The following is a 487,379-nucleotide window of genomic DNA, read 5'->3' as shown; positions in this document are numbered from 1 at the left end:
CGTCACAGTATAGTAATGCATAAAAATCCCCAAAAAAGTCATATTATAGTAGAGCATAAAAATGGCAAAAAACGTCATAGTATAGTATGGCATAAAATTTCAAAAAACGTCATAGTATAGTATTGCATAAAATTTCAAAAAACGTCATAGTGTAATAAGGCATAAAAATGGCAAAAAACTTCATAGTATAGTAAGGCACAAAACGTCACAGTATAGTAAGGCAAACAAATGTCAAAAAAAGTCATATTATAGTAGAGCATAAAAATGTCAAAAAACGTCATAGTATTGTATGGCATAAAATTTCCAAAAAACATCATAGCATAATACGGCATAAAAATGGCAAAAAACGTCATAGTATAGTATGGCATAAAATTTCAAAAAATGTCATAGTATACTAAGGCATAAAAATGACAAAAAAACGTCATAGTAAAGTCAGGCACAAAACGTCACAGTATAGTAAGGCATAAAAATGCCAAAAAAATACATATTATAGTAGAGCATAAAATTGTAAAAAAACGTCATAGTATTGTATGGCATAAAATTTCAAAAAAACATTATAGTATAATACGGCATAAAAATGGCAAAAAACGTCATAGTATAGTATGGCATAAAATTTCAAAAAATGTCATACTATACTAAGGCATAAAAATGCCAAAAAAAGTCATATTCTAGTAGAGCATAAAAATGGCAAAAAAACGTCATAGTATAGTCAGGCACAAAACGTCACAGTATAGTAAGGCATAAAAATGCCAAAAAATACATATTATAGTAGAGCATAAAAATGTCAAAAAACGTCATAGTATTGTATGGCATAAAATTTCAAAAAAACATCATAGTATAATACGGCATAAAATTTCAAAAAACGTCATAGTATAGTATTGCATAAAATTTCAAAAAACGTCATAGTATAATAAGGCTTAAAAATGGCAAAAAACGTCATAGTATAGTCAGGCACAAAACGTCACAGTATAGTAAGGCAAACAAATGCCAAAAAAGGTCATATTATATTAGAGCATAAAAATGTCAAAAAACGTCATAGTATAGTATGGCATAAAATTTCAAAAAAACATCATAGTATAATAAGGCATAAAAATGGCAAAAAACGTCATAGTATAGTCAGGCACAAAACGTCACAGTATAGTAAGGCAAAAAAATGCCAAAAAAAGTCATATTATAGTAGAGCATAAAAATGTCAAAAAACGTCATAGTATAGTATGGCATAAAATTTCAAAAAAACATCATAGTATAATAAGGCATAAAAATGGCAAAAAACGTCATAGTATAGTATGGCATAAAACCTCACAGTATAGTAAGGCATAAAAATGCCAAAAAACTTCATTGTGTACTATTGCGTGAAAATGTCAAAAAACGTCATAGTATAGTATGGCATAAAATTTCAAAAAACGTCATAGTATAGTAAGGCATAAAAATGCCAAAAAGCATCATAGGACAGTAAAGCCCCAAAACAGGGATTGAACGCATGACCTTGTCAGTGTTAGGCAGTAGTCCTGACCATTGTACCACAATACTTCTACATCACTAGCTCATAGTATAGCAAGGTATTAAGGATATTTTAGTATACTAATCCATGATATATTACAAAAGATTGTCCATTAGGCATAAAATGTCATGAAAACATAATTGTATAGTAAGACATATAAATATCAAAAAACATCATAGTATAGGATGGCGCAAAAATGTCACAGTATATAAAAGCCTGACAGCAGGGTTTGAACCCATGACCTTCTCATTGTGAAGCAACAATCCTAACCATTGTACCACGATGCTGCTGCATCACAATTTAATGGTATAGCAAGATATTAAGAATATCTTAGCATACTAATCCATGATATATCATAAAAGGTTATTGTCCATTAGGCATAGCATGTCATACTACTCCGTGACATATCATAAAAAATCATAGTATTGTGAGGCATAAAATATCATTGTATAGTAAGGCATAAAAATGTCAAAAAACATCATAGTTTAGGATGGCGCAAAAATGTCACAGCATATAAAAGCCTAAAAACAGGGTTTGAACCCTTGCCCTTCTCAGTGTGAGGCTATAGTCCTAACCATCGTACCACCATGCTGCTGGATCACTAACTCATTGTATAGCAAGGTATATAAAAATATCTATACTGCTCCGTGAAATATCATAAAACGTCATAGTATTGTAAGGCATAAAACGTCAAAGTATAGTAAGGCATATAAAAATGCCAAAAAACTTAATCGCGTTCTGTAGCGTGAAACTATCAAAAAACATCACAGGATTATAAAGTCTGAAACCAGGGTTTGAACCCTTGACCTTCTCAGTGTGAGGGAATAGTCCTAACCATCGCACCACGATGCTGCTGCATTGCAAAGTCATTGTATAGCAAGATATAGATAGATAGATAGAATTCATGTTGACATTTTCATGGCTTTTCTCTACAGAAATTCAACTCATAGTTTGACATATCCACCATTTTATGTTTACTTTTGACAATTGACTTGACTGCTAGCCCATAGAAGACAGAAGCCAAGGCCATCTTGCTAGTTTACGTTAGCTAACTTGGTTAAATAACATCAGTTGACATTTTTCTGGTGAAGTTAGGTACCACTGTGATATTCCCACATGATGTGAGCCTTAAGATAGCCCCCGCCCTTTCAGTAAATCAAATGCTAGCATGCCTAAATAAGTTGTCATTGAGTAGTAGCCTCTTGGAGGACACATTTGGAAAGATCAAATATGACTTCACTCCAAATTGCGACATGTGCATCCATATGCAACATGTGCATCCATATGTGACATGTGCATCCATATGCAAACCTACACCCTTGGAGCTGAGTATGTGCCAAACTACTTAGAACGCAGAGCGCCATTCATGTACGGGTGAGCACATTGCCAAAAACACCAGTTTTAAAATTCAGGCTTCAACACAATATTTTCTCTATTGTGAAGAAACATAATCTGGCAATGTGGCGAGAAGATCCATGTGTTATTTTAATTTTCTTAATTTTTTTAATTTAATTGAATCAGGTAGAAATTACTGTAATGTCACTCATGTGATTGTCCAACTACCCATCCATCCACCGGCACCATGCATTTGGCCTTTGGAAATACAGGGAAATCCTTCCTGTTCAAACATTGACATGGCAACAAAATAGTGTTCTGGGTATTTCTGTGTATGTGTCTGACAGTACTCTGTTCTTTTCTTCTCCTGCTTCCTGTTTCTTGATTGGTTCCTTGCTTGCTATGTGCTTCAACCTGTTGGCAAATAAGTTCATTTTTGTTGAGCCATTTGTGCCTCCATCCTTCAAATTTTACTAATTTTAAGAGGTACAATACCACTTATTTTTACAGAAAATAATTAGCCCCTGCTTGAATTCTCAATAAGTTTGACTCCTCATGTGCTGTCATAATTGGTAAATTAAGCAATGGGAAAAAAAAGAAAAGATCACTCAAAGAAGATTTTTTTGCTGTATTGACTAAATTAAATTAACAAACACAACACATGCTGAAAGCTGTAAAATCTACATACTTCTCTTTGTTGTCCAGTTTATTTGACCAGTTATGTATGGTCAAAACGCAGTATTGCCAAATTTCTCCCTTTTTTTTCTTTAATTCTAGCTGATTTGTAATTGATGACTTCTTCTGGATGCCTCCAATTCTCATGGGATATTAGCAAATTTGTAACTAGATTTGGTAACTGCTGAGATCCTGGCATCTTTATTACTCCAAATTGAGTTTTATTTCTAGTTAGTGCCACGGGTGCTCAGCTCCGAGGCACTCCTCTACAGCTAGAATAGCTGAGAGGAGTGCCTCGAGGCATCTATTAATATTCTGTTTCGGGTTTATTATTCTTCCGCCAAATTTCGGCGCGTAACTTGACCCGCAGCTTTGAGAAAACCCCGGTAATATATACATCAAGACTTTTGGTGTTAAAATTCCAATTTTTCCCAAAGTTATTCCCAAAAAACTGGGAATAAATAATGCATTAGAAATGAGTCACCCAGCTCTCTCATACCTGCACGTAGAAATGTGATTCAAACTATAAAACGGAGGAAAACTTCTGCTCTCTCAAAAAGACAGGAACTGTTTTTACATAACATGTAAACTTTTCAAACTGTGAGCACTCAAAGGAGGAGTGCAAATCACTTTTTCTTCAAAGTTAGAGTGAAAGCGTCAGTTGGCTAGAGTGCGTAAAAAATAACCTTTTTTTTTATTTTTAACTCGAGCTCGCGGCCAAACCGTAAAAAGGAGACAAATAATTATTTCTGAATATGTAGACATAGTTGTTGGGATTCATAAAATGTAACTTTGACAGGCAGGGTCTGCACAAAATTTAAACGGGGGTGCCGAGTCCGGCAGCAATACCTGTCTCACTCTCATTGACACCTAATGTAATCGTCTTTTCTTTTCAAAAGAATCTCACTCTGTCTTCGCACTGAGCTTACGCACTCATTTTAAGGAATATCTGAATAAAATAGAGACTGTAGAAACTTCTGGCTTCAGTGTCTGGCACGGTCTTTTCGGTTTATGAAAAGAAGTAACGGTTTTCTCATAATTTGCAGTTGTTTGAAGCCATGTAGAAGCCAAATTCTGGGCAGATTTTCACATTGCCATGGCAACGGCAGCTCCTGACCTGTGTGCGTGCCTGCGTGCGCCTAGCAACCAGATAACCAACTCTCCAAGCTCTGCTAGCTTTACATTAGCCGCATGTTAGGTCTTAAATTACATTTAGTTAGGTCTTAAATATGTAAGTCCATTTACTGCTTCCTTCGTTGCTTTTTTTTTGTTTTGTTAAAAGAGTGAATGAAGTTGTGACGGTCTCCGCTGAGACAGAGAAGAGGAGAAGCTACTAGCCCTCTCTCGCTGTCACTTCTAGTCGCGTTGCTCTCCTCCCCAGTAATGTTAAATTTAGCACAGAAAAAAACATAATAGTGGTAATTTAAATAGCGGTTCATGGGATTTATTAACCCTCAGGGGTCCCTCTGTCCTTTTTTGGACATTTTCTTTACTTTTCTTTTTTGATTTGCTGATCATTTTGGCTGTGTTACAGCTGAAGGTATGGATTTCTGCAAGAAAGTGTCTTTTTTTACATATTCTTAAAATCTAATGTCAGTTACTGTTACAGGTCTATTATACACTGGTAACACATTTTGTACCCTCTGGGGTTCCTCGTGTCCAAAAAAGGACACACAAAGAAAATGCTATAAAATCATCATATATCAATATTTTTTTCTGCTTTTTTTGCATAAATCTCTTAAACCACTTCAGTTCTGCTCAAACCTACCAAATGATTATTCGTTTTCAGGATTTTAACCCTTTAAATGCCAGTTTGAAGACATGTTGCCTCTTGTTTTATTAAAAAAAACAAGACAGAATATGAGATATTTCCCACCTAATACATGATGGAGGGATGTGACATTGTTTTATATCAGAGTCTTTTATATCAAGACATTTCTCAAAACCAGAATATGATCAGGGTGACTTTTGAACACTGGAAATAAATCATGTACTCATCCCGGCAGTAGCCCCCGTGGCACTCAAAATTTCCCTGGAATTTTCTAGTTGTAAATTATGGTTCAGGAATCCTTAAGGGGTCTTTAAATGATTAACAGGACAGGAGAACACACAAAGCAACATTTTAGATGCATCTCAAAGACATATCTTCTGACAGTCGGCCTCAAGTAGACATTGCTTAATTTCAAAGGGTCACAAGCCAAAAAGATTGAGAACCACTGACCTTCAGCAGTGGTTCGTTATCTGGTTCTTCTCCTCTGGAGGTTGAAAGCTGCTCTGAACAAAAACATCAACATTTTATAAAACATTATAAAAAATAAATGAAACAATTCAATTAAGACAGTTTTTATTATTTAATGAGGAGAATCATCATGTCGTAATAAATACATCATCAGCTCCTGACAGCTCAAAGATTAAATGACTCCACAACTATCCCCTTCTCCATGTGTGTGCGCATGTGTCTCTTGAGCCTTGTGGACGTGGAGAAGCTCTTCTTACAGAAGAGACAGCTATGTGGCTTCTCCCCGGTGTGTGTTCGGATGTGCATGTTGAGGTCAGAGGAGCACCTGAACCTCCTCTCACAGTAGGAGCAGGGATAAGGTCTTTCTCCTGTGTGGATGCGCTTGTGCAGGAGCAGCTCACCAGAGGTGAGGAAGGTCTTTCCACATTGAGAGCACTGGTGGGGTCGCTCTCCCGTGTGAGTCAGGTTATGCCGGACGAGTGAGGTTGACTTGGCAAACCTCTTCCCACAGCGCGTGCATGCAAAGGGACGCTCGCCGGTGTGTGTGTTGAGGTGTTCGCTCTGAGCGCGCTTGGTTTTAAAGCTCTTGGGGCATTGTGAGCAGCTGAACGGCTTGAAGTTACTGTGGCTGCGCTGATGCCTGCCCAGCTCTCCCTGTGTGAGGAACGTCTTCTCACAGGTGGTGCAGGGGTACGGCCTCTCACCTGTGTGGATCCTCTCGTGGCGGGTGAGGCTGGCCAGCTGAGTGAAGCTTTTCTCACAGTGGGAGCACTGGAAAGGCCGCTGTCCGTTGTGAGTCAGCAGGTGTCTGTTAAGTATCTGAAGCTGCGTGAAGCTCTTCCCACACTCTGCACAGGGGTACGGACGCTCCTGGGTGTGGATCTGCTGGTGCTTATTCAGAAGCCACACATGGGTGAAGCTTTTCCCACACTCGCAGGAAAATGGCCGCTCGCCTGTGTGTTTCATCTGGTGTCTCTTTAAATCTGACGCTCGGCTGTAGATCTTCTCACACTGGGAGCATTTGTACTGGCGCCTGACCACGTGCCCCTGCCTGTGTCTCAGCCGCTCCAGGATGCTACTGAAGCTCTCGCCACATTTCTGGCATTTGTACTGACTGCTGCCTTTCTCCGATGTCTCCTCTGCTACTACAACCTCTGTCGTTATGTCTAGGAGAGGGTTGTATGTCTGGCCGCAGGCGCTTCGTTCGAAATGCAGTTTGAGCAGACCCATCTGTGTGAAGCGTTTGCCACACTGTGAGCAAAGGAAGGGCCGTTCTCCAGTGTGAATGCGCTGATGTCTGGTCAGATCCCAAGAGTTCTTGAAGCCTTTCTTACATTCGTTGCAAGTGTACGGGCGCTCACCCGTGTGTGTCCGCTGGTGACGTGTCAGGTCTGAGGCACGTGTGAAACTTTTACCACATTCCTGGCACATGTGAGGGTCAGGTCTGTCATGGATGGGGAACGGCTTTGGGAACTGAGGGAACTGGACCTTCTTCCTGGGGGCCTCAGCTGTCTCCGCAGCCTTCTGGACTTTGCTGTAGTGCTCTGGGTGACTGTGCTCAATGTGCTGCAGCAGGTAGGACTCCTGCATGTGGAAGAACGGACACTCGGAGCAGGCAAAGACCTGGGTGGACATCTCCACAGTGGTACCTATGCAAAAACACAGAGGACATAGGGAGCTGTTTTATGTTTCCCTCATTCCCCTCAACTATTTGTTGTGTTGTCTGCATGAAAATTTGAACTGCTTTTCACATACAACATTGCTGAGTTCAGATACCCAGGCAAGGTCGTGGTTTCCAGCCTTCAGGTTTAGGTCTTCTCCCATATGACCACAATAAGCTGTGTTAATTTGAAAGCTTGTGTCCACACAAGTCATTTTTATGAAGACCTCCATCCACCAAAAAATACCTGAGCAATAGGAAAACAACTAAATGTCGTCAGTCATTTTATCTATCTATCTACTGTGGAAATGTCACTGTCCACGCTGGCACACCTGGTAAGACCTTACAAATATCACACATATTTGATACAGACAGGATTCCTCAGAAACCACAAAGCCACCATCACAGCATTGGTGATGAGGTTATGACACACCCAATTGTGAAACAGTCACATCTGTAAATATAAGCCCCCCAAATCTTTCAAACACCTTCAGTCATGTCAAAGTGAGACTTTGGCTCTTATTTTGCTCACATGTGGTTGATTCTGTGGCATTAACTCTTTAATATGACCGAGGCATCTGTTTTACCTTGTGTGCCCAGGTGTTCGAGACTTTTGTGGTGCTGCAGGAGAGACCTTAGGTCATCAGGACTGGAGAGCGGCTGCAGGCAGTCCTTCAGCACGGAGGGCGCAGAGGTCAGCCATGACACTGTCTGTTCATGGAGGAATCACAAGTTAACTCTGTATCCAAGTGTGATCATACAGTCAGCTAAGAGGATGAAACAGAGCTTCTTTCACAGGTGGGATTTATATTAGTAAGGAATAAAAAAAAAGGTCTATTAGTAACTATAGCCTGACTGCTACTGGATTTTTGAGGCAGATACTTATATCATTTTTTTTTTTTTAATTTGTCATTACTAGTGTTTTTTACAATGATGATTCAGTGTGTGTGTCCAGTTGCAGCTGCTGTAGTGTTTGTGCAGTCAGCCGTCATATCCTACCTGACCGAGGTCTGGCACTGGCAGGAGCTTCTCCAGTTTGGAAAGAAACTCCCACACAAGGAGCTGCATGTCTGTGTCGTAGCTGAGACCATATTCTGTTGGAAAAACCTCCTAGGAAAGACAAAGGTGACAGTTACTCAAAAATCCAACTGTGGAGCGCAGCATAATTACAGAAAACAATGAAGTACCCAACAAAAAATCTCTCAGTTGGGCTCCATGATCCACGTGAAGCGGTCTTGCCTGGTAGAAATGCTCCCTCTCTGCAGGGTCTTTCAGTAGTGTTTGGATCAGCTCCATGAAAATAGCCTCCTCTGCATCCACCTCTGCATCTCCACTCTGAAATACACTGTCTTTGTTACTGAGACCATCTCACACAGTGTAAGCATATCAATGTGCCACTGTGTGGTATATGTGACAATGTTAAAGGGCACTGACATGTTGTCCCCTGTTTTGGGGGAATTGTAATAAGGCCATTGTGAAAACACTGCTCTCACTTACCCCTGTGTACCCTGGTGGGCGGATTCGTTCTAGGTGAGGCTGTATACACACAATGTTGGCCGTTTCCTGATTTTTGCACAGCTCAAGAATAACCTGAGGAGAAAGAAGACAAAGGAGTCCCTTCAGAATGAAGCATATCCATAAAGTATGGCATTATTGTATGATTATTAACATTTTTGTCACTCATCTGAAACCCGCTGACTCACTTTCGATCGCAGTCGGAGGAGCAGTTTGCCTCGCTGCGTTGGACTGAGCAGGTCTGGAACTGTGGCCGTCACCAATGACACAAACTCATCCAGCTTTTCATAATCAAGAACGTCTCTCCGCTGAGCCACCTGCCACATGGCTGCAGAGAGCAGCCGCAGAGGAGGGATCAGCAGCCTCAGCGATGACAGTGGCAGGAATACATCTGTACAAACACAGACATGGGGTGGACAGGGTCATGACATGCGTATGTGAAGTGACAAGTGTCCTCTTGTGCTGTGCCATAGCTGTACATGAGAGGTAGAACCTCACTCAGATGAGTGCAGGCTGCCAATATAAACATGTGGGTGAGGTGTGTGGTGACAATTTAGGGTGAAGTATGAACTTGGCTTGAATGTTAAGGAGGTGAGGTCAATCAGTGAACCTTTTGTTTCAGATCTTATGACTTATTTTCCTTTTTTTTTTTTTTTTTTGATTGATCAGGAAACTGCCTCAATAAACAAGCAAATTACACAGCAACAGCAGTGAGAGCTTATGAGCTGTCAGAGGTCTTTGAAAAAATAAACTAGTGCAGGAAACTAAGACTGATGCAAATAACAAAACTTACAAACATCAGACTTGGTGCATCTCAGAACTGAAAACTGTAGTGAGGATTTACAACAGCTCTCTTTGCAGCAATGTTTTGTGTTTAGCCTCATCTCGTTTACCGTTTTAGTATCTTGCTTTTTTCTTTTTAGTTTTTGTCTACTTTGTTAGCACAACATATAAGGCATGCATAATATACATATACAGTGAGACACTGTACATGTCAGGAGACATAAACCATTGCACCAAGAAATTCCTCTCACACATCATAGATTAACAATAAGACTCTGCTTTGCTCCACAGCTCCTTTGCCCTGGGAGATGATTTAGCTTAGTTAGCCACTTAACCAAACAGTGGGACATGCAGCTTAGGCAAACATTGTGGTTTCTTGTCAGAATCAGAAATGACATAATAATTCAGTTTACTGAAGAATAATGCTTAAATACAGTAAATGTTGCCTTAACTCAACGTTTAGCTGTGTTTACTTTGGGTAAGTCAGCTACAATCACTGCTGTTAGCTACGGGCTATGTGCTAACGACTCTACGCAAGAAACCTGGTTCGCTGTTAGCTGCAGTTGAATCATGAAACACGCCGGTGAAACGGACCTGTGTTTTCCACCTGATAGGAACTGACAGTTTTTTCCATCATTAAGGCAATAGAAAGACACTTTTAAAAGTCACTAAACTACCACATGCTACAAGCCATTTGTTGTTAGCTTCTTGCAAAGCGGAAACACGTGTGCGTTGTTTTCAAATTAAAAGTACCCAGTGATGTGCGTAGGTACTGTGTATGTACTCAGGACTTTCATAGAGGCAGGAAAAGTTGTTGGCAGTTGTTGAATAACAGAGAAGAGCTGCTGCCTCACTCTGGAAGAGAAGAAAAACTGCATCCAGAGTCACCTGAAACATCAGAAGTCAACACACAAATTACAACTTTCTGCTAATTTTGCTTTTCATAGAGCTTTTCAAGCAGTGGAGCTAAAACTGTGATATTCATCCACAGGGTGGCGCTAAAGGAGAGGTAATTAAAAATAGTTCATTCTCTGAAGAGCAGAAATGATATCGTGAAAAATCATGGCAATTTTAAAAAATTGTGTTGTACAAAGGGGACACTTCAGTATGTGAGTGAGGCACTCACAGGGTCAGCAAAGTTTCTAATGAAAGGTCAATTACATTATTAACATGACACATGCTCAGTCTCCACATACAAATAAATCTGTTGGACCCACAACATCCTGATGACGTGCTGATCATGTGTCTTTTGGAAACTGAATGAATTGAATTCATTTTATTCATTCAACTGATTTCAAGTCAGAAAACAAACTGTACATTTTCAGTTGACTTGACTTTTAAATGGTAAAACTTTAATTTCAATTAGGAAAAAAACAGATAAAGAGGCAGAAAAAATATATTAAATATATAATAATATATATAATATATTAATCTATAATAAGCTTCAAAAATAGAAGGAAACAGAACACTATCTATCAGAACACAGACAGTTCTACCAGAACACAGACAGTTCTATCAGAACACAGAGTTGTATGACCTCACAGTGCAGTAATAACCGCGTTCTGCAGACACAGGTCTCACTTCAGCTTTTTCCTCACAGTGAACAGTCACACTATCTGTACTGAGCTACAAACGTATTATCACACCGACTAAAGCTGAAACCAGAGAGCGCAATAAGAAAGGAAGAAAAGCAAGAGGCACGGCACATCAACCCGGCTCATCTGAAGATGTCTGCACACAGACAGGTAAATACATTAAATGCATGTTAATGAAACAGCAGCAGTAAGTGAGTTTAGAGTTAAGAGATGAATCTGCACAGTTTAAAAACATTGTTTTTTAAAATAGTTATGAAGATTTTGTTAGTAAAAACAATTCTGTGGTTCAGTGAGTTAATTCACTGTGAGGAGAGGCAGCATCTGTTTGACTGTCCTGCTTTACACAGAAAAAAGATGAAAATTTACCGTTATATCAGATTACATCCAAGAATCTAGGTAAAAGATAAATTACAAGGTTTAATAAAAAGGCAAACAATGAAACAAAAACTATTGCACATATGATATTAAAACGTGGGCACAGAAAGACTGACAAAGAAAATCTTCAAGCAAGTGTCTAAAACAGTAGAAACATGGTTGTATACTACACAATCCAACAATACAGCAAGTAAGACTTTATATATTTACAATATATGAAAAGAATGAATGTTTCACGTGGAAATCCTGCTGCTGATATGAAAAAAAAAATGAAGGTTTAAAGCTGGATTGAGACTAAATGGTTCCCTAGTTTTCAATATGAAAATCAACCCGAACACTGATTGTCACATCAGCATTGTGTGCCGAGTACATTATACAGCTAATACTTTACTTCAGTAGAATTCTGTTTCAGGACTTAAACCCTGTGGTTCTTTAACCTTCATATGAGAGAAGGGTCTGAATATTCCTTCTGGCACTGTTTACATGTTTCTCTACTAGAACATTACGTCAAGACCCATGGACAAGGAAAAAGACAACTTTGATGACATCATCAATTCACTTGTCTCAGACGTGGTCGAACTGGCTGCTGCACTTGCTGTGCAGCAAGTGATTGCTCAGCATCATGGGGACGTTGTCGAGGACGGAGACGTCATCTACCGCTGCTCCTCTCCAGCCCCGTCTGATGAGAGCATAATGACATGCTACTCTTGGCCGTCCAACACCGACTCAGACATCTCTGACGAGATTCCGTATGAGGCTCAGGATCTCAGTGAAGAGATTAGAAAAGCATGTCAAAGCTTTTTGGGTCCAGAGAACCAAGAGGAAGAGTATTTTGGAGATAGACATGAGGTCCTGTCAAGTGACACAGGATACTCTACCAGCACCTCCATCTGGTCAGAAGAGAGTGATAGACCAGCTTCGTGTGCTTCCTCTTCTTCCATCACAACAACCACTGAGGCTCTCCAGACACTCCAGTCCACCAAGTCTGTCAGGACACTGGCACCTGCAGCTGGCAGCAAAATCAAACTAGTAGGTAAGCCAGTCTTCAAAAAGATAAAATCACCGTGGACAAGAAGTTTTCGCAAGAAGATGACCAAGAGGGTGAAAAAGGTTTCAGCGGAAGCTTCTGCAGAACCTGACCTGACCTCCACCCCTCTGGAGCTGGTTGAGGGGGAAGAAGTAAGTTACTCTACGTTGGATGACCTCTGAGTTCAGTTGAGCCAATTTTTGAGGTTTGTTTCTCTTTTTATTTACTTTAATTGTTTTTCTTTTAATTCTAAATAAAAGGGCCAGAAGGAGCAGGACTGGGCTCCAGCTGAGGACCAACAGTCTTCTGGTCTAGAGCAACTGTTTGCTGACCCTCCACAGGCTGACGAACACCACGTCATGGAGATCTGTCTGCCCCCAGGATCTTCTGAAGAGGATGGGAGTGGTGTGTTTTCCCAGGAGGAAAATGCAGAAGCATCAGAACAGCAACCTGTCCTGAATTCGTCCACTATCGCCTCTATAATAAGAAGATTCTTTGAAAGTCTCACTGAAGAGTAGGTCATCTGTTCCCCCACTGATACTCCAGTGGATACTTGAACACATTTAAGACGTTTGTGTGGATTATTTCTGTGCTTCACCTTGTGTTTCTGTTCTGTGTTTTTTAGACAGTGGAGAGAAGTCAGTGAAGGCGTTTACAACCGAGGTGTGAAGGAGCAGCTAACTTACATGTGTACAGACATGCTGAAGAACATCTCAGACTCTGTCACTAGAACCATCTTACAGTCGTCCTCCACATCTGGCACCTTCAACCTGACCAGCCCCATGTCCTCAGAGCACATGATGAAGCTTTTCAACTGCAACATCCAAAGTTGTGTGGAAAGCTCCTTGAGTCAGGCTGTTTGTCAGGTCATCGGTGAGGACATCCCTGCAAGGATCTCGCCTGAATTGACACAGGCCACAGTGACTGAGGTGCTGGGTGAGGTCAACTCTGTCCTGACCACACAAGCATCCTCCAGCACCGCTGCTCCTGCCAGCAGCCGAGTGTCCAAAGACAGAGCAGGAGAGAAGTGTTTGGCAGGAGCTATTACAACAATGAAATCCTTCCTCACAGGACGAGGTACTCTCGTCATGAGAAGGATTAAGAAACGACAAAGTTTGGAGCCCAACAACAAAGAGGAGAAGGCAGCGAGAGGACAAAGCACCAGGAGGAAGGACTCTCTGTTGAAGAGATGTTTGATTGCAAGGCTGATGTCAAAGATCCAGCCAGCACCAGTGGGAGATGTCACTGAACCTCAGAGTGATCAAAACAGCAAAGCAGACCTGAGGGTCACTCCAGTGGAGTTGGAGGACAACATGGAGGACGGGGACAAGTCACCAGACTCCTCTCTGTCTGCCATCGACTCAGTTCCACCTGAGCTCCATGAAGACATGAGCAATTCCTCTCAGTGTCAGTCCAAAGACTCTAAGAGGAGAAACGGCTTCTGCCGCTTTTTCTGCAAAATCCTTCCAAAGGTAAGGATGCATTTACATGGAGATGAAAATCAGTGCGATCACATTGAAATACACAAAAATATATTTGTCAAGAACCAATGAGATAAGATTGAAGTCTTGGTTATGGATCAAATGCAGCTGGATTTCTTGTTTGTTCAGGACTGGTCTCCCTGCTTTCTTTCCTTCTTTTCATTCTCTAACTGATCTGAAATCATAAGAATCCTTGTGTTTCAAACTTTGTGAGTGGTGAAGTGATGAAGCCTCTTCAGGACCAAACAAGTCTAGTTGTCTTTGACTTGAAAACATCAGTCGAACTGTAGCCTATGATTGTTACTTCTGTACTGATGTGTTGTCTTTCAAATCACTTTAAAAACAAAAGGATCAGAAAAATAAGAGGAAGGAGACGGACAAGAATGAGGCGAAGGAGGCTCGGTCCAAACAGGTTCCTCTGTGGATACGGCGGCTTTTCGGCAGCTGTTCTTCCAACAAGTAACTGGACCTGCAGCCATCTCTAGTCTCTCCCCACTTCTCCTTTCATCCCCTCTTCCCCATACCCTCCACCCCTTCCTCCCCATATCCTCCACCCCTTCCTCCCACTTCTTCCCATATCCTCTACCCCCATTCCTCCGTTTCCATCAAATTTTTATTTCATTAAATTTAATTGAATTAAACAAACTACTTCTTCTTATCTTCAGCATGAACACTTAAATATTGGTGGTGCTGCTGGTTTGTTGGACACCTACATGATAATACAGAGTGAGCTGCAACATGGCTTTTACACATTCATCAGTGTAAATGAGTTCACTCACAGATTCTGGGTCAGTTAATGAGCAGGAAAGACACTGAATCTACCACCTGTTTCCCGTCAGACTTGAGCACAATAACTGCCTCCTGTGTACACAAGGAAAACTATGCATCTAATGTAAGTGAGCAAAACATGATCCAGAGCATCAGTGCGCTTTATCTTAAATGGATAGTTTGAAAAATGCAAATAATGAGAAATTATTCTCTTCCTCGCCACCTCAGTTGATCCACTTCTTCATATTTCTGGATTTAAATGATGTGTTTGCTTGATGAACCTCACCAGTTCTTCCTGTCAGCCTTGCTCGCGCTCTGCAGCAGCTTTCTTTCTTCATCACTGATGAAATAATCAGATTCACTGATCATTGTTACAAGCACAGGTGCTACTAATGACACTAACGAGGGCTCTGGTCCAATAACTGCAACACTGCACTTAATGATGTCATCAGCTGCACCTGTGTTTACAGCAGTTTGACTTTCTAATTCAAACATCTGACTAAAGTGACACTTCATACAGAGTTAACATGGAGATAGCCTTGAAAAATGTGATTGATTTTCAGCAATATGAGATGATAGATCAAAGAAAATACTGGTATATTCTGCTTCTTAATGAAGCTCCTGCCATCAACAGATATAAACTATTCCTGGAACAAGGTCCTGGAAAACATCTAAAGAAGTCCAGCTGTTTAAAGGTCCCATATTGTATAAAGCGAGTTTTTTTGAGTATAAAGCAGGTCTGGATTCTATATTTCTTTTCATTTATTTTTTGGGGGATGACAAACCACAAAGGGCCTCAGGTCAGACTCGATCCCTGGCCGCTGTGGTAAGGACTAAGCCTAAATGATGCGTGCTCTACCAGGTGAACCACCGAGGTGTCCCCTAGGTTGTATATTAATATTGTTAAAGTGTGAAAGTGCTCAGTCCACAGAGAAATGCACATGAACTGTATTCAGGAACTGAGCCTTAAAACAAGCACTCAGGACTTCTGTACCCTTGTGATGTCACGACAAAGCAGTTGAACTGCAAAGACTATATAATGCCAAAAATCAAACTTTCACCATTTAGCAGGTAAAAAACAGTTTATTTGCAGTCAACATTTTAGTGTGCTGGAATCAGACTCCACAACAACACATTGTTCTTTAAAGTGCGCAAGTGTAACCTCATTTCTCTGCTGTCTCAACTGACCCCACACTGGATCATCAGATGGCTTATTATGACAAAACACACACACATCGCATGTGAGATTGGTCTTTTCTTTCCAGGACATAGTTGTTGATCAGACAGTTTGAACATAAAACTAAAATGTGGTATAATTACTTAATGTCACCATTAATTCTGTTAACAGTAACAACTGCATCAAAAAAAGGCCTTCTCTACTAGCTAACATTTATATGGATAATACTCTTAATAGCACTTTAGTGATATTACAGGTACATTTTACATGTCTAATGGTGCCATTGCCACTTTTCAATGATAAAAATAGTTGATTTTCTTTCTCTTCCGCATGGCAACAAAATTAATCCAACCATGAAGAAAGACAGTCTTCAGCAACTGGCAACAGGTCACAGCAGGATGGAGTTCTGTGGTTCAAATCTCTGATATCAAAGCAGTATGCCATGTACATAAAACTTGCAGTTCCATGGTCCATGTCGTGGGAGCTTGAGATGGTATATCCAGCAACGCAGCGTTAATTCAGTGAAAGACTTGGTTATCATTCCTGACAGCAGGGCGGGACCAGCACAGCTCAGCTCAGGCTCCAGAGTCCAGGGGACTAACTTTTAACAAAAATAATCACATACAAAACAAATGTTAAACATCATAAACCACAGCAAAAACAAGTGGCAGAACTGCACAGAACAAATACATAGATATAAGCTACATTAAGTTTAGAGAAAATGTCTGGTTAAAGTATTGTATAAGGGCAGGGTGTCTGTGTGTTGTGGGGCTGAGAAGCAAGAAGGAAAGAACACTCCACCCAAATCTACAACAAACAAAGTCATCTAAAAGTTCTTATCAATGGAAGTTGTGTAAACATTTCCAAGGCAATCTGAATAACAGCTGAATATAATAATTGATGAATAGATCAGTGGATTGACAGACAATAAAGTAATACATTTTGGTCATTTCCAAGCAAACAGGCAAAACATTTGGTGGTTCCAACTTCTCAATTGTGAGATATAACATGAAACTGAATATGTTTTGCTTGGTCTATTTGTTTAAAATTAGAAAGGGGTAAAAATTGCTTTTCACTCTCAGTCCCAGTTCAACCAGACAAAACCTGGGTCACAGACCTGATACAGACATGCCGAAGTCTACGAAATGCTGTGACTGCTGCTAAATGTCTGATTAATTAAATTGTATTTGAACATACTTTGGATCCATTTGTTGAGTCTGTTGTCACTTTGGCAAAATGTGGTCAGTGTCAAAAAAATACATTACACACAACCATGTTCAATTATGTAACACGAAAATCTGCAGGGGCTTGAATACTGTTTGCCCATATGACCTATATATATATATAGTGTGTATAAGTAAAGCCTGTGGTATCTGTGGTCTTAACGTACATCTACACTGTAACTGACGGCACCACTATGATGACCTCTGGTGTATAACAAATATTTTAACAGGCAAGCCTCTGGGCTTTGTGTTTACCTGGAAAACAATTCTATTAATGACATATCAAAAAGTGACAAATAAATAGAGCCATCTAAATTAATCATCACTTCTCATGGCGTTAACAAAACTAGTGCATTAGTTTATAAACTTCCGTAGCCGCCCTCAGCTAGCTCTGCGCCAACTCCCACTCACCTTTTTACGGGACTATGAAGTACATGACGAGGAAAAACACGATGTCAAAGAGCACGAATAGCCAGAAGTCAAACCAGTAGGAGTGTTTCGGTAAAGACACCGAAGCTCCTTTAGTTTTAAACATTTTAAGGTCTTCCTCTGACTCCGTCACAGGACTTTCGCCGCGTCCCATCTTTGCTTGATGCAGCTGCGCGCTACCCGGAAGAGAACACACGACCGGTCAAGTAGTCCTTCAAAATAAAACCATTATGTGCTAATTTGCAAACCACTATTACTAAGTTAGTTTGTAATTACTTCCATTTTACTTGTACTGTCTGTCCATTGAATGTATGGCTTTGATTTTTTAAATTAAATCAACATTAACTGTACTGTTGTAATGTGTTATTTTGCATATTCTGAGAATATATCGGCTTATCATGTCTTTGATTAATTTGTATTTAAACACTAGAGGTCAGAAACACATCACCACAAACTTGTTACCCTCTGGGCTCTAGCAGTCTGTCCACACATGACAATGTCACCATATCTTACAATTTGATTCTATTTAGTGTTATCATTAATGTACCTGATGTCATTAACATGCAAGTAAATAAAATAAAGATTGCAATTGAGATGTTACCAATGTTTATTTTCTACAAATTACACTCTATTCCTGTATTTGTTGTTAACTTACTAGTGGTATTAAACAAGGTGCATGCAAAGAAAAAGTAGGGGAAAATAAGAGCTTCTTGTAAATGAGAATTTCTTTTTTTCAAACCCTGTCATTTGGAGAAAAGACAATTTACAGGAAAACAACTAATGTCACTCATTTAAGATATTACATTATTAGCTATATTCTAAACTGCTGCTAAATTTTCAGATATTTCTGTGACACTTAAATTAATAATTAATTGCTACATTCTGACAGACCAAGCTCCAGATTCAGTGCTTTCAAACTAAGAAGTTTCTCCATAGACACTAAGGAGTCAAATACTCCAACACATAAACTGGAGGCTTAAAAAGAGAGAACATCCAGAATGTAACACTCACTTTGGCTAAAATATTATCACCTGGGTCCATCTCTATTGCACTCACTAATGTTTAATGTCCTGTTTAACTATAGAAAGTAGACGTATAAGGTTTGATTTGTCAGGTGCGCAAAATTGTTTTTGGGATTATCTCCAAGGACAGGGACACTGTAACATGTTGACACTCCATATTCACTTTATTTATTTTTTTAAATGAATTTATGAAGTTACTAACTACTACTACTCCACACCATAAACAGACCACACAACTGGACACAAAAGACAAAAACTCAGCATGTTGTTTGCTCGTGTGACACCAAATACCATTTATTAGGGCTTTACAAAGACTACAAAATCCTCCAGATGAGTTAAATCACTGTCTCTGTCTATTTACATGATATGTTACATACAAATGTACAAAATATAAAACATTTAAGGACAAATGTTTCACCCAAAAAAGAAGAAAACTTTCTCTCAAACCAGAGTAAATGCTATGGTTTTCAACTGAGATGTAACTGCAAAGCGTAAGTGGGGAAAAATTACCAGTTGATCATCAGCACTATGGTGTACACTGTTAACGGTGTCAACGTTCTGCTAGCTCGGGAACTAATGGCCTACAACAGGAGTGTAGAGTAGCTGAGAGGGTTAAATGTGGGATATCTAAGCTCAGGTTTGATACATGGGTGTAAGTCAAGTTAAGGAGCAACCTGTTACCATGGTAACTACTCCCTTAGCATGCAACTACACACCCTTGCAGACACAAGGCTGGCGAAGTTGGCCAGATACATGTGCGAACCATCAGAGGCTCGGCTGCAGAGACACGTGAAGCTGAACACAGGTAGGATTGTAGAGGGTAGGACTGTCCTGAGGTTGTGAAAATGTGACTTGTTGGTCTCTGATGGGCTCTGACTGACTAGTAGCACCTGTTGGTTGTTGGTAAATGTATACAGTACGGTGTCGGGTCAGCTTCAGTGCCTCAGACAGCCGGCAAGCCTAACGTGGCGGTAAGCGTGGGTTAAAATGTCCAGAGAGGAAGTGCTTCTAAGGAACAACAGGCATTCCTAAAGACAGAGAGGATCCAGAGAATATTATGGCAGGATAGGAGGGGGGGAAACTGGAAAAGTGCCTATTTTTTGTTCTCAGTCTGTGATGTCAGTGAGTTAAAAAACAGTTTCCTACTGTACACCGTATGCCTCCTGCATAGGCAAAACATCCAATCACCACAAGACACACACCTGTTTCTGACAGCGTGTTGAGTTTTTGCATTTCTTTTTTTTTTCTCTGTTCTCATAGTACAATAATTTACTCAGCGGGTTAAGCATATTGTAACATCAACAGGGCAGAATGCATCTTTGATTCACTGTGCAAGACTTAAGTATTTACAACCCACCCCCACCTCAAAGTGTGCAAAACCAACCCACTCGTTAAACAAAGAGAGGACAATCAAAATTCAAAATGGCTTCCGTCCAATACACGCATACATAAAGATAAAGGTCTCTTCTCAATGCATCCCCTTTAAAAAGCCTCAAAACATGCTCATCAGGCTAGAAAACCCAAAACAGTTTGGTTGTGCTCCTGTCTGTTCAAGTGGGCCCAGCTCAACTGGGCGCAAAATAACAACTTAAAAAATACCCCACCCCCTTTTTAAAATGTTTTTACAATATTGGTCAGTTTTTAAATTCAAACACAGCATCAATTCTTTTATAATTCAACTGTCAGAAACAAGAAAGGGCGGTTTGGAGGAAGAGGGAGCGACCACAAACAAAAAGAGGCTATTTTTCCGACTACAAGCAGCATCTCTGACGTAGCGGGAAGCAAATCATCATCATCATCCAACTTTTTCTCACTATAGCCAATGGGAGAAGGAGATGTCTCCCCAACTTTTGCACATTTAAGGCAGCGAGAAAGCACCAGTATCATTGTTCCCTTACTCAGCTCTTGGGCTGATCTGGTTAACTTGCATTTGAAAATACTTCTGATTCTTTTTTGGTACCTCATGGATCCCGGAGGGCTGCAGAAGCCGAACAAGACCATCACATGAGTGACGGCAAGTTTCAAGCAAGACAGCTTGAAACATTCAATTCAATACAACCGATATTTTGTTGATTGATCAAACAGTGCCATAGCTCTGATTTATATCTGTTGGAGTGGAAACATTCAGTAAGTTTGCTTCTTTCCTGTTACTTTGAGTTTCCCTGTTGCAGCCAACTCTACCTGCAGGTTGCCACAGGAATTTAGTTATTCGCAATCAGCCATTTGCTCAGACCCACCCCCCTTACCTACTCTTGCTATGCTTGTCAAGCTTTCCATTTTTGCACCTCTGCAATGATAAAGATGATAAAGATAGCACATTTGCCACTTGAAATTCAGCTGAAGCTAGCTAGCTAATTAAGCTAATGTTAGCTCCACATCTCTGGCTGATTTTCACGTTTCCAGCCGCTTAATTTTAAAACGATAGTCTTGTAAAATTGGTCTTAAATATGCACTTGATTATATATTATATTGTGCTAAAGGACTGAGGCTAAAGCTATAAGTTAACTTCAGTGTGTTTCCACTTTTAATGTTACAACAGGAGACAGGGCTTTGAGGATGAGGATTAATCAATGTGTTTGGCCGATGCTATCTCAGGTAATGTTGGCTGGAGTTGCTGGAGTGTAACTTTCCTAAATTCAAGAATGGAGCAGGACGGAGCTGCATAATGCTAAACCCCCGCGCAGGCGGGTGTGTTTGTGGAGGTGTGACAATGGAATATGAGCCGGGAGGTCCATTTGGAGGGACGGATTTATGTGTTTAAACACTTATTAGATGCCAAAGCACAACACAGCGGGTTATAATACTCACAGACAGAATTTTACAAATCTGTGAAGTTATCACTGTTTGAGCTTTTCTTACTCTTTTGCTCGAAACCATCCTACAACTTTTTAAATGTTGTATATCTGTTACAACAGCTGCATGTACACTGCTTAGACAGGTGGAGGAATCCAAAGCTCGACAGACATGATTGGACATTCATTGTTCGGAGGAGGAGCTTAGCGAATGATTAACTGATACAGTTCGGTGATGATCCAAAAGAGGGCGCCGCCTGCTCTTCTCATGGTGCATTTAAAGCTAACGGGTGACAGCATGCTTCAGAGTGAGGAAAGCCAAAAACAACTTAATCTAAGTCTACAACCATGGTCAGCTCTGCATTGTGATGGGACGTCTGTGTGTATGCGTATGGTTGTGTGTGTGCACATTTGGCAGTAAATCAAAGGAAAACATTGGCACTTGTCCATTTTTTCTTCACAGTAGCAATGTGGCTGGATGACACACAGACAATGCGCTTTCATTGTGCTTGTTGGCATGCAGACCGGCGAGGAGCGGCTTGGCAGTGCCTGACACTGATGAGGTTCAGGGCAAGAGACCAGCACCCTGAGGCTCAATTGACAACTGAGCTGAGGGCAGGAGGGATGTATGTGTGTGTGTGTGTGTGTGTGTGTGTGTGTGTGTCGGTACACAATGATAATGTTAGTCTTGTGATCCTAATTGGGCTGTAGAGGCTTTGCAAAAGTCTCACATCAACCACTTCTGGTGCCATCATGGAGGTGCAGAATTGCCTGTACACAACTTATATTTAGAAAAAGTAAAGACACAAGGTGACAACAGGTGATTTAGTGGTAAACAACTGGTCAAAAAAGTGTCATTTAGCCCTAAACCTTACCAGAGCTGTAACCTTTGAGGAGCCAGTTCAGCTAACCACAAGAAACAGCTGTTTTTTTTACTTTACCTAACATTATTTAAACACAAAATCAGTCTGATGCATCTGTGATGAATCCCAATTTGCATGTGAAGATCAACAATCAGTGGTTCACGGCCACTGTTTTCTAAGAGCTAAGAACCTCCAATTACAGCCACCAGAGGGCGTTCCATCGCCTCAAATCACTCCACAGTGCTCTCCTCCTCCTTGCCTCCCTCAGTATGTGGGGTTGGACATCAGGTATCCCAGAGGTGGTAGAGATACAGTGCCTTGCTCAAGGACACTTTGGCAGGCTGGACTGTTGGTCAAGATGAGGGCTTGAACTGATTGAAGCCTCTGATTAAAAGAAAGTCTCCTTCTGCTGCCTGTGTGTAAGTGCATTTATATGAGTGTGTGTGTGTGTGTGTGTCTGTGTGTGAAGCACCTCTGTAAACAAGGAAAGACATAAACAACAGAACATGCCCCCCCATTGTAAACATCTGAAGATATAACTGGGTTTTTAAAAAAACTCAAATCCAGTTTTGTCACTCTTGGCTTTCTTACATTTTGCTGACACACTGTTAGATGGATGGAGTAAACTGTGGCTCATCATGGCTGAGCAGGAACTGTGATTTACTCCTTGGAAGTCAACTTCAGACACATCCCGTCCACACATATAGTGTATGAAAAGTTGTATTCTTAAAATGTTATACACCCATTACAAATGACAAGCTAATGTCACTGTTTGATTTCAGTAAAATAGAAACGATCCAACCTGTATGATTTTTTTTTGATCAGGTTGGTGACTGCTCTTTAAAATTTAGAATAATTTGATTTAATATTGCACCATCATTATGTAAAAATAGGTGTTTGATTTTGAATGGTGTGTATATCATTTTGGATAATAAAACTTTTTATATATCATACATCTGTGCAGGACTAGGGTTTGTGTCTGTTAGTGATGGAGGTTAAAATGTTCCCAGGTTCAAGGGATCCAAGGGTCCGGTGTCTCCCAGTGCAGCTCTCGCTCTCATAGTGCCGACTCCAGTGAGGAGTCCAGCTGGTCGTCATGGTGACTGGTGCTGTCGCTGTCGCAGCTCTGTGTGCTGGAGTAGTTCGCTGCCTCCTGCAGCCGCAGCAGCATATTCATCTGCAAACACAACACGGCAAACAGTTTAACAGAGACTGCGGCTGGAAAACTAAAGGCAAGCATGACACAGACACAGTAAAGTGTTGTTTAGAGTTTGATTAAGTTTACAGCCCCATTTCCTTTCATCTAAACCTGAGTGACAACTGCTGTTTGCTGCATTCTTGTATATGGTTTATCGAGGGCAGTGGTTACAAACCTGAGTGACTCTAGGTAGTTACAACAAATAATCAAGCACCTACACCCCTTTAAAAAGCAAACTGTCATTTTTACACAGATTTTGTTACTTTTAGACAGAACCCAGCAAGCTATTTCCCCGTTTCCAGTCTTGGTGCTAAGCTAAGCTAACTGGCTGTTGGCTATAGCCTTACACTCACCAATCTACATACACTTAGATACGAAATATTAGAAACACCTTTCAGTATAATGCACTCCAGTACAGCACCGCCTACAACCTAAAGCAGAATGACCACATTTCTGACAGTGTCAAACACTGAATGTGATGTTTGCACGCTTTACTATATTTTCTCTCTTCTAGTGAGGTGTGAGGAAGTGCTATCTCTAAGACGCCACTGTACTTATTACACCTACTAACAACACACAACAATGTAATGACTCACAAATAGGGTTGAATGATAGGCAAAAAAAAAATTCATATTGTGATATTGTGATTGTGGTGAGTCACGACTTTAGTGGGAATAATCATTTTTTCATTCTATTTTCACTGAAAAAATACAAAACTAATAATGATGTGATTTTTCATGGGGTGATTTGTGACTTGTATGTTGCACTTTTCCATATTGTAATTTAGATAATATTTTGATTAACTGTCAAGCCCTACTCATAAACTGTCTTCTGTTTTGTGTGTGTGTGTGTGTGTGTGTGTGTGTGTGCGTGCGCGTGTGCATATGTGTGTGTGTGAGTGAGTGATATAAGCTTATGGTAAATCTCCACAATAAAACAGCAGAACTTCTTATCCCTGTAACAGAGCTAATGGTCTAAATAATGCATCTGGTGAATTGCCTCAAGTGTTCCTAAAATGAGTCTTGGAACACCTGTGCTCAAACTGGACACACACACACACACACACACACACACACACACACACACACACGCACACACACACAAAAGCGCACACACAAAAGCACAAACACAGACACACTCACACTTGCTAAATCAAGCCAGTTGTTTTTGGATGACTACCCTTTATTTCCTCTTGGGCTGCAATAACCTACCAAATGGAAATTAATTCTATCTCTCTCTGCCCATTTGCCTTCTTTTCTCTCTGCTCTCACTCAATAGTTCAGTGTGTGTGTGTGTGTGAGAGTGACTTTAGCAGCTTCTTTACTTCACCTTGCAAAAGCCAAGGTAACATATGTCACAGGTTTCTATGGAAACCAGCAACGTTGAACTGAGTGACTTTATGAATCTGCACCATGCATTATAGACATTAGATTTACTGAATTAAATAATTTCATCTGGGTGATGGTTCATATGTGAGGGACAAATATTTATCACTGCTGCTCTTTTAATTAAATCCTGCTTTAACTTGTTATTTTTTTTAGTCTGTTTGTCTTAAATGCTCTAAATAAACTAAACTCTCCATAGGAGGCTCCTTAACAGCACAGATGAATGACTAGCAGTGTGTAATGTCTTCCTCACCAGGGGGTCTCCCTCAGTGTCGCTCTGAGACACTTGCTTAGACGAGGCTCCCTCCTTGGATGAGCTGTAGCCGTCGTATCCCACATCCTCTGGCCTCAGCTGGAGCAGCGACTGGCCGTCCTGCTGCAGCGCGGCGGCGTTCCATGGATACGTGTCGTTCACCCACTTTGACGGATCTTCCCATGCCGCTCTTTTGCCATACAGCTGTCGGAGAGGTATGGTTGAAGGTGAGCCCTACATGGTTTTTTTGATGATGTGGGGAGTCATTCATTTTTTGTTTAATGGAAAATCCTTTAAAATCATGTACTTCTAATAGATCTTACTGTGATGATCCACAGAGTTCATTTGAAGTATTATAGGACGTACCTGAAGCCCTTCCCTCACGGCTTCCAGCAGGTAGGGCACCAGAGAGTAGTTCCACAGGTCAGTGAACCAAACCCGAGAGCCTTCGACATCCATGGGGCAGGACAGGAAGAGACGGGGGCCTGAAGGGACAAAAGATGATGAGAGTTTGTTCGATGGAAGATGGAAAGACTGAATATTAATGTGTGTTCTGTAGAAAGACCCCACACAGGCTTTAGCATTAGTCGAACAGAAACTGTGTGTGTGTGTGTGTGTGCGTGTGTGTGTGCATGTACTGACCTATGGTGACATCAGAGGAGCTGTGTGCCTCCAGGAAGCCGTTGAGATGTTGCCAGGTCTTAGGGATCCAGTCGATGATCTTAATCAGGTCATTGCTGCGCATGTTCTTTTCGATCTCCGTCTCTATCAGCTTCCGCCGCAGGAAACGGCCCAGGAACCCTTTGACCGGCTCGGTGTGGTTGGTGCACAGCACCCACCTACGACAGGACGGACCATCAAAGCAGCGAGTTACAGATGATGAAACTTGTGTTGTCTCAGATTTTTCTACCAGCAGTATCAACTAAAATGGATTAACATTAAATTAATGTTTGGCTCATGATAAGCTTCCCCTAATGACTTCATGTTTGCCAAATCATCAGCTTGTCAAACATGCCAAGCAGAAATGATCCAACACTGAGAACATGCACTGTAGTCTATTCATTTTCATTTAAGTCTAATTATCCAAGACACATAATTACAGCACTCCCTGTGGAAGAATGCTTTTAGTTTACAAGCTGTGAAATAATGTGCTGATTGTCAATTAAAATCAAGGTGAGATGATGCAAGGCAAATAAAGCTAAAGCTAATAGCTTTGTGGAACCAATAACATTTGCACACATCACAGTCCTTAGACAATATAACATCGCAACACATTGAGTACTTAAACCACAATATAAACCACAAATATCACAATCTATTGAGTTTAAAGAGTGCTGTTCCAGTGGAAGTCAAGGTTGTCACAAACCTGAAGTTGTGGTGTAGCTCAAGGTTGGGGGAGGAGGAAACTCCCTGGTTCATGGTCCCAATAACATACGGACTAAAGGAGACAGAGACAACAAAACACATAATTACTGACTGATACTTCCACTTAATAACTGCTGCATCATGTTGCTGCTAGACACCAGCCTCGCTTCCCTCTGAATCACCGCCTGCTTGCTCACAGCCGAAGCACTTTCCTGGGTTTTTCTTTTTTCAGATTTGTGATTTAGGATTTTGACCTATAGAAATAAAACTGACTGGAGCTGACTACCAACAGTAGAACTGGGCACTTCAATCAGCCTGGCTAGGAAGAGAGGACGAGCTGTGACTCACCATTTGTGGTACTTGCAGTTGAGGAAGCCGTTGAAGATGTCACTGAGGGAGCCGATATGGTGGAGGTTGTCCAGGATGACCACAGTGGGGAGCTCTGTGTCCGTCTCCTCAGAGTTACACTGCTCTGCCAGGTTGGACAGGTACTGACGCAGATCCTGGGGAGGGAAGAATTAGCATTAGTTCTTAATGTGTGCACACTGATTCGGATGCAACATTTTGTTCTGTAGGTCTGGTAAATAAGAGTTCACAGGAAGCATTATGATTTTAGTCCCTACAGTTATTTAAATGCAAACTAAAAACAATTGAAAGAATTAATTGATGTTTACAGTAAATCACAGTCCTTAAACTGAACAGGCAACATTTGACATTTAACTCCTGTTCAAGCTTCTCTCCCTGTGGACAAAAAAATTACAATGTTTTCCACTGCTGTTATCAAAAACAGCTAGTGGTGATCAATCTCACATTCTGAGGCCCATTATTTAAATGCTGGTGTATTTTCCTCACACCAAAGAATGATCAAAAACCTCAGAGAAAAATATCAGGTTGTAAAATCAGTCCCTCAGAATCAAAGCACACAGTTTTTTTTTTTTTCTAGAGATGCAATTTTGTTCCAGCATTCAATAATGATACAGGAAGAAATCTAAGGCAGAGGGGGCAGAGAGACCAATTTGTACACACACAGTAGCAATGCAATGCAACCAGCTGAGACATCTCTGAAGATCTGTTCATATTTGCATGTGATACACAAACCCTGTTTGGTAGAAAACCAATCAGCGTCTGGTGTTCCCTTCACTTTTCACAAGTAAAGGAGTAAATTAAGTTGCGTTCTGGGAAATGTAGGAATCACAAGCGGAAGAGAAGGCAAAAGTGAACCCAAAAATGATGTTAACTTTAAACTGCAATGCACCAAGATCCTAATTCCTTCACAACAACATAAAACCTGTCTGTTCTCTCTACCTTGCTGGAGTTCTGGTCCACGTTGAAGCTGGCCACGTTGTGCTCAGTCACCTCCTGCCCCATCTGGGAAATGATGTACTCGGCCAGCTTTGCAGCCAGGAAGGATTTGCCTGTGCCGCTGGGTCCCGACAAGATGATGCGACGGTGCTCCATCAACAGGTTCAGGTACCGCTGGATGATGGGCTTCGGGATGAGTGTGTCAAACACCAGACTGTCTATGCTGTTCTCCTTCACTCCTGGGAAGAGGAGGGAAGGAAAGAGATTGATTTGTGAGGGAAAATGAATGTAGTAAGGTTTTATATTGTTATATAAGGTTCTAGGAAATAATATAAACGTTTATAATGGGTAAGAATCATACATTTCTCCAGTATCAAACCCTTTCCTTTAGAACCTGAACCTGGTTTCAGCAGCTGCTGTGATCCTGGAATAGAAAGTCGTTGCTTCCTTGCTGCCGTACCTTTGAGGTTGACCTTGATGACGTTGTTGTCGCCCACCAGGTAGCCGCAGGGCAGCAGCTCAGGCACTTCGGAGGCGTGGGCGCGAACCACCTCGCCCATCCTGTAGCAGACAATGCTGTCTGAGTTGAGACCCAGGCTGGTCAGAGGGTCCACCCGAAACACGTACTCCTGCGGGGAGGGAGGGAGGGAGGGAGGGAGGGAGGGGCGAGAGAGGACAGTGAAAAATGAAGAACTGCAGTATTGATGCTTAAAAATATGTTGCGCTCTGTCTTGTTGTGCAACAACATCTACAGTCACTTGCCATATTGATTGTGGATCTTGCTTTGTCTGTCTGTGAATCTTACACAATAAATCAGACATAATGGTGGTACGATTAAGTTCTGTGCTTTGACCTTGTTTTCAGCACCAGTAGTTTAACATCAGAGAAGTTATTTTAAAGAGAAATAAATATGCCATCATCCATAGGTAGGGTGTAGCATGTGAAATTTAATTCCAGGCAAGTGAAAGAGCAGAGAGTATCAAGATAGTTAAAGTAGGAAACATGTTTGAGCCTCAGTCAGACCCAGACTCAGATGACGAGTCTGTTGAGACCAGAACCAGAGACTAGCAGACGGATCAGAACGGTTAGCATAGTTAGCATCTTTTATTTGTTTATGTTGTATGCTAGCTTGTAACTGGCACAGTGTTATCGGTTGTGCTAATGCTAACTCTCTGTCTCTGTACTGACAAGGTTTCAGGTTTATTTAGCCCCGCCCCCTGTCCCCACAAGTTGACAGGATTGGTTCCTGAGGTTTGTGACGTATGAAACTCTGGCTGTCTGAATCTTTTGTTATGAGACTGTCATTGGTTCACTGCAGGTCAAGGTGGAAATCAGTCATGTTGTTGACTGAATATTTCACTCATCATATGTCTGTATAATATAAAAACATCATTTGGATGTTAACAAGGTTAAACACCTGATTTTCATCTCTAATACAACTAAAGAAGAGAAACTAAAAAGTCATCATTAAAGCTATTAGGAACAGCTGTGCTTTTCCTGTTATAACAAGTCAAAACGTCTGCTGTAAAAACCTTATAAGTACCTCAATGACTGGCCTGCAGCTTTGAGCAAAGTCCTTTATTGTTTACCTTGAAGAGGCGTCTGATGACCCCATCCAGGACGTCCCATTTGGTTTTTCCACTCACGCCTATGGAGCCAATCAGGTACTCCTGGCTGTGTGTACCCTGAGGAGTCGTCAAAGTAAGAAAAACACAGGAGTCAAACAGGATTCCAGTGGTTTTAGCTGAAGGAAAAGAGAAAATAAGTGAAATCATCCACTAACCTTAGTGGTATTTGGCCCACTGCTGATGGTCACCACTATTCGCACGCTCCGACCTTCTTTGCGCAGATTGCCCTCGTAGCTGTCGTCGAGCAGAATATCTGAAAACAAAACTTTCTGTTAGGAAACACGGCCAACTTTAATCTGTCAGAGCCTTGATCCATTATAAACACTCTCTTTCTGCCTGCTGGCAAATTATAGCTGGAAATGGACAAACAGACTCCAAAGTAAAAGATATCTAATGGGTTTCTTTCATGTGGTAATTACTTTTACATTTAATCAATGTTCTCATACAGAGCGATTTCTAGTGAGTGTGCTGAATGATAATAGAAGAACAACTGTGTGTGAGGAAATGAAATCGAGTATAAAGAGAGACAAAGAAGTCGAAATGGAAGATCTTTAATAGGAAGAAGTTTCTTTGAGGTATTTGTTGAGAAGTTGAAAGTCCAGAAGCAGATTTTTATCAAGCTGACAGTGTATGTCAGGAGGTAAAAGACAGTAACTTTGCATTACATCAGCAGAAAGCCAAATATTTTAACCACTCAGTAGAAATCAGAAGACCGACACATTTTATATTTGTGCCACTCTCCACCAGCAGCAACAGAAATATTTCTCTGGCTGTCAGTTTTGGGAAACCCAAGTGTTGAGTGGGCATGAGAAACCAGAATTAGTCCATCATACTCTCCACAGAGATAAATAAAAATGTCACATGGGTTTTACATTCTGTGCTGTACACAGGCTTTCTCATCGAGCTGGTTAAATTTGCACAGATGTACCATCAATGTGTGACATGTGCGACTGGTCTTAAGTCTCATTAGACTAGCTGGACCTCTTCCGGTTCATTGTTTTCATTGCTGTGTTAACATTTCAAAATCTCGTTTTTTTAAGTTTGAGGATTTTGACTCTATTCACCTTTATGACCTGAATGACAGATAAATCAGCATCAATGTTACTTTGTTTGAGTTTTTGGGCATTTATGGAAGGCAGAAACCAACTGCAAACACAACTCTGACATATTATAACCTTTCAAGGTTATAATGATAAGAACAATGTGGTAGCTTATTCACAGAGAGCAACATTTCAACATCTCCTTTTAGCTCTGTTTTTGGTCTCCACCAGCATCTGAGAAAAAACTCTTGAGCTGCTAAATGCTCTGTTTCATTCCCCAGTTAGTTGCTAAATTTGTCTGTTTGCTCTTTGGTGCTGGGCAGGTTGTGTACTGAGCGGTTCTGCCTGTTGCAGCCAAAAACTACCCCAAGAGAGCAGTGAGACTAAACCAAAACAGTAAAGTTGTGGGTTGTAAAACCAAAACAATGAGATGAAAGAGGCTAAGGGCCAGGTGATAATTCCTTGTGGGGGTCATCACTACAAGTGACCCCTTTCACATACAAGTCATCATGTGATCCATTCATATAAAAATATTAGTTATAGCAGCTTTAACTATTAGGGACTACTACTAGCACACGGCACATAAAACTGCAGCGAATAAAGTTGAGTTTTTCTTCTTTGGGCAAGTTTGACTTTTGCACCTTTAACCTTTGACAACAATCACACCACTAACAACTCCAGCCATAAATCTCTCTTCATTCTGTTTCCCAGGCTCCATTTGGGAGAGGGAAGTGGGTACTTTGTATTCGGCTGGCTTCCCTTAGCTGGGGGCTCTGTGTTGGGGTGATAACGGCCCGCTGGCCTACTCGTCTTCCCACGCGTCACCGCTCTTGGCTCATCCCTCCATCAATTAACGAGGGCCCGAGCCCTTGGAGAGAGCAGCGCCTTCTATGTTAATTATAGGACGGGTGAGAGGGACAAAACTCTTTCACTTCTCAAACGGAGCAGGCCTGGAGAGATTTTCAACATGTTCATGTGTGTGTGTTTGTGTGTGTGTGTGTGTGTGTGTGTGTGTGTGTTTGCGTGTGTGCAACAGGCTCGTGCTGTGTTGCGAGCCCTCGCAGACGAGAGAGCAGCTATTTCATCATTTCATGCAGCTCCTCCGGATCACTTCTCTCTCCAAACACAATTCTCTCACATTTACTGGGGCGAGTACGGAGAGAGCTAATCCAACTTGATGCCGCAGAAAAAAACTTCTGCCCTGAGAGCTGCTGCAGACCATAAACTGTGTCCTACGGCTTAACTAAACAGAAGAGCACGGCACTTACAACGCCATGGTTGGAGGTTTAATTCTCAATAGCTGAATGTAGGCTACCTTTATGAAAGAAAAAAGAACCAATTTGTCCTTTGAGCTTTGTTGAATACTAAGTCCTGATTGGCCAGTTAAGATACTGTATTTCCATTTTTGGTTGAAGGCTTATAATCCAGTTCACTCACTTCCACCACCACAACACTTACTGCTCTCACTTCTCAGAACAAACTATGGACTGTGAACACTGATCTACACGGACACGTCAGATCAACGTGCTGCAGACACCAGCGCTGACACTGAACTCACCTGACATGATAGTGTCAGTGATGTTGAGGTTATTGAGCGACAGCCCCAAGGACTGACGCGAGGAGGACGAGGAGGTGCTGGAGGTCTCTGAGGGCGGCCGGGCAGTCTTGATGGGCGTGGCCGTCGGCGTCGCGTTGCCGCTGGACTTGAGGCGATCGTTCTCCGCTTTCAGTATCTCAATCTCGTTCTGGTCATTGAGAGAAGGATGAAAATTAGACAGAATCTAACAGAAAGTGCATTCAAAGACTGAGTAATGGGCTGCTCACACAACGAGCGGCCATTTTCCCGCTTTCGGGCTGGCCACTGTTGCCCTGAATCAGTATTATTGGAATTATAGGCTGTAAGCGGCTTTTTGATCTTCAAGGCTTCCTTTGTACTGAAGGTTAAGTCTCAGATAAGGAGCCTTACATGATCCCCAGATCTGAGGGGAGACTATAGGCTTCTACAGACGAGGCAATCCACAGCCACAAAGATCCACTTAAGTGAGACTTTTATGGTGATATTCTTTGAACGCCTGCTTCTTTTAAGAATATGAAATGACTCAGCATCTCTGAAGATTACACTCTGAAATGATGGGTGGCTTTATTGCACTTTATGAATAGATATGAAATAAATAAACAAAATACATTTATTTGCATTAAAAAAGCCTTGTTTTATATCTTTTAATCAGCTGCACGGAGAATCAAACCATTTCATTCAACCTTTATGAAGTGTGTTCACCTTGACACGGCATTTAGGGCTGAGACTGACAAGTCTATTATTAATTGCCTGTTTTGGAGCTGATACAGCTGGCTCATGGTGCTGGCCAGCAAGCTACACTATCCTATTTTCCTCCAATGTTTTGTTTTATAGTATCATGAATTACTCTTTGAAATTTTTTGGACTTTCAGGCTTAATGGAAATACAACTGTTTGATTTCTTGCTAGATGAGAACATTTACAACCTTCTCATATGGTAAATTTGTTAGCTAGCTTAGCACAAAGATTAAAACAAGGGAGCAGCTAGCTTTCGCTATTGGAAAGTGATGAGAGGCTGGGGCTAGCTGGTTAGCATGCTAACTTCAGTAGAAGAACGTGATAGAGACAAGAATTCACATTGGCGTTGCTTTCCACCTCTGGAGACAGCTGTCTGTGAATAAAGGAATTAAATTTGATGCTGAACTAACAACATTTCTTCTAGATTGGTGAGTAAACAGCTGTTAATGCTAACATTAGCTATGTGGCAACAGCGAATCACACAAATAGCTCCTTTAATGAACAGTTAAGGAAATTAAATGACTGAGAAATGATCATTTACACTTCAGGTTTTTGTACAATTACACAAACAAGGGGCTGTCATTGATTTTGTTACCTTCCGCCAGAGCAAGGCAACTGTTTTCTGCTGTTGTCAGTCAGTCAGTTCTAACCCTAACTCTGCTGGAGTTAAAATTGACTGAGAATATAATCATAAATAGCCTGCAACAGTATCAGGGACCTAAAAGTTAGTAGCAAACCTGCAAGAGCGTTAGGTGTATACTGTTGATATGATCCAAGAGGCTCTGTGTTTGTGTGTGTGTGTGTGTGTGTGTGTGTGTTTGTGTGTGTGTTACATCAGCTAGTTTGCCTTCAGCCCTCCTGTTGCCCCGCTGGTGCCCTGTCAGCCATTCACTAACCCACTGAATGCATTGTTAACTTCCTAACTGGTAGCTGTCATGCTTAAGCGCCTCAGGGGAGACACACAGCACTTTAGCCAGAATAAATTGGACAGAGTGAAGTTTGCCTGTCTCCTTCACAGGAGAAGAATCTGCAGTGCAACAAAAGGTATTTCTGTCCCTCTGAGATTTCTGATGTCCTAAGAATTTGTCAAAAGAAAACTTTTCAAACCTTTTCTCTACGACAGATGGCGAGACAGAATTCAGAATAAAAGCCAATTTGAATTTAAAATGTAGACTTCTGTTTTTTAGCACCAGAATCCCCTGGCAAATGGACAGTTATTCATTCTGCTCCGGTTTAACATGTGTCATGCATAAATAGACCTGCACAGGTCAGTGTAACCTCACCTGCATGCGGTTCATGGCCTCTCGGATCTGGTCAAGGTGGTGGGCGGAGCTGAGCGCCTCCAGGCGAATGTCTGTCAACTTGAGCTCCTTCTCTCTCAACTCGTTCTTCAGCTGGAGGATGATCTCCGCCTCCGCCTCGGTGCATTCACACAGCCTGCAACCGGGATTACACACACGGAGGAGGAGGGGGGTCACCGCGAGGGTTATATCAAACACACACACACACGCACAGTCTGGAGAGAAACATTACACACTGAAAGGAAATAAGAGAGCTGAAGTTTGAAGTTTAGAGGGAAGCTGGAGTCAGTGGTGAAAACTGCACGGGCAGGTACAACATGGAGGTGAATAGGGAAGTGCAGCATTTGGGACAGCGAATCCTTCCAGTTTATTTTTTTTCAGCCAAGGAATGTTTTAGTTAAAAAACATATTCCAGCTGTGGTTCCCATCATGCACAGTCATTCATTTTTTAGGTTGGTTTGCCGAATTTTGTTGTAACATAGTGATTTTTGATTGTTATTAATGTATGATATGTGACGTTAATGAACATTTTTCTTAGTTTGACAATTACTGCAATTACAGTGAAGACCTGATTCAGTGTAGCATGTACGGTAAGTGATGTTGTTACCATCATCATGGCAGACTTGCTAATTTGCTAAGTCAAAAACACAACAGAAATCTGTCACCTGTGTGGTTTACTGTGTCATCTGAAGTTCACATGCTCCGCCCCTGAGGAAACCACGCCAGACATCTAAACACTAAGATGACATCACCAGCTACGACACAGCACAGCAGATGTGCGCAGTACTTGCATGCTTATTGCATTGCAGCGACACAGAGCCCTTAATTCGACCTACTGTTACTGTCCCTTAACTGAGAGCTGGACACTCTTGACGTCCCGGTCCAGTTTGTATTGCAGGGAAATCCATCACCTCTAACATGCCGGGCTTTATGCAGCATTGAGATGCAAATATCAAGTCACACCAACACACCCCACTGCACACACACTCCCTGGGAGCATGCCACACAGCGCCTGTTACCGAGATCTGTGCTTGTAGACCACATGGCCATTTTGCTTTTTCTTTGGTGTCCAAATAGGGGAGGACTTGCTATCACAAACGCACTTGCTACAGCAGGTGGAGGAGACGTTAAAGAAAAGCATGAACAGAGGAAAGATAAAAGAAAAGTGAGGAGAGGATTTAAAGACGTGTGAAAAGAAAATAACAGTGAAATAACAGTGAAAAAGGAACAAAACAGCCAACTGTGTGCAGTGTTTCTATGTTTTTTCTATTGGTATGCATTGATATATATCAGTGTGTGTGTGCTAACTGCATACAGGAGGAGGTGAGAATTACCCGTGTGCTGCATATAAGTACCTACATCTGCGTGAGACTGGATGCAGGTGTACATATATTTGTAAAACTCACTCGGTGGTGGAGGGCGAGGAGCGCAGCGTGGCAATGCTGCCCTGCCTGTTGTCATGCTGCAGTTTGGGTGAGGATGGCAGAGAGTCAGTCATCTCCTCCATCTCGTCGTGGGCCGACTGGGATTTGGTTTTCTTCTTGCTGAACGCCTGCTTGAAGGAGCTGCGTAACTGCAAGATGGAAAACACAAACACACAGGGGCAAAGATGTCAGCATCGCCGCCCACAGTCTCCACAAGCACATCATGTCTGTTGCTAAAAGATACGTTCTGGTGACATCACATCCTGCCAGATCAGGAAGTCACTCCGTGCTGTTTCCAAGCAATGGTCACTGTCTGGTTTAGGTAAAGAGGGAGTTAAGAAGCAAGGCTGTAAGTAGAGATGGAAATGAGAGATGGAGAGGGGGCGATCAGGCTTTGTAATGACCCCTAGAAATTAGGGCTGAACAGGCAATCAAAATGAACAAGGGGGGAGGAAAAGAGGGAGGACAGAAGAGGAACAAGAACAAGGTAGAAGGGGGAGGGTTGCTGTTTCCATGCCGACGTTTCCAGAAAAGGGAAAGAAGAGTTTGCTCTGAGGGGGAAAGAGGGAGGAACAAATAAGGGAGAGGAGGAAGGGAGGGGGGAGGATGGGGAATAACCACTGCAAACATACAGAAGACACTCTGGAAACCACTGACCTGAGCCGGGATGGAATCAGCCACCTGAAGACGCAGAACACACCCAGCGTTAAGCCACACAAACACACACTTCACCCATCTACTGTACCAAACTCAAAACATTGCTGCAAATGTGTCTGTTCACTGAGGAAATGCAGTCATCGCTGTTGCAAGGCCGATGATAATGATGATGAGTGCTACTATTATTACATTTAGAAGACATCTTCACATATTCACAGCCCTGTTCATCTCTAGATTTTTCACCACCGCTTTTCCAAAAGGCTTACTCACATGACAGGGAAGTGACATCTTAAAATTGCAGTAAGCACTTTTACATGCTAGTGGCAGGGAAAAGCTAAAATGAATATGTATTTCAAAGCAGTTAGTTTTTTTTCTCCCCGTGCTGATGAAATATTTCATAATACCACCTGCAGTACAACCAAAAAAAGGATTTATAGCAAGACTGTGCAAGAATACACAACATCAGTATATTTGGTCAATGTAAATTCAAGGAGATAAATGACATTTTTCCTGCATGCTGTTTAGTCATGATTTGATGAATAATAAAAGTACACAGTGAGATCAGAGGTCAGATATCAAATCCAGGAAGTAACCCAGAGTCCATGTCCTGCTGCAGGACACGTCAGCAGGTCGGATGCTTGCTGCCTTATTGAAGAGCAATCTCCCTTTTCATCACAGCCGCAACAATCCGCTGCCTCTCTGCTCACGCTTCACTCTTCATCTCAGCCACATGGGCACCACCGCAGAATTTATGCAAATAAATAATTAATTGCTGCTTAAATAAGGCATTGATTTGTATTCATGAGGGTGAGATGATTTTTTTTTTTTTTTTTGGGGGGGGGGGGGTTCTAACTTAACAAGGCAGGCTAGGGTGTCACACTCTTGTGCTGAACTTTTGGGTTGTTTGCATGCATTTCGTTTTCAAGGGCAGGAGTTTTACATTGCAGCAGAGGCCGAGAAGCGGCTCTGTGCTCTTTGGCTGAGATGGAACTTCTAATATGTCATCTGTCTGACTCAGGGGGCTGCAGCAAATAAGCTCTCAGCCGGGGAGACTGAGCTGCTATTATAGAGCGAAGCAAAGAACAGCAACATCGGAGAGAAGGGCAGAGGGAGGAGAGGGAGCTTTACGGCTGTGGATATGAATTTCTAGACTTGTTTGACTTGATTTGTGGGAGTTTGTGGACGTATCCTTCAGTAGAATGGGAAACAGGAGATTGGTATTGCATTAAAAAATGTCCTCCTTGGCCAGATTACATCCCCAAAGCAGGGGAAAGTACATCAAGGACAAAATAGAGACACAAGTGAGAGTGAACTTTGTGTTAGACTTAGAGAAATAAAAATGTATCTCCAAACTAATTGAGGGATTAAGGGCTTTTCTCAGAAGTGCTTTGACAGAAGATGTTAAGGCAGGTGAGAGTGTTCCTCTCCAGTCCAGACTTTCCTACTTGTCACAGTGATTCAAAAAGCTCTTCTCTAACCTCTGGGCAACCATCGCCCTGGTTTCAAGCTGTGACATCAGCGGCCACTTTGCTTCTTTCCTAACTAATCTGCTGGTGTCAGTGGATATGAAATTTCAAGTGCGTCTCAAACATTAATTACAGAGTAGTTGACTCCTCTGCTCGACCCACTGTTAGTCCTCACCTCTAGATGGTACGTTGGGCACTCAGCTGATACCATGTCAGCACTGTAACCTAGCAACAGTGACATGATGGCCAATTGTGATGAGTTAGTTTTAGGATTTTCACACCTATGGGCCTGTGGGAATCTGAACTGCACTGAGGCACACGCTCTGAAGGTGTCCAAACTCAATATGCGAGTAAACACTTTTGGATCGTCGAGGCACAGGGTAACTTCACCTCAGATTCATAAGTGCATAAGTGTGCAAACACATCTTTACACTAAAAGAAGGACTGGCAATACTTTAGTAATAATAAATGCATTACCATTTGCAGTTTTATTAAAGGTCTCATAAAGTATAAAAGCAGATGTCCATGTGTTGTTGGAATTTAAAGCAGGTCTAGGTTCTATATTAATACTGTGAAAGTATCAAAGCCTCAGTCCACAGAGAAATGCACACAGCCTGTATTCAGAAACTGAGCTTTAAAACCAGCCGTCAGGATTTCTGTTAGTTTGTGATGTCACAACAAAGCAGTCATAACCTTCAACCCTGCCCACCTGGATCCACCATCCTACCTTGCAGGATTTGGTTTCTCTGAGTGTTTACCTCATATCTGTTATATTTTTATTGGATCACTCAGAAAACAGTCAGCCAACCAGAGAAGAGGCTCAGTGCCTCCTCTCTTCTGATTGGATCATGGTTAGATCAAACTACATGCAGGTACACTTGAGAATATTCAGTGTATTCTACTTCCACATTTTAGGCACTTATCTGATTACAGTTACAGTGGGTGCAACAGTTCAAGAAGCTTTATGTCACAGATCCACAAAATGTTGTCTTCTTTGTAAAGAAGACATTTAACTGAATTAAGAGTCTAAAGCAACTCAGTGATAGTGATAAAAGGCTTCTGATGCTACAAGTGAATGAATGGGCTGGAGAAGATACTTGAGTATTGATTATTGACTTCTAGGAACTTGAAAGTGGCAGAAAGAAAATGTCATAAATGAACCCTTAATAAGTTATTTGTACCATTTTTTGTTGGATGTTGTTTTGTTTTGTCCTGTTGGGTTTTTATACTTTCTGCCATTTCTCGTAGAAGAGCAAATACCTGCCCCAGATTTAATCTTGAAAATAAAACCTAGGTTGACTTTTTTTTTTCTTCTGCCACACTAGGAACCATTTTTGCCCCGGTGCACTGTATATACTGAGTTTTCTGTCCATATTTGAATTGCCAACTATTTCTTCCACCTACCCAGCTCTTCTTCTTCTTCTTCTTGTCTTCGGCGTCCTTGCCCAGGCTGCCCATGCTGGAGTGACTGGCTGCACTGTTGATGCTGGACATGCTTTCAGAAGAGTGCTGCCGTCTAATCCGCAGGTCTGGAAACGACAGAGAAACTTGAGCTGACCAGTGAACCGGAGTGTGTTGGTTGAATTCTCTCTTTTATTTTCAGCTACGTTGGGCTCAGCTTGGCTTCAATTAGCAGCTACATAGATTTCACAAAATTGATTACCCATCTGATTCAGGTTGTTTCCATGACTAAAATCAAGGCTTTCCAAAACTGACCTCTACAGCACATTCAAATGTCAGGGGATCATTTCCCCCTGGGGCTAATCAGGCTAAAAAACGCATCAACTCAGAAACAGTGAGGCATTTAAGGACTTCTTAAAACATTAGTTAATTTGCGAGAAGTCTGATCGAATGTCGCCTGCCTCATTACCTTTGTGGAGGTGGTCAGGGCCGTTGAGCGCCACCTGGATGGCCGTCTGGGCGTCTGTGTTCTGGGTCTTCAGCATCTCTATTGTCTCCCGCAACTCAGCCAACTCAGACTCCTGGAGAGAGACAGAGAGATGTTTTCAGTGCAGTTACTGAGTTTCTGGAGAAATGTAATCTCTGTAGTCTACATGAAACAGATGGAACAACCCCAGAACTGATGACCAGCCCAGGTTATTTTTAAAAAAGGATGACAAATCTGTTGGAATGAACGCATTAGCTTCGTCATTGGGAACGAATTCTAAAATTTGGCATTGGCATGGTCTTTCAGTGGGAGAGAATGAGAGGAAAAAGTAGGGGACGGTATTTTGAAGAAGATAGGACTCTCACAGTGGATTTGCCCCAAAGCCAGCACCACCTGCTTAGAATTATAAAAAAAAACCTTTCCTCTCTGTTGAACCAACACGATCAGATAGAGGGAGTTTCATATTCTGCCTTTTCCCCAAAACCCAATGAGGGCCGCAGATAGGGTTTCTGCTTTAATTAAAAGTTGGGACGGCCTTGTTTGACAAAGACATCCCACCAGATCCCAGTCTGCTTTAATTTATAGAGGATTAAAAAGCTGCCAGGGTTCGTGTGTGTGTGTGTGTGTGTGTGTGTGTGTGTGTGTGTGAACAGAGGGAAGCATTCATTATTTGTGAGGGGGGGGGGGGGTTATCTTTGAACATATTGCTGCTGCTGTGTGATCAGCATTTCAGCAGCATTCAAGCTCCTCTAAGACCTCCTCTTGACAAGAGTCTCTTACAAGAGTCAACTTGTGAGAGACTGGAGAAAACGGAGGTGGGGGCAGATGAATTCTGCATGATTTCTGTAGAAGTCAGGGTTTTAAATGGTGTTTTAGGGCTGCAGGTTTATGGAACATGCAGAAAGGTGATGCTGTCTGTTTCTAATCATTTCCCCTCCCTGTAATCCCTTCATCATGGAGTTCATGCACAGTATATCTCACATGCAGGACTGAGCTCCCGCACCTTTTGTTCAGCGGTCATGGTGAGGCTCTGCAGGCGGCAGGTCATGTTGCTCAGGCTCTTTTCGAAGGCGGCCACCAGGTGAGCCTGCAGACGCAGAGAGACAAACACACACAGTGTCACAATTCAGCTGCTGCAGAGGTGTAGGGTGACACATCACTCAGATCAGGACTATTCAGCTTCTGGAAAAGGGTTTCAGGAAGAGGCTATAACCTCAGATAAAGGCATTTTAATCATTGCAAGTTTCCACCTGCATTCTACTCAAACGTATTTAAAATAGTAGAACATGAAAATGTAAAATACTATTTCTATTCTCTTTGGAATATTAAAACATAAACACTTAACATGTAAAAGTGACCCCAGGATCGGTTTAGACACTTCTCCACTGTAACACAAGTTCTGTCAAATTATCACTTGCCTGAATGTGAGTCAATACTCACAATAAATCATTAAAAAAAAGAAAACGCCTGTACAGAGCATGAATAAGTTGGTCTGCTGGTTGCTGACGACGGCTTTGAAGTGAGTTTTCGCTTGAGCCAAAGACCACGGACCAAACGAGACTCTGTGTTTGCCCACAGGCCTGAAGGCTCCGACTGCGCCCTCCTGAAGAGGTTCCCTGTGCACTGAAAAGACCCGCCGCTGCCTTTCACTTTGAGTCAGCCGCATATTTCAAGGGCAAGTTCACGCCATACATGTTCCCAATGGTTTATTTGAACAGGGAGTTTGTTAGGAGTGTTTCACATGACTTCACTGTTGCATCTTATTGCTATGAATTCACAATCATGCCACTGAGCATGCTCCCAAGCTCTCTGTCAAGAAAACTCTCAGCGCTGAGAGAGAGAGAGAGAGAGAGAGAGAGAGAGAGAGAGAGAGAGAGAGAGAGAGAGACATGTTGCTATCACAGAGAGGCACAGTTCAGAGAGAGGCTGGCTGCCCCCCCGCCCCCACCCACCCCACCCTCGACTTCATCTGAAGAAGCGGCAATGTCATGCCATCTGCTCTGCTGAACCTGTGGTGTGACTGGATTTGTTTGAGGAGAGTCTGTACTTGTGTATAAAATGTGTGTGTGTGTGTGTGTGTGTGTTTGTGTGTGTAGTGCAAGCTCATCCTCCCACCCTTAGCTAGAGACCCTGAGACACCTGTCAGGCCTGGTGCGTCAAAGAGAGGTGGGCAGCGTGCCCAGACAGATCAGACAATCTCAGTTCTACACACAGAACACACACACATGCACACACAAACACACATTTGTTTTATTGTACTTTCAAGGACTTTTATTTACCAATTTTAACACCATTTGTTCCCAAATGTACAATCTAGACCCAAAACGGCTCTGACAGACGGAGAAAATTCCCCATCTTTCTATCCCGGTGAGGACTTTAAGACCTCATAACTGTAGAGATCCACACACACATACACACACATACACACACACACACAAACACACACACACACAGCAGCGCCCTGTCCTGCCTCTTCTCTTCTGTGTCCCTGGCTGAATCAGCGAAGGTCTTGACCTTTAGAAAATGCCAACTGTTCCAACACATCTCTCCAACGCCACATCTCTTTCCAACTCCACCTGCGAGCTGCGACTAAACACCCCCCGGCCCACCTGTCCGCCGCGAAGGAGGCGCCGATCAGACTCTGATGTGTCCCATGGCTGAACCATCTGTGCCTGGCCCCGGTGGCCACGCCTGGCCCCTGAACCTTGAGGTCCAGGGTAAAGGTTGACGGTGGGCCACACCAGAGAACTGGATGAGGAGAAGTCGTTTATGTCAGCGCCCCTCCGTGACACTGCTGAAGATGTGGATGACATCTCAAGGGCGAAGACAGATGACAAACGACGCATAGTCACTAAAGTCTTTGAAGCCAGCACCTGCTGCTGGGATACATCGCTTTAACACCACAGCAAGAAGGGGAGGGGATGATAATGACGACAAAAAAAAGTAGGAGGAGAAGAATAAGAGTGATGGGGACGGAAACCTTTTCCAAGAGGAAGGAGATGGAGCAGGGAGGAGGAGGAGGAGGAGGGCCTTTATGAACCTGAACGTCAGATAGGCAGGAAAACTGATCCTCTGCACAGGCTCAACCAGCAGCATTAGCTCCTCTTAGTCTCTTTAACAGGATGTTGTTTTGCTAATTCTGCTCCATTTAGACCAAACAAAACCAAAAACAAATACACACCAGGGGAGTGTACCTAATCCATCACAACAGTGCAGAAACAATTATTATTATTATTTTTTTAAATGTGGGAGTCATTTATATGAGCTCACACGCAGTGACCGAGGGTATTAACACATCCATAATACTTTTATTGAAGACCAAAATTCAATTTCCTGAACAAAAACAAACCCAGAGAAAGATAATTATCTTTATGTATGCAGTGGCACAGCAGATGAAATGAGATCAAGATCAGGTGACCTCAGTCACTGCACGTTTCCTCTCTAGTCCTCTCCTGAGAAGACTGATCTGCCAGAGGTTAACATGAGACTGTTCAACAACCCAAATAATCCCCCCCCCGCTTTTATTTTAAAGGTCCCATATTTTACATTTTACTTTTCTTGTGTTTTTTTTTTTTTTTTTTTTTAAGTGTTGATCCATAAGGAGGTAAACACTCAGAGAAACCAAATCCTGCAAGGCTGGATGGTAGATCCAGGTGGGCGGGGCTTGGGGCATAGATGAGAGCATTGACTGCTTTGTTGTGACATCACAAAGTTACAGAAGTCCTGACGGCTGGTTTAAGGCTCAGTTTCTGAATATAGGCTGTGTGCATTTCTCTGTGGACTGAGGCTTTGATATTTTCACAGTATTAATATAGAACCTAGACCTGATCTATAATCAAACAACACATGGACATCTACCTTTATACAGTATGGGACCTTTAAAATATCATTTATGGCTGCTTTTAGTGATTTTCATGGTTAAAATGGTTAAAGGATGATATGTTTCCTCTGTTGGGTTGAAAAAAAGCTTGAAGCTCTTCTTTAACCAACAAGATCACATCAAATATGAATGAATTTGAAATCACAACCAAATGGAAAAGACTTATTATGCACACCACATCATATATCCATTAAAAATAAATGGTAAAGAAATTAGTGTTACATAATATCACATGAAGAAAAGCAAGATGCCCTGAAAAACTGACTTTAGAAACTAGGCTGCTCTATTTTTCTTTCTACAAAGTTGACATTTGGAAAATAACAGCTTTACACTCAGTTGTGACAATATGTGTCGTTCGCCTATGTATATGTATGTGATACGAGTCTCTGCGTTGTGTAGGTTTGTCTGCGTTAGAGTGCGTGCAGGAATAGACATGATTCAACAGTGACTCTGGCATGTCTTGCACACACACACACTGCAGTCAGCAGCTAGTTTTGGGCCGTGGGTGGAAAGCATGTGAGGGCTGCTGAGGCTGACATTTCCATACAGTCACACTCCCCACTGGGAGGATAAGATGAGCTTATAGCACCAACAACCCACCAAGCTGTCAGTTAGATACAGTGCGATGCATCTCCACTGCAACAGGGCCAGGCGTGTGTTAATTTCTCTTTTTTTTTTTTAATCTAAAGTGGGAGCACATATAGGTTTCTGTTTGCATATGGCTTGGCACAGCGCATGTGACTGGTTGCCTGTTGTTTTAATGTGCAGTGACCCTGTTAAGTGCCAGTCAGTCTCAAGATCAGATATGGTGAGACATTGGAGTGTTTTAATCAGACTGTGTCTTTGACTATTATTTCTAAATATAATTATATCTAAAAGATTTCAAACCTTCCCAAAATAGAACAAGTGTTTTAACTGAAGAGACTTTTTTTTACTCACTGGATGAATGGCTGTGTTTTATAATCTTGGCATTTTATACGTTTTAAATTTCCCTTGTGTGTTATTTTCATTACATTTTTGTTATTTTATTTGTTTGTTATTTAACTTGTATTGTAAATTCTTTCTTTCTGTTCATGATTTGTTTTCATTACGTTTTTTAAGCACATTCAGGTCTCCCTTTAAAATTAGACTCCTATCTCAATGGGATTCATCGGAATAAGTAAATCAATAAATTTACCATTAGCAGCACAAGCTATAGCACCATATAGCATGTCATCAGTTATTTGTCCCCTGCAGAATAGAAATTTCTCTCCTTTATCCACACTTTGATTAACTCTTGAATGTTTTTTGTGCTTCTACGTGCAGAGTTTGTGTCTCTGTCTCGTCTCACTATCTGTCCAAACAAACAAACTGTTAAACGCACAGTCTGTAACTTCTGCCCCTAGGAGTCCCTCAATCAAAACAATGACAAAAGATTAAATTTGCTTGTTTTTTTTCTCTGATAACTTCAGATCCAGACGTCCAACCACTAAAATCCTTCAACTGATTAAAATATATAGTTGAAAACAACCAAGCTGTAAAAAGTTTATCTTAAAAATGTGACTTGAAACTGGATAAAAGTCAATTTTGATGCTTCTGATTCACATAGAGGATATGATGTCACTGACAGACGAACTGTTACCGTTACAAACCGTCGATTTCTCCAGGCTTGAAAAGTGCTTAAGTAAACTTCACTGAGAATGAAATAAAATAACTATAAAAATAAACAACTATAAATAAAAAACATAAGAACAAATATGTACATTATATATATATATATATATATATTTAACTTGAATGAAAACAAAGGATCAAATATACATAAAATTCTGCCTATATAACTTGACTAGACCCGAGTGTTTCCACTGCATTATTGCTTCCTAATAAAAGTTTTCATATCAGCACATATCAGAGATTTTATGTTCTGATACAGGTATATCTGTGATGGCCAATATCAGCTGATAAAATCGGCCAACAGATGAATCAGTTGGGATTTAGCCTCGTGTTTGAGTCATGCCAGCCACACTGACAATTTCTGTACCACAAACACAAATGTGCGTATTTACCAGTGTATTTTACTGGTAAGTATTTACTGTCCATCAGCAACCACTGCAAAAACCAGTGATGTACTTCTTGCATTTCTGTAATTGCTGTGGATAGCAGACAGAACATACATATCATTAGGTGTGATGTCATGTCCAGGTATTTTCTGTAGCAGTGTGGTTTGGCAGTTGGAAATGTTGTCGCATCCTGAAACAGCAACAGTAAATTAATATGTGAGAGCTTCTGTGTGGAGTTGCCATTTCACAACTGTCACAGAAAAACAGACCAGAATGCAAAGCAACCACAAAGCTTTAAAAATGTATGAATCATTTTGTCTCAAATGGAAATTTTCTGACTCCACTACTGACAGAAAGTGCTCTGGCCACAGAGAACACAAAGGAGACAGAAGTTGTTTAAGAGCATCTAATGGTGGATTTTTCCTCTGAGAACCAAAACAAACATAAAGTTGTTTGACTGTCCCTACATAACTCTTCTGTAAAGTCCTGTCTCCCTCTTCCATTCGACAAGTTTGCCCACAGTTTAGCCTTCAGTTTCAGCTCTGCACAACTTTGTGATCAAAGCGTCGGACTGAAGCGTCTGCCTCCACGCTTGATCAGGCGCTTGGCATTGAGGGTGGGGTGGGGTGGGGGGTGGGGGGTTGTCGAGCCCGAGCCTGACAATGGGAGTTTGTCGATACATCTGAATCTCGGTACAAAGACAGCTTCGTCTGGGGGTTGGAGGTCTCTGTTTCACCCACGCATGACGCACTCGATGTCTAGATTCACTTATCCTCATCTCCCTGTTCTCTTTCTGCACCCGTCTATCTCCATTTGATTCTCTCTGCTTGGGTGAATTCAGGAGAGAGGCTCCCCACCGGCACAGACAAAAGGCAAAGAGACAATCTTCGCTGTACGGTAGACACACAAACACACACAGAAGAAAACATCCACACACACACACACACACCAACAAAATCAAACATGCAAAAGCCTAAATACACACACATCAGCTTCAAACAGAGAGAAAAGGAATTAGTGGGCGTATTTATATTCCTTCCAGAGCTTTAACAGGCAGGAAGCTCTGACAGTAGGTTATCATGCAAATGAGCCGGCTGTTTTGACGGCATCTTTTGAAGTAAACAAACTCACATTGGCAGCCAGCTGAGACGTCAGGGTCGCCACCTTCTCCTGAGAGGCGTCCAGCTCCCGACGCAGCTTTCTGATTTGCTGGTTTGCGGAAGAAAGAAAAACAAAAGGTAAAGGTGCGGTTAATGCTCCAGAAAAACATGAAGGAAATAAGACTGATTGTAATGCAAAGAGGTGTTGAACTTGCAACTCCCTTGTTGATATTTTTGATGTAAAAAAAACTATGCAGGTACATGGTAATACTGTGTGTAAAGACACTGGGGTGAAGTGTGAACAAAAAAAAGTGTGGGGGATTACCGTGGAATTTTGGACTGTTTGGCCCTTGATTGAAAAGAAAAAGAGTACAAATTAACACTATATTGCATGCCCCCATCAAACAACAGGAACTGATGTGGCTGGAGAGACAGAGGTTTTCACAGCACTTGTTTTCTCATGTTAGACTCTGAGCATCAAACCAAGAGCTACAGGTAAGTTAGTTCCTCACCTGGGTCAAACAGTATTTGCAAATACCTGATTTTTTTTTTTTTTTTTTTTTTTTAATATTGTAAACAAAGTGCCAGATGTGTGAGTTTACCAACGTGGACGAGAAGGAATAATGAATGAAAATCTCCATGCTTCGTTCCAAATTGCTGTCAATATCAGAGGTTTTTGAATTGATCTTTATGTGTATTTTGTTTTTTACATAATCAATATCTGATATCAGTATGAATTGACAGTAATGTTGACAAGACATTTGCAGAGATAGTGACAGTGACAGAGGGCATGTGTTTCCAACACACGCTTCTGACATTTTAGAAGATCAGATATATCAGATTTTCATCAGCTGAGAAATGTCAAAAAATACCAATCAAGTCCTTTTCATAATTTCTATTGGTTTTTTTCGTTTCTCACGCCAACACTGCTTAGTCAAGTTGCTGTGGCGCCAACATTACAACAAATGTGTCATATAAATGATGAAAAAGTCGTGTGTAGGTCTGTCCTGAGGGAATATAAACCAGAACTGGGTCACTTGTGTCAGTTTGCACTGAGAAAAGCTGTCTGAAAATGCTAAACTCCACCCATCTGGCAGGGTTAAAAGAAACACTGTGATGTATTTGCCATTACTGTTTGATCCAAACATGAGCTAAAAGCTCTAATAAACAAGAAAAGAGAAAAGGAAGAAACAGAAAACAAAAAAAATCAAAACATAAAACTGTAAAATCAAAGAAGAATCAGTGATTAACTGTTGAATGAAGCCAAACTAAAATAGCCAAAGAGCAGGGCATGCATTAGATATGCTATAGTGTAAGTTTTAGTAATGAGTAAAGTATATTAGCTACATAGCACAGCAGGGAGGAGTGGTTATTTAATTATTTATAATCAGGATGAAATAAATAAAGATTAACTGAGAATAAAAAGCAATACAACACAGAGTTAAACTGCTTTATTGTAGAACCTGATAGCATTCATTTATAACTATTCTTTAAATTATTATCAATATAAATCAAAGTGACTTTAAATTAAGCTGAACAAATATCACTGTTTGTGCTTTGATTGACAGATGAAGTACAATAGAAACATAAAGACAAACAGTAGTCGCAGCTAAAACATGCACATGACACGGAGGTTGTTGGACTGAATCCCACGTCTTCCAGGTTCCCACAGGAGGGGACTTAACCCCCCCACCTACAGCACAGCCAGCTTTAAGCTGTAAATGTCTGAAACTATATGAAGTGAAGCAGAAAGCTGCTAAAAGGAAGCACGCATGCCGACACGTGGACGCAACTTATCCATCCTTACCTCTGAGTGAGCTTTCTCCTCCGTCTGTGAGGAAGATGCAAACATAGTTTAGAAAAAGTTGCATATTGTCTCAGAGTAAGTGTTCAATCAAGTACAATCAAATGAATTAGAATATGCACCATAAGAAGCATTTTAATACCAAAGAGGAGGTAGTAAAGAGGAGAAGTAGAGTATCACTGGTGTTGAAGTGGAAATCAGACAGAAAACAAAATGACAAGTGGTTTATAACCACAAAACAAACACATGGATTCAACCTGAGGGGAAACGTTGCGAATGAAACTATATCTTTCATCCAGACCTTTCGTCTGCGACCTGCAAGTGACACTTGAAACAGGTGGAGGCGGGTGGTGATCGATTCTTCTCCCTAAAACTAATCTGCCACCTCTCTGATCGTGACGACTTCAGAGCTGCCTGTGCTGTTAGAAACCCAACACATGTCCGGAGTCTTATCTGCCAAAGTTACTTTATTTCATTTGTTACTTTGATTTAATGCCCCACCGTATCACATGGAAGAGCTGAAGGATTTGATCTTCCTTTGAGTTGTATCAGTTTAAAAAAATAGGATGACTTTAACCTTAAAATTGTTACGTTTTTGAAAGCACACAGTCACATCCTAAAATGTCCCCCTAGTTCACTGTGGTGAGTTCATCAACATCAACAGTGAGCTGAGAAAATATTCATTGTGTATGGTGTTGGGTGCTATAACAAAATAAGACAGTGCACCTTTAAATCTGGACTATTTGGCCATTTAGGGCATGAAACAAGCTGTAAACATAACAGCAAAAAGTTTCATATTAACACATTTAGCATGAACTAACATTAGCATTCATTTGTTCATTGTGTTTCTGGCCACCTGGTGAATAAAAGTTTCCTTTCAGCAATGTTTTGGTCTCCACCAACTTATGAGAGATATATCTAGTTGTTTTTTTTATATGTGCCAAATGCATAACTATGTTCAGCAGCTAGTTGTTAGCGTTATTGTTTGCTGCTGAGCTGGTAGCAGACAGTGGGTTTAGCAAAGCTTTCTACCTGGAAACAACTCAACCGAAACTGAAATGTTTCAAGCTGGAAAACCAAAAACAATGAGCGGAAAGAGGCTGAAACATTGTTACCGAGCTGGGTTATTCTGTTCCTTGCATTTATATTTAATAATTTGATACATTTTTCATGCAAAAATATTGATCAGATCAGAGCAGCTTTAACAATGACCATGATTCAGATGTACAGTACCTGACCGCTGCTGTAAAATCAGGAAGAAAAGCTGTCAGCTACTTACTGCAGAGTACAGTGAAGATGTGCTGGAGACCAGGGACAATGAGGAGCCATGGACTGTAAACATACAGAGAGAGGAATGAGTGACTAAGGTTTAGTAAAACACTTAATTATAAAAACTGGTGTGAAAAACAGGGATCAATGCTACAGATTCAATTCAAATGTGATGATACAATATTCTACCTCTTCTTCTGAATCTGACCTTGAGGGAGCTCTAAAGTCATTTTAATTACTTTCTTATTTTTTCTTAATTAACCACTTGACTGATTAGCACTTCATAGTTAATGGAAGTCATTCAGATGATGTAAGCTTTAGAGCCTGAAAAAAATATATGATTTGCCTGTTAAAAAGCTGAACTCTATATGGACGTAATGACAGCCATGAAAAGATGAGAACAGAGCCACCAGCCGAGCCACTCACAGTATGAACACAGTGAGAGCTCATTCAGCTGGGATTAATGTACTTGATGAACGTGGCCTTAAAATGATTTCTAACGGCTTCTTAGTATCAAGGTTTCATGTCTGACACAGTTAATTTATAGAGCGAGTCCCACCTTCATCAGTGCTGTCCCTGAAGGAGCCGGAGCGGCTGATGGCCCGGGGTCGGTCCTCCAAGGAGGTTGCGCTGCCACCCAGTGGGTGACCCTCTCCATACAGGTCAAAGGAGTCCTGGGCGGGGATGCTGTTGGAGCGGCTCATGCTGCTGCTGCCTGGTGGCAGGTTGTACTGGCTGATGTTTGTGGGACTCACTGAACAGAGGAAAAAATAGATCAGCTGAGATCAGGCTGTGGCATCTGTAAAAAGCATCAGTGATCAATCATTCATGCATGAACTAAGAACCAATTTACAGCTAATAATGGTGCAAATCTAGTAAAATCTTAATGGACTTCAAGATATTTTGATTGCTGCATGAAAAAATTATGATTTAATTATATAGCTCATTTTTATGGCCATGTATCTACTGTCATATAAGTTTCTGCACATTTCACATTTTAGACACGCACAAAAATTTTTAAAGGTTTCCTCTTCTCCTGTGTTTTACTTGAAGTGTTGATCCATAACAAGATATATTTGTGGTTTTAAGAACCAAAAACCATCTGCATGTAGTTTTACATCTCCTCTCTCAGGCTTCTCTCTGGAGCTCTAGTAACAACAGGTCGGTGAACCAATCAGAAGAGAGGAGGCTCTGAGCCTTTCTTCTGATTGGCTGACTGTTTTCTGAGTGATCCAATAAAGCAGATTTCAGGTAAACACTCAGAGAAACCAAATCCTGCAAGGTAGGATGGTGGATCCAGGTGGGCAGGGCTGAAGGTTATGACTGCTTTGTTGTGACATCACAAAGTCACAGAAATCCTGACGGCTGGTTTTAAGGCTCAGTTTCTGAATACAGGCTGTGTGCATTTCTCTGTGGACTGAGCGCTTTGATACTTTCACAGTATTAATATAGAACCTAGACCTGCTTTATAATCAAACAAGACATGGACATCTACCTTTAGACTATATGGACCATTAAAGAATTCAGAGTCATGGAACAGAGAAAAATCAGTAGATCATTCTTCATGAAGAGTGTGCACTGTGTGGAATGCACATATGGGCCATTTTGCTTTAGGTGCCTATTTATCCATCTTTTATTGCAAGTTGGTTTTTATTATAGTTTTAGTATAGTATTCAAGCACATTAGACAAACCTCACACAAGTACTTTTTACTGTTTGGTTTATTAGTGCTGTTGGGCCCCAGATTAGAAGAAATAACTTCACCAAGTAAAATCATTGAGAGCATTTGCTACTATAGACTCACGCAGGTTGGAGTAGTGGTATTTTCCAGTGGTGGTGCAGGAAGCTCCTGGAGGAGACAGTGGGGACTGGCTGCCTGTGTCCTGAAGCCCCCCTGTTGAATGGGACCTCAACCACTCCTTCCCTTCCTCGTGGGATGTCTGCCGGGAGGACGGAGGGTACCTGGAACCCCCAGAGAAAGTATGAGCTTGTGGCAGAAATGGCTGCTAACAGAGACATTTGGAAGTCCAAAGTAGTGAAGTTCTTCGGTGATGAAATGAGTGTGGAGCTAATAATAGAAGCATGTGAGCAGAGAGCAAAAGAAACATGCAGCCACAGCACAGACGTTCACATGCATACATCTACACACATATACTATATACACATACAGTACTCCTCTGGCTCAAAGCTGTAAAAAGCACACACACAGACGTTCATCTCTTCTCTCTCCAGCTCCAAAGGGGCTTGGCAGCAGAAGGCCCTTATCGCACGCATGACAATCGGCCATATTTAATCCTCTGAGGATCATAATTGAGTTTGCACTCATCCCTTTTCAGCGGCGTCTTCCCTCCAACGACCCCATTACTACACTTGTCACATCTGACCCTGCTCCCCCATGCCCGTGCTTCGTATTCTCTCCACCAGGGGATTGAGTGTCTAAGCTTGTGTTGAATGGTGTGACACAGCAGCGTTCGTCCCTCACTGGAGTTGAATTGGAACAGCCTGAAATATCCAAGGGTCAGTGTTTGACTCAGTATACTAAGTCCTTTCAAAATGCCCATTAGCAAGACCAACATGCTTATTTATATCACTAAAGGGGGCAATTATTAGTCTAAGCTCCACTTGTGGGAAGATCAGGCAAGAAGAAAAAAAAAAAAAAAATAGAAGAAGTGCCATTTGGTTTGAGATGTGAACAGACGGCCGTAAAAAATCTGCGGTCAGAAGAAGAAGAAAACACTCCAGTCTGTACTGAACATCACTTCCAACGGGCACAAAGTGTAACATAAGATCAGATGCTTTTAGGCCCAATAAAGTACGAGCACCAAATGCCATCAAAATGAAAGAATGGTTTGAAACCAGCATGCCCCATCCAACCTCTCTGCAGCAGTAACATATAATTGGCTAGAGAGGCTGTTCCCTGCAGAGGCTGTGCCACTGTGATGAATGGGTTATGGTATTTCTGTCTCTCTCCCTTTAGTCCCAGCTAAATCCAAAATATACCTTGGACTCACTTGGCTGACTTGGCCTTGGGTTAACAGAGCAAATGTTATCAGGCGGTGTTTGGCCATTGTAGGGAGCTGAGGAAGAACTGCTCTGTCATAGCGGCTGTGTTTGCTGCATTTCTAGCAGTGCATGAGATGAGAAGAGGATGAGGTTGCACATAGAGAAGCAGACATGCAAACGGACAAACATACTCCTGTCTGATCATCTGAGGCAGCATTCACACTGCGTTAGAATTTCTCACCTCACTTAAAGGCTTTTGTTAATGTGGACTTCAGGATCTCTGGTACAAAATCTATCTTTCTCTATCTATATTTTAGTTTGAGTTTGTTGGGAAAAAAATGAGAGCTCAGATAAGATTGTATATGTATTTCTTTTCAACGTACAGTAATGCAACACATAATGCATTCTGCAAAAAAAAAAAAAATCTGAATCCACAGTTAAGTCTGATTTGTGCAGAAGTTTGTTCCTGCAGTGTGAATGCTGCAAAACATAATCTCAAGATTTTCTACTTTATACATCAGTAGTTCCAAACCAAGTACCTTCACTGACACATTCATCCATTACTTTAGTGTGGTTAGTACTTTTTCCAATTTTCACTGGTTCTCACATTGCATTAATCCAAACTGATTTACAATAAGTGCCTTGGAACAATGTGGGAGCAAGAGCTAGATATCTTTTATTAAACTATTTCAACTTTTTATCCATTACTTTAAGCTAAATATTTAACCATGTATCCATTCCTTTTTGATATGGCACCATTTACCCATTACCTTAAGCTCTTTCAATGGTTTAGCCATTACTTTAAGCCAGTGGCTCCCAAACTTTTCCAACTCATGGCCCACCCACTTGAAAGTTTGGGTTGGGAACCACTGCTTTAAGCTTATTGTTTTAAATATTTATCCATTCATTTAAACTAACTTTTAACCTCTAATCCTAGTTATCTATTTCAACCAATTATCCATCATGTTTTGCTAATTGATGATTATTTACTTTTCTGCTTGCTTGCTAACTAGTTAGCCAGCCTCAATGTTATAGCTTACTCGATATGAGGATAGGTGTTTTATTTAAATTGCAATTTCTATCTTTTATTTCTATAAGCTGAGCGTCTCCAGTCTTTCCACATGTTGTCAAGCACAAAGCCTCTTGCAGAATTATGCCTTAGGGCACAGGTTGGGAATCGCGCACGCGCACACACACACACACACACACACACACACACACACACACACACACACACACACACACACACACACACACACACACACACACACACACACACACACACACACACCAGCAACATGAAAGTAGAGCTGGTAAACTTGGTATTCTCATGCAAATGTATGCGTATGATGTGTGTGAATAAGCAAAAGAACAACAGTAGAGATTGAGATGTGGCTGCAGATGTGTTGTACCTCAGTCCCTTTTTGGGAAGCGTGTTTCTGTCAAGAGGCATGCTGTTAAAACACAGAGGATGAGTGAATTAGATGAACACCGGAAAACATTTGTTTTTGTGCTCGCTGACAAAAAAAAAAGACTGGTCACATTTTTACACACTTGACTTTTGACACAAACACACACACACACACACACACACACACACACACACATATATACACACACAAACACACAGTATGCAAACGGATGTACTCTATGGAGAACACATTAAAGACGTTAACTAATGCATCACTGGACAACAGACAACAAATATAAACACAGGCAATATTTAAATCAATTGTTTCATTTTTGAGACATAAAACTAAAAGCTAATGAGGGAAAATAAACTTGTGCCCTGGTCCTGTCTTGTGTGACGTACTGCATGCACAGTGTGTGGACAAAACAATGGAAACACTCTAATAGAGACTTCTCATGGGAATGAGCGTCTGAAATGATCTGAATTTACTGTGGTACTTTTTCTGGCATGGCTCTGGGGCCACCAGTAATACTGTCTTTGAGCTTACACTCTCATGATGCTTCCATTAACACTTCGTTAAGACTGCTACCTGGTCAATGCGATAGAAACTAATTATGATATAGTGATGCAATATAAGACCTGTTGCACATCTGTCCTGCCCAAACTGAAATATACCTAGTATGTACTCACTTCCTGTACTCACAGATCTATTTTTGATAATACCAAAACCATGCCAGAAAAATAAACTTAAATCCAACCAAACTGTGTGCTGGGTGATTATTACTGGTATTATTTGGGCATGGTATGTCTACATATTAGAGTAAGGAGATACACTTTTTGTCTCTGTTCTCAAATGAAACAATGAATACGATTCAGCCCAATCGTATTTCCTGTTACTCACCCCTCTGACAGGGTGGACTTGACACTGCCGGTTCGTGTAACCTTTGGCCCGTGGTGGCCCAGCGGCAGATCAATGGACTCTGAGCTGGTGTGCAGACTGGTCATGCTTTGGCAGCTCAGTGTGTCCTTGCTGCCAGCTGACGAGCTACAGGCAGGCCAGGGCCGAGCGTTGGAGGGCAGGGAGAGGCCAGAGGCCGGGCTGGAGGCCGGGGAGTCAGTGCACAAGTCTGGGGTTTTACCGTACAGTGGGCTGCTGCCACCACTCAGGCCGCCAGCGCTGCCCAGGCTCCCCGTGCCAGAGGAGGGCGAGTCCAGACTGGCCTGCCTTGCCAGCGTGCCGTGGGGGCTGCCCAGTAATGAGGGGCACTTGCCAGAGTCGGGCGTGCCCGGAGAGCTGGCCTTGCTGCTGGCTTTGGTGCCAAACAATCTGAGGGTAGAGAGGTGGGTGCAGTCATTCAGACATGCTCAAAGGACAAGTGATGAGCATCTGCAAGATCCATACTGGAAAATAATTTGGCATACTTTGGAGTTGAAAGAATATATTCGATATTATATATGAAATTGTAATTCTGCATTTGTCACAAGCATCAAGAAGCAAATTTGTGAAAAACAGTGACTGAGACATCCCCACACCTTCGTTGTAAAGCCAACTTTAAACTGCAGATGAAATACTGAGCGGACTTCCCGACACATTCATCCCTCGCAGCAAAACTCCACCTCATCTCATCTGTGAACTCTCGGTAATTTACATCGACACATCTGCTTTCACAGCTTTGCCCGTTTCAACCCCCGTGACTTTAAATAACCTCATCTGCGAGGCCACTCAACCCTGTTCGCCGCCCACATATGCTCAGACAGCCTGCTAACTCTGCTCACGCCCGTCCCAGTCTGTCATCACAGTCACACAAAATATATGGATGACACTCTGTTGAAGAAAAAAAAACAAAAAAAAACAGGCTTGAAGACATGCAGATGAAAAGGGTCGGCTTGACAAATCGGATGGGACGGATGTTTGGACACGCCTGCCGAACGCACGCCTCTAATGAGTCAGGAATTGGTGTGCCGAGAAACTCCTGTCTCCTGTCTGTTCTGATCAACACTGCTGAGCTGGTTTCTTGCCTGAGCTGAACGAGAAGCCATCAGACCTTCATCTTCGGGGGGAAAGATATGTTTCATCTGCAGTGGCTTATCACCTACAACCAGGGAACAATCTATGTAATGGCAACCCTTGGCTGCACAGCCAAGTAAGCTCACTTTTTTCAATCAATTTTTTCACGAAGGCACTGAAATATGATTTATTAAGTGTCCTATATTCATTTTGCGAAGCCAAACATTTCTAAAATTGATATAGATGACTGTATTTTTAAGCCAGGGTATACGTTTACCACTACTGATGACATCTTCAATAAATGCCCCTATCTGTTACAGCAACACAAACATCAGCTCGTCATCAAGAATGAAAACCTCCTTACATTGTAATTCTGAAATAGATGTGCTGATGACATCGACATCATCAAAAAGGCATGCCAGCTGTACTGTAAAAAACACCACTTATTGCTAAAAATCAAGGGACTGAAGAAGAATGTGGTGAGATGTCTGATTCACGTAGAAACACACACGGTGACGGACAAAGACAAAATGAGAGAAGAAGACATGCTCTGTGTTTCTGACCTGCGGAAGGTAGGAGAAGCAATATCAGGGTACTTGGAGCCTGGCTGCCTGAGGCCTGACTGGCCTGTTGTAGTGGAGGTGGGGCTGGACTTGGGGGACGTGGATAGTCCCGCTGCTGGGTCCTGGTCTGACACCGCCACTTTCTCCTTGTCCGTCTGGTTTATTGTGATGGGACTGGAGCGGTCTGAGCCCACTTTTCCGTCCCGGCGTTTGGTGCCCGTTTGTGTGGCTGACTTGCCACTGACATTTGAGTCAATGCTGCTGGAGCTGGAGCGATGCCCGCTGCGCCCTGCCGCCACCCCACTGGAGGATTTGGCCGGTCTGGGCAGGGAGCGGTACTGCAGGGTGACTTTGGAGCTGCCGCAGCTGAGCAGGATGCCGTCATCCTGGGGCTGCGAGCCGTCCAGACTGGTCTTCCGCACACCGCCGATGCCTGTGCCTTTGCCTAGGGCAGCTGAGGATTTGGGCGCCTTGCCCAGGGTGGCTGAGCCGCTGGCGAGCGTCGCGCCACTAGAGGTGATTAGGGTGCCGGTGGGACCTGGGATCTTCTTGTATCCAAATGAGCCTGTGGTGGGTGGGCGTGCGATGCCAGATGGGGGTTTCTTGCCCTCGTCTCCACTGCTCTTCCCAGCATCTGAGGGTGAGCGCTGGATGCCAGCAGAACTCTTGGAAGGTGCCTTGCCCTTCTCTGAGGCCTTAGCATCATCAGTTTTGCCTGTCAATTTGCATAAACACTTATTAGCACAAATACAAAAACATTAGCCTCAGCAGTTTCTTGGCCCGGCTCTTGTTTTTATCACCTGTGATGCGGCGCAGCAGGAAAAGCCAAATTAGTGTAAATTCTGGCCAACAGCCAGAGGTTTAGTTTATCACAGCTCAGCTCCATCGAAAACCAATATTTGCTAAACTTGCTGCGTGGGTGCAAAATTTAAGAACAAGTGTAAGGTCTTTAAGTGTCAGTGAAAAGAACCATCAGATAGTTTTATACCACTTCAAAACACAGACAAAGAAAAGGACCATAAGGGAAACTGGACCTTGTCAATGTTTTTTTCAATTTTTTTGTCACATAAAATCATCTTAATAGAACAATATGTTAGTTATGTTTGATTTAAGGGTGAGGAAAATAAGTAACAATGTGACTCTCCTACCTGGTGTTTTGAGGGTGGCAGAGCCACCCTTGGTCCTGGGTGGCGTGATGCCCACCTGGGCTGTCATGCCCCTCCTCCATGATCCCGTCTGGGACATCTGGGCCAGTGCGGCGGCCTTCTGACCGGCATCCTCGTACTGGCCCTGGGTTTGGGAGGAAGAGGAGGATGATGAAGGCTTCCAGCGGGAGGAGCCGCTGCTGGGGTCCATGCTCGCTTCCAGCTCCTCCTCTACCTTCTTCAGGTCCTCAGCTCCGGCCCAGCTGCTGCTCACCTCCTGCTCTGCATGCTTGGACCTGCTTCCTCTCTGAGACTGAGGACGGGAGCATATAAAGAGATTAGTGGATGGTTTAGTAAAATAATGAACTTGAATTAACTTAAACCTATCTAGAAGAAAAATAGTTCCAGTCTAGAATATATTAAACTTAAGGTACGATCTTCCAGGAGAGTTATTTAAACACACAGAGTGGCCACAATGAAATATTCGTCCCTGCACAAACAGAGCAGCGGGGTGTGTGTCTGTGTGTGAAGTCGTGGCTATCTTTGGAATCACCCGTGTCCAGATCTCCTCTTTTGGGATGCATACAAACACACCCACACAAACACATACACCGCAGTGATAACCAGCCTACCTTGACAGATGGCCAGTCTCCCTAGCAACACCAGAGTCTCTTAAGAGCCCAGACTGTTGAGTATTTCATGAGGGGCCAAGGATACTTGGCAGAACACAGCAAAAAGCCTATAAGGAGAGCTGAGCAGTGGCCTTCAGTCTGCAGATAATTCCCTCAGCTGTGATTTCAGCGCTCACACACAGACCGGCCCTGGTTTCATGATAAACCAACATGCTTGTAACTCGTTTGAGGACGGATTCCAGTTAGACTGCGCAAGTAAATAAAATTTATTCTGCGCAAATTGAGATTTATTTTCCATCTTTTAGTACAGTTTCTGTAAGTGTTTTTTTTTTTACACTTTCCCTTTTATGCTACTAAAGCGTTGAAGTGGTAATTCAGAGACTTAGTATTTCACTTCAATGAAGTAGGGAAAAAGAATGATTCAAATTAGCAGCGATAGCATTGTTCATTAGAAAAACCCCACAAGCCCAATTTGTACTGCAGACTTTTTTTCTGCAACAGAGGCCCTTGTAGTGTTTCCACAGGTTGAGTAATGCTTCTCATGATGAGCAAACTGAACCTTATGTGTAAAATCGGTGGTGCGCTCCTTAAAGGGGCTATTTCTGGTGTTTTCTGGTGGTGACTGTCGCTTGATAAGAGCTTCAGTCATTGTTGCCTCTATAAAACAAGAGGTTATAACACGTCCTCCTACTTCAGGGCAGTTTGGAGGCTACAGTGAAGAGATGGGCCAGGGCTAGCTGGTTAGCATGCTAACTTCACTAGAAGAAAAAATGTGATAGAGTCAAGAGTTAAATGCTAATGCTAGCATAGCAACATGCTTCACTATCCTAGTTTAGCGTGTTAGCATAGTAACATTTTATGCTGAAAGGAAAAGTCAGGACATCAGCAAAGTCACTGCAATTTGTGTCAGCATAAGATTTCATGGGAATACATCTTATAGTTGTTGAGATATATTAGTCTGGACCGAAGTGGTGACTGACAGATTGACAGTCCAACATTGCCGCCCATAAACCCATGCTGCTAGCGCAGCTAAAAGTCCTCAGTGACCCGAGGACATCAGACACCAGGTGCTGAGGAAGCGTACTTAAAGCTGAGTGCGTGTGTCCTCACCTGCGCTCCTTTGCTCTTGCGTGATGAGCTGACAGCGGAGTAGGCAGGTGTGTTCAGATCATCTGTGCTGATGTTGTCCAACGTGTCGCTCAGGCCGCTGCTCACTGAGCTGCTGTCGTCCCAACTGCAGCAGGAGAGGAACAGAGGGGAGAGGAAGAGAAAGAGAGGTCGGTAAGGTGCCTGTTCATTTAGCAGTAGATGTAGCAGATGTTGTAGAAGAAGAGTAACAGTTTTTTCTTCTGCCTTTACATAGTGGTGCACTCTGCCTGCTCCTCCATCTGCCTCCATCATTATCATATTTTACTCTAATTAAACCCAGAAATGTGGATCATTTGCAATTGTCCAATTTTTCTCTTCAAACAGCTGTGCTCCTTTTTTTTTGGGTCCCATTGACTTGTGGGTATTTGAGTTCTTTTTTGGGGGGAAAAAATGTCATTGGCTCATTAATTATAAAGCTTCTCATTAACTCAGAGTGTCAGGAGGAATAAAAAGGGTCTTCATTAGCACCATCATTATTTAGCTGTTATTGAAGGTTGACAGACGCGAAGAGCCGGCCACATGACGAGCGTATGGATCAAACACTGATCATTTCCACACACGCCGTTTAATTACAACTGAATTACAGCCGGAAAACTCATGAAATATGTTTCTCTAATCTACAAAACCCATTTTCTGCTATCAGACATAATAAATCACCTTCAATAATAGTTTATTAGCTCTTCTTTGCTTTCATTGTCCTCTCTCTCTCTGTCTGTCTCTCTCACACACACACACACACGCACGCACACGCACACACACACACACACACACACACACACACACACACACACACACACACACACACACAAAATCAGCACCACCACTGTCAGAGCTCACACACTCACATACACACTATGGACACACACAGAGTTCTCACAGATAATAATTGGTTTCCATGCCAACATGTCAAGTTTCTGTGTTTTTGCCTTTGTGTGTGTGTGTGTGTGTGTCAGTGCGAGAGAGACCCCACCCTTAATTTGCATAACAAATCTGACCAACCATCCTTAAGAGTGTCATTTAAAGCACAAGCACGCACACACACACACACACACACAGATGACAATCAACATCAAGAAAATGACTGCTCAAACAGGCAACAATTCACTTCACCAGCAGATTCAGACTTTCTTCAGAATCCCAAACACTCCCTCCTTTTGACATGGCTTTCATTTTTTTTTTTTATTATCATTATTAAAAAACGGAAACAACTTCCAGAAGCTAATTACAATTTTTCAACAAGTCAATTCAGGCTCTCCATCTATAATTCATCTGCGACAAGGATGGAACCCGAAGGCGGGCTGAAAATGAGAGAATAATGACTCATTTTTAAAAGGCTCACAAAGGAGGAAGGGAGGGAAATGTGGGCGAGCTGGAGACGTGCGGACGTGCGCGGCGGCTGTCTGGGGAAGATGACGGCGTTATTGATTTACTAAAAGTTTGTCCGGAAAAATCAATAACACATAAGTGTTAAGTTGTTATGCTTAAAACACGCCCGTCATTCATTTGCTAAATTGCATCCTTTTAATAGTTAGAGTGTTAGTAGTCATGACAACAAAAAACAAAACAAAGGTCTTATCATGAAACAACAGGTTGCTTAACATAAAGCTAAATGTAAAGAACCTGGTCTACACGCAGACACGCAGACATGAATACATGGTGTATATTTCACCTGTAAAAGCTTTTTAATGACTACAGTGCAGAGCAGACACTTTGCAACCCAGTTGTCCACCGGTGCAGCGCAGAACTGATTTGCTCTTATGACAGATTTAGAATGAGCACCATTTATCTTCACGGCCAAAATCTGACCGGGTCTGTGACTCACGATAGCTGCATGAAACTACACACCGCAGGCTTTGTTTCATAGCTGGATATTATATGTTCAAATTCTGCTGAGTTTTAGGCTGAGAAAATGAAACGTGTCTTTTTGTTTGGTCATGTGGCAGAAAAAAAAAGTTTAAAATGAGAAAAGAACAAACCAAACAGGCAAAAGAAAACAAGTAATGTCTCTTTGTGCTATTGAACATCGCTTCCAATTTCCTCCTTTGCCATCCTTAATCTGTCTTTTCCCTCTACTCAGAGCCATTATCAGGGAAGCGACTCAGAGATGGATGTTTAATACACTCTTGTCATACAAAGAAATAAATGGCATCCTCGCTGTCAATCTGAGCTGTTGAGCTTTCCTGTAGCTCTTTAATAAAAAAGAAGCTGCTGTTGAGCAGAGCACAGTGGAGCTCTGATATCAAGTCAAACCAAGCGTTTGAGTGTGTTTCTGCACGCACACACACACACACACACACACAGACACACACACACGCACACACACACACACACACACGCACGCACGCACGCACACACACACACACACACACACACACACACACACACACACACACACACGCACGCACACACACACACACGCACACACACACACACACACACACACACACCAGGCTTTTGAAACACGCCTGGCTCGTTTCCCTTTAATCATTTTCTCTCATCTGCGCTTAAGCCTGTCTTGCTGATACCGTGGCTTTGTTTGGAGCTGAGGGCAGCTTCATCTGACACCTGCCGCCTGTTTCTGACTTGTTCATCTATGACTGAGCGTCAAGGTTAAATGAGCTGTTGGTGCTGGGCGGGGGCCTTTAAGTTTCTGGTGGTGACAGCGGCTGCTGGGTCACCTTGACAATCTGATTCAAAGTTATCGCTCTGTTCGACTTTACTTGCCTAAGAAGTGACAATAGAGTTGCGGTGCACTCTGCACCTCCCTCTGAGACCACCCTTCAGTGTGTGACAGACAACAGTGGCAGATGGAGCCATTTTTAAGGCTCCCAACAAAACAAACCGGTCCAAAGTGACTTGGCTCCCCTCCAAAAGAGGTTTTGCCAGCACACTAACGGATCCCTCCGTCTATATGTATAATTATATATATTTAGTGTAAAGGTATTGGCTCTGAGAGCATATAAGCATCAAATTCTCAGACAGAAACATGCTTCAAAGATGAAGTTCAGGAGAGATCAAAAGCCACAGATGGTCCTTTATGACTGCTGATTGCTCCTTACACCAAATTGCAGATCTCAAATATCATTCAAGCTTCTTTTAAATTGAAGGGGAGGTTCACTTTTTCCATTTCACTATTAGTTTCCTCCAAATCGAGACAAATTGGACTTGATAACATCAAGTGCTGCAGACTTATTTGGGTAATACAGAAAAGAGGACTGATGAAACAGCAGTGAGGGGACTGTCATGGAGTCTATCATCATAACGCGCAAAGCGGAGGCAGATGGCTGTGAAGAAGCTCAATGACTTCCAGTTCTTATCTAAACATGAGAATAATCATGTGCAGTTTCCCCTGGCTGCAACAGATCGCTCTTTACTCCTGGGGTGGTCTCTCTAATACAACACTGAAAGTCTTTCTTTCTGAAGAATTAATCTCAACTGTGGGTAATATGATTAAAACTATTTTTTGGGTAATTCATTCTTAATTAACATAATGAGTCACAGTGAATGTCTCTTGGCGTCATAATCACAAAGTAAAGACGCCCTTTAGCTTGTGCTCTCACTTCTGTAAATGTAGGCTAATTCTTAAAGTAAACTCCTGTTAATTAACAAACTAGGGAACTAATAATGGAACACAATAAAAGCAAAACTAACTTGCTGAATTAAGATCGAAACAATAGACAGATTACCAGGAAGACACTCAGGTGAGGAAGTTGTGAACGTATTCACACTTTCTTGCAGGCTACCTGGAAACCACAAAGATAATACTGTAGCACAAGAGGATGAAATACATGTGTCTGTGCACTGACAGCAAGGAGCATTACATATTCTAGCTTTGGTTTGTTTGTAAAAATACAACACATCAGACTGTCTCAGGGATAGAACAGTAACGTCCTGGACTTATTTCCATCGTTGTCCCTGGTGTTCACACAGTCCACAAGCTTTCATCAAGACACAGACAGGTGTGCAACGTCTGACATTAAGAATTCACAATAACACTACAAGGAGCCTACAGCTGTAATTATGCACAGCTCCGCTTTGTGCTAAATGTGAATGTCATTGTGCTACCATGCTCACAGTGACAATGCTAACATGCTAACACAAGGCAGGTAAGGTTTAGAATGATCATCATCTGAATTTTCCATGCAAATAACATTTAATTAGCACTAAAGGATGGGAATGCCATTAGCTTTACAGGTATAGAGTGCTGCAGGGATGACGTAGTTTTGTAGAACAATCCAGATGTTAGCACCACTGGTTCCCTCGACAGAAAGCCAATGGGATTTCAGCAGGATAATCTTCACTAATCGGCACCACTTTATGATTTCTGAAGCCTAAATACAATCAGCAGAAGTAAAAAGCTAATGTTAGACTATAAACCAATTACACCGCGGTCACATGACTTCAGAGTCACAACCACTGAACTTCAACTTGTAGTTTGATTTAGCTCTGACCTCCTCTACAAAAGCCTTTCCTCTGACAGAGTTAGAACCAGTTTGTAAAAACACAACGAGGATGTAAAGGAGGACTGGTGAGTAGATCAGCTTTCATGTTCAACGTTTAACGTCCCTGACAACCTCTGTAGTCTCATTTAGACACTTGTTAGCAACCGGCCTTTTTTAAACAGACATAAAAGCTTAAAGAGTCAGGACTGGAGTGTTTACTGAAGTATTTTATGTTGTAGAAATAAAACGTGAAAATGTGTTGAGCTTGTTTTAACCACAGTCCTTATTTCAGGCATCTATCCAAACACCCATTCAAACAAACCCATAGACTTCGGAACGAGGGAACAGGAAGTGCTAAAATGCTAATTTCTGGGGTTTAGGACTCATCCCAGCAGAACTTTATTTGATCACAAACTAAACTATTGGACAAGAAAGTTAATGGCTCATCAAATTGAGAAGAACATGAATATTTGCAATCCATCCAATAGTTGTTGAGATATTTCAGTCTCAACCAAAGCGGTGGATGAACCGATCAGCAGACATCTTCACACTCTAATAAGATTACTATCTATCTCAACCATGGTTTAGATAGTGCTTTCAAGGCTGGAGGATTTGACTCCTTCTTTATGAAAGGATGTAGCTCATTCAATGGCACCATTAAAGTCCTCAAACCAGATCAGTGGTCAGGAATGATTTCTGAAAGCCAGACACCTCAGCTCAGAGTGAGGTAGTGCAGTTGAGTCGTGGATATTGATCAACACCCCCGTAAACCCTGCAGATAGAGCAGGGCAAACATTTATTATTGCATTGCACCTTCAGTGCAGTTCTGCTGCTCCGGTGGAGCCGCTCAGTGAGCAGTAACAGATGACTGTGTTCTGTCTGTGTGAATGGGAGGCTGGGGTCTGCTGAAGAAGAGCATCCATGAGCTTTGGATTTTTCCCAGGATAAATGGTTTGATAAAAAACAAAAAGAAAACAAAAATAAATTTCACTCCTCCTCCCGAGGGCTCGCTCGACTGCGATAGGCTGAACGTTTCATCAGGCTGACTCCCCGGATCAGCTCCGATTGCTCTGACAGAACCGTGGCTAACCAAGCTCCTCCCCTCAGACCTGAACATTTCACATGCACGTCATCACATCTCCTAGAGGGTGAGGGGGTGGGGGGGGCACATTCTCAAAAATGGCACAGGCGAACTCAATAACCCTACAGCGAGGGCGGGTGAGTCGGACTTTTGTGTCATAACTCTTTAAATTAACAATGAGCAACAATGTACAGAGCAGGATGCTTGAGAGGAGACGGCTGTGGAGGATATTGGCTTCTCTCCCATGTTTCATAAGCAAAGCAGTATAACGGGCAGATGGTGCGAAACAAGTCGGTCTCCCCCTCAAAATCCATCTGAAAACACACTGTATTTCCCCAGTGATGGTTCTGTTCATTGGAAAAATACAACTGTGACACCTTAGACTATAATTCCCTCCATAGTGCAACATATTATCAGCAGGAGTGGCATGGAACTGTATTCTGACTAGTGTTTCACCTGTTTTCAAATCCCTGAGACCTGTCGGGGGAAAATCTCAACATGCAAAGTCTAAAAGAAAAACTCCTCGTCAGATGCTGCCGAGGCGCCGTTAGCAAGGCACTTAAAGCTTGGATAGAACAGCTCGCAAGGCAGAGGCAGCTCCTAGGTTGGAAAATGTGACTTCACAGCAGGAAAGAGGGAAACAAATGAGGATGTCACAGAAAATCTCCCTTCCCCACTGTGTTCATTTTATTGCAGATTCTATTGCAAATCCTTGAATTTCTCCTGCTGCGTCGCATGCTGTGAACGCACTTGCCGAGGTGCCACTCAACCATGCAAACATTATCTCATTCAATATTCAATACACTGGGTCTTGTTCCTTCAACGGCCCAGAGGAGGAGAAAATGCTATTAGCAGCATGAAGAAAAAATAAATAAATAACAGCGGTGATTAAACTTTATCAAGGAGATGAAAGAGACGAGGGCGCTGAAATATATTTGATGGTGAGTGGAGTGAAGTGAAGTGTCCGATAGATGGGACACTCCAAACCACTCTTACGTAACAAAAGTGAAAGGGAAAAACAATATGCGATGCCATTTAAAGACATGAGGTGGAACCAGTTTGAATTCATGAATTGCTTGTGTCTCACACTAAACTGAGATTATATACAACATTCACTTTCATTTCTTGTTTTTACCTTCAATTAAAGGAACAATTCATTTAAAAAGTATTATAAAAGTCATTTAAATCCTGCACATTGGCATGAAAACACTCAGGAGACACATAGTTTCCATCTGACAGCAATTAAAAGTGAGTGAATTCCCTTTTCCTCATCCTTTGATCGTCGACGGTTCAATTGGTATTTGTGTGAAAATAAAAACAACTCTTTCTCAAAGCTACAGCAGAGACAGGCTTTTCCTGCTGCTTGACTGACAGTAAACGGGAGGCTGAATGTGCGCGCTGACAATGTTTATATGAACAAATAAGCTTCATTTATGACAGAGGTTTTACTTCTCAACTAAAGGATGCACCGAGGTCTGATGAAACTCCACAATACCTTCGTCGTGTTTGCAATATTAATTGTTGGACCAAAATCCTTTTCATTAAGCAAGTTTTGCCTCTTTTCTTTTGTACAATATGTCTTTACCTACTGTCATATTTTTATATGTGTATGTTTGCTTCAGGCACCATAATAAATCACCAACTGTCCACACAGCGCTGCTCAGAGGAAACAACAAAGCCACAACAAAGACGTCCTTTTCCAACCACCATGACAACTATCTGTCACATGCAAAACTTTAAAAGGCACAGAGTGTTTCTGTACTCACTGTCTCTGTCCCACACATAGACACACATAAAGAACAGAGCTCTGTAATGTGAATGGAAAATGCTCATCCTCATTTTCCTGTGTCCCATAATCCAAGTTAATGCCTCTGAGCCTTTGCAATTACAAAACAAGACCTCCTTACAAATGACTTTACTCTTCTTCTCTTGCCTTTTTTTTTGGCCACTGCCAAAGTTGGTGATGGGCTCACTTTTCTCTTTGACTCTGATGTGGAGCACAAAGAGAGCAGCTATCAGAGCAAATTACACAGCGTGACTACGCAAACACAAACACAAAGGTGCATCAATCAGCTACAGGTTCCTAACAGAGGAGTTGCGTGTGTTGAGTAGTTTCTAGCTTTGCTGTCAACTCACCTGTAATGGGATGGATGCTGCCTGTCGTCTTGTCTCAGAAGTGTTTTTGCTTTGGTTTGAACCGCGCCTACTGCCACAGGAGGCAAAAACCCCACCTGGCAGAGAAGCTGGAAGCTGTGAGACGAGTAGGAGTCCAGAGAGGAAATGGGAACGAGAGAGAGAAAGGAATAAAGGACTACCTCACTCTTCCACTTTCACCCCCTACTGCTGCTGCCAGCTCCCCCTCCCTTCTCTTCGTCTCCTCTCCCCTCCTCACCAGGATGGGCCTGGCAGAGGCAATCAGACATGTTTTCAGGCGGCGGGTTACTAAGGGGTTAATTAAAGGAGGATGACAATGCAGAATCGAGCCAAATCAAAGAGGAAGTGCTTTGCTGGATGCGAGCCGACTGTCCCTACGTCTTTGCCGAATGCCTCGGACTGGAAGTGATCTCATGCATAATACGTGAGGTGGCTCAGTAAAGTCTGTCCGTACAGCGTCACGTTGGGTCATTATTCATGACTCTCCTCTCTCAACCCGCCGAAAGAGCCTAATGGCGGGCAGCGCTGCGAGAAGAAGAGTATGACGAGCCGTTGGAGCTGCTTCATTCATTCTTTATGATTAATTCACAGCCACATCCAGCTGCTGATCTGCTTTTGTTGAAGGAGAGTAAATGTCACCTGGATATCCAGAAATCTCAAATCGATCACATATAGTGTGAGCTTTATCCTTGCCTTGACCTATCTGTTCACTGCTCATGCTAGCCACCCAAACTTTAGTCTCTAATGCTGCAAATGAGCTGGTTACAGGCTGAATTGCTCCTGTGTTGTGAGGCAAAGCAGGAGTTTATTCACATAAAATGTATTGGATTGTTTTTTCAAGGTGTCGTGTCACAAGAAGAGAAAAATCTTTTGTATGTTGACAATAAATTTTTTTTCAAAAATCAGAAATGTCACTGACTGTGGAATCCAATTCAGCTCGGCACAACTCAATTAAAACAAAGAGCAGTGACCTTGGAGGGACGGGCTGGAAATGTGTCTGTTGCCAAGCAATGACAGACAGCAGGACGTCAGCGCCGCCTGGCTGGGCCGGTAAAGACGTCCAGGCTTCCCACTGCAATGCAGTCAAAGATGACAACAAAATCTTTAGCCGTTCAGAGGCGAGGGGTTTCCAGCAGGCTAATACATCCCGGCAGGGGTTTGTTCCGAGTCTATGGTACACTGCTGGCAAATGTGCAAACAAACATCCCACATAAGTGCTCACAACCGACAGCCGCCTCAACCGCCAACCTCCTCCTCCTCCTCTTCCTCCTCTTCCTCCTCTGGCCTGGAAGGAGATAAACTCACTAAATCATGCTTTCTACCTCATGACAAACAAAACCTCTCTTCCAAGGTTGGTCAGGATTTCAATATGTGATGTTCCTACCAAAACAATAAGGCAACAAGGCAATTAGTTGAAAGAAAGTCAAATAATCTGCAACAATTTTGATAATTGATTAATTGTTTTAATTATCTATAAGCAAAAAAGACCAAAACTAACTGGTTCTACTTCTCAAATGTTAAGATTTGCTGCTCTTCTTAATTTTCTATGATAGACAATTGAAGGTCGTTGGGTTTTAAACAAACAATGTGACCACACGTCACATGTTGATTTCTGGAAGATTTTACATTTTACAGACCAAACTGACATATCAAGAAAAAACCATTACATTCATCAGTAATGAAAATCTCCATATTAGTTGCATCCCGCGTCAAAAGTATTGACATAAGTGGTCATAAATAATATAAGGTTTTAAAAAATGGTTGCGATCAGATATACTGCAGATAAGACACTTTGGAAAAAGGGCTATTATGGGAGGGGCAACAGGAACCAGATGGTCACCAACCCTGGTGAGGTTGGGGGTAGAAGGGGACGAGCGGGGTAGCGGGGCATCAGCGGATCACCTGGCCGTCTGCCTCTGCTTTCTGTGGCAGACGATTTGGCAAAGAGTTCACCACCAAACCTTCCACCGTCTACTGTTCTGGCACAGAAAGTCCTTTATCTTTCTGGGATTATGGTATTACAACTTGATAGACAGAGGCAGCGCTGTGGCAGCTCTCCCAGGCCCCCTCAGCTGAGGTTACAATCCGACCACCTCCGATGTGTGTCCAGAATCAGTGATCAGTGACTTGACAGGGTTGCCGCAATTAACTGTACGTGTATCCTGAACTGAATCTCAAACAAAAGATTGAACCAGTACAATTCTCAGGATTTCATTTTTACAGAAAAGAGCAACACAAACAAAAACAGTTTCTGTACAGCGTCATAAACATTGGACTGTTGTAATTATATCACAACACTCGTCACATAACAAGATTACATATTTATAATCCACAGCAGAGTCAGTCTCCATGGCAGTAAAGTGAATTAGCAATAACAGGAGCTTTGTCGATCCTTATCTTTACAAACTCATTAGGCCTGCCAGATGATGAATGGAGTCACATCCTTGGGAATTTTCAACCAAATGAATTGATGCAGCTGTAGCAGCAGGACTTTAGTCTTTTTATCCTAAAATCTATCCTGCATTAGCAGTGTATACAACCAATCCTGACTCGATCCATCAGCAGCGCTGCAGACAAATCTTTCATGAATCCTATTATCTACTGCCACACTGCTGTACTGTAACACAGAACTGTAGAGTCTCTGCGCCCAAGACTTTTAATACCTTCACAAGTTCGCAACAAATCACCCTCACACAATTCAAGCATATGACACCCTTTAAAATGACAACAACAGCTAATTGTGATGCTTTGTTTTAAGTTTTTTTTTTTCTCATTTCACCACAACTCGTTGCCAACTGCATGACAAAGAAGACGCTTCGCACTTAAATAAAAACATGCAGACAATTCAGTCTTTGGAATGAATTCCCGATCCAAGTAAACTCTCAGGGGCATGAGCTCTGCATCATCAGTCAAATAAATCTGCAGCTTCTCCCTCTGTAAACACTCGGCCTTTTAACTAGACAAACTTATTCGATTAAAAGTTTTAAATCACCAGAGCGTTAATACAGCACTACATCACTGCACTGTTCAGATCAATGGGCCACCATCCTGTTCTCCTCTAATGTTTCATCACATTAATTCTAATGCAGCGCTGTGGCAACAGCTGGACCTACGCACAAATACTCAGCACTATTTATTTCATATTTACATATGGACACACTTCTGCTCATTACATGTGGAGTTTTAAGGCTTGCTCATGATACATAATGCAAGGTAGTAATGCCTTTAAGTCTTCAAGCTTACAGTGTCAGCCTAGCATGAGTCACGACATCCCATCTCTGTTTCTTTTAAAGGTCCCACAGTATAAAGGCTTGTCCATGTGTTGATTCATTATAAAGCAGGTCTAGGTTCTATATTAATACTGTGAAAGTATCAAAGCGCTCAGTCCACAGAGAAATGCACACAGCCTGTATTCAGAAACTGAGCCTTCAAACCAGCCGTCAGGACTTCCGTGACTTTGTGATGTCACAACAAAGCAGTCATAACCTTCAGCCCCGCCCACCTGGATCAACCATCCAACTTTGCAGATTTTAGTTTTTCTCTGAGTGTTTTCCTGAAATCTGCTAATTTTTTAGTGGATCACTCAGAAAACAGTCAGCCAATCAGAAGAGAGGATCAGAGCCTCCTCTTTTCTGATTGGCTCACTGACCTGTTGTTACTAGAGCTCCAGAGAGAATCCTGAGAGAGGAGATGTAAAGCTACATTTAGATGGTCATTGGTTCCTAAAACCACAATTATATCTTCTTATGGATCAACACTTCAAATACAACACAGGAGAAGAGGAAAATCTGGAAATTTAAATCTGACCTGCACAATACACATGAATTAATGTGGGGTAACATACATTCTTCATATATGACCTGTTCAGAACGACATTATGCACTAGGGAGGGATATAAATCGCTTATTACCTTCTTATGTCCCCTCTGAGTCACCTTAAGGTGAGTCCTCATTATGGGTTAAACCATTTCCCATAAGTCACACATAGAGTCAGACCTGAGACCTGTGACCTGTGACTATGGGACAATTTGCATGAACAAAAGGTGTAAAGAAGCCTATATATAGGCAGTAATAAGAAATATGGAGATGAATGAGGGAATGTGAAGGTTCCTGAACTGGGGCTGTTGCTGTTCATGTCCACAATGTGTGTAACATTTCTATTTCTATCATGGAAGAACTAGCTTCTGAAAGCTTTCTTAATAATTTAACTTTTCCTCTATTCTGTAAGAATTGAAAAAAATTCTTCTCTTCTGAGGGGTCATCTGAGTTTTTTAGGGGGAGAGCAGGAGAGGGTCTTTAATTTCTCCCATTATATTTGATGGTAGCCTTCGTCTTTCCAACTTTTCATGTAATTGATTTAGTGATAACAGAAAGTCAGACATCTGCTGCCCAACATACCGGGCCTCAGCATCGTCTGATCCAAATCATATTCATCTTCTTATTAGGACATAAGAATAACAATGTTTAAACTACGGTGAAACAAACTGTTCCGACTCAGTTCATTCAAAATCTAAACAGAAGGTTCAGCCACTCTCCACAACCTCAACATTTTTGTACAGTCTTCCCTGGCAGGTATGGGGGCTGAGATGACCCATGTGAGCTGATGGTGACTTGACCATATGGGACCTGTCATCAAACGTCATCAGACAGACAGGTCTGACCTCACCCAGCGTTAGCCCTTCAGCTTTGTCACCCAACCTGATGAGGCCAAGTGAACAGATCGCCTCTTGGACTGAGACATCTCCGGTGTGAGTCTGCTGCCGTCTGTGTGTGTGTGTGTGAGTGTGTGTGTGTGTGTGTCTCTGTGAACCTGACAGCATCTTTAATCAAGAGACTTCTAAAATTCAATATCTTGTCAATTATTATTCAACAGTGGCTGCTACTGGTTCCTTATTAAAAATTCACAAATTGGTTCATCAGTCTCTTTTCAAAATTCTCATTTTCATTTGAACATTTTAAGAAATAATTTCAACATTTTGGGAAACATGCTAATTTGCTTTCTTGCCGAGAGTTAGATGAGAAGATCAACACCACCTCTCTGTCTGTTAAATATGAAGCTAGAGTTAGCAGCCTGTTAGTTTAGCTTAACATAAAGACTGGAAACAGCTGGTAGCAGCTGGTCAGGCTCTGGCCAAAGGTAACAAAGTTCACCTCAACAGCCCCACTGTTTATTTGTTTAACAGTGAGCTTTACAGGGGCTGTTGGCAGATTTCTACCTTTGACAGAGTCAGGAAGTCGTTATGGTAACTGTAGCTTCACAGTCAGTCCACTTTTCGAAAAGAATAATGGACACAATTTCCAACATCATCTACAAAGAAATACCTCTACTCCCAGAAATGTGTATTCTTGGCCTTAGCCTTGTCCCTAAGAACTCATGACAGGAAGCTGGTTAACCTCTGCCTATTACAAGCAAATGTCTTGCAGCTACACATTGGAAAAGTGTTTGTGGTCCATCTTTAATCCTTTAGATTAACACACTTTCTTCCTGCATAGCGACTGAAAGACTTACATACACGATTAAACAAAAAAAGGCAAATTCTTCATTTCATTTCATTTCCTCAAATTTTTTTGAATCAATACCTGATTTCTTAAATTTGGAATTAACCAAGTGATACTGTACCCCCAACCTTTTTTCTTTCTTTTGATGTACGGGATGTAGGTGTGCATGCAAACACATTGGTATAAGTTAGTTTGCTTATCGTCATCATTTTGCTGTTTTCATGGACACTAATGGCAATCGGTTCATGGGTGGGGGCTTAGGAGGGAGTGAGGGAGGGAGACTTGAAGGTCAAAATCAATACAGATGAGTGATACAAAAAACCCCCAAAAAACTAGTGTTTAAGCACATGGCTTTTAAACCAACACGTGTCCAGAGACAAATGAAACCTCACTACATGACAGAAAGTTCACTACTGTAATGTGTTAAATTGTTTTTAAAATGTTAAACTGGATAATTCACATCAGTGTAATGGAACTGGGAGTAATTCTGTGGTGCTTATTACGTTTTACAGAAGTTCATTTCTGTTGGATTACACTATAAAATATAATGAAGAGGCAGCTACAGGCTACATAATTATGGTCTCATTATTTGCAGTTTTTGTGATAATATCTCCAAAATCTATGCTGCAATAATCCTCTAGAAAGACAGTGATGACCAGGCTGTCCTTCACCTCTCAGTCATAACCTGCCCCTGACAGACAGAGCGGTGGGTTCACTGTCAAAGGGCATATGGCCTAAAGATCATCGTGCTGAGAGCGGCTTCACTCAGGCTCAGTGAAGGAAGAGGAAGCACAATAGAATAAAGTAATAGAGCAGAGAAGAGTCAGACCTGATCCACTAAGTGAAACATAAAGACACAGATATCAAAAAGAAGAATTCTACTAGACATCCTGATATGTAACATTTGAAGTTTCGGTTGAAGTCACTTTTTATCTGTGCACGATAGAAACACAAAAGAGACATTTTTACAAGGTGATACTGATGTTGTGTAAAAATATGGATAAAAATGAGGATTCTTTCTGGGGCTAAATTTGGACCAAAACGGGTGCATGTTTCTGCTAAACTGGCTCACACGGTGAAAGAGCTCCTGTGCACATTACAGGCTTGGAGGGGAAAATATAACCTCATTCATTTCAGTATCGACATCTTCAGAGGTGTGACAGGGTTCATTGGATCCAAACCTTACATTCAGAAAATTTGAAGTAGGGCAGGATGTCTTTTTATTTCATCACTGCCCGTTCTGTAACTACTTGACTTCACTTATTAATTCAGTGAGTACAGTAATTAATGAGGATACCAAGCTTCCCCTGGAGGAACGTGTGAGAAATATTCAGATTAATTATAAATAGAGAGAGCAGCATCCAGAGTGGAAGACATAGCTGAGTCAATGCCAGACAATAAGAAAGAGGAGGAAAACTCAGCGTCCAAAACATGGAAACTTTCCTTTGAGCTCCTCTCAATGAGTGGATGGCTCATTAGTGTGTGTTTGTGTGAGGCCGCAATTTGTCTGCATTTAAGAGGAAGTGTGTGTATGCAAGCACCTGCACAAGGGGAGGACACGCATTTGCATGAACACACACACAAACACACACACAAGAGGCAGACACAGCTGGGTACTCAAATCTGTGATAAAAACTTCTTCCAATTACCATCAGAGTCAGCTAAGTTTGTGTGCCTGTGTGCTCTTCGTTAAGACCCAGAAAAAGGACGAATGTCTGACAAACAGAAAGAGACTGACAAGTGCCAGAAAACTTCAGAAAGCTAGAGAACAGCAACGTTGAAGCGCTGCAGTTTCAGGTGGAGGATGTTTTCTTCCTGAGAGGCGCCCCCGGCAGAGATGAGCTACACAGAAACTTATATAACGACTGGCTTTGTCATTGATGGTTAAAAACCGTCTCCTCCAAATCTCCTTTGCTGCTTACGGCAGCACTGACGAGTCGTGCAGCTTCTCCACGTACTGTCACCGCACTGCAGAGTGACAGCCGGGACGCTGCCGCTCAGAAACACACACACACACACACACGCACACGCACGCACACGCACACGCACACACACACACACAGCCTTAAAATGTAGTCCGGGACAAGTGCACAAGCAAACCCTCTGTTCGTCAAGCGTGGACAACACAACCACAACACGGCACACATTCAAACGCAAACTTGTCTCCAATCCCCCAACGCTTCAAACAACCAAAAAAAAAAAAAAAATGCAGAGCCAGCTGCCACAGTCCAGCCTTCAAGCAGGAGGGTGAGAGAGAGAGAGAGAGACGGTGCCCACACACACACACACACACACAATCACACAATCACACACACCAGGATGCTAAAAGCAAGGCCATGTTACTTATTCATGTCTCTGCTGAGAACGGGGAGCCTGTGTCAAAACATTCTCCTTGGGCGTCTTTTCTTGACAGTAAAGCCACGAGCATGCACTCATCTATGTTGCATGACAGGAGGGTATTTTTAGCACGGGGGCTTTTAGCCAAGGCTGAATTCACCATTGTTTTGAAACAGACTGATTAGAAGAGGGATCTGAGCCTCTGTTGTTCAGCTGCTTTGGGGCAGATGGTCAGTTCTTGGCGCGAATGAACAAAACACCTTCAAAGGTAACTGAGTATTTGACACTGTGCTTATTTCTGCATCTTGTCACACTTAGTTTTGCTGAATACTCTGTGGTAAAAAGGCCTCACAGTGATAATGAAGGAACTCAAATCTAAATCTTGACTTTCCCTTCCAAGCCAACCACCTCCGGAAACATGACGCACGACTTCCCTGTCCAGCAGAGCAAACCAGGGACACCCGCGACGCTGATCTGATAGAGACACGGAGATGAGCATGCGGCATCTCGCGCCGCCTGTAGTCACATGGAGCGCGCATGGAGCAGTCGGGTTCACTGCAGCACAATGTTCTGGCCCCAGATGGGCCCAGTCACCTGCTGAGTCTCCATCTGATGAGTCATTTAGATGAACTTCCTCGGGGGCTGTGCTGGTTGGGGATAAAGCTGCTGTGGGAGGCAGCCGGGGGAGTCGGCATGGACGGAGGAAAGCACGAAGCATAACGAGCCTCATGGGAGCTCAGTTTGTGTACACAGACCGACTCCCCGCTCTCTGCCTCCCAGGAACTCTCTCTACCACTGCCAGCCAGCCAGGAGAACTGAGTGAGGGATGTCTGCTTGTGCGAGTGTGTGTGTGTGTGTGTGTGTGTGTGTGTTGATGCATGTGTGTATTGTATAACCTCAATTATTGTTTTGGATTTCTCAACAAGAAGAAATCCACAAGAAGGGAAGACAAAAGGAGTGGAACACGTTGATGCTCAGTATTTCTTTCCAAATAATTTGTCCCAAATTACACTTGATATCCAGCCATCACCCAAAAACAGACTCACTTCTGTCACTGTGTCCAGTCGCCAGAGAAAAAAAAACAGCAAACTAAACTTTCTGCAGAAAGGAAGTTTTATGAAGAGGCTGTTATACAGTATGTATATAGAATAATAGCCATTACAGATGTTTCTATTCATCCACAGTTGTTGCATGGATCAATCAATTATCCAAGTATGTAGTATGTACCTTTACCCGTCACTGACGAATTTCCAGCGTCAGAATAAAGTTTTGCTTAAAGTCAAATCAAAGGTATTTAATATAATCATACTTTTTCAGTCTTGGCTCATAGCGACATTCAGTGACAGAAAACAGGAAGCAGCGAACTGAGACGATGGTGAGCATGGAGGGAGACTCTGGGGTGGCGCAAGAAAGCAAGTCGTTTGGTGTGAGGCTGGCATTAAATACATGAGGGAGGCAATGGTGATTGAGCATAAGGAAAATAATTTTAAAATAAAACAGAAAATCCCAAATAAAAGTCCAAGGGGCAAATCATGACAATTATAGTGTTGAGCTCCTAACTTTATGTAATAATAATAATATAAATAATAATTATGATGATTGTCATTATTGTAATAATAATGATATTCAACTATTTAAAAGAGCAAAAAAGACTGGAAAATTCTTTAAATTTCCACCAGGAGCATGATGGGAAATGATCTCAAATGAAACTCGTCTTGATCCTGCAAGATCCCCAGTCTTTACAAAATCTAATAGTGTGGGACTAAAAACTTATGACACATTGTTGAGGGAGTCAGACTTCAGTCTTTGAAGAGTTGGTTGGTATTAGACGCTACATATACAAAGACAAGAAGACCACAAGGACCTGTCACTGCACAGCAAGCCATTCTCACAACAACCAGCAACAACAAGTTAGACACTTAAACAAAAATCAATACGGACTCGTTTTAAGCCTAAAAAGTTAACCACCATACAACTGCAGCTACAACCTGCTGACCAGCGCTGACACATAAGAGCAAAACATGGCTCATAATTTATGGGTTGGTAACAACGTTGTGGAGCAAGAAATGAGTTTGTAGAGATAGAGAAGCCACAGCCTCTCTCAGCTCTGCTGCAGGTCTCAGACTTTATGCTACTTTTGCTATTGTTACACTCTTTGCTGGATTTTCACAGTAAAATGACGTCGTAGCTGCTGAATTCTTCCAGAGGGCAAAAACATCATCTGCTGGAGTGAAGAGAGAATGAATGGTTTTGACGTGCTTGTTCAGTGGTCAGCTGCAATTTTTCACACAGGAAGTCTATTAGTTTGACCTAAGCCACAGTCAAAGCCTATCTTTGTGAAACGCACCCCAGAATGCAATGTGGCCACGAGACAGTAAGGGTGTGTCTTTTTTCCTTGATTAGAAAAACCTCTGATAATCCACAACCAAGTGCAACAGGTTCACCGTCTGGTTGAAGATATTGTAGGAAATTTACATTTAAATGAGACATAGGGAATGAGGGAATAATCAGTTACTTACTGCAGTGTTGCCTGTATCTTCCAATGGTTGAAAAGGAAGCCAAACTTGGATAAGGGAACAAAAATAAAGCAGACGTGCGAGGAAAAAAGAGACTGCAGCTCTACCTGCCAGCTACAGAGGCAACTGAAAAATGTGTTGAACAGCTAAATATGAAAAATCTGAGGGGCATCAGGGGAAAGAGAAACTAGACAATTTAAATCTGACTCTCTCACAGCCTCAGAATAAATGCTTTGCTTGTATTTATCGTTCCTTGAAGTCATTCAAAGTCAGTTTGAACTTGGGCCTTATCCGCTACTCATTTCACTCAAAGTCAGGGTGTTGTGTGAAAAAGAAGACGAACGCTTTGGGATGAAGAAGGAAGGGATCAATGAGGCCAGATCCTGTCCCACAGATGGAGCTAAAGCCGGGCTGAGGTGTGAAGCCCAGTGAGCAATCGCTTCGGAAATGAATTTTCCCCCTGAGCTTTGTTGTGTGTCAGTGGGAAGTGACAGCTCGGCTTCTGACAATCACACATGTCAGAGGGAGGCAGGGGGAAGCGTGCGCGTGCGTGCGTGTGTGTGTGTGTGTGTGTGTGTGTATACAGTCATACAGTTTTGTAAGGGAAAAAGAGGAAGGAAAGGAAGGAAGGAAAACAAGGTTCCAGAGTTGAGATCCTGATCCTACTGGGAGTCGGTTGCCTGCAGGCATCTTAAGGGGAAGCATGCATCAATATTTCCTCATCGCCCCTGAGGCCCAGAGCGCTAACACAGACTTTAGCTGAGAAAAGCTGCAATTTCGGGGATTTATGTCAAAGCAAGGTGAGAGATACTTTGGGCAAAAAATATTAAAATACTGAGATAAAACACATGCAGGGTGAAGCTGAGACTTGGCAAATGGAAGCGACAGTTCACAGGGTTCATACTTATTCTCATCCCATCTTTTCCTTTGCCTGAGTGTCAAACTGTCGACAAGGCAGATCAGCTTGAGACTGATTGACGGGGGTGATGGTGGGGGCAGGTTAATCGCCTGTCCTGAACGTGCGGTCAGGTCTAGCATGTTCTGACGCTCGACCGGTCACAGATATGACCGGCCCTCACCGCTGGCTGACCGGCTCGACTGGTGTGACAAACATGCGAGTGACACCGAGCACACACGCCAGAAGCAGAGGGATCGTCTGAGCTGTGAAACAATTGGATTATGTGGACGGGCAGCAAAAACAAAGACACACACACACAGCAGGAGGCAAGTCTGACTTCACTCTGTCTGAATGTGCCTTATGTAACCACATGCACATTTAGCACATTTAGCTTTTCCTTGAGCAGAATCCTAAAACTCGCCACATAACAATCTTAATATGCAACCAAAAATAATGAGGCTTTATAATCATTTTTTAGAGTTAGCAGGAGTTGCATGCTGTCAGCTTGTCTTGGAGTGTCTCTATCAGAACTTAATTTAAAGCGCCACGACAAAAGCCAACTCTTGAGAGCCATATCTGATTGCTTTTTTTTTTTCCTCCAGGCCTCCCACTCCTCTAAACACTACCACTCATTAAAATCTTGGCAGACGTTGAAGTTGCGACACTGGGAAATGTCAGTGCATCAGTCGATTCCCAGCAGCCTCTCTGAAGGCCCGTCGTCACAATCTTAGCTTGACAGCTTCAAATCGATACAGCGTCTGTCCTTTTCACCTCATTTAGTCTCGGATGTCCCTGCAGCAGGGTGGGGTGGGGTGGGGTGCCCTGACTATCACCTCTGAAGGACATGAACTTATTCACGCCTTTCTGTTTGAGGCTTTTTGTTTTTTCATTATTCTTTTACTGCTCAAACCTATGATGAGCAAACTAGACACCACTTGTGCAGAGCGGATACTGTTACAAGTTTATATTTTTCCTCATCTCCAACTTCTTCTCCTAACACTATATGAATAAAGGCTGACATAAACTTAAATGTACGAGGGTTAGTGTGGTCTGCAGAGGTCCACAGGAGTGGAATGAGCTTTAACACAATGTTTGTTTGTTTTTAAAAAGAACTTAAAGCAGCAGTTGCTCCTAAAATATGTTTAGTACTTGTTTTTCCTGAAAGGCTGGTTAGTCTACTCTGCTATTATTTTCATTTATCTTTCATTCCTGATTGTGTCACTTGCCTATTGGATTAATGTTTGGACTGATGTTTTGGGACCATTCAGTTTTTTCACCCATTGCAATTATCATGTTGTGTATGCTTTTACTGAAATAAATGAGATTATGACACCTGGGTATTAGCCCCTGTTCACTTTATGATTGGTTCCTTTTATACAGAGTATGATATATATATATATATATATATATATATATATATATATTCATATAATCCTCTATGCGCAGTGTAGTAAGAAAGTTTTCACACTGTGGCGATATTTGCAAATTAATAATATGAACTAAACCCGACAACATTCATATAGTTCATTACAAAGAAACAACATGTTTAGATCTAGATAACTGTTTCGCTCTATTAGCGGAACTAATGTACCAGTTTGTTCTGATTACTTCTGCCTGTTTGCATGCTAAGTTGCTACCCAGGTAGCTGTCATAAAGGTGAATGCTTTAGCGAGCATTACGTCAACTCCATTCAATTGGCTCTAAGAGGATGTGCCTGCAGTTTCTGCTTGATAAGGCTGATACGTTTTCAACCTTCCTGCCACTCTCACCGCGCCGTACCGCTTTTCTCACGCACACGCATCACTGGCTGCATAGCACAGTCTGGTGGGTTTGCCCTTGCAAACATCCACTTGGCTGTGGCTGAAAGTGATTGACAACCAGCAGAGTTACTGAAGCTTGTAGCGTTGAACCCCCGTTGCAACGTGCACTGAGGAGGAACATCAGCTGAACGCCAAAAGTGAAAAGTGGAAATGTAATGCAGCGAATTTGAATATCTAACAATGTGCTTTCATCCACTCAGTGTGTCCTTGGGAAAACCGCAGCTGGACCTGGGTGTGGTCCACACACACGCACGCACGCACGCACGCACGCACGCACGCACGCACGCACGCACGCACGCACACACACACACACACACACACACACACACACACACACACACACACACACACACAGGACTGTATGATTGGCAGACTCCATCCTTACCTGTCTATGTCGCCCTGCATCTCTTTGCTCCCTCTCTGGGATATTTCTCGTGAAGACGCCGTGTCTGAAGCTCGGCCTGTGTTCCGTGCATACAGATGGAGACCGCCGTCTGTAAGGTATCTGTGAGAGGAAAATTAATTAGAGCAAGTCGATGTCCGACCTCAGTTTGGCACAAAGGAGTTATTCAATATTTTTTTTAATAACGGAAAGCAACAAATGATTTCAACTAAACTAGAGAGAAGACTGACTTGTTTGATTGAGGGAGAATCTGATTTATGAACATTGTTTTATGAACTCACCAAAAAAAAAAGTCACTTTGCGTTTGTGCATGTGTGGATGTGTATGTGGCAGTGAGGAAGTGGTAGGAGTTGGAGGCTGCAGCCAGATAGCTATCAGACACGGCTGATAGGACACGGGAATCATTAGTGTTGAGCTAATTAAGCTAATAATTCAGCTAATCACCTTTCCCTCCCGACGTGTTGTTACAATTTCTGTTCTGACACGTCTTTAATCCTGCGGATGCTTTGCTCCATCACTCTCGCTTAACTGCCCTTCGTGGTATTCCCTGCCCCCACCCCTCCCCCCACCCCCGCACCACAAAAAAAACTCTTAAGTGCATGGATGCCAACTGGGAGTGTGTGTTTGTTTAGTGTGTGTGCGCGCGTGTGGAAGGCGAAATTACTTTTATTGAAACTGAGTGAATGAAGGACAAAAGATGTTTTGTGGAAGAAACGGACGTATCTTTCTTCATTCAGGTAATCTGTCAGTGGCCCTCAAGGTTCATGTAAATGCATTATGCGAACCTTTCCTCTCACGCCATGGTAAACCGATGATTGGCCTTGGTGGATGTCAGCAGGCTATTTGTATTGATGCACGGAGACAAATTGGCGAGGCCTTGGCAACTGTGTGAATACCCAGCTAACCATGAACAGAAATGTGTCAGTTGAAGCTTCCAATAACAAAAGGCCTTTAAAGTGGCATTTTTGTGTGTAAAAATGATGAAGAAGGCCAGCCTGTATATTAAAGCTGGCATCCTATGTTTTAGACATCAAAGCAAAGTTATGGGATTAATATACACTAACATAGTGGCCCTAAAAAAAAATGTCATCAGCATGAGTTGTGGGTTAAATGTTAAATGTAATGTAATTGTGTTCGATGAATAGAAAGGCAAAGAAACATGCACACAGGAAGTCCTATTATGATAGATGTCATCATGAATACCCTAACCTCAACCAAATCAAATCATTTTAATCTCTCTAAAGCTAATGCTAACGCTAGTTTTAATCAAGTTTTAGGCAGCGTGCAAAGCTAAAAGATCCATATAACAAATGAAACTGGTCGGTACATTTTGTGGTGTGATCTGAGAATACGAGATACAGTCTATTGCGTTGCAGAGTTCATAACCAGTTCACAGAATTTACAGCTACACACAGAAACCTTCAGCCGGTGACTGAAGTATCAATAAAATGGCTCACCTATTTCTAAAACACTAGTTTGGAAAATGCAATCACTCAAACTGATGCTTCTCATTTAAAGCAATAGTTCACCAGTTTGAAAAATACATTGAGAAGAGTAGATCAATACCACTCTGATGTCTGTAACTAGCTATCAGTTATCTTAGCTTAGCATAAGGCGGGAAACAGGGGAAACAGTTCACCTGTGTCTGTCCAAAGATAACAACATCCACCTACCAGCTCACTAAGTAACACATTACATTTCATTTGTTTAATCCAAATAATAACTAAAAAATAAAAGTGTAAAAAACACAAAAAATGTTGTTTGATAGAGGTTTTGTATTTCTTGGCCTGGAGTGACTTGAAATCTTGTCATCACCTTGAGGTTGCCTGGGAAATCAGCTTCAGGCTTCCAGGCTCTTCAAATTTGCCTTTAGTTAAAAGAGCCATGATAGCGGCTTCCCCCTATTATTCATTCTTTACAAGCTGTGATAAACTATGATTGTTTTAGACAATACAGAATGTTTTATTGCTTGATATGCTGTTGAAAGTTAGTTTACATCCGTTAGTTAAGTTCGGTTTTATATGTGAATATACTTCTAATTTATCATTTCAAAAGCAGTATTGATTGTGTTGTTAAAGCAGCACCTTGGAATTAGTCAGTGTGTCAGAGGAGGCTAACATGCTCTTCCTACCCGCTGGTGAGCTCATCCATCCGGCCGTTCTTCCCTAGGATGTCCCCATCACTCATGTACCCTGCCACCTCCATCTGCTTCCCTCCTTCCAGCCCTCCTCCTCCTCCTCCCTTCTCCCCCTGCTCCGCCCCCCTCGCCCCTGCTGCCGCTCGCCTCAGGGGGGCACTGTACACAAACCTGGTGGGGTCCGAATGCCCACTGTAGCGCCCTGTGGTGGTGCCGGCGCTTGTCGAGCTCGCCCTGGGCGCAGCATAGCTGCTGGGCATTGAGGGGGCATCGCCTGCCTGGAGACGCGGGGTTTGTGTTGGGCCCAGACGCCAGGCCATGGGGGAGGAGCGTGCGGTGAGGGCTGGGAGACTCCGCCCATTGACCTCAGTGGTTACTGTGGTGTCGAAGGTTGTTTCTAGCGTACTGTGGAGACACGGGAAAGAAAAACAGAATAAGGGAATTAATTCTGACTCTTGACATGAAACAAATGACAGTTGCAAACCATTAAAGGCTCAGCACAGAGGGTCGTTAGTAAAGTGCCTCAAATAGACCAAATGCACAAATAGGGGACACTGAAGTCATCGTATCAAGCGCACTCCTGTGCGAAGGGCAAATCATCCAGGTGAAAAGATCAGTCATATTTTCAGAAGAGAGGTGCCACTCCCTTCAAATCACACACTGGTTCCTCTAACTTTACTTTATGTGTGTGTGTGTGTGTGCGTGTCAGTGTGTGTGTGTGACCTTTCTAAAGTGCTGTTTCTTCCACTGTGTTGACTTGAAGGGGGAGAGGAGAAGAGAGTGAAGGCTCCCGTGAGAATCTGTCAGACCATCACGGTACATCACATAGAAACAGAGGGAGGGAGGAGACAGCTATGTTTCCATACAACTATCAAGTGAGTTACACGCAAACTTTTGAAATGTCATAGGAAATAAAATCTGAATGAGATGTATTTGCATCAGCACAGTTGAAACAAATAAATAAAACTCCTGTTTATCAGAAAATGAATTAAAAAGTGGACATGTTAATGTTGAGTGTTCTTTACAGTGTTACAGTATATAAGAACAAAAACTAAAAGAATGGCTTCACAACAACAGCTGTTTGGTTTGACTACATTAATGGATTTCAGTGATCTCTCAGGAAATGTTTAATAAAACCTCCACTATGACTCATGTGACATCACAAACATATGTAGCCTCTGTTAAAAAGCTTTAGAGCTTCACACAAAAGCTGAATGATAAATCTTTATTGAACTGCGTCATTGGATAGATGAAAATGCATCTAGAGAGAAAGAGAGAGAGTGAGAGCGAGTGAGAGAGGTCTTGTGGGATAGAGGGAGGAAAGGAAAGACGAGGAAGGAAACTTGATGGAGGGAGACAAAGGGGACTGACTCACTATCTTGACTTATCCTCCGTTAGCTATACAACAAACAATGAAGACATTTTTTTCTCGAACGCTGGAGAAGAATCTGAAAATGTCAACTGAAACACTTGGCTTTCATCTTGCCAGATCTTTTTTTTTTTTTTTTTTGCAAGACCAGGAAGTGAAATCCCAAATAGTGGGATCAATTCCTAAGTGCTGCAGGTGAGTCAGCGACAACAACTGTAGAAATGACATACACATGACCACTCACACACCAAGCCTTGCAGCTTGATGCATGTGGACACAGAGAGCAGAGCGCGGCAGCGGTGGTACCCAGCTTGAGCTCTCTCTGCTGGGTGGAAGAGTGCACTGCATTCACATGACGAGAGACAGATATAAAACCGCAGCTGCTCTGGCTTTTGTCCATTAGTATAAGCTTCTAATGTGCTTTCTAGTCACAAATATCCCTGTGTAAACAAAATAATGGTGTGTTGCATAATATATACTAATATATTGCCATGGAAACCGGACTAACACATATAGGAAATGTGTAAATAGGATTAGGGCTTCAATTGTTTGGTTTTAATAAAGACTAAAACTAAAGGAGAAAGTGACAGGAGCAGATGATGCAGGTGAAATGGAGGAGCTGGATATTTGGGATGAGGCACGCCTGTCGCTGTACACCAACCCTCCTCCATTAGATGACAAAAGCAATGACATCTTAAAGCAATGTCTCACAGATAGCAGTGAGAGAGGTGTGAGAGAGCAGGCTTGTGTGCGTGTGTGTGTGTGAGAGAGAGAGAGAGAGAGAGGGCAGAACACTGCAGCCCTAAGTGCTGACATGAGAGGGGGCAGCGATGCCAGACATATTCACAACACATCTCTATCAACACCTCCTGAGATCAACACACACACACACACACACACACACACACACACACACACACACACACACACACACACACACACACACACACACACAATAAAGCCATGTTAGAGTGCAGAGGCGCCAAATGAAAAAAAACAACTGCTTATCTGACGAGCGATCGCAGCCGAATATGGAAATGCAGAAATCAATTTGCTACGGTATAGAAATCAAAATCATTTAACCATTCAGACACAATGTAGCTTGCTAAATCAGCTTATCTTTATCTCCAGGCAGCAGAGAGAAAAAAAAGGAGAGAGACAGATAAACTGAGAGAAACTGTGTGTCTGTGTGTGTGTAGGTGTCCAGATAAATAAGCATGGAAACCAAGAATATGGCTGAGCAGCGAGTAGAGGAAAGGTACTGAGGTATTCCATACACCTACCACAAACAGTAGGAACAGACGCGAATATTACTGTTTCTCAAAATGAAGACCACATTTCCCATAAACCCTGCTGGGCTTTGAGGAGCCCTGCTTCACTAGACTATCTGGTATGAAGCCGAACCAAAACCAGAATAAATCCTAACAGAGGGAGACTGTTTAGTGTTTAGCCGAGAGCTCAGCAGGAGAGGGATCTGAATCCATGTTGACAGCAGGGAATTGTTTATTGCTGAGCAGTGCTAGATAAAAATACACTGGAACTTTCTCCTGCAGCTGCTAATGAGGTCTGAGACTTTAACAGTTTAACATGCACTTCTTCTTGTGGAGGTTAGTTCAACAATCTTGTTAAAATGTGACTCCGATCCTGGCAAGAAACCACGTTCACTAGTGGAGAGAATTTACAGACAGCACCTTTAAGTTTGGTGATTGATCCTGTCAGTAACCACAGATCCGAGTCTCGACTGCAGGAAAAAGTAGGAGCAGAGTCAGTTAAAAGTGATAACAAGAGCTTAGGTTGTATGTCAAATGAAAACGCTGTAAACCTGCAGTCTACTTTTGAAGTAACAATTTTTTGTTATAATAGGACATAAAAGTTTCAAGTCAGTTCTCAGTTTTATTTCATAAGATGATATTTGCTGTCCACACATAAACTAATCTTCAGACTAAGCTATTGCTGCTTGTATTGCATCATATAGCCATTATTTTGGTAATTGTTGTGATTGTGATACGTGTTTCAGTTGGAATGGTCATCTTTGCATGTCATCTTCACTTAAAAGATAAAATATGAAAATGATGATGATGATGTGATTTTTGTTAGGGCTTGTACCAAACGAACATCTTCCCCTACGTCTGGAGAGTATGATTTGTAGGCCGGGATGCATTTCTCACTTCATGTATGGTCTGTTGTGACACATTTTACCAGCCTCTGCGCTTTGGATATTGCACTTAGCCATGTTGTGATTTTGATAATATTTTGATTAATTGTTCAGCCTCACACTCAATAGTTTACTCTGCAGTAAGCATTACATTGATATTTCAATGAACAGTTTGTGTCATCACTGACAGGAACAGTGTCGCATGACACATTCATAAAAAGTACTTTTGCTACTTTTGGGATTGGATATCATGTAATACACTGTATTAACGGTCCTTCATTAAAGATTATATTCTATTTGTGTTGGTTAATATATGACACGTGGAATCATCATTAACATAAACCTTGCATCTTGGACAGCATCTTTGAAACTACAAAAAGTTTACTCAATGTATTTAATGTGGATGTATTCATTGATTTGGCATGTCATGTAGTTTTTCATTTTGTTATTGGGCTGTTGTATCTATTCAACTAGCCTTGAGTTAGCAGCTGTAGCTTGTTCTCTGATTTTATCGCCTGGATTTATGTTAAAAACTGAAGCTACATTAGAATCAAACACAGATACAAAAACATTAAAAACTCCATTGACAGAGGTGGATGTATGTTATCATGTAAGAGGTGGTTTACAGGTCGTCACTGGGTATTTCACAACACCAATGTTTTCCAGCCTCATTGTAGAACTTATATCCACTTCCACTTTGTAACTCAGCAAACAAACACTTGGTGGATTACACAGTCATTGCTCTCTGGCCTTTGAGGATGAAGACGCTGGCATGTATCTAACATTTCCAAGGAGAGCTGCTTCCTTGTTCTGTGTGCGCGTGTCTCTCTGTGTGTGTATCTGTGTATACATTTTGCACACATGCTTGTGTATGCACAGTAGGATTGAGGCTGACATCGCTACTGGCAGAGGTTAAAACCCGAGTAGTTTGAGAGATATTCAGAGAAATCGCTCACTGCCATCACAGCACTGATCTTCAATCTGGACCCTGAGAAGAGTCCCCACCCCCACCCCCACCCCCCAAAACACAACCATGTTTCACACACAAGAACAGCTCAGTCACTTTCCATCTCCCATCATAGACTGAAAACTCATCTTGTCAAGAAGTGCCTCATATTACCTTCCTGCAGCTGAATCATGTCACTTCTCCACCCGCTCTGACTGCTCTCACATTGTCAGGGATTGAAAAGTGTCTCTGGCTCTGACCCATCATTACTGTTAAGAACTGATCATTTTGGTTGTGTAGGACTTTTACTATACTCATGCAATCACTGTAAATCGCTTGGTATTGAAGCGTCAGTGACATTTAGGAATGAAAAAAAAAAAAAGAAAAGAGAAGAGTTGCCTGCCTCAGAATGCTGTACATGCACTTGAGCAGGACCAAGGGGCTATCTCCTCAATTCCAAAGCAATGAATAATTTAGCCGGCCCTGTTCTCTCTGTGCTCCAAATGTAAACACAAAATAAACAAATCCAAGCGAGTGAAGCTATTGTGTTCAAAATGTCATCGGGCGGTTGCTGAATCCCCATGGGACTAGACTGGGATCCCCCGGGCCCGAGCAGACGGGGAGCCAGGAGCAGAGATTTCCCTCCTCTGTTTGCTGTGCCAGGTCGGTCCTTTAAGATCACAGCACTTCTTCACACGTGGACCTGTTTCTTTTTCACTCCGGGAGCGAATCAATACCATTTTTCATGGTCGGGATAGAAAAAAGAAAAAAAAAAAAGAAAAAAAAAAAAAATCACGGAGGGAAATTAAATGTGTTTTTCTGATCGATACAGATTGTCTGTGGAGGACCCAAACATGTCTGGGTCTCCGAGGAATGCTGTGGATGTGAAATAAGCTGCAATTATGGCTGAGGCATCAAAGTGGCAAGGTCGGTTCAATGAGAAAGGGGGATGATGGCAGGGCCTCTGAAACTGTAGCTTTACCGCACACACTGTCTGAAGAAGGGCTTTTTCAACTGGGTCGATAATTTTAGGTAACATTAGCTGCCATCAGCTTCCAGGCAGGGTGCACTTCACTGTCAGTTTCAAGCTGGGAGAGAGCGAGAGGAGCAGAGACACGTACGTTTACTGATGGAAAACTAATGGTGATACTGGGGATGCTGGGGTAATATATTTAAAACTCTGTGCATCCACTGTGAGCAGAGATGTAAAAAGCTACACTACTGTAGAAACTAACTGTAGTTGCAATGCTTTGAATTGGATGTTTCCTGTTTGGGGATGTACCTGCTTTATGGACAGATGGATCATCTTTCTTACTGCACTGACACATGGGGGAAAAAAACATCTCAGTGAATGTATTCTATGTCAGCAGGTGCAAAAAAAAATGCATAAAATGGAAGTCCCATATGCATGTTGAAACTGGTCATTTGACTTTGAAAAAATAATGGAGATCCAGATATAAAAAACTGTCCAACATCTCACTGAAAATGTTATACCATGACGCTCTGTTTTAACAGTTCTGACAACATCATAATTAAGTACAACTTCAAGTTATAACTCACTCCTGACAGAGTCTGATCCTGCTTAGAGTGAAATTTGAAAATGAGAGCAGGATCATGATCAGGATGAAGTCATTGGCGACGCCTTCACGAGTTCACTGGTTTACTGAGCGGTCATGAACTCTTCCACAGACACCGGTGTGTACCGCCTCAACTACTGACATAATGACTCCTATTGTTTTATTTGTTTCTGTGACGAGAGCAAAATCAAATGCTACGACTCGACAACTGTATTTTTACGTTTTGACCGGCGCCATCTGACGTCTGAACGGCCACTTATCAGGGCCGCAGGGTTACACACAGGTACAAAGGCAGAAGCCCACACAGGGAGCAGACACAGAGACAGAGTGATGAATATGACAGTCATGTCTGCTCGAGCGGAACAGTGATTAATTACTTAAGGTGCTTCAAAGCTTCATGGTGATTACAGCCATTTCTTATTCCAGGGGACAGATTAGGACGGTCTGGTCGGGCTTTTGTCACGGACAGAATTGGCATGAATACTCGGAAGCTATCGTCACATTCAGAATAGACACCGACACGGGCACACACTCGGGAGCTTACCTCTTTTTTTGCATTAAATGTCATGGTTGAAAACTGTGTAGTGGCCCATACACAATCCCACCGGGGCTGCTGCAGATCTTAGACCAGTGCTTACTGCTCCAAATCACACACAGACGCTGTACATGATGCTTATGTGGAGGTATGATGCATTTTACACATTTTTCATTCTTGTGCGTCTGATGCATGTGAATGAAAATTGTGTCTACAGACCAATCAAACACCCTCAAACCCCAACCCCGTGGGCCCCGTTGGATTAAATGCGGTAAGGCAATATCGCTGAATTGATCGTGTCTAGCTCAGATCCCTCCGAGGAAAAAAAAGAAATAGAAAACAAACACACACACACACGCACAGACACACACAGAGAGACTGCCATCTGTCATGGCTGTCGGCAGCCTGGCCACCATCTTCCTCAGCACATGGGGCAAAACACACAAAATAATAGACTGAGGGAGAAGGAGAGAGACGAGCAGGGGAGCGTTGCCCGGGGGAGCTGACATAAACCAGTGGTTATCATTTCGTCTTCGCCTGAGCCGCAGTCTCTACACTGTCTGTTGTTAGATGGTCTGCGTTGCCCATGGCTCACAGATGGGACAGCCTTTTAAGGCGCCGGTTGTCCATCAACTCCTGAATGTCATCACATGTGCGCCAGCTGGTGAGGAAGGTGATGCCTGTTTTTAATTAAATCCGGGAAATGTGGAGGAGAAGGCGGCGTGGTAATAGAGGGAACATCATTAATACTCGCAGACGTATCTCCCTGTTGGATCAGCGTGATAAACTGTGTGGGGTGAGTGAGAGATTTCAAAATCAGAGCCGCTTTTATTTGCCAAGGACGACGGATGCACAAGGAGAGCGTCTTGGACAATTGGTGCCGACTGTGATCACAAAGGAAGTGTGTGTGATTTTTCTTTCTTTTTTTTTTTGTTATTTTCAGTGGTTCAGTCGTGACATGTGTGGGTCTTCTTCCACACGTGTGGGTCTTTTGTTGTGGCTGTGACGCGTTTCTGAAGTTGAACATGTCTCAGCCTCGGCACACATTACGTCAGTGTGAAAACACCCTTTCAGAGCAGACCTGTGCAGACTGCAGCTCTCGATAACATTATACTTGCTCTCTCATTCATGCAAGTACTAAATTCTCTTTACGCAGCCATTATCCATGTTTGCTTGTTGCTGTTGACTCTGCAATTTCACAATCTGCAACTTTACTGTTTTGGTTCACTCAACATCATCAGTGTTGTTTCCAGATGCAGCAAACAGCTGTTTCCACTATGTGCCCAGCTCCAAAAAGCGGACAGTCGAAATTAGCAGCTGGTTAACAACCGACACAGAGGTAAAAGGAAAGTAAATATAGGACTTAGTTTTCCAAATGAATGCTAATGTTTCTCCATGTCTGCTGGATGTGTTTAAAGTTGTTGCATCAGCCCTGTCAGTTTTATTAGGTGATAATATGACAAAGCTGTGTTTGTGGCTTGCTGTGCTGAAGTTTTCAGGTTACACTGAATACGTCATCATTAATTACACAGCTGGTGAGAGCTTCACGTGTGTGTTTCACTGACTTTCATTTACTGTATGTTCCTTATGTGTTTTAAAAGAACGGTTTGATCCAAACACAATCCAACCTTCCTAATATTCTTCTGACAGAGGAAAATGAACTACAGATGTTGAATGTCTCAGGTCAGTCAAAACTGTCAGTGTGCTTTAACGGCTTAATCTGTGGGTGTCCAAACAGAGTGTGGCAGGGATGATGTATTTTTGTAGAGCTATCCTGAAGTTGGTGTCACCCTGGTTCCCTCCACAAAAAGCCGATGGGATTTTTACACTGGCTTTTAGATTATTATTGAAAATAAACTCTGTGACAGACAACAGTTAATGATACTTATACGTTTTGTTCAGCAGGATAATCTTCACAGATGAACCCCACTTTATGCTTGTTGAAGAATACAATCACCACCACTAAACTTCAACTTGTAACTGATTTAGCTCTGACCTCTTCTACTAAAGCCTTTCTTCTTACAAAGTTAGTAACAGTTTGTAAGAGCACAAACACAAACACAACAAGGCTGTAAAGGTGGACTGGTGAGTGGATCAGTTTTCATGTTCGCTGTGATGAAGTTTAACGTCCCCGACAACCTCTGTAGTGTCATTTAGACACATGAACCAACATTTTTTTTACAAAAGCTTAAAGAAATCAGGGCTGGAGTATTTACTGATGTATTTTATGTCGTAGAATAAAACGTGAAAATGTCTTGAGCTTGTTTTAACCACAGATCTTATTTCAGTCATCTAACCAAAAACCCATTCAAAAAATCCATAGACTTCGGGAAGAGGGAACAGGAAGAGCTAAAATGCAACTCATTTCCAGGTTGACTGTTATCTCAGTTAAAATACAGCAGCTTAAAATCAGGCTGTGCAGTTTTAAAAATGGTTTCAAAATGTGTTTTGACTGCAGGCTCGTTATCCTGACTCCATACATAAAGTAGTACAGTGGAGGCAGATTACAACAGACTGACTGTAAGAACAAGGAACCTGTGCTTCTAAGCTATGTAGGAGTAAATCTATACGCTACTCAATTTGCATGTGCTAAAGCTGCAGCACTGACAGTGCTGTGAGGTTATGACTGGAGGGTTGGTGGATCAAATCCAGGGCTCTCTGAGATGTGTGATGTGAATATATGAATGGGAAATAACCACAACCAAGAGTCATTATGAGTGAGTAAAGGGCAGTACCATTTCTGAGCCTACCTGTGGCTGATCTGTGTCCCCCGCAGACTGGACATGGTTTCTTCCAGGTTCTGCCGAAGGTCAGCGATGTTCTTCACCGTCCGCATGCGTCTTGTCTCAGGGTCTTCTCCTGGAGACACATGTTTCACATGATTCACTGAGATGTTTGGAGCTACACGTAAAAACACGCAGACACCAAGCGCTCCCCCGCACCCACAGAGGCTGCACATGCACAAACACACAAAAAGAAGTGATGCGGACATCTGACATGCAGTATTTCACTGGGTGTCACTGAACGTCTCATCAGGGGAAACAGAACGGTGACCCATCACAATGACAGCCAGCATGGGTGCACGTCCCTAAACCCCATTCAGACCATTTAGAAGCCATACAATAAATCAGCTTGTCAGGCTGCACCACATGCACTTCTTTTACTCTAAAAAGTGGCTACATTATTTTACACAGTATTGACATTTTTTCCTTCAGGCCGGTGCACAAATGTCGTGCCGTGGCACCACGTGCTCCGTCAGTCCGCTCAGAACACAGTTGTGCCTGCAAAAGCAAACTCTGTCAGAGAGCCTGTGCTTCTCTGTCAGGCGCGTCGGAAACCGCTGCCTCCTCAGTCCACCGCCGTCACCCCCACCCTGCAGCAGCTACGAGAGCACCTCATATGTTTTCTGTTCTTCTCTGTGTCCCGTTTAAACACATGAAGCACTCGCTTCACTGAGGCATCAGGCCTATTCTGCACGAGAGCTGCTAATATGCACAGGCTGGGCAACATTTCAGAACTGTGAGCTGTGGGCGCACACCAAAGTATCTGCTTGTCTGCTCCAATTAAGCCTCTCTGTTAGCTCGTCAAGCTAGCCCATATCTGCGGGCGGAAACCGCAGAATGGGTAATTAACAAGTGGCACGAGACGTAGAATGGACGCCAGTCACACTGGTTAATAGTTTGAAGGTGCTTTCAGAATAAAAGCGTCTCCACTGTGAAGGTGAATGAGCCGGAAAAAGCAGCGTGAAGCGAAGATGAGCCTGAGAAGCTGGGCTCTGTCACTTCGATATTCTGAGCAGACGTAGCTACGGTGATTACAGTGACTAGGGCAAATGGGGGCAGACGGGAGCAGTCATAGGTTGGAGGTCTGAAAAGGCCCCCAGTGACTCAGAGCCAGGAGGAGAAAATGGTTCAGGTGTTTTATGCAGGAATAAGAAGCAGGTCGGTGTGGAAGCTAAGCCTGTTTCCCTGGATGACTATATATTTGTAAAAATCAGCTTCAGAGTTGACCTTGGGGCATTTCTAACAAAAATGCACTGACTACATTTCATTTGAACAGAAACCCACAGTTTGCAGAACGGGGCTCCACATTCTACACTTCCTGCACCGCTGAAAAAAAAAGATCCAGTTTCAACAGACTACCATGACACTGCCAGTCTGTAGCTGATCTTGCACACTGACACCAGCCTTCCTCCGTTCCTATATGCTGCGTGACAAAGCACGTTGTTGGAGTCACTCGGTTTCCCAGGTACGATAAATGACAGTGACATTGAATTTATTCAAGGCTCCTGAAAGGGAATCGCTGCTTCTGGTTGTAATGGACAAGGTTGTCATTTACATGTTTATAATAAACTGTGGTTTGTAATTTTAAATGTTTTACATGCTGTGATTTTATTGCTTTAACACCTTGTTAAATACGAGTTTAATCAATGAATTAAAAAGCACAGGGACATCAGAACCTCGTTATCATTCACTACAGCTAGTTCAAGTGAAAAAAGGTCTGCTACCCTTAAACTTTTGAAAACACTTTTATACTCCAATGAATAAGCCGTGAAAAGGCGTCAACATGGAAGCAGAAACATTTACCGAATAGATGAGACTCTTAGGTCTTTACTCTGCCACCAATTACAGGGTTCAGCACGGTTTAACATCGTCACAGTCCATTTGTCTAAAGACTGAACAACAACCTGAACAATACAGTATTGGTAAAAAAAAACTTTCAAAATGAAGTCAAGACTCGACCTCAATTATACTGTGCGGCACTGTGCAATGACCTCGCAGGGTAAAGAGCATGCTGGTATAATTGAGGTCATGTTTTGTCTCTGCAGAGCATGCGGACTGAAGGTTGTGTGAGGCTGAGGTGGTGCCACATGATCTTAGCCTCTGACCCCAGATCACATGAGGGCACTAATTAGAAATCGATGAGGTTGCACACACTCGGAAAAGGCAGACGTGCAATCGTGGTGACAAAACTGTGTTCTCAGAAGCTTCTGTGGCCCTGAACCTTCCTACTGTCAGGACAGAGCTCATATGAAACAATCACAAGAGAAGAAAACTCTCATTTGAAGCCTAGAATGATGCACTGTAGACGGTTCTTCTTGCAGCTCCTTACGAAAGGGAGATCCAGCTCATGAATTTAATGAGAGCTGGATCTCTTGCAACACAAACTCAAAGCATCACTGTTATTGTACTTCATCTTCTTCTGCTATTCCTCTTCTTCCTTTCTTTCTGATTCTTACTCTTCCCTGCTCCTCTCCTCCTCTCACCGAGGCCCATTCCAGAAAGATCCAATTACAATCCCATTATAAAGTGACATGAGGAGATCTGGCCCCGGAGTCCCCATCATGAAGCAGTCTGAGGCGTGTGTGTGAGCCATCCACTGCAGTGCAGAGGTCTCACCTGCACTGTAGAATAGTCCGAGCTGAACCGGAGGCAACAGAACTGCACCCCACAGGCAGAACAACACATTACACACACACATACGTGCACGCACATACATTGGAGCCTTTTTGAATTAGCAATCTAAAATTCATTCTAAAACACAATACCTATAAGCGATTTACCAGCTCAGCACGGTTTTGAGGATTAAATGGGAATCAGCTGTGCAAGCAGCTGAGTCCATAATGTAGATGGAGCTTATACACATGTATAGCTGCTGTTTCTACTTCTGCATCTAACACTAAAGGTGAAGAGTCACAGCATTTATTCAGATTCAAGCTGCTGTTCGGCTCTTGGCCCAGTCAGGCTGTGTAGCAGCCAAACTGTAAGCAGGCCAGTGGGGGTGGGGGGGTTTGAAAAGGGCACAGAATACGCAAAGGTATACACACACACACACACACACACACATTGGTCTTTCAATAGTTGTGAGGACACTCTATGACATACTGCATTCCCTAACCACCTCAACCATCAAAACTAAATGCCTTACCCTCATCCTAAAGCCAAGTCTGAACCATAGACTGTAAATACAGATGGATGTAGCCTCTGTGACGTCACCCACAGGTTTCTGAAGAATGGTTTTGAAGCTCAGAGTGAGCTGCTCTGCTGTCACCATCTTGGTAGTGTCTAACTCCGCCTATTACTTCAGGCAGTCTGAGTCTTCGGTGCATGCTGGTTTGTGGCAAAAATATGTTGACCCATCATCACTCAAAGGCCACGACCTCAATTATGCAGAACTTTAATAAGGCTTAATAAAATTTAAACAGGTGAGTACAGTTGTCATGAAGGAGGAAATTAGCTATAGAAACCAGGCAGTAAAAATATTTATTTCTGCTGTTAAGATAGATATATAGATAAATAAACTTTATCCCCTGGGGCAAATTCATGAGTTGGACAAGTGGTCATTAGAGGAACTGCAGCTCTTAGCACTTCCATATTAGCTTCGTTTTTCAGCCCTGCAGGTTGCTGTTTGGTCTTAACCCTCAAACAGACCTTTGAAGTTGTCTATCTCAAACTCACAATGATGGTTTCCAAACTAATATTTGCTCTCACACCCATTAAAACACATGCACACGCATACACACACAAAACCACACACATAAAAGCCGCAGAACAAATGCTGCTCGAGATAGAGTTGACACAACATAATGCAAATGACTGCAGTTCGGGACTGACACATTTATATTTACACACACACACACACACACACACACACACACACACACACACACACATACTGTACCAGCGGGTGCTTTGGTGCCAGTCGCTCTCTCTCCCCCTCTCTTTCAATAATGCATGTTAGCTGGTACTGATGCTCCCCTTGCTCCAGCTGAATACTATTAGGGTGCCATCCCACTCATCTAATTATAATACACACAAATGCATACAAATGCATGCCAACCCAAATATGCACACAGAGAAAAACACAACTAGACAGAGTTGTACGCTAGCTGTACCCTTGTTATAGCATTTTGTCGCAGATCAGCCTTAATGAAGCTCCGGCTGTCAGTCACTGTGGCAACTCTCACATACACACCAATACGCACACAATAAAATAAGATGTATCCACATTCGATTTCATGGCTCTGTTGCTGAATGTGTTTCCTAACAGCCACCGAAGCACATTGAAAGCTTGTTAATACATGAGAGTGACAAATACTCCCAGAGGCTGAAAGCACAAACTGCCACAGCATCAACTGGATACTCTGATGAAAGGGTTAAGAGTTAAAGGTTAAAGATGGAAATGGCTTCTTGACTATCTGGATAAATATCACACACACGCTTCTTCATAAACACACACATCACTGAGATCAGGTGACTGACTCGGCCAGTCGAGGATATTCCACCTCTTCATCCAGAGAGTTTTAAGTTATTTTTTGGGCAGTTTTTACGCCTTTATTTGACAGGTAAAGTGTAGAGAGACAGGAAATATTGGAGAGAGACATGCAGTAAAGGGTCTGCTGAAAGATTTTTGCTGCATTTGGCTGATTCTGAGCACAGAACACTCCCACAGACCTCTGCATTCATCCTGTTGCTTCCGTCAGCAGTGAAATCATCAATAAATGCAGCTTTAATTGGAGCCCTACGCGCCCCAGCCACAACAGAACCAGCGCCATGTCTGACAGATGAGGTGGTGGCTTTGGATCATGAGATTTCCTCTTTCTATCATTTCGATACAGATTGATTTTGTGTTTTATTCGTCCATTTGTTCCAGAACTCTAATGGTTTAATTGTATGTTTTCATCAATTGCAGCCCGGTCTTTCTGGTTTTGAGTTTTACCAGGGGTCCTGAAGTCTTCTCTTGATCCCTTGATCCCCCAGGAACCATGTACGCATCTTTGAGAGCATCCTGCACTTACTGTGCTGTCATAAAGTGGTTTTTCTTCACCATATAAATGATTTTCTGGTCACCCACAGGGCTGGTTCTCCTCGGTCTGCTTTTTTAAAAAGTACCCAACTGCTGATTTTGGCAAAAACCAACTATCTCTGTTATCTTTCTTTTTTCTAGCCCCGTTGTATTCTTCTTCATATTTGCATGGCTGCTTCTTTACTCCACTCAACCCCACCTCAATCTAAATGGCAGCTCTCAACCCTCAATGAACCCTGAACCCTGTGCGAGCTCCTCTGTACCTGAGCTAACACTGAGGAAATACACAGCTGCCCAAGAAACATTCAGCAGTCAAATGTACAATTACTTCTGAACCCTGCAATCTGGGAACTATGTGTTGAAAGGGCCATATCTCCCACACAGTTCTTTCAATATCGACATAAACCCACTCAAATTATAGCTGAGAGTTGGACCTTCAATGTAGAATCCATTAGTGTTAAATTCATTTTAAGCCCAGTCCAAACACTTGTGGTCTGGACTGCATGTTAGGGACAAGAAAAAAAAAAATCACCTGTTTGCACTAGATTGTCTTGGCTTGTGCACACACACACACCCACCCACCCACACACAAACACACACAGACAGACAGACAGACACACACACACACACCCACACACACACACCCACCCACACACAAACACACACAGACAGACAGACAGACACACACACACACACACACACAATGAAGGGTGTAATAATAAGCTATTGATCACGTTGGCTGTGTGATTCACAGGCTGTGCGGGAGGTGCAAGTATTAAAAGTTGGATGAGGGTGTTGATTCTCTCTTATCGTCTACATCTCATGGCATTTCTCTTTTGTGCTGCATCATGCTTCAACCTGCTTAGAGGAAATCAGCAATAATCTGCTCATTGCCTGAGCTCACCCCGCCGCGCTGTGCATTTCACTTTGCTTTATCTGTGGAGTCACAGTAATCGTCTCTGCTGTCACAACTACGCAAAAAATGGTCTTATCAACCGAACCTCCCCCTCCCACGTTCCCCCTTCCTCTGACATCAAAGCCAGGTTTGTGCATGGGTGCTCGTTCCACGGGCACAAAGCGCATCGTACACTGGGAAATTTTACATCAAACACGCTCCGTGGCGAGCTCTCCCGAGCTAGACGTTATTAAAGCTACTGTCGAGGTATAGCACGTAGCCATACCTGTGGGTTGCACAATGCTGCACACGGAGCGGAGCGCCTCATTAGCACACCCTGAGAGCGAGCGCTGCGAGTGACAAACGTGATGTATTTGTGCAAGAGAGATCGTTTTATTCGTCTGTGTACATGAGTTCTGAAAAACCGCTCGTGAGTGAGGATGGGTTTACAACAGTGTGTGTGTGTGTGTGGAGGAATTGCATGAGGGAGGTTGTGTGTGCTCGCACAGCCCAGCCCAGGTCTTGCAGTTTTCTTAAATAGGCTCTTAAAATGCTAATAGTGTGCTCTGAGGAATAGGCTTCCCCATCATGCGGATTAAGAAAATAACCAGCTTATTGAAGGCATTTCCTGCTACGACATTCTCATATTCTGCTTGAGTTTGCTTCTTTTTTTTTTTTTTTTTAACCATAACTTAGTCTTAACATGAACATGAGTTCTTTTACTTCCTGTACAACGTTTCCAATTTGTGCCGTTGTCACACTTCTTTAATGTTGGAGTAATATAATCCCCCAAATGGTTTCAGTCGACAGTATGAAACACATTCCACATTCATGCTCATTTCCTGGAGTCGGCTGAGACTAAATGGACTTACGTGGGCGAGGTTTTGTGTGCAGCACCTGCTCCAGGTCACCCAGCATGGTGAGGATCACCTCCTTATCCAGCTGAGCCGTTCCCTCACGAGGACCCCCCCCTGAAACCTCTTCTTCTGCCCAATAACCCCCGTCATTCTCCCTTTCTCCCCGCTTCCCACCGCCCCTGCCTGTTGCAGGCTCCTCGTCCGAACGCCCGCTGCTGCCCTCCTCGTCCGTTCCCGCCTCCTCCCTGGACTTCCGATGCAGCTCGGTCCGCGGATGGCCGCTGTACGATGCCCGCTGTGGGCGCCCGCCTGCGGCCGTGCTCCGCCAGGGGACCGGGATGAGGGAATGCTCTGACTGAGAAAGCACCTTAGTGAGGGAGAGCGACAGGGATCGAGCTCTGATGCCCCGTGCACCTCCGCCCCTGGTGACAGCCTCCTTCCTAGGGCTTCCCTGCAGGCTGCCTCCTGCCCGCTGCGTGGAAGGTGAGTACGATGAAGAGTTCTGAGGTTGGGAAACACGAGACTGCGGCTCATCCAGTTCAAAAGAGTAAACTTGCTGCTCGCCATCGCTGAGCAGGGTCAGGTTAGTGAGTGAGCGCTGCTTGATCCGCAGGTTGAGGTTGTCAGGGAGAGGCTGGGGAGGCCGTCGAGCTGGGCTGCCTCCCTGATACACCGAGAACTCCGCTCCTCTCTTCATCTCTGCTCACCGCTCCCTCCCTTTTTTTTTTTTTTTTTTATTTTTTATTTCAGCTTACCTCCGTACCTCCGGTGGCTCGCTGGCTGAAACTACGCACGCGAGTGGATCTACCTGTGCCTGGCTCGCCGCTTCACATCTTGGCTGCGCTGTCACGGAGGGAGCAGATGGAGGGACGGAGGAACCGGAGGACGGAGGAGGCAGAGAGATGTGTCCCCGCGTCCCACGCCTCCTGACTGAGGTCCAGGCTTCAGAGGGTTGGAGGGAGAGCGAGCGCAGGGCGAAGAGCAGAGAGAAACCCTCCCTCTCAGGCATGTAGGTAGAATCCAGATCCATCCTTGAGGCAGCCCATACTCATGGTCAGACACTGAGCCACGCACAAACACTTATTCCTTCCACTCCTTCTCCAGTTCTCATGCTGTCTCTCTGTCTTCTTGGCTCCTTTTCTCTAGCTCTCACCACAGTCAGGGGCGTGGATGAACGAGCCGCTACATCTCCCGTTTCCTCACCAACACTCTCTCATTCTCTCTCCCGACTGCGCTCGCACTCTCTTTATCGCTTGCCTTATTAAACGACAGTCTCTTTTCGTTCACTCTTATCTCTCTCCCTCCACCTTCTGTCTCTCCTTTAATTACCACCTCTCTGCCACATTCCTCCTGCCTCCCCTCTGACTCTCTGACGGTCCCTCTCTCCTCGCAGCGGAAAATGAACGGGTGGTGAAGCCGGCAAACGGGCTCATGTAGCTCTCCGTCTGCCTGTTCACTCCAGCATGCAGCCTGCAGTACTCTCTCTCCCTCCCTCTCTCTCTCAGCCCTCCTTCTCTGTGTTTATCACCCTCTCTTTCTCTTAATCCCTCTCATTCTCTCACTTTCTGTGCAGTTCCCTCCTCTTATCTTTCCTCCCTTACACTATCCCTCTCTCCCCCCCCCCCCCCCTCTCTCTCAGTGTCTCTCCCTCACAGAGTGACAGTGAGTTGTTTGGACAGTACCTGTGAGCTTGCAGCCCCTGCTGCACCACGCCGGCCGCCCGACTTAATTAAATGCTATCTTGAGAAGTGAAAACAGCGAGCCCGTGGCTTATCGTGGATCAACAATGACACCGCAGCCGACATATTCCCATCAATCAGTGCGGGCGTTATTAGCCCTGTCGCTATTAGTCACGGCTCTCCTCCACACATTTTTAAATCTTGGTTACCAATAGCTGAAAGACACTGGAAGCAGTTGCCGGAGTGACTTATCTACCTAGAATTCTGCAGCATCCCAATTTCTTTTTGCTATTATCAATCAAAATGAACAAATAGTGAGATAAAAATACAGACGATTACTACAACTTCTTTAAAAATACTTGCACAAAATCAGAATCTATAAACATGCTGCTTTGATGTCTGGGTATTTTCACTATTGTCACTGGTTCACAGCCCGTCTACGTAAAACGAGCGCACTTTTGTCATGCGTTACTTTCCTCATTTCTGCCCCTCTACGGAGAGAGAAAAAAAAAACGAACCAAGGATGTGAAACGACCATGAAAAAGTGTGACAACAAAAAAGCAAGTGTTTGAGATGGACCCCAAACAAAGGGAATGGTCGGCAGTGCAGTCTAATTTTATCCTTCAAAATGACGGGCTCGGGAAAAGCCACGACCAGAGCAAAACGTCTGGAATGTCACTGATGACCTGACATCCCCCAAAACCTGTAATCACGCGCTGTTGTTTGTGCACACAGAGTCTTTGAGTCTTTTTGGCTTCACTTTGATCTAGACGTCTCATGCTTCATTGAGTTGGGCTGTTTGTTTGATTGACCTCAATTATTTCTGTTACTGAGAGGAAAGAAGGAGGGAAAGTTTCTTTCCAAATTAGGATATCCACTATGTGAAGCCTAACATGTAAAATCTGAATCATTTTCCAAACTTTGGAGGGATCCTCAGTAACTAAATCACGAGCAAAATAATTAGCAATGTTAAACAAACAATCACAAAGATTTACCACAGATGTGACTCAACACAAGGATCAGTCCTGTAAAATAAGATGCACTGTGAACCGTGACACCGAAGTCTTCATCTGCAGCTGGCAGAATCCGACAAACAATAGGATTTGTGTGTGCCAGCGGTTTGTGTTTTGATGCTGTGTTGCCTGGTTTAACCTCTCATCCTTTAAGTTTGTGGGTAGAAACTCCTGACCAGCTGCACAGATGTCCACTGACTGTAATTAAAGGACAATGAAGACATTTGCAGTCTTCCCTCCTCACAAACATAAGGTTTAAATTCAACCAGCTGTTTTCCGCTGTGTAGGTGTTATATGAGAGTAATACCGGAATAGGATTATGAACGTATATAGAACGCACAAAAAGGGGGATTGTAAGAGATGATGATGGCAGCCTGCAGACATGTAAACAAAGAGCCACAGATGCTCCCTGTGTCCGGCTGTCAGCACTGACCTTTATCCTTCGCTACATGACACCAGCGCAGGGCAGGGATCCCCCAGTAAACACAAATACACTCACATCAGCACATATACACCAACTGGAAACACACTCACACCACAGCTGCACAACAGTAGCCTTCAAAAACTCTCTAGTCCTGCAGCTACGCTTTAACTATCCTCCACTGACACCATAGCAGACCCTGCAGCCTGCTCTTTCTCTAATATTACAAAGAGCAGCTAATCCACTTTACAATAGCATAACATAGCATACAGCGTAACAACAGTCTGAGTGTTTTCCACTTCCTGAAGAGGGAAAATTTCATTGAATTCCTCTCACATTTAAAGCAGCATTGCAGCAGCAGCAGCAGCAGTAAAGTCAACATTAAATAAAGACTGATACTGCAAAGCAGATGAATTCCTGGAGGACCAATATTACAAGAGACAAATGTTAATGCACAGATGCATGTACACACTCGGTCACCCACACGGAGAAAGATTATCTATGCAGAACACACAGCATGTGTGTTCACCTAATGTACCTGATATCTCCTCCAGGCACTGTTTGGCTGTCTTGCTGTAGACCAGCTCTCCCTTGGTGGGGCTGAGGCAGGGGTCGGCTGGGGCCACCATGCTGCAGTCATTTTCTGAGAATGTCCTGAAGGCACAAAGAACACACAGCGGTTATATAGACAGGCTGAAATAGCTGGTACTACAGCCGGTGGAGGTTTTATTGAAGCTGGTGAAAGCTGCTCCAGCTGCATGCATTTATTCATCGTCAAACAATGCAACACAGTGATGTACCATAAGCATGTGCTTGTATGTTGGATTTCACAGATTTAAAATGCATGGCAATCCACAGACAATTATTTTTTTATAAGAATAATCAACTTTACAAAGTTCGGCTTTTGATGATTGTCTGAATCTGTTTTTATCATTGGTTCACTGCAGGTCAAGGCGGAAACACTCAGTCATGTTGTTGACTGATTATTTCTCTCATCATGTGTCTTGTACTATACAAAAAACACCATATGGATCTTTATTTTCATCAACTTTAAATTAGCCCCATTTGGTTTAAGTTTAGTGTGGTATCTAAATCATTAAAATCATTAAACATTTAGTATCACATAAAGATATTATGGTCTGTGCAGTGGATAAAATGGTACAGTACTGATAGTGAGTCAGGTAGATGCATGTGATGGGATTTAGGGGTTAAAATATAATGTAAGTAAAAGATTCTAGTGTCTGATTTAGAGCCAGAATCATTCCTCTTCTGCTTTTACTCTGTGTCTGAAATGTTAAGCAAGAACGGAGTTGAAATTTGTGAGTCAGTTTTTGGTGTCGGGGAACATATTCAACAGATGGAGCCCTCTGAAGAGAGGAGGGAGTGGTCTCGGATGAGGTGTTTTCTCTGAGTGCTTTTGAGTATGTGTGCAGGAGCGAGCATGAAACATGTGTTTTGTGTGCATCAGCCTCTCCCCCTCAAGTTTGAGCTGCATCACGCTGCACTGTTTGTTTGCTCATCTGAAGAAACAAGGATAGAGTCCAGTACACTTCAGGAGATCACACAGGCCCACACACACGCACGGGAAAACACAAAACCATGCATGTACAAACAGTTAAAAACAGACAAACACACGGTTAAACACAGAGACAGATAAACACTGCAAACACAATGAGGTGCACACTCACATAGGAACACACACACACACACGAAGAAAAGCATGCACTAACTGCAAGCACATGAAAATCCCGAAACACACAGGAAAACTTGCAAACAAAAACACAGACACAGATACGTGCCCTCCCATGTACAACATACACGTACACACACACACACACACACACACAAACACACACACCAGGGACCGCCGCCACCACCTGCAGAGCTGCAGATAAAAATTGGCCTCCAATTGCGACAGCAGCATCAGTCTGTGACTTTAGCTCATGTGAAAAGGCTTTTCTTTTTTTTTTCCCTTCCTGCGAGCTACACTCACCTCAGAGGATTCACAGAGACAGAGACAGAGATATTCACAGCCATTGCAGCACATTACAATTTGGACCCAAAATAACTGCTGCAATAACAAATTAATATTTGCTATAAATTGATCCTGCTGCTTTTGAAGGGGCCGGTAACTGTTTTTAATCTTTCTGCTCTGCAGCTGCTGGTTGCATAATGAACAGTGATTCATACTGTGGCAATTTTGTGAAAGCATTTCCATTTGTTTCATTAACAGATAATCTAAGGAGATGGGCGCCACGGTACCACCCACACTGTTTGATCGACAGGTGATTTGTGGGAAACGAAGAAAAACCAAATAGCTCTGAGTAACATATTTAACCCAGGATACACAGTATATATCACTACAGTATTCTTATCATTCTGGATTCTCTTTCTAACCTGGATGGGTCAGCTTAGGTTACGGGGGGCAGAGGAAGACACAGAGGGTACAGTCTGTGCGTGTGCGTGTGCGTGTGTGTGTGTGTGTGTGTGTGGGGTTTGAAATCAATCCTGCACCCTTACTGCAGCAAAGGCCTACAAGCACACTGGTTTGTTAAGCTTGGCAGAGACAACAGCTTAAAGTGGGCGTAAGAGAAACCGAACAAGACAAAGACGGCTAATTGGGCCGAAAAAACGTTGATAAATGGCAGCACAGCAGGAGGCCTTTACGATTCCTGTCAGTATGCTGACGGCTGCGGGAGAGGCCTGCTGCTGAGGGGGAGCATTTTTAGCGAGAAAAGAGGCGGATAAAGACGGAAACTATAGAAATATGCTCACAGGGAAATACCTCGACACATAAGGAAAAGGTAAAGGGGTGACACGAATCTGCACTGCACCTCAAAGAGAAACACAAGCTGGAAACACAACCGGTGGTTACATACCATCTTTGGTTCAGTGTGTCGAGCAATGCATTAATATGTGGTGATGATTATCTAAAGGCCTGATCACACCAGCATTTGAGATGGCTACATTTCAAATTTTTCAATGAAGGATTTCTATGGATCGACTGATATGGTTCTTCCAGGGCCGATTACGATTATTAGTAATCAAAACCGATATTTGGAATGTGCCAACACAAAACTACTGCTACACAAAGGACTCTTGCCGTGGCGTCCAGGTGTTTCTATTATTTTGTCCATGACATCCCCCATAATGATATAACAGTTGAATCAACAACTGTCTATTTGTTGTCTAACAATTTCATTTCAAACTGAACATATAAGCTAATCAACTGAGAAACTTCTGAGTGTGTATCCATAATCATTAATGATAATTCATATTTTGCTTCTAATGTCCACAAAGTGTACTGAAGTGATTGAAAAACTTCCAGTGTGTCTCGCCAAATGTAACATTGGTAAATTAGTTTTCCAAAAAATTGCTGGTCTCTAAACAGCTAATGTATTTTCTTGTTAATCAATCTAAGAAACATTTGGAGAGGAACGTTTTACTTTAGTGGATCCACTTCTTCCTACACTCAGTGTTTACTTTTTCCTCACCGTGTGGGCTGTCTGTGTTTTTTCAATTTTGGTTCCCTTCTTCATAACTGGCTATCACTCACCATCTGCCCAGGAATCATACCCGCAGCCGCTTTAACTTGCTAAACGTGTGGGATTAAAGTAGCGCTAACTCTGGGAAGAGGCACTGCTGAATGTGGCAGAGCTGACTGTGCACAACGGAGGAGGTAGTGGAGAGAGGGAGAAAAGGGGTGAAGGATTAAGCCTTGTTTAATGGGATTCCTAACTCTCTTTCTCTCCCAGCACAAAGGCATCCCGGAGACTTTGGCGGTTCCTCCGTTTTGTTTTTTTTTTTCTCTCTCCTGGATTACCTCTGCTGTCGTAAGAGAAAATCGGCCCTGCTGGGCAGATTTATCCACTTACTACACCTCTGATGGCTGTAAACGTCAGGGAAACATGCAGCAGCTGCATGCATCAAAACAACACTGGTTGAATGAAGAGCGAAGGGGTGGCTTCCTGAACGCCACCGATGTCTGGATCCTCACATCAAAGATGAAACCCAGACAGTTAAATAATAGGCTTTGGCAAGCGTCAGGCTGAGGATGTTAATTTGTTCTGTAATGACTGTGAAGAGATGTGGAGGCAAGAGCAAGATGCACAGCGGGGAGTGCCAGCTGATCACTGGGAGAACTCCAGAATTTCATGGGCTGCGTATGAGTGACTGTAATGATGTGTCTGAAGGTGTGCAGGTATGACTTTGAGAAAAAGGGTCACATATATGACCTCTCAGGGGAAACTGAGTGTGTGGGTGGGGGATGGAAATAAATGGATGGTTGTGCAACACACACACACATACATCTCACCTGTACATGAAGGGGGCCACAGTGGCAGTATTGGGATGGTTGTGCTGCTGCTGTTGAGGAAGCTGAACTACTCCGTTCCCTCCCAGCGCTCCTCCACCTCCACCTCCTCCTCCTCCTCCTCCTCCTCCCAGCATCCCACCAGACCCAGACAGGGCTGAGGTGCTGGTGGAAGAGGTCATGCTGGTCCGTTTTCCCTCTGGTCCAGCAATGGAGCGCTGTATGTAGAAACTCCCGCCCTGCTGCCCTCCTTTCGTCAGCTTGCCTCTCTCTCCCTCTCCTCCCCGCATGTTGCCACTGCTGTTTAAGGCGGCCTGACTTTGGGTCTGGGACTGATTCTGAGGCTTTGCTGTTGATGTTGAGGGAGCCTTAAGTCCTGGCTTAGGGATGCCAGTGGAAGCAGAGGAGGAGCCTCCATCTTTCTTCCCAGATGTCGGCTTTCCTCCCTTGGGGATGAGACTGGCAATTTTGGAGGTCTTCTTGGTGGAGTCCGCAAATGACTCACGCTCTTCTTTGGGTGGAGAGCTATCCTTAGAAGATTTCCCAGACTTGCTTTTGTCCTCCTTGTCTTTGGACGAGGCCATGGACCTGCTGCCGTTGGCAGAAGCTTTTGAAAAGGACGGGGACGAAGAGGAAGTCTTGCTAGATGCAGCGAGGGACGAAGCCGAGGTCTTGGCAGGTATTTGCTTAGCTGTAGCACTGCTACTGCCACTGCTGCACACTGAGCTTGTGGGCGTCAATCCATCGTCACCATACTCTGACAGGTCATCCTCCTCCTGCAGAGCCATCTCGGCCACAGACGGTGACGCTCGCGAAGCCGATCTTGGGTTAATCAGGCGGAACTTCTCCAGCATGGACCTCTGGGGTGCACCGCCGACAGCCGACCCAACTTTTGATCCATCGCTGCCGTGTGTTTGAAGTCCCTCCAGGGCCTGGGGTGAAGGGGTGGTGGAGGGTGAGTGCGTCGGGCTTGCCAGCATGGACGAGGTGGCGCTGTGCTTGAGGTTCATGGACTTGCTGCGCCAGGACTTGCCGGCGGTAGGTGAGGGGATGGCAGAGGCCAGCTGCTGCCCACTGAGGCTGGTGGGAACTGTCCCTCCCATACCGCTCCCGTTCATCCCACCGGGTACTGGGATGCCCCTCACCGCTTCTGAACCAGAACACACAAACAGAAATTAGATAAGAGAAAACGTATAATATGATCATTTTTCCAATTCACAGATTCTTTGTGTTTTTCTGGAATATTTTGTGTATTTTAGATTATTACCTATCCATAAACAACCTATGGACATTGGAAACATTAATTACAGGTGACTCTTAAGTTTGCTGCAATTACTGCAATTCATTTTGATTCTATTATTCATTCATGCAAGATAAACTATGTCTAAATTTGGAACATATTTACACAGTAGTAGTATTCACTGTAGTGACTTTGACATGGATTTTCCAAGCAAACCAAAAAGTTTGGAGCAACCTCTCACAATCTTCCTGGATGTATTAGACATGAGACACATCATTTCCAGAAGTCACAGCTGAATACGCGGCCGACTTCTTCTGTGGTTTTACACACATTACGCTCTAAAGTCAAGTCAAAAAGTGGGAAACTTTCAGAGGATCTCGGTGTTGTGTGAAGTTGAGTGCTTATTCCCAGTTGGCAGGATATCAACATCAGGCTGGGTTTAAAGGAAAGATTTCACTGTTATTAATACACTGGTGTCTCGAAGGAATTTGCACTCAAGTGTGCTGAATCCTCCTGTTCAGGCTTCCCCCCCTCCCCCTCTGAATTACACCTACAGAGGCCTGTCACAGCATGTTTGCGGGATTACAGTGGTTATAAGAGCCATCATGTTGTAGGCGTGGCAACAACAACAACAACAACAAAAAAAAAAAAAAAGAAAAAAGAAATCACACCAGCTATGTTACCATGAAGGGAAAGGAAAACATCCACCCCAGGTTCACTGTTAAATGTCATCAGTGTTTGATGATCAGTATGTTTTAGGAGTCTGAGGAGTTATTATTCATTTTCTATTTGCAGCAACTTGAACATGAACCTACCTACTTTTTTTTTTTAACATTTTTACATTTCTGCCTTCCCTAGAATTGTTCTCACCAGCCCTGGAAGGACGACTGGGAACGTCCTGCATTCAGCTGTGTTATACAGTAGCAAGAGGAAAGTGAGCTTTTCCACTGGAGAGAAAGGGAATGCCGCAAACTCAACTCAAAGAAAACCCGTTATACATTGAGACTGTCGTGGGTGAAGAAAATCTGTGTCTGTGCCTCTGACCCAGGGATTTCTACCTGTACGACTGTTCATCATTGGGAGAAAATGACAGACATCGCACGTCTCCTGCTGTCAAAGTGAAAATATCAGGACATCACGTCGTCTACATTTAGACATATAGGAGAATCCACAAGGTGCATTACACTGGGTGGATTTTTAGGTTAGACTTCTCATTTGAAGCTAAATTCTTTTTGTTTAACCACTAGTAGCGCCATGGGGAAATGTTTTTAAGAGTTGGTCCCCTGTGTGTTGGTGTGTAACACTGAAGGTAAACACAACTTTTGTTTGTCTATGAAAGCTCCACAGGGCACCTTTCCATGCACAGACAACGTGCTGCAAATACTCACGGCACGACCAAATACTGAGACACACTGCAAGTAGCACGGACGACAACAGAAGTGTTTCCAGGGGACACATAAAAAAAAAAAAGAAAAAAAAAAGCAATGAACCCAGCTGGGACGCACTTGTTGCTCAATGCTTTTAACTTCAAAAGTCACAAAGCATTCATCACTTTCTTTGTGTCCCCTGGAAACACTTATATTGTCGTGCGTGCTTCTTGCGGCGCGTTTCTATATTTGCCTGTGCTGTGTGTATTTGCACGTGTTCTCTTAAGCCACAGTGCGTTGAGCTCTCAGGGCCACCGTACTTTTCACTAAAACATCCTGATTGTGTGCAGAATGTGTAACTTTTTCAAAACCACAGAGACATTCATCCATATTCAGTAGAAATATATGAATGAAAATACGTCAGCAGCAGGTAAACTCACTGACAACTAATGTGAAAGCTACAGTTTGTATTATATGTGAAGATTTCAAACCCTTTATAACGATGATCGAGTTATCAATGCTGCATTATCTAATGGTAAGTCAAGAGCTATTCAAGTATACTGTAATAATCTCCTCAAACAGATCTGTGTCTATATACCTGTAGAAGTTGGGCTTTTATCGGGTTTTTTCAAACCTTTCAAGAAATCGTTTCAGAGTCTAACCACTTATTACATTTGCTGGCATTTACGCCATTACAGGCCTGAATGCTGGGCTATGGTGCGTTACAAAGTTGTTTGCCGCATTTTCAGTAAAATGGTGCTTGGCGAATGTAACATGGCGAGCCAAGCAACACACACAAACACCGAGAGCACATAAACATCCGTCATGCGTGTAAAATAAATGTTTTAGCGTTGGCCGCTGAGCGCTGACCTTTACACACACCCCACTTTTCCTGGCGGGATGATACTCAGTTCATCAGCTCTACTCTTTCCCTCCCTCTCTCTTTATCTTACACACACACACACACACACACACACACACACACACACACACACACACACACACACACACATACACACAGACAAGCAGAAGGCTGGCATCTCCTTACGTATGTGAGTTTAAAGCCTTTTTTGTGAAATAGAGGCAATAAGGAAAAGGCAGAATTAGAGATGGAGCGGGAATAGAGGGGAAGGAGATCCAGTGAAAGCATGAAGTTATACACCATTAGACTGAGTGCCTGTCTGGCTGTCAGTCAGCACAGCGAGCCGGGTTCAGCTGGCTGTGAGTCACCTCCAGTCTGCAGTGTAAAGCATCTTCAGGCAGACGAAGAAGGGGGGTGGGGGGGGGGGGGGGTGGCTTGGGGTGTTCAGCTTCAGCTGTGTCTGGGCCGAGACACTTTAACCGGCTTACACTTCTGACAACATTTTCTAAACCCTTAAAACATGCCTGGAAACGCCTCAGTGCACTGTGTGTCAGCTCTGGAGTGAAAAGTGCAATCTGTCAGGCGCTAACAATACCATGTCTTTACCAGACTATAAATGTCCAGTAATGGCAAGAGGATTTATCCATCACCACGTCTTCATTTCAGACATGCAATTATCGGGCCCACGCCTGAGTACAAAAGGTAGAGAAGATCACCAAGACAACTGATAATCACGTATCCCATCCATATTCTCTATGCATCATATGACTGTAAGTGTAATGTTGGTGTCTAATAGCCTGTGTCACACACTGAGGAATGTGCATGTTGTGTTTTTGTTTATTTATTATTATTTTTTCCCTTCACCTCTCTACCTTATATTTAATGCATGTGAATCTTCTATATGTTTTAATACTGAAAATAAAGAGGTTTAATCATAAAGAAGACATGCAATTATTTTTTTTTATTATTTTTTTACCATACACCGAGGACTCATTAGGATTACAAGAAAGAAAACTCGCTATTTCTGTGAATCTATTCTATTTATGACAGCAATTCATGTCTGTAGCCAGTCAGCAGGTGTAAAATTACTGCAGCTGCTCACACGCTGATGGCAATCATGAACATCTTGTTGAGATCATTTCAGAAAAGAGTTCAACAAAATCAGGCGGCTGCTGAAACATACTGGCCATCAGTTTAGTGAAAAAAGATAAAATATGATATGAATTTAAACAAAATTCTTGGTAAAGGTCAAAGAGTTGTGCATCCAACATTTACATACCACGCCTCAGCTATTGTGTTGTCTGTGATCTGACACTCTTTCAGAGGAATGGACTGCTCTTCTATAGCGTTTTTCTAGTCTTACTGACCACTCAAAATTTGCCACATTCCCCCCATTCACACACATATTCATACATCACACCCATACACTGAGGAAACAGCCTTGAGGGGGAACACGTGGTTCAGTATCTTGCCAAAGGACGCTTCGAAACGTGGCCTGGATCGAACCACCGACCTTCTGATTAGTGGATGACCTGCTCTTCCTCCTGAGACCTGATCTTTATTTAAAACTGTACTGTATTCAATTATTGAATATCCCATCAAATGGTGTGTTTATTACGGTCTTACTTGACAACCCACCATCTCAAAAACAGAAGTTTGGCTGGTATGATGGTCTAATTCTGAAGACTGATTCTACATAGTAGGAGTGAGCTCCATATGTGTGTGTGTTGAAGAGTGTGCGTATGTGCTTCAAATTGTACATGATTACAGCTATGCATCTAATAATCAAGCATGCAGAAGAGTGTGCATGTTCCAGCTCTGAATGTGTGACAGTGTATTTGTACAACAGCAGCCCCCCCCCCCCCCCCCCACCAGCCCAAACAATGTTTCTGCATATTTAAAAGGACAGTGAACTGGCAGCCACCTCATGTTTTCCTGTTATCAGTTAAAAAGGTGAGATAAGTCAGAACACAGTGGGGGTCTGATCTCAGACCAGCTGAGGTACTATGATTTAATCTTAACCAATAGAGTCCCATCAGGTAAACTTACAAATCACCTGGTGAAGGGAAAAGGCAGCTTTCTTTTGTATTTCTATGTGTGTGTGTGTGTCTGGGCTGCCATCTGATACCGATGTAAACATGGATGAAAGAGCATCCCTTCTTGTGTTTCAAAGTGTGTGTGTGTGTGTGTGTGTGTCCTCTGTATTACCCCTCATCTTTAGAGAAAATGCAGTGGCCCTCAAGGCAGTTTATGAATGTGAATGAAAGAGGCTACAAGCATTTGTGTGATCCTGTGTGTGTCTGTGTACGTACAGTATGTCTCTGTTTGTGTGTCCAGTCAATTAACCCCGTCTTTAGAGACCCCCCTCCCTCCACTCCCTCCCTCTTACCAGCTCCCCTTTCCCCACCCCTGAGGCTGTTTCAGTGCGCCATCACATTTTTTCACTGTGTAGTGACTTGCCGTTGCCATGGCAACAGACTCCTCTTCTTCTCTCTCTCTTTTTTTTTCTTTTCCTCTGCGGCCGAGGAATGAAATGTCACTTCTTCTCGACCCTCTGCTAACAAATACACACACACACACAGACACACAGACACACACACACACCACACACACACACACACACACACACACACACACACACACACACACACACACACACACACACACACACACACACACACACACACACACACACACACAAACACAAACACAAACACAACATGCTGTTGACAACTAAATGCCAGATTCTACGCAGGAAGTCAGAAGCATGACGCCAGGATTTTAGAGTGAAGTAACACATACGCAGACACACACAAACCTGCAGCCGGTTGTGCAGTATTGACCTTGTTTCGGATGCATTCTGTCAGACTCTTAGTTGAACCCTTTCCCGCTCTTTAGCCGCTCCCCACATCACATCACAGTCTCACAACTCATCCTGATCTTTAACAACAAGCAGCGCAATCACCAACTTTCTTCAGTCCAGCTCCACTTAACAACAAAAAACAATGCCCTTTGAGGCTTCAGTCTAGTTGGCTGCGGCCAATTAGATAGTTGCATGGCAACAGGAGTGATGCAATGCTCCTCGTGCCCTTTGAGTTCCTGTTCTCTCTGGTCAGAGCTTCACTGTGTGAGAGCAGAGAAACAAAGCAACACCGTAGTTTTACTTCATTCTTGTGGAGACACACATTCCTACATATATATGAAAAACCCTCAAAACTTTCATATACAGGCTGCCCCCCAGTACAGGTCAGACCAGTCGGCATCAGTCACCATTAGAGGTGAAACACAGAGTTACGATATGTATCTGTATCTGTTTATGTCAAAAAAAAAAAAATCTGCATTTGTATGTATTTGATTTTATACCAGCAGTGGGCGGGGCCTTCAAACAAACCAGCCGAAGCTGTAAAATATTTTAACCACGTACTGTAATTAATCAAGTGATAAAACATGATTTGGACTCGGGAACAGTGGAGAAATATGTTTGAAGTTGGTGTGAAGTGTTTATGATAAAAAATTAAGAAGGCTATTGACCAAAAATGCTTGAGCCATGTTGAATAGTAGAAATAAAAGTTTGTGTGTGCGGTGGGAGAACGTTCAGATGAACTTAGAGGGTCTTTGATAAAAATCTGAAACTCTCCATCAGCCAGACACAACATTCTTCATTGGTTAATGAGGTAAAAAAAAAAAAAAAACATTGTCCTGCGCTGCACAACAAATGTGCTGAACACTTATGAAAATTTATTGAGGATGAACTTGAAATTAAAACTTAGTCCATGGCCTTTTAAATTCCAACTGAATCATCAGACAAATACAGTAATAAGTAACGAAACAGCGATGTGGTTTGTTTCTGTTCAGATGTCATTAACAGTGAATTTACATCCCCGTCTCGTCACCGTGGGCTGAGTGTTTACACAATGGCACAATATTATGTGATGAAAGCAGAGCATAAAAACTACACGAGCAATATAAAGAAAATAAAAGCTTGTAAAGCCACAAGTAAAAATGTTAAAAGGATGTAAGATCAAATAGAGGGAGTGTGACATGACGGGAGCAAATGAAACTACCTGTAAGAGAGAAAATAAACTGGAGAAGATTAATAAAATGGCTTGTGGCAGATACTTCCTGTATCCGTCTGCTCACTGCTTTCGCCCAGAAGCTTCTGGCTGCATCGCTGACATTTCCCCACAATTGATTTTTCTTTCTTTTTCTTTTTTTTCCCTTTTCTTTTAGGCCACAACTCTGTTTCATCTCCCCTGCAGTGAAGCTCCAACACCTGGTGTCTTATCTCTGCAAACTGACATTTTTTTTCTCCTGAGCACTGCTCAACCGCACTGTTTGGAAAAGACAAAAAGATCACCAACTGTTTTCACAGAGAATGAGATGAAACCGATCGACTGAATACTTAAGCTAAAGCACGAGACTAATAGGATATATCAGTTTCTCAATAATTTCCTCTCCTCAGATACAAACTGCACTCGGTCACATGTTTCCTGCCCACCCTCCTGCTTCCATCCACTTGTCATCTCTCACCATGAATCCCCTCCTCATCCCGCTGAAGAGTGAAGTTTCAGACAGAAATCAGAAGGGGTGAGTGAGCACGTGAACTTTTAAGACTGAAAGCATGAGAGAACGACAGAGAGAGAGAGAGAGAGAGAGAAACTCAAAAGGAGAGTTTGCTGGAGGCTTTTTTACTGCTCTCTGTGTCGCTGCCTCTCTCCTCCATCACCTCCCACTGATCCTCTTTCAACTCCACAGACTGAATCGTTGTGTTTGACTGGTCAGTGCTTTGAGATTCAAAGCAAGATCTCAGTTAGAGAACATTTTTTATGATTACATATGCTGCGCGCCAAGCCATTACAACGTCATCATAAACTCATCAGGACTGGTTTTAATTATTGAAATGACTCTGAGGCATGGGAAACGCTGTGATTACTGTATGATCACTGTATGAGCCAGTACACCATGATAAATCTCAAAGCTATTACAAACACAGTGCGTGAGCCAACAGCAGAACTTTGCAGTAATTAAAACGTCGTGAGTCGACGTATTTACTCTCCACAACAGAATGAGGCCGTTAAAAACAACTATTTACTTCTGAATAATCAATTTTGTGTTCAATAAAACGCCGTGCACGCTCACTCTCAGCTACTGCGAGACCCTCTCTCTCTCTCAAAAAAAAAACCCCACATAATCGCTCTCATTAGCGTCATCGTGCTTGACAGAGCAGCTGCCCCTTCGGTCAGCTCTCAAATGGCTCTCGCCGCGCTGTGAAAATTTGCCGGCTCCCTCCATTTAACGGCATCCATTATAACTCACTTGGAGTAAAGAGCTGGGGATGATTCAGCAGACTGCTAGAGATTGGGGCTCCTCTGCTCGTCTCCCTGAGTCAGTGGTGCCATCAAGTGGCTGGGATGGAGAATGTAGCATCTACCATCACACTCTAAGTGTGTGTGTGTGTGTGTGTGTGTGTGTGTGTGTGTGTGTGTGTGTGTTGTGGTGGGAAATACAGTAACACAGCCTCCTTACCTCTGTCGTTGCCACTGGCATATTGAAGAGGCTTGCTCTTGTCGATGCTGTTGAAGCTCTGGCTGCGACGGTTGAGGTTGGATGAGCCTGGGCTCCTGGAGGCCCCGCTGCCTGCAGCAGGTACCCTGGACGGCCCCGGTAACCTGCGGGGGCCAAGGCAGAAAGGGAATGGTTTAAAAGGTGAAACTGACACACTGGAGTTTTAGCTTTATAAAAATGGCCGGAGGCAGAGCTGCTTTCAGGTCACAAATATGTTAATAGTCATGTTGATGCTCAGTGGTGGGTGGATGAAACTATTTCTCATTTGTTACTTATAGCCAGAAACGTTGTAATTCTCTGCCTCCACCCACCTCTTACCTCTTACTTTAGAGCTGCTTCGCTTCAGGCAAGGTTTTTAATAAACATACTTTTCTGTTGCAGAAAAATCGACGCTGATAAATGTTCACGCTTCAAAGGATCGGTTCACATATTTAACTGATCTACTCCACCCCGACTCGTCAGCTCGCTCTCTCAGATCAAATAAGTCAAAGCTACTGTCTGTTCCACAGTCCCACTCAAAAACTTGTGCTGATTGAGTTTTTGAGGCCGCAGCACCCAAGGTGCGGGGTGCTCTACCTGCACCTCTAAAGTCTGCAGACTCTGTGGAGTCATTTAAAAAGCAGTAAAGGACTTATCTGTTTAAACAGGCTTTCCAATAATCAGTTTACATTTCACTGGATACTCAGCTGTATCCCTGTGCTGTACTTTAACTGATTTTATTTGTTTATGACACTACGTGATCCCCTCAAGCGATGGGGGACAAAATCCACAGGTCTCATTCAGTGGAAAAACGACTTCTTAAGTTGAGCTTAAGTTAGCCGTCAGACTTCTGCAGATCAATTAGGTTTTTTCCTAAATTACATCGTTTTTTAACACTAAATTCCCTTCGTGTTTTCCCAGTATTTCCTTGGCAGCAACTCCAAACAAAGCAACTCTGACAGATATCCAGTCGATTTGTATGATTCAGACTGTTGAAGTCTCATATTAGCTTCAGCTGAACTGCACGGAAAGAAGACTGTGGATTTGGTCCCACAAAACAAGTGTCAAAAACAGTATCACAAAAATACCGAGCACAAGTCAGACCTGGCTGTGAAAGAAACAGAACAGGCAGTGAGGTATAAGTTGAAAGAGTCCTTCCATTGTGTCATGAATACTAACCCTGAGCTTGGTGTGTAAGATGAAGATAAATCACTTTAAGACAGAGTGTGTGTGTGTGTGTGTGTGTGTCTGGGTTGAGAAGGGAGGATGAAAGAAGGAGGTGAACTTGGTAAAACTGACACTCTGTAAGTGACAGATAATCCAGACAGATACAAATGTTCGGCTCAGTGAGATCTGTCAGTACACGTTATGTTACGGGAGGAAAAAAGAACCTTGAGTAGACGGAAATAGGTGTTGGAGACATTTCTTATGTCCTTTATTGTGTCCTCCCTCTTTCATCCTCCTACCATGTATAGTTTCATACTGCAACTCTTCATTTCTTTTACAACTACTCACATTGTATAGAGACACAAAGGCTAACACACACACACCTGCTGGGAGGTTTGTGTTTTCACTCTCTCGCTCTCTTACTTACACACACACACACACACACACACACACACACACACACACATGCGCGCGCGCACTCACATAATCAGAGTGAAAGCTGCCAGTGTCAAATGTTGATTTGCCATGCTGCAGCTGGAGGATTTTCACGACTCTCAGGAGAGCGCTAAAGTAATTATACCATCAGAAACCTGTTGTTATGGCGCAATAACTTTACATTGCATTTTTTTGTGCACTTTGCCAGATGTTTTCACTCATCTGTTTGTTAGTACGTTGTTTCAAAAACAGATCTGGCAGCTGGTTTGAGGATCATGACAAAATTTATGATAACTTTAATATATTACTACTATTAATCTTCACAGTAAATGGTTGGATGTGATTCCAAAGACAACATTTTACGCCAAAATATATAAGGTAGTGTAAAATATATATCAGTACAGTGGAATCCATTTGAATTGCATGTCTGACAAAAGAAGCAATGCACAAAAAGAAAGACTGCAGAGAAACTGCAGGGAACCTAACACACACACACACACACACACACACACACACACACATACACACAAAAGTAAGTGGCAAGGTGGGAGCAGAGAAAGGTAATGCTGAAAACATGGGCCTTGAGTGAGGACCTTGCTTGGATTACAGGGCTGGAGTTGTTTTCATTCACAGCCTGGTCTTGGTCAATATAAAGAGGGAAAGAAGAAACTTTGAATAGACTCGAACAACTTCCTGTCTTTCTGTCTTCTCTGCCTGAAAGCTGTCGTGATGTCCTTTAACAAAGATAATCGATTCGCTACGCCGAATATGTCACTCGTGTCTGTGTTGCAGATGGAGCCGAGATGTCGGAGGGGGAACGTTTTTTTATAGTGATGGAATCCTGAAGTGGTCAAAACCTCTCAGCGGAGAAAAACTTATTTAATATGTTCCATTTTGTCTCTCAGGCCTTTACTTAATAAAATAAACAAATAGAGGAACAGACTGACATGTAGCATGAATGAAAAAACATCTTTGATTATATAGAAATATCTTCCCACACTGCCTGCAGTGCTCTTTTCTTCCTTTTGAAGTTCATCTGGAAGAGACACGAGACAGTTCACTTCTCTCACATTCACTACTTCCTGCTTTAGATTTGGTTCAGGTCAACTTTAGTTTGACTCGTCACACTGATTCCAAGAGAATCAGTCAACAGCTAAAGATAAAAAAAAAGTCAATGAGTTCCCAAATCAACACTAAAACTATTTAGTAAAGGAGCCACACTCGGTCTTTTATTTCCCTGGTGTATCCCTGTAACACTTGAAGGTCAGTAACACAACAGAATTAAAAGCTGGTGATCTAATGGTTTTCATACATCACACAAATAACTCTGCTCCAGACAAAACTAATGCTCCCAGTTCATCTTTTAACGTCACCTCAGCTGGACAGCTTTTGCTTTCAAGTCAAGCCAAGTTAAATAATATCACAAATCACAAATTTGCCTCAAGGGGCCTCAACAGCGTTACAACATCCTCTGTCCTTATACCCTCGAATAAGACGAGGAAAAACTCCCCAGAAAACCCTTTAACAGGAAGCAATCGTAAGAAACAGGGGAAGGCAACACTATTAACTGTACATGAGTAAAGCAAATGATGCTTTTAACCATAAAAAGTCAGCACTTCTGCTGTTGCAGCGGAGAGACTTGAATGGTTTATAATAGCAAAAAAGAAAATCAAGTTTAGTTTGGGTATCTGCTCAAAAAATAGAACAAGGCTCAGCGATTAAGTAACCCGCACAGCATGAAGCCAGAGCCAAACTGCTTAATAAGTCAGTTCATGTGCTGAGAAATGCAAACATTGTTTCATGCCGACAATTGTGCAGAAATAAAATGTGCTCAAGAGCAAAAACCTGACATCGAGAAGCAGCAAATGTGCCAGTCCTGTGCGCTAAGTTCCTTTGAATTTTTCACATCCCGCTTTCACATCCAACTGCACATCGGCAGCGGTGACGACAGACTGCAGACAGCGGACTGTTTAGAGATGCTGATCCAGGTCTGAGAGCACAGACTTGGTGCTCTGCCTGGCTGATCTCACTGAGCTGCAGCCAGAGGTGGTCCTCAGCCCAGAGCTGAGGCCGCCTCACCGGGCTGACACAGACGGACTGATACAGTAGCAACCACATACTGTAATCCAGAGCCGGAGGAGAGAGAGAAGGCAAAGAAAGCAGCACAGCAAAGAAGACAGCCATGGAACTTTGGTGCCAAAATGAAATATGTCACAACAACATGCACGCACACATAAATGCACTGATAATAGTAGCTTTAGTGCTGGGAGCTTTCAAAGGTACCAACAACAAGGAGAGGAACAGAAAAGGTCTAGGAATGAAATCTAAAAAAACAAGGAGAATGAAAAGAACAAAAGAAGCGAGAAAGCGGAATAAAACATGATGCAGAGAGGGGGAGACCCAGAGAGCTGATACTATAGCTGTAAACCCAGACAAGAGAAAGTGAAAGATAAACAGAGGGAAAATTAGCGAGAGATTGAGGCAATTCAGATGGAAATCAGAGGTAGTTCCTTTTATCATCAGATTCTTTCATCTTCCAAAACACATGTTTGATAATGCATCAGCAAAATGGTGGTGGAGAGGGAAATACGATGTAAATTCTGGACAGTGCTTTTGTTTTAGGACAGACTTCTCACTTGCAGGATCTGTATCCTGTAAGTGGGGTGAAGAGAAGGGTGAAGAGGAGAAGAGAGGAGCTGGACATCACATTATTCAGCCTGTCAGTCACCGGATATCACCAATGGTTCTTGCAGAGGAGAGAGCATTTCCTATTCATTTCCCCTGCCAAGGTGTTGCAAGTGAATCTGGAGATTCAACCAACCTCATGCCTAATTCTTATAAGAACATCTTCTATTTACCACAGGGCAAGGAAACTGATCTGCCATTCACACCTCCTTCAAGGCAAAGTAAGGTCACCGAAGACTTAATAAAATAGGAGAAAAAGCACAAGTGGGCAGGTGGCCAACAAGCTGTCCAACATCCCCCCCTGCTGCATTGATGATGAACTTTAAGGGCCACACCAGTGTGTTGCACCCTAGCTATCCACTTCACAAACCATGCTCTGCTTCAGAAATTCGAATGTATTTTTGGACCGTTCCAGGCTGCCATTGATTTGCATTCATTTCTGTATTTCATGAAAATCAATGAACAGACTCTTGAAATACAAAAAATTGTGCAGACTTATGTTTACTGTGATGGATGATACAATACAAGTGTCAAGAGACTACTAATTGAGTGTGAAGAAAATCAATGGAAATCAATGGCTGCATGGAACTGTAGGAAAAATAACTGAAAAAGAAAAACTGCAAGGCCGCAAAAATCTACAAAAAGGTACAAATTAGTTGCACTTAATGTTCCTCTCCAGATATGTTCTCTGCTATGATTAATATTTAGTTAAACATGGTTTTCCCACATAAAAAAATGATGTCATGGTGTTGACTGATTGTTTCAGTCATGATATGTCTTGTTTTATATAAAAAACACCATATGGATGTTAACAAGTTTAAAACACTTGATTTTCATCGGAGGGGGTCTTTAAAAAGACAAAACCTGAAATCACAGTGCTATGGTCCTTTAAAGGCTGCTGTCAGGAGAGCATATGAAAGTGCTGAGCCTAGGGGGGGAGTCAGCATGTAACCATACCCATGTTGCTTTGTAGTCACAATAGGTTTATTTGGATCACTTTATTCATACTGTAAAGCTCTTTCAGCCCAATTTTGGTCACATGTCCTCATCAAAGAGAACTGTAGCTCAGTTCAATCACAGGGGAAATAGAATAAGAATCAATGACATGAAGCAAACCATTATGAGGGTGGCAAAAGTAAATGAAAAGCTCTGTGTTGACACAGAGTCTCATACTCAGAAGGCAGAACATCGCAAAAGCCACCAAGGGAAACCACACCTGCTGCCTCTGACATGCTTATTTAGCTATTTCATTATGTGTACTTCACTTTCATAAAAGACAGAGAAGGACAACTATGGTAATAGGAACACTTCCCCTGAGAAGGTAGGTACACTAAGTGGGTGTGTTTCTGCACCTGTTACGAAAAAACTGAAAGGAGTAAAAAGTTCAGTTGATGTTGTAAAAAGGTTATTTCCTTTAGCTCGGCCTAAAATAAAGAGCACAGAAATCCCATTAGACTTTAGCACCTTGAGGGAAACATTTTTCAACACATTCAGGACAGAGATACATCAACTGTTGTCCCAATTTAGAAGTGCTGAAAGTTTCTTACTTAATAAGGCAGTTCATGGTGAAAGAAAACATTATAATCACATGGCAACAGAGGGATGGTTACACTGTCAATGCTCTCTGACCTCTGACACAGTTTTTGTTTTTGTATTTGTGTTGCATGCGTATCTTCATCAGTGTGCAGGAATTAGTGAGCTATTTCTGCAGAGCAGCAGCAGCAGCAGCAGCAGCAGCAGCAGCAGCAGCAGCAGCAGCAGCAGCAGCAGCAAGGTTTGTTGTCAGTGCTGTGAGAGGGCAGATTACCACCCATAGGGCTGAAGCTGCTTGCTGCAGCATTTTTGCCATTGCTCAGTGCCGGCTGGAGAGGAATTATTTGCCAGCACGCTGGTTCCCACTGCCTCTGAGCTGCCTGGAACAAATGCTGCAAGCATCAGACAACTGGACACTGGGGTGTGCACATACAGTATGTGTGGGCAGGCTTGTGGGTGCATGTCTAATATGAACATATGTGTATAGCATGTCTTTGTATCTGTATGCTTTTGGTAAGTGTGTGTACTGTGCTAATGCCCAAATCTGTGCATGAACACTTACAGCTGTGTGTGTGATAGGTTTGCCATCTCACACATGACACTAAACACAAAGAGTGTCATTATAATGCCTGGCAGCTTAACTCGCAAAACCTTCTTTGCAAAGACGTGTAAAAGGGTTATTCTCTAAAGACACATCACACAGAACAGCACTGCTCAAGTGGTAAGAGCTCTGGACTGAGGACAGAGATAATAGGGTTTAAGTGCAAGTAAACTACCTGTGTGAAAGCCTTGCATGGTGACCCTCAATTTAAATTCTTTTTGTGGCAAAGGACTCACTGCTGTGCTTATGCACTACAGCATTCACTAGTCATCAAATCATGACTGACATTTTTTTTCTTTTAAGTTTCCATCAGAGAGGTTATGTTTTCACATGTGTTTGTTTGTTTGTCCGTCAGCAGAATAAGGCCAAAAGTACTGAAGTACTTTTTTTCCCTATGAAGTCTGGTGTATGTTGTTTGACACTGACCTGATCTGAGTGCCCTTCTAATTGTTTGTGTATTCTGCTTTGATGGCCCTGTTTTCAACCTGAATACAGCTACTTAAAGTTTGTGTTAGTTTTGGTGCAATTCATTTCAAATAAAACTCTGTAATTCATTGTAATTATTGTAATTATCAGCACTTGCTTACTTGCGCATTACTCACATGGACCGGCATGGAAATAACATTCTCAGAAATCTCCTTCACAATTACACGTGTGTCATTTTGGCTGCAGTAGCCTTGACTTTAATGAGTAGAACCACAACATGACACAAAAACAACACAAGCAAGGATATTTCCCAGAAAAGATCTGTCACACTACGGGTGTTCAAAACTGAAAAGGTTAATTAGGCTGAATCACCTGTGAAAAGATAGTAGGGAATATAATAATGAACATTAAGCACATTGAGAGAGACTGCTCTGTCACTGTGAGTCACTGGTTTAAGCTGTCATGAGACACAGCTACACTTGGCTGAAGCATCCTTTAGCAGAACACTGAATTCCTATCAGCTGTTCTCTAGCTGACCCTGACCTTTAACCAGTGACACCCCCCCCCCCCCCCCCCGCTCGGTTGGTAACAGAGTGTCAAAAAAAACATGAAAGCATCACGCAAAACGGACAAACGTGTGCAGGCATGCAAAATAAAAGTTACATGAAATTTTGTCCCATATTTACCGTGTGTTTTTCTTCTGTGGTGACCCTATTCCACTGTGGCCCGGAGGACTTGCATATCGTGCTGTGAGACTGAGGAGAGAGCAGAGATGACAGACAGACTGTTAACACACTCAGATGAGGAATGAGACCAGCGTCTTGCTGGAATTTTCTTAATCCATGCCTTAATGTAATAATGTGAGTGAGAGGAGGTATTCAGATAGAAACAGCGAGAGGAAAACGAAGAGATAAGCAGGGAGAGAAAAGAAGAACCACATGGCACATACTGGAGCACGCCAGCAAACATTTCTTTGATTTTTTCACATGATGGCTCACACATGTTTATTACCACACACGTATGACTAAGCCAGTAACATTCGTTCATAGGGCCGCTGAGATGAAATGGCCCAAAAAACTTTCACAATCAATTTCGTGGAGGCACCGTTTGAAGAAAGTCCCAAAAAACACACTATACGCAGAGGCAAAGGAAATACCCACAGCACCAGTCACAGTTTATAACCAAACACTCACTGTTAGTCATTCACAGAGACGGGAATTAAAGCTGGCTGCTGCACTCATGTTTGACAGGAAGTAGTTAAGCTACTTGTAGAGTGCTTTATGAATGAAGAGATGTCTTTAATCATCATAGTACACCCTGTAAACAATGAAAAGTTAAAGACCAGGTGGCAAGGCTGTTTATTCCTCTGTGTAAATGTCCTGTGTGAAGTGTATGACTTGCAAATCATGTGAGTATCACAAACTGAATGAACAGACCCTCTATTGAAAGTTGGCCTCTCTATCATCTAGACATACAGTATATTCTTTTTTTTTTTAGCTAGTAGCCTTAAATGCCTTTGGGAAATAATTATTATGTATTGCTAAGTAACAACTGAAAACCCACAAAAAACAGTAGTATCCAGTATCAGTACCAGTACCTGTATCATTTGTATTTCAGCCAATGAGTAAAGAGGAAGGGGATCCTGATGGACATTCAAGCTAACTGCTCCTTAGCTAGTGAAATATTAGCATTATCACAGAAGTGGCTATTGTTGCTACTTTCTCACTCTGTTTAAAAAGAAAACTAAATTTGAACTCACAAACTGAAGCTAAATAAAGAGTAAGTGTTAAAGTTCAATCAAACTACTGTATATATTGCTGGCAGTGCTATGGCAGGCTCAGTGAATCTATGCTTACATTATTAGTTATGTAAATGGATTTAAAGCTTCAAATTTAGCTGCTACTAACACAGATCAACCTATTTTGAAGGCACTTACAGAAATATATAAGTATTTCACTGTGTAATTAAAGAAAATTAAATAAATAAATAATTAAATGATCATAATACACAAACTCACCGGAAGGATGAATTTCAAAAGCAGTTTGGTCACAGTAGCCTTAACTAATGTAAAGTAAGTTGTTGGCTAAATTCTATTCCCAACAAATTCTGACTGTTTTTCAGTCCCACAATAATTTTAATAAAGCATTAAATATCTTATACACGCAAAGTCCCCCTGTTTGACTGACACATTACAAATAAATGCATTTCTGGAAAGAAGAATTCCAGCTAATTGTAGACTTTAACTCGTACCTTCAACAGGGTGAACAGAGATAGAAACCTGAGTTTTCCTCTCAGTTCCTCTTCAGGACGGAGTCGCAGTAGTTGAAGACGTTCAGCAGCAAAACCATCATACAACTGTCCTCTAGACTGACCAGAGCTTCAACTGGAGCACAGAGGAAGCAGCATACACTGCAGTCTGTTCAGACGTCCTTCTTTTCTGACAACGGGGGAACAACTTGTTCTCTGTTTTGTGATTGTGGGCTGCTGGTTTGGCGTTGGTGAGTGAAAGTGGACAGAGACAATAAACTACCTATACTGGGTAGCTGAATGACGCACAGCAATCATCGCATCTCATTTTCTGCTTTTAGTGCACACTTGTCAGTTTTGCATAAACAAATGCCAACAACTGCGAAATCAGACTTTTACATTTGAACAGATTCATGCATTTAGCTGACACCCTGAGCAGAGTGAATAAAATGTGAGTTCATCAGCAAAAGAGCAAACAACTCAAAAACTAAAAGTACTGCTTCGAGTACAACATTTGAAAATATATGAGTCACTTTATGAAAGGGATTGCACACCTCAGACATACCATCAAGAAACTGACCATGACTTTCATAAAATTTATTACTGATCAATATCACAGCAACCTCTTATTCAAGCATCATTTCCTCTTCAGCAGATGTATAATAAAGGCAAGAGTGGGACAGAAGTTTTAGGCCTTGCTGAGGTGATTTCTATTAATTGACTGAATAAATTTCTCTAGTGCGCTAGTGCTTTGTTCAGAGAATTCAAACTGTAAACGACAAGGATCTTTTGAGGAGGTGAGCAGAGTTGTAATAAGTACAAGCAACGTATATATATATATATATATATATACACTCACACAAGCCTCTCACCATCTATTTCTCTCCCTTTAGACAATTAGCCTCAGTTTGAAACCACCTGTGATGATGACCTTGCAGGTTTTCATGCTTCCATGTCATACTAACAAGCTTCAGAGCAGACAGCAGAAAACATGGGGGAGCAAGTTCAGGGCAGTTTCCCATCATAGTGGCAAGCACCTTTGTATCATGTTATTAATGAACTATATTATACATGACATGTTGGTTAATGGTGTCTGACAACTAAATACATTCCCCTTAACGTCCCGAAACCCCTCACAACCTGCAGTGCATTTCAGCTCCCGTTAGTGTGTTTTGTGCTCTGTTAAATACCCTAAATGACACTCAGCACACAGAAAAGACAAGCTGAGACAGAGATTAATGGAGCCAGCCGCACTCTAAAATGCTTCTTCAGCATTTTGATGGAAAAAAGAAAAAAGGGTCGGGCATAAATGTATGCATCGCATTCCTCTCTAAGTAAAGTTTTTATCCTTTGCTTTGCTTTCTCTGTCTTCTCTCTCTTTTTGTTAGAGAGGGAGTGCAGTGCAAGGTTGTTAGCAAGGAGGAACAAGTGTTATCTTCAAAGTCAGCAAAGGCCGCAGAAGTCTAAGAAAAGTAGTCTAAGTGCAGCTCATGTAGGAGCAAGCCCACGGTTGTATATGACAGTAATGGCATACCGGTGCACAATTTCCCACCACAGGACCCGTCCTGACCCCCTCCCCCTCACCTCCAACTTTATAAAATGCAATGAAACAAGAAAGTAATGGTATAGAGCAGCCAGCCTGGAGTGCCAACCCACTACATTTATGATCTTTCCAATGTGGAAAAAGAGACACCAGAACACACAGAGGGATCCAGGAGCAGGGGAAGGAGATGGGGTGCTGGTGGAGGTGAAAGGGAGGGTGGTGGTGGGGTGGGCGGGCAGTGCAGTCTGTCACTTTTGATTGAATACAACATACATCAAAGGCCCCTCCGTTTAATCGACCAGGACATTGTGCTACACACATGCAAGTGATATTGGATGCCATCGCTGTCCTATTAAATGTGAGTAATATCAGGTTAAGCCTGACTGTGGCCACAGCTGAGGTCAGACGCAAACTGATGGGTTTTAGATCCAAAATGGCAGCGCTCAGGAGCTCAGGCCAGTGTGATGACAGCAGGTAATGAGATGCCATTTGACCTTCATGTCCAGGAGGGGGGGGGGGGCGCTCGCTTCTCAACCCTCCTTCTAGCTTGTCAGTCAAAACAACCCAAATGAGTGTTCATTGAGCTGCTAGATGACACTTGTCAGCGACTGTTACAAATGTCTGTCACAAAGATGATTCATGTCACCACCTTCTATAGTTTTAGTTGGTCGCAGTTGGTTTAGGAAACTAGAGGTACTGTACTTGGTTAAAGTTAGAGAAAGATCCCGGTCATGGTTAGAAGGAGACACGATGCAAACCGTAGTGTGTTTGTTGTTAAAGGCAGACAATTTGTGCATCTAAACAGTCATCTTAACTTCTTCCCTAAAAACCTATGCAATACTATTATGATGCTCTGTTACTTCCCACATTGCTTGTTGTAGATAACAGTTATTATTTGAATGAATACAAATCTCAGGCCTGAAAATCACAGAAGCCATTTCCAGTGTTTGAACTCATCACCATGACGTCAGTTTTCAGTCTCCAGCAGAAAAGTAAATGTTGCTTCAATGTCAAATGTATTTTAATGAACATGTCTGGAGGAGACAGTTACCAAACAAAACAGGGAAAGAGCATCAGATCCAAACAGTTCTTCTTATTAGTGGAGCAAAAAAACAGGAATACATGCAGCATAAAAGATGGATTTATCTACCGCTCTTTGAGCAAGCTGATGACAAGACTAATAAATGATTGCAACCAAAATCTGTCAGCATAAGTTGCCTATGAGAAAGGCTAGAAAAAATAATATCCATATCTGTTAACATCTTGTAATAAAAGCTACAACAATAAAAGCACTAATCCATGATGTATGACGGACTCTGACTCTGAAACAATAAACAGGACAAATTGAACCAAACTATTTACCAGTTCATGATGCCACTAACATTATTCCATCCTCCTCATATCACCATGTGAAAATGATCCCAACTCCGTCCCCTGGACTCGACCACAAAAACACACACTCGCTGCTCAGGCTGAGACTGTACCTAGGAGACGAGTCAGGCTTGGCCAGGCTGTTGGCTCTCCCATAAGGCAAGCGGCTCTTCCTGTCGCGAGACACGGCGGTGGGCAGGCGTGAGGAGCGCCAGACCAGGGGGTCAACTTGTTCGCCCCGGGACATGGTGAGTTAAAGAGGGAGGGTATTACTGTGCCCTGCCAGGCCCGGGCCCCCCTGCCTTCTAGAGCTCTGAAAACCTCCTGTGGCTCCGGGCTGTCGCGATCTGTCCAATGGGGAGTTCCCCCCCTGCACACACACGCTCACACACACTGAGTCGCACACATCCCATTCCCTGTCCCAGAGACACCAGTTAGGCCAGCAGGTGCTGTCTATAGAAAGCTCCCCATACCACAACTGTAGATGTGCAGTAGACCAAATGTGTGAGCGTGTGAGAGTGTGTGGGAGCATGTGTCTCTGTGTAAATCTATGAGACAGATAATTTGATCATTTGAAAAGCTTAACATTTTTAATTTAAAACATCCATTCTCCCAGCTTATCTTATATTTTGTGAAGTTACTCAGACATGCTAAATCTTCAGGGTCAACTGGAGCTTACAGGAATTCATCATTGGGGAAAATTTGAATTAGAAAAAAATTTTATGAATAGATTTAATTACATCTCAGTGTTTTGAATAGTGGGCGAAAAGGGAGAGGAGCGTGGCACCAGGAGTCAGGCATGAAGCCTCAAACAAAAGACCATTACAAAATCTTTAATATAGTTTTAAGATGACAATGTACAATCTGAAAAGTGCGCAGAAAGCAAACTTACTCAGTTTCATAAAGACACACCAAGCAAGAGTTTAGGAGCAACCATGTTTGACACATATATGTAATGTAATATAGTTCTGAAATGCATCAGATCTAAGCAGGCAAAAAACATCTACCTTCACATGGATGGTGTGAATGTGTGGGATTCACTGCAGCTCAGAAATCTAAGCTATGGTTGCAAGTGTAACCTGCTTCTTCTCCAATGCACACAATGCTCTTGGATGCGCTGAACTTGATGGATTCAACTATAACTAACGCGTAGGTGGAAAAAGTGGTCTGATGGGGGAGTTGTACATTAATGTTTCCAGGCATTTAACCAATTTGGAACTGGATCTAAAAATGGAACTGGATAATGGAACCAACTCCTGTGTATGTTTCCTGTGTGCAAAAGAAAATTGTAACACCAAACAAAAAAAAAAAGCATTTCAGAATCCCAAATAAGAATTTTAGGCGGATTTTTCCTTTACGAATATAAAAAGTCCACTGCAATGTGAGCTCTTCCCATAGCAACAAAGAGCATGGGACGCAACACTCAAGAGCAACACATGGTCGCAAATCATCTGTGTCTGACGTTTGACTCACACACTCATGATCAGCTGGCTCACGCACACGCACACACACACTCCAGAGACTGTTAAACCAGGTATGAATGAGTGAATGCTCATTCACATATAGCCACTTTAAGAGATTTAAACTGACAGTGAGTTGTCATCGTCAGCTACTCTAGCGAACATTGTGGGACAGAGTTTGTGATTGTACTTCACGCAGTATGTGTGATCACGTGAGAGCAACGTTTTCCTGATTTCTCTCTCCTGTAGACTCATTAAACCTCTCCAGACTCTCTTGTGCTACAGAGAGAGGCTGAACGGTCCACTCACAGATTAATGGCTTACTTTATCACTGACAGACATGGACTGATTCTCTGACCTCCACTGTGGCCTTAAGCATTCAGATGTGATGAACTTATCAGCCCAGGGCAGAGAGGCATTACTGAGGCTGTGGACAGCGAGGGCAGAGGGTCTATCTGGAAATGAACTGAGAGATTCCTTCATGAATTTAAATGTTCCAGCTCCTTAAATATCTCCCGGACACACTCTTGTATTTGTTGACAGTAGAAAAGAACAGCTTCTGTAATGGCTTCATGAGTGTGTGTGTGTGTGTGTATTCGTTTGGCATGTTTTCGTAGCCGGACTTATGCAGCGGTGTGTTTCGAACTTCGCTGTTTGGTGTGTATGTGTGTGAGAGTGTTCTCCACCTGTTGTGTGGGGTAAGGGTGAGGAGGGGCTACAGGAGGGTGGGAATGGGAGGCAGCTGTGCCCCTAATAACCCTGCCACACACACACACACGATACACTGACCTCACCGCCACCATTTCCTAACTCGTCCAAACACAGTAAGGCTAAAGCTCTCGACAATATCATCTTACTAAGACTGTTCGCTCTCACTGCGCCGATTTTACGCATATACACTGGCACGGACGGGCACGCACACGCGCACACGCACACGCACACACACACACACACACACACACACACACACACACACACACACACACACACACACACACACAGCACGGCCGAAACTTGATCCAGTCAGGGGGAATGCTGCTCATGTGTGGCATGTCAGGCCTTCCTTTAGATGCTACTCTAATGGCTGCTCTGTCTATTTACATCACACAGGGACAGAGCTTTGCTTTTACTGCTTAGCTGCCTGTGAGCCAACACTACTGTACAACACACTTATTAGGACAATTCACCATCCCTTACATTGAGTTAAATGTCCAGTACTGTAGCCTGTAGTGCGCACATTCAATGACTTTTTATGACCTTTTCCTGACCCAGACAACTAGCGATACCTTGCTTTTCACTGTAATGTTATGTCATTTTTTGTTAAGTTGGAATATTTGATTTTGAAGCAGCTACCACTCTCATATCTGTCTGTTACACTTGAGGCTAAAGCCAGCAACTGGTTAGCTTAGCTTAATTAGCATAAAGACTGGAAGCCGTGGGAAACAGCTAGCCTACCTACCAACCACTAACTTACCAACACAGCTAAAGCTCACTAACTTCAATGTTGTGCGACGGTTGTTTTAACAGTACTCAAACAGAGATGTGTTTTCTTTGTTATCAGTGTGAGTTTGCCACTGTTAACGGTTCCTGCTTCAATATCCAGACCATGGTGCTAGTTGCTTCTGCTGCTTATGCTATGCTAAGATAAGCTAAATGACCTCCTGACACTAACAGCTAGATGTGAGAGTTTTATCTCATCAAACTCTGAGAAAAAAAAACAGATTAACTTATTTCCTAAAATGTCAAGGTATTCCTGCGGATTGCATTATCCATTTGTTTTGGCTTTTTTTCTGTCCAGAGGTAAGAAAATCTGCTGACCAGCGCCTCTAAAGCTCACTAATTAACATGTAGTTGAATCTGTACAAAAACTGAAGTGTAACATTGAGGGATTATGTATGTATTTTCAGTAAATTAATAAACTTTAAAGGTGCCTATAGGTGGATTTGTGACCTTCAGACAGAGCCAGGCTCGCTGTTTCCCCTCCGCTTGCAAATCTTAATCCCAAATTAAGCTAACATCCCGCTAGCTGTAGCTTTACATTTCAAGGACAAATATGTGAGTTTCATCAAACTTATCTCTCTACCAGGGAGTGATTAAGCGTATTTCCTATACAATGTGAGGCAAGGACATAAAAAATGTAATGCGACTTCTGTACCCTTGACTCGTGTCTGTCAAAATGTCCTTATGGAGCTGATGCAGCAAAAGCCCTGTGAGTTTTTAATGAGAAACATCTTCCATGAAGGCTGTTACTCATTCCCACTGCGAGCCGCTCATATCCATCAATTTCCTGTTTACAAAAGCTCTAACTGGACCTAATTAAGCGTCCAAAAGCGATAAATCAGTCGACCTCTACTCCAACATGCATCCTAAATCATAATTGGTTCACTAATTCAAACCAGTGACATGAGCTTGCCTCTCTGACCTCTCGGCTACCTCTGCCCCAAACGAGACACAAACCAACACCGAACTACCGTAGCACAACCACATGTAGCTTCTACGGCGTAACGTACCTGGACTGCATCTCTTGCGTCTTGTGGCTGCTGGTGGACGGTGCGGTGCTGCTGGTCTGCTGGCTGAGCTCCACCAGGGACTGGTAGTACTGCTGCTGCTGTTGCTGCTGCTGCTTGTAGCGCGATAGGATGAAAAAGAGGCCCAGGATGCTCTTTAGGTTGCCATTCCTGATCTCTGGAGGAACAAAAGAGAGTCTGTCATATGAATTCATCCTGCATTTTTCATTCACTACTACCGCATGTAATGATTTACAACCTGCATCCAGTCTCCAGTCATTTTTTTGGGAATAAAATCTTTTTTTTTTTTTTGCAGGCGAAAATGCTGCAGAATTTGTTTTTCATTTGTCTCAAAATAAAGCAGCTGACTGTGACGCTAAAAAATGAGTATTTTCCAGACCATTTATTGTGTATTTCAAACACTATAAAGTGAACATGTGTTGACTTTAAAAAAAATAAATCACTTGAGGATTGAGCTCAAGTGCAGCTGTTCAGCAACAAGCATAAAAGTTTTATAAGAGTAATTACACCTTAGTGTAGATATTGATATCTTGTATATCATTATGCAGAGTTATAGCCTTAACTCTTAATTGTGTTCCTCACGAAGTCACACTTACTCTGACAAGAACAAACAGTTGTAGATCCAAACTAAAGCATCTGCTCACATACAAGAGCAAACACGCAGCTGGGTAATTTAGGAGTGTAGCTCAGCATGTGAACTTGTGGACTGGCGTGCAGCTGGCAGAAGTCTGGTGTTAGGGTAAGTCTGAGGCCAAACAACCAAAAATAATCAACAGAAACTTCATTAATGGTTCTGCTTTTGCCATGAGATGAGGAACTGATAGAGCATGTACAGGTGGTGTTGGTGTAGTGGCAGGACACTAAGAGAGGTGACACATTTTATGTAAATGGAGTAGATGAAAAGGAAACGATAACAGCTGATTTCACTGTCTACATCACAAACAAAATGAAATAATGTTGGCCTCACACCAAATTTCCAATTTCAAAATAAAATCATGAGAGTTTTGCTCCCATCATCTCGATCGTTCAGTCTAAGGTGATTGTCTGAGCTTCTTAAGTCAGTCTTTTTTTCGACTTCATGTTCCGATAAAATCAAACATGTTTAATATTATCATCAGTTTTTAGTCTTCATTCATGCAGACAGTGACGTTCAATGACGCCTTCGCAGGAACCAAACAGGAGGCAGCAAACTGCGCTGACAGTGAGCATGGAGGCGACTCCGAGGAGGTGCAAGAATGCGAGTGGTTTGGTGTGTGGCCAACATTTAATACATAGAAGAGGCAAAGAAAATAATGTCAAAATAAAGCAGGAAATCATAAATACAAAGTCCAAATACAGTCATTTTAGGGTCAAATCGTGTCAATTACAGGGTTGAGTTATTAACTTTAAGTAAAAAAATTTCCATGAGGAGCATAATGGGAAATAATCTGAAAGGAGTCTAGTCTTGACCCTGCAAGATCCCCAGTCTTTACAAAATCTAATAGTATGACACATTGTCTTTAGATGGGAGAGGGTGTCAGACTATATAATAAGAATAAACCAAAACATATAATATTGAAAAATGAACTTGAAGAAAGTAAGAGTGCAGTATGAGAAGTGAAGAGATTATATTCATGTATGGGGAATCAGATCTCTAAGAAAGTCCAGGCCTGCAGATGAAGTTACCTTTTAAATACGCTGACAGCGAGAAAGCTCCTAATCAATGAGTCACTTTGTCCTGAGAGTGAATCTCATCCTCAACAGTTCATCAGACAAAACTCAAACAAATGCATCTCTCATAGACTCTGAGGTAGGATTCAGCAGTCACAGAGGAGGGAAAAATTGATCACTGTGGCTAACGCACCCATTTGTGAAATGGACTTTTTATATCAACCCCTCAGTGAGAGCTGGCGCACGGAGGCACAGGAAGGATGGCAGCGGCTGACGCAGGGATTTTTACTCCATTTTTCAATCTGGGGAGGCTCTGTTCTCCCCAGCCATCCATGGCCAGGCTGCTTGGAGACTGTGAAAGTTGGAAGAGATTAATCTCGTGGGGGTGTTTTCCATTTTCTAACACCCAGAGGCGGTAATTTATACTGGGCCTTAGAGAGCGTCTGAACAGCAGTGTTTTCTGTTCTTCAGGAAGAGACAATGCTGCAGATTCAGCCGACCACAGAGCTGCTGTGGACTGAAACTTTTTTGGCAACTGTTAAAATTACATTATAGAAATTACACTGATGAGGAGAAGAGGAAGAAAAATATTTCACTGATCCCAAAAGGGAAGCTGCATCCTAGGTCAGTGTCAGCTACAGAACAGCAGATCTCAGTATTTTACATCCTGGAAACTTTTGCAACTTGTAGGTTCGCATCAAGGTTACATTACCAACCAGGCAATTTGGCAGCTGTCCCATCCTCGCTGTTTAATTGTGTAGAAATGCAATTTCTAGGAGACAGGGTTGAATGATGAGGTCATTTGCAACACGTACCTAATTTTACAAATATGTTCATTATCAACTTTTTGTCCTACAAAAACGTCAGAGGCGAGTTAGTTGGTTATGAACTGACAGGACTCAAAACTGGAGACTGGGTCAGGCCACTGAAGTTCACTGAACTCCCTGTCATGTTCATGTTTGAGACGACTTTTGCTTTAGACGTTTTTCTCAGGAAACCTTGTCATCCGCTGAAAGCAGGAGGACCCTCGCCGCTCTGGAGCAGCGTAGAAGACGAAGCAGAAGAAGAAGAAGTGTTTCTTCTTGGCTCACGCTCAGCGAAAATGTGCTTTTTTGCTTCTGGAGGCCTTTTATGTGGCTGACACGGTTTCATTCAATCTTTTTTTTATTTGGAAAACTAGTTATTTCATTTCATCAGTCACAGAGGAATTTTGGAGGAGGTGAAGTAAAGGTTCTAGCACAGCTGGGTAACACAAAGTAGAAGACAAATGTGGTGTGAGTACTTAAGGACTATATATTCTGTCTTTACCTGATTAATCAAGCAGGCCTGGGTTTAATCCCCAGACAACACATGTCCAGTCAGGGTCTCCCTACAACTGCACAGCTGGTTTTGTCTTTTCTTCTGCTGCTTCTTTGTGTAAGTTTGATTTAATTCCTTTGTTTGACTTCCATTTAATTATGAGCCCCTCAATTAAATCATTAAGACATTTTTTGTAGCCAGAAAGGAAAGGCGTTACACTACACTTACCCTCGCCCGAGGCCTCACCTTCTGGTCAGAGAACAAGTGTGTACCTCTTGCTGACACAGCACACATGAGCGTTTAAGTGGACTAATAAAATCAGATCTATCTAAAACATAAAAAAAAAAAAAATTCACCCACTGAGATCAAGAAGCAGAGAATTTATTGTGGTGAGCAGGTCATACTGCGGCTTGCCCGCTAGCACTACAACCATGAAGATCCTGTTCCGCTAAGGTCTCAGTTGTGCGCTGGAGAGAACCTTTAATGACCTGCTGTAAGGACCCCTCACTGCAGCCCATTATCAACTGCACGAAATGTGTGTTTTAGGGCTTTACACCTGCTCTTTAAGCCTGGAAACGGTAGACTGAACTTCCTGTGGATAATTATCACATTTCAGGTCGTAAAACTTTTGCTGCTTTTGATATATTTCTTGTGCTATGGGGTCATACGTGAGTTTGAGTAGAAGTAGTTCCTTTGTCTTTATAACAGGTCTCCAGTCTGGCCAGTGGTGCTTTGATACTTGCGCACAGCAGTACTTGCAGCTAAATGCATGTCCACAATGACAATGCTAACACGCTAATGTTTAGCAGGTAAAATATTAAGAATATTAGTTTTGTGAGTTAGCATGCTAATATTTTTAAATAGCACGAAACACAAAGTCTGCTGAGGCTGATGGGAATGTTATTAGTTTTGCAGGTATTTCATCATAAACCAAGGTATTAAACAAATACATATAATAAATATAATAATTTGTCCTGATGATGGTGCTAAATAGAAAGTCAAGGGATCACCAGAATAAGTAAAATAGTTCCACAATTTTAACTATAAATGTCAAAGGTGAAGCCAGGGGATCATGTAAGTCAAGAGGATTCATCATCTGGGAATCATGACAATGCCATTCCCCTGCGTTAGGATAGTTCCCTGGATAAGTGAGAATGTTGGCCTGCTGGTGGCAGAAGCTGTAAAGTCAGGGGATGACCAAAGTCATTAGGCTTCATCCTCTGGGGATCATGAATGTATGGAGAAATACCATGGTAACTCTTCCAATATTTAATACTGAGATATATGGTGTAAATCAAGGTAAAAAGTTTGTTTCTCAATCAAAGCCACACATAGTCACGTTAGGATCTGCCTTGTTTCTGATCAGATCATTCAGGTTTTTTCATATTCCTCCGGTCACAAGCCCCTCGGTGTCACCGTGTCACCACTCTGTAGCATTATTTTCTTTTGTTGCATGGGGAAAAAAAAGGCTTTGGACTTGTTTCCATTAACGTTCTATAACCTCCCTTAGCGGAAACGTCTGCGGGGGAACCGACGCTCTTTCAACGAGATGAGTTTTTCCGGAACTCGGGTTTACAGCCACCCACCAGAGAGATGCAAGGGGCCTTCTAGAGAGGTTATTACAATAAGTAAGTTCTAGGTTCCTGTATGCACATCAAAGACTTTTTTATTCCCACGCCTTGTAAAAAGATAATAAAGTCTGTGTATGCTAGCCAACAGAATCTGGAAAACCCTGAGTTGATTCAAGACATGAGCGGGAAGACATGGGCGTCTAATTCAACACACTGAGAATAAGGCTGACAAAGGCAGACAGTCAGTGAGATAAAGATGGACTGAGTGAAGGGGGGTGATGAAACGCAGCAGCAACATCAGTGGACAGAGTAACCCAATAGCCCATATATTTACAGAGCCACTTTGAAATTCCAGGCCTAGTGAGTCACTTTGCTGTTTTTAGTGCTGTAGTTGGGGAGGGGGGGGCCCCAGAATTTAGAGCTGTCGGTCAGTGTGTCAGGGTGACTATTTCTGCTGCTGCAGGGGTCAAGGGCACGCTCACCTCTTTAATGTTTAAAGGGGAGCAGGAACAACATGAGGTCTGGAGGTCCTAAATAACAGCTGGAGACACTTTCTGCGGGAATAAGTTAGATGTGCTCGTGTGGAGCCGCATAGAAAACCCCAATAAGAGAGAATGAGTTCGAGTTTTCTTTCATGTATATACTCACCGTCTATCTAGCACTTCTTTTGAATGCTGTATTGATGTCTTTCTGATTTTATGCTTTCTTTTTTATTTATTTATGTCACTTATTATTTCTATGTTACTATTTTATTATTATTTCATCTCATTTTACATGAATGTTTTTAACATGTTTGTATGTTAGTTTCATGTCTTCGCATGTGATGCACTTGGTGTATGCAGCACATGGACACTTTGCAGAAAATGCGGGGATTTTATTTTAAACTAAGACTAAGAGACAAGGGTAAAGGACAACACACCAGCGACTCAGTAGATCTGTGCATAATATTTCCCTTTAGCATCTATATACACATTGTACTACTTCACTGGGTTGACGCTCATCAAAAGCTCCAGAGAAGCAGCAGTTTATTTATTTTTTTACATTTCTTTGCTTTCCAGTGAAAATTATGTATCTCAATTTTGGTTTTCAGACAAACTGAAGGATTAAGTGTTCCTTTGTGGGTTGAGTAAATTCTCCCAACTCTTAAGATAAATAGAGCATTTAAAAGCTCAATGGATTATCAAAAACAAATGCATTGTCACAAAGCTGTAAAGAAGGGCTGGTTTGCTTAAGCTCATAAAAGTTTACATGTTGGACAGATGTGGTTTTCACAGGAAAACAAAAATCAGCTCCAGAGATTGAGACCTACTAGCTATAGCAGCCTGACTATTTCTTAATGTACGGCAGGTCAGGTGTGGGCTACGGGTGTCAAACGGTGCACATGAAATGACACAAGGCCACACATCCCATCTGGTGGGATTTGCTTTACAGCAGCTCTTTAAACGCAGTGAAAAGAAGTGACTGCAGTCGGATTTATTCCTGAACTTTGAGGGAATCTTGAGCACCTCCAGCTGAGCTCAAATTAAGTGTAAAACATAATCATAACACATAGTTTGGAACTTAACTGTAACTCAAACCTTGGCCTTGTGAGACAATTTTATCTTATCTTTCAATTTGGCAAGTATTCCCTCAGCACAGAGCACTGCTGTAGTCGCGGCTGTCATATAAGCCTTGTACTGTATACCCCGACGGTCGGGAGGCGAATCCCTCTCCGCAGTTTTTATCCTCCCACAATCCACTTTGATGCCCTAATGATTGCCTACACTGCCATAGTGAAAGCTGGAGATGGAGAAACTGTGCACCCCTGCCATGATACCAATGTGGTAAATTCCATTGCTGTGAAGTATAATAGCATGTCTTGGAAATAGGCTTTAACCAGTTTTTTGAAGATATTTGTGAAGAAATGGAAAGCTACCCACGGAAGGTTCGGGTGGTGCTGGAGCCACATTCATTTTCCAGGTCTAGAAATTAGAATTAGCTAAGACAGGGAGATCCCTCTACTGCTGTTCCCCTGATTCAATTAAGAGTTTAATCAGGCCTCGAACCGCACGTTGTTTATTCTTCTTACCTTCTGCTGAGAGCCCTTGTACATTCACTCCTCTGGCGTCCAGGAAACTGAGGCAGGCGTCCACATTTTCGATCTGTTGAGAAGACGGCAGACAGTCAGCACAAAGCACAGACGCTGCAAGAATGTGGCGATACTTAACGTTGAATGAGCCTAAATGTCTCGGGGCAGTGGGCTCAGAGCATGGGGACCATCAGTGTTATTACCCATAAAGCACATCATTGTGTGGTCATTACCCCGACCCCCTCTCGCCCCTGGGACCCGGCTGCGTGACATACTGACCGCAGTGTATCACCACCTACACAACCCGTGGCACACACATGCATTCAAGGAGGGAGGCACCCACCCACCCATGTGTACACACAATGCCTGTGGTAGAAACACAAATCAAGTCCACTTCACACATGCAGACACACACAAGAAGCAAAATGCGGGCGAATGATCATTCTCTCTCTCTCTCTCACACACACACACACACACACCAGTTGACAATACAACAACAAAAAAAATCCACATTCATTTGCGCATGAACACAGGGTGTGTAGGTGAGAGTGGCTCACTGAGGCCTTTTACAACACAGTCAACAACCGTCACCTCTGCAGACTGGTATCGGTTTCACAAAGGCTCCGCGAGGTTGCAGTTATGAGGGGGATTTTTGCATTCCTTGACAGTGGCTCACGGGTGGCTTCATTAGCATGGTGGCGAGCCGCCAGCGCCCCTCAAGAGGTCTTTTATGACAAGGTCGGAGGTCGGAGCGCTCGACTTCGGCGCAGTGTGCCAAGGCCACACAAAGGGCAGACTGGGCAACTCAGCCGGACGTCCAGCAGGCGATGATGATTCATGAGCTGCAACTCCCCCTGAGTTCTGTGACGCGTCCCCTCTCTCTCTCTCTCTCTCTCTCACTATCTAATGCTCGTTCCCTCAATGTGCCTGTATGTATTTATATGAGAGAGGGAGACTTTGTAGAACCAGGATAATGAGTCATATCTGCGCAACACAGCCCGCTTGGATACTTGCTGATTCTTCTCTTACTCCCGCTGAGCTGAACTCTATTGTCCTCAGCGGCTTAATAATGTGTATTTCAGTGGCATTTAATTCAAACGGTGAGAATTGGCGCTGCATTAATGGTACAGAGAGCCAGAGAATGTGGGCGATTTCACAAAGTTTCATGAGCATACGTTTTCTGTGCTCGTTACAAGCTGCAACATAAAGTTCCTGAGTGAGATCACAAGCTATTTTATTTTTAACGCTTGCACTGTGGTTTCCAGTCGTTTCTACTCTCACAAGTTTGCTGTATTTAATCTAAAAAGAACCAGATTCAGCTGGAAGATGTGGAAAACCCTTTTCATGTTAATATTTTTTATCGCAGCGTCATTTGTCTGACAATATCAGGAATATCTGCTCACTGTCAGCACTAACTTTACTGGCTGATCGGCTGCTGATACATACATACAGTATACACCCTGATGGAGGCTACAAGCTAAAACAAGTTAGACTCACAGTAAAGTTGTTCTTTAGTGCTGCTGGAGCTACGACCTCTTCACACAACATTAGTCGTAGGCCTTCGTCAAGTAACATCACGTCCCTGGTGTTACCTGGGTGAACTGAAAGGTGGGATGTAACTACTGTATATAAGTTTAGCCAACTGTTGTACTTACACTAAGTACAAGGTACTTTTCTGCAATGTTCTATAATACTTCTGCTCCATTAAATTTCACAAGAAAATATTGTCATTTTTCCTCCACTACATTTTCATGAGAATAATGTTTAAGATACAACAAACAATATATGATCAGCCTATAAAATATGATGTTCTGTTACAGATTAAGCTGTGTATAAAAGGGCAACATCAGCTACATTAAAATGCTTCTAACACATTTAAGCATCATAATATGTTTAATAATAATATATCTCTGAAAGGAGCCGTAATTCTGATGAGTCATTTTTGCTTTTGATACTTTTTGCCAATAACACCTGTACAGTACCTAAGTTAAAGTTTTAAGTGTAAGACCTTCACTTATTACATTGTTGTATTGCTACTTTTGGTTTTGAATAATTCTTTCACCACTGCCCTTTATCATAAAGGGTCAGTTCAACTAAAACAAAAATGAAAATCATATTAAAAGGGGATATCTGTGAGTATTCTCTGCTGCCGAACATGGTTCCTTGCTGGAAGCAGGTGGTGGTGATTGACGCTTGACAACAGCTTCAGGCCATTGTTGCGTTTACAAGACAAGCGATTATAATACGTCCTCTGAGCAGCGCTACGTCTTGAGGGCAGTTTGGAGGCTACAGTGACAAGACGGGCTGGGGATAGCTGGTTAGCATACTAACTTAAGTTGAATAAAAGACGTGATAGCGACAAGAGTTAACATTGGTTCTGTTTTCCACCTCTGGAGACAGCTGTTGGTGAGTAAAGCAATGACGTTTGACGTTTCTCCTAGACTGGTGAGTAAACAGCTGCTAATGATAACGTTAGCTATGTAGCAATAGCGAAACTTACACATAGCTCCTTTATACAATAAATGTGTTTCTGTTTGCAGACATACATACAACTACTGTTTCCAAGGTCAACAATGAACTTTACTCTCAAAGAAGACTGACTACACACGCTCCTTTTTCTTTAAGCATCAATCGTACAAGCCTCCTCTGTTACTGGCCTCTGAGGCAGCTGCGCGGTGGATCGAATCCTTTGCTCAAGGGCACCTCAAAATCAGTCCCAGTCACTTTCTCTCCGCAGACTGAGATGTTTACTCTGGTTGCATCAACAGGGAACCTCGCGGGGCAAGAAGTTACAAACAGAGCTTCCCCCATCTGCCTGACACAACTCAACCTCCTCCCACTCCCCAACTCCACACGCATTCCCAGCGAACCCCCTCACATGTGGGCCTCTGTATTCTCTTCCCACATGCCGCACACACAGACTGACACATGTGTGCCCAGGTGCTAGCGTTTTTTGGTTCCCCTCCACACACGCTCTCAGAAGTTTGTACGTGGGGAGACATGTGCGGAGCAGCGTTTGTGAATGTTCAACACTGCAGTATTAATTAGACCGAGCAGCAGGATGATGTGGGATGCGGAGGTTCTAACAGCCTGTAGTCATAGATGATATATAATTAACAATATTTGCATGATAACAAGCTTTTTTTTTTTTTTAGCATGGAACAAGTCAGTTACGCAGATTCAGTTCCTGATATTTACATCAAACAGTTTGGAAGGTCTTACTGAAGCATTTTTCATCTGTTCCACAGGCAGCGAGTGTGTTCATGTGTGTGTTTGAAGGCTGGTTTAATGGATGATAAAGACAAAAAGGAGTGAACTCATAAACACACAGTAAATCTCTTTAGTTGGAGACAGATCTCTGCCTCGTTTCTAAAGGACGACAGACATCACCGGTGGAACTCACGCCTTCTTTCTCTGAGCCTTCAAATGACTATCCAAACAGAAATTCTGAGGCTTTTAGACGAAACCGCTGTTTGTTTTTAGTCGGACTTAACTCGAAAATGACGTAAACAAGCGGAATAATGATTGAAGGCGTTGATGACGGATGGGGCATTAATGTTCCGCAGGGTTCTGGCGATGTTTAACTGCTAGTTTGGTGGGTGGTTTGGCTTTGTGGCATCCTGTAACAGCTCCTTGAGAAACCGACATCATTTATTTTTCCGTTGCAGGCTGGCATCAGGCAGATCCACATGAGCCATTAAAAGCAATTTGGAAAAGGGCATTTTGATGAGGAGCACTTCACCCAATCATGAAGCACTTAGAGAAGGAAAAAGGAAGAACATTTCGAGGAGTGACAGGAGGGCACATGTGCGACATGCACTGTGGGAAGGAAACTTGCCACTGAGCTTGGAAGAATTATGAGGGAGAGCTGTTAAGTTTCTGCGATAATCAGTTTCAATTAAACTTTGTTTCATTTACAGAGCCACACTACAAATCAAAATATCACATTCCAGCTGACACAGGCAGCCGAGTGGAGAACAGCCCGTACTGAGACGAGGGTTGCTGAGAATGAAACCGCATTCCCTGGTTCAAACTGTAGTGCTAGACAAAGGGACAAGATTGAGGAGACCAACTGAATGTATACTTAAAGGTCCCATATTGTATAGAATTTTGGTATAAGATTTCCATGTCTTTTTTAATTATAAAGCAGGTCTAGGTTATACATTAACACTGTTAAAGTATCAAAGCGCTCAGTCCACAGAGAAATGCACACAGCATGTATTCAGAAACTGAGCCTTAAAACCAGCCGGTCAGGACTTCTGTAACTTTGTGATGTCACAACAAAGCGGTCACTGCTCTCAGCCATGCATCAAGCCCCACCCACCTGGACCCACCATCCAACCTTTGCAAGATTTGGTTTCTCTGAGTGTTTACCTGAAATCTGCTGTATTTTTTATTGGATCACTCAGAAAACACACAGCCAATCAAAAGAGAGGCTCAGAGCCTCCTCTCTTCTGATTGGCTCACTGACCTGTTGCCACTAGAGCTCCAGAGTGAAGCATGAGAGAGGAGATGTAAAACTATATTGAGATGGTTTTTGGTTCTTAAAACCACAAATATATCTTCTTATGGATCAACACTTCAAATAAAACACAGGGAAAGTGTCAAATATAGAGCTTTAAATGTACAAGTCTTGAAAGATGAAGACTAAAGTTAGGCATTTTAGGCAGAGAACACAAAGCTGTGATATCCTCCTGTGATATCCGTTGTGTAGTTTGACATCTGCTGCTTGCAAATATATTAGCAAATTTTAGACCAGGCACCTTGTGACAAACATCAACTGCTATTTACATTGAGGCACTAATTAGTCAATACAACTGCACAACTCTGGGATCAGCAGCTTTTGTTACTGTCATAATAATCATGGTGACTGGTCAGTGTGTTGGTACTGGGGTTTTATTATGAATTTCACAATATGATATCAAAACAGATAATGTCTGATTGGGGATGTTCAAAACATGTGTTAATACAATACTTCTTTATCTACAGCAGAGTTACAGTACAGACCTGGTTAGTTATACTACAACACAGTTCAGATTTCCATGACATTGGTTTATTATTGCGTAAAAAGCTAATTATTCCAAATTATAATTTATCCTCCCAGCTTTTAGAAGTGTACGGTTGGATTTGTGAACCGATCAGGAAACGGAACAAGTAGAAGTATGGATCATATATGGCCAATCACAAGGGTTTGTAATCCTGGTCTCTATTTAAGGGTGGTCTCTGGTGTTGGATGTGAAGAAGCCAACGGTTTTCATGAATGTGCAAACAAAAATCTATTTGCACTGAAACAGCTTTTAACGCCCAGTGATAAAGTATCTTTATCCACTTTCACATATATGTATTTTTTGTATAATCACTTTTCATGTGAAAACGACAATGAAAATGCACAAGAAACCGAGCAGCTGTAGATGGTGGTTCTATTAGCAAATAGTTAACAAGATAAATGTCTAATGGCTTCAATTTGTTCATGCACTTTTTCTTTTATTGATTTCTTTCTGCCATTAAAAGCCTGTTCTTTCGGACTTTTGAACGGAGAAAATCACATGAAACTGTTCTTTGTGACAAAATGACTCATCTTTTTGTCTTTTTGTTAACTCTTTACAGCAAAATTGTAGCCTTTCTACAGTACTTGAGTACGTTCATTTACTCTTTCCACTCCGGTGAGACTTAAAATGACACACTGGCTACTTCTGCATGTTAGCAGCTGAATTTCCTCTCGTCTCTCCTCGCCTGTGAAAACTGTCCTGATTTGCATTGAGTCTTTCTAAAAGGTATCAAGTGACTGATGTATGATGGCTGGAATTGGAAAAGTCTTATCCCTTCAATGCAACTGCTGAATACAAATGGGCCAACACCTCAATTACCACTTCCTACGGGAAAGAAAACAACCTCCTTGAAGACAGGACTGGAAAACCAGGCGTTAGCGCTGTACAGCACATGAGCACGGCTCAATAATAGATGGGTTTTACTCCAAAATGCTATATATCCACTGGAAAATACATGCCACCTTAAATCCCTAAGTCCATTTTTCAAAAACACAGATGACTCGAGCTTCACAAACACAGCTTTTTTCTCAATACGTCTTGGGATGACTCAGTTGACTCCTATTGACTTGTCTTTCTTTTCCAATGGTGGAACTGGTGGCTGGAACCTAAATGACCAGTGGGGTAGGGTTCAGCCATTACATGCTGCGTTTTTATGTGTGTTCCTCAAAGAAAACACTTTTGCAGCATCTCTTTAGACGTTTATTTGGCTGAAGGCTGAAATCAAAGTCTAGTGATGAGTCTGGTGAATCAAAACAAATCAAACCGAAATCCTTCATGTACAAAACCACTGTGTCATCGTTTTAAGCTCTCCTCCCTGCAGATCAGAATCAATACCAGCTGAAGCTAACAGAATTAGTTTTGCCTCAGACACCTCCGTATCAAAGTTTGCTTTTTTTTCCACATGGCAGGATGAATACGCACCTTTTGTACCTATCAATTCCTCTTGGCATTTGAAACCTAATGAGGCAGAGCTCATCACTCATGCTGGGCCGACACATGACTGGGAATAGAATATACTTTATTAATCGCTGCCGCTCAGCTCAACTGAGCTTTGAAATCTTAAGGTTTACATGCACACAAAGACAAATCCCTCTGCAAGGGTCAGAATTATTTGTATGTTTTTTTGCCCTTGAGAACCAAAACCTGAAGGACACGTCAGCTCAGAGAGTCAGAATTTGAAACCACTCGGGGTTCCTTCTATTAAACAGACCACTTCTCTCACTGTCTGTCATTTCTGCATCAGTACCACCCCCCCATCCCCCACTTCAGACTGAGGGTCTGACACTTGTGCTCATCCCTAACAGTCCATTGATTCCTCTTTCACCCCACCCTATCACTCTGAGTGTGTCCACAGCAGACAGCTGCTGACAGAGGATGAATCAAAACAGATCAAACGGGACAGAGTGTAGAGCAGCTGATGGGCAGAGGGGAGGCTGGGTTAAAGGAGCCTGTCTAATAATCCAGGGATCTTTTCTCATCATGTCAAAATCCAAAGTAAAGAAACTTTTTCATCACACATTGGCTGAGGAGCTGCTGTATGCCGTATTAATCATGGTGGCAGTCCCCCATAATCCCTTTACCCTGACCGAAATCCATCACACGGCTGATAGCTGAGGATCTGTCGCACCTAAAAACTTAGAAAAAGAGGTTGCGTTTGACCCTCACACTACACCTCATATATCCAGCTCCATCCGGCCTGCTCAGGCTGACAAAGTTTGCATTCATAGCAGTCTAAATGTTATGAAACTACACGCCATAAAACTTTTTTCTAGTGAAAGAAAACCAAACTACAATGATTCAATTCAAGTAGCCGAGGGCTTCAGAGACAAAACAAGCTCTGAGCTGAGCTTCATCGCGTCATACCTCATTTTCTTGTAAATAAAACAATAATTTTCTTTAAGGATGTCTCTGCCTGTGACATTCCTGTGTCTCAAAGGAGCTACAGCGCTCACTCGCTCGCTCGCTCAGCACATAAACACACGTGATGTATAATCAACAGGATCTGCATGGCAACACGAGCCTATATCTGTGGATGTCTCAATTATGTATGGTGGTTCGTTTTCAGATGTTTGCAGCATCAAATAACTTGGAGAGCTTCCATGTGTCCTCGCGCATCTGCTGCACAGACAGGGTGGGTGTGTGTGTGTGTGTGTGTGTGTCCACATGTGTGTGAGTGAGTGGTAAAGAGAGAGAGAGAGAGGGAGAGAGAGAGAGAGAGAGAGAGAGAGAGAGAGAGAGAGAGAGTGAAATGAAGATGGCATGGATGGCCAAGACAAACAAGTCACCTCATCAATCTCTGGGTTCACCTCTTCAAATCCTTTTTCATTTCTCAAGTCAGATCTTACCATCACCTCTGTTAATGATGCGGTCTAAAAACAGTTGCTAAATGAAGAAATAATTGCTTCTGTCATTTGTCTGTCCACGTTTTCTTTCTCTGTTCTCAAGTTTGTTTTTTTTCCTTTTCATTTTAGACATATTTCAGCCTGAGCTACAGTATAATAAAGTGTAATTATACATCAGCAACATAAGAACAATAGACTATGTGTCACTGCAAATATCCTAGCAACCAAATGTCATCATGGACGTCCTCTTCAGTAATGCTGTGCAATTAAAAGTGCAGTCCATCAGTTAAGTTTTGCATTTCCATAAAGATGAGGAAGAAAAGACAAAACAGACTGAAGCAGATCCCCCGACTTTCAGTCCCAAACCCACTGGATCCTGCACTTCCCATAACACAACTCAATACTGTCTTTCTTCACACCTATCCAGGTGATGTCATATAAGCTCCTCCATGTAAAATCAATCAAGTGATAGACTGGTTGCACAATAATTGCCCACATCTCAAATTTATGCAGCAATTCAGATAAGTCTGGTGTTGTGACCACGGACGGCTGTTTCACCTGGTTAGAGAAACGTTTTGTTCAGCGGGATTATCTCACTGACGAAGCCCAAATACATCCAGCAGAAGTAGAAAGCTTATGTTAGGCTATAAACTAACTACACCACGGTCACATGACTTCACCACCACTAAACCTCCAACACATAGCCTTAGGACTTATCTCATCTCCAAAAACCTATCCTCTTACAAAGTTGGTAATCACAGCGAGGCTGTAAAGGTGGACTGGTGAGCAGATCGGTTTCCACGTTCGGTGTGATGACGTTTAACGTCCCCGACAACCTCTATAGTCTCATTTACACACTTGTTAGCAACCAACCTTTCATAAGAGACATAAAAGCTTAAAGAAATCACGACTGGGGTATTTACTGACGTATCTTATGTTGTAGAATACACCGTGAAAATATCATGAACTTGTGTTAACCACAGACCAAAACTCCATTCAAAAAACCCACAGACTTCAGGACCAGGGAACCGCAGGTGTCAAAATGCAACAAATTTTAGGACTCATTCCTGCGGGACTCTATAGCTCCATTCATTCAAGACAGCAACAGAAAAATGGCGACATGAACGAGATTGACACAGCTGTGCAAGTTGAATCACTGAAATAACATCTGTTAAATCAGCATGTACGATACATCACTCACCACTGACTGGTTCAGGCAAAACAAAACCCAAATAAACCCTTGTCAAGTCCCAACATGAAAACAGCAAATATAATACGACACAAGGCTGAATTAACAAAGTGAAATGGAATGGAAATGCAATCTGATTATCATGCTAATGGAGTCTCCCTTTAAAGTAAAATGAAAAACAACTGGGCTGAGAGGTTCTGATATGCATCTACAAACCTCCTCTCAGTTAACCTCATCTCAGCTAATGGCTCTGTAAGTAAATATATGACTGACGGCTGAAAGAAGATGCAGAGGTCTCATTAATATTCACAGCAGAAGTACAGCAAAGTAGCAGAGAGGGACAAATGATGTTTTCAGGTGCGAGAGGACAATGTTAAGTATTTCTTGATGACACCATCTGGAGCTGCATGATTTGTCTCGCTATTGTCTCTCTCTTTTCTCACACGTACACACTGTTGCAGTCCTGTTATCGAGTACAGGTAAACATCACCGTCATGATGGAGAGCATTACTGCTGACAGGCAGCAAATTCAGGCTGCCAACCCTGTCTGCGGCCGCTTCTCCCAAAAGGGTCAGTGAGGTGAAGCTGCTGACTCTACGGCATCTGTTTGTATAACCTGCTGCTGACCGATGCAAGGGGAGAGAGGTCTTCACAGGCCTGCTGCTGACTGCTGGTTCGCAACCTTTTCTGTCCTTTGTAATGTCATCTTATGACTTCTTATTAAAGTGTAGACTGTAAAGTACAAAGAGCTGTGATTCAATGTGACTTCTATTTTCTATTGACAGGGCCTTCAATTAATGTGAGCAAATGTAGAAGCTGAAACACAGTATGTGGAAAGTGGTCTCAGACTTTTAGACCCCACTGTATTTATGTTTTTGTATTACATGATGAATACAAAATCATCTGTGATGTCATTGGAGGCCGTCTCCTAAATGGACAGAAACCACCAGTCATATAGTTCTTGTCGATTTGAAGTATTTAAAGTTCCTCTCCAGACATGTTTTAAACTCTGTAAAAAATCCTCTTTTGTTTGGTTTTCACATATAAAAAGTGAAAAAAAAATACCCCGCTCACCACCTGCTGGCTCCAGCTGGACAGGTGAAAGAGCAGAGAGTATGAAGATGGTTAGAGGAGGAAACATGTTTGAGCCTCAGTCAGACCCAGACTCAGATGAGGAGTCTGTTGAGACCAGAACCAGAGACTAGCAGACGGATCAGAACGTTTAGCGTAGTTAGCATCTTTTATTTGTTTATGTTGTTTGTTAGCTTGTAACTGGCACAATGTTATCGGTTATGCTAATGCTAACTCTCTGTCTCTGTACTGACAAGGTTTCAGGTTTATTTAGCCCCGCCCCCCCGTCCCCACAAGTTGACAGGATTGGTTCCGTAGGATTGTGACGTATGAAACCCTGGCTGTCTGAATCTGTTTTCATGAGACTGTCATTGGTTCACTGCAGGTCAAGGTGGAAACACTCAGTCATGATGTCGACTGATTATTTCACTTTTGCATCACAATTTTTTTTTTTTTTTTTCAATTTAAGGGCACAAGATGTGAATGAAACCAGCCACAGCTCTTTTTTACTTCAGTGTTTTGACACGTGTTGCACGTCTGAAAAACAATGGCGTATATGAGACTTTTATTTGTTTCTGAACTGGAGATACTGATTTAAGAGAAGAAAGTTTGGGAGCTGCAAATGTGCATGCATCCCACAAGAGAGGGGGCGGGGCTATATGTGAGGAAATATTAGTTCAATGGACTAATAGCCCAGCTCAACAAAGTCAGTGATGGGATGAGTATTATTAGCGGATTACTGGCTGCTACAGTCGTAACGTACCTGACTGAAGCTGCTATGAGCCATTACAAGTCAGGAGAAATAAGCAGGATTGGATGTGGAGGTAAAATAGTGAGAGCGGCTGCACAGTGCTTTATAATGCATCTTCATAATCTGCTGCAGTAGTCTTCAGGCCATTACAGTCACATGTTGAGCATGTTCACTGTCTCACTGCTTCCCTCTCTCTCTCTCTCTCACCCTCCATGGGTGTCCGACAAAACAGAGCGGCAGATTTTAACACCAGCTTTTCCCAGCTGTTAAACGTCAGATGCAGTTTCCTCTGCTGCACTGGTCAGTCTGAGGTGATAAATCAGGCTCAGCAGCTAATTTACATCCCCGCCTCCCATGTTTTGCACCTCTAAACAGTAACTGCAGTAACATGGCGCCGCCTCTTTTCCCTTTAGCCTGAGCCAAACCTCCGTGTGGTCTCTTAGGAGAAACAACAGCGTGGCTATTTAGCACCTAAAAAAGACCCACAAACCCTCAGTAAATATCTCCCTTAATCTTCATCAGTAAAAGTAGTGAGCAAACAAATGTTTTAACTGCTCTAATAATGACTTTCTCTCAGTTTAAATCAATGTGAGTCCTCAGCAGAGCCCTGCGATGTCATATATTCACCTCATTTCTCAGTGTGTGGTCGTCCTCTGCTCACTGGAAAAGATGCATTTAAATATAAAAGATGACAAACCCCTTTGTTCCTTTAGTTTAGTGTAAAGCTGGAGTGATGGACTTAATGCAGCTTTCACTGCACTTTTTGGGAGGACGCAGTTAAAAACATCATGACCTTTGACTTTTTGAACAAACAAAACACAATTGTTTTTTTTCCCTTTGTGAAGCAGCTCAAACTACAACTACATGCCTGTTTCTGTGATGCTCAGCGATCGCTGGCATGGATGGCTGAGGTGGTGGGCTCGAGTTCACTCAGGGCAGGGAGGTGGGAAGCTGCTGTAACAGCACGAGTGAAGGTGTCCTGGTGGTGGAATGAGCTGGTGACGAGTCCTTGGAAGAGCAACAAAGGATAAAGCAAGAGGCAGCTTTCTTTACTGCTCCCAAATTTTCACATTCGCAGTGAATAAAGCAACGTTCGGACCGGCCAAGAGAGAAGCTGCAGCTGGTGTGTCGCAGTCAAACACACAGAGCTATATCAAAGGTTAGGAGTCCTTCACTGAGCCAGTTTAACAAGCCAGCTCTCCGCTCCTTCAACAGAACATCTGCCGATGTCGTTCAGTTATAATGAGTGATTAAAAGCTTCCTATTGCGCTACAAGTGCGCCTGTAACAAGCCCCACGGTGCTCTGTCCATCCCGCTGAAGTGGATAACATATGACAGGGTCAACCTGTGCTCCAGAACACACACACACACACACACACACACACACACACACACACACACACACACACACACACACACACACACACATACATACACACACACATACACACACATACACACACACACATACACACACACACACACACACACACACACCACACACACACACACATACACACACACACACACACACACACACACACACACACACACACACACACACACACACACACATACACACACATACACACACACCTCTTCCTCATAAAGAAAAAACAAAAACAAACTGGTGGTTTAGGAGGAACAAAGAAGAAGAAGATGAACCACAAAGAAGAATTCACAAGAGTCAGAGAGCGAAGGGAGTCATGTTCACACAGTGTGAGAGCCAGTTTTAGTGCGACAGCTGCTGAGGCACTTGAGCAGCCACACGTTAAAAACTGGATCACAGTCCGAGCCCTTGGTACTGGTTCTTGACATCCCAACTTGGGGCATCACAGCTTCATCACACACACCTTTCAACACCTAGAGCACTAATAATGGAAAATATTGACCAGAGATTTCTTTTTCTTTGTCTGTTTACTGTGTTGAAAACAAGACTAATTGTATCAGAAATACATTATGAATTTTAGGCTTTTCAATATGCGGATGAAAAACAAAGAGGATGAACACCAAGCGTTAGCTTTGAAATGGTGCACATCGATAATGTGACATTTGCAGTGGACAAACATCTCTCCGGGATCCCACCTCCATATTCCAATCATAATCTCAAAGCTGCCCCTTTGTTATGTTTATTATTTATCCTGCTTTGATAGTTTCACATTAAATGATAAAGCAAATCAACAATAGCATATCTGTTTCTAGCTGCTATATGCCCCTCTATGTTCACCATCAGACTTTGCCTGTCTGCGGTCTGGTGTTTGGCAGAAAGTCTAAAGTGGGTTTGACAAAAACAGTTGCTGTTTTGTGTCAGAATGTGACTCTAATTTCATTTAAGGAAATCAATGTTTTGGACAAAACTCAAGGTTTAAATTTGTGTTTTGCTGCTTTTGCTGTTTCAGCCTTTTTTTCAGAGAGGACATTTCTCTCTTTTACTTGCCAGATTTTCCACCTAAAAATGGATTTGAACTCAGAGCCGTCCGGTCACAAGCTCACCTCTCCACCATCGAGGCAATTCACACTGAACGAGAGGACAGATTGACTTATATCCTCTGAATAGCTGCGGTTTCAGCAGTCTGAACTGGCCATCTGCCTCTGTCCTCTTCAGACCGCTCTCTGAAGCCCCGACTTCCCATCATCCATTTGTCGGTGTATTTCTAGACCAACCGACTCTCATAATAGGTGATTCTCCTGACAGCCAGGGTTGCTGTAATGGAACCAACGACCTGAGGAAAAAGCATCACGCAGATGCCAGTTGGTTTGGCCTCACAGGGCCCCGGGCCCGGAGGATCAAACAAGGAAGATGATCAGTTGGAAGCAGAGATTAATAAGGGAGCGTCGGGCCGGTGAAGATGATACTGCTGAGTGGCTCGTGCTGTTTGTCCTCTTGTCTGGCTGGTGTGCAGGCTGCCAACAGATGGGGCCCAGATGAGACTAGTGGCCTTTTATAGCCTCCAAGAAACCCTAGACTCAATTAGGCCTCAAAGGCAGCACACCCCTTCCAGACCTGCTTTGAGGCCAAAATACGGAACAGTCTGCTTTAACTGACTATGTGGAACTATTTGTTGAAGCAGCTGCAGCACCACAGAACACGCACCAGTGAGCGTTCCCGTCACCGTGTGGCGTGCTTCGGTTTCGGATTCGCAGGTACTCTAGTTTAGCTTGTTGCTTTGTTTGAAGGTTTGGTTCAGAAACAAAGCACGGACTGTGTGAGACACGGCCGCCCATCTGCAGCGCAGACACACCATCAAATCGTTTCAGTGCATTTAACATAATGTATTTCAAGCCTGAGCCGACAATGGTGCATGTTAGTCACCAGAGAGAGGAGCTACAAACACTGACAGTTGTGAGTCATTTCCTCTGGACTCTGTGTTAAAGATTTGTTTGCTAAAGGTCTGAATGATATGTTCAGAGAATATAATGCACCACATAACCCAGCAGTTCCCCAGAAGCTCAAAGTGATAGTTCATGTTGTTTGACGAGGGGTTGTGTGAGGCACTTATTCATAGTCAGTGTATCAGTGCGCTCCCAGTTTAGAGAACCAGCTTTATCTTGCCGTGAAACAAACGTTGAACTACTGTATTCCAAGTGCACCTACACTTAGCTCTCTCTGACTGGAACAGCTGAGCTGCGGAGTAATACAGCACACTTGTGCGTAGGGATACAGTAGTTCAGCGGTTCACAAACTGTATAGTTCCAAAGCGACGGGCTGTTTGAAGGTAAAATAAAGTGGTGAAACTCTTCAAAACAAAGCAACACTTCTTCTTCTTCTGTTACTTACTTAAAGTGTTTAAAACGTGTTTGTGCGGACGGCTCCGTCCACAGCAGCTCGTCACTCAGCTGATGTACCAGTGCTCCTGCTGCTCCTCTAAACTGAGAGCGTGCTGACTATAAATAACTACCTCACACAACCGCATGTCAAATACTATGAACAGATAGTGAGTAAAGTTGCACACAGAATATCTTCAGCACTAATGTATATTTTCCTCTCTAAAATGTCTTCCTTCTCTAGGCTTAGTCCCTTCTGCAGCCGCCTGGGTTCGAATCCAACCCATGGCCCTTTGCTGCATGTCGTCCCCTCTCTCTCTCTCCACGACTTTCCTGTCTCTCTCTCTCTCACTGCAACTATCACAGTACAGACAAAAAATAGCTTTAAAAAAAAAAAAAAAAAATCTTCCTTCTCCTGAAATGTTTCCTAAAATCCTTTCAATCAATTACTAATGATGCAGAAATGATCTTTTATGTGCTGAAAAAAAAAAAAAAATCACAACAGTGAGACATTGTCCTTGCATTGCCATGGTCTGCTCCTTCAACAGTGCAGGGTAACATCAACTAGTTCTCCATTTAAAATGTAGCGCAGTAATATTTCACAAACGTCGATCCAAACATGATCCATGACACACGTTAGAATATAAGACCACAAATAAAAAGCAGCAGGAGAGATTTGACTTTAAAGTCGGTGATTTGATGTAATCTCTCCTACCTCAACCTGCGCAGCCTTCTGCTGACACATCTCTGCATCATGTAAGACTTTGACAAGTGTTTGTTTTTTCCCTGACATCCTTTGATGAGGTTGCTACAAACTAAACACACACACACGCACGCACACACATTGAACAGTGAAACTGCACAGTCATCCGTATTGCAGGGAAGTGCTCTGTGGTTTGCTAATGATGTCTGTCTATAATGAGGATTAGTGTAGCGAGGCTTTACTATTTTCTGCTGAATGGGCCTCTTCTGCCGTCCCCCACCTGCCGCTCTCGTGTTTTGAGCACAATTCTTCTGAGAAATGGGGTGGGGGGTGGGGTGGGGGGGTGCGACTCGATTCAAAAACCTGCATCTAATTCCTTCAGATGTCTGCGCACTTAGGAGAAAGTGCACCGTCAGAGGGCGTGAGGTTTTACATGGGAGAGGGATTGCAGAGTGAGGTGACTGAGACGTTTGATGGATTCACACAAACACAGTGTGAAATCCTTAATCCACAGAATGCATTTATAGTTCTACATCATGAGCACTTTTACCCGTAATATTAAAATGAGAAGTAAATCTATAACAGAGGACCACAGTGAGAGATGTGATGGGAGAGCACATTAAAAACCGAACTGAGAAGACAAACTAAAGAGCGTGTCGTGCATTTTCCATCTCTCCTCTTATCTATTATCACGAAGCTGAAAAACAGTGAAGGGAACCGATTAAACACAGTGGAAAGAAACAGAACCGAACTCAAATCTCCACTGGGTTGAAAGCCCCTTGTCCCCAGCTCCTGTCACTCCTCGTTCTCATCATCTTCACTTTCCTGCACACAGCGGTTGCGGATGATTCCTTCCGGGACCAAATATGTGGTCGGAGGGGCACAGCTCTGTCGACCGGCTCCGCCCCCAAATTTCATAAACAAATTCCCCAGCAATCATTTGTTCCTACACAAATAAATCCAACCCAAAACCATTCCAAACCAAAAAATTAGCGTGTTTGCAATTTCGCCCATTCTGACCACTGGGCCTCGGATGTGAGGAATATTATTTGCATTTAAAATGTAGATGTTTTCACTGGCCAACGAGAAATGCTGAAGAAAAATACTTATCCTTCCATTGCAAGAAACTACTGCATAGAACAGATACGGCCGCATGGGAGCTCTGACATTTTGTTTTAGATTGCTGCGCTCTCACTCTATTCTCAAGACAAACTGTAAGTACAGGGGAAAAAAAGGAAAAAAAAGGAATGTGTCCGCAGTATTAAAAGCAGTAAGACCAAGGATTTAAGGGATCTAAGAGAGGATCAACAACCTATTACTTAAAGGATGTAAGTGTAAGTGTAACTGCTGTTTTATTGCATTATTTTGAGTCTAAGTCTAAGAAAAGTTATGGGACAGCATTTTTTTTTTTTGGGTGTTTTAATTTGATAGGACAGTGAAGGTTAACAGGAAATACAGGGAGAGAGTGTAGGGGAACGACATGCAGCAAAGAGTCAAACCAGATGGGAATGGATCCTGGGACTAGCTGTTCAGGGAATTGGCACCAACATGGTGTGCGCCACAACCACTCAGCTATCGGATCGCCATAATGTGACCTTTTAGCATTAATGGAGGATACCTGCGCAGTATAAATGCAGCCTTTTATTACACACTGTAACAGTGAGGAGGTCACAGGTCAGACTCTTTTACATATTGTTCTTGATGAGAGCAAATTGGAGCAAGTAGAGGAGGGAGACCTCGGAAACAGGGGTCATTAATTCATAATTCCACCGTGCTTTGGCGCGCTTTCCCATGAGCCCTTGGGGCGGTCAGAGGCGATACCCTTCAGCCTTATAATTATGAGGGATAGTTATTCAGGAGCCAACTGTAATCACTTCCTTGGCGAGGCTACCTGGCTGAGTACGAAAGGTTGACAGGAAGTTTAAGTATCTTGATCTGATCAGGCATCAAAAATAAACAGAACGTACTTTAAATCTCTCCATTCCCTCCACTGATGGATGCAACCGGAGCATTTTCTTCATGAATCACAATAACTATTTGCTTGTATTGGCTGTTGTCGGCAAATCTTGGCCATTACACTTACTGACCGTCCGTTAGATTAGCTCGACAGGAAATGATCGCTTTCAACTGGCGTGTGGATCTCTCGCATTGTGAGCGCGGCTTTAGGGGAAAAAGAGCGTATTATGTATTTCGATTAGCTGAGAGGATCGCAGATGCTGGTGCCGTGCGGGTCTCTGCTCCTGCGCTTCCAGCAGCTGCTCAGTTGGCCTCGGTCCACTCACCGGACCAGCAGCGGGCCCACCAGTTAGAGAAACAGGCTTGTGACTCCTGGATCATGATTTCACATCCCAAATGGGGGGAAAAATCTGTGCAGAGGAAGTAAATCAGACTCATCTGCCCCTGCACTGACAGCTGTTGCTACTGTGATGTCTCTGGCCAAGTCGTTCAAGCTCCAGGTGCAAGGTGGCCAGTGGCAGGTTTCCAACATTCACAGCTCGTCTTGTCAATATGCAGCCAACAGTTAAAAAATAGCTCCGGTTTTTCTTTCAGATTGATATCAGGGTTCGAGCTCATGGGACAAACAAGCCAAACCAAATAGTTCTGCACAGCCATACTGTATATGTTCATGTGTCATCACCTTGATCCCTAAGGGGGGTTTGGTTCATTTGGTCCAGTTATGGAAAAAAAAAATATATACCTCATCGTTTTTTTTTTTTTTAGCTCTGACCGCGTTCATGTTCACACTGACTTTACAAATGAAACTACTGCAAGCATAAAAACACAAGGACTGAAAGGTAACTGTCATTCTGCATCAACAGTGGTGACTGGCAGTCATAGACTGCAAATAAAGATGGACGTAGACTCTGTGACATCACCCACAGGTTTCTGAAGAGCGGTTTTGAAGCTCAGAGTGAGCCGCTCCACTGTTGCCATCTTGGCAGCGTCTGACTCTGCCTAACTCCCTGCTAATGGGCAAAAATTATCAAAGGGGGGGGGGGGGGGGGGGGTGTGTGTGTGTGCAGATTTCAGTTCACGCCGGCCTGTGGCAAGCATGTGACCACCCCAGTGGCCACAACCTTAACAACGAAAACATGTTTGTTTCTGCTGTAAAGTTGGGCTTTTTAACAGGGGAGTCTATGGGAATTGACTCACTTTTGGAGCCCTGGAGGTTGCTGCTTGCTCACAGCAAGTCATGCTGCAGTTTATGTAATCTTATTTGGTTATTCTTCTTCTCTGGTGTCACAGAATTCACTGAGAAATAATCGATTATGAGCTTTACCAGTTTACAAATAAAAACGATAATGACGGAAACAGAGGTGACAGAGATAGTTACTGTGTCGTCACTACACTCCATCACTAACTGCTTTTCAAATTCCTATTGATTAAGGAAAATCTGCACTCCTGTGCAGATGGGTACAGGTGTTACCATGGTTACCAAATGACTTCCATAATTATATACGTCCACATAATTAGATCGCTTTCTTGACAGATCACACAGATGGCTTCATGAAAAAAAAATCATATATCTCCTACCATGAAACACTGAGGTTAGTCTGGATGCTTTCATACCACAAATGAAATGTACTGGAGTCAGACTGAAACCCTCTTTTTCAGGTGGCTTGTACAGTTTGATTGACAGCTTTTGCACCAGCCCAAACAAAGCACACTAAAATATACCAAACAGGTTTGGTGTGAAAGCACCTTTTGCCCTCTGTTCTATGTAGCTAACTGCAATATCACTGGATTAAATGGTTTATTAGATTTATTTACAGTAGGCATGAGTTCTGCAACTGTTTTAGTTTCAGCTGGTGGTTACTTTTTCTCAAATACCCTCAAACTCCACGTGGCTTCAGCAAACTGTTTCTTTATCCTATAAACCTTGACTATTCTGAACAGTGGCCCTGCTCACTGGCTAGTCTTTGTGGATGTCGTGTGTGTGTGTGTGGTGTGTGTGTGTGTGTGTGTGTGTGTGTGTGTGTGTGTGTTTGTGTGTCAGATGCTTCCTTCCCTCTGCGCCCACACTATAAGCGACCGTGCTTCCTCAAACTTCCATTTTCCCAAGCTGGCCGGACCCTCTGTGGTCAGAGCAGGTGCTGGATCAATGGGCTTAGTAAGCGACGGAGACAAAGAGCTAGCTGCGTGCACACACACACACACACACACAAACACACACAGAGGTCGCTGGCATATCGAGCCACATGCTTGCGGTGCTGCAGCAGCTCTCCCAGAGTGACCGGTGCCTCAGTCTGGACTCCAGGACCAGAATCACTTTATGTGACAGTAAAAATAAATAAATGTGCAGGAGTTTATCTTTCTAGAACTGCTTTTCACACACTGAACCCACACAGAGACTTTATGGGATACAAGGGTTCACATGACCTTAACGTTTTCTTCCTTCCTGGTTCTTTAATGCTGTTTTTTTTTTTTAACAGAGTTTGCCGTCTGCTTCCTCCACAGCTGGACCATGAAGGAGAAAAAAAAAACAAAAAACGCGTGAAACCAGTTGTGAAATACATTCTGGTTCACTTCAGTGATGGGACCCAGAGACTTTATCAAACCCATTGACTGGAAGTCAAACTAACAACACAGCTCTAGCATCTGATGACAAAGAGCCACAAAGACTGACAGACAAAAAAACACACACTGTCAGGACCAAACACACTCCTCGCCCACAGCGTCTCACTGAGAAAAACGCGCCAAAGCAGCTAAACAGCTTTAGTCACTTTTAATGGCAGGACAGCAGATGCCAGGGCAAACCAACACTGCATAAACACTTAGTCAACTCCAGTTAAAGTGAGGGGTAATTATCTCACAGTGACGACAATCAGCAGTTATACAGCCCGTCGTCTCATTAACAGAGGGAAAAACGACACCGCCAGCATCACTCAGCCACATGGCAGCCAGAAATACGGATTATTGAAAAAGGCATAGTAAATCAAGTTTGAAGTTTTCAAGGCTCCGCTGCGTTTTTGGTCAAGTGGCAATGTGGTTACTCCAGTCATCACTATCTCGAGTAGTAAAGACGGTAACGGTTTGTGAATGGCTTTCATCAGAACTTCTGCTATTGGCTGCTTGAAGTCAGGGTCTGAGATTAACACTGAAAGACTAAAGCATTTGTAGATCATCAGTTTCAACTGGCTTGAGAGATGTGACCTTGGAAACACACTTTCGGGTTCAGACCCTGCTGACGACGCTGACTGCCACCAATCAAAATTAAATCACTCAGAGGTTTTTCGTTAAGGTTGTTGTTCCCATGTGAAGGTGCACGGCAGCTGGTGGAAGAACTATTTAGTAAAAGTACAAGTACAATGTAAAAATACTCATGTCAAGTATTTCAAGCATGTCCATTTAAAAATCCTACTTAAATACATAAGTATCAGAAAAATGTACTTAAAATATCAAAAGTAACATTAATAAGTAAGTATGCATTTTAATAAGAAGAAATAATAAGCTCATTTAACTATTTAACACATAATTGAGAAGTTTTGCTCAAATCTGAAAGGTCATGAGATGATTCATGTGGTTGGAAAGGAAACATTTTATTCTGCCACACAAATGCATTCGTCTGATAATTTGAGCACTCTGGGCCTCAAAGTGTTAATTTAAAAGAAAGCATGTGAGAAGCTGAGAGGGGAAATGAGTCTGTGGTAGAAACTGCCAACAACTCACTGACATCTGAATGTGACAAAAGGAGACCACTGGTGAAATCTCTTACAATGCATTCTTCTTTTATAAGCGTAGCGTGTAAAATCTTTAATCTGAAAAGTAACTAGTTACTACAGCTGTCAAATAAATGCAAAAGTCCAAAGAGCACAATATTTCTCTTTGACATGTAGAGCAGTAGTAAATTGTTAGTTATCCTACATTTTCAGTCCCAGGTTTGTGTGGTAATGTTAAAGGGATGTGCTGTTGAGAGCATCACCTAAACTTCAGCTGCCTGTAACGCCTCAAGTCTTTTACAGTTTATTTTACTCTGTTAGATTTAATAGAAAAACCTTCGTCACAGCTTCGCAGCAGCGCAGTTAAAAGCCAGTGCTTCGGATAAATATTCCTCATAAACATAATTTGCTCTCATGCAACAGTTGCAGTAAAGGACGGATGAGGTTGAAAATAAAAGTTGAAACACTCACCATTTGTGACTGGCTCCTGGGGCTGCCATTGATATCCTCCACCTTCTCATTCGCTGTGAGAAAGGAAATGAAGAAATGTGATTTTTACTGTCGTCCCATCCTGAACTTCATCATCGCGACGTCCAGCGACGTTTGAGTTCAGGTGCACAAATCCAGCAAAAGAGAGTGGTGCATGTGTGTGTGCGCATGAGCGTGTGACTGTTGGTGTGTCTGTGTGCGAGGGTGTGTGTTGAGGTGCAGAGCGACGCAGGAGAGGTCTGGGAAGCAAAGCTGCCTAATTCGTCAGCTGCCGCCAGAGAATTACTGACAGGCCTGCTTGGCCTCATTGTCTGTTTGGGCGAGCAGGGAGGGTAAAGTTTCAATCCAACAGAGAGAAAGAGAGAGCGAGAGAGTGAGAGAGAGAGAGAGACAGAGAGGGAGAGAGAACAAGAGAGAAAAGAAGTTAGATGGAAAAAAATGAAGAGAGAGACAGCATCAGTGAGAAAGACAGATTATGAAATTGAGGGGAAAATGAGTGAGACAAACAGAGAGAGAGAGAGAGTCCCAGAAAGATAAAAGTTCAGAATAGGGATGTAGACGCAAAGAAAGAAAGAGAGAGAGAGAGAGAGTGCAAAGACAGTAGATGTGAGAAGAAGAAAAAGAATATGTGAGAGAAATGTGTCCGAAAGACAGAGTAATTGCATAACAGCCAATTTGGGCAAGTTACTTGAAAAATGAAGTTGCTTAATTACTAAAGGTCCCATATAGTCTAAAGGTAGATGTCCATATGTTGTTTGATTATAGATCAGGTCTAGGTTCTATATTAAAACAGTGAAAGTATCAAAGCCTCAGTCCACAGAGAAATACACACAGCCTGTATTCAGACACTGAGCCTTAAAACCTGCCGTCAGGACTTCTGTAACTTTGTGATGTCACAACAAAGCAGTCACTGCTCTCAGCCACGGCCAAAGCCCCGCCCACCTGGACCCACCATCCTACCTTGCAGGACTTGGTTTCTCTGAATGTTTACCTGAAATCTTATATATATTTTTTATTGGATCACTCAGAAAACAATCAGCCAATCAGAAGAGAGGCTCAGAGCCTCTCTACAGTCACTGCACGTAGCACTGAAGTCCTCACAGTGACGCCTCGGGGGCCACACACCATTTAAACCTGAACAAAACCAGGTGAGTGTTGGAAGAATAAAGCACTGAACAATTATTCCATTAGGTCTGTATCTCACTAAATGGTAAAATACATTTCAGAATTTGTCAATGCCTTCTAACACAACACATACAAATGTTTCCAGATATGGCGCTCGAGGAACTATATTTAGTATACATATATTATTTGCCAGCATCTTCCAAAATACCACCTCTAAGGTTAAGGTTTAATTAGGTTTAGTTATAAAACCTTCTGCTGGGAAAACGGAAATGACAAATCCATCCTCCCCAACAGGCTACTTTTGCCTTTGCCAACTGTCATACAGCAACGACAACAACAGGTCCTTAAATGTAAACATAGGTCATTTTAGGCATTTGAAAAAAAAAAAACCACTAAAGCCCAAATTATACTTTCCACATGTGTGTGGCTTCCAGAGTCCACTTGGCATAAATTTCCATCATCTGCCCAGGCCTGCAAGGGTCCATATGGCCAATCTGTATGCAGCCCAAAATTTATGACCTCACAGACTGTACATGTGAACCGTAAAAACAGATTCACGTGCACATGCTGCTGGTTTTCTGGTTAGGGTTACTAGAGTAGCCAGCTCGGAGGATGCAGCGGGTATCTTAAACAAAATTGGAAGGTATATTTCTCCATCTGCCTCAATCCCTGACCCGTCTGTCCACAGGACAAACGCCCATCCAGCAAAAGGCTGCCCCCTGTGTTACTGAGACTGTAATGTGATTACTGCACTACTCTTTGTTGAAAAAAGTCATCTGTAGTGTGTTAAATAAAAGACATGAGGGGTGAGAGAGACAAAGAGAGAGAGAGAGCCCTAGAAAAAGTTCAACTGTTAGGGAGTGAGAAGGAAAGGGAGAGCACCAGAGACAGAGAGATAAAGACGAGTGACACGGAGACATGAAAGGGGAGAGAAAGAAAGAGAGGCAGACAGAAGTGAAGACTCTGTAGGCTCCAACGGGAGACACATGCCTCTGCACCCCGGAGTGGCAGTCACAGATCTCTGCTGCAGCAGCTCGCCCAGCACCCAAAACAAGGGAGAGCTGCTGTGACTTGGCCCAAATATCACAGTGAGGCACTGCTTCCCTCCAACCCACCACAACAAAGACCAAACAGCACAGCGCGCATGTGTGTGTGTATGTGTGTGTGTGTGTGTGTGGGTGGTCGCTTCATCTACCAGACAGAATGAATTATACACAAACACACAGTGTTTTAATACGGCTGATAACACATGGATTTATTTATCTGCGCATCATTAATAATCTTTTTTAAATATTTAGTTATATCTGAAGTAAAACAATTTACTGTTAGTTCTGTTAGTCAGTGACACAACATACTAACACAAGTCGGTGTGTGTCCTGCTGACTCTCGGGACAAGTGTGTGTGTGTGTGTGTGTGTATACGTGTGTGTGTGTGTGTGTGTGTGTGTGTGTGTGTGTGTATGTATGTGTATGTGTGTGTGTGTGTACGTGTGTGTGTGTGTGTGTGTGTGTGTGTTCGGATACTGACCTATGATTTGGATGATCTGTGCCAGCAGGACTCCATCCGTGATGTCCTGACTCAGGTCCTTGATGAGGCGCGGGCAGCCGGACTTGGCCAGGTAGTGATTGGCCCAGTCTGTGTAAATCTGCAGAGACAGAACAGACACTCTGTCAGTGTGTGTTTAAGAAACACAGACACAGAGGAGGTGTGTGCGTGTGTGTGTGTGTGTGTGTGTGTGTGTGTGTGTGTGTGTGTGACAAACACTGGGAGTTTTCACGGATTTTGGTACATCGGCCCATTCGTTAGACCAGACACCAGAATCGTCTGTGTTCAGTGTCATAAAGTTTTAAGTGAACAAAAGTTGTAGATAATCATAGGATCTGATCATGAACTCTCTGGTCAAAAGTTGATTTGGATGATGTCATACTCATATTGTCAAGTTACAGAAGTCAAGTTTAAGTTGAGGAACTTCTATGAGAATTAAAGGGGCTATTTGTAAGTTTTCTCTGCTGCTGAACATGGTTTCTTGCTGGAAGAAGTTTGTGGTGATTGTCACTTGACAAGAGCTTCAACCACTGTTGCATTTATAATACAAGAGGTTATAACACGTCCTCTGAGCAGCGCTACGTCTTCAGGGCAGATTGGAGGCTACAGCGAGTTGCTATCAGAAAGTGATGAGACGGGCCGGGGCTAGCTGGTTAGCATGCTAACTTCAGTAGAAGAAAAGACGTGATAGAGACATGAGTTAGCACTGGTGGTTCTTTCCACTGCTACAGACAGCTCTTAGTGAGTGAAAGAATGAAGGTTGATGTTTAATTTGCAAGTTTTCTTCTAGACCGGTATGTAAACAGCTGTTAATGCTAACGTTGGCTACGTAGCAATAGCAAAACTTACAAATAGCTCCTTTCTCTGTAGAGAAATGGCAAAACTGGATGAAAGGTAACTGATCAGTAACGTTTCAGTTTCCGCACTAAAGGAGTCATGACGTGCAGAGGCAAAGATTAAGTCACATGACTTAACACCACTTCCTGATGTTTATATCTTCTCATTGGCATGAAGGACAAGTCAAGCTGTTTGCAAAAAATTTTGGTTTCTGACAGAAATCCTTGTTACTTAACATTTTCTATCCAATATAACATTGTATTTATTGAGCAGTGCAACTCAAGTGCATGCCAGAACAGGATAGGCTCATTAATACAGGAAGTTAAACTCAGAACAAAGATGACTTTGGTGCTTAAACTTAAAAAACTTTGAAAAAACTCCCAAAATTGCACTTACTTAACAAACATGACTGACATAAAGCACTTTACAGACGCCATCAAGAAACATAACAAGCAAAGAGAAGGTCACACAACATATAGACTGAATAGTGAAAAGGAGTTTGTGGCTTGGCCCCTGCAGGCTCCTGTACTGCAGCTCCACAGCCGCCGCTGACCTTTCACTGACGTCCCGCTCCATGCTGCCTGAACCAACGACACACTGCTCTGCCCCTCTCTCTCTCTCCCCTCTCTACAGTGGAGTGGTGAATGTGCTGCCAGGGAGCGCCGTCCACACACTTCGGGCTCCCCGCACATCTCCGCTACACAAACACAAATATTTCATCAAGCTCTGGCCGTCGGGACCGCGCAGAGATCCACACTGTTTATGATCTTTCTCTGTGGGATTTGTAAATGATCTCGGCAAACATTGTGATAGATAGATGTTAATATGACGGCCTCCACTGTGCAAACACTGTACAGCACCCAAATGAAAGACAATACACAAACTGTCAGCTGACTGCTGGACATTTAATCCAAGTCTTCTTTTTTTTTTTACTTGTAAGAATATTTAGAAACGAAAACGCCACACATTTAATTACAGAGCTCTTTAAAGAACTGAAACAGATCTTAATAAATAGACGAGAAATGATTTGACCTCAAAGAACAATCTTAAAAGAAGCTTTCAGTCATTTATTATACATCGTGTTATGATGAGGACATTTGCTGCAACAGATGGATTCACTTTCCCATCTATGTCTCAAACCGGAAGAGCAACATGTCGCCTAATCTTCTGTATTGTCACCTAAACCTCTTAACAGCCGCTTTGTCTTTCATTAGAGCCCATAAGCCAACTGACGCTTTGTCCGTCAGGCGACAGACCGACGTCGGCAGCTGCTGCTCCGAAGACGAAAGACGTGAATCACATTTGGCCTCCGAGCTCTTGGCCACATGACAGCTCACGTTTAGTCAAAGACACCGTTTAAAAAATAAATAAATAAATGTATAAATAGGACGATCGAAGAAGCTACAAAAGGAAAAGGTCCGTCCTCCATCCTAGAAAGCAGTTTTCTAACTTTACCCATATCGCATCTTCTCTCAACTCATGCAACTTTCTGAAGATTTCCTTCCAGCACCTGAGAAACAGGAACTAAAAAAGATCTCCGGTGGCTCCCACTGTGTGGAGGGTGCGTTTGATACAGATTTCTACAGACAGGCATGGAGAAACATTTTTCTTCCTGCTATGCTCGAATTGAGATTCAGGAACCCAAAAAAAAAAAAAAAAAAAAAATAGAAAATCTATACCAACCAGCACATATAAAGACACTGCTGCCTGAAACTTTTCTTGTTATCTCCACATTAAAAACAATACAGGCCTGAGCAGCACGAATGACTTCGAATGGTGGGGAGGGGAGGTGGGGGGGTCTACCACTTAAAACGGATCAAACAGTAGCTCAGATATAAAGTTCAGATTTAAAGTGCTGATGTATTTTGTCTTGTGTTGCATCTTCACTGTGCGTCCAGTCAGTCAAACTACTGAGACAGAGCTCTGACTCTGCAGAGGAACTTTCTGTAAACAGAAAAAAGCTTCTCACCGCCTCGAATGGTCGACATTTCCAGAGGAATTCCCTTATAAAACCTCCTCATGATGAAATAATCCCCTTTTCCCCTCGTTTACCTCACACACCACTCTCAATTAAAAGCATTTCTCTCCCGCTTTTTTTTTTTTTTTTTTTGCTTTTTCTTGGAAGCGGGTCGTTTGCTCCTTTAAAGATGCCGCCTCTCAGAACTTTGTATCTGTTGTGGTTTGCTTCAGCGACTTTCTCCATGATGAGAAGTCGTAAAGCGGCAAACCCGAAAAAATGAGAGCCGTCATAGGGAAAAAAAAAAAAAAAAAAAGACACACACAAAGGCAAATACACATCCACTAAAAAACCTGCTTGCAAAACAAAGCGTACGCACACAAATGAACACAAACACAAGCACACACACACACACACACCCACCCACACACACAGGCGCTCACTGAAGACAGACGGACACAAAAATCACACGCACCGCAAATGCAAACCACATCCCATCAGGGGGCAAGTAAACAAACAGGAGAGCAGGAGAGTGCAGAAGGAGAGAAAGTGTGAGTGAAAGAGAGAATAAGAGTGTGTGTGTCTGTGTGTGTGTGTGTATGTATGTATGTGTGTGTGTGGCTCCTGCTGACAACTACATTCGCATCAGGCTGCAGCAAAGTCCAGCAAGGCTTGAACACAAGCTGAGTTAATCAGAGACTTGGGATGAAGAGGAGAAGGAGAAGGAGGGGGAGGAAGAGGAAGGTTTGATCTGTTACACTGTTCAGCAGCTGCCACCCCACTACCCCCCCCCACCCGCCATACATCTCCCTCTTTCTCTCCTCCCCTCCCTTCAAGAGAGAGCAAGGACAGAGGATTTATGCTTCTGCAGATAAACTGTAGCAGAGAGAGCGTGACTGAACTTTCCTGTAAGTAACAGTTTCAACCAATCTTATCTGAAATTATAACAAAATGCTAATTAATGCAGGTTTCAACCCACTACCGTGGTATAAGTCGGTTCATGGAGACTGACAGCTGGCGGTGCTGATTCTCTAGCACTTCCATTCAGGTGTTTAAAGGCTCAAGATTGAAAATGCAGATATAAATAGGTGCATAAAAACACACACACACACGCACGCAGAGAGGCCTGTCAATCACTTCCTCAACACCTGGGGAAGAGGAAGTGAAGATAGGAGGGTGGAGGGTGCAATACCCAGTGGATGGATTCGGCTTGTGTGAGTGAATTTATGGTTAAAATAGCTGAAAAAACACAGATCTTACACGGAGACATACACTATATATTATCTATGCAACCTGGAGGTCAAATGAAAAAGTTACTTCCAGCTACTTCATTAACTCCACTGTGCAGCAGCAGGTGAACCTTAAACTTCCACTGCCGCTTCTTTTTCCAAGTGATTCAGTCCCTGTTCACGTCTCCTGAAATGCACGGCTGCACGGACGTTTTGGTTTTGGAGAAACCCCCGGTCTTTGTGACTGCTCAGAATATCAACACCAGTATTTGTTTTTGCACCAACCTGTCCACTGTGGAACAGCCTGTGCTCCAAAATTCACTTTTAAACTAAAATATGTCGACTTGTGGAAGCGAGAGCCGTCGCGCTGGCGAACACTTTTTTAGCACTTCCACAGGAACATAATTAGAGTTTCCAGCCAAAACCATCCTTTGGTTACTTTATTGCTGCATAAACTGTCCATGCGTAAAACTGTGTCTGAACTATTGATTTGTTTAACAGAGAAATGGATTAAAAAATAACTCTAAACTACAGAAAAATCTGCCAAAACATGAAACATAGAGGTAAAACAGCTGCAGGAAGGGTCTGCCACCTGCAACAGGAAACGGTTAACGCATGGCTCAATAAAAGCTGCTCCAGATCCAGATTTGGACACTTTAAGAACTCCTTTGTCAGCAGATCAGTTCGAGACATTGCAAAGGAAAAAATAAACTGCAACAGAGCTGAGACGAAGAGAGGCAAAGATGAGAGGAGACAAAAAAAGCAATGAAGACTCAGAATAACAGCAGCGGCTTCAAGTTTGGAGACAAAGAGGTGAGAATGAAACACGCTGGAGATTGAAGATGTCCGGGGTTCTGATTTGGGACCTCCGTCACCCTCCCTCACCCTCTCATCCCCCTCGTCTCCTCTCTCCTCTCTTTCTGACATAGCACAAACATCAAAGCAGCATTTTTCCAGAAGCCTGTCTCCTGTCTCTGCGTGAGTGCCGACTCACTGATCCACTCACTTCATGACTTCCTCAGCGGCGCTCGGAGTTGAGCCTGTCAGCCTCCTGCACTCGTTAGCCTCTCCTCTCTGAATCCCAATCGCTTTGGGAAGCTGAAGCCGGCGCAGCGACAGAGGCTGAAACATCAGCAACAACGCCACCTTCAGTGCTGCTGACTGAGACTACTGACATCATAGAGACACACAAACACTCACACACACACACACACACTCACACACACACACACACACACACACACTCACTCACACTCACTCACACACAGGCTGGATGAGACAACACACACACACACACGCACACACATGCACATTCAATCCACACATTCCCCTGCTACTCATACACAAGCAACACACATACTGAGCCCCCCCCCCTCCCCTCGCACACCCTCCTTCCTCTTTCTTTCGGCAGCCAGCATCAATCAGCAGAAGTCCAGTCTCTCTGCTGATGTTATCCTTATAGATGGCACATGAAGTATCTCTCTCCTCTTCCTCGCTACCCGCTCTGCAGATCTGTCCCCTCAGTGTCACGCATCCCGAAAGCCGCTAACAAACAGCCAGCTCTTACCCTGGAGCAGATAAACTGCCTTCAACAGTCCTGATCACAATGCAGTGACTACAGCTACGCAGGTATTATTGGCAGAGCCTGCAGTGGTGCAGCACGGCCTCCGGGGGGAGCCGGGTAAAAGGAGAAAAATGAGATACTGGAGTGCGAGCAGATGGGGCAGAGAGGAACTTCAACTATGCGGGACTGACTGTATTAATGTGCTTCAGCTGAATGACTGTTAATGTATGGGCTCTTTAATCAGGGCATCATTCCAATGTTGTCTAATAAATAAAGGATTGGATTCAAAGAGGTTTGAGCATATACACAATCAGCTGTGTAATGCTGTTTGAAACAGGCTAGCCAGGAGTGACGTCTCCTCTGTGGCTCCAAAACCTTCGGTTGGCACAGCTGCCACTCCTGCAACGGGTCCTAAATGTAATTAAACGCAACATACAGCAACATTAACTAAACGAGAGATGAGCAAATGGAATCGATAGCGCTGCGATGTGATGGAGCTTCCTCCATGATTCTATGCATCCGTCTGTCTCTGGTCCATGACAAAAGCGGGAGTGATGGAGGGATGAAAACAGTCGGGATGGGATGGTGGTGTCGCTGTCAAGTCAAGTTTATGGAGAGTGTTGGAGAAAAAAAGAGACACCCGCAGAAAGTCAAACTCAACAGAAAATCTGTAATGGCTGTGCTGTTATTGACATGTGGTCCCACTATAAGAAGAGTATGTTTGTGCATAATGCCTGCCTGCAAAATGTCCTTCATAATAAAGTTTAAGACCCCCTTTGGACATGTTTTAAAGGTCCCATATAGTCTAAAGGTAGATGTCCATGTGTTGTTTGATTATAAAGCAGGTCTAGGTTCTATATTAATACTGTGAAAGTATCAAGAGAGAAATGCACACAGCCTGTATTCACTGAAACTGAGCCTTAAAACCAGCCGTCAGGACTTCTGTAACTTTGTGATGTCACAACAAAGCATTCACTATTCTCAGCCCCGCCCCAAGCCCCGCCCACCTGGACCCACCGTCAAACCTTTGCATGATTTTGTTTCTCTGAGTGTTTACCTGGAATCTGCTATATTTATATTTGATCACTCAGAAATAGCCAGCCAATCAGAGGAGAGGCTCAGAGCCTCTTCTTTCGAGTGGAGACGGACTTAGAATAATGAATTTGATACTGAGCAACTCAAGTCATTGTGCAACCTAAATTGGCAACAAAGAGCCAATGGAGAAAAACTGTGGTTGATATACTCACATTTCAGGCTCAAACTTGGCTGCACAGTTTTGAATTTAGTTGGACTTTTCTAAAAGTAAAACTAGTGGAACTGGACAGCTGTGCACTCAACAGCAAATTCTAGAGGAAGCAAAAGCGTGAATCAGTTTTTCTCGGGCCATTAAAAGAGATGAACGTCCTAATCCTGGAGATACGCTGCAGCGAGCATCTGCTGCTGTGGATGTTTGTACGGAAGGAGAGGTCCAAGTGAAAGATAACCAGAAGATTTTTGACAAAATCCTTGGAGGCAGATGGACTCTTTCAGTGTCCAACTATATTATCGAAGCACCTGGAAGCCATTTCTACCATGTAAACCTTTCTGCTGACACATCTCTATTCCCTCTGAAACCATCATTATCTTGTCCTGGGAGCGGGACGGAGAGGCCTCCTTCGAACCCACCTAATCCAGAGGTAATAGCAGCAGGCAGCCTCCCAACATGGCTTCATTCCAATCTCGCAAAAACACCCAAGTGGGGAGTTTACGCCAGCAATATACAAATCGAAGACTTGGAAGTTTCCGTGTGGCCTGGCTCTAAGTGAGACGGGATCAAAAATAATAACTTTATTTACATGACAGCGTTCTCCACAACAATTTTAAAAGGGGCAGAAATGAAGTGAAATCCAGAAGCTATGAATGGGATGAGCGGGGGGACATCTTTACTGCCAGCTGTCAATCACAGCCCAGCCCGGTTGTGTTGGTAGAGAGAGGGTTCAATGCTGAGGAAAGGTCGGTTCAGTTGTATTTACAAGAGGGATGAAGCAGCTTCACACACGGCATTAAAACGCTAACATAGGAGGAAGAACGACTGTGATTGATCAGCTTTACGCATGTGTGACTACAAAAGAGGCTTGAGAAACTCCTTTGACTCCACAGCCAAAGTCTTACTCAACATTTCCTGAGAGCTTATGAAGTGTGCATCACGGTTTGTTTTGCTTGAACTGATTAGGCAAACATGTTGCTTTCAAGGTCCTGCTTCATAATTTTTCCCATCTGCACACATTTATACCACTGATATCTGAAGTCCCTCTGCAGCACCATCCAAGAAGTTGCACGTACAGGTGCCTTGCTCATGGGAGCTTGAGTTGCTGCAGTGCAAGACAAAAGGGAATTTTAAGCCTTTTTCAAGCCCTACTGGCAGATTCAAACCACCATCTTCTGACTTCCAGGCTGTTACTGACCAAATGACTTCACTATACGCTCAGCAGACGACAGGGGAGAAACTCATGCTGCTAAAAACCGAAACATCGCTTTCTCATGCCACGACCTGCCAAGCCACTTTGTCGTTTCAGGGGAAATCCTGAGCAGAAAATGATATAATTGCACGGCTGGGAGAAAAGTTTGGACACAAAATCCATGCTGGATGCGTTTGCACACGTCAGTCATCGCTGATCTCTTGTAGCACAAAGCGGGGACTGAGGGCCAAAGAGTGAAGGCGGGGAGGGAAATAGGGAAGGAGTGAGGAGGATGGTCAGTAAAAAAAAAAAAAGGAAAAAAGGAAAAGACATGACAGCTCCAAAACAGCTTGAAGACAGATGAGCACAAACACAATTTGGAGACAGACAGCAGCAGGCAGACAGGAATAAAAGACACGGAGATGAGTGTGTTGACCAGTTTGATAAACTGTCCGTGGTTACGAGCACCAGAAACAACCACAATCATCTGCCAGAGCAGAAGCTTTCCATTATTTTTTGGCAAAGAAAAACGCTAAACAATCCAGCACCATCCTGTTTCACAGAGCCTGGCACATGAAGGACACATCCACTAACTATAAAACACCAAGTACAGTGTAATTACACAACTCAATCATCAGTTTCAACACTTACAGATCTATTCCATGCTCACTCCTGACCTGCGCAATGAACATGACTGAAGCAGAATGACTGCACTATACTAACAATAACCAAGGCTAAAGCTTCAACTCAGCCACTGATTCACGTTCATACTGTAGGGTGGAAGTCCATTGCATGCTGTGAGGAAGTCGCAGCAATTATATACAACCTCCAAACACACATCCTCAAACATAAACACGCGCTGCCATCTCTCTCTTCTCACACACACACACACACACACACACACACACACACACACACACACACACACACACACACACACACGCTGACGGCAGCAAGCTAACAGGCAAGGAGAAATCTGGGATTCTGTGTCTTGCTCAACCTGATGACCCTGCCTCAGCCGCCGTACACAAGTGTGTGTATTTTTGTGTGTGTGTGTGTGTGTGTGTGTGAAAACTTGATTGTAGAGTGTTTTTATTACAGCCTGCGTAAAGACATCAGCTCACTGAACTCTGAAGATCTCTATGAGTTTATAGAGTAAATGAATAGAGTCTCAGAATAAACAGTTTGGAAACATTTTCAACTTGACGGACGCATCTTTCGCATCTACTCGTACGCACTCGTGTCTGCCCATCAGCTACGTATGCTATTGCGTGTTGCCTAACATTTGCTTCACATCCTGTCTGAACACACCTTCAGGCTTCAGCAATCTGAGTCCACTCATATTTATATATTTACTTAATTAAGCTAATGACTGATGAGACCTCATGTTAGCTTTGAGTAAACTTTAGAATACATCTTTGCACAAACAAGGACTGTGCATGTTGGCCATGTCAATGCTGTGATTATTAGATGTAAATAATTCCTGATTTAATTGTGATGACAATTCTGGTTTAACATCGCCAAGAAACACATTCCTCTCATCCGACTGCCATCACTCAGGGTATCCGAGGAAGACCTAGTCCAAGTAGCACAGCAGGTGACGTGTGTTTCCAGGGGGACACAAAAAAGTGATGAACCCAGTTGGGACGCACTTGTTGTTTAAAGCTTTTAACTTCAAAAGTCACAAAGCATTGTACAAGTGCGTCCCAGCAGGGTTCGTCACTCTTTTGTGTCCCCCTGGAAACACTTTGGTTGTCGTCCGTGCTACTTGCACGTGGTCATTTTGTGACTATTTGCAGCATGTGTGTTCAAATTGATGAAGATATTTTCTGCATCTGTTTGTGTTGCAGTGTGTTGAGCTCTCAGGGCCACCGTACATGTGAACCTTTTTTATAGTGTTAGGAAAAGATCACGTCCTGGCCACTTCAGACATTAGAAATTATTACAATGACCAGTAACTCATTCAACATACATCCTGTAAACATACAAGTACAAGTATTGTATTAACGCTGCCAGGAAAAGCCCAGAGTCTATCCTAGTATCAACAACAGCAGTAAGAACATGTGTATGTACAACAAGAAAAAGAACCACAAGAAAAGATTCCTCAGTGAGTTAGAAAGTCCACCTTCTCATACTTTTACACCACCATATCCCATCTGTCATGAAAGTCCAATGAACTCCAGGGGTTATGTTAAAGATTTAAAGGTACAGTACCTACATTCTGTATCTCTATCTCCATTCTGCTTCACTAGAGGCCTTAAAATGATCGATGACTTCACGATTACTCATGTGGTGCATTTGTTAGCCTGATTACAATGTAAAATATTCATCATAAAGTCATATTTACATTGTGAGGGTCAGGGTTAAGCATGACTTACAGTTCCACATTTATGTTTATCTTGGAGGGATGAAGGAATTTGGCAACGCGTCGTCCACATCGCAGTGATGGTTCTAATCTTCCTGTGTTCTCTAAATAAAAGCACTTTATATATATATTTTATGATATGTATAAACTTCAGCCACATACTGCACGTTTTTTTTAAATCATTTTATTTTATCACTGTTATTTAATGTTCTCTCGTCTACAGTATTTTTTATTACTAAGATAAAAATACTCAAAAGGCCATAAATAAACTAAACCACCTAAAGTGGTGTGTTCAAGCCATCATCTCTGCCTTTAAATTACAGGCATGTAGATGGCAACAGATGCTGAAATAGTCTCTTTCTCTCTGTGTCTCACACACACACACACACACACATATATACAACGCGTCCTCACGTCAAGGTTTATGACACTTTTGCACACACAGACACAAGCAGTATCTCACCTTCCCATGGTAACCACAGCGTGTGAGGCAGCGTCTGGCTCGCTGCCTCTGTGGCCTGCGATCCAGACACTGCCACCATCATGCTGGCAAAGGACACACACACACACACACACACACACACACACACACACACACACACACACACATACATATACACACACACACACACACACTGGCAGCCAAACACAACCTCACAGACATTTTGAGCTCCCTCCACATCTCTCACCTCCATTCTGTGCTTTACAAAAAACCTCTATCTGAAAACCCAACCAAAACAAAACAAAAAAATTAAAAAGCACTTATCATATCCAGTCCAGGTTGGCCCTGACCAGCGGAGATAATGCATGTGGCTGGGTCCAGCTATTATTAACAGCCAGCAGATATTTGTGTGACATTCAGTCTCTCGGAGGAGCCTGCGGAGAGCCTCGTGTTAATTAGCTGGTTAGCTGCTATAGCTCACACGATGAGCCCCTTCCACAGGCTCAGATCAGCGAAGACACGCCGCATCACCTCACTGTAGTGGTGATAGCTCTAATTGAGGGCCTGTGTTGAACAGCGGGCAAACTTTTCCCGCAGTGGATAGAGGCCTTAACAAGCGTCCCGGGGCTTCCGGCTGACACCCGTCTATTCCGGGACGCCGCAGGGCTCTGTAATCATCCCTTCAGAATCTCTGTAGGCTCCGCCTACTCCACAACACACAAATAAATCAGGGAAGGCGAACAGGCTACTGTGTCATTAGCTACCCCTGCTGCAGTGAGAGGCTCTGCCAGAAATATACGGTTGCAGATGCAAACAAACGGATCCCTTTCAGGATGACTGCCGCGCTCCTGTCGAGTCGTTCGCCCAGAAGGGTTCAAATCATTCTCCACACCGATTCCAGCAAAAAAAGCCCAAATCATGAGGACATGATCTGTGTCGGTGTGACTCACCCATGGCCCGCTCCGATTAGTCACACTTCCTCACAGCATCCTGCTGGTTTACTGCTCATTAAATTAAGATGAGTCAGCTGCTGAGTTTGACTTGTTGTGGTTGGTTGACAGGACCGACAGAGCTCAAGTTGAGCCCGATTTGGAAGCACTTTCTCTCACAGCAACAGTTGCTTTAGCCAGAGTAAGCTGTGTCTCACACCGAACGTTTATTTGCAGTTAAACAGCTTTTTTATGAAATGCAAATGATAAGGAAAACAGAAATAAGAACAGAGAGGGGGGCTGTTATCAGGCCTGTGCAGATGGGGGGTCAGAAGGTTGTGGACTTTAGTAGACAAACACTCATATTTACAGATTTAAGCTTATGGTAAACATGGTGCTCTGAGCCCACAAAGCTATCAACAGCCCACCAACTGCTGAAATCTCGATCAGGTATCAGCCCCCCTTGGACGAGTCTGGCCTTTGTTGTTTGTGTACAAAGCCCATTTATAAGCGTATTTATATGCAGTACACAACACATGTCTGTTTGGTTTCAATCGGGACTGCCATCTGCTTGTTGAGAAACAAATTAATGGAGATTGCTGGATTAATGGGTTTTTGATTGGGCGCTGGCCAGACCGCCAGGAGCCCGGGCCGCTTTTTTATTAACAAACCCCTCGGAGGACGAGGACAGGACAGCGACGCTGCACCCAGCCACTTAGCGGAGCGGTCAGACTGTTAAAGGGCTGATTTGTTTTGTGCACTGATGACTCTGAGAATATGAGCACAGTCTTTAGCTTCAATAATAATACATGATGGTGCTTGAATAGGAGAGAGCGTCATTTGTTTCGAGTGTCTGGGAGGATAGGAGTTGTTTTGTAAAGACAGAGTGAAATCAATCACTCTGTTTCTCCTTTGTTCTTCATTTTAAACATCTTTTTTTCTTGTTCCACCAGTTCCCTGCAAGAGGCCGGTGCAGGTTTTTCCACTTCTACCAGATATAATTGAGAAAAGGACACTGTCCTGTGAGAAACTAGACCGTATGTCGTCTGTGCAGCAGGTTATTATGACCCATAGTTACGTTTTGTTGCTAGGTGACATCTAGTGGTCGTAGTAATTATGACAGGAGCAAAGGGAAAAGTGCGGTGACGTAGTATAAAGAGAGACAAAGTCCACGTCAGGAGGAGGTTGTGATGGATGGATGGGACGACAAAATATGATACAGGAGAGCGATGTTCGATTCCCATGTGAAAGCAGCACCTCATGTTATCATTATTATCTATAATGTAACCAGGACAACAAAGATCGCCTGATGAATCTTGAGGAAGTTACTTATTCTACCTTATTGTGCCTTAACCTAACAAAGTCATGACCGTTATTATAGTAACCATGGTGAGGTGTTTATTACTTGTAACTAATTACTTGAATTCAGATGTCAGTCATAATCCCTGAGTGATCAGGAAAACTACCCACGGCTCAGGTGAGTGCAGCAGGTTAAAGGAGACGCTCTGAATGGAAAGTTTGGGTTCAAAAATGTACATTTCACCTTTGTTTTTTCTTCCAAATTTTTCAGAAAATACTGATTTCAGCAAGTACAATGTTACAATCTGTGGTACATATCAATAGTAATTAATCAAAATGTCAAGCTGACCTCAAATGCCCCAAGTCTCTTCAGCTCCACACATCAGTAAGCCACTCACAGTTTCTCTCACTGGTTCTTATCTTTGAAACAACAAAGTAGACCGAGTTTAGTTTTATCTGTTGACTTAAGCTTTAGACAAAGCTAGAATAAGCTAAACTATGAAATGTAAATAACTGCATATTTGCCACAGGTTAAAAGGGTAACCAAAAACATAATGGTGAAGTGAAGTGCCATGTTATTTTGATTAGACAGAGTTCAAAATGATCAAACATGCAGAAGTCGGTTTGAAGGTGAGAGGTGAAAGACGGTGACACAGACTGCATTCAGCTCCTCCACTTGTGCTTCAAATCTGAATATTGTGTCTTCCACACTGCCGCCAGCAGAGGGCTCCACCCCACCAACCCTCCACCTCGTCATCCAGCACCACAGTCGACTGAATTTGCCTTTTGTGGAGCTGCTGGCTGTCGAGAAGCAGTCGGGGGTCGACACGAATGAACTTAATGAGTCATTCAAGGATCATCTGTGAATCGCTGTTTGAGAGTGAAAGCCAGAACGGCCGACCACTTCAAATGCAGAGTGGCTTTGGCTCCTTGGTTTGTAATGAGCCATATTTCCCTGTGTTCTCTGCAGCCATAACCTAGAAACCAGATCCCCCTTGTTCAGACCTTTAAGGACCATATTAGTAAATCCTGACAGTCAGAATGCATCAAATTCCTTTAAAAGGACTTTAAAACTCACTTTTATGAAAACACCATAGCAAGCAGGATACAAGTTGAGATAGATTAGGTTATATAGATTATTTACATATTCATAACTTATAATGATCTGTTTATTTATGTCTTTAACTCATCACTGAATCAATCTATCCTCTATCAGTGGGTGCAAATAGTTCTATAGCAAAACAGAATTAGTATAGAAACTTAAAAATGAAACTAAAAACTTAAAAATTAAAAAGGTAACTCCTTTAATTTTACCCATAACTTGAAGTACTGCTCAGCCTTTGAAAAGTTAAATGTCAGCTGTGGTATAGAAAAAAAACCCGAAAAATGTGGGCGTTTAGCATTCACCGCGGGTCTAACATCTAGATGATATTGAGTTGCTTGATGGGAAATGCAGGATTCAGCAGTTTTGAAGCTTGATCCATGGGGAATAAAGTCAGGACATCTTAGACTCTGCTGCAGTAATTTTGGTCATTTAACTTTAAGGAATTGCTATACTAACTCAGTGGAGTTGAGTTCAACTCAAAGGTCCCATATTGAATAAAGGTAGGTGTCCATGTGTTGTTTGATTATAGATCAGGTCTAGGTTCTATATTAATACAGTGAAAGTATCAAAGCCTCAGTCCACAGAGAAATGCACACAGCCTGTATTCAGAAACTGAGCCTTAAAACCAGCTGTCAGGACTTCTGTAACTTTGTGATGTCACAACAAAGCCCTCAGCCATGCCCCAAGCCCCCCCTGAGAGAGATGTAAAACTACATTGAGATGGTTTTTGGTTCTTAAAACCACAAATACATCTTTTTATGGATCACTTCAAAAACACAGGAAAAGTGTCAAATATAGGACCTTTTTTTTTTTCTCACATCATTTGCCTACTTTATGAATTTCAACAGTCATGTGAATGGATGACAGCATAGGGCAGAAAGAGGTTAGACGTGTTTCCTTTCCTGCAGCGTCACATGTGGCATTCATTTCAAGCAACAATTGTTATGCGTACTTAATGATTTTGGTAATGCAGGGAAAATAAATTGTATTAAATTGCATTAAAAACTCATAAGGCAATTTTTAATAACCATTATTTTGAAAAAATAAAAATAAAACTTCCCTTAATCAACTCAAGCTCACAGTCATTGCGCATTTATGACCACACCTGGTACATTTAAGGCCTGAAATCAACACAAGAAAGCCTCAAACACACTAAATTATTTTTCGAAATATCATTATTTTTTAACGATTTTATTTCTTCCACATGCTCTCCTCCACAGAATGAGGTAAATTAATGATTCTCCCCAAAACGAGTGACCATACAATTAATTTAACTCATGGCCTCATAGAAGCGAGGTCTGGCTCATCACAGCCCGCTCTTCACCTCCCCGTGTGAGAGACTCATCAGAGACCGCCGGCACTCGGTACACCGCCGCGACCTGCGCGCCCTCCTCGCACTCAGCGACAGCCATTACTTCGTTAGCGCGCCAGCACATAGGTGAACCCACCGGAGGCAACCAGAGGTGTCTGCGCCGCTGAGTATGAAAGAATCAGGGTGGAGATTGGGGTCTTGACCCTCGTGGGTCAGGGACTGAATGAACCCCGCTGGTCTAATGGTGCTGTCAACACTGTTAAAAAGGGAGACTGACTTCACTTCACTGCACCTCTTCCTTTAAAGTCAGTGTGTGCACAGAGCTGAGTCATATCCTCAGACACACATAGGTTTCTGTTCGTATTTCACATTAGTCTTTCATTTAGCTTTGGCTTCTAATGGCTTAAAAGAAAAGATTCAAACATGATGACACACTAGTGAGTATCTGGCATAAGAAACAGAAACAAAACTGATGCATGGGTTGCCAAGTAGATGGACATGTTGCCAGACTTCCACACAAAACGCATTTACACAATTTAAATCGTCACAGACCCATTAAAAAAAAAAAAAAAAACTATCTCACACACAGCTGTTAGAGCATCACATTTAACAGTCAGTGCCGAGGTGCTAGTTCTGTGCTGGCACCAGTAGAGGGACCTGCAGACCAGAGAAACTGGTCTTCACCATTAATTGTCTCATTCCGGTGATAGTCCCACTAATCCCCCACGGTGTTTTTGCTGTGGAGCCACCAGCTCAGGCAAACACCAGCTGAATCATTCATAGATCTGCTGTCATCATGCACAGCAGCAGCTGACTGCAGGCTTGTGATGTCACATGCACACACACACACACACACACACACACACACACACACATTGTTATTTATATAGAGGAAAAGCAGCATTGTAAAGAAACAACTTTTCTAAATGGACAACCTGTCATTGACCATGCAACAGAAAATGTGATCACACTCTTTTACTGTGACTCATCATCACCTGACAAAAGAGAAAACCATCCCAGAACATAAAGACCAACCATTCACCCGTAGACTCAACCTCTCCACCAGACAGGGAGTTCCAGTAACAGTGCAGCTTATGCAACCCGCAGCCATCAAACAGCGAGACCGACACAACATAAAAAAAAAAAAAAAAAAAAAAAAACATGGGTGAAATAATGGTGTGGTTTAGCTTGGCTGCTTGTACCCATCAGCTCTGACATTTACTGTAAATGTAGTGTGGATGTGCTAAACATCTGGGCCTGGAGTGGGGGGGGGGCTGTGACTCGGCCTGAATCACAGGTGACTGCTGCTGAGTCACAGAGTCCAGAGCGCGGTGGTTTCATTCAGTCCTGCTGGACATGCCGTCTCCTTGACTGACTGTGAGTCGCTCATGCTTGCCTGGTGCGTCACTGTTGCCATTTGCCTTCATATGCGTTGAGCGTCGAGACACCTACTGCTACTGTTACTTAATGAGGCTGCAACTTATGACGATTTCTATTAGCGATGAATCTAAACTGTCAAAGTAGTGAAAATGCTGGATCATACCTTCATTATATAACATCGGATTTCTCATTTGTTTTCATTCGTTTTCCCTTTTTTTTTTCCAGGCTGCGATATGCAGCTGTTACAACAGAGGTCAGAGGTCACTCGGACTGTGCTCTGTCAGGATTTCCTTCTTTTGCTTTTCTAAAAGAAACGGGTCGCCTCGGCCAAGTCTTGACTGACACGCAGAGACTGGACACGGCCAGAAACAAGCGCAAACTTCCACCAGCGCTGTGTTTAGGATTTCCTCACTGGTTTCCCTGTCCGTTTTTCTTTTTTTTTCCCCCATTGATGTTTGTTGACATGAAGCAACAAGAGGGGGTCTCCTTCTGCATGTGCCTCACACACACACACACACACACACACACACATATATACACGTATAGCTTTAGACCTTCCTCTCTTTCTGTCATCTAGCACAGCTACAAAAACAAAGTCCAGACAAAGGAAACAGAATGCGCAGGGGTTTGTGTGCAAGTGTGTGTGTTCAGGAGAAGAAAATGAGGCAAGAGGTAACCATGCGCGTGCAAGTGTCCAAACTGTGCAGCAGAATTTGGGGAGAAAGCAAAAGTTAAAGCAGATATTTTAAAATCATCTGCAGAAGCAGGACAAACACCTGCCGTCAGACAGACTGTGGAGAAAACAAAAGGAAACAGAGGGACGCATGTTTTTTTCATGAGTGAACCTGCAGGACTTCAGCCAGGGCAGAAAGAAAACACCAACAGCTATTTTTGACCCGAGTCAAGTTGATAAATGGCCCGGACTTTCCAATTCCCCGTGATTTTGTTCTTTACGGCTCTGACTTCTATTGTTTGAAAAAAAAAAAAAAAAAAAAACCCACACAGCCTTTGCTTCAGGACGTTTGTGCCTACCAGTCGCTGCAGGGCCGAGGCCAGCCCTGCCAATTTGCTCGCATGCAAGTTCAAGTGCGTTCAAAGAAGCTTGATGTGCGAGGCCCGGCTTTGTAGCCTTGAAGAAAACGCCGTCAGAGGAGAGACTTGTCAAGATCAGTGGAGGGACCGAACCTTTTTTTTCCCCCCTCTTTCCCCCTCGGCCTTTTCTTGTTGGGTTGGGAGAATTTGAGACGGCGTGTCGAAGACGGGGAGAACTTTTTTTTTTTTTTTTTCAAGATCATATCGCGGCTCCAAATCTCGGGAGCCTTCTTCACAGCACTTTTTAAAAGCTTCTTTTAAAGCTGAGCGTTAACAGCAGCCCTCCCCTGCCGCTGCTCTGTTTAAGCCGGGTGCCTATTAGCTTCCCTAATTACCACAGATCTTCCAGGGGAGAAAGAGGGGAGGGGGCATGCAGATGGGACCCAGGGGTAAGAGACGGTGCGATCAGGTTACAAGAAGCCAGCAGCTGACAACATTATTTATGACCCATCCCTAATGGATTCAGAGTGACAGCAGTTTCAGTCCACTGACAGGGTCAAAGGCAGAGACAACAGAAGACTAATGTCCACAAGGGTGACAGACAGCTTTGTAACTGAGTCCTCTTGGGGTTGGGGGTGGGTTGGTGGTGGGGGGGTGTGCTCTGAAAATTGGAAGAGAAGTGAACAAGAAGGAAGAAGGGGTCAGGGGAAGCGGCGCGAGGAAAACTTTTCTTCTCTCTGAGGAGCGAGAGTGATGGAGAGAGATGTGTCTGGGATGAGACAGCGAGCGTTTTTCCAGTCTATTTGCCCTGCGTCTAGACCCAGAGTCAACGGGACAGGCCCAATAAAAAGGTTGGATATTGCAGAGCAGAGACTGAGTTAGACAGAGTCCAAAAATACTGATGAAAGGCTGCACTGTGGAAGAGCTGAGGACACTGAACTCCAGTGATAGCCATCAAGAAAAACTCCCCCGTCCTCAATCTATCTTCCAAAGACTCTCCACTAGCAATGCATGTGATTTTTTTTTTTTTTTTTCACTAAAGCTCCAGATAAAGCTGAATGGCTTTATTGTAACACAGGAAACTCTGTGCCAGAGTACTTTATGACAGCTGTAAATACAACAGGAATCTGAAATTTCTGCAGCGAAAATATGAAACATGCACCTTTCCTTGCTTTGAAGGCCGACCTGAGCGCTGAGAGCTAATGCTAGCTACAGTCCAGCAAACAATCACCTTCTCCTCCATTAGCTTCCAATAAATAGGGCAATTAGAAGTCTTAAGCAGCACAGAGAAGACATTATGCACTTTCCTGAATCCTTTCCGAGGGATAAATACATAAATTAAACATAAAATTTGGCTACTGAGGATCAAAGTACAGTACAAGGGTGTTTGATGTCGGCACAGATTTAAATGTGCATACTTAAAAGGAAATACAGTCTATGTATTTGATGCTGATTAACGTTACATCAAGTTTTGGCCCGGCATTGAAAATCAGTGATCAAAGGGCTGACGAGATGGCAGCTTTTCTGCACCGTCAAAGAGCGTGACCACACGGAGATCAGGAAGGCGAGCAAGGCACTAAAACTGCCAGGGGTTAGGGGTTCAATTCCCAACAAATGTATGCATTCATTACACTCTGAGTAATCTCAGAAAATGAGCTCGCAAAAACCCGACCGTCACGTCTCGTCAGAAGCGGGATTAAACGCTCCCTTCTGGGTTGAGAAAATGACTCCACCCTCGAAACGGATTTCCAATGGTTAAACTCAAAAAAGCATTGTTGTCAAGATGTTGAAAGGTGAACAGTGCAATGAAGAGGGAAACTACAAGCACACACCTGCCTGGTCACCGTTCCTCTGACTCAGAGTCAGCACAGTTGGACACGCTCCCTGCACTAAACACTGATTGATTTGTTTTCCCTTTTTTTTTTTTTTAAGCTGGGGAAAAAAAACAAAAAAAAAAACACCTGAAAGGTGCAGAGCTCCGACCAGACACAGACTAAGCAATCTCGCTTCACGCTCCCAGAGTGCAGTGCAGTGCACGCCAGCACACAGCATCTGCAGAGCCCAGGGGTTTGGCGTTGTTGTAGATCGATTGTTTGCCTTGCAGAGAGAGCAAATGATAAAAAATGACTGTGTGTGTGTGTGTGTGTGTGTGTATGTGTGAATGTAAGAGCGTGTGTACTGCATTTTCACTGCTTTTAAAAAAAGCATCTTTCGTCCCTGACTACGGACCTTTCTTATATTTGAAAACACAATGTGCAGCAGCTTAAAGGCACTGAAACCCAGGACTTCAGCCAAAGCCACTGTAGAGAGGCTTTTCAACATCAATACGCAGCGTAAAGTCTTAACAAACATAAGAACCATGGCGGAGAAACAGAATCCATCATAGAAAAACACAAGACCTTGAAAAGTGTGTGGATAAAGTCGACGTTTCCAGCAGAGTGCGTCTTTGTGCTGTTAGCGGAGCCACTATTAGTGCATTGTGTCCAACACATTCCCACTCAATAACAGCCTTCTCTTGTTTAGCAGACATAAAGAAAAGCCATGAAACAGTTCAATTGTCAAATGTGGGTGACAGATGGAGAGGAGAGATGAAGAGGCAGAGCTCTTAGTTGTGTGTGTGTGTGTGTGTGTGTGTGTGTGTGTTTGTGTGTGTGTGTGTGCTGGGGGCAAAAATCATACTGGCATCTTTAAAATCTCCCCTTGTTTTACTTTGAACTGTCACAAAAGAAAACAGATCAACAAGAAAAGAACCTTCAGATCCGGCAAAGCTTTAGAATAAAGACTTGTAACTTTTGAACGATGAACGTTTTACCTCTCACAGGTAAAAAAGTTTATTTCATAAGCAATATAACACACTCTCAATCAGCTTCATACACTCAGGGGCTGTGCTGTTACAGCCCAGCTTCTGTCTCATATGACCGGTAAGCTTATGGCGGCTAATGTTAGCGAATTTCAGATGGACATGGCTGATATTATGATTCTTCTTCTTCTGCTGCTATTACACTGTCATTGTGTAACACGGCTGAGACCTGACTTGTTCTGCTGCACTCGACTCCCTGGGAACTGGGACAGGTAGCAACATAGCTGGAATAAGTCATCATTAGGACTATGCACTCACTATGGTCTCTGCAGGTAACACACACTTTTGAAAGCCAAACGTTCGGACCCTGTGATTTAGAGACCCGACAGACTTGCTGCAGACTTGCTACGTGCTCAAATAGATTTGAGACTTGACTTTCACTTGTCTTTCCTTATCTGAGACCTAACTGTGACTCGTCTCTCTACAGTAAACACAACACTGCTATTAGTACATGCACGATACAGTGGGGTGCAAATGTCTGAGAACACCTTCTGCACTGCTCACACACTTTCACATACTCACATTCACCGGCAGGATCAGAGATGAATAACCCAACAATCAAAATCGGTGACAACCAAAAGAGGTTCAACGAGTAACACGCGGATATGGATGCGGTAGAAAAAGATGAAGGGATGAGAGAGGAACAGACAGAAGGAAGAAGAAGAGGAAGAAGCAATGAATAGTTCATCAACACTCTGATCTTCCCGGTCAGAGCAGAGGAGAGATGGTGATAGAGAGTGTTAAGTATCTAGTCAAGTGCTGCTACCTGCAGTGAATTACAAGCAGGTGATGGAGCCACGTCTGCAGCACTGCCCATTCTGAAGTAATAACCGGTCTCTTACAGTAGCCTGCAGTTCGCCAGATAAAATACGCTATTTAGAAGTGCTTTGGGAGAAAAAAAAAAAAAAAAATCGTTATCTCAAGTTCATTATTCAGTCAAGTGGGAAATATCCAGCTGGTGCAAGTGATATGATTTTGTCTACTTTGAAGCAAAGTTGCTCACTGTGGTTTTAATCCTGTGTAACGCTTCAGTTACATGCAGCACTGCGAAGGCAGGAGTAAATTAGTGTATGAGCCAAACCTGCCGACTTGCAGCATAATCTCTTTCTGATTATGGCATGTCCTGCACGGCTGCTTTGATTTGAGGACTGACCTTTTCAACGAGTCTCGGCAGCAGAGCCAGACGTCGTCGTTCTGTCGTCAGCTAAAAAAACTCAAGAGGAAATACCTCAGATCTGAGGCTATGTTCTTACTGGGGGGGGGGGCTGAATTAGCCCTTCACACTTCTCATAGTCGTATTTTCAAGTGGAATGCGCAATTGGTTTGTTGTGTTGCAATCACATCATTATCCATACCACTTCCTGTTTGTCAGTGACTGCTCCAACTCCCAGCTGTCAGGGTTCAGGCTTGAGACCTCAAGGGGGGGCAAGGTTCACTTGGTTTGTAGTAATTGTTTTGTAATTAGCACAACTACATCACAGCATCCACAGGAATGATACGGGCCTGCATGTGTCTGAATGACCTAGTTCATACAAAGTTAAGTCCGACCACGCCTGAAGGCAAAAGTGTTTGTATCTGTTCCAAGAAATGAGAGGGAAGTTAAAATCTTGCACACTCTCTAGCCAATCACTGCATGACGTGGAGAGATTATCTTTTTCTGGAAAATTAGAAAAACTGGCAGCTCTGATGTGGGAGAGTCGTGGGCGGAGAGGGTTTCAGATGCTGTTCAACAAGTGCTTAATTTGAAGCATGCCGACGCCCTAAGGTGGTGTTAATTATCTTTTCTTGAGGCCATCTTGTGGAAGGACAATAAATCAATATATATATTCTTTTTTAAATCTCTTATGATATTGTGCTTAAGAAAGAACAGTTTAAAAGGTTGTTTTTAATCAAATTATCATAAATCAGTAACACTGGTTGGAATCTGATGTCTGCACAGAACTAAATGAGCACTCGAGGCCAACATGGTGCAAACACAATGCACGGAGAACACGTGGGGGGGGTACGTTTGCCCCCGGGGGCCATCAGGGTGTTAATCAGGGCCTTAGTTGGGCTCGGTCCGCCTGTGCACCTCAGGTTATGGATCAGCGGTAAAGCCACCAGGCAGAAAAAGTCACATATCGTGTTAATCGATCACACTGTCTGACTGGAATACGCAGTCTAGACAACTACAACAAACAGCACTGAAGATGGAAAAAGAAAGTTTTGAGGATAACCACCTTAAAAAAAAAATAAAAAAAAAAAACCCCACCATTAAATAAAACCTACAAACGTTGGCCACAGTAAGACTGGCTGTTCTCTGAGCAGGAGCTTGTACAAAATGATCCTGAAATACACTGCGGCTTTATGTCCACGCTGATGCAAAAAAAAAAACTCTTTGATCTTGTACCATTACAAGAACTACTCCATCTCCCTTCCTCCACTGCTGGATGTTAATATTCTCCCCCTCTCTCCCCCCCTTATCTCACCCTTCTCCTACTCATTCTTCCGCCTCCCATTTCTCTCCCATTTTCACCTTCCTCCTCATATTTTCTCGCCCATTCATCTCCCGTCACCGTTCTATCTTCCTCTGTCTTGTCTGCATCCTCTCCTTTTCCTCCTCCTCCTCATCTTTCGCTAGACAAGTGATCACAAAGCCATGCGTGTACCCTGGTGGGATATAGAGGGAAGGAGGAAGGGAGGGAGAGAAGTCTCGTTTCGCCTGAGACAGAGGGAGATGATGAGAGAATCAGGTGCTTTGTCTGCATGATATAATGTGACTGAATAAGCAAAAGTTCACAGCTGGGTTCTGGCCTTAAAACTTGCAATATACAATTCTCTGCCTCTCTCTGCTCCCATTTGTGTGTCACTGTCTCTTTTCCTTCTTATCATTCTCCTTTAGTCCTTTATTAATCACCCTCTCCTCTTCCTCTCTCCACCTTCTCTCCATCTTTACCATCGTGGCTCTGGCTTTCACTGTGAATGAAAAAACAAACTCTGGAAGGGAGGTTCGGTTTCAGCTCAGCGAGTAAGAAGTCAACGAGAGGCAAAGCGGGAGATCCCTGGGTGTGTTTCTGATTTACCTCCTCAGTATAATGTGGCTGCTCCAGAGGCCGGCCAAGCGCCGCTTCTGGGAAGAGATAACAATTCATTTCACTCACGGATGGATTCTCGATCGAGACCCTGAGCTCTCCCCCCGCTGCAGCTGTAGATTTGTCATATAAATATACAATATAACTCGTGCCATTTCCTGGGGGCTGCGATCCAAAGTGCTTTTCAGTATGGAGGGTGGGGTTTCAGTGGGAATCAAACCCCAAACCCTGTAAATCAGCAGGCAGTTTGGATTTCGCAAAAAAAAAAAAAGAAAAAAGAAAAAGAAAACCACCACTCCCATAAACCCCTCGCCTTGCTCAGTTTGTTTTTAAGAGGAAAAATAAATATAAGAACTGATAGGAGCTTTTGATAAGAGCTGACGTGCAGGAAAACACCGCTCAGATAGAGGCTGACAAACTTTGTCTGCCTCCTTACTTTTCTAATACTGACACTTCATTCAAATATGCTGCAGATAAAATTGAAGCTTTGACCATAAGTAACAGTAGCGTGGTGGTAATTCGTTAGAAGTCATGTTGGCATCATATTTTCTTCAATACTTTTCTTGCCATCTCAAAGCAATAATTCTAAACTTACATTTTCAAAGCAACTCAGTGAAATCTATCCTACGCCCGACGCAAAGCGTAACACGAGTCTTTGCTAGTTCCAGACCGACACAGTCGTCATTGTCCCGTCCAGCACCCATGTTGTTTAAATAGAAAATACATATGCGCCCGTGGGCGTCTTGGTGTTAAAATGAGGTGTGGTCAGGCGGATTGCTATCTTCAGGCAGCGGAAAACAATTGTGCAATTGACCAACAAAAATCTGGTCTGAAGTCGGTGGTGCAGTATTTCACTGTTATTATAAGGAGCATTATCAAAAGAGTAACATGCGCCTACATAGGGAGCGTATCTGCCTGTTACACACAAGCAGTGTGAGCCAGAGAGTTTCTGATCATCACCTCGACTAAATTTTTCCCACCAGTTTCATAATGAACTGAAAATCTATTTGCACTTCTCATAATAACATAAAAGATGTCTAACGCTGTGATTTGTACCGTTACTTCACTGTAGAGCTGTGAGCAGCACGTTGATTCACTCAGACCTTCTTTACCCCTCAGAGTGCACAGAGCTGCCCGTGTCGGGACTGGGCTCTGTGGTCAGGACTGGGCTCTGTGGTCAGGACTGGACTCACTGGTCAGGACTGGGCTCTGTGGTCAGGACTGGACTCACTGGTCAGGACTGGGCTCTGTGGTCAGGACTGGAGTAACTGGTCAGGACTGGGCTCTGTGGTCAGGACTGGACTCACTGGTCAGGACTGGGCTCTCTGGTTAGGACTGGACTAACTGGTCAGGACTGGGCTCTGTGGTCAGGACTGGACTAACTGGTCAGGACTGGGCTCTCTGGTCAGGACTGGACTCACTGGTTAGGACTGGGCTCACTGGTTAGGACTGGGCTCACTGGTCAGGACTGGGCTCACTGGTTAGGACTGGACTAACTGGTCAGGACTGGACTCACTGGTCAGGACTGGGCTCACTGGTCAGGACTGGGCTCACTGGTCAGGACTGGGCTCACTGGTCGGGAATGGGCTCACTGGTCGGGACTGGGCTCACTGGTCGGGACTGGGCTCACTGGTTGGGACTGGGCTCACTGGTCAGGACTGGGCTCACTGGTCAGGACTGGACTCACTGGTCAGGACTGGGCTCACTGGTCAGGACTGGGCTCACTGGTCAGGACTGGACTCACTGGTCGGGAATGGGCTCACTGGTCGGGACTGGGCTCACTGGTCGGGACTGGGCTCACTGGTCAGGACTGGGCTCACTGGTTAGGACTGGGCTCACTGGTCAGGACTGGGCTCACTGGTCAGGACTGGGCTCACTGGTCAGGACTGAGCTCTCTGGTCAGGACTGAGCTCACTGGTCAGGACTGGGCTCACTGGTCAGGACTGAGCTCACTGGTCAGGACTGGGCTCTCTGGTTAGGACTGGGCTCTGTGCAAGTGCACCTGGCTTTTAAAGGGAACGGGTGATGCGCTGTGATTGGTTTATTGGATGTTACGCCCAAAACACGGCCATGATTAGTCAAGAGACTAAGTACCGTGTGCCTGGAGCAGGGACTGTTTTTTTCTGCTGTTGAAATAGCCAAAGCAACATGGACATGCCCTAAATGTGCTTGCGCCACGCGCTTTGGATCATTAAAATGGAGCCTCTGTCTCTTGATAGAAACTTTGTTGTCAGTTAGTTTTTTTTTTTTTGTGTGGAAGAAATAACAACTAATAGCCTGTTTTCCAGCTGCGTCACGCTCCAGACACTCTTCTGCACTGGACACCCAGTGCTTTTACTGATCAGCTGATCAGATCGCAGGTCACAGGATCGTCCTCTCGCTGCCTTCACTCACTGCACGATGTGTGTCTGGCTTTTGCAGATGTGAGTGGAAATGTGAACTTGGTGTGTGAGCGCGTGTTTGAGACCGAGTTCCCGCAGCTTCTGGCTCCGCAGCAGTTATTCCCAGCAGCCATGGGGTGTGTGTGCCGATCACTTGCAATTTAAAGAGAGTGGCTTCATGCAGTACAGTAGCAGAGTTACAATACAAAACCTTTACTACAATAACATAGTAGCAGAGTAAAATTATTTTTTCTCTATTAAATTAGTAGAGAAATTGATTTAAAATGACCAAATTAAGATCATGAGAGCATTTCTTTATTTATTTTTCGTCTTTAGACGGAAGGCGTATGTTTAAGAAAAGATATTTTTATTAATTTTTCCATCTCCCTCCAGAGCCCTCTCCAAGCTAAATGACTAGCTGTGTTTTTAAAGGTACTTTTTCGTCCTTGTCCTTCTTCTGTTCCTCTCGGTGCCGTTTCCACGCCATCCATCATCCACTGAGGTCACCGCAACCTTTCAACTGAAGTATTCTTGGCTTTTTCAAAAAAAAAAAAAAAAAAAAACTAAAAAAAATCATTCATCTGGGCAAAAATTGAACTGGCTTTGATGGGGATACGAAAGAGGGAAAAATCTGCTTGTGCAAAATTGTGAAGATCTTTTTTTTTTTGTAAGAACGTGGGCAACCCCCTAATTATCGCTGAAACCCAGACTGTTCCACAAGGCTCTGAGGCCACGTGACATCGAGACGTCTCTCTCTTCAAATGAGACTAAATCATCAAAAAAACAGTGAGTCATTTTCGCCAATAAAAACTGCTGTCCCAGAGAAGACTTTGTAAACGATACGCTCCTCTCAGATGAAGGGTTTTCGATGTGAGGGCCCCTGAAACCTTAGACCCCGGGGCCACTTGGTTTTTGTGGTGCGTGTCAGTAATTCCCTCCCCCCAACAGGGAGAAAGTGATATTTTGCAGCCGCGGGGGAATTGCCCTCGTCACCACAAACCTCATCTTACTACCCCAATATACTGAGGATTTTCCAAGGGGTGGGGTGGGGGGCAGAAAAAGAGACATGAAGTGAGTTATATCAATTGTTCTTTAAAAGCAGGACAGAGAGGGAACACAGCCAGCTGATACACACACACACACACACACACACACACACACACACACACACACACACACACACACACACACACACACACTCTCACTCACTCACTCACGCACACTCTCCAGAATGTTGAGCTCTAATTTCGAAATGTCTCTCTCCCCCGTTGTTGTTTTCCAGCAGGGTCAGTGGCTCTGACTGAAGTGGAGCTGGATCCACGCTGCTCTATCTGGTGACCAGTCCCCCCGCCGGAAGCAACATCTGGCACCACTGGTTTTAACCTTGAATGCCCTCTGCCTCGCTGTCTTGCTACAGTGAGAAACAATACTTCTGCAATCACTGCTACTACAGCGATTACTGTTAACACCGCCATTATTGCCACCATGTGTACTGCTGCCCTCCACTCCTACCATGCTTCTACTACTGCAGTTATTATTGTAACTGCTACTGGTGACTATGATTACTGCGACCACTGCAAAGATTACTACTAACACTACACATTCAGGACACACACCGCATATGAAACAGCATGTGTTCACCCTGGTTTCTAACTAAACTCACTTGTGCAGAGCACGGACTTCATTTCCAAAGAGAGTGATACTCTTTCCACCAGGTTTTGCAGCTAAATTGACCTTTGACCTCTTTTATGAAAGTAGCAAAAGACTTACATAACAAGGGGAAGAGCAGGAGAATTTGAAACAGTGTGGAAACTTTTAGTGGAACTCCTTGGCCGTCAAGGAGCACAGTTGTTTTGAAATAGCTCGGTTGCTGAGTATGTCTATATTTATTTATATTTAGCATCTTGCATCTACAAAATCCTTCAGTGTGAAGTGGATGAAAAAGTCTAATGATAATGTGACTAAAAACCTGTTCATGCATCATATTTACACTGCGATTCCTCACCTATGCTTCACAGCATCAGTGCGCACCAGCCTGCGGTGCATCAGGTACATTGCACCCACACGAGGAAACACTCTGCGCATCTCATCCTACAATGTTAATTCAGAGGAGCTGGTAAAGACGTCCTCTCACATTGTGCCACATATCCCAGCATGCCTCCAGACGCTGCCGCTGCCAGGAATGCGTGTCACCTCCAGTTCCTACAATACCTGACTTTAGTTCCCACAGCCGGAGTGACCTCAGACTGGTCAGGCAAACACAGAGTGACCTTCGGTAAACAAAAGCAGATATTTGGTGAACGCAAGGCTCGTCAGTACCACCCTTATCTCAAGACCCCGTCCTTTCGAAAACACTCTTTATGCACACAGAAGTACTCAGGCATGAACACACTCCTCATGTTGCACCTTTAGCAGGAGGGTTTAAGGGTTTCAGGAAAGCTGGTACAACTGATGTAGCCCTTAAACTTTAATTTGCCTTTTGATATAAATACTGAACTGGAATAATGTATCTATGAAGCCATCTTGAAGGAAGATAAAACCATATACATTAGCTTTTACATTAGAGGGACCTCCACACTGTCAGAGATGAAATGAACTGTTAGTGAAACACAATCCCTGACACCTCTACACAGAAATCAGCTGTCAGGTCTGTAAGGATCAAGCTCACCGTCCATGCCTCTGACGCAGTCGAGCTGTCAACTCAGTGGTTTGTCTGAAAACTTCCTTGAGACCCTGTCAGCATGCAGTCCTCAGGGTGCTGACCTTTGACCCCGACCATTTGTCAAACAAACTAGGAGTAATGCATTTGTGGGATTGGAGAGGTTCCTCACCTTACCCCACGCCCCAGAGGAATGTGGCAGCCAGCATGTTGGAAGGTTGTGCAACATCAAACGCTGATAGGGTCAATTACTTCTGGAAAGCCCTAAAGACTGGAGGGGGGGGGGCGTTGGCTGGGTTTTAGATATTGCTGTGAGAAATGAGTTACAGACAACTAATATCCCAGCGCTAGTATTATTCACTGGAACAGAATTGTGCAACAGAACCCAATGGAGCAGGAGAGTGAGAGAGAGAGAGAGAGACACAGAGGGGAAATAGAAGGTGATTTCTCTATAAATTCTTTGATTGTTTTAAGTCTATTGCTTGCATTATTCTCCTCTCCCGCTGTGTTTCACCCACGTTTGAAGGGCACAAAATTACCACGATATATCTGCAGGGAGCCAAAGGAAGTGCTGATCGATCCCAACGACTCGATGATTTAGCAGCAAAGAGGAAGCAGGAAGAGACTGTTGTGTCTCTGCGCATTAGTACATCCTTTTAAAATCCATACTGCTGCTGCAGATGTCAGTGTCCAATACAAAACTACTGCCATTCACAGGGGGTTTGTACCCCTCCTCACTCGACCCCTATTAGGTAGCTACTGAGGCATTTAAGGTAGCAGAGATGCAGAGAGAGGGAGGTCCTGGAGGAAGACAGGAAAGGGCATTTCTAAAGGAAATACAAATGAGGATTTGATTTGTTATTCCTTATGCAGATACACAGCAGGGTCCGGTTGGCTCTGTACAGAGTATTGTATATTCTACAAGAGTGATTTAAAAGGTTTGGTCTCAATCAGACTTTGCTCTCTAAGGTTACGTCCACACCACTACATCTTAGTTTTAAAACGCATCTCCGTTGCTACCTTTACGTGGCCTCCACACTGCTCCGGGGAGACTTTTGGAAAACGCTGCCGGCCCTTTTTTAGTTTGAAAACTTTGGGGTTGCATTGTAATCTGAATCTGGAAATGATGATGTAAATATTTTAAATTGAAAATGCGCAAGTGTGGATGTGGCAGAAAATGCTGGAAATTAGAGTGACTTAAAAGTACAATCTTTTAACTGCTGCCACCTGAGAAGCCTCTGATCTGTGTACTACCCATCCCCCAACGGCACCTGTTGACTGTTTGCTGCAGTGGTCTTGTTCTGAGCTGCACCCTCAAATCTTTGGGTCTCTTCTATCCTATTTGACGATGTAGTTTGATGAAAAGCACTCCTCGCCGCGGGTAGCTCCTCCTTCAGGGCTTTGCCATGAGACTGGATCCAGCAGCTGGCCTGGTTGTGCAGCGACGGGAGGACAGAGCCTCCTCAGAGAAAGCTGAGCACGTGTCTGCCTGTGACTGACGGGGAGCCAGCAGCAAACAAGTCTCCGTGACCACCGGTAAACACAATTAGCATGACATGAAAGACGAATGGCGTGTCTGTGTAATTGTCAAATGGAATTATGTGCCGAGAACAAACTGGAGAAATCTTTTGCAGAGGCGACGCTGTCGAACAAATGATGATTTAACAATATTCATCCTGTGGTTTCTTTTTCCACTTTCTTGCATACTGAACAAAGAGGAGGCAAGGGTAAGCATGTTTGTTACACATCATTAACCGCTGTATTATGTTACATTGCCACTAATGCTCTGAGACTAATCTCCTTTCCTCCAGTGTCACTGATAAGCTCCTTCTATCTCTTATCTCTTATCATGACTCCTAAACAGCATCAAACATACGCCTCCGATCTCCTCTCATTAGGATATCAAAGTCCTAATAAAGGCAGTTTATCTCTTCCTAACCAGCCCCAGCTAATTAAATCCAGAGCTAGATAGCGATCTAGTAAGTGTGTCAGTGGAGTTGTAGGGCCTGTCACCACGGTAACCCAGGAGGAGGAGGAGGGCTGAAGTTGCTTCCTGGGGTTTGTTGATTCCAAATGACTCTGCGAAGCATCCTCGCTCAATATCCGCCCTGATAACGCTTCCTTCCTGCGGCGAGCGACTTCGCACAACGATCCCTCATCTCTCTCAATCTGCATCAGGCAGGAAATGAGCCCAGATGTAAAACATGACAGTTCACTGACTTGAGACCTCCTTGCTGCCAGGCCATTGTCAGCTTGTGTATCGGATGAAAACAAGAAACTTTTAATTAGAAAAAAAAAGTCAACTGTCGGGTTTGTCAGTCTCTTTGTGAAGCTTTCATATCCTCCTTTGCTTTTGTTTTACTTCCTCCATGTTGATCTCAGCTCCCTCTCCTTTTTGTTTGTATGTCTTACACTCTTGTTTTCCTTCCTTTTATTTGCTCCTCCACTCTGGATCGGATGATGTGGAAGCAAAGCATCCGCCTCTCCGCAGTAGTTGCTGGCAGCCTCGGTTTGCCAAAGACCTTGAAATGTGGGGAGAGATACTCTGACGCAAAGTCATACGGCCTGCCGAGATCAGGACCTTGAAAAATCGGGCTGTTGCGGTGAGACGCAACACGACCGCTCCTGAAACTTTCTGATCCCCAGGCGGGGCAGCGGTTTTGTCTAGGATGTCGCCCTTGACTGACCACAACACTAATCTATGGTCACAGAGATTGTCAACATAAACTGAAGGAAAAAAAAAAATCATTGCATCCATGTAATCCTTGTTCCTCTTTGTGTGTCGACTCTTTTCCCCCCCCGGTCTTTTGGTTCTTGAGTTTCTGTTGGTGGCCCTCATTCATTCTGCACTTATCCTTGAATATTAGACAGATATTGAAGATATTGTAAAACTCTTCTTGGGAAAGGCTACCACACACTGAGGATTTCAATGGCTTTCACAGGCGAGGAACATACTGACTCATTGTTGTGTCGCAGTAAAAAGGAATAACAAAGCAAAGTAGATACACTTATAACTGTCGCAGACTGATTGGGGGAATTCGCTCTTCATGGCTGGTTTAATTCTGGAGCTCTGGTTGTTCAGGCAACGCCATGAAACAGTAGAAAAAGATCTCTGCAGCTCATTAACCTCTCTGATCTTTGCCAGTCCTCTCTATTCCCAGCGTTTCCTTTCTCATGAACTCCGACAGCGTCAGCTGCTGCTTCTCCCCGGAGCATCTTCCCTTTCTCTCCCGCCTCCTCCTTTCTCTTGTGAGAAATGGGTTTAGAGAACAGTTGCAACACAGGAACTCCTGCTGGCCGAGGCGATCCCTCCTGGATTTCATCTTGGTGCTGGTGAGAGTTCAGCGTAGTAAGTGCATCTTGGGAATGTGATTAATGGCCGATTCTGGCCCAGAGGGGGGTGTACAAGATAAGGAGGATACTTTAAAGGCTGATTAGTAGTCTTTAGGTTTTCCTACAACACCTTGAAAGTGTGTTAGATAGATTCTCAATAAGTGTTATTTTCTTTTTTTTCAAACATGCTAAAGGGAGCTGGATTGTTTTTGTTTTTTTAAATTAACCATTTTATTGCATATTCAGCCAAACCAATGTGCAGCAAGTGCTTTCAGTGATTCATCGTTAAATACTATCTACCCTCAGCTGCTGTGTTCAACCACCAGGTGCAAAACCTGTCCTCAGTGTGATAAATACACAACAACAAGCCTGGTTTGCTCAGCACTGAACTGGATACAAGCCTGTAAAATACATGAAAAGGCTGGAGAGGGGAGGTGATTTGAAACGAGCCGGGCGGAGCTGGAGCGCTTCCAAACAGGTGCTGCTTCACCGCCATCCCTACAGGAGGCTGTAGGCAAGGCACACGGTGTGTGTGTGTGTGTGTGTGTGGGGGGTGGGGGGGGGGGGTGGGGGGTGGAGGGAGGGCTTATGATTATTGTATTATCTTATCCTCTTGGGAACTGGTCGTGATCTGCAGCTTCCTGCTGAAGGGGCAAGAGATGGGGACAGAGTTGGAAAGATAAATGGGACCAAATCAAAGCCAGTGTGTGTGTGTGTGTGTGTGTGTGTGTGTGTGTGTGTGTGTGTGTGTGTGTGTGTGTGTGTGAGAGAGAGAGAGAGAGAGTATTTCGATGAGAGAGAAAATGAAAAGGAGATAGAGAGACAGGAGTTATGTTCCATATTAAATTGTTGTGCAAGTTTTAGGCCGATATGTGAAGATGTGAGTCCACAAGTTTCCATTAACTGCTTTTCTGGTTAAGAAAACACAAAGAGATTACACAACAACACGAGGTCTGAAAACTCTGATTCGTCTGCTGCTTCTCACCTAACATGACACTTGTGTTTCCTCTTTATTTACATGATTCACACGTATTCTTTGATTTATAAGCTGCTACTGTATGTTGAGAAGAATCCCCATGTGTGGTCAAATGGGTGTTTGAGCAATATAAGCACACCTGACACCTCTGCTCCTTTTTATCCTTAATCTGCTGGAGTGAGAGTGAAGTCTGCGAACAAGAGGAAGAAGCAGATGCTGCACTGAGCTACAGTAAAGGCTAATGTCACCATGTTAGCATGACAACGCTAACACGCTGATGTTTGGCTCACAATGCACAGCTGAGGCTGATTGGTCATAAAAAAAAAGTGCTAATCATATTAAAAATTTTACTTAATGATGGAGAGATATAGAAGAGTTGGGCCAGAGTAACAATTCATCCTGAGAGGGACGTGAACATCTGTCCTTGTCCTGCTCTGCAGCCTCAGCAAGCTTGGCGTAGTGGGACATGTACCAGTTCTCTACCGGAGCAGAACAAGAACCACCGTCACCAGCTGCGGTCCAAGTTACATTCCGTCCACCGGACGAGAGACCTGCCCGCAGGCAGCGGTACAGGAGGGAAAGGCGAAGAGTAGCGGCGAGTGGAAAGATTAGAAAACACAACTTCTGGTCGGGTCTTTCCGAATAAAACTCGATTAGAAACAGGATGCAGAAATTTGTGAGTTGTGCCTTTGAGATGAAGTAACAGGCTTTGTATCCCGGCAACCAGATGCACAACTAGTCATGTGATCACAAATTCAGCTAAATCTGTGGACTGACTCATGATTCACATCCTATAAAAAGGTTGTGATGTGATCGCTTTATCACATCTTCTCCTTTTTTTTTTTGATATCTCAAATTTTTTTCCAACTCAGCCAAAGGTAAAATCTCTCTCAATATTTCTCTCTTTTTTTTGCGAATGTTTTGGTTCCTTAGAGAAACACAGCAAGAGCACGCAAAGTGTGTAAAAGACCAGCTGTGACTGTATTCTGCCAGCTGTGAATCTGGTCCAGTAACACACGCTCTCACACACACACACACAGTACTATAAACACACACATTTCAGGCACTTCAAAGCTCGGAGGCAGAGCGTCAGAAGCCGGCTGACAGGTATGCATGGGTCAGTTAGCACAGGTGGGATTCTGAGGAACCCAAGCCGACTACTGGAGGAGGCTTCAGAGGGGGAGACTCCGAGGAGAATGTCAACATCGACAGCTTCCCCGGAACACGCACACACACGCACACACACGCACACACACGCACACACACACACACACACACACACACACACACACACACACACACACACACACACACACACACACACACACACACACACACACACACACACCAACAATAACTCCATGTGCCCGGATTGTCTTTGAGGTATATCTTATTTTGTCTGCAAGCATGCACGCACGCACGCGCACACACACGAACAATAAATCCAAGTAACACAGTTGTCTTTGTAGAATATCTTATTTCACCTGTTAGCGCACACACAGCTTCAACTGCTATGTTTGCCTTTATGGCAGATCTTTTTTCATCTCCTAGCGCGCATGCACGCGTGCGCGCACACACACACACAGGGATATCTTAGAGGTATATGATTGTATTTCATCTGCAAGCACACACACCCACACACTCCACAGGCTACGGCTGTCTTTGAGGTATACCTCTAGACTCTGCTCAGAAAAAAGTCTTTTCTGAGAGTTCCTGCAAACTCAGGTAGCATCACTGTGTCACATCAAACAGGGACGTTAGACAGCTCTCTGTCTGTCAGAGCAGGCAGCGTTCACACTGAAGCTCCGGAGGAAAGATACTCGACGACTCCATACACACACACACGCACGCACGCACGCACGCACACAAATACAGTTGCCTCTTTTCTTTCAGGGTTTAAGCCTTTCCTGTTTTCAGCTTCCAGACACACTCTGACTGAACTGTGCAAAAACTGTATAAAAGTCTGAATGGAAGGAGGGACTTGTATTAGTGGTAGTTGGTCAGTGAAACCTTTTTGCGTATTGAGTGGGGAGCAGTTTACTCTTCCTCTTTCCTCTCTTCCTCCTCTGATAACGCAGCGAGATAGGAGTTTATCTTGCAGCCAGATCTTCCTAGAAGATAGTGCCGATGAATCTCGCATGCCTCTAGTTGTGTCTATGTTCTCTTTGAGTCCAGACAGACCTTAAACCGGCCAGACGAGGTCCTCCCTCCCTCCCGACAGACGGGTTGTTCCTGTTGCTTCCTGCTGCGACCGGCCTCCACCTCGCAACATCAAAGCAGAGCCGAGCTGCTTTATCACCACAGCAGAGCCACTGAGGCAAATCCACCAGCTCCCAGACACACACACACACACACACACACACACACACACACACACACACACACACACACACACACACAAACACACACACAAACACACACACACACACACACACACACACACACACACACACAAACGATAAAGTCTAGATACAGACTGATACTGAAACACACACAACCGGCTTTATTTTGCCAGTATATCTTTATTGTTCAGTGGTGTTGGTAGCAGATGAAGGCAGTGGGAGTCATGCCCCTTTTCACTGGATGATGGAGCAGCGCTATCAGCAGTAGTTATACTCTACATGGCATCAGTTACGCGGCTTCATAAAAGCGCTACTGTTCCTCGTTACAGAAGAAAAGAAACCACCATGCTTTGCCACTTCTCACCACCTCCTCGCTGCTTATCTGAATTAAACAAGATTTGCTCCCTCGACCTGAACAAGGAACAGTCTGATAACAATTAGTTGAGACAAATTGCCTTGCAAAGCACCAGTTTTGTCCAGATGTATAAAATTAGAGTGCTGTTTGCATTTAGAAGTTGCTCGTTACTTTAATTCACTTGCACCACAAAGAAAGCTTTGGGAATATGTCCGTCTTATGATCAGTCAGCCTCAAATTATCTGCTCCGATCATAGAAAGGTCATATGATCTGAAAAGTACGAAAAAAAGAACCAAAATAATAAAAACAAAGGAGAGCGAAGCAGAAAAGTATTTTCTTTTCTGCTCTGGAGCAGCGGAGGAAGATATGAGAGAGGAGAGTGCAGAGAGAAAAAGATGAAAACACTACATTTAACAGAAGATTTCTCCAGCAGCACAGTAACTTAGAACTAAATAAGCTGCTATTATCACCATGAAACGCTGAGCTTGTGAATCCTGTGAGCCTGAGCAAATATCAAACCACCAAACAGCACAGATATTGAGACTGGGGGAAAAAAAAAAAAACGAGCTTAATTATACATTTGTATTCCTGACCGAGACGGTGAGGGTTGTGCCGCCAGAGGAAAACTCAGGTCTCAGCGTCAGTCTCACCATTTGTCTGTTTACGCCATTTGAAAAAGCTTCAAATGAAAACTGGTGATAAAATGTGCAAAAAAACAAAACTAGTTATAACGTCTTACCTCAGAAATGAATAGAAGGGAAAACAAAATGAGCCTTGACAAGCAATTACCATTGACCTCTTAAAAAGCCCATTAAGGCCTTTTATTTTCCAGGAACATCAGAGGAGAATCATGCCTCATTTTCTTGCCCTTTCTCTCATCACCAGTTTCCAATCCACAATTCACGGATACTTTCTTTCAATTTAGTGAAAGAAAGTGCAAGTTTAATGCAAGTTTATTACAACTTGGACAGCAGCACAACAAAGTCTGAAGGGGAAAGAAACACAAGATGATCAGAGAACTGCTGACAGTTTATAGCCAGATTATCTAAACCACTGTATATGAAGGTAAAACTGGAAGTGGCCACACATTAAACATGGGCATTAATACCTGGAAATGTCTATGGGTGTTTATAAGGGTCAGTTTGGACAATGGTTTTACTGTTTATCTTTTTTTCAGTTCTAAATAAGTTTGATTGAAGGAGCTATTTGTAAGTTTAAAACATTCGCATTAACAGCTTTTTATTAACTAGTCTAAAAGACATGTTGTGAGTTCAGCATCAAACTTCATTCCTTTACTCAGCAAGAGCTGTCTCCAGAGGTGGAAAGCAACTCTTGTCTCTGTCACGTCTTTCTTTCCACTTAAGTTAGCATGCTAACCCTAACTAGCTTGTTAGCCCCAGCCCATTTCGTCTCTCTCCGATAGCGGCTCACTGTAACCTCCAATCTGCCCTGAAGACGTATAACCTCTTGTCTTGTAAACGACAAGATGGCTGAAGCTCTTTGTCAAGTGATAATCACCACATAACAATGCTCGGCAGCAGAGGAAACTTCCATTTAACCTGAGGGTTCGTTTATAACCCGTTCCTTGGTCTCACTGCTCGTGTTTCTTGCCTCACTCATTTCCTTTTAGCGATTGCTGTTGTTGTTCTCAGATCCCGGAAATTCTCTCATTGATGGCAACGATGGCCAAAACCATAAAAATAATAATAACCTGAATTACCCTTTAATGTGATGAGGTCATTTCATGTGAGAAAAGTCAAAAGTTGATGCTCCACATGATCTCGGCCACTTTGAAGAGCAGTTAGAGCCAATGAATACACTCAACAGTAAGTATGGTTTGATTGCCTCATTTGAATACAAAATCACACAGCCTTATGTCTGCGCATATTAACTTAATATTATGCATGGAGGGGTTGTGTTTTATTGCACTAGAACTAGCTATTTATCCTCCATCTGCTCTTATCAACTCATGTCTGTACGGCATTTTGTGATTTGTTGTTTGATTTTATTGAGATTTTGAAGTGAAGTGAACTGTGACGTGGATCAGAGTCGGACACAGAGAGCCAAGTTTTAAGTTGATTTCTTTCCCTGCAAAATAACTGCTAACTGGCAATCAAAGTCCTCTTACATTCCCACTATAAAAACGGACCACTGAAACAATTATGACCGCATCTAAATTAGCCCACACTGCACCCCTCCCTCCAAACACAATTCATCAAGAAATGGGAGGAGGAGCGAGGGGGGCTGTGGTCTGCATTTCCTCACTGCTTAATGAAATGCCTGGATGCCGTTTGAATCGGCTCCAGCTTCTCGCAGAGAAACAGAGGTCACTTTGCACAATCTCCCCACATCAGTGACGTTCCTTCACAGATGCCAAGACGTCTCCCAAAATATTCCAATTAAAATCACACAAATCAGCGCTTGTGTCTTCATCTTATTATACAACAGGCCTGAGAACAACTCCCTCCACATTCTTGGACAATCTGCAAAATCACAGATCGTCTGAATATGCGCCATATGCTTGATGATGATGTGCTCAACAGTCAGTCCTCACTGTCGCTGTTTATGATGAAACTGTTTCTGCCCCTGGCTGTGATGACAAAGCCGTCTCAGCTGCTGGATTTTCATAGTTAATCTGAAAACCTGCAGAACAAGGATGGGAGCCGGTGTCAGCAGAAAGTCATCCTTGCTGACGTGTCCTTGAAAATGAATCAGTCAGTAAGTGACCTCAGCCTGGGCCTGGATCTCTATTCAAAGTATCACAGTCCTGGATGTGACAGATGGAACCCAGACATGTCAGATGCTCCGCGGTACATGGCCTGACATTCTGGAGAGAAAAATATGAACTGACAGAAGCTGGAACACCTGAGCAACCTGTGACAACTCCGACAGAAACTTCCACTAAAGTCAATACAAACCATGCTGCCACTGGTAGAAGCTGTAAAAATGAGACTACTGTTGAGGCATGTCTGTTCTGAAATGTTCTGTTTGTATGTTCCTGGTTCAAGGCTGAGGCCACGTCCCCAATGCTATGTGTTCGTTTTCAAACACATCTCTTCTGCTACGTTTTCGCCTGCTGTCCACACCACTCGGAAGTTTTCCAGCGCCTAAAACGGAGACCTTAGGAAACGGTCGCCTCCTGATTGGGTCTCATCAGCCTCGACTACCAGTGGGGAAAGTAACGTGAATAATGAATTACAAGTGTTACTGACCTTGTTGTCTTTGCTAGCAGCTGGCGTGCAGTTAAACTCTGTATTTCAACGCTACAACTGCTGTTCCTCATTCGAATTGTTTTGTGCAAATAATCAACTGCAGAGTCGACAATCTGCTCCCCGTTTCCACCGGCTTCCGCTTGCTCAGTGTGCGTGAATGGTCATGTATGTATGTGTTTTTGCTTTAAAACGAAAACATACTAGTGTGGACGTAGCCTAAGGTGACCTTGACCTCCGGCCTCTCTGTCAGAGTCAAAATAAAAATGTTGAATTTGACAGTATTGAATATTAATTGATAAAATTCTCACATCAGACCTGCACACAACCTCCTCCTCCTTTACTTTGAGGCAGATGAGTTTTATGTGTGTCTTTTTACAAAACCTGGTGGGTTTTTTTAACTAATTTCTAATGACTTTTAATCCACATTCCTTATATCATCTAAGAAGAAAACATTTTCTCCATTTTCCTCTTGAACAATTATTCTTGTGAGCAGAGTAAAAAACAGCATCTACACGCTGACGTTGTGTGTTTACAGCATGTGAGGAGTGTGAGGGCGTGAAGCCAGTCCTGAGCAGCACCCTTGCCTCTGCCTCTCTCTCTCTCTCTCTCTCCTTCACTGGTTGCCTGTCATGCTCCCTCACTCACTCTTGCAGCGCTCCATGCTTACAGCTTCAGGTCTGTTTGGCTCAGTGAAGTGAGCGCGGCCTTCAGGCTGCGAATGCTTCATGGATCCTCCCTCCCCAAAGTCAGTGTCTTGTCTATGTGAGTGTGTGTAGTTCTGTGAATCATTAGGACAGAACGCTGGAAATTCTGACTTCTTAAAATGAATAATACGACGGAGCAGCCCTCAAAGTGATGACTCCAAGTAGGAAACTTTCTCCACCCTGACTTTCCTCAAATCTCACGTCAACACCTGTAGAGGCAAAACAGCATTATTTATCACGTTTATATTGCTAAAAGTAACTTTATTCCACGCTGTGCAGTTAAGACAAGCTAGCCAATGTTCCCAAATAATACTGGCATGATATATTAGCGGTGGCTTCGGTTAAAGAAATTCTTGCGTCTTCATTTCCCTGCTGGTTTTTTCGGAACTAGTCCAATAGAACATACAAAGGTTGCAATTACGAGCTACTGGCTGAAAATTTCCAGTTTCTGTCTCAAAACGGACACAAAGCAGAGGCTTCTCTAATAACTTCAGCAGGCTCAGTCCGAGGGAGCAGCGGCTGGCGGTCAGCGTTGTGCACAGACAGCAGGAAAGATAACTTCCAGATAAGTTGTGCAGTGTTTACAAGGCCGCGCAGAGGGGTCTGAGGCTCCCAGCAGCTGACCGGAGTAAACAGGCCTCATCAGCTGAACCTGGCCTGTTAGAGCACAGAGCAGACGACCACCCCTGAGCTTTTTATGGTCCGCTGCGCATTTCTAAGTTCCAGACGTTTTGGAAGAGCCCGACTTTTTGTGTTTGTGTGTCTCTGGCGTGAGAGATGAATTAAAAAAAAAAAAAAAAAAAAACTGCTGAAAAAGATAGCTCTTTTATATTTTTGTGATTTATGGTGAAAATATGTTGCACCATAAAAAAGTGCCTCTCGGGCCTTGATGTGTTTGCAGTGGCTTGGGAGGATAACTGGATCTAAATCTGGATTTTTGAAAGTTTTTATTTATCCAGGGAAGGTTGACTTAGCATGCATGCATCTGAAGCCTTACTTCATACTCACAATGTTCCACACTTTCATGTCTGGAAGACTTCATCTGTTGGCCGCTGAGCAGCTGCAGCAGATGACTTAGAGGTCCAGTGCCTTGCTCAAGGGCACTTATGCAGACTTAAGAGCTTCTTTATTCAAATTCTCCCCAGCCCTGATTGAAACCACTGTGCCTCTGTGACCTCTGGACTGCCTTTTTTTTTTCTCAAAGCTTCAGCGACTTCATGAAGAGACGAGCTGTGGAAAGTTTGTGCGTGTGTGCGATGATGGTTGTGTGGTGGAAACTGAAGGTGGAGCGGAGGACAAACAGAGACAGAAAGAGTGGAGACAGAGAGAAATCTGCTCTTTCACAGTAAAAGCTCTAAGTTAAAGGCAGAAGAGGAGGGTAGGGACCGAGTGCCAGCAAGCAGAAGTAGAAGAAACGCCAACTGTGAGCTGCCTCGGGCTAAGTGTGACTTACTGAAGCCTGCAAAGAGTATTGATACAGGAAAACGTGCGAACGCTCGGCTTTGCTGATGGAGGCTTCATGCGATTTTTCCAGTGAGGACAGATGGAGGCTCGCCGCTAAAGAGAACTTACTGGGAAGCCTGTGCAGTCCTGACGCAAGAGGGGCATAATTCCACATGTCACAGAGCATCAATAAATATGTTAAAATATTTAAACAGATTTCCCCTAATTACATCCCTGCTGACCTCTGGATGCGCTGCTGCCTCTGGGCAGACCACTTCAGGCTCGTGTTGAAACAACCACAGATGTAATTCTTCACGTCAGGCGTCCAAGTTCGCCTGGGACGGTATTATACGGTGTACCACTTGACATGGATGGCAGTGCTCACCGGCTCTGCTGCCACTTCCAAGGCAAACATACTTTTGCTCGGTGCGGCTAATGCTCCAGCCCAAAACATTAACTGAAGTGTCGTATGCTGAGGACAGACAGAGTGCAGCCACTAAGTAAGCTGGCTGCTGTCTCAGCTCGGTGTTTGGGCTTGGCAGATTTGAGGACAGCGGTGGAAAATGTACCCATAATTCCCTCCTAATGTTCCTCCCGCCCCACCTCTTCATACACCGACTGTCTGCTGACAAAATGACTCATTTATGCTGAAGCGTCCCTCTTTCTTAGGTCTCTCCATGGTGATGACAGCTTCACCTAAAGCTAATATTAAAGATTGCTTAAATAGTTATTACAAATTTATGAGATTTATATGTTCTGATCTAATTATGGATGACTGGGAAAACCTTGAATAGATTAATTCTGCAGGAGCAACACCTGCAGACAGATTTTAAAAACATGCTTGCATTACTAATCTGATATATTAGTCAAACTACACTGAAACATTACAAGGACAAAAATGCACCCTCTACTTTCAAGGACAGCTTTGATTATCTACAATCCTTCCACATTAAGACAAAAAAGGAGCAAAGCAGGGTTTTTCAGTTGTAAACTTTATCAACCTGATCGGTTTTTCCCCATCACAGACTTGCGTCATGTTCCCGCTGCTCCGCTTGGAACCGTTACCCCCTTTCACAAGATGAAAAGTCTCAGTGTGCGTGCGATGCGAGGCACGCTGTTGCAGCCAAATATTGAAAATGTCAACTTCCTGGCAGGCGCTGATCACCTTTAATCATCATATTGTAACGGCACTTTCCCCCCACAAGTTAGAGCAGAATAATTGTAGTGTTTGTTTTTGAAGCCTTCTTGGCTGCTCGCAGCTACAATATTAACACAATGCTCACGGTAATAACTTCTGGGCAAACCGTCATGTGTTGCCGTCTAGATAAAGCTTACAAATTCCCTGTGTAGAGCACAGCCGAGGTTTGGGGTACCATTCCCACTGGGGTCACCCATGTTTACACTGCAGTGTGATCCCACTGTGTTGCAAGGTGCTGCTTTGACATTTCCACTGGAACAACTGTGAAAATGTCAGATGTTAAACGGGATAATCCCCAGGTCCTGTGGAATGTTTGCACCTGGGCTTTTGAAAGGTGACTGTGGTTCCACTGAAGACTTACTGTATATATGGGTTAACATGCATCGAGATTATATTATGACTGCTCTCACATTGAGGTTTTGACAGCCACTGACTGAAGACACTGTTCATCTGAAGAGAAACTCCTGATTCGGATGATAAACTAACACCAAAGGGATATGTCAGTAGGGCTGCAACATCTGGAGGGAGCACCCACTGGCAACACTGTAAAATAAGTGTAACCTCAGAAACATAAGGGCATGTACATAAACGGTCTATACACACTTTCAGCAACCTGTTGAGTTTACAGAAGAAGCTAGGTGCTATGATCAAACATTTGGCTGATCCGGCTTTCTCAAAGTCTGATTGCATAACCTGGAGTTATTATAAAAACACATACACACTCAAACCATTGGGCCATAAAATCCGTCAGTAAGATGGTGTTGAGCATACTAAGCTGTAAAAATGTCTACATGCTGCTGTGCCAAAGGCGGAGGAACCCTCCCAAAATGGGGGTGAAGTGGGTTGGTATAAAGAGTAAACAACTCCGCTATTAAAGTGTTACAGCCCGGGCTTCCAGCGCCAACTGCTACTCTGGAGTGGAGACCTGGGAAAATGAGGCTCACACACACCCACACAGGAAGGCGCACACACACACATTCCTCTCTACTCACAGTGTATGCAAATGCACGCATACAAATGTACATAAAAAAAAAAAAAGGGATGATACATGCTTTAATGTCACACAAACACACACAAACATGTGCAGCACATATATGCTAACTGGTAACAGAGTGTGTGAAAGCTGCAATCCTGCAAGTTTCTTTTTGGATATTTTACAAGGCAAAAAACCTACAGCAACTAGTTTAAAGTTTAAAGCTCCATAGTTTCCTCTTCTCCTGTGTTTTATTTGAAGTGTTAATGCATAAGAAGATATATTTGTGGTTTTAAGAACCAAAAACCATCTCAATGTAGTTTTACATCTCTCTCAGGCTTCTCTCTGGAGCTCTAGTAACAACAGGTCAGTGAACCAATCAGAAGAGAGAAGGCTCTGAGCCTCTCTTCTTATTAGCTGAGAGCAGTGACTGCTTTGTTGTGACATCACAAAGTTACAGGAAGTCCTGACAGCTCATTTTAAGGCTCAGTTTCTGAATACAGGCTGTGTGCATTTCTCTGTGGACTGAGCACTTTGATACTTTCACAGTATTAATATAGAACCTAGACCTGCTTTATAATCAAACAACACATGGACACCTACCTTTACACTATATGGGACCTTTAACTTTCCTGTCAGTTTTGAAAAACATGTAAATACTGAAGCTATAGTGTGCTTGCTTCATGCATATTGAGGTCTCTATAAAAACTAATTGACTGAAAGAATAAGTGGACAAATGTGAAATAGGTTTCTCAAAGATTCCAAGATCAAACTGCATGAAACAAACACAGGAACTGCAGAGTGAGTCAGTATTATTTTAGCTGCTCCCGTACTCAGCCTTTAACCCTCATGGTGTTACCGTTGGTTTATAGTAAGCTACGAAAGGAGATGCCGCACAATATTTCGCTACGGAATGGGACGCTTCTTGTTTCTTATGTCAAGTCATCTTGAATCTGGTATAATGTTAGATTACCACCCTTTTCTGTTAATCTGTATATGACCTATCAACAAGGTGTTGTAGGTAGTCCTCAACGCCAAGTGCAGTGCATTCAACAGAACAATTTCACAATGGGACACATCTCAGTCCAAAAGGGAAGGGAAGAAATGGGATGCAGCTTTTCCCATCAAACTTCTTTTCTTTTCCATTCCTCCTCACCAGCTCTGTTTGGGTCGGGTCAGAGCAACAGACATCCTGTTAAATTTAGCCCTGGACCTTTATGTCAAGCTTGTATTTCAGTTCGTCAGTCCCAATTAACCAAGTCAACCCGCTGAACAGCCACTGTTCTCGAGCAAAGCCTTGGTCTGAGAAGGAGAGAGGACGTGACCTCTGGGTGGGGGTGTAACACACTGCTGGACTGATCCAGATATCAGTCATCGAGTGGAGGTTTGTTGGATTTGGGAGAGGACGTTACCTTGCAACCCAAAGGCCCAATCTCTCTCTCACTCTCCCCTGTGTGTACCGGGGGAAATGCTGCATGGGATTGACCAGCAGACGGCCAGAAGGCTCCCTCGAGACCAGCCCTTCCTCCTCCTGCTCATTCAACACATCTGGGGAGCAGCACAGCGATCATGAGGAGAACTCAAACATCCTGGTGCACAGTCAGCACAAAGGACCAGCAACACGGCCTCAGTTGGCTTGGCTTTAGTCCACCTGAGGTCTGCTGGTACACAACATTAAAGTTTTCCTCCTGGTGCTTCTTACAAATAGCCCCAAAAGACACATGGGACTATCAATAAGTATCAAACTCTGTCAAATACTCATCCTGTGTTTTACCCAGAGTGCGGCTGCCCTCTGCAATAAGCATCAACTTTGTTTAAATCCAACATCATAACATGCTCAGCTAAATATTCCCATTTAAAGTCATTGAACAGATCTTCTACTCTGACGACGAACGACTGGAAGCAGGTATCTGCCAGCATGCAAGGCGGACTGGCTTTCCCACACTTCCAATACTGTCTGTCCAACAGCTTTTCCCTCTCTATGGTCTGGGCTATTGTATAACGCACACTGTATATACAGCTCCCTGAGCGAGTGGATCCTTACCCCCCTAAACACTGTAACTCAAGCCTCCTCTCTAAGACTAATGGCCCCTGTCAAGCTCACGGAAATTAATATCAGCCAGCACCGATCTGATGACAGCAAGAGAAGAAGAGGCGATGTTTGCCGGTCTCCATACTACCATAAACCTACTTAGACTCATCCTGACACTTCTGTGTGATTCCCTCTGCGTGGATAGAAGAATGGATTGATTAGTAGGGAATGGGTGTGATCAAGTGTCACATAGCCAGTGGCACATAAATTTTAATTTCCCGTTAGGGAGATCATGTGTAGAGGATGATGACGGTTCACTCCTTCTTCATCTATACACAAGATTCTCAAGTCATGGACAGAACTTTCTTTAGGTTTGATTTTGTCAAACTACCTTGGGTATCCCTTGACATGTAGCACCTGGCCCACACTGCATCCACCTCCCAATCCCATAAGATCAGCCTGGCATATGGTTTTAGTCCTCCACCCTCAATCCACTTCCTCTCCTTCTTCTCCTGCTCTCACGCCCCATTGCAACTTAATTCAAATGGCTTGACTCCAACCGTAACCTACAGAGTAATATTCTGTTCCTTAAGTTATGGTGTGAGGCAGCGTCCCTGACACAACTACCACTATTTCTCCTCTCCCTTCAGGATCACACTTTTCTTTCCCACCGTCCTGATTTCCTTCCCCCACAGCCTAACCCCCCACCCCCCTCCCTCTAGGTATCTTACCTTCAGCTGTTCTCTCCACAAGGCCAAAAAAGAGGGAGCCAGATACAGAGAGCGATTAAGGTTTTAAACTTGAATGAGGTGCCTGCATCTGCTTCCAATCCAGCGGCGAGTTAACTCCTACCATCCACATGTTCTTTGAATAAGTCCTAAATAATAAAAAAAACTGTGCTGCTACTATTGACTGCTTTGCCCTCCCTTCTCTGAGAGGTTGTCTTTCTGTCTGAACGACTTCAACCCTTGTACTTCCTGGTTCCTCAAGGGTGGGATGACCTTCCCTCTCCAGTCTGGACAGTACTCAAAACTCAGCTCAACCCAACACTGTAAACCCCAATCCATCCATGACACAACATTTTATTGTTCAGGAAAGACTCTTGTGAGCTTGACTTACAGTGAGTCAATAATTTTTGATTTTACTTTTATGAATAAAGATAATATAGCCAAATTACTTTGTGTTACGTATACTAGTTATTCCCACTAATAAGAATTCTATGTTTTTAAAATGGAAATTATTTCATCATTTGTTTGAAAATGTTGTATTAAACTGAGAGAAATCTCCAATCAGATGAGGGTCATGTGTACTGATACCTTCCATGTTACTGTACTGGAAAGTTTTGCGTGCAAATAGGTTCCAATAAATCTTGCAAAGAAAAAAGCAAACTGGTATTCAGCTCAATTAATTAATTTGTTAGTTCATTAATTAGTAAATTTGACTTTAAAATTGCAATCTATAATGTTACATACATAAAATGGCAAAATTATGATACAAATAAACATTCAGCAACCAGGTAATTTTATGTCATATAACATAAAAGTGGCATGTTCCCTGTTAATATGTGGTTATGGGAGTGAAGTGGAATTTAAAGTGAAGGGCAGACAACACATTTTGCATCAGCCTCTCCACATGAATCATATCCTCTCGACTCATTATAACTGCTCTCAGTCTTTTCCATCCCTCTCTTTGACTCTTTTCTCCTGTGCATTTCTTCTCCCAGCACTTCCCCCCTAAATTATCATTCAGTTCCGCCAATCAGCTGTGGCTTTGAAAATTGATCAAATCTGATCAGAGACTGTTATTCCATCTCTTTCTTCCCCCAGTTCCTCTCATCTCTGTACTGACGACTCTCTAATTAAAATATAAATGCAAATAAAAGAAGCTGACCTCTTGATATGTCTTCAAATCTCCAAACTGCACATTTACAGATGTAATAAAGGAAAAGAACAAGGGAAATATATTTTAAAGGTCCCATATAGTGTAAAGGTAGATGTCCATGTCTTGTTTGATTATAAAGCAGGTCTAGGTTCTATATTAATACTGTGAAAGTATCAAAGCCTCAGTTCACAGAGAAATGCACACAGCCTGTATTCAGAAACGGAGCCTTAATATGAGCTGTCAGGACTTCCTGTAACTTTGTGATGTCACAACAAAGCAGTCACCGCTCTCAGCTATGCACCATGCCCCGCCCACCTGGACCCACCATCCAACCTTGCGGGATTTGGATTCTCTGAGTGTTTACCTGAAATCTGCTGTATTTTTATTAGATCGTTCAGAAAACAGTCAGCCAACCAGAAGACAGACTCAGAGCCTCCTCTTTTCTGATTGGCTCACCGACCTGTTGTTACTAGAGCTCCAGACAGACCCTGAGAGAGGAGATGTAAAACTACATTGAGGTGGTTTTTGGGTCTTAAAACCAAAAATATATCTTCTTACGGATCAACACTTCTTTTTTTTTTTTTTGTATATTTTTTTGGGCTTTTGTGCCTTTATTGGACAGGATAGTAGAGACAGACAGGAAATGGGGAGGCAGAGAGAGGGCGCCGTCCGATGCAGGATTCGAACCGGGCCCAACTGCAGCGAGGACTGTATGCATTACACATGGGGCACCTGCTCAACCCACTGTGCCACTCGACGCCCTCGGATCAACACTTTTAATAAATCACCACAAAAGTTTAAAATATGGGACTTTTAAACATCATCTGCCTTCATTGTGCTTCAGGTTAAACGTTATTCATACTTTGAGGGCATCTGCATTGGAAAGTAGGATGGTGCAGTTAAAAAAAGCCTCTTGTTTATTTCCAGAGGGACAGCTGATTTGGTCAGGCAAGCTATTGGCAAATGGCCCATCGGCACGTGAACCTTGGTAGCTGCTACAAGGAACCTTTTGTCCTCTCATTAAGACTCAAGTAATGAGTCCCTTCAGTCCAAGATGGTCGACAGCCCTTTCACATCATTAAGGGATTATGGATGGAACACGTTTGCTCATTTGCTCAAGCTTTCACATACCTCCCTCATGGGCTAAAGTCTGACCTCAACCCTGAACCTGTAAACGCATGGTTGAGACAGTGACCTTCCAATGTTGACACAGGCAAATATTCCCCTTGTATGCAAGTCCCTACTACTCTACCATGTGAGGAGGGTTATTTCACTATTAAGAAGATTATGCCAAAGAATTAATCTTAAACAGTAACTAGTATTCACCAACAGGGACAGAGAAGATATTTCCCGGACTCCCTCTGGGCGTTAGCTTTAGCAGTGCCACTGTCATCATTGCAGATGCAATTCAACAAACCCACTGCTAGTTTAAATGACAACAATCAAGGCTGCTGAGTTGGGAGAGGAAATGAGCAGAGCGCCAAAAAGGGCTCAGAGGATGCATCAATGAGAAAAAAAAACCCAAGGTTGTTAAAAGCGAGTTTGAGCTTTCACGTGGGATTAACAACAACAGCAGCCAGTAAATAAAACCAAACTCCAATGTGTGTCAGGAGACTTATCCTGTGAGAAAACTTGCTCCGGCCCAGAACAGCAGAGCTTTGTTGGCCATGTGGGGAGGCTGATGGAGGGAGGCTGATGGAGGGAGGCGGAGGAAGGAGGGAAGAGAAAAAGCGACAGGGGAGGGTGGAATTAGACTTCAGCTCCCCATCTCTTGAGACGCTGTCAAGGGCCAGTGGTTCATGTTTAACACTCATTAATGGCAGTTAATATACTTTATAGGCAAACGTAATATAGTGGAACTGCAGACGCTATAAGGTTGTGATGTTGAGGCGGAAATGACTTTTTTTTTTAATAGCAAGCTGTTTTGTGCTTTGGTGAAAAAGAGGTCCACCTGCAGCCCAGAGGAAGAGCAATACCAGGACAGTGGAGTACAGTAGGACTACTGTGGGACAGATGTGGATCATTAAGACCTAGCTTTCCAAAACATGGAGTCAAGACCACACATAAAGTCAACTAAAATTATTTGTCAGTGCATCTACTTATAATCACTTTCTCATTTTCTTTTCCAAATTGTGGTGGGTCTGTGGAAAACTCAGTGTGATGCCATTAAGTGTGTTGTAGAATCATACGTATGATGAGTCTCTTCCACACACATGAACACGGTGTGAACAGGCACACCACATACAGAAAGCACCAGGGCCAGGGATTCAGTCCAAGTTCTCCTCGCTGCGAGACCACCGAACCACCAAACCTCCCACTACTGAAAAACTGCTTTATAATTTATATTACTGTAAAAACCTCATTTCATTTCGTTTCACTTTTATTGACACAGACGCACAGACACAGACGTGCACCCACAAGGCTCCAGTTGCAACTTTGCAACATGCAGTTTCACACTCCATTTACTGTTACCAAAAGGCCATGGACACATCAAATGCTGCCATAATGCTCTGCAGACTGTCCAGAGGCTGGAGGGGTCACGCACCACTGAGTCAGCCGATGATCTCATGAGTGCGTTAGGATCACTGAGTCTGCCTTGACCTGCATGATCTTTCCACAACCGTAAACTTTCGAGAGGCATGTACATCAGTGTCCAGCACTGCCATGATGATAGTAGAAAGACAAACTGACAGATATATTGCATTTCAGAATGATCTCTCAGATTTCAACATTTTAAATTCAGGTAGAGTAAGGTGCAAGGGTTGGGGGTTTGACCTAACAGAGGCCACCCATGTTAAACATGCACACATGGTATTGTGAGGCAATTTGAATGAAAGATTCCATGAAATGCATGCAAGAAAATCCCTCGCTGCTCAGAGTAAACATACAGAAATATATGAGAAAGTGTAATGATTTCCATTTGGCATTTTATTGGCTCTTACATAAGGCATGCACATGCAAAATGCAGAAAATAAGGAAAACCTACATGTCTGGATTGAGAAAAAAAAAAAAAGTGGAAAAATAATGAGAACATAGACGCTGGTTGTGGGTAATGATGAGTCTAAATGTGAGGGCTAACCGCTCCAAAAAAACATGTGTGCTCGCTCTGTTAAGCGCCCTGTAAAAGCTTGTGCCAAGGGAGGGTACAGCAACAAACCACCACCCAGTATCCCACCAGAGCGAGCTTTTCATCCTGCCATCTGCGTCTGAGGGTTGGTTTGTGTTTTCTATTTATTTATCAAAAACATCCCATAGTCAGGCCTTAAATGTAACTCAGGGATGGATGATTGATGCTGTTTTTCAGCAGCACTCTGTTTCACTTTCATGCTGCTACAAACATTCACACCTGGGAACTACCAACTGCAACCACAACTCTTTTTTCTCGTTTTACTGAGGAGCAACTGGAGATGAAGTTTTGCTCAAATGTAGCGTACCCACGTGATGGGAGATGAGTGTTTCTCCTCTGGGATTCAAACTTGCAAACATCAGCACATGTCGAAGTTCATCCATCCCAAATAAAAACACAACTATTTATCTCCATGTTCGGAAACATTGTGAAATCGTCATGGTGTTTAATTATAAAAATACTGATTACTATTTGAGCAACAACTTTAAAGGGTCCATATTTTACACTTCTCCTGTGATGATCCTTAAGGAGATACATTTGTGGTTTTAAGAACCAAAAACCATCTTAGTGATTGAGACTGGCTGACTGTTTTCTGATTGATCCAATAAAGACACAGCAGATTTCAGGTAAACACTCAGAGAAACCAAATCCTGGGGTGGGTGGGGCTTGGGGCATGGCTGAGAGTGGTGATTGCTTTGTTGTGACATCACAAAGTTACAGAAGTCCTGACGGCTGGTTTTAAGACTCAGTTTCTGAATACAGGCTGTGTGCATTTTTCTGTGGACTGAGCACTTTGATACTTTCACAGTATTGATATATAACCTAGACCTGATCTATAATCAAACTACACATGGAAATATCAATTCGTACAATATGGTAACTTTAAGTTACTTAATTGATTGTGAGATCATATTATAAATTATACAATAATAGTTGACATACTACTTTAGTACAAACAAAATGTATAATGTGTACTTGTCTTAACCCTTGTTTCCTTGTATGACTGTATGATTATTATGACATGAACTGTGGATCTAGGATCAGCTTATACATCAGCTTATTCAAACAGCTGTGACTTTCATTACTTTTCGTTTTTCATTTAAAAAAAAATCTAATTTAAAGAAATACCACCTGCAGCATAAAAGCTGTTGCTTCTTTTGTTTTTTGTATCATCAACAGCTCATTCATGTTTGAATTTCTATTACCAGAAGCATATTATGTGTGGTGCCTGCTTCACGAGGACCTTGTTTACAGTAAACTGTGATTAACACTGTTTTCTTCCAGCTGGAAACAACAACCTTTAAAAAAGTATGGGGACATATCTGCGCTCTGAGCCTGTACAGTTAAATGTATATGACTGTATAGTTACCATTACTCTATCTAACCCCACCTCTCCTTGGAAACCCAGTAATCATGTTGATAGCTAGTGATCTACTGCCGCTGCTGTGTAAGCCGTGAGTCAATACCACAGAGACCGCTCGCCTGACTCGTAACATCAGCAATCATTCTCCCTGCAAGACTCAAAACAACACACACACACACACACACACACACACACACACACACACACACACACACACACACACACACACACACACACACACACACACACACACACACAACACACACACACACACACACACACACACACACACACACACACACACACACACACACACACACACACACACACACACACAGGGAGCATGCCCTTGTTAGCGTGTGTTACAGGATGTGTTAGCATGTTTGCTTCCTGTCCATGCTTGGTTGGACACTTTTGACACCGGTTGTTTTGGCTTTCCCAGATGTTGCCTTGCAGCTGCCGAGGTCACAGGTAGAGAAGAGGAGAGAAGAGAAGAGGAGAGGAGAGAAGAGAAGAGGAGAGGAGAGGAGAGGAGAGAGAGAAGAGGAGAGGAGAGGAGAGGAGAGAAGAGAAGAGGAGAGGAGAGGAGAGAAGAGAAGAGGGTGACCTATTCGTTCAGCAGAGGAAAGGTTATCTGTGACAGCCGGGGAGACAGAACTGGGCCAGGTGTGTGTTAACTCTCTCCTGCTGCTTTTCTCATTATAAATATCACAGAGGAAAAGATAGAGCAAAAATAAGAGAGGTGGAGGGTGGAGCATGATGGTGAAAAGGATGGAAAAAAAGGATACAAAAATAAGAGGGGGGGTAAAGGTCAAAGGAAAATAGCAGTAAGTGAGTTGGAGGGAGTGGAATAAGAGAAAAGACTCCAGTCAGAAAGGTTGAGGCCAGGGAAGTACTCAGAGAGGAATGCTGGGAATGGGAACGAGCAGCAAGACGGTGACAGGAGACGGAGGGGGAAAAAAAGAAGTGCTGGGAAGATGTGAAAAGGAGGGATTGAGGGGGAATAAAGGAAGGAGAGAGGGGGACGCTAAGAAAACAGAGCAGACAGAGAGACTGCTGACAGACAGCTAAAGAGAGTCAAATGGAGGTAAAGATGATCTGCCACTACATACTCAAAACATTGCCTGTGTGTCAGTGTGTGTTTGTATAGGTGAGTATGTCTCTCTCCTACGACCTTATAGTATCCTACTAAAACAACAGCCTCCCAGTATCTCTACCGCTTAGCTTACTTATTAACATGTTACATCCTGTTTGTTTCACATGGCGCTACAACACTGTCAGACTTACAGTGGACCATTCATCTTCCCTATCAAGACCTACTGTATTACCCATAATGCAACCTGTCTGGCGGAAGTGTGATCGGAGATTCGGATGTGTTACATTAGTAGCCGCTAATGTAGCCTGCAGGCACTAGCCTCAAGCAGAGATCTGGTCTGGTAAGTTCACTTCTCTCTCTCTCACATCCCCAGATTTTCAGACTTGTAGCCTTCAGGCTAAGTCCAAGTCCAATCACTGAGACTTCACACGGCTCTACACTATCGGCTTTATACTACTTTTGTCACATATACAGTCGTACTCCAGTTTCCCTTTAATCCATGCAAGAACCACAAGGAGTAAAATGACAATTTATAGTTTTCAGGAAGTTACATGCTGGAGCTTCTTCTGCCGAGGCAGTGACTTCCTGGAGTCTCAGCTGGTTGCTTAAGAACCTCACAGTGTCCAGGAAGTCAGAATTTCCAAAATATTGAACTATTCCTTTAAGGCAGCTCCTGCCCTTAATATAACTATTCACGGTTACTTAAGATATGTGCTTAGCTTCTCCGATATTATAAAGTTAATGTGTGTGTATGTACGCAGTGTGTGTCAATGTATGTACAGTGGTATCTTTAAACTTTAGATTAGTCTGATATCACTATCCAGTGCGACTAATACAAACAATTCTTAGAAGAAAGATGAAAAGTCAGTTCTCACCTTGACGCTAAAAGACAGACACATGAAGACAAAAATCATCCTTCCACCTTAAAAACAAAGCAAGAAATGAGAACAAGATACACAAACTCTTGTTCATGCATTTATTTCCAGCAGGCTAGACCACTGTAACGGTATCTTCCCAGATTCATCACTAACACCAAGAAAGTAGAGCACATCACACAGGTCCTTAAATCACTGACTTCCTGTGCGTCAAAGGATAGATCTTAAAATGCTACTACTGGTCTATAAAGTACTAACGTGTCTCGTCTCTGATTTACTTGTATGTTATGAAGCATTCAGACCCCTCAGGTGATCTGGGACCGGTTTATTCAGTGTTCCCAGAATCAAAACCTAGCAAAGTGAAGCAACTTTTAGTTTTCTATGCTCCACAAAGGTGGAACAAGCTTCATGAACACTTGAGGTCAGCTCAGTTAAATCAGAGCTTAAAGCTGCAGTGTACCAATACATTAAATACATAACCTATTTTTAATCTTTAACTGTTCATTTGCTTGTTTTTGCTTTTGATTCTTTTTTTGATCGCCTTTTAAATGCAATTTTAATGTCATCTTAATGTCTTATTCTTATAGTGATAGTTTGGGTTATTTGAATACGGTAGTTCAGCGGTTCACAAACTGTAGTTCCAAAGTAAAGGGCTGTTTGACGGCATGATAAAGTGGTGAAAATATTCAAAATAAAGCGCACACTTGAACTGGTATTAGCATGGGCATGTTTTTAAGTGGCTAAAACACATTTTTTCTGCTAACCAAGTCCACAGCAGCTCATCACTCTGCTTCTGGACCGGTACTCCTGCTGCTTCTCTCAACTGTTAACGAGCTGATCTAAATGTACTGCAGGTAATACACTGACTATAGATCAGTACCTCACACAACCCAACATCAAATAACCCGAACTATCACTTTAATGTATTTCTATGCCTCTGTAAGGCACTTTAAACTGCCTTGTGCCTGAATGGCGCTATATGAATAAACTTGCTTTGCCTTACATAAATGTTAACAGAGGCAACAAAACTGACAAATTCCTGGAGGACTGAACGAAAGTTCTGCAGTATTTGAGAAAAGGTTCTGTGACTGCGATGGGACTTTTGCACTCCCAACATCTCCAGCTGTTAGTTGTGCATCTTTGTGTATTTAAGTGGGTGTGCTGGTCTCCAGAAGATGACCTATAGTTAAAAGCCCTTTCTCTTTCTACAGTCAAATATCCTGCAGGGGATTCTACAGCATCAGATACATGTCTAACATAAAATCTGTTCCTGTGTTTGCTTTTCTTCTTTTATGGTATTAAACAACAAACAAGTGAAGCATCCGTCTCTTGGATCATTAGCAAGCCAACCTTTGAACTAGAAGAAGACCTGGTGCGAGTGTGTGTGTGTTTATATGTGTTTATGTGCCATACCAGCCTCTGCATGAGAGCAGGGTTACTTTCCTTCATGCACAAGCACACGCTTATACTTTTTCCTGCCTCCATTCAGTGCCACGATACCTCACACACAGAACATTTGAGAGAGAAGCTCAGTACGATGCAGTGTGTGGCTTTGTTTGCTTTAATCTGTTATTTGTTGAATTATGTAGCCTTAGGTCAGAGAGACAGAATGGAGACCTAAAAACCAAGATGAAATGCACAATGTCAATGGTCCCATATTATATAAAGATAGATGTCCATGTGTTGTTTGATTATAAAGCAGGTCTAGGTTCTATATTAATACTGTGAAAGTATGAAAGCCTCAGTCCACAGAGAAATGCACACAGCCTGTATTCAGAAACTGAGCCTTAAAACCAGCCGTCAGGACTTCTGCAACTTTGTGATGACATAACAAAGCAGTAACAGCTCTGCCCACCTGGACCCACTATCCAACCTTGCAGGATTTGGTTTCTCTGAGTGTTTACCTGAAATCTGTTATATTTTTATTAGATCAGTCAGAAAACAGTCAGCCAATCAGAAGAGAGGCCCAGAGCCTCCTCTCTTCTGATTGACTCACTGACCAGTTCATTCAGATGGTTTTTGGTTCTTAAAACCACAAATATATCTTCTTATTATGGATCAATACTTCAAATAAAAAAAAAAAATTAAAAAAAATAGAAAAAATAAAATAAAATATGGGACCTTTAAGTGTCATTAAGGAAGATAATGAACTTCTAAGCTTCCGCTCTGTTGCTTAATATTCAATTAAAAGGTAGTGTGAGGTCACAATGGGTCATCTTTTCTTTTATACGAAAGATACTCCGACAAGAACCCTCAGCCTTTGCTGAATCTTCTTCATGGATTTCTACCTAAAAATGTTTCACTGCTAAACTTGTGTACTTGAACTTGTTTTTCTTCGTGTTTTGGAGTGAACATTGTGACTGTACTTCCAGGGGAGGGTATTTTTAACCAGTGTGGCTGTACTGTAAACACCAGCCGCTCTGTGTGTTCTCACTCCAAGATTTAAACACCACGGCCCGACAGCAGACTCCCCGCGGCACAAAAGGCAATGAAATACTGTGTGTAAGACAAAAGGCACAGGGAGAGCGAGGGAGAACGAGCACTGGAAAGCATAATATTGTCTCAACTATTTTCCCAATTTCGACCCAGGGGTCATTTAGAAATCTCAGCGCTGTGGGGGGAATGTTGCTGAAGTGGACGGACTAATGCAAAAAATGGGAGCGAATCACATGAGTGGTAGTTATTCAACTGCAACATATGTTAACCTAATCTGATTTTTTGTTACTTTTCTTGGGTTAATTTGATAATCTTATGGTTCAAAATCATGTGTTAGACCAAAAATCACTGCCATGTTTCCAACTTGGACCAGGCCAAGTGAGCTGGGGTGGACTCCCCTGTTAACACATTATTTCTGATTGGCTGAACAGACCACAGACTTGTTGACCTTCAAGTGCAATGCTGCTACAGTTGCAGGGACAAACTACTGCAGAGCAGCAGAAAGAACATGGAGACTATGATAAAGTAACAGTCATGGGCTGCATCTTTCTACTACGGCAGTTTTAACCGAGGCAATTTTCGAGCCATCTCTCACGTCATTTTCACTGAAGTTGGAGTTTCTTTTTCAAGAATGCACTTTAGAATCGATGAAAGCCTAACAAGCACTCCAGGCTCATCACAGTGTGTTTTAAAGATCACTCTCTGACCTCGCTGGCTGGAAGAAGTGCAAATATAGCAGCGTTGCTCTTCCTGCTGGTTAGCTTTCACACCTCCCTCACAACGACAACTTCTCTTCCAGATATGGAGTCCGGCACACGGCAAGTCAGACCACCCATGACTAGGACACGTTCAGACACCCCCCCCCCCCCCACCTCCAACCCCACTCAGCCTCTCCCTCTACTGGAACAAGTTGGCCCCCTTTCACTCCCTGTGTTGTCTCGGTTGTTTCAGCAGTGTCAGAGCCACTCGAGGGGGAAGAGCAAGGGCTGGGCAAGAGCCAGACAGACAGACAGAGAGAGAGAGAGAGAGAGAGAGAGAGAGAGAGAGAGAGAGAGAGCACATTTTGTCTACTGATGTGCTGGACAGAATCATGAATGCATCACTGCTGAAGTTTTCCATAGGTTAAGTAGGCCAGTGCTGTGCACAGCTGTTAAATGCTAACATTGTGGAGATAGATGGTAGAAAAATGATCGAATATTCTACAAGTTTCCTATTTATATTCCCCTTTCACATCACTTCAAACGCTCAGTACAAGATGCAATCGTCACTGTCATGGAGCTAATGAATATAAATGTTGATTATAAATGAAAGTAGTCTGATTATATGCAAAATGCATTTATATTTGCTCAATATTAGAGGCTGTATGTCACACTAAATCAATGGCATGATTAAGGTGTGCAACTATAAGTCTGTTTTGTAGCATGTGAAGCCTAATGTATCTTTATTTTCATCATTTCATTTTAAATAAGTTATAATTATATAACACATAAAGTGCATAACTGGGGAGATATCACTAAATACAAACAGAAAAACAAAAAAACTGAAGAAAAAAAAGTAGAAAGAGGGAGACAGAACACAAGATAAACAGGCAGCATCAGGCCCACCCAGAGAAAAGAGAAAGGTTTGTTTACATTCTACTCACTCAAACTCACTGGACCCCAACATTATTCCCTGAGGCACTCTGCCTCACTTTCTTAATTCGAACCAACCCATATTGTTGTCTTGAGGATTATCAGGTCAGAGTATGAGCTGCACAAAACAAACAAACAAATAAAACAACAATAGACCCTAATTATTCTGCTTACTCCTCAGTGTACACACCACATGTACACACGAGAGAGAGAGAGAGAGAGAGAGAGAGAGAGAGAGAGAGAGAGAGAGAGAGAGAGAGAGAGAGGATCGGCAGGATGTTTTTTGTTCTTTAAGTGGGTGAGTGTGTTTGGCACTAAGCTGCACTTCCGGCAAACACGTATGTAGTTATTCACAAGGAGCAACATTCCCACATCAGAGGCCAGCTAAAATAGCAGCCTGCAACACGTATACAATGAGCTGCATTTCTGAGATAACACACATCCAGACAGAAGAGAGGGCATAACAGCGTAGACTGTCAGCACAGAAAGATAACTTCAAAATCAGTCCTCAGGTACTTGTGCATTAATCCTGCACCTAATTGTTTTTTTAAGCCTATACAACCATTGTATTTTTTATACTCTCTATGTTTTATAAAAAACAGTTATGAGACCTGTAAAAAGAAAGCTCAGCTTGAGTTTCCCAAACATTTTACTGTTAGGGTTAGAATAAGTGCACAATAAAAAGTGGGACTTTTGTGTGACTCTAAATGTTAAACTAACTGGTGTTTGGAAGCTGACCTGACCAAAATGTCATCATTCTGAGGAACTCAATCCACTAATTGGCCATATTCTCAGGGTTAGGACCAAAAATCTAAAGAAAAAGAGGTTACAGGAGCAGGCTAGACAACCCTGTCTCTGAGAATTTACCTTCACAACTAAACTGCAATTTTTTTTAAATTTTTTTTAATGAATTATGCACTACATTCAATAACAGTAGCATAACTGCCAGGAGGTGGCTGGGGTGGATGTAGACCAGGGTTCACATCCAGAGTCACATCTAGGTTTAGGTAACAAAAGCACTTCAGTTAAGGTAAGGGATAGATTGTGGTTTTCGTTAAATGTAAATAAAAAGCTTGTGTCTAAAGTCACTGTGAGCCTTTTCTGTATTAAACCAGCCCAAACATTACCATAGAAAAAGTGTAATAATGCTGCAGTCACTTCAAGTGGATATTGTACAGCAAGATCAAAAGATACCCTCTTTACTTTTATACAAAACATCATCCAAGTGCAATAAAGTTTCCTACAAAACTTATTTGTTGTTACAGTTTAGTTATATAGAAATATAATTTGTAGTAGTAGACAGGGTTGCACTTGACCGTCATAAACTTAAATGTGATACTTAGGCATCAGACGGCATTTGCTGGAAAGCATCAAGGACTGAACAGACATAACTTTAGGTAAATCCCATAAGCACCCATGGAATTCTTCAAGCATAAACGAAGATAAATACAATCAACATCACTTGTTCTTCTGCCATACTGCATATTTAAGAAAAAAAAAAGGTGTGATGCAATTTTCAGCCCTATCTCAAAAAGAACTGTAAATTACCCAAAAGTCCCCGGGCGGCCTGATTTGGACAGCTGCCAGAACTCTTGATGCACAAGATAATTCCCTATCAGTGGTGGCGATGGCGTTGACACTTCATTAAAGCCCAGTCGCCTCAGATAAGCTCGTCATCCTGCAGAGCCAGAGGCGGTGACTGATATGAACTGTCAGGGGAGAGAACAACAGGAAGAGCGAACGTCTTGCCTTGTTCTCGTCTCCATCGTGGAAGGGAAGTCCGAAAATCCTTGACAGCCAAGAGTCATAGATGGATTATGAGAGTGCAGGTGTTGCACAACACCACCAGAGAAACTGGAGGCATGTGAACATCAGTCATGCAAAGTTAGCCAGGGAGGTTATAAACTCACAGCACATTGTACATGTTAGTTTATGATCAACTATATACCTATATCTACTTTTTTCATATTACCAAATTTCCTAATGGTGACAACAATCCACAATTACCATCTACTACACTAATTAATGTAATAATATCTTGACAGTTGATAGTTGTAGACCATGTGCAAGTGGTTAAATGCATTATATTAATAGCTAGATTAGTCAAGTTAACTAAATGCAGTCAATAGTTCAGGCAATATACACTGTATTCCCAAACCCGACAGCTGTGCATCATGTTCGGTTGAGCTCTGCAGTATCTACAGTAAGTTAACACATCCCTGTGCTCACACAAACCCAGACACAACTTAAAGACACTCCCATGAAACTAGGTGTAGCCTGCTGTGCTGATCCACGTGGGATTATCTTCACACAGTAAAAGTGGACTGTCATAATACTGCTGAGATCAGGCACAACTGATTCTGAATGGTGTCCAACATTAACCTCGTCTAGCCTGCTTGTGCCCTTTATACACCGTTACACACCCCGGTAGCATCGGCTCTGCGCGCTTCCCCTGGCAGCAGACATTCAATGAGCAGCGGCGCTTCTTCCACCAGGGCGACGTGTGTTAAATGTGAAACATCTAAGTCCCAACGCAGCAGTTGGGCCTTCAGCCTTCAACTTCGGGCTGAGCTACGGATCGGATTTGTTTCAGCGGAGCTTGTCTTAAGATTCACTTGGACTTCCTCCTTGGCTTTGCGCAAAACAACATCAGGCCTGCTGTCTTCTGCAAACACCACAGCAAAGAGAAAACAAATCCCTTCTTCCTCTGTCCTTAACGCTGAGCCCTCATTTATTTTTCTTGCACTTGTGTCATAATCGTTCTGCAGGCAGTGGGTACAGTAGCTCCATGCTGAGGCCATTATAACATGGGACAAATACTCTTTTTACTATTCACCTCTTTATTGAGCAGACAGGTGGAATTTTCCACCACCACTAACTAACTAAAGTCATTCATACTTTGGCAAACACCACTCAGGTTAGGATGTTTAACCTCAGGCAAACAAGCCAACACATGCTGGCACTACTGTATGTATATGAGGGGGGGCATGTGTGCAAACAAGCATGCAGTCATGCACTACACGCATGCACACACACACACACACACACACACACACACACACAGTCCTACGCTTGATCCCGCTTGATAATAGGACTCCACACTAAACAAGGAGTGCTGGTGAACGTAAAGGAGTAATGACAGCGTTTACTCCTCCTCCTCCTCCTCTGCCTGTTTTCCTCTGAAAACCCAGAGAGTAAAGCTCTTAAGGGACTACACAACACAATTAGACAGACTAATTACCCCTTCCATACCACCCATTCCTCACCCACACCGACAGGCTGGGACAGGCAGGGCTTTTCTGCCTGCCTCCCCCATGCTTTCCAACGACAGGGACTGTTACAGAGGTCCAGTGATTGTACATGTCAGGCAATTTAGCTGATGCTCCATCAATAAGAGCATGAGAATAGTCTTAGAAAGCAGAAGCAGGGCAAAGGTCAGAGCCACAGTGTAACTGCAGCAAGTCTGCTACAGAGGAGCTTGAAGAAAATGGACTGTAATGAATTAAAGGTCAAACAAGTTGTACATACTAGTTGAGAGGGAAGGTCCGATACAACCTGCATGAAAGGTTTAGTTCTCAGAGCATGATGGGAGATGGATGCTGACACATTGGTCTTCAGCTTCATCTTCCTCAAACTCTAACAGCTACTTTTAATGGACCAAACAGGAGGTTTTTAAGAACCCAGTTGCGTTAACAAGCTGAAAGTCAAGCTAAAGTTGCCAGTTCAGCAGCAGGTTAATGATGAAACACACACACACACACACACACACACACACACACACACACACACACACACACACACACACACACACACACACACACACACACACACACACCCTTCTCATAATCACCCTGCAGGCGATTTGGACTCAGTCACGGACATGCTGGGAGGATTTAGAGGCAGGGGAGCGCTGACCCATGCTTTGATGTCTTCTGCCCATGTTTCCTCTGGGTCACGAGGAAAATCAGCAGCTTTGTTCAGTATCAGAAGTCTGAGAGCCAGAAAAAGAATCAGGGTCAGGGAATCTTTTCTTTTTTTTTTTTGTCTCTGTCAGGAAGTCTTGTAACGGTAGAAAGAGGCAGCAGCGGGCGGAGAGGAGAGAAGGGGAGGGGGGAGAGATCAACCGGCCAAACAGGAAAGTTTCAGTTTGTGCTCTGACAGCTCTGGATGTGGGACGGGCCGAGGCGCCGCTGAAACTATTTGGCGGGGAGTTTTGAAAACTCCTTCCTCCTCAAGATTGGACCTACCCCGCCTTCTCTGCTGCAGCCTGAAGAACCTGAGCCAAACATTTCTGCAAAAAGGAAAGAACTTGGCACGGACGGAGTTTAGTATGGCGAAGCACTTAACAATGATCTCTGTGCGTCCATTAAACCATCTGCAACATTTTGACGCTGTTGGAGATATTGAGAATATAGTCTGGGAGCGAGGGGGGCACACTGGTAATCTATCTGAAATATTACCCTGCATCAGGAGACAGGATGGGGAGGGGGGGCATGTTCCCCTCATCTGTGGGGCTTCTCAGGTAGCACATTACCTCTGTATTAGTCTCCAACCCCACAGAGGAGCTGACACGGTTCACTTCACAGGTGGGGATCTTAATAGTCTTCACTAAATACTCCAACACACACAATCCCTGAACTTTCCATTCCACACACACACACACACACACACACACATTAGTAAATTATATACAGAGTGAATGGGCAGCAGGATGAGGTAATACACTGCCAGTGATACGTTAGTCATCTAGTTTCCCCTCTTCTCTGATGATCACAAACCAGCGACATCATCTCACACATGAGTCATTCGCGTGTGCTCGTGCCCAGAGCGAGGCCAGACACCTGCGCAAAGCCCGATGGAGGAAACCAGCGGGACAGACAGAGACAGACAGAGAGACACTGCTGGCTCGCTCACCCCTGACACCTGTGGAGCGTCACTACGCTTCCTATACACACACAGACACACACACAGACACACACAGCAAGAGTGTGTGTGTCTCCACTAACCTTGCAGATCTTGCTTTCCTCCGTCTCAGCTCTGGACTTCCCTTCAGGTGTCCTCTCCTGCTGGTAATCAGACTTGATTGACAGCTGGCAGGAGAGCCCCGGGGTGCCCTCACCTGCCCTGAGCTCCTGCTGCCGGGCCATGTAGCCCTGTGAGGCGGCCGCTCTGACCGCGCTGGGGATGGGGAGAGCCGTGTGCACCGGTTTCGTGCCCACTGTGGAGGGTTGCCTGAGCTTGGAGGCTACGCCAACCACCGGCATGGTACTTCCCAAGCACAAAAATAATAACACAGGAGGGGGAGAGAGGTCCAGAAAAGTACTGTGAGGGAAGGGGAAACAAATCTGCAGAGTCTCCCACTGATGTCTGGCACTGGAACGGAAGGAAAAACTAAAAAAAAAAAAGAAAAGAAAAAGAAAAAAAAAACAGCAGTTGCCTCTCAGACTGAGAGGAAAGCAACTGCGCTCATTCTGTAGCCTACAGCAAGCAGGGCTCACAGAAACTGAGAGGGCTTCTCCTTCCTCCAGCTCACTCCCTCCTGCTTCTCCTCCCACAAGCAACACTGCTCCCTCCCCTTCCCTCACTCTCTCCCTCTCTCCCTCACTCGCTCACTGTCAGAAGTGTACACCACAAAGTCAGCCAAAACAGTTCAAGGGGGCGTGAACTCCTCTGGAAGGTATAACCACCACTCGGCAAAAACCGTGATTACAGAGACCTGGCTGAGTGTGTGTGTGTGTGTCTGTGTGTTTGTGTGTGTGTGTGGGTGTGTGTGTTCAGTGTTCCCCAACACAACTGTCAAAACAGCTCTCTTTCTCTGTCCCCCTCTCTCTCTCTCTCTCTCTCTGCTCACGCTAACACTGAACACTGGAAATAGACGCTCTCTCTCTGTCTACATCTGGAGCTGCCCCTCCCTTCCATGAGAGCAATAGTAAAAATGTGAGAGGGGAAAAAGCCCTAAGAGTTGTACATAATAAGGAAATCTTAAAGCGTTGAAATAAGAAAAGGAAAATTCCAGTATGAACAGCTGGCGGACGAGGTTGGAGGTGTCTTTATTAGGAAAAAAAAGCAAACTTTTAATCAGGTACCACACTGAAGTTATTGCTGTAGCTCAACTGTTGCAGTGGTTGCTCGTTGCCTGAGACTGGACTGTGTCTGAGTGACTCTTGGCCACACTCACTCTCTGCCTTTCTTTTTTATTCCTCCTGATAGGGACACTGCAGCATAAAACACACCAGCCTCATACATGTGCGTATTATATACACATACATATGTATTGCGAAATGATATTCAATTTCTGCTTATTTTTGGTTGGTATTCATAAATATTTATATTATACCTTCATCCATACTTCAGTATATATGTTAATGACTCAGACACTGGCTGGATCCATTACACACAAATGAATCCTGGAGACCTTTGCTCATATCCAGACAATCCAGTGATGTCAGGGCCTCAGTTTGCTTCCAAGTGCTTGTCGGGCGTTCAGAGAGTTTTCAAAAAGCCGGACCTTTTCCGATGTCGGAACTGGGCGGCTACAGCCGACAGTTTTTGTAACATTTCGAAAGGGGGAATCTGAGATGCAGCAAATGTCCAAGTGTGCAGAGGTAAGAAAGTAGAGTAACACTGAGAAGGTCTCCAAGGAGAAACTATTTGAAAGTGTGTAATATTATCCACATTTGTCCGACTCCGTAATGCTTTACTTAGTAACTTGTTACAGTCATGTGATTACTTTATTCAGTAACTCGTAGTGTTAGCAATACCGGCACTTTGACATTCGAGAGTCAGCTTGGTGGCTGTGTTACTGGAGGTGGGATGGAGGATTGATATCAGTTTGGTCTCTTTTTGGTCTAGATACAAAGGATGCGACGTGTGGGTGTGGAGGGTTTGGAGTTGTTTAAGGCGTCTTTGATGCTGCTGACATTTGACAGCAGAGTGATATACAGCAGAGTATATAACATTTGAGTAATTAGCAAAGTGTTTTCAATGAGTAATGTGTAATGATGAATTTAATTAGTTCTTAAGTGACTCTCCCAACACTGTTGATGCTGTAGATTATTAATGGTTGGTGAAAGTGTGTGAAATATCTTAACTTGAAGGAACCAAATTGGCAATGGTGAACAGCTGCTGGAAGCAGCCACAAAATTGGTTTCAGGCTGCTTGTGTGTAACAAGAAACAGACACTGAATCAATGTATATCACTGGTGTGGACAGCAGGAGGCTGACAGCATCTCCCACAAACATGACAACCACTGTAAAAAAAAAAAAAAAAAAAAAAAAAAAAAAAAAAGTCCACTCTCCTTCAAACAACATGACCCCAGCGTTTGACACACTGAGCGTTACAGTAAATCTCTTCTAGTGCTTCTTTTGATCAGTGGAGTTTTGAAGTGTTTAGAGCATTGTTCTCTGACCGGTTGAGTTGGGTGTTACAGCGTATTAATAGGGTGTTTGTAACATTAGAGAAAGGGCTGACAGCAGGATTAATACAGGACAGATATGAATCAGTGACAGAGGATTTCTTCAAAGACTATGATCGTACTCAGCGTTGGGAGCTGTATGTGTTCTATCAAATGTTTTGTTTTGTGAGACACAGATGAGTCTTACTGCATTTGGACTTCATTAACTGGACACAATATAACATGTAAACCCCCCCCTCTTTTTTTTTCTTCTAATGGCTCCCTGCTTTGTGCAAGACATAAAAGGGAGTGAAAGTTTTATATGGAAAGGCTCCATCTGGTTCAGTTTAGAGAGGCGAGGAGATGTGCTGGAGTTGGAGGGGCACGTTGTGGTGTCACGGCAAACCGGAACTTTTTAACACGGCACCGTCCAATAAAAAAAAAAAAAAAAAAAAAAAGCAGAGGAAGGAAAACCAAACAAATCATACCAAAACCTCACAAATGTGACCTTACCACAGAAATCAAAACACCTTAAAATGTATCATCATCCACCAAACAGATGATGGGCAGTTTCCCTCTCTTTTCTTTTGAAGGTCAAATGTCAGGGTGAAAAAAAGCCTTATAGAAATCAGTTAAGTATGACATGACTATTTAACACACTGCTCTTTCATGCTGCTTCAGTGCCTTTGACAGTCAATTGCCTTAATAGGGACACTGCTTCCCCCCCTTGCCACAGAATAGTACCAGCTACTCCAACATGTTTTCAATCATGCACCAGGGGCTATCATGACAAGCCTAAAACAACAGGATACCACGTGAATGAATGGCATGGGTCCAACTCCGACTCCGACTGCTGCTGCCTGCCGAGTTACACGAATCGGAGCACATTTGGCGAGCGTCCAAACTTCCCAGGGCCGCCTGCAACTGTCGGGAAGCCCGTTTCTGACGAGGTCCCTTCCCGGGGGGTGCTGAGTCCAAATAAGCTTACACCCAAAACCTCAGGGAGATTTTAAGAAAGCCTCTTACTTCCTCCTGTTTTGCGTCGGTTTCTGGAGATAATCACCTTACACAGCAAAAATAATTGCACAGTAGGAACGAGAGCGCCTCAGCTACCTGCATGTAAAAAGGCCACCACTGTAATACAGCGCCGAAAGTTCCTCGTTTAACAACAGTGAGGCTTTCCAAAGTCAACACCAGCGGAGGAGATCTCAGGTTCACTTCCACCCGCACAAACCAAGCTGGGCAGGTCAGCGCCCTTATGTTTGGCTAACACGGGCCGACCACTTCTCTAAAAATAGTGGCACGGCCAACTGTGTCACGGTTGAAATGTTGAGAACAGGGTGAGGTGAAGAATGGAATGGATATCAATGGGAGGAAGATGTTGACAAAAGGAGATTAAATGCTCGGAGTGTGTGCTGAGTTCCTCAACTTTTGAGTAATATTTCAAAACATGTGGCAGACAGACTGCAAAGCAATCAGTGGAGCTGCAGGCGAGACCACCTCGTCTGAGTCGTCACAATCAAGACGAGAACGAATCCACGGCAAACTGAATTTAAAAGACAATATACAGTACCGGTCGCAAGTTTGGACACATTCTGGTGCTGCACGTCTAAAGAAATGTGAAATGAAACAGAATGAACAAAGATGAAGCTGAATATATTTGCAGGAAAGCAGGTAAGTCCTTTCTACCCCCCAAATAACTGCAAACCTGCCAACATTTAGGTTTGAAGACATTTTTCCGGAGTAGGGTTTTTAGACAAACATAAAACGTATGGCTGTGTGGATGAAGATTATTTATAATGAAGGTTGAGGGTCTCCTGGGAGAAACTGCAAAACGGGAGGGCGCCGGGAGATTACCTCGAAATATGGGAGACTCCCCGGGGGTTGGCAGGTATGTTACTGACATGTATTTTGAATTCCGACCAATCAAAACATAGATGTTGTTCCGATTGATGTGCGCTAGGGTTGTAAGTAATAAGCAACAGTCGATCAAAAACTCAAAGTTATCAAAAAAAACTGAAGACTAAGGATCTCTACAAGCAATCAGTAGTAGAATTGCTTTGTGTGAGCAAGCGAGGGTTCTTACCCATCGTCTTCTACAAAGGGAGATAACTGCACGTGCCTTCTTTTTGTCTTGAAATACATTATTCACCAAAGGCCTTTGGCAGGATGGCCTCTCTATGCTTCAGATTACCTGGTGCTTTCCTGCTGCCTGGCATGAGTGGCGTTCGTGCCGTAAAGCAACTCATACCACTGATCTGAAAGCTTAAGACCGGATTGAAATGCTACAACCACATTCACCCGTGTGCAACTCAAAGATGACGACAAAGGCATTTTCACTAGAACTGAAGATAACCTCTTATTAAAATAATTCGCACAGACATGAAAAAGACTTGACCGCATCTAAATTTACTCTCCGGTGACTATCCCTGTGGAGGCTGCTCAGCAAAGCTTCCCTGTTCTCGGTTTCCAACAAAAACCACAACTGAATCTCCAGCGGACAGGGAGCACATTCTGGCTGAGGGGAGGAGGACGGTGGAGGTGGCGGTCAAGGAGGGAAGGATGAAAGCTGGAGGGAGGTTGACTGTACAAACCATCTCCGCACGCCACGAGCCGCAGCTGAAAGCAGCAGCGTGTTATTAACCCACACTTGCTGAGTGCTGCTCTCCACAGGTAGCTTCTGACACAATGTGCGGCTCTGGGTACACTCAGTCCTCCTTCAAAATAAGAGTCTTATGTGCGCTTTAACCTACAGCTTTAGTTTTCTATCCCCTCAGAATGTATTCCTCCTGGTCGGATGTGAAGCCATTTCTCTGATGTTCAGTTCAATGATCTGTCGTTTAGTTGCTGGTTTGAAACAGAGCGAGTCTAATAGCTAATAGTTTCAGTCAGTAAGAACAACACATATTTCAGCATGATGGAAGCAATAATGTCATGTGTTTATTATCTATTCCAGGCAGTGGGTGGATGGCCGGTAAACTGCTCTGGTTGATGTGTGCGTGTGGTTTGTATGAAAGATACCGCCCAGGGTCACGTGACGTCAGCACTGAGGTTGTGCTGTGGCTGTGAAAACAAACACGCCGGGGTGCTGGAGATAAGAGGGGTCAAACACCTTCCACCCTAATGCGCGCACACACACATACACACACACACACACACACACACACACACACACACACACACACACACACACAATCACGCGCAGAGGCTACACACATCCCCCCCGGGAGGGTAGATAGATAGTCACGCACCTGGCCCTGTCAGCACTCTGAATGCTATCAGTCAACCGCACATCAGACAACATGGAAAATAAAACAAACACTCACTCGTGCTGGCACACACGCACGCACACACACACACACACACACACACACACACACACACACACACACACACACACACACACAACAAAGAGGTGCCCAAGCAAATGGAGGCATGTACGGCGGCTCAGTGAACACAGGCATGTGCCATTAACATACATCAAGCATGAATTGGGAGGACGTAAACATACATTCACTTTCATCCCCGCTCAGTCCTTCTGCTTCAGGATCCTCAGATAGATTCCTGCTCCTCAGTCAACCTTTGGCTTCTCCACAGTCAACCACCCACGCAAAAGAAAAACCAATGCATTTAACCAAAAACACCAGAGAAAAGTACAGATCCCACTGAAATTTAGTAGAGTAGAAGTGTAAGGTAGAAGAAAAGGAGGTACTGAGGTAAAGTACAAGTATCTTAAAACTTCACCTAAATACAATACTTGAGTAAATGTACTTGTACTTGAGTAACTGTGCTTAATTCTATACATGTTTAAAGGGGCATTACATTAGCATTAACAGCTGTTTGATTAACAGTCTAGAAGAAACAGAGTTCAGCAAGCAACGCCAATGTTAACGCTTGTCTCTATCATGTCTATTTTTAAACTGAAGTAAGCATGCTAACCAGCTAGCCCCAGGCTGTCTCATCATTTTCCGAAAGTGACTCACTTTTGCCCTCAACCTGCCCTGAAGACACAGCGCTGCTCAGAGGACGTGCTCTAACCTCATGTATTATAAAGACGGCGCTGGCAGAAGCTTACCGAGCGACAATCACCACCAGCTGCTCCCGGCAAGCAACCATGTTCCATAGCAGAGAAAACTTACAAACAGCCCCTTTAAATGTTCATAGTTACTTTAGATTACTCATCCTCTACATTGACCCAAGACATTACCAGAGATCAAACGACAAATCATTCACATATAGAAGATTTAGAGTTTAAAATAAACATTTGCATTGCTGACTAAATTTTAAAATGACTTTCTCTTTGAAGACAATACATTCCTGTTTATCTGTCACTGATTAGTTTTAACTCTAATATCAAATCATTCTCTCTGAGCTCATCTTACACTATGTTTTACACGTAAGTACAGTCAGTCATGACAACTGCTGTCAGATGAATGTAGCTCACCAAAAAGTACAATATCACAGTGGAGTAAATGTATACAGACCCAAGATGGAAATATTCAAGTAAAACACCGCTGGTGTTTGCTGACAACTGGTGACACAGGTGCTTATTCTACATCGGTGGCTCTCAACCTTTTTTTCTCGTGGCCCCTCTCCAAAAAAAAGCGATGTCTGAATCAGGCCCCTGATGTTTCAGATGTTCCACAAAAGTGTGATTTCCTCTGTAAACTCCTCAGATGGTTTCATTTCATTTCAATAACTGTCTGAGGCCCAAAGAGGTAAAACTACACAATGTTTCACGGAGAAGCAAAGATTAGAGGAAAGTCCAAAAAATACATACAAATGTGTGTATCAGAACGTTGTTCTTTCTTCTTTCCTCTCCCATTAATTATCTCACAACCCTTCAGATTAATTTCGTGACCCTTTGGTGGGGCCCGATCCCTCATCTGGGAAACACTGTTCTGCATCACTCTGTTTCCGTGTCCTCAAAAGCTCATTTGTAAAACATAGAGCCTGTTAGGTTTTGGGTAGGGAGAAGGCACGTTTGAGGGATGGCGGAATTTGAAAAATGTCCTGTTCAAGGATTGTAGTTATAAACAAAACATTAAGTGCAAGTTTGATGAATTAAAAGTAATTAAGGCTTCCTGGATTCCTCTCTCAGCGCTCTGTTTGAAATGCCATGTGGTGGGTTAATACCTCCACTACAATGAATCAAAGGGGGCATGTGGATAGACTCTGGCTGCAGGATTTCCCCCAGAGCTCTGGTCGGGACAGTTCTGGCTCTTCCTGTTCCTCCAGTCCTCCTTCTGTTGGAGGAGCAGCTTGGCTTTCGCTCAACTTCTTGTTCAGTCATTATGATATTTACTCCACTCCACAACCACTTATTGTCCTTTGAAGTGATCCACTTGTTCATTCAGTTCTATTTCTCTCTACTTCAGTCACTCACTGTTATTTGCTAACCCGCATTCACACATTTACTTATTCAATGCTTTTAAATCTCTCATCCATTCATTCTCTCATTAAAGGTCCCATATAGTATAAAGATAGATGTCCATGTGTCGTCGATTATAAAGCAGGTCTAGGTTCTATATTAATACTGTGAAATTATCAAAGCGCTCAGTCCACAGAGAAATGCACACAGCCTGTATTCAGAAACTGAGCCTTAAAAACCAGCTATCAGGACTTCTGTATCTTCATGATGTCACAATGAAGCAGTCACCTCTCTCAGCCATGCCCCAAGCCCCGCCTACCTGGACCCACCATCCAACCTTGCAGGATTTGGTTTCTCTGAGTGTATACTGAAATCTGCTATATTTTTACTTTGATCACTCAGAAAACATTCAGCCAATCAAAAGAGAGGCTCAGAGCCTCCTCTCTTCTGATTGGCTCACAGACCCGTTTTTACTAGAGCTCCAGAGAGAAGCCTGAGAGAGGAGATTAGAAAACTACATTGAGATGGTTTTTGGTTCTGAAAACCACGAATATAGCTTTTTATGAGCAACACTTCAAATAAAACACAGAGAAAGTGTAAAATATGGGACCTATAATAAATGCATTGGCCCACTTAGCAGTTAAGAGATTCATTTATCTAATCATTCATTCGCTTGGTAATGCATTAATTCACTCCTCATTTACTAGTCTTTTGCACTTATTTCCTCCCATCTATTTTCTAGTTCATTCTTCCCGTCACATTCCCATTTCCTCACTTACACCTTTACTGGGATATTTACTGCATATCAAAGTCCCCTACACCACTTCTAGGGTCAGAGTATGGATCCAGAATTATGGCAGGAATGTCAAGAGAGTCGTCGCCACTAGTTTTGATTTTCACCTCATTGTGTTGGAGGAGTGAAAACCAAACAAAACACATCATTCCTGGACTATGACACACAGATAAAATGATACTGCAGAGAGGATGGGAGGCAGGGTGGGTGATAACAATACATCAAGTTAATGTAGCTTCTCCTACATGGTGTGATGCTCTTTATGACTGCTTGTTACTGCTCTCCAGTTTCTGTAACAGAGAGAATCCTACAATCTCGGATGACATTTAGTCAGCACTTACACATTATGACAACTGCTCCTTGTCATGTCAAATACTAACACCCCTCCATCATTACACCATCACTTTTTTCCACTGTCAAAACTTTCCTCAGTGAAAAAACCCTCAAAAAACACTGTACTTTTACACTTGACAAATTGCAAAAGCCAATGACTTTCATTCCTTGTGGCCTAGTTGGCGTAAATCAGTGCCATTTACGACCATCACATTCCTTTCCCTTGTGATTCGCTACGGTCTTCCCCACATCCACCCCGCATCTCCATGTTTCCCCTCTTGTGAAAGACTCGTGTGCTCGGCGAATCTTGAATTTCACAGCTGGAGTTGATAAAGTCCTGAAGTGCTGAATGAGACTCTTCCCTCAAAAACAACAAGCAGGAGAGGGGTATGTAGAGCTGTACCAAAGTTTGGCTGGGATTGAAGCTGGGCTGGAGGGGCTGGAGGAGGACGGTGTCGCCCTGTAGACGGCGCTACTGAACACGGACTCATGGAAGTGAAGGAAAGCCCTTTTACAATAAAAACTAAACAGTTAATTCATTTTTTTTTCTGAATGGGGACTGAGCATTTAGTCCACTCAGCCGGCAAAGGAGTCATGCCCAGAATCAAAAAATTTTTTTGCAAATATAAAGTGAAAAGACAATGGACATCGACAACAGATCAAACCGAGAGGAATGGTGAGGGGGAATTCAGTCGAATGACTAACACAAACCTCACAGAGACAATGTGGCACCACCCTCCATTGCTTCAGTGTCATCCCAAGCCAAATGCAATACCAAACTGATATGAAAAGAATGTTGGAGCGCTCATCGCTATTGTTAGTCAATTATATTTGTCTTTTGACAGGTCAGGCACAATAGTCATCAAATAAAAGATGATGTTGCAGGAGGATGTTTTTTTGGTAATGTGGCTACGGGCAGACGTCCCAACAACAACAATAAGGCAGGGCAGGAACACAAGAGTCTTGTGGTTGAGTCATGCTGAGGCTTCCCTTTGAGTGTTGTTATCCCCTAGCAAACAATGACTGATAAACCAGTACCCAGATTTTGAGTTCTATACTGGATTTAGTCCAATCCAATTCATTCATTCATTCATTCGCCAAGCCGCTTATCCTTTTAGGGTCACAGGGGGGCTGGAGCCAATCCCAGCTGACACTGGGTGAGGGTGGGGCACACCCTGGACAGGTCATCAGTCTGTCACGGAGCTGACATATAGAGACAAACAACTTCACATCTATGGGCAATTTAGTTGCCAATTAACCTGCATGTCGATGGATTGCGGGAGGACGCCGGAGCACCCAGAGGGAACACGCGCAGCCACAAGGACAACCCAGCTGACCGGCAGGTTTGAATCCAGAACATTCTTGCTGTGAGGTAACAGTGCCGCTGTGCTGCTACACCGTGCAGATGTGTCTCCGACTCCCTGATGGCTCCGGATGACTTAACCTCAACAGCTGAGAATGAACCCGCTTTGGTGACCAGACACCTGGATGCTGTTGCAGTGACAGAATCTTGAGCTATCCAGGTTTGATCATAGCATAAATTCACACTGTTTCATTCATAATCATAGCGTGAACAGTGTTGTCAACTTACAGCACTGGCTCGACTCAACAAGTATTCATCCCATGGGACACTGCTTACACCTGGTCGTTCAAACTTCAAGTGTACAAACTCTCCAGAAGAGCATACAGCAGCTAGCAGCTCGTCCTCTCAACCTGCCTCAGATGTGTCTGCACATACGCATTATGATACACTTTGAAGAAAAAGAAGACCAACTCAGGCCCATGGTCGCAGTTGTTCCTCTCCTCAGAAGACAGACTGCAGGACACAGCCCGTCTCCACAGTCCTCTCACCACCTCTAGCTTCTTTACTACACTGGTTCAACCCTGTCTGCCAGAGATCACATTCATATAGTAACTAAACTGCAACAGTGAATCTGTTTTGTAGTCTTAACTGACTCCAGTGAGCACCTAAACACAACCATAAAGACTTTAATAAGGCTGAAGTCACTACGTTATTTTAGCAACTTCCACGGGGCAGCTCTGTATTTCTGTATGACAACAATTCAAAACCCAACCAAACATGTCTCCACCTATATTACTGAACCTTAACAGAACAAGCTAACAAACAACCTCCCCAGTACTGCACACTTCTCCCACAGACGGCTGGTCCCAACTCCCCCACCCCCCTTCCCCAAATACCTTTTTTCTGTCTAGACCTTTAAAAAAAAAATTATATATAGTGCAAGTGTTTTTTTCCCTTCTTTTCTCTCTCTACTTCTCTCTCCCTCTCAATAAATCAAATTACATAAATGTCAAAAATACATCTCTGCAAACAAAATATAAATCTACAGCAATAACAAAAAGTTGTTTTGTCCCACTGCAGTAGTATGTCTTCATGTCATGTCATGTCATGGTATATCACTTTCTTTGGCTTTGGCTTCCCCAAATAAAAATAAAAAAAACTAAACATATCGGGGGATCTAACAATAAAAACCAGTGATGCAATTGCAATCGTTCAACTAAATGTTTTCATTCAACCTTCACATTACTTTACACATTGTTTTGACTGCGATGCAGGTAAATCCCTTTCGGCAGATCTAATGAGATACTTCAGGAGAACTTTGCTCTCATGGCACAGCAGAGGACTCGACACCTTTACAACACCAACAGAGCCGGCCTGTTTGAACCTCATAAGCTCTTGCAAAACAACAGACAAGTATTCTATATCCCTTGAGCAACTAGCTTAAGCCTCATTACTTTCAACTGCATGTTGTGGCACACACAGCTTTTAACCTCTGTCCCCTGGGCTGTTAATAGGGAAAGCTTGTTGTTTGCTCATCTGATAAACACATATTGGTGTCATCTGCGGCTGGCCCGGGGTTGCTTCCACTCTCATTTGACTCCCTCATTAGCGCTGAGGCTCGTATAACGGCCAGTTTTACGCCGTCTGAGAGCGCGCCTGATTAAAGAGGAGGGTTAAAAGCTGCCCGCCCGCCTTCGGTCGTGCCCCTGGATGCTGACACACAGTCAACTGTCCCAGATGTGAGCGTGACAATGTGCACATGCACCCCGGGGTGCACATGTATCTCATGTATAGTACATACATGACTGTGTCTGCTAACATGAAAAGGCAGAACATCGCATGATAACGCACAGCAAAAACAGCAGAGTGAACCAGGCTGTGTTCACTGTACAACATCTCATTATGTTTAATGTCTACTCAACAGCACTAGCTTGTTAAAGATGCCTTTAAACGCAGCCCACGGCACTGTACTGTTCATGCTCGCTGTCTTGTAAACTACACACAGTTCTTACATAAGTTTTTAAGAAAACGCAGCTGGCGGGCGTCTCTGCTGTTTTAATTTATGATGCGATGAGGAGGGGGAGAGGGGAGGGAGGACACTCATCTAATTGCTACACTCTGACCCACGGAGAGCAACAACTCAGGGGCTTTCTGAAAGATTAAGATTCACCTCCGTGGCTGAGTCGGACTGAGCATGAAGTGTATTTAACTATGAGTGTGTCCGTGCGTGACAAGACAGTTGGGAATGGGAGTTCCTCTCCTCTGACACAAATGTGTCGGCTGTGCATCCTGTTGACTGGTGGCATGTTGAAGCAGCCACTCATTATACTGTTCTTCATGACGGGTGCAGCTTCATTCACCTAACATGGGATATGTGAGTTTAATATGATAACTCTGGGCTTCATTGAGTTTTAGGTCTCAATGCTGTTTCAGAGAATATACCTCTCCTGGAAAATGAATAAATATAAAAACGAGCATTTCATTGGTGATATTTGGACACTTAGGGGTTCATATGTGTTTACTGTGGGCATATTTTGCATGTGTGGCCCATGTTGAGCCACTTGTGGCTACCAAAGTGAAGCTGGAGCAACATCACTATTTGTAGAAAGCTATAGAAAACAAAAGCCAACAGCCAACAAAAACTGAAACAGCTCCACCCAAAACAGGTTGAGGAGCATAAAAATACCTATTGAAATCAGCTTGGTTCTCACATTAGCTCTATTATGTTCAGTATATCTGCTGCCACTGGTCTCTGCATTAAACACACAGACCAACAAACTGACCAGGGGATTCAAACCGGTAAAAACACTAAATGAAGCAGTTTCGCTTAAAAAACCAGTGATTCGCCGACGCAGTCCAGCGAACACAGGACGTCTCAAGAGGGGCTGGGAGCTGAGCTGTCTAACATTTCCTCAGCTTTTTTCTCTGATAACTTAAGATCCAGACGTCTGATGACTAAAATCCTTCATCTGGTTAAAATATAGAGTTGAAAACGAAACGTGTGTCTTAAAAATGTGGCTTAAAACCAGATAAAAGTCCATTTTGAGCTTAGTACACAACTTAGAACATATATAACATCAGTCTAGTCATTTTTAGGCATTTTAATGTGGAGAAGTTACATGATATAACCTTAAGAGCTGAAGTCTCTAAATCTGTGCTGTTCCTCTTGGCTGCTTATCTTCCCCCTCTCCTGTGTCCATCAGTCAGTGAGATGCTACTGAAGCCTGGGAGACAATGTGATGTCAAGTGTGTTTACCTCTGATCGAGACAGAGATACACACTTCAGACAGCAAATAAGTGAGAGAGAGAATGTGTGTATAAGTAGAAGAAAAAGAAAAAATCTGTTATTGTGTGTGTGTGTTTGTGTGTGTGTGTGTGTGTGTTGTGTGTGTGTGTGAGAGAGAGAGAGTGAGAGAGAGAGAGAGAGAGAGAGAGACAGAGAGAGAGAGAAAGGTACATACAGAGACAGGTGAAGCAAGTAAACATGTAGGTTTAATGTGAAAAGAAAATTAGTGGTTTAAAAAAGAAGATAGTGGTTTATAAAGAGAGTGTTTGTGTGTGTGTGTGTGTGTGTGTGTGTGTGCCTAAGGGTGGTCCAGCGAGTGTGTTTACACTGAGGGCTCTTTTCCGTGATTTCAGTGTGTTTGATGACAGCCGCTGAAAGCCTAATGGCCCTCTGTTTTGCATGGACTTTGGTTATTACAGGATTGCCTTACAGTTAAATGGCAGCACACACACACTGACTGATTTCCTGGACCAGGTTTACATACACAGCCAGTGTGACTGACCGGTATGGAAAGCAAAGATTAGATTTAATTATATATATTTAAAATCTTGTTGAGGCTGGAATTAGTTCAATTGAGCTGATGAGGCAACTAGCACCAGCATAGGAATCAAGAATGTTACACATGTGCAACTGACAATTATACCACACTGACATATTTAAAGTTTATCCTATAACATTAATACTATTTGAAAAATGCAGATCTTTGTATATTGGAGATGTAACATGTTGCTAACAGGCAAGTACTGGACAAAGGCAGGAATAGAATTAATAAAATCAGAGAGGAAAAACAGATAAAGCAATTAAAGCAGTTAAAAACCAATACAAAGTTATTAAAGAGTAATTAACATAAAACAATTAAAGGGAAGGTAAAACCAGGAAAATCTCTCTGATAAAAGTAGTTATGAGAAGAGTCTCGAAGGAGGTGACAGACTCAGCTGACCCGATTTCCTTTGAAGACAATATGAAAGAATATGAATATAACAGGGATATGATGTGTAGGTGTGTTGACCATGGGGTGAATCAGAACTGTATTTCTGTAGAGTTCAGAAATCATGATGTAAAAAACACGTCGCCAGGCAAACCTTCAGATGAGTCATTTCTGTTATATTTGGCTCTTTGCAGCAACCTGAGACTAGCATGAATGAACTTCATCATTTGCCCTGTTGCATCCAGGTGGACGAGGTGAGGAAGTCTCACCTTCGCGGTTGATGGTTTTATTCAGTATTTTTACCTCATGGTCTGATTCCCAGTGAAGCCAGATTAATGTTACATCAGCTGCTTCCATCTGGATCTTTATGTGTATAAGCTTTTTGACTTGACTTGTTCTGTTACCATGGCAGCGGGCAGTTAAATGCCAATTTCACTCATCATTCTTCTCTGTCCTCGTGTTCTTGCAGGCTTGCGAAAAGTCATCAGTCTCAGCCAAAGTCCACATCTACCCAAGCACACATCAAACATCTGAAGTGTTCTCGCTCCGCCCGTTTCACCGACGATGGTTTGAGTTTAGTTTTTACTGGGGCCATATCTAAATAAAAAACAATTTTCAACGACAGATGCAACTCGCTCTCAAACTGCTCCCTGCATTCGACTGAACTGAAGATGAATGGTGACGACGCCTGGGGGGGACGGGGTTGCAGGTACATCTGTCACCCAATAGCCTCTGTCTCATTTTCTACAACGCGCCGCACCTACGGTGAAAACACAAAAACAAGAGAAAGCACTGTGCTCTAACCTGGAACTGTCATGGCTGCTCATCTGAAACACGGTTCTAAAAAGCGTCATTGACCAGATGTTAATGACCTCATGTAGCAAAACGACTATGAATCTCTCAGATTTGCATGCGGAGGCCGGTAATTAGTCATAAGCAGTAAAGTCTGAGTATCATGAAATGCCGGAGTTGTGTGGTGGAGCAGTAGCAGTGGAGAAGTCATTTAGTCAAAGTGATATAGCAGTGGGGAACTCGTGATTTAGCAGTAGAGTAGCAGCTGGCGCTACTATGTCCCAACACTCACATCCCAAACACTACTGTGGAGAACCACTGGCAAGAACTGCTAGACACTTTTCCTTTACACAGATCCTGCAGCCACTTACATGTAAAAGTCATTTGAGGCACAGTTGCTGGTACCACAGTGTGATTAAAAGGCTAAATTGACTTTGAAATCATACCCCAGTGTAACACAGACTTTATTTTTGTTTTGTAGCAGTGGAAGTAAATCAAACTGAGGAGGAAAGACTGAGCTGCAGAGCTGCCAAAAACTTCTAATTCCTTCCTATTTCCCTTCATTGGCTCCTTGCCTCCAGACAAAGAGTCGAAACAGAAATCGCCATGTGCAGATCTGTCGGTTTGGCTCCGACACAGTTCAGACCTTGATTACACTGGGAGTTAAGGAGGAGACATGTCTGAGGGTGCAGTCACCTGGCTCGCATCCAATCTCAGGTTGTGATCCACAAAAAAAAAAAAGCACCAACGCAACTGAACCAACTCAAACAGACTTTAGTCAGTTTCCAGCCGTCGACAGATAAACACGCAGATACTGAAAAACACACTCATCTCTATCGCAGTTGATCACTAAATGGTAACGAATGTGATTCAGTCACACAGGGCTTTACTGTAAGTTAAGTTGACTCAACAGTTGTGGGTTGTGAGCCTGTTTTAGTCAGGTCTTTACTCAGACTCTTCCTTCAGAGCAGACACCAGGAGGATGAAAGGATGGAGGATTTGTTAAAAACAAACCTCAGCTCGCCAGAAGTGATGCTGGTTGTTAGTGGATCGCTGCCAAATGTAACGGTTTCCAAGTGTTTTTCAGTTATCCAACTGACTACCTCATGACAGCTAACGGGCTGCAAAGACTGCTGCTACTTAATGTAACTGAGATATGGATGCCACCTGATCTGGATTAGTAGATTAATAATCTGTAATAACCTTGACCTCAACAACAGGCCTTGGTGGATGAGAGGACCAGGATTTTATCTTTGCTTTTGAGGATTTCTGAATAGTGAGAGAGCATACCCACACTAGTACACACACAAATCACTTTAACTCGTCACTATGCTTGTCCAGGGCAGTGAGGATGAGGCTGTGGCCTCTCTGGCTGCATCCAGATTTTATTAAAGAGCTGAACATGTGGCTAAGTGCTGAGGGCCTCAAGCATGAAGCCCATTTCTCTTGCTCAAATCGTTCTGATGAAAACCAAACGGGGACTGAGCGAGGCCAACAGCCAGAAAGCCAACCCACCCCCCCTCCCCTCACTCCCCACCCCTCACCACCACACACACATTGTCCAATTAAGGTCTTCTACTCCGTGCTCTGTGCCCAGGCAGACTGCCACGGGCTGCCAAGCCCCAAACAGTCTGGTCAGGGGAGTTAATCTTGCTCTCTGGGCTTGACAGGCCACGGTGTGTGATGCTGCAGGCTCTGACACTTCATCATCAGTGGGTGGGCACTGGCGCGTGGGCACAGGGCTATAAAAGGCCTGGAGGAGTCAGATCTGTGCACCTCTACCCCCTTCTACCACTGTGTTTGGACCAACTGCCAGTCTGAGGCGAGCGTGCGGATGTGTTTGTGTGTCGTGGGTGTGTTTGGGTGTGTGTGTGTGCACATGCCCTGGAGCGTGGCGGCTAGACTTTACACTTGCGGCAGGATAGCGAGCAGTGTTATAACATATAGCAGCCTCCTGCCAGTGAACCATAACACTCAGCCGTAAGTTCACTTTAAATGAAACGCCGCTCTGCTGTGAAAATGGCCGTGCTGCTGCTAACGGACGGCTACGTTCGCTGCTGCATAATATAACATGGGACGAGGCTACTGAGTTATCTGTGGAGAGAAGTTCTGCAGAAACAGCCATAAAACAGCCAGTGACAGGTCAGTCAACTCAACATAACAGTTTGGAGGGATGCAAAAAGATGAATTATCAAAAAAAAAAAAAAAAAAAATCCCTGTTTTTCAACATATTTTTCACAAAAATGGCAGTTTACAAGCTCTGAGGAGAACTACTCAGCCTGTGAACAGTTGTATAAATCCTTCTGTGGCTATGGCTGAGCAAACATAACCCAGTGATGTCAGCAGGGTTGTTTTGACATTGAGACTTTGTTTTTACAAAAGAAATCCTGTATTACAAAAATGGAGAGGAGGAATTTGGGCGCTTTGATGATCCCAAGCTGCATTGTGGAGAATGTAGGATCCAGCATTTGTGGTGCTTGACCCATATTAGGGACTAAAGTCTGGATACACTGATTTGGATGATTTTAGTCCATCTATTGTGAGTTGCCCAATTTCAAACTACCTACGTCCTGGTATGAAGATACTTAGCACATGAATTTGTAGGCTTCTCCTGTGCTGCCTGATGTTTGAGCTCAACTTCCATCTGCAGGACTCGGGACTTTAGCCACCTAAAGTGAGTGTGTCAAGAAAAGAAAGTAGATGTTTTATTTTAATTACTGTAACTAATATCCTTACAGAATCTATAAAGTTTAGATGTGGTCCTCTCAGATCTAACAAGTCACTGTAATAAATGTTAAATGTGTTTTTCTGCTTTATTACAATGCCAATGAACTCCATGCTGAAAGGAGTGAAAACACACTGTAGCCCCTTTTCCACTGGCAAGACCCACTAAAACCCGCTAACATCAGGCTTTTTTTGGCAATAGAAAAGGGAACGAATGACTCTGCAGTTGACGCGGGTATTTATCGGCTACAGCTCCAATCGGCTGTGATGTAAACACAACACCCGGGCGAACATGTTCATTTTCGCCCCCCTTTTCTGAGCTGTGACGTCTTTCGGAGCACACACACTGTAGACAACCCTGTTCACCTGCCCAGCACGGTGCTGTAAAACCAGAAACACCATGGCTACAAAAGTGAGCTGCAGCCCAGGAATAAGTTTGAAAAACACACGATCACTGATCAAAGCGTCTCTGACACTGACACAAGCTCCAACACAGGGATGACACACGACAAATCTGTTTTACCAGTCTGTACCAGCAGCTACCAGCTCACATACAACACACACAACATACGTTTCAGTGTGCGTGTGTGTGTGTTGACATTGCTCCCTGCAGTTGTGTGGGTCCTCCCGCAACTCCGCTTAAAACGCACTACTTTTGGTATACAGAGGGTGTATTGCAGAGTGATTGATGCCGCTGTGGGGCCGACCCGAGGGATCACATCACTCTTCCATTGTTTCAACAGACCAGATTCACACGCTATCTCAACATCAGTGGCCGAGGGCCCAGTCAAAGTGCACAATTTGCAGATCACTTTGCAGCCATACAGAAAATGAGGCTGTCTGGAGAGCTGGATGATGATGATTGAGTGACCTGACGAGGAGTCAGGTTGGCCTGCATGCCACTGCACATACAGATTAACAACCTTCTTGAACCTACAGTACATCTTAGTCTGGTTCTGAGGCTTGTCAAAGGTTCAGTCAGAAAGATGTGAGCTCTTTTTTTCTGGCGTTTGATTTTGGAAGTTTTAGACTTTGGCCTGTTTAGGAACAGAGGGAACCACATTCTCAGCAGAGTCTCTGCAGCTTTCAACAAGTTAAATGTACAACTTTATAAGACCAATATGAATTCAATTCAAGGCACATTTCACATCCATACGGGAAAAAAAGAAAGAAGTATATGGAAATGAGTCCCAGAATTACTTGGAAAGTGTATGAATTTATTCAACTGAACATGACTACAGGACTCTGTGTATGCAAGAGTAATGTGTGTGTGTGTGTGTGTGTGTGCATGCGCGTGCGTGCATGTGTGTAGACTGAAGTTAATGCAGCGTTATAAAAGTAAAGTTTAATCAATTAATTTTTAAGACCAGTCAAAATTTGATTTTTTGAGACATTTCAAGGCCTGAAATTCAGGCTTGGGTTTTAGTCTTGTGTCTCACGTTTGGTTTGACCACTACACACTGACTCCAGGCTCGACTACGCAACGAGACGCCTGCCTCCAGCCTGACAAACTCCCTCAGCATCAGTCTGCCACATCTCTTCCCGCTGCTGTAAATCTTTGAGATGCTATCAGATACAGGATTGATCTCTATCTGCCTCTCTGGTTTGTATAGTTTCTTAAAAAACCCCTCTGAGAATTCAGTGACGAGTCGGAGCAGCCAAGACGGGCCTGGAGCAGAGAGACGGGAGGAAAGCCAGCCACAGGCTCGCTCCTCTTTCTTTCCCGGCTACCGCTGTCTTTTCATATTTATGGAGGGAAACGTCGGCGTGCTGCAGGAGAGAGCTTTCCAGAAGTGACAGTGGTTACTGGGAAGTCACAGTCGGGTGCTACAGTTTCCTACAGTCACTGTGATTAGATTAACAACAGAGATGACATGTGGACGCATACATATATATTAGTATTATAATATCTTCCATCAACAGTCATGGCCTAACCTCAACTATAGACTAGGATTCCACACAGCCTGAGGAAGTCATTACTGGGCTGCTGGCTGTCTCTAACCATAGAGCAGTGGTGATATTGTCTTCTCATGTGCAGGGTGGTGGTGGAACAGGTTCTTCTGTCAGGGTTTTCTTGAAATGTGAAGTTAAGAGTGGATGGCAGTAGTGCACAGTGTGTGTGTGTGTGTGTGTGTGTGTGTGTGTGTGTGTGTGTGTGTGTGTGTGTGTGTGTGTGTGTGTGTGTATGGGGGGTGGGGGGATTTCGTCAAGAGGCAGTGGAACTAACTGGTGGCTGCTCTGCTCCACTGCTGAGCTCCATTTTTCCACCCAAACAAATAACGTCAGAGCACCTGTCAGAACAAATAGCACAGGGCTAAGAGAGAGCAGCGTGGCCTAATAAAGCACAGAGACTTTACACATCCACTGTGCTCACTTCATGAAGGAGGAACAGAGAGTCAGTGGGGCATAAAAAGTGCAGTTACTCTACAAAGAGAAAGAAGATAAGATACAAATAAGATGTGGTTCAAGATGCAGTGACAGAAATCACCAGGGCTCAAAGCACGCCATTGAGGCTTAGCGCTTACCTCACAGACCAGGTTCAAGTCTGGCAACAGTGAACAATGCTCACACACCAGAAGGTGGAGGTAGTGAACCAAAAAGCTGTTTGCCAGCTGCCAAAAAAAAAATATCAGAAGAAGAAGAACTGTGTTTTGGTTTGTGGCATGTGGCCGGTGCGGTGTCTAGTTCTGGCGATACAAACAACACAGCTCCTGGTGCTGCTGAAGTCAAGTCATATGAACATTTGAAGGACTTTTAAGAACAGTCTAGAGGAGCCAGTGCAGATTCCAACGGAAAAAATCTCACATCTTTTAGTCACATTAGTAACAAACTAACAAACATCAAGTTGAAGCATCCGCCCTGAGTGAAGGATGATCAGAAGAAATCATTAGGAAAGAGTCCGACCATGAACCAACAGCCACAAAGACCCTCCACCTAAGTGCAACTCACAGCGTATACACATAAAACATCTACTCCCATTGGTTTTGCTTATCTTTTCAAAGTAATCTCTGTCTGTGACTCTAGTTTGAGAAGTGGCAACGGCCGGGGGGCTGAGCATGGATGGCAGGAGGAGGTAGTTCATATTAATCTTTGTGAACTGAACTTTTACCTCGCTCCAGTGAAGTGTGAACACATCAGAGTATTTCCTACACGTAGCAAGGACAGCCGACAGATTTGACACTGTATAATATCCAACACCACTTTTGAATTGTCAGACATTTAACCTGAACAGGACGAGCCTCAATCGACCCTTTATCTACCAACAGCTTCCCTTTGCTTCAAGTGAAGAGGGGAAACACAGGCAGACTGACAGGAGACACATCGAAAGCCTCGGCTGCAGGTGAGGAGAGCGTGGGTTTGGACATGAGCTGCTCTGTAGATTATTGAGCTTTCTGGAGCGGAATAAAGCGCTTCACATGGTAGTTTATGAAATTGAACATCCTCGTCGCTGAGTCATGGTTAGGCCCGAGTGACTGTGCAATGGCTTGTAAAGAATGTGTGTTTGCGAGAGTGTGCGAGAGATTTTTTGAGGAGAGATTTTGTGAGTGTTTGTGTGGAGGCCCGTGTGTATTTATATCTATATTTGTGCAAGTGTAAGGCCTTTTTTCTCATCTGTGTGTGTGTGTGTGTGTGCGTGCTTGTGTGTGTGTGTGTGTGTGTCTTACTAGTTCATATCCTTTAATGGCTTTGTAATGACTCTCTGCAATGCCACGGAAAAGGAAAAAAAGCGGAGCTGAATCCAAGCAGCGGTGGAGAGTGAGACTCACATCCTCCATTAATTCATAAAGAAACATTTGTTGCATTACCCACTTTGAGAAGCAAGATCAACATTCATCACCAGACCTTTGTCAAGTTTAATTTAATCTGTCTTCAGCAGAAAGAGCAGATTGTTTCTCAGATGCTCATTGGCTGAGGTTAACCTCAGTAGGCGGAGCAGAGCAGGAGACTGAGTTTACTTTCTCCCTTCTCTCATTAGATATGAGCAATTTAATGAGCTCTGCTTTCTGTGAGCTACGTGACTGGCTAAAAAAATGGATGGCATAGCATCCCACTATGGAAAGTAAGCACCAGCCCGCCCAGTTGGAGAGCGCTCCCATGACTACTGGACTGTGAAATTACCACAAACACGACAAGAGCAAAAAAAAACAAAAAAAAGGAAAATGCATATTTCACTGCCTCTATATTGAGGGACAGGAATGTTAATTTAACAAACAAACTCCCCTCCAGATTCTGCAGCAGAGAGATTGGGGCATTAGTCTTTCTGTGGTTTCTGTGCAGGGACTGAAAACAAGAAAATAAACTTGCAACTGTGAAAAAGTTACCTGGAGAGGGCAATTAGAAAACACAACTGGAGCTTGATGGAGATACCAGAGGCAGAGAAGTGAGGAGGGAAGGTGTGAGTGGGATATCTGGCGGAGTCGGGAGCTGTCAATCAGAATTAAAGAAAAACAGAGGGTGCTGAATACACAAATGCAGTTTGTCATCATGAAGAGCTTTGTGGAATAAATTGTGGACAACTGGAAGGTTAAAACTGACAAACCAGCTGCAATTAAATGCACATATGGATTTTTATTTCCCCTTCTGGGGGTTTTTAACACTGTTGTTTTTTCTTCCTGCTCCAAGACATATTCTTTGCACGGCCACTTGAGCGTGAGGTCAGGCGATGAGAGAGGCCAGGTTTGGCTGAGCGTCCGTTGTGGGGACGGTGGGAAATTATCTCTCTCCTCATGGCTAATACCCACTGGAGCCACTGTGCACAGCCACTGTGAAATGGGCCTAATAGCCCAGATGAGGGTGGAGTGTGTGTGTGTGTGTGTGTGTGTGTGTGTGTGTGTGTTGGGGGACGGGGGGGGGGGGGACGGGACGGATGCTGTTGGCTTGAAGCAGCAGATAGGCTTCTGAATGTTTGCAAAGCTGGATCTGGAGCACACCTACTCATTATGGTAATAGCCAGCTCTTAAAGGCTGACGTATGGACAAATGGCTGTGGTGAAACAGCGCCGGAACGGGCGAAGGTCACGGAGTACGTCCACGGGATCGAGGAATCCTGTGCGTGTCCTGGTGCGACCTCTTTATTCCGTAGCAGTCATTTTGGTTTCCCTCTGATTACTTCGATTTCATTTGTCCCATAGAACAATTTTGCCAATCACCTAGTTTACAGGGATTACGTTTCCACTAATTTTGTGTACCTAAGCGGGTTGAGCCTGGCAGCATGTCTACGGTCATAAATAAGAATTAAGCCGGCCTCCTTTCCCTCTTTTCCTTCGTCTTCCTCATCATTGCAGTAAAACGAAAGAGGCTGCTCTTTGCTGTAATGATGGGTGGACAATCATGCGGCTAAATCCAAATCACAGCTGAGAACCCACACACTCAAAATCACAGTCAAGCTGCATGTTAGCGCTATGACTTTTCTCAACAGCACACAAAAATTCATAAAAGACAAAACACAGCTTTCAAATCAGCTTTCTGGCTTCCACATGATCAACATGGAAACCTTTAAAGAATTTTTATTATCAGTTCTTCGGTTCAACACTCTTTCTGATGATTTCTGAGAGTTGATAAAATGCTGACTGAGTTCCCAGAGCCCAAAGTTCAAATAGTTTGTTTCTTCAGACCGACTGTTTATAACCTGAAATTATTCTAATGATACAAAGCAAACAGACAGCAAAGGTTTTAAAGAGTGGAACCAGAGAATGTTTGCTATTTTTGATATTATTTAAATTACTTCAAAAAACATTTTCATTATAAATTAACATTGCTTGAAACAATGACTTCATCAAATTTCCCAAAGCCCCAAATTATTCAGTTTATTACAATTTAAGAAAAGAAAAACAGCAAATTCTCACGTGAGAGCCTCGAACTGTCAAATATTTGGCATTTTTACATGAAATATAACATGAAAGATTATCTGATTATCAAGTAGTAGCCAATTAAATTTCTGTTCATCAACTAATTATTTATTTTAAACTTTGCAGATCTAAACTTACAGTGAATCAATAATCTAAACTGTCAATTTATTTTCTGTCAGTTTCTTAATTGTTTCAATGATACTTGAAATGTTGGATAATAAATCAAATTTCTTTTAAAGTTCAATGCCCATTAGACAAACTCAAGAGCAAAAAAGCAAAAAGCAAAACAACAAATGCAAAGTTGAAGCAGAAGAAGGGGAAACAAAGGCTTCCATCATTTTGACCATGATCTCATATGTTAAAAGATTTTATAACTTCTCCTGTGTCTCATTTGAAGTGTTGATCCATAAGAAGATATATTTGTGGTTTTAAGAACCAAAAACCATCTCAATGTAGTTTTACATCTCCTCTCTCAGGCTTCTCTCTGGAGCTCTAGCAACAACAGGTCAGTCAGCCAATCAGAAGAGAGGAGGCTCTGAGCCTTTCTTGTGATTGGCTGACTGACCTGAAATCTAGCAGATTCAGGTAAACACTCAGAGAAACCAAATCCTGCAGGGTTGGATGGTGGGTCCAGGTGGGCGGGACTTGGTGCATGGTTGAGAGCAGTGACTGCTTTGTTGTGACATCACAAAGTTCCAGAAGTCCTGACGGCTGGTTTTAAGGCTCAGTTTCTGAATACAGGCTGTGTGCATTTCTCTGTGGACTGAGGCTTTGATACTTTCACAGTATTAATATAGAACCTAGACCTGCTTTATAATCAAACTACACATGGACACCTACCTATATATATCATGGGACCTTTAAAGGTGACAAAGCCAGAGTCATGTTGCAGTAATATTGAATGATGGCTCACCTGGCACCTCTGAATGGGACAGCTGGGAGCTACAACAAAGAATCTGTCACAGCAGCTGAAAATCTACAACACCTCTCCCACAGGCTACAAGCTCAGCAGACTTGAAACAACTGTCAGTGCTGTGGGCCTGAAGTACAGGCTACACAGAGAAACACAACTCTCTGGGGTCCATGTTAGCTGCTCTCAGTGGCCTGCCAAGGTGTCGCAGAAGTGTGAGAGCCGCTGCTCGGTGGCTCGGAGCCAGGGGCCGTCCAGCGGGACCCACTGTGAAAGTCCACACATCAAAGCAGCGCTGTTGTAAGCAGCTTTTTTTTTTTTTTCAAAGTCCGTCTGCATACACTGTCCTTCTGCTCCCTGAACTGACTGGTGTTTGTTCTTAGCTACTGACTTTCATCCTCTCACTTCTTTTCCCTCCGTTTCTATCTGAGCCAAAGAGAAAGAGGAACGGACAGAGTGGGAGGAGGACATGAGATGAGACTTCAGCAGATGAGAAGGCTACAAAGACAGACTGTGTATCCATCTTTACTCTTTAGAAGCTCACAGGCCTTTTGTTTGGATTGGTGTAAATTCAAGCTTTGATTTATTTTTAATTGCGAGTTGTCCATAATGTCTAAAAAGAAAATACAAGGGTGCCCACTTCTCAGTCAGACTTTTACCCTGTAAGGCTGGAAAAGTTTGTGAAATAGCATCCAGACCATCATGGGACAACTACAGCTCTTCATTAAAACCAGACCAAGGAAATTCTTCAAAAGGTCAGCAGCTCTAGAGACACCAACTGGAAAATGATTTCACTGGTACATAGATCTAAGAAATAAATTTAAAAAAATTCTTTATTAATGCAAGTACGTCATTAATGAAGTGTGTCAAGGAAATTAAACTGGATATATTGCTACTTTTTTGGTCCAAACTCTGTCTGTAGCTGGGAGATCTGACACTAAATGGTTTCTCATTTAGATCAGAATTTTGACAATTTTCGGCTCAGTTTTTTATGCCTGAGTGCCAGAGACAGTCAGGGCCGGAGGCCAGCCGTGTCAGTAACGCATGAAGGACATTTCTTAAAATTTCACAGTCACTGTGACCTCAAAAAAACACGTTATTTTGCCCATTACTCACAAATTCATACACTAATTATGACACAATTTAACTGATAAAGTGATGACATTTAATTTGCAAATGGTCAAAGGTCACCTTCACTGTGACATCATGATGTTCTACAAAAACACTTCTGGCCATTATTCCATGCTGTAACTCAGAGAGAGGAGACTGTGACCATATTTCCTGCAACTTTGAGGCGGGAAATCTAGTTAACATGTGTTTTTAAACATTTTTAACATCTAAAGTTTTTGCAGGATATCCAGCTCTAGATTTGAGGTAGGAACTTCCTTCATACTGCCAGTGGACCACATCACATCTTGTCAAACTTCAAAGTTTTTAGTCTAGCACAGTTTGGGTGTGGCGGATAATTTAATGCTATTCGGAGAATTGTATCCCCCAAGGATCACAACAGACCCGGTGCAGACACACAGCACCAGCAGGACTAAGAGCTGAAGGCTGAAGTTGCCAGTAAAAACCACAGAGAAGGAGTTGGAAATGAAACTCGCAACTTCTCTCATGTTTATTATACACAAATGTCAGAGGAATGTGTGGATGAATTGTGTTAAATCCACGTGGTCTAGGCTCTAATGTCCGACATCCTTTAAGACACCAGAATTCAGAAGCTGCTGAACTGCTGATATGATATAAAACTGTGATAATTACTCAACAACAGATTAAAAAAAAAAATATATATATATATAATGAATATGAATAAATATGAATAAAAATGATCAACACAATTAGATAAATAAAAGTTAAACGCCGCGTCTGTGTGTGCTGATGGTTCCCTTCATGTCCCACATGGGGGCAGCTGTAGCAGAGAGACTCAGCCTCAGTGATGAGGAGGGAGTAAATGGATTAGTCTCAACTGGATGCTCCTGGATCAGCATGGAAGTCATTACTATGGAAGCTATTCTCATGAAGGGAAAAAAAGACATCATATATGTCATTTATCCTACAGCATGTCTAACAGTAATTATAGTCTATATTGTGGCTCACTGGTTATGCAACTTACTTCTCTACTTCTCATGTAGCTGTGGGACCGTGAGTGTGTGTGTGTGTGTGTGTGTGTGTGTGTGTGTGTGCATCAGCGAGGATCTACGGTAATGAGCCAGAAACAAATTAGGAAGTAATTTTGATGCCTTGCTGCATTTCCCTCCTTCCCCTTCATTTACATTTCTATCACATACAAACAAAAATATGTTTGGTTTTTGTTTTTTTTCTCACCCTCAAAGCAAAGTAATTATCATTGACTGGGAGGGGATGAGGATGACCTTTCTACAGCAGTGCAGAGAGGGGGCTGCACTTCACCCTCTGTCAGCCGGCTGATGTGTTTTCTGTTATCTCATTGTGGCCAGTTAAAGGACAACGTAGCCACATTTTAAATGCATAAATCACTCAGCCATAAAACTCATTACTGCATGCATGAGGAGAGAGAGAGAGAGAGAGAGAGAGAGTGTGTGTGTGTGTCTGTGTGTGAGAGAGAGCGTACTGGGAAGTGTGTGTTATGGTGGTTTGGCCCCCAACTCTGGATTCTTCCCAAAGATTGGAATATGTTGTTTGACAGGAAAATCATCAGCCTGGTCCCCAGAGTTTACTGATGGAAATAATGTTGAATTTCAAATCCACATTCCATCAATGCTGAGTGGATTCTGTCATTTCCAACAGAGGAAATAAGCCCTCTAAGGTCCTCTGCTCACAGACACAGAGAGATAAAGGGTTAAAAAAAAAAAGACATAGCTCCTCCTCCCACTTCTTCCCAAAGCTCCGTCTCCATGTTTAAGGTCAAAGGTAACGAGGAGGGTTCGGATTTGACATCAACAGAAATATACTCGTAAGTGCTTTTAAATGACAGACGGTCGTCTTCTGCTCCTCAGCAGATCTGTCAGAGCAGGAGACAAAGCTTTAAGTGATTTCTCTTGTTCTCTGGCTTCGTCCGCGACGCTCTGCTCTGAGTATCTTATAATGACCGGTTGGCCAACTTGTATATGATTCTGATTATGGTGCTTGGACGCCGCTCTGTGTTTTGCTGTTTATCCCCGGCCAAACCTGTGTGTGCCAGCTCAAATAATGTCCACTCTGGTTGAATAACACAGCATGAGAAAGTCCACCATTTCAGCCCGGCAGTGACTGATGTGTCTCCTGCTGATGTTTTTTTTTTTTTTCTCTCTCTCTCTCCCTTTGGCCCTCGTCCCTTCTAAATGTACATTTTTACATTTTGAGTGTTCGGCTGAACGACGCTCTCAAAGCACCCTGCAAAAATTTGATACTGCTAGATTAAAGGAGGATCTCCGGTTCATTACAACTTGGGTCTTATTTTGGTAGTTTTCTCAACTATTTCCATCAGTTCAGTCAGCAGACTCACATGATTATACATGAATGTTGAAGACTTATAGCGTAGATAATTGGTGTCTAGGCTGTGACCTTGTCACTCGCCACCAGGAAACACCAAGCTCAGCGCAGAACAGAGTGGCGAGTGAAGATAAGGCTGCGTTCAGAGAGCGTTGCATGAAAAGATTCATTTGAATGGAACCATTGTATTGACACAGTGGAGGAGCCAATGCAGAGGACCTTTAGCTTTAAAAAACTTTAACTTAACTATCCCGATTTTTGCCACAATGCAATGTCATCAGGCAAAGCTGCGTTTGCCAATCAAACACATGTAAGTGCACATTCCTGATGGATTACTTTTATTACTTATTTCTACTCCAAGCTGTTGGAACAGTCTCAACAAGGACCTGAGACATAAACGGAGACACAAAGCACACCTCGTCAGCCTAGCTTCTAATTGAATATGGTGTTTTGTCTTAGTCACTTTATCTTATTCACTTATTTTATTGTATCCATGTTGTTAATTATATTTTTATTTTATTTTTAGGCCATAGATTCACAGCCTACAGGTGGCCTTTGAATGCTACATGAACTAGCAAGACTGAGCACAGCACTGATGGTTTAAGTACACCACCATCACCAGAAAGGTACATTGAATATACAGTATGATGCAGTGAAGGATGCTCTGAGCCTCTCTTCTGATTGGCTGACTGTTCTCTGAGTGATAAAATAAAGATATAGCAGATTTCAGGTAAACACTCAAAGAAACCAAATCCTGCAAGGCTGAATGGTGGGTCCAGGTGGGCGGGGCTTGGGGCATTGCTGAGAGCAGAGACTGTTTCATTGTGACATCACAAAGTTACAGAAGTCCTGACGGCTGGTTTTGAGGCTCAGTTTCTGAATACAGGCTGTGTGCATTTCTTTGAGGACTGAGGCTTTGATACTTTCACAGTATTAATATAGAACCTAGACCTGATCTATAATCAAACACATGGACATCTACTATTAGACTTTATGGGACCTTTAAAGAAGTACTTATATTAACTCAAATCATAATCTTTTCCTAAACCTAACCAAGTAGTTTTTGTGGCTAAACGTAATTAAGCCATGACTGTTTATTATAGTAACCATAGCAATGATGGTGCAGTACACTGCTGTCGGTTCAGTCTGCGTGTTTTTACTGTAACCATGACAACCAACGTCCAGTCCGCCTGCCGCCATGGGGACACTATTTCAGGAGACACTCCTATGGGTCGTATCAGAGGGTTGAAGGAAGGTTGTATGTGTCCAGTGTCATGTTTCTTTGTCTTTTGAGTAATGTTGTACATTCATGACCAACAGGGACGATGGCTAAATCTGGCCTGACTTGTAAGAAAACATTCTCCTTTGAGATCAGAACTACTTTGAATAAATAACTTCACAAAATCATCAGAAAGTTTCAAAGCAGCCAGGTAAAGAGGAGAAAAATGTCTCCCTTCAGCTCTCGAAGACCAATGTGGGGAAAAAAAGCGAGTTAAAAAAGAAGTAGAAGGTTTTTCAAGGTAAGGAGCAAATTAAGGCAAGCACAGGAGGAGAATATGGAGGGGAGAGATATGATTCAGCAGCGAAAAGGTGATGTGAGGAGCTGCATAAAGTTTTCAGCCGTTTTGTCACACACGCACGAACATGCGCACGAACATGCGTGCACGCACGCACGCACGCACGCACGCACGCACGCACGCACGCACGCACGCACGCACGCACACACACACACACACACACACACACACACACACACACACACACACACACACACACACACACACACACACACACACACACACACAGCACTGTACTACCAATCAAGCAGGGGTGGGAGATACCGCACTCACACGGCTCTGTCACAGGCTCCCAGCATCATATTAACACACGAGTGAGGCGCTTTTTTTTCTGCAATCCCAAAAATAACACATTGCGTAACTCTCTCTCTCTCTCCCTCCTGCCCCTTTTCTCTAATATTTTTCTCTCCATCTCCCTCGCTCTGTCTTCTCATCCATTTCTCTCAGAAGCAGAGCCGTTTCCTGACTTTTGATGAAATTTGGAAGCACTACTTTTTTTCTTTTTTTTTCATCTTCGGCCAAGCAGGACAAGACAGGTTATTGAGGACACCTTGTTGGCTAGACTGGCCACAGACCACTGTAAATCTACTACAAAGACATCGGCACCCTGAGCAACCAGACACTTACAAAGAGACCACAACCTGTCCGTTGAGACTGACTGACAAATCTGTCAAACTGGAGAAAACAGATCTGCCAACAATAAGAGGTGGAGACAGAGCAACACTTCCTGATGCGCTGCAGACAGAAGAAACAGGTTCTGTACCAAATACCAAGAATTCCATGCATTTTCATTCCAAACAAAATTAAATATTTCCTTGGGGAGAAATTCTGACTTTACCACAGCAACAGCAAAATATGTGAGAGCATGAGGAACACCACATGAAACTGTATTGAGCTCCTGTACTGAAGTTAATGTCTTTATGATTCTATGATAATCACTGTTCCATTTAATTATCAAAGTACATTTATTTCTCTTTTTACGAACTGGCCCCAATTGATTTTTTTTGCTCCACTGTGTTTGTCAGCGAGCCACAAACGTCATGTTGCATGATGTATTTTGTACATACTTTTGTATGGTGCATATATACATTACATTCTGAATGACCATACTACATTTAAAGTTATAATATGGAACTTTTCCACATTAAAATGTCTAAAACAACTATGTTCTATATGTTGTTGAGTTGTGTTCTTACATTATCCCAAATAAAGCCAAGTAAATTTTAGACAGCTCAGCTTCCAGCTGCTCACAGACTTCCTGTGTCCGCTGAAAAGCATCAGTGAATCACTGATTTTTAATGTGAAACTAGTTTGTTCAGTGTTTCAAGCCCCTGGTCTGTTTGTTATGGAGAAGAGGACACCTCTATGGATAATTCAGCTGCCTGTAAAAACCTCCTTAACGTCAGGTTCATAAGTTATCAGAGAAACAATAATAACAAAGGTTGGCTGCAATCTCAGCTCCCAACTCCTCCATGACGTCTCTGTCCTCCGTACAGCGTCGGTGAAACACTGACTTTAAATGTGAAACTGCTTTACCCAGTGTTTCAACTGGTTCTAATCACTTGCTCTGTTTGTTTTGGAGAGGATGAGACCTCTGTGGATAATTCAGCTCTGAACGACTGACGCTGAAGAAATCCAACGCAGGAGAAGCTGACGCCAATGGTGGTGAAGACAGCAAGTCCCGCGATCCCACGCTATTTCACGACACCACCAAACACCGTCTTTTGTTATTGCTTCGATAGAGAGACCCCTAACGGCAGAAGTTTGAGACTGTGCATTTACACCTTGTGCAACCTGATTTGACAAAGTTGTACTCAGTCATGGTCAAGCTAATAAAACAATTTGAAGAAATACTTCTGCCAGCACACGTCTTCATGCTTGTTTGTGTCAATGAGTGTGTGTGTGTGTGTGTGTGTGTGTGTGTGTGTGTCCAAAGTGTTGAGTGGTCACGCCAGCAGCACTGATTAGCAGAGAGGAAATCAGAGTGATATGCACAGAGAGGATCGACACCACACAGCTGTGATGAGAGGCAGCTGCTGATTCAGAGTTGGAGAAGAAGAGGACAAATATAAAAACAGGAGAAAGTTAAAAAGGAAAGTGATGATGGAAATAAAGAGATAGAGGTTAATGGACGAGCAAGTTGGGCTTTACAGTGTCACTTCAGACAGACAAAGAGAGAGAGACAGAGAGAGAGAGAGAGAGAGAGAGAGAACAAGAGTCAATGGGGATTTATCAGCGTAACACTTGAGGGAGCGTGACAAAAACTGCTGAGACAGAAAGAGTGACAGTGAGTGAGTGAGCTGTGAGCATTATAACACTCAAGGAAACGGGTGAGCAGGCGACATGAGGGAGGTATAGAAAGAGAGGGAGTGAGTCAGGATGTATAGAAGATTAACCCAGCTAAACTTAGTTTAGCCTCTGATCTATCAAGCTTAACGTCAGACTATTCAGCCTTCAACGTAAGATCCTTTTTTACAACTGCTATTATATTCTGGAGGACAGAAGTACAAAAAGAAGCCCAGGCAGCAAACAGAGAGATGGGCTGCAGAAGAAGCTGAAGATCCATGGAGAGAAAAAGACAGAGGGAGAGAGAGAGAGAGAGAGAGAGTGAGCACAGGTGCAATGGAGCTCGTACGCCCCTGGTCTGTTTGAGCAGAGAGAATGGAAACATTAGTTCAGGGTGATTTGAGCAATTACTGTGGAGTGACAGGATGTTCCTCAGCACAGAGGACAAGCCCTCCCTCCGCTGGTTGTCCATCGCATGTTAGTGACCTTCACACATGTCATGGTGGTGATTTAATAATAGTATTTTACACAGCAAGACAAAGTCATGCACACTCTTTGTATGGCTCCTCATGTATGTTAAAGTGTCCTGCTGTCAGGTAGCTGCTTTACATTCTGTTATCTACATATGTGCACGAGCACAGGGGTGAAAGCGGTAGTTCCAGTTTAGTAGGAATTTTGCACTCTAAATGCAAACGTCACCATGGCAACAAGCACGCAGTCACAATGCTAACATGCTTAGCAAGTACAATGACCATGTTCACCATTTTAGTTTAGCATGTCAACATCCAGACACTTAATCATGAGGGAAACATGAATTTTCAGGGTATTTCATCCAGAAATATTTCTAAGCTCATTTTACTTAAAAGCACAACTGTCAACCTCATGGTGGAGCTGTATGAAAAGTCAGATTCATCCTCTGGATACCACTGATGCCTGCACAAATAAGGAAACTGCCAGATACTGTATAGCGGGGGGTCAACAACAATTTGTTGCCGCGGCACAGAGCATTTTAATCCTGTTTCAAACTTCTTTAGTAATCTCTGATTTAGGTCAGTTTTCCTCTTTATGCACACAGTATTTTTGATTTTTAAAAAAAAAGATGCATTGATGTTGTTCCATAAAAATATAACCTTTTTTTTCATTTTATATTCCTAAAATAAATGTTCTGTTGTACATACTCAGTATCCTCTAGGCGAGAATGTGTTGTTCACAGGAGAAAAAGCGTCAGTTTGAGAGGGTGAACTACAGTGTTACCCAGCATGACTGACTAGACAAGAGAGCGCCACCTACTGAATCCATGATGTCAGAGTACCACCCTGACGATTTGACTGACAAGTGATCTTTCACAGGTGCGGCTCAGAAACGCAACGTGGAGACAAAATCAGCGAGAATCTTTTCGCTGTAATCACACTGAGGTGTAACTTTACTGATGTGAGAGGTCTGGAGAAGAGGACTGAGCAAAGCCACTGTAGGTCTGTGACTGGAAACTGCTGATAGCAGCAAGTGATTCATGGTACATGTAACCACTGATAAAAACAAAGGCTGCTCTCTTTAACCAGCACACAGCTGTTGGAAACACTTCCTTCTTATCTGTCGGTGACCTGATAAAGAAATCAAAGGGGGAAACTCAAGGTCAGAACATTATTTCTTCTCTTCACCTTAAAATCTGTTTCTCCTTCCCCCTCTCCAGTGCTTCAGTGTTTCTTCACTTTTAACTGAAAGATAGTTTTACCCTCCTGCCTGGTGGGTGGTTTTCATTTGTTTCCATCTGTTTTAAGTGGTTTTCATCGAAATTATCCCCCAGATCTCCCAGAAATCACATTCCTCTCCTGGAGCCAACTAAAGTCCTGCACTCTACATTGTCTGGTTTTCACTTATTGATTTTTACTTTGTACTTGTCTCCAGCCTTTTTTACCTTTCATGATTACTCAAATCATATATTTTTAGGGAGCTGACTCTTACTCCTATCTGCTATTGTTACTGATCTGCTGCTCTAATTCTTGGTAAATCTGGAGTTAAGAATGTTAAAGCATTAAAAAGTGAACAGTGCATGTTTTAGTTTGTACCTGGCTCTCCCTCTTCATCTCAACTGTCTGCGGTTGTTTGAGAAAAGACACAACATCTCAGCTCGGCTCTCTGTGATTTCGTAAGAATGGATGATTGGGGTCCAACCCACTCATCAATCACCGAGCCTCAGTCAGAGACATTCCTGCTGTGAATATTAGGTGATTCAATATTACTCTGCTCTCATTATCTGCTATTAGGCTGGGAAGGAACACACAGATTCTGACTCCGTGGACCCCAAACCCTGTCTGGGACCTATGTGAGGAAGTAATCACTCGTCTGCATCGTCTGAGCGTTTTCGATACGAGCGAGGGCAGCAAACCGCCAAAGCCGCACCAGAATGGAGAGGGAGGAGTAATGGGCAAAGTCATTGCAGTTTGATAGTTGCTTTCAGCTGTTCTCATCCACCATCCACAGCCATTACAGACGAGGACACACGCATCCCTCCACCTTTCAAAAAATCAGCACTTGTGCGAGCAGTTTGCCTTCACTTCTGGAAAAGGAACTGCTGGCTTTCATGTAAACATCTTTAAACACATAAACGCTGCACCGGGCTCTTTCTCCACTCCCAACAAACAGCACCGTGTTTCTCTTTGACGAGGACAGAGACGTGTGTTTTCGGCCATTTAAGGCAATTTAGTGCCGCCTAGGATTCAAATCACAACATTTTTAAGGAGGTAAATTGTGACAAATTAAAAGGTATGAAGGCTCAAGAGGAGAAGTAAATATACTCCCGGACTGAAAACTTTTTTTTTTCCCCCTCCAGATCAGGGTTGAGTCAGATCAGGTGATGTCAGTCGCTCTGAACAGTGACAGAAACAGCAAAGATAAATAAGCTGTTCAGATAAACAAATCGCAGAGTTGTATTTAGTTGGTGGTGCAGTAGGAAGGACTTGGAATAAATAGTTGGAGAAAGACTTGTGTGACATAATCTAGCCTGCAGCCACCACACACAGACAGACACACACAGACACACACACACACGAGGACATGTTTAGGGGTTATTCATCGGTGTGTAATGAGTTTGCTGCCCCCCGGTGATTTCTGAATGGAGCAGCCCACACTCATTAATATTCATGACAAATTGTGGCTGGTCACAACCCCACTGTGTGTTCATGTGTATGCGTGTGTGTTCATGTGTATGCGTGTGTGTGTGTGTGTGTGTGTGTGTGTCTCTGTGTGTGTGTGTGTGTGTGTGTGTGGTGTAGAGAGAAGGCTAAACGCACCCTCACATGTAGCAATTATTTCTTGCGGCACCTCTGCTGAACTGCTGCTCCACCTCTGAGAGGAACCGCTGAGGGAAAATTCAGTTTTCCCAACTTGGAAGTTTTTAATATTCATCGTTCAACAACATTCAGTCTGAGTGTCAGTTTTCCAAAGGGATCAGTCTGTGTGTGGGGCGGGCAGTGATACTGGAGGGTAGTTGCAGGATCAGTGCAGCACGAGGTCAGGTTGAGGGGATTAATACCACTACAGTGGTTTCACACACAAACACAGGAAGGAATGGTACAGGAAGGAGTGTATAGCTACTTGTATTTCCATACAATAGCACTGTGAAGCCCCCAATCACCGTTAAGCAAAGGGAAGCAGGAGATCCAAGCAAAATAAACTGATTCTCATTCATGGCTTTTTGTGTGCATTCCTGGACAGCGATTTTGTGCAGGTTGCATATGCACACACACACACACACACACACACACACACACACACACACACACACAAGCATACTGTCTCATCTATACAGAACAGAACTCATTTTCATCTGATTTAAATCCAAGAGCAATTAGAAGGATCATAAAAATCATTAAACACTCGCTCAAACAGACTGAACAGCCCTGTGAGACGTACAAACACAGCATTTAGCCGACAGGATTGATTGGGAAACCCTCAAGCCAGCACTCAAACTCAGCTAAAGTTATTCCAGATTGATACAACAGTAACGCTGCAACTTCAATAATAAGCCACTCTGCTTCTTCTTGTTTGTAGCTCACCTGCTTGGCGCGCAGATCTGCCTTGGAGGGCACGTTAGGGCTGGAGGCGGGGGTGACGGGGGCACTGCGGCTGCCCCCAGCCAACATGGCACGCATGGATGCCAGCCACTTCATGATGGTGAGGCGGAGGGATTTCACTCTGACCCCAGGAAAAAAAAAGAAACGGGTCCGGAGGAGTGAACACAGGTCAAACAGAGCCCGGAGGTGGATGGAGAGAACCGTGCGTAGACACGTAGAAGCGGTGTGGATTTATTTCTCCCTCTGGCCAGGGTGCGACCAGCTCATTCAGTCCCACTGATCCCCCCCGACACACACACACACACACACACACACATTTACACACATACATACCGTCACATACTGACACAGATCCAGCAGGCAAACGTGCACTCTAACAGAACAGTACATAAGCATATAAACACACACTAATCCAACACACATGCACACACATGGATACATGACCACACATCACCCACCCACCCCCCAGCCCCCACTATCCTAGTGACACACAATCCTTCCCCCCATCACTGTATCACCATCTGTCACTTTCCCCAGTTCCCCATCATGCTCTCCAGCCATATCACTTTAGCCCTGCTCCACCTCCTCCATTCTGCTCCACCATGCACGCACGCACGCACACACACACCTCCCGCTGTGTCCCATGGCCATCAGAACACCAGAGATGGATGGCTGGCATTAGTCCATCATCTGGAGGCTGAGACGTACATGTGTGTGATGGAATGAGTGATGAACAGATGGAGGTATGGATGGATACACACACACACACACACACACACACACACACACACACACACACACACACACACACACACACACACACACACACACACACACACACACAGTTACTGCAGGTGAGATTATGGTTTTAGTTTAAAAGTCTTTCACAGCCATGAACTAACAGGTGCTTGTAGGAGAAAAAAACTACAGTAGACTGTCAACACAGAGAGATACAGTGTGTATGTGAGTACATATAATCATGCACTCGCAGAAAAATCCTCCAATCCAAGGGACCAGCAACAGTCAACAATCTAAGAATAACCTGGGAGTGGACGGAGATAATACACTGATAAATAAAGAGCTGGAAACACGCTTTCTGAAGGATTAACATGGTTGCATGTGGACATAGACTGTAGATTTATAAGTGAGTAGAGAGAATGGATGTATGGGTGGTGAAAGTCTGATCCCTGGATGTCGACATAATCACCAAGAGAAAAAAAATAAAAAATTATAATAATAAATAATCAGTTTTTCACAATATAAAGCCAGACATGTATGTAATATACTAGATATGTCTCTATATCAAGAGTGATGTTGCCATATACTGTATGTCACTTATATCATTATCACATATATACATCGCTAAGATACAAGTATAATAAACAAACCACTATGAGTATTCCATGTATATGTACATATATTAAAAGTATCTATATAATGATATTCATACGGTATAACAGATACGACCATATATGTTAATACATTTACTGTCCAGGGTGTAGCCCGCCCTCGCCCAATGTCAGCTGGGATTGGCTCCAGCCCCCACACGAGTATAAGTGGTATAGGTAATGGATGGATGAATGTCTACAATAGAAGCACACACACAAACGCATGTATTTGTGTGGGCTAGACATACAATGTCAATGTATGAATTTGTTCCAATTTCTAATAGGGTTCCTATATAATTTTTACATGTGTTTTTATTTTTATATATTACATTTGCGTATGGGTTTTGCTGACCCACTGCCACCTTTCTTAGTGTGTCCCCACTATCAACTGTGAGTCGGTGGAATAGCATGAACTCCTTGGTGGGAATGTGAAATGGTCATTTTAATGCTGATGCTAGTACATGTACACGTGCAGGTAAGAGACCCGCTCATCAAAACATTGCACCATGATGGTCGAAGTACAAATAGTCCCTTTGACTACCAACAGATAACACAGAATCCAAAACACGTGCATGCACGGAGGTTATAAGTCAAGAGGCAGATTGGGGTAGGGCTGCATCAGTGATGTGGCTGCATCAAAGTTACTGCAATAAATGGCAGAAAAAAATGTTTTTAAAAATACTCAGCGCTTCAGCGTGCATGTTTACAGCGTAAGTCGATCCGTTGCTAAGGAGCACAAGAATAGAAACAGGGAGAAAGAACAAAAATGTTTCCGTGGTTTACATAAGGTTTGTTATGGGATGCCGTGGGAATAATCAGTACAAATGGACTGCATGTTAGACTGATAGCTACGTTAGCGATGCACTTATCCCACGTCCATGCAACTCCGTATGACTTTGATTGCACAAGACGGAGTCTGATGTTTTGGAAGTGACAGTCTGACAGATCAGAAAAGTAACACATGGTAACAAATGTCACAATGTTGTACATTTAGAAAGAGGATAATCCCCCGCAGAGCTTTACAAGGGGTTAGTCAGTGTTACTGCTGGCTGGAAGACACCCTCCAGACGAAACATAGAGGGGGGAAAGTGTGTGGCTGCCTGTGTCCAACTGTAGATGTGTGTTAGTGTGTGTCCAGCTCGGCCTCATGCCCTGGCTGGGAAGGACATGGCCATATGTGGAGGCCAGGCGTCTGACTCTGCTGGTGTCTGTGTGTAACTGGTGAGGATATGGCCAAAGCTTTGACTTAATTCATCTCTTAATCCCCTGTCTCAGTGTGGCATCACATATGGCACGGTGAAGGAAACGTTGTATTTCACCGCACCGTCAGTCTAAACTGTCATTTACATAAAAGCAAGAGGAAGGAGAATTATTACATTAAAGCTGATACAGAGATCTGAAGTGACAAGCGTAGCCCACTTCTGGAGGCTGATGAATCACGACTGAGTATGTGTATATGCATCTTTGTGTGACTATAAGAGTGTGTTCATGTGTCTATCTCCAAACAAGGAACTGCGCCTTTGGGGAGACATCAACTCTGTCTAATCTCCAACTGCGAGACGTTTCCAGTAACAAACACTGAATCATGCAAAACATGTCGCTGAGCCAGGGTACTGGCTCATCTGCAATGCACTCTGCTTTCATGCCTTGATTTGTAATGAAACGTTCCTGTTGCTGTAATGAGTTCAATATTACACTGGGAAGGATACAATTAAAGCTCTGATGAAGCAAAAACCCAACAATGTCCCTGACATGAACGCAGCCAGAGGCAGAGAGAAATATGACAAGTGTTGAGCCTGTTATGGTGGGCGGCATAATGGGAAATAAAAGTAGTGTCAGTTGTGGTCTGTGAATGAAGATATCACACTATTGAATGGAGACTGAAGGGAAACAGGCACACATGTTGCACATTCATAATGTGAGTGAATCACAGGTTCATCAACACTGAAAAATATAACAGCAAATAAGATCTTTTGCTGGTGGAGATTTGTGGTTATAATGTTATGCATTACAATAGTAGACTATATACTATGTAAACTGCTGTATTTGAAACATTATCTCTGCTTAAAACAGATCTGGTACTTTTTGGTATATTTACCCAAAGTCTTTAAAGGTCCATACAGTCTAAAGGTAGATGTCCATATGTTGTTTGATTATAAAGCAGGTCTAGGTTCTATATTAATACTGTGAAAGTATCAAAGCCTCAGTCCACAGAGAAATACACACAGCCTGTATTCAGAAACTGAGCCTTAAAACCAGCTGTCAGGACTTCTGTGACTTTGTGATGTCACAACAAAGCAGTCACCTCTCTGAGCCTTGTCCCACCTGGACCCACCATTCAGTCTTGCAGGATTTGGTTTCTCTGAGTGTTTTCCTGAAATCTGCTTTTCTTTTATTCAAACACTCAGAAAACAGTCAGCCAATCAGAAGAGAGGCTCACTTACTACAGCTCCAGAGAGAAGCCTGAGAGAGGAGATGTAAAACTACATTGAGATGGTTTTTGGTTCTTAAAACCACAAATATATCTTCTTATGGATCAACACAAGAAGAGGAAAATACGGAGCTTTAACATCATTGATTGAAGATTGCTGTCAAACATAATTTCACTGTGTATTTATATGCAATGACAATAAAGAATCTAAGACCTGATACTTATTGTTAGAAAATGTTACATTTGCATCTTCAATAAGGATCCGTTCAGTTCTGTTATTTTCAACTCTTATTGGAAAATATTATATTTATGCATTGTCAAGTGTAAATCAGGATATGAATGTAATCATTTTATAATCAACATATATGTAGGCTGAAAGCCAAAGTCCAGGGGCAAAGAAGTCAATTTTCAACTCGTAAAGCTTACTGCCGTGATAACAAGGTAACAACGGATGCAGATAAGTGTATTAACATTTTTATTAACTCAGAGCTGGATTATGACAGCGGGACATTAAGAGGACACTTGTGAGAGAGATTTAAGTGAGTAAATCAAACTAAAACTGAAGTGTGTGTGTGTGTGTGTATGTGTGTGTGTGTGTGTGTGTGTGGGGGGGGGGGGCGGCAAGGATTTGGAAAAATGAAGAGACGCTCCTGCTCCCAGTGGAAATCACGTCCTTGACAGAGTTGCTGAGAAGAACAGCTCTCCAGGGCTGCCGCAATTCAAAACTAAAATTAAAGTGGTACTTGGACTTATCTTAAGAGGTGATTGTATAAGGAGCTTTGGCTCATAAAAAGCAGAGCCTGCAGCAAAATTCTGTCTACAACAGTCTGAAAACCGCATTTCATCTTGAACAGAAAACACTTTATCAGCCGCCACAAAGCCAGACTACAGAGCAGAGCCACAGCTTTGTTCCAAACTTATAAACATCAAGCTCCAGTGTAAACCACACTCGCTGCCACAACAGGGGGTGAGGAGGAGGATTGGGGGGGGGGGGATACTGAGGTACACTCGCACAAGCAACAAATGGGATTCAAAAATGACCTCTTGATGTTTTGTTCCAATAATGTCATGCCAATAAAGCACAGCAAATGTAATTGAAATTGAGAGAGAAAGACGCAGAGGGAGAGAGGTGGGAGGCGGAGAAGGCGGAGTTGTGACCATTTGAACGGCGAGCGTTGGAACTCCTCCACATTCCTTCTTGCTCCCACATCCCTCCCACGTCTTCAGCGCTCACTCCGTGCTGAAATGCCCCAGTGGAGATGGCCGCTTTCATCCGGCTCCAAGTGGCCCGGGAGAAAATCAGGAGGGCTGTAAATGTCTCGGCGTGAGAGAGGCATTAAGAGCGACTCCCTGAACACAGAAAAGGACTTTTCCTAAGCAGGTGGGACAGTACTCCGAGCCCCACCCTCGCACACTGCGCTGCTGCATGTGGGGTCGTCTGTGCAAAAGGAGATGGTTGCATCTCAGTGAGCTGACGTTAAAAATAAATGTTAAGTTTTGCAAATTTGGAAGAGAGTTCAATCTCAATTTTTTTTTTATTACCGTGGGTTGTAGAATTTTCAAAGCGGATACTTACAGTTATTACATGTAACTTTTCCACATTAAAACGTCACAAAATTACTAGACCCATGTTATAGATTTTCCTGAGTGGTGTTCTTACATTATCCCAAATATTTCCAGCACTTTTAAAGGTTTAAATCATGGGATATCTGGATCTTAACTAATCTGAGAGAAGAGCTAAGCAAATGTAAGACAGCTCCGCTCCGAGACGTCCTGTGTTCGCTGGATAGTGTTGGTGAATCGCTGATTTTTAAAGTGAAACTGCTTTATTCTGTGTTTTTACTGATTTTACTCTCCGGGTCTGCTTGTTAAAGAGAAGAGGACACCTCTGTCAATAATCCAGCTGCTGGTAAAAACCTGCTGAACGTCTGGTTTGTTTTTTTTCAATGAACTGTAAAATAAAGGAGGAAATTTCACAATTTTAAGCTGAAATTTGGTTATACTTTCTGATGGAAGTGCATGTCACACATGGTTAGTTCAAGGACCACCAGAAAATTGAAAATCTGACGCTTCTTTCTGTTTTTACAGTATCTGGCTATGATAAATCATGTATTTTAGGCGATTCAAAAAAAAAAAAAAAAAACATGTTTTTCAAGGCAGCCTGCTGGAATTGGTTTTCAGGGTGTTAAATGTGAAGCTGTTTTATTCAGTCTTTCAACTACTTATAAACACCTGGTGTGTTTGTTGTGGAGAGGAGGACACCTCTGTGAATAATTCATCTCCTGGTAAGAACCTCCTGAACCACCGACACTGAAGGAATCAAAAGCAGAAAAAAGCTTACGGTGATGGTGACGACAACAACTCCCATGATCTCACGCCATTTCATTTCACAACATCACCCAAAGCCGTCTTTTCTTATCGTTTTGACCGAGAGACACCTCGCGGAAGAATTTATATACTATGCGTTTAATTGTGCTTCTTCTGCACGGGATATCCAGGATATTCAGGTCTGAAGCTGTAAATAACAAAATGAAACGTCCCATGCATCTGTGCTCTATCCATCCAGTCAGCCATCAAAAAGAACAAATACCTAAATCAATATTCAGACACTCCGACTGGGAGCTGATTTCTTCTCAGCTGATATATATATATAAAAAAAAAAAAAAAAAGAATTAAATAAATTCTTCCTTTCTTCAGACCGCTGCCATCAGTACCTGTCAGGCTGTGGTGCAGCCACACTGCCACACCGAGCAGCTGAAAAGAAGCAAAGAGAACAAAGTCAGGAAATCCCAGAGGCTGCTGGGATATGGAGAGCTGTTACTTGGCCCCGATGCCCAGTTTCCCTTCTTGTGAGGTCTGTGCGCTTGTTGTCTTGTTGTCTCTTTGTTGCGGTTGCTTTGACTGACACTGTAATCTGGTATGGTCATGCTGGTCGTGTCGGTATGATACATAACTTCACATTATGCCTTGACATTTAGAGTTTTGATGCAAACTGAGCTGAAGTGACCTAAAGTGAAATAAGTAAGTTTTAGAGGATGTTATGTGTCGGTCCGTGTGTGTTGGCATTGTTGCATCTCGCTCTAACAGAACTCGTAAAGAAAAATCGAGCATGTCACCTCAAGTAAAATGCAACGGGTCGTATCTCCCACATGTTCCAACAAACACGCCTACTGTATATTTACGACCGAGCAGAGCGATAAACAACCCTCAGCTTCCCGTGCAGCATGACTGGCTGAGAGTGAGGCAGCGCAGGTGGGAGTAATTGGAGGATGACATATAGCCGGGTCAGGAGAGGCCACTCTTGTACTGCACATAAATATTGATACGCTGAAGCTGAAAGCGCCTTATTAAAAAAGAAGTTGTGACCTTGATGAGACGACTTCATTTGGAGCGGGAGGACTGGTGTTGCTGCAGCGCAGTGCAGCTTGGCTGGAGATTTGGAACGGCTCCTCTTATCCCGTGCCAAAGGATCCAGGGGCCAGCGGGGACGTGAGACGCTTTTGGAGGCTTTTTTTTTTTTCCTAGCAACAGCTTTTTTGGAATGAGGCAGATGTAAACAATTACTGAGCAAAACGCTCATGACGGGGAGGAAACAGAGGGGGATTAGCTGAGTTTCATCTCCAGAGTTTTGGCATTAATTGACATGTATGCAAAGGCAGAGATGCTTTTATTTATTTTTTTATAAAAAGCCAAGGGCCCCCTTTCACTTCCATTTTCAGCTTTGTAGCCCCCAGGTTCTGGCTCAGCTTTAGACCCCCAGTGGAAAACCATCAGAATCGGCGGTTTCTTTTCACATGGGGGATTGTGTCAATCAAAGGGGAAAAGAACTGAGAGCTTCAGCCGAGGATGTCACGGACGCAAAATTTAGCATTTGTGGAAAAACACAGGGGGTTCCAGTTGGACGGGTCTGATGAATTTCCTAACTTGATCCAACAGTAAACCCTCCTCCTCCTGTCTTTTAAATTGATGAGGAGGATTGGAAACAAGTCCGGCCACTGAGGGCGAGAGAGGTGAGGAGGAAGGAGTGAAAAAGGAGAGGAAAGGAGGAAAGGTAAGAGACAGAGACAGAAATGTGAACTCTCGTGAAGCAAAATTCTGGAAAATTTGGATATGAAATTCAGTCAAGCCCGTCACTCATGTAATATTCATACACCTTTGGGATAAGAACAAAGCTGAAGGTTAGATAAACAGGCTGGCTGCCAGCAGGTTGCCAGTTAAACCAGCAAAACACTGCGGTTGTACAGGGCAGCTCAGTGTAGCTATGAAATACAAGTGCCTGATTTATACATACTTGGTCAACATTCCCTGAATACACAGAGCAAAAAAAAAAATACTGATTTCTTTCATCTCCTTAAGTGGTTGCTGAGCACAACACACTCCCAGAATAGATTTTGGGTAATGACTCCCCACGCTGCCTGAATAATTTATCCCTACTTTTCCCTCAAATCTGGCTGGGAAGTTTCTGCCAAAAATAAAATCTCTAGTAAACACGAGCTCTTTCATATGTGCGCGTTTAAAGAGAGAGAAGAAGAGGGCATTACAGGGTGGAAACGCTGACCGGCATTTTTTTGGCAACCGAACGTCTGGGTTTACGCCACGACAGGAGAAGGGAGGTCATAAGGTGCATCAGCGGACGACACACACCGGTGTGCTCTGGACTCTGGGTGTGTGCTGGAGCCTGCGAGAGATGAAGGAAGCACGTCACATTCACACGGAGAAGATAAAGAAGAGGAGACGTGCCCGCCAAACTCCAAAACACATAAATGTGCAGGTGGAGCTGTAGGCAGCTGGGTGAGTGGCAACAGAAAGAGACGCTGTGTCAAAACAGAAGGTGAACAACACTACACTGCATTGTTTCCCTGCCAGCTGGACCGGAGCCAACGCATCTTTTTGACACCTGTAATGCTTCGACAGTAAATCTCGTCCTGATTGTGAAGGCAGCACCTCGTCGAACAGGTTCTGCCCTCTGGTAGCGTTGTGGAAGTAAAAAAATAAATAAATAATTCATTGGGAAATTCACAACATACAAACGTGAAACTGCTTCCTCTGTGGTTGAAATGCGATAAGAGTGGGAAACAAATTGAGTTTCAGGTTCAGGAGTTCAGATTCATAATCTGTCGTTGGCAACTGATGGACTCACCTCTCTGTGTAGAGAGAGGAAAAGAGAGAAACAAAGTCCCAGTTGAGGTTTAAAAAAACTAGAGTCAAGGAGTTTATCACCTTCCAGATGAATGAAGCTGCTTTCTTTAGTCACAGACACTTCAGCTCACATTTTATTTCCACAACAGTTCTATTCTTCCATTATTCATTCAAGTTTGTTTTTATGAAAATCTGGGTATACAAAGGGGTTTCATCTTGTATCGGTGCTTGTTGAAGTTAGAGTATGTAACTTTTCCACTTTTACTTTTATATATGTTGCTGAGTTGTGCATTTACATTATCCCAAATGTTTCCAGCATCCATGATTTTAATGACTGGTCACCAGTCAATGGGATCATATCCCCTATGTGCATGTGTCAGTGTTATTAGTGTGAAATATTACTTTTATCTAGTTTATCTAGTATTAAGCCACAACCCCAACCTAACCCTTTTTAAGAAACACTTTTTACACCTTGGTGATTTTCAACTGTATATTTTAACCATATGAAGGATGGATCTTAAGTTATCAGAGAAAAAAGCCGCTCCAACTGCTTTTTTCAGTGTTTTTTAGAAGTAATAATGACCTGGTGTGTTTGTTATGTAGAGACCTCTGTGTATGACTGACCAGGAGAAGCTTACGCCAACGTTGTCTTTTGTAATTGTTTGGATTGTCTTCACAGACCCCCAGCTGCAGAAGTTACACACTGTGTGTTTAAGTCTTGTTGCAGTGCATGATTCCTGTTTGTATCTGCTCAACATCATCATAAACAATTTTCTATAAAACATCTAATGAACATTTTAACAGTTAATTCACTACTTCTGGTCAAATACAGTGTCTCAGGGTGGACCGGGTTGTCTGTGAAGGCTCCATATCCAGACTGCCTATCCCTGTGCCGTGCATTACAGCCTAATTAATCATCCTGCAGCCCGACAATTCAATTATTGTTCAGCTTGTCTCTTATCCGCCTGTTTGTTCCAGGAGCTTCTATGTCCATGTCTGATTGGTTGTTGTTTGAAAAGGTGTACAGTGTTTTTGACGCCGACATGCGATCAGCAATGCTCTGTCGGAAAAACTGTGTGAGGAATGAGGCGTAAAGAGGGCACAACATGTTCAAATTACTGCATGTAAATTCAACTGTCACCCGTAAACCACCACATGTGATGTGTTGCAAGAATATGATCTTTCCACTGTGATGTGGGCGAGGAAAATGGAGTTGTTTTTTGATCAGATAACTACTGAATGCAGCCTCAAGCTGCAGTAATAGTTGGCACCTTCAGAACAGGAAATGCCAACATAACACAAACCACTGCATCAGAAAATTAAAGCAACGAATGTCAAAAACAGAAGTTTACCAGTAAGTGACGGGTGAAACATGAACTGGTCGAGGGTAGAGGGAGGTAAACAGAACCATCTTCCTCTGTGGGGGCCTCTGCCAGTTCCCAGCAGGGGGGAAGAAGTGTGGATGTTACATATTATTTAAGTATATTTTATGCTTTATACAATGCAAACAGAGGGCGGTTTTTCACCCTGAATTTAAAACCAGAAGTTCCACTTCTGGAGCCCACTGGTTGCAAAGAACCAAAACTCTTCCATTCAGACGAGTGAGGGACATTCTCACTCTTTCATCCCAACTAATCGCAGCACTTTACCATTCATCTTTGATCACAGAGGCCTTTCTGTAACATCACACCACAGAGACGCACACAAAGGTCTCATCCTGACAGACGTAGTGGCTTTTCCGTGGCATGCAGACAAACAGTGTGTGGTCCTTAGGTTGACTCCCTGTGTGTGTTGCTGTTATCCTTTGAGATGAATTATTACATGTCCGCAGGAGTGAATGATTTTTTTTTTTTAAGAGGCTCTGGTGACGGCGAAGTCCCGACCCAGCATCCAAAACCTCAGTCTGAGCTTCACACACGGCAGGAATCTGAGTGAATGAGAGAGTGTCCGAGTCGACCTGTTCATCTTGTTTTGCATGTGACTTGTTGGTATGTCTGTGTGTCTTTTGTTCCTTGTGTGTGTCTTTGTGAGTCCATTGTGTGTGTCTTTGTGAGTGCAGCAAAGGCTTAATCACGCCATTGTTCCTGGATCGACCATTGAGGTTTTCTACTGTTGATATCACCAGAACAGCAGAAATATATTATTTTTATTCAAAACATAATTTTTCTGTTTCCCCCTGCTGACATGAGGAACCAAATCCTGACCATTGACTTAATTAGAGGGGTGAGCTTTCACTCACGCATCGTGTCTCTGAAACGTTCAGGCAGCTCTGAGCGCCGGGCAGCTGCCAATCGGTAATGAAGAACAAAAGCGGCACATCTGCTGTGGCTTTGGCGAGAGAGCACCAAGACAGCCTCAAAGCAAACTCCAACCTTTTATAGTAACCATAAAAAGACCGCACTCAGCGCTGGGATAGAAAACAAGAAGAAAAAAAAAAAAATCATAATAATAATCTGGGTAAACAAAATCTGCTGGCTGCACAGAAACACGCTCTGATGGAAAGTCAGTGGTGCTCCGAGGCAATGAAAGGACAACTATCAACGGGGCTAATCCACGGGAACCTAGAACTCATAATTCTTCCAACTGAGGAAACTGGACACCATCATTATATCTGCCGTATCTGCAGTTCTGGAAAGAGGAAAACACGCAAACTAGACAAAAGTCTTGGCGTTTGAAAGATCCAACATGTCAAACAGACATCAAGGGATGAGCCAGTCCAAAGAATTATAGATCGTGAGATATTTTCTTGGAGATGTTGGTTTGGCCTTCAGAAGTGTTGGAAGGTTGTAACATGATGCTTCCCATACTGTAAGAGAGGATCTGAGGGATCAATGCTATCACGAAAGACAGCTTTTCATAAAAGTGATAGGGAGAGAGAGGGTTGGAACAGTCGGGGGTTAACTTTGGCTCGTTGGAGACGAAAGCAATCAGGGTCAAGTAACTTGAGAACACAGCGAGAGTTAAACAGTGGGCCATGTCTTCAAGTTGATCCCGGGCTGCTTAAACTTTTGACAAACTGGTGTCATGAGGTCAAAGACTCGACAAGGACCAACAATTTACATCAAAACCACTACGCTAAAGTTACTGAAACCTGTCCAAGCGTGGGAGGAAAGGTAATCATCTGTTGTTTGGTTTTATCTATTTGTATTGAGATAGTATCACGTGAAGCACTGAGGTCGAACTCAGAATCTTAGTATCTTAGTATCACAGCAAAACTGTTGTGGAGGCTTCCCAGCTGCGGGTAGGAGCCGTCAGCTCAACACTGTAGTTTGGGGCTTCTGATTGGAACACCATTAAAGCACCACTTGCAGAGTCACGTCTGGGAAACAGGCGCGCTCCATCCATCACGTCCCGATGAAGACGTTCACAGGAAACACGTGGTCGGGCTGCATTTCTCACTGTCAGCAGTCTGCTCGCACAGTACACGCTAGCCTCCTTCAATAGTCTTCTGCTGCAGTGACAAAGCCGATACCTGCTTTTTGATTCCCTCCACAGGGTGGGGGTCAAAGGTCAGCTTCAGCCACACAACGCAACCCACGGGGGTAGTTTACATTCAATGTCTTGGCCAAAGACAGCTGTGCAAGGAGAACAAAAGCACTAAATGTCATTCAAAACACATCATAGATATGCATGTTATTGCCTTAGCTGTAGGTGTGGAGGTGTTGTGACAGGTAGCAAGTACCCATATCAGTAATCACTGTGGAGAACATCCTCAGTGGTTTAAGGCTTTTCTTAAACAGTTCCAACTGCGTGCAATGTTTTCTTCTGCATACATGAGAACAAAACAGTATAAAAGCATGACTAATTGGGCTTCATGGGAATTATCAACACAGTTGGAACTAATCTGTGACCAAACTGTTTGGTTGAGAATAACTAGTGTATAAAATACATTAGTGCATGCCATAACATGTAAGTTCTAGCAATTATGTGCGACCAAGTATTTGCTGCGTCACATAAAAGTTAGGCCTCAGTAATTTGCCGAACAATCATGTTTGGCAGTTGAAAAAAAGCACACGGCCTCAGTGGGAAAACTACCACCCCCAAACAGCTCTTCTTGTTAAGACAGGGCACCATGTGAAAGGTTTTGGGGTTTTGGCAGTGCAGCAGGCGAAGTCGAAAGCTGGAAAGCAGAGCTGAATCCCGGCATGCCGCTCGCCTCCATCCTCATGCTGCATTAGGGGAACAACGGGGCCGCGGTAGCAAATCCTATCCCCAAGCGAGAGCAGCTCTCCATCCCTCATCCCTGTTTAAAATGGGATACCGCAGTCCGTTCCCTCCCAGAATGACATGCTAATGCTGCACAGGGCTGAGCTGTTGTTGTGATCTGGTGTCACTAACACCAGGTTATGCTTCTGCAGGCTGTAAGATTAGGTTATTCTCTTCGCTGGCTCCTTGTAACTTGTAAGGGCCGCAGGGAAACAGCAGCGGGTCGTGAAGAGTTACTTTCGACACCAATCTATGATGACACTTAAGAATTATTTCCTCCCCGTGGCATCCCAAATGACAAATGAGCACAATATTTTATAAATATGAATACTGTATGCACTGAGCTACATAAGAGAGACAAAAAGGTTCACCTTCTATGAAAATATTACATGATTGACACTAGAAACAGGTCTATGGCTGTTTAGGGCATTGTGTTGATGTCTCTAACTGAAGGTTAAGTTTTAGAGTTCATTTCATAGTCTTCTGGAAGTGTGTTGGGGTATAAATGGATGGAGGACAACACTGGCTACCACTGGATCACTCTGCATAAGCCAGGAGTAACCTCTGCAGTCCAATAATTTACACTGACTGTGTGACTGACCGCTGTATAACATACTTTGAGACACATCTATGGATTAGCTGTCGACCGCAGATCAATTCGTTTGATTCGCTTCCCTCGTTGATCTAGTGGAGACTTTATCTAAAGCGTGGAGAGAGTTCTTCATCCTGACTGTCAATACTTCAGAGAGGGTTAAATTTCCTTAGCAGGGTCAAGGAGTGGATTTTTCTTTAATGCTAAGCAACTGTAGACCTCCATGTTATAAAAAAAAAAAAAAAAAATTGCTAGGAAAGACTGGATGCTATTCACTATTGTATACGTTCTCATGCTCTACTAACCTGAGAGGCAGATTACAACCCTCCTCCTTGTCTTTTTTTCTAGACACTCCAGTGGTGAGCATTTCAATAATTCAGTAGCTACAGTCAGAACCTGCTGAGTCCCAGGACCAACATTCGTCTTGATGGGCTGTCCATTAGAAACAAAGGAATAACGAGCATATTGTTGATGTACTAATATTGGAAGGGAGCACTTGAGATTTAAACATTGACACTGGTGATGGACATTTTCACCTTCAGATCAGATGTGATATAAAGGGAGTCAAACAGAAAACAAGCAGACAGAGAAGTTGTTTGTTTCTCCTCGAGATTCAACAGTTTCTTTTTCTCATCCTTTATTTACTCTTGCTCTGCTGGTTTGTCTCACTCACTCAGCTACCACGATTCCCACGTTTCACCATCTACAGTTTCTTGTTGCTTTCATGGTTATGTTTAAAAGCTCCAATATTGTATAAGGTGAGATGCCCATGTGTAGTTTGATTATAAAGCAGGTCTAGGTTCTATATTAATACTGTGAAAGTATCAAAGCCTTAGTCCACAGAGAAATGCACACAGCCTGTATTCACAAACTGAGCCTTAAAACCAGCCGTCAGGATTTCTGGAACTTTGTGATGTCACAACGAATCGGTCACCGCTCCAAGCCATGCCCAAACCCCGCCCACCTGGACCCACCATACAACCTTGCAGGACTTGGTTTCTCTGAGTGTTTACCTGAAATCTGCCTTATTTTTATTTGATCACTCAGAAAACAGTCAGCCAGTCAAAAAAGAGGCTCAGAGCCTCCTGTCTTCTGATTGGTTCACTGACCTGTTGTTACTAGAGCTCCAGAGAGAAGCCTGAGAGAGGAGATGTAAAACTACATTTAGATGGTTTTTGGTTCTTAAAACCACAAATAAATCTTCTTATGGATCAACACTTCAAATACAACACAGGAGAAGAGGAAAATATGGAGCTTTAACAGGAGAACTGCAGGAGAGGGAGAGAAGACGCTGACCCTGAGGTGCCTCGAAAATCGGCCATCTGGGCTTCTTTTATGCCAAAAATCACACACACATGTCCGCACACTCGTTTCCTCAAAAATACTTAACCCACACACCCAAACACTACCTCAGCAACACACAAACAAAGATGGAAAAGCCATCCAGGTCGGGAGCCTAAATGTTTACAGTTCTCTGCTGGCTGCCGGCGGTCTGACATGGCGTGGAGCCTCCGTCCTGTGAAGAACAATTTACATCAGCCCACTTCCCCTTTGGCTTCCTCCGCTTCTTTCATCAGCACTTCATAGAAGAGAGGCCTTCCAGTTGTTATCTGTGGTTTGTTATTCACTCGTTCTGCAGCTGTAGGTCACCGGGCTGCTTCGCCAATCTGCCAGCATTGGTCTTAATAAAGAGCCATGAAACGTCAACAAAACACTGACCAGAGTGACTTCCTGTTGGGCAGGCTGTGCAACAGCAGAGGAAAAATGTGGCCGCAGAAAAAGAAATTCTCTTCTGAGAAGTGTAAAAAAAAGCTGTTATTCTTGTTATGGCTTTCTTTGAATTCAAGAAAGATGCTTTTTCATTGGTCCCTTAGGCTTCTTTAAACTCAGAGCTTAGAAAAACCCCTTAATTGAACCTCTATAAATTTATACAAGCATGGGAATTATGTTCAAACGCTTGTTAATTCACTTGTGAGTGAACGTGTGCGACTGCTCTATTTTTAAAAAAACATGTCCCTACCTGCAGCCCTCTCAGGGAAGCACAGCCACACAAAAACAATGCTTCTGAGTAATTATGTTAAACAGTGTATTTGGACTAACTAAGCAAAAAGAGCCTTCTCCACCTCATCATTAAATCAATTACCAAAGCCCTACTTGGCAGCGAAGTAGACACCGTGATTAGAAAAAATAAAGACATTTAAGAGGTTATTAAGAGAGTGGGTGGGGGAATTAGGGAGGAAAGAATGGAGGATATTCTTTCATTATATTTTCTCATTAGTGTCGTCATTTCTTTTGTTTTCTCTACACCTCCGAATGAAATGCATGTGTTCAAGTGAGACTAATCTTTTTAGCTGTCAGTGGGATCTTTCACAAAGAGCTTCCCATCCCCTGAAAACAGAGGAAACGTCAGAGAATCCAGTATTGAAAATCTGGATCAATGGAATCTACGGAGCATAAAGGAACATTTGTAATAATGTTTTGTATGTAAATCATGATAATCTAATTTTTGCAAGATTTTATGTTCAATTCTCTGTTTCTTTGCCATCTGTCCATCATATTTATCTTTTCTACACAAACTGTGAAAGCTGAGAGTCAGAAAAACAAAGACACACACACATATATTTAGACATATAGATTTGCAGGTAGAGAAGATGAGATCATGAAGACAGTCGGGCAGAGATGGAAAAAAAAAAGTAAAGAAAAAGATGGCAGGCTGAGATCAGAGGAGCAGTAGACATGTGTGCCGCCCCTGCTGCTGCCCTTTACTTTCCAGTATCTCTATTAGAAACTGTTTTAAGAGTTAAAGGTCCCATATCATACACGCTCCCAGTGTTTTATTTGAAGTGCTGATCCATAAGAAGATATATTTGTGGTTTTAAGAACCAAAAACCATCTTAATGTAGTTTTACATCTCCTCTCTCAGGCTTCTCTCTGGAGCTCTAGTAACAACAGGTCGGTGAGCCAATCAGAAGAGAGGAGGCTCTGAGCCTCTCTTCTCCTTTCTACTTTCATGTTTACTATAAATAAAAAGACACGTGAGGCATGTGTTGCATGTCATTTCCCCCACATCCCCTCTAATTTCCTGTCACCTCATTACTGTCAGAACCTCTGTTAAAGTGGATCATCAGCCATCTCTGCAGTTCCGCTCAGCTCTACGGCACATTTTAGCTTCTTTCAGCTCATTGTTTTTTTCATGTTGATTTCATGTTCCAAGGCATAACCGTTTTGCTTCACTCCCAGTGGTCTCAGCGGCAGGCAGCTGTTTTCAGTCAAAAATCTCTGATAAACTCAGTGTACTCCCAGATGCACAGCACCAAACAGCAGACAGACAAAGTTAGCAACTAGCTGGTGAAGAAAGCGGAGCGGCTAAGGAGCCCGATTTTCTTCGCGGGAGCGGGTGGAGAACAAAACAGAAGTAAAATTTGTCAGGTGGTCAAAGACGAGACTCCAAATGAATTCTGAATATGAGCAACAGTTTTATAAGATGATAACATGTGAGGGTACAGCTTGCTCTGCTGCTGCCATGTGGCAAATAATCGTAATAATAAACCCTTTAAGTTCTGGCGTTTGGTGCGGTGATTCATGGGGAATCAGTTTGCAAAAGCTTTCTGTCCAGGAGAAGAAAGCTGAGCTCACAAAGATTACATCTTCACTTCTGTTGTCTTGTCCTTGGTAATGAGGTTCGAGCTGTTTTCAAAGAATCCCACTCATGTCCACTTAGAGCTGTCAGCACGTTCCCTGCCAGGAGAAGGACAGTTGAAGAAGCAGGATGCTTTAATGGCTGCCGCTGTAAAGTGATGCACTTGAACCGTCATCTGAAAGCCTCTGTGGTGAGCCTGCTGACACCGAGATGCTCACTGCTGTCATTTCCTCTGACATTCTCTGTGGCACCATCATTAGGCAGCAACATTACTCAGAGCAACGCAGGAAGCAGCCTGTGATTCCGATGTTTGCTCCTGAGCTCAGGGAGAAAACTGGCAGATTAGCAAAATCAGGGAGATGAGGGAGAACTGAGAGCCGTCTGATGAGCAAACACACCGCTGCAGGTGGATGATCACTGATTTCAGAGACGCGGTTCATAGCTCTGACACCACAAATTAAAGCTGGACTGTATGATTGTGGCTACATCTTTCTTGGAAGATATTTTAGTGGTAATTATTCACAATTTTCAGTTTCAACAAGTTATCAAAACTAAATTACTTGGCATCTAATATGTTTTCTTTTCTCATTTTCAGGCTCCCAATGCCCGTCTGCTGTAGAAAATGTCATAAGTCTGTGCAGAACTGTGTGTGCGGTTGCACATGTAAAGTTGTGTGGAAATCCTTGGCACATCACCACTTAAGGTGATGCTCACTCTGTCTCAAAGAAAAACAAATCTGAGAAAAAGGGTCTCAGTTTAGGGGCTGCAAACACACACAGAGATGTATAAACACCAACATATAAAATAAACAAGAGTTTGACATTGTCTGTCCTCAGACAGGCAGATGATAAACACATATGCATACAGAAAATGGAAAACAAATTTACCGGTAAATAAAGACATGCAGTTCTTCCTGTCCCTGACACACACAGCAGGCTCTGGCTGTTTAACATTCAGGTTTGAACCAGTTGTTTGCGCTGAGCCTACTGTAAGTGAGCCAGAGCCAGACTGCCACACGCTTCCTGGGTAACAATGGCTATCTGCCTGGAGGGAGTAAAAGGGGGGAGAGATGAAGCTCCCCCATAACCAGCCTGCAGCTGCCCCAGGGTCTCTGGCATTATGTAATAAGTTGGCATCAAAGTCCAAATGTCTATTTATTGATAGCCAAGGCTTTTTGAATAGATCCCGCCTGGACCTGGGAATCACCCAGTGCTCATAGAGATGGAAGAATAATATGTGCTGAGTGGCACTTGGCCTTGCAGTCTGGGCTTCACGAGCATTTTCTCTCTCACTCTTAACAATGCTGAAAGAAGTGGCTGCTGGGAGATTAACGTGTTTTCGGCATTTAAAGTCAGTACGGGATGGGAACCAGGGTTTAAAGCAGAGGAGAGTGATGCAGAGAGGGAAACACAAGCACAGCGTGTTCAAATTGATACACTAATGACCAGTTACGACAAATAATAACATCTTTGTAACGTACATTACAGTTAGTGTTCACCAAGTAGATTCAGGCTTTTATAGCTGTAACAGCCGCCTGTGAGAGCGGTGAGGACCAAAACTATGATCTGAAAGATTAAGAAGAATAATCTGTAGATCTAAGAGGTTCTCCAGAGTTGGGTGTTCATCACTGTGAGTGAACTCTTTCATGTTACGCATGACTAGGTCAAAACCCAGTATATGTCTCGACTGTGTGTGGTCAATGTGAGAAATTGGGGACGTAGTTGAAAACTGTTGTGGAAAAACTAAACAACTACTTTCAACGCTGCTGGAAAAGAAGCTACATGACAAAACACAATAACCAGCATATTCATGATGTCATCGTGTTGTTCGCTTCTCTCCTCTTCTATGCACTCACATATAGTGTTTTAATACAGTTCATTTCCCAATAAAGCTGTTTTTCTGTTGTCAGACAAGTATGAAATACTGCCTCAAACGTGGCCCATTAAGACAAGATGTTAACTTCCAAGCTGCTGCTAAAATCCTGATTTCATAACCAAAGTTTCAGATTTATAACTAAGTGCTTCTTTTGTCAAAAAGTCGATATGAAAGACAACTGCCCCCTGAAGACATAACAGAAATTCATCCTTTTAAGGGTAGTGGGTTTGGAGCCAGTCTGGTAATAGAAAATTTTGGGAAAAAATGGTCTGACTATTTGAATTTGACACAGATGGGAGATTTGGCTTTGTTACATTTCAATTAAGAACTTGAGGAGTCAAAGTTTCTCCCTCTCACATACTGCAGCCACACACACACACACTTGTTCTTTTATCTTTATGAGGACACTCATTGACATAATGTATTCCCTAACGCTAACCTCAACCATCACAACTAAAGGCTTAACACCAACTCTAACCCTGAAACCAAGTCTCAATCCTCAAGCAGCCATTTCAACTTGTGAGGATTGGCCAAAATGTTCTCACTCCCAAGATCTAAAACTCAGCCTGGTCCTCACAGAGACAGAAATACAAGTACAAGTACAGAAATACACACACACACACACACACACACACACACACACACACACACGACCTGACCTACATACTACACTGGCCACTCTTTGTTCTTCACTGCCAGCAGCAAACTGTGAAGCTCCAGATCACCTCACACTGCAGCAGTCTGGCTCGTCTCATTCACAAAAATGACCACCACGCTCTCCCTCAAACACCCACATGAGAAGCTCATGAATTAATGCTCCTGTCACACACAATACTCAGCTGTAACACTGATGCCTGACCGGTTTACAATACCTCCCATAACATGTGTTTTTAGCTGGAAGTCTGAGGATGAAACTTTACTCTGCTTCACTACAACAGTTGAACAGAGACTGTTGTTGATTTGGTCACATGAAGATCCAGTGCAGGACTTTCATCCAATCCAGATTCTGAACCGTGACTTTATGTTTTTATTGTAGGACACTGGAGAAGCTTTGCATGATTCACAGTTTAAAAAAAAAAAAAAAAATCCTTATTTATCTCATACTGTGTTGTGCTGCCGCCTCAGCTGAGCCTCTGACTGATACAGGCAACTAAAAGCCCACTTTCTTCTGATTGGCCAACTTCCAGAAGCCTGTGAGAGGCAGCAACCAGCATGGTTGAGCTTCTGAGCAAGGCTTCATCCTCTCATTGACGTGGAGGTTCTGAATTAAATTGTAAAAGGACTGAGTAACAGGACATAATTGATTGATATGAACACGCTCCAGCTCGATTCCAATTTCCGGAATTTGAGAGTGGACGGTACGAACATCCGCAGCAAGACAGATCTCAGCAGGACGTGTCTGTGTGGTAGATATTACAACTATTACCTGCTTGTTTCCGTACAAGCCCCTGTTAACAGTTGTACGTGTGGATAAAGAACCAAGATGTCGACTGAAGTGGGAAACGTCTGCTGTCAGGAGAGACCAAAGCTAATGTTATTCTGCTGTCACCACATGACTGTATAGAAAACCTGCACCGTCAGTTATGTGTATGCTGGAGTGCATTAACATCAGTACATGAACCCTGGACTTCTTGGGCGTTGCTGAGCTTGGAAAGGAGCTGGCGTCAGCGAGGAGAAAAAGATGTTTTGCGTTCGGGGCAGGCTGAGCTTTTATCTCACAGGGATTACTTTTACATAAGTTTGCCTCACTATTTGATACCTCATATGTACAATTCATAATTACATAACATAAATACCTAAGTCCTTGTGCGTGTCAACGAGTCCAGACACTGAGGCTGAGCACGCTGTTTGGAAAAATCTATCTGGATTTACAGACAGGCTGCATTTGAAAAGTGAGAAGGTTCTTTGTGCAACATAAATATTTATGAAATGAGTATTCATATATTCACATTCAATTTGCACGCTTCAATGTGTTGTCTTTACTGTGATTCTACATCATACATTACTTTTTACTTTTTGTACATTTGAATTTGTACATTTTTCTATTCACTTAATGTGTATTTTTCATTATTATGATTTTATAGATTTTTGTGAGCAAAAAAGTGTGAGCCAAGTGATTTCCCCGCAGGGATGATTGCAGTTTTCTGATTCTGACTGTGGGAATGAACAAATGAACAGAAGCTCACACAGTGGATGAGTGAGATTTTCCTTCCCTTTGTTTCACAGTTTTTAAAATCATGTCACATGTTACTGTCATTTTCATTTTGCTTCAGTTCTATCAGTGTTCAGAGAAAAATGACAACACAAACGCCGCTCCGTCATAAGGATGATAAAAAAGATAATTAATGTCTTTCTTTATTCAATCCACAATGTGCAATGTCTATCGTTTTGATTAAAAAACCAAACTGAAAGGACTGATCTCTCACTATTGTTCCCTCCACCTTTTAACAACTGACCTAAGAGAATATCTACTCTCTCGTCTTTAGAGCCGTAGCTGCAGAAATGCAGCCAGGACTTTTGTCACATGTTCACCAAATGGAGGAGGCCTGCAACTCATTTAGATCTCGACCCACATTTTCACAAGACTTTGATTTGTTTCCATATTTTTTTTTATTGATGATATCAGATGAAGGGGTTTTTCCTTTTTCCCCAAATGCAACAATTTTGTGTAAACAATGAAACTGATTCTGAACTCCCAAATACACGAGAGGGATTTTAGTTAGTTTAGTTAGAGGGAATGTGAGTACTAGAGTTGATATTATCCATAACCTCAACTTAAAGGACTCAGTACCGGCTGTCACATGATTATCTGCATGCGTTTGGAACATGGAAGAAGCTTTGACCTGCACACAGAAAAGGCTCTTTATAAAAAATTGAAATGCTGAAAACAAACAAATGAATCCAAGAGAAAACATACAAAGAAAGCGGTGACACACTGTGTCGGCTCAGTGTGAGTGAAATCACAGCATGTGTCAAACACTAATCTCTTTGACCTACAGAGACAGTGTGTAACTGTCTCCCACCCAGACTGACCGTGGCCCCCTCTCTACATCCCCCTCTTGTGGTTACATGATGCTTGAGGTCAGGTTGTCGGTTTGTGCTGGTTGGAGATTAGCTTCCCAGCTCCACAGAATAACCTGAATTATTAAACTGATCTGTGAACAGTTGATCATGAAGCTCGCTGAGAGGGATGTGACACCGCTTCAGGGTTCAGTCCCCACTGCGGCCACATGCTTGAGCCACTGTAAGTCATTTATCTTATGTCAAGTGATCATTTTTGTATGTACCATTTGGCTCCTGGACAGATTTACGTTTGGATCATTTGGATGCAAGTTTGAAAAATCAAATACTAGCAAGCATTAGCAAGATTTGATTGTTTCATCTTAAATTCAAGACGGAACAAATGAAGGATTAATGGGAAGAGGGGAACAACGACCACACCAACATGTGCACACATCTGAGACGACACCAGCACAAACACAAACCATTCTGAAAAAAGATTACTGGGCTTATGGAGCTCAGTCCCTGAGATAATAGCTTTTAGGCTGCTGGTCGGCTCCAGCTCAGTTTCCTCCTCCACAGCCAGAGAGCAGAGTCAGAAAAAAAAAAAAGAAATCAGAAAAAGTAGCAGCCAGAAGTGCAGAGGGAGGACATTTGTTCGATGGAGAGGAACAGTCGGGGAAATTAAGTTGAGGCAGGTGAAGAGGAGGTGTCAAAACAGAATTAATGCTGCACCTTCAAGCTTTTAGGCCCGATAATAGAAGATGTGAGGAGCAGACTCAAAGTTTCACCTTAAACTTTATATAAAAGAAAAATCATGTCAAGACTGAGGCTGTGGTTTTGGACAGATGTAGCAGTTGTCAGTTTACCTTTTATCAGACGTGAGTGCTGTAATTTTTCGTGTGTGACATTTAGCCGGGTGACAGAGATGAAAACAGTATTATAAACCAATGTCAAGTCAATTGCATTTATACAGTGTCATATACCAGATGTCATTTGTCTTATTGATTGGTTTCAACTGTTTGTAGTTAGAGAAACATCAGATATAATAAGAGATAAATAAAAAGCATGAGGGAAGGATTCAAGCTGCAATTGGAACATGTTATAGTTGATCATATCATATCATCATGCTGATGCTCAGCATAAAGCCTGGATAGAAATTGAACATTGCTCTTCTCATTTTCTCGACAGGCTCAATCCAGGATCATCTGGATTAGCCTACGAAAACCTTTTCTGAATCATATCAGATCTTGTAATTTCTCCCAGCTTACATTGCCAATATCAGCGTGGGTAACAAGCCTGGGGGAGGAGGAGAAAATCCTTCATCCTCTGGCTGACGTGCCGACGGTGTCAGGGACATGGATCGCCCGCTACTCGCTGAGTGGTGTGCATGCGGTGAGACGCGAGGAAATCTGATAGGGAAAAGGATTGTGACCTGTGCCAGGCCTTCATACACACACACACACACACACACACACACACACACACACACACACACACACACACACACACACACACACACACACACACACACACACACACACACACTTACTGTGCATAGTATATAGTTATTGAAGGTTTATCTCCCAGGGACTTCATCCCGGCACGCCTGAGTGAATTAGCTTACAGTTCAAGGCTCATCCCATCTCACTGAAGATAATAAACCCGACTCTCCTATTTAATTTCCCACCTATCTCTGGTTTTTGTTCTGTGCTCCCCCATGCATCTCTCTCGTTCTGCCCTTTTTCCAATCCAATTAACTAACTCAAAGTTCAAGCAGTGAATGCTGATAAAAGCTCCAGCCAGATCAGATCAGGATCAGAGCTCACAAACCTCAGCAGGGGCGGGGGTGATGGTGGTGGTGGTGGTGGGGAGTGTGTTTGCAGCGTAGCTTGTGTGTTATCTCATCAGCTGAAACAGGCTGAACACAGCACCGTGTCTCATTTCAACATGAGGCTGATAGAAATCAGCACACCGGTGGCATGTTGGTCTTCCCCAATTGGACTGCATAGACTCGTTCCAAAATGTACACACACGCACTAACAGGCACAGTAACACATACACACATAAATACACATGCGCCTACACACACCCTGAGGCAGCGACGTGTGACGGAGGGCACCTTGAACGAAAACCTCAATGAGTCACTGTCAAAAAAAAAAAAAAAAAGACACACAAACAACTTGTAAAATACACCATCAATATTTTTTTTTATTATTCACCTGGATGCACATAAAAGTGTCACGGTGACAGCAGCACCTGCCCCATAATTCTACGTTTCTCTCGTGTAATACATGTGTTTAGCAGCGCGGCAGATTGACCTTGCCTCACAATTTCAAAAAGGTAGCAATTATGGAAGAAGAAAACAGAAGCTAGACCTTCCCTTCCAAGACCCTCTGATTAATAGCGTCCATGTCTGGCATAGTTCAGCACCGGTTGAATTTACAACAGCGTAATTGATAGGCGAACTCCTACTGTGAGACAAACATCGAGACAGGATTTCCTCCTGAGCTGCATGCATGAAGATTCCCTGCATGCAAGGATGGAGAGAAGTTGTTATAGAGTAAGAGCCAAACCATCTGCTGGTAAAATGAGCAGAAGATTTAGTTAAGATTTGTGAGAGGTGAGTCTCGGGTCTCCCTTCCCCTGAGCAGCTCTGAGATTGGAATACAGATTGAAAAAAGGAGCCGAGTGAACCGAGTGCATTTAATGAGGACAATGGCTCTATAGAGTGTGAACAAAGAGTCTTTCACACACCTGAACGGGTGCGTTGAGTTGAGATGAGATCATAAATTGGTCGATAGAGAAGAACGTAGGTGAGGATTGAAGAGCGAGGGGCTGGGAGGAGGGGAAGGGGCTCTTATAGGGGCAGTGAAGGAGAGAGGGGAAAAAAAAAAAAAAAGAGAGGGTTGTGTTTGCCTTTGGGGTTTTGTTGACACCATGATAGCAGCAGGGAAACTTGTGAGGACAGGAAACACCCCGAGGGTCTGACATGTGTTCCTACTGAGAACAAGACAGTCAATGCAGTGAAAAAAAAACTGAATGGCGATGCATTATGTTATCACCTTGGAATGCCTTAGCCACATGCTACGTGCTAATAGGTTTAAGAAATTAGTGTCCTGCCATGCTGATCTCCATTTTATGGGTATTCTGATCCTGCGGCCTGCGTGGTTTCAGTTTTTACTCCTTCAGGTCGTGTACTTGGTCGTTTTCGGATTAAGAAGTTCTCCATTTTTCCTTTGGCCCTGTAGCCTGCCGCCATGGAGTATGAGTGGTAAATTGTGGTCACCCACTTATGGACACTTAAGGGGATGGTCAGTTCTTCCAAGCGCAAGCTCGCATGCAAATTATGGCTGATGGCTGTAGCAGAGCCTTTCTGAATCATGCGCTTTAATGGAAGTGATATAATGTGGCGTGCCCTACTGTAAATGTAGAAAGATGGATTGTACGAGTAGGAGGAAAGTTTTTACGGTTTTTAAACGGGTCATAGACTCACACCCGTTACCTATAGTGGCCTGCAGTCATGAATGTGTGACAGCTCAATGAAGAAAGCACCAGAGAATAAAAGCAAAAAAATTGGCATGCTAAATAAATCATCATTCAAGGTCGTTTCTTCAGGCCCAAGTTAATTTCTAACAAGAATGCGATCCAAATCCTCTTTTAACAGGAGAGTGGCCTGAGTGGGACCAGTGGGAACACAGCCCCCTACTCCTGGCTGTGTCAGAGCCATGTTTAAACCACACAGGACCACCGACACACTTGTGATTCCTGCTCCTCTTGAACCAAATCCAGTAAAACCAGTTGCTCTGGTCTGTATTTTGAAGCTGTCTAATTTTTCAGCAACAATCAAAAACTACAAGGAATCACGTTTTATTAGGTTTTTATATGACAGCAGTTCTTTCTAAAATACTAATTTGACTCTAATGGAAAACATTGAAAAATGTCAACAGTGTTAAAGTATAAGCAGGGAAATGCATGAGTGGGGACTTATAAAACTACCACTTTATGAATAAGGTTTTCTTGGACATTTAATACCTGTCAGGATGTGTTCGAGGAGAGCTGCGCTTTTTCATTTTGTTGCGAGCGGCGAACAGATTCTTTCCGACAGGTTCTTGTCTGCTGGGACACCTCTCTCTCTCTCTCTCTCTCTCTCTCTCTCTCTCTCTCTCTCTCTCTCTCTCTCTCTCTCTCTCTCTCTCTCTCTCTCTCTCTCTCTCTCTCTCTCTCCTCTCTCTCTCTCTCTCTCTCTCTCTCTCTCTCTCTCTCTCTCTCTCTCTCTCTCTCTCTCTCTCTCTCTCTCTCTCTCTCTCTCTCTCTCTCTCTCTCTCTCTCTGATGGCAAGTAGCAGATTTAGGCCTATGTAGGGTTGTTTGTAGAGCGGTTACCGATGGTTACGAGATGCCAGCTCCTTGAAAGACTGAGAAGGAATTTGGGAACATTCTTTTCTTCCTTCTTTTGATTCATGTGTCAGTGCAGGTTTTTCAAATTACACTGCCAGAGAGGGAAAAGATCAGAGTCGGGTGTGACAACACTGTAGTCAAGTCTTGGGTTGTCGGCGGTCCAACATGGTGCCATATCACCTGTAATCCACACTCACCACTCAAAACCAAGCTACTCAAAAATGGCTGGACTCTCTCTCTCTCTCTCTCTCTCTCTCTCTCTCTCTGAGCTCCAGGACTTGTTAATCCCCCACTTCATCGTTTTTCTAGACCTGCATTTCACCCCAGTGCTGGAGGTCAATAAAAGCCAGACTGCTGCCTAATGACAAGCCTCACAGACCTTTACTTGTGTATCTTAGTGCAGCCTCCGGGGGCTCCTAAAGCAGGAGCTTAAAACTTTTTTTCAAGTGTAAGAGCCCGTGGAGGAGGCGCATAAGACTGCAGTTTGATAAAGGTTTGGTTGCAGAGGCCTCCATCAACGAGACTTTCTGTTAAAAGATAACTTTGCACATTTCTAAACTTTTAAACTAACTAAACCATCATATTTTTCAATATTCTTCATATTTCATAGCAAGACTCTGCTCACACTCACCAAATCCAGAATCTGAAGCAGTAACAACAAACACTGATGCCGACCACACACTGCAAGACTTTGGAAACACTTTGAAAACACCCTGACACCCTCTCACATCTAAAGACAATGTTTCATCATGCTCCTGGTGGAAATTTACAGGAAAAAAAACTTTTTTTTCTCCAGACATTTTTTCATCTTGAAATTCTACATAATTTTCATATCATCACATAAAGTTAGTAACTCACACTGTAATTGTCATTGATTTCCCCCTTGAAATGACTGTGTTTGTACTGTTGTGAATTAATTTAATTTGTTTAATTTTTAAATTATTTACCTCCCTTCCCTCATGTATCTAATGCCGATCTAACTATAAACCACTCACATTCTTGCTCCTCCCCGGAGTCACCGCCATGCTCACTATCAGCTCAGTTTGCTGCTTCCTGTTTGCTGCTGGATCACTGCTCATTGAACGTCACTATCTGCATGAAACAAGACTAAGAAAATATTCATTTTAAACATGTTCGATTTTACCAGAACGTCAAGGCATGAAAAGGACTGACATCAGACAGCTTGGACGGTCACCTGATACTAAACGATCAAGATGACGGGAGTCTGCCAAAACAACACTCACGATTTTATTCTGACAATGAAAATTTCTCTGTTAAATCGCTTGCAAAGTGGTTTGGTGTGACGGCGGCATAACTTTGGTGCCAGGACTTTGTTTGGCCCCTGAGACCTCAATGATTTTGTTCAGAGATTAGTTAGATCCGGTCACCAGGTGTAGGTTCTCAAACAGTGAATACATTTGGTTCATGTCTGTCTTCAAGTTTACTTTGTTAAAAAAAAAGGGGCATTAAAAACTAAAATAATCCTCCTGGGCGCAGAGCACAAAAACAAAGAAAGAAGCGACTGTAAAGGTGTTCAAGAGATGACGTTCGCTGCATGACAAATAAGCATTAGAACACCAGTGCTAAATACATCAAGGTCGAAAGAGTTGGGATCAAAGAGCAGAGCGACGATTCCGGTCCTCAGATGACCAAGCGCTATGAAAGCCGCTCTGCTCTCTTTGAAACGTGGCAGTTTTAAGCCTGCGTAGAAAAATAAATTAACATCGGAGGCTGAAATGAAAGCAGAAACATTGGGATGCACAGAGGAGCGGGGAGAGCGTTATCAAGCGTGCGTTTGGTTCTGTGTGAAGAGTGACAGGATAACGGAGAACAAAGCGTGAGGAGGAGTGTGAGGGGAGGGGAGGCAGGGAGGAACAGAGACAGAGTGAAACTAAGGCAGAAGCTACGTTTCCATCCAACCGTCACACACAATCTAACACAAACTTCTCATGTGTCACAAAAAATTTGATCCAAATTCTTCCCATCTGTCCTGACAGAAAACGACAGGAACGATGAAGGGAATAAATTGGCTTCGAAAACCACCTGAAAATTGAGAGTAAATGATGATCAGAGTTTGATAAAGCTGCAACTCACAGCCTGTATATGAAAGAAGAAAGTGAAACAGATATGAAGTGGAGGCTTTCCTGCAGCTCAGAAATACCATCTATCACAGACTTGGCAAACAGCTGGCCTACAGTACTGTGGGCGACCCCAACCCAACCCCTGAACACAGCAGGGGCAGTGTGGGGCCACTGCCGGGGCTGCAAGGGCAGGGGAGGTAGACAGGGAGAGACCTTAAGAGGCCACACTGAGGGGGAAAGAGAGGGGATCAGGGCTTCACGTGAGGGAAAATACTGAGGCAGGGGCTGCTGGGTGGTAGTGCGAGGCAGCAGGACAAGCACGGAGAGAGAGAGAGGGATGGATGGCAGCCATGTCCAGTGAGAATGATGTGAACCAGAGCAGAACAAGTGTAGGGGAAGCAAATCCTCTGTCCGTGTGAGCGTTGGGTACTTTACATACTAAAGTCTATGTTCAGCAGGAGGGCTAAAACACACACACACACACACACACACACACACACACACACACACACACACACACACCTACGCCTGCACACAAACCCACAAGCAAGGAGGCTACAGCCGCTGAATAAAAGGAATGGATTGTACGCCGCTGCTGGCATCACTCTAGAGCTAGGAGTTTTAAAAACTTGAGTAGAATAATAAAACTTGTGAGTCAGGGCTCTCTGGAGCTTTATTCCTCAAGTCGTGGCATGAAAAATACCCTGAATGCTTGCGCTGCGGTGGAGGCTGAGTGAAACCGGATCAGGAGCTGAAGCAGCAGCACAGCGGGGGACGACGTGTGGGTTCGGAAGCCGGGGTCTTTAACGAGGTGTCAGACTGATCGGCCCGGCACTCGCCAAGCTGATACACCACCCAGAACTCTGTGTGGCCCGAGCGGCACCCAGGACAAACCGTCAGGGGCCGTCAAACAGAGGCCGCCGTCCTGCCAAAGCTGCTCGCAGCCCATTATCGGCCTGGAATTAGAACATTTGTCTCCTGCCAAAACCTTTTAATATCAACAGCCCATGTTTTACATGAAAGGATTTCGCTGACGCACTTTTTCACAGCAACTTGCAAAAATTTTTATTTATTTATTTTTTTACAGAAGAGGAGGCTTAAGAAGTTAAACTAAGAGGAGTAGGTGTTATGAAATCACACTGCCTGAAAACATATGCAACACACCAACCCTGTGAGTTTTAGAAGAGAGAAGCAGAAAGTTCTGTATAATCTTAACGAGCTGATTAGGGCGAACGATCCGATCCACTGGGTACAGACTGACGCTGAAGGTCCCAGAGTCCCCGTCAGATGATCATAATCAACCTCTGAACACTTTTCCCTCCCAACATGTCGTACGAACTAACTCTTCTAGCACAACCCGGCTGTAAATCCCTGCAGCATATGAGTTTGAAGCACAAAATACAGTATCACAATTTCATTTACATTCCTTCCTCATCCAAAGTTACCAAGAGTAGTTTGGTAAGTCTTTACTTTTCCTGAGTGTTCTCTTTTCCTGCAAGCTTTTTCACTCTGAGCTCCTCAGGTCTGATATTACTGGTCACACTGATTCACGTATCATATCAAAACACTCAAATTGATCTCCAAAACAAATCAGATCAATAAGATCATTTATCAAGTCGTTAAATATCGACATCCAGAAACATCTAAAACACTGTTGGGACTCAGTCATTCAATAGACCAAATGTTTCTTTGCTCCACTGGACAAAGGAATTCACACCCCACAGTTCCTCACGGTTCACACCTGGGGATGACCCTTCCCCCCCATGGACCCCACTGGCCAGCCAGTGTGGGCCAGCGTGTGACATGTGACCCCCTAAGGTGTCACAAACAAAACCAGTCTTCTAAACCCCCCCAAACTCTCTTCCCTTCTTGGCTTGCTCTGGAGAGCAGCTCCAGCCCTCTCCTCTCGGTTCTTCAAAGGGCAACAAGGCCCCAGCCCAGGTCAGCTCTGCTACCTGAGAAACTAGCTCTCTCGCCGGCCTGCAACCAGCAGCCTGCAAACACTCTTCTCCTCCACAACAGCGACCTGCTTCGGATTAACTGTGAGTGAACCAAATCCTCTTCAGAATCAGCGGCTACAACACAAGGCCAGCTGATTTTCCAAGCAACAGGAGTCGTAGCAGAGTTAGCATGGAACAGCTAACTCTGTGAGGGGAACAAAGGAGATACCACTAAGCAACACAGCCAGACAGGACTTTATTCCACCAGGAAACCCCCCAAACTCACTGGACTTTACAAGACACTGGAAAGGACCTCTTTGCTTGTTCCAAGGATTGGGTAATGTTAACGGACTGGGCCTTACCTCTCCCAGCACAGCATAGCACCGCATAGCTAATCAGCAGAAGTCTTAACTGGTTAATGTACTTGTTGATTGATGTCTTGTTGTTGCAATGTTTGCTTAGGTTGTGGTCAGTCATACAGTTAATCGAGTACTCGTATGTTCACACACATAGCAGTACGTCTCAGTCCTAGAACCTGCATGAAGCTAACCTTCCCCCTCTAACCTGGTACCTTTAGATTACATGAGCTAGGCTAACAAAGAAACTCACACCTCCCCTCTCACACACACTAGGTGGTCTCAGCGGCCATTTTAGTAGTTTCTTTGTTTACCGCCATCTTTGTAGTCTTCTTTGTTCAGGTCATGTGGTCACAGTGACCACTGAGTCGGCCATCTTGCCTTTGTCTGTGTCCCCACAGACACACACACACACACACACACACACACACACACACACACACACACACACCTGTATATGCTAGATTAGACATTGTACTTTACTCTGCTCCATTGTAAATAAATGCCTTTTTAAGTATAACTACTGGTGTGTTTAATGTTGCACAAGCGTGAATATTGCCAACCTCTACTCGGTAGAATTCCAATCCTTCAACTGTAACTTACTATTGATTTGGTAATTTGGTTATAGTTAGTAAGCTAATGATTAATCAGAGTTCCAGAATAATTGTAATAAATTGAGACTAAAAGCATATTGGCTATTTTGCCTATTAGTTTAGGCTGGTGCCCCGTGAACTTTAATTCATTTTAAAGTTATTCTTTAATATTAATATTTTTAATATTAATATTTTCTTAATTTGTGATAGCCAATAAATTGATAAACAACCGAAATCTAACATATTTGGTGTCCAGCTCATGAGGTAGAGTACTGTTAACATAATGGTGCCCCCCGTGTGAGGCCGAGTAATAATGATTTCCAGTTACTAATAGAGCTCAGACCCAACAACACTTACATCAGACAAAAATATGAATCAGGGTTCAGTCAGACCTGAACACACAGACATGAGAACACCACTGTAAAGAAACCTCCATAGATCTGATTAGAAATACAAAATGTCAAAAATGTAAACAAAGTTGGGAATAGTTAAATGTTTAACTATTTAACTTATTGTATCCATGGCCTTTAGTTTATATCTGTTCTGTTATCAGAAGAGTTGCTATGACTGCATGTCACCTACAGCTGATCTGATGTAAACAAACCCGACAGCAACTCATTTGACTGACCACTGACTAATAATAATCTAGTGTTGAAGAGGGGGTGGGGGGGTGGGGGGCAGATTTACTGAGTGAAGGTGTTGTGTTGTTTTGTGTTGTCTGCATCCATGGTTTGTACAGACTATACTCTCTGAACCTTTGGGCGAGCTCCTCTAAAACAGGAAGTGAGCTACCGGAGAGCCCTTGTGTACTTGTATCCTACTGGTAGAAATTGATAAATCAATCAATGAATCACTTGATTTGTCCCCAGTGGAGCAATTGGGTGTGCAGCAGTGGAATACTGTATATGCACTGAGCACACATAGTAACACAGAAACACAGGGCACATAAATACAACAACCTAACCTAAAAATAAAGCACAGGACTGTGAGAGATGGATGTTAAATAAATGCAACAAATGCTGCAAACACTGGGTATAGATGCATGATGTGTATGAATATAGACACTACACTGAACACTACACTGTTCACTAATGCAACATGTTTCGTATCACCCAGGCATTAAAGTATTAGTCACCGCACACACACACTGCAGCAATTTCTTGTCATCTAGTAATTTAACACATCCATTTTTCTAAATCTTTTCTAACTTGTGTGTGTGATTTTAGTGAGCGGACCGTTTAAACACAGTTCAGTTCACACTGTCCGAGCCTCACGTTTCTGCTGCAGGTTTCCAACAGGAGAGCAATTGTCAGCGCTAAACCTACTGTACCTGCAGAGTAACCCCCCCCACCCCCCTACCCCACCCCACCCAGACGTGTAATTGTCCCACCCGTCAACAGATGGCAGTGTTCTGTCTGTGATGGTGAGGGGAGGAGAGGCAGGAGCAGCACAGCAGACCCCTGCAAAGAAGGAGCCTGCTGTAATGACGGATCTAACCTTGGGAGACAATTGCAAGGCTGCAAATGATCCGCCGTCGACGGCGGGAAGGCAGAGATCGGGGGCGGAGCCGCGCCTTCTCCCCGCAGAACTGAAGATTAACATCGTTTTACATTTATATTACAGGCGTTTAGCACATGCTTTCATCCTCGGTGACAAGTAGTACCACAGGCTTCAGCTCCAGAGGCAAAATCACTCTCAGACTGTGGTGAACTGGTGGCTAATGAGTGGATTGTGTCATTGACTTAATTACTGTGTGCACTCTTCATATTCAGTCTCTTCATGAGTAAAGGCAGATCAAAATGACCTTGTTAAAATCCCTGCATGCTGCTAGTGGAAGAGAAAAGACAAACAACAGAGAAAGAGGTGGGAGGATGAAGAGGTGAGGGCCAGGAGGAGGGCTGAGGAGGAAATGGGAGCAGAAGACAAAGAAGGAAGGTGCTGCAGATTGGGGAAAGCCAGGGAAAAGGTCAGCTGCCTCTTCAGCACTTCTCCTTGATAAACAGAGACAAACAGTGGCCTGGATAAATCCTCCTTTGTCCTTATTTACAAAGAAGTGAAGCATTTCATCACTGAGTCTATAAATGGGCTCCTGTGGGGCTGGAGAGGAGACAGCAGACACTCAGAGCAGAGAAGTGATGTACAGTCGTGTGAAGAGAGCTTAAGCTTCTGCTACAGCACTGGTTTTAGTCCTGGACTCGAAGACGTACCAAGTTTCAGCCTTTCTTAAGATCTTTTTAATGATACTTTGTGTTTAAGTTAAGAGAAATTTAAACGCAAACCCAAAAACCCCAAATGTAATGAATCAAACTATGAACTATGTACGGCGCCTGGCAGTGTCCATGGTGATGGATGTTTACTGGTTGTGGTGGAGAGTGAGATCTCCATTCCACTGTTATGTTAAACCTTCCCTTAATGCAACAGTAAAGTGAGAAGGCTTATGTCTGGGACTACTTGACAGGGCGCAGTGACTTCCTGGGGTCTTGTCGATATTGTGAGGTTGCTGGGCAACCAGTGAAACTTCATTGTCATCATTAGATAACATAACCACGATATCCTGTTTTTACACTTTGGTTGTTGTAACCTATTTAGTGCTGGTAGGCAGGCTAGCTGTTTCCCTGTCTTTATGCTAATGCTTTATGTCAACTGTCTCCGGGCCCTAGCTTCGCATGGACAAGTATGAGATTATTGAACTACTCCTTTAAATGACAGTGTGATGATAATGTGCAGCTGACGAGAGGCATTTTGACACATCATTAGTGAATCAAAAATAAAAGAGGAATCAAAATGTCACCACTGTTGAATCCACTATAACTGATTTTGATGGTCTGTATTTTTGTCAGAGTGAAGTGTAGCTGATGAGTAATATTGCAGTTTATATGTGCAGTTTTTCTGCTGAATGATGCTTTTAGTCTGAAATTTCCTAGAGCAAAATAAACCTTTCAAAAGGTGACGCAACATTTTTCAAATCTAGCTTCTTTTCCTTTGGCATCTTATGCATTTGCTCCAGTAATTTGCTAAGAATACTGGGATTTAAGATCATTTGAATCAATTACTGAGCAGACTTCATTTCTGTGCTCTCCCTTATCCTCCTTCACGATTCATTACCTTTCCTCCTGCTGCTCAAACCAACATTACCTCCCACTATCAGCAGCACCAACTCACCACATACTGAAGGCTGATAGTAAATATTTGGGTTATTCCAGCAGAAACCATTGTCTTCCCCCCAAACCTCTTCACCCACCCCCCCAGAGTATGATAACATAATGCTGAAAAATGCTTATGATAGGGTCTCTTAGTGGCTCAGCCCCCCCAGTGCCAAAACCACATACTCAAACCTTGGCACTAAGAAGTACGACTCGCACTCCGGCTTTTCTGCCGACTTTCCATTCCTCAACAATTTCATAACCGTCAACTGTGGTAGAAGGTGAGAAAGGGCCGGAGAGGGAGACACTTCCCACTCCTCTCTGCTGTGACTGCATGTTAATAAGAACGTGAGTTCACTGGGTCAACAAATAACATCATCAATCAAAACACACGCAGTAAATAAACCCATCAAACTGGCATCAGTATGTGGAGGCTGTTGCGTGAAGTGACAGGGATGACAGTGGAGAGCAGCCTTTTGATTGAAGATCTCATATGTCCACTTGTCTCACTGCCACAAACGACGGATTGGAGTCACAAAATCAACTTTTTGTGTCTTGCTCAAATTAAAAATGGCAGAATATTAGGAACAACAGCAACAGAAATGATGATTAAAATATTAAAATTAATTTAAATAAGAAGAAAAGGTGTTTTTACAGTGAGTGAGTGTCAGGTTTGCTTTCTGGACTCCATGCGTCAGTGCAGTTAGTGCAGTTTGTGCACAGCCAATCATAGTAAACTCGTTTCCTGAACACAGAAGCACATTTTTTGACAAGAGCTGCGTCGTGTCATGAAATGGTTTTTATGATAATTATGTAACTCTAAAAAGCGTTACAGATGAATGAGGACACATGATGCAGACAGACATTTCACATCACTTTCTACTTGAGGCAAAGCTGCAACAACTTATGGCTACAAATGTAGATTTTAGTTAAAATTCCTTCATGTATCCGACCAAATAGCTAACCATTACAGTGTCATTAGGTTATATGTAATTAGGTTGTGTCAACAGTACAGTAAGGGATTTTACTTGAGCTGTTAACAGCAACATTGGCTGTGTAGCAATAGCAAAACTTACAAATAGCACCTTTAAATGATACGAAGTGATGATCAAGAGAGCAGTCACAGCAAACAATCTCCCCTCAAACCAGGAATTATTTCGAAATGGACATGAATCTATTCCCAGGAGTCTGAGCTGATTAAGGTTTGTGTATTTTTAGGTGTTAAAGCAGAAACAGGATATTAGAAATCCTGAACTGAAGAGAGGAAGAGCAGGAGGAAGAAGAAAGACGGTGTTCCTAAATGATATCTCTAGGGGATTAAAGAATTATAGTGTTTAAGAAAATCAAACTTGATAGAGTATGAGGTAAGATATATGTAATCTGAAGAGCTTTGACTGTGTGAGAGATCTTTTTCTTTTTTTCTTTTTCAAAAGTGTCGGTTTGAAGTATTGAGTGGCAAATTTCAGAGAGCAGCACGTTCGCAAAATAAATTGAAACCCCTCATCATTCCTCTGCCTCTGTTTTCTCCTTTTACTTGGGGAGGCATGATGGGAATCAATATGACCCAGCCTGGAGAGCCATTATTGTTGAAAGAGTGATAATATATTGTAGCATCATCACTTCCCTGAAAAGCAAAGGAAATGCCCGATTTCCACAGAATGGGGGAAAAGTGCTAAAATTCTTCTGGGAAAGCGAAACCAGGACAGTCGTCATACTCTCTGCCACCTACGCTAACCACAAACCAAAAGCCTAAAGATAGATCCCTTTTTTAGATCTTGTAGAAAACACTTCCTGGGTGGTTTTAATTGGGGGTACACGGAGCACAGACCTGCCATTAAACCCTAGTGATCCCCTAGAGCCAGAAACCCGTCTCTGTAGGCTCAGAGTGACCTCACTTAGTCCTAGTTCATGTTGTCTGAGACAGGCTTAATGCTGCTGCACAGCCAGGACAAAGCCTGGAAGACTCCACGAGGTGTGTGTGTGTGTGTGTGTGTGTGTGTGTGTGTGTGTGTGTGTGTGTGTGTGTGGTGTGTGTGTGTGTGTGTGTGTGTGCGCCTCTGTTCGAGTGTGTGTGTGTTACAGAGATATAGCACTGCAATAACGCTTAACCAGCCCTCTGGCGTATATCCTCATACTGCAACACAAACATACACACACCAAATCCTCCACATGAAGAGCATCACATGTATAATACATACCTACACACACACACACACACACACACACACACACAGATGGAGAGGAAGGGGTTAAAAGTGGACCGTTCATGTAATTAACAGTGAGAGGTGAGCTGGTTTAATGGCGCTGTCCGAACGAGACTCATGACACTAATGAGACTTTTAACTGCTCTGTAACAACGGGGTCACAGCTGCCCGACCTCACCGTCACTATAGCAGACGCATAAGATTATGAATGTGAAGCATGAAAATCGCCTGCTAACCAAACACACACACACACACACGCTAACTGCACACTTCAATTACGCCTAGTGGAGCCCGGTGCCTCGCATCATGCTGGGTCAGAGGTCAGAGGTTACAATAGCCAAGAAATAGCTCCTTTTCAGACCACCCAGAGACAAGACGGCTAAATCCTTGTGCGCTACATTTGCCCTGGAGGTCTCACAAAGAGAAGGGAAAGGACAGATAGAGTTAGACGTAATGAAGAGTTTTCCAGTCCGGTCAGATGTGAGCCTGCGGCTGCACCGCCGCTGCTCCTCCTCTGGCTGCTGTGGTCAGATGCTATTAAGGACACATAAGAGAGACGGATGGCTGCTGACAGGCTGAGGAGAGACCCGAGCGTATATCTCTGGGTTTCTTTGACGTCTTTGTGTTTTAGTAAGGTGGTGGAGGTGGGTTGACACGGGTAGAATTTACGTTGCGGTATCCGTCCGGATCCCGAGTTCATGACCCCCCCTCCCGTCTCAACAAGCGGGTCTTTGTGTTGCCTCTAATTTGACGGGCGGTGTGTTTTCCCCCTACTGTTCGGCCGCACTTTCTGCTGTTATTTCAGTGGTACTATTACAACAGAGAGCCAACAAAACGTATAGTTAACTTGTCACGATTATGAGGCTTTCGCAGCTACTATTAAAAAAGAAAAAGGTGGGTATTTGTGAAAAGTGCAGTTTGATTAAGAGTGCACAGTGGTAAGAGAAAAGAGAAATTCAGGATATATAATTTATAGCAACTCCGTGCCATTGGAAAAAAAACTCAAATAGCATACCAATTAAGTTATTTTCTCTGGTTTTTGGAGGCTCAGTGATTATTTGGGATCGGGGAGGCCTGCTCTGGTTTGGCCTGGAGGCCCACATCAGGCCCGGGGCATGGAGATCCTCTCCTTTGCTCCTCATGACCGCCGATGTCTAGGGTTACGTTGCGCAGAGCTAACTCCCTTCCTGCGTCGCTTATTCTGAGCCTTGTTTTACCGTCTGTTTGTTTGTGTTTCTGGGTGTGTGTGACTGTTGAGTTTGCTCATGTATCTTCAAATGAGTACATGCAAACTGCTGAGACGGACAACGTACATGTTTTTTCTGTCCAAACGCAGCTTTTTTTGCAGCAAGTGTCAATCAGTTCAATCGGTCCGCTGCCAGCTTCTGCCCGACAGTGATTGACAGGTACTGACACTGTACCTGACACATCTGGAAAAGCCAGATGTAGTAAAATGTTAGCCTAAGAAAATCAAAGGCTTAAGAATGATCTGCAACAAGTACTCCATGATGTTCTGGTGGGATTCACTACAGCCTTAATTTACATTTTAGCCATTCCTGCTGTGAATCGGTGTCATAAAGCCATTGGTGTGAACTTGAAATGACTGTGATGGAAAGCTGCACGAGTGCAGGAAGCTAAAACAAAGCAGAGAAATAGTGAAGGCCAGTTGGGATGCCAGGACATCACTGGAAAGACGAGCTAAGTGGGGAAAGAAAACAAAGACAGTCTGGTATTTAGAGCTGGAACACAACCTGAAGGCATGGCAGCGAGGCTACCTTCACAGCTGTGTATACCAGAACTGACATTTACAGTTCCACACAAGCAGAGGGACAGTTACGCGCTTTTTGTCTCCAGTCCTTCTGCTTGAGTTCAAACCTGCTCGCTTCCGTTTTCATGAAGGAAAAAAAAAAAAGAAAAGAAAAATAAAAGACTGCCTTAGGGGGAAGCGACAGACTGCCGCCCCACGTGACGCTTGGCGCCATCATTTGGCGGCTGGCGCTGCCAATCTGGGCCCCGTCACGAGACCCACCTTGAGAAAGAAGCCACCCGCTGCGAGGCGCAGATGGGATGCCATTGAGCTGGCACACTCCTGTAGTTCATTGATTCATGTTGACCCAGTGATATTTTTTACAACAGAAGGGGAATGAAACTATAATTCATTCATAAGAAACCTTTCATACTGACAGCATATAAAACTGAAGCTCGACTGTTCTTTCTTTCTCTGCTGTCAGAAGTGAGAACAAATGGCCTGTTGGAACTACACTCCCTGGGTTAAGTCCAGAACTACATGCAGGATAAATGTAGTGCAACTCAGGACAGATGCATCTGAAGGAACTGCAGCAGCTACAGGTTCCTTACTGCTGCAGAGGAGAATCGATTCCAGATCTGCGTTGCGTCACGTTCAGGATGGAGGTTGTTTATTCCCTTCCAATGCAGTTATTTTTAGACGTTTCACACACAAGGTGCCTGAGTTCATATTGCACAAAGCTGCTGGGAGCCTAAACAGGATGAAGCTTCTCTTTTTCCAAAAAAAAAAAACAACAGACTCCAACAAAGAAACAGATGATGGGAGCGATACGAGGAAAGGGGCAGATTCTGACAAAGAAACGAGTTCTATAAATCAGAGGTGGACTCGGCTGGAAATGGTCACAAAATGTGATGTGAGGAGAAGGAGCTAGAAACTGACAGTGTTTAAACTAACTAAGAAAATGAAGTGAGAAAACCTACAGCGACACATCGAGGTGCCCATTCTTCTACTGGGCAGCTCCTTGATATGAGTGAGCAGCATGAGTGTAAGGCAGGAGCTCTGCACACTTGAAGCCTGGTGAATAAATTAGAGTTAAGAAAGTACTGTACATCATGTACATGTTCAGAAACAAAGCTCTGTACAGCAGCAACTAGGAAACTTCTGTTAGTGGTTAGTGAACATCCAAAATGCATTTGGATTCAATTTGCACAGCAGCACCTTCCGTTTAAATAAAAGTGAAAGCTGCATTTTTTTTCAGGAAATGAAGTGAATAATGAATCAAAGTGAAATTTAAATTCAGGAGGAGCATCAGGCTTTTTTTTTCCCCTGGCCTTACAGAGAGACGTGATGCAGTCACATTCAGTCCAGCCTCTGAGAAGTGACTGAAATTTAGTCCCACAGCCTTTATCCAACAGTATCCATATCCCTCAATGAATGTCCAGGAAAAATAAAAGGTATGTAAGGATTTCATTTAACGTTTATTTGGTTTTGCTATAGAGGGGGGGGTGGGGGCTGGGGGGTTACTAACTTATGTGTTGGGAATATAGATGTTTCCAGTGTCAGGTTTGGGTTCAACTGGTCTCCAACAGAGTGGATCCATTACTATCCACTTTGCCCGGCGAGACAGAAAATGAGGAACAACTGCTCGTTTTACTCCTCGCCTTTACGGGGGAGAAATAAAAAAATAAATAAAATTAAAAAACGAGGGGGCAAAGAGAAGTCGCAGGTTTGAGAGAGTGAGCTGCAGGAAACGCCCGACCACAGCCCTGTCCTCCGCCCTGATTTATCTCCCTCTCCTTTCTGCTGGGCTATTAAGGGTAAGACAATATTTTCATATTGTTTTATTAAACACTATGTGGGCTTATTTATTGCTGTCTCCCCAGACAGCTGGAGCATACCTGCAGCGGCAGTTTGCTCAGCCCCTGCCCGGACTGAAAAGGCCTATTGAAGCTCTATTAGATGAAATATGGAGCTGTCAGACATTGTGCCCCCACCCCCCCCCCCCCCACAGAGGGACACTGCACACAGCTGAATGTGTGTGTGTGTGTGTGTGTGTGTGTGTGTGTGTGTGTGTGTGTGTGTGTGTGTGTGTGCGCACGCGCATGAGGGTTAGATAAATGACCAAATATGATTCTTAGCAATGTATTATATTGTGTTTCTATCCATGTGTGTGTTGTGTCAGTTTACAACACGTGTGTTTCTGTACTTATAGTGTGTGTGTCAGTGCATGTCTTATTCTAGCAATTTACTATATTGTCTGTCTGTGGAGAGTGTGTTTGTGACCCTGTGTGTGTGTGTGTGTGTGTGTGTGTGTGTGTGTGTGTGTGTGTGTGTGTGTGTGTGTGTGTGTGTGTGTGTGTGTGTGTGTGTGTGTGTGTGTGTGTGTGTGTGTGTGTGTGTGTGTGTTTTATTTATCCACTCCACCCCTCGGTGGCTTGATGCTCGCAGCAGCAGCAGCAGCAGCAGCAACAGCATTGTTTAGATGGCTCTAACCACTGCAGGATAACAGGGTGCCAATGGTTCTCTGCCTGTCTGAGCGTCAACCAGGCGTGTCAGCGTGAATCATACACTTCTTCTTCTCATCTCTGGCGCTGCCTCTGGATAACCATACAAATACACTCGCACAGAAATTATCATCCTGATGTGCCACTGTAGCCAGTCAGGATCTTCACCTTCACACAGCATCTGTTAGTTGATGGAGACAAAGGATCCGGTGATTGTGTTCCTGATTCTCGGTGGTTTCTTAAGGCGAGGGATCCACCAACTGGCGGCAATACTGACCTGACTAATCTCCATCAGAATCAGTCAAATAGCTTAAAAAAAAAAACCCTCCTCTAACAATTCCTTTCCAGCATCCAATTGGGAGGGACGTGTACGACAAATCTGAAACTTTCTAAACCCAACAACCTGACATTCACACCCTCTCCCATGATTGGTCGGCTGTGTGAACGTGAGAAACTAAACTGGGTTTGAACTTCTCTCTCTAGCTCTCTGTTTTCATCTGCTACACAACTATTTATATACAATCACATGCAACCCTATGAATGTCTTCCAGGAGAGTCTGTCTGAGAATGTGAGGCATTATCCACATATTTAAACAATATCACATCTTTCTCCCTCTTTATAATAATGACCGGCTTTTCACCCCCGGCTTCCAGTGTGGAAGACCATTGGGATCAGGTATACGCAGGTTTCATGAGGCGAGGTATGCAGATGTTAAATCTGGAAAAAAGGAAACATTGGAATCACATCAGGAGTCGGTATCAGCAGATGTCCTGAGCTGTGGTACTGGTGGAGAAAAAGTCGGATCAGTGCACACTGCACCTTACATAACAACAAGGAAGGTGAGGTAAACTGGTTTTTGGAGTCAATAGATAATCTGAGTTGCGGTAGTGGAATGAAGACTGGAAGAGAAAAGGCTGAATCGGTGCATCACAACTAAAGACATTACTTCAAAACTGCAAGAGAATCCAACTTCCCCTCTCTTTCAGAAAAGCGCAGCTAACAACCAGGCGGGCAGGACAATCAAATCAATGTGATCATGGAGTGAACTTCACTATACTATGATTATATACGTACAGATCGGTGCTAAATTAAGAGGAAAACCAACATAAAGTGTCTTATTAAAGTGATGTTCCACCTCAAGCCTCCAGAACAGCTTCTACTTCAGGGATGAACATCAATCTCCCAGAAGAAATACCTTCATTTGGTGTTTTGATCAGCTGCTTGCAAAGACAACAAGGTGAGCAACTATTCGTAATTCGTTATCCATGTTGCATTAACCACTGGTTTTCGAGGCTGATAAGACCCAATCAGGAGGCGAATGTGGGTGTCTTCATCTTTGTTTCCAAAGATCTCAGTTTCTGCCTGTTCAGACTACGACCCAACCCCGGATTTGCCAAACTAAAACAGGTCCAGCAGCGTTTCCAAAAGTCTCTGATCTAGGGGCTCCAGTGGTGTGGATGCCAGGCATAAGCGCAACAAAACGTACTTGTTTTATGGAGCCTAAAATGTACCAAAGTTATTCAGTTGGGCTGAGATCTGGTAACCGTGGGGCATGGCATACAATATGATGCACAGCTCATGTTCATACTCATCAAGCCATTCAGTGAGGCCCTGTGCCCCGTATGAAAGCATCTCCATATGGTTTTGTCCCTGCAGAAAGTGGTTAATGGAGAGTCTGCCGACATAGTCATACATAGTGATGCTGAAGAATAAAGACAAAGACTGACATCTTTAGGTAGCTCTGGTGGCCTTTGTAGCTGAAGCAATTAAATCTTCATGTAGACAAATTGTAAGAAGTATTTTAGTACTTTCTTAATCATTATTCCATCATTCCTAGATTTGTTGTAGACCCTTGGCAGACCCCTTGGACTCACATGTCAGCCTCAAGGCCTGGGACTGAATCCCATAAAAGATCTTGCAAAAAATGAGCCAAAGACAAGATGAGTGACTGGAACAAAATTGGAGCCCATAAAGATATAGTATATGATATCATATAACAGAAGTCTGGTTTGGATTGACATCTGAATGGTTAGAAATGAAAAAAAAAAAAAAAAATCCTCAATTGAAGCTTAAAATGCCATGAAAATACACATTGGAAACATGTGTGGTCCCGGTGGGAATCAAACCTCTAACCCTGGCAGAGGCAGCGCCGTGCACTAGGTTTTATAGAAGGAAAACAGCACACAAAGAAACCAACAGTACAGGAGTGAGAGCTGCAGTGTGCAAACAATGTTGTCCGTGTCTGTCAGCCAGCTGAATCAACACCAGTGTTTACTGTTGTTCTGATGAGATGGCTACAGAAGAGGGCGGAAAAATTACTACTCATGTGTACATGTGTGTCACAACTAGCAAATCTAACGTCCACAGCAGCTGTGCCAGAGGTTTCCGAGAGCTCAGACCAGATCAAAGAACAGGGAGAAGGTGAAGGCTGTTGATACTTACTCATGATAGAGCTGGAGAGCAGGATGAAAAGGAAAGATGGAGGGGAAGATGAGGGAAGGGAGTAGAAGATGGACCTTCATTTCTAAGAGAGAGAAAGTGCTGGACAGCAGCTAATGCCTGATAATCTGTGTTTCCATGTGTGTGTGTGTGTGTTTGTGTGTGTAAATAATAGACATATTGAAAAGATGAAAGCTTTCAACGTGTGTGTATGTGAGTGAAAGTAAAAGTAAAGTTTATCTCCCCAAAAGCAGCATCTACAGTACAAAATATTACATATAAATCATTGTCCAAATGCACACATAAGCAAAACACAACTAGGTTTGATTGGCAAACCAAAGCTCAAGTCCTATCCCTTGAATTTAGTGATTTACTTGTTAAAGAAAACTAATGAAATATATTCGTAAACAACCTTTTTTCTCACGTCAAAAAGGAGACTGCATACAATATCACTGATGAAAAAGTGGTGGCTAAAATGCAGTACACAAATATAAAAACTACACAGCCCTTTTATTGACAAAAAAAGAGAAAATGAAATTACCGTTTTCTCAAACGATGATATAACCCAGATGTCCTTTAATTGGATGGCTGCACTGAGTATGTCTGCCTGTGAATCATCTCCCCAGTGACTTTGCACAATAGCAATGCATCCATAAATGCACCAGCAACAGTGCCAGTCCTGACCTAGCTACTTTATGCACTTTAATGTTATATCTATCCAAACTTTGACAACATGCGGTGGTGGGGAAAAAGGACAGCGAGAGCGGGACTGGACATTTGGACCCACTGCTGAGAGAAAGAGTTCTTGTGTAGTGTTGTTGGGAGAGAAGCCCTATGCTACTAACCTTTTGCTTAAGATGCTTTGTTTATTCTGTAGTGCTAAACATGCTCTCCATGCTAAACCACACAACTTAATTGCCAAAAAATTATAGAATTACAGTTACAATCCTGACAACACTGGGCTGTTGTATAGGGTTCTTGTTGAATCCCTTTTTGTTGGTGTGATCAAGCTGAAAGTTAAGATCAAACCAATGATTGACTCATGTTGCAACACTTTGATTGTACTGGATTTGCTAATGTTGTTGCATCCATCCAGACTTCATTGTACTATCCTCTTTCATGTCGGGCTATGTTGCTTAAATTAATAACATCAGACCAGACACCCTCCCTGCAAAGCTGAAATGCTGATCATAAAACCTGCCATTCTGTGGCTTATTTTAATTTGAATATTTTTTATCCTAAATCAGATAGATTCAGTCTTATTTGAAAGCAGTTGAAAAAGCTTGACTGAAAGTGTTTTCATTGACTCGGATGAGACAAATGTTTTATGATGAGTTTTAGTCAAATACAAATGAGAAGGATGAGGTTAAATCAGTCTGACTAAATGAACGTGGACTTTTGATCTCAATACTAAGATGAAGATAAAATCTAACAGTAGCTAATAAAACAAGACTTTCTGTCACAAAATAGCATGTTTGTCCCAAGAATGTGACTGTTAAGGGATGAATGATGCCACAAGTATAGACACATACATATGCTGTATAGCATATACATATATTTATAGCGAGATGTAAATGTAGTTTCACCCACTGTCTTGCCATAAAAGCTGCACATGCAAGAAAACAAACAAGCATATGTTCACGTGCACACACAAAACTCTCCTCCTGATTCTATAATCTAAATGTCTACTGTGTTTGACATGCCAGGCAGATTAGATGTGATGTGATTGTAAAGACGGGTGAGACAAAAAGGGAGAAAGTGAGAGAGACGACTAGGAAGAGGAAGGAGCCGTGTGGTGGTGATGTGAGGAGCTTGTTTCACTTTGGCCCTGTCTCTACAGATCAAGAGATGCAGACAGCAGGGCGACCAGGGGAAGCAATAACCCTGTCAGAACCACTAACTCTCATCTGGTCAAAGGACGGAGAAAAGAAACACTTGTACGTGGAAAATGAAATCCCCTGTGACAGTGGGTATGTTTAAGTTACAGACAGCCATGTTAACACCTTTTAATGCTACAAGGAATTGAAGTTAATTGAATTCAATTTAACAACTGAAACTGCGAAATTAAACTTGAAATGATAATTGAAGTGATGAAATGCACAGAAAAGGGAAATAACGGGGAATATTCCTGTCATTAAATGTAAAAAAAAATACATAAATAAATTCTCAAGCTGTAGCTGCTTTTACTTGAAATGAAAAGTTTTCAGTCTGTTTGAGAACACATGAGGTTAGGCTTCTTACAGCCGTCACTGCAGGAAATGCACTTAAAAACTGGTTTCTTTTTCCACCTATCTGCTCACCTGCCCGTCCATCTGTCTACCTAATCTTTGCAGCCATCTTTTCCGTCTTCTCTGTCTGCATGTGTCATTTTCTGGTGCTCTAACACACATCTCCTGTACGGCATGTGGCTAGAAACATGCACAAAAATAAATACCAAGGTTGCCCACACGTGCCACAGGTGATGCGCACATGGCAATTTGTCAAGACGACAGCTGAAGAAAGCCATCATAAACTCCTTCTGACAGAGGCAGACAGTCCCACGGCTCAGCATTCGATACACCACGCTGAATCATATTGCAATTTTCTATACTCTGTCAGCCGGCCCAGCACTCCTCTGTGGTTGCAGCAGGGACTACAGAGTGTTGGTTGTCAGCAGGCGTGTTGCATACAGCCATGCTAAATCATACAGGTGTATGTATGTTGTTTTCTGTTTTTGTGCTGCTCACAAGACAAGCATGTGTAGCATTGGAATCTCCTTGATGATTGTAATGACGAAGAAGAGAGAATAACCGAAGGCCATTCCAAGGGCAAACTTAACCATCCATTACTGGTCAAAAAAAGCTCCAGTTGCCCCTAGAGGCTCCAATGTTAATTTCTTTCCATTGTAACAGTTAGACAAACCCACTGTTGTGGTTCCCGAATCCTGACTTGCTATGAGGCTAAAAACTGGTGGCGACACAGAACGCCTTGGGAACATCAAAGTCAGTGTGCTTAGCACTTTAATGGCATCATTAGTTCATATGGTATTAAATATACTGTGTCTATAGTTGATACTTTTACCTTAGGGTGATAGTGTCCATGATGGACTATCAATATTGAAAGTATTCATTCTCTTGCTCATGTGACTTGTAGTAAATTTACAGGTCACTGGATATTGACTCCAAACAGTTTTGCTCTCTACAGCTATTTTTTTTTTTATATAACTCACCTTTTTAAATTTTATTAAGACTTAAAGTTATGCATAATTAAGGGTGTGGCCTTTATGAGTGACAGGTGGGTGAGCGTATGCGTGCCACAAACCGGCGTGCATCAAAGTCTCTGCACCACACACGCCCCTTCTCTTTACCCATTTTTGGATTAGCCAGGAGTTAGGTGGAGTCAGGCAGAGCCAAGATGGCGGAGGCAGAGCAGCTCACTGAGCTTAAAAATCGCTTTTCAGAAACCTGTGGGCGACATCACAGAGGCTACATCCATTTTTATTTAGTCTATGGTGCATCCTCTTTTAACAGAACAACTGACCAATTTGGCTTATGAACCCTCAGATCTACCTAAATAATTTTACTTTAAGGATATTCTTTTAATTAATCTGTTTGGAGTCATTTAGACATTTGGATCTCACAAGCACTTAACCGCAGTTCAGTACCAGTGAGCAACAGTATACTTGCTCATTGATTACTATGGTACTAATCTTATGTCTCAAAGAAGAGTAACTACCATTATAGATTTACTAATATATGTGACAAGTTAATTAAGAGTGAGGGCAGGAGTCTATTCACTGCTTTGCACGCTTTAACCTTGACGAGCTCTGCTGCTAATGAACTGCACTGAGCACCAGACGAACGACTTCTTACTACCAGCTTTGGGATCACTCCAGAAATCCACTTTCAAGCCACGCCGCTTCCCCAAAGTCTAGTCTCTAAATCGGCAGAATCCTGGGTTGAGTTTTTCAAATGGTTGGCTCCCAGGGTAAAGAAAAAAGAGGAATTTATCAGAGGGCATGTTGGAGCGAGGACTGTCCTGGGATTGTTAATGAGATTTGACTTGCAGGAGATGAAGTAGAGATGGTGAAGGTGGGACAGTCAAGCCAGTGGAGAGATTTACGCTTATTGATTGGTGAGAGGTTCAGCTACAGGTCAGCTTGTGGCACCTGGGGAAAATCTGATAAGGGGAATGCAGGATATAACTACATGCCCCTCTGAGGCCCCCCAGTCGACTTGAAACGATGCTCATACGAACTGCAGTCTGGCAGAGGTGTTTCATCATTACGCTTTTAAGAGGTGAGTTAGATCACTGCAGCCACGGTTTAGGAGCAGTGTCTCAACTGCTGCAGCGTGAATGCCACTAACAAGCAACCCAGACAAGGAGAACTCTTACTCCTAAATCTCATTCTTACAATGATTATAATTAACACAACATTTACAGTGTCTAAAGCTGCAAGTCAGTGGTTTGCACTGTTACCTCGCAGCAAAAAGGTCCAGGATTGAGGTCCCCATTCAACAGAACACTGCACAAGACACATGAGAATAGAAACTGATGGATGAATGAAAGAAACTACACTTTACATTGACGCCATCTATTAAAATTGCATGAATACAAAAATCTCTAGGTGTGTTAATTGGGTTATGCACATACCAATTAAGAGCTTAATTGAGTAATTTAGTCAGACCAGTTTTTACATGACAATTTTTATACATGGAAAATTACCTTAATCCAATTATAACGTTAGTTTGCAGATAAACGCAAATGAGTGCAATAGCTGCGCTTTAATCTTCCTTATAAATACACCTGTGCTTTCAGAGAAGCAGACGCATGGGGCAGCAACATCCAATCCAACGCAAGCCAACACAATAACACAGTAACAATATCACTGTAACAGATGTTATGTTTGTTCAGAATTGCTTAATTCAACTCTATGGTAATTATTAGGCCCTTTACACAGGACTGACTGCTCAGTAGTGCAGTCAGAGTAGAACTGTTTTCCAGGTGAGATCCACTGAACAGCATGAAAAGTGTCCTGATTACTCACATGGCTGACATTCTGACTCCAGTACGCTGCTGTGCTAAGAATGACCCCTTCGCCTCCCATTCAACATCAACATGTTTTAGCTGCCAACTCTGCTCACAACCACAAAACTCTTTCTTGCTGATCTCTGCTGCATGACCTGAGTGGTGTGTTATTAGCATTTTTGTTGTGCAGTAGAAGCAGGAAGCAAAGGCAAAGCCCCTGAGGATAAGCAGCTGAAACAAACACGTGGAATAGTGACCCCCCCCCCCCCAACAACACACACACACCCCTTTCCCCAACGCCCCATATCTCCCTCCCTCCTTGTCATGAATTTTAATCACCTTACAAGCATGACATTAACCTTTTCGTACGGCGAGCAGCCGTCATATCCTCTCATGTGTGACCTGTGATCTATCCTGCTCGTGGTTAATGTGGAATGGCAGAGGGTGGTCCCCTGCTGGGGGGGGGGGGGGGGGGGGGGGGGGGGGGGTTTGAACCAGCCGTGAGACAGGTCCCTTGGCACCCACCTGGAGATGAAACGTCGAGGCAAAAAAACAGACGGAGAGCACAAGGTTAGCCCTAACATGCTTGAAATAGCACGACCTCAGTGAAAATACCTCAGTGAAATAGATTGCGTCACCGGTGGCATGCTAACAACCATAGCATCCTGCTCAGGCATCGCATGCCTTGACTTTAATCTGAAATGCCTCAAGAGCATCAAGTAAATTCTGCAAATGAGCTTATCTTGAGCGACTTATTTATTTCAATGCCAGGCAATAGAATAAGCTCAGGTTCAGATTGATAATCCCCTCACAATGTGCACAAAAAACTAGGAGGATTACAAGAGACAGGACAATATGGAAAACAAAGAGGAGAATGTAGAAGTCAACAAAACTGAAGGAGGGGATGTGATTCAGCTGTGAGGGAATGAACTGATGTACTTGTTCAGAGTTTTTGATGAAAAACTGAATGACTCTTCTGTTTCTGGAGTAACAAGGTCACTCCCTTCAGGGTTTAAACAATCAAACCCTCAGAGGAATACAAGCAAGAAAGCCGATTCACTGGCTCTGTATTAAAACTCACCTAAACTTTTCTCGCTCTGCAGCAGCGGTCGGAAGTAAGTGCTGCCCAGAAAGCCCATGGGAAATGAATGGAGAGACTAGTGGGTGATGATGAGCCCAGCTGAATGCAGATTAAACTAATTGTGCCACAGCGGGGTGGATTAATCACTGTTTGAGAGACTTGGAGGTAAAAAGGTGGAAGATGAACGGTTTGCAGGTGATAATGAGCTCCAGGAGAACTGCTACATGATCTCAGTTTCATCAGAATTGTTTGTCTCAGTGACACTGGTGAGCGCACTAACGCAGCTTGAAAACTCACAGAAGGAGTCAGACGCAGCCATGATGGTTTATAATTTGATGAATTTAATGCATAAAATTCTTCATTTACATGCTCAGCATTCTCATACAGAGAGCCAGTCCAGACAGTAGTTACACCATGGGCAAAGTTTGAATATGCAGCGACCATCTGCTGCACACAGTGTGTTTAACCTCCTCCCACCTGCTTGTCAAACTTAATTTTTCTTGAACATCTCCCCAGCAAGGTGTCTCACTCTAACTTTAAATAGTGCTTCTCTAGCAGACCATCATTAGTGCTGTCAGTGTGTTTGATGTCAAAGCTGGTTACCCTGGTTACTAGATTCTTCAGGCCCCTAGCTATAGTGTTGTGCAAGTTCACAATTCCAAGACCTAGGTCAAAGGTCACACCACTCTGATTATAATGAACTAGTTTAGAGTTCAGTTTTAAATTATGAACTAAGTTAACAGTCCCAAAAAATGAACTAGTTCACATTAATTTCTTCTGTTTTTCTAATGAGCTGCTCTGAGCTTTTCTTTTTTTAGTGGAACCTCCTTCCATCATTCATCCCCAGCCTTCAACCACTGCCACATTACTATATATACAACCAAAGAACCACTGCCACATTACTATATATACAACCAAAGAACCACTGCCACATTACTATATATACAACTACAGAACCACTGCCACATTACTATATATACACAACTACAGAGCCACTGGCAAATTACTTTTAAAAGCCAAGAAAAACAATGTGAGTTTGTGTTTTACAATGTGTCATGAAGCAGCACAACTCAAAACAGATCAGTTTACAAATGTGATTCAGCTCTAGGGACATTTTCTAGTGTGCACAAAGTGAAAAAAAGAGGTGCAGTAAAGGTATACTGAAGATGTAATGGAAAATGTATTTAGCCTGCATGAACCAAATTGAACAGCAGTTCAAAATCATAAAATACAGTGGGCTCCAAAAGTCTGAGAGCACTTTGGTCTTTGTCTAGTTGCTTGTGCATGTGGAGAGGAGACAATCAGAAACTCCAGAGTGATACATCTGCACTGTGTCCAGGGCACAGCGAGCTGCGGTTTAAAGGCCCCTGAAAACTTAAATGCACTTCACTGATTCACCATGCCTCATTTTTTAGACTGTGATGTCAAATATCCATAATAAAAGTCACTAGTTTTCTAAGTGGGCTGTGTGTACATCAGTAAATTCTTTCTACTGCATTCTGGGGAAAAAGACAGAGCAGTATTGGATCAGGGAAAGAGCAGACAAAGCCTGAAGGAATACAAGAAAATGTTGACCCACACAAAAACAAAAACTAAGTCAATCAATTCAGTATTATTGTTCTGTTGGAAGATAAACCTGCTGCAGACACGGAGCTGAAAATGACCTGGTTCTCTTCTGTAAAGGCCAGTTTCCAACAAATGGGAAGAAATATGGCACATGTGCGACACAATGGCTTAAACACAACAAAATAGCACAGATGAAACAAGTGTTTGCCAACTTGCAATGCAAATGTATAATTTTGCTGTTTACAAAAATCCCTACTCAAAGCTGCCAAAATACCCCCAAAAATCAACAGTCTACAGCCAGTGGATCTGTGAGGCTGTGCTTAGGCAAAGTGGTGCTGAATGCTAAGGTCAGCATGCTTACACGCTTAAATGACAATGCTAACATGTTTAGCCGGTATGATGTTTACCATGCAAACATGCTAATTAGTTTGAAACACAAAGTGTAGTTGTGCCACTGGTTTTGCAGGTATTTGGTCATAAAACAAAAGTACAACAAATTAAAATTGATTTTGACCTGATGACAGCACAAGTTGAAAAATCAACAAAGTTATTACAATTTATCCTGAGGGATCCTTGAAGGTATCATATTTTATGATAGTCCATGTAGTAGTTGTCAAGACATTTCAAGCAAAACCAAAATGTAGTGAGTAGATGAGTTGTTCTGGTAATGGAGTCTGGATCAAACTGGTGGACCAACAGACCCCCTCTCACAAAGATCTGGTGAGAAAAAGATGCTCCTGTGGTTCTGAAACAGCAGAGACAAAATTCAGGTGGAAACTGAGCAGCTTCCAGGTTAGCATGTGTTGTATCTCTTCAGAGATAATAGTGAATAACCTATAGCCCAATGGAAACGGAGTTTCCACAGATATTTTCATCCTCAACCTGCTGCATTAGGACAGAGTAGAGATTCCTATTGACCTTGTGGGCATGACTTCATAGATACTCTGCACCTTTGATCAATCTGGGGGAGTTTGAGTGTTAAGAGTCACGCACGCATAGCAAAGAACAGAAACCGCTGCAATATATCACTGCCTATCATGTCAGTGTGGCGTTTTATGGAGAGCACATGAGCTCTTTTATATTGTCGTGCAGAAAATACATTGCTATTCTTATTCTGCAAGGTCACTTATCCACAAGGAGCACAGCATGCGCATCATCCTTTGCACTGCCTGAATCTGGATAAGTAGACATCATCGTGCATTATTAAGCAGTAGTAGTCTATCAAACCTTAGTGGCTCCCCTGAGCAACTCTCTGAATCGTCCTCGTACTCGTACATGCAACAGAGACGCAGGTAACTATTTATTAAGAGGAAGAAAGATAGGAGGCTGAGAGACGGAGGGTTTCTTTATCTCTCCCCTCTCTGGGGTTTGGCAGGGTTACACTGCACTTCACAGCAACCACTGGCAGTACAAGGAGTAGAAGAGATGTGTGATCAGAACGTCTGTCACTCAGAGGCCTAAACTGTGTCCTAGAGTGACCACCACCTGCCCGAGTTGTTTTTGAAATCTCAAATTCAATTCTCGCCAGGTTCCCCCCCCTCACAGAATGAGTAACGCAGATGGAAACAAGCCAAAAAGAGCATTTGCCCTCTAATGGGTTCATGGGAGTCGTGTTTGGAGTGTAGGCGATACGGTATAGCTACAAGTGAAGCTGTATTATGAAATAATGATTTTGTTCTTTACCCTGAAGGAACAGAAATGCATTAGTTCAAGTGGAAGGGGGGTATCTGTTTGTCCTGCTCTTCTGTTTCTAATCCTAACTACATGAGGACGGACTCTTCTTGCTTCAGGGCGAGAAAAAAACATGAGAAATTGAAATTTGAAAATGCCCTGAAACGTCCGAGTGTACCCTGTGCCAGACTCACATAACTTACATAAAGAACAGAAGTGAATCCAAAACTTTTGGGTTTTATATGAGAAGTAAGAAAAACTTGCTGTGCACTTCATTTAGTTATTCTACATGGAGATGGTGAATTTTAAAAATGTAAGTAACTTGACAGACTAAAGCCAATGTCCATCATGACTTGTTTCTTTTGAACTGGACAAATGTGAAGTGCATTTGTGTTTTTGGAAGTTTCAGGGAGAAAACCAACAATTGCACTAAAAAAGGACAACTTAACATATCAGACATTATAACTGGGTCTGATGGAAAATAAAACAAGACCAACAGTCTACAGCCATACTAGTGGCTCTGTGAGGCTGTAATGAGACACAGCAGTGATTTGAGCTAAATGCTTGGCTTGCTAACATGCTCACAATGGCAGTGCTGTAGAAGCAGAGTATGGAATTCTGGCTCAACTTCACCTACTTGAAGGTGCATGGAAGAGGGAAAAAGTCTGTCTAAAAGAAACGTTGAGTTCAGCACCAGACTTCATTCGTTTACTCGCCAAGAGCTAATGAAGCAACGCCAATGTTAACTCATGTTTAGCTTCAATTTCTATCACTTCTTTTCTTGTTCTGAAGTTAGCATGCTAACCAGCTAGCCCCGGGTTGGCCCGTCTAGTCACTTTCAAATATCAAGTCACTATAGCGTCCAGTCTGCAGTGAAAAAGCAGCCCTGCTCAAATGGCGCAACTATAGTTGAAGCTCTTGGAAAGACTGGTAAGCTATTAATGCTAACATTGGCTTTGTAGCAATAGCAAAACTTACAAAAAGCTCCTTTAAGTAACAGAAGCTAGAGGAGCAGCAGCTAGCTTGATTTCAGTTCACTAAAACAATCATGCAATGGATGAGTTAGTAGAAAAATGGTGCTGGTCATAGTTTTTCTTCCTCCTATTAATCTGTAGATATTACCTGAGGCACGACATGTTTTTACGGTGTGTTAAATTTAATAATACCTGCAAGTGTGGCTTATCCTTCATGCTAACGGCACTTGGCTCAGTACACACAGCGGATTAAATAGCAAAGCACAACACATTAGCTCCCGAACAATAAATTGGTTGCCTGAGTCAGGGGACAAAAGAGTCCAAACAACAAAATTACACTGAAAGGTCAGAGCCCAGTGACATGAGGTGACAGCACACGAGCAACAGATTGCAAAGAGATCTAATCACCAGATGCCCTTTCAGGAACAAAACAAAGAAACACAGAGAGTAGGAATGTGTTGACTGACTTCATATAACAAGATAAACACCTGTTTGACACTCTGGCATTTTCAAAACCTGTGGCACTCACTTGAGCTCCTATATGAACAATGGAATGACAGTAGCCTAAGTGGCGAGAAATACCCTGACAAACCTGGAGAAAATGGAGGAAGTTAATGGGCAAAAACTTCAGTACTACTTCAGCAACTATTCATTTTAGGAATACAAAATGCTTTCAACAACAAAAAATAAAATAGTATTTCAGAGTTCTGAGAACTCCACAGAGACCTCTTTTCTATCTAAGAACAGGTCAATTGCTTCTGCACGACGCCTGTATTTCAAAACATTTTCTACCTGTCTTGTTCAATCTGATCTTACATTGGTTTTCTCATCATTCTACTACACTGTTCTTGTTTCACAGTTCTCTAAAGAAACTTGCTAAGCTGCCCTGTTATGTGGAAAAAATGGAATCAAGGTTGGAGGTAATCCATATCTTGGCAAAAAGAAAAGCAATGGAAGGGCAGAAAGAGGAAGCAGCAAAGACTTATTGCTCATGATAAAATGGTAATTTAGAGCCATTGGAGGTTGTGACAAACCAAGCTGAATAAGGAGAGGAACATATTCTACTACACTTTGCAAATTTATGAACAAGAGTCAAATTCTGCATCAACACCTTTAATATCATTGACTGTCTCCATCTTCCCATAATGAGCTGCTTTCATCAGAGCTACAAGACCCTTTGTTAGGACCTCTTATCATGCCAGTCAGCTCGGCATTGGATATAGCCTGTAATTAAAATGCAGCCAGCTTGGCAGGTGTCCTCATAATGAAAGCCCATGAGCTCACGCATATTTCCACCGTGCTGGGGAGGCACTGACTCAAGAGGTTTGACCATTTGCATGATGAGTGCTCTGTCGTGGACTGGCAAAGTGAGAGAGGCCCTTGACAACAATGTAGCCAAAGACTTCAGGTGAGAAAAGCATGCAGAGTGAGAAGAGGCCGGGGGGGGGGGGGGGGCACAGCACAGCCACTGCTGACTACCAGTGGTAGATGGTAATTGGACTGAACAAGTGCCAAGCATAATTTTAGCAAAAGAAGACAGGCGTAGTGAAGCCTGACTCTGGGGCTCCAGCACATTCGGAACAAACTGACTGACAAGCTATTCGCAGATCCATTTCCCCGCCTGTCAGTCTGTAAACGAGGCATAATGTCACTGCAGCACCTCTGTGACCTACAGTGATCCTGTCCCAGTGTCAGAGCTGGTTGGCTGATTGTCATGTTGGAGCAACGCATAATAAGTGTGCAGTGTAAAGAGTAGAAAACATTTCACTCAAATAAAAGTACTGTTCCTTTGGAGAAATGTTAATGTTTCTTTACTTTATTTTTATCTATTGACCGAAAAGTCTTGATTTTGCTACTGCCACTCCATGTGCTCCCTCTTCTTACTTGTATTTTTCATTACTGTATATTTTAGACAGCACTCTGGTTTAAACATCCAAAGCATGTGTGAATAACATTCATTTGAGCTAAAAATAGGAGAATGAATTTTGTACATTTTCTTTTTTTTTTTTTAAACAGAAATCTGAAAACAGTTGTATTATGTCCTCTGTGGTTAAATGGTCTGCACTTCCAAAACAATCAAAGCACTTTACACTACGAGCCACCACTCATCAGAGGCAATTTGGGGTTCAGTATGTAGCCCGAGGAAACTTCGACACATAGACAGGTGTTCACTGAACTGGCTGTCATGTTGATGAAACCAGTTTCAGACGACTTTAGCTTTGTGACATGGAGCATTACCCTGCAGGAAGGAGCCATTAGAAGATGGTGAACTGTGGCCATGAAGGGATGAACATGGTCAGCAACAATACTCAGAGAGACTGTGACATTCAATCCATTACTGATTAGCTCCCCTCACCATTACACCACCACCAGCAGCCTGGACCATTGACACGAGGCAGGTTGTTTTCATGGATTCAGACTCTGACCCTACCATCTACTGCCTCAGCACAAATCCTGATCCATCAGACCAGACTAAGTGTTTCCAGTCTTGGTCCAGTGTTGCTGAGTCCGTGTCCACTGCAGCCTCAGGTCTCTGTTCTTGGTGACAGGAGGTGGAAGCTGACGTGGTCTTCTGCTGTTGTGGCTCATTCACCTCATGGTTGGACGTGTTGTTTACTCTGAAGCTTTTCTGCTCACCAAGGCTGTAAAGAGTGGTTATCTGAATTACCTTAGCTCCAACTATCTGTCCATTCGCTTCTGACCTCTCTCATCAACAAGGTGTCTCCCTCGTCATTTTGGTCACATTTTGTGGCTAAAGTCTGAGTTAAAACTAGTTACTGTTGTGTGTGAAAATCCAGGAGATCAGTAGTTTCAGAAACACTCGAACCAGCTCGTCTGACACCAGCAATCATGTCAGGGTCAAAGTCATCGAGATCACATTTTCCTCATTCTGATGTCTGACATGAATGAGCAGGTGTCCGGAAGTTCCTAATAAATTGCATGGTGAGTGCAAGTGGCAGCAATGAGCCCTTGAGAAGCAACAGTCTAGATACTTTGATTCCAATCAACCATCTCAGGGCGTGGTTTCACTAATGACTTCCTCCCCTGCAGATAACTGGCGAAAATCTTTAGTTTGAATAAAACCTGCAGACTGCTCCATTTCCCTGCTATAGGCTTTACCCTGCTGAGCCCTGGGACTCGATCCTCCCATGCAGTTAATATGCAGCATGTTGAGTTTGTTCTCCGTGGCCACAATAGATAACCATCACATTAGTGACAGCTGCAACTTTGTGGTTTATCTACCACATTCAAGTGCAGGCTGCAATTAATTAGCTGTGGTCAGGTGGGAAAGTGTAGCCACAGAGAAATGAGAAATCTCCGCTATTTATCCAGTGTGCATGTTAATTGCCTGCTTGTTTAGAAATCATTAATGGCAGAGCCTCAGAGAACCAAAAGCAGAGCAACTTGTGAGATTGTTCCACTGCAGAACGACAGAGAAACCAAAGGGTCTCAAAATAATGAGCAGAAAACCAACACAGCCCTCTCGCTTTCTCTTGTTCACTGTGATGATTTCTGTCATTAATCGATATCTACTGGCTAACAAGGCAGCTACTTCATTTTCATGTGAAATTAAGTGCTTGCCTCCACCTCTAACCTATTATGTTGTATGTAAAAAAAACATGGTAACTTTGCAATCACACAACGCTCCACTAATTCTGTAAACAGTTGACGTAGCTTGATCTAGCCACATAGATTACAAGGGAAGTGGGAGTTTTATTCCCTCTCCAGAAAAACATACACATACCCATACACACACACACACACACACACACACACACACACACACACACACACACACACGCACGTGCACGCATGCACACACACACACACACACACACACACACACACAGGACTATGCAGAAATACACAGAGTCCTGAATCTAAACAATTTCTCATAGTTTAGCCTTTCATGGTTTGGCTACAGAGACTTTTTGACTATTTGTCTCCACTTGTTGTTGCAATGGAATAAATATATGACGTTTAAACAGTTTGTAATGGGAAGTAGCTCTGCTCCACAGGGATCCATGGTCATCTCTCTGCGTTTAAACCACAGGCAAAGACAGTAACCTAACAAAATGAACAAAACTATAAATGCAGTAATATTTTTGTTGACAGCTTGGGAAGAAGGCGGCAGCTCAGCAGTGACTGACAGACTGCATTTTAACAGCGAGGGTTACTGCAGATAATGACACTTCTTGAGGACTGATTAACACATTTTCAATGCACATCTAACTCCCACAACTCATCATCACTTGAGGCAATTTATCACACAGCTCCTGTTGGAGGTTTATACAACTCTTTTCACATATGTAGTCGTTCTCCACAACACCTGGAAAGTGGTCATGTGTAAGATCGGAGGACACCTCCTTTAATGTGCTTCCTGTGTCATTCTCAGATCTAGCAATGGTGACACACGTTCAATAAACTCAGCCAGTCAGAGATTTTGATACATATGTGCTAGATTAGCAAGGTCCCAGGGGCCCACGTCATAATAGCAAAGGGGAAAATTTAATTGGGAATCAAATGCAAATTGAAAGAACCCCCCCCCCCTTTAATTTCCCTTGTAGAAAATCCACAGTTAAATTGTATTTATAAATTCCTTGTGAATCTTTTGTTCTTTTGTATATAAACCTTTTTTTCATTTGATCTTTGTATTGATGGAATAACGTTTTTATAGGCTTTTAATGCCTGCAAAATTTAAATTACTGCTTAATTACTACTTCCAAGGCTCTTTCATAGGTCCCCAGTCTCTGAAACAATAGAAATGGGTAGAGAAAAAGGATGAATGGAGCAATGGAACTGCACATTTTCACACAAACATCTCGTCCATGTGTACGTGTGCCCTCCGTTCTCACTGTGCTCTGCTGATGTACTTCTGAAGCTGTGCTGGGAGAGGCGACTGTGCATCTGAATACTTCTCAGTTTTTACGACTGTGCTTTCTCTCTCCCTCCTCCCACTTCTCTGGCAATCGACCACATCCACTGCAGCAGAGATCAGCAGAAAGATACCGTAGCCTGGTTTCCAACTTCCCTTTCTTTTTCTTTGTCTTCACCCGCGGCTCTTTTCTCCCTCCACGCTCGATGGGTGGGAGGCAGAGATTTCATTTTCAATTTCGATCATTCAAACCATTAGTCTGTTCTTAGTCACACTGTAAGACTATTTGCAAGTGGAGGGGAATTAGGAGAAATTGAAATTACATCATTAAGCACTTATCGTCTACAGCTGAAGAAGCCTGATGGAAATTTGGGAGACCTCCATGATACACAACCAGGGGCGACACCAGGACTCACTCAGGAAATTAATTATTCCCCATTCCTGGGAGTTGTTAAATCAGAGAGAGGCCACAAATGGCGGTGGAACAACAGTGTTGCAAAGGTCCAAGGATAATGGCATGAAATGCTGTTATCTGACTGATAATCAAGCTCAAACTCAATTGGCATTTGACCCATACTCTTACCCAAGTAAGGAGAAAAACCAACATCACATCAATGTCAAGATAATGGTTCTCTTCTGAAAAATGAACATGACAAATGCATGTAACGCTGTTTGGTTGAATTCTAGCCGCACTACCGACACAACATTGAAATGTCTTCACCTTTTAAGTTGATGTTGTGAACCTGTTAGCAAACAGAACTTTAACATTCAACTTGCTACGATTGTGCACACGCAGTTAAGTGCTGTGAGGGATTGTGCTCACTTTGGGTTTTACCTCCAGATAAACGTTTAGATAATCTGACTAAACAGTTGTTACAACTTGAGATGTTCCTAACCACTAATTTAATCAAAGTGAGAAAACATTCAAAAAACATGCCAGATTGAGCACTGTTCCCTTTAACAAAGTGTCATTGCTGTGATGAGCTGTGTTACCCTCCCAGAGCGAGCGGGATCGCAGCGTCTGCAGGTAAACTGTGTCAGATCGGTGTGCTGAGAGTGGCTAACATTAGCACCAGCAGTCTTCTTTCCTTGCAGGTTAACGTCCCCATGCCTGTGTTGAACATGGTTACACATTGCTCCAGTCCAGTGGTTATAAGCCAGTTTATCCTGACATGGCCTTTGTACAACCTCATTTTGATTTTTGAAGTCAAACTACAGACAAAGAGAGGACATGTGTCCACTTTCAACCTTGCTGCTTTACAACAGTTAACCAGCACTGTGCATCAATAAAGTATAACTGACTAATCTTTCAGTTGCCAACTAGCGAGGGTCGCAACGATGAATTGTTTAGTCAACTGATCCTATGTTCAACCTGTCTGATCATGTGGCTGCTCCTGCCTCTTGCCTCGGTGGACTTTAATGTAGTCACTGTGTTCCCACATTTCAGCAGTTTTTTCTCAACAAGTAAAGAGTTAACACAAGTAAAACAAAACGATGTCCAAACTACAGAGGTGATAAACAATATACAATAACAATATACAAGTTGTAATAAACTAGAATTTTCCTTCAAGAGCCATTCACAGGCAGCTGGCCATGTTGAAAAATATTTTCTATCCCTGCACGTCTAAAAGTCATTCAAAAGCCAGAAATCAGCATTACTGTCTTTATACATCAAAAGCATGTGATGCTATATTTTTATCAGAAATATTTTTCAAGACAGACCTGGTGACTTAACCTAAAATAAAATCTAAACCACTGCAACGCACATTCTACAGCTGCTATTTGCCATTGTAGGGCAGCATTCATCCCTGATAACACGATGTGGCATTTAAGAGCCATTTTGTGGGTCGCAGCTGTAGCACAGACCTCACTGAACCTTTCCAATCACTCTGCAAATAGCAGGGCAGGGGGCGGGGGTGCAGCTCTCCGCTGGACAAATGAGGACAAACTGCAGGAGGACACAGGAAAAAAAAAGATCAAGAGTTGCTCCTCATATGGAGAACAGAATGACATCTTGTGGAGCTAATTGGACGCTCATTAAAGACTGAATCAATGGGAAAGGTCAAGGACAGTGCAGAGCAATTATTGTCCCCAAAATGATTTGGTTAGGTTTTAAGATCATTCTCCATCTGCTAACTCAAGTTGTTCCAGTGGCATTACATAACCTGGAGGTGGTTTGAAGTTGGGATGAGAGGAAGTGAAGCTGATGGCTCTGAAGGACGAAGAGGAAGGAGATGCTCGCTGAGGCGGCGGGTGCTCAAACAACAACGAGCTCCGCTGCCAAGGTGACACCACATCTCTCAGCATCTCTGTCCCATCTTCTAAACTGTTGATGAGACGCCAAGACCCAGTCTCTCCTCACAGTGGCTGATGCTGAGCAGTTGCTTGACATGTCTAATCCCCTATTTTTTTATTTTTTATCTGTTAGGTCCTCACTCAGGCTGCACAATTAACTGGAATATAATGCAGTATCCAAATCGCAGGGGCCGGAGGAGGTAAAATGTGTCACAACAGACCATGAATGAAGCATCGTGGTGCTACAGATGTAAAAGGAACATGCTTGTTTGGTAAAAGACCCAACAAATATCACATCATCATTATCAGCAATATGATTTTTTTTATTGCATATGGTTCAGCCCCTAGTCCTCACCACACCAGTCACACAGACAACCAGAGAGAGAGAGAGAGAGAGAGAGAGAGAGAGAGAGAGAGAGAGAGAGAGAGAGAGAGAGAGAGAGATGTCTAATAGCAACATCTGTCATAAAAATAATCTCCCTTGGCAACCAATCCCAAAAGCAAACATGAGCTATTTTTGCCAGTGACGGTCTGAGTTGCTGGAAGGCAGCTTTCCTTTAGTTCTTGCAAAGAGAAAGAGAATCAACACCTGACATAATTACCTCACGCAATGAGAATGTATTTGTGTTAGGATAGGCCACAGTTAGCGATGAGCTAACCTTTTCTAATCCGAGGCAGGTAGGATACACGCAGAGACTCCTGCAGATATCTTCAATAATTCCCCACATGTTCCCAGTGAATCTATCTTTTCACAGAGCTACAAAGAAAAGAAAGGAAAACACGGGTCAAAGGTTACATCACCAGCGAGGATAGCAACACAAAGCTGCAGAGAGATCGATGGCTAAGTCTAAAATACAGCTTCTTGGTGAAATATTTGTTCTGACTGAGCCTCAGGAAAAGTTTTCAGGATAACATTAACTCTCTCTGCACTGCACAGCAGAGCTGCAGCATTTATCCCTGCGCACGTTCACTTACTTGTAATTCATTTGTCTCTGCAGAATAATCTCTTAAAGAGCAGAAGCTCTTTGCATACATTAGGGGAGACCACACACATTAATTACAGTCCGAAATGAACTTGGCGTGTGGGCAACCTCTAGACTTTAAATATGAACACAGTCTAAAACCTCATGACCCAGAATACATTAAGCAGTCACCACAAGCACTGCCACTGCTGACATGAAAGTCAGGTGGACCGTTCAATGAATTTGAGCACGACATCTTTTTTTAATAGTCTGAACACACACACTTCCTCTGCACCTCTGTGGGCTTTTTTTTTTTTTTTTTTTTATAAATGTAATTAAGTTCCAAATTTATTCATTGGCTTGAAGTGTGAAGAAGGAGGTCAGCAGAGGACAGAGAAGGTTGAATGTGGAAGGTAAGAACGAGCACAGAGGGAGGACGGGGGATAATTGTCAAAAGAACCTGAGACACAGGCTGTGTGTGATTGAATGAGATCTGAAACAGTGAAATTTGTGCGTCTGTGTGTGTCAGTGTGTGTGTGCGCATGTGTGTGTGTCTACATTAAGAGTGTGAGGAGTGCAGCCTTGGATTATATAGAGCAGGGATTAACATCTCTCCACAGTCAGGGGATCAGTGTGAAATCGTAAAAAGGTGTGCCACTGTAATTTCTGCTGCTGTCACATCGCCTCCTCCAGGCTGTGAAAATTTTTAACCAGATATCAGATGAAGATTGTGGCCGACCAGTTCGTCTACTTCACTGCATCTTTCCCATCGAGAGTGCGCTGAATGTCTGCAGCTGTTTATTAAAGGTTTGAAACTTTTATTCCAAAAAATACATCAGCGATGAAAGAGCAACAGGATTCAATTAATTAACAATATCATCTGTACCATCATCTGTTTTCTTGTTAAAAGACCTCAACAACATTTATGTTTGAGTTTGTAGCAGACTGTATGTAAAATTACTTGAAAAATGACTAGTTTTCTTGGCTGGAAAAAGCTCATGTGTCACTGTTAACTACCTCTCAAACCAAAACTAACCAGAAGCCTCGCTGTGGTCTCATATAAGCAAAGAGAAACGTAAAACTTCGTACAACCGTCCTCTCATGAGACTTGCATCTACAAGCATGAACAGTGTAAGCTAGAGCTGGACCCAAATAGATATATTTGCTTGCTGCAAATATATTGATGTCAGTGTGTAAGAAACTGTAGTACAGCTATGTAGCTTTCCACCAGGGAGCATTGACAAGTTACTGTGAAATGTTCTGTGTCGTATCTTGGTCACAATTCCTTAAAAATACAAATCTGAGGGAATTGACAAACAATTTCATCAGATGGCGTAACACTGCACAGACCCATCACCCAAATACTTGGTAGATTACTCTGCAATACTCTTTCGCTGTTTACCACAGAGTCATTAAGATAGAGAATAAAATGACTGTGTTGTAGAGTGTCTTCAGTCTCTTGGATGTGTTATTCAAACTGGCATTTTTGGATCATCAATTTCTTTAATGTGATGCTTTTTTAAGTTATGTTTATGCCTTTATCTGATAGAGACAGTAGAGAGAGGCTGGAATTGGAGAGAGGGAGAGGGGGAGAGAGGGAGAGGGGGAGAGAGAGAATCAAACCAGAGACTCGCTGCTCAGGGCATTTTACCCATGTGGTCATTCAGCCATCAGGTTGCCTCTGCATTGCTAACTTTCATTGTACTGTTGTTGTATATATAGAGTCTCCTGTAGGGCTATACTCATTTCACTTTAGCTTCTCCAGTCAGTTCCATATAAAGTGAGTTGGCTCCCAAAAGCTGAAAACATCTCTTTTTGAACAGAACTCTGGTGTGAGTTGTTACCAGTGATAAAATCATCTGAAATGACAAACAAGGTTTTATGAGGAGACAGATGCAGCAGTTAATTGTGTTTAATGAGATGAAACAAAGTCTTCAGATTCATGTGCTCTTAACTGTTACAACATGAACACCAGAGAAACTACAGCGAGTCAGAGCAAAGACGGCGCACAGCCTCAACATGTGTCTATCACATGGAGAGGCGCATTCCTTCAGTCTCATGAGCAGCAGAGGGTTCTGTTGAAAGGCTGTGGTTTTTACTCATAAGTGGACAGTCTCTGCCGAAACAAACAAAAAAGAAGAAATGTACAAAGTAAACTTTTCCCATTTCGTTTGTTCAGACCACACAAAAACTACCTGCAGGTGTGAGGGCCTCCTCAGAACGTATTCACTGGTGAAATCAGATCGAACTCTGTAACCCAGCTGCCACTGCAGCAGCTGCTGCTTCTCAAAGTTTGTTTACACCTTCGGTTTGTATTTTTCCTAAAGGTTCTCTCTTTCAGTTTCTTTTTGTTTGTCTTCGTGTTTGTCCTTGCACAAGTCAAGTGTCTCTCTGCCAAAACAGCGGTGACACAGCGGACGCCTGCAGGAGAAGGCTAATGACGTGCCCTGCCAGTCCAAAACCTGGCTCCTCATCTGGCCCTGCAGCAGGGGACTGCAGAGAGAGACATCTTAACAGTATGCTACTACATATACACAAAAGCCACTGTGGAAGTCTCTTTTTTCTACTCTAGATTATGTTGTAAAACGACGGCTGCACCTTTGTGATTGATCTTTAACAGAAAATACAAACAGTTTTCATCTCTCTCTAATCTGCTATCGAACCTGTCGTCACTGTATAATTGACTGCCAGGCTTTTTAATGCACTAACAACAAGTTACTCATGTTTTATTATGCTTGGACTGAAGCAAGTCTAAATATTGTGATCATATGATCAGTTCATATCATAACTGATCTACGTTCAGATTGTTTACTCTCGTTCCAATCTGCTCTTGCATATTCCATTAACACAAACAGTTTAATAACATAACTTGCCTCACATGAGAGCAGTAAGGAAGCTATATGAACTCATCTACATTACATACTGCAGTAAACATTGATTTTAGATCAGTGGTTCATGACTTTAAAATCTCAAATATGTTGGCAGTCGGCACTTTTTATTTTAATGATAACGATCGAACATTCAGGACGGCACTGAAAGAAGAGGAGGCTCAATATTTTTTTTTTTTTTTGTTTGAACAGAGGAGAGATTCACCATCTGTCTGACTCTCCTTCATATTAATTCTTCCTGATGCTAACCAGCTGTCTGTTTTGATCCTCCATCTTTTGCCGTGGATGTACACTGAGATAGAAAACAAGTATATGATGGGTCCAAATGGGGACAACAAAGGGTCCTGTAATTGGTTTGTCACAGTGATAGGCCTTAATATGAAAATAAAAACAGTTTTTAATAGTTTTTAAACAAAAATGTTTTTGAAGATCAATTTGTAAATATATATATTACATAATTACCTCTTTTCACCAAATGATTCATCAGCCCACTTGCAATACCTCCACTGCCCACAGGTTGGGATCCAGTGGTTTAGATAGTTTGAACAGTATTTCAGTACATTTCACTGTGAAACAGGTTTTAACTATAGGTTGAACTAAACTAAAAGCAATGTTGTAATACAATGTTGATCCGTTGAGCTTGAGATGCAGCTTACAGTTGCAGAAAATGTCACATTGCAGCCATATGTATCCTATTCTTAGCCTGTATTCCTGGATGTCTTTACTGGGAAATGGAAAGCCAAATAAAAAATGCTTCCACAGGTAAATAAAACTAGCTTCAGGTTTTGTGTCTTTAGTATGAGTGTCTGTCTTGGCATGTGTCAGTCACCACACTCCTTGACAGCAGGTGAGCATTATTCGCTCTTCCAGCTGACTGCAGGTCTGTCACCCACCACAGGAGAGCATGCTGGGAAGTGGGTCACTGTCAACACCGTCTGTCTCCCACACATATGCTCCACCAGCGCTCCGTCTACCCCCAGGAAACACATGACGCCTCAACAAAGAACTATGTAGACAGTGTCGAAGTGTGCAACCTGGCTACAAAAAGAATCACTGCAGTTGTTTTGCCGAGTCGAGGTGCAACGAGTCGACACATGTGCCGCTTCGCCACTGTCATGTTTCCCCCCCTTGACACACCGCTCCAGCACTGACTGGAAATATCACTGATGATCCGGAGGGTGCTGAGCGAGGCCGGCCAGCTGATTGTTCTACGGCAAAGTCAATACCTGGGTGATGAAGCGAGACTGAGGTACTCTGTTGGAGGCAATCAGGGCAATTTCCGAGATGAAAAAACCTGTTCCCGGGATCAAAGTGTGTGTTCTCTGCTGGGAGGTCTGGTTTACCCACATGGCTGCAGATTAAAGGCGACTTGAGCATGACTGTTGGATCTAAACAAACCGGGCAACATTTTTGAGAACTCATGGCTAAGGCACTGGTTTAATGGTGTTTGACACTTTAACCTTGTGCCCTTAGCAAACATTTACCTTCTGGTCATTTGGCTGACACTCTCTACATACAAAGAGAGAAGCAGCGTGGTCTACGCATCTTCCTAACGGGCACAGAAGCTATTGTACAGATGTACAGAGGTGTGTGAGCACTCGGACGACTGCAGGCTCAATGTCATAAAGCACTACCTTCTCTAACGGGTCATTTCATGGCTTATTGCCTCACTTTTGTTTCATCTTGCAGCCAGGAACATGGGCCATTTACATGGCTGATATAACCCAACAACAAACAGCAGTAATCGTGCAGCAAATGAAATGAATTTGAAAACATCCTTGTTATCAGTCAGGCAGTTTTTGCATTTCCTTCAGAGCCATTATGTTTACATTACTGTGCTCAACGACTGCACTACAGCAGATATTTGCCATTTGATGGGTAGCTCTATGGTAATGGGACAAGTTTTTGCAGAGTTGTGCCACATGGGAATCAGAGAGGAACGTAAGAACACATTGTTGTTCTGTTTAATGAAAGGACATCCATTCAGAGCTGTGGTGAATTGGACAATTCAGCACACATTATGTTCAGGATCTGTTGAATAATGCAGTGCTGTGGTTGCCGAGCTGAGATTATTATGTTGTTATTGTCACCGCATGTGGTTGGTTTTGTTACACAGCCCAGCATTATTTTTCATACGTACTGAATGCTGCTGAAAAACCAGGAAGAACTCCATTGTTTCTGTCAGAAACCTGAGAGATAGGACTAACTATCTCTGAAGTACAAACTCTTATTCACTACTCACCATATGGCAACACTGCAGGATTAATGATTCATCAGAACTGGCACTCTGCTAGCACTGTGAAAGGTATATATCTGTTAAATTAAAGAGGGCAGTCATAATTCTGTTAACAGCATCCCCTGCTGTGCTCCCTCTGATGGGACTAGTGCTTACTGTTCCACCTTTATAGGAAAAATAATCCATTAAATCCCATCAAACAAGGCTTCAAAAAATGGAAAGTATTTCCAGAATGTTCCTCACAGCAGGTTGCCTACAGTATGTATCCTCAGCAGCTCTGAAGCCACTGCTGGAAATATGCTCTTCCTCCTGTGTTTCCCATCACACAGCCTGTCAAGCAGTGCAGTCTGGTATCTGCATAGAGGTTATTGACCTGGGAAAAGATACAAAGACAACTGACAGAGGATCTGTTTTCCACACAATGGCTGCCCATTGTCATTTCCAAAATGGATCCGCTACATCTCCTAAGGCACATCTGCTGTGGAAACCATTTGATAATAAAGTTAGTGCACCGTTTTATTTCACTTTCATCTATTCTTGTTTGCCAGAAATCATGAAAGAGTGTATTAACATTGTTAGTGAGAGGAGTGGAAAGACATTTCATGGGATAGACTTCCAAGTCTTGTCGCCATCTTCTGTCAGTGAATAACAAAAGGTTGTTTGTATCTTTTCCCAAAGTTTCCTCCGCAGTTTTCACCTTTTGTCTCATCCCGTCCCCTACTGTCTCTGTGGTTCAGTAATCCCTGAAAATATCCTCCAAGGAGCACCCATCTTCCACAATTCCCCTGGTGCCCGCCTTATGAAAAGTTGGTACTCTGTTGAACTCTCAATGACATTTAATCACGCTCACTTATTAATCTCACCCTGTCTGTGTTGTCAGCATAATGCAGCGGTGGTTTCCCATGAAATTGCAGCCCAGGCTTTTTCTCTTTCTTTGCTTTTCTCTCACATCTCTTCGAGAAAGCGAGTGATCACTAAAATGCAGCCAGATGTTGGAAGTGTCTGAGGTACCATTCTAGCTCAACTGAGGCAAAACTCTACTGTGAGCCAACTGGCACGCCATGTTCGAGGGAAGTGGTTCAATTTAGTCTGAACAACCAGGCTTTAGTGGTAGATGAGCAGTGGCAGAACAATCTCCGGGGGTTGCCAATACACAGAGCAATTACTGTACACACATCTGTTGCTGTGGACTACCTGTCAAACCAGCAGATTTGATAACTAGTAAACGAGAGGCCTGGTTCTTAGGACACAGAGTTGGGGTTTGATAGGTTCCATATTAGCACATTATCTTCCCTTCATGTCTTCCCTAGTGAGCCCCCCACTGAGGAAACTTGTGACGTAAAGGAAGTTAAACCCCTCTGGTGCTCAACAAGAGAAGAAGGGCAAAGGATCAACTGAAGCAGAGATCAACTGGCCCCTAATGACCAATGGAAGAATGTATTGCCATAACGAACTTTGCTCAGTTTAAGTGGATGAAAGCTCGGGACCCCTGAAAATGACTGTGTAGAAACATTGAGAATTAGATCAAACCATTTCTGGAGTTTTCCCTGAGAGGTGCTTTTCCATTTTCTTTAAGGTAAAAATCTTCTGCTATGATTTATATTTTGTTTAACATGGTTTTCCCACATAAAAAAATCTAACAACTCAAAAACTGTGTCATCTCATCTCCTCTTACTTCCTCATTGAGAAATCTGGATCAGGCCTCATGCCCCGCCCACCACCTGCTTGCTCCAGGTGGACAGGTGAAAGAGCAGAGAGTATCAAGATGGTCAGAGGAGGAAACATGTTTGAGCCTCAGTCAGACCCAGACTCAGATGAGGAGTCTGTTGAGACCAGAACCAGAGACTAGCAGACGGATCAGAACGGTTAGCATAGTTAGCATATTTTATTTGTTTATGTTGTTTGTTAACTTGTAACTGGCAGTGGCTGACACAGTGTTAGCGGTTGTGCTTATGTTAACTCTCTGTCTCTGTACTGACAAGGTTTCAGCTTTATTTAGCCCCGCACCTCGTTCCCACAAGTTGACAGGATTGGTTCCTTAGGTCTGTGGCGTATGAAACCCTGGCTGTCTGAATCTGTTTTTATGAGACTGTCATTGGTTCACTGCAGGTCAAGGTGGAAATCAGTCATGGTGTTGACTTATTAGTTCACTCATCATGTCTGTATTATATAAAAACGTCATAGGACGTTAACAAGGTTTAACACCTGATTTTCATTGGCAGGGGTCTTTATGATAACTTGGTGTTTCTTCTTATTCTAAATGAAAACAATCAGTCTTTAAAGTCTGTAAATACAATTCAGAAAATAAAACATTCACATTAACTTTACATTTAAACATTCAATTATATTTGTGGACAGTGCATATTTCCATGGTGCACACAGTAACCGACACGCTTCATGCTGGTTGTAATTATTTTAGAGTAACACTAGAAGGGACAAATAACAATGGCATGAGGGAGGACATTATGGTTTCCGCTTTGTTTAGTCCAGGCTTTCAGTGACCCATGCTTTCATCCTCAAATAGCAATATACACTTCTGATTTAGCCGCAACAAACTCATTAGTAGGGGAGGAATAGAGGAAATAAACATGCTGCTTGCATGTGAAGCCAACATGCATCCAACGCTGTATTCTAAGGCTGCTTTCATGAAGATTTATACCTCTTCTTCTTCCTCGTCTCTCGTCTGTTAGCCACTTACTACATTGGGCATTACTGCTAAGATCCAGCAAGGAATGGGAAAGACACAGCCAGCTTGACTATCAAATGGTTAAACCTCTGATCCCCTGAATGAGAATAAAGTGATGATTTGACAGCGTCTCATAAATGCTACCTGTTGATCATGTGACCAGTTAACTCCTCTGCTACTGCGCTGCAAAGATATTCAACAGTCATTTATGATCAAAGTTGACTGAGTTAAAAAATAAACAGAGATCAATGTAAACATTTGTATTGTGTAATTGGCTATGTGGACAAGTTAGAGAGACCATGAAATAGTTACGCTGCATGAAGTGTGAGTATTTGTACTTTCTACTGTTGCAGCTTCAGAGATTTCTTTGATAATAAATCTGCAGGATGGAAAACAGATGCAGGTTGTGATTAATATTTAATGTGTTGGATAGTGAACGTGACAAGGGTCCAGCTCGTTAAGTGATTCTGAAGTCGAGGCCACAGGGCCAGTTCACAGGCCTTCCACACACTATGAAAATAATGATGATGTTGAGAGGCAGCCAAACATGGCACAAGGGCTAAATTAGAAAATCACATCCAATTAACACTCCCAACTAAGGCGCCAGAGTCTCCTGAGTCTCAGGGCAACAAGATCAAAATGACGATATCACAGAAAAAAGAATGTACAGAAAACAGAACAATGGATCTGATTAAATCTGCTGTGAAACAGAGGAGTTGTGTACCTTTTATTTTTCAAGGTTTTCATATTAACACTGTTCCCTTGGGTCAAGCTCATTATCTGTGATGACTTTTATTGTTAGTGTGCTTCAGTCTCATCTCTCACAAAGAAAATCAAGCACTCTCTGATATTCAAGGCGTTCAGGCTTTTCCTCCTGCTCAGTAACAAGCTGTCCACAACACATTTCCAGGGCTTTACAGTTAGGATAACACATATAGTTGCTCCTGTAGCTTGTGCATAACTGAAAGGGAGCCGAATCAAGAATATACACAACAGCTAAAACACAGATAGCTGATGGAGAAAAGGTCATATTTCACCCTCTACAGGCTACCTCTCTGCTATCAAATATAGAAGTACTGTAGATTTAAAATGATCAGAATTCCTTTATAGCACTGTGTCTTTATGTATGCATTGAGCGAAAAGGTTCAAAATCTAATTCTAAATGTTTTGGGAGTTTATGATTTCCCACACCATTCAGCTCTAGGACAAAGAGTCAGCGAAGTCATGGAGCTGAATTCCACCACAAACATGAACGAGTGAAACTCTCAAGTTGCAAGAGCCTGAGATATTTCTTTCAGAAAGGTCCTCGGGAAAGGCCTCTTAAATAAGCAGGTATTGAAACCGAGGCTGGCAAAGAAAATTACACACTAGAGAAGATTTTTCATTACATGCAAAGCAAATCTTCTACCACCACAGATCCTTTGTTTTCATCATGTTCCCCACTGAAACGCAATCTAAACAGCAGCACATGGACTCGCTTCATATGCTCACCATTTTTATGTACAAACTAATAAATCACCATATTCATGTGGGACAGTAGGGTGATTATCATAATCAAACAAGACCATTATCAAGAGAACAGGCAGCCTCCACAGCTTTAATGCTACGTTTTACATCGAAAGCCACCAGGTCAATGTGCTGACTATTTTACAGCAATTATTGTTTCACACCTTCCTGCAGTGGCAGATAAACAGAGATAAACAAATGACTTCCAACATGTTTGTCCTCTCTTAGAGCAAGAGTCCGAAGAAAGGACCGATACCACTCTCATGTCTGTACGTATTTACATGTAAATACGAAGCTACGGCCAGCAGCAGATTAGCTTATCTTATATTATCTTAGCATAAGGACTTGATCAAGGGGAAGTTCACCTACCAGCACCTCTACAGTCACTCAGGTGTAAGAAATTACAGTTTTACAGGGGTTATTTTGCAGGACTATTACTTTACCGCGTGCAGTGCCTTCCTGGACAGCTGGTGGCCTGACACCTTCATGTTACTCCAGTAAGTCCCTGCTCCAGGCTGCTTTCTTTTACAGAGTTTTCCATCTTTATGCTAAGCTAAAACAACCATCTGCTGGCTCCAGCTTCACATTTATCAAACAGAAGTAGAAATCATCTAACTCTTGGCATAAAAAAACAAAACAAATAAGAATATTTTTCCTACATATTTCTTTAAGTAACACTGAGTAACAACATCGTCCTGTTAGCATGAATGAGTTCAAGTGAGCTGCCAAAAATACAAAGGATTAAAAGAAAAAACTTCAATTGATGGATCAGAAGATGCTCATGCTGAATAGTCGCTGTGTAAAAGCTTCCAACAAGGTGCATCAGAGGATCCAGATCTGGACAGGGGTCCCAGAAATCCCTCGCATTGTAGACACTAACAGTGACAGAGTTCTTTTTAGGAGGCCCATCATTTCTAGCATGGCCCCTAGTTAGCACATCCATCTGACTTATGCCCCAGAAGTAGCAGAAGATTAGATCAAAACCTTATACTACTGTATGTCTTTCATGCTCTGTAGCCCTCTTTGCTTTATTCATGTCTCAGTAAAAATGAAGTAAGAATAACAGGTGTGAGGCACCAGGTTTCTCTGCTCTGATCTCTCTAAATCCATACAGGAACCTCCAAAGAGCGTCTTACGCTGTTTCCATGAGAATCAGGTTAAAAACCATTATGATCTTTGATTAATTTACTGGATTTCTAGTACATTATTATAACAATAAACACTTCACTTGCTCTGGCTCTTTCCAATCACAGCATCATCTTGTCAAACTGACTGGAATAGAACCGCACCATCCCTCAGCCAAGAGGCCCACAAATAACATCAGAATTAGAGATGAGAAACGCTCCTTTCTTCCACACAGCGTGTTTATCTGAAGGGGCAGAGAGAGCGTTTTCATCCAAGGCCAAGCTCTGGTCCCTGTGATCAGTCGGCCATGTTGCGGAGGAAATGCTTATTATGTGGTTGTGCGCGAGCCTTGTTTGTTGTGACCTTGAGGGCTCTTCCCATGGCGCAGTGGGGCTCTGCGAAATGAGAGGACTGACCACAGGATCCGCCCCAGGAAAGAAAAAAAAAAAAAAAAGTGACCCAAACACTGTCAAGCTGTGCATTTTCTCCCGTATTCTGGTCTGGCCTGGTCAAACACTTTCCCAGTATCACAGGGTTTTGACACCGTGTCTCCATCTATCTGGCGATGTCTTAATCTTCACTCCCTTTTATCCCTTCCTGCACATCTCAATTCTGATTTTTCTTTGGCTGAACCACAAGATTCTGTTTGCTTTCTTTATGCATAGCCTACTACCATGAAGCATTACAAAGCCAAGGGGCTTATGCAAGCTATTACATAAAAAGTTTAGTCACAAATATGCACATGTATGTGCACATCCTCAGCTCTGTTAAATCTATACATGAACTCAAGACAAGAACCAACTCACTTCCTCCTTTTACGCAAACGGGCAATCGTGGTTGGAAATAGAGCAGACGCTTTGCTGCAATCATGTGTTTCCAAAAAGACATACAGCGATCCTCATTGTAAAAAAAAAAAAAAAAATACCATCATCTCAAATCATGACACAAAAGGGAGAAGTAGAAGAAAAAAAGATTGCTTTCCCTTCTCACAATGAGCCACTGAAAGTCAATATTAGAGCCATTCTGCATCTGTCAGCCTGTCAAATTGAGTCAATGCATTTCTTTACCTTCCTGCCACTTCTCCAACGTGTTTATTCAATGTGCAGGTTCCTACATGTTTCAGAAGACGACAGGACAAAAGACAAAGTTTCATAACCCAGCAAAAAAGACCAGGAGGGGCTTCTGGCTGTGACATATTTATGATTTCATTTTCATCGGAGTGTCAAGACGAGAATTACAGGTGTCTAAAGGTGAAATTTAAAACAACAAAGCAACAATAGAAAGAGAAGATTTAGTTGATAATTCTGTCTGTTTAACGGAATATGTTTTCACTGCATGCTGTTAGAAAGAACAGGAACCAGCTGGTTAAAGTAAACATCTATTTGTTTGTACTGTGTTACATTCAAGAGCTAGAACAGATGCTCATTGGTTAACATTTCATGTCATATCAACAAGTCCCTAGCTCTGAACCTGATAGCTTGGACCTTTCTGTGAGGAGTTGGTATGTTTGCCTTGATTTCCTCCCACAGCGGATAGTTTCCAGTTACTCTCATGCAAGAATATTTTCATATTCATATCTTAAACCTGTCCTACATTGATTTATGATTCTTCAAATTATTAGCATAATCAACACCCTTAAAAAGACCATGTAAGCCAACCTGTCAGTGTGTGGCCAAGTTTCATTTACAAAAATCTTACTTGAAGAGTGGAAAGAGACTTAAGTCCTCCAGTCAGAAAACAGCAGTTAGGCAGGTTTAGCAGTGTCAGTAGTTGTATTAGGAGACTAGAAACAGTTCAGTTTAACTGAGGGCAGGGCACCTGCAAGCCAAACACACAGTCCCACTATATGTCCTTCTCCATCTCCCCCGATCAATGGCGCAGCATTTCTTTCATTCACTCTTTTCGCTGCAAGGTAGCAAAACTTCTGACCTGTAGATCCTACTAAAAGTCCCACAAGATCTCATTCCTACCCACCTCCTTCAAGCCAGATCTGCCACTACTGGGCCTGCAATGACATGTGATAAATGCTTCTATGGCTTCAGGAACGTTTCCAACTGCATTCAAACAGGCTTGGTGAGAACTATAAGCCTGTCTTGTTACTTCCATTCTTATCTATAGCTATCAAGAGGGCAGTTTTCAAACAGGTCTAAGAATTCCTCACATAGAGTAACCGTCTTGATCCAAATCATTCGGGCGTCAAGAGCACTCCTCAGTTCTTATCTTGCAGAACCTATCAGCAGATTTTGACACAGCATCCTGCTATCCGTAGTTTCTGATATGGACATCTCGGGAAAAGCACTTTCTTGGTCTGAATCCTATGTCACTGAGCATTTTTTCAATGTGTCATGGCAAGCACAAACATCCATAGCCCATCGCCTCTCTCCACAGGGTTGCCCCAAGGCTTGGTTTTGGGGCCCCTGCTATTTGCATGTCTGATTCGCTCGCATGGCTTCTCATGTTTTTGCTACACATGTGATACCCAACTATACCCATCCTTCCAACCAGATGACCTCACGGTCTTGATGCAAGTCTCAGCTCATGTGTCAGACATATCCACATGGATGAAGAAACGCCACCTACAACTTCTTCTAAGTCATTCCCATTGATCAATCCATCCATCACTGTATCAACATAAAAACTGCCTCTATCTCTCACACCAACCAAGATTGTGACCAACCCGGGTGTCATCTCTGATGACATCAACTTCCACAAAGTCGCATGTACTTAATCACTGTTAATCAGAGATGACTGGGAATGTGAGGGAGTGTGAGGATGTTTGGCTCAGTGAGAAGCCTTTTCTGTCTTTGTCCGGCTGATTTTATAGAGTCATTCGAGCCACTCTCGTCCTTCAGACATAATAAATCTACGGTAGGAGCTCTCAGCATCTCCTCAGGACTCTCTTGGCTGGAGACTGGCCAAAGCCGATGAGTTATATTCAATTACTGCCATGGACTTGAAACACACCAAAGCCTGAGGGATACAAGGACAGTGCTACTGCAGTACACATTAGGAACAATATAAACAGCATCCCCTGTATGATGACTGTGCTTGTCAATGGAAAGACAGCGGGTGACCTTGTGATTTAAGGGCTAAACCTGAAAGATGTGGCTGGTCACTGTTCTGTTGTCACCCCCACCCTCCTTTTCACTTGAGTGACAGTGGCCTATTATATATGTATATATATATGATATTATAATGTATATTATAACATACAATTTGGAAAATGATTCTAGTTGGACATCTATAATAGAACAGAAAATGAACAGGTTTCTGTTCTTTTTCTACTGTTTTATATTGACAACAGTTTTCTTAGGTGCTTACACTGTAAATAAGCCTTGAGCTGCTAAAAGTATAAATTTCAGCCCTTGATCAGGTGATAATATAATAGAATATATATCAGAGAAACTGGTCAAAACTCCCATAAACTCCACATTAAATTTTGTTTTTTATTTTATACTGTATGAATAGAACCTTTTCCACTTTAACCTGTGATGGTAGCTGTTTTGTAATAATGAACTATTATACTACATTATACTACTATTATAACAGTAAATCTTACATTAATCTTACAGTAACAGCCCTTGAAGAGATATTTTACCCAGATTGCTCGACAAAGATACAGTATTGTATTTGTCCTCTGTTTTCCAACTGTCAAAAGAAAGCAACACATCAGACAACACCATTCTCTGTATATCTTTGTTCATGGGTATAAAATAAAATAAGTTGCTAATGCGAAGAGATTGCCTCTCTCTGAACTTAATAAAGACAATCTGCATCTCCAAAATGTTGTGCCTTACACAGAATCTTTATTATTAAAAGCTGCAGAAGTAAAGACTGTGCATGAGAGAAAATCCCTTTTGTCTTCTGCTGGATTATTACTGTGATCTACTTTTTCATCTTTTAAGTATTTAGGAGCATCGAGGCGTCTTGATGACTTTACAGCATACTAATCCCTCAAACTCACAATGAACTGGAAGGCAAGATGATGAAAAACTGTTAGTTTATGTATCGCAAAAAGATGCAGTATTTCTAAAAAGGTAACACTTAGATGATATGAAGATAATTCGATTCAGCAGAGGAAATGAGAAGTTCACACTGCAGACATTATCTCTTCATGAACACAAGTCATTTTGACTTTAAAGGACTTTTGTAAGGACAAGCAACCTGCTCAGTCAGTTCAGTTTTCACTGTAGGAAATCACCAAATAATACATTACACAAACAGTGCTTAATCAGACCAGAGAACGAGCCAAAAGCTTCATGCAGCCCAGAATACAAGTGTGTTGGATGCTTCCTCATTCCATGTGCAAATTAAACAAGTTAGCCGCAGTTGGGATACATCACTCTCAGGTTCTTCTGCTCTTGAATTTCAGCACTTACAAGTAGCACCCAGAGGATATAGCCTGTACGATTTAATGCACATGACACTGGTGGAATAAATGCAACACTGATCCCGTGTTCCATTATGTGGCTGCTACAAGCCTGCATCAGTCATGAGTGAGTGCCCATGTCTCTTAACCCCCCGGCACTGTGGCCCCTCTTAGGATCCCAACTGTAGTTGTGATAATCCTGTTATCTGCCATTAAAGGTGCAGAGGGGCATCATCCAGGCTGAATGTTGATGCAGACGTCCCAGAGCACCAGGTTAATAGAGCACACCTCACCTGCATCCATGTGTGTCAGCTTAAACCTCACAGCTACATACTAGATCTAAGCAAATCAGTTTGGATGCAATCCAGACACACTCGCATGTATACAGGTGCACTCACACAGGCATTGTTATTACTGACAGCTTGCTTCTTCACGAGATACTACTCCACACTCAAGGGGTTCTTCATTACATGCCAACCTGCTGTGAATTGAGCATTCATAATGTATGAAACATCTACCATTAGTGTATGCATGCAAAACATAGCCATGTGCATAGGCTGAGAACAATGTGAACTCCATACAAATCAAACCATCAGGCAGTGGAATAAAACAGGGCAAAATTCACTGTGATGTCAAGCATTTTCCTTTGTAGCTCTTACACTGCCACTGTTAAGGGTTCAATTTCTGCTGGTTGCCACAACTGCATACAGATATACACCAGGAGTACAGGCAACTTTTGAATAAAAGCATCAACTGAATGCTGTTTTTTTACATCCAAAGTTCAGATTTTTTTTTGTTTGGATGAACAGTTTCAAGCTGTCATGTCCCCTTTGCCACATGATTACTCTATGACTCCATTTTTTCCCAGCATCCCAAGCTACATTCTGCACTTTGACTACAGTCAGAGACACAGCACACATCTCAAATCATGAGATGATTACCATTTATATAGCTCACAGTATCAGTTACACGGCCGATCCCTTAGACACAGGGTGTTGCTCGGTGTGCAGGGATAATGGGATTCCATTTGAACACCTTGCACCCTGTTTGTGGCCTTGTTGCCTTTTTACGACAAGGTGATATTTCAGCATATTGTGCTGCAAAAGGCCTTGCATCAGGAAGAAAGGATTTCAGCAGTGGTTTATTGCAGACATAGACATGCACACGCTTCATGCTGCATGTAGGTGAAGGCAATCCATCTGATTTCCCCATCTGACTGTAACCACGTCCAAAAGCTGTGTGATTTAAGACAGGGTCCTAATAGATATAATGCAGCTCAATCTCTGTGCGTGTAAAACCAATGTGGAAACAGGGGTAGCAATCTCACTCGATAAGGAGAGCAGGCCGTTAACTACGCTGGGATAAATCACACTATTGATGGTACCCCAGGATTTTTTAAATTACTGCTCAGTACCACTTCACTCTACAGGGAGTTGTGTAAGTCATCTGGGTGGAGCGCACACACACACAACAGGCACAGGCACAGGCACAGGAAGTTTAGACACTTCGAAATGTGGACTGGAGGAGCCGGGAACCGAACCACCGACTTCCCACTTCCCATCTCCTGAGCCACAGCAGTCCATGTATGCACAGTATATATATGGTTTACTGAGCTGACAGCAGACTCTTTAATTATCCCCCAAAACGAACAAAGCACAATACAGAAAAGTGATAAAAACAGCTCCAGGTTGTGCTTTAGGAATGAACAACAGATTCTGCATCTATTACTAATGTATATGAGTTTTCTGACATCATCCTGCAGCTTATGGTTAACTTGTGGAGGGTTGAAGAAGTTTTGGTAACTTTTGGAAATTCTGTGGTAGACTTAACTTTATTCTGTATATTTAAAAATATTTGTCTTTAATTCCCACTCTGTTTATTCATATTTCAGCATGAGGCAACTGAAATCATGTTTTTAGGGCCTTTATTTATACAAGTGGACACTTTAAAGATGTCCTGGTGCTCTGGAGACTGGAATCACTTATTGCAGTCTAAATTGGACCATCACAAATATACAATCTGACCAGCTGACAGGTGTACAGCTTTGTATTTGTGCTTCTGCAGGAGACAGAATATCAGAACGTCTGTGACGATGTGAGAACTACAGAAGCCATCGAACAGGCTATAAGGACAGGTAGTGACTTCTCCTCCCAGCTGTAATTCTGGGTCAAGGTAGCCTCACCCGGTGCACAGACTGTATGCGTAGCTGCAGTGATGCGGGGTGCAAATAGAGCGGCGGTGTCATGGGGTTCATTTCTCCCTCAGCCTCGACTCTCACTCTCTCTCCTGACTCAGTTTTTCCGCTCTTGCCCATTCTGTTCCCCACACAGTCTTCAGTTTGTGTCATTTTGTTCTCCTCTCTCTGTCTAACTCTGTCTGGCATCTCCCTCTCTCTCCCTTCTCAGTGTTTTATGTTTTCCTCCCTCACTCTCTGTCTGACCTGGACATCACCGCTCTCATCACTTTGCTTAGAGGCTTGTTTCCGTGAATGCCAGCAAATGTGACGCTGTCTTGTTTTGACATGTTTTCCCTTCGACTTTATTCAGTGGTCTCAGCCCACTAATTCCTTGTGGATTGAGCTGCTGATGTACCATCTCGAGCCAAGTGTGCGTGTGTATGTATGACAGTTGGATGGCTGGGCTCTTTAACGAAGTCACCACATTATTACCAAGAGTACTGACATGTAAAAAGATTTGTATGAAGAAGAGTCAATTTAGCAAGATTCCTTTCTGGTTACTATTATCTATGCAAAGCATGGTGTCAATGTTCTGCTACACTAAGCAAGATTTTATCTAACAAGTCTAAGAGTTTGAACCCCTGTCAGCAGTCTCAAAAGGCGCCCATGTTCATTATACCCCACAAACAATTTTGTCGTAGGAGGAAAGAGGTTTTTCCTATGGTTGTGCCAAAGGAAGGGAGACTGGGTCCTTTAAATTTAAAGGGTTCATCACCTTTGGAGCGAGAGTAGACTCAGTACAGTCAGCGACAATGTGTATGGAGGACTGAAACCACCAAAAAACACAGGGGCTCATCCTATGGGAACATTAGGCCTATATGGGGCCTGCTTGGATCAGCCCATCACTAGTTCCATATGGGTGAGCAACTGGTGACATCACCAGTTGTCAGTGAGTAACTGGAGACATCACCTGTGACATAACCTGTTCTCAGTGAGGGACTGGAGACATCACCTGTGACATCAGCAGTTCTCAGTGAGGGACTGGTGACATCAGCTACGACATCACCAGTTCTCAAACAACTGGTGACATCACCTGTAACTTCACCAGTTCTCGGTGAGCAAGTGCTGACATCACCAGTTCTCAGTGAGCAAGTGCTGACATCACCTGTGATGTCACCAGTTCTCACTGAGATTAAATAGGACCCGTGGCTGAGGATTTGTGACATCACCTGTGATGGAGCGCCCCCACCAACAAACGTGGAGCGAGAGTCTTGGGCTGCCTTCCCTGACCCAGGTGTTCATCCAACCACCAGGATATCTTGCTCCACAGACGGAGGCCTCTGTCAGGGATGAATGCTACTATTATTGGTAGCAGGAGAGTAGTGCTGTTTGCTTCTGTATATCATTGTAGTGCCGCCATCGGACTTCATTGTAAGCTTTGCGTTTTCAAAAGGTAAACTGAGCATGTTTAATTAGACTACAGCTTCTTGGGTGTTGAACTGTGTAGACCCATTAGAACAGGTTTCTCAATCATAGAGCAATCAGTGAGGCTGCGCTATGCATGTCTATAAATTATAGCAAACTTTATGAACTTTAAATAAGCTTTTTATTGAAACCTACTTAAATGCAGTACTGACACATTGTGTCTGATGCAGCAAAATGTTGATTTGTAAGGACTAGGGTAATTAATTATTTATTTAAAGAGAGAATGGAGGATGTGCCACAATGTAACCATTACACATTTACAGACAGAAAAATAAAAAATGTACCAAACTGTTGATTTATGTTGAATGCACACAACTAACAAGCTATACAAACAATAATTTCAGACCAAACTTTCAAACCATCATGAATGCCAACACACCATTGTCTGGGATGGACATTTGATCGACATTTGGGGATGATTAAGGCCAAGATAGAGCATATATTTGGAGAGCATTTTGACCCATGCTGAGGAAAACAAAAGGACAGGTGGACAGACATTATTCATGCTCCTTTGTCAAAGCTAAACCGAGTCCTATATATTTATTTAGCTATTGTTCACTACATGGTTTCATGATGATCCGAAGGTTGCCAAACATGGCCTTTCACAGTGTGGAGCTCATCTGCATATGACCGTGCCATGTAAATTATTTAGACAACGTACGCTGCGTGTTATCACCAACTGCTATTGCCTCTTCTGTTCTGACATCAACACAATGATACAATGGTATGCATCAAATCCCAGCAACGCCAACCAATGTGGTATTAAATTATTTACTCATCTCAAGAGTCCATCACATACGAGAGTCCGCAGATGGGGGAGTGTGTGTGTGTGTGTGTGTGTGTGTGTGTGTGTGTGTGTGTGTGTGTGTGTGTGTGTGTGTGTGTGTGTGTGTGTGGTGGTGGTGGGGGGCAGTTAATTCTCACAGAAGTCAATGATAGCTCTCTGCCAGCGGCGGCTATAATTCATGGTCGAAGCATGAAAACGATGCATATGCAAAACAACAGCCTTGCAGGGATGTGTTGGTCAAAGTGGTTAAGATAAACTCAATTAAAGGTTTGCCATTGAACACACAAAGCTCACAGGTGATTGGCTGTTGAAAAGACTTCCTGGAGAAGCCTTAGCAACACAGCTGAAGCCCCTGTCTGACCATCCACACCAATCACTGTGTGCAAATTTTCCCTGTCGGTCAGGTGAGCACCATCCATCTGGGAAAAGACAGTGAATGAGAGGGGGAGGAAAAAAGAGAAAGGCGTGGGAGGAAAAGAAGAGAGAGGAAGAGTGGGAGGGAGGGAAAGAAAGACTTCTAGGGTGATGGAAGGAGAAGCACTGTTTTGTACTCCAATGGTTTAAAACGTTAGAATTTTTTACTTTTGGACATTTGACACAAAAATCCTGCAGAAAGTTTCCCTCTGGGTAATCACAGGGATAAATTAAAAACTCCACACAGAGCCGACTGCATTTCTACAACTTTTCTGTGGTGCTAGAGCCACAGTGAACTTTTGAGTATTTCATTTGTGTATTTACACATGGACTCTCATCAAGTTGGTCAGTCAACTATAGACGTGACAAACTGTGAGCCAGCATCAAACAGAAATCCAACTAAAGCCTCATGAACAGATCTGATCCTAAATGCCCAATGAAATATCTGAACACCACAAAAAGAGTCCCTGAACGACTGGTTAGACATTTTGGGAAACGCTTAGTATCGCACTGTAAATATGAAGCTATAGCCAGCAGTCGTTTAGCTTAGTTTAGCATTAACACTCCCTGATTGTCATGTTATATCTTGTTTGTTAAATATTTAGAAAAAGTGAAAAGTAAAAACAACAAATTGCCATTCTACAGTGAGTTATGAGCGACACTATTTCTTGGCTGGAAGCAGTAACTAAATAACATTTTCGGCGAAGAAGCTTAGCTAAAAGTGTTGCATACAAATGTGAAAGTAAATAATAAATGTTGACTACTCCTTTAAATGCATAAACTTGACTTAAATTCAACTTTTCTGCCATCATTTTCTCTGCTTGGCAGTATAAAACCCCCCCTGTTTGGTACAAAGTGAGTGGTGGCAACCAGCTCACGTTATAAATAACGGTAAAGAGATCAAGCGTTACACTCTCCACGTGATGATGTAAGTACAGTATTTCCCTTCTGCGGCTGACAGAGTGGAGTCAGTATGAGACTTTGGGGATGAGACATAACCCATCGTATCAGGCAATTAAAGCAGACATCCCAGTGAAGCCAAAAGAATATCGCCACGACTACTAAAAGCCTGCCGAGATCTTTATGCTGAAAAACATTTGTCTCCTCGCTGAATGCAACAGTCAATAGGGAGGGAGAGGTTATCTTTTGGCATGACACACATCTTCAAAACAAAACTGTGGCCTAAGCGTGTCAAATCAGTTTCCCTACCACATGAATATTTGATATCATTCTTTGCTCCATTCCAGTCCCAACTTCAAGGGACCTAGAAGTCGGCCTCCATTTCTTAGTTCCAAAAAAGAATGTGCTGTTGGTGAATATGCTGCTAAATACATGGACTTGTTTAGTTGTGTGTGTGTTGTTTTTACAGCGTGATCAGTATAAATTTGATCCTAAAACACATGTAAAAGCGAGACTGAAGCTACTGCAACTTTATTAAAGTAAACTTCATAAAAGCATAAATTTTAAGACCTGTCAAATCGCATTTAAGACGTTTTAAGGCCTACAATTCAGATTATTGGATTTTATACTTTTTAAGGACCCGTGGTTAAACTGTACAAGTGTGTAAACGACTTAACACTGATATTGTCTAATTTAAGTGAATCACAAGGATGAGGAAGTACCATCTGATTTTTGTAGTGATCACATGGGTATTTTTGTTTGTTAGGTCTACTGCAGAGCTTCGCAATCATCCACAATTCACCCCAAATCCAAGGCAGGAAAACACCTTCCTACCTTCCTTCCTTCCTGTACCTTCTCTGAAAGGGTATAAAATGTTGTTGCCTGGCAGCACAAGCAGCAACACGTCTCTGTTTGGCTTTAAAGCTTAAAAAAAAAAAAAAAAAAAAAAAAAAAAAGTGAGCACTCCCAGATGGCACTCGGGTCTAAAAGCAGAAAAAAAAAAAATCATCAAATACAATCATCTTTTTTATGAGATCCTAATAGTGCTACAAATGTCAGAGCTGATGTATTACTGCACATTCACTGCGCTCAGATGTTCCCTGGGCTTCGCCTGGACAATCATTACGCTTATCAAAAGCACTTCATTAGAGGAATAAGGTCAGAGAGAGACAGACACAGCGTGTGTGTGTGCGCGCGCGCGCGCGCGTGCGTGTGTCTATATCTGTGTTTCAGTCTGTGTGTATGTCTCAGTCTACATACAGGAGACTATATAGACACAGATCCAGTTCTTCTGTTTGTGTGTTGTTGTTCTTGTAAGTACCAATTCTAGGCCATGAAGATGTTTTGCATTGTGTGCACCTAAGTGTATACAGTATGCGCTCTGCTTAATAGACTTTTGAATTGAGCCATTGCTTTTTATTGATCAGAAAGACAAAGGCTCGTCCTGCTGTCCTCAAATCCCACATTCCCCAAAGACAGTGTGAGGCCTCTTCATCAGTCCAGCCACCACCGCCACAGATGAATGTGACCCTGTCGAGGTCAGAGGTTTAGAGTCAACTGGCCACCGCTAAGCTAACCAACATCATCCTAACTCTGCCCTCCATAGTGGAGCCAGAGACTATTGGTGCACATGATTTTGCTTTACAGAAAAACTATTTGTCTCATTTCTAGGGGTATTTTTCCCGTTCCTATTCTCCAAGGGTTTAACATTAAAAGCATCTCAACCAGAGAGTAAATATGTATTCTCAGGAGGGGGCTGGGGCGGGCCATGCCCACCGCCATGCCACATGAGCCGAGATGAAAGACCGGAGGCGCTGAGGGGGAGCTGAAACTCCACCTTTCCCCCCCCTCGCCTTTATAAATAGCTATTAGGAGATATGGAGCAAAGAAGCTACTGGGAATTCAGACAACAGCAGCAATTGGACCAACATGTTCTCCTTTTTGTAAAAAGAACAACAAACCAGCTGATAAACAAACTTTCATCCCTCGCTTCCACATACATACAACTGGAAAACAGCGACAGCCAAAGCTGAAAACAACAAACACACACACACACACACACACACACACGCTCACACTCACAACAGAAGGAGAGTAAAGAGGAGCAACGTTCTTCCTACCTTTTTCTGGTCCTCCAGCTTTTGACTTGACGACTTCTTGCCATGCTTGCTGGCTTCCGGTACATCCATCCCTGGTCCAAATACAGAATAACTCCAGAATAAAATCACAGGAATTCAGTTGAAGAGAATCCAGGTGGCTACAGTTTGCCGACGAGGGCCTGCGTCCGGCTCACGCCTTCACCCGGACACAGGCGATCCATGGCAGGTGGCGGTTTGTCTGGTTGCAGTAAAATGCGTGTCTGAGTGTTGTCAGCACTGGGACGTGTTTGTTGAACAGGAGAAACGCCAAACAGGTAGCAGAAGGCTACCAGCAGAACCTCATTATGATGACACTGATGAGGATTTCAGCCTGCAGGTTGTGTAGTTTTACATGAAGATAACAGTTATGCTAGCGTCTTCCTCAGAGTGTAATCCCTGGCTCCAGCACACAGTTTTCCCTCCATATCTGGGGGAGAGGAGAGACAGAGAGACAGAGAGAGAGAGAGAGAGAGAGAGAGAGAGAGAGAGAGAGAGAGAGAGAGAGAGAGAGAGAGAGAGAGAGAGAGAGAGAGAGAGAACACATGCCATGATTCAAACGCATAAAAAGCCAAAATATAGTACAGTTTTAGCTTCACAATTAATGCACACACTCTCTGCCTCTCCAAAAAGTCAACATTCCCCTCGGTGCTGCACTGTATAAATGGCGGGGATATCTGCATATCAAAGTAAATGTTGCCATGGTGCTCAGAGAGGGAGAGAGAAGGAGAAGCTTCTGCTACATGCTGTTTGTTCTGTGCCGAGTGATTGTTTTTGATTGTTGTCTTTTTTTCTCCAAACCTATTTTCCACCAAAACGTGGCAGCAGAAGGATTGAGTCACGCTGAGGTCGGGTAAACCTGCACCCTGGAAAGGGTCCAAGTATGAAAAGATAAACACAGGATCGGTGGCTGGCCCCTCTGTGGACTAGACAAGGGGTCAACTTGACTGTTTTGGTTACTAGCATCCTGCAGACCATAGCATCTGCCATTCAGAAGGTTTTTTACTGTGGAGTTACAGCATTATTTGTGACAGTGGAAACCCAAACCTGACAGTGAGATACCTCACCTACTAAGCTATATAATTTATATAATTCGAGATGGGCAGTGTGGGTAAATGATATGTTTTACAGCAAAGCCTACAAGCTGGCCTTGTAATGATGAACTGTAATGATGTAACCTATTCAATTATTTATCCATTTTTAATCAAAGCTACATTATCATTGTTTAAAAGTTGTCAGCTTTTACCAGCAGCTCGTGTGAGTTTTGAACTGTAAGACATAAGTCTGGTATGGGTGGAAAATTGAAATCATCATACATATAAAATTCTATATGCTTATGATTTCTTATTATATACAGAGTCTGAGACCACTTTCCCAGAATGGAAAGATAAACATTAAAAGCTATTAAAATAAATAAGAAATGAATATCAACATATACTGTCAGGCTTTGGGATGGACTGTATTTATGTAACATACTGTATATCTATAATATAAGCATAGATAAACATACATATTTGTATGGGCTAGACATACATTTCTAATAGGTTTTTATTAATTTTCACATTTTTATTTTATATGTACTTACAATTCATTTATCGAAATACATATTGCATTTGCATACACGAAGACAAGACTAAGGGTCTACAGACTAAACTAAAAATATCAATATAAATCATTTAATGTAAATGTAAACTTGGCATGAGAAAGCTGTAAGAAAAAAATCTCTCTCAATAAAATGTCATGTGCTTCAGAATTATTGAAAGATACTTTTTTTTTTTTTTTTTTTTTTTTTTATCTCAAACTACAGCCCTGGGTTTGAGCAGTGCATTTTGACCAGATGATGGCGCTGGATGAAAAGTCAGTGGCTCAACAATGTTCACAAAGACAATGAATGTGTGCACCAAACAGCAGGATAATCCATCCCAAGATATTTCACTCTGAACTACAACTGTCAACTGGCTGGTGGCATTAGATGAAAAGTCAAGAGACCACCAGAGTCACCCGGAGTCATCCTCAGGTGGGAAGATACTTGTTATGGACCGACTGATCACTGAGCTAAAAACCGAATAAACTTAAGGTGACAGGGGGTAGTAAGTCTGAGACAGGAGGCAATGGGGTTGATGTGACTACGACAGCAATAGTAATATTTCAGATGATGATGAATACAGGCTCTTAGCATTCTGTTTTACACCAAAAGGAGCACTGACATATTGGTGCATGAAATGGTACATTCAGAATACCTCCAGCACACTGGTCCTGATTTTTGTCCTGACGGCAAACCATAGAGACAGAACAATCACCCCACTCTGGTGAAAACAGTCCCATATATACTTTTCACACACACAGAAACATGATTGCACTGTCACTAAATCAATACTCTGCACTGCAACTCAGCCACTATCCATCCACAGAAGCTGGCCAATCAAATGCTCCAATAATCCCTCAAGGTAACGCACTGTGAGACAAGTCTTCAGAGAAATCGGCCTCCCCAGCCAACCACTGCCAGGGAATCAGGGAACCTGACTTGTGTTCACCTCTCTCTCCTCTCACCAGCCAGATCTTAACAGTTTTCTTCGCCACTAAACACTGAGTGCCATGTAACACTGAAAGCCTGTCAGTTACTTAAGGGCAATCATGTCAAGCACTGCCAACTCAGAATTGGTTCTTAAGGGACATCATGAACCATGGGATGGAGCCCAGCAAGATTTTCCACTGAAACTCAATGTTAGCTGTGAAAAGCTCTCCTTTCAAGTAAAATGGGGATGCTGTTCCATTACATTATGTAGTAGCCTCAAACAACAAGCAATGTAGAGGGAAGGGAGGCAAAAGGTGATGAGGAAAATTAAGCCAGCGTTCTCATAAGACCAGAAACACCACAGATTTTGGCATAGGCAATAACACTGCATCCCAGAAATGCTAAACTTGCTAAAAACACAGCTGTATTGCTCCAAGACTTCCCCATCTCCCTCAGCGGTGGAATTATATCAGGGGCTTTCTAAACTAATGCATACTGCATGAGAGCTAATTTGCCCCTTTTTTCTTCTTGAATATTACAAAAGAAACAATGGAACCTCACAGGGAATAGTATGGCATACTTTCAGTTTGCTGCAAGGAAGGGGCTAGCTGGCATTCGCTGTCACAGAGTGACAAGATGGCCTCCAATGTAGGCCACCAGGGTCAGGGGTCACTCTCCATCGGCTTTGCCTGACAAGAAACAGCAGGTACAGAGCACCCTTATCAAGGAAACAAGGACAGACTCTCCAGAAGAAAAAAAACAAAAAAAACAAAACACATCTTGACAAGAGACGGCTGCAATGCATCACGTACAATATAATGGAAAACAGTTAACTGAAACAGGATCTCATAACATAGCAATGCTTATATTTCCAATGACAATCTAATCCTATACACACAAATTTTATAACCAGGTAATGTGCACTCTCCTTGGTTTGTCATTATACATGATGACAAACACATAAAATAGTTGTCATATTATTAGAATGCCCATAGATGAATAGGTATGGGAATTGATAAGATTTTATTGATACCAATGCCACTATCGATTCTGCTTATCGGTCCGATTCTTTATCAATTCCTTTAATAATTCCTGATCAATTTTCTGTGTCAAAAGAGTCAGCCTTCATAGGTTCATACATCTGACTTACCTTCAGTTATACAATGTAAACAGAAGCCTGTAGACTGTGGCTGCAGTTTTATTATCAGCTACATCAGACCCATTAAAAACAGGCTCATCCAGATTTATTTTTAGAAATGTTCAAGTATAAAAAACTGTTTATACTATAACTTGGCTGAATACATGATGGTTACTATTTGGTAGTTATTCACTGAGAGATGTGCATCCATATAGCCGAGCTAATAAACACTCTAAATTCAATATTTAATCAATAGTCAATGTCAATCCATCTTGCTTTAGTCCAGAGTTGATACTAAACTTTGACTGAGAGACTAAATAATCACAGTCCTGTTTTAAGATGATGTACGCCATATTGTCTAGACTGGTGCCCACACAGGTTGCTGCTGCTGCACGAAAGCACGACTTTCATTTGATGCGTTTGTCAAAAGTAAAATATAGTTGTATTTCACTCTTTCTTTTGTCAGGCACGAAGTAACAGAACAGCCCTGGAAGTGGGTGGTGAGCAAGACAGAGACGCGCTACCCACATAGAATAGAGACACGCAGACAGAGGTGTACTGTAAGCTAGCACCTTAACATTAGCCTACGGTTATTTACTGACATCGACCTTAGAGAGAACTCGTTTACCCGATTGCTGTTCCTGCAATTCGCTGTCATTGTGTTTTTTTCTCTTTTCATGACCAGAAGGATAGTTCCGCTTCATCCTCTCATCAAAGTTGTAAGCATTCACACCTGCTTTGACACGAGGGGGATTCTGGGCCCTTGCGTAATTTCCGGAGCCCTACGCAATTTGCTTAGTGAGCGTATAAGCACGTCCGGCGCTGAGAAACATGCAGGCGTCGGCTAAGGGAACTGATAACCTCAGGGGCATACGATTCCTATGGATCACACAATTTGAAACCGGTTGGATTCGGTTCTGGATTCCCATCCCTATAGATGAAAAAGGCCCATATATCTAAGGCGATTCATGGGATTATAATTACCACCATTATTCCAACAATATTTTCCAACTGTCCCTCTATCTTGTTTACTCACCAACTGTCCCCTTCTCTCTCTAAACATCAATAATGCAGTTCAGTGCTGTAATTTCAAGCTTTACATTTATGAATTTCAAGAAAACTGCCCAAGAGGTATGACCTAAAAAGACACGGGTGTGTCAACGGAGTAAATATTTACTGTTTGTTGTTAAAGTTAAAATAGGAATGAAACTTTTACTGAAGATATCTAGTAGCAATGTTTCTTACAAAAGGGCAATTAAAGATATTTTTGACTTGTGAGAGTAGGAAAAGCACAGGTGTTACTAATAACATTAGTGATGGTTCTGTTCTAATTAAGTGTCTCAGTCAGCCATGACAGTGTGATAGTGAGTCAGCATGCACAATACCAGGACCCTATAAGCAAAGCAACTTAATGGAACTCAGTCATGATTAATTTAATTACTGACACCTATGCTTTTACTGTTACTGTTGTCAAGAAGTCTTCCATGAATAAAGGCTGTGTGGTCTACATAGTATTAAATAAGATACATTTATACAGAGCACCACTATCCCACAACTGTCGACAACTCATCCACTAGCTTAACATGCTAGCTGTGCAAGCTAGCAATTGCTCTGAAACTGATGTCAAGAAAGCAAGAAAAAGACTCACCACTCTGTTGGTCTTTTTTAACAAAAATGCAAAAGAGCACAGCCCAGTCTCAGCTAAATTATCAACAGTACTTTTCCTCTTTTCCTATTGTTGTTTGGCCAGCTCACAGAATTAACCTTAATTAGCTACACCTGTGTAAATCTGCCAATCACAGCTGTAATAGTTGGTGAAATTGAGAGTCACCTAAAACACTGTCATGGCTGACCTTCTACAGCTCGGCCACATTAATTATGTCAAGTTATACCCAAATGCCATTTGAAACTTGTACTGTTTTTTAATTGTGATATTGGTATAAAAATGTACATTTTTCATCTTTAGGCAATTACAAGGAGATCCAATCAACATAATCCATTACTCCGTCTGCCTCTTTCTTTTAATTCTACAACAGGCATTTGACATTGATTTAAAGACAAATATTGTGACATCAGTCTTGATTCTGGACAACTTGAAATTTATTTTACATGTAAATGAGAAATTTTTAGAGATGCACAATTTACTATGAAATCTTATGTAAGATAAGGCATATGGCTCATGTCTCACGCCTTAATTTCAATTAACATAATTGCTTCAAAGCTCAACAAACTGCTCAATCATAACTGTTATGCCTGCGTGTGATAACTGTATAATGTGCTGTGTTAGCTCAGTGCCAGCTATAATCCATATCCGTACCAGAAACACTTAATTTAGACTTGATTTTAAACAGAGTCAAACTGATCTAGGTGTAGTGTAGATCTGAGTTGCAAAACACCTACTGAATTCATCATAAAGGAATAAACCCCTGCGTCTTTGTCAAACGTGCTCCTATATTTATTAAGGGAATATTAGTGTGTGCTTTAATCTCCTTCGGTTGTAAAGAATCTTATTAGAAGCAAAATCTCCATATTTATGAGCAACAGCCGCTGACACAGCCTGGTATGTAGTGCTGGTAATCCAACCTACAATCTCTATAGCCGGTCGACATTTCCCCCCCACTGGCCTTTCACAAGCATTTGGTATTCAACGGGTGTCTGTAACTCTCCAAGTGGTCAATAAAGTTTGATTCATGAGGCCTGGAGCCGTAACTATACACTGCTGCTTTAATTCGAGGAGATGTAAATGATGGCCATAGATCCAGCCTGATTTCCTCAGGGAGAGCACGGAGGATTGGGGGAGCATGCGCTGTAAATTATCACCTCAATAGGTCAGAGGTCAAACATAAAGAATGGTCCACCATCACATTAAAATACTATAATGCCCTAATGGCATTATCTAACATTAACTTTGTTTTACCAGCCTCAGTGTGAATCACAGCCGATCAAAACACATTTGATATTGATGCCGAAACAAATTTACATTCTGAAACAATCTTTGCCACATGTTTATATCACACCACTCACAACTAAATATTTAATTAACAAATGCAGCATTCGCATATACTATGATTTGCGCCTGCATCTCTTGAAATTAAAGCAGTAGCGCTACAGAGTAACCTCATTCCTGCAAACACAAATAACAAAGATATAAACATACACACATTTATGTCATTTTTACAGCATAGAGAATGAAAAACAGTATTCTCATATACATATCTGCAGTGTAGCAGCAACTTAGTGTCAACTGTAGGGTGACAACTGGACAGGATTAGAGTAATGGGAATATTCTCAGCAATTAGAACATTTGTAATAGCCTTGCCATACTTCACTTGGCTCCACAATGGGTCATTAATAATACTGATAAATCCAATGAATGCAACAGGGATCCACATCGGGGGTGCCAGAGTTTTATTTTACAATATGCTAATTTGTTTCTAATGTATCTACCCTTTAATATATTGCACTCAAACATATGTGAGACTATGGTAGGTGGGCAAAAGGTTGGACAACAGAGCCATTATGGTGTGAGGGAAACTCTACAGAGAATTAATGCAAAATATTAAAATGCACCCAAATTTATAACAAATGCATCATAAAATAACTGAAAGCTGAATAAAATATCAGTAACTATACACCAGTATATTTACATTACAGAATGGGAGCCATATGGGAGAACAAAGAAACCAGATGCTACAGTAAATATTAATTATGTGCAAAATGTGCATTGTTGTATCAGCATGAACAAGCCTGCATTGGCCATATGTGTGTATGGAGAGTGTGTACGTGTGTGTGCAGGCCTAATACAGGACAAACGTATGATAGGAGGTCTTCTACGATACCATTCTTTCCAGGCTCCGGACAGCCAGGCTCCGAATGAGAGCAGTGTGTTTACTTTTCAGTTTGCTGCCTCAGCCAAACTGAACATCTAGATACTGAACACGCTGTTGTGGTTATTCCACTAAATGCTTCTTCCTGTGATATTACTTTCAGCAGTCATTCGAAGGCCAGGAAAGGCCATTAAGTGCAAGGGAGGAAGTATGTCCGAGTTAAAAGCCACAAGATGCAGTGATACACAATTAAGTCTAAATGCTGTTTTCTCTTCAAACCATAAAGAACAGTAAGTTCTACACATTTTCTTTAGTTTTAGATACCAAAATTCAAGTACAAATCTACTCCAGGTATCTGAAGATCACTGGGCTTCAACGGCGTCATGATATGCCGCCCATTGTAAACTTCCTGCCTGGATTCTGTTGTGTTTCCTGTTTTATTTTGAAATTACTGTCTACTGTTGACTAATTACTGTCTGTGTGGTTATTCTGTTCCACCTGTGTCTCAACAGTTAATTAGCTCCCGCTGTATTTATAGCCTTGTGTTGCACATCCTCAGGTGCCAGAATGTTACATTCAGTTACTGCTTCTTTCATGGCTTGATTCCTTGTGTTACCTGTCCTCACCTGTATATTGACCATTGCCTGTTTCCTGAATTTTGGATATTGATTTGTTTGCCTATTTTGGACTGCCTTGCTGCCCTTTGACCCTGGAGCACCTCATCTACTTGTAAGCCTTCGTTTGCTTTGTTAATAAATCAGTGAACCCCGTTTCGTCCTACTATAGCCTCTGTATTTGGGTGCTTTGTTCAGTGTCTTTGCAACAGTTCTGACGAATGGTGCAGCTCCAAGAAAAAGTCACACCAACCCCTGCAGAGCCTATTTGGCAAAAGAAAAAAAGGGTGTGAATGAGCCTATGGTTACCTGTTCCTGAGGTTTACTGAGCATAAAGACTGACTAACACCCACACAGCTGAATGTCAGCTACACCTCTGTTCCCTCCTCAGTGTCATTTCACACTGTTTACAGCAGGATGGGGAGAATTCAGACTAGGAGAAGGCGGGGGGACAGAAAAAGGAGAAACCAAGGAGCAGCGGCGTGAGAGGGCAAGACAGAATAGTGAAGGTGAGAAAATGCCTGGAAACTTGACTGATACAGTTTAAATATATGAACAATTGAATAAAAGCAAAACAAACTGTTGTCATGTAAACACCTCATACAAAAAGTCACTGGAGTGTTAATGAGCTGCGATGTGTTTAATTGGCATTGAGCAACTATTTTTTCCACCAAATTCGTCCCTGGCTTTTTCTGTTGTCATGGTATCTGAGGAGAGAAGGGGGCAGCATTAATTATGTGCTCGTGTGTGTGTGTGTGTGTGTGTGTGTGTGTGTGTGTGTGTGTGTGTGTGTGTGTGTGTGTGTGTGTGTGGCTGCAGGTATCCTGGCTCTCTATAACAGGCTAATCACTATTGTGAAGGTGAGGACTAACATGAGGATCAGCATCTCATTAGCTTGAAGAATGCATGTTGCAGTGTCAGTTTTGCTCTCGTTGTTTTGTTCTGCACACGGGGCCTGACATTTCCCTGACACCTTGCTGTTTATTGTTTTCAGAGATGACACAGTGTTTTGGTTGATACAGGAGTGATATCAGGACCCTCACAGATCCCCCTGCTCGCTTGGGATTTAAAATCTCACACTGGCAGCATGATACCTCAATTAAACAAAACAAAAATATTAAACCATTTAAAACACGTCTTGACAATAAAAGGGGAAGCTATTAAGACTTTTGCAGCTGCAGGGAACCGGCTAATCACCGCTGGATTACAGAAATACAACAGAAGGCCTGTATCTTACAAGCAAAGCTGAAAACCTGCAAATATATTAGATGTGTTAATGTCATTACCTTTGAGATTAGTTTATGGTTGGAAAGGGCCCTGTCACACCAGCATTTAAATAAGTCTTATGAATGGAAAATGTTCATTATCCCGAGAGCTATACCTTCCTTTTAAATCGGAGAGCAGAATTAAGTATTGGCTCAGGAGATTTGGTCAGAGCTGTGGATTTTGATGAAGGCGGTGGATGGTTTTTGATTGAAACTGCAGGTAGTAACACCTGTTTTAAGGTAAGACAGTTCACACTGTGTCTGTGTGTCTGTGGCTGTTTAACGAATATTGCTAGCGTTTGTCAGGCTCAGTGTTGACATGCATTTACAGTTGCAGTGTGGGAATCTGTGCCAGGTGATAGAGGAGCAGACTGAGTGTTTTGGGTGGAAAATGTTGTTCTGCTTATAATTTTCCAGAGTCTCTGTTCATGGTCCTGTGTGGCTGATCAAACTGATTAAACCCTGTATTGACACAGTTTGCCAGAGTGAAGCTCTGCCTGTTAATGCTGCAGTCATCTCTGAGGTTAGCATTAGTGTAGCAGACACCAAGCCAGTTAGCCAGCTAACTGTCAGTGAGCAAGTTTCACATCTGGCTCGTCTGCTGTTAGATGTGCTCAATATTCTTGATGATGTAACTTCTTAAAAGCAGTTAGCAAACCTAGCTAATTTTGGCTGGAAGAGTTTCCAGCTCCTCCTGGAGGATTCCGAGGTGTTCCCAGGCCAGGTGAGATATATAATCTCTTCAGTGTGTTCTGGGTCGACTCCGAGGCCGCCTACCAGTTGGACGCGCCTGGAAGACCTCTTAAGTAGGACGCCCAGGAGAACGAACCACCTCAAGTGTCTCCTTTTGACACAAAAGAGCAGCTACTCTCTCTCCAAGTGCCCTCCAGATGTCGGAGCTCCTCACCCTACCTCTAAGGCTGAGCCCAGACACCCTGCAGACGAAACCAAGTTCAGCATCGTTCTTTCGGTCAGTACCGAAAGCCCACGACCATAGTTGAGGGTCGGAACGAAGATCGACCGGTAAATCGGGAGCTTTGCCGTCCGGCTCAGCTCCCCCTTCACCACAACGGTCCGGTACAGAAAGAATAAGATTTTCCAACAAATTAGTGAAGAGCATTTTTTTAAGCACAGTTGAACTACTTGCTTGTGCAATACAAAAAACGGGATAAACCACTTTATTCATCTGACATCATGTAAGAATATCCAAGAACTTCTTTCTGAGCTCTTTAGTCAATTGAAGGAGAAATTTAGCAAACTCAATACATTTTTTTTAAACAAGACAATGTGGTTTCAAGTAAAGCACCTTCCAGAGGACACCGAGTGAAATAAGATGTCAAGAGGCCGCCTGGACAATTGTTTGCGGGAACTAACTAACTCATGGCCTTCTATGTTTTCAACTGCATTCAGAACCAAAAAGTTGAGGTTTGGCTTTTTCTTCTTTCTCTTTCTAATTTCTCTTCTTTTTTTCTCTCCCTCTCTCTATTGTGCCTGACTTTATTGTTAGCTTCTTAGTCTGAATTTCTGTTATGGACAGTCACACAGGTCTTTTGCAATATAACATGCTTCAATCCCCAAATGTTTTTGGGTATCTTGCTTCATCAGCGTGATATCTGAGGTTGTTTCCACTTTCTTTATATAAACTGTCCATCAATATACTATATGACTTATAAATCACAATATATCAAAATATACACAGCATCCAAAACATAAATGTCCATTAATGCAAATTATACCAATGAACTCATTCTTTAAAGCAAGTAAAATTCCACACTTTTTCTATCTCATTTTTTGAAACACTATCGTCAAATTTCTTCCTTCTTTTCTTCTTCGTAACACTCATGAATAATTCCTAAGGTCTACGTCAATCTACAGTTGACCTCAACACATCCCTCTATTAACTGATTTTCACTGAACTCGACAAAACTGGTTTCAAATCTAGTTTCTCATTTAACCCTCTCAATTTAGAAATGCTAAACTCTTCCCTTGTCTCTGTCTCTAACTGCCCTCTCCTGCCTCTCTCTGTGCATTAATCACCGTCTCTGCACAGTCCACTCTCACTACGAGAATTTGACATCAGTTTGGAGATAAATGATCTCTCTCTCTCCACCGCTCCCTCCCTTCCTTCCTGCACTCTCCAGGCAGTCTCTCGCCCTCGCCCTGTCAGTCTCTCCTCTCTTCTCCCTCTGTCTGGCTGAGGCACCTCAAGTGTCTCTCTCTCTCTCTCTCGTTGTTATGTTGTCCCTGCTCTCCCTCCCTGGGCTTGTCTGACGGAGAAGATGCAACAGAAAAAAAAAAAAAAAAAAAAAGCCTCCCCCCCTTCTTCCATTCATCTACACACAAGCTGCATTACCACTCAATTACACTTAGATTACATTAATGTGCTTCCACCCAGCCAAGCCTCCTCTGCACGCGCCAAACCCATTCTCCACCGTCTGCGGTGCCTGCGCCGAGCATTATGACGGCGCGTAATCTTGTGATATTGTGTCGGGATTAACATCAAATCTCATTATGGCTGTGGTGGATCACGAGAGAGGGAAGGATGGAAGAGGCGAGGTTGGAAAAGGAGCAGGAGGGAGGGGAGGTGTTACATCTTGATTTATTTTTTTTAGGTTTTTAAAGCTGAGCAAGAAGGAGGGAACGAAAAGAGAGGATGAGATCAGGGCTGTGAAATCTCGATCACAAATTGGGGGGGTTGATTTATTATACATAGGAGTGTGTTGTTTAATTTGCTGTGTGGGCCTGTTGAACACACACACACAAACACACAAGGCGCAGTCGACTGAGCCAAACCCAACAAAGGTTACAGGGTCAAAATGAGATGTGTCGCAGCACAGCGTGACACAATACGAAACAAATCAAAAAACCTAACCCTCCTCCTTCAGCTCACCACGCCTCGCCCCTCTCTGTTAGCATTTTCCCCATGCTCGCGCTTCATAAACCTCTCTTTTACTACCAATAGATCCGTGAAGGTTGTAATTGCCTAAGTGATATACAGCCGGCACCGGGACGCGGCTCAATTTCACTCCGCTTAAAACGCCACCAACACCACAGTAATGTTTTGGGAGCGCCTGGCCCCTGTTAAATAAAACAGATTGTTAGGCCAAAATCATATTTCGACGCATACACCCCGATTCCCAGAGGGGTGAATGGTGGATGGGATTGGGGGAGGGCAGGGGCTTTGTGCACACAAACGCACATTTTCTCTCATGCAGATACACACTCTTAATTCCCTTGCTCCGTACTGTGAACATGATGAACACATACACATTGTATGAAAACAAACATGCATTGAAACGCGTGCACAAAACAAATGCACACATGCACACACGCACATGCACACACAAACACACACACACACACATTCCCCCTCCCCCCGTGGTGCATCACGCTGGTTATTGAGCCTCGGGAGCGTCACTAAATCTCACTGAGGCCCCAGCAGAAATGAGGGATAACAGCACAGCGGTGTTACAACCATTGATTGTCGAATGCATCACCCTTTTAAGAGGGTGGTGGTGTTGGGGGAGGGACACCTAAAGAAGGAGTGGGGGTGCTCGCTTTACATGCAGGCAATGGTTGGGAAAATCGCTTCTTGTAGTTGTAATCAAATCCACTAACATCAACAGAGATGTTTTCACAGCGCAGCAGCAATGATGAAGGGACGGAAATAAAGAAAATGAAAAAAGCAGATTGAGATATTCTGGATCATTCTAGCACAACACCAACTGCCCCAGGCTGTGTGTGACTGTGCCATCTAGCACTGCACAGGTTCCACACAGTTCATATGTCACTATACGTGGTCATCACTTATCAGTCGCTGGTTGATCCATCACATGAGCTGCAGCCATGAAGAAGCCACAGCAGCAAGTTAATAGTAGAAGCCAGAAACTAATTCCATACGGTTTGTTCTTGTTTGCAGCCTGGAGATGTTCATCATTACAAATGATCTGTTATAGACATTATGATTCAAGCAATATACTGTTGGTGTATTTACCATCAACCTACTGCACTGTATCTCAGCAATACCTGATGGTTGAGACAGAGGAAATGCAACAGCTCACTAAAATTGTTGTAATACACCATGACATTAGAGTCCACCCAAAAGCTGTTGAGACATGGTACTCATAACCACACATGTGAACCTGGTCGAACACCATGGGATCACAAAGTCATTAGGATTCATCATCTCAGAACCACGAATATAAAATAACTTGTGTCAATCCACTTGGTAGAAGTTTATATATTTCAGTGGATATGTGTTGAGGAGGCTGTCTTTGACTTTCTAAAAGAAAAGTAAATGGTAAATGGATTGCATTTATATAGCACTTTTCTAGTCTTATTGGCCACTCGAAGCGATACTTGCCACATTTTTATATTTATACATCACACCCATACACACACTCACATGCTGATGGAGCAGCCATCAGGAGAAATTCAGGGTTCAGTATCTTCCCAAGGCGATTCAACATGCATATCTAAGGATTCGGGATCAAACCACTGACTGTCTGGTTAGCTGAAGATCATCTCCTAAGCCACAACAGCGCAAAGTCAGGGTAGCAAATCACCCGAGTAGCAAAAGGACTCATTGTCTAGGAAACATGAATGGCTGTACAACATTTCCTTTCAATCCATCCCATGGTTCTTCAGGTATTTCAGTCTCAAAGTGGTGGAACAACTGTGTGACCATGACTGTCATCCCTAGAGCTGCACTGCTGGTGTGAATTCCAAGTAGATAACAGTCAATGGATTAGCATCATATAAACATCATGCAATGACTCAACATTCATCATACACCCATATCTGACCGTTCTCATGTATAAATGAATGAGAATTTAAGCAGTTTCCCTGCAGGCATCATTAAAGGTTTTCTGACTTTGATCATTTAAAGGCCCCATCATAATTATATGATGTAACTGTATACATTAGAGGAATATTCACATTTATTATTAAGGAGCCATAGAAGAAAACTTTTTTTAATGTGTTTGTCAACTTTTTAACATACAGTCCACATATGTCCCCGTTGTGGTGTGATGTACATAATAAAGAAAGGAAAAAAAAGATCTTAATTGAAAAAATCAGTCTGTTTCTATGCCCCAAGTTTGTCACCATGAAAACATCATCACGGTTATTTTACCAAACTTCCTCCAGAGTCACAGAAGACGTTATATAACTGTTACCTCATGTTAAAGAATTAGAATTGCACTTTAAAAAACCTTATGAGTCAGTGAGGGCAGGTGTGTGATGTCACTATGACTTCCCATTCTGATCTTCCAATTGTGGGCGGAGCTAAAATGTTTGCTGTCACTTCCTTTCCTTCAAAGGACAGAACACATCAAAGGACAGAACACGATGATGTCACAAGTGACACATTTCAGTTCATGTAAATACACAGTTCAATTGTGTTTCACACACATATCAGGTTGAGAGCACGATTCACTGCACAGTGTATTATCTCGTTACACACTTTACAGACGTAAACAAAAACCAAATACAAAATGTTTCGGCGTAAACAAACGATTCCGCAGGAGTTTGAGGGAGACGACGCCCTCCTCCAGAAGAGGGAGGAAGGACACACAGGTCTTCTGTACAAGATTTGCGAGGTGAGTAGAGAAACAGAAGCCATTAAACAACAACATGGCATCTTAAATGTCCAGATAGATGAGCTCAAAAATAAACTTGCAAATAGCCAAGACTTGCAAGTTCAATACAAAGAGTTAAAAGCTGAAAGAAAAGCAGCCAGTGAGTTTAACAAATACCTCCAAAAGGAAGTGAGCAAGTATCGTAATCAACTCCAGATTCAAATAGCTTTGGAGGAAAAGTGGAGGGCTGCACAAGAAGAGCAAGAAAACCTAATCAAAAACAATTGGATTCTCCAACAGGAAATTGTGGCAATAAATAAGAAAATTAAGGATCAGAAGACACTGGAGGATGAATATAACACAGTGAAAGCTGATAACAAAACCCTGAGCCAGCAAAATAATGTGCTGCAACAGAAGGTTCAGGACCTCCTGCAGAAAATCTCCAGGCAAGATCACCTGGAAGAGAAAATGAGAACAAAGCAGGAGCAGAACCACGCCTTAGCTAGGAGCACCGTTAGTCTCCAACGGCAGGTTCAGGAACTGACCCAAAAAGTAAAAGAGGAAGACAGGATGAGGGCCCAATATAAAACACTAAAGGCTGAGAAAAGGGCAAAGATGGAATTAAATTACAATCTGCAGTGCGAAGTCCGAGACCTGAAAGAACAATATGAAAACGTGAAACCTTGGCTCAACAAATACTATGACATGAGAGCTCAGATGGAGGCCAATAACTACGAGAAGGCCACCCTCACGCAGGAAATCCAGCAGCTTCAGAATAAGCTTAGACGACAAAAGGATTTAAGAAGTCAATATGATGAAATTAAATTAGCTAAAGACAGCGTTAGCCATGAGATCTCTGTTCTCCGCAACCAAATTCTGCAGCTCCGGAAAGAGCTGAAGAATTTGGAAGGTGTGGAGGGCAGACACAGAGCCATCAAAACAGAGAAAGACGTGGCCTGTGAAGAAAGGTCTGCCCTGAGAAGAACAATTAGGAAACTCAACCACAAAACCCGAAACAAGGAAGTTAGAGCCGATGAAAATCAAGCCAATGACGAGAACAAACAACGTGTGAGCATAGATAACCTCCTGCAACAGCACATTGAGGGGATGAAGATGGAGCTGGCTGACACACGGGTGCCTCTAGTTGGCCAGACCAGCTTCTCCACTAACCACAGTCTAGCTATGGCAGACAACAGATGTACTGGACCAATCAGTGTTTTCTTTTAATGATCAATTTTCTCCCATTTAAAGGAGCAGTGTGTATATATCGGGACCTATTGGCAGAATTGGGATATGACATGCGTAAGATTTTTTTTATTAGTGTATAATCACCTAAAAGTTATCATATTTGTATTTTTGTTCACTTAAATTGAGCCATTTCTTTCTTTCTATCTATCTATCTATCTATCTATCTATCTATCTATCTATCTATCTATCTTTCTATGAAATAAAAATTTAAACTGACTTATTATTTTGATGTATCTTCTTTAATTTATGATTTGCTGTCAGAGGTGGACAGAGTTGCAAATGTTGAACTCAAATTGAAATAGTTATGTTTGCTCAGGTTAAAGTGCTTCTGTATGAAATATAACACATTCGTTGAATAAATAATTGCTAAATAAAAACTTATAAGAAGATGAATTTTTAATGTTTATTCTATTAACCACATGAATGGTGTAGTTCTAGGGATGTTGGTCAGTCCACCACCTTCATCCAGCCTGAAATATCAACAACTGTTGGATGGATTCAAATGAAATTTGGTGCAGACATTCATGATCCCCTGAAGACAAATCCTGATAACACTGGTGACTTTATTGCCACCATCAGGTTGAAGTTTTTGCTTTTCAGTGAAATTTATAAAACTTTTGGATGGGTTGCCATGACATTCAGCAAAGATGATCATTGTCCCCAGAAGATATTTCGGTGATCATTTGACTTTTCATCTAGCTCCACCATGAGGTTGACATTCGCGGTTTTGAGCAAAATGTTTTCACAACTATTGAATGTGTATGTAGCCATAACATTTGGTATAATTCGGTCCCTTTAAGCATTAATTGTAATATTCACTTCAACTTTTCACTACAGCCACCATTAGGTAGAAATTTCACTTTGCCCAATAATTTTTTTTTAAAGCAAATGTTAGTATGCTAACAAAAAGATAATCGTCAATCGTAAAAATTACAACATTAAACATCAGGATGTTAGCATTGTTATTCTTAGCATTTTAGTACATTAATGTTAGCATTTAACTCAAAGCAATTCTGTGCTTAAGTACAAAGCTGCTAGCATGGCTGCAGAATAGGGGAAGGACAGCATAAGTTAAAAACCTAGTGTTTGAGTTTGTTATGTATGCGTTTACATGAATTGTATTGAAAGAATCAACCCTAAATATTTCAGCTATGACCTATGGCAGCCTAAAGAAAACATCTTATTAACATAATAAATAAATAAATGAGAAGCAAAATTAATGTTTATTGTTTTTGTCTGTGATGCTATAACCTTTAAGATTTTTATTCTATTCACTTTTCTGCAATAGCCTCTCTAAATATAGGACTCCGTAGCTCCATAGGGTAGTATTAACTGCTGGTGGCGGAGTAAACCATTCATACACAAGATGATTTTCCTAAACATTCATGAGGGATCCACAGGAAACAATGTACGCACAAGCTTTAACATTACTGTTTATAATTTAGAGTTAATTATAACTGACAGAAACCTCTTTACAGCTGCTTGACCCACAGGTGGAACACAGGTTTGTTGAGTTACTATTTGTTAAGGGTGTGGTTCAACTCTGGCTCCAGGATCAAATGTAACTAATTCAACATTTGCAAAGAACTCAACCTGCGTTGCTGGTGTTGGCTGTGAAGGCAGAGATGATATACGGCTGCTAGTTCATTTGTTGAAATAACTTTCAGCTGGTGATGGTTTTGGTCCCTTTTTTTTTTTTTTTTTTAACCAGAAACAATGTGGTTCAGCATTGGTTAAAAATAAGAAGCCTATGAACATCAACTAATTATTTTCCTCAATGCTGTTATGTAACATTAAGAAGGTGGAGGGGAGAGAAAGCTTTGATATGGTATGCATTAGCATCAGAGGTTAGTGAATCTGGGTTTAATAAGCTAACGTGGAACCAAATCCAAAATACAACCAGATTTACGACCACAAGTCTAAACAGACCGGGTTGTATCTTAAAATAGAGGAAATGGTGAGTAATACAGCACAATTAATATATAAAGACCTGCTATCACAAACTTTATTTACTATCTCAGACCAGATAACCAGCTGATGTTGCTCCAACACTGTTTCTCTTCATTGATCTGTCTGTTCTCTGGTGGTGAATACAAGCATCACACAGACTCAGTTTTTGTGGTTGCCATGGTCACGCAGCAAACTGTATCATGAAGGTGAAATAGTTGAACCATCATAAAGAGAGGGTTGCAGTGAAAACAGTCATTCATTAGCTTTCACCATCTCCAGATCTAGGCTAAGGACAGTGGGTAGCATGCTAGCTAACTAGCAGCCAGGCTGATGAATGGGGAAGAGAGCAGTAACTTGTACTGAAAGCATCCTTAAATCTGATGAAGCACATGTTCACATGATGATAATTCAATCACTTTGCAGCTTGCAATGAATGAAAACAAAAATAGCATCACAAGTGCTGCTGCTTTGCTTAATGGAGATAAAAAGTAAGAGTAAGAAATGCAGCAGGTAGATTAACCATGCTTACTAGCAACTCTAGCTAGAGGAAAGAAGCCTAGCGGTCCATACACCTGTCATTTTGAGAGGAATTCTGGGATGTGTATTATTAAAATGTATCTGACAACATTAATGCTGCTATTGCAAAACAAATTTGATCTCATTCATTTCAGCCCCTGACCTGTCTGGTGCACATGTAGAATCTAAATACTGACAGAAACCACAGAATACCCTCTAGTGTGTCACACACTACCCACAATCCTGTGTGGAGGGAGGGGTGAGGTGTGGTGATGGAGGAGAGGCAGGAGAGGACCCTTCAAGTCGCCATTATTCCATTAGCCAGTCTGTGATGTACTGCTCTACCACCTAAATTCACACACACACACACACACACACACACACACACGCACACACACACAGATGGGAGACCAGTTTCTCGGTCTCCTCCCAACACCCTCCCCCATCCCACTGCCTCTTCTCTTCATCCTCCTCCTCCTCCTCCTCCTCCTTCACACACCTCACACCCTCCGTCAGTCACCATCCATCACACAAGACCTCCACAGATGGGCCCACGAATAGTGCACACACACACACACACACACACACACACACACACACACACACACACACACAGAGTCAATACTCACTCCCACCGCCACATACACGCATAGTCACCTACAACACACACATATTCACAAAGGCTCTGGTCTAACTCTCTCACTCCTCACATTGTTGGCCAGACACGGACACATACACACACACACACACACACACTCACACCAGCCCTCAGCTTAACACTCTCTCTCTTTCTCACTCATACACACATACTCCACCCTACTTTCTCACACACACACTAACACTCCACCCCACAAACTCTTTCATGTGAGGCTTTAAGCGGCTCAGGAACCAAAAACCTCCACGGCTGAGGGGAAACCCAATTAGAGCACAATTAGCATCATCAGATCTACCTGAGAGATGGCGCCTCACGCTCGTGCTGGCAAAACAAAGCGACATAAGGGATTGCGTGGAGGTGGAAGTGGCGGCGAGGGGGTTTGTGGAGGGAAATTCACCACTCGCTCGCTCACTTCCCGCGGTCTGTAAAGGCTGCTGCTAATTTCCCTGTGTTTCTGATCAATGCAGAAAAGGAGCCGCACTAATTAGTCTTGCTCTTTTACAAGAAACACGGGCGTGATCAGTCTAATTAAAGAAAAAGGAGGAAAGGTTGAAACATGCAACTCCAAAAAGTTGGTCACAAAGGAAGCACATCGATCACGTGGTTTCTCTCCGCGCTCATCAACAAGTTAGTCGCCAAAGAGCAACGCAGCAGTCGGAAATAATCGCAGGGCTCACCTTTAAATTTCCAGCCATGCACTACTTTAAAGGAGGAGTCCACTAAATAAAAAATAAAAAAAAGAAAGAAAGATATTCCATGGATCCAGCTTTGAATCTTGTGATTGTGACCAATCCAGTGTTCCACACCTCACATATCCAAACCTGAAAAAAAAAAAAGAAAAGAAAATCCAACTACACCTTGTTAACCCTTTGGTCCTGGATGGTAACTCCTGAGGAAAGCCTCCTTCACTGCCTGTGTGAGTGACAACAGTAGTAGTAGTAGTAGTAGTAGTAGTAGTAGTAAAGTGAGGTGGGAGTGGATGGAGGGACTACGGGGGGAGGGATGCTGGTGGCTCACATCCTGAGAATAGTCGTAATCTCCGTATCGGCATCTCAGCGAGGGAATCGAGTCACCAGAGAAGAAGAAGAAGCCGAGGAAGATAAGGAGGAGGAGGAGGAGGAGAGAGGCGTGAAGGCAGGCAGTGGTGAATGAGCGGAGGATGCAAGCTCCCTCCCCTTCACACTGCTGAGTCTCCCTCTGTCTCCTGCACACACACACACACACACACACACACACACACACACACACACACACACACACTCCTACCCCCCGCCCTGCCACAGATTGCATTGCACTGATGAAATTTTAATGGTTCTTTTAGGAAGAATAATGAACATGCTAGTCTCTGGAGTTGTGTATACAGTATGTGTGTGTGTGTGTGTGTGTGTGTGTGTGTGTGTGTGTGTGTGTGTGTGTAGGGGGGCTGAGGGGGTTTCTACACTACACACACCTACGGAGGCATGCAACATGCAACAAACGTGTATGTGCATACGAGTGTGTTTTTCTTGTTCTCTTTTCTTACACACATTCACCAGCGCATACTCCCACTCACACACCGCAAGCCTGCACAGATTCTGTTACACACTCCCCCTTTTCTTCATTTGCACACGACATACAGACACACACACAGACATACACATGCCATGCAGGCTTACACTCAACAACATCAAACACTGCGACTGACAGACACACACACACACACACACACGCACACACACACACACACGCACACACACACACGCGTGCACACACACACACACACACACACACACTCTCTCCTCCAGTCACACAGGGAAGATGGGGTGGGGGAGCAGACAGAGAGATCCAACCCATCCTCAAAAAGCTCTCTTGGTGCACACACACTCACACACAAACCCACACACACACACACACACACAGACAGAGCAGCACACATAAGCACACACCCAAATGAAGTGGAACAAAGAGCGCAGAGGCAGCATGTGGAGGCTCCAGTATGAACACCGTGATGGGAGGAGAAGAGTGAAGAGAAAACACACTGTCTTCAAAGTACCTTCAGTCTACTACAGTGTAGTGTAGCAGAGTTGTGGTGCATTTATGATCCATCAATTATAACTAATCACATTTTTATACTTTGGTAAGAAAATAGGAAATTAAAGCCACAAGATTAAATTAAGTGAGTTCAATTCTTGCCAACTTCCTTTTATATGTCCAGTTAGTTTGTTGACCATATGGATCGTCACAAACCATGAACATGATTTAATTCATTTACATAACTAAAAAAAAAGATCATAAAAAAAAGAAAATCTGTTTTCTGTGTTTTAAACTACTCAAAACACAAAATACAGAATTAATATCTAACCATTTTTACTGATCTTTAACAAATAGCTAATTATTAGCTCAAAAATTCACTCAAAATAAATAATCAAATACATCACGGTATCTTTAAATTGCAAGTTTTGTCTAACCAACCTCCCAAAACCAAAGCTATTCAGTTTATAATACACAAACACATACATCAAAGAAAAGCAGCAAACTTCGTAGCAGCTGAAACCAGAAACCACTGTGACTTTTCGCTTGAACAACAATTTAACCAATTAATCATTTGTAAATTAGTTGTTGACTAACTTTCATGTCGATTGACTAATCTGACTCCAATTAATCAACCAATTGTTTTGGCTCTAATTATAAGACTCGACCATGATGTGAGAGGCAACAGATTCCAACCTTGTATTTATTACAAACCTGATTGGGGGCTCACAAAAAAAAAAAATTGTTGCATTTGTGTGGTCGGTTTTCTTTCGCTCTTTTGCACATCACATCAATGACATCATGTCACTGCGTGGGTCGGAGCGGTTGCGTTTTCTAGTTTGTGCAGACTTCTGCTGAGAAGGTTTCCTCCCTCACTCTCGGAGGTGGTAGGAGATGGGGCGGGGGGTAGTTTGACCACAGGCGGGGAAATCTATCAAATAGCGTATTCCTATCTCTGTACAGTACTAATGCAATTAGTGAAATCAGTCACACCATGAAAAGCTACCAAATAACTAGTTAGTTAGCAAAACAATAGTTCCACAGACCCATCATTTCTCTGGGTTGTGTGAAATCATTAAGAATAATAAACTAGTCTACACACCACCAAATGTGTGTGTTTTGTTTGAAGTGTGCAATAGTGTAAAAATTAGGTTCTGTTAAGTGCGTTTATGCATTTGTGGGATGAAGGGCTGAAGGGGGTGTTCGTCCAGGGCATTACCCAAGCTAGAACTACCCCTGGACAGTAGCCTGGCAACAACCCCGCCCTACCCAAACACTAACACATACATCTTTAGCAGAGAATGTTTTCACATAGAATCCTATAGCTCATGGAGCTCAGTGTGAAAAGAAATTAAAATCAAACCTTCAAACTACTACAAACAATCTAGCTCGCTCCATGTCTAGGCTTAAGACAGTTGGTACCATGCTAGCTAACTAGCAGCCAGACTGATGACATGGGGAGGGAGGACACTAAATTCAGCTTCTCAGGTGTCATTTTCCCTGAGGCTGCACCTCCTCTGTGGAGCTGTCACAAGAGAAAGTCCCTAAATTCTTGACCAGGGTCAGTTTGTGGGTTTGTAAAGCACATATAATGGTTTCTTCAAACCCTAGTGGTTTTTATGATAACACATGTCCATCTGTGCGCCAAAGTAAAACACAGCTACTCTCCATAATCCGCTATTCAGAAATACTGATCACGTTATTGGTTTGCACTTACTGACAGTGGTTACAAAGTCTGTTCCAAACAGAGCCAGGAAAGAAGGAGCAAGACAACCTCACACTGTGTTTAAATCCCCATGCATCAAAATCAAGCCAACAACAGTCTGACAATTAGCTGGCTGGCACATTTGCATAGGTTTGCAGTGGCTGATTTAAATAAACAGCAGAAAACACCTCATAGCACAAAACTCCCTCCAGTGAGTACTGACTGTAACCACTTAAAAAATGTTCTAACATTATCTATACAGAATCTAGTTACTGTTTTAAGAAACACTATCACACCTTTCATATCAGCTGACGTATTCTGTTTAACACAGGAACAGACCCTCAACTTTAGTTGGCAATGTACATTCATACAAAATTATAACGAAATATAACACAAAAAGTCACGTACTGAAAAAAATCCCACTCACTTGAGTTTTTTGCAAACAGTGCTGACTTGCTTACAGGTCATACGCAAAACAAAACTAGAATTACCACTTCGTGCTTGTATCCCTCGCCAACCAGCCAAGTTGCAGGAAATATGGTAACAATCTTCATGAGTTACATCTTCGAATAAAGGCCGTGATGTGTTTTTGCAGAACGATGTCACAGCGAAGTTGACCTTTGACCATTTGTATATAAAATGTCATCACTTCATTTTATCCTTAAAGACATCTGTTGTATTTTGACCTTTGAACACCAAAATCTAATCAGTTCATCCATGAGCCCTAATGAATGTTTATGACAAATTTGAAGAAGTTCTGTCAAGGAGTTACTGCCTCTGGTTCTGAACTACTTGAATCACTGTGCACACATGAATGTAGGTTAACCATCACCAAACCACTGCAAAATGTACTTAGTAACTACTAGTTTATCTACATGTAATTCACTCATCCCCAACACTGCACCTTGGATTTAAATCTCACCAGCAACATAAAAAGAACCTCCAGCATATAAAAGGACAAATAATCCAGCATCAAACTCAAATCAAGCAAGGCAGATAGATAATGAGCTAATGGGTAAAAGGGGATTGAACCTACATCAGACACAGGATTCCTCTGGCTCCTTCACTTTTGCTCCTTACACCAGAGATGCATCACAGCAGTCAGCGGTGCTTGAAAGATCCTGAAATCACACAAGACAAAAAGAGATTTGTTACAATTTATAAGAAGCAGCTCAAAAAGACAAATGTCTCAGTTTTCTCCTCAAATGTATTTTTATTTGCTTACAGTCTGGGTAGAACAAAAAAGACAGTGTGGTGACCAGGAGACAGTGGTTAAAATCCCTCATACATGGACAGCTTAAGACGTCTTTTACTGCAGATCCTGCAGGTGATTTGTTCAGCCACACTCGCTTTCACGTCTCCTGCTACCTCCTGCAGCTCACAGCGGTCCCCTCCCAAAGAAAGAAATAAAAATCCCACCAGAATTGTAACACGGTGTGACCGAAAGTTTACCCGCTGCAGCAGGACATTAAAGCAACTTTGAGCACAAAAACAGGTTTTCTGGAAACTTTCCCCCCATGTGAAAAAAAAAAAGCCAATAAACTCTAAGTCAACTCTCTTTGGCTGTGGAAATTGTTCTCATCCCTCATATTCCCCACCAAGGTGCTCCATCCCACCTCTGTACAGTTCCCGAAAATCAATTACCTGTGAGGATCGTACACTTCTATCACCCCCTCCTGCCGAAACAGCGATAGAAAAGGAGAATCATAATTTAAATCTCCAGCTCTGAGGCAACTTTCATTCCTGGTGATTCTCAAGAGGCCAAGGCCGAGTTTACAGACAATGTCACGGAGACGAAGTGTTCAGAACGTGCCTCTTGGTGTCACAGACATGCAGTGCCACTTTAAAGTTTTCTTTTTTCTTTTTTATCTGAAACAACACAACACTTGAGAATCCAGGAGAAAACAAGCTGTAAGGAAGCTGTTTGAGGTCTGTCAATAATGATGGGAATACCAGGGAGACGCAGCTTGAAAGGCACTTAAGAGCCAAGCAGGGGTATGATGGGAATAGTCGTGATGTGTGACATGCGAGTCACACTCTATCCTGGGATACAAAAACAACAGCTTACAAGGTTAAAGCCGTCTGGAGAGAAGAGGAGATGAGCTTCACTTCCGTTGCAAGGTTTACCGTATTTGACAAATGCCAGAGCACAATATTAAAAATATGATGCATTAAAAAGGTTGGAGGTATGTTAAGCAGAGGTTTGATGGGAAACCATGATGTACCGTGTGACATGCGAACACTTGTTTTCCTCCTGGGGTAGAAACACAAAAACGTCAGCTTAGCATGTTGAAGGCTGTCTGGAGGGAAGGAATACATCACATTCAGGTAAGATACTGATCATAAACAACAGGTAATACTCTCCTTGGTTGATGCTTTGCTCAAAACGTATCGAATTCATAAAATATGTTGTCAAATAATCCAACCAAGAAGACAGTAAAATCAGGGAGAACAATTGGGAAAACTGGGTAATTTCTTGCATTGAGCAAGTTGTTGTTTAGCAGCTGAAACCAAACTAAAAATTCACTGTGATAAATTACATCTCTAAAAAACATTCTCATAGCAGCCTGGAAGGTATAAAATAAATCTAAAACCTGATGAAAAGTTATGTAAAGTGCAAACAACCTGCAGCTTAAAAGACCACCTCTGATTAAAACCAAGTGTTTAAGCTTGTTAACATCCATATGATGTTTTTTATATAATATAGATATATGCTGAGTGAAATAATCATCAACACCATGACTGAGTATTTCTTCCTTGAACTGCAGTGAACCAATGACAGTCTCATAAAAACAGATTCAGACAACCCGGGGTTCATACATCACAAACCTAAGGAACCAATCCTGTCAACTTGTGGGGACAGGGGGCGGGGCTAAATAAACCTGAAACCATGTCAGTACAGACAGCGTGAGTTAGCATTAGCACAATCGCTCATACTAGCTGTGTCCAAAATAGTCCACTATATACTGAGTTTGCCATGTTGTAGTGATGTTTGAATGTATAGTAAGAATTATTATACCGTGTATAGTGGATTCATAGTATCCCAAAATGCATCATGAAAAGTAGTGTACAACCAATAGTCACTAACCAAGCAATACCATCATGCATTGGATAGTGTAGGGAGTAATGAATGAGTGAGTGATTTTGAAAACAAACACTGTGTCAGCCACTGCCAGTTACAAGCTATCAAACAACATAAATAAACAAAAGATGCTAACTATGCTAACCGTTCTGATCCGTCTGCTAGTCTCTGGTTCTGGTTTCAACAGACTCCTCATCTGAGTCTGGGTCTGACTGATGTGTGACATGTTTCCTCCTCTGACCATCTTGATGCTCTCTGCTCTTTCACCTGTCCAGCTGGAGCAAGCAGGTGGTGGACGGGGCATGAGGCCTGATCCAGATTTCACAATAAGGAAGTAAGAGGAGATGAGCTTCAGATCCAGTTTTCAAATTTTTTTCTCTTTTAATGTGTGAAAACCGTTGTAAACAAAATAATAATCAAATCAGATGATTTGATGAGATGAGAGGAGTTTAAAACAAGTCTGGAGAGGAACCTTAAAATGCAAAAACACTGGTTTGGTTCGTCAGAAAAGGGACAGAGTATGACTGGGGCAAACACAGCCAAATCCAATTAAAAGGTTGTTGTTGGAAGTGACCTTTTCCTTGATAATCATTGGCTATCCCCCAGCTTCCAGGTTTAATGGCAATGATGGGGGGCATTTGTAGAGTTGCCAAATTAAAAGCGGTTACGGGTGAGCTGTGGTGTGTGGTCGGAGATAAGGGTTTCCATACCTAAGAGAAATATGTGGGATCCCTCATGCATGGACCTTTAATGACATTAGCAGCAGAGCACTTCTTTCTCCATCCAGCTCTCCCTCTCTCCCTCTCTCTCTCTCTGGATGCACAGGTGCAGTTTGGTTTTATACTACCATGTTTATGAGGGATTATAATGGGTGGGTGCAGCTCAAAACAAACGGGAGGCCAATTAAATGTAAGGGCTTCCTGGGCAGGCCGCCAATAAGAGGGCCAACAATTGGTTTTATATACAGCTCTCAGTGAGGGAACAGTGGATATCATTTCCTGATAGCAAAAAAGGCTCATTTGTTGTTTAGGTCGTCAGATTTTTATTTATTTGCAATTGCAGTAAATGATATGGAGGAAAATACTCCATATCAAAAAAATACTTTTATATTGTGATATTGACATATATTATAATATAGTAAATTGAGGAACTCTTAATGGATAGAGAGGTGACTGTAAGCATTGCATTGGATTTCATGGATTAATCAAACCCGCTCGTTGATTTTCAGCATTATCTACAATGGCTACGATGGCAACCTAGATATGTCTCTGACAGCTGACATATTTGTACTGTTTCATGATCTACAGTACGTCATAGGGATGTAACGGTACACGTATTTGTGCTGTGCTGTTCAGTACAGGTACAGTATGTTTAAATTCATAATAAATTAAAAGAAATGTAATGTTTTTCACTGTACCGAAAACATACCAAACAATGGATTCAGAAACGAGGTATGTTCCTAAATGTGAGTTTTGCGTACCGTTACACCCCTAGTACGTGATCATATTGCACAACCCTAATATGCAAATCGATAAAACAATGAATCCAACATCAAAGCGCCATTAATCTGTTGTAAATGAACAGGAAATCAAATGACGATCTCGCTCTCTAGTGGTTTTTAGACTAAGCTCATTTTCTTCTTGTTTTACAGCACATTTACTGTTTGGTTACGGCTCACCGCTCTACTCAACCTTGTTTCCAGCAGAAGAAGTCTGCTGCTGTTTTCTTCATCTGCACACAAAAATATGTAGAATGGCTTAAGACCTGCTTAATATACCATACAATTGCCTGGTGGAAATGTTCTATATTAGCAAAGCCACAGAGCTCCATATGGCTGTGGCATAAAACAGGCAGCATCATAACTCCGGGCGGATTAACACAGCGGTTTAGATAAACAGAGTATACAGCCTGAAAAACGACAGGCACTGGTGTCTTCACTGCCTTCCATTAACACTCATCTGGGCGGAAAAAAAGGACAGATTTCATCCCCCGACAATATCCAGGTTAACGTCAGTATTAGATTTCACTAGTTCAACAGATGCCATGCAACCATGAATGTGCGTGTTTGAGTCGTTTACTATTCAAAACTGGATACACACACCGCAGGCTTGTCTCTCTGGAGTAGGGGAGGACTAAAACTAGAGCAACTCCAGAAATGACAACAGAATCCTTTGAAATCAGGCTTTTATCCATTCAGTCAGACGTGAAATTACACCCATGATTTCATTCATAACACAATTTTCTTCTTTGAGAGAAAACATGCAGTGTTTTTCCTTGTAAACGTTTATATTCCCAGTGCTTGATCTTCAGTAATAAACGACACACAGTAACTGAAGGTGCTCTTTCTCCATCAGATTCATGATGACAGTACAGAGGGCCCTCTCGGGAGTTACACGGGGGCCACAGAGAAAGTCATCCCCCGGTGCTGTCGTCCATTCATCCTTTTTGAACGAGAACATGGCTGCAACATGACTAACCTCTTGTGTTAATTAACCACCATCAACATGCTTCAGCGAGGCCCCAGCTGTTTCTGGGCGAGCATGAACATCCAGGAAAGCTCTCTGGGGGAGGTGGAGCTGAGAGTGACAGCTTGTCTCAACATCCTGGTTGGCTGAGTGGATTTCCTGTGTGCCCGTGTGGGAACCCAAGGCTCCGACACTCTTGAAATTGAAGTTTTGATTAACTTTGTTTTAATTGTCATTTATTTATTTGTGTAACAGGGTATTTCCTCCATCCGCCAAACTTTCCAGATGAGAATGCAAATCTTCAAATTCATTTTCCGTGCTGTTCCATATGACTTTCCGGACCTGTGCGGGACTCACCATTGCTCGGCTGTAATGAAGACTTGCTGCAGATGGGCAGAAGGGCGTGATAACCAAACACATTAATAACCTCATCATGTAGAGATAGCTTGCATGATGAAGGCCAGCCACCCTGATAATGGGCAGGCATGAGCAGCAAGCAAGAAGGGAGAGATTGACGACTCAGCTCGAACCGACCCCCCTCAAACACCCCCACCCAACTCCCTGCCCCTCATCACCCCTCCCTGCCTCTCTGTTGTATTGTTACATCTCATTTTCTCCCGATCCATCTTCGTGACATTGGTGAGCATACGCTCAGGTCGAGGTCAGGGGCGTGTGATGGTATTAGTGTCTTAAGGACGATGGATTACTCCTCTTACTGTCAACAGTGTGGGGGTGGGGGGTGGGGAGGGGGTTGGTTAGCAGGTTACTGATTCACATAATGGGGCCCTATTAAATGAATCACGAATGTAAATGGTAAAGCTACAATACACACATACGGCAATGCCAATCTGTATGTGGCTCGGTCAATGCATCACTTTGCTCCAGATGGAAATCTCTCAACAACTTTTTGATGGATTGCCATGAAATTTTGTACAGATGTTCACGGTCACAAGACGGTAAAACACTGATTTTGGTGATCCCCTAACACTTCATCTAGCACCATGAGCAGGTCATGGTTTTGCATTTATCCAGTTAAATATCTCAACAGCTAATGAATGGATTGGCATAAAATCTGTTGCAGACGTTCCTGGATCCCACATGTTGTAACCTAATGAATGTAGGGATTTCTGACTTTTCCTGTAGCTCAATCATGAGGTTTACATATGTGGTTTCACCATCTTGTTTTCCACACCTGTGGTGGCATCACAGATGTGTCTTTACTCAGCATCTGGATAGATACCATTTTGAAAGTAGACAGTTCGTCAAGACGACTGTTAGTGACAAGTGTGAAATATGCTAAAAAGATATTTTGCTAACTGAAGATAAGCAGATGCATGCAGTCACTTTAAAAGAAAAGTTGCGGTGTACACCCCTTTCTCTAACATGAGCTTTCCCTTCAACAAAGGGGCTTTGCAATCAGCCCCACAAAAGAATGCTATGTGTTGGTTTCAGACTGCATAATTAATATTGAGCAATTACAAACTGCAAACATTGCATGAGAATGACGCTGGTGTTTGTAGTCTGGTCAAATTATTTTGTTACTAAACAAGGTAATGATCCACAGGAACTGGCTGCAGATCACAGAAAACTGAAAACTCAAATGAAATGAATGGGAGACAGTTTGAATTGACTACATCTACATCACAGCTTGACCTTAAAGGTCCCATACATTCTAAAGGCAGATGTCCATGTCTCTTTTGATTATAGAGCAGGTCTAGGTTCTATATTAATACTGTGAAAGTATCAAAGCCTCAGTCCACAGAGAAATGCACACAGCCTGTATTCAGAAACTGAGCCTCAAAACCAGCCATCAGGACTTCTGTAACTTTGTGATGTCACAACAAAGCATTCATCGCCCTCAGCCACGCCCAAAGCCCTGCCCACCTGGACCCACCATCCAACCTTGATTTAGTTTCTCTGAGTGTTTACCTGAAATCAAGAGAGAGGCTCAGAGCCTCCTCTCTTCTGATTGGCTCACTCACCTGTTATTAGAGTTGTTTCTGAGAGAGGCCTGAGAGAGGAGATGTAAAACTACATTGAGACGGTTTTTGGCTCTTAAAACCACAAATATATCTTCTTATGGATCAACACTTCAAATAAAACACAGGAGAAGTGTAAAATATGGACCTTTAATTGACTCTCCTGACTATAGAATATCCGGATTCCATCCAATTGGACCACAATGCAATATCTGAACAAGAAAGACTCAAGGGAGGTTTGAGAAGATGGAGCTGTCAGCCAATCAGGGTCGAGTTGAGTGTTACATCCTGTTAGTGCCACGATATATTTGAAAATTAAACCAGGGAGGCTGCATAATACAGAGCCATTATTGCACATTCACACCTGTGCCTGGGAGCTAAGTGGCTGCTCTGAGGATTTCCACAGGCTGTTAGCAGATGAGCTGGAGCTGCTAGGCGACAGTGTTGGAATGGTTTCTTTTGTATGCATCTGTGTTGAAGATACAATATTACACTGCAAGATAAAATACATTAAACTGGCTTACATTTGAGCCACCCCTAGCCCATTTTATTTCCTCACAATGAGTACAGATAGAGTAAGCTTCAATGAGAGCAGCAGTAAGTAGTACAAGAGGACTATTGTGTGTTGACAATGTGGGCAAAGATCGGATTAAAGAATAAATAATGAGGATAAAGCAAGTGCAAGATTGCAGAGAAATGGGATTAAAAGGCAGTGTCCAATGAGGTAAAAGGGGTGATTTGTCTTTTCATATTCTTTTCCAACACAATGGTATAATTGCACAATATGTGGGATGGAGGGATGTGATTCATGGGGGAGGGGGGTGGGGGGGTCATCAGTAGCTGTGAGGACCACTAGAATGTTTTAAATGGTTGATCAGCCAGTCTGCTACACAAGAAGACCAATTCCCAGTGAGACCCACATCCCATACCGTCCCTCTCCAGAGAGCTTGATGTCAACCATTATGCATGGAGAATAGTGGCAAGTATCCCTGTGCATAAATGCATACACATTAGGTAAATTGGCTCCACTGGTGAGAAATTGCTCAGTGGAATGCAAGGTTATCATGATGCAACACCGAGGCAGTGGAAATCATATTATCTGTGTTAATTCCGTCAATGCTGGTGTAAAACATTAGCAAAGATGTTAAATTATGAGCCAGATTACGCACTCTCTTTAGTTAATGAAGAGGAAAATGGAAAACTGCCTGTGCGTTAACTGGTAATGAAAGCTGGGTTGGGTTACATACCAGGGTTACTTTGCTGCATGCACCAGACCGCAGTAGGGGAGAAAAAAAACAAGCTATTTCCTGTAAGACCAAATTAAGCCATGTATCAGAAAACATGCCTTTAATGACAGGGTGGAATGAAAGTGCCAGATAATTAGCCTGGTGTTGGAACATTGAATAAAGTCAGAAAGACAAAATGTTGACAAAAAACTAATTACACACGACCTATCATAGACATGAGGCAGAGGGGCCTTTTTTAATTTCTCCCCCAGAGTCGCAGAGGAACAACAATAAATAAGACAAGCTAATAAAAGCTACATCAAGAGGATTAGTGCTATTATGAATAATTTAAGACACAGCTTAAATACCTTCTGGAGGAGGGGGTGGTGATGGTGATGGTGGTGGTGGGGGGGGGCCTCAGGCTTATGTGACTCTCCTGCAGAACAAACAGCACCATTACATCTTAATTCGCCACAGTTTATTTGCAAAGTCAACGTGATTCAAACGCTAAATACTGATTTTGACCTCTGGCCTCAAGTTACATATGTTTCATATGTAGTAATCTTCTATTTGGGCATCTTCTTAAACCCAACCTGTTTCTGTGTTTGTTGTTGAATTGGCTACTGTTGACATTCCTTGTGGACTGTTTTACTGGAAGCCTGTAATTTATTTGCTGGCTTGTAATGCAACAATTTCAAATCAATATTCCCTGTCAAATGTTGAATTCCTTAGCTGTGTGATGGGAGGGTGTCGTAATTGCAAAATGAGCTTCTTTAAAGCAATCAATCACCCAGTCTGAGGCTTTCTTTTTCTAGCTACAATGACCAGCTTTCAGAGTCCCTTCGTAATCACAATTACATTGAGAGCTTATAGAGGTAGATACTGTGGAAATCCTAGTGTTCACTCTCACTTGCAGGCAAGCCTTTCGTCAGTGCTGCAACTCGAGCATAAAATTGTGTTACCCAATACATGTGTATTTGTCTGTACAGCTAGCCTCAAAGCAGCAGCGAGCATTAACTGCCAAGTCACATCCATTGCATTATTTTTTTTGATGTACACTACACATGGATCCATTTCAATTTAGATCTCAGGGCCCTTTGACCTCCTTTATCATCAACACAGAGAGCTACTTGTCTTGGGAGATTGTGGAGCATTACCACATTGGCTGTCACTCAAAACACAACAGCCAATCAATACAGGACAGCCGCGCTGTGTGGAAGTTGTGTGCTATCTTTCATGACAGCCTGGATAGAAAGGGAACAATTAAATGGATGTTTCTAGGCAGGAGATGCCAGCCCCCAGGAAATTCATTCAACAATTCAAAGCCTTTATTTGACATTTTCTTCTCTCTTTAAAGGGTTCTCTGATTGAAACCAATTCTTTTTTTTTAACAGAAAGCCTGTGCGAAATACTGGAGGTGTGGAGTTTGAAAGAAATGGGTATTTAAAATGAAATAAAAGATGTTATCGAATTGTAGCACGGAAATTTTGTTTTGACCACTCATTTTTTAAAAAGCTTTGTGGAAGTGCAATAATAAATTGCTGTAATTTGGGTGCGAATCCATTATAATTTTCAAAAAAGGAATCCCACTATAAAAATGGATAAATGTCTTCCTGGAATGAAATCCTTCAATTATCAAGTCAGGCTGCCAGAAAGCCTGCGCTGCTGACATGAAGCAAGACAGATTCTGATGTTTTCCACATGGGATCACCCCCATAATGAAGCAGCAGGAGCTGGAGCCTGACCTACCGGCGAGAAATCAATATTCCAAAGCAAAACATCTTTGGCTCTCACGGGAGACCCGGTCAATAAGCCAAAAATATTGCTGGGTGAAATTAAATAGGCAGCTGTTGTATGTTGCATTCAAGCTCATTAAAGGCTGCTTAATACCATGAAACTGTGAGTCAACAGAAAGAACAACAGCTTGTGATAAGCATTATTGGGAACTGTAAACAATACCCACATAAACAACGGCACTTGGCGACAGCAGCAGCTGAAAAATGGGTATTTAATGCTTGCATTAAAAAAAAAAATGCAACTCTAGTACAGTAAATGAAATCAGGCTGCCGCGGCAAAGCGGTGCCAGGCGTGCTTCTCTTCTCAGCATTACATGGAACGGCACCTAATGTGTGTCAGTCTGCCTGTCACACAAAATGAACAGCCCAGGGGTTGTTTGGTGCAAATTAAATTCCAACGAGGAGTGAATTCACATTAAAGAAAAAAAAAAAAAAAAAAAGAAGCAATCTAATTTAACTGCCATGCACGGTCATGTATCTTAAATTACGTGCCAACACCATGCAAATATAGAAAAACTAACACCAGATGCAGACTTCAAGCACATGGCTGCTGGGGTGTTAGAGAGACGAAAATGTGATGAGCAAACACCCCGTGAATGTGTTTATGTGGATGAGATTAAAGCAAAAAATCCAGGAAAGTAATTTCATTTTCACAGCTTCGCCTTTGATTGAAACTAGTTTATCATTTTCTTTGTATTGTATTATAACCCCCAACCCTACCTGTCCACATGGTACAACACTAAATCTAATTTCTACAGCAATTTCTGCATTCCAACATCATGGTTCTTTCTTTTCAACACCAAGCAAGAGATCAAATTCCGCTTAACCCCAGCAAGAAAGGGGAATGAGAGAGCGAGGAGAGGAGAGGGACATTTCAAGAGTTGAACCAATGACATTCAGAAGCTGTGGACTTGTTGATGTGCCAGATCAGGGCTGATACTGAATTGAATTATGAGAGGCCACCCTGTGCACACAGCTTTGATGTTGGGGGAGGCGAGGTCGGCGGCAAGGTGAAGGTGAGGTGGGACAAAGAAGGGAGGGAGGAGGGGGAGGATGAGTGTTCCCATCAGATGCAGCCGCCGAGCCTTTTAAATCTGACTCAAAGAGGAGATGGAAGGAGACAACAAAAGGTGTGCGGACAGAAGGCTGGAAACCAACAGGAAGACAAGATAATCACACTGTAAAAGCAAAAGGCTCAAACACAACGCTGCAGACAGAAAACCACACATGTAGTTTGTCTTTGATTTGCTCTGAACCACTGTGGAGACTTTCATTTTGTACCTGCTTCCCTTAGATTTACACTGTGGTAAAAGGAACCAGGCCCACTGCGTATCATTTCCTGTATTTGGTTATGATTAAATCCTCACTGTTAAACTGTACCTCACTCTTTTAAAAAGAACAATGTGACTCACTTTTCAAAACCTTCCTGGTAGCAATAAATGGCATATTCTCACCAAAGAACCAGGTTAAAGCTTTCTGCCAAAGAATGTACATTTTCCCAGTGAACCAGGGCGTGACCACGAAGGTTTGCACCCGCATGGGGAAGCACAGCTCTCAAGCATTTTGGATTGAGGTGACATCAAACATTACTGTTAAAAGTTCAACTACAATCATTTCCAATTATGGTTATTGTGAAATAGCAAAAATGTATATCTCCTGGGTCTTAATAGAATAGTTAACCATTTTGCGCTTAATTGCTTTCTCGCTAATTACATCGCTAGAACAAGGAGTTAATTAGCTTCCACTCAACACTGGAAGCAGGGCAGAACAGCTAACCTGGCTCTCTCTATATAGTTGAAACAACTGCCTACCAACTCCCCTAAAACTTCCCAAATGTTGTATCTCGGTCCCCGTTTCCAGTGTTGATACAAAGCTCAGCTAATCGTCCTTTAGCTAAATAATTAGTGCACAGACATGAGAGGTATCAATCCTCTCATCTAGCTCTCAGCAAGAAAACAAATTATCTTATTTCTCAATGTCAAAGCATTCCTTTAACCCATTCAGGCCGGACGCGACGTCTATGTGCTTCTCCCCTTAAGACCAGATGAGATGTACACGCATAGCATATGATTTTCGTCATTTTTGAGACATGTGACGGATGAAATGAATTGTGATTCGAAGGTTTTAAAGTCGCGTTTCGGAAAACGGCTGATGACCTGGGCGAGGGGTGCGTTGTTGGAGCAGATTACAGCATTTACCTGGACGAAAACAACAAAAACAACAACTTAAAAGATTTAGACAATGACTTCGACCTGCTAAACTGCTAACCAGCTGTCAAGGCTCAGTGTGAGAGACATGTTGGAGGAGGAGGAGAAGGAGGAGGAGAGAGAGGAGGAGGATCAGCGAGCCACTATCTCTGCAGCTAGAGGTAAAGATTCAACTGATGCAACGCTGTCACTCAAACCTTTATTACTCAGCCTCTGAAGCATTTTTGTATTATTGTAATTCACTGAATGTTGACAAATGTGCTTGTTTTTCCAGCCATATCCAATTTCCAAGGCAAAGCCAGTGATTTAGAATCTAAGCTAAAGGTTTAAGCTCTCAAATGGTTTTAGAGGCCACCATAGGTCTAATCTGTTAAAGACTATATTACTACTTTTGATTAAATCTAGATGTTACAAAGCACTGGAGGTAATATAGAATAACATCTGGTTATCGATATTGAAGTAGGCATCAATTGTTCAGCGGTGACAGAAAAAGTAGTTCTATGCAAACTTTCCATCTGCTCCGAAGTTCTAACATTTAGCAGCGTCCAGCCTCGGTTCTTGTGTGGTGTAACAGACTACAGCTCACCTGTGAACCAGCTGTGTCTGGTCTATTCAACGGGTGAGAGTGGAAGGAAAAGAGTCACAGGTTGTTAATTAATAAGGTCCAGTCTGAAACAGAGGTGTGTTTCCTGGCTCGGTGCGCGCTCAGTGCCAGGGATCACTCGTAAAAACCAGCCAGCCTGCCAGGGCATCATTACAAGCTCCTCCACACCTGCAGAGGGAACACCGACGATCATAAGGTGTGTGTGAATGTGTGTGTGTGTGTGCAGACAAGGCTGCAGGGTACAGAAGTGATTTTACATTGGGTGATTTTACAATGTGCGCTCCAGGAATTTCATGACTCCTCTTCCAATTTTGATTAAATCATTTCAAGTTTTAGTGACACTAAATAAACAAATAATTGAAGGAAAATGCTGCTTCCGATGGGTTTTCCCGAAACCACCACCTCACGCAGCGCTGTTACAAAACTGAATTTCAAAGCAGACACATCTCCCCAGGCACCGCAGCTGAATGAATTAGTGACAGCAAAAACAAACAGGAGCTCTGAGATGAGCAACGTCTGAGGCTCAACAAGTGAATCAGCTGCTTTTAGACCAACAACTATATCATTTACTATGACTGGAAGGCCCTCATTCTGTAATAAAAGCAAGCTAATGCTACACCAGGAGGCAGATTGCTTCTCTATAGTCACAACTTCTCCCACTGGTATTACCGGAGAAATAACAATCCTTTTCACAGCTCTGCTGAGGCGTGGAGTTCATTACTTCCTACAATAAAAGATGACTCTTGGGCTCCTGAAAGTGTTCACTGCAACATCCATGTATGTTGAGCAATGGACATAACATTTATGCACCTGCTACAACCTTTTTTTGTAAAAGCTTATTCGCGGACAGTTAGATCATTTCCCTCTCAAAAGTCTGTGTGCTAACTATAGAGCTAATGCCAGGAGGTGAGCTATCATAACAATTAGCAGTGTGAAACAGCTAGCCTGTCTTTAGAGCATCATAACTCTGAGATGGTTTGGAATAGAGACATGTTGTTTTTGTCAAGTTAAAATACAGAAGCAGTGCTTTCCAACAAGCCACGTCTGACTTGGGTTGATAAACTATGAAGAGTTAGAAACGATTTTGAAGTTTACCTGGCGCATTGCTGCTTTCCCTCTTTATGTTTATTGATTGATTGATTCTCATCTGCATTCTTTGCTAGTGGCGCCTAGAGTCATGTCACTGAATTGGACTCTCCTATTGGCTCCAGTGGGTGCTCTCACAGCCAGAGTGTCTGATTCAGAGGATTGGCTGTCAGTTGTTTGTATACCCAGAATAAATGGGAGCAATGCCGTTTTATTCTGAGCTCAAGTGAGGAGAAGTTTATTGTAGTGACAGAAAACAGGATGTGACCAGTCAGATACATTGTAAGAGCTAATTGTTCAGGGAGAAAAAAACTCCCATGAATACTGCCCCAAAGAATGAGCATAACTCATGAACAGATAAAGATAGAAACGTCATTTGACCTCTAGCACAATCCAAACAGATGTGTGCAAATTCTTGTGTTGAAGTTTCATTATTATGGTTTACAGCCTTTTCCTATAAAATAAGGAAATATTCAAGGTCTGTTTTTTGTTTTTCTTGTTTTATGGACTACTATAAGTCAGTAATCAACACATCTCTTGTTTGATTAACCTGTACACAAACAGAAATACCTGTTTTATGTTTCCCCAGCGTTCAGTCTTTATGCTAAACTGAGTTCATCATATCCATATCTAACCCTATCCAACATTGACTTCACACTTAGAATGCAGACATGAGAATGGTTTCAATCTTCTCATCAAAATCTTTGCAAGGAAGCGAATGAGAGCATTTGCAAGAATGTCAAACAATTTCTCTACACATATGTTCAACAGAAAGAGCTTTACAGAAGGTTTCAAAATACATACTAGCATGCTAACCGCTTGATAGCAATTTCATTGACTAAAGTATACAAGTAGCAACAACCTTTAAGGTACTGGAATCCAACATAACACTTTTTATTTTTAATGTTAAAATTCAAGTAGCACTATTGTAATGTGTGATTAGCCAAAACATTATGACCACTCACAGATGAAGCAAATAACATTAATTATCTCCTAACAATGCCGCATGTCAACATCAGGGGTCTATTTTATATTTATATATATATATATATATATATATATATATATATATATATATATACACAAAGCATATTAAGCCAGGGTGGTCATAATGTTTTGGCTCATCAGTGTAGCTTTAATTTAAAAATGAGAGCTGCCATTAAATTAGGGCTATAGATCTTTTGTGGATGTAGCTTTTCCAGCTAAATGTTAATTTAAGATAACATTTGCTTTTTTTCATTTCAGGGGCAGCATCCTTTCGAGGCTGCATTTGAAGGCCAATTGCTTCAAATACTTCGAGAAATACATCCTTCTTTTCATTGCCAGCGAAGGCTCCACCCTTCATGGCCCAGCATATCCCAAGATTTATGGCATGCTGTTAATGCTGGCCACGCCTTCATAGGCCACTTCCTCCAAAGGGTGCGGCCCCTGAACTGGGATACAGCTATTTTCTACATAGATTCAAACCCATGTGGGCAAAAAGCTCTGGAATATACTGTACATACAACATCTTTTTTATAACAAAATTTCTCAACATATTATCTAAAATACTACAGAGCAAACGTTGCAAATCTTTTTATCCATCTTTGGCATGTAGCTTGTTAGCTGGAGCGATTATCATCGTTGTTTGTACAGATGGAGGAGCTTTGAGATTGGAAGGGAGAGATGAATAAAGCAACATTCAGTAAATCAAAAAGGGGGGATCCAAATCTGTCAAACCAGACTAAACAAATAAAAAGACGGCGGTCTACCTGCCACAGTTCTCTACCAAACTTTGCATCACAGCAAGAATTTATTTGCATTTAGGATGGCAACTGATCTTCACTTTATAATCCTGGATTACACCTAAATCGCTGCATTAGCTGCCCCCTGTGCATTCATCCTGCAAATAGGGAAACCAAATAAGCATTAGTTATTAGACTGTTTCTTTTAACTTTCATCAGCTGAAACAGGAGCTAATTACACAGTAACTGTTTCTGAATATTTTAGCTTGTGGATTAAGCAAACATGAAGCAGTAAATAACAAGACTTCTGCGACAATTTCATCTGAATATTTAAGTAGGCCAGTGACAGCTCAGATGGGTAACCGCTGGGACAAAACACTGCCAGAGCTGGAATTTGCATTAACGTGCTTTCAGATGTGAAATTCATTCACAGAATTCTTCAAACACACTGCTCATTCTCACGTCACACATGCAACATATGTCAATGCCGGGTGAGTCGCACATGTAACACTAAGTCATTCCTTTCACCTCTGTATAATGTTCAGAGCACCCTATAGATTTTGCAGTTTAAGCAGCCAGTCAGGTGCATGTCGTCGTGTTAACTGCTCTACCAGCAGAATGAAGGCCGTTTCTCTAGACAAACCCAGCAACACACACGCTGCATGCTAAAAACCCTTTTCAATATTCATGAAGAGTTGGTTTTCCAATGCAAGTGTAGTCAGACTCCCTGCTGAGTGAAGCGGGGTGGGGCTGGGATTCACAGCACCGCTGACTGAGGGGGGTGGGGGGGTGGGTTGGGTGGGGGGGTGGGGGGGTCGCGTGCACATGAGTGATCCCGATGACGACATGTTTAAAAATAGTGGCATACCGTCATACAAAGCAAGTCTCAGGAGGATCACAGGGGGTGAATCGTGCAGTGTGTGGTATACTCTTCGCTCTCTCTCTCTCTCTCTGTCTCATGTTGTAGATCAAGGTACCAGTACTCCCAGTAAAGAATGAGATCACTGTGACTGGAGGGAGGTTGTCAAAGCTCCTCATCGTCTGTCATGTCTTCACAACTTCGGTGGTCGGTGTGAAGCACGGCTGCAGGATGTTGAGTTAAATTCATGCTGGACTTTTGTGTTTTTGTCCGGTTACTCTGATATGTAGTGGTTTAACAAAAAACATAACACACCCAGTTCATTGCTGATGTGCATTTCAAGTGCAGTCAGTAACACTTTTGAGGTTCTCATATTGAGTATTTTCATTTTCCGCTACATCACACCTCTTCCCTACATCCCAGAACCAAATATTGCACTTACTACACCATAATATTTATCTGACAGCTGGAGTTACTGATTACAGATTTATATGCAAAATATGGTTAGGTCCACCTCATCCAGCAACAACAATTAAATGATGCTTACTTGTTAATATGTTAATATGTGTTTTATATCAGTGTTTGAAACCATTAAGCGGAAGCGAAAGCAGGGGAAGCAAGTGGGGCTATAAGCTAAGCTAAAAGCTACGCCACACAAACAGCCACTCCCGACTATCCTTGCAAATGTGCAAACGTGGACAGGTTAAGACTGGGGTTAAGACAGGTTAAGACTTTACATCGCAGCAAAGCACAAAGAACTGTTGCATCCTGATTCTGATCATTCCCCATGCTGCTGTGGAGTTAGCAGGCCGCTCACTATACCATGCAGACAGGACATGCATTACATTATAAATGATGCTTGGTGCACAACTGTCGGCCTTTTGCATAATCCGATCTGGAATGAAGTGCAAGTCTTTGCTTACACTAAGGGAATTCTCTTTTTGTGATGGGAGTTTAGATACCACTGCATGCTAATGCTGGGTTAGCGCTAGAGCTACTACACTCAATAGTAATAGCAAACAACAGAACACTCATCCTGAAGGAGTCCTCACTGTAGCAGGGGATTTCAATTAGACAAACCTCAGGTCCGTTCTCCCCAGATTTTTATCAGAATGTTAAATGTTTAACCAGGAGGAAAAACACATTAGACCATGTTTACACCAATGTTGTCCATACAAGGCTGTGCCACCTAGCACAGTCTGACCACATTTCTTTGTTTATGCTGCTATGTTATAAACCACTCATTAGCATTGTTAAATGAACAAGCAAAGTGGTTGGAGTTTGGCATCACAACTACAGGACTGCTTTGAGTCTTTTTTTTTTTTTTTTACTGAAAACAAGTTACAGACCTAGAACAGTACAGTCAGATGTGTATTACAGTCATTTTTGCACAGAAAATGTCACCAGTGTGAAGGAAATGCAAGTGTTCCTTAAAAACCCTGGATGAATAAAAAGGTAAGGAATCTGCTGAGGCTTAGGGATGCTGCTCACGGAGCTAATGACACTGCAGCCTATAGTCTAGCAAGCGCTGGTCTTAAACGAAGCATTAAAGCAGCAAAAAACAGGGGTCAATCTCAATAATAATGATCCCTGACAAGTGGCGAGGCATTCAGGATTCACAGATTATTAAATGAACCACAGCCTGACTGTAAGCAGCAACCCCTCCCTGGCAGAGGACCTGAACATGTTCTTTTCCTGCTGCGACAGAGGTAACAACATTAGGGAAATGGACAGACACCAGATCACTGTGAACTGAGAATGGACACTAATGAGGTCAGAAGGCCGCTGTGCAACGTCAATGGAAGGAAAGCATCCGGATCTAATGGTGTCCGAGCACGTGTGCTTCAGGCATGTGCTGATCTGTTAGCAGAGGTCTCCACCAACATTTTCAAGTCGACTGACTGACGAGGAGTCGCTCAGTCTGCCAAAGAAGCACACTAAAGAGATTGTGGTGGACTTTAAGAAGACAAGGAGAACAGATCCCGACCCAGTGGTCATTGACGAAGCAGTGGAGAGACTCTCCAGTTTAAAATTCCTGGCCCATACACACCTCCACTGTCACCAGGAAGGCATGACAACACCTCTACTTTCAAAGGAAGCTGAGGAGAGCTGTACTGTCGCAGAACCTTCTCGTGAGCATTTACCAGTTGAGAGTATCCTCACGTACCGCATCACAGCATGGTAAGCTCTGCAGAAGGTCAACAGGATGGCTCAAAACATCATAGGCACAAAGCTGCCAGCAGCTGAGGATATCTACCATCCCCGATGTCAGGGCAAGGCCTCCAACATCATCCATAACCCAACTCGCCCTGCCCACCAACTCGTCAAATCCCTCCCCCCCTGGCAGGGGATACAGGACAATACACCCATGCACCACAAGACTGAAAAACATCATAAAGGGTCAGGTGAGCAGAAGTAAGCAGGTATTTAACTTCTCTCTTAAGCACTCTTTTCCCATCGTTCGTGTGCAAGCGCTTCCATCAGCTTTAGTGCACAATACACCGAATGCATACAAAGATGAGACTCTCTGAAAGTGCGCGTCATTATCACTGCTGTATGATTCATCACATTGAGAGTACAAAGACACCAATGTCCCACAGGGAGAGACCTGGAAGGTGATGGGAGGGAGCTAGGAGGAGGCTATCACAGCAGGTTTTCCTCACCTCCATCGACTATCGCCATTCACAACAGGTATAAACACATTTGTCTTTGGTTCATACAGAATCCTTTGCTCCTGAACTAAACCGCAGTCCCCTTGAAAGAGTTGAGTGGCTATCATCTCTTTACTCTTATCTAGAGCCGCACAACAGATCTCACCAGGCCAATAATCTGCTCCAAACATGCTTTTTGTGAACATGTTGTTACTCTGAACTTGCACACTCTGAACTGCCTTTTAAATTAGAGGAAAAAAAAAACCCTGTGATAGCTGAGCTCTGATGACAACTGAATATCATGCCAGGAAACTGCAGGCCACACTGGCTGCTGGATCAGAGCATTCATGGATCATCCCCTGCCATCACTCGGCAAATAAAGAACCAAGAGAGACTCAGTATTCACAGTATCTGCATTTACATAGCGTTTAGATGAGAACACGCAATCATCAAGTCTTTAAAAAACATGCACATGGCTTTAGGTAGAATATAATGCGTTGTTGTCACGACGAAGACACTTGAAATCAAATGTTTTATTAGACGTCTGGCTTCAGTTTTTGGACAGACAAGAACAAAAAACTGAATGAATGCCTGAATGCCTCTGCCAGCCAGTCAGCTGTCAGTTTACATCCACGTCTGTCCTGACCTGGATAATGTATGTGGTGAGGACTTAAAGAAGGAATTTAATAAAAAAGTATTAAGTGTATTTTTTGATTTAAAATATATCGATATAAATAAAAAATGATTTGACTTGACTTTGTTAAGCTCTGCTGTTCTTGTTCTGCTGTATGTCTTCTATATTAGTCTGTACGTTCACTGAGAGAAACATACAACAGAGTCAAATTCCTTGTGTGTGTATGTGGCCAATGAAGCTGATTCTCACCAGTCGAGCTGAGGATTCTTACTGGTACCTACATATCCCTCATTTCTTTCTAAAGGAAATAAGGATTTCTGATTCAGTTGAGCCCTCAATGATAACCCAGATGTTTATTGATGCTCATAATAAAAAAAAAAAAAGAAAGGTATCATAGGTAAAATATACAAGGGCTTCACCTCAAATATAACCACACAAGGCAAGGCTGGGAAAAGTAACATAACATTGTACTATCAAAAGATGTGTGACCTCAAGTGTGGGAAACTCAGTCTACTACTTCTAACTCTTTGTTTTGGAGAGACGCTTGCTGGAAAAATTCTGATCTGTTCTTTTTAATACTCCAAGTCAGAAATCCAAATGAAATGGGTCTTAGCACTCCTGCTGGAGGGAGGGCCTGAATTCTGATTTCTCTTTGTCCTTTCTGTACTTTGGAAATCTTCTTAAAGGTTGCAAGTAAAAAACACAATTACCAAGTGCTGGCTACAGAGGAATCCTCCTACCATCACCCTCCTTATTAACATAAATCAACTCTATTAACTCAGTATCTCCACTGGGTGAAAAGACTTTCACTCTTCACCTTCAGAAGGAGAAAGGGGATAAATACTGCAAAAAATGTGATTGCTATAATCATACAGTGCGTTCTATATGCACTTTGCACTGTACCTGCTCCGTCTTCTCTTTTTTTATTGATTATACTGTAAATGTCCCAGACCTCACTTGTTGTGTTTGCATACAAAAATAAAAAGTACTGTATATATAAATAAAATAAAGCTGATAGCCATGATAGTAGAAAATGCTTCAAATATGGATGTTGCTGCAAAGAAGCTACAAATTCCAAAGCATGGCTGCTTCACACACATCTTCACCCCTGCAGCACAGAAGATAGAAACAACCGCACCAAGATTACTGTCACCAATTTGGTGTCTGACCAAATGTGACATATGGTCACCATCTCCCCTTCAGTTCCTGTTATGGCATTGAATAATGGCGAGAAAAGTGTTTTTGCATTACTGTGTCACAGTGAAGTTGACCTTTGACCTTTTGAATATAAAATTTCATAATTTCATTATTTTACTACCTTTTAGACAATCATGTGAAATTGGGTCAGAATTAGCGTATGAATTCTTGAGTCATAGACAAAAATGTATTTTGTGAGGTGACCGCGACTTTGACCTTTCACCTTTGTGCACCAAATTCTAAATCAGTTCATCCTGAAGTCCAAGTGAACATTTGTGCCAAAATTTGAAGGAATATCACATACACAAGACAGACCGAAAACACAGATTGCAGACTCACTGACTGTAAACGCAGTGATCAATATTGCAGGTCTCATTCCAAAATCACAGCTTGAAAAATGTGACTACTCAGAGAGAAAATGATTGCTGGCTTTAATATCACTCACGCTAGCAGATATCTTAAACCCTTGCCTCAAAAACTATAAAAATTTCAAAAGAATGCTATCATCTTGTCTTGTTCCTTAAATATTTAGCAAATGATCATCTTTTTCCAGGATGGCTACCTTGCATTTTTGGCAAGAAGGCGTTCATTTGTCGATTCTTTTCTGGAAATCCATGTGCAACAGAGCGTGGAATTGAGAACAGTGCCAGTAGGAGCGGGCGGTCAGCGCTGACCAGAAATGTAAATTGGCGGTCTGAAAGCGTGGGCCAGAAGCCTTGTCAGCTGCACTCCTGCAAACAGTAATAACTCTCTACAATCCCACCATAATGATATGCTTGGGGTCCTGTTAACTCTGCATGTAATAATGGCCTCGCTTTTCTGTGTCTGCTAACAAAGGATGGTGCTGAAGAGCAACGGTGTGTGGTGGGGCCCTACGGTGACAACAAGGGATGCTCTGGATCATTATCCTCTCCATTAACATCTCAATTACACACCTTCTCTCGCATTAGGAGCAGGCAGACATGTCTGTGACCTTTGTTTGAGGTATTAGGGATAACCACTGTCCAGCTCCTCCTCTGTAATTCAGAACCACAACCTTCAACCCCGATGCTCTTACTCTCTGCGGCCCCCCCCCCCCCTCCCATCACCTTGTCATCAATGTTATAAGCAACCTAGATGCTGTTGAACTGGAGCACCGTCCTGTCCACTGGGGGGGGGGGGGGGGTAACAGGCTCTTAGTCCAGTTTACAATCTGCCAAACCATACACTTATGTTTTTGGTTCTCTAAAGTTAACTGCTATAATCTGGAAACATGTTAGTCTTAAATGAAAGTGTAATTAATTGACCACCACTGGCTGAGTGTCATCTGTATACACACAAGTTTCTGGCGTCAGGGGAAAAAGGGGAAAAAGAACAGTGCATGGCTGTGGTAGTCCCCAACCTTTTCCAACTCATGACCCACTTGAAAATCTCAAAAATGTTTGTGGCCCAATAATAATACGGAGGCCAAATAATACCTTCTCAGAGCAATTTTTATTTTAATGATGACAATTGAGCTTTCAAGATTGAGCCGAAACACGTAGGAAGTTCAATATTTCCCCTTTCTTCGTCATCAGGGTAGATCACTTGTCGACTCACCATTAGGCTGACGGTCTGTGTGGTGGTGAGCCGATTCGTCTGCTAGTGCTGGAGTTCAGAGATTGTGCATAAAGCGATGACTTCACCTTATTCTTGAAAAGCTACTAGTTAAGTTAATTGATCCAAAATGTGTCACGGTGTGGGTAAGACTGGACCCAACACATGGGGATGAAGTGCAAAAATGTTTATTAACAGATCACTTATGAACACTGGTTAACCAACAGAACAGGAAACCGAAACACGAGGGCACACGAGGAACAACGACCGGATACACGGGGGATAACAACAGACGACATGAACAGGCAACATGAACAGACCGAGGACAAACCAGACATGAACAGACGAACCGACACAGAGGAGCACAGAGAGAATATAGACACAAGGGAGGCAAGGCTGACTGAACACAGGTGAAACACATTAGGGCGGGGCAGACAATCACCACACGGAAACAGGACCAAGACAGGAAGTAAAAACATTGAGACACAGAGGGAAACTACAAAATAAAACAGGAAGTGACAAAATCCAAACATAAACTCAAACATTAAATGTCCGCCATGGCAAACCATGACAAAATGTGCCTTAACGCTTGTCTTTTCTGTGTGTGCCTTTGAATACTCACAGCACAGTTCTTCCTGTTTCCGATTCTGAATTGAACTGATTTTTTTCCAACCCCATGGTTTATATGGACAACCCAGTATGAGTGAATATATACGACTGTATGGTGTCTGGAACACGCCACTATAACACATTATTATTTTCATTTTAGCCATGATGCTTACAGGCTATGATAAACATTTTAACATCACAAACTTGAGTCCAACATGGAGAGGAACATGATCACTGAACATGAATGATCAGATGATTACACAAGTTGTAAACAAAGTCCCAGCTCTTCTCTATCACTTATTTACAAGAGAAAACAAAGGCAAACATCAAACTCATGACCCAGTTTGTGTGTCGCAGTCATCCACTGCTTCAACTTGTACTTACGAAGGCTGAGTGCACTCACAGTGTTTCTATACAAAACAAGGATTAAAGCTGACAACTTGGATGCATTCACTCTTACTGGCACCTCCCAACCCTGACTCCTACAAATTACATTCATACACAACTAAACTGCAAATGTTTTATAGGAAACATAACCACTGGTTGGATTATGTTGAGAGTCAATGCTGTTTTTAATGAATGAATGAACGTCAGCAGTCACCATGAGGTGGTTGGGGTGGACCACACCGGAGGCCGGGTTCACATCCCGAGTCCCGTCTGTGGTTAGGTGCAGGCGACAAAACATGAACATAATTTCTAGGAGACATGGTTGCTCCTCTAAATACACTGGAGGTTTATGTCCAACATGGTGATCATCTGACTGTTAATGTTCCAGCCCTTTAGCAATAATGTCAACACAGATCTTATTCAAATAAGAGACTAGTCGTTAAAAAAGTCATGATGCTTAACGCAAACACATCCAAACCAGCGAAGGTACGGATATATTTTCATAATCAAAAAGAAGAAGAAGTAATATGAGGAAGGCAAAAAGCAAATGCTTAAGAGGAATAGGAAGATAGGGCCAGGAGTGCAACGGCATTTGGCTCTTTGTATTGCTTCAGAGAGAAATCATATAAATGAGGGTAATGCTCTCTTCAAAACAAGAATCTGTTTTGTTATCTGGTTATATCTTGGTGCACTTGCAATGTGTGGACCCTCACATCACATTTACGTCACAGGGACCAAAGCTAGACCCTCTCAAACACGCAAATGCAGAAGGTACAAATGAACCTTAAAGGTGCTATATGTAAGCTACATAGGCAACATTAGCACTTTACTTTACTTACCAGTCCAGAAGAAACGTCCCGTTACTTTCCGATAGCGAGTCACGGCACTGTTCAGTCTGCCCTGAAGAAGTAGCGCTGCTCAGAGGGCCTGTTATATGTCTTCTATTGTAAAAAACAACAATGGCTGAAGGCCACCAGCCGCTCCCAGCAAGAAACCACATTCGGCGGTAGAGAACTCTTACATATAGCCCCTTTAAGGTGGCACTAGTCCATAGTTTAGACAAGCTGCCCTGTTGCTTAAACATTACAGGAAAATCTGGGCTGGTGAAGTGTATAATAAAACACTTGCTGCCTTAATTACCGTCGTCAAGGTGCCCCTGTGTAAAGCACTTAACCCTCACGTGGTCCAGTGAGCTGCACAGTGGTCAAACTGTAAAAATCTGGGCAGCTCCCAGGTGTAAATGGTTGCAAATGTGAATACAAAACAGGAAGCTGTGGAGAAAGCACTTGTGCACCCAGTCGGGCTTCTCTGAATAAATAAAGATTAATGAAAACAATCTTTCCATTCCTCTGCCCTCTTCTAGCAATCCTGCTTACCTCCGATCATCTTCCTTCCTGACTCTTTTTCCTCTTTGCCCCTTTCTCCATCAAAAAGCTGCTTTACATGTATGAGGTGTACACGGTGGAGCTGTGATGAAAGAGGCAGAAATATATAGCAGAGGGACATGAGCCCTGAGCACACCTATGGTACCACCGGATCATTCCCATAATTCAACACCCCCACCCCATTCCCCATCATCCTCCCCTTGTGCTCTGCAACATGGTGCTTCAGCCATAATGCGCTGACAATAGACGGAGATGGTTTATTTCATGTGCCATTTCCAACGGCAGAGCAGTAATGAGGAACAACATTAACATTTTGCTGACACGTGTTTCTTCCCCCTCCCTCGTTGGGCATTAGATTGCAGTTTGCAGCTTGGTGCTATTGGTGAGCTGTAATTCACTGTACTACAAGTCAAACATTACACACCCAGTGTACGTGATTACCCGATGGCAGGAGAATGTCCTACAATAGTGTGATTGTGAAAAAATATTCTGATATACACAAGTTTTCACATTATTTATATTTAAAGCCACAACTCATTATCATTTAACTTATAAATGTTTTTTTTATCCCTTGATTCAACATTTAGTTGAAAAAAATATGAGAAATGAGGAAATTTACTGTCACAATTTCACAGAACTAAGGTGACATCTTAAAATTCTATCTTTTGTTTGAGAAACAGTTTTGAACGCAAAAACTGATGCTGACCACACACTACAAGACCTTGAAAAGACAATGTATCATAAGTCTAAGAGTTTTTAGTCTCACACTATAAGATTTTGTAAAGACTGGGGATCTTGAGCGGTCACTATTTGCAATTTCCCATCATGCTCCTGGTGGAAATTTGCAGGAAGAAAAACTTTTTTTTTTCAGACTTTTTTGCTCTTTGAGATTCATCGTCATCATTATAATATTTATTATTATATAAAGTTAGTAACTCAACACTATAATTGTCATGATCTGCCTTCAAAATTACTGTGTTTAGACTTTGTATTCATGGTTTCCTGTTTTATTTTTGAAATGATTTACTTGGGTCCAATTACCCTTGCTTCCCTCATGTATTTAATGTCGGCCTCACACCAAACGACTTACATCCTTATGTCTCCAACCTCACCAGCATCTCGGTTTGCTACTTCCTGTTTGGTGCTGGAGAAAGTGTCATTGAACATCACTATTTGTGTGAGCCAAGACTAAAAACTCATCTTATCGGAAACGTCACGACAAAAAAAAAAAAGACTGAATTAAAACAGCTCGGATGATAACCTTATACCAAATGATCATAATGAGAGGAGACGGTGAAATCACTCAAAGTCGTTTGGTAAGAAGCCAGCATGGAACAGCTGGAAAGCCGCAAATCTTCAAATTTGAAAAGCTGGAACCAGGGAAAACTTGACATTGTTCATTCATAAAATCACCATAATTGCTGCTGAATACTTTTCTTCAACAATTAAAGGGCCACTACACTGATTTAACATATGAAGATTAAGTTGTTTGTCATGGGGAGATCTACTGAGCCTATGGAAACAGTTGTATAATGTCTTTGTGGTTAGGATGTAGTTAGGGTTAAAGGTCCCCTGTGGAGTTTTTTTTCACCTAAACAGTTTGTTTACATTCACTGATTTTTGGAAGAATTTGAAACCTACATTGTTTACCTCCATGTTTTCTTGCTAGTATTCTTCTTCCTTACCATTGTTGGCACATTATTGCTACATTTCTTGGGCTTCCTACCACCAACCAACCCTGTTTATATACCAGTTTTGTTTATATACAACTAAACTGAGACAGCAAATGTGTTTTGTAGGAGACTGAGGTCTGTAACCACATGTGCGGTTAGTTTTAGGCAACAAAAACACTCCGTTCAAGGTTATGGAAAGATCTTGGTTTTGGTAAAATGTAAATAAACACTTAACTTTTTCTGTATTTAACCAGACCACGATCTTCCCCAACCTTAACCAACTGCTGTTAGTGCCCTGACATAACCATAAAAAAGTGGGGTCCCATATAGTATCAAGGTGGATGTCCATGTGTTCTTTGATTATAAAGCAGGTCTAGGTTCTATGTTAAGAAGAAGCTGAGCCTTAAAACCAGCCGAAAGGACTCCTTTAACTTTGTGATGTTATAACAAAACAGTCACTGTGACGCTCATGAAATGTAGGTCACATTTTATGTAATTTTATTTGCTTTATTTTGAAAATATTATTTCTGTGAAAGAAATATGTTAATATGTGCCAAAATGGTCAAATATTGTCTCTCGGTAAGGGCAAAAGCCTTCTTTATATGATGCACTTACAGCTATTTAGTGTCACCAGCAGGAGGCAGTGTGGCGGTTTGCTTCTCCTCTTGGACTCTCCTTGCGAGCGGGCTTTTGTTTACTTCCTCATTCTGCTGAGCGAAGCTGCACTGAACAGAAGCAACGGTCGCCTGTCTCATTATTTCAGGTTGGTGGTGTTTTAAAATTTGTATATCTACCTACACTTGTTACTATACATTTAAATAAGATGTCAGATCGATTTTGTAAGGATACTGAATGTGTTTGAATAGTTTTCTGAACAGGTGGCATCCATACGAGTTTTCTGTGAGACGTGGGTGAGCCAATGTGGCGCCACTGTGTATATTTTTTTTGTGACTGAATTACGTCGTAGCTTATGGCTCCAGCGCATTATATTTTGGGTTAAAAACTGTTCGGTTGGTACAGTATTTTGTTAATGTGTAAGTAAATTGAATGTTACAGTCATATATTGGTATATTTGAATATAGTAAGCAGTTAAAATTGTTAAACTTTGTAAGTCTTCAGCTTATACATTTATCTTGACCCAACAGTCATTAAGAGTAATATGCTAATTTCCTTTTATTTGCACTATGAGTGAGATTAAATGAGGGAACATGTGAGTACCTATACATTTTATGGTATTGTTTTCAGTAGTTGTGAACTAAATGGCAGCTCAGTTAACTGACTGAATGAGGATGTATTACTACAGTTGTACACTGAACTCAGGATTACTCCTTTTGAAGAAGTGGGAAATGTGTGTTTGATTGAGAAGCAAGAGGATTGTGTGGTATATATATATATATATATATATATATATATATGTATATATATATGTATTTTGGATTTGTTTCTGATATTCTGGATGTTGTATTGTTAAATGACATTTGAATATGAAAAAAATAAAAATACAGAAAAGGGATAACAGAGAAAGGTAAAGAGATTTTGCATATTGATAAATAAATTCTACTGAGCGAAGCTGCACTGAACAGAAGCAACGGTCGCCTGTCTCATTATTTCTCCTGTTTTACAGGAACCTTATCTGTCAACTGGTACTCAGTCTGAGACCTGTTACATCACCACTCTCAGCCATTCGCCATCCCCGCCCACCTGGACCCACCATCCAACCTTGCAGGACTCGGTTTCTCTGAGTGAAAGCAGTCACCCAATCAGAAGAGAGGCTCAGAGCCTCCTCTCTTCTGATTGGCTCACCGACTTGTTGTTACTAGAGCTCCAGAGAGAAGCCTGAGAGAGGAGATAAACTACATTGAGATGGTTTTTGGTTCTTACAAATATATCTTCTTATGGATCAATATTTCAAATAAAACACTGTAAAATATGTAAGTGTAAAATATGGAGCTTTAAAAACTTTGCTTGATAACACTACTAGTGGGAAAACCTCCAAAAGGTACCTTTAACTCAGACTGACATGGAAGACTGCGAATGATTAACATTTAAAATTTTTTTAATCTGTGTCTTGCAAGCCGCCCAATACTATGAAAATACTGTATTGCTGGAATGACCCTTTAATTGATAAATCATTTCAACCCCACATGAATTTCTTAAAAGGAAATTTTTCGAGTTCAAAGCAACATTAAAGGCTACAGAAGAGAAAGATTCAAAGATAACCATCAGAGCCAAAGACAATAAGGGCCATGAAATAAAAATTCAACCGTTTACAGTGATCTTATTATATTTACAATGAGTAGAGGAGAGGAAGGAAAGGTAAAACACACTGGCAAATAGATACCTGAGCCTTTATAATATCAGGGTCATTTTACCACTGCCACTAGCAATGTCATGAAAAGTGGCACTCTTGATACTGAACCAGGCTGCTTCTGAATGGATGGTCTGAGCGAGCGAGGGGGGGGGGGGGGGGGGGGGGGGGGGGGGCACTGGTATGAGAGCACCCCTCCATGCCGTACCTCCCATAAAAAATAGATAAAACCAGGCAATCTTTGAAATAGTAATTGGTTCCCTGGTGACTGCCTTGCACCACTTCATATTCCACCAAAAAAGAAGCCAGGCAGACGCCACAGAAGGCTTGTAACACAATGAAAGAAAGGAGAGTGGATGTGTGTGTACGCATAGGTGCTTGCAAAATGAAACACTGCATCAGCTGCAGTGATTAAATGGCCCCATTTAGGTGGTGGTTCTATTTTCCTTTTTTTTTTAATGCTTTCACACAATGGAGCAGATTTTCTTGTCTGGGAGATTTTAACACTCCATCAGCTCAAGAGCTGCTAATGGTTTGACAGTGTGACAACCTCCTGGCTGGTCAGACAGCAGCTGGTTTGTATGTGTGTGTGTGTGTGTGTGTGTGTGTGTGTGTGTGTGTGTGTGTGTGTGTGTGTGTTTGTGTGTGTGTGTGTGTGTGTGTGTTGACAGTCGACATGCAAGCAGTATCGATGTCACAGTGAATTCCATTTGAGCCATTTTCCTACACAAAAGAGGTCAAAGAAATCAATCAGGTGCTCCACCTCTCGTCGTGGTTTAATTACTCTGACGGACAGCGGCGCAAATCAGCAGCGTGCTCGCCGCCGAAACGCACACGTCTGCATTCTGACAAATGGCATCAGCAGTAATTGCCTCCAAATGAGCAAATGAATGGACACGAGCATCAATATCAGCACTGGAGAAATGTCACGGCTCGTAGCCAAAATATGGAAGACGCGTTTACCGTGATGAGCGGTGTTTGTGAGGGTGAGATAATATTACCAAACAAATATCTATTCATTAAACTGTCTCAAGGTCACCGGTGCTGAAAACCCTGAGATAAACTGCAATAATCTTTCATTAGATGGCAATTTATTGAAAAGCAAGAATTACTCTCTAGATCCGTTCTGCCATGTCTCTTTCCTCTAGAGTCTAGACAGTCTGACAACACATTAAGCTCCTTATTTGATGCTTGTTATTTCGACACAAGCACATTAAGACCTGCCAGCTCTTCTATCAGGTCTTTCATGATCAGGCCTAATGGCTTTTATCCTAATGGACATCGCCCTCCGGCTGCATTATTTGACCAATCTATAAACAAGTATTCTGTAGGCATTAAATAAAACACTGTCAAGGATATTTCTATAACAGTAAAGATGCCCTGGTGATTGGGGAGGTCATCCCTTAACACTTAACCCTTAACACTCTAACCCCCTAACCATAACCCAAAGAGTTTGAGGACTGAGGACACACACAACTACGAGGAGCAATGTCGTCACATGCAGGTACAGAGCGCACACACACACACAGGGGGGAAACAGAGTGAGCTATTAGCCGCCATGCAGACTGGTTAAACGGATCTGTCACGTCTCATTCCCAAGCTGGAGCTATCGTAGGTGACAGAGCCTCCGTGTGAGACACTTCGATCGGTGATTGTGTGATTTTGAAACTTATTGTTTGGCCTGTAGCTCACTGTCAGTAGTAGGTGTAGCTGCAGTGTTTCTGGTGTCACAGCACAGTGCTGGACAGGTGACAGGTGCGTTTAAAGTGTTTGTGCTCTGAAAGACGTCACAACACGGAGAAGAGTGAAAATTAGCGTTTTCACCCGTGTGTTGTGTTTACATCACTGCAGATCGGAGCAGGAAATGATAAATACCAGTGACTACTGCAGAGTCATTTGACCGGTTGTCAATGCTGATTAAACTCTTTTCCATTTCTGACAAAAGCCCGATGTCAGCAAGTATTAGTGGGTTCTTTGACCAGTGGAAAAGGGGCTTTAATGTACAACACTGACTGTGGCAACACCCACTGTGAACATGACGAATACTTCCTGTGCAAGTGTCCTGGTGTAAGTCATCCTACATGCAGACTCTCAATCAGAACAATAGCAAAAGAAATCGTTGTGTGCACTGATTGGTCAGTGATTCATCAATGCTATTCGCTGGACACGGGACGTCTCAGAGCGGCTGGGAGCTGAGCTGGCTAACATCTGCCTGGCTTTGTTCTTGATAACTTAAGATCCAGACGTCCGACTAACATCCTCGATCCTGTTAAAATATATAGTTGAAAATGAAAACAGTGTAAAAAGTGTATCTTAAAAATGTGACTTAAAACTGGATAAAAAGTCAATTTTGAGCTTCTAGCAGACAACCACAACGCTGACACATTCACACAGAAGATATGATTTCTCTGGGTTTGAAAAGTGCTGGAAACATTTGGCATAATGTAAGTACACAACTGAACTACATATATAACATAGGTCTGGTCATTTTTAGACATTTTAACATGGAAAAAGTACATATAACTTTAATATAGATTCATCTGGAAATCTTTAATGGTAATTTTCACCATGTGCAGCTCTCTGGTTTTAGTATACAGGAATCACCTCAGCCATTATAGACTGTGACTGTACCCATTGTATTATAGAAATGCTGCAGTGCTCTTTGCTGAGTCTGGAGGAGGGACAGAGCAAGTCAGAAACTACCTTACACAGTAGCACTCTTTGTACTCATGCAGAGGGAGGAAACACCATCAATGGAGGAGAGACATCTACACTGACAACCATTGATCTCAGCACCAGTGGGCTTGTCTCTATACTGTAAGCTTCATTTTCTCCCTAAGGGTGTAACTGGAAATGGGAACACAGTATAAAATGCTGTGTAATGATTCTGTCCATTCAATTTCCATCCAGGCCAAATACACCCCTACCCCCCTCCCTTGTCCAGTGCACAGAGCCCCAACAGAGTCCTCAGACTCTCCTCCATGCATTGGAGCACCCAGTCTGGGGTCGATTGAACCCTGTCCGGAGCAGCATGCTTCACAACCTGCACTTGATTCCTGTTTTGCCAGCACAAATATTGACAGTCATGCAGAGGTCAGTGGTGTTAGATCCCGGGCGTCTCACACTTGCCCAGGAGGAAGTGGGATGGAGGGAGACAGCTAGAGCCCATTCAGCAGGGGAGTCTGCAGTGTAAGCTAAAGCATGAGGACAGCTGTGCCGTGTACTATCTGCAGCTGACAAACATGTCAGGTCATTAGGGCAGTTTCCTGCCTAACCAGGAATAATACCAGGTGTGTAGAAATGTACTGTTGTGTAGCGCTGACTGCTACATATGTTTTTATAGCACATACGATGGATGACTGATGTGTTTCATGGCACATTTGTAAATGCTTGGTGTGGCTTCTTTATAAACACATCATTTGTCATCTTTACATGTGTGCATAACACTGTAACATTGTGTGTGTGTTCAGTGTTGTAGCCTACGGTTTTCTATCTATTCTCAGTGTGTGTATACAGCCCTTTTAAGCACTATTATCGCACTTAATTAGCACCAGTTTATTATTAGCATGACTATCATTGCTGTTATATTTACATTCTCCTGCATAGAGAATTGCGAGGCAACCACCTCCGCCTCCCGACAGACTTCTAGTACCATGAAGGCATTATCCTAAGTGCAGTGGCCCGGGTCTGAGTCCAACCTGTGGCCCTTTGCCTCGGATGCACTTGTTATTCAATGCTTTTAACTTCAAAAGTCACAATTGGGCATTGAACAACAAGTCCTAGCCAGGTTCATCACTTTTTAGTATCCCCTGCAAACACTTCCATTGTGTCGTGATTTTTTTCCAGGGCATGTGTTGTCAAATTGATGACAATGTTTTCTGAATTTGCTGCACGTTTGTGCTTTGAGCTCTCAGGGCCACAATGTAGCACCTGCTGATATTAATAACGCTCTCCATAAGCTCCACATAGTCATCTGCTGCCACTACGTCACATCTAGAGAAACTCCAACTTCATCAATAATCACCCCACACTGTTTGACAGTTGATATCTGGAAAGTGCAGACAATGGAGAATATTAAACAAAAACCAGGGTTTTTTTTTCTTTGATTAAAACTTTCTAGAGTTTATTTTTCTATCCAGCCTTTTAAGTATCCACGGTTTCCTCCAACTGATGATATTCAATAATATTCTCAAAGCAGAGAACCCACTGGATTGGGCTTTAATATTGAGCTTTACCTCAGGGAGTCTCTCCACTGAGTCCTCTCTTGACTGACAGCAAAGTACCGGTAGTGATTAGATCATGATAGATACCAAGACGTATCCTAGAGTCGCCAGAGTGGTATCTGAAAGTGTTTTATACTCTCTGCTCTCTCAGGGGGGAGGGAGATGATCAAATAAAGGAACAAGAAATTCTGTTTGAATGACCCTCGCACAGACTTTTGGACTCAATCTGATGGCTAATCCATTTTGACCAGGAAAAGATCAATAACTGCAGCAAAATGGGGAAATGGGAGAAATAACTGAGCCTCTCAGCATCGGTTATGAGCAATTCACCTTGACACAACATGAGTGGCTGGCAGAGGCGGGGGCCAAGAGAAAACAACGCAGTGAGGAATGGAAGTGACATCTCTAATCAACAGAGGGGTCCTCTCAGGAGGAAGTGTACAGCAACACAAGAGTCTGAGTCACCACCTCTCACTGCTTACTATAGAAAACACACTGCTGCTGACATTTACGAAGAGAAGCACTTCTTTCTTGTTTACTTTATAAAGACAGGGCGGGAGATGCTCTTTATTTTCTCTATTATTAGCAGATTCCATAAAAAGACCAAAACCACCAATGAGTTAATCCTCCCACCAAGTACTACCTGTAAGTGTGACACATCTTAGCCTGTTCCTCTGTGCCACTGAGCTCCCAGGGCCCTATTTTAACAATCTAAGTGCATTGTCTAAACCACTTGGAAGTGGAACAAACAGTTACTGTTCCAGGCGCATTGTTCAAAGGGGTTGTACTTAGGCTCTTAATTATTCATGGGAGTGTTTTGGGGGTAACATGCAATAAACCAATCAGAGTGCCATCTCACCCACCTGTTCACCAAGGCCTATGGCCTCTAGCTGCCTCATCTCCTACAATCTCCTCCAATCTCTGCCATCCCTATTCTGTCTCGTCTTGTTTTCATTTATTTGTTCTTTATTTATTTAGTGTTTCTTTCCCTGTAAAGTGGCCTTGGGTACCTTGAAAGGCGCTATAAAAAAGTTATTATTATTATCATTATTATCTCCCCCTCCCATTAAAATGCAGGTGTTCCTGCACCTTGGCGGATTGCTATCATAACAGGGGATTGCCAAGTAGTAAGAAAGAACGCTTCTCTGCAGAGTATATGATTTTGCACCCTAAATCTGAATAACACCCAGGTGAACATGCTTTTCCCTCATATTCGAGATATAATTTGAAATAATTGTGATATTTTTCTGATCCGTCATATCCCATAGCCCTATCACTAACATAGAAAATGTGTATTTATGTGCAGCAATGTTTAATGGGTGTGTTCAAGAACCCTAACCCTAACCCAAGACAGGAATGATTACAATTGAGTATTATTGCCTTAGTAGGTCCCATATTTTCCTCTCCTCTTGTGTTTTATTTGAAGTGTTGATCCATAAGAAGATATATTTATGGTTTTAAGAACCAAAAAACATCTCAATGCAGTTTTACATCTCCTCTCTCAGGCTTCTGTCTGGAGCTCTAGTAACAACAGGTCAGTGAGCCAATCAGAAGAGAGGAGGCTCTGAGCCTCTCTGAGTGGGGCATGGCAGAGGGCCAGTGGCTGCTTTGTTGTGACATCACAAAGTTACAGAAGTCCTGACGGCTGGTTTTAAGGCTCAGTTTCTGAATACAGGCTGTGTGCATTTCTCTGTGGAGTGAGGCTTTGATACTTTCACAGTATTAATGTATAACCTAGACCTGCTTTATAATCAAAAAAGACATGGACATCTCACTTTATATAATATGGGGCCTTTAAATGCATTTTGTTTGTTTGTACTTGTGACTCAGAGGATGATCAGATCACATTTTATGACCAATTAATGCAGAAAAATCAGAGACTCTTTCTCGCCACAACATATTGTTGGTTTTGGTCTTTAAAAAACAAACAACACGATTCTTTATTGCCAGTTCACTAATCCGATGCTTTGGTTTTATAGTATCCACATTTAATTAATCTTTTTCTTTTACAATAAATAATTTTTTGACGTTTACTTTCATGTACTCATATAACAGAAATACAATTTAATATGTTTCCTACTTTTCCAATTAGATCAGTTGTACAAAAACAATGTCATAGCATCAGAGGGTTACATTAAGAGAATGAATGACAGTGTAATTACATTAGGATATACAGCAATCACCATTCGTTAAAAAGGCCATTAAAATATCATGACCATTAAAACGGCCATGAAGGTTGTTATGTAACACTAACAGTTAACTATGTCATTATAACTTCTGACTGACATCTGGATTTTGTCAATAGCTACTAGCCCAACTCCAGCACACACACACACACACACACACACACACACACACACACACACACACACACACACACACATAAATTGGCATGGTACAATTTTTATTTCGGAGTTACTTGTGAATAAAAGTAAACCTCCACTTGAATAGCGAGTTGTCGAAAAGACAGAAGATTTGTTTTATTTTGCACATCATTTTTGTCATGGAAACAAAGCCAAAACAAAAAAAAGAAGTCTGCTGAGGAACAGAGCGGAACACAATCTGCACTTCAGTCTGACAGGGGAAATTTCAGTAAAGCATGAAAGAATGCATTGGGATAGCTCTGCTGTTTACATGGATATGGAGCAATAATAAGCCATCAGACAACAAACAGGCTGCATACAATAAATAGAAAAATAAATGTTGAGCAGAGGGAGAGCAGTCGCATGTGCGATGTGAGAATGAACTGATCGCTGCTGAGTGAGGAGGAATGTAATTGGCTGACAAAGCTGTCTACTACCATGAAAGCATGTAAACAACAATTCCTGTTTACCATCAGGCTTCCAGACCCATTTCTGTTGTTTGAAATAAGCACTTGAGCCCTCGAGTTAAGGCCAGAAAAACGACCTACATCTCTATATCACATTAGATTGTCCGCTGTTGTTTTTTTTTTCTGCCTGTTAACAGGAAATGAAGGAAGCAGATGCTCATTACAGTTTCCACTCAGCCTGCTGCTGATTGTAAATTTATTTCTTATTTACTTGGCAACAACGTTAGCTAATGTCATCATCTATGCAAACTAAGCGATTGACTTTGCTGTTGCCTGGAGACAGGACAGTGATGGCTCTGCCTCTGCTGGCTTCGGAAAATCAAGGAGAGGGGTGGAGACCGGTGTTTTTAGACCGACAAACCGAGGCCAGTGAAGGTTACTGGTTTGAGACCCTCAGTCCAGCACAAACAGCTCTAATCCTACAATGGTCAGCAGTAAAATACTGTACTGCATTGTGCATCTCCTTGATTTGACTGTATGACTGTTCAGACAAGAAAGCAACTCTTAAAACTAAGAACATGCATACCTGTTGCCATGCAGATAATATAGACGATTAACTGCATTGTGCGTCAATTAATCCAAGGTCACCGTGGCTGTGACATGAATGAGAATCGTAGTTACAGCAGAGAGAGGAAAACGTGGAGGGAGTCAGGTGCATGTAAAAGGAGCATGGAGAGAGGTCGTGGTGGTGTGATGCACCAGGCAGGTGGGGGCAGGGTGAAGTGAGAGATCACAGCTGTGCACTCCAGTCCGAGGTGGTTTTAAAGTATATTTTGAAGTGGTACTCCTTTCTTTTCTCTTACCTCTCTCTCTCTCTTTTCAACAAATATTTCAACAAAATTGAAAACTGTACAAATGATCAGTATCCTGATCACATCCTTCAGGGCCTGCAATTAAAGATCAATCGTGTCACAACGTCACGATTGTCCCATTTCGAAGGCTCCTTCAAATGCGGCAGACAATTGAGCCTTCTTTTCCTGGGCAATGAAGGATCAAACGGGTGGATCCTTTGTGGCCGAACCAATCCCAAGATTCATTGCGGCAGTAATGAAAGCAAACAACGTTGACAGAGAGCCACTGTTATATGTAAATATTGTCTTCAGCTCAGTTCAACAGCTAACAGTACAACTGTTAAAGCCAGGGGCCCTTTTTTTGTGAAAAAAAGTTTGGTGTTGTCAGGGTTGCTAGGCAACAGGAGATGCGCTTTGCAACACAGGGCAATGGCACGCACAGCCGGTGACGCACAGCATTAATTCTCTGTAGACCAGACCATCTCATTTCAGTTCGGCCTTCACGGTCTACCATGGCAATGAAGGGCCACACCCTCTTAGAGGTGAATTGGGACAGTTAGCTGTTAGCTGCATGTTTTTCTCCCTATCTTTTTAATGTGTCCTCTTGAGCAACACAGCACAACATGCTGAAGGTTCCTACCCATGTATTTCATCTAGGGATCTTCAGTATGTTGTACTGAGTTGCAAGGGGGACACATAATGACATCACATCACAAAACATCCGAGTAATAATGCAGCTGTCTGAACAGTGCTTAATTGAGCCTCCAGATATCTTTACAATGAACATATAGACGGGAGGACACCCTCTTCAGCTCTGACAAACTGAGCATCGCTTCCGTTGCACAGCGGAGGAAAAATCTGGTTCAATGCAGAATATAGAAGGATTTACCTGACAGGCTTAATCAGCCTCGTGTGAAATCATTTGGCAACGATTCAAATGTAAAAGACTGTAAAAGTCCCTCACTCCGACTTTAACCTTGGAAAAAGAACTTTGATAAAATAATCTTGACTCAAGGTGCACTTACTGGCTTTTTTCCAAGGTCTTCATCAGTAGATGGAATTTCCATGACAACAACTCCATGAAAACTCCATCCACTGATGGAGATCAGTTCAGACTTAAGGTGGTGAGGGGACCCTGAGTCACAGTTATTTTTCCAAAATGAAAGGATGCTGATGTGCAATGGTGAGAATAAAAAGATAATGATAGTAAAAAAAAATCTAATTGTCAAGATAAAAATATATTCTTGGTAAAAAAAAAAAAAAATCTTGTATGCTGACTCGCATAGACACGTTTACTCAAACACATACAATGCCTTTTCCTCACCTGCTCTCTCTCTCCCTTTACCTCTCAAACACACACACACATACTGAAGGACATATGCATGACCCCCCCCCCCCCCCCGCCTCCGTCTGCTCCTTCCCCCTGCTCTCCTGGGTAATCAGCTATGAGCCCATAAACACTCATCCATCCGCAGCCACACACCTGCTGCAATCTGTTGACTTTGAGCGGGATCTTTCACCTGTCGCTCTCTGCGGCTAAAAAGAAAGGTGAAAGCCAGTCGGTTTGGAAAGGTACCAGTTCTGCCTGGTTAGGTTTCATTGTGTGCCCAAATGTGACCCGTAAGGACTTAGCTGACAGCTCCGAGAGCCGTCACAGCTGAGGTGATGAATGTTCTGATATGGCAGGGGTTGTAGATGTCATTCCTTTACTCTGGGTGGTTACTGAACTTCTGCTGCACTCCATGTTCAATATTGTTCGAGCTTAAAATTTTGCTTTAGGGAGAAATTCAAATTTAAGCTAATTTTAGCTGGAGCTCGCAGTCCATGTTATATTTGATGGGCAGTGACATACAGGAGGATGCTGCACTGGTCACTCTGATCTTTATGGTTTACATGTATACAACATTTTCACACATTCACGCATTTTAATACCATTGCATCACCATCAAAATATTTGTTTTGGTTTTTTGCATGGCAGTTTTAAATTTATAATTGATTGGTTGACTAATTGGTTGAACAACAGACAATATAACAATTTTAATAATCAGTTAATTGTTTACGTCATTTATTCAGCTTATTAAAACAAACATGAGGTGTTCCAGCACTACAATACAATCTGCTGCAGCTCTTCATGTTTGGCATCAATGGAGGAGGATTTGCTGCTTTTTTCTGTTTCATATGCTTGTACACGGATTTCCTTTGGAATATTGGTCACAGTTACTTTGGGATCAGAGAATGATAAAGACCATTTTTATATGTGTGTTATCAGCCTTTATGTGACTTCACAGATTATATTACACTATTACCTCATCACACATATTTGTGTGTGTGTACGCTGGCCAATAACTAACAAGAAATTGCAGCACAGGAATGCAAAAGGCATCAGTGAGGTCACACTTGAGAGTAGGGCTTCCAACATATTTTCAGTATTGATTAATCTAATGATGATGATTTTTCCCCCAGTTCTATCGATCATGAGAAGGTCATCTCCTTATAAAAGGTCAGAAAATAAATCCCAAGTTGACATATTTAAACAGCTCATTTTCTCTGACCGTAGAAATTCAGTTTGCAGTGAGTGAATGACCATGAACCGTACTGTTGCATGTCATTCCTCATCTCTATCTCCTCTCTTTTCTTGTCATGTCTCTATTGAAGCTACACAATAATGGCATGAAAATGAAATGAAAACAGCCTTAATTAATTGATTAATTACTTCAGTTTATTTTTCAATGTTAAAATGCCCCACGCATTATATATGGTCACAGTTCTTTAATCATCTAGAGATCCTTATTGAAAATGTTTGTGTTGTGTGTTGACATCAACAAAATCCGGAGCTTGGGCCATGGCTGAGGATGGTGATTGATTCGTTGTGACATCACAAAGTTCCAGAAGTCCTGACGGCTGGTTTTAAGGATCAGTTTCTGAATTCAGGCTGTGTGCATTTCTCTGTGGACTGACTGCTTTCATATTTTCACAGTATTAATATAGAACCTAGACCTGCTTTATAATCAGACAACGCATGGACATCTACCTTTATACTATATGGGACCTTTAATTTCCCTGTAACAATTGAGAAAAAAAAATGTTCAACTGCGGCATAGATGCCTAATAAGTCAATAAGACAAACTTGGCTACTGTAAATCTTTACTGGGTAAACAGAGGACCTTGAGATACAGTCTACATCCACTAACAACAGCAAATCACTACGAATCAATACCTGAACACATTATCTAGATCCACCTGCAGCACTGATGTTGAAATCACTAGCAATCTCCATGTAATGTTGTCATTTTTCCTCCATAATTGGCAATTACAGCAAACAGAGCCAATCCCATGAACAAACAGCATCAGACCCCAGTGATCAGATTTTTAAACCTGCTACACTGCGGCGCTGCATTGGTAATCAATGGAGGCTCAGAGGCATCTACCGATCGGCATGCAGATGTCCTCATCACATGTCCACAATAATTTAAAGCCAGTAGACATGCAAACCCTACAGAGTTCAATGGTGCTAGTCAACAACACAGAGGTGACCCATGTAATCAATAGCATGTTGTAGTGCACCTTGCCTCAGAGGGGTTTGGTTTCAATTGAATTAAGAAGCTTTGGATGTCATTACTTAAATAAAACTGTCATTTTGTTTTGTGTTTATAGGCCGTGAAAACCAATTTTCTCAATCAGCTTCTTACTATGAGCAGAGTGGTCCTCCACAGCTCCCAGCTAATCCAAAAATGGGCAAAGAGGTCCGGCATGTGTGGCGCTGAGACTTTGGTGCATGTCGGTTTGTGGTAAGCATATGCTCATCTACTTGTCACTCAAAGCGGCCACGCCCTCAATTATGCAGAACTTTAAGCCTTAATAAAATGTAAACAAGTGAGCTATATAAAAATTCACCCCGTACAGTTGTCATGAAGGAAATTTGCTGTAGAGACCAAAACAGTTTTTGTACCAGGCTGTAAACATGTTTATTTCTGCTGTAAAGTTGGACTTTTTAACATGAGAGTCTATGGAGATTGACTTGCTTTTGGAGTCAGCCTCTAGTGGCCATTCGAAGAACTGCAGTTTTTTGCTTCATTTTTCAGCCCCCGACGTTGCCGCTTGCCATACAACCCAGGCTGCATCAGGAAATGCCTCCAACATATAGCCTATGCTGAATTAAATATTCAGATCTTGAGCCATTGTGGCGACCCCTCCGAAAGATTCCTAGCAACTAATGCATTGATATTTTTAGGCAGTCACAGCACTTGCTTAAGGTGAGGGGAAAGATTCTCTTCTGGTTTTAATGCAGAAAAAGTCTACAGTGACTTAAAGCACAAGACAATTGTCAAGATAAACCATCTGGCCATCATCTACAGTTCATAGAACCGCAGTTAAATATTTAACAGCAAAGGTAACAGCTTGTGTTTGACAGTTACTACACACCCTGAAACCTCCACCTTCACCGACTGACTTACTGAGGAGGGTGATTCAGTTCATTCAGTCTTTGCAACTTAAGAGTCCCATATAGTGTAAAGGTACCTGGACCCACCATCCAACCTTACAGGATTTGGTTTCTCTGAGTGTTTACCTGAAATCAGAGGACAGGCTTATAGCCTCCTCTCTTCTGATTGGCTCACTGACCTGTTGTTAATAGAGCCTCAGACAGAAGCCTGAGAGAGGAGACATCAAACTACATTGAGATGGTTTTTGGTTCTTAAAACCACAAATATATCTTCTTATGGATCAACACTTCAAATAAAACATAGGATAAAATATGGATGTTTAACTCTATACTATCTACACTAATGACAGTTAATTTCTGCATTTATATGTAGAGGGGCCATGGTGTTGCCTTAAAGTTTGGGGGTGGCCTGAACCAGGGAAATTTATAGATTCTCAGTTTTTTGGGGGGCTGTTGCCTAAATCTCATGGTATACTCATGGTTAAAAAAGGAAGCAATCCTTTCACTGAAGAAGGCACCAATAATGTTTCCAAGCACAGCATAATATGGGAAAATAAGCAGGCTGCGTTTTTCAATGTTAAACTCTCTAATCAATAACCTAGGATGTTTTTTCCCCAAACTTTCACTTTGATTGTTACTTATTTACTCATGAATATTTCATGTTCTAGAGAAATGCTGAGGACACTGAAATGATAGACTACCTGCTTCCCTTTAATCCCCTCCACCATAACACCAACTCTGTCCCATCCCAAATCAAGCACAAGACCTAGAGCACAATTCACATGCACAAACAGGACTTAAGTCCTGTGGGTGTGCTCCGGTGTCACAGTCTACCCACAATCCTCTGCGGAGGGATGAGGGAGCTGTGATGGACGAGACGGAGCTGAGGACCCTTCAGGAGTGTAGTGTTCCATTAGCCAGGCTGTGATGTACTGCTGGTCCTCCTCAACACGTCTGTTCGAGGAGCACGATATACCTCTTCATTCATTTTCTATGGGCAAATGGCGACAATTACAATAAGTGCATTTTGCTTATTAATTCAGATTTCCAATTTATCAAAATGCTGGCTAAATTTTTTTTTTTTAAATTTTCATCTTAAAACTTTATTTCATTTAATTACTGTCATTTTTTTTTAGCACTTTTAAGTGATTTTTGTGATTCTTATTTTGAAATGATTCTGTTGCTGGTACTTGAGTCGGATTTTTAATTTCTTTGTGAATGCAATTGTGCTCACAGTCCCCTCCACTAGCAGCTGGAGTCCAGAGTCGTCCTTGAACGTGCCTGACCTCGCACATCTTCATTCTTCACAGGCAGCAAATCACTGAGGACAATCTCCGGCTCGACTGCCCTCCATACAGGAGAGAGAGAGAGAGAAATAATTCTCTCAGGCAAAACATAAACATCTATTCACTTATTCTCCAAGGACGGCCAGAGAAGCAGATAAGCTTCGCTGGCGTGAGGTGGCTGTTGGCTGCAGTTGGGGATGCAAAAACACTCTTTTGTCTTCATGCACACATCTTGCAACACGGTTTCGGGGCCTGAGGGAGCGAGTCGGAGAATGAATGAGAGAGAGGGAGAGAGTGTGTCAGGGACAGAAACAGAGAGACGATAAGAGATGATGAAAGTGTGACAAAAGAGATGTGTGCTAACTTGGAGGCACGGCGAGAATAAGTGGGGGAGACAGAAGAAATCCAAGACTGAGGAAGAGAAAGTTGAGGAGAAAAAGGCTTGGATGCTGTCTTTGTCGCCACACCTCACAACTTGTGATAACCGACGAAGCTGATACACTTAACCGTCTACTCCGGAGACTCACAGCATTTGAAGGCACCACAGTTAAATTCACTGAATAAAATCAACGGCTCTGGTTGGCAGCCAAGCACAGCCAAGGCAGAACAGCAGTGACGTTTTGTTTACTATTCACCAACATGAGCCACCGCCTCAATTAATCAAGAGCAGTCTGCTAACAGCAGATCAGATCTGTCTGTTTGGTCGGAGTTCATTCAGCCAATGATCCACTCAACACGTACGCTCTCTGTTACCAGTCTCATTTGGATTCACACAGTTACTCAACTGCTGCCTGATACAATGCAGCTTGACTGAAGTGGTTACAGGGTTTGGTGCCTTGCTTAAGGGCACCCTTAGTAATGGTCACTGACCTCCCAGTAACAAGCCTCTCGACAGGAGACAGGTTATTTTGTTAAAATAGACCACAACACCCAGACCACATTAGACTAACCTCGAATCAAGCTTCAATCAGGATTGAAAAAAAAGGGATGTCTTTAATTAAATGAAATTAAAAATTAAGTTGCTGAAATAGCAACCTGTAATTTTGCAGTAGCTACAAACTTTAATTATAACTCACAATGGTAACAATGTCTTTAAGCCATTTTCAAGTTTAATGAAAATTTTGTTGATGAAAAATAAAAAATTGTTTTCATTGCTAGCAAAACTAAAGCTAATTAACTTTAATTCCTGGAGCTATTGAGCTACAAAATGAAATTCAATGCTGCAGGTCAGTATGCTCCTCTGGATGCTGGTAAGTAAAATTTAAGCTTGGCCAAAAGTTTCCTTGCAAAATGACACTACTCTATCATCTTGATATTTGAAAAGATGGAGGAGTTAGCTGCATCTTTTTACTGTTCAAAAAGATATTTATTAATGAAAAAAACAATGTCATATAGCTGGTGCCAAAGTGCCAAAAACTGCAGTTCCTCTAATGGCCACTTGAGGCTAGTTCCAAATATAAGTCAATCGCCATAGTCTCCCATGGTAACATGCTCAACTTTACAGCAGACATGAATAAGTAATAGCTAGTTTCCCCCTAATGCACCCCTTCATGAAAACTGTAAGGGGGTGAATATTTGAAAAACCATGGAACTGGAGAGCTTCTTGAAACATGTATTAGTGCAAAAATATATGATTATTGAATATTGAATTGTATATGAATATTTGTTTAAATTTTATTAAGGCTTAAAGTTCTGCATAATTGAGGGCGTGGCCACTTTGACTGACAGGTGGGTGAAAGTATGCTTGCCACAAACCAGCATGCATCGAAGCCTCAGCTCAACACATGCCCCACCTCTTTGCCCATTATTTAATTAGCTGGGAGTTGGACACTGCCAAGATGGCGATGGTAGAGCAGGTCACTCTGAGTTTCAAAACCGGTCTTAAGAAACCTGTGGGTGACATCACAGATCCATCTCTGTATACACTCTGTGGTCACATCGTGTAACCTTCAGACAACATAGCAGCTAGCTTGCTAGATTTCTAGCATGACATAAAGTTGGTGAACAGCTCTTAGCTAGTCTTAGCTCTTTGTTTAATTTTGTTATGTGAAATGTTCTCAAATCAAGACCTTTGGAGATCAGGGCATCCTCTACCTGTAACCTAACATTAGCTAAAGCAGCTAAAGAGCAGGCTGGCCTACAGTGTCCTCGGGCATTGTCAATCAGATATCAAAATACTATAAAAATAATAAAAAATAAAAAAATGAATTTAAAGCCACTTTAATGTAATGTAACTTTAATGAAACCCACCACCCTTGTAGTTTCAGATGTTTTCATCAAATTAGATTATTCAGCAAGTATGTGAACCACTACAGAAACCTCTTTATTTATAGAAGTTTAACTGTCTAACTGTCATAATCACTGTAAAGCTCATCATCCAGGGTTTTAATGCTTTAATGATGCACTACAGTCCAGGATCAAAAGGAGGGGAAGCATCTTCCTTTGTAGTATCCTGGTAGATGGCCAGCACATGGGCACAGAGGGATAACATGGTTTAAAAGGAGGTATCTGACTCTGCCTGGCAGCGCTGCAGAGATAGGGAGAGAGAGGAAAACCCAGACAGACAGAGGAGGGGACAGAAAAAAGCCAGACAGGCCAAAAGAAAAACAAAACCAATTAAAAAGGAAGGTTTTTAGAGACTAAAAAGGCAGGGGAGAGATGAGAGGGTTATAGAATGTGACAGAGAGAGAGAGGGAGAAGGAGACCACGAGGAACAGCCAGGAGAAAAACAGGACGGACACAAAGAAAAAGAAACAACAACAGAATACAAAGGTAACAGTGAGCAGACGTTCAGAGGTAGAGAGGTGAGTGAATCAGACAGACCCTTGAAGGGTGGTAGTGGCCGGAAGGCAGCTGGTTAAAGGTAGAGACACTCCAACTGGTCTGTACTGGGCAGCTCCCAGTGGCCAGCAGTAACAGAATGTGATAATACTGGGCAGCTCCCAGTGTGAATGTGTGATTCAATGTGAATGTGAAGTAGGGCACTTCTGTGTAAAAAAACACAGAAACAACTCAAGTAAACAAGGAAATGGGAAAATGAGCATTTACATTGCAGAGGATGCAAAGTGAACGAGGGATGAGACCAGAGAGAGGGTGTTAAAGTAGGGAGCCAGAGAGAGCCAGATGCAGCTGGAGAGGTGACAGCTGACTGTTTCCAGCTTGCGTCCAGACAAACCAAACCAGCTCCAGTTTGGAGGGGGTCCAGGAGGAAGCTGAGGCGATAATGAGACGCCTCTCATCTCTCACTCTGTCCAAACTGACCAGCCAGAGGATGTAGGGAGAAGGAGGAGGAGGAACAGGAAGTTAAGGCTGCAGGGTCACAATAGTCCAGCCAACATTCAAACAAGCGTCTTAGCAACCAGCTGTGTTGGAAAACGCCTGCAGCAGGGAAACTGAGGCGCACGGCGACATATTGTATTATCTACAGTGAAATGACCATCCAGGCTTTTCTTAGACAGCAGCAGAAGGCGGTTCAAGCCTGAGGCTGTTCCACTGCTTTTCTCCATATAGTATTCATGCTTAAAAGGCCATCTCAGGTTAATTCAAAGCCACTGACGTGAGGTGTTATAATCCTGCATGGAAAAGCTTATACGTTTTAAACCACTAAAAGCATGTTAATGGAGCAGGTCCGCCATAATCCTTTGAACCTAACACAGCCTGTAGTCAGACTGTTACAGGCTATCTTGGCCTGTAACCTTAACTGCATACAACAATGGTAAATGCATGCTGGAAAACTTGAGAGGAGCTGGAATCGGTACTAAGGGCTGTGTTGCTAGCATGCATGCATCAAATATGATGCTGGAATACTGTAATAAATATCCATGCCATTTTAGTGCAGTATGTTTGGCCTGTCTGCACAAAGTTATCAGATCATAGATACCAAATTTCGAGAGATGTTTGAAGTATTTAGGGCCGGCGCAAAGCAGCGCAACGCAACCGTATATGCTAGTTTCAGACCGACAGAGGCGCACACACTACACGTTACACGTTACACACAAGCAGACTGAGCAGAAAATGCAGTGAAGGTTGGAGCTTCTTCGTGACATATTTTGTAGGCTATATAATGTTGTGTGTGTGTGCCAGGACTGGGCTCACTGGTCAGTCACAATATATAATCAACTGACCGCAAATAGAATCTAACACTGCGCGTTATAATAGCAACACGCCACGGTGCAAGTGTGCCCTGCGTTTAAAGGGAATGGGAGATTGCACTGTGATTGGTTTATTGGATGTTACGCCCAAAACACTCCCATGAATAAGTAAGAGATTAAGTGCAACCCTTTTGAACCTTCTTTCTTTCTTCTTTTTTTTGTGCGTTTGAATCAACCACTGCTGAACCTTGCAAATGTGTAAGGGAGCCAAAGTAAATCCTTGATTCTGATGCATTAAATGCAAACATAAAGACACTCTTTGATTGCTTTGGCTCTGTTCTGAACAGATTGCTGGCACTGTTCTGCAGAAAACTAACAAGCCGCTTAACATTTATCAACAGGAAAAATGAGGAGAGTCGGCCCAACCACAGCAATCTGTGAATATTACAACACTCTACTCCACAGATGAATAATATAACAACTAATTAATTTTACAAAGAAACTATAAAATACAGACAGAAAACATAAACTGGCTGATCCCAGATCATAAAAGGCAAATATCTGTATATGACTGGACAGTAACTGTGAGAATGCTGCAGCTGGTGAAACTGTACAAAAGACAAAGTTAGAGATGCAGGAGAGACACTGGGCAGATGAATCCGCCGTGGTCACTGTGATCACACCGCTGTGTTTCTGACTGGCTGAGGTGTGGGCTCGGTTGGTGCACTGCATCTGCAGGCAAGCAGTGTTCATGCTTGACTGGAGAAGCTGGATGACTTCACCATTTCCTCACGTTTTCTCCACTAGGTGCACACACACAGGCGAGCTCCCACACACACACACACACACACACACACACACACACACACACACACACACACACACACACACACATGCATCTACTGTACCTCATAGCCTTCCATGTGGGGAAAGTGACTTCACTTTCACATCAAGTAGGATGACTTCATCTCTGTCTATCTCATCAAACCAAAATCACAGACAACATCACGATTTTAATGCTTTGCTGTATCTGACAAACCTCTCAGATCCACTCATCATGTCCACCTCAGACCACGAACACTCCTCCCTAAGAGTCGGACTTGAGACTAATCCATGAGACCTCCTACACTCACAGTTGCAGCTTGAAATATTATGAAATATAAAATTCAAAATACAGAACAGCACCACATCTCAGTGGATTTTATGGTTACATGCAAATAACTGAGATGACTAGATACTAAATCATCAATAACTAAATTTCCCGCCTCGTGGTTGTACGCCTCCGCCAACCAGCCAAGTTGCAGGAAATATGGTGTATGCAGTGTCTCCTTCCTGAGTTACAGTATTAGATAGACTTTTGTTTTTGCAGAACATTATGATGTAACAGTTAAGTTGACCTTTGACCTTTTGGCTATAAAATGTCATCACTTCATTTTATCCTTATAGATATTTGAGTTAGATTGTGTCATAATGAGTTTATAGCTTTGTGAGTTATGGCTGACCCTGACCTTTGGCCTTTGACCGCCAAAATCAAATCATTTCGAAATGAATCTTTCGTGTTGTGGCATTCACGGACAGACGGACAGACAACCATAAAACATGACAATATGATGCCATGAATAATGAAAACCAACTGTCTGTGGCACATCCACCCATGAAATACTACATTCTCTTGATTTACTTACAAAATGTCCCCTACATTATATTACTTATTTTCTATGATGTCACACGTTACTGGGAAATGAACCACAACAATATGAACATATCTCTCAAATATGACAGATCCAATTTTTGATTTAAATAAAAGTGTAAGTAATTAAACAACAGAGAAGCTGTGAGATTCCTTCGTGACAGTTATCCAGATCATGACAGCCAGCCAAAAAAAAAAAAAAAAAAAGAGAAAGATTTAGTTTCCCTCACTGAGGACCTTGGTATTATCTGTGTGTTATCTTTATGAGGTGCTGAAAACAAATCAAATTCTTTGCCTCAACAGTTAGGACACCTCTCTCCTGAACAATCAGCAGAGGTTGGAACGGTGATTTCCCAAGAAAGTTGATCAGCTGCTCTTACTCCTGGTCTTAAAAGTACAATGTCAAGGAAGACTTGTGGTCAGTCAGAAGCGATTTCCTAATCGGAGCTGCTTGATTAATACAGGCCCTCGCTCTCCTCTCTCTGCAGGAGAAAATTCATTCTTCCTTTCATGTCGCTTCTTGCCAGAGAGACCAGAGGTCGAGGTTCACTCTGTCCAGGGAGATTGCAGAGATTCAGAATCACGCTCACATTAGAGCTTCTATGTATTTTCCACATTTATCCCACTTACTGTCTCTTAGTCGCTGTAGGTTTTGTGTTTTCTACATATAGAAACGATCTCTCAGACTTTTCCCACGATATTAAACTTGCAGTGTTTCCTACCGACGCCACCAGCAAGGGCTGTACGTCATAAAAGATAATCATAATCAAGTCCAATACTAATTAGTCATACGGTAAAGACCCAGGGGCAAAAATTGAAAACGGTGACGATGATCACCATTTTTGTAAGTTAGTTGTCAAGGAAACAACTTCCAGACCTGCCTGAAATGCTCACAAACACTACTTAAATCTGAATGCTATTGCGTTGTACTGTGAAGGTGTTTCTCTTATTTTGTCCACCTCCAGCTCTATAGTAAGTGCACATGTGGTAGTATTTGATATGTTCGCCTGTAGGTGGTGAGATACAACACATTAAAGACCTGGTGAATCATCTGTCTGCTCCCGCTGTTCCTAAAATAGTTGGGTCCTCATGAGGATTAAGACAATAGTGGACAGAGCTGAGAGGGAGCTGGTGCTCAGTTATTAACTCACAGCTCCGATAATGTGCAGAGAGAGCAGAGAGCAGAAGCTGCAGCTGCCAGCCGCGCTCACAGGCACATCACCAACACCTTGCCCACAAGATAAGGGAATTAGGGTGGACAAAAGCGAAATTTTCTGCCCAGTTTGCCAACATGAGCTTACTGGAGCTGTGTGTGTCCTATTCAGTTTGACCCCCCCCCACCCACCCGCCGACCTCACCCCGCTCTCTGCACCACGACCACAAAGAGTGACAGGGCGTGAATGTGAGGAAAGCAGAAAGGAGGAAAGGAAAACAACAGGTACGACGCAGAGTGTGTTCGAGCCTCCTCAATAAAAACCCGTCTGTCACTCTGAGGATGTGACATTTCGGCCGGCGTGCCGAATCTCTGCGCCCTCCTGGCGGCGCGTCGGCGTCAGCGGGGCTGGATTACGTTCACCTCGCTGTGTGGGAGTGCACATGGGAGGATGGGCTCACTTAATGACACGCAGGAACACAAAAATCACGTACAACAACAAGCAAGACTACTGCTGGACTCAGCACTGCTCATGAATACACACAAATAATTCAATGTCATAATTCACACACACAATTAATCGGATAACATTACCTGAACAATTTAAAGGCTCTGGAGATATAATTTTAGCCTGTTACAATGAGTGGTGGGCTCCTACACAAACACACACACACACACGAGAGATTTCTGTGTTTGTTTCTCTTCTAAATATTCAAATTCATATACAACTACAGCTGTGGAACACACACAGTCCTGATGAGGCTGAGTTTAAGAGTGGATTTTTTTTATTTTTTTTAAACTTTAACATTAATGTTTGAGAAAAATATAAGATTTGAAACATTTAATGTCTAAAAACATGTGTTTAGATCTTGAGTTTTTATGAAATACTATCTATAGATTGATTCATTATTTGTGTGAGTGAGTTTTGTGATTTCCCCACAAATACATGTTGTGCCGGTGGGAGGCTGTTCAGCTCTTTCAGGCGGAATATTCCATGATATTAAGTTTTCGAGTTTCCATATCTGTTGTAGTCAGTATGATTTACTGTCTCGAGTGGAGGCGATCAGGGTCCCGACAGACTAAGACAGTTTCCACAGTACTGCTTCCTGTTGTTTGGGGGCAGGGTAAAAAAATGTTTCCTAATTGGGGGGGCATGAGAGCAAAAAATTTGGGAACCACTGGGCTAAAAGGTGAGGACATTAAATGCACTACTGCTCCTTCACCACTGGTTCCCTGGCTGCTTCTGTAAATCTGATTTTTCAGTCAGAGTCAACAGACTGACTTCTGACGAGCAGGATGGTTAATGGAATCTTATGCTGTTGGAAAAGCTAGTTAATGTTAGAGTTGTTCCGATTCCGATAATAGTTTCAGATAAAATGGCAGTTTTATCACTGCGACTCGAGTCAGCGAGTGAGCTACACACAGGGGGCCTCAGCATATGACAGCGGCAGTAGGAGGCTACAACAGTTTGAAATTGTTTTCCATGTTGTCAAGTATAGAAAAGACAGAAGCAGATTACTTGATTATAAGTGAATTATTTAAACAGCATTTGTCCCCAGGCTTTTTGATCATTATAAGTGATTGATCACGGTAAGCGTGATCGGTATAAACGATTTACACTGTAATAAAAGAAAGATTTTATAGCATTCATGTATGTTTTACAAACCTGAGCAAACACACAGCACACAGCTGATACTGATGCTGATGATAGCTGCTAAAAATGGATTTAAACATATTGGTATCGGGTGACACACAAGTCTGGAATTGGTATTACTAAGAACATCTCTAGTTAATGAAGCTAATGCTTACATCTTGTCCTCTGTGATCACTGTTTGGAACAGGTGGATGGTCTCAATTTGTAAAATTCACCTTTACCACCTTCATTACTTCTTAACTCTGCGCTCTCCAGCCCACTCTTCATCATTTGCTACTGAAATGACCCAGTTTCCCCTCAGGGATCAATAAAGTTCATCTTATCTCATCGAGTGAAATTTCTCATCTCACAAGTATTGCTCTACAATGTCAAATAGCTGGAGGCGGCTCGGCAGACGTTATCACATCCCAGTCACAGCGTCAGTGCGCGGCGGTGTCCCCTCCACCTCCCTCATAAAAAACATGAATTTCTGCATTGTTTGACCTCTGCACCCGCCCGGAGGGGGTACGCCTGCTTGATTTGTTGGCGGGAATGGGTCGACCGAGAGTCCCCCAAGCAGACAAAGCAATAAACTGAACGGGTGGTGGCGGCTCCGGCCGGATGTGGTGGTGGTAAAAGAGAGACAGTCCCTCAAGAATATCAGGGTGGCAGCATCGGAGGAGCCGAGGCAGCGTGTAAATGGAAAGAAATCTACAACGCTGCAACCTTTCGCTAGGAACACACACACACACACACACACACACACACACACACACACACACACACACAAATATATCTGTCAGCGGTCCCTTTCAGTTCTGGGTCATGTCTCCCTGTCTGGGTGCTACTCGCTTCACACTCACCCTGGAGGCCTGATGTCCAATTAGATCACACAGAGCAGCAGTAAGCAAGCTGCTACTGAGCTAAGCAGAGGGAAAAAAACCTGAAAAAATACACCCATAAGCCTCGTACTCAACTGATCTTCTGTTAAATACAATAATTCAAGCTCGGACTTGTTCTTATTGTATCAGAATTAAAACACAAATTACACTCAAACCACAGTGCAGTATACCACAGTCACATCATGAACATGGATCACTGTTCATCATGCACACACACTGCCTCGCAGTTCAATACTGTGCTTCCTTCAACATCCCAAAAGTACAATGCAATGCTGTGTTCAGTCCTTCAGTGCCTGAGGAAATGAACGAGGCTTTAATATGGAGCGGGGGGTGGGGGTGGGGGTGGTGTTAGTGGTGGGGTGGGGGGGGGGGGGGGGGTCAAGAGACGCACTCTGCAGTGTTTCAGGAGGGAAAATATCCAGATAGGAACACAGGCTAATTGCTCTCACACAAATAACGGGGACATCCAGCAACAAGAGGTAATGATCCGATTATGCTATTATTATATCATTATTACTATTTATACTAGTGTATAATCACTATACACCAACCTACTGTTTTCACTGGTACCTCTACCTGTAAAGTTCTACACCAAATCAAACTCAGCATCATCAACTGCTGAGTGTTTCGATGGAAGTCACTCAGGCAGCTCCGTCCACAGCTCTATGTGGACCTAACCAGAGGACAGAGCTATCAGTTTCTATTCAAAATATAAAACTACCATTTGAACATGGAAAAAAGGAAGCTGCTGTTGTCCTTTTCACAAACGCAAAACAGGGACACATAGCGAGCTGCTGCTGAACGCCACGCAGAATAACCATCACATGAAACCACCTGAGAAGTAACGTGAGGACACATCTTGGCGTTGACATTGTGAAACGCTTGTCCCCTCGGCTCTAAGTGTTCATTCCTGTCCCTTCCCAGCCCAGAGTCCGAACAATTAGTGACCGTTTAAGCTGAAGCCCTTACTTTGTGTTACCCTGTCATGCGGTTGTTGTTACCATGGTCACAGCTTACCCGTTAACCCTGATTACACGTGTGGACAACTTGTGAATGACCATCGAAAAGGCTTGACGTGCTCAAACCCGACCCAAGCATCATTTCTACATTTTTGTCCAGGTATCCACGCTCTACAGAGAATGTACCACGAATGAATGGATCGTTTATTCTACAGCTCAGTTTGCATTTGGATTAATTTGAATAAATGATGGGTTAATTTGAGGTAGTCTGACTTGGATTTTTTTTTTTTGAAAAGGTGTCAATTTGAAGTAATATTTGGGAACTCCCTTGCAGGTGTCATACGTACCATTTTCGGCATCAGTGCAGCATTACAAAATGAATTATGGAACCTAGATATAAGACTCATGAACAAGACTCTTCCCCATTTTGAGTAATTTAAACTGTTTTATTCTACAAAACATTTTTCCAATTTAAAAAAGTCGAACTTCTCCAGTGGTACCTGTTGTCAACCAAACAACTGTTAACTTGTATTTTAATGATGATGTACTGATGTTAAACTCCATATATAGCTGCACCTTTAGCTTATTAAAGAACCTCCATCAGCACACTGAGTCTATACCTGTTGAATCTGTGGAATCTGCTGTATAAATAAACATGACTTGACTCCTTGTAATGGAAATTGACATTTAAAAGCCTGCTCTTTTATCCCAGTAGTTATCATCCACTCTATTAGCCCCGCTGGGCCTCACAACCATAGAGAACGTCATTCAGCCCAACCAGCTGGTCATCAGAAAAAAACACCTTACAACAGCCTCAGGTGGTCTGCTAAGTGCTCCACATCCAGCCGATACTCTCCCTCAGCATTTGTATTCAAAATGCACTACGTGTGTTCACTTCCTCCTCCATTGTCCGTCGGCTTCATGCATATTGCATGCGCCGGTGTCAGCCCTTTGCTGCTAGGGGGCTCGTCCTCTGTCGACAACAAAAGAACCATCAGAAGCGTCCGGAGAGCAACATCCCCATACCCTACATCAACATAAAGAGAACACCATGCCAGATGCTGCGCCGCTCGCAGAGCAGGCCGCCGCTTACTGATTCCAACACTGAGATGCGGTGAGGAGAAAACATCTTAATTTGTAAACACAAGGCTCCAACAAAAGACGGCGGGAGGCCGGCTGTTTGGAGAACTGACCTGGAAATATCTGTGAAACGAAAAGGAATAAGTGGAAAATAAACAGTGGTTACTTTGTTTTATGCATGAGACGTCCTCTCAGGCTGCATCAGAGCCTGATTGGACACTGACCTCACCAGACAGTGCACATTTTGCAAAGTTAAAATGTGTCTGTGAAGCAGTGCTGGTCTGAGAAACTGTTTGAGTCTTTGTCTATTAGCAGAAAATGAGAAAATATTAGTTTTTGTTGTATTTGCTTGTTGTTTTTGTCCAGTGTCAGTCATATCTAGTGCCGAGTCAACTGGACTTGCTGAAATTAGCTGAAGTGTACTAATAGAAGTTGAGGTAAAAATGAGCTGAAAGGAGTCACAAGGTTAGGTGGTTCCTAGCAGGTCAGGGCTGTTGCAGTGGTTGCTGGGTGGTTGCTGTGGTGTTCAGTTTAGTTGCTATGGCATTAACAGGTGGTTTCTAGGGTGTTTAGTGAATGATTTATTCCTCATTTCATTTCTATTTCCTTTAGTCACCTGGTTCTCCTTTCAGTTTGACAGAAGCAACTTGAACATCCGATAAGGTAGTAATAATTATTACTGCCTTAATATTTAAGTCGATTTATGGTTAGCAGCCTAAGTAAGTAAGTAAGTAAGTAAGTAAAACATGATGTTAAACTCAGTCTTCTGCCACTAGGGGTCTCGCAATCAAAACAGTGACAGAAGACAGAGGATTTATTGTCCTCACCACCATTGTCATCAGCTTCTGCATGCACACAGAGGATATTACGTCACTTACAGGCGACTAAACGAAACAGACCATGATTAAAATCACAGACTTCTCGCAGTTTGAGAATTGCAGGAAATATTTGTGATAATGTAAGAACACAGCTCAACAACATATAGAACATCGCTCTAGTTGCTTTTAGACATTTGAATGTGGAAAAGCTACATATTCTAACTTTAACACGGCCACTGATATATTTCTTCTTCACTTTAAGGGGTTCAGCATGTCTTCAGATATCTCGGTCAAGTATTCTTACAGCAGGTAAACTAGCATGGTTTGGTAACACATCCTTAAAGGATCAGAAGCAGACATCCAGGATTAAAGGCAGACAGCTCCCACACCTGGGAGAGAGCTGTAGTCAAGGACACAGCAACACACTACTACAATACACACACACACACACAAAGACAATACAAAGCCCACACGTTATTTATTCACTGTATGTGTTTTCATTCAATTACATGCAGTAATGACCAAAGGTGTTAGACATCTCTTAGTAAATCAGCCTCACAATTCCCATCTCCCCCAAACTGCCAAAGCATCTCCATCCCCAGGTTTACAAGCTGATTACAGCGATAAGCACATCTGCTGCATATAAACCCAAGTGGCGCAGTAAAAGGCAGCCACAAACACACAGCTCTCCCTGGATGTAAATTCAAACAGAAGCCTTCCGCATCTAAACTCCGCCTTTTAATCAGTGACAAAGAGGTGAAACAATTCAAACAATTCCTTCCCGACAGCGACCGACCTGATGTCAACGGCATGTAAAACGGCAGGAGCCGTTAATTTCCAGCTTCCTCTCTGAAGTGTTTGTTCTGAGGCAAAAGGTACAAGAAGAAATATGGGACCTATTGAACTTTTCTCACAAAGCAAATCAAAGATGGGGAAGGGCTTCAGTCTGCTCTGAACACGCAAACACTGCTGCACCATGCACACATCTGAGACAATAATTCATCTTCCTATATCTTCCTTTCATTTGTCCTGAACATGTTTGAACCTACTCCTACAGAATAACTGAGAGTGCACAGTGAAAACTAATTACTGGTACTTTGTAGAGACGGATTTGCAAATTTGAAGTCTTGAACAAGACTTTCCTTTACTCAGAGCAGACATATGACAGTTGTCTCTCTGTACTAAAGTAAGTTAGCACTCAAACATAGACGTGCTGACAGAGTTGTTCTTGCCCTTGGAGCATTTCCGAGCTCTATAAATTGCTTTCTGGACTCATTTTCGAGCAAAGCCCTCAGATCGGTGGGAAAAAAAACAACAACAAAAATGTAAAAAGTAAAAGATCAAAGTTGCAGAGATGCGGTCGGTCTCAGAACTGACCACAAATGCAATGGGAGAAGTCACATCGAGGAGCGCCAAGTGATGAAGTCAACCATTCCGGGATGTTGGCAGGAAAACGACCAATTAGAAGGCGAGCAGCCGTCATCGCTCTGGCCGGCAGCGAATCACGCGGAGAAGAGGGGAGGAAGTGAGCGGCTTTGATGGGCAGGTGACGAGAGATTGTTACCGTCACTGGTCAGGAGGCCCAACGAGTGGAGGCAGGTCGGGCGCAATGTGAACTCTTGACTTCACACACAGAAAACCGCCGCACTCCCAGATGGAAACACAACTCCTCTGAAGAGCATCTTAAAGTAGCGGCTCCTCACTGAGGGAAAAAGAGCAAGTCTGGACATTTTTACTCCACAAAATTCATTTTTGAAAGCTCACATATCATTTTCTTTTTTAGGTACTGTTGGTTTTTTGTGTTTACATGAGAAAAAGTAAGCCAAAGTCAAGATAAAGAAAAATGCCGGCACCCACAAATCCTCATGGGGGGGAGGTGTGGGTACGCATCAGCATCACAAGACAACAGCATGCAGTAAAACTAAACGTAAAAGGTCAAACTACTACATCAAATACTACATAACAATAACCTACCCTAAATAGAGGAAAAAATTATTATAGAAACCATCTATGCTTAGAAATGACCCAAAATACAGAAGGAGATGAAGGAGGCTCAAAACTAATCAGTATTGACAAACTCAAGATCAAGGTTTATCTTTAGACATGCAGCATATAAAGAGCAGAGGCAGAGAATTTGAATCTATATGACTCTGTTCACCCAGCTAGTTTAGATACTCAAGAGAATAAATGAAATGATGAGAATAAACATGTTTTTATGAAAAAGGAATATCAGAAACAAAGTGTTTATTTAATGGCTCCCTGCGGAGGCGTTATGTTTTCATGTTGTCCGTACGTCCGTCCCATTGTCGTGAAGGCAATATCTAAATAACGCCTTGAGGGAACCTCTTCAAATCTGACACAAACATCTAACTAATGAGATTTTGTTGGTCAAAGGTCAAAGTTCAAGGTCACGGTGACCTCACGTTCTTGCGAATGAAATATGGAAGGAACGCCCAGAGGGAATTTCATTACATGTGGCACAGACATTCACGTGGACTCAAGGATGAACTGATTAGAATTTGGTGATCAGACGTCAAAAGTAAAGGTCGCTGTGACAATTTAAGTCAAATGTGATGTCATTTTATATCCGAAAGGGTCAAAGGTCAACTTCACTGTGACATCATAATGAGCTGCGAATACACTTCTCTCCATTATTCACTGCTCTCAGGAAGGAGAGACTGGGACCATATTTCCTGCAACTTGGCTGGTCGGTGGCTGAGGTATACAACCACAAGGTGATTGTAATTTTTATAATACATGATTACAGTATCCTATTTCATGTTTCAGGTATAAGCAATGCTGCCACTAAACAGCAGTTTAAGGTTTTATTTTTTCAATCTGTCACATAAACTGTCACATAGGGCGAGAGATATGGTGACATTCGAACCAAGCCTAGTTCAGGTAAGTATGTCTCGAGTCTATGTGTCAACATTTCTAACACCTGAGTGGATCTGATGCTCTCAGCTCTGGTCATGTGGTGAGTCATTATTATCTCAGAAGAAAAACTGGAGTGTGGACTGTGCGGGAAGAAGTGACATGTACTGCTGCTCTTTTCCACAACTGCTCCTTGTTAACATAAGAAAGGAGGCCAGTCCATCTGTTACAGAGCAGGCCGACCCACTTCAGAGAGCCCAAAAATACTCAACACAATTTACTATCATTAAGCGCAGTCACCTGTCAGAGTAGAACAGACTCCGACAACAACAACAACATTGTTATCCATTTCCGAGGCCTTCTCTTTTTCAAAAGATCACCTCGATGCAAAGAGGCACTAAAGAGCTCCGTGATGAATGAGTCCGCGGTGCGGGGAGAGAGCGTAAGCAGCCCGGCCTCCCAACGCTGGATGCAGAGAGCTACAGTAACAAACAGGCGGTGACATACACAGCACACATGATGAATGGATATCTGCGAGCAGAAACTCTCGGCAGCTCCTGAAGGCAGCACGTGAACTTTTACAGACATTGCCTTGGAGCATACAGTTAGTGAACACGGGTGTAACACATGTAGCCAGGGCATGAGTCCTACTTTATACTGTCTGCTTACTGAAAAAAAAAAAAAAAAAATGCTGAACTTCATTCTCAAGAGGAATAGTTGGGAAACATCTAATTTAGCTCTCTGCTGCCGAGAATGTAAGGGATAGACTGGAAAGTAGCTGGCTTAGGAAAAGTAGCTCTAATTCACAATGTATTTATGTAGTTTGACTGGGTGGTGTTTAAGGAAAGATGCCTGCTGGAGTTATATAAAACAAATGCAAAATAAATAAGGATTGCTTCATTGAGTCAGCTACATCTCACATCTTAGGGAATTTTAAGTGATGGACGACAGGAAATTATTGGCCTCGGAAATATCAGTTAATCTCAAAATCTCAACTCACGTGGCTGTGCTGCTATCGGAACATCTCGTCTTCATGTGAGAAGAGGTCATCACACGCTATTTAATACCTTAAGATCCCTGCGGCGCACCACACAGTCTGCACAGTTTACTTCTGTTCCATGCGAACATGGTTATATGATCTGCACTGGGATCATGCTCGAGCCGTGTGCGTGCACGTGTGTCCTCAGGTCCAGTGGCGCAGCAGCCGGCGAGTCGGCAGGTTTAACAAAGTATGGCCTCAGATGATAAACTGACGACACCCTGAAATTAAAGTAACTCATATATACGGACCCTAACCCAGATGTTTGCTCCTGGAAAGGCAGCTGTCAATGTAAAGCTGTCCCTAAAGGCTCCGGTAAAATATAGAAAACTAGCTGCCAGTTTCAGTAAATCAAAGTAAAGTCTGATTCAGTGACATTTTGCAGGTGAACCACATCCCTAAAGTGCTGCTGGTTGAAAACTTCATTGTTCTGTTCATGCTTATATCAACAAATAATTGTTTAAAATCCTGTCCAGACCTTCCTGTAACAGATGCAGACTGCTGCTCTGTGACCGCTACGGAAAACATTAAAGGACACTATACAAAATACAAGGATTTTCTCAACCCATTAAGCGACGTCTACATGCTTCTCGCTTTTAGAGCGGACGAGATTACATGTAGTATATTATAACGTCGTTTTTTAAGACATGTCACCATAAGAAGTGCATTGTGATTCGCTGAAATTTGTGTCAGGAAGGCAAAGAATCCATTATGGCAAATGTATCTCGTGGTTAGGACAATGGCTGGCGATCTGAGCGAGGGTTGATATATTGAAGCAGAGTAGTTACCTGGATGAAAACAGCAAACAATGAATAAGAAGATTCAGACACTGACTTCAACCTGCTGCTAACCAGTTTGCCAAGGCTCAGGGTGAGAGACATGTTGGAGGGGGAGGGGGAGGAGCCAGTATCACTGCATGCTAGAGCAAAAGATTCACCTGATGCAACGCTGTCACTAAAACCTTCATTTCTCAGCTTATCCAATACTCATTAACATTACGAGTAAAGGCAATAAATGTTAAAAATGGAACTGAACTGAGAATGTTGACAAATGTGCTTGTTGTCCAAAGCAAGGCCTTGATTATGATTTACAATACAAGCCAAAGGTTTAAGCTCTCAAACGGTTTTTATTTCATGTTTCTATCTGCTTCAGAGGCTGAGAAATAATGGTTTTAGTGAACGTCAAGTTTTTCAGAAAACAAGTTTTTATGATGTTGTTTTCATAAATAAATAGGTGACAAAGTAAATTGTTATTCTGAAATTTGAATATGTGCTATTTATACTGTATAAACCTCCTACTCTACATGTGTTTGTATATGGTGAGAAGCAGAAGTGGCTTACAGTTCTCATTTAGCACTCAGGTCGTGTTCATACGCCTGTTTGGATTAAACCCAGAGAGGTGACATGTCCAGTGGGATGAAGGAAATGCATTCACTCCTGCTGGCAACCCCACTGATCCGCAATCAGAGGCCGGGCCAATCTACAGTGTTGTTTACAAGGAACCAAAGCCGATCGCTCGGCCGCTCCTGACAGCCATTGGCAGCCTAATAACTGCACGCTGTGTGGAGTATTTCAGGTATTCAGTACACTTCCTCCAATCAAGTCTAAATCTGGTCCCTTAAACGTCCTTGTTTGTGAGTAATTTATTTCCTGTGGCTCTGAGCCAAAGCATAATGAACACACTAATCCATACATGCTTCTTCCAACCATCAGGTCAATAAAACAAAGCAGGTGTCCCAGTTGTTCAGGTGGAGTCAGCGCTGTTCACTGACAGCAGAAGAGTTTCTGTTCACATATTTTGATTAACTGAAACTAAAAAGCTTTAAATGTTTGAATTTAAAATGATACTGAGTGTAAAGCTTTAACTGAAGCTCCATAAACCTACAGTCCACCAGCATTTTAAATAATAATCTTTGATTGTATTCAACTCTAAATTTCTACTTGCACTTTCATAGCTCTACATCGTCTTCTTATTGCATTGTTATATGTGTTATATTATCTCTGCTTTTATTGCAGTGTGTAAATGAGTTTGTCCAAACGAAGGTTAATGGAAGAATTAACAACCACACACAGACCCTCACTGTCCCTCCTGAACCTCCCACCACAGGTAGGCCACGGCCGGGCAGAATAATCACCTGCAGTGAACGGAAATCACTGTTGCTATGGAAACACCATTAAGGGATCCCATGATCCCAGGCGCATATGCTGCCTTCAGCCTAATTTACCCAAATTCATACTGGTCCATCCTCAGGTCTGGTTATGAGAGCTGAAAAACATTATCACACACTAATAAACACTCAGCATGCTGCTATGTGAATTACTGGGATTATTATACTGAAGTGGGCAGCATTTAGCTGTTAAATCTCCTCTCTGCACATGTTTTAAACTATGTAAAAATCCTCTGCTGTAATTAATATTTTTGGTTTTCTCACATAAAAAGTAAAAAGATTGGAAAGAAAATTGGGAAGAAAATTGGGTCTTAAGTTCATCTCCTCTCACTTCCTCATTAAGAAATCTGGATCAGGCCTTGTGCCCCGCCCACCACCTGCTTGCTCCAGGAGGACAGGTGAAAGAGCAGAGAGTATGAAGATGGTCAGAGGAGGAAACATCAGAGAGACTCAGCCACATAAAGAGACGAGGAGTCTGTTGAGACCAGAACCAGAGACGAGCAGACGGATCAGAACGGTTAGCATAGTTAGCATCTTTTATTTGTTTATGTTGTTTGTTAGTTTGTAACTGGCAGTGGCTGACACAGTGTTAGTGGTTGTGCTAATGTTAACTCTCTCTCTCTATGTACGGACAAGGTTTCAGGTTTATTTAGCCCCGCCCCCCGTCGACAACACTTGACTTCCATCAAAGATGGCCTTTAATGATAAATATTTCCCTCAGGAGTTGGTGGAGACAAAACCAGAATGAGAAGGAAAGTGAATGGTGGACTTAAATTCATCAAGGCTCCAGATAAATGCTAACGTTGCTTGGCATCTGCTGAATGTGTAAATGGGCTAAATTGCTTGCTAACATGTTAGCCACATTTCCTGCACCCAAGTGGCAAAAAATATATAGGCCAACAGTATATACAGTATTTATTGCTGCTTTAATGCTAATGTAAGTGCGTGCTAGGTGACATCAACTTGTACCAAATGCATATTCTTTTAATTTATAAGGCAATACCAAACCAGCAGCGAAAATCCTCACTCCTCTCCTGTTCAGCAAGACATAAGCTGGGTGAAACAGCAGCCATGACAAACCTCTGTTATACAAATATATCAGCATCGTGCCACTGTGCCAATTTCCTCAGAAAGCAAAACTTGTAACTTTGCCTTTGTTGTGTTGTGCAGCCACTGTTACATAAAGCGTGAGCAGAGAGAGAGACAGAGAGAGAGACAGAGAGAGAGAAAAGATCACATGCTGCAGTCATTAATGCATCATCTGTCATCAATCCAATAAGCTGTGCAGCTCCATGAACTCTTTGCTTTCCTCAAAAGGTCGCCTGAGGACCTGGCTTCCACAAAGAAAATGACTTTCTTCCTCCGTGACACAGGCTCCAAGCCCTGCTCTATTGTCAGCTCATGTGTCCTGCAGTATGTAAACAATTATCTCGCTCTACAATTATCGTAGCGCTGGCAGTGACACAGAAATGTGGATTATAGAGAAGAGGGGGGAGAAAAAAAAAAAAAAAAAGGGGAACAAAGGCAGAATTAATGAACAACTGAAATTGCTGAGTGTCAGACTTGCATGGGGTTAAACAATCAGCTAATTAGCCTACTGGATAAACAATGCGGTTGTATATGTTTATTGGGAGGGTTGTTCGGAGGTGAAGACGTTTAAAGGCAGAGCGCTGATGCTGTGCTGAGTCAGTGTTAAGTCTGTTTGCAGTGATGCTAAAACAAGTGCGGCAGCTGGAAACCAGCACTGACGTAAGTGTCAAAACAGCCAAAGAGCCCGTTTCAGGAAAGTGAACGCTCGGGCCCAGACTCCGGCCTCATGTCGTCCAAAGAAAAGGAAAATCCAGATACTGCTACAAACACAGACTCCTAACGCGCTGAGCACAGCAGGACTGTTCCCTTCAATCCGCAGGGAGGAGAAAATATATCCGCTACGCACAGTATTATCATTGTGGGACAAAAAAAAAGAAAAGAAGACGCCTGAGCACATCAGGATGGGAGCGAGGCGGGTGCACGAGGGGTGGAGCACGTTGGTTTACATCCAAACTCATGCAATATGGAGGAGTTAATCATCACTGTGGCAATTTCAAAGTGGGTGCTTTTCAGAACAGCGGGGGGGGGGGAGCGCATTAGCTGTTCATTAGCCAGCAGGCAGGGAGCCATGAGCACATTGATTGGGTCCGTGTGCAGCGCCAGGACCCATGTCTGTGGCCTGTGGACATGAGAGAACCACTGTCTCTCTCATACTGAACTGCCAGTGCAGCATGTCCACCTGATTTATCCCTGAGAACACATGAGACATACTTAAATATACATATATACGTTATGGATAAGTTATCAGACATCAATGCAGTGACGCAACCAGAGGACCGAACCAAGAAACTCTGTCTGTTCATTCAGAAAGGCAAGCTTCACTTAATGCTATTTTTCACAATCTGACGCATTATTCATGAAGGTAATTGAGGGGTTAATTCTATTGTATATGTGCACACAATTACAAAGAGACATGTGAGACAACAAACTCTTTACAGTCTGATGTGTAATATTCTTTTATCCACTGATCCATCGTGTGCCCTAAGCTTACAGGAGGAACTGGGACAGTCCCATGAGCCTCTGCCAACATAAAATATCTGTGATCATTCTAATTTGTGTTTTGCGTTATATCAAGCTATTGACTCTGTTTGGCCTCGATTCAGACCATTTTTTTGCAGTTCTGTGAATCTTAAGTGGTTGTATTTCTCTTTCATTAACTCGAGTATAAAAGGCACATGAATAAATAACTTGATTCTTGTTGTCTGACATAATTCCACCATTTTAAAACTCACTGGACCCAAAGTGTAACTGTTTGGTCGTTTTTAATGATGACAAACTGAAAGCTAAGTCAGAAACTGTGAAATAAACATCACAAAGAACAAAGCAAAGAAGACACAGACACATGCATCACTCAGGTGGTTGTGATCTGCCATGATTGAAGTCATTCTACTACAATGGACCAATCAGCACAGAGCCAGATAACACTGTCTGATACTAGCTGGATGGAAACACTGCTGTTAAATTAAATTTGTTCAAAGCTAACAGTATCATGTGCACATCTTTTGTCCGACCTTTGTCTTCAGTCTGTGTTTTCATCCAGCACCTGTAAATGTTTTTGGATGTGTGTGCTCTCACAGTAACAACCATAATTATTCAACAGGGAGATCCAATTTTCTGTTACATATCTGCTTCCCAAGTCGCTTATCCATGGATCAAGAAAGAACTGATGAGTTTTTGCTGCACACATCGCCACCATGTGGCCATTATTAGCGCATTTGAAGGCTGTGATATGTAGAAGCACTTTTTATAGCCATGCCATACCAGGATTTGGTTAGTGGAGGTTGTGCGCAGACACCAGCACTATGTTTATCACATAAGCATTCTCCAAGAATCTGTTTCATCACAACAAACTGAATGGATTTGCGCAGCCATTATGGTGGTATGCACTTCCTGTTTTCTTTCTAATGCCTTTTACACCAAAATTAGCGCATATAAGCCATAAAAGATCATAAAAAAGGCGATCGATTCCTTTTACACTGCCAGATGAGTTTGCCTCTCAGTGGAGGGTGTAGCCGGGGTGTTTCTGGTTTAACAGCTGGGCAGGTGACAGGTGTGTTTACAGTGTTTGTGCTCTGAAATACAGAGAAGGGGTGAAAATTAGCGAGTTCAACCAGGTGTTGTGTTTACATCACTGCCGGCTACCTACTACTACTACTGCACAGTCATTTGACCCAAGGGTGAATGCCAATTGTTCCCTTTTCTATTGCTGACAAAAGCCTTGGCGGTTCTTTTCACCAGTGGAAAAGGGGCTTAATTGATACATTATCTCATGATCAACCACTTGCATCATTCTCCATGGGGGTCAGAGGCCAGACAAGGAGATTCTGACACTGAAGAGCATTCGGTATTGTGCTCAAGGACACTTCAGCTGGGAAGATTTCTCTTACCATAAGCAGTGGTCCTCTTCACTTATAGGCCCTAATCTTAATCTCCCAGCACTTGAAGGAGCCATGTTCCTGTCTGATAACAGCCCTGTGGAGAGGCAGACATAACACCTCCCACCTTCCCCCCACTCCACATCTCGTAATCGCTCCATTCTCACGTACCCCACCACCCACCCACCCACCCACCCACCATTAACCTCCTCTGGCAGTCTCTGTCAGGTCTGGCTTACCAGGACTCCTTTGGCTGACACAGGATGAATGCTCTGTCCTCCCACCACACTCTACCTACAGCGCTGCTGCTGGGAGGAGACACCTGATAATCCTCAAAAGGTGAATGGCACAATATGTGGTGGTGGCTTTCTCCGTGCCCACTCAACATGTCATCCATGACCTGAAAAGTGTATTCTTGATAGAAACAGCTGTACTCTTTCACCCTCAAAGCGCATTTTTTTTTAAAAAGGTTCCACCAGTGAACCTTAATGGGGAACACTAATGCTACCTCCCAGCCATGTTCATCCCGAGAAGGACAATAAAGGAGACGAGACCCGGACCAGTTCTTCTGTGTCGCCAGAGGGAGGTTTTAGATTCGACCTAATATCTCCCTCTCAAAAATGAAAGCAGCCTCCAATATCCTCAGCTTCAAGCTTTTTATTCAATTCAATAAGACCACAATTTTAGTCTTTGTCCTGTCAGTAATTTACAGCAGGTATGATCATACATTATAATCTCATTTCAATTCACAGTACACAAAGCGTCTTTTATCACATCTGTCATTTAGGTTTGATACGTCCCAACACCTGAAGAAATTAGCAATCGCAAACCGTCTGGCCGATGTAAATGTCTGAGAGGTTTTTCCTGCTTAGTTCAGCTGTGTTTCATTACATCTACACTGGAGCAGTACAGCACTGTTTCAATAATCATTGCATTGACACTAGAGTTGTGCCCATGGACGATGAGCTCAGTGATCGATGAGCATCACAGCAAACATCGACAATATTTGGCTTGTTTTCCAATTAATGTAGTAAGTTACTAGTATTTGTTGTACTAAATGAATATTTTATTTCATTTTCCAAGCCATAGTTTCACATATATAACCGCATATAAGCGATGTCTGCAACACCAACGCAAACACACACATTCTGACCAGCTGACTGTCACTGAAACGCTGCTCTGCGCTGACAGACAGAACATGTCACTTGGTTCAGTTTCTTATCCTGCTGCTTTTTAAGGTTTTAACTGAAAACCTTTGGACAGTCAAGGAGAGCGAGAGAGAGAACTGCAAGACATCCTCCATCCATCCATCACATGCTCCATTTGGGTCTATTCGGCTCAACCGTCTAATTATTTTCGGGTCTGGGTTGAGACCAGGTCTGAATATTCCCAGGTTCTTTTGGGATTGGTTTACCTTTAAATTAATTTATGCATGTAGTCCACCGTTCCCTTTTGGACATGGTTCAAAAATGATTGACCTCTAACTGCAACATCTCAGCCATGCAGCCACTTTCGTTCCTCTTGTCCCTGTATAAGAGCATTTACACCAGCGTTGGCCCGTGTCCCAGAGGACTCTGATGTTTGTTATTATGGCAGCACCCCCATCCTTTTTTTTTTTTCCGCTCTTGCTTTGCTGACCTGACCTTCCACTGTCCATTTGTCTTGGTGTGTGTGTGTGTTTGTGTGAGAAGGGCGGTGGCTGAGGATTATATGGCCCTCCAGGCAGCTGTAAAAGATGACTTATGGTACCGTGGCATTCCAGATGCAACAGTAGCCATTGGGGATAGTGTAGAGCAGAGGGGGTTTGGTGTTAGGACGAGAAAGCAAATTGATCTGCTTGGAATTTCAGGGGGAAGAAAACCAAAGGAGTGATAGCTGGTTTCTTTTCATGTACTGTAGAGGAGATTAGGGCTTAAGCTCCGGGTAGTCGCATGGAAAAAAAAAATCTCATTGGGAAAAGAAGGGGATTGAGGAGGGGGAAAAAAAGGGAGTCAAACAAGGCCAGTGCGTGAAGCCCTTTTCTCCCTCACTTGTATTCCCTTGTGAAAATATGACAATCCAATTAGCACTCCTTTTCAAACGATCCACGACCGTTCGCTCAGTATCAAACCTGAGAGAGGAAACCGAAGAGGGGCAAGGACAGAGCCTTGACATTTTCCATTCTAGAAAACACAGGCTGGTTTCAGCTGACGATTTAAAAGCTTGTGGGGAATACGGCAGTTATAAGTCCAACCAAGTCGTCTCCTTGTGTGTCTGCAGTTAAGGAATGAGGAGAGAGGGAGCGATCAAAAATCAATTATTAAGTGTCAGAAAATGTGAGAGCTCTGGAAATCTCACCTCAGTCGATTGCAGGTGTCAAAGTAGGAATCATTCAGCAGAGTGTTGAAAACTTTGTCAACACCAAGCTGGATTAAAACAAGTTTCATTAATCGAATATGATGTGGCACACAAGTGTAACACAGCTGTTTATTGGTTAGATCGCCTGGAGTCTTCTACAGAATGAAACATAAATGATCAAGAGAAAGGTCGACCCGATCACCAATAACGGTCCCACCAATTGCGGTTATAATTCTATTTTTTTACATTCTCACTTTCAGTTACGTCCACACTACTTCGCTTTAGTTTTAAAACGCATTTCTTTCACTAAGTTTACTCCTGCCGTCCACGCTACTTCACTTTCAAGCCCCCAAAACAACTTTTGGAAACACTGCTGACCCCGTTTCCGTTTGAGAACTCTGGGGTTGTGTCGTAGGCTGGACAGGAAGAAACAGAAACTTGATGTAGACACCCACAGGTCCTCCCTGATTGAGTCTCAACAGCCTCGACTCCCAGTATCGAAAGCAACATGGATAATAAAATAAAAGCGTACTTGTCTTTGCTAGCAGCTGTGTAACGTGGAAGAAAATCATCCTACAAGGTTGAATGAACTTTATTGGCAGACCAATGCCCCCCTCTCTTAGCTGGACAAGCCAAGACAGTGGTAGGTCTGCAAACTCTGGTTTTCCGTGTGACAATGCCTCAACACCCTTACTTTTTATCTCCCTGCATGAGGGGCACATTTCCTTCATTCCTTCAGTGGCACTGAACATAAATCATGAGGTGCAGAATCGTCAAATTATACCGGTTTGTTGACCGAAAAGGCCGGTGTTTGTTCCCATGTAGCCATGTGTCCTCGAGAGAGAGAAAGAGAGAGAGAGAGAGAGAGAGAGAGAGAGAGAGAGAGAGCAAACCCTCATCATTCAGAGCAGCACAGCGAGTAAAAGCCACAGCTTCATGCAGAACATGTAAATTTAATCTCTAAAAACTCTGTGCATATCCACAAACACTTTGTCTCGCCGTGGGCTCCCGCATAATCTCTTTAAACCGACATGCACACACAGAGAAACGAGCCAAACTTAGCAAGCTCATTTGACAGCTTTTTACCCCCCTTGTTTCAGCTGCTCGCATCATTTTTACATTTTGACAGTCGTCTGCGCACAGATGCAGGGCTGTGGTGGCTGTGACGCTGCTGCAATCAACAGTTTTCCAGTGCAATGAGACCAATCTATGAACACTCCAGTGTGGTATTGACGTTTCTTGGCGTGACTCCAGCCTCGCTCACAGTGATCTGAAAGGGATTCGGACCAAAATATTGTGTGGGATGGAGCCAAGCCTCGACAGCACATGCAGGGCTGCATCAGCCAAGATTTTGATGCTTTATCAAAAAAAAATTCAACAGTCCAGACTGCAATTAATCACAAGACAAACCCAGGAAGTTTGTCAAATAGCCACTGGTTTTTCTTGTCCATAAAGGACCTTTGCTTGGTACAAAAGGACCAATGACACACAATACGCCCTCTTAGGCTCAGACTGCGTGCCACATGAGGAAATGTCACTCACTTTACTTTTGTTTGTTACAATAAGCAGTTCAGCTCCTGCTCAGTGAAACCTGAAAAACGTGTTGAAACAAAGCCTCACACTCTCACTCTCTCTTATCTGTTGTTTATCCCACAGTTCTTCAACCATGAACAAACTGAGTCTATCTGTCGAGCGATTTCAAGACCTCTGTCTTATCAGAGCTGCTTGTTTGGAGAAGAATCAATTTCGGTGTGAGCCGGCGGGACGCTGGGCTCAGCTCCAGGCTGACTTTACAGGAAGGGGGGACAGTGAGGAAGATAAAATCCTCCGACACAGACCAGTCATTCATGGAACAGTTGGCTGTCCTCCTAACTCGCTTATCCCTTTTTCATCTCTCCATTTAACCAGTTTTGACCATTAGCTGTGATTATTGGTCGAAGAAAATATTGTGTTTTCCGGTACTGTATCGATTCTCAAAAACACTGTTGCTTTTTAATCAACAGTTTACGTGCAAAGGTTCATGGCAGACAGTGGCTCATTATGTGTTGTGTTTAAACTCCTGACCCCTTCCATGTCGTAGTCTATCTTGATTCTACCAGTCCAACGCCTTAAGTGGTGTGGCGGCGTAATAGCGGCCTGCTAACTTTAGCATTAGCAAACCAGCTGACTAGTAACGTTACCACCGATGGATGAATCCCAAAGAGTTACCGCTACAGAGCTGAGTACACAGTACAGAGCTGAAGTGTGGGTGAAGTAGGAGATCGACGAGAAGCACACCGTTTGCTGAGACGGGGGAACACAATGAATTTGAGAGCACACTTAGCTAGTCGCCATTCTGATCTACAGCTAACGGCTAATGCTAAGTGAGTGTAAATGTATATATAGGTTAATTTTTTTATTTACTTAATTTGTTTAGCTAAAGAATCCTGGGTGCACTTTTATTCATCTATCTATTTTTTACTAATATAGGTAAATGTCAATTCCTTTACTCATATTGCACAAGAAGTAGTGCTACGATGTTGGATGTTACAGGGAATTTGACAAATGCAAATGCAGATCCCACTGTTCTGAATGCATAAAAAAGTAAACTTTTATTACTCAAATTTTACGCATATGGTTGTGTGTTCTTTACACTATGACCATTTTCCTAAAATTAGATTAAAAAAAAAACACAATGTATTGTCTTGCTTACAGTACTGCAATACATCACAGCATATTGAATTTTAATCCCTGTATCATTATAAGTATTGTATCACCAAATTCTTGCCAATACACAGCCCAGGTTGTGATGCTACTTTTAAAGGAATTTTGGCTTCCGTTTCAGAGCTGGCTCCAATCCAGAGACCCGCTAAATATAATGTCGGTTAAAGCTGGGATACTTATGAAGGAGAAGACTTATAAGTTTAAGTGAGCATTTTATATGTAAATATTTAATGAATTTCAGCTATTCACAAAATCACTTTCATGTATGTCTGACAGAAACGCCCAGAAACTTTTTTCTCTGTTGGACATGTTACTTGAATAAGATCCTCTCTGTAATAATGTCTTTTTCACCTATGTGCCTTTTTCTTTTTCTTTTGGTTTATTGTGTGTCAGTACTGTATCAACACACAACACATGTTTAAGCACTGTAATATGCCAGAAAAGTGTTTGTACTGTAAAAAAAAAATGACAAAAATACTATACTATTGTGATGCTACTTGCAAGTGCTGTCCATTTTCATTAGCTACTAGTGGCAAGGTGGTGGTGAGCTAAAACAACTCAACCCCACAGATTAGCAGAGCAATAAAAAAAACATGTATCTAGTAAAACTTAACAAAAGGTGAAAGCTGTCCACTGAGCAACATGTTGCTTAGTATTTTCTTCCAAATGATCCATTTATGCCCAAACGCCCTCATCATTCATTCTCCATCCGCCCTCTGACTTCGACTGCCCTCCCTGATCCAGTCTATCTGGCCCTGCTGAGACCAACATGGAACACATGAAACATTTCCATAAATACATGTGAGCACATGAGCAAGTCACATCAATGCTAATTCCAGCCACACGGCCATCCGATGATCCAGCACCCTCCCATTTCACCCATAGCATTAATGACCTCTGCCCATCCAAGTGGTGACCTCACTGGCGTATCGGAGATGAACATCCAAGCGCGATAGGAGCCGTGTGCTTGAAGGTAAGAGGTCACTACAGTTGCCGGTGGAGCTGCATGTGGCATTTGTGCAGAGGCGTCTCGTGATTTTATAGTAGAAACGGGGGGGGGGGGCACCACGGTGGCGGGGCAATTACAGTTAACGTCCTTCAAGTGAAAGTGCAGGTTCAAGCCCCCGTGGCAGTAAATGTCAGCCCTGCTGATGACTCCGGGAACAAGACACTGGATGGGGTTTCTCACACACACACACACACACACACACACACACACACACACACACACGCACAAAAACACTGCAATTTCACTTTTGGCAGTGCTTATTTGCATTTGAGTTATTCAGTTTAATGACCTTCCTGGGATAAACACTGACAAATTAGCATAGTGTTGTGATCCAGCGCATTTCAGCTGTGATTTAATTTTCCTAATTCAAATAGGGAACTGAAGGGCTGTGGATCTGTTGGAGCCAGAATCACACCCATACCCCACACCTCCTTCCCTCATCGGATGGCTGTAGCCTGGATCTCAGGTGATAAAATACTAATTCTTTTGATAGCAGAAGAATGATTGTGCACAGGAGGCTGTCCTTGGGGGGGGGGGGGGTTCTGATGATGCAAACTCTCTGTGACAAGGAGAGGGTTAGAGCCACCATCTAAGCAGGTTATTTCAACATACCCCCGATTACTGCATCATCAAGAAATTCTGCCAGCCCGCAGTATGACACCCCCCCACTGTTTTCAAATCTAATCACTGATATTAAAAAGCCTAACCAGTTCCGAACTGGGGGTTCCCTGTGACATGACATGTCTCCTTCCCAATTTAGCCTATTTTTCTGCACCAGCTGCAACACCCTAACTACAGAAACAACCTCCAGCCCCGGCACGCATCATCCCCATCCACTTTGAAAGACAACTCCCCGCCTCTCCGCACCCCCACAACACCCAAACCGTATCTGTTAACTGCTGCCATCGCCGTTCGTCTTGTGTGACACGTCTGGCAGTAATGCGCCTATCCGTCAGCGTGCGGCGTGTCACGGCGTAAATCATCAGCAACGCTCGATGAGCTCCAGACGTCACGCCCACCGAGCGTGGGGAGAAAGAGTCAGACGGAAGGAGGGAGGAAGGAAAGAGGAGTTGGAGGTAGAAACAAAAAGATGATTGTGGAGATTGGCTGTAACCATGGTGATTCTGTTGCATCTTTTCTGTCAAACTCTCGTTCTTCCGTCCTTCATCTTTCCTCCTCCTAAGAACCGGCCAACTGTTATAGCAGCAGATCAGGACAGTGTTTGAGATGAGAGGAAAGATGCTCACCGAGAGCACACTGCTGCTTTTTGAAATATCTTCCAAACTCTGTAATTAATCAGCTGAAATTCTGATTTGATTGCTCATGCCTGGCCTTTTGGGTATGACCTTTTTCATAAGTTCTGTTGTACAGCACAGAGGCGTGTCCAAAACCTAATTTCAAGCTCTGACATTTATTACTGCAACCTACAGGCCTGCTGATTGGCTCTCTGGTGTGCATAATAAAGGGCAAAACCGTACTGAACATGTTTTTTATTACCGCAAAAAATCAGTAAATCTTGCCAGCATTGTGAGGCAGCTCTTGGTCTGCACACATCAATCTCCAGAGGGGGAAATGGGATCAGAGAATGCTCTCCGAGCCTCAGCCGGCGGATTTAATAATTGCTTGCTTTCCTGTATGTTTTCCAAGCCTCACAGACATGGGACGCAACTATTTGCTTTCCAAAAGGAGGACATTGGGATGTTGAAAGTGGTCTGTCACATTTCTGCATCTCGTCTTCGGTTCACTGTCCACGCTTGACTTGCTTGTTTTAATGGCATCTTAGGAAAAATGAGGCTTCTTCTTTCAACAAAAAAGATGCTTGCTTAAAAAGAATAATCTAATCTCTTACTACGTCCAAAGAAACCAAACCCCAAGATCCAACTAGTCCCGAAAAAACAGCAGCTCCTGACACGTATAAGGCACGCAACAGTTATCTTATTTTGCATCTAAACTTAGCGATGCCTCAGCCGGCAGCTAATTCTCCAGTCAATTGTCCTCATGTTGAGTGGATAAATGTGTGTCATTTTAAGGACAGGCTCTCCGCTGGGGGCTCGTAGCTCCGGGACAACATGTACATGTCAGCTCCACAAATAGGCAGACCCACTCACTGCGGGCGCAACACGTCCTCCTCATCGGCTCACGCTTGTCTCTGTCCGTCCGTCCGTCCGTGTGTATGTGTGTGCGCCCGTCTACCTGCTCTACTACAGCATGTTCAATGATGAATGCGCTTCCTTCAGTGGCAGGGGTAGCGCCCTTGTTCAAAGTCACAAGCCACAAGCGAGTTATCACACTTTGGAGAGCTGCCCTCTCGTCCCTGGGGGAGGACGGGGCACACCTCGCATGTCCACCTGTGCGGATACCCAACAAGCAAGTGCAGATCCCACGCATGCTCTCAAACATTTACATTTACAGGCGCAAACGCAATCGCATATACACAGCATACTGGCATTATTAACAGGCAGTGGCCTGGCTTCAGGGCTCTTGGCAGGCAGAACACAGATCCTCATGTGTGTGTGTGTGTGCGCGTGTGTGTGTGTGTGTGTGTGTGTGTGTGTGTGTGTGTGTGTGTGTGTGTGTGTGTGTGTGTGTGCGCGCAGTGGCTCCAACCTCCCATAGGCACAAAGCTTTTATGGATTTTCAGTGGCAATGCAAGCATGGAGGCTGGGTTTGGGACATTTGAGAGGAAGAGTAAAAGGACTTCTTACATATATGTAGATATAATATATATGTAAGAAATCCTTCCTTTTTTTAAAATGTACTTTTAGAAATCAGAGATAAGGGAGAAATCAATGAACAGCTCTTTTTATGTGCGCTGAAACCCGACACGTGGAGTCGAACACAAAGACACTGCAGGTCACAGTTAAAAGATGATTTCTTCTGAGTGTGTGACTAAATGTTTCACTTTGATCAGTGGATTTGATTTCAGCGTCCAGGCTCCTGTGGTGCATTACCGACGACACACAAGCCTCCGATCGCCACAGAGACGTGCTGAGAAATCCATTATAAGCTCCTCTGTGGCTGCAGACATTAGTAATATGTTTAGAGGAAAGCCCACAAAGGACTATAAACGTCCTTGGGAAAAAAAGAACGGAGAGAATAAAGGAAATGCAGCCTGAATCCGGTTTGCTTTTGATGGCAGCCGTGCAATGCGTCACACTTGCAGTTATTTAGCTTCAATAAAGAAAAAGGTGCAGATACTTTAACTTGATAACTGCAGAGGCAGCTCGCTGAGTTGGTGCCGATGAGGCCAGACAAAAGGAATTTGGGAGTAACAGGCTTTGAAACAATCTAGATTTGTCAATTATGGCGAAGTGTGACAGCAGTAATTAGGTGGACTCTTTTAAAAACGAAACGTCCCAGAAGTTGCTCTGGAAGGAAGACGAGTCTGTCGCTTCGTCAGAGGAAGAGACTGCTGCTTTCTCCAGATCAGAGCTGAACAATCGCAAAACACTTGACACAAATTGCTACAATAAGCTTTGACATCACTTTGAGATGCAATTGTTAACATGTTAAAAATGTGTGTAATTCTATGTTTCAACCTACACAGTGATACAATAGTTACATGGCTCTAAGATAAATTTCCCATGGGGATCCGCTGGAAGAAAGGAGATAATTGCAGCTGCAAATATAAATGGTATAAAATCTGACACTGGCTGTAGGTTGTAATGAATGCATGGAAAATATTGTAAAAAGAAATATATCATTGCGAAAATAATCCATTCTGGGGTTTTTTTGTTATGCAAATCACACTTAATGCAATTACAGGGTATTAATGTTCACTGCTGGAGCACAAGCACACAATATCATTGCTAAGTAATTCACATTACTCATAATCCCATGACATGTCTGGAGCATGACGGCGTAACGAGCTCTGCTGCTGTGATGTCATCCGGCGCGCTGAGGCTCCACAGTCTGCTGCGGGCCTTGATACCGCCAGGCTGCACTGCACTCATCCAAGCATTTTATTTCATCAGGAAGAAGCATTAAGCCTGAAGATCAAGGCTTAAGTGATGATCATGACTGTACTAATGGAAAGTCTACAATTTACTAGTTATTAATCGCAATGAGCGATGTTAAAGCAATTCACCACATTTTGGCTTTTTTATGATGTGCAGTTCTAAATACATGTTTCAGTTACTCACATATTATAAACATGAGGATAATTAATTGTGAAAATATAAATTGCAATATATTATTAAACACAATCAGTTGTGCTGTCTAAGAAGAGAACTGAGGTAGTGCTGCTACTTGAGCCAGACAGAGGTATAAATGGAGCGCTTGTGTTTTTAACTAACTTCACAGTCTCAAGTAAATACAACTGCTAAACAAAGGTGTTCTGACCTTGTGATGGGGTGACTTCATGGTTTGGAAGAACATTCTGCTACCAGAAGACCACATGTTCAATACAGAGCCTGTTGAGACCTGGTGTCAACATCCGTCTTAAGTGATGTGATCACAAGTGGTCAGCTCTGAGTTCAGGTGTGAACCCCCCCAAGACGCATTCAGAGGTGGTCTGGACCGCATGTGTCCACATTCTTTTAGCGGTGCGAACGCAAATCTGACGTCCTGCCACAGTCAGATTAGTTTCACAGCTTCATAATGAACTGAAAGTATTTTACTATTTCAAATGGCTCAACCCTTATTTCATCGTAGAGCTGTGAGCAGAGCAGTGATTCACTCAACCCCTCCATGACCCGCTCTTGCTCTCTCACACACACACACATTCAAGTCAAGTCAATTTTTATTTGCATAGCGCCAATTCACAACATACGTTATCTCAAGGCACTTTCCAAATAGAGCAGGTCTAGACCTTCTCTTTATAATATTATTTACAGAGACCCAACAATTCCCGTCAAGAGCAAGCTCAAGGCGACAGAGGCGAGGAAAAACCTCAAGCAGAACCGGACTCCGGGTGGGCGGCCATCTGCCTCGACCGGTTGGGTTGGACAGATAGAAACAGAAAGAGCGTGCAAGCAGGAGAGAAAGAGAGAGAGAGCAAGAGAGAGACAGAGGAAAAGAACAAGAACATGCAGTGATAGCGATATTAATAATAGTGATAGTAGCGGCAGTAATGGCAACTGTAGTGCTCCTACTGATAAAAATGGTAATGACAGCTAATAACATTAATAATTATCATTATTAATTATAGTAGATTTTAGCAAGTTTAGCAGCAGGTGTTAAACAGGATCATGGGGGCAGTAGGGGGTTTGCAGTTGCAGATCCAGACTCTACAGCTGAGCTCTGGAGGTGGGAGGACCAGTCGGATTGGTTAAAAACAACAACAAATACGTGTTTATTTGCATATTTATAAAGCGGAGATCTGATCACAAGTGGTCGGTGGAGACACATATGGAGATCATGTTAATGCCAGGTCTGGACAGGGCCACATCCACCAGTGTTATGTGTATTTGCTATGAAGGACCGAAGAGCAAAACAAACCTCAACATTATCATCCTTAAGACTTCCGTCATGTTAGATTGGGTAGCTTGCTCGAAAACAACAGAAGTGTGTATTTGTTTACAGTGAAGTCAAAAATAAATTGCATCAGCTCAACTTAAATACTGTAAAAGATCGTGTCAACATTAAAGGAACTGTTCAACACCAAGGGGAAATATACATATTTGTTTTCTTGCCCATAATTAGATGAGAAGATCGATATCACTATCATATCTAAACGCTAAACCGCTCTCTAAATAAGAAGCTACACCCAGGAGATGATAGCTAGCTTTGTCCCCATGCTCCCAGTTTTATGCTTAGCTAAGCTTACCTTGGCTTTGGCTTCATACTGTATTTAGCCTACAAATATAAAAGTAGATTTTTCTTGATCCAGGATCCTTTAAATGAAGCTCACATAACACTGGTGATAGTATTAAAGGTCCCATATAGTATAAAGGTAGGTGTCCATATGTTGTTTGATTATAAAGCAGGTATAAGTTCGGTATTAATACTTTGAAAGTATCAAAGCGCTCAGTCCACAGAGAAATGCACACAGCCTGTATTCAGAAACTGAGCCTTAAAACCAGCTGCCAGGACTTCTGTAACTTTGTGATGTCCCAACAAAGCAGTCACTGCTCTCAGGCTCAGAGCCTCCTCTCTTCTGACTGGCGCACTGATCTTTTGTTACTAGAGCTCCAGAGAGAAGCCTGAGAGAGAAGATGTAAAACTACATTGAGATGGTTTTTGGTTCTTAAAACCACAAATATATCTTCTTATGGAGCAACACTTCAAGTAAAACACAGGAGAAGTGTAAAATATGGACCTCTGTGGTCCTCTGGCAGAGGGACGCTCTCCCAAACCATAAAGTCACCTTATCACAGGGTCACTTCTTTTGCTTAGTAGTTGTGTTTACTTCAGTCTGAAGCTAATTAGAAACATGAGCACTACGTTTATACCCGTGTCTAGCTCAAGCAAAAGCACTCAGCAGCACTCCTCTCTCTGTGCCATCAGTGGTACCAGCCAGCTCACACAAACCAATCCAAAAAGATACGGATGAAGTCATTCCCACTGCAAATTACTCACGAGTAGCGATTACATCAATGTGTCTCATAGCAACCTGCAGACTTACAAAAAGCTTACCTTAGCCTTAGGGCTATGGAGAACCAGGCTCTCTCTCCCAAACACATACACACACATATATATACACACACACACACACACACACACATACACACACACACACACACACACACACACACACACACACACACACACACACACCATTTCTTTCCCTCATTACCATTTCATGACTCAGAATAAATCCACACACACTTTTCCCTCTGCCAGGTGTGAAAAATCTACTTGAATGCAAAACCTGCTGCATTCCACATGGATCTCAAGGTTACAGCTGGCAGACGTTTGAAATGAAAAGGCAGAACAATGCACTGAGACGGACAGACAATATATCAAGGGAGGGGGTGGAAAATAATGTCTGGTCACGTGGTTGTGGATTTTGCTGATGGACTTTTGTTTTTGATTGACTTCTGTCAACAGTCTTGTATCAATGAGCTGCATAAAATCAGGCTTGCAGCGAGACTGATCAGACACTGGCTCCACGCCCTCCCCTGTGCCATGTGGTGGATATCTTTATCCAAAGCGCCTCACTGTGCTATGATTGCATGGTTTTTTTTTTTCCTTATGGGAGGAATGGAAAGATAATTGGATAGTGTTAGCTCGAGCCAGCCTTCCTGCTGAGCTATGTGCAGCCTGGAAAGCTCTAATCCTAAAGTCCTATACATACATACAGTACATAAATAAAGGTGAACACTGATAAAAATGTGTTCCATCAGTTCATCTGAAATTGTGTCTTAGAAATTATTTTAAACCTGCATTATGAGAGTTTTTTGTCACTTGGTGGCATTACAACAAGCTATAAAGACAACACTGGCATACTAGCACCTTATAAAGTTGATATGGCAAAGGTGTTAGCAAACACAGTAGCCTTTGTACACATTTATTTGGAGTGGTGTTTCTGGCCACTTCATGAATCTACATCCAATATTCACTCTCCTTTTACATCTGTTTTTCTTTTCACCAGCTCACAATAGAAATGTCTGGCTCTTTCGATATTCACCAGAAAGCTGCTAACATTGTATGAATAACATCTGTGGGTTTTAGAAAACAGAAACAGTTACATTACGGGTTATTAAACCAAAGCAATAAGCTAGAAGATGTTGGAGAGTTGTGGGGAAGCTGCGAGTTGATGATAATTCTTGGTGGATTTGTCATTAGAAACAAATTCTTGCACATTAATAATATATATCTGATCCACTGTTCATTTAAAAATATTGATTACTGCAGCTTTAAACTGTTTGAGAGGATGTACAAAAAAAATAATAAGTATAAATGTGAGCAATAAGACTATTTTTGTTTCAGTAGGTTCTGGTGACAGAAACTGTGCTGAAGACTTGACACATCAGTGTATTTGTTCCTATTTTACTAAAAAGCTGGAATGCCTACTGAAGGATTAAAGGGTGACAATATGCTACAGTGTAGAAAATTGAGTATGTGGTTATTGGGTCATCCAAAGAGCTTCTCCACTGGCACACCGGTTAAACAATGAGGACCAAAGGAGAGACTAAAAAACTGTTTATTGTCCTTTCCAAAGGATTTCCACTCTAACAGTTGATTTAATGGCCTAAAGGTAAATGAAAGAAATAAATCAGTAAACAGCGGTTCTCTAATAAATCTAATCAAGGCACTGTCTTACTATTGAACAAAGCATCTGCAATAACTATAACAAATATCAATAGTTTACTCAATCTGAACAAATTAACAACTCAACTTCAGGAAATACAACTCCAGGCAATATCACATGCAGATCAACACTCTGCAGCAAACACAGGGAGAGACTGAGCAAGGCTTGATCCAGGCCTCATAGGTTGAGGGGCTAAGTCCCGCCTTCCTGGGAATTGGCAAAAATAAGGTTTCAAGTTTTTTTTGTTTTTTTTGTTTGTTTTTTTTTTTTAAATGGAAAAAAATGAAAGTAGCAGAGGCTAAGATATCCTGTCTTTTAGTCACTAGTTTGGATCTAAAATGAATGAAGCCTACACTTATCATAATGCCAGTCGTGCATCTGGTAAACATCGTTCAAAATCTATGGCACAAGTTTGTAACGCAGGCTTTGTGCCTGACAAACAGAAGGTATTATACAACTGCTTTCACAGGTGGAGTAGTACTAACTAAAACAACTATAATTTAGAGAATATGAGAGGCCAGTGTGTGCTAACTGTTTATCCTGTTTCCAGTTCTTATCCCCCACATGGGCTTCAAACACACGCCCAACAAACCTAAACCTAATAAGAAACACTCACCTTTAAAAATGTGTTTTGTTGTTCCCTGGTTTCACAATTTCAAAAGTCCTACAAACACACTGCTTTAAAGCGCACGTTTCCTCTGTGCTCCTAATACCTTGCTGGCCAACTTCTATACCAGCAGCTCACACACTGACGGGAAAAGATCTGCTCTTAATGTGGCAGGTGTTTCCAGCACTGTAAAAGAGTGAAAAGTTCAACCATTCCACAACGCACAGAGCTGTGAAAACCGCAAAATGAACGACAGCGTCACAGTGACTGACAGGTGATAATGTCATCATTACTCTCGTTTCATTGGAAAATCGGTGCACATTAGCTGCGGAGGCTTTACAACGTTTCCTGCAGCTTTGACGCACTTCAGGGGGAGAGAGCACATATTGAACGAGTCAGCTCCAATGCACAGGCGGGCCACATAGTCAAAACATATGCAGCCAATACTGCCAAAGCTCTCTGAGGTATATTAGCATGTAAAACAAAGCAGTCAAGCCTCTGCCGGTGGAAGAGTACCTGTTTGAATCCCACTCTGGCACTGCAATGATGCGTCAAGAGCGGGGCCGACTTGGACTTGAAAGTTTAGAGCAAAGCTTTCACTTTGGACCAGTCTGATCCCCAGGCCTTCAGTTGGACTGGCTGTTAAGAAGAGATGGCTGTCGTCCACGTTTTTCCAGTGTGGAAAAAAACCCAGAGTGGGGTGAGTGAGCGGAAACAGGACAAATTGCCTTCATCTCTTCACCCCTTGATGCCAACTATCCCTAACATGAATCCATATGACAGGCCGGCCTTATAAATAGTGTCCAGAGATAGCTGACAGGTGCTCTGTAGCCACCGTTACAAGCATCCTGTCACATATGGTGCCCGGCCCAACATGCCAACACACACTGTGGCTGTGGACCTGAGGTCACAACAAGCTGCCTTGCTGGGTGTCTGTGCCAGATGAGGTCCATGGCTAACTAACAAGGAGGTAGGATGGAGTCTACAAATAAAAGCTCTGAGTCTACTGTTTTCAACAGTGCAAGAAAGAAGTGAAGATGTCACTGCTAAGGGGAAGCAGAGCAGAGTTCGTTGAAGTCTCACCTTAAGATCCTGCAGCATTGTTGTTAAACTCCAAAAACAAGAGGAACTGCTTGAAAATATCAGGTTTTGTAGTTTGGGTTCAGTTCGTTTGGTTCAACACCTCTGAATGTTGTTCAGAAATTCACAGAGGTCCGGTCGATGTCCTCCTCCTCCCTACATAGCCAGCTCGCTATCCCACAACATTAATGAAAAACTGGGACAAAAGACAGCCACAAAAATGTTCACAAGAGTGGATGCGACCGATGTAGCCATACAACTTGTTGTAAAGCAACTCACAGAAACAATAACTATGTAATCAAACTTTTAATCAATGACCAATAATCAACTAGAATTACTATCGCAGTTGTGTCCCTCCGCCAACCAGCCAAGATAGAGGAAATATGATCACAACCTTCCTGAGTTACAGCACTGAATAATAGCCAGAAGTGTTTTTGCAGAACATTATGATGTCACAGTGAAGTTGACCTTTGACCATTTACATATAAAATGTCATCACATCATTTCATCCTTATAGACATTTGAGTTAAATTGTGTCAGTGTATGTGTAATCAGTGTAATCAGTGTATGAATTTGTGAGTTATGGCCAAAAACATGATTTGTGAGGTCACAGTGACCTTTGACATTTCACTTTTAATTATGATTTATTTTAATGATAATTAACCATTTCAGACATTTGTCAAGCAAAGATTGTCAAAAAATTGAGAGCTGACTTAGTCAGACCAAACTATATAAAAACATTTAGGAAATTGGGGATATTTTTTCACAACTTTTGACATTTCAGAGACAAAATGTTCATGTGATTATTTGATAAAATATTTATCTCAATTAATTGATTGATCACCTAGGCTTATAAAATATCAGAAAATTGTGAAAAAGTATCCTAACATTTTCCGAATGCTTAAGGTGATATTTAATAATTAATTGATTAACAAAGTTGACAGTTAAATTGCTGCTGATAGTTATTTTAATAGGCAAAAAAGGTGCTCAGGATCAACTAAAAATTATTCCCCTAACTTCTTTGTATGTTGAAGAAGCCTAGTGTATCCAAGTATACTAAGTATTTTGCAAACATCCATAATGAAATGTACTATTGGAACCCAAACCAACAAAAGGGTTTTGCTCTTATTGTTGACAGGAAAAGACACACGCGATTTATTTTGAAAAACATTCTCATTATGCTTCCAGCTCCATCTGGCTAGGCAGTATAGCGACATAAAGTTTAAAGAAATGCCCCCTTGAGGGGAAGATCACTCACAAATTCCCTTCTAAAGGAGCATCAGGATATAATAAAGGGTATGGAGACCATCATACAACTAAAAGGTCACAGATCTGATAGCTGCAACAGCCTGTATCCTTGAGCAGCCTTATTAATTAACTGAACCCCCACCAGCTCACTCTCTCTCTCTCCAGATAAGAGCATCAGTTAAATGCCATAAATGAAAAATTAAAAAGTACATGAAAGCTGGACAAGAATGCTAGTGCTAATCTGACTGACAGTCGCTCTGACTATAATACATTATGCATCAAAGATATTCCAATACGCTGTTGTTCCTCCACTGTGTTCAATAAGAAGTTAAAGAACAAGCAAGGACCCTGACAAGGCCTGAAGGGTCAGTGATGAAAGCTTTACAACGTCTTCAGGATTTGTTCCAAATAATCTAAGCTCTGGGGATATAAACAAATCAATACTAATGAATGTAATATCCAGCTTCATGGAAGGCTGAATAAGAGTAAGAGAGTACGGAGGGACAGAGGGTAGAAAATCAAGGAGAGCTGGAGGTAACAGTAGAACAGTGAATCGAGCGTTAGGTTTAAAGAGTGGAACGTTAAGATAAGACAGTACACCACAGATCCATGTGATGATGATGATTCATGATGAGGAGGAATGTCCAGGCAAATATTAGGTCAGATATTCTCCACCTCTGGCCAAACCTGGCATTAGTAAACTGCATAAACACTGCAATTACATGGTTACTGCAAATGCATTTTTCCAGGATAATTAGCCATCCTCCATTTCAAAATGAGGGGGTTTCCTAAAAGGATGATCCACATACAGCACGGTATGTTATTTCTACAGCCAGTGTTACTTCCAAAAAAAGGTCCTGGAACACAAACAACGACTTTCCAAAGATGACACAACCCATTACTGTATATCCCCAGGCTGGAGGTAAAAGATTACGCACTGGTTTCTAAGGTTATTGCGTCTATGCTGACGTCTGCAGAGGAAATTAACTCAAATATAAGCATTCATTTTCTTGATTCGCGACTGAGATGCCCTATAAATATCAAACAACCAGGATGAATAAATTCTTTTTGGTCTCAACTCTTAATACATTATGAGATAATCTTTTAAAGCGTCAGTTCACCTAAAACGTTCAGTCTTTTCTCACTTACTTGCAGTGGTATCATTTTAATTACCCATATTTTGAGATAACCACCTCTGAAACTCCTGCTTATCTACAATGGAAATGAATAGCGTGTAATTTGCAATGCTAAAAGAACTGAAAAATTACATTTAAAAAATTTGCATAGACAGCAATGTATCTTTACTGACAATGACCTGGTAACTCAGGATAATCCACAGACTTCAATGTGGACAGTTTTCATTGGGACTATTTCTTCCGAAGAAAATAGTTCCAGTAAAAGCTGTAACTGAAACTGTGGAAAGACAGAATGCTGCAGTTTTTTCAAATGTTATTGTTTTAATACTGTGAGCACCACGAATGAAATGAAATTCAATTCACCTCCATTGCACTGGGGTGAAGACAGAAACCTCAGCAGAAGAGACTGAAACTAACTGCATGACTGGAAAAAACAGTGGTAAGTGAGGAAATAGATTTTTTGGGTCACAGGGCTGTATGGATCGCACCAATCTTTGAGTAAGAATATGTAATATATGTATGCTGGTGAACATGTGTGACCGCCTGTTAGCACCATTAACTCAAAGCACTGTTCTGCCTACGATTCCGTATTGAACCGATACGGGACGCGCTTTGTCTCATATTTTTGAGACTCAATTCAGTGCAAATCTATGGGAGATAAATATTACAGGTTAGACTATTAAATTACACCTAAGGGGGCTGAGCCTCTTAAAACCCATCTGGATGCTGGCAACCAGTTTAAAGCTCGTGCAGCTCATGCAGAGTAGCAACACGCATAAAGACATAAATGCTTCAACTTTAGTCAGTATTGACATGCTACACGTTGTTAGCTGGGTCTCCACAATTCAATTGTTCAGTTCATTTTACAGAAAGCATGAGTACAAAAGTACATATATTCAGATTTACTATCAAGCAAGACAGTGAAATAGTGGCACCTCCCTACTTTTGAAGCTGTAGTGAAGTCTAATTGTCTGTCTATTCCTCAATTATTTAAATTCCTTTAGTGTGTAGGAGTCCAAAGATCAAAAGCTTTAAAAGGGTTTTTTCATAAAACTATTCCAAGTTGTGCATATTTTCATGTGACATCCACTGCAAACTTCTTCTTCACTTCATCCAATGTGGACATGGTTATGTTTGTTTTTTTGCTAGCTTACTGCTTACTGCCCAGTTATGAACTCCTAACCAATGAGTGAGCCAGCTAACCTTTTATCTGCCTAGAGACAACAAAATGTGATAGAAAATTAAAATTACAATCATTATTCCCCTCTAATTCTAATTACAAAATTAGACTATATATATATCTATATATCTATATCATAGATATAGATATATAGATATAGATACACACATATATGGATTTCAGGCAATACAAACAATGCTAATGTAATATTATGGACCTCAGTATGGCTGCTAGTGTGTGTTTAATGTTAATGTATAAGTTCTCCATAAAAGAGCTTTTGCATTATGTGGCCTCAGAAGTAAACCCCTGACTCAAACCATTTATCGTAGTTAAAAAGATAATAGAACCGCTAACCACACATCACATTAGTACTTTGCTCTCCTTCCTTCTCAAAAGAGCCTTAGATTGATTCCTTTATAATAATTGCCTCTAACAATGGATAATGAAGCAATTATGAGCTGTTTGGTTTCTTAACACACCACGGCCTGCCTGTAAACCACTATATAAGACCGCACATTAACTGAGGACAGCAGAGAGAGAACAGAGGGAGGGAGACGGGGGGTGATGTAGGGGAGGCCTCTGCCAAGTGGGTACATGCCAACACTAAACAATCTGGCCTACTGATATGTTTCTTTGGTCAGGGAGCTGATAAACAGTGGTACAGACCTCCAGCTGTCATAAAATCCTTTCTTACTAACCCCTTTCCTCTCTCTCTCTCTGTCTATCTATATTTTACTTATGTCCTATTTATTGTGAGGACTCTGACCTGGTTAGACAGACTGTATCAGGTGACCTGGTTAAATATATCAGGTCGATATTTGCCTCTTAGACACAGTGTCATCAGGGGCATCAGTGTAAGACATGGGAAGAAATTGTAGATATTAAATTTGAGTGTAGCCTTTTACTCTCTCAAATAAAAATACTAAAAAAATTTAACAGCTGAATAAAAGAATGTCATAGAATCTTTCTTTTACTATCTAATTTGGTTTGACCAAAAAAGACGTATAAATAAATGTAGAAATAAATTACAATTCCTACGCAACTTGAAATTAAAGCCTTGCATACTGTACTTGTTGCCTTTTTACTGGTGGGACTTCCCAGTCTAACATGTTATCAAATTGCTGACGTTTTGCATTACACGATTTACTGGAAATGAATTCTTCTCTCGCTGCTCTAATTCAGTAATTGCCAGTGGCTGCACAGCGCAACTTCCTGTGTAGGCTACTGTTTTAGAACATTAAAGAAGAACTGATTTACAGGAAAACTGCCAATTTATGCGGGTGTGGAACTATAAAGTTTATTAATAAATTACATTGTGTCAGATCGGTGCATTGACTCATGTATATGCTGATACCTGACACAGGAATTTACACATTTCTGATACTAGTATCTGTACCATAACAACTCTAAAGAATAATGGTAATGTGGTGGAAAGATTTAATTGATTCTTGACTTTTGGATCCAGTTTCTTTTAACCTACAGTATGTAATACAGGAATTTTACTTACTGCTGAAATCATTAGTATATGAATGGATTTGTCAACTGACAGAAGAAAAAATGTTCCCGAGATGTTTTGCATCTTTCCTCTGTTTTATATCCTTGCAAGCTGAAAATCTTTGGGGTTTGGACTGTTGGTCAAACAAAACAAGCACATTTTGCTCTTGATTATACTACAGGGACCAAGAGGTTTTCTACGTGGTGCTGTGCTTTTCTTTGCATTAAAACCATTAACCAAGACTAAACATATCTAAGCTACTGGCTACAAATGTTCTCTTCACTCTTCTCTCAGTCTGTTTCTTCCTCTCCGTCTCTCCAGTCTTTTTGGTGCATTACCAAAAACACTTGCATGGATGCTTGAAGTTATTGAATGCGCAGATCCATTCAATGCTATGACAAGCACTGGTTAGACACGGTGGCTAGAACCTAATATTGGATATCTCACTGATGACATTTTATGCACACAACTGAGAGGAATGTGACTGACGATCAGGTGACTACTGAGTCGTCTCCAGTCGTGAGTCATGCAGACCGTGTAGACATAAAAATATAAATGTAACATGGAAAGCTCTCCTCGCTGCTGGTTGCTGATGTCATTTAGCTCCTACTGCCCCCGCAGGCCTCTGTGGTTCTGTCTTTAGTGGGTTTTGGAAATCACTCACTTGCCTCTTAGTTGTCTTTTTTTTTTTTCTTTTTAATTTTGCCGTTGAGACCGGGTGGTTGAGTGAGATGCTTTCCATTACACTATGCTGTCACCACACAGTAATTTTTCCCCTTGCTGTAAAACATGCAAAGAACCAGAAAGAACCAAACAAATGCCAACAAAGATGCAATACTGGGGACAAAAAAAAAAAGTGGTGGCACCATGCATTTCTCCTGCTTCTCTGCTGCATTGCATGTCTTTAAATATTTTATTTTATGTCTGTAGACATAATATTAAGATTCATATATTGTTGACTTTATATGCTGAGTAACAAATGATTAGAGGCTCCATATAAAATGATGCCCTTTTTCCCCAGTATCCCTCCCTCCGAATGTATTCCTGTACAGGACATGGGGTGATTTTAACATTACCTGAGCAGGTTAGTATGGCTTTTGACTCAGAGTTTTATCTTTACCTCCCCTTCAGCTCTCCTGCGCCTCTCTGGGGAAGGTTCCTCTTTTGGCTTCGTCCTCTGTGTAGCGTCCATGTCTATTACAGACGACAAACTGTAATCCCCTGATGGTTAAAAGGACGTCCAGGACGTGTGCTAAATTACCGAGGAGAACAATTCCCACTTCCCTGTTATGTTAATTCCATCCAAATGGGGCTTTTGTCGCATCACTTTATGACACTAGTTAAACTGACTCATGTGTTTAGTCACTGTTCTCATGATGTAAAGATTCACCTGCCTTAACAATGGCACAACCACAACATTAATCTAAACCCATGGTTTTCAAAACTCATATCAAGGATCAATTTGCAATAAACAATTTATTTGCAACGTTTCGGTGTTAAACTGTCATAAGGCAAAATGTCTTTGACTTTGCCCGATGAAGGCAAAAACTAAATGTTGCATTTAAACTATTTATCGCAAGTCAGACAGCATGCAGACTTTTTTTTATAATAGTTTCTTAATTGCTACGGATTCCTTCATCCTGTTCCTAAGTACCTGCCTCACGAAATAGATGTGCTATGTCCTCTCCTTTATTTTTGCCATTCATAGAGGAAATGCCATGAGAGAATATCCTATATAGTTTAATTTTTTGCATTAGTCATTATGTTTAAAAAACATGGCTAAGCAGATTTGTGTTACATGAGTTACCAAAAGAAGACAAGGATGTATCCATATTGTCAAGCTTCTGCTGGCTACAGGGCATCTAACATCATACAAATCATGGAAATGACATACATCAGGTCTTAACTTACAACACACATCAACGACTGTATTTGGCCACGAAAAGACATGCTCGGCAATTCCGACATAACAACCTCAAACAACATCAGGCAGCCAGTCAACGCAAAATCTGCCCATCACTTATCCATACGTGTACCACATGAATTTCCCCAGGGGATAAATAAAGTATCTGTCTATCCATCTATCTATCTATCTATCTATCTATCTATCTACCACCAATCCCATCCTTAACAAAGCTGGGGAGCCTAATTGCAATGAGTATCTTCTGATGAGCACAGAGTCTGGAAAAATAATTGATACTGAATCAGTAATTGGTAGAGATGTTTGCTGTGTGACGTGTGTGAATGAGCGTGCATGTGTGCCTATGTATTTGTGTGTATCAGTCAGTGATTAAAGGCTTTGCAGTGTCATCTAGGCCCAGAGGATATTAGCAGCAACGCCAGCGAAATGACAGGGGAAATAATAAACAAACTAGGGTTCATTCTGTATGCATGAGTTGCCGCCCCTGGGCCTCATAGAAATACTGTGTTTGTGCCATTTTCACATCTTTTCAGCAAATACAGCCACATTACCCAAGTGGACGGTTTTAGATAACTTTAGACAGATGCAGCTGTAGAAACTGATCCAAATCCAATGTCACCAAATTTTGTTGCTCTAGTGAATACATTTATTAGCGTACAGGATGTCCCTTAAGAAACTGCTAAGTGGTGCTTAAGTAAGCACAGATAGCCACAGATGAGCTCACTTTTTAGTCAGTATTCCAGCTTCTGTATTTGGCATTTTCAGTAACTCTGTATATTGCTGTAAATAGAACAGCTCATGGTTTAGATACGGACCGGCTGGAAGTAGCATTAGCTGCCAACACTAGCTTTACTTGCCTTGTTATTGACAGCACAGATCTTGTGCTGGTATATAGTGATCTGACATCTCTTGTAATGCAGGCATGTGGTGAAGAGAGAAGGTAGCTAGCACACACTGACTTACACACAAAAGCTAGTGGCACAGCACTGTAAACAGATTGTTTTTGACAGCCAGATCTTTTCTTTCCTAATTTCATGCAGAATTTGGGACTGATCTGTGGTTGTGTGTATGTGTAGCTGAAGCACTGACTTGCACCAGTTGTCTGATATGCATCAGGTAACCTTTACAACAATATTATTTTATCATAGTTTTTATCAAGCAATTACCTGCTGAGTTCAATCAGAAAAAATCCTGTTCCCAATCAAGGCAGTGACTACAAATTGAGATTAGTTTTATCATTGTTTGTCTTGTTATAAGATAAATATATTCAATCATTTGAGAATTTTTATATTAAAAAGAAACCATACATATATATTGTAAATATTGCAACATAAAACATTACAATATTTTAGAAGACTCAGGAGCGTATACATTAATTTAGACCAGCCCACCCAACAGCACTAGACTGTTAGCTTGTGGCTTGTGATAGTCATCAGACTCATATTATGGCAAAAACTTGGTTAACTTTCTAAAGAATGTGACTGAAGTCAAATTTATTCATTTCTTTTTCATCCCCCTCCAAACAATGATCCTCTCCAGCTCAGTATTTCCCAACAGTTCTGTATCCCGCATGTGTATTTGCTGAGCCACACCTACTTTTGGGCAATCCAAATCAAATCCAATTAAATTTTATACATCTGCTCAAAATCGCTGTCATCACTATACACCACACACATCCAGTTTCACTCAAATATGTCACACTGTAAAAAAAGAGGACAATCTAAGTTCTGTGTAAAGGTCCGTATAGAATAAAGTGAGATGTCCATGTCTTTTCTGATTATAAAGCAGGTCTAGGTTCTATATTAATACTGTGAACATATCAAAGCGCTCAGTCCAAAGAGAAATGCGAACAGGCTGTATTCAGAAACTGAGCCTTAAAACCAGCCGTCAGGACTTCTGTAACTTTGTGATGTCACAACAAAGCAGTCACCGCTCTCAGCCATGCCCCAAGCCCCGCCCACCTGGACCCACCATCCACTCTTGCAGGATTCTCAGGTTACTCTGAGTGTTTACCTGAACACTTCGAATCAACACTTCAAATAAAACACAGGAGAAGTGTAAAACATGGACCTTTAACTGTGACTCACTACCACAAACAAAGCTCATCTTTCCTTTGAGAATGAAATGTTCATTGTGTCTAACGTTAGTGAGGAATGCATTTTATATGTTGCCTCCTTCAGAGTTCCTCACTAAGAATAAGGCCATTTCCCATCAATCCTTGTCTCATGGGTGACAGTCTACATTTCATCTACCTCCATTTATTCAGCACTAAAAAGAAATGCAGCCGTCTTTACTGCAACAGTAGAAAACACCATATTACAGACTGTGTGTATGTGTTATAGAGCAGTGAGACTACAACATGCACTGAGATCAGTGGTTGTGTATTTGGCCTCTAGCTGTTCAATTCTTAACGCACATCGAGCAGTTTGCATCCTCTGGCACCTACAGCACAGCTCACGCTTTGAAATGGATATTGAAACATTAACATGTGGCATTACTAAGCTAAAGTGAACTCACATAACCCCCCCGACGAAACCTCATGACTCATAAGAGCCCCGTTCGGTTTACCCGCGGCTAACCCCTAGCGCTAACCCACCACTGCTTTGATGGTACGATTGATGCCATGCTGATTGTTGTACGAGGAGAAAAAGCGGTTGCCTTCCCTTTGTGTCAGCAACATTCCCTGGCCGGGGCTACGGCCAAATCTTCGCCAAGACACGCACGCACACATACACCACTACCGGTTATGCAAGTACAGTGACACACACACACAGCTAGTTGCCTTAGCAAAAGTGCATCCAAACACTAATTTTTGCACATACAAACAATTCTAAACACAATCCCAAACCATGAGCTCTGAGGACTCCTCAGGGGCACACACAAGATTTAATACTTTCATAATAACATGTTGCATTGTGCAACAGACAAATAAAGTGGGAGCAGATTAGTGTTTCCAGAAGTCTTCAGGCTTTGCTACCTTTACACGCTGAGAAAGACAAACAGACAGACAGCAAGAGGAGGCAGCTAGGTTAATGAAATGAGTTCACAGGCCTTTGAACGCCACCAACAACCAAGTTCAAGATCCAAATGGAGATGTAATTCTAATTGGGACTGAAGCTCCCAGCTGACGTGTCATAAAAGTCTGTGATGTCGAGTAGTTGAGCCTAGAGAGAACAGCACAGTGCTTTATGTTGAAGCCATGGGGCTTGCAGAAACAAAAAGAGCCCTGTAAAATGTAAATTAGCTCCCTTAATTTCCCAGAATAGGTGTATGGATGTATATGTGTGTTAGACAGCAAGCTGAGAGTGACAAACCCTGAGGGAGTCACAGCAAATGTGTCAAATCCTGCTGCTGATACGTGCTGGAAATAAAAAAAAAGAAAAAAAGAAGACAGATGTAATCATGAAGGAGGGTTTGGGTTGTTTTGTATGTGGTTGTGCAGGGAGCCCATAAGTGTAACTTCGCCTTTAACTGGCGGATCATTCCTTTAATTGAGGTGGCTTTCTTTCTTCATCTCCCTGCAGTTAGCATGTAATGCACCTGATTCAGCACTCGCCTTTCTGCTACAAGATCATTAAACTGCCATGCCATTCATCATTTCTGATTCGCTCCTAGGAGGGAGCGAAAAACGGTGCGAAACATTTCCGAGCCTCCTCTCTGTGTTTAATGCACACCTATTTCAATGTCAAACTCAGCTTAAAATGAGTGCGGAGATGAATGAGCCTCATGTAAATAAGAACCAAGCTTGGATATTTCTCCTCACCTAGCTCTCAGCCTGCCACATTCACACTGATGGGTTATCAATCTTGCAGCAAATGGCATAAACATGCAGATTCATACCATTTGTGTGCTGCACAGCAGCAATGTTTCATATTAACACATTAGCATGAGCAAGGGCTGAAAAAAAGCCCACTTGGCCCATTGATACACTTACTACACACAAGAGGAAGTTGGTGCAGGCTCCGTTATCTCTTCCTCCTCTGCAGGTTCAAGCTTCAAGTCTATTTTCATTTTTTATTTTCTTGGAGCTTTTCAGCTGTAGCTTGTTGCTGGTGTTTACTTCGCTGGTATTTCAGGCATCATAGTAAAGATCTTGTTGTCAGCTCTGATAATCACAAAGAATGTAAAGCCTGAAGTAAGCACTCCTTAACATCAGTTATGAATTAACATCAGATTAATTCAGGGATCAGCTGGTTTGGATCAAAACAACAGTTCGCCGTTGAATGATGGAAGCATTTAGAGCCTTTAATTGTCACAATGACGCTTTAAACCTAAACAGAAATAAATCTACGTTACAGCTATAGCTAATCTAATTTACAACACCAAACTCCTACTCTGTTTCCTGGTTTTAAAGAGGGTAAATGGAATTGAAGGCTGGCTGTTTGAATCCCTAGATCAGAACAAGCCACCTTCCCACTGCTCAGTTATCCTTGTGGAATTCACCAACAGTCGACTGTCAATGTGTGGGATTGTGTGAACGGTGAAGTGGGAAAGAAAAACGTGCATTCTGTTGACTTTCTCTCGACCATCAAAGGTTAAAAGAGACACTGGGCGATGGAGGCTGAGGCAGGGGAAAGTAGGACTGTGACAGTGCAGTCGGTGGGTTGTTGGAGCAGCTGTTAGAAAGGTTAGAATCATCAAACACATTCTTCATTAATCTCAGTCTGAAGAACTTTCTATTAAGCATCTGTTCTGTTCTTGAAAAAGTTAAAGCCAGGTTTGAGAGAAATTCAAAGAAATCTCAACATTTTTCTATGTCCCTATAAAATCAGGTGGTCACAGTAAGTAGTTCAAGTGAATGGGAAAGTGGTCTCAGACTTTTGGACTCCAATGCCTGCTAGTATACAAACATTCACTTATCAGCACTAAGTCCAACAGAAGATGACTAGAAAATCATTAATTTTGCAAGTATTTTATATAAACCAATGATGATAAATCAATGATGACCAAAGTTATAACAATTCAGCCTGAGGGGAACATGAGTGTCTGCACCAAATTTCATGGTAATCCATCCAGTAAAGGACAGAGAATTTCACTCAAAACCACAAATGTCAAACACATGGCTGCTGGTCACTGAAGGAAAAGCCACCGAAGAGAGAAGTACAGATCCTCTGGGAAAAATTAATTCCTGTACAAAATTTTATGGCAATCCATCCAGTAGTTGTTGAGACATTTCAGCACATACCAAAGTGGTGGACTGACCGACACTGCCGCTACCATTAGAGGTGGCTAAGACACTGACAATACCTAAAGAACAAAGTGCTTGAGGAGTTTGATTCGTCTGAAGCACCTGTTTTGTCTCTTACCGTCTCCTTCCCCTGCAGCCTCCCCAAAGGGAAGATCAGGTTAAAGTCATAATCTCAAGGAGTCTAAATCTTCATTTTCAACCCCAACCTTAAAATTTCTCATCATAGAGGAGAATCTATCCTCAGCTCCTGGCTGCTCATGGAGGCAGCGCGCTATCCGTCATGACAAGTTCATTCAGCATCCTCAAAGAGCAGCTTCACAGGCCATCAGTGTCATGAAGCTCTCTGCCCTGAACAATCACTGGTGACAAATAATCCCCCCCCACACCCCCAACCCTCCTTTGTGCCTCTCATTATTCCCTATTCCCTCTATGTGGAGAGACTGTGAGCCTTTCCCCTCTTTGGAAAACAGACGAAACAGCCGTTTGTTTCCTGCACTCTCGTCTCTGCGTTTTGATTACAGACAGCTTTTGTCTTCTATCCTCCTTTTTGTAACAGCCTTTAATACTTGAGTCTTTGTTGGTGTCAAAACTGCTTTGCAGTCGACTCTTTGAGCATCCGTAAGTAGTTTGCAAATACAGCAGATGTTTATGGTTTAGCCCAGATTCACTGGTGGTCAGGAAGCAATGCAGGACGTGGCAGAAGAATGCTCAGCTATTGATTGGTCACTTTTGAGAAAAACTCATTATTAATCCCTAAGAGGATCCGATGGTGTCCCTTCAGGTACTACTTAAGGTCCGATTAATCAAACGAGCCCCCCCCCCCCAAAACAGCAATAGAGCTAATCGATGCTGATGTGAGAGCATGTCGCTGCTCTCTATCAAGGCTGTTAAACCCTCGTCTGTAGAGGTTCGTCCTAATTTAATCTGACACTTTAAATGAAATATCTTCAGCCGTCATTGATCTCGGTGAAACACTACCCTCATGATCCAAAGCAGACACGACCCACGGGCGCAGAAAGAAGTTGTAAAAATGAAAGCTGTGACATGAAAGAGAAGGAAGGGAAACGAGGACAGATTGGAGGAGATGGGAGAGGAGAGAGAAAGTTACGTCCAACATATCCATGTGGCGAGGAATGCACAGAGAGAACGGAGGGTAAAAAAGAGACAGCTGAAGAGTACAGGAGGAAATGAAGGAAAAGAAGTGGTAGAGATTGAATAGAAGCACGATCAAAGCCGTGCAGAGGCCTGGAAGGAGCAGACGATGGGAGCGTTAATGGAGAGTTGAATGGAAGGACCGAGGCTGGAGATGGGGGTCGAGCCCTTCGGGTCCGACTCTGTCGGCTTCGTGCTGCACAGCTGAGCGCTCGCAATCAACCTCAGTGAACTGTACAACCCCAACACATACCTGCACCACATCTCATCACCTCAAAGTACCTAGCTTCTCATGTTCTACTCAAACAAGCTGCTCGAAGTGATGCAGCAAATGTAAATTACCTTTTTTTCCTTGCAAACAAGTTTTCCTCAAACTTTTTTGTTGCATTTCACAAAAGAAGCCAAAGTTCTTAATGTTAAATACATTTGCATAAATAAAAACCTGTGATTTAAATCTGAAACTATTTGATGAAAGATTAAGTAAAGAAGATTCTGACCAGGAATTTGTAGCTAAAACTTTGGACACATTTCAGTCTGTGTTGAAGGTCAATACCCAGCCTTAGTGCTTGGAAAGAAGTACCTGAAAGTAACTTGGTGAAAGCTGAATCATTAAAAATAGAAAGCAGAAAATAAACAAGAAAATGCAATAGGTTAAAAGGCAAAAGAAACCTTAGTCAAATCTGAGTCAATTCAACAAGCAGCTCCGCTGGAGTTCAAAGCCAAGACCACATCCAAGCAGGGTTGAGACAAAGACAGAAACCAGAGCAAATAAAACTTGATACAAAACCAGCAATGGCAATAAAAAGAGTTTGTGTCGCTCCAAATGTAAAAAAAATTGGTCAAGCTTTCAGCCAGCCCATAGGCCAAAACAAAATTAATCAAAAACCCATTTATTTTAGAAAAGCAGTTTTTATTTGAAATTCAAAACTGCTTCAATGTGGAAATAAACGGAATGTTCAATCAGTAAAGATTTGTTTTAATTGGAAATTCAGTTTAGGCAAATATGTGTGTGCTGTGCATTATGGGGGGGGGGGGCATTCATAAAATACACTACCCATCTGACATTACCCTGTTGCCCAAACAGTAAACTAGGCTATTACTATGGTTGTTTTCTTTTGCTAATATAAAGAGGAGAAAACTAGCAAGCTGAGCTAATCAAACTGAAAAGCTAACAGTAATGTTAGCTTGTCAATTCCTATTGACAACAGTAGCACAGATAATTAAACATCACTTCAACAAAACAGTTCAGAATGAGGTAGTTCAGTATATAAGAAGCTTGCATTTGAATTAATTCAAACAAATTACTGATTGATTGCAATTTGTTCAAACTTAATCTAGAACTATGAAAACTACAGAACTACTTTTTGAAAAAAATGAACAGAGAGGTCTCTGCAGGATAATGCAACAGATTTGACTGATGAATGTACATATAGAGCTGCAAAGATTAGTCAATCAGTCAATTGAAAAAAATTGTTTGAAAATTGACCAATTATTTCAGTAATTTTTCAAGTAAAAACACCAAATGTTCTTTGATGTCAAGTCTCAAATGGGAGGATTTGCTATTTATTTATTTATCTATTTAATTATTTATTTTGTCGTATGTGACAGGAAATTAAAAAACTTTAGCTTTTGGTTGGTCAGAAAAAAGAAAAAAGGAAATTGAAGAGTTCATTTGAGCTCTAAGAAACTGTGAATACCAGTTTTCATACTCTAACAAAAATATAGACTAAACGATCAATTAATTTATCTGCCAATTAATAAACAATAACTGTTGGTTGCAGCAGTATATGCATGCACAGATATGCCCATTCTAAATGTAGTGCTGAAAGAAAATACCGACAAGTAGAGAAAATGTATCAAAAAAAATAATCATCATCTGATACTGGCAAAGAGCAATTCAAGTCCAAATCCTATTGTCCTGTTCAAAGCACTGAGTAGGAACCTAACGTGGCATCCACAGAGCCAACCTGCTGGACTTCAGAGCAGCATTCACCACTTAATGACTTCTCTTGGGCTAATTAAAGTGCTCACTTAAGCAAGACCATTCACCCTACCAGACTATATCTACCCCCAACATGACTGCAGAGTGCTGGCACGCCATCACTCCTGCCTACTGGGCTGTTGGTGAGCGAGGCTTAGACAAATCTCTCTGGTAAGGTTATTAGTATTCCCTGGGGATGAAATCCTGAGCCCTCTCAATTCTGCAGCTTCGGGTTGAATGAATGAGGGGGTTAACACCATCAATGGGCCCAGAGCCAGCTCTGGCCTCACACCGGTCCTGTGGGACAGGGAAGCCAGATGCCGCAGCATCTCACTTGTTACACAATCAAGGAAATAATTGCTGCGCCTGACTTGGGTGTGTAATTCAATTAGGGTGATAAAGAAGCCGTTATTATCCTCTGGAACAAATACAAAGGGTACGACACAAGAAGAGCCACATTTTGTTGCAACCCGTGAAATCAAAAGAAGCTAAAGGAATACGCCCATGGGCAACTTCAGGAAAATTTGGATTTAATCTATTCCAACCAAGATGAAAAATCACAAAGATTTCCCAAGAGTTTCCAGTTATTTTACTCCCATCTCGTGATTTTTTTCATCCTCTATGGCATCACTATATCCCTATAGGGAGAGATGGGTTTGCTATAATATTCATAAGCAATCCATTTTAGAATTTGCAATATGGTTACTATGGATTTTTTGGTAAAGGAAAATATGCCCCATTGGTTTCTTATCAGATGACTCTTTACAGCCTCATACAGACAAAGATCGATGCTGCAAGCCAGTGATCTACTCAGCCATCTATTATTAAAAATGTTCCAGGCATTCATGAGAGCAGTCTGTGAGTGATACTAAATAGATTAAGATGAGCCCTAATCAACGTCTGCTTCTCATAAAAAACAGACCTCAGACAATGGCTTCCCCAAGGTAATATTTCAGTAACATAAATGTTCAAACCTTGGAGCATCCACATCCTGGAGGCAACATCCAGCCAGACGTTGTAAAGGGAGAGCAGGGGGCAGTGTGATGGATGGAGCAGGCTGTGCTGTCTGGAAGCCCAGGAGGGAGTGCACCTCTACAGGAGCTTCTCATAAAGTTTGTCATTATCAAGAGAGGCAGGCACCAAAAACAGGTTGATGTAGCCTATTGTGGAGGGTTAAATCCTCTGACTCAATTTGCACCAGCTTTACTTCTTTTCTCTTTAAATGGTGATATAAACACTAGCAAGCATCTCAGTGAGAAGTATCATGTTGATGAAAGTGATAGACATGAGGTTTTTGAAAGGGAGCAGGTAGGCTATAGAAAGCCTCATGATTAATGCCAGCTGTAACTCCCTTAGTTAGTCTGCGTTTTCACTCACAGCTGATGCATTTAAGCATGGCTTCATAAATGATAATCAGTGAACCGCCTTGTTGATTTGACAGCACCTTGCAGAAGTGGTTTATATATTTACACCCAACAACAACCAGCCACACTCATTTGGATCAAGTGCAGTCTCTCTGGAACAATCCGTGTTTGTCTTTTGTTCAATCCCACAAGCCTCTCTGAGCGCGGAACAACCCAGCAACACATCGCTAAGTGGCAAAAAAAAATCACACGTTTCTCATGACAAATTGATGATAAATGGTCTCACCTGGTGTCTAGCAGCTGAGGAAGGGAGGCTCTCTCTCTTTACCGCAGCTCTTCATTCACACCAGCAGACCAAGGCAGCTTTTTTTGTAAGAGGAAGCACAGCGGCGGGAAAAAGCTGGTTTAGGTCTCCTAAAGGATGTTCCTAAAGAGCGGAGGGGACGGCTGTCAGCCCGGGTATCTGCGGGAGAAAAAGCTCCGTTCAGACTGGGAGAGAGAAAGAGAGAGAGAGTGAGTGAGTGAGTGAGTGAGTGAGTGAGAGAGAAGGCGGCAGCGGCAGCAGCCTGCAGACCAGACTCAGAGCGCCAAGCCCGTCTGAGCGCTCAGCGGGGGAGTGCAGCTGCTCGGCCGGACACAAGATGGCGGTGTTGCACACCGGATCTCCTCGGTAGTGGAGGCATGTGGGGAGGGTGCTCCATGTAGCCTGCCGAAGCGGGTGGGAGCCGGCTAGAGATGGTAACCAAGGTTCCACAGAGGTGGACTGCCATTACTATTATTCATGGAAGTAAAGTGACGAAAATATCATTAAAAACATTGTACTTACAAGCATGACTATCACCCTGGAGGTGGTTCAAGAGGGTTCCAACTAGTGATGGGTCGGTTGCGAACGAGAGCCGGATTAGAGCCGGCTCTTTGAAGTGAACGACGGGAGCCGGCTCGCTATCAAGAGAGTCGGCTCCCGATCGAGAGCGATTTTTTTAAATTTTTTTTTTTTTTTTTTTTTTTTTTTAATTGTCAACAAGCCGCATTGGTCAACATGTGTGGCTGTGGCAGCGTCTGTGTGACTACACTGAGCAGGAGGGGGGAGGGGAGGGGTTACAGACACTCGCATTTTGTGTTTTGTTTTTCACTGTACATGGTTGCACATTTTAATTTATATTTTGTTGAGTGATGTTTAGTTGATTTTGTGTTTTTTCACAAATTAAAATGGGTCTTTTTTATTTAAAATGTATTTATGTATATGTTAAGTTATGTTAAGTTTATTAATAAAGCTATATACATACTATAGTTATATTTTATGTTTTTTTTTTTTGCATTAATTGGTTGGAGCCAATTCAAGCTGGGAGGCGGGTCCATTTCCTTGACCCCAACACCACACTACAGACTTCAGATTTGTTAGTTTGCTATGGTTGAATTGAGTTATCCTTAATACATTTGGTTTCTTTATGTGGTTACTGTGGGGACCTCCCTTCTTTGTTATGCTCCTAAATGAGCCGGGCATGAGAATATTAATATTGTGTTGATAATACACATATACTGTATGATATCAGATGTTCAGCATTGTGGATCTTCATATTGTTGCCTTTTCACGATCCATTTAGTGTAATTGTTCTTTTTTTCATTTTTGTAGTTATGGTTACAGACTCTCTTTCCACCTCCTGACACTCATACTAATTAATTTGCTAAAAAAAAAGAGACAAAAAACACAATAAAACAAATTAAAGGTAAATCTGACTGATGGTATTATTTTATTTATTTATTTTTTAAATTTCCTATAGATATCGCAATAATATGGTTGAAAAAGAGCCAGTTTTAACTACTGTATGTAGGCTATTGTTGGAAAGGGAAGTAAAAAGTGCAACATTTATTTTTATTTATTTAAGTATAAAGCAGCATAAAATGAAAACAGTAAGTAGTAACAAGACAATTGTTGACACCAATAAAAGTACAATTGAGAAAAATGCACTTTCTGAAAATCCCCATTAAGATTAAGGCTGCAGTTCATTCAGTTTTTATACCATTTCATATGTCGCCCACCTCAACCTTGAGAACTTACAGCTCCACTCATCGAGGCTGATGTTTTACTGTGTTAAAGGTATGTACATTGCATATAGTTGGCAGAATCTGCAAACATATAATCCATACATACCATACTTCAGTGGAACAAAATAACTGACAGATTTTTCTTTGACTTTGCTGAAGAAAATGAAGGACAAAGCTGCTCTGACGTAATCTGAACAAAGGGCCCAGTTCTTCGTAGGTGGAGAACAAAGTTATCAAAATTAAGATGATGATTTTCTAATGTGAAGGTACAGTAGTTTGCCAACAAGTCCAACAACAAGTGCAGCTTATTGACAGTCAGGTAAATCATGACCAAGTTTTAGGATGAACCCCATACATTAACTCATTTTCAGATACAAACAGCTTGCTTTCTTAGATTTTTTTTTAAAGAAGAAGAATATTGATACAAAAATTTACAAAACAATTCGTATGATCCGTTGATGTAATTATTACAACCAAAATTTAAAAATGAGTAACGATAAAATATACAACAAAATAATTGCAAACTAAAGAAATGAAACTTTTTTTTATTTTTTTTATTTAGTTTGCAATACTGTGAGCAAAAAGACATACATTCATACAGTGGAGCCAGAATATGGCATTTAATTTGACAATAAAATGGGAATTTGTTGTGGGACTGTGCAATTCACTTTGTAGATAAGTCTGTTGCACTTCTATTTTGGAAAAACGAACCAATCAGAAACCCAACATTACTTGTAGAGCAACCGTATTCAATGGTAATATCTAACTGTTTAACTGTGATGAAAGTGTGGGAACACAATGCAGAACAAAATGACACCCATAACTGTGTAAGAATACAGTAAGACTTAATTTTCTGAATCTGTTGCCACAGTGCATTTTGGGAGGGTTTCCAAAACCCCTACTTCCATGTAATCACGTGATCAGCACTCAGCCAGTCATATGGATGCAACTCTGTGTTCATTTTGCCTTTATTTTCAAAACACACTGTTATTCAAGATAACTTGATCCAGGATCAACAAATCAAGCTGTGTTCAAAACTGCTGCATGAGAATAAACAGGATTATTATAGCCTGATAACAGCTTGTTATCCTGAATTAGTTAAGCCACATATGAAGAACAGGATCCAGGTCACCCGACAGTTAGCACACTGTGTAGTGTGTGGATTTAATTGCTATGTCATTTAAAACAGAAACTTCATTTGTAAAAAGCTGAAACCTGTCTTCACATTGATACATTGAGAGAAGCTTCTATGTTTATTTATTTATTGGATGAAAATGGGGAAAAGGCAAAAATATGGAAACAACTTTTGATATACACAAAGATGTGGAATAATATTTTTCAACAATTTTCCAAGAACACACACACACACAAACACACACAAACACACACACACACACACACACACACACACGTTGGGTCTTCAGTTGAAAAGTGTTGTTTTTAACATAAACAAACCACTGTGATTTAAGATGACTACAACGAATACCACACAATCAGTTACTATCAGTTACATAAAACACATTTACATCTGTATATTTTTTTTAGCTAATTTTATATTATCAATTATTTTGTCTGTTTTTTGTGTTTTTGCTGTTATTGTTGCCTCTTCAAAGACTGTACATCACAATCAATGTATATCAGTACAGTATATATATATATATATATCTGTAGTGCATGGTGGTTTTATGATAATGAAATCGGAAAAGCCCAACAAGGGACAAGAGCTGAAAATTAGCAACAACTATACACTCTCTGCAACACATCAGCTTAATGCTTTGCATTGGAACTATGTTTTATTGCATTTTAAATACAATTTTTTTTAAAAACTAAAAATATGACATCACTTACAATATAAGGGACGAGGTACTGACGCTTTTTATTACGTCTGCATTAGCAGTTATGCTACTGACTATTTTAACTCACATATTGTTAGTTAGTCTGGCACAGTCCTGAAGAATATCAGACAGTGAGCTCATAGCATAGAGTGCAGTGTGACACTTATTTATCTTGCTCACACAACTGTTTCTTATTTAGCTAGGTAAAATATTACCTGCAGGGTTTTGCAGTTATTGCTAAATATGTAGACACGATGCTGTGAACCATAAAGACAAACTCTTCCACACAAAAAACAAGAAGTTATGATTATTGTCGAGATGGTTTTAAAATCAGATACAGGACACATTTCACTGTCACTGAGGTGTCGGCTTACAGACGTGTGATTCTAGGCCAGATCACAAAACAGAGAATGAAAGAGGAAAATATGACAGTACAGGACAAGATCTAAAAATTAAAAATTATGAAATAAAAAATTATGACAAATGTATTTGGCTTCTGCTTATTCTGATACTTAGTACATTTTAAGCTGTAATTAACTTTTAATTATTTAGTTTCCTTTTTTTAATTTATTTTTTTTATCACAATCACTGTGTTCTTCATGCTAATTGTCTCTGTGTCTCAGAGACACTTCATTAATTCCCCTAAGGTTAGGCATCTACCTAATTGATATTTTACTGTGTTTAATTTTCTCTATATTTTCTAAATTGCTCTTTCATTTTTAGCAGTTATAACCTGAAAACTAGGAATTGTATTAAATTCTGCAGCAGTCCGTCTGGTCATATGTGTTGACCCAAGCTTCATGATCTGAGGTGACCCAAGATCTACACAGATCACATGAAGTGTCACAAGCATTTGGCCAAATATTTTAAAGTAAGTACTTGTAACTGTAATTGTAAAATTTAGATTTTTTTTAATCCCTTACTGAAAAATATTTTAAAAATGCTGAAAAAAGTTTCGGTTTTATTTTATTCAAAGACTTTGATGTAGTCATAAACATAATTTTTGTTCAGCTAAATTCAGTTTTGTCCTAAATATAAACCCAAATGGTTTTTAAAGAATTTTCCTACATGGCCATCAATGTTTTAAGTTTTCACAGGTCACATTTTTGCAGTTTGAAATTCCCAATAATATTTGAAACAATGGGTCCTTGACTTCACACATGTTCACAAGATCACCTTCTCATTTCTACCAAGAGCTTTAGCGATCTTTGTGTTTACAATACAAGAGGTTATAATGAGCCCTCTGAGCAGCTACTTCTTCAGGGCAGCCTTAAGGCAACAGTGACTCACTTTCACAAGGTGACGAGAACTAGCTAGTTAGCATGCTAACTAAAGTAGAAGACTACTGTGGTAAGAACAGCTGTTGATGCTACTGTTGGCCATGTAGGAATAGAAAAAAACGTAGGTCTTTTAGCTCCTTGACATTCAGAATATCAATATATCTAAGAACCACTGCACCATAGCACTGAACACTTGAAGACTTAACTAATTCTCAAATATGTACATAAAGATAAGAAGAAGTTACACCAGAGCTTTCACACTGAGGAAAAAATCCATTGCTAATCACTTGTTAATTGTGTGCACTAAATAAGGATAAAAGATAGAACATTATAGGGATGACAGCCAAGACATCTACCATGATAGACATTATCACAAACTAGACATCTGCCACACAAACGACATTAGTGTGTGCACTGCATAAGCAAACCAGAGGTGGTCACAGCCCAGAGCCGGCCCAGGTCGTAGCTCACGTGGCGGATGGACATGCACATTGGGACAGAACGCCAAGCTGATCCTTGGGGGAGACGAATGGAGATGCCAATTCTGTCGAGAGAGAAACCATCGTTTTCATTTCTGTTTTCATCAGCAGAAGCTTTGCACAAAGCTTCTGGAGCTTTTTTATTTTACAGAAAGTTTGTTTATGTACATGAAGTTATATTTATGATAAGACATTAAGTGCTGTAATTGGAAGTAACACTTTTTCACACTTTATATCCCAGGTACTGAAGTTGGATTAGTAGATGAGAAATGCTGCTTTTTGTAAACTTTACAATTCTGCTCTCCATTTCGTGTGCATGTAAGCTGTAACCACTAAAGACACACCTTGTGTTGTTGCTGTTATTCTTGTTACATAACACAACGTTGTAGACACAGAAAAATAGATATTTGGGTATCATTGCTAGACTGTAAGGTCTACTGTCTTACCTTTGGAACACCTGGCCACTCCTATTCACTCCAAAAACACTTCCGTCGGTCCCCACTTCAATCATTGTCATGGATTGTCCTGCCACGTATAGCCATCCACTAGTGCCACAGTTGCTTGGTACGATTCTCTGTCATAAGAAGCATACATACATGGTGATGTTGTCGTGATCCATGAGTGAATAGGGTTAATATCATTAGGAGATTTCACTGATGCTTCAGAGCCCAACCTGTGTGAAGTAGACCCGGAAACTGGTGTCGACTCCCCAGCAGCCGTTGTTCGGGCTGCAGCTGTAGTACCTCATCGCCCTTCCCAGGGAACTCCAGCTCAAGGAGCCCACTCCCTTGTAGGCCAAAGCAAAACTCTCTCTCAGACAGAGGGTGTTACTTCCGCCAACTGATACTCCAACAACCTGACCATCACCACCAGCATCCACCTGCTGCAGAGACAGACCTGAGGAACACATATACAAGGACTTGAGTCATCAAGCAGTGGTTTGTGCATTGTGACTAATTGCAAACATTGTGAATCTGTTGTACTGTGCTTTACTAGCATTATTATATTATAGTAAACCCAACAAAATCAGTGATGATGAGCAGGTAGGACAATACAGACTGCATTTGTTCACGTGGAAATAGTAATAATAGATACCACTGGATTGTAGCATGTTTCCTGCCACGGACTTGTACACTCTGTTTGTGTTGCTGGCTCCCCACATTCCTGCAGGTCCCACTGAGATATGCTTGAGGCTGACGGAGCTGAGTCTGTACCACCTTGTTCCTATAAGGACAAATGCCTGATTGAACCTGTTTACTGCGACCACTTTCCCCAGTCCAGCATCAATCTGTGTAATGCTACTCAGCCGTGGACCCTCCCTGCAGTTCCATGCTGTGAAGACAAAAACATGATTTATGTGAGTGGAAATAATGACTCCAATCTAAGGGGGGAAAAAAATCGAATTACATTACGGCTTCAACAATCACTTCTGTAATAAAAATGACTCTGACAGTGACTTACCATGACTACCAGCCAGGTAACACAGCACCAGCAAGAAGGCTGCAACAGTTTTCATGTTGTCTCTTTGTTTGTGAGTCTGGATGATCTCCCTGGATGAAGGTCAGGATGTATCTCTGTAAAGCTGCTGTCTCACATCCTGTGGTGGTTGAGTTATATATACTCTAGACCTGTGCTCAAGTCCAGCATAAACTGGTTCTGTGGGGTGTTTGAGGAAGGTAGTAGGAAAATTTTCTTTTGTTTCATTTTTTTTCTTTAATCAGCCTTTCCAAAATTAAAAGGTGTGGCTGTAAAAGGTGAATCACCGGTTCATATTAAATGTAAACTTTTTTTTTCTTGTAAAGTAAATTTTGTGGTTCACGTATGCTTATTTGTTAAAAGTGACATATTATACTCCTTTTCAACAAGTTTAAATAAGTCTCCTAACACATGTCTTTGAAGATTCTTACTAAAAATCCACTCTGATCCTGTATTTTAGCATGTCAATAAACCCCTCTGTTTCAGCCCTGCTCAGAACAGGCTGTTTCTGTAGCTTTAACCGTTCTTCTCTCCAGGCTTCCCTGGCAACCACGGTAACCCTGTGTTCAACATCACAACAGAATAAACTGTGGGTAATTCCCCCATGCAGAGTCGACAGAAATGCAGACTTAGAGAAAGCCTTATAGCTTTCAGCTTATAGCTGTCAAAGTTCTCAGCCATGTCACCCCAACCCAACCCAGCCCACGGGTTGGGGCGACATGGCTGAGAACTTTGACAGCTTTGTTGTGACATCACAAAGTTCCAGAAGTCCTGATGGTTGGTTTTAAGGCTCAGTTTCTGAATACAGGCTGTGTGCATTTCTCTGTGGACTGAGGCTTTGATACTTTCACAGCATTAATATAGAACCTAGACCTGCTTTATAAATTAGAAAAGACACAGAGACATCACTTTATACAATATGGAAAATTTAAAGCTGTTATGCAGTGCAAGATGTGCAGAGATTATTTATTATAGGCTAAAAATGGCTGAGACTATTAAGATGTGAAATGGAGTTAGAAAAATAAGAAAACGAGAAACTGAAGCCACACTATTTAATATTTCTAAAATGAAGTACTTTATTTTAAGATGTACATTTTTCAAAAGCTCTCTGTTATTTAGTTATTACTTATTATTGCTCTTACATTATTATTAGCACCTTTACCTGAGAAATGTTGTCTAACTGGACCTGCTCTAGTTCAATGGTAGTTCTGGGAGTATGTCAACAAACCAGATCGGCAGGTGAATCCACAAAAGCGTGACACGGAACAATTCTAATTCATGGCTGAATTAAAAGGTGGCAGCGGCGAAAGGCAATACTTAGTTGATTGAGAGTAGTTGGAGAGTAGTTGGTAGTTCGGAAGCTAGGAGGAAAGTTTTCATTCATTCTTTTTTTTTTAAATTAGCCTTTCTAAAATTAAAGGCACAAGAACATAAGTGTAACAAATGGATTAAACAATGTGTTCATCTATTCTATCTTAAGTTGCAATCATTAGGCTATCCAGCTATCTAGCTTACTACTTATAACCTAAGGAGAATTTCATACTACATTATTTTATGGGGTTACAGGTTCCATCAACAAATGTGTCGTTCACAGTATCACATGCTACACTATGCAGTATTTCCTCACTGTGTCAAAGCATGCAAACAGGATTATTGTTGCTCTAATGAAATATGTATTTGATTGCATTTGTCCTACTTTTATGATACTAAAGTATATTAGGTCTAACTGCATTATAGGACTGATATTGTTTATTTCAATAATAATCTGACATGCAGCTGTTGGGTCTGAGCTCTACCTCATGAGCTGGACACCAAATATGTTGGATTTATCAATTTATTGGCTATCATAAACTAAGAAAAATATTAATAGTAAAAATATTAATATTAAATAATAACTTTAAAATTAATTAAAGTCCTCAGGGCACCAGCCTAAACTAATAGGCAAAATAACCAATATGGTTTTAGTCTCAATTTATTACCATAAATCTGGAATTCTGATTAACAATTAGCTTACTAACTATAACCAAATTACCAAATCAACTGTAAGTTAAAGTTGAAGGATTGGAATTCTACCAAGTAGAGGTTGGCAATATTCACGCTTATGCAACATTAAACACACTAGTAGTTATACTTAAAGGCATTTATTTACAATGGAGCAGAGTAAAACACACATGTCTAATCTAGTATATACAGGTGTGTGTGTATGTGTGTGTGTAGGTGTATGTGTGTGTGTCTGTGGGGACACAAACAAAGGCAAGATGGCCGATTCAAAGTGGTCACTGTGACCACATGACCTGAACAAAGAAGACTACACAAGATGGCGGTAAACAAAGAAACTACTCAAAATGGCCGCTGAGACCACTTGGGTTGTGTGTGGGAGGGAAGGTGTGAGTTTCTTTGTTAGCCTAGCTAGTGTAATCTAAAAAGGTACCAGGTTAGAGGGGGGAGGTTAGCTTCATGCAGGTTCTAGAACTGAGACGTACTGCTATGTGTGTGAACATACGAGTACCTGATTAACTGTATGACTGACCACCACCTAAGCAAACATTACAACAACAAGACATCAATCAACAAGTACATTAACCAAATTAAGACTTCTGCTGCTTAGCTCAGCTGTGCTGTGCTATGATGTGCTGGGAGAGGTTAGGCCCAGTCAGTTAACGTTACCCAGTCCTTGGAACAAACAAAAAGGCCCTTTCCAGTGTTGTAAAGTCCAGTGAGTTGGGAGGCTTCCTAGTGGAGTAAAGTCCTGTCTGGCTATGTTACTTTGCTGTTATCTCTATTGTTCTCCTCACAGTGTTAGCTGTTCCAAGCTAACTCTGCTATGACTCCTGTTGCTTGGAAAATCAGCTGGCCTTGTGTAGCTGCTGATTCTGAAGAGAACTTGGTTCACTTTCAGTTAATCCGAAGCAGGTCGCTGCTGTTGAGGAGAATAGTGTTTGCAGGCTGCTGTGAGCAGGCCGGCGAGAGAGCTGGTCTCTCAGGTAGCAGAGCTGACCTGGGCTGGGGCCTTGTTGTTGTCCTTTGAAGAGCCGAGAGGAGAGAGCAGGAGCTGCTCTCCAGAGCAAGCCAAAAACAGAAGAGTGTGAACCAAGAAGGAGATCTGGTTTTGTTTGATGACACCCTTGGGGGTCACATGTCACACGCCGACCCACACTGGCTGGCCAGTGAGGTCCGTGGTGGGAAGGGTTGTGCCCAGGTGTGAACAGTGAGGAACTGTGGAGTGTGAGTTCCTTTGTCCAGTGGGGCAAAGAAACATCTGGTCTCTTGAATGATGAGTCCCAACACAGCTTTAGCCTCAGTGTGTTAGCATGATATCAAGATGCCATCAACCTAAGATCCCTTTAACAGGGTTCTCATTTTAAGAAGAATATGGTTGGGACCTTGAAGTCAGACGCAAGCAGCCCTTTCCGATGTTATTTTACTTAGCTTGTAGCTACAGACTAATGCAGTTGTCAGTAAATCAGAGGTTGTAAGCTACAAATAATACACCTGCTTATGTCTAGCACTGTAAGAACACTATCCCACCCATCATTTTTAATTGGTAAACTGTAACAGCTGAGCCACATATTGTTCTTGACTATGTGAAAATTCTTGTTTAGCAAGCATTCCAAAAAATGAAACAGAATGTATCAAAACATGGTGCACCAGTAAATGAAACAATTTCCTCATCTTTTGATGTTACATCACACAGACAATTGTTGTCTCACAGATGCAGCAGCCATGAATTTGCCTTTATTTTACAGGAAGAACTTATGACACTCAGGCATCAAACAACAGAAACAAACACATGTTAGATCTTATTTCTACTTGGTATTAACATGCAATCTGTATTCAGATATGTTGTCTGGAGAATGGCATCAGATGATCGGACACCTGGTATTATAAGTGTCCTGATTATCCACAGTCCACATTGTGATTGAATCTCAATCCCAAAGTTTGGAGAATCGGCTGGTGGACTGTAACATGAGTATGACAATGACTATGTAACATTTACAACTTGCATTAACATGCCTTTTTGTTTATTAGGATAAGATATAAAGATTTTGACACCAGGTGTAAATGCAGGCTGCATGATGGCTATACTAAAACACAAAATACTTGATTACATCCATAAATATATTATGTTCAGTGATGGTACTTTTTTCTTAGCATAGCATCTATATTAGACTGAAGGTATGGTTAAAGTGGCAATAGACTGTAAGTTTTCTACTTTGACTTATCATTATGAAGTAAACATGAATTGCACAATGTAATGGCTAACAAGTAATGGCACTACTGATTTCTTACAAGCCTCACTTTTAACTATGCAAAAACCTCCCAGGAACATGAAGGCTCCATTTACGGCAAAGGAAGTGTGTCTGCTACTGAGCAACCAAAACAGGAAGAGGACAGCGCTTTTGTTTTCCCCTGGTAGCTATCGGTGAATTTCCTCAGTCAACCTTAATGAAAGGTGGTGGAACAACCGTAGTAACTCTACCTGGCAAAAGAAAAAGAGCCTTGTGGTCGGAGTCAAAGACAACGATGAGGGAGAGTGATAGAAACAAGGTAAGACAAGAGTGAACCTTAAACGGCATTGACTTGTTGGAGAGAGGTCCGGGACATCAGAGGGTTGAAAACTGACTTTCCATTGAGATTATTTCTACTCTAGTTGTAACCAAACCTGTCTACTTATGAATACAACTGGCTGTTTTGCTCTGCCTTTATTATAGCACTGAGGTCGACCTTTCTTCAAGTTCAAATTGGGATTCTTACAGTTGATTCTTGCTTTGGACAGTAGCCAGGATGGTAGCGGCAGCCATGTAGCTAATGCACATAAAATTATGACAGCTTCACTCTCTCTCTTCAGTGAACATGCTTCTGTTATATTTCTTATTTTCAAAATGGTGCTGATCGTTTTTTGTCCTGTGTTGTTGCTGGGGCAAAAAAGTGGCACAAGAATTTGTCCCTGGTCAGCCAACACCTTGGACAAAGCATTTGTTGGGTGGTCTGGGTCTTCGGAGACCTTTATTCCTGCGTACTTGAGAATTTTATGCACAAAAAGATTCATTAAAAAACATTTTCAAAACTAGAAACACCTATCCAGCTTTCCTCAGGTAAAGTTATCACCTCACCTGGACCCTTGATTACATCAAATAAATTACAGTGTACATATAAATAGCACCCAGTAATCGCACAACACTATGGGCCAGTCAATCAAGGCATATACCAATCGATTTTTAACTGCAGCTTTTTTCATCTATTTTGATACTTCTTGGCCCAATTGTCCAGCAGCCCACTGGGAAAACTCCCAGGACTCCTAACGGCCAGTCTGTCCTTGATGAAACATCCTGGTAATGGATAAATCTTTAAAATAATCAACACTCAGAGGATATATCTATCTCAAAGGTAAAATGAGAGAACTAATCTTTCCAAAGGAGGGAACTCCATTTTAGGCATTCCACTGCTCATAAAGTTCATAATTTTATGAGCACTTACTATTGGAAATGGGAGTTCCCACAGTGAACTAGTATAGTTATGAGACAGGAGGTGAAGGTCAAAGACATTAACCTCCATACCCATACTTGTGGTTGCATTACTGGTGGGAAGAGCTTTTTAACATGACTGTACTGTTTGGGACAAAGCCGTCCCTCCTCCACTGAGCAAACAACAAAACAACGAGACCTAACAAATGTGACAGGTCATAAAACATTTTCAAAGCTGATTTTTATCAAAAGAAAAGACTGCATTTTTTACTTCCATGTTTGCTTGCTTGCTTGCAGTGCACAAATGTGCATCATGTCGTCCCTGTGCTAATTGTATGCATGGGCATTTGATATCAGGACCACTGGTTGCTAGCAATATTGGCTATTTGCTTTAACCCTTTTACCTTTTTTATACAGATATATACAATTTAGAGTTATCAGTTGGGGCTCTATGGGCTTGAACTTATATTAAAAAAATAATATATACAGTAATCTGTTTAAGTACTAAAATGTATAAGATATGGACTCAAAACAGTTATTTCCTGTGGCTTTGTCTGTTGTGACTCCTGCCCGAACTTAAAGACCCCTCCAATGAAAATCAAGTGTTTGACCTTGTTACCGTCCATATGGCGTTTTGAGTGAAATAATCATTAAACCCCATGAACTGAAATCCACCTTGAACTGCAGTGAACCAAGGAGTCTCATAACAACAGATTCAGACAGCCAGGTTTTCATACATCACCAACCTAAGAAACCAATCCTGTCAACTTGTGGGGATGGGGGGCGGGGCTAAATAAAGCTGAAACCTACAGAGAGCGAGAGTTAGCATTAGCACAACCAGTAACACTGTGTCAGCTACTGCCGGTTACAAGCTAACAAACAACATAAACAAATAAAAGATGCTAACTGCGCTAACCGTTCTGATTAGTCTGCTAGTCTCTGGTTCTGGTCTCAACAGACTCCTCGTCTGAGTCTGGGTCTGACTGAGGCTCAAACATGTGGCTGAGTCTCTCTGATGTTTCCTCCTCTAACCATCTTCATACTCTCTGCTCTTTCACCTTTCCACCTGGAGTTTAAAACATGTCTGGAGAGGCCCTTTAAATAAACAGCATGCATCTTTAGCACAAATTCAGTCCAACTGGACAGAACACCCACCAGACTGACAAGACTCATATTTACACTTATTTTACATATTAAATCTAAAAGAAAGCCAAACCATACAATATAAAATGATGACCTTATCTGTCACATCTGAGCTGTTGCACCATCTGTAAATCGTAAAGCATCACTGGAAGATACGGAAGGTCAGAGTAGTGGACTGAAACAAACGCACCACACATAAATAAATAAAAACTACCAGCAGAGAAAACAGACACAAACCACTCACACACTGTTAGGGTGTCATGTTCCTTTGAAATACTGCCAGTGAAGAAGAGGAAATGAAGTTTATGGGTGTTAAACAGCGGCTTGATTTACGGCTCCATTTGTGCCTTTGTCTCTGGGTTTGATTAGTAATATCACAAAACTGTATGATTATGATTATGCAATATTAATGAGGAAAACACACAGAGCACATCGAGTATGTGCACATCATAATATACAAACAGGAAAGAACAAAGACTAATGCAGGCAGTAACATACTAAAAATGAAATATACTGAGTACTTGGTATTGGCAATGGTCTTCCAGATATTACTTTCTCTCTCTCTCTTTCTCTCCTCTCTTAATGAAACTGGTAGTTGAAACATTCCCTCTTTGCCAGCCCAGCCCAAGACAGATGGGTGAAGGTTGTAGGAATCTCCAGCACATCTAAGCCCCAGAGGATTCCACTGTCGTGGGGGACAGGTGCTGACAGAGGTGCCTACATTATTTGAGGCTCTACAAAGCCTCCAGGACCCCCGCTGTGGCTGTTCATCCAAGAGCCATGAAACTGATGACTCTATCCGCCCTCTTATGTGGGAGGTCGTCTGTCATGTGAACAGGGGTTTAAGACTACCAACAGTCAATGCGTGTGGGCCCGTATTCCTATGTCTGACCCCTTCCTCATCAAACATGTTTATTCTTTACAATCAATATAAGTTATGACATTTTTCAAAACTAATGGTATGTAATAAGTTAATCATTATGACAATTAATTCTATTTCTTTCATTCGACTAAACAGTACCCACTGCTGGTGTGGCCTTCAGGTGCAGCTCCTGAATACAGGGGAAAAGAACATAGAAGCAGAGTAAGCCATGATTTCCTACTACAGTGAGAAGACAATGATTTGCACTATAGCTATATATAGACAATGTATGATCATCATGTGAAGGTGACAGTTTGTGTGTCTGTCAACTCAAGGTCTCCTTGAATAACTATGAGAGACTGTCCTGCTGTAAAAATAAGAGGCCATGGGTCATCTATGCAGCAGGTCATTATGACCCATAGTTACGTTTTGTTGCTAGGTGACATCTAGTGGTGGTAGTGGTGGTCATTATGACAGGAGCAAAGGGAAAAGCGCGGTGACGTAGTATAAAGAGAGACAAAGTCAGTGTTAGGAGGAGGTTGTGGTGGAAGGATGAATATGACACAGGAGAGCGATGTTCGATTCCCATGTGAAAGTAACAGTTTATGTTGTTTCTATTATCCATGACCATTTGTTTTTATTATTGTAACCATGACAGCAAAGATCTAATACTGATGAAGAACAATATTTTCCTAAATTTAAACAAGCCATGCATGTTATTATAGTAACCATGGCAACGAAGGTAGGTAACCATGACAACCGAGGTCCTGTACGCCTGCCCCAATAGGGGTGCATTTTCAGGAGACACTCCTAACAAACAACATAAACAAATAAAAGATGCTAACTGCGTTAATCATTTTGATCCGTCTGCTAGTCTCTGATTCTGGTTTCAACAGACTCCTCATCTGAGTCTGGGTCTGACTGAGGATCAAACATGTGACACACACACACACATACACACATAAACACACACACACACACACACACACACACACACACACACACACACACACACACACACATATAATAATAATAAATAAACATAATATAAATATAAATTAAATTTCACATGAAAATGGGGGTGAATGGAAAAATTCGGGTTCATAAGTCTGAGACCACTTTCCCTGTCAAGTGAATGGGAAAATTATAAAATCTATAAATGAGAATGACAATATTTAAAAGTCAAATTAAATAAATAGATTTTCACCTTCTAAAAATGTATATTGTCTTATAGTTTGAAGTAGGGCATTCTATTGTTTTAGAGCATAGTTAAAATAAAAAAAGGTGTGCTCCCTGTTTTCTTGTGAATAAAATTTTGTGTATTTGAAACATGTAAAAGAACCTTAAAACTATTCTAAAGGATACTGGGAGCTAATGGAGTGTAGCTTAAACTGGGGTAGGCTACTGTGTTGTGCTCTCTCTCCTCCTTATGTTGGTTAAAAGTTATACCAGCACAGTTCTGAATAAATTCAAAGGAGTGGAGACCTGACCATTAATGACAAATGATCTCCCAACAAAGAATTTCTTCCTGGAGATTGGAACCAGTTTGAAACAGTCCCAGAATATTCAGGCATGCAACTTGCAACATACACACATACACACAAACAAAAAACACCCGTCATATTGTTACTATGCAAATTGCCAGCAGCAGACCCTTTTTTTATTTTTACAGTGGGGATTCTGAAAAAAAACATCCTCAGCTTTACAGTTTCAGAGCCATGCTAGCTGTCTCCCCTTTCTTCATGCTAAGCTAGGCTAATCAGGCTTTATATGCAGTGTACAGACATGAGAAATCAATCGTATCAATCCTACATCTAACTGTAATCAAATTTTCCTCAATTGTGAGAAAGTTACTGATTTCCCAGCATCCATTTATGAAATTCATCAAAATAAGGCTACCAGATATTAAATTAGTGTTGTTGTTGGTTAAAAGATCGAATGTGATGATATACATGGTTTTGGGTGGACAGCATGAATGGCCACTGTCAAGTTTTGAGAAAGCAAACAAGACTGCAGTCATATGTCAGCATAAATACAAAAAAATTCCTTCCATCAAGTCAGGGCATTCCCACAGTCATAACCCGTAAGTTATTATCTTGTTTTGTTTTTTTCAAAATGGGACGCACTTCCTCATAAAAGTTGTCAAACCGGGTCATTAATTATTTGAAAGATGCATGGAATGAAAACTTTCCTACTACCTTCCTCAAACACCCAACAGAACCAGTTTATGCTGGACTTGAGCACGGGTCTAGAGTATATATAAGTCAACCACCACGGGATGTGAGACAGTAGCTCCACGGAGATACATCCTGACCTTCATCCAGGGAGATCATCCAGACTCACAAACAAAGAGACAACATGAAAACTGTTGCAGCCTTTTTGCTGGTGCTGTGTTACCTGGCTGGTAGTCATGGTAAGTCACTGTCAGAGTAATTTTTATTACAGATTTGATTGTTGAATCCGTTTAAGGTGAAATTAATGAGATTTTTTGTTTTTGTCTTCACAGCATGGAACTGCAGGGAGGGTCCACGGCTGAGTAGTATTAGACAGATTGATGCTGGACTGGGGAAAGTGGTCGCAGTAAACAGGTACAATCAGGCATTTGTCCTTCTAGGAACAAGTTGGTACAGACTCAGCTCCATCAGCCTCAAGCATATCTCAGTGGGACCTGCAGGAATGTGGGGAGCCAGCAACACAAACAGAGTGTACAAGTCCGTGGCAGGAAACATGCTACAATCCAGTGGTATCTATTATTACTATTTCCACGTGAACAAATGCAGTCTGTATTGTCCTACCTGCTCATCATCACTGATTTTGTTGGGTTTACTATAATATAATAATGCTAGTAAGGCACAGTACAACAGATTCACAATGTTTGCAATTAGTCACAATGCACAAACCACTGCTTGATGACTCAAGTCCTTGTATATGTGTTCCTCAGGTCTGTCTCTGCAGCAGGTGGATGCTGGTGGTGATGGTCAGGTTGTTGGAGTATCAGTTGGCGGAAGTAACACCCTCTGTCTGAGAGAGAGTTTTGCTTTGGCCTACAAGGGAGTGGGCTCCTTGAGCTGGAGTTCCCTGGGAAGGGCGATGAGGTACTACAGCTGCAGCCCGAACAACGGCTGCTGGGGAGTCGACACCAGTTTCCGGGTCTACTTCACACAGGTTGGTCTCTGAAGCATCAGTGAAATCTCCTAATGATATTAACCCTATTCACTCATGGATCACGACAACAACACCATGTATGTATGCTTCTTATGACAGAGAATCGTACCAAGCAACTGTGGCACTAGTGGATGGATATACGTGGCAGGACAATCCATGACAATGATTGAAGTGGGGACCGACGGAAGTGTTTTTGGAGTGAATAGGAGTGGCCAGGTGTTCCAAAGGTAAGACAGTAGACCTTACAGTCTAGCAATGATACCCAAATATCTATTTTTCTAGGCGGTTACATCTTGCATGCACATGCTCTAAATGGAAAGCAGAATTCTAAAGTTTGCACCAGGAGAGTGCAATGCCAAAAAGCACCAAAGTTGCTTCCAATTACAGCAATTAGTTAATGTTTATTCATAAATTCATGTACATAAACTTTCTGTAAAATAAAAAAGCTGAAATAATCTTAAAGGGAGATCCCCAGAAGCCTTGTGCAAAGCTTCTGCTGATGAAAACAGAAATGAAAACGATGGTTTCTCTCTCAACAGAATTGGCATCTCCAGTCGTCTCCCCCAAGGATCAGCTTGGCGTTCTGTCCCAATGTGCATGTCCATCCGTCACGTGAGCTACGACCTGGGCCGGCTCTGGGCAGTGACCACCTCTGGTTTGCTTATGCAGTGCACACACTAATGTCGTTTGTGTGGCAGATGTTTAGTATGCCAGTTTCTGTCATGGTAGATGTCTTGGCACAGAGTTACACAAACTGGTGTAACTTTTCATTTATCTCATCTTTATTAAATCAGTACATATTTGGGAATTATATCCACAAGAAGTAACTGGTTCTTAGATATATTGTGATTCTTTCTTAAATGATCAATCATCAATGCACAAGACTGATCAGAATTTGATGATGCAGTAAATTACATTAAGCAAATAGTTTTCTTTTTTTTTTTTTTAAACTCACTTAATTGTGAAATAAACAAATTACATTAATATTGACTGGTAACAGCTGTTAATACTAATGCTATCTAGCAATAGCAAAACTTACAAATAGCTCATTTAAAGTAAGGAAAAGTAAAACCTATGTCGTTGTTCCAAACATGAAATGGGAGGAACTGTGCATTTTTAATTTTATTTTTAACTTTTTTTCTATATTTTCAATTCTATGTTTAAATCAGGGAATATAATAAAGTTTAAACAGAACCATTTTCTCTGAGTGTGTAGTGTTTTACAGAGAAATGTTTTTGGTGTCACCTACTTTTTTCCTTTGTTAAAACATATATATGCATCTAGTATTATTAATTCTGCACAAATCATAAAGGCTGGAGTGTAGAAGTCAGTCATTTGTTGTTGGAAATGATCAAAGCTAATTTTGCTAATTTGCTGTGCTATGAAGCAGCAGTGAGAAGGGGAAAACATCCTGTATTGGAAAACGAGCTGCAGCTCCAGCTGACTTTCAACCAATTCATGGATCTCAAGTTAGCTTAATCAGCTAGCTACACTTCATATCTGCCAGCGCTAACCGAACCACACATCCGGTACGGAACGGCACAGCACAAATATGTGTACCAGTGCTGACCTTTGAGGAGACAGAGAGGAGGAACCTATCATAGCTTATTACCTCTGGTGCATAATTCACATTTATGTAACCTCCTGTATTGGAGTAAAAACTGCTCCACCAAAGAGAGATGGTTTGCAGACAGTTTCGGGACACAATTGGATGGTACAAATACATCTTTTGAACAAACTGTGTGAAATTATGGTCCCATTAGGAACCGAGCTGTGCTAACGAGCTTGCTAACTGACCATTAAAAAAACTCATTAACTTCAGTCTCAGTACACCAACTCATTTATCTCTGCAGAGGCAGGGGAGTAAGGGAAGAAACACTGAAGACAAATTTATAACAGAAGCTGGTTGCAAACTGGATGTGGACATTTACTAGACAGGGAGAGTCTGGGAAGTAATTGAGATGCATGAAGCGATGCACGGGTCAAACTCTCATGTTGCGTGGAGCTTATCTGGAAAGATAATCTGCCTCACAGGCTGCTGATGTAGCTGCTCTCACTGAGTAGAGATGATCATTTGACTAAACCTTCAATAAATATTAAAAGTCAGTTTTATTTATGGGGCACTACATCAAAATGAAAAGCTCTTTTGATGATTTGGTGTGAAGTTCTGTCTCTGCAGCTGCTTCAAAATCAGCTGTTTTAACATTTCTACTTAAAATTACATCAATACGTACAAGAGCTAGGATCAAAATTCATCCCTGTTTAATGAAATATCCTGCAGATCTTATGTATAATACCTGCAAAACTGATATAAAGCCATGCACTCTGGTGACAGTCACGGGTAGAGATGTGCCAACATGAAAGACCACTCAACTACACCAGTTATTAACATCTATTGACAATTCAACACATTGAAAGTCAGGTCAGCATTTTTCAGTTAACCTTTGCAGAACATCTTTCATTGTATCTGCAATGCTCAGGTACATGTATGCACGCACTCACTCACACACACACACACACATACCTGATTCTGGATGAATAATTCTGCACATCAAACCTCTCTCTTAGCGTTTGAATGT

General features: G+C 42.5%; 5 protein-coding genes and 1 long non-coding RNA gene across 17 annotated transcripts; 2 read left to right on the top strand and 4 right to left on the bottom strand.

The window, feature by feature from the left end:
- Positions 1-5,838: 5,838 nt before the first annotated feature.
- Positions 5,839-10,455, bottom strand: LOC130163133 (zinc finger protein ZFP2-like). The gene is made up of 7 exons (XM_056367015.1): positions 10,303-10,455; positions 9,114-9,316; positions 8,908-9,000; positions 8,650-8,745; positions 8,410-8,520; positions 7,998-8,121; positions 5,839-7,399 (listed from the first exon to the last, which is right to left on the bottom strand). The coding sequence occupies exons 1-7, from the start codon at positions 10,343-10,345 to the stop codon at positions 5,916-5,918; spliced, it is 2,154 nt and encodes a 717-aa protein (XP_056222990.1). The 5' UTR covers positions 10,346-10,455; the 3' UTR covers positions 5,839-5,915.
- Positions 10,456-13,336: 2,881 nt separating this feature from the next.
- Positions 13,337-14,768, top strand: LOC130163690 (uncharacterized). The gene is made up of 2 exons (XM_056368030.1): positions 13,337-14,177; positions 14,536-14,768. The coding sequence occupies exons 1-2, from the start codon at positions 13,392-13,394 to the stop codon at positions 14,647-14,649; spliced, it is 900 nt and encodes a 299-aa protein (XP_056224005.1). The 5' UTR covers positions 13,337-13,391; the 3' UTR covers positions 14,650-14,768.
- Positions 14,769-16,017: 1,249 nt separating this feature from the next.
- On the bottom strand, positions 16,018-17,953 carry LOC130163524 (uncharacterized). Its single transcript, XR_008826477.1, has 2 exons — positions 17,766-17,953; positions 16,018-16,732 (listed from the first exon to the last, which is right to left on the bottom strand). It is a non-coding gene; the product is annotated as an uncharacterized LOC130163524 (long non-coding RNA).
- A 1,117-nt stretch (positions 17,954-19,070) lies between these two features.
- Positions 19,071-468,014, bottom strand: nav3 (neuron navigator 3). 12 transcript variants are annotated; one of them, XM_056367406.1, is made up of 43 exons: positions 467,876-468,014; positions 467,336-467,538; positions 370,102-370,186; positions 346,029-346,473; positions 162,302-162,419; positions 159,632-159,684; positions 138,131-138,203; positions 131,525-131,699; positions 123,080-123,148; positions 115,529-115,671; positions 106,537-107,683; positions 102,760-102,875; positions 92,301-92,409; positions 82,963-83,373; positions 80,814-80,933; positions 59,644-59,767; positions 57,905-58,214; positions 56,757-57,471; positions 55,087-55,512; positions 54,187-54,228; positions 51,576-51,733; positions 50,332-50,526; positions 49,783-49,835; positions 48,507-48,530; positions 47,025-47,048; positions 46,731-46,808; positions 40,684-40,767; positions 39,663-39,774; positions 39,197-39,321; positions 36,327-36,350; positions 35,652-35,818; positions 34,228-34,381; positions 32,190-32,376; positions 29,747-29,844; positions 29,553-29,648; positions 28,424-28,592; positions 27,967-28,202; positions 27,010-27,164; positions 26,663-26,734; positions 25,939-26,135; positions 25,663-25,781; positions 25,297-25,530; positions 19,071-23,637 (listed from the first exon to the last, which is right to left on the bottom strand). In XM_056367406.1, exons 4-43 carry the CDS (start codon positions 346,095-346,097, stop codon positions 23,518-23,520), a joined length of 7,101 nt encoding a protein of 2,366 aa, XP_056223381.1. In that variant the 5' UTR covers positions 346,098-346,473; positions 370,102-370,186; positions 467,336-467,538; positions 467,876-468,014; the 3' UTR covers positions 19,071-23,517. The 12 variants fall into 12 exon arrangements, with proteins under 12 accessions (XP_056223381.1, XP_056223382.1, XP_056223384.1 ...); XM_056367407.1 differs by having other exon boundaries at positions 467,336-467,512; XM_056367409.1 differs by lacking the exons at positions 346,029-346,473; positions 370,102-370,186; positions 467,336-467,538; positions 467,876-468,014 and adding exons at positions 167,349-167,464; positions 167,730-167,953.
- A 4,583-nt stretch (positions 468,015-472,597) lies between these two features.
- Positions 472,598-474,234, bottom strand: LOC130163652 (fish-egg lectin-like). Its single transcript, XM_056367984.1, has 5 exons — positions 474,151-474,234; positions 473,785-474,021; positions 473,363-473,586; positions 473,136-473,263; positions 472,598-472,754 (listed from the first exon to the last, which is right to left on the bottom strand). Exons 1-5 carry the CDS (start codon positions 474,203-474,205, stop codon positions 472,613-472,615), a joined length of 786 nt encoding a protein of 261 aa, XP_056223959.1. The 5' UTR covers positions 474,206-474,234; the 3' UTR covers positions 472,598-472,612.
- A 9,678-nt stretch (positions 474,235-483,912) lies between these two features.
- LOC130163586 (fish-egg lectin-like) lies at positions 483,913-485,994 on the top strand. The gene is made up of 5 exons (XM_056367873.1): positions 483,913-484,048; positions 484,142-484,378; positions 484,577-484,800; positions 484,900-485,027; positions 485,340-485,994. Exons 1-5 carry the CDS (start codon positions 483,994-483,996, stop codon positions 485,479-485,481), a joined length of 786 nt encoding a protein of 261 aa, XP_056223848.1. The 5' UTR covers positions 483,913-483,993; the 3' UTR covers positions 485,482-485,994.
- The last annotated feature ends 1,385 nt before the right edge of the window (positions 485,995-487,379 follow it).

Source organism: Seriola aureovittata, chromosome 22 (assembly GCF_021018895.1).
Source record: "Seriola aureovittata isolate HTS-2021-v1 ecotype China chromosome 22, ASM2101889v1, whole genome shotgun sequence".
Taxonomy (NCBI): Eukaryota; Metazoa; Chordata; class Actinopteri; order Carangiformes; family Carangidae; genus Seriola; species Seriola aureovittata.
The sequence above is the reverse complement of the archived record's forward strand: the minus strand, read 5'-3'. Positions and strand labels throughout refer to the sequence as shown.

Bases quoted from the DNA above. Each gene is read 5' to 3' on its own strand.
- LOC130163133 (XM_056367015.1), bottom strand. From the start codon at position 10,345: ATGATGGAAAAAACTGTCAGTTCCTATCAGGTGGAAAACACAG. The intron at 8,746-8,907 runs GTAAGTGAGAGC...AGTGTATTTCAG, and splicing joins GCCCACCAGGGTACACAGGG to AGTGGAGATGCAGAGGTGGA. The intron at 8,521-8,649 runs GCAAGACCGCTT...TGTCTTTCCTAG, and splicing joins AGAGGGAGCATTTCTACCAG to GAGGTTTTTCCAACAGAATA.
- LOC130163690 (XM_056368030.1), top strand. From the start codon at position 13,392: ATGTGTACAGACATGCTGAAGAACATCTCAGACTCTGTCACTAGAACC. The intron at 14,178-14,535 runs GTAAGGATGCAT...TAAAAACAAAAG, and splicing joins TCTGCAAAATCCTTCCAAAG to GATCAGAAAAATAAGAGGAA.
- nav3 (XM_056367399.1), bottom strand. From the start codon at position 225,421: ATGCCGGTGGTTGGCGTAGCCTCCAAGCTCAGGCAACCCTCCACAGTG. The intron at 159,685-162,301 runs GTCAGTATCCGA...CCTTTCTCACAG, and splicing joins ACAGATCATCCAAATCATAG to CGAATGAGAAGGTGGAGGAT. The intron at 83,374-92,300 runs GTAGGCTCAGAA...GTGTCTCCACAG, and splicing joins GGGACACAGATCAGCCACAG to TACGCTAGAAACAACCTTCG.
- LOC130163652 (XM_056367984.1), bottom strand. From the start codon at position 474,205: ATGAAAACTGTTGCAGCCTTCTTGCTGGTGCTGTGTTACCTGGCTGGT. The intron at 474,022-474,150 runs GTAAGTCACTGT...TTGTCTTCACAG, and splicing joins TTACCTGGCTGGTAGTCATG to CATGGAACTGCAGGGAGGGT. The intron at 473,264-473,362 runs GTTGGGCTCTGA...TTCTTATGACAG, and splicing joins TCCGGGTCTACTTCACACAG to AGAATCGTACCAAGCAACTG.
- LOC130163586 (XM_056367873.1), top strand. From the start codon at position 483,994: ATGAAAACTGTTGCAGCCTTTTTGCTGGTGCTGTGTTACCTGGCTGGT. The intron at 484,801-484,899 runs GTTGGTCTCTGA...TTCTTATGACAG, and splicing joins TCCGGGTCTACTTCACACAG to AGAATCGTACCAAGCAACTG. The intron at 485,028-485,339 runs GTAAGACAGTAG...CTCTCTCAACAG, and splicing joins AGTGGCCAGGTGTTCCAAAG to AATTGGCATCTCCAGTCGTC.